The 535911-nt window shown below is 43.3% G+C and overlaps 10 protein-coding genes, 1 long non-coding RNA gene and 1 other non-coding gene across 74 annotated transcripts; 6 read left to right on the top strand and 6 right to left on the bottom strand.

The window, feature by feature from the left end:
* Nucleotides 1–1587: 1587 nt before the first annotated feature.
* CKAP5 (cytoskeleton associated protein 5) lies at nt 1588–48085 on the bottom strand. 4 transcript variants are annotated; one of them, XM_028726689.2, is made up of 44 exons: nt 47998–48085; nt 47237–47430; nt 46191–46397; nt 43639–43810; nt 42142–42274; nt 41622–41725; nt 40911–41024; nt 40436–40540; nt 39940–40029; nt 39690–39854; nt 38507–38635; nt 37629–37808; nt 36834–36947; nt 35503–35613; nt 33794–33886; nt 33399–33584; nt 32289–32383; nt 31108–31165; nt 30902–31027; nt 30578–30717; nt 30210–30384; nt 27931–28044; nt 26911–27039; nt 24746–24940; nt 24128–24260; nt 21209–21297; nt 19772–19840; nt 19293–19418; nt 18032–18181; nt 17444–17647; nt 16849–16984; nt 15549–15742; nt 14049–14221; nt 12319–12492; nt 11195–11315; nt 10269–10448; nt 9498–9685; nt 8727–8802; nt 7645–7833; nt 7418–7555; nt 6081–6164; nt 4674–4830; nt 3608–3762; nt 1588–2291 (listed from the first exon to the last, which is right to left on the bottom strand). In XM_028726689.2, the coding sequence occupies exons 1-44, from the start codon at nt 48052–48054 to the stop codon at nt 2043–2045; spliced, it is 6171 nt and encodes a 2056-aa protein (XP_028582522.2). In that variant the 5' UTR covers nt 48055–48085; the 3' UTR covers nt 1588–2042. The 4 variants fall into 4 exon arrangements, with proteins under 4 accessions (XP_028582522.2, XP_028582531.2, XP_028582540.2 ...); XM_028726698.2 differs by having other exon boundaries at nt 1588–2288; XM_028726707.2 differs by lacking the exon at nt 19772–19840.
* On the bottom strand, nt 11026–11135 carry LOC114585623 (small nucleolar RNA SNORD67). The gene has a single exon (XR_003703932.1). It is a non-coding gene; the product is annotated as a small nucleolar RNA SNORD67 (small nucleolar RNA).
* On the top strand, nt 47998–61540 carry LOC144327803 (uncharacterized). The gene is made up of 2 exons (XR_013392939.1): nt 47998–48089; nt 61483–61540. It is a non-coding gene; the product is annotated as an uncharacterized LOC144327803 (long non-coding RNA).
* Nucleotides 61541–73615: 12075 nt separating this feature from the next.
* On the bottom strand, nt 73616–174551 carry LRP4 (LDL receptor related protein 4). Of its 3 annotated transcripts, XM_077928585.1 has the most exons (39): nt 174173–174551; nt 127189–127344; nt 115902–116018; nt 115225–115338; nt 114054–114170; nt 109335–109463; nt 108908–109027; nt 108180–108305; nt 107519–107644; nt 106846–106980; nt 106368–106493; nt 104960–105190; nt 104389–104545; nt 103699–103916; nt 102802–102978; nt 101971–102096; nt 100341–100549; nt 99697–99778; nt 97523–97628; nt 96009–96210; nt 94739–94928; nt 92904–93035; nt 91663–91803; nt 91054–91140; nt 90643–90814; nt 90362–90524; nt 89281–89506; nt 88041–88344; nt 87680–87898; nt 86941–87075; nt 86656–86764; nt 86290–86434; nt 84253–84366; nt 83477–83600; nt 83000–83067; nt 81615–81699; nt 80753–80891; nt 79829–79895; nt 78115–78252 (listed from the first exon to the last, which is right to left on the bottom strand). In XM_077928585.1, exons 1-38 carry the CDS (start codon nt 174255–174257, stop codon nt 79851–79853), a joined length of 5457 nt encoding a protein of 1818 aa, XP_077784711.1. In that variant the 5' UTR covers nt 174258–174551; the 3' UTR covers nt 78115–78252; nt 79829–79850. The 3 variants fall into 3 exon arrangements, with proteins under 3 accessions (XP_077784699.1, XP_028582348.2, XP_077784711.1); XM_077928573.1 differs by lacking the exon at nt 79829–79895 and having other exon boundaries at nt 73616–78252; nt 174173–174550; XM_028726515.2 differs by lacking the exon at nt 79829–79895 and having other exon boundaries at nt 73616–78252; nt 101971–102093; nt 174173–174550.
* A 164-nt stretch (nt 174552–174715) lies between these two features.
* CSTPP1 (centriolar satellite-associated tubulin polyglutamylase complex regulator 1) lies at nt 174716–304434 on the top strand. 5 transcript variants are annotated; one of them, XM_028726633.2, is made up of 11 exons: nt 174716–174832; nt 180329–180471; nt 187321–187415; nt 213093–213195; nt 237704–237834; nt 286110–286194; nt 294262–294347; nt 297822–298017; nt 299098–299207; nt 302792–302855; nt 303487–304434. In XM_028726633.2, the coding sequence occupies exons 2-11, from the start codon at nt 180440–180442 to the stop codon at nt 303665–303667; spliced, it is 1083 nt and encodes a 360-aa protein (XP_028582466.2). In that variant the 5' UTR covers nt 174716–174832; nt 180329–180439; the 3' UTR covers nt 303668–304434. The 5 variants fall into 5 exon arrangements, with proteins under 5 accessions (XP_028582466.2, XP_077784783.1, XP_028582475.2 ...); XM_028726652.2 differs by lacking the exons at nt 174716–174832; nt 180329–180471; nt 187321–187415 and adding exons at nt 194880–194942; nt 209842–209888; XM_077928657.1 differs by lacking the exons at nt 174716–174832; nt 180329–180471; nt 187321–187415 and adding an exon at nt 194762–194861.
* Nucleotides 304435–304791: 357 nt separating this feature from the next.
* On the bottom strand, nt 304792–321521 carry ARFGAP2 (ARF GTPase activating protein 2). Of its 2 annotated transcripts, XM_028726539.2 has the most exons (17): nt 321365–321521; nt 320845–320963; nt 317393–317465; nt 316948–317079; nt 316776–316856; nt 315198–315300; nt 314291–314347; nt 312849–312893; nt 312083–312135; nt 310891–311027; nt 310465–310596; nt 309628–309756; nt 309412–309543; nt 308211–308337; nt 308019–308109; nt 307635–307753; nt 304792–306769 (listed from the first exon to the last, which is right to left on the bottom strand). In XM_028726539.2, exons 1-17 carry the CDS (start codon nt 321434–321436, stop codon nt 306749–306751), a joined length of 1623 nt encoding a protein of 540 aa, XP_028582372.1. In that variant the 5' UTR covers nt 321437–321521; the 3' UTR covers nt 304792–306748. The 2 variants fall into 2 exon arrangements, with proteins under 2 accessions (XP_028582372.1, XP_028582381.1); XM_028726548.2 differs by lacking the exon at nt 312849–312893.
* A 64-nt stretch (nt 321522–321585) lies between these two features.
* THAP9 (THAP domain containing 9) lies at nt 321586–340353 on the top strand. Of its 2 annotated transcripts, none has more exons than XM_077928594.1 (6): nt 321586–321718; nt 321944–322139; nt 332555–332674; nt 333553–333781; nt 334591–334744; nt 338029–340353. In XM_077928594.1, the coding sequence occupies exons 1-6, from the start codon at nt 321639–321641 to the stop codon at nt 339971–339973; spliced, it is 2724 nt and encodes a 907-aa protein (XP_077784720.1). In that variant the 5' UTR covers nt 321586–321638; the 3' UTR covers nt 339974–340353. The 2 variants fall into 2 exon arrangements, with proteins under 2 accessions (XP_077784720.1, XP_028582360.2); XM_028726527.2 differs by having other exon boundaries at nt 334588–334744.
* A 1112-nt stretch (nt 340354–341465) lies between these two features.
* Nucleotides 341466–370490, bottom strand: PACSIN3 (protein kinase C and casein kinase substrate in neurons 3). Of its 10 annotated transcripts, none has more exons than XM_077928614.1 (12): nt 370351–370490; nt 351145–351245; nt 350597–350753; nt 348655–348890; nt 348202–348357; nt 346726–346901; nt 346403–346523; nt 345850–345983; nt 345020–345085; nt 344387–344547; nt 342233–342298; nt 341466–341790 (listed from the first exon to the last, which is right to left on the bottom strand). In XM_077928614.1, exons 2-11 carry the CDS (start codon nt 351196–351198, stop codon nt 342267–342269), a joined length of 1293 nt encoding a protein of 430 aa, XP_077784740.1. In that variant the 5' UTR covers nt 351199–351245; nt 370351–370490; the 3' UTR covers nt 341466–341790; nt 342233–342266. The 10 variants fall into 10 exon arrangements, with proteins under 10 accessions (XP_077784740.1, XP_077784751.1, XP_028582403.1 ...); XM_077928625.1 differs by having other exon boundaries at nt 344460–344547; XM_028726570.2 differs by lacking the exon at nt 342233–342298.
* A 7985-nt stretch (nt 370491–378475) lies between these two features.
* On the top strand, nt 378476–399817 carry DDB2 (damage specific DNA binding protein 2). 3 transcript variants are annotated; one of them, XM_028726502.2, is made up of 11 exons: nt 378476–378732; nt 381148–381334; nt 384773–384903; nt 386188–386379; nt 387625–387770; nt 391588–391687; nt 392147–392324; nt 393829–393974; nt 394540–394704; nt 396267–396312; nt 398918–399817. In XM_028726502.2, exons 2-11 carry the CDS (start codon nt 381160–381162, stop codon nt 399172–399174), a joined length of 1536 nt encoding a protein of 511 aa, XP_028582335.2. In that variant the 5' UTR covers nt 378476–378732; nt 381148–381159; the 3' UTR covers nt 399175–399817. The 3 variants fall into 3 exon arrangements, with proteins under 3 accessions (XP_028582335.2, XP_028582303.2, XP_028582312.2); XM_028726470.2 differs by lacking the exon at nt 387625–387770 and adding an exon at nt 390011–390177 and having other exon boundaries at nt 378478–378732; XM_028726479.2 differs by lacking the exons at nt 378476–378732; nt 387625–387770 and adding exons at nt 378991–379041; nt 390011–390177.
* A 1416-nt stretch (nt 399818–401233) lies between these two features.
* On the bottom strand, nt 401234–414767 carry ACP2 (acid phosphatase 2, lysosomal). 2 transcript variants are annotated; one of them, XM_028726455.2, is made up of 11 exons: nt 414540–414767; nt 413850–413945; nt 413213–413299; nt 409699–409851; nt 409268–409366; nt 409088–409177; nt 406995–407127; nt 406808–406896; nt 406206–406312; nt 405472–405647; nt 401234–405375 (listed from the first exon to the last, which is right to left on the bottom strand). In XM_028726455.2, exons 1-11 carry the CDS (start codon nt 414750–414752, stop codon nt 405239–405241), a joined length of 1380 nt encoding a protein of 459 aa, XP_028582288.2. In that variant the 5' UTR covers nt 414753–414767; the 3' UTR covers nt 401234–405238. The 2 variants fall into 2 exon arrangements, with proteins under 2 accessions (XP_028582288.2, XP_077784689.1); XM_077928563.1 differs by lacking the exon at nt 413213–413299 and having other exon boundaries at nt 414540–414719.
* A 3700-nt stretch (nt 414768–418467) lies between these two features.
* Nucleotides 418468–452615, top strand: NR1H3 (nuclear receptor subfamily 1 group H member 3). 4 transcript variants are annotated; one of them, XM_077928510.1, is made up of 11 exons: nt 418470–418763; nt 436319–436425; nt 437578–437673; nt 440483–440711; nt 442416–442682; nt 443450–443658; nt 444519–444698; nt 445563–445662; nt 446478–446591; nt 448097–448191; nt 450010–452615. In XM_077928510.1, the coding sequence occupies exons 4-11, from the start codon at nt 440570–440572 to the stop codon at nt 450154–450156; spliced, it is 1254 nt and encodes a 417-aa protein (XP_077784636.1). In that variant the 5' UTR covers nt 418470–418763; nt 436319–436425; nt 437578–437673; nt 440483–440569; the 3' UTR covers nt 450157–452615. The 4 variants fall into 4 exon arrangements, with proteins under 4 accessions (XP_077784644.1, XP_077784636.1, XP_077784630.1 ...); XM_077928504.1 differs by lacking the exon at nt 436319–436425; XM_077928518.1 differs by lacking the exons at nt 436319–436425; nt 448097–448191 and having other exon boundaries at nt 418468–418763.
* Nucleotides 452616–452961: 346 nt separating this feature from the next.
* MADD (MAP kinase activating death domain) lies at nt 452962–535524 on the top strand. Of its 37 annotated transcripts, none has more exons than XM_077928272.1 (37): nt 452962–453124; nt 473731–473903; nt 475215–475829; nt 477332–477635; nt 477950–478081; nt 478979–479092; nt 479916–479996; nt 483005–483061; nt 484492–484670; nt 486180–486415; nt 487029–487185; nt 487816–487919; nt 489500–489693; nt 490892–491172; nt 491894–492033; nt 497526–497627; nt 499885–499944; nt 500388–500490; nt 501376–501562; nt 503173–503323; nt 505107–505313; nt 507412–507465; nt 512403–512494; nt 512828–512899; nt 513635–513793; nt 514276–514384; nt 515348–515410; nt 515827–515947; nt 516584–516689; nt 517088–517198; nt 518938–519045; nt 519134–519298; nt 520324–520396; nt 521772–521878; nt 525777–525846; nt 532056–532102; nt 534811–535524. In XM_077928272.1, exons 2-37 carry the CDS (start codon nt 473842–473844, stop codon nt 534916–534918), a joined length of 5031 nt encoding a protein of 1676 aa, XP_077784398.1. In that variant the 5' UTR covers nt 452962–453124; nt 473731–473841; the 3' UTR covers nt 534919–535524. The 37 variants fall into 37 exon arrangements, with proteins under 37 accessions (XP_077784398.1, XP_077784515.1, XP_077784389.1 ...); XM_077928263.1 differs by having other exon boundaries at nt 452964–453124; nt 512828–512911; XM_077928274.1 differs by lacking the exon at nt 499885–499944 and adding an exon at nt 498503–498541 and having other exon boundaries at nt 452964–453124; nt 512828–512911.
* Nucleotides 535525–535911: the final 387 nt, after the last annotated feature.

Below are 535911 nucleotides of genomic sequence, written 5' to 3'. Positions count from 1 at the left end.
TCCATTGGCTCTAGGTTAAGCTAAACGTGGCTTAAATAGGGCATTTCTGAAACCAGCACTGAAAGGGGAGAATGTATCAAAACTAAAGCCACACCTAGTGGTGGGGAGAGCATCTTTTTAGAGAAAACAAAGTTTGCCAGAGACTTCATTGCATTTTCAAATCTCACTAATGACACGCATACACACACCCTGCAAATTGTATTTCTAATGACCATTACCTCTCCGTTCCTTGCACTTACTATACCAGTGTGAGCTCCAACATAAGAGTAAGGAACAGGGCATCAGCTACAAGAGGAGGCGATCGCTAGATGTGCACAAGCAGCAACTCAGAGCCCCACAAACTGTATGCATTTTGCACCACTGCAAGGCACACCAAAGTGCTATAGAATGATGTGGCTGACAGGTGCTGATTCAATCTTTCATAGCCCTAGCTAAGGCAGCTGATTCAATATGAAGTGGCATCCACTGAAAAAAACTGCAAGTTAAAAATGGGACGTGTGCAGAGTCCTCCCAGAAGGCAAATAATGCACACTCTGGGATGCGCCCTCTTATGGGCATCGCTTCCAAATCAGCATACACATCATAATGTGTACACAATGACCAACAAAGTTTATAAAGACAACCAGTTTGATTTGATGCAACACTAAACTATGGTGAATAGTAAATGCTATTTAATCAACGTCTAACAAGCACGAAGAAATGCAAATGAAATTAAATCTCTGTCAGCCACAGGAAAGAGCTGGTATTTCTGGGAGCACGTTAAAGCCGGTGCAATGCCACTTATGTCAGAATATCCAAGGCAGGGGCAGAGGAGGGAAGATTAACCTAGAAATTACTCCAACAACTGTGTGCTATAGCAGTTCTGAGTCTCAGATTGTAAGAGGCACACAAATGCATAACCCATACATAAAAGCAGCAAGTCCTCCAGAACAATTCCCCACAACCACATCCACGTGACTGTCAACTGCCACAGTATAATTCACCTTCTGAGAACACATGTATTTTGGAAACAGTGTCCCCAAGACTATGTTCTCAACCACTAGCAGCAATCACTGATCATACATTTACTACAAAACTTTCAGGCTGACAGCAGAGCTAAAAATATATCTAAGAGCAAATTAGCACATTGAAATATTCTGGGCTCCAGCATGTATAGCAACTGACATATGAGGAAAGGCCAACATGTCTTTAGTGTAGGATACTGATCATCCACCATGTCAAAAAAACCAGTTCTCAGAATGGATGAAACTAAATCCTTAAAAGGAACCTGAGCATTCTAGCACTTGTAGGCTAACTAGATTAAAATACAGAGAAGGGCTTGGAAAGTGGTTTTTTAGGGGGTGAAATGTTCTGCCTCTGCCCCATGCTATTCTGGAAGCCATGGTAAGACTAACAGTGCTCTCAATAGAAATCAAAGATTTCTTCAACCTGAAGCATGCTTGCAATGTTAGTGTCTCAGCTTCTCCATGAAAGTAAATCTGCTGTGAAGGTTTAGACAGCAGCTCACAGACAACTAGAAATGCTGAGTCACTTGTAACTAAGAACATGGATGGACATTTCTCACCAACAGCCACTGCTGCTCCCAGAGAGAGTTAATGCAAACTTTATTTACAAAAAGACACTTAGTTAAGTCATGCCATGCGTCCGTACAGAAACTGTTCAAGGATTATATGGAGAAGAAGTTGTTAAAAATAAAAGGAAAACCACTGAAGAGCTTCTAAGAGCTAAGAGCTAAGAAAGAGAAGACAACTTTACAAATAAAGTTATGAGAAACTGGATTGAAGAGAATGGTTGTTTACAGCTCTGTACACTAAAACTAATACAGACAGTCTTCTACGGTCAATAAATGCTCACAGAGAAGCAAAGTATGTACAAAGACTTGTGCCACAATGACTTGGATCCTCCTCCAAGATCTGCTGTATTATACACATAAACCAGTTTGTATACAGAAGGCCTACATGAGGCCACTTAACTATGAAGACTTCTAGTTTAGTAAACTAAAGATGGACAGCTCTTCAACAGCCACGCTGTCTGATGCAATTTCACTTGCGGCTGCTTTTTATTCTCTCCAGTCTTTTTTTCAAGTCATCAATATTGGATGCTGCAGAGGAGGAAGTGGTGGTTCCAATGCCAGAAGAGTGGGTCTGATTGGAGTCCAGATCGATGTGCTGGTATTGTTCCCGTGACTCACGGAGCTGTGAAAGCTTACTGTGGAGCATATCTGTGGAGGATGCAACTGTAGGGACTGATGGCTTGGACAGCTGGGAGGTCAGGGGTGCTCTGTCTTCCTGCTGTGGACAGAAACAATGCTCAAAACACTTGTTCTAAAGCAAAAATTATCAATACCAGAGCATTTTCTGTTCTGCTTGCTATTTGGAAACCATTCAAAAAAAGGTGGTGTGCTGATCCTTTTACGGGTTTAGAATAATGAGTGGGTTCATACTCCCGTGCTTATAGTGCAATCCTGATTATGGGATTGCTAAAGTGAACGATTCAGCATCTTGGCTTGCTCCTCCACCAATTGCGTTTTCACCACATACAGCATCTGTCAGCTGGAAAGGAATTTGCTCAAGCGCGCTTGATGCATAATAAATTAACACATGGCATTTGTTTGAGTCCACATCAGACACAAAGCTGAAGCTTTGATGCTATTCCATTCTGAGAGGGAGCCAGTCTTTGTAGAAACAATCGTCTAACAATACCTTTGTGACTGAACCAAAAACATCTTAACAATTCAAAGACAGTGTGAGAAATCAGGTCACAACTTGTTAGCTTCCATTTCCCCCACTCTCATTAGAAAGTGCTCAACTGGAGCTTCTAGATGGTTCACACATCTAAGGAACCACTGAACACTGTTCCAAAGTTTATCTAGATGTGGTCCTGGGTCAGTTTCTCCAGTGATTTATCAGGCATTAATGTTCTAGCATCTCTGCCCCATATAAACAGTATGTTTCTTTACAATTTCATTAGTTGTCACAGCTCAATATGCACTGATTAATTCTGTAACCTTTACACATTATTATTATTTATTTTTTTGCAAATCAAATACTTTATTGCCACAAAACCATTCTTTCAAGTGCAGCCTATGCACAGGCTTGCCCATCTATGCTGATATGATAGTACGCCAAGCCTACACACACTCATAGAACAATAAGCAGTAGTGCAAAAGCCTGACGTTTAGAGCTTTGGAGGCAAAAATACATTAGACCTTCCCCTATCAGACAGTTCATGCACTACATACAAAGAAAAATGTGTATCATTGGTTGAGAGATCAATGAACTTCAGAATTGATCACCCAAGAGGCTCAATGGTTTCATGAAAAGCAAGATCAGCAAGCCCCTCCTATGCTACAGGGAAAACAGCAGCTCAAGTGATATCACTCGTGCTTTGTCTTTCCTCAGTTCTGTGCAGCGCCTGAAGTAGCTTCCTGTCCCAACTGGCTGCCCCAAGGAGTCTAGCGAAAGCAAGTAGTCTGCAAGCAAAGATGTGTCAAGCCTTCTGCCCCAAGAGCAAACATGCCATGAGAGAAAAGGATTCACCAAAGACTAGAGAAAGAGAGAGGATGCTGAAACACAGACACTGCCGCATACGTAAATCGAGAGAATACCTTTGCATTGTCAAGGCCACATCGTTGCCTGAGGATTTTTAGCCTTTCCAAGTAGACGGAAGGCCCCACCTCTTCCCCATTGGCATTTCCTATAGATGAAGGGACTGTATTGGTGGGAGTAGGGATACACGATACCTCCATCTGTGGAGAAACCCCTGGAATATGGAAAAAACAAAAACAAAAAACAAACACAAACACAAAAAATGAGTCCAAGCAGACACCAACTGAGGATTGTGATGCTTCTCAGGGTCCATGTGGTGTAGGAGCTGCTGCACTTTCTGTGCTCCGGGGATAACCTCAGAAGCCTTGGACCATGAGTCCACCGCATGGCTCCTACTCCTGCCAGAACTGCCTGTCCTGAAACGGGAGCAACACTGGCTATGGGAAAGAGCCAAGATGTGGGTTCTTCCTATGTAGCAGTCTGAGGTTTCTGATGATTTTTAAGAGGTGAAGGAAAATGAGCCAAGCAGCAGTGGCCCCCGTGTAGTTCAGATGCCAGGATGTGTCCTTATTGGTTCAGAGGTCTTTTAATATGCCTACTTCTGCAGTGGGAGTGACATTGTTGCTTCACAGCAGCTGTGACTTTGCAGACTACTTGCTTTTACTAATGTTTTCGTGGATAGGAAGGCTGAGAACAAGCCTTTACGTATGTTACAAAGCAATTAGGAAAGGCAATGCGCAAGTGACCCATGACTCGTGCTGCTGCTTTCCCCTCTTGCATTGTAACATGGGATGGTGGGACTTGCTGATCTGAAGCTTGTGGATCGGGAGATACAATTTTCTTTGCTTCTACGCAGCCCAGGAACCAGCTCTTAGGGGGGAAAGTTAAACGCAATTACCTCCTGAGGCCAACAGAAAAACGCTTGGTGAGAGACTATTGTGCAATTGCCCTATAATGTTTTAATTTCATGCCTATATTTCATACCACCAGTTACAAAAGAACAGGTGAACTATTTCTGAAGCCCCCTACAGTCAATTACTAACTTGGAGAAAGCCTGAGAGCTGCATTAGGATGGCAGCCATTGGCTCCCTCTAGTCCATGCTGTCACAGTGCTCTGGGAGTTACCTGTAGAAGGAATGCGCCCTTTGCCCTCCCTTTCCATTTCAATCAGTCGGAGACCTCGTTCCACATAGCTCTGGAAGAACTGTGAGGAGTTTTTTAGGAAGGGCTCAATGTCTGCATCAGAATACTTCTTTTTATATTCATAAAGCTCTGCCAGACCCTGCAGAAAGAAGAGCTTCGGTCATTCAAAAGTTACACGTTTACAAAATCATCACCAGCTTTAGGGTTAAAGGTGAGTGTGCTGCAAAACTGGTAAACACAACAGAGTTTGAAGGTGTCCACTACAAAAGGCCCAGGGCCAAACTGCTTTTAATTTGGCAGGATTTATTTGCTTTGGAGGGGCTTATATGCCAGCAAATTTTATCCATGTCTGTCAATGGTGTGTGTGTGTGTGTGTTACTTCCCAATAATTAACTGGGACGAGGAAATCTGAAATGGTTTTGGACTGACTTGGCACCTCAGATTGAGGCAGGTTGTTTTCCCAAGTGCCGTATCAGGGTCTGAACCTAAACCTGTGGTTGGTATACACGCCTAACATCTACCACCATCCAGAGCACTGTCAACAATACAGTGGTACCTCGGGTTACAAACGCTTCAGGTTACAGACTCTGCTAACCCGGAAGTAGTACCTCGGGTTAAGAACTTTACCTCAGGATGAGAACAGAAATCATGCGGCGGCAGCGGAAGGCCCCATTAGCTAAAGTGGTACCTCAGGTTAAGAACAGTTTCAGGTTAAGAATGGACCTCCAGAACGAACTACGTTTTTAATCAGAGATACCACTGTAATTAGAATTAGTCCACAGAATGACATTCACACAACACACATTTGCTTTTCAACAACAGAGCATTTTGACTCCTTTAACCCATCTAGATGAGGAAACAATCATATCTACCTTTCCCTTAGCCAGGTGAATCAGCCAGCATACATCACACTGGCATGCAAGGCACAATGTAACCCTGTGGCACTATGCATCATAGCACTTTCCAACAGCTGCCACCTTAGCACCCCTCTCATTAAAATGTCCCAATCTCTATGTATAGTAGCACTGGAGCGCTACAGAAAGTACTCTGGCCATGAGAGAATAGTGATTTAGATCATCCAGGTGATCAAAGTGCTTTTTAAAAAAATATCCCAATCTGGAAAGAATCCCACTCCAACAGGCAAAGGAGGACTGGTACTTACCGTGAAGATTACCTCCTGCTGGAATGCAGAGTGCATCTAGGATCCACTCTTCTTTGCTAATCAACCAATAGCTGGTTTTCATTAAGACTCATGAATCAAATTCAAGCCGATTCACTATATTCTTTATTTCATGATGGACAACACTCCCAAATGAGCCCTTTGGGAATTCATTATAAGTACCAATGTTCCTAATTTTTCACCTCCCACCATGGTAATAAAGCCCTCACCTCTTTAGTGTTTTCTTTAGACCCAATTTTCTTAAATATCTCTGCTAAAATATCATTCACTTTGGCCTTTGGTGTCTTTTCATCCTATAAAAAGAAATTGAGACATATTACCAAAATAGAGGGGTGACAGTTTAGACAGTTGAAGCATTTCTATAAATTTAATAAAGGGCAGATAAGTTGTCCTGATTGAACTAGTAGGTGTTGGTTGCTATTGCTATTAGAGTAAGAGTGGTCAGCTGCAGATTCCATATATTTTGCACAATTAGGAATCTCCAACACCAACAAGTAGTAAGTCTATGCAATGACATGGTGCTCAATAGCCAAGAACTGTACCAGGTCTTGCAGTATAAGTCAAGACCTGGTCAACCATGAATGCACTAGGTCAGTGTTTCCCAACCTTGGGCCTCCAGCTGTTTTTGGACTACAACTCCCATCATCCCTAGCTAGCAGGACCAGTGGTCAGGGATGATGGGAATTGTAGTTCAAAAACAGCTGGAGGCCCAAGGTTGGGAAACACTGCACTAGGTGACCTGGAAGCACAGGATTACTGGACTGGGAAAAACTTGCATCAACCACCATGCAATGATACAGGTTTATGGACAGTTGTAGGTTTGTGTGAGAATCCAACCCCAAGCAGGATTAAAGATGTACTGTGGCGAAGAAACAGATGTGCCCTCTTCCACCTCTTGGCTATCCTGCTCTGAAGATCTACAACCTATGATACATACATGCATACGGGGTGGTGAGAATCACTGTTTCCACATTCTGTTTCAGATGAACCTCTGGACAGAACATGGACATTTTTAACCTTGTGGTGGTGGTGAGGAGTCCTAGCATCCAGCTGTTCAGGGAACCAGCTGAGATAATAAGAGGCCAATGGGCATTAGCATTAGCACACACCAGTAAGAATAAGATGTTAACCTTGTAATTAAAGAGGCACAAGATGAAACAATGTTAAATTAAAAATGTACATTTTAACATTAGTACTTGCTAGCAGTTGTGCTGCACCAAGTTTGTATGGATTTGAATTTCAATGTTACTGTTCTAGAGGAGACAAAGTTTATGCCAAGAAGCAAGCCACTCCCTCTTCACACAGCTTTCTCTTCTGTTGGCTACACATGAAAGGGGAAGAGGAAGGCAAGACAGGCAGATCATGCTGCATTCTGCTTCCTTTAAAAGTGAACAGAGATACTTGAAGAGCTTAATCAGTCTTCTGAATGGTCCGAGGTAAAAGCACGACACAATTCAGAAAAGATTCCAGTTGTGTGCTCAGTAAACTAACGAGCTTCACACCTGGGTGTCATGTTTAACAATTTTTTAAAATACGGAATACGTACTGTGCGAGAAGCTCCCTTTTCTGTGCCTTTGTCAGACTTGCTTCCAGTTTGGTCCAAGGAGTGTTTCATCATTTTGCACAGGTGGGCCTCTAACTCCGACTCATTCTTGTTATCTATCATTGTTAGATGATCCAAAAGCTAGGAAGAAGTGGGATACCTTTTAATTAAGAAACCTTTTGTTATTCCAGAGATCATAAGCACCTTGGGGTGAAGCAGTTTGCTCTCACCTTGGGTCCCTTCAGCTTGCACAAGGTGTGAATCAAAGTCTTCAGCGTCCGTATTGGGAATTCACTCTTGCACTGCTTTAGTTTCTCTTTTGGAAAGACCTTCATAAAGATGTGGATGTCCAACATGATTCGGTCCAGATTGATAGTGTTGATAGTTTCAGGGAGAAGTCTTACCATTCTCCATAAACACTGTGGGGGAGGGGGGAAAGGTAGATGGTTTCTTTGATAAACATTAAGACAAAGCAAGTCCTCACAGTAATCTCAGAATGTCATCTCTGAACTTGGTTCTTTGAGTTTAAAATGATACAACGCATGGATTATTTCTTCACAATGGGCTTGTTCAGGTGCCTGCCCTTTAAACATAAGACATGCTCCAAGTCCTGTCTGCAATATCTTTGTAAATGTTACAACCTCCTACTCAGTCCCCAGCCTTCCCTGCATTGTGTGGGGAAGTTTGCAGGGGGCTTCTACTTGCATTTGCTTAAATAGGAGTAGACTCATCCTGCACTTGTGAGCGGAGGCCCCCTGCAAACTTCCCACACAATGCAGGGAAGGTTGGGGAATGGGGGGAGGGCATAATGGCCATGAAGATGTCCCCACTCATGCTTTTGAGCATTCACATGTCTAGGTAAATGCGGGAACCTGACATGTTGTGATGTCCGAGCCTGAGTTTGTTTTCTCCCAAACAAATCACAGGCATTAAGGAAAGAACAAGTACTCTTGTTTGGCTGGAGAGAGACAAGCCACAAGCCCAGAGGCCACAACAAGTCAGATTATGGCTTGTTCCCCAGAAGCATGGCAAGAGCAGAAGCTGTGCAGATAAGAAGCAGTAAGTTTTCAACAGCACAAACAAGCATGCTCTGCATTCACATCAAATTATAGTTTTAAACTGAGATTTAATGTGATTTGCAAATGAAGCAATATTAAGTTGTACATTCATGCTAGAGTCATTTCTAGTAAAGCCAATAACCACACTTTTTTTGTAGAAGGACCATGAATAGGTGTAATGAGAGAGTCTGCTAATACACAATCACTATGCAATAAGAAATTGAAATAAAAAACAGAACAAGAACAATACACACCTTCATTACTAGTTCTGAGAACTTGGGAGAGCTTGCTGTTGTTAATAGACAGTCCTGGAGAAGAACAAGCAGGGCACTAGGATGAAAAAAAAATGCAGCAGCATTAACTATACAAACTCCACAAGTGTCTCCAGAAATACATGGGACAACGCAAACTGATCGGCCAGTTCAGCTTCTTAACACAGTGCTATGCAAGTTCTTGAATAATATCAACATTTTCATTATTATTATCTTATAATTTAATGTAATTTTATTTTTATTTACATTTGCATGCTGTTCTAAAACTTCAAGCTTTCTGGGTGGCTTACAATAAATAGTTAAAAAAAACCTACTGAAATACAAAGTAAAACATAAAACCATGAAAGGGGGTGGGGAGAGAATCCAATATAAATACAACAAAACTTGCTGGAGCATCAAAATTAAAATAGATTTAAAGAGAGGTCCAGACTGCTCAAGTTATTCAAAATACTGATAAAGGGAATGAGATCATTCAGCATTTTTAGAGATAAGACTGGATCAGATCTCAGATTTGTACCCGTAGAGCACAGAGATCTGAACAAACCTCAAGGTTAAATGACTGGCCGGGTTTAGTGTAACTTGATCAGCAACTGCAGAAAGATCTGACAATGCAGTAATAAACTATAACAAGGAAGACCAATAATATCCCATCAAGCAGGTGTTCAAATTGTAGCACATGCTAAGTCTTGTGGTAAAAGGCTGCAGTGATGGGGGATTTGTTAAGATGTTTGCCCTTAGCAAAAATCTATTTACCTCAATATGTTTGTTTGATCAGATTTCTCCAGAACTTTTACCACCAAGAGGTTGACTGATTTGATAACCTGCTGGTCTTCCTCTAGATCGTCAACTCTCGAATCCAGCATTAAGGTAATGAGGCCATGCATCAAGTCCTTCAGCACTCCTGCAGAGGCCTCCCGGGCCAAGCTTTCAATCTGGAACAACTGCCAATGGAATTCAAGTGTTAGATACCAGGATATATTCAGGATAAAACACTACAGACTAGATTAGCACCCCAAAACTCCATTTCTTGCTGCTACCTAGAAGTTACAAGAGAAAAACCTACATTTTTACTGATTTGAGGGAAGTAAAAACCTATTTTCATACATCTCACTGAAGCTTTTTATTGCCAAGAATGATAAAAATACTGATAAAAGTTAGGGATTAGCACCAGCATAGGATTTGCTTTTAATCTGTATCCGTAAGAAACCATATATGCTTCAGAACTGCTCTTGTGTCTTTCCGGTTAAATCCAAAGAGGTCCCCAGCTCTATAATAGAATTTTTTTTAATGGCTGCAACTTTTCCTCCTTTTTCACAAAGCAGGATGAAACTTGCAGGTAAAGGAGTTCCTCCAGAGTGGATCAAGGCTGTAAACTACCTAGATACCAAAATAGTTTGCAGCACAGAAGTGTTACAGTACTTTAAGAGGCAATTGTATAGCACAACAAAATCTAAACTAAAGACCCTATTAATTGGTTCTACTGGCTGAAACTTCCTCCACATTTTCCCGGATCAAAAGCCTTACCGAAATCATGTTTCCAATGATGCAACTGTACAACTTGACTATCTCATCCTTGTCTAGTTTCTCATCAGCCATGTGCGTATTGTAAATGAGTCGCAGCTGCATGAAGGTAGCTATTAGAAACTGGTCAATGTGGCCTGACATAGCTTCTGCTTTGTCCTCTTGTCGCAAAACCTCATCAATCTGCAGACAAACCCAACAGTACAGCAAGTTTTTAATAATGGTATCATTTCCATGAATAGCATGAAAAATAAAGAGTCTTATGGCCCCTTAAAGGCTAATAATTTAGTATAACAAATATATAAACTGCCATAAAACTCTGGTTTTGCTGCAATAAACTAACATGACCATCACTCTAGAAATTATTCCATATAGTTTCCTGTCATCTACTATACCAACAGACATACTGTTTGCATCCTAAGAAAACCCACTTTTACAACCCAAGTAAGGCAGACCATAGTTTAATTACCTAAAGCTTAATTAAGAGCCTATCAATGATTCTATAACATTCTGGTGTTTCATTTTCATGCATGAAATCTGCTCTATCACTTGCAACACATAGCAAGGCAAGCAATGAGCCTGCCCAATCTTGCCTGTATCTCATCAACAGGCAACAAGGCCCCATCAAGCTTAAACCAGCCTATGTTATGGTAGTGAGATTTTTAGTACATGTGCTGCTGAAGCAAGCATCAGACATCCACCTGGGAGAGGGAAAAAGGACATTTTGCACTAACACCCTCTTTTCTTTCTCGTCGAGAACAGCGAGTCAGATGGCCCCTGTGCACTTGGCTTTGTCACCAGGGAGGTTCTGAGTGGCACTTGTGTCACCAACACTCAGCTCCACCAAATGTGCAACTCATCACTCTCGCATGTTACTTGCTGACCCTATCAGTGTTATGTAGCTGCCAACCAGAGGGGCCTTCACTCACCTGTGCTAGAGCTTGGATACTAGTATTGATATCACCACTGGCTACCTGGGAGATGACAAAGTTGATGGTGGAAGCTGTGTTACTGTGCATATCATCAAAGTGTGGAGAGACGGCACGGATCCTGAGTGGAGAAACAAGTGTTATAGCTTAAAGGGCAGTAGATTCAGTAAGTCACTTAGAACCCTGGGTTAAAAGATTAGAAGCAATTTGTCATCTCCAGGCAGTTCAGATTAAAAGCACCCAATTTTCTTTAAAGTGGAAGGAGCAAGTTGATTAAGGTCTGTAGTATTACACAAAAGCCACCTTAATGGGGGCAACCCTACCCCACTCAGTATGTTGTCCCCAGAGTTATGTTTGGATCTCTCTTATCAAGGGCTGTGTAGAGTGGGGGGTTAAGGAAAGGTGCCGGTACTCATATCTTGAGAAAGAAATGTTGTGGGTGCCAACAGAAAAAGGTTGCTGTAGGCAGCAAAAAGAGGGGTGTTGGTACTCTTTACCAGAGAGTATTGTCACATAACAACAATGGATGTGCATAACTGGCAAAGTAAACCATAAAACCTTTTATGCAGATAAAATGTTGATATATCTGACCCTTTCCATCATTATTCTGCTTTCAAGATCCAGGCTTTCAAAGCATTTGAACATTTTGGCAAAGGCTATGAACAGGAGATAGTACTGTCCACAATAAGCTTTAAGATTCCATACCCCAACCCAACCTCCAACCTTTGCCTTAGCCTGTAAGAAAGAAAAAATATGCCCTGTGACCTCAATGGGAACCATACCATTCTCAGGGTGCCCAGCGTAGCAACATGTAAATTCCATTGCTGCACAGCAATACCATGCTTAATGCACACCATTGTACATGTGGCTAATAAAAATATTTTGGGAAGGGAGATGATATTTGAAAGAATAAGCAGCTATATAAAGTGCAGTTTGAAAGCCTTCCTGGTTTGACACATAGTTTCCACATTTTAAAGCTTCTCCCTGAAGCTTCCTTTATATAAGGGAACTTGGCTTCATATAGGAGATTGATATACCTAAACCACACACACACACACACGCTCTTGCTCTCTCTCTCCCCGCCCCAAGGTGCCTCATTAGCAGCCCTTGATCTGCACACTCACTTGGGTTCAGGGATCAAAACTGGTTCAAATATATCATCCAGTTTGTGCTGCACAAGTGCTGGCATTTCACATCGCACTCTGCCATTATCATTTTCTATCTCATCTAGATCCAGTTGGAACTCCCGTGGAACTGCATGTGTCGTCTCCGAGTGGCCACTCATGTTACGGGCTTGGCTACAGAAACCAAGAAAAGCATTTTTTTTATTATCAGGGTTCCACAAAACTACCCATTATGTCACCCATGGTGACTACCCCTCCATCCCACACCCCCAGCGCACACAAACCTTTTCAAGTTCTCCATAAGCAGTATATAACTTGGAGAACAGTGCCTTTTCTCCCTTCCTGATAGGATTTTGCAAGAGGCACAGCCAAAACAATTACCCATCCTTTCCCCAAGTTTTTTGCGGTTCACAGAGGACTCTAGAGAGAAAATAGGTTTCTCTTTCTCTCTGGGCTTTTGCAGGATTTGGGGAAAAGTTCATAGTGATCACAAGTAAGGGTTGGCTATTAAGCCAAGCTAACATTTGTGGACCCGATTATTATGGCTGATGCAACAATCCATGCTGGCATCTATCACTAGTTCCTAATCTTCCATATCAACATAGATAAGGAAATCTATTCAGCCCCATCAGCAATTACCGTAGGTGCTGGGAATCCAGAACTTTTTGATAAGGTGCTGCTGGCTTCCCCTCAACACCTATAGGCCTTGCATCAGGGGCAGCAGCAAAGACATGCTCTACTGCACAATGCTAAACTGAATGTGACAGTAAAACAATCCTGGTAGGTTCATTATTCGGCTCTCTTCCCATATAAGGGAGAGACATTACAGTAAATGCTGCCCAGCAAGCACAAAATGCCCTAGAATGAATTTTGCACTCTCCAAATTCAACTCCCCATTATGCCTATTTTGCTAGAGCCTGCCTACACAAAAGGGCATTTTAGAATAGAAAAAAGCACATGGCATTAGGAGCAAGAAGTGCTCCATTTCCAGAAGTGGTTTTAAGCGTAGATTTACTTCTTAATTTCCTTATATGAGCTTCCCAAATAATAGCTGTTGCATTACATTTGATGCTGATCAGGCTCCAGGTATCTCAAATCTTCTACCAGTGACTCAAGACTGGAAGGGTTAAAGCAAACTGGTCTTACAATGTATCCCGCTGACAATAGTCAGATTCCTGAAAATTGCAAAGTTTAGCTCTTTTACAGCTGAGAGGTAAGCCACTATTATCAGTATTATTTTTTTAAAAAAAACATAGCCAAGAAACAGCAACCTGCCTGACACCACTCAATGATTTTCACAGCAAAGATGGAACTTAAAGCCAGGCTTCCCAAACAGCACACTTAATATGAATTGTTGCATTGAAATCAATGGGACTTATTCTCAAGTATGTTTAGGATTAGGGCATGGGAAAGGTAAGACAAAGCTATAAGAGCCCTGCTACCAAGGATTTAGTGGTCAGTACTTACATCCTATAAGTGCGATACATAATTCTGTCCATGGAGAAGCAGTGAAAAAAGGCACAATACCATTTAGAAAGCATTCAAGACACGACAAAACAAATGAAGTAAGGTTCAAACATTTTGATTTGCAGCATTTTTTTGCAGTTTGCGACACATGCAGACATAGATGATTAAAACAAAAGACAAAAACACAAGGCAACAGCAAGGTATGCTTTTTGCACAGACTGTGGAAATGTCAGGCAAACATTGCATTTCCCCACTTTACATACTTGAGTTTGGAAGACATGTCTTCAGCCGGTCCTTTCCTCAGCATGTTAGCATTGGCACTGGCACTCTGAGCCCTCTGTGGTTTCTCTTCCACCTGCTTTGCTGAAGTGGTATTTGGCCTCTTAGCAGACCGCTTTATTCGCTCCTCCAACATGCTCATGTCTTTCTCCGAAAGCTGTACAAGAGCAGCAACTTTTCAGTGCTATGACAGGTATGCTCCTTAGTTCAGACTCCAATGCCATTAAGAGTGTTTCAAAACCTTTGCTGTTCCTGTGTACTACTAGACTTACAATACAGCTAACCCCACCCCTTAGCCTAGTTCCTGTACTCAGCAATTATGCCTACTGCTGGACTGCCTGTTTAGTTATAAAGTGTACCAAAATTCCTTCAAGCATCAAGTAGGAACAGGCAGAATCTGGCATTTAATTAAATAAAATACCAACACAACACCACCCTCTACAGCACTGTGAAGGAAACATAGTCCAGTTTGGGAAACAGGCTAAAGGAATTTGGAGAAGCAGCAATTTTGGGGGAAAAATATGATTCCAATAATACTTGCTTAGTGAAGAATGATATAGTTTGAACCACTGAAAAAGCAACATCTATTTATGAAGAATTTGATGGAATTAGAGAAATCAGGTATTCATGAAGGAAGGAAAAGCCAAAGCTTCATTGCCTCCCATATAATCCTGATTAGGAATCAAAAGAGTGGTTATGGACTAAAATGAACCAAAGACTGAAGGCGGTCATTTCCCCGGGAACTTCCTCCTCTAGTTTCCTGTAGGCAAGTGCACCCCAGCCCCTCTATCAAATAGCACCTCAGAGGACAACCATGTGAAGCTACTTTTCAATAAGATCTGAGAGCAACTTTATCTTCTCCCATATGCACAACTATGTAATAAAACAAAGGGGCTATTGCTTCCCCAAATTCCTTGTCAATTTTGGAAACCAACCTATTCTCTTTGCGCTGCAGTTACCTATGGTGCATTCCAGGTGCTCCTATTACTCCCAGTGCACCTCTCAATGCAGACAAGAATCATGGAATATATTATGTGCTTCCGCTTTGTGTCTCAAGCTGTCTCACTGTATCAGTATGCCACGGCCAGTTTGTGAGATGAGGATGAGTGGCTTGTATGTGCCTTCTCCTCTGACTGATGCAATTACCTTCAGCTCCTCCCTGCTGTAATAGTCCTAAAGTATTTTGAATTACAAGGCTCAAAGCAAACAGAGAAGCCAAACTGCTTTTGTATGTTGCTGTTTATAAATACACATTCCTTACAAGGAAGACAGCACCTACTCCTGCTTCACAATTCATAACTGTTCTAGAGTTCAGAATTCATCATTTTTTTAAAAAAAAGTATATTTGTTCTTGACACTCAAACAGAGCTTTCAACATTAAACTGACCTGAGGAACTTGACTATCCATTCATGACATTACCTGAGTGACACACTACTAAACATTCAATATTTTAAATATTGCCTGTCCATTTCGGTTTACTCACATTTCCAATCTGCTTGAACACTTGGTCTCCATGAACATTGTACACTGTTACAATGGTGTTGAGTGCAGCATTTCTGACGGTGTTGTCCCTGTCACCAATATGAATGGCAATTTCCTTTAAGACTTTGCCTGGAGTTGGCTGGCACACATTCATGCCGTATGATTCAACAAGACATCCCAGCTCTTCCAAACATTCTACAGAGAAACCAAACAGAAATGGACATCTATGAAAACAAAAGGCTAAACCCATTTGGTTTACAAAATACTTGTTGATGCTTTTGTATATTCTAAATCTGAGTATGAATAAAAATAGGATCTTTTATAGTAATTTTATGAACCCCATGTGTTTGCAAGGGAAAGGTAGAGTAGTATCCAACTAAGTTACAAAATCAATTAAATTATTAGACCTATGTTAGTTAGCAAATGTACATTACTTTCAATTGCTCTGTGTATATGAAGAAAAATGGATGCAATCCTTTGTCTTCAAGAATGCTGAGTAACCCAGAATTAAGTATTTGCTAGTTCACATTCTTCATTCATTTGCCTATAAGTTTTCAAGAAAGCACTGCTTGAAAAACTTAATCCAAAACTCCAGCATAAAGCCTCTGAATTACAACTCATCAAGCACCTCAGTTTCCTTTGGCTGAATAGAAATAATGATTTTTGTAAAAATTGCATAATGGGTAAAAATTAGCTTACGAACTCCAGGATATCCTAGCATCAGGACACACCTTCCTGAAATCATGGAGAGCTGTTGCCAGTCAGTGTCGACCAGGGTAGCCAATGTGGTCCCTTTTAGATATTATTGGATTACAGTTCTCATCAGCTCCAGCCAACATTGGCAATGGTCAGGTATGATGGGAGCTTTAGTACAGCAACATCTGGAGGGCAATGCATTAGCCATCCCTCAAGGTAGACAATAATGAGTTATGTGGGCCAATGGCATAAGGCAGCTTCCTATGCTGAAATGGATTCAAGTCCACAAAATCTTATGACATTATTATTGTAGTATAAGGGACCACAAGGCTTTGTTTCTGTAAACTTAAACAGCGCATTTTAGTGACCAACAGCTTCTGCTAAAGCAGAGCTTTCCAAACTGTGTCACAACACATTGAGTGTCAGCTGCAGTGTGTAGGTGTGTTGCACGAATGATCCTCGCACTCCTCCCAGGGCTGGAAAGGGGTTAGTTTAACCTCTGGTTTGATAGTAAAAGTGAATTACTGTGTCATTAAATGATGAATGTCTAAAAAGTGTGTCACCAATATGAAAAGTTTGGAAACCTCTGTGCTAAAGCATCTCACCTGCCCGCTGTTTTGAGTTCTTTGATTTTGTTCCCTCCATGATAAAAGTGAACATCTTGCTGGCTGGGTAGACAAGGCACATCCTGTTTAGAATGGCACGCACATCTCTGCGGATAACATCTTTTGGTTCCCCAACCTGGAAGGTGAGGAGGAAATATTTGCAGATTTACAGAAGCTGGAAGAAGCCATTAGTATGCTTATTCTGGAGGGAGCTGGCTCCTAGTCCACCCCAGCCAAATCTTTCTCTCAAACATTGTGCCTTCCAGTGACTGGGAAAAAAGAATACTAGGAAGTATGAGGATAAGGGATAAATGATGGATATTGTATGATGTATATACGAGTTGTAAAAATCCATTAAAAAAAAGAACACCCTGGGTGTTTGAACCACTGGATACAGCAAGGAGGGAGAAAGATTCATATTCCCCCTGAGTGGGAAACGCCATGAAAGGCAGAACTGATGGAAATTGGAATACTCATTCCTATTGGCTAGAATGGTAACTGTTTTCCAGTTCTGGTTCTGCAAGCTCCAGAGAAAGGTGGGCTTAGTGTATTTTGTGAGTGACGTGACTCAAAAACTTTTGCCAGATTTGGATACCTTCAAAACAAGGTAGGGGATGAAGGAGGTGGCCTCATTTTCAGTTAGATGGTACTCTTCTTGGTTCAGCATGGCAAAAAGCAGCTTGAGGTACTCCAGGACCTTCATCAGGACACTTGTGTTGGTGTCAAAGAATCGCAGTGTGAGCCACTTCAGGATTAGATCCAGACAGCTGATCACTCCATCTCTTTCACTATCCAAGTGCTAGAAGAAAAAGCAAATTGTAGTGTCAAGTTTGGACAAATAGGCAGCACTTAAAATAAAATTAAAGAGTCATCTGACAAGCCAAACAATAACTCAGAAACTTTCCTGGTACCAGAAACTGAAAGATGGCTGGCCCGCACACGCATAATAGCTACTTGCGTCGGCTCCTATAATTAGCTTCACTGTATACACCTGTTGCACAAGGCCTAGATGAGAAAACTGGGAGGCTGATACTAATTGCCCTATTCTTACGAGACTATAATGTAGGGCTCTGCGTTGAACAGGGAGTTTCCAAAGCTTGCATGCTCTGGGAAACCTCCTTTATACTTTCACCACCAATGTACTATAATTCTTCATCTACAACCACAAATACAGTCCTCTCACCTCAACCATAACAGCAATAGCTTTGTTGTGGTGCTGAAAATCTGCATGGAACATCTCATCTTGCAACCACTTGGCAACACAGCTGGACATCTGAGTCTTCAGTTGCTCAATATATTCATCACGAGGAGTAGTAAAGTTCCATTTCAAAACCTGCGAGGGGGAAAAACAGTATCAGCACCCTGCTCAAGAGAAGGTGTGAATAGCGTTAACTTCAGTCCCTGAACCTAAAAAAATCACCTCAAGGTTAGGAAGGGGAGAGGGAGACTGCTTATTTTAAAGAAAATATACCTATAATGATTTATCTGGTTGGTAACACATCTGGTTTTAGATGGTTTAGGTAAAAAAATATGTAAATAGTACCTGTCTTCTAACTATATAGATATCAAAACAAATTCATGTTGGGAGATGGAAAATATTTTCCTTCACAAATGTATCTGTTGACTTAAATATGGATACAATAAATTTTGTTTCAATTCCTAGTACAGTATTATTTTACCCTCACAATAACCTTTGAAGTGGATTAGACTGAACCTACGCCAATTGCATTGACCTATTTCATACTTAATAACAGTGCTTTATTTGAAAAAAGGAGGTGCTGGTATGCACCCCCTCCCCCACCACTGCTTCCCGCCCCCAGAGGCATTTTGGCAAGACCCGCCAAAGTGGATCTTCCACAAAGTGGCGTGACTAGAGTGGCCATTTACTTGACATGCAGACCACTCTTGTGGTGCAGCTAGAGTGGCCCACGCAGCAAGAAAAGGAGGAAAAAGCAACGTTGGCCACTCTAGCCATAACACTTTGTGGTAGGGTAAAGCAGTCCTCTACCACAAAGTGCAGTAGTTACCGTCTAAAAAAACCCAAAACCTGCCTAACCAGCAACCATAGTTTAGTGCTATACAAACAAGCAGTAAGCATCAAGCTCATATGTTTCCTCTCTAGCACTTTTGTGTGGAAAACACAGCTGTGTTTTTTTAAATGAAAAAGCATTAACAGGTTACTCCTAAAATGAATAGCATTTAACTTACAGTAGTTAGGTATCTGCTACTGCTAACTTTAGGTATCTGCGTAAGGATGTTTGGTAAGGGTTATAAGAGTGCTTTTGCAGACAATAGTATTTGTATGTATAAATACTATTATCTCCAAAAGCACTCTTATAACCCTTGCCAAACATCCTTACGCAGATACCTAAAGACCGAGTAACAGGTTCTGTATCAAAGTTCCAGCATAGTCCTAGAGATCAGAGGTTGTTAATTTCTCTTACCTTTAATCCTTTTTCATCTTTCATCCTTTGCTCTTTCCCATTTGGTACTAAGATAAAAACTGGACCAGATCGGTCATCATCATCCTTCAAGTTGGATTTACTTGGTACTTTCTTCCCCTGTATACCCTAAAAAAAACCACAACACTGAATACACTCTTTCAAAATCACAATCTCCTAGGTTGCAATCCTACACAATTACCTGGGAGTAAGCTACATTGAACTCAATAGCACTTACTTCTGAGCAGGTAGTGTAGCACTGCACTCCAAGTATGTTTTACTCAGCAGAAGAAACGCTATCCCGCTAGCATGCAGGAGAAAGAGATTGCCCACTCATAAGTTGTGTTAAAATGTGTGCTGAAGCCTTCAGGTGTATATTTTAGTACTATGAAGAAAAAGCCCACCATAGTGCGCAGGTTTTTAGTGTAGCAAGATTTCCTTCCTGGTCAGTGCACTAGTCACAGGTGATACCCACTTATTACCTGTTTGGTAGGCTTGTTCTTTGTCAGATTGCTATTGCCTTTGGTGAGGCTTGTATTAGCATCAGAATGCTGAAATAAGTCATAAAATGCTCAGTGGTTAATAGCAGGCTCCAAATCATACCATTATATTTCTGCTGTATGCCACATCAACAATATTTTTAATCCCTCTGAGTGCTGCATAAGGTAAATATGGACCATTCTTTGTTATGTGCAAGCCTGCTGTACTTGCTAACAAACTCCAAATAGGAACTACAATGCATCTAAAGGTAAGACTGGGGAACAGTCAGCCCACAGACTCCTCTCCTCAGCTCCTCGTGGCAATTAGGTTTAGAAAAAAGGACCCATTTGGGACTTTTTAAAACCCTAACTGCCTAACAGGGAAGGGAGGATTAAACCTTCCCTGTGCACCACTATCCTTCTACCCACTTCCAAATTACCCTCCCTGTCATGGCAATTGTAAAAAGGTAAAGGTAAAGGTACCCCTGCCCGTACGGGCCAGTCTTGCCAGACTCTAGGGTTGTGCGCCCATCTCACTCTATAGGCCGGGGGCCAGCGCTGTCCGCAGACACTTCCGGGTCACATGGCCAGCATGACAAGCTGCATCTGGTGAGCCAGCGCAGCACACGGAAACGCCGTTTACCTTCCCGCTGGTAAGCAATCCCTATTTATCTACTTGCACCCGGGGGTGCTTTCGAACTGCTAGGTTGGCAGGCGCTGGGACCGAACAACGGGAGCGCACCCCGCCGCGGGGATTCGAACCGCCGACCTTTCGATCGGCAAGTCCTAGGTGCTGAGGCTTTAACCCACAGCGCCACCCACGTCCCTCATGGCAATTGTACTTGGAGATAAAAGTCCCATTCTCTCACTCATTGTTTATTCTCATTACTACAGGGTGGGGTGAGGAAGGGAAGCACTAGGCTTAGGGGGGAAAGGTTACTTGAGTGCTGCTGCAGGGTAGGAAGAGGAAGAGAGTGATGGTGGCAGCAGAGACAGAGCGAAAAAGTGCTCCACCATCAGCTCTGGCTCTGCCCACCAACTTGAGCTCCCATCACTCGCAATAAGCAGCTCCTAAAAGTAGTATGGACGTAAATGGACATACAAATCTGGCCTAACATGGAATCAGATGGGTCCCTTTCAGTCCAGTAATACCTATTATTCCTAGTAGTGGCTCTTCAAAAACTCTGGCTATCCCAGCTACCCAGTCCTCCCCCCCTCCTTTAAAACAAACCCCACCCTCAATATATTTTGAGATTTTGCTCCAGACAGAGAGCACATTATTACCACAAAACTGTTTATTTTATAGAACAGGATTGCTAAACTTCTTAATTATCAAATCTCCATATAGTTTACACTAAATGTAAAATATACACAAACACAATGAAACTTCCTAGACTTCAACCTTGTAGACCACTTCCATTGTGCTGAAGTAGAATTTACCTTGGATTTGGGGGCTGTTCCTCCTGCTTTGGCTTTTTTGGCATCAGCCTTGGACTCCATGGTGCTGGACGAATAATCTTCACCAGAACCTTCAGATCAACATAATTTTAACTACACAATAAGGCTGGAACCAGACCCAGCATGCAACAAGTTCCCCCCACATAAAGCAGATTTCAGCTTGCACCACGTCACATTGCAAACTACTTTTAAAAGCAACTTTCACAAATGCTTTGCAATGTTCTGTTTATGTCAGAATTTTTACATCACCTTTCTTAGACATATGGAAAATATGTCTCCTGTTCAAAGAATCCACACTTTTTAATCCACACAAGACATACTCATACCCTTGAGAAGTACCTTTTTGAATCCAGGCATTAATTTGGTTCTCATTAGGAAGGAAACCATCACTAAGACACAATATAAACTTATATTTGTCTGGTTGTTGCAGCAAATTGTACATCCAGAAGTATCTAAGATTGATTGAGTGCTTAGAGTTGCTCTACCCTTAATGTTCCTTATCTATACAAGGGGGGGTGGGAACCATTCCTTTAGTGTTGGCTTACTCAGCTAGTATTCCAAGATAGGCAAAGAAATTGTTCTTGTCAATTGACCACAACAGACCTCCTGCAAATTACACATATTCTGAGGGTAACATAGGACCAAGCCACTTGTAAGTCTCCCAGGTCTTTTGTTCCAATACTATGAGAAGAAACACGATAGGCAAAAAACTAAAGCCTTTTCTATTTTATAATGTGAAACCACTGTGGAAATAATTCAGATAGGTCTAAACTTACAAACAATATGCTTAAAATGACTGCTCCTTGCTCACACAGCACATCATGACCATGAGATTGTGATTACAGGCTTCTATGCCAGTGTTTCCCAACCGGTGTTCCGCGGCACACTAGTGTGCCGCGATACGTTGCCTGGTGTGCCGCGGGAAAAATTGGCGGGGGGGGGGGGGAATAAAGGGGAAAAAATTATTCCCCCACCGCCAGGCGTGGGGCTGGGGAAGCCCGAGCTTCCCCCTCCCCCAGAACGGGACCCAGAGCCATGCCGAAGCTGGGAGCTTGCGGGGCTGGGGGAGGAGGAAGCCCTCCGCCAGCTTCCAAACCATGTCGGGAGACAGCGGGATGGCGCGCTGCGCCTCTCCCGCTGTCCCCCGAGTTTGCAGGGCTGGCGATGGGGAGGAGCAGGCTTCTCCCCCCGCCAGCCTTCCAGCCAAGTCGGGGGGCAGCGGCAAGGGCGCGCTGCGCCTCTCCCGCTGTCCCCCGAGTTTGTGGGGCTGGCGACGGGGAGGAGCAGGCTTCTCCCCCCGCCAGCCTTCCAGCCAAGTCGGGGGGCAGCGGGAAGGGTGCGCTGGGTTTCTCCGCTGTCCCGGACGGCTTTCAAAAGCCTGCCTTCAAAAGCCGTCCGGGACAGCGGAGAAACGCTCTCCCGGGAAGGCAGGCAGGGGGGAGCAAAGACTTTCGCCCCCGCCCACCTTCAGAAGAGGTCCAGGACGGGGGGCGAAAATCTTTGTCCCCCCTGCCTGCCTTCCCAGGGGCTTTTTAAGTCCTCCGCTGTCCCGGGCGATTTTAAAATGCCGACCGCTAGCATTTTAAGATTGCCCCGGACAGCGGAGAAGTCCTCCGCTGTCCCGGGGTTTTTTAAAATGCTGGGGGTGGGAAGAAAAGCCCTTGCCCCCCCCCCCAGCCTTCAGAAGAGGTCGGGGGACAGACTGTCCCCGGACCTGGTCTGAAGGCGGTTTCCCTAGGAACGCATCAATTGATTTTCAATGCATTCCTATGGGAAACCGTGCATCGCAAGACGAAAAACTCGCAAGACGAAGAGACTTGCGGAACGAATTAATTTCGTCTTGCGAGGCACCACTGTATCCGGAGAGGCGGCCTTCAGGCGAGTTTTAATTTTAATTTTCCTTCTCCCACTTAATGCCCCACGCTCGCCCGAGCAGCTTGCAGTCCTCGGTAACCACGGCGACCCGAGGGAGGGGAGGGAACAGGGAAGTCGAGGGCGGCGGCAAGCCGCGATGACGTCAGTGTGAGAGCCCCGGCTAGTGGCGCGAGCTTCAGAATAAGTGGGATCCGCGTGCACGAGACCGAGATTGCGGGTAAGGAGCTCAGCCCTGGGCAGGAGGAAGCGGGGCCGCGCGTGCGGGCCACATCCCCACAGAGAGCGAGCCTCCCCTGGCCCACCACTCCGGGCAGGTCCACTCGCATGAGGGGGCGGCGATGGCGACGGCCGGCAGCTTGCCTGCAATGCCATCCCTCGAGCAGGCGAGGAGCCCGGAGGCTACCAGATGCGAGTCCTCTTTCCCACCCTGCTCGGGAGTCCAGAGCACTTGGTCGCATTCAGGATCTAGAGTGGGGAAGCGGGGCTTGTGTCTGGGCTGGACACATTGGGCTGCCTGTGCCGCTCGACCTGCGGGGAGAAATCAGGGTGGGAGTCACGACCGTGAGGCAGGGCTGCCAAGTGTGGCAGAAGAGGACATGGCCGTCGCACCTGTCCTTAGGTAGGAGCTTCTTCCGTGTCGACCTGCTGCCCTAAAGTCTTGGCTTTTTTCTTGGCTTTTTGGCGGTTGGCACAGAAGGAAGGCAAGGGGGAGGGGAAAAAATTGAAACTTACACTTTCGTGCGTCCCTCCCGGCGTGACGCTGCGCGCTGACGTCACGGGGCTGTAATGGTGGTGTGCCTCGAGATTTTTTTCATGAAACAAGTGTGCCTTTGCCCAAAAAAGGTTGGGAAACACTGTTCTATGCTATAGACCCAAGGAACTTCTGTAGGATCCTGTTTATAATCTCCTAGATTTTGCAGTGTCTATCTGTAGACACACCTGGCTTATAAATATAATAGAACCTCTATTCCTCTTAAAATACAGGTTTTCTCAATGTGGGATGTCAATGGAATGAAGAAAGATTACCTGATGCAACTTGAGATTTGGCTGCAGCAGCTCCTACTGCTCTGGAAGATGCCTTGGAAAGTGGAGCAGGTTTGGCAGGCATATTAGCTTTGGCTTTTTCAAGCATGGCCAGTACTTGGTCTTTGGAAGTTGGCTAGAAAGCAAAAGAAAGAATTTAAAAGGCACCTAATGGCACATGCCTCCTATTTTGCAAGTCACTACATACATGGAAAATAGTTTTTTCTTAACAGTCATCTGGGGGTCAACATAGTTGAAAGAAGACAGTGATCACATTCCCAGTACCAACGATATTGTGAATATACTTCATCCAATGTACAAAGTTGTTAATTTGCAGTTTTATAAGTTGCCTTATACAGAATCAGAAAATCTGTCCAGCTAGCTCAATATTGGTTATACTGACCCCAGGTTTTCAGAGAGAATTCTTTTCCAGCTCTACCTGGAGAAACCAGGGATTGATCTCAAGACTTTGGCATGTAAAACAAATGCTCTACTACTGAACTATATTTTCTCCATTGTTTAATTTCCCATAAAGCAAATGATGTTACACACAGAGAGACTTATGCAGATGTACACACACACACCCCATTTGTACTCAGCTATTTTGTTTGTTTGCTATACCTTAAGCTTGCCAGTGGCTTTGGCCATCTTCTCAAAGCCTAGATGCATCATAAAGAATGGCAGAGCATCTTGTGCCTTTTTACGGACATCTCCATTTCGATCTTCAAGGCAAGAGTATAGGTGAGGCACACATAAAACCAAGTCTGATGGAACAGAGCGGAGAGTAGGGAGCTTATCAGCCAGCCAACCTAAAAGCTGGGAGAAAAGAAAGATCCCTTAATTCTGCAGAAAGCAATACACCTTGGATAGACATAATACTTGGATAGACACCTTGGCTAGACATAAGTACACACATTTTCTGCCAATCCAATGTTTTCAGAAGGTTCCCAGAAATCTTATTCCATGTCCTACAGAACATTTCTCAAATGTAACAACCAAATGATGACACAGTTTATTTAGTTGTGGTCATAGGAATATCCTGCTCCCAGTTCAGAAGATATGAACATGCATGACTGAAACTGCAGTGAGGGGTAAAAGTAACTGCTAAAGGGGAGAGAAAGGTATTGCTGAGATATTCATACTATTACTGTGTGTTGTGATCTTGTCTCATGTAGTTGGTTTAGGGGAATAATCCACTCTTGCCTGGCTTACTCCTGCTCACTTGAGGGGAACAGACTTCCATTCAGAGCAAGGCCTCCACTTCTGCTCCCCCTCTCTCGAAATGAACTGCAGAGAGTTCAGGTGTGCGCAGGAAACACAATAGTTGTTGGTACAATTTTACAGTTTGTTCAAGAACAAAATAGTGAACCCTCAAACTGCTTCAGAAAATACCTATTTGATACTTGCCACTCTTGGGACACTAAAAGGAACTGGAGCATCCAAAAGTACAATACAAAGAAAGGTCTCATTTAACTACATTACATGTATACCGTATTTTTCGCTCTATAACACGCACCTGACCATAACACGCACATCGTTTTTAGAGGAGGAAAACAAGGGAAAAAACATTCTGAATGAAACAGTGGATGTATCATTTTTGTGCTTCATGCTGTGGCCACAGACATGTGATCTGATGGTGAATTTGGGGTGACCCAATGCAAAAATCCTGAGAATTCCTGTGGATCCATGCTTTGTAACCACGTTTTTGCACCATTGCAGCCCCAGGCAACAGTGGGTGCGTGATTTTTTGGGTGCAGGCTGTAGCCATGGACATGCTATGTGATCTGATGGTGAATTTGGGGTGACCCAATGCAAAGATCCTGAGAATCCCTGTGGATCCATGCTTTGTAACCACATTTTTGCACCATTGTAGCCCCAGGCAACAGTGGGTGCGTGCTTTTTTTGGTGCAGGCTGTAGCCATGGACATGCTATGTGATCTGATGGTGAATTTGGGGTGACCCAATGCGAAGATCCTGAGGATCCATGTGGATCCATGCTTTTTAACCACGTTTTGCACCATTGCAGCCCCAGGCAACAATGGGTGCGTGATTTGGGGGGGGGGGCAGGCTGTAGCCATGGACATGCTATGAGATCTGATGGTGAATTTGGGGTGACCCAATGCAAAGATCCTGAGGATCCATGTTGATCTATGCTTTGTAACCACATTTTAAGTGGGGAGCAAAGGAAAAACAAAGAAGGAACATGAGAGGGGTGTGCAGAGAAGCAGCTGGCTAAGAATGCAGGAGAGGGATTTAACGGGTGGGAGGAAAGAAAGGCAAAAGTTCCCCCCCAAGCCAGCCATCTATCTCTCTCTCTCTCTCTCCCTCCCCCCCTCTCTCTCCCTCCCCCCCTCTCTCTCCCTCTCCCCCAGCAGCACCGGAGCACAGAGAGGAATTAGAAAGAACGACACTCTGCTTGCCTGGAGGGGAGGGGCTTTCCCTGCTCTTTGTTCCGTTTCAGCAAACACAGCAACGAAACAGAGGAGGGTGGGCAGTAAGACCCTGAGGCAGAATGCAGGAAAGCAGCCACTTCCTCTTTTCAGGTTTCCCTTCTCCGTGACTCGCGATTAGATTTTTGCCTGATTTTTTGGCTCCAGGGACCACACATTCGCTCTATAACACGCACAGACATTTCCCCTTCCTTTTTAGGAGAAAAAATCTGTGTGTTATAGAGGGAAAAGTACGGTAATTTACCCACCTAATTTGACATAATATAAAGTAGCTTTTCTCAGTTTCTCTTGACAAAGGATAAATGCAAAGTTCATTTACATGGAACAATCTTTTACCTCTTGCCTTAGGAAAGGATTCTCCTTCTTTAGCTCTTCAGAAAGGTCCTCCCCTTCCAACCACTCTTTCATGCCTGTCTGCTCTATCCAGGCATTCACGGTTGTTAGAGAAGCTGCTCGGACATTACTCTGAATAAAAAAAACAAGATTTACACATGCTAAACTTCAGCAGCGGTAAGAAAATCAACAGAGCAAGGTTTGGGGGTCTTTTTGCAAATATTTTTCTCTCTCTCAATGTTTCCCATTAAAGGTACTTTTATTACAGTACACAGATTGCTTGAAAGACTGCAAGGGTCAGGGAACAATGGCTTCTCACGATACAGGCCCAAGTGGAAAGCCATTAAAAAATTCCATGACTTTTATAAGGAGTTCCTACCTGTCTAACACATTTGTGTATGATACTTACAAAGTAATTTTGGAGGGAGAAGGAAAGGAATTTAGTCTTCCTTGTACTCCCCACTCTTCCCTAACTGACCTCAAACCTTCTCACCCTGACTCAGCTTCCATGCACTAATCACTTGCTGAACGAGGAACCATGGTGCATGTCAAACGAGGATTAGTGCTAATGTGACCTTTCAAAACACTCAGTGTTTTGTGGACAGACAGCACCTGAACTCAGCAAAATATTCAACTTACACCTCTTTCTTGATGTGGAAATTACAGCACATACAAAAAAGTGTACATTTCCCACAACAGAGAAACAAAACGTTGAATCTTGAGTATACTAATGCTATCCAATATTAGAAGCGCTGCATGCCAGTGGTGGGTGTGTCCACCCTGCACTTTTTGTGCACAGCACTCTTTATACACAGCTAATAAGGCCACACTGCTTTCCCAGCTTCCCAACACCACACAACACTGGTGGTTACAGAGAGGAGGAGGAGGAGGACAGAAACTTTAATAAGGGACAGTGGTATATGTCAGTGTTAAATGAGGTCATATTCAAACAATAAACAAGGTGATTTTGGTCTCAAATAGCCTTCATTCCTACAGGCTGTACTGAGAAATATGTGAGTCTACCTTACTGTCTCCAAGAATTGTGACGATGGGAATGCCCAGGTTTTTCACATGCTGCTTGATATTTGGGCCCATAGCAGTAGCAAGTTGTTGAAGGATGGTCAGGGTTTGCTGCACCTGGAAACAGAAGAAACACATGAACTTTAACTCTGAAATTGTCTTAGTCTACCTGCTCTCGCCATTTTAATAATCCAGTGTGTCATATCTCTCTTTTTTAGAAGCTTGTGAAGCAGTATGTTCTAACTTGTAGGTATTAAAATGTTGCATTGTGGAGTGCTACTATTCACATTCCCAGTGACAACATTCAATCCCTTCTCTTGATTTTCTGCGATGAATCAGTATTCTTTGGATACTTTGGATGCTCCGTACTCATTCAGCTGATTTGGGGGTACCATCCCCTTTGTGATTCCCCCCCATGCAAACCCTGAGGTTCCAACATTTCCCTCTTGCATGCAGTTCTTTTTGCTATGTAAACACTTGCAGCCTAAACATCAGAAAAAGAGGAAACTGGAAATGTTGATGTATGTTTACTTCCCTGGGTGTTAATCCTATCAATTGTTCTTTCTCTCTCTCTCTGAGGGGGGGGGGGGGGCATTTTCCTGGGATTCTTAACTGAAGTGTTACTAGCAGAAGGGTGCTTAGATTACTCCAGGGCTTTATGTCATTCATGATTTGCCCCAGGCCATGGAGCTCTGATCACCAAGGTTTTTAGGTTTTAAAGAGAGGTAGGACCATATCTCTTGCTCTCTCTGTGAACTGTTTTCCTCCTTGGGTGACTACATAGGAGAAAGAAGGAATTGAGGAATCTAAAGCCATGTGGGTCTGCCACATCCTTGATTATTTGAAGTGAGGTGAATAAGGGACCTTTGGAACGTTCAGGTTTTAAGCCATTTGGCGATCCCATGGTAGTCAAATGACTGGATAGTACAGGTACCCTTACAATAAAAGCTAGCAGAGTTGTGAATCTATATAGAAATACAGTGGTACCTCGAGTTACAAACACCTCAGGATACAAACGTTTCAGGTTACAAACTCCACTAACCTGGAAGGAGTTACCTCAAGTTGAGAACTTTGCCCCAGGATGAGAACGGAAATCGTGTGCCGGCGGCGCAGTGGCAGCAAGAGGCCCCATTAGCAAAAGCCCGCCTCTAGTTAAGAACAGTTTCAGGTTAACGTATTAAGTTCATAACTAGAGGTACCACTGTAGGTTTTTTCTGATCAGTTGTGGGATACTGGTTCCAATCAAGCATTGCGGAATGGTTAGCATTCCCTCTATTTATTGCCTTAAAGCTCCCCTCCACACTCTGTGTGTGTGTGTGTGTGTGTGTGTGTGTGTGTGTTTTCACAACAGTAAAACACAGAGTTCAGGTACTTTCTCAGAAGTATTCTTTCTTAATTGCTGTTATAATCTCTCCAATTATAACAGGGAGCTATGCAATTCAGGGTCCTTAAAGACAGGTCACTTTAAAAACCAGCAATGATCATATCATAGGGTGGTGAGCGCATTCTGGCTTCCCCAAAGACTGATTTAAGTGTAAGGCCTATTCCAAGCAAGTACAAAACCAAGCAGTCTAGGCAGTTTCTTGCATATGGAACTTGGTTGCAAACAGATGCCCGTTTAGACAGACTTATTGTTGTTGTTGGTTTTGATAGATAAGAAGCAGAAAAAGTAACAAAATAATTAAATTACTGTCCACACACTGGAAAACAGCTGTGTATACATGGAAAACGGCATGTGCAACTGTAGGGAAAGCTACAAACACACATATTTTATGGGCATTTATAATCAAAGTAGTGTTGTAATTTAAATTTGCATTTGTTTCAATCACAGAACCATGATCATCTGTAGTAGACTTTCAGGACAAACAGAAGCACCATTAACAGGGAGTTATGAAATCTGCCCAGCTGTGCTTTGGAGCATGTGCAACAAAGGGATTAACAAAGCTCAATTGTACTAATGTTGTGCTTTCAGTAGTATAGTGCATTTCCTCTGCTTTGACAGCAACAGAGCAGGTTCTCTGAGGTGCACAGAGTATATTTATAGCTGTACCATTTCCACTGTTTGTGCCAAAAGAACATCCACATCAATAGACAAACTAGCAATTGTAGAACTCTAGAGCTCCTTACTCTAGGAAAGGGATTAAATTGCATTAAAATGTCATACTAGATAACACTGCCATTTCAATCCTCCATGAAAGATTTAAATGAAACTGGTATTCATAACTGAAAGATGACAGACTACAAGAAGTTTATTTTCAATTCTACAACTTAACATAACCTACCAGGATTTTATTGGAATCATTAAGACGACTCTTCAGGGCAGGTGCAAGTTCACCTATGTTTGGCTGTATGAATTTGGCTTCATTAATTATGCTCGCTACTTCATCCAGACCCTCCTTTCGGATTTTCCAGTTTTTATCACCGATCTTAGACACTAATTCAGGTGTGATCTTATCACTAAAAAGAAGAGGAAGAGTTAGCACCTCAGATTATAGTTTCTGTTAAACAAGATGAAATACACTATAAGTATCTGAACAGTGCATACAGAGAATACAAATTTACAACATAGCTTACAGATGAGTAACTATAAATTTGCATGTTGAAGTTGTAGCTATAAAAATTGCCCTCGGCATGCCGAAGCCATACAAACCTGATATCAGTTCTTGGCAAGAGATCCACAACATCATTTCCTGCATCCTCTTGTTCATCTCCTTCCTCCCCATCATCTCCACTGCCAGCCACGTGTCTGGTATTGCCTCGAGTTGGAGCAGGTGTTGTTTGTCCTTGCATCTGAAAATCAAAAGAGAATGCATATTTGGGGGGTGGGTGTCAGCAGTGGTTAGACAGTCACATCGTCTTGGTTCACATGCTTGCACAACACTATCTTAACTGAAAGTCACACAAGCTAAGGCTCCTAAATTGGTGCAATAAGCTGCTGAATACGAACATTTGCAGCACTTCGGAAGAAGCTTACTTTTTCAAACTCAGCATCTATTTGGGAAAGAAGAGCAGGTTTCTCATCCTCGAAGAACATCCGCAAAGGGGGCCCCACGTACAGATACATGACACCTAATAAGGTAATTGCAGATGTTCTCACCGCCTGTCAAAAAGGAAAAAGAAAGGCTCAATTTCAACCATTCAGACTGTATTTAGAACTTGTTTGAAGAGAAGTTTACTCACAGGATTTGTAGCGGCAAGAGCAGTCTTAACGTTGCTGATAAAAGCCTTTACATTCAATCTGGGGAGAGGGGGAGACACACAGATTAGCTGAAAGCAGCACAACAATGCATATAAAGTAGCAAGACACGGGACAGCTACTTGTTTGCTTTGGAACAATTTGTAAGAAGCATCTCTAGTTTTCTGTTCAGCTCTCATTTACACAATGTACTTTGTCTATTTTCACAATGGGATTTAAATTCAAATGGTACCTACAAGAAAATGTGTTTAATAATCCTGAGAACTGAACTAGTTCCATTTTCCTGAGGCAGGTGGTTTGAAGCTTCCTTGCTGAGAATTTGCACATTATACAGGAAATGTGGGACAGGGGAAATAGTGGGTAAACAGGCCCGATGTATTTAGTTTTTAGTGAAAGACTAGATGTCAGTCCAACTAAAGAATGGAAGGTAGGGCAAGGAAAAAAACCAACCTCTTTCCTGTTCCAATTTTCTTTCAGAGTTGGAACAACTACATTGCCTCACCTTACTGTCACTACTTGTCAAAGGTTAGATGTCAAGAATCAGAAAGAGAAAGTTATTGGCCATGTGTCTTTTCTGACCATCATTTGACTATTATCACTCATCTTAAATCTCTCTAGATAAGCCTGTAGTTAATTCTAGAGTAGTTTCTCTGACCCAGCTAAGTCTTTAACTGAATTACAGGAACCAACCAGAAATTCTTAGCTATAGAAACTTAATAAACCATGGGGTAATGATGGAGTCTTCAAACATTAAAGGGAATCCCACAGGTTCTCCTTAAGCCTGAATTTAAGAAAATTGTTATAAAATAATGATATTATACCAGATTAATGGTATATAACACCAACAAGAATATCCTAGTGACTGCTGGAAATGCCAGGAAAACAACAAAGAATTATCACATGGGGGATGCAAAGACACATTTCAGCCAGACAAATATACTCAAGTCTGGTGAAGGATGTGGTCTAGGGAGAGGGTGTGTGGCAGGAGGAGAGTCCAGAGGGCCAGATGGAGAAACTGGGAGGGCCATATTCAGCTCCCAGGCCTGAGGTTCTCCACCCATTTTAGGTGATGCCCAATGATACAATAACTGACTGTAGTGCTTGATCTATGAGTCAAATGGTTCCTCTATATTAAAGCTCTTTATTCTAGTATTTTGAAACTTACCCAGAAAACCCAAACTCTTTAATTGCATTTGAAAGCCAATTCAAGGTTTCCGACTGGTTCTTTGGATTCTTCTGAGAAAAGGCCATTGACATTACCTAGAATGAAAACATAAGACTTTTCCCATCTCCACAAATCAGGAACATGCAACCTTCTAAAATAGACATGATACCTATGGGTGCAGTGACACTTACAGAGATTGCAAATAGCACCCAAGAGGCACGCCACTCCCTTCTACTGGATTTTTTAAAGCCTTAAAAAGAAAATTAGCCAAATGACAAGACCTCTACTTCCTGCACCTGCCATTGCTCAGCTGTGCAGTGGGCTGGAAGAATCTGAAGCAGTGACCTTTTCCCAGAGCTTTATCCTCTGGTGATAACAAACCTCCGCACCACCCCACCTCCGCACCACCCTGTCCCTCCAACCTGGTGATCTGGCTTGTTGCTGCCCATGCTTTGCAAAAAGGCTTTTGGGGGGAGTCAGAGGAAGCAGCATGGGGCAGTTCCGTAACAAGATATCAGCTGCTGCACATGGCAAGCAGAAGCCTTTTGTTTTGTGTACAGGGAGTGTGGCGGTGGTGGATGAACAGAGCAATCTAGGTCTACCCATGAACCAGTCGTTTTGAGGCTAGCCATACTCCTGCAGCAACCATTTTGTAATGGCACCTTTGACAGTTTCACCTAAGCCGCCCATGAGACAGAAAAGGTTGGAAGGCAGTTTATGGCACATGCCACACAAACTTGTTGCAATTATCTTAAGAATATAGGAAGAGCCTGTTGGATCAGGCCAATGGCTCATCTAGGCCGGCATTCTTTTCCCACAGTGGCTGAACAGATGCCTGTGGGAAACCAGCAAGTGGGATTCTGAGCTCAAGAGGACTTTCCCCTCCTGTGGTATCAGCACTTGCTCCCAATAATTTAGTCTCAAAAGGAGGACAACGTAAAACTGAGGAGAAAAAAACATTGCATGAAGAGAGCTTTGATTAAATTACTGCTTTTGAAAATACAGCTAGAACTCATGCAGCCACAAGAGTATGGCAGTAAGACTAACTAAAATAAATGACCGATAAACATGTAAAAACTGGTTTCATACTATTGTTAGCCTTCCACATACCTGTTCAGCAGTCCAAGGCAACTGACATGCTTCCGCTATTGCTGTCAGTGCTTCTTTTGCATTGTTCCCACATTTCACATCACCAATCTTGTCCACAAGACCATCCAGCACAATTTGTGCAGATGTTTTGGAGAAGGTTCCCTTCTGAGCAATCAAAGCAACTATGTGAAGTTTTATCTGCATCACCTGCATAGGAAAAGTAAAGGATGTAGCTGTAAGTACCCAGGTCTGATTTGGTTGATTCAGCATACTATTCTGAAGAGAATAGTTCTCAACATTTTCCTAAACACCAATGTAATTTTGCTGGACTTCAGTTGCTATAAAAGATTACAGTAGTTAATGCTACAGCTTTTCCTAGCAGTAGCTCCATTAATAGCACAACAGTGTTGCTTTACCTGAAAGTTGGTCTCTTTCCATCCAGGTTTCTTGGCCAACATCCTTACCAGAGCCTGGCAAGGCATTTCAGTTCTATCCATCAGCTCAACAGCCTTAGAGAGTAGGAGAAGATGATAATTAAAATCTAGAAAATGTGAAACATTATACAATCCAGCACTCATTAGGGAACTCTTTTTCAAGTTATAGTCAGGTCTCCATTTAGCATCCACAGAATCTATTATCTTAACAAGAGATGTATCTATTATTCCCTTCATTTTAGGAAGGGGAGTTTTCAATTTTAAAAGTTTCACATGAAAATTATCAAAAGCAGCTTCTCTGTTTTGGAGATTTTGAATTCTAAGCCAGGATTTTAAATATCCTCCCCCATTCCCCTTGTTATCTTAAGGAAAGGGAAAGTCAAAATGACTTTGAAACACACATAATGTATATGCTGACTGAGATGAAGACTGTAACAAATCTTCACCATACAACCCCATCATTTTGGGTCCATCTTTGTAAAGCTAACAGTGTGGGCTGGTTTAAAGTTTTTATGAACAGGTGAGATGTGTGTTCCACAGCTATCAAGGGGAGAACATAGGATAGCAAGATACCAAGGCTGAGCAGGGGAGAGAGGAAGATAATTATTGTTGGGACTCCCATCATCCTTAGCCAATGTGACCAATCGGCAGGAATGATGGGACCAACATCATATGGGGATTCAAAACTGATTGCCCTAAATCCTTCATAAGTACTTGCTGGACTGCAGAAGCAAGGAATACTCAGCCTCAAGAGGAAATAACACACCAAAACAGAACAATAATGTAACTGTTTTTGAAATAACCTAAGCAAAGGTGTGGGGGAAGAAGCAATTCACAGCTCTCCATCAGCGAAGCTACAAGACTAGCTAATGAATTTGAAGAGGATGTTTGATAGAGGGGGAAATGCAATTTCCCAGAAATAGTGTTCTAGCTTCGAAAAAGATGTTTGCATGTCCCATCAGAACAAACTCTGCATTTAGTAAGAAAGGGATAGTCCAGAAGGTAATAATAATAATAATAATAATAATAATAATAATAATAATAATAATAATAATAATAAATCTTTATTGTCATTGCCCCCTCTCGGGGACAACAAAATTACTTGGCTGCTCCATCCACCCAGGTAGGGCACTCCACACAAAATCAAAACAACTATAAAAACACTAATTAAAACAATACAGTATAATACAGCAAGGAAGATTAGATGACTTTCAAAGTCCAGGCTTCCCATTCAGGGCCGAGATCGCTCTGGAGAAGAAGCTGTTCTTAAGACGGCTCGTTCTTGTCTTCATCGTCCTGTATCTCCGTCCCGACGGCAGGAGCTCGAAGAGACAGTGACCAGGATGCGATGGATCTTTTACTATGTCCAGTGCCTTCCTATGGCACCTTGTGGCATAAATCTGCTCTAAGGTGGAGAGTGGGCAGCCAACAATGCTCTCTGCTGCCTTAACAACTCTGCACAACCCCATCCTGTCCTGGGTAGTACAGCTTCCGTACCACACACATAAGCCATAAGTGAGCACGCTCTCAATGGCACAGTGATAGAAGGCAAGCAGCAGTTTCTGCGGAAGCATAGTATGATGCCCAAGGGTTTCTGTGGACTTCAAAAACTATGAACAGGTGGTGCTTACAGCTCAAGAGACCACTTCTCTGATTCAGGCTAACTTCCAAAACACCACACTCTTGATTACCTTTTGAAATTCTTCCATGCAAGCAAGCCTTTCTTTCCAGTTGCCACTGTCTAGCTGCTGTAGGCAAGCAGCTGGTAGGACAGCTGAAGCCTTCTCTTCACAAACCTCTATCTGCAAACAGAAAGAGAAAAGGAAAAAAATTCTTATTTTGGTAGCTTATTCTTGTGCTGCAGCATATTTTATATAGCCAAGGGACCTAAATTAAAAAGAAAACCATACCCATGAGAGCACTTGTACAAAATGGTGCAATAATTAACACTACACTGAACTGTACTTGTGGTGCACAAACTTTAGGTTTGTGCCTTGCAAGACTGCTATAAAACATCTGATGCTTTCCCTTTTATTTGGGCCCAGAATAGCCAAGCCATTTCACATCCATGGTAGGCAGATGCATAAACTACAAGACTGCTTTTAAAATGTCCTAAAACTGGTGTCCACACAAATGGCTAGAACATTTCAACTGATCCTGAATACTACTACTATGTAATTTAGCAAACAATTCCCATTCTGGCCTTCTCTAAGCCCTTTATGTTCTCTCCCCCTTTCCTCTTCAGCATGTTCATAAGCCCACTGATCTTTAGATGCAGAACAAAAGTAATATACCTGGCTTAAAAAAAAAAAAAGGCTGCCCTTGCTAATTTTGTGACTTACTCTAGGGAAATACCACTCTGTTTAGACCTAACAGTGACTCAAATAATGTGAACATTAAAGGTAAAGGTACCCCTGCCCATATGGGCCAGTCTTGACAGACTCTAGGGTTGTGCGCCCATCTCACTTAAGAGGCCGGGAGCCAGCGCTGTCCGCAGACACTTCCGGGTCACGTGGCCAGCGTGACAAGCTGCATCTGGCGAGCCAGCGCAGCGCACGGAAACGCCGTTTACCTTCCCGCTAGTAAGCGGTCCCTATTTATCTACTTGCACCCGAGGGTGCTTTCGAACTGCTAGGTTAGCAGGCGCTGGGACCGAGCAACAGGAGCGCACCCCACCGCGGGGATTCGAACCGCCGACCGTTTGATCAGCAAGCCCTAGGCACTGAGGCTTTTACCCACAGCGCCACCCGCGTCCCAATGTGAACATTATTTTGTACCAAATCAAACCTCTTTGTCTATCCAGCTCTGTGCTGTCTACACTGACTCACAACAGCTCTCCAAAAGCCTTTTCCCAGTCCTATCTGGGGAGATGCCATTAGGGACTGAACCCAGGACCTTCTGCATGCAAATCAGATGCTCTACTACTGAGCCTTGACCCTTCACAGGAAAAAAATAATGAACAGGTATTTTTTTAAAAAAACCAGCATTTTACACTGAATTTGAACACAGATGAAGCACCCACCGAGAGTTCTGGCTCAAATATCTCCTTTACTTCAGATCCTTTCTTGCCTTTTGTTCCAGTACTTCCTGCCCCACCAGCTGCAGCTTGTTTACCCTTCTTGGGTGGGCCACCAGACTACACAGGAAGAAAGCAGCAGGTAAAGTCAGTTAAAGTTCTGAATCAACTTAAGCAAAGCTTGGGTTGAAGCTTTAAAATGATGACCACGCCAGCTGTTGGGATTAGGGTAGGAAATTGAGTGAAAAGTAAAAAAAGAAAGGGATTCTCATTTTCCAGACTGCCTTTTCTCAAAAGACTACCATCTGTCTACATCACATTTCTGGTTTTCCCATATACTCAGCCATCGAAATGTGATGTTTTAGGCTGATGGCATATCAATACAACTAAGGTATGTGTGACAATAGGCACCAACTGGAATACTGTAATGAACTTTCCTTGGGACTGTATTCGAAGATGCATTTGGATACTTCATTTGGTGCAAAATTCAATAGCAATGGTTTCCCTTTTTTGTACCAAAACAAATAATTCTATTTTGATAGCAATTCAAAGTGTCAGTTATTACCCTTAAATACCCTAAATAGTTTACATCAATACTTATTAAAGGGCAGTCAGTCTATGTCCATATGATCCAATATCTGTTGTAGCTCCCAAGATAGAGCACTCCCTTCCCCTGGGAAAAACATCTGGCTCCCTATTTGTTCATTTGCCAATGCAGCTGGTGTACTTTCTCACTGTGAACATGGAATTAGTTCTTTATATAGGTCTACTCAATAATTAAACTGATTAAGTTTCCCTTACCTTAGCCGCAGGTGCCTTTTTCTGTGCACCAGATTTGGAATTATCTTTTGTATCTTTGTCCCCTGCAGCCCCTGAAAGAGCTGGAGTCTTCCCAGCAACAGGTTTGCTCTCTTTTCTATCGGTTCCTCCACTGGCTCTACTACCACCAGCCAGCTCCACTTTTTCAGCAGACTCTTTAATCTAGTGGACAGATCAGAAGACCAAAGGAGTTACAATAAATCTTCAGTATGTAACCATTAAAGCCTCCAAGACTCACTTATAATGCTTCTTATGAATGCTAACACATTTTGTTACTTTGAGGTGTTATCTGTATAACAACAACAACAACAACAACAACAATAATAATTTCTTATTTGAAACCCACCCATCTGACTGGTTTGCCCCAGCCACTCTTAAAGCAAATAGAGGAATCAAAGAAGCTTAGTGAAGTCTCAGAGGTAAGGAACTTTTTTATATGAAGGGCCACTTAGCAACAGGAAAACTCAACAGAATGGAAAAGAAAAGACTTTGCCTCCTTGAAAGCTTCCTTCAGGCAGAGGTGACAAATTCTGCACTGGGAACAAGATGTTCATGGACATGGAAGCACAGCTCCTTTAAGTCTAACCATCTTTTCCCCCTTCATTCCTAAAGAAGCTCCTTCTCCATCACTATGTACTGCTTGTCTCTTGCTGGGAAAGGCTCAGGACTGAAGGGGTGGAGGCCCCAGAGCATGACTTTGCCATGGGCCACATGAAAGTTGGTTACAAGCCGAAATGCAGCACCCGAACTGTGGAGGTTCCCCACCAGTGGCCTAAAGCCCATGTACAGGCCTTCCCCAATGCTGATGTCTTTAGAAACTGCCAAAGCCTGATGATTCAGTGTCAAACAGTGAGACTTACCCGGTCTAGTTTTAGTTTGTCCACATCTGTTAGGAAAGGATTCACTGCTTTCTCACCTGCCACCTTCAGGGCAGTACCCAGGGCTTCAAATGCAGCATCTCTAACTTCTGGAGCCGAATCATTAATGTGCTGTAGCAAAAACACAAGACCTGAAGAGTTTGCCAACTAGATTTCTCATTCACACTATTATTATTTATTACATTTCTTAATTTTTTTATTTTGCCCAAGGTAACCCAAAACAACTTACAAACAAAAAGGAGAAAAGGGGGGGGGGGGGCAATCCTACATTGATAGATAAAAAACCAAGGAGGGAAAGATACATTAAAAATCATACCCACTTCTAAAAGGCCACAGGTAGTTAAAGGTCAAAGGTCTGGTTATAGAGAAAAGTTCTGCCTGGCACCAGTCAAGCCTCCAGACCTCAAATTACAACTGCAGAGCCTGGGTTGGTTCATATGGCGAGAGGTGGTCCTTGGGGTCCTGAGCCCCATACAGCTTTATAGGCCAAGGGCAGCCCTTTGAATTAGGCCCAAAAACCAATTGATAGCAAGTGCAGTCAGGCCAGGATTGGTGTTATATGCTCAAGCTGTTTTGCTTTGGTGAGCACCCGGTTGCTAAATTCTGCACCAGTTGAAGCTTCTGAACTATCTTCAAAGGCAGCCCTACATATAACATATTGCAGTAATCTAACCAAAAAAAAATGGATGATGCTCCACCACTGATTATTATTATTAAGCATTGCAGCAAAAGGACAGAAATTATTAACTGCATTGATTCTTACAATTTGTCTTAAGCCCTGGATTTTTATTGTAAGCATGCACAATGTGTAAGCCCTTTTCATAGTAAACCAAGCACAAAAAAGCAATTGTCTTAAGGGCTACAAAGCTTATTTGGCTTATTTTGGCTTTCCTTCCTTTGGAGAGCTACTGCTCTCATACCGGTCTCATCTCTCCTCAGGGTCCCTTCCAACTCTACGAATCTATGATTCTATGATTTCCTTTCTTCTCCAGAGTTAAGACAAGCTGCCTGCTCTCCTACCTGGTTGAAATAAAATTCTTCTATGAAACAGTTCATGATTGTTGTGATTCCCAGCACAAGAATCACTACAGAAACACTCTCCAGTTCCACATACTACTTTCAGCCAAACAAAGACCTCTACAATGCTAAGAACTTCTTTTTTTACCTTGAGAAGCGCAGCACAGAAGGGTTTCAGCAGGCTCTTAGAAAGGACAGTAGAATTGCAGTGACGAAAGCTTCTTGCGATGAAGAGGGATGTCTGTTGCTTGATGGTTGGGTTTTTGTTATCCATCACAGCCAATATATCCTCACTTAGATTTTGTAACGTGGTCTAGAATGGTTGGTTAAAGGATATTAGTTCTGGCGAAACCATGGTCTGCTAAACTTGTTTAAAACACTACTAGCCATGCACTTACAGTCAGGAAGATTGCGTCAATGGCTTCTTGCAATGCTTGTACGACCTGAGGCTTTTTCTCCTTGAACTTCTCTAAGATAGTTGGGACAACCTATAAAAATTGTTACCAAGGTATTAAGAAGTTGAAATTAATGTTTGATTTCCCACTGTGCTCTAGGAGAGTGCACAATAAGGAAACTCCTGTTTGCCCCATACACAGAAAAACAAACACGCTGAACTTGTACTACTTCAAGGAACACTACGCGAGTAGCCTATTCAAGATAGCCCTTTAAAATAAGGTTAAAAATTAAGAAGTCCTCTTATTTTTCATTTAAAAAAGAGGGAAAGCGAGGTGGGGAAGCCTTCCTGTAGATGCTCTTTTTCATCTCACTTTGTTAGAAGTTTAACAGAAGAGTTTCATATTCAAGCAGCAGGAGCCAGTAACAGCCCAGTGCTAACCTCAGATATTCTATTCTACAGATAATAGTTGTATTCTGTGTAGTGACCTGCATACTTACATGACCCGCATACTGTCCAAATTTCTTCCTGAGACCAGTAGCCAGTCCAGCAAGGCATTTGGCAGCCAAAGCAACCAACATTACATTGGTATCCTTTCCAACAACCTGTGGGGGAAGAGGAACATTACAATCCAATAGTCTGAGATCTCAGATTATTTGGATGGGATGTCTAAACAAGCAGAAGCAGTATACCTCTGCAGACTCAGGAGAACCATACTAGACACTGTGTTTCCCCACCCAACCCCTTCTTATACCACCTATATCAATTGCACTCCCACATATTTGAATGTCAGCATTTCTATTCCCATTCCAGCAATTCAAACACTGTCACATGATCAAATCAATCCCATGAATGAACTTTATAATCACACTCTGTGTTAACCAATGAATTATCAAACCTCTTTTTAAATACAGTAATAATGATGCCACATATTTGGCTTGGAAAGGACTATTTGGGTATTAGAGAGGTCCTTGCCTTTTTAAGAGCTTTCACCAAGTCTGCATAGTCTCCAGCTTCAAGTTTGGGATTTTTAACTAGCACTTCCACTGCTTCCAAAGCTTCTTTTCTCTCCTGCCATTTTTTGGCTTCCTGCAATACAAAACATAAAATATATATATACCTTGGTCTTCAGAAATTGTTGCAAATCCTGTAAGATTAACCAGAACACTTGCAGACAGAGCCTTCTTCAGCCATTTGTTTATTACACTGACAGTATAGATTTTTCTATGTGTGTTGAGGGAAAACTTTTACCACCAGCAGACATAGACACAAATAGATGTGCACTGTTTCTGGAAAAACATGTAGCCTTATATATACATGATTTATGTCTATATATATGCATTATTGGACATGATGCGCTTTTGTGCTGAGGCAGCATCTCTGTGTACAGGAGAAGCACCTTCACACACTTGTAGAAACCCAAGATAAACTGAAGCACTTTTATTATTTTCATTCAATGACAGCTCAGGAGTTCCCATCAAATACTTTAATGTCCCTGAACATGAAGCCATTTTAATTAAGACTGCTGAAAAATGAAGCTGTTTTGTAGATACACAGAACATGACAGTTAATTGTGCAAGAAAATGGGGAAGATAGTTTAGTGTCTATGGTTCAGAAAAAAATTTCATTTGTGTATTTATTATTAAGGTTACAGAAGGAATAATGGTTAACTGAATCACCACTTACAATTTTGTCATAGAAATCTTTAGGAAGTTTGGAGAGAATTTCAACAGCTTCCAGAAGTTCATAGGCATCCACTTGTGGAACAGCCTCATCACCATCATCTCCACCTATTGAAAGAATTGTTAGTATATATAGCCAGACATTGTTATTATATATATTTTATCCTCAGCCTTCTTCTCTGACAAGACTCAATATAGCTTAAAGATGATTAAACATCAATAGAATTTTAAAAAAATGTTTAAAACATACGTTATAATATGTTCTAAATACGTTTAAAACATACAAATAATTTCAATAAAAGCAGCATGGCACTAGTCCATGATGGGCTAATTATGTCACCATTTTTTACTTTATTATATGGAAAATAATAAGCTGTGAAGCAGAGTATTAACTCTGCAATCAATGACTTTTCCTAGAGATTGATGTGCATCAACATTTTATGCCAGCTTATGTTTTTTGACCACCTTCATCTGATTCTTAGTCAACAAAGTTATCTACTGTGAAGTCCCAAGTCAACAGTTACCTCCATCTGCATCTCCACCAGCTGCCTGTTGCTGCTCAAACTTTGCTTTCATTTCTTGCTGGGAGCGAAGGAACCGTGACTGCTTGGGAGCTGATACCGGTAGTTTGACCCATTCTTCTTCCAGCTCTTTTAACTGCAAGAATCAAAACACAAAATGTCCTACTGATATGTGTGCATTCCCTTGTCACAAGTAAAACTGTTCCTTAACCTTGCCATAATCCCGAGCTACTGTAGGAAAGCTAGAGCAGAAGATCATTAACACCTCTTCATTACCTAGGTTCAATTTAACCGCTTTTTCACCAAATTAAATTCAGGGAAATTAATTAGTGTGCAGCGGACTCTTAAAACTCTGTCTTAAGGGGAGGGGATTCACAGCAGTATACTTTCACTTAAGACAAGAAAATGACATTCATTATTTGAGAGCTGACAAATTTTGGACCATGTCAAACACAATTCCCAACTCAAGTTATTACTTGCTAACTTGAACATATGAATTACTATCACATCAGTTATGCAACATTTTATCAAGTCTGGCAGCTAACAATGCAGGCATAAGCTAAAAGTGATAAATCTATTATACAATGCTGTAACTTCACTTGAATGTGTGAATTTATCTGCCAGTTTAAAAATAGATAAAAATGTTGAGACAGACTCTAAAAACATGAAGCAAAATATTACATCTGAGATTTCTCATGGAAAATATTAGTTAAACATCAGTTCAAGCTAGGGTATGGTGGGCATTTCTTATTATATAATAAATTTGTAAGCCTGTCATGCTGCAGTTTGTGTAGCTGCTTAAGGCCAATGTAACGACAGAGCAGCAAGCAGGCAAGTTTAAGCAAGAGCTGTTTAAAGAAGGGTGGGAGGAGTTTCAGAGAGTGGTTTGTTTAAAGTTGGGGCAAGCTGTGAGGTGAAGGGAGACGTGGGTGTCCTGTGTGGGGCTTGGCAAAGAGATGGACAAGATGTAAAGAGAAGAGGGGGTGGCCAAGTGTGGGGGTATGGGGTTGGCAGCCCCTAGTACAACAATATTTGCAGTTTTACTTTCCCTAAAACCGAGACCCTACTTCCAAGTATCTCCTTTGCTTACTGGATAACAGTGCTCTTATTTATAAATTGCTCCTCTACTTAAAGGGGGGAATGCCCAATGAAAACACAGATACACCACTGGGGTTCAAATATGCCTGCTCTCTTGCTTTTACTTAGCCACTTCATACTTAGAACATGATCTGGGAGATACTCTACCTTTTGAAGCTTAAAGCTAAAGAAAGGGACATGGTTACCTGGTCACATTAAGCCTCTATGTGAAGTAGCATCTTGTTTGGGAAGGCTCTGCATGAGTTCTGGGTAAACCCCAGCCCTCCCTCATGCTTAGGTTAAAGATTGATTCATTTCCTCCCTTTTGCTCAAGTCAAAAGATCTAACAAAAATATACCCTGATCTACTGGTGGGCGGCTTCTTACACTAAAAATGCTCGAAAACAGTACTTGCCAAGCTTACCTGAACAGAGTTTATATTCTGTAATGGAGGCCTGAGAGCATCCCTTATCCACCGATAGATCTCAACAGCGAGAAGTTTGGCTTCATCTCGAACAGCCTTCTCTCGAGACTCAAAGAGTTTTGGCAACACTTTGATTATTGGCTTCAGTGAGATTATTTTTGAACCAAATTCACTGAAATGCAAGACAAACAAACAAATAAATAATGCACATTGACTCGGTTATTCTTAGGTCCTGCTTGCACATCATGGTAAGCCACTGCCATGGTGTCCTGTGAATGAGCTGTGAACGTGGCTGAATCTCTTCATTGAGCCAGGAGCAACAATCCACAACCACTGGCTTAACGTAATGTGCGAAACAGCACTCATTGTTCCTTCCAAACAAACTGTGTTTGGTAAGCCAAGAACAAGTACTGGTTTGTTTGGAGAAAACTAACAATGAGGGCTGGTTTTCATGTTATACTTAGCCCAAGGTTCATGGTTTGCTGTTCCCAAATTTGACACAGGGAAGAGCAGAATAGGAGTGATTCAACAGCATACACTAGAATGCCACTTTTTAATGGTTCATGACTTACTGTGACATTAGAACACGGCTTATTTAAGTTATTATAATAGAAGAACTATGTATACTAGCTCTTTCATCTGGCAGATCTGTACTGGCAACAATTTCAATCACTGTTAATCTGAGATTACTCATACTAAACTGCCAATATGTAAAACCTTCTCTTAACATTTAATTTGAAAAGTGTGTGAGTCTTTGAATACGATGCACAACACAAGACTAGATGCACTTGCAAGAATTTCTCACACAAATTCAATCCTAACTGTATTTAAGATTGCAGCCTTAAATGCACATAGTTGCTTAAACTGGATTCCCTGCATTCCCCTCTTATGGAATTTCATGTTTGCCTACTTTTGCGTCATACAAACATGGGCAATGGGCTGAATCAATGTCATGTGAGTAAAGTTCTGCTCATGCAATGATTAATTTAGCAGCAGCTACAACACTCCTGCTTATAACTATCAAGTATATATACAATAATTTAGATACCTGGATTATAATCAACTGCTTATTAACAATCTCTGTATCTGAACATATGAATGGTGCAAGACTGAACAGTATTGAAGATGGAAATTAGTTTTTTCCATGGATTCCTTCACTAAAAACACTTTGAAAATGGAGTATTTGTGATTAGACTTGCAATTATTTAATAGACAAAACATAACCAAAGAAGTCAGAGAGGAATTAGAATAGTTATTTAGATGCATCCACAACATGATCAAGTGGGAGCTACCCATTTTTAAAGTCACAAACTACTTTTGAAACCACCATTAAAAAAAAAAGTGACCTGGCCTGCTATATAAGCTAGTATTAAAGTTCAAAGCCATTATGGGCATGTGACACTCTCATGGCTTCTTTGATCCTGGACAAATATTTTTGCTGTCTTTGGCAATTATTTTATTAATTTGAAAGCAGAAACTGTTGAACAACTATGCTACCAGCAGGAATGTTTTTAAGGAAACCATCTGTTAAATTAGATAAATTTCTCTCCCTGGCAGCGCAGTAAGCTACAACAGAGTTCATCAAGAGTCATACAATTCAGTGTATTGCTCTGTTCTAGTAGACTGTTATACAGTGGTGCCCCGCAAGACGAATGCCTCGCAAGACGGAAAACCCGCAAGACGAAAGGGTTTTCCGTTTGCGAGTTGCTTTGCAAGACGAATTTCCCTATGGGCTTGCTTCGCAAGAAGAAAGCCCATAGGGAAATCTCCGGGGACCTCTTTTAAATGCTGGCGGTGGGGAGCAAAGCCTTTCCCCCCCTCCGGCCTTCAGAAGAGGTCCAGGAAGGCCGGTGGGGGCTGAAAGGCTTTGCTCCCCACCGCCAGCATTTTAAAAGCAGTCCGGGATAGCAGGGAAGCGCTTCCCGCTATCCCGGACGGCTTTTGAAGGCAGGCGGGGGGGAGCAAAGACTTTCGCCCCCCCGCCGGCCTTCAGAAGAGGTCCAGGACCTCTTCTGAAGGCCGGCGGGGGGCAAAAGTCTTTGCTCCCCCCTGCCTGCCTTCCCGGGGGCTTTTAAATCGCCCCGGGACAGCGGAGAAGTCCTCCGCTGTCCCGGGGTTTTTTAAAATGCTGGCGGGCGGCAGCGGAGGGTTCGCTACCACCCGCCAGCATTTTAAGATCGCCCCGGACAGCGGAGAAGTCCTCCGCTGTCCCGGGGTTTTTTAAAATGCTGGGGGTGGGAAGAAAAGCCCTTGTCCCCCCCCCCAACCTTCAGAAGAGGTCGGGGGACAGACTGTCCCCAGACCTGGTCTGAAGGCGGTTTCCATAGGAATGCATTGATTGATTTTCAATGCATTCCTATGGGAAACCGTGCTTCGCAAGACGAAAAACTCGCAATAAGAAAAAACTTGCGGAACGAATTAATTTCGTCTTGCGAGGCACCACTGTAATTGCTTCTGTGCACTCTCAGATACCAATACCAAATTCTATTGATCACCACAAACACCCCTCTCCTCACATGGCTGGAATGACCAGCTTCTTCAGATTAACTTACCTTAGTGCTTTCCTCAGTGTTTCTATACATGCAACTATGATCTTGGGGTTCTTGTTGTCCAAGCCTTTCAGAAGCTCTTCTTGTACTATCTCCCCTTTCTCGATTTCAATAAACATAAGACATATGTCTGTGCCAAGCTCCTTGGCTCTAGCTTTAGGCTGATTAAACACTTTATTTACAACTCCAGACACCACTTCTCCTGTTGTTCTTTAAAAAAAGAAAAAGAAGGCAACACTTTTAGGTCACATAAACATTAACCATTCTGTTCCCTGGGGGAATTAAGTTTTGTTTGTTGTATGTACAGGAATGCACTCTACTCCAAACAAATCACAGCTCTAATCTCTATCCATGTTCTTCGGTCTAATGCTGGACTCTTACATATCTTGTTAAATGACCTAAGGCAGCCATTTAAACATTTATTCTGATCACAGACAATTTTCATGTGAAGTGTATCTGAAGTGTCCTTTAATGACTCATTCCAACCCTAAGCAACAGGCAAATAGATCACCCTGAAATATAAGGTTCCCTTGTCATTCAAGAGTACATGTCAAATGTTGGTTTACAGACATGTATATGCATCACTTAATTTTTCTCTGCTTGACCAGCAGCTCTAAGGCTCCCCATAAACCACTTGATGTAAGGCAGCAGCAATGTGATGCTCGCTTAAAAACTGCAACTGGATTTTGTACCCCTTTTAATTCCAAATCTTTGTCTACGATTGAAACTTTTTTTTCTGCTTTTCAAAGTTTACCGAAAAGTAACACTATTGTTAAAAGGTGTGTAAGATACAAATCTGAACACATGCATTTATTACAAAGGAATGAAATTTTGGGTCAATTATGAAAGAGCAACAAAATCTTACAATAGGGAGATTACAAGGAGAATAGGTAAAAAATGAGGTTTTCATAGGAGCATTTCTAGAGTCTCAAGAAAAGTCAGAGTCACTTAATTAATGCTTCCTCTGGTGAATTATTTGCAGCAAGGCAAGAGCTGATAGAGTTCCTTCCTAGAAAATGTGGAGTGAAGGCAAACACCAAGTAACTTACTTTCCTGCTACATGAGCATTTTCAACATAGGCAAGGGCTGCTTCCAATCCTTTCAGTTGAGCAACTGCATTAGAGTCGGTCACAAATTTCTTTACAAGTCCAAGATACTTGGACCATTCTGGGCTCTTCTCATCATCTATCTTCTCAAACAGCTTCAAGGCTTCTTCATAGCCATTTAACCTAGCCTTCCACAACTAGAATAGAAAGATATCAGGAAGATTTCTGCTTAACTTGAACAAGATGTTAACTCTCTAAAAGAATAGTTTTCTCCCTCCCCCCCTTTATTAGAACAATAAAAGCAGCAAGTGAGAACTAGCACCTAAATTTTTTCTATGGCTTCTCACATAACGGACATATTTACTACCAGCCATTTCCATTTTGCTCTGTTAAACATTTATCAGTGACCCCATAAGACAAAAACAAAGTAGCTATTTTTCTATAGCCTCTATAACTGATTTTAAGAGTATTCGTAAAACTGGTCTTCCGTTATGGCTGGAAGCAAAGTCACATGCAATGCAAGTCAGTGAGCAAACTGGTCTCATTTGAGAAGACATGCAGAAGAATATCAAACATTTCAAATAATTATACAAAAAGACCAAACAACTTCTAATAATAATAATAATTTATTTTTATACTCCACCCAAAAGATTAGCGTATACACAAGTCATTTTGAAGTTATCCATTAACAAGTTTGGCAGCTAACATACACACATACTCAATCTTGTCTTAACCTGTGTTACAGTTTAAGACAATCTTCTTACCTTGTGTTCACATTTCTGATCAATGGGTAATTTCATCCATTCACTATCATCCCCCATGGTGCTTTAGTTTCTTGTAAATCAGTAATTCCTAGGTAGGAGGGGGGAAAGTAAAATTAACAGTCACTGGTCATAGTTGCATTTGCAAAATACACACAAACCTCACTTTTTGCTGTCAATAAACGATCAATGCCACCATAAAAGGGCTATAGAAATTACAATGAAATGAGAAAATATATCATTAAGTAATTTGCTGTTCCTTTTTCGGCAGACACAAAAGCAACAGGAATCTTCCTTCAGAATTATATAGATGTAGCAATAATGTTCTGTAGTACGGAACATAGTTAATCGGACTCTCATTCAGTCCCCTTAAGTGCTTTTAATATATTCTGAAACACACCCAACTCTGTGAAATCATTCAAAGGCATATGGAAGTTTACATGGTATAGTAGTATTTTAACATAAATGCCTTTTTCAGAGCTGATACAGTGTCAACTTCATCAGGTCAATAATGTATTTCTAAATGCCAAATTCAACTAATGATGCACAATACAGAGCAAGTTATTAAGCCACTAAATTAACTGCACTTTTAATCCCGACAACCAGCATTTTCCAGACTGCAGAAGCACCTCTACCTTCCTACAGCCTGTTCTATTTCCTGTCTGCACCACTAAAGTCTTGTTATTCACTTGCTGATATGCAATCCCACAACCCTCTGTCACCTAATTCAACACAGCTGCACCAACATGCCCTCATCCCATATTAACCCTAGAGTCAAGTGATTATTGCTGCACCATAACCAAATGGGCTACTATCAACTGGTGGAAATTTATCACAACAGCTCCTGACAAGGGACAACAAGTCTGTGGTGCCCCAAAGAATATATTTAAAAAGCTTTTTTATGCAAGACTGTGGAAGAGAAACAGAATTTTAAGCAACTTTGAGTGATCTTACTGGTGTATTCCCCCCCCCCCATTCCTGTGTATAGAAAAAATACACAAGGAAATCCAAATTCAGCAACTACTTTCAAACCACATTGGAGCTGGAGGAGGCCCCAGGATGACTTCCAAAGACCATTCAGCAGTGGAAAAACCTCTCATCTTCCAAAGAGAACATGCTTAACCAAAACACCATACACCTATTACCAGTTTAATCTAACTTTTGTGGCCAGGTTGAAAGGAGAGGTTAAGCTGGTAAAATAAGTCAACTATTTACACAGAATTACTTCACTGAAGCCACAGTAGGTTGAGATTGCCTTACCTAATATTAATTATGGACAGGAAGCCGAGCACCACCCAATAATTTCAATACCTGTTCCAACACCTCCTACACATTCTGTATAACGTCTGAACTAATGTATAAAATATTAAATAATGCAGAAAACATTTCAAGGTTCTCCAGAATAGTTACAAAGAGGTCATTTTTATTCATGTAAAAGAAAGAGTTGGAATGTATTTGAAGGCTATCTGGTCCAACTAGTATAAATAAGATTTTCTTATATTAACAATAAGGTATAGACACACTGGTAAGATGACAAGTAAAGCCTAGAAGATTCAGGCATGCCGAAATCTACTCAAGGAGGCAAAAAGGTAATAGCATCACCAGCAAACTTGGGGAAACAGCATCTACTTTATTGATAGTATACTAAATTAAAAGAAAAAAATGTCAGCTTTGTATAATGTTACATTATTTTATTTTTTTATAGAATAGCCTTTGAGTTACCTCAAATGGGAACAAGTATCCATTTCCAACTATGAGGCAAATTCCCCAAAGCACTTCAGGATTGTGTATGTAGCTGTTTAAGAATCACAGGCATCCCAATTATTGGTTTTGCTACAGAAGTGTACTCCCACTGTCAGTTATTACAGAAGGGATTACAAGATAGTCATTGATATTCAGCACCTAATATATACAACCTTCACAGAATTCTTTTATTTTCCCTTATCACATTTTTACTCCTCGTCCTTCTCTTGGTATAATTTTCTTATAAAGCAAAATAAAAATTCAATAGTAGTATTTTATTGAAATGGTTAACAATAACATTAATACCAGTAGACCATAAGCACTGAAACTATAAGGCTCTTTGTGTCAGTTGTTAAATGTTAAAGAATGCAGGTGCAATTCTCTTTCCAAACAGTCAAAAATAAAGGACAAGCTTCAGGCTCCTAATTTAATAAGTTATGTAGGACAATCCCTCACACTGGCAACTAAAACTATGGCAGAAAATGCTTACCAGGTCCCTAAAAACTGTATAAAGAGCAAGTGCACTTATGAGATTTTAACAGTGAACCAGGCACTAAAATGCCATACAAAACAGGACAACGACTGTCAACGTTAACAATAATTTTAAAAGCATATAGCTTGTTTGCAATAAACTAGTCATTAATCCAAGTTTCCAAATGTGAGGTAGTTTCCTTACATGTCATGTAGAAAAGCTACTCGTCTCTTATACTTTACTATATTTAAATATAGTACTAAGATTTTAAGTGAAGCACTGCAGTACCTGCAAAAAATATGATTTTTTTAAAAAAAACAATATTTTGTGGTCCTTTGCTATTTCAACAATACAAACGATGCTTTTAAAGTAGTTTTCCCCCCACTACCAACTTGAGTATTTTCCTCGCCTGTTGGCCTTAGATGGAAGCAGTCAGCTCCCTTTATGAGAAGAAAGCTAATGTCAGTGTTCAAGTGCTCAAAAAGGATATGGTTGGTTAAACTGGGATGCCCTCTAGTGTTGTTCTGGTTTCCAATTCCTTTCTGGGCCACCTTGAACAGGTTTACCTGCTCTCACAACCACAGTCTTTCCCCTTGGAAAGACTCAAAATAGGTTAGGATGGTGCAAGACTCTTTTCCTTTGCACTCCCTGACCAAACTGCCTCTGGATGCTTTCCTGCATTTGCCATAGAAGCAGCTTATGTTGCAGCTGGGGTAGCGTCAAAACCATGCAGTCAGCTGTCCCACATCACTTCTGTCCTGGTAATGTTTATCTCAAGCTGGGAAGATCATGCTGCTGCATAAACAGGCAGCATTTGTTCAGCAGATCCCAGACATCAGTAGGGGCAAATCACAGTCGTGCACCCACCCACCCAACGATCAACATGGCATGAAGCAGGCATTTTATGAATCAGCTATTGCTACAACTCAATGAGCATACATGACATCTTAGAGCTTCATAAGCGCCCCTACCCCCGCTTAAAATAGACAATGGCTCTATTAAAATGTCATGCATTCAATCTTCAGTGGCTTGGAAGTAATGCCTTGTTAATAGTCATAGGCCCCTTGATTTTGAAAAAAGAAAACTGACGTGAGAGAGGGGAGCAAATGAACCCACAGCACATGAACGGAGATATGAACAGAGCCAGTGAGGAAGACAGAAGAAAAGGAGGGAGAACCAAAGGTAGCTCAGGATAGATGTGTTTAATTGCAGTACACACTGTGATTGCTACTTTTGAACTGATACTTGGATCACTGCCACTGTTGTCATTACTCCGTAAGTTACTATTGTTTTGCTGCAACCAAGGAAAAGCTTTGCTCAAGATCTCATTTAGAAGCAAAACCTCAGATTAATTTTTAATAAAACTTTCCTTTCCAATTCTATTTGCAAAACTTCACCTGTAGCTACCCAATGCTTAAAAGATGAAGCAACTGAAGATCAAATCTGTTCATTCAGCTTGCCCTTCTTTTTTTGCTTTTTATGGGGAACTCACATCTAATCTTATAATTATTCTATGACATTAGCTAGGCAGAGGAATTGTAATTTGTTCTGGACCACCTAGCAAGTATGGTGAGCCAAGAGTTTATTACCCAGTGCATTCTACTGTTTAACATTGTGATGGACCTCCACCATCACCCACAGCAAGACTTGGCACAAAGATTCATCTATCAAACAACAACACAACCAAGCCATCTCAAAATGTTACTTTTCACAGAAGCTGCTTTGAGGACACAAATGATAAAAGCTTTCTAATATCAGAATTGTACAGAATTGATTGTGTTTTAAATACACAATGTGACTTTGAAGTATCTAATTGCAATCCTACATACAGCTATTCCAGAGTACACCACACTGAAATCCGTAAGATTTATTTTAAAGAAAACATCTTCAGATTGAGCTAAAGATATCAGATTGAGCTAAATGATCCAGCACCTTTATGACTTCTCAATTTCAACAGGATTAACAGACATGCTTAACTTTTTCCTACTTTCAGACAATGGGGACTTAAAAGTGCTTAAATTTGACTGCATCATTTGAAATATTTTACAGTATAGCAGTTGCTGTTTCAAATATAAAACAACAACAATAATAATTTTTATTATTTATTATTTATAACCTGCCCATCTGGCTGGGTTTCCCCAGCTACTCTGGGCAGCTTCCAACAAAAGATTAAAATACAATTCATCAAATATTAAAAATTTCCCTAAACAGGGCTGCCTTCAGATGTCTTCTAAAAGAAAACAGCCAATCAAAAAAAACTGGGGAGAGAGAACAAATGAACTGAGCACTCCAACAAAGTAATCATGTTTTCAGAAGCCAGAAACACAGTGCTTGATTAGGGTTCCTCTCAGAATTTAATAAATGGTAGGATTTTGATGATTTGGGTGTGTGAAGAGAGAAATACAATCTGCAGATCAATTCCTGGACTAGCCTATGCTAAACAACCTGGCCAAGCTAGGGCCTTTAAGAAACAATAGAGAGTCTTTGAGGAACTGTCCTTTCCCCCCACCCCAGGTGAACAGGGGATTTGGAAGGTTGCCAGCAAAACAATGTTTGAGGTGACAGGAAAAGGGAGTCTGGTAGTAAGGGGTTCTGGGAAGGAGGATGAAGAAGGGTTGGGAGCCTTTTTTGGACAGGCTGCTTGAGAAAATTACTGGGAGAGATGCTGTGGGGTACAAGCCCCTCTTGAAATGACCATGCTGTAAGATCTGGACTCCCTCAATGCAGATTGAAGGTGTAAATGAATGAATAACCCATATTTCTTAAAGCTACAACAGTCTCTGCTGTGTCTCAATCCCCATGGGCTTTTGCCACCACCCAGCAGAGAGAGTGGGAGGCACCCAGCTTTGTAACAGTCTTAATAAAATTGAAGCATGGGGTAGTGAGACTTACTTCTGGATAAACATTATAGAATTCTGCTATAACTCTAGGAACTGCTTGTTGTCAAAGGTAAAGGTAAAGGGACCCCTGACCATTAGGTCCAGTCGTGGTCGACTCTGGGGTTGCGGCGCTCATCTCGCTTTATTGGCCAAGGGAGTCGGCGTACGCTTCCTGGTCATGTGGCCAGCATGACTAAGCCGCTTCTGGCGAACCAAAACAGCGCACGGAAACGCCGTTTACCTTCCCGCCAGAGCAGTATCTATTTATCTACTTGCACTTTGACGTGCTTTCGAACTGTTAGGTTGGCAAGAGCAGGGACCGAGCAACCGGAGCTCACCCCGTCGCGGGGATTCGAACCACCGACCTTCTGATCGGCAAGTCCTAGGCTCTGTGGTTTAACCCACAGCGCCACAAGCCTTTTAAAATATTGTTTAGTACCATTTTCAAAAACTTGTACTGTAATCCCCCAAAAATAATTCCTCAATTTTTGTACCAAATTGGGATACAATACATCCCTGGAAGTCTTTTTTATGAAGAGGAGCGCAAGAAAAGAACACTCCCACCACTTGCAGAAGCAAGGCAAGTTGTTTACACAACAAGAGAGCCAGCAGAGAATCCTTATGCTGAGACAGGACCACTTGCCTCTATTCACTGCCACTCTGCTTACTGAGTTTTTCCACAACTTATTTTAAATCACATTTCCTTCCAAATAAGAGTTGTTCTACCTGACTGCATCTGCATTCAGGAGCTGTTACATGGAAATATTCTAGGTAGGCTCTATGACGAAGTCCTGGAAACAGGGTGGGGAGCCCATGGTCCTTCAGATGGTGTTGAACAATGCCACCTATCATCCACAACCATTTATGGTACAATGCTAGTTGGGAGTCCCATTAGTTCCCCAACTCTGTTCTAGTGAAACCTAATATAGGTCCTCCACGAGTACCTCTTATTTTCTAAAATCTAATTAATGCTGTAGAGCCCTGCATCTTCCCCTAGTATTTACATGCATGTGTGAATGTCACTGACATGGAGGCAAGATAACACTTTTTTTATTCAAGAAATCATTTTTTTAATTAAAAAAATGCTCTGCAAAGCACCACAGATACAAAAAGCTTAAAATAAGTTTGCTTAGGCTGTGGCCTTCCAGATGTTGGATTCCAGTTGACCAGTCAGGGATGATTAACATATTTATACCCCACTTTTTAATATGTATCTCACAGCTGTTTACAAGAAAGAGCAAAACATACAACAGAATGAATTTAACGCTTAAGTTACAACATCAGAACGTAGAAAACATTAGAACAATTTCATAACACAAGGACTTCCTGAAAAACCTTTTAAACCAGGGATCTCAAACAGGGATAGTGCCTGCTTGATTTCTAGTGGGAGTTGTAGTCCAACATCTGGAGAGTCAAAAATTAAGCATCCTTGGTTTAAATTTCAAAGAATGAAAATTCCTACGAAGCATAAAAAGCAAGCACCCTGAAATAGGGCCAGCGTTGTTGTTGTGAACATTCAGAGTAGAACAGCATAACATAACACCTCCGTTCAAAATGCTCAAGCGCTCGATGTTGGGGATTCCTGACACAGGCCTTCTTCATTCAATACAATCTCGCGCCCATGCCACCCCACCTCACCACAGCGTCTTCCAAGCACATACAGGGGAATCTCAAAAGATGATCCGAATCCTTTACCTGTCAAGGATCCCCTTTCTGTCCCAGATCACATTGCCGGTCTAGACCTACAACGCACGTCCCCTTCCCCTGCGACAGGAATTGCCGAAGGCTCCCCAGACACCGTTTCCCGCTCTATGCCCAGCAGGGCCACATTTCCCCAGTTACTGCAGCTCGGAGCCAGTCGACATCTACAACCACCAGCACAACAAATCGGCCGCCGCCGCTCGCCAGCCGGACCGACCGACCGAGAGACGCTGCTCGGTACAACTTGGCCACCCAATGCAGCGGGGCAGCAGGCCGCTCCCCCGGCATTGTTTATGACAGTCGCCCGCCCCAGCTGGCCTTCACCCTGGGGATTTAGGCCTCGCCACCAGTGCCGCCGCCCTACCTTGCAGCGGGCGCCGGACAACGTCGCCTTCCCCCAGGCCGGACTAGGCCGGACTCTCGCTTGCCCAGCAACCGCGGCCCGGCTTAGCAGCAGGAGCGGGCGGAGAGCTGCATCTCCGACCGGCAGAGAAGGAGGCGCCTCCCCAAAGGGCGGGGCTCGTCGCAGCCGGCGACACCAACCTCCGCCTCCCGCCGCACCTGAGCGAAGGGCCTTCCCCGGGCCATGTGACAAACAAAGGCAGGGATCCCCGCCCTGGACAGACCATGCGTGCACTCCGCCCCTTCGCTCTCCCCCACCCCCGATCAGAGAGGCAGAGCGCTTCTACGGAGGCTTCCGCGCCGCGGAGGGTCCCCACCCTAAACCAGTTCGCAAGCCTTTTTGATTCCCTTTCTGTCGCAGACGGGTTCTCAAGCTGAAAAAGAGGCCTGGCCAGGAAGGCCAGTCGTCCACTTATGTTCAGACTAGCTAGCTTGACGGGTCGTGCTCCTGAAGAGGCTTCCGCGTATCTTAAGTCTTGCTGATCCCGCGGGGCTAGGAACCCGACGGTATGTACAGGGTTGTGTTTATGTGTGATCTCTGTACTAGGGACCGTAAATTGAACCTGTTAAAAATAGTGGTCCGAAACAGAATCCGCAAGCATACGTTTAATTGCGAAAAGAACTACTCTGCCTCCAACTGCTTTCGAATAAACATTTTTTGTAACATTGCGCTGGTAAGCCAAAATAAGTGGCCTTTGAAAAATGTCCAGAGACCCATCTCCCTAAGAAGAACCAACTACAACGTCTTGCCTTATAGAAGCTGTTCAAAGTGCAACAACTTTCCTCAAATTTACAATTCTGTTCAGGAGACACCTTTAACTGCTCAGCGTTCTGTATGCTACTCAATGCTTTGTTAGAATCACGTGTTTTATATAAGCATCAAAGCTTGGTTTTCCTGCCTTCTTACAATCACCTAACCTCAAAGGAACATAATGAAAGGTGCATACAAACACATCAGTATGCTGAAATGCTTTCCACCTACAATAGTAAAATGAAGCTCATAATCCTAATACCAGTCAAGGATAAATACTGCAACAACCACTTAATTTGCACGTGCCATTTCACAGCTTTAATAGACAGTACTACAGAAATCAGCAACTAGGTCATTGTCAGAGAAATTAGGTAAGCTCTACCCTTTATGGCTGCAAATGTCTGCAATACCCTACAGCAAGGGGAAAGCACCTCAAACAAGATTTTTTTTTTTTAAATACAAGTCGAGAAAAATAGGAACATGTTAATGTATCCAAACCTTAGCACGTTTCCATGCTTCTGAAATGCATTCAAGTTCTGTGTAACCATAATTCCCCTTTTAACAAGAACTTACCAGGTGGAAACAAAGTTAATAAACAAATCAATATCCACAAAGTTGAAGGAAACAGCATTTACCACAGCAAAAACAATCATTCATTCTGCTGGAATTCTCTATGTGACTGTCAAACCTGAGAGAACAGGGTTCAAATCTCCACTAAACCATGAAGCTCACTGGGCAACATTGGGCTTGTGTCATATACCTCACAGGGTTGTTGAGAAGATAAAAAGGGGGTGAATCATGCACACTGCCTTGAGTTTCTAAGTGGAAATGCTTGTAGTAAATAAATACATACATAAAGCTAGTAATAGGTTTTTTTGGGGGGAGTGTCTATTGGTGATTGTCATTAACACTGATAATCTTCGCTGCATTAAGCAGTTGGTTCCTTACCTCTCCAGCCCCAATCTGGCCACAGCGATCCACACAACAGTCACCTCCAGGCTTGACTACTGTAATTCGCTCTACGCGGGGCTGCCCTTGAAACTGTCCCACAAACTCCAGCGGGTGCAGAATGCTGCAGCGAGGCTCCTCATGGGGTCCCTGCCATGGGAGCATATTCACCCAGTGCTTTACCAGCTGCACTGGCTTCCGATGGAGTATAGGGTCAGGTTCAAGGTGCTGGGTTTGACCTTTAAAGCCCTTTGTGGCTTAGGGCCCTCGTATTTATGGGACCACCTCTCCTGGTATGCCCCGCAGAGGACCTTAAGGTCCATGAATAACCATTGTGTAGAGCAGTGTTTCCCAACCGGTGTTCCGCGGCACACTACTGTGCCGTCAGACATTGGCTGGTGTGCCGTGGGAGGGAGGCGGGCGAGTCGGGCGGTGAGAGGCGGCGGCGGCGAGGATCCGCGTCGAGCCGGGGGCGGCTCCGCGGTGGTGGTGCCGAGCGGCGGGGCAGCGCGTGCAAAAGGGAGGAGCGCGAGAGAGCGGAGGAGGAGGAGGCCGGAATGTCCGGGCAGCAGCAGCAACAACAGCAGCAGCAACTCCCGGCGACGGCTCCTCAAGCCCCGCCGCCGCCCCCTCCTCCGCCCGCTATCGCCGCCGCCACCACAACAGCCGCCGCCGCCTCAGTTGCCGCCGTCCCTCAGTCCCTCGCTCTGCTGCCTCCTCCCACCCCCAAAGCTTGGAGGTTCCCCGGCAAGGGGGAGGGAAAAAACTTTCACTTTCGTGCGTCCCTCCCGGCGTGACGCTGCGCGCTGACGTCACGGGGCGGGGCTTTAATGGTGGTGTGCCGTGAGATTTTTTTTCAGTAAACAGGTGTGCCGTTGCCCAAAAAAGTTTGGGAAACACTGGTGTAGAGGTCCCAGGCCCTAAGGAAGTCAGACTATCCTCCACCAGGGCCAGGGCCTTTTCAGTGATGGCTTCGACCTGGTGGAATGCTCTGTCCCATGACACTAGGGCCCTACAGGATTTAATCTCCTTCCGCCGGGCCTGTAAACAGAGCTATTCCACCTGGCCTTTAATTTGAACTCAGCCTGATCTTTTATTTCCCTTCTCTTCCCCCCTCCCCCCTTTTTATGAAGATTACCCTTTCTGGGACCCTACCGCTAATTCTCCCCTGGCCTCCTCGCTGGCCCAAGTACAGTAGTACCTCGGATTAAGAATTTAATTCGTTCCGGAGGTCCGTCCTTAACCTGAAACTGTTCTTAACCTGAGGTACCAATTTAGCTAATGGGGCCTCCCGCTGCGGAGTCTGTAACCTGAAGCATCTGTAACCCGAGGTACCACTGTAGGTCTAATTTAGCCATCTACCCCTGGTGACTATCTAATTCTTATTGGATGGATTTCCCTCAAATTGATTTTTGAACTTTGAATTTTATTGTTATTCATGTTTTTATACTGTATTTTATGCTGCTTTTATGTTGTATTACAATTAAGTGTTTTTAATTTGTTGCTAGTCACCCTGAGCCAGGGTTTCTGAACCGGGAAGAGCAAGGTATAAATAAAAACTTATTATTTATTATTATTATTAAATCATTACACTATGAGCAAGAAATTTCACATACACCAACACAATATTCTTAAACAGAAATAATTCCTTTGACATTTGTGTGTGGCACAATACAAAACAATAATGATTAAAATGATGAAGCCCAACCCTGCAAAACCATAAACAGAATAGAGCATGACGTAATTACAGTCTGCAGAATAATATTCCAGTACATATTCACATTTTTGCTTCATCCAGAAAAAAATGTTTTCACTGTATTTGCAACCAAATTCAGATGAAACATTTTCAAACAGTAATTGGTAACCTACTTGTAAGCACTAGAAGTATAACACAGTATCTGTATTCAGAGATTAAAAGGAAATGCCTCAGGTCTAGACCCACAAAGCTATTCAAGATTCTCTGTTCATTATCCTAAATGATGAAAGAGGTACCCACCAGTAGACTGCAGGAGACTTGAATAAATGTTATTACTAGACCATAAAGAAGCTGCTGTTAGAAACAATGGAGTCTCTAAGTGTGCAGTAGCAATAGTGGGTAAAAATGTCAAAGTAAGACATTTTGAAGTTGTAACATGTTCTAGAGATTGTTAAAAGAACAAGCATGTTCTGAAATAGAAGATCCATTATGTTCTATGGACTTTCCAAGTTCTGGAATAAAGTGCACTTAGCAACCATGATGAAAGCTACTTTCAGAACAGGGCAGGTGCCTAGGGAAAGGGTCAGTGCAGATATAACATTTTAATAGCTTATCCTCTTTATAAGTAGTTACCAATATTGCAGAGCCAAATTATCTCCAATATAAAGATGTCAGTATAAAATATGTAAGTGCACAGATGCCTAGGATTAATCCAATCCTCCTTGGGGCATAGATGCTGGCATTTAAACATACCTCTCCTTCTACAAAAGGAATATTGCCTTCCCTGGTCAAGAGAGAAGTCAAATGAAGATATACTGCATAAACAAGTAATACTTCCAGGTATCTTAAACTGAAGGACCTCAAGGTCTTAATTATGAAACTTTTTTTAGGGGAGGGGATCAGGGTCAGCTTTCCAGAGGCATCAGGAAGGGGGGTATTGGACTCATAGTACATGGATCTTTGGATATGATCCAGCAAGACTTTTTGAATGGGGTACCTCTTAGGTGTGTGATTATATGTAAGTATTATTGCCCACAATAAGCATTAATGTGCATCTCACTTTGTAGAAGGCACTAACAATGCCCATCAAACCACTCATACCTATAGGTATATAAACATTCTAAGCATAGAAACCCTAGCAAATGGCTAGGATGTAAGGCCCACTGGAGGAAAAATCCTTCACAGAATAGTTCCTAAGTGTCTCTACTACACTAGAACCAGCTCCAGGTTTGATAGGCCCATAAACTTGCTGTCTAGGGGACCCCTCACCATAAGGCTCACTGTCTTCTTCACCCTCTTGTGTTGGAGGGTAGGGAATGGAGGTTGTTCCTTGTTTGCCACTTCTATCACCAATAGCTCACCTGAACAAACTGACAGCAACAACATTCAACGACTGCCAAGAAAGGAAAGGCTGTTGGTACTGCGGACTGTCAATGCTGCTCATTAGTGCACCAGAGCAAGTGAACACCAATGGTTTCTGGGAACGGCAACTGCTGATGTGAGCTCCTCTGCCCACTTCTCCCTAAAAGCAGCTACTGACATCACTGGTTCACAGTGGTGACAGCTGCCCTAGCATTCATCACTGCTCCCTATGTCATGGGTGAGCAAAGAGCCATCAGGGGTTCCTCTACTCCTCTGGGAAGCCCCTACCCAGGGCTAGATTCTTCTGGCAACTGCCATGGCCTCAGGAGAGCCCACTACCAACCACAACCTGTCTGTAGAAGTATCCATCATAGTAGCATGATTGGGTCCTCCTGAAGGTATTAACGTTCTACTCCTCTTCCCCTCTAGATACATGTAACATTGTGAACACCAATGCTTGTTATAGCCTCTCTTCATCCCTCAGTGAAGCAGATAGGAACGTCTGGTGTCTGTTTGTCAACTCACACATGCAGCAAGCAAGCAGCACCAGTGGAAAGGGAGAGGACAGACAAGCAGGTCCTGTTTCTAGTCATGTGTCACTCACCCTATCGGGCAAGTGAGCTAGCAGCAATGGCAGCAGAGAGTGGTATGGTGTCTACAATTGCTCACTCAACTGCCTTCTCTCCTTCACTAGAAGAGCAGTAGTGGAGCATCTGCTTTGCCTGCAGAAAGTCCCAGGGGTTCACCTGCCTGAACCCCTATAAAGTTGCTCCCAGTCAGGGCAAACAAGATTAAGCTAGATGAACCAGTGACCTGACTCAATACAAGAGCCTTTTGTATATTCATAGTAGCGACTGGTACTACCTGCTTGCTCAAGTGGGCAACTGGAAGCAAGCAAAATTCTACCCCCTGCCCCGTGCCTAACCTTTGGGAGGGGAGATGCAAGTGAGTGAGTTTGCTTAGTGAAGCATGGGGCTTCCACCGGACAGCAAGTTGCTGAGCCCCCGCCCCCAACCTGCAGCCCTCAGCAGCGCATGCCCACACGCAGAAAGAGATGACTCGAGCGGGAAGCCCTGTTCCGCTGTGCGCCTCAGAGAGAGTACAGAGAAGCGCGGGCTCGTGTTACAGGCGATGCCGAGATCGGTGGAGGGCCTTCCGTAGCTGCTGCTATTATTACTTAATAAATTTGTATGCCGCCCTTCATCGGTAGATCTCGGCGAGGTTCACAACATAAAAAACACAGGATAAAAAAACACACACAAAATGCTTAACAAAAACCAAGAACAAACGCAAACCAATAACCCTCCTTCCCCTCAAGAGCAGCGGGGTGGGGGGGATGGAGCTGTGTTGTGAAGCCCATCCTGAGGAACAGCACCTAGAGGACCAGAATGGCAGTAAGGACGAGGCGGAGCCCGGCCGCCTCAGAGCAACGGCCTTTCTCGGAGCTCCGCGCCCCGGCCGTCCTCGCCCAAGCCCCGCTTTCCATGCCCCTGCTGAGGCCCCCCTCTCATGCAGGCGGCGGGTACTCACCTAGGCCGCGACCGGCCAGTCGGTAAGGCAAACCTCGGGCCGCTCCTCAAGTGGGTTTGAAATCACCGACGCAGGCCACACCTCCCAATATCCTCGTTCTCCATTGGCCGCCGCTATGCCCGCCCTTGCCCCCAATCTGACACTCCATTGGGCGGTTTGAATCCGGCCCTGCGCCTGAGTCCCTACCGGGGGGGGGGGGCTGCCTTCAGCTGCAACTCGCCTCGCGGGCGCTGCCCCTCGGCCGTTTGTTTCCCCAGCGACGCCGGCTCGGCTTGGAGCAGGTGCCGCCGCCGCCGCCAGCCGAGAGGGAGACGTCCAGAGCTTCGCGGAAGTTCTCGTGCTCAACCGCTTTCTGCTTGGAGAGTCCAGAGACGAAGTGGCGGAGGAGGAAGCCAAGGCGCTCTTCCGCTCTGTTTAGTTTCTAAAATGGGAGCTGGATAAAAGCCTCGCAGCTACCTTAGAATGTCCTTTTCATCGCTGCTAGGCTTTTCATAGCTGCGTGACAGGCAGATGTTCGTATGGTGCGTTTTCTGGCATGGAAATGGTGCAACAGAGAAAGCTCCCCGCCCCTCACTTACGGATTTACATACATAAGCTAAACAAGCTATAGCTTAGGGCCCCACTCTCTTGGGGACCCCAAAAAATGTAAAGGGGAAAAAACCTGGATGTACATTTCCAAAATATAAGATAAAAAACAAATAAAATAAAACCTACATACAGCAACAGTGTTTTGTGTTGTGTAGGCTCCTATGATGTAAGTAATGGGCCCCCAATCATTTTAAGTCAGAGCTTAATAATTATTTCACTATTAATATACTTAATTGTATTTCACTAATAATATACTTCTTAATTGTTCAACAGCTACTTTAATATTTTGTTACGTGCAAATAGCTTTAGATACCTATTGGGTCCATAAATTACCATATAGCATATATTCAACACAAAAAAAACAGCGGCAATTTATTGTTGACAAAGGACAGCTGGACATATAAAGGGCCCCATTACCTTCATTAGCTTAGGGCCTCATCAAACCTAAATCCAGCCCTGTGCGTGACAGGCAGATGTTCGGATGGTGTATTTTCTGGCATGGAGATGGTGCAATGGATAAAGCTCCCTGCCCCCTTGTGTTTCTGCCTGTTGTGCATTTGCTAAAAGGCACAGGGGTTTTGGGAGGAAGCTGGGTGGTGCTTGGTTGTTGTCTTAGTAATGAGGGCAAAGGCCTTCTTGATTATTATTTAAATAGTTAAAGCTTACTCTCACAACATTTCACAGATAAAAATAGGGGCACTTTGTGTGCCAAGCCCCAGATAGGAGAGGAGTCTGTCCGCGCAGAGGGCATAACCAAGTAGACTGGTAAGACAAGCATAATTCAGACCATAAACATTTCACCAGCAGAAGCTAATTCAATGCAACAAACAACCACTTTAAGAGACTAACAGGCACTATTGGAAGTTTGGACAGAAGAGGGTTAAAAGGAATTGGAGACTGCCTTAATAATCCTGGCACGGTTGCTAGTACCTTTCTTTGTCAATGTGCATCTGCATATTTGGATATAATCATAAATACTACAAAATGGTAATGAGTCTCCAGTAAAGTATTCTAAATGGAATTAAACTTGGGTAAGCACCAGACCTTTGGAAACTTCACTGCTCCGAGAACTACTACTACTGTACTGTTAAATCAATTGGAAATGGAAGATGCCATTCCACAACTAGAGAGTCAAATTAATCCCAGTTAACACAGAAAGTCAAAGAGAGGTTTAATACAGGATTCGGAAAATAATCACAACTTTTTACTATACCATGGAAACAAAATGAAAGTGTGTTAATATATAAGATCTGTCATGATTTGAAGACATCTTAAAGCAGGGCTGAAAAAAAGTATTTTGAAATTTTAAGCAGCAATGGAATTTATTTTTAGGGAACTCTCCCCACCGCCTGCTCTGAAAGCACAAAGCCATATTTATAATCTGCATTAATTATTGTGAAAACAAAATACACCTTGTTTATTGTATTTCCTCCAAAATTAATTTAAGTCATAAGATGTTTCCTCTTTTTCTGAACCGTTTAGACACAGTACTGAGATGTTGAGTGCATGACAAGTGTGTCAGCCTTGTTTGCAGGTTTACTCAGAAGTAGGTCCCACTGGGTTCAATGGAGTTTACTGCCAAGTCTGCATAGAACTACTGCTTTGGGTGCCCCCCCCCCCAATTTTAGTTCACAGCTTTCCCAAATCCCTACACTCAAAAGTTGGAGGCATCACTTACTAATCTCTCATTAGTTCAGTCACATGTGGCTCTGTTCAGCTGTCTTTCCTTCTCTGTTCAGTCCCCCTTCCCTTATTCCTTTATAGAACTGCTGTGTCATGCATGCATGAACACTCACATTCAAAATGCAACGTGTGCAGAGCAAGGGAATAAATGGAAAAAGCGGTGGGGTATGGGAGAGAAGTGAACCTGGTGGAATCTACACAAATATAAAAATCGTTTTGAAAATGTGTTTTTTTAATGCGTTTTTTAAAAATATATTGAATTTTCCATAAGGCTCACCATCGCCTTACAAGATATCACATTGTATATTGCACTGAAAACGTTTTATTTGCAGCTGTATAGCTGAGTCCTGGGGACAGGAGAGTTTACACCTCGCACTCCGCTGCTGCCCAGTTATGCGTAGGCAGAAAGGAAGCAGAAGGTATTGCTGTATCAATGCATAAACATAATTTTCGAGGCAATCACTCCCATTGGCGCTGCTTCTCTTTTGTTTACATCCATTATTTTAAAAATAAGACATGCCATCTTTATTAAGAGATCTTTTAATGGGAAATAAATTTTGGAAAAAGATATGTAAAGTAGATTCTGAGTATGTGCTTCAACAAGAACCTTCTACAGTAGCTCTATAAAAGAGAAATCAACCACATCATATTGTCGGACTCCCCACTCCCCCATTAGACTCAGCCAGCATGGCTAATGGCCAGTCAGGGATGTTGGGAGGTGTAATTCAACATCACCTGGATGGTCGAAGTGAGCAATTTCTGCTATAAAACACCGTGGAATACTCTTATTGCACCCGCTCAGTTCTCGCCACTTTTGCCCAGTCTTTCAAGAGCACTCCTTTCCGCCGCCTTCTGTCAGGCTAGCAGCTTTGAGTGACGGCGCAAGATGACCAATGGAAGCTTCGCAGATGACATTTTCCTAGATTCGAGCAGCCAATCAATAGACGAGCGGAGAAGTCCATTTTCTCCCTGCGTATTTTAAGCAGAGCAGCTGGATTGACGCCGCCTCTGCCGTCTCCGTCACAACAATGACGATCAGGACAGAATAATAAGATCAGGGCGGACAGGTTCTTTCGTCCTGACTCATGACGTTGTCAGGGGCCATGCTTTTCTTATTCTTGCTTCACCTTCCCTTCCTGAAGGGGTGGATACCAAAGACCTTTTTAAAAAGCCCACAACTGTAGGCAGCCACGTTGTTTCATTGGGGGAGATCCAAAAATAACAAGAGTAATAATGTATTAGGGCCAGTAAAAGAGCGCAGAGCAGTGAGCAAGCTTTCCAGTTGATGTAAACTTCAAGAGACTTTTATCTGATTGGATTAGGCAAATGAAGGGGCGAGGAGAGGACATGATGAAAAAGTCCGCCAAGTTAAAACAGACAAAGATTAAGTGTGAGGTATTGGTTGTGTTTAGAATAGATTTATGAAAGATTTAGAAAATTTATGGATTAGAATATTTGTGTGAGATTGTATGGGAAAAATACGGAATAACAGATACAATCTTGCTTAAAATGTATATAGGAAGTGCAGTGTAAGCGATGGAAGTCAATCAATGAAATTTTATTATTGAGATATTTGTAGAATAAATTTGGAAGAAATTCCAAATTTGGCTTCGCAAATGGTGCAAACAGGAACGGTTTGGATTCTTAGATCACGGAATGCAGTTTCTTGAAGATGGACTTCTGGCAAGCGATGGGCTGCACCTCACAACGGTTGGGAGGAATGTTTTTGCAAAAAATCTCAGAAACCTCATCAGGAGGGCTTTAAACTGACTAATGTGGGGGAGGGAGACAGTGCTCCTGAAGGTAGGAGTCTATCAATTGATGAAGATGATCATCCAAATGTCATAGACCGAATGGAGCAAAGAGCATGCAGACCTAGTGGTGGGAGGAGAAAATCCTTAAATAAGAGACACGGGGGAATGATTAATGGACTTCAATGTCTGTACACTAATGCGCAAAGCATGGGAAATAAACAAGATGAGCTTGAGCTCCTGGTACAGCAAACTAAATATGACATAATAGGAATCACTGAAACCTGGTGGGATAAATCCCACGATTGGAATGTAATAATGGAGGGATACAATCTATTTCAAAGAAACAGACCAGACAAGAAAGGAGGAGGAGTGGCGTTATATGTCAGGGATGTGTATACCTGTGAAGAGATCCAAGATTTAGAACCTCAAAGCCAAAGTGAGAGCATTTGGGTCAAAATTAAGGGAGAGAAGAATAACAGTGACCTCATTGTGGGAGTTTACTATAGATCCCCAAGCCAAACGGAGGACATAGATGATGCCTTCCTGGAACAGATGGCCAAGCATGCAAAAGGAAGGGAGATAGTAGTAATGGGGGACTTCAATTACCCGGATATTTGTTGGATGTCAAACTCAGCCAAGAGCATAAGGTCAAACAGATTCCTCACTGCCCTTGCAGACAACTTCATTGTCCAGAAAGTGGGAGAAGCAACAAGAGGAACAGCCATTTTAGATCTGGTCCTAACCAATGTTGATGACCTGGTTAGTGGGGTAGAAGTGGAAGGATCATTAGGCGCGAGTGATCATGCTCTTCTGAAGTTTACTATACAGCGGAAAGGAGCAGCCAAGCATACTAGGACTCAATTTCTCGACTTTAAGAAAGCCGACTTCATAAAGCTTAGGGAAGTGCTGGGTGAGATCCCATGGACAGTAATACTAAAAGGAAAGGGAGTTCAAGATGGCTGGGAGTTTGTTAAGAGGGAGATAGTAAAAGCACAACTTCAGGCAATACCAATGAGACGGAAACATGGAAGGTGCCTAAAGAAGCCAGGGTGGCTATCTAAAGAACTTTTAACTGAGTTAAGATTAAAAAAGGATGTGTACAAAAAATGGAAAAGGGGGGAAACCACCAAAGAGGAATTCAAACAAATAGCCAGCACGTGTAGACACAAAGTCAGAAAAGCTAAAGCACAAAATGAACTCAGGCTTGCTAGAGAGGTTAAAAGCAACAAAAAAGGCTTTTATGGGTATGTTCGTAGCAAAAGGAAGAACAAAGAAACCGTGGGGTCACTCAGAGGAGAAGATGGTGAAATGCAAACAGGGGATACAGAAAGGGCTGAACTCCTCAATGCCTTCTTTGCCTCAGTCTTCTCCGATAAAGAAAACAATGCCCGACCTGAAGAATTTGGAGCAAATGATTCAGCAGAGGAAACACAGCCCAGAATAACTAAGGAGATAGTACAAGAATACTTGGCTAGTCTAGATGTATTCAAGTCTCCAGGGCCAGATGAACTGCATCCAAGAGTATTAAAAGAACTGGCAGATGTGATTTCAGAACCACTGGCAGTCATCTTTGAGAATTCCTGGAGAACAGGCGAAGTCCCGGCAGACTGGAGGAGGGCAAATGTTGTCCCTATTTTCAAAAAGGGGAAAAGAGAGGACCCAAATAATTACCGCCCAGTCAGTCTGACATCAATACCAGGGAAGATTCTGGAGCAGATCATTAAGCAAACAGTCTGTGAGCACCTAGAAAGGAATGCTGTGATCACCAATAGTCAGCATGGATTTCTGAAAAATAAGTCATGTCAGACTAACCTGATCTCGTTTTTTGACAGAATTACAAGCCTGGTAGATGAAGGGAACGCAGTGGATGTAGTCTACCTTGATTTCAGCAAGGCATTTGACAAGGTGCCCCATGATATTCTTGTAAAGAAGCTGGTAAAATGCGGTCTTGACTATGCTACCACTCAGTGGATTTGTAACTGGCTGACTGACCGAACCCAAAGGGTGCTCATCAATGGTTCCTCTTCATCCTGGAGAAGAGTGACTAGTGGGGTGCCACAGGGTTCTGTCTTGGGCCCGGTCTTATTCAACATCTTTATCAACGACTTGGATGATGGACTCAAGGGCATCCTGATCAAATTTGCAGATGACACCAAACTGGGAGGGGTGGCTAACACCCCAGAGGACAGGATCACACTTCAAAACGACCTTGACAGATTAGAGAACTGGGCCAAAACAAACAAGATGAATTTTAACAGGGAGAAATGTAAAGTATTGCACTTGGGCAAAAAAAATGAGAGGCACAAATACAAGATGGGTGACACCTGGCTTGAGAGCAGTACATGTGAAAAGGATCTAGGAGTCTTGGTTGACCACAAACTTGACATGAGCCAACAGTGTGACGCGGCAGCTAAAAAAGCCAATGCAATTCTGGGCCTCATCAATAGGAGTATAGCATCTAGATCAAGGGAAGTAATAGTGCCACTGTATTCTGCTCTGGTCAGACCTCACCTGGAGTACTGTGTCCAGTTCTGGGCACCACAGTTCAAGAAGGACACTGACAAACTGGAACGTGTCCAGAGGAGGGCAACCAAAATGGTCAAAGGCCTGGAAATGATGCCTTATGAGGAACGGCTAAGGGAGCTGGGCATGTTTAGCCTGGAGAAGAGGAGGTTAAGGGGTGATATGATAGCCATGTTCAAATATATAAAAGGATGTCACATAGAGGAGGGAGAAAGGTTGTTTTCTGCTGCTCCAGAGAAGCGGACACGGAGCAATGGATCCAAACTACAAGAAAGAAGATTCCACCTAAACATTAGGAAGAACTTCCTGACAGTAAGAGCTGTTCGACAGTGGAATTTGCTGCCAAGGAGTGTGGTGGAGTCTCCTTCTTTGGAGGTCTTTAAGCAGAGGCTTGACAACCATATGTCAGGAGTGCTCTGATGGTGTTTCCTGCTTGGCAGGGGGTTGGACTCGATGGCCCTTGTGGTCTCTTCCAACTCTATGATTCTATGATTCTATGATTCTTCCAACTTTTCTTCTTTTTCTCCTAATTTTTTTCTTTTCTTCCTTTTTGTTCTTTTTTATATATGTGTGTTTATCAGAAATATATGTATGTATGTATTTGCAATATTTTGCTTATACTTTGTAATAATTAAGTTAAATAAAATAATATTTTAAAAACAGCATTAAAATGTTACATAGACTAAAACAGCAATCCTAGCTTGCTTAAACATAATAGCACTTGCTTCAGAGAATATGTGCATAGGATTGGGTTCTAATTAGGCTAGTTTTGCTTTGTGCAAAACCTTTCAGGTTGAAGTAAAGGCTACCGGTGCAGAGAATAGTAAGAACTAGCAGTTTTTCGGTTTGTATGTTTCACTCTCACTGTTGTCTTTGGTGCAACCTAGTCATTTTTGCACCAATGCAGCCTAACCTAAGGCGGCAGTCATATACACATTTACTTTTAAACGCTACATGACTTATCCTTTGCCCTACTCATGCATGCATAGTGGTGTGTGTATATACCCAGTGTTATCCGTTTCTCTCCTCTCCCCCATTTCTTTTTGCAGATTATCCAGCCTGCTGAAGGGTCTTGAGGATCTCAAAAGTTTGCACACTTCTTTTTGCCCTAATGAAGGTGTCGTTCTTTATGGTCTGATGAGTGTTGAAAAAAATTGAAAGCTTGCTAATTCCCACCACTTCCAAGCCAAAAGCTATTCTGAGGCCTCTGGAGTGGAGGCAACATGCCTCTTCCTCTCCTGTCTCCTGGCCTTTTTCAGGAGGGCCCAAGAAAAGCGGTGTCTTGCTTCCTTCTCCCACCCACTTGTGTGTTCCTGTTGCTTCTTTATATAATAAAGTGATAAAATGCTGAATTCCAGCGAGTGATTAATGATGGACACCATTCCCTTATATGAGAGAAAATAAAGGAGACATTGTGGGACAGAGATAAATAAAGGATGCCCTGTGTATCCCACTGTTGAAATGCAAGTTTTGTCTTCTTGAACTTTATCCCATAGAACTCAGTGGATGCCATTAAGTAGTAAGCCACCTCCTATCGGCATCCACCCACTCTGCTTTAACACATTTATCGTTGCCTCTTAATCTTAGGGGGAGGTCTTCACTAGGTTTCACTCTGCGTAGAAATTAATCAACATGACCAAGTTAGGTCCATTAAGAAAACTTAGCTGTTTTCTGAATCCCTAGGTAGTAATCAATTAAGTTGCCCATCATCAGCCTAGGGCAGGCAATTAAGATTAGCAACTCCGAAAACAGTTTCTAAAAAGGATATCCTCTATCCCATGAATGTTTACATTCAGATTTAATTGGGTGATACAAAAACTTTTTATATGACGAGTTGGCATTTTTACCGGAATCAGCTGTTGATTATGGCATGACTGGTGGGTTGAGGCACCTTGCTGGAAAGATTCCAGCCTATTTGTATTTATCGGTAAGTTAACAAGGAGTATGACTTCCAGAACAGAGAAGATTGATTGACAAGACAACACACACACTTCTGTCTATGAGCCTTCTAGCATTCAATTTCTTTTGGACTAATTTGAAGGAATCTAGGCTGTACTGAGTCTCCCTTAGCTTCTAGAAGGGTATTAGATAATTGTATGCAATGATACAAAGGTATTATATCCCTTTGTGGATCCTGCCTTGAATTTTTAATCCATAGCAGACTGGTATATACCAAAGTTAATGAAGCAATTCAGAGTGTGATACATCAGCAGTTCCCCAATGTATGTTGCGTAGATGTTACAATTGTGTCACATTAAGACTGCAGTCCTATACAGTTATTCTGTTGAAAACAATAGGACTTCTAAATTAACACGTACCTCATCAGGCAATCTTTACTCCTACTTCTGGCCTTGTAGTGAAATTGTATCAGGTAGTTACGGGTGCCTCACCTGTTTTAGTACTGAACATTTTTAAGTGTAAGGCAGTGCTGGTACAGATGTGAATTGTTGTGTTTCCAATTCTATAAAATGCTTTACAGACTCAACACCATTTGACTACATTAACTTTCAACTCCACCTTACAGTAAGGTGATATATGAAGATGAAAGAACAGTACCGTCTTCAAGATTCCTTGGTACCAATCTTCAAATCTGTTTACTCCAAGTAAAGTGGTTTGGCAATTGCCATTACTGTCTTGGTAGGTGGTAGGCACAGCCTTGTCAACTATGGCAGAATTTCTAAAGCTGGATGAATAGAGCTGCTTTTTCCAGCCAGGATGTGGATGATATAACAAGATACAAGAACAATGAGCCCTTTTAGACAAACTGGAGTGGACCGTTGCCAGTCCCACAGCTGAATCCTGCTGTTTGGAAAGAAGCATTCTGCTGTTTCCTCATTTCACATTCATGAACCAGCGATGTAAAAGGTTTACCATAAGTGAATCGCCAGTGTTCTTACATGGAATTATATGCTGATAGTTCCACTTTGTGTTTGGAGTAGCACATTCCCAGTGGTTAAGGAAAAGGGTGGAGAGATTTAATCAAGCTTCCTTTTTGAAATTAATGTATTTCCTAAACAAACATGGATTCTATCTGGTTTTTATAACAACTAAAACATATTGGTTTGTAATTAAATAGAATGTTTATATGACCTAGCAGCATAATTCAGAATCTTTGCTCATATAGTCCATATTCATGGACATGGAAGTAACCAAAGTTATTTCAATATGTATGTATAAGAAATATTCTTATCCACTCTACTAGGGAATGGGACCAACCAAGAAAGTATGAGGATATTTGCATTCTTTCCCTTTCTCTTCTAGGAGAAAAGAAGTTATTTCTAATATCTGTAACTCATTGGATAATGATATGCAGATCCCTAAGCAGCACGGGAATGGGACGCGGGTGGCGCTGTGGGTAAAAGCCTCAGCACCTAGGGCTTGCCAATCGAAAGGTCGGCGGTTCGAATCCCCGTGGCGGGGTGCGCTCCCGTTGCTCGGTCCCAGCGCCTGCCAACCTAGCAGTTCGAAAGCACCTCCGGGTGCAAGTAGATAAATAGGGACCGCTTACCAGCGGGAAGGTAAACGGCGTTTCCGTGTGCTGTGCTGGCTCGCCAGATGCAGCTTTGTCACGCTGGCCACGTGACCCGGAAGTGTCTCCGGACAGCGCTGGCTTCCGGCCTCTAGAGTGAGATGAACGCACAACCCTAGAGTCTGTCAAGACTGGCCCGTACGGGCAGGGGTACCTTTACCTTTACCTTTAAGCAGCACGGGAGAAGTCCACTGTTGTTTCTATTTTAATAGTCTTGCAAAGGGTAGAGAGTTGATATTTCAAGATTTATATGCAGGCTAAGAAGAGTAAACCAAATCTTTTTTCTCTCTTTTTTTAGTGATTATAACGTTTTAAGATGGCTGTATGTTATAGAGTAAATTAAGAATACTCAGGCATGAGAAATACATTCCTCTCATCTGATACCCAATAAGTAAACTTATTAACTACAATAATGAAAAGTCCAATAAAGTCCAATGATACTTTTTGCAGCTACACAAAAGCTTAAGTCTTGAGGTTCTTGTGTGTAGATGGAAATGCAGGCTAAATAATGTTAATAAAAATGTCTTCCACATCTGACCATAAGGCTATCAATGCAAAATGAGGACATTTTTATAAATGATACTGTGAATGATACTGCAGCTTGCCCTTTGTGAATACTGATCATATACTTCTTACAGGGCCAATGAAGGGATCTGCTGCATATAAACCATGCTTAGTTTTTTGTGTGCCAGTGTCTGTATGTGATGTGTCATGTTATATCATGTTTGCTATTTATCCCAAGGGTCTTACATGATGCATCACCATATTTTATGCTGCTTGGGGCACATATTTTTGCTATTTTTTAAATATATATGCTGCCATTATCTATGCTACCTTGCTGTGAGGAAATATATAGATCTAAGGATGAATGTAGGCTAGATGTCAAGTACTGGAAATATGATTTTTAGGCTGGCCTTCAGAAGATGAAACTGCTCCCATTTGAACACAAAGCCTCTTTGGTTGTCACTGCACAGAAGGTACACGGCTGATTTACTGATGTACTGAACTTTGGGGGAACATTATTTTACATCTACACTTGAGAAACTGGGTGCAAGGCAGGACAGAAAAGTCATGCCAAAGGCACCATTGCCAAGGTCAAAGCAGACCACCAGCAGATGGGGAAAAGCCATCAAGTTATGGATGCAGCTGCAGGTGTCATCAAATCCACAAAATTAGTCTGGGGCAGTTAGGTACTCGATGTTTAAAGTCTGAAGCTGTAAGTCATAGTTTTGTCCATTAATAGAATGGACCCCAAAATGGTCAAATAATTGCTTCTGGACTAAAAATGACTTCTCTACATCAATACCAGCTGTGGAGTGTGTAACTAGGAACAATTTTGGCCAGGTTAATAGAAATTAATTTTCTAACTAGCTACAGACTTTGGTTAGTAATTTTTTTAAAAATTAGATTAGTGTTTAGATTTGTTAAGGAAGCTAACAAGGTAATTAGTCATTATTCTGTAAGTTCTCATTTTATTTGTAAGAATCATTCCACGTTTTGAATTATTGTAATCTGCTCATCTAGAAATGTAGTAAAGCACTGTAAACTTTCAATTTGGTTTGATTTATGACTCATGATTCTGGGATCAATCAGTATATTGAGAAACAGGGACACACACTGAACTAAAAGAGAATCACAGAAATGTAAGGGACAAGAAGCAGAAGTGTGTACATTCTAAGCGATTCATTTGTAAACATTTAAATTGCCAGCATGAGAAATGCAAAAACCCTCTAAGCTTCATGGGGTCGTAATAGGCTCTATGAAATGCCAAGTTAATACCAGAGGGAAGCAAGCAGCAGCCCTACTAATTTGAGCTTCAGACATTTCTGGTGTTAGTCCTTGGCAGTGCCATAACCTGCCATATGTAATATTCGTAACAGTTAATTCCCATTCCCCTGCTTTCACCCAAATCCTAAACCAGTTGTTGCTTCAAAGGTGAGAGTGTGATGGGATCTGTTTGCTCTCGTCCCAACTCTGTCGCTTCTTCAAATGAGATGAGCCTTCATGTGGCCTGTTTGGGTAGCATTCGTGATTCACAACTCACAAGTCCAGCAGAGCGATTAAGAAAAGCTAAATTTATATTAAATTATCATCAAACCTAAAATACTGAGCATAGTAGTTAAATAACTTGGGGGGGAAAGGGGAAATCCAATCTCTCCAGTGAGTAACATTTAAAACCATTAAACAGAAAGGTAGGGAAATTGCTGCCAACAACTCAAGACAGACAGAGGCAGGATGTTCTTTTTACAAAGTTAATCAGTGCTCGCGAGATTGTCCCCACTTCTGGCTTTCCACATTCTGCAAAGTCCAAGTGCAATGAGACTTTGCTTCATCAACATTGGCAGTGAAGAGTCCCATATTACCAGCAGCATTGGCCAAAGGCTGCTTGCGCATCTCATCGCTGCTTACTTCACAAGTAGGAGTAAAGCTGTAGGTACCATTCTTCCAATCTTCTGCAGCCATTATGAGGGCTGCTAGGGGTCAGATGGGTCAAGGGAAGGGGTTTGAGAAAGGAGGTCATTATGTAGACTGGAATGTGCAATAAAAAGTTGCAGAAAGACAAGGGGAGACATTAGTGGCAGTGGCACTCTCTCTGTTGATTTACTGAACTTGTAAGAGGACAAGTATTTTTCAATTATTTCCCAGCCTCCATTTTTAATATTTTTTCTTCTAATTGCAACTGCCTATATTCAACACTTCACCCTGGCCTGGTGGCCCTCATCAGTGCCACGTGTCTGGTTTCATCTTTCCTAAACTCTTTTTTCAAATGCACATGACCTTAATTTTGTCCATGGTTTCAGCAGCAGGGCTACCCTACCCCCACAGATCCCTTCAGCCTGACGAAGCTTCATTGGAGCCAACCCAAATAAATATATTTAAATTAAAATCTAATATATTCCCCTGGAAGTAGGGGGAAAGCCTAATAACAACATTGCTCCAAGCCTCAGTTCTAACCAACTTTTCATAGGGATGCACTACAGCAAGGGATCCCAGAGTGATCTAGTCCAGCCTCCTACAAAAGGCACCAGGATACAACTAGCACAATGTGATCTCCAGTGCTGTCTTTTTCAAAAGGGCTATACTTGACTTTGCCCTTGTTCATATTACCATTTCATGGCCCATGAAACTGATATAATTGATGTAAATGAGAGATCTCCTCAAGCCAAAGTCCCTTGTCATGCTACTGCCCTTTCAAGAGATCACCAGTGGGCGAGGCAGGGTGCGCAACTGTTTGCCTTCCTGCAAGTGCTCTCCACATTGTCTTTTACAGGGTTTGTTTGTTTGTTTGTTTTGTCTCCCCTCACCAGACTCCCCCAAAATAAAGTGAGCCTAGTGTGGATGGCTCCTGTAGATGAGTGATTTTAATAACATAAATACAGCTAATTGGTTTAATTTGGACTTTAAGCTGCCGTTTTTACATTTTCGATCCTCAAGTTCTATCTTTTCGGATGGGTCAGAATCAGATGCCAATGGAAAATAATGGCTGAAGGAAGAGAATGCAGAGAAAATGGTAAAACACCATGGTGGGGGGTGGCAGTCACTTATGGATTTATGAATGCAGGCACAAGAGCTGGTGTGGTTCAATACATGGATCTCTATGGAAGTATGGGAGACTTAGGGTGGAATTCAACACTGCACAAATGGACTTCTGCTCGCATAACAGAACTTCACATTCTTCTCTAGTCTCCCACAGTCCCCACATCCCCCCAAACTCTGGAACAGATTTTGAGTAGATGCAAGGGCAAAGAGTGGAAAGTAAAGTCTTATTGCACAGAGAAAAGTCTTTTCTGCTGATGCAGAGACAGCAGTGAATGCAACTCTTAGTTCACATGGATAGCTAGGAGAGCAAAGCACAATAAATGACATGCAAATAAAGGAAGAGAGCGTAATAGCAGGTAAAACAGGAAAACAGTTCTGAGGTTGGACAGTCAGAATGAGAATGTCTTTGATGGAAGAATATAAACATGTCCTAGAAAGACTTGCTCACAGTACTGAAAGTTTTAAGCACAGGTTGATTTTGCTGTGTGATGCTGCAGAAGTAGAGCTTTATGCATGTTTCCTTGAAATACAAAACTCGGCTCCCAAAATAATTCCAATTTATACCTTCCTCAAGATGAGAAAGCAAGAGGTTTTCCCGGCTACAAGTTGGGAAAAGTTGGGGTTAATTGTCAGGAATGCTGGTCTTGCACCATCATTGGCTTGCACCGTTCCTGCTGCAACCCAAAATTCCACTGTTTTATTTTTACAATACTGAGTGTGTGCAAACATGCCCATATGTGTGGGCGAAGGCAACAGAGGATCATCAGCAAATGTAAAGAAACATGATGGAAATAGCAGAGGTGAGCAGGGATGGAGATGGTAGAGGGAACAGGCAGAAGCACGACATGTCTGCTGTGGACCATCTAGAAAGAAAAGGTGTCTGTGACAAAGATGCACTACTTATAACTGCTTCACACACTACGCAGCAACCAGCACAATTGCCACTGTACAAACGCATCACCCACCCTAGCTTTCTTGTGCATGGACTCCTTCAATGAATGCGATTAAAAATGCACAATTGTCATATTCATGTATCGGTTTTAGGTGTGCAATAAAATATTTAACTCAACAAGACACATAAGGGGGAGGGTTGCCTTGTTGATGGAAATATAGACCTGTTATAGAGGGAAAGCTGCAAGGGGGCAGGTTGCTAGAGTTGGATTGCTGGTTTTTTTAATGCTTGCGCCCTCCCTGCTTGGACTAGATGAGAGGAAGCAATCAGATCACGCAACTGTTTAGCCACAGGGAACCTGTGCTGCTCGTCAGAGTGTCACACTCACACAAGCAGAGTCTATACATCATGCGCTAATCACAAGAGAGGCACTTGCAGGAGCAAGGTGAGGGGATAGTGGTGCATATTCCCAGAGAATAAATAATGTGGTTATCAGCTCTGAATAGGACTTCCCTCAATGTAAGTGCTATCTTGCCAAATCATGTCTGGAGCTGGCGGAGGAAGTATTTGGTTGCACAAACCACCACCTGCAAAACATTTTGAAAAGACCGTTTCTTAGTCTTGGTTCTCCCTTCATAGAATGGAAATCTTAACCTAGTTGCATTGAGGAGGAAAGGCGCTTTACACAGTCAAACAGTTCTGGTGCCCTGCCTGACTCCCCGCCTGCCTGCCTTTGCCTAGCCACACACATTCATCATCTCTCAAATTGCACACACCCACTTTTTGACACCACACTACTCAACCCACACAGCAGATCCTAGAAGAAGGTGCGAGCAGACCCATCCGCTGGCAAGAAAAGGCTTAGAAAATGTCCCCTACTGGGTTTGTCCAGCAGCATGTTGGAGCTGGAACTTGCACCTGATGTTTCAGGTACACCCGCTGACCACTTATATTCCATTTCCAAAACAGACAAACAAATAAAACATATTGCCCACTTGTGTTCCACAGGCTAACGTTGTTTTCAGTAGCACACATTTCCACAGGATGGGCCTGTGACTTGACTAACTAAGGAAGGTTATGATAAAATACCATTGCACCCGGCGCTTTCCTCGGAAGTCAAAGCTAATGGGAAGTGCAATAAAAACAGCGAGTCGTCCCTCCAGGGAACAGATGTGTTAAGTTCAATCTGAAAAAACCAGAAGTATGTTTTAGGAAGGGAGTGGGCATTCTGCCACACCAAACTGTGGCAGGAGCAACCTCTGTTGCCAGCAACAGACTCAAATGCTTTACCCTCTGAACTCCTGACACCCTAGGTTGGATTTCGCAGGCGTTTCCCCACAGCTTAAAAATAATGGTCATGGAAATTTAGTGCCCCTTCCAGTGAAGTTACAACTGTCGTTTGCTCTCCCCACACAAGTATCTGCAAAAGTGACCCGCTGTTACATCACCTTTCTCACTTCAGGCACTTCTACCTGGCCCCAAACCCTTTCATTTAAGATAGAAAGAGCGCAGTGCAAAATCTAGTTAGTGCCAACAGACTCTGAAGAAAGGTAGTTGTATCAGGAGCAGGGAACTTCAGAAACACTCATCCCTCCCTGGTGGCCTTGGAGTCCATGGCTAGCTGGTGCACTAGACCGAATGAAAGCTGCATCGGACACAGCTGGGAAAACTGCTGCTGAATTCAACACCACAGCTTCTAGCAAAAGGGGACATATAAATAAACATCAATGAACAGTGAGCCAAGAGTCTCTAGGTTGTCTCCCACCTGCCACAAAGGCAGTTTAAGCTCAGGCTCCTCTCAGAAAGAAAGTCTCTGGGCTCTGTGTGACACAGAGGCAAGTCTCTTTTGAGTTCCTCCTGGAATTGCGGGCAAGATCCTATCTCATCAGTGCGAAAGGTGACAGAGGAGGGACAAGCGTCTCATTGTGTGCTTTAGACATCACTCTCTGTTGAGGGTTTGCGTTGGTGCTTCCAGCCTGTGTCTGGAAGGGAGCCGCGGCGCTCAGGGGTTGCTGCCGCGTTGATGCTGCTGCATTCTGACTGCTCCTCCTGCAGCAGCTGCTCAGTTTCGGTGTCATCCAGCGAGCCAGAGCTGGCTTGGATAGAGACCGTGTCAGTCTTCATGCAGACGTGGTCACGGAGGATACACCCCCGAGAGCTCCGTATCTGTTTCAGGTCGTCCCACTCTGATTCATCGCTGGACAAGAGGCATATCCCTTCCACAATCTTGATCTTTTCCTTGCTGTAACTGTGATCAGGGCCGGCCTGTGGATAGAGACAATAACATGAGACATGCGAGCTGAAAAGGAAAAAGTAGGTGCCAGAACACTGAAGTGCAGGAAACCCACAAGAGGCTGTTCCCTACTATGTGAACAAAGTCACATTGTACACTTGGGAGGGACTAAAGAGATGACCACTGCAACTTTCTGCTTGTTAGACCAAGCCCACACAGCCACGAAGCAGGAAGTGCTTACAGAGAAAATGACTCCAGGTGCTCCAACTAACCAGGTGTAACCACACACTATGGTAATATTGGGCACAGCAGGGGAGGGAAGGAAAGAAGGTCACTAGCCAGACTGAACAGAGGAAAGAAAAAACAGTTTCTGACCCCCCAAATATGGTGCTAAAGTAGATCTCAAAAGCTAGCAAAAACCACCCACTGCAGACAAAAAAGTTATTGACACCTATCTGCATACCATACAGGCATTTTCTTTCATTGTGGAGGTCCCCGACCTATCTTAAGAAAGGGAGCAAAAATCCCAGGGTCATGGGATGGGACACCAGAAAAGAGAGCTAGCTTTCACAGGTTTGCCAGACTCAAATGTCTGCGTGCATGAAATACTATCTAGATGCATCACGCGCTGCGTTTCCTAGCAGACCGGCTGTTACTGGCAATTCCATTACAAACTGCGCATCCCATCAACTCATGAAAAGATGTTACAGGCAGTGAAGAAATTGGGAGGACAAGTAATATCTCCCAAATCATGAGTAGTGAAAAGGAGCACTGGCGAAATCAAGCATTAAACTAGGAGACTTAAGATTCAGCTCCAGAATAGCCGCTGCAGATTAGATTATGAGAATGCAGGCACTGACTCTTAGAAGGATGTCTCCCACTACACCAGGGGTAGCCAACCATGGTGCTGACCATGCTGACTAGGGATGCTAGGAATCTGAGACCAACAGCATCTGGTGGGGTGCACTAGATGCTTCATAAGTCACCCTTCTGTATCCTGAGCTTTGTTCCAAAGTACAGGAAATGTACTGGAAACAGTTGAAAAATGTTGTCTATATTTGAGTGGGACACAGAAGCCAACCCTGGTTAATTCTACGCAAAATGTGTCTGATGGGTATAAACACTGAAGTTAAGAAGCGCTGCACAGATCAGTCCAACCAGTCATTATGTTAAAATAGCAAAGATTTAAAGAACACTCTCATAAAAACAGCAAGGTGCACACAGATTCGACATGGAGGAGAGGAAAATTAGAGGCAAGGAAACATGGAGGCAAGGAAAATTAGCAATAACTGCTTCACCAATTCCAGGAGGGGGAAAACCTCTTTACTGATCATACCCTGTACATGTATGATGGTGGGGTACAAATATTTTGTAAAGTTTTAAGCAGTTTCAAATTACTTAACCAAGGCAAAAACACTTTTCTTTCCCAGCACACAAACACACAAGTATTTCAGGGGTGCGTGTGCACACGCACGCACACTCACACACACAAAAAAGAGAGGGAGAGAAAGCCAGCCAAGAAGCAAGTAATATAAGACAGCATTAGGCCACTCATCAGCACTACAGGAAAAGGCAGGCAGAGGCTGCACAATTGCAGAGCTGTGATACCTGATATGAGGCTGTGGGCAGGTCAAAAGAGGAATGGTGAAAGGCTATCAGGGGGGTGAGAAAGATGCTGAGGAGGAAAGACAGAGAGACTAAGTGCTTTGAGACATCACAGCCCATCATGTGCCCTTCCAAATGCAACAATTTCCCATTAGTCTGCTCTCCCTCCCACTGGCGATCCATGCAGTGCACAGGCGCACCTGTCTAGCTGCATACAGCCATTCAGGACTACTGAACTACAGGGATCCCACCAGGCACTGGGGTGGGAACTGGGAGTGTGTCATCTTACATCAGCCTGAACCAGAGAAGGGGAAGAGAAGAGGTGCAGCAGCAGCAGCACCCCGAGCTCTGCTGAGAAGTCTGACTCTTCCCTCCATCAACTGTCACCTGCCATCAGGCTGCAGCAGAGGATGGAAGGGAAGGGATGCAGGGCCACTCCAACAGCTGGGAGGACAGCAACTTCTGGCACCTCCTCTCCATTAACTTTTCCACTCCCAATGGCCATTAACAGAAACTGTGACTAAGAATTTGTCTCACTTCCTCCTCTCTCCCAATCCATTTTTCCTTTGTGCCATATAAAGCCTGGAGGCAGGGACTGTCTTGTTGCAGTGATTTGCAAGCCACTCTGGACTCCCCCCCTTTTTTTTTTTTTGGCTGAATAGAGGAATTAAAACTCTGAATAAGTGAACTCTTCATTTCCTTTGGGCAACAGGTGTCCCAAGACAAAAGCATCAAATAAATAGTATTGCTGGTTAACTTATATGAGTCATGTCAGTGGCTTTCTAATAATGTGAGAGGTGAAGGACAGGGTTCTTTAGGGTAGCTAGGACTGATGAGAATAAGACAAATTAGTTAGGCTTATTGCAATTTGATGTTTAAAACCACAGTGGCTTGACACAGATGACTCATTCTAAAAGCATCTCTTACCTCCTTATAGCACAGCTGGTTATACATGGCTGGCTTGGGAACTGTTTCAATCTTTACCTCTTGGGTAGATGTCCGGTAAGAGGGGTTACTGTAGGTAAGGTTGCCCAGGCTAGGATCTGTGAACTTGGACTTCTTGTGCCTGCAGGAATACAACTGTCAACAAAGAGCCTCAACTGCTAAAGCCCTACTCTGCACTACTACTCTATCAGAAAAAGAACTATGGTCTTGTATTTTCTCCTTTCTCAAACCATAAGTAAGTCTTTTATATCAGATAGCAAACATCCCAGATAGCAAATCACACCTGCACTCATGGGAGGCAGCAAAAATTTATTTGCTTGTATGCCAGTGGGAAAATCAGGGGCAAATCCACTGATAAGCAAGAGAGATCACATTCATGCAAAATGTTCAGAGTTCAAAGAGTCAATATGTAAGAACCAAACCAAGGCATGTGCAAATTTCCACAGGATTCCTTTGAACAATTTCCCAGGAAGAAAAACTTTCTAAAATTGAATCGAGTATTTGCAAACTACTCTTCACTGCTCCCTGAAACCAATGCTGTCATTTTTTCAGAGGCAAACGGGAGAGGAGGAGGAGCTGCCCGCAACATTATGCAAGAACTGTTAAGTTAGGAGCATTAGCATCTCATCCTCCCTTGTTTATGGTTACAACTTTGCTTTTTATTCCAGTTACGTCTCCAGGAATGCCACCACCACACCTGTTGCAGTCCAACATGCCTATGTCCTCTGGCATTGGTTCCAATGAGGCATTTTTCACTACAGCAAGGAAGGCCTGGGCTTTGTCAGAAGTATTCCAACCAAAAGATGAATTCAGAAGCACAGAGGGATTAGCGAAAGGAAATTACCTGTATATAATCACAGCACCAATTAGCAGCAGAATGATCAATATACTGAGAAGGCCTCCGATTATGTAACTGACGTGCAGTCCTCCTGAAAGAGGGCAACAGGTTAGATCGAGGATGACATTCTGTGTTCCTGTGTGTAAATATGTGTGGATGTTGACAGTGCTGATGGGGCCCTAGTTTTTGTACAGAATTACAAGAAAGTCAGAAAAGGCAACAACAATATTGACAGCCTTTTAATTTTTATCGTGGCAATTCTTCCATTCCAAGAGTGTTTTCCTTTAGCCCATCTCTTTAACTCTTGATGCATGTGTTTGGTCAGCCAAAAGAACGAAATGATTTTGTACTAGTGTAAATGTTGTGTACACCTCTGAGTAACAAAACAAGCAACCTAAAATTCATTTGAGTTGCTTATACCGTATTTTTTGCCCTATAGGACGCACTTTTCCCCCTCCAAAAATGAAGGGGAAATGTGTGTGCGTCCTATGGGGCGAATGCAGGCTTTCGCTGAAGCCTGGAGAGCGAGAGGCGTCGGTGCGCACCGACCCCTCTCGCTCTCCAGGCTTTGGGCAGATATCCGCAAGCCTGGGGAGCCCGGCGGGAGTTCCCTCCGGGCTCCCCAGGCTTGCGGACAGCAGCCTGCAGCCCGAAACCCGGGGAGCGCAGCTGAGCACACCCCGGGCTTCGGGCAGCTCTCCGCAAGCCTTGGGAGCCCGGTGGGAGTTCCCTCCGGGCTCCCAAGGCTTGCGGATAGCAGCCTGTTCTGGGGGCTGGGGTCGGGGGAAGCTCGGGCTTCCCCCGCCCCAGCCCCGCGCCTGGGGGGGAAATAATTTTTTTTCTTTATCCCCCCCCCAAAAAACTAGGTGCGCCCTATGGGCTGGTGCGCCCTATAGGGTGAAAAATACGGTAATTCTGATCTGCTTTAGCTAAACCATCTACACCGATTCCCAATAACTCTTTTTCTTCTTTAATTTTAATTTCATTATGCTTCCCTAAAAACTGTTCCAAGGCCTTTTATCAGGAAGTAACTAATTAGCATTTTGGGGGGAGGGCTGATAAGCAAAGACCAAATTATACCATGCAGTATTTTGACTCGCAATAAAAGTGGTTTGATTCCCTCCCTCCCTCCCTCCTTTGTACACCAACATCTCCTTACTAGAAGTCAAAATTTGCTGAGTCGTTCCATCATTCCAGAAGGCTACAGTGGGTGTGTAGCTGGGCGAACACACGACTACTTTGCTATGAGCCAAAATAAACCTACATGCATTTAACCCACATTGAGGGCTTGGTAATGCTATCGTTTATCGGTCTTGTGCCTGGGCCTCCAACATGATACATAGAAAGATCTGGTGCAGCCCGGGGCAATGAAGGATAATGTAAAAACTCACCAGTGGTTGCCGGCACAGCTTCGCTTGCTCGGCTGCACAAGCCTTGGCCAACCTTTTTGTCTGAGCAGCTACACAGGGGGGAAAGGAAAGTAGTGAAAGGTCACAGAATTAAGAGTTGGAAGGGACCCCCAAGGGTCATCTAGTCCAAACCTCTGCAACGTAACTTCTGGCCAAGTAGAATGAACCCAACTGAGGCAGCTGGACATGAGGTTTGACAACAGAACAGCTTGGGGAAGGGTGGTCCAGATGCCCAATGTGTTTTTGAATCACATTTAATACGGCATGCAGGAGGGGGAAAGAATACAGTAGCTGAACAGTACAAATGAATGGAACAGCTCTGCCCCCCCTGGCAATATCACCATCCTATTAAGAAGTGCAAAAATTCCTGCATAGTCTCTTTCCTCCTTGCTGGGGCAGGAGAGTCAGTGAGGAACTCGGCACCACCTTTCGTCACAATCATCTTTTAAAGCCACTCACTTTGCTTCTGTCGTTTCCAAAGATATATGGGGTTTGGTTGTCGAAGAGCCAGATCTACCAGCGGGGGTCTGGCTCTTTTTGCTTGCACGAGTGGTCTCGGGAATCGAAGGCCCCATGCCAGGAACTACACAGAACGCAAAGAGAAAGGGAAACAGAAGCTTAGGAAGGGGAGATAATTAAGCCAAACGCAGCTTGCAGAAATGCAGAAACTGCAATCTGTTCCCCCAGACGCAGCAGCAGGCAGTTAAGGTTCTGTCTGTGGTTTTAACAGTGACCTGCTCCTAAGAAAACAAAAACTGCAGTGTAGCTACAGGTGGTTAACTGGGCTGCTACAGCCTGTATGGGAGCAGCAGAAAATATTGGCGTGCTCTTATTTTGCCAATCTCCAACCATCCCCGATGTTATATGCACATACATTTTTAAAGTTACTGCACACAAAGTGCCAATGAAATACAACGAACTGCTTTGAACCGTATTCTTCAGAGATCCATCCAGAATGCTAAAATATGCATCTGGGACATCTGGAAAACGGAAGGGAATTTCAAAGAGAAGTTTTCAAATTCATAAGGAGCCCAAGTCCAGAGGAGACAGGATAATGATTTCTTGCACTGATCTGAATGCTTTGACAAGACTGCATTCTGCCGCCTAGGCTGTTCTATTTTCTGAAGGTGGCTTATTTAGGTTTCACAGAAAAAACTCCACAGAAAAAGTCCTCATGAGGCAGGAGCAAAAACATCGCGATTCCTGTCTGAAGGTCTGCAGCTCAAGCAACTTACCATTTGAGCAAGGCCGTCCATCTGGTTCATCTGGGCAAGCACAAACAAAGTCAGAAGCTCTGGCAAAACAGAGGTGGGTGCAGCCTCCATTACTGACTCCACAAGCGTTGGTGCCTAAAAGATGCAAACAGTGTATTTGACATTACCACCAGAAGAACATCGTTTTCTGTCCTCAACTGTGGGGGCTTCGCATTCTTATCAGCAAGACACAGTGGCTGATGGTCGAGAATAATGGTTCTTACCAAAGCCTCTCATGCACAAGCTTATTTTATTTATTGAAAAGCCCTTCTAAACCACGTAATATTTAAAAACCTCTAAAAGATATACAAAAATAACATTAAAAAAAAAGAAAGAACAGGATCACAAAATTCCTGTTTGCTGGGTCACTGGCAAGTAATCGTGGGACTAGACAAATAGGGAGAATAAATGGGTATCCTCCTTGTCTTGATATCGCTCCTTAGTCAATACCTTCCCATTCTTCTTTTATATTACAAAATCCATTAAGTTTGTGCTTTCTCAAAGACAAGAAGGAATTAATCTGAAAGATGACTTGTAATATTTCTTAATAAATATAACCAAATTACTTGTCATCACCGACAGGCAGAGTGTTAAAGAGGTGTGTGTGTGTGTGTGTGTGTGTGTGTGTGTATCTATGAGCTCCCTACAGAAGCCAGGATGTCAGGTGTCAGGAGTAATGGACTCCGACCACCACTACATGGTTGCTTTCAGAGTCCAGCCATTTTCCTTACCCCCACAGGGTAAGGAAAGTTAGTATCAGACCTTCACTTATATGGGAATGAACAAAGGAATGTGTACGTATTACCACTGAGCAGGGGCTAACCTGCCCTACTGATCTAACTACCTGGACAGAAAAGCAGGCTGCTCCTTCTCAGCTGTGTCCTAGACTGCAGTGCATTTACTATATCCCCTAGAAGTGAATGGGAGCCATTGAGAACTAAACTAACCAGGCCCTACTGGGACTTTGGTTTCTTTTGGAACTGGCTTTTTAATATGTAGGTAATAGCAACGTTTTAAAGAATCTGATGCTTTGCCAGAGTGATTTCTAAGTTTCTGCCCCATGCCTATTTTAAATACCAATGGTCTTCATTCTACTAGATGTCTTAAAAGAACCTGACAGGTGTTCAGAGACATGATGGATGGCCTCAGCCCACAAGCAGCAAAGGAGGCACAGATTTCTGAGGTTGGAGTACAATATCCATCTAGCATGACGCAGGTTTTGCACACCAGTCTAAAAGGTAAAGGTAAAGGTACCCCTGCCCGTACGGGCCAGTCTTGACAGACTCTAGGGTTGTGCGCCCATCTCACTTAAGAGGCCAGGGGCCAGCGCTGTCCGGAGACACTTCCGGGTCACGTGGCCAGCGTGACATCGCTGCTCTGGCGAGCCAGAGCCGCACACGGAAACGCCGTTTACCTTCCCGCTAGTAAGCGGTCCCTATTTATCTACTTGCACCCGGAGGTGCTTTCGAACTGCTAGGTTGGCAGGCGCTGGGACCGAGCAACGGGAGCGCACCCCGCCGCGGGGATTCGAACCGCCGACCTTTCGATCGGCAAGCCCTAGGCGCTGAGGCTTCCATAGCGCCACCCGCGTCCCCGCATACCAGTCTATGTTTTATTTAAACAGTATGGGAGAGGGGTAGCTAATATCCCAGACTAAAATAAAAAATTATTTCCCCTTATTCCTGTTTTTATTATGACAAATCTTCACCCAACCTCTAAGTTTGAAGGGAAATTGCGTAACTCCACAACAGCAGTCCTAAGTCCGTGATGCCGTATTATCCATGTACCAGCCTTACTAGCCGGAGTTGTTATACTCTCACAACCACTTCTTCCCATGACACCCTAGAGTCATGAAGGCACATCTGAAGATGTGGTCAAGTGGGCGGCGGGGGGGGGGGGGACTGAACAAGTGATTCTCTGTGTTGCAATTTTTGCAGGAAACATTTAGAATATATTTTGGAAGATGCACCCTGTTGACTCTCATATATAAAGTGAGGAAACCCAGATTGTTGCATATACCTGTCTGCCTTTGAGGAGAAACTACAATGATGTCCATAAGTCCTTCAACATTGGCTAACACAGTCTCCTTATTCCGACCAGAATATTTGTCCACTCGCTGGATAGATTTAGTTTGCCAGTCCGTCCAATAGAGCCACCTGTCTTGCTGCTCAGAAATGAAGAGATAAAGGATTAGGAAGATACAAAAACCATGTAGAAAGGTAACAGAAGTTTATTCAACCAAAACCATTTCTCCAGTGTATGGCAGGAGGAAGAATGAGAACACCAACTTCTCCCAACACCCAGAAATTAAAAAAATATATACTATTTCTTTGGGAGCTCATCTATCTAGTGACATTGCAGAGTTCCCACCAAGGTCCTTTGTACCTGTGTCAAGGCAAAGGGATGTGATACTTGGCTGACCAGGACCTGACGTAGCTTCCCGTTGAGATCAGCACTCTCTATGCGGTCTAGATGAGCATCTACCCAATAAATCCTAGAAGAACAGAAAGTATGAGAAGTGAAACCAACCTCCACCATAACCTCCCATCCCAAAGAAAATGATTCCCCATCCTTCTTGCACTTCTTTACTGATGTGATGCAGAAGCTCCAGGCTGCCTTAAAAGCAGAGAAATGACTTTTGCACGTGGAAAGGGACTATGTTATACTGACCTCCTAGTATCATAATCCAAGGTCAACCCATTGGGCCAGCCCAAGTCAGTGTTGATCAATATCTTGCGCTCAGAACCATCCAAGTTTGCGCGCTCAATTTTAGCGACTTGTCCCCAATCTGTCCAGAAGAGGTATCTGAAAAAACCCAAACACAGGATGACACATACACACACACAAACACAAACAAACACACAGACCCACAAACCACAAGCTGCTTCTGCACCAAGTAGTTCTTTTTTGGAGATGTGTGGGATGCTCTTATGTACAAGCAATCATTTTCCCACAGAGATGAAGGGAGAAGCTGTTTCCTCTGAAACTTTTTGCCGCTATTATTTGAAATGTCTCTTCTTACTAGACTCCTCACTAGGGAGTAGATCTGCTGGTGGGGAGGGCTGGTGACTGCCTTTTGAAAAACATCTTCCTCCAGCCATCTGCAACTGTTCAACAAGACCAACAGATCATCTGGTTCTAAGAGTCAGATTGTAGTCCTAACTCTTCTTGGTCCAGCAACGCTCACCTCTAGCCAAGAACAGAACCACAGGCAGGAGGGGCTCCAACAATCTAATCTGCAACCACTTGATGAAGTGCTACAGCTGAACAGCTGGCTGGATAGTGTGTTTGCTCATAAAGATTTGCTGGTAAAGGAGCCTACTTGGTCAACAGACCAGATGCTCCTATAGGCCCAAGCACTACTCTCCTCCCTCCATCCCATTCTGCCTCTAGTTATCCCCCAACTTACCCCTTCCTGGGAAAGACAGCAATTGCTCGGGGTTCATCCAGATTGTTATTAATTAGTACTTTCCTGCAGCTGCCATCTAGTCTTGCAACTTCAATAGTGTTGCGGCCCGTGTCAGTCCAGTAGAGGTTTCTAGCCACCCAGTCCACAGCTAGACCATCCGTAGTCTTCAGTCCTTGACCAATAACTGTTTCCATATTGCTGCCATTAAGGTCTGCTCGCCTGGAAAACAGTAGATGCCAAAGAAAATAAGAATTTCTGCCTATTAAAATACCACATTGTAAGGCAACACAAAGACCAGCTAGCAAAAGGTCTCATGTAATTAATGAATTAATGCACCAAAAGGAAGCTAATGGGTTCCTACCTGATGACATCTAAGAAGACATCTGTGTAGTAAATTTTGCCATCTACACTGTCATAGTCCAGAGAGATAACATTGTTCAGCTCTGGGACAGGAACGTGAACGTCAGTGTGATCGCTAGTGTCCAGTGAGATGCGGCGGATAGAGCCTCGACTAGAGAAGAGCAGGTAGGTTTCAGGAGAAGGATCGCAGGTCCTCTCGTCACTCTTCAACTGGATACCAGTAGGGCAGGCACAGGAGAAGCCTTCAGGATTTGGCAGGCAGAGATGGGAGCACCCACCATTCCTCACTCCACACTTGTTAGCACCTATGGGAAAACAAAGGAAGTCTCTCAGACTGGACTTTCCTGTGGTCCATGTTAATTCAGTACTCTCCTACACAGTCCTTGTAAACAGGGGATTCTCAAGCAAAAATAGGCACAAACATTTGTAGGCCTTGACTAAGGCTACTACTACCCAGTGTACCTCAGGTATTTTTTAAAGGGTCGTAGAAAAAGTTAGAGGGACCACAGAAAGATGGAGCTTCAGAAAGCAAAGCCTGCCAGTGTTTCTGAAGAAAAAACACTTCCTGACTGCACCCCCAAAATGATCAACAAGATAGGTGACAAGAGGGTCTCGATTTTGCACTATCATTTGCCAGCACAATGGCACCAATAATGCTGTTTCAAACTGTGGGGAAACCCTAGCCCTACAGGGGAAATAGCAAGATGAACTCCTGGCAACTAAATAAACGTAGAGAACAGGCACTTGAGAAGATTCTAAGTGTGAGGATGACAAGACAGCTGATTCAAATAAAATGGAAGGCTTCAAAGTGCTTGAGTGGTTTGAATATAGATTGGTTTTTTAAAAAAAGTTTGAGTAGCTAGGATTAAGCAAGGCTTCCCAACTCAGTGCTCTCCAGAGGCTGCTGGACCTAAATTCCCATCAGCTCCAGCCAGCATGGTCAATGGTCAAGGCTGATGGGCACTGTAGTCCAACAACAACTGGCTCACATAGCCTGGCAAGGCTTGATTAGGGAACGGAGCAAGATCTGCAAAAAAGGCACAAAGGCCAAGTAAGAATTCTGACGTGAAAAAATCGCAAGTCTTTGAAGAAGAAATGCAAAGAATTAAAGCATTGCAGTGAACAGTATCTGGGAGTGGCTTGGAGGTGCAGAGGAGAAGTAAAGAACTCCCTTGATGCCAGCTTCTAAGAGGACTCTCCAAACAATGTTTCGCTTGATGGAAATCTTGGGGGAAACTTACCCAGAGGGTGCTTCCTGTCAACAGCCTGGATGTCCATTAAGCCAGGCAGGTTTGCCCTGACTAAGATGACATTAGCACCCGTGTTCTTGTCAGCCCTGTGGATGCTACGTGTTTGCCAATCTGTCCAGTAGATGTAGGAATCCAGCAGAGTGAGGCCGTAAGGGTGCTGTACTGGAGAAAGCAAGGTGCGGCGGTTTGCACCATTCAGGTCTGCAGCCTCAATGCGCTGAAGGACAGAGATGGAATGTTTATTCCCTTTTTGAGAGACAGAGAAAAATCCCCAGAAAGCTGAAAACAAAGGCCCCAGATAGCTATGATCCCAAGCTACCATATTAGAAAAATCTCACAAGCATACTTGGTTATCTCTTCACTAGACAACTGTAGCTGCAGTTCATCAAGTGACAACACGTAAGCAATACCTATCAAAACGCAGTGTTTGAGGTTAACGCCAAGCAACATGAAAGCCTTGCCTTTGGCAATTGAATCCTGATGGGGATTTCTGATATGGAAGTCACCAAGAGATGTTGCAATAACTGGCCTCATTTGCATGTTACAATAAAACACAGTTAAACTGCTCACAATGCTCAGAAGTCATTCTTTCGCTCCTGCTCCCGGCTGCACCAGGAGAAGCAAGCCACGAGTCTTGGTGTATTGTGCTGTCTGAACCCAGACTCAGGGTCTCCAAGCAAACCACAAGTGGTAGCCTAGCTTTATTCTTCACTTTGGGGCAAACAAGCCACGATCCTGGGATCAGATTGATACAAGCCAAGGGGTCATGGTTTGCTCCTGGCACAGCACAGGTAGGAGGACCAAGGAAGGACCAGAGCAGGGAATTTCTGAGCAGGATGCACTACAGCAAATGGCTTAGCAGCTCATTTGTGCTCCACCACAGCTGAATGACAGACATTTATTATGGCTTAATGCGCGTGCCACTGCTACCGCTGAGCGATGAACCTGCACTTATGAATTCCCTTACTCCACAAGGACTCTTTAATCCCTCTCATGCCATCCCTTCCTTCAGATATAAAGTTATGAACTCCACCCCAAGAAAACATTCTGCACGCCTTGTAGCAGTTCCAACCTCAGTATGTGCATCAGCCCAGAGCAGTTGTGATCCAGCTCGATCCACAGCCAGTCCATTCGGCCACCCCAGGTTGTTGTTGATAAGCACCGTGCGCCTGGAGCCGTCCATGCCAGCTTGTTCCAGCTTGGCGTTCTCTCCCCAGTCCGTCCAATACATAAAACTGAAGGAAGAGTAAAAGCTAGTAAGCAACCAACTGAGAAGCCAGCATGGGAATTATTTCCATGTCTCCCCATCCTCTGCCTTTCCCTTGACCAAGACGTACTACAGCCAGCACTCACCCCATCTCGTGATACAGGGCAATGGCTCTTGGGCTGTCCAGGTTTTCCCATACCAAAACTCTCCTCATTGACCCATCCAGGTTGCCCACTTCAATCCTTTTGGTCCCTGTGTCAGTCCAATACACTTTGCGACCGATAGCATCCACTGCTAGTCCATCTGTGGTTTGCAACCCTAGTAAAAAAGCAGTAGCAATGTCATTGTTTCTTGCTACTTACTAACCATCACGTTTAGGATCTTCCCTCCTTAAAAACATCCGCAAGATTCGCCAGGCATTTCTTAACAAGAATATTCCTAGGTACTCCATGAGTAAAGAACTGACTATGCTATTAAGACTGTGCTCACATCACTCGGCAAAATCCATCTCTGAAAGCAGCCTGGAGGAGTGGCTATTCCAGTAAAGCATCTATTACCTGTAGTAACAATATCTTCATACTGAGATCCATCTAAGGCAGCCCTGCTGATCTTCCTCAGGGTGCTGTCCGACCAATAGACCTTTCCTGTGGAAGAAATAGGAGAACATCAGCAACATCTACATAGAAAATCCTAAAAATAGGCATTAAGGAAGTAGCATTAGCAAATAAGGAAAGTAATGGGGAAAGCCATTTGGTGTGCTTTTGTTAAGCCCAGTTAAAAAACAACAACAGCAGTGCTACCTGTTACTGCAGGTATTTACTGATGGAACACACCACTCACAGGCATTATGCAATATATACTCTTAAAAAATGAACACATTGTGATATGCTCTTCAAAAGGGCAGAAGCTATAACTGTATTGGCATTACACGAAAAGTTATTTATTAGTATGTTTATTACCAAAAGCACAAGGGAATTTTTTTTAATATTTCGACTTCCTTCTCCTTCTCTCTCTCTCTTTTTACTAAAGGCCAATTCTCAGTCTACATCTTAACAATTCGTAGATCTGGGATAGAGAACCCAAGGCTTCCACATGTTGTTGGACTTTGAGTCCAACCAGCCCCCACTGGATCAGTGCTTAAAATGGTTAAATGACACATTTCAGACCTTCTTGAGGATCCACTCCAATGGCAATAGCGTTTTTCATGGTGACATTGACTGAGACAACTACGTCGGCAAAATACGGGATGTCAAGCGAAACCAGCCGAATATCCGACCTTCTAGCAAAGATCAGGAAGCTAGTCATGCCTGTGGAGTTGAAGACAAGAATATATTCCACATTTAACACTGTTCTACTCAGCAGTTTCAAATATGCCATCTCTGAGCTAACCAAGAGGCAACAAGGATATTTTCAAATATTGTTTTTGAATCTTATTTGTTTTTGGTGCTTTGAAAAAATTAAGTTTAGTAGTTTTATTGTATGCTTGTAAAATGTCTTGAGACTCATGTGAAAGGCAATTCAATTGCCATCACAATTGCCAAACATTAAAAAAACCCACTTCTGCTAAGGATGTCACTGGATGATCTGTTACAGACCACATATATGGTATGACAAAGAGGATACGGAATGAAAGAGTAGAAGCAAGAGTCACAGCTCTAGGGCTTTGAAATAAAGGTTGTGCATCTTCCATGCTTCTTGTGACACAAGCATAGAATTTGCTACTTTGAGCATACATTACTTCTCATCCTAAGAAAATATATGACTTCTGGTTTTCAGGGGATAGCATCTTATTTCCTTTTCTGGATCTCGAGCCATGTCTACCATTCCTTTGGTCTCTTTTGCCCTGTTGGCTATCTTAATAGCCAAATCTGCTTTGTTTCATTGCCTTCTAACATTCCGTACCTGTTTATCTACTTGCACTTTGACGTGTTTTCGAACTGCTAGGTTGTTAGGAGCTAGGTTGTTAGGTTGATTCGAACCGCCAACCTTCTGATCGGCAAGTCCTAGGTTCTGTGGTTTAACCCACAGCACCACCCACGTCCCTTTCTGATATTCTTTACTTTACCATAAATCCTAAATGTTCAGGCAGAATCATGCTAATTATGCCATATATTAAATGTGCGCAATATATTCTGATTGCAGAATCTGGGTTTCCCTGGGCCAAGATTTATTTGGTGGGTGTATTCATACCAAGAGCATTTTTTGTGTTTCCCAAGCCTATGTGGCACCCTCCAGACGTTGTTGGACTCCAACTCCTGCCAGCCCCAGCCAGCACAGCTACTGGTCAGGGATGATGGGGTGCAGAAACACTGGTTATCCCTGCTGTAGGGCTTTGTACCTAGAGACCTATCAAGAGAAGGCTCTGGGGATTAGAGACCCAGATGCTGCAGAATGTGAGGAGACCTACCTGGTAAGCAAGTCTTGCCATCTGGCTGTAGGTTGATACCGGTGGGACAAGTACAGCTGTGACCTTTAGGGAGAGGAGCCAGGAGGCAAAGGTGACTGCATCCACCATTATTAACTGTGCATGCTGTATGTACTGAAAAAAAGGAGAAGAAAACAATGCATCATGACAACGCCAGACAGAGAAGCCCAAAGCATTCTGGGAAATGATATATAGAGAGTTGAAAAAAATGTTTAAAATAACTTTTGTGGAAAAAACGGAAGCTTTTTTTAAAAAAGGAATTTTAGATGCGGAAATACCAAAGGAGCAGAAAAGACTATTCATGTACACGATGATGGCACCACTGATGCTTTTGGCCCAGAGATGGAAGGAAGACAAAGTCCCGACCAGAGAGGAATGGCTGATAAAGATGATGGATTATGCTGAAATGACCAGGATGATCAGAAATCAAGAAGATAGAAATTTTACTAAGGAAGGGGGGGGGGGATATAATTTATCTTGGAGAACACTGTAAGCAACTAAAAACTTTGGCCGGATTGTAACAATACTTGTAATGTGACAAGAACTATGGGAAAACAGGGTCTTTTTTTTATTTATTAAGAAAATGGAGAATCTTCTAAGATGCAGTTGGAAAAAGGAATGTTGATGGAACCCATGGAGGGGTGGAGGGAAGTCCAAGGATTCAGGGAATCCTTTATATGTATGATTATGATAGTAATATAATAATTTTATTATTTATACCACACCCATCTAAATAAAAATGTAAACTGTAAAAACCAATAAAAACATTGTAAAAGAAAGAAAGAAGAGAATCCCAATGCAGAATATGTCAGGAAGAGCCTCTTTCCACCTGCCTTGCCCCACCCTCCGGCCCTGGGAGTCCTCATAAGGGAGCTGTTACTGAAGGAAGAACTGTGAGGGGAGAGACTCCATCAGGCAAGGCCTCCTTCCACCTGCCTTGCTCTACCCTCTAGTCTCTGCCTCTCAATGTTTATTGTATTGTTTTATGTACAGTCATACCTTTGGTTGAAGTAGCTTTGGGATAAGTATTTTCGGGTTGTGCGCTGCAGCGACCTGGAAGTAATGGAGTGCATTACTTCCAGGTTTTGCCACTCGCGCATGCGCAGACAGTCAAAATGACGTCATGTGCATGCACAGAAGTGGCGAGTCGCGACCCACACAGACGCGGGTTGCATTCGCTTCTGGATCTGATCAGGGCTCCAGAATGGATCCCGTTTGCATCCAGAGGTACCACTGCACTGTAGCTTACCGTTGTTTTATTGATTATAGTTTAGATATTATTTATTATAACTGTTGAGTGGATTTCTGTTTAACTTTTATATTTTGATATTATTATTTTATACTATTCTAATGATTGTTGAAGGTTACTTTTTTTGATGTAGGTTGCCTATTTTAAAGTTATGTTTCATTATCACATTTCTGCATTACATTAGATTGTTACAAGATGTACATTTTTTGTTTTTCAGCTTGTAAACTGCCTTGAGTATTGTAAGATAGAAAGATGGTATACAAATAAAAAATGATGGTGACAACAGCAACAGCATGCTTCAAAATTCTACAAGCATGCATGGGAACGTAAACGGCACAGAGGAGCGCTTTCCATGAAAATAAGTCACAAAGGATTCATTCGCATGTACTTTTGAGTTAAATTTCTGTTGGGGTGCAGGGTGCTTAGAATCACAGAATTGTAGAGTTGGAAGGAACCCTGCAGATCGTCTATAGTCCAAACCCCTGCAATGCAGGAATAGGCAGTCATCCCGCAGAGGCTCTCTAGCTGTAGGGTCATGTACCTGAAGGCCTGTGCCCCTCCCATGTACCTGTAGGCCTGTGCCGATGGAAGACGTGGATGTCCATGAGGTTTTCCAGGTTGTCCTGCAGAGTTTCACGATTCTGCCCCGTCCTTTTGTCAGCACTCTGGATGCTCTTTGCCTGCCAGTCGGTCCAGTAGAGCCGAGCTCCATAAAGAGTAAGCCCAAAGGGGTGAGGCAGGTTGCTTCCAATCAGCACCTGTCAGTCCCCAAAACAAAGACCCGCAAGAAGTTTTAGTAACAACACACGGCCGGCATGGCAACAGGGACTCTTTGAGTCCAAAGAGCCACATATCCTTCTGGGCAACCTCCCAGGGGCCATGTGCAATTGGTTTTATTTGCCAGAGGCAAAAAGGGGCTATGCAACAAATTTTGCCTTTGTACAGTAGCCTGCGTTTTACCCTCTCTATCCTCCATCCAGGCATCATCAGAGTTGAAGGACACATTCCAGCCAGGTAAAAGCACGTGGGGTGTAAAATAGGACCAGGGAGGGTTATGGCATGAGAAGAGATCTGAGGACCAGGCAGAGAGACCTGGAGGGCGTATCTGGCCCCTGGGCCCCAGGTAGCACCAGCAATGCACCCATCTCTCTCCTTGTACTTTTTGCAGTATGCATTCTTCACTCAGGAGTAGATTGATTTGCAGGTTCAGACAGACATTAATTCAAAGCATTATTTTATTTTTTATTTTTGAGGTCAATAACAAGACGGTCCCTACCCTCGGGCTAATGATCTAAGCAGCCGAGACCTTTTGGAGACCAGAAGCAAGTTGCATTGGACCAAGTGGCAAACACACATCCCAGTACGTTTCTCAGCACAATTAAGTGTTGGTGCTGACCTTTAAAGCCCTAAACGGCCTCAGTCCTGTATACCTGAAGGAGCGTTTCCACCCCCATCGTCCAGCCCGGACACTAAGGTCCAGTGCCGAGGGCCTTCTGGTGGTTCCCTCGCTGCGAGAAGTGAGGTTACAGGGAACCAGGCAGAGGGCCTTCTCGGTAGTGGCACCTGTCCTGTGGAACGCCCTCCCAGCAGATATCAAGGCAATAAGCAACTATTTTATTTTTAAAAGACAACTGAAGGTGGCCCTGTTTAGGGAAGTTTTTAATGTTTGATGGGGTATTGTTTTTTATATTGGGTTGGAAGCCGCCCAGAGTGGCTGGGGAAACCCAGCCAGATGGGTGGAGAATAAATAAAAAATTATTAGTATTATTATTAATCCCCAAGCAATTCCTATTTACAACTCCTTTCCCAGAAGCCTTCGATTCACCTTGGTTTCTTACCTTCCTGTTGCTGCCATCCAGGCCAGCGTACTCAATTGTCTTCATGCCAGCATCTGCCCAATACAGACGATGAGATTCATAATCAATGGCTAGTCCATTGGGCCAGGTCAGGTTGGAAGAGATGATCACCAAGCGGTCAGAGGCGTCCATGCCCGCACGCTCAATCTTCGGGTTAGCCCCCCAGTCAGTCCAGTACATGAATCTGCACACACACACACACAAAACTGCATGTGACTTCTGTTCCTTTAGCGGCAGAATTATTTCCCCCTGCCAATGAATTCCACAAACGAACTGGCAAGTGCCTTCAACTTTCATAGTGACTACTCTCCTAAACCAGAATCTATACGCCCTACTCTAAGGCTCCATGCAAAGGAAGAGTAAAATAATAATAATAAAGGCTGCCAAGAGATCCCATTATCATGTGGGCCTTCTCTTTTCTTCAAAAATGAGGCAATAGAATTTCAGGACTTTCACTCCTAATCTATGGAAGAAGAAGAAGAAGAAGAAGAAGAAGAAGAAGAAGAAGAAGAAGAAGAAGAAGAAGAAGAAGAAGAAGAAGTTGAAGTTCAGAATTTCCATGTGCTGTCAAGACCATTCCATGATCACTTTCTCTTCAGTCTGTTCTTGCGGGCAAACCTAGGTTGCACTGCTTTCTCACAATGTCTCCTTCCAGGTAGTGACAGTAAGCGATATGAAATGGCCATAGCCAGAGACAGAGCTTCAGGAATATAGGAAGCTGCCTTGTGCAGAGTCAGGCTACTGGTCCACCTAGCCTCACTACTGTCTACACTGACAGACAAGTGGCTCTACAAGGTTTCAGGCAGGGGACTTTTCCGGCGCAAACTGGAGATGCCAGGGATTGTACTCGGGACCTTTGGAATGCAAGGCAGATGTTCTGCCAATGAGCTACAGCCCTTCCCAAACAGGGAAGGTCATAGAGTTGGGATCTAGTCTAACCTCTGCAATGCAGGAATCTTTTGCCCAACATGGGGCTCAACCCCACGACCCTGACATTAAGAGTACCATGGTCTACTGATGGAGCTATCAATGTTAAAAAGCTAGGAACGGGTTTTTTCTTTCTTTCTATGGGACCTTGATATGTCCTTATTTGCCACCAAAAAGAACATTTCAAACTCCAGGTCAGGTAAGGGCAGACCAGTTAAAGACCAATGTGGTTTATTTGGTTTATTTCTTTTACATTTTTACTGAAATTACACCTTGCCCTACAGGCAACTCTGATCAGGTGTGCTTTGGCCCCTTCTGTTCTTGGCTTGCACATGAGGAGTTAAGGATGTTGGACACGGAGGAGGAGCCTTGCATTAGGGTAGCTAGACTAGGGTGGTCTGATTGCTCCCAGCCCTACTGTTTTAGCAGAGCCATCCACACCAGCGTCCAGCCCCCCCCCCTTTCAGGAATTGCAACAGGGACCTCGCAGGGCAGTGGCATGAAAAATCTAAACACAATAGCGCAAAGGAGACCCTGCTATGCAGACTCCTGCGAAAGCAGCTTCTCACCCTCCAACAGGGTCCACCACGATATCCCTGGGTCTGTCTAGATTCTCCCAGATCAGTACAGTCCGCATAGTTCCATCTGTGTTAGACACCTCTATCCGGTCTGTTCCTGCATAGATTAGAGGAAGAGGATGGAAAGACCATAAGCCTCCAGAGTCATAGGGGAGACCATTAAAGAGAAACATCTAGACAAAAGTACAGTCTCCACTTCACTCCCACCACCCAAACGGAAATTATCAGCAAGCTAAATTGCTTAGCGAACCTGAGAAGTTTGCTTTAGAATCCCACTCCACATCTGTACAAACTCTCAGTCAACTAGGCTGCATTTTGAAGCCAGCTTACTTCGGAAGCAACTTCCACTAAAACCAGTGAAACAGAGGACCAGGTGCTATTAGCATAGCTAAATGTAAATCATGTCCTGGACTGTACCACTTCAGGTCGCAGGTGACGGGCTGCATGTTTTGAACACTACACCATGAAGAGGGAGGGGTGGAGACCTCTGTGCATAGAAAAATAGCATGTCAGGGACAAATGGAAGCTGGATCATCTCTGTACCTGAGCATACTTTATTTTCGACATGCAGAGAAAATAAATCATGCCTCCCCTATGGGGAAGCATCCAAACATGCAGCCCTCAAGCCACAGTCTGAAACGGCTTGAGGAAAAGCTTTAATTCTGTGGTTTATACAAACAAATCCATATAGGAATAAGGTGCACGGCAAGATGTTTGAAATGTCATGCAAGGACATTTGTGCGGCTATTGAGAGCGTCCTGTGGAAATTTCCTATTTCAGAACTTTACTTTCTTGGATTATTAAATGGGTGGCGGGACGCGGGTGGCGCTGTGGGTTAAACCTCAGCGTCTAGGACTTGCCGATTGCATGGTCGGCAGTTTGAATCCCTGCGGCGGGGTGCGCTCCCATTGCTCGGTCCCAGCGCCTGCCAACCTAGCAGTTTGAAAGCACCCCCGGGTGCAAGTAGATAAATAGGTAAAGGTAAAGGTACCCCTGCCCGTACGGGCCAGTCTTGACAGACTCTAGGGTTGTGCGCCCATCTCACTCTATAGGCCGGGGGCCAGCGCTGTCCGCAGACACTTCCGGGTCACGTGGCCAGCATGACATTGCTGCTCTGGCGAGCCAGAGCCGCACACGGAAACGCCGTTCACCTTCCCGCTAGTAAGCGGTCCCTATTTATCTACTTGCACCCGGAGGTGCTTTCGAACTGCTAGGTTGGCAGGCGCTGGGACCAAGCAACGGGAGCGCACCCCGCCGCGGGGATTCGAACCGCCGACCTTTCGATCGGCAAGCCCTAGGCGCTGAGGCTTTTACCCACAGCGCCACCCGCGTCCCTAAGTAGATAAATAGGGACCGCTTACTAGCAGGAAGGTAAACGGCGTTTCCGTGTGCAGCTCTGGCTCGCCAGAGCAGCTTCGTCACGCTGGCCACGTGACCCGGAAGTGTCTGCGGACAGCGCTGGCTCCCGGCCTATAGAGTGAGATGAGCGCACAACCCCAGAGTCTGTCAAGACTGGCCCGTATGGGCAGGGGTACCTTTACCTTTACCTTTACATACTCCCTGAATTTCTAGGAAAGCAGCAAAGCTGCATTTGGACACCATGGTTTAATTTTTAATGGGAAGAAAATGAGTCTCGCCTACCCCTGAGCTATCCCCCGCCTCCCAACATAGTCACAAGGCGTTTGGCCCATTTTTGATTAACGACAACTAGCTGTGCTGTTCAAACCTTACAAAACTGATGAACCTTGTTTCAAAACAGCCAACTTCAAACCACAGTTTATTAATCCAATTCATTTCAACAAACCATAGTTAAGATTAACCACAGTTTACAGTTCAGATGTGACACATTAAAGTAATAGAATTTGGGAGAGGAAGCTTTCATTATTATCCTCACAACCAAGCTGGAGGAGGAGACAGGAGCGGGAAGATACCAAATCCAGGGGGGCGGGAGACATGGATGATAAACCACAGATTTATTGTGATGTCTGAAAACAATCCATGTAGAATAGCACTGCATGTCCATAGAAGGATGTAATATGCCAACCAGTTTGTCTGTGGGGGAGGGGATATTGTTCATACTTCCGAATATGCATTATTTGGTATGGCCCAGTTAGGATTTAGGAGGCAATGCTCCAGAGACTAAGGTGGTTTTAGACAGTCAGTACCTGCATCTGTCCAGTACAACTTGTTGGTGACCCAGTCCACAGCCAGACCAGCAGGGCTTTCCAGGCTGCTATCTGCCACAACCTAGCAAGAAACAAAAGCAAGAAGGAATCTTAGGAGGAGAGAAGGGTACCCTTAACAAACTTGCTGCTGGATCCTGCTCAGCAGCAGAAACTTGTACTAACCACATTCAACTACGAATGGATGTTCACAGATAACTGAATATCAACGTCAAAGAGATGGATGCAGAACAAACTAAGACGTAGCATGCTATCATCTGGCTGCTTCGATGATAAATTGTGGACACATGCGAAAGTTGATTAGAGAATTGATGTGCGCTAGCGGGACTTAAAATTTAATTTGTCCCAGCTGTTTGAGAAAGGTACACTCTAATTATCTCCTGACAGTCTAGATCATATTCTAGCTATCTTCATTTCACTCATTTATTGGACGGCGCAGATGCCCTCATTTCAATGTTTGATTGCATTAGCTGCCCACAGGCACTTGCAAGGTGGCATGCGCATGCCGGTGTGCAGCCAAGCCAGCAATACAGAGAAGTCAATCAAACCGAAATATTCATCTTTGAAAAGGCTTAAATTTCCAAAACAATGCTGTGCGGTGCCTCACCACCCCAGAAGCACATTACCTCCTGTCCTGTTCCATCCCATTTTGCCCGACTAATGGAATCAGTGCCGACGTCCGTCCAGTAGACGTAATCATCCTTTGCATCCCAGTCCAGGGCCACTGCGTTGCGCACATCGGCCAAGGGGATGACGGCATCAGATAGGTCTTCTGTGTCGAAGCTGATACGACGGATGTCCATCCTTCGGGCAAAAAGCAGGAACTTGTCAAGACCTGATCAAAGGTCGAAAGGTCTTCTTTTAATTTCTCTAAGTTCAACAACATGGTAACAGACAACAGAAAATTATCTCGTTACGTCTTAAGCTCTGCTGCATCCACGCCCCTTTTGCATGGACTTCGATGACACGTGTATCCTATATAGTGGAGGACAGACAATGCGTAGCTAGCAAGTGGGTAGGATGCTGTACGCATCTGCCGTTGGCAGAGGATTCTTGGGACGGGGACAGAGGAGGATGTGCTGCTGGGAAAGCATCTCCCCAAGGGCATCAAGTCTGACACAAAATGAAAGCGGGCTGCCAGGCCTTCTAAAAGGAGGAGGAGAATCATCCTTTCACCAGTCTCCCATATAAATAAGAGATAAGGACGTGAGGGCCCTGCTGGATCAGCCCAGGGGTCCGTCAAGCCTAGTATCCTGTGTCTCACAGTGACCAAGTTGATGCTTCTAGAAAGCCCGGGAGCAGGGCAAGAAAGCAAATTTGCCTTAGTAACTGGCATTCAGAAGTCTACTGCTTCTGAATCAAGAGGGCCCATGTTAAGTGTCAGTGCTAGGAGCTGTTCATAAACATATGCCCCATAAATTATTTACTAATTTATTTACAAGATTTCCTCTCTGTCCTTTGCCTTAAGGTCCCAGGGCAGGCAACAACAGAATATACAATTATAAAACAGATCTGTTTAAAGTATAAAACAGGTGAATCCTTTCCACATGGAAACAGAACAGTATAAGTTCAGTATAAAATTTGTCTGAACCCTGTTTAAGAAACAACTATGCAAGTGGCATGTGATAGTATATTTCATAAGTGAATTGTGCATTGTGTCTTTTGTCTGTCTCGAATCATGATTGATTCCATTAGGTGACCCTGAAGTCTAGTATGACGTAAGAGAGAAAGCATTCCCTCTATCCACATTCTCCACACCACTTTACAAACTCATGTCGTGTTCCATCTCCATCTCTTTATTGTGATGTAACCCACTTTTCAATTTAACAAAAAAAATCACAAAGCTGTCTTTTATTGTCCTAAGTGAAAAACCTTCAAACATATTCATCTTTTCATATAGGGCTCAATTACACCAATCATTTTGCAAGTTCTCTCCTGCATCTTTTCCAGCTCTATAGTATTTTTTATAGATTCAACCAGAATCCAACACAACATTTAAAAGGCAGCTCTGCCATCAATGTACATAAGCACTTTACATACTACCCATTTTATTTACATAAACACTTTACAATACTGCCATTTTACCTTCAATCCTTTCCCTGATCGTCCATAGTATAGAACATGCCTTTTTCTGTTTGTTTTGCCTGCAACCCTCCTCCTCTCTCTTTTTCTTTCTCTCTCTCATTTTCACATGCATGTGTGTGCGTGTGCACAGACACCTATCAAGGTGTAAAAGCTCTTCTTTATCACACTTACTCTGAGCACAGGTGTGGCTGCTGGTCTTCCGAAAGCCTGTGGGGCAAGCACAGGTATACGACGTGTTGTTCGGCAGGCACAGGTGAGTGCAGCCCCCATTGTTGGCTCCGCAACGGTTTCTCCCTGCTCAAATAGCCAAAAACAACCACATATAAGGAAACTAGTAGAGAAAGCAAAGGCTTTAGTTGGTGTTTGGGAAAGATTCGGGGCTTCAAAAGGGCATGCTTTGGAAAAGCTGCTTTGGGTCTTCAAAGATAGCTCATGTGACCATGATCCCTGAAGTTGCTCTGCCCAAACATTCAGAATCAAGTGTCAAGGTCTGGACCTTTAAAGCCTACCCTTTTTTCTAGGTGAAAATAAGCTGGAAAATAAAAAGGGATGGTTTGAGAGGTCTGAAAGCACCCCACATTTATTTTGATAGGGGTTAATTTAATGAAACCTAACCCACTCAGAATTCTAACAGGACACATACTCTATAAATGCTTCTTAACGACAGGGGGTAGCTATTTTTTTCAAGCTCCATGTTTTAACCACGTCAGTGCAAATACAATGGGAGGAGTTCAACACACCACTAAAAAGACCATTCCGTCAACACAAGCGTTTCAGCTTGCCAGATGGAACAATCTCGCCTTGTCTCCCCGCCCCCAAACTCTGATCTAGGAGTTCCCCTGGACTCCCCCCCGGCAGAGAAAGAGCAAAAAAAAGCCCTGTTACACTAGGAGAAGACTTTGTCCTGGCATCTCCTAGCAGGACTGATTAGCTGAATCTGGCCCAAGAGAGTCTCCGGATAGCAGGCGCTAGTCACCATAGCCCTTTTCCTTCTGAAGTTACCTGCTGGTTGGCGCTGAGGATGCAATGTGTGGATGTCCATAGGGAAGTGGAGCTTGTTGCGGATGATCTCCTGGTTCTTGCCAGTAAACTTGTTGGCACTGTTTATGCTCTTGGTATGCCAATCTGTCCAGTACAGGCTGTCTTCAAACACCGTGATGGCAAACGGATGTGGAAGGCCTGCAGCAAGAGGGCAGTAAAGGCACCTGGATTATTCTAGCCTCCAGAGAAAACAAAGCCACTCTTTCCAATGAGTGCTTCTACCCCTAACTCAGAACTGTCTCCAATTAAAGGAGTAAGAATGGCCAAGTCACGAGCTGGGGAGACACAGATGAAGCCCACTCGAAGGAGAAACATGACTGCTGATTTAAGAAGATAAGTATAGCTTAGATCAGACCTGTGAACAAACTGCATACAGTGCATTCCTATTCTATGTGACTCAAGAGTTTAAACTTCACTTTGACTAGTGAAGGAGATGGGCAGCGGCCTCTCTCATTGCTAACTCTGACTCATACAATTAAATGTGCAAGACACAGGCAGGGTGTGCACTGTGTCTGTAGTTTCTTAGCACTGGAAGTCCAGTAGCCAACAGTCCCACTGTCCTTATTCATTATTTCATCAGAGCCACTTTTTGCCTGCTCTCCATTGAACTCAATCCCAGAGCAAGTCACAAGAAGAAATCCTAGTACAGTAATAAACTCAACAATAAAAACCACTGGAAAAACTCATCAAAATCCGTAACAGCAAATCAGAATCAGCAAGGGCAAGCTTCTACTCTATTTTGAAACAATTTATCCAAACACCAGACTGAAAAGGTATGACTTTAAAAGGCACCTAAAACCCATCAGGCTCGATGCCGCCAATCAAATTTGGTGAGGGAGGGGCATTCCATTATCTCACCTTGGCTAATAACAGCCTTCCTGTTCTGTCCATCCAAGTCAGCCCTCTCAATAACGTGATGCTTGGCATCCACCCAATACATTCGATGCCCTGCATAGTCAATAGTTAGCCCGTTTGGCCAGAAAAGATGAGTGTCAGCAATGATGCGTCGATTGGAGCCATCCATGCTGGAGTACTCGATGCGAGGAGTATTTCCCCAGTCTGTCCAGTAGATGGTGCTATTGGAGAAGAGAAAAGTTGTAACCGCTGGAAATATGGGATCTGCGTGGATTAGGTGAAAAGCAACCAGGCATCTCTATGGCAAAATGATTGGTACAATAGATTATGCATTCAGGTGTTCAGGAGCACTCATGAGGCCTAGGAGAATGGCAACAGCTTCACTGCTAGTACAATAGTTCTCATGAGCAGAACTCTATTCAATATGCTCCTGCTGCTGGAGCAAGGGAGAGAATTTATTTATTTTTGCAAATTTCATTTTCCCCTGCAGCCCTCCGAAAAGCCACGCTGGAGGGTTGGGTGCAGGTGTGAAAGGGAAATTAGCAAAAAAAGAAGAAGAACCACACACACCCCAGTTGGAACCTCCGGCTGGTTTTGTCTGCAGGTCAGCTTGGCCAGTTTCAGTTCAGTATGTTTGGACAAATAAATTAACATGGGAACCACCATCCTGAAAACCAACCCCTCCTCACTCACCCTTCCATGGGGTGAAGGGCAATTGCGCGAGGCTTCTCCAGGTTCTCCCAGAGAAGCACCTTCCGGTGGGTGCCGTCCAAGTTTGCCACTTCAATGCGAGATGTTCCAGAGTCTGTCCAGTAGAGCTTGTCGTGGATCCAGTCAATGGCCAATCCACCTGGGACACAAAACAGAAGGGAAGTCAAGGTGATTAGTGTATTCTGTGCAACAAAGAGAATCCCATGAAGCAACTACCATAATTTTTCCCCTCCTACTAAAGCAGTGTTTCCCAACCTTTGGTCTCCAGCTGTTTTTGGATTACAATTCCCATCATCCCTGACCACTGGTCTTGCTAGCTAGGGATGATGGGAATTGTAGTCCAAAAACAGATGGAGGCCAAAGGTTGGGAAACACTGTACTAAAGGAAAAGGGGAGCAGAGTCCTTCCTTCACCATGCCTTGCCAAATCAAAGCCGCGCTACACTAGCAAAACCACTAGTTTATCGACCTAGAGATTCATCATTCCCCGCTTCAATATATGGAGTCAATATATTTCTATTCCCCGTGACTCTGAAATTCTCAAAAACGCTCACCTGGGCTCTCCAGCCCTGTGGACACCACTTCCTCCACGTTGCTGCCATTGAGATTAGCCCTCATGATGCGGTCCAGTGTGACGTCAGACCAGAAGACTAGCTCCTTGCTATGGTGGAAATCAAGGGCGATAGCATTCTCCAGGTTGTTCAGCAGCAAGGTATACTCTGACCGGTGGGGTAAGACCTGCCGGATATCAATCCGATTGGCAAAAAGCAACACAGGCTCCGGCCCTGAAGGACATGGACAGACAAAGGGAGGGGGGCTGGTAAGACTGGAAGCCATCACTGTCATAAAGACAATGCAGGGAAATACACACAGAGAAATATATTAACAAGAACATCTGTACCAATATCAGGATGTTGCCTGACCACTGTAGTACATGTGTCAGTGGCCTCAAGACTGGACTGCTGCAATGCAATCTACGTGGGGCTGCCCTTGGGTCTGGTTCAGAAGCTCCAGCCGAATGTAGTGGCCAGACTGGCGATTGGGATCCCTGCCAACGCCATTGCTAAAACATCTGTGCTGGTTGCCCATCGAGGTCCTTGCATTAATTTTCGAAGCCCTGGAACAAGTTAGGTCCAGGGTACCTCAGGGATCTCTTGAACCCTTCTATCCCAGCTTGATCACTGAGAACGTGGGCAGGAGAGTCGGTGGTTGCTCCCCATGTTGGCGAGGCTTACTGGACAATAACAAGAAACGGAGCCTTTAGTGTCATTGGCCCAGCCCTCTGGAATGCTCTGCCGATACAGAATCAGCAGACGCCTTCCATTTCAACTCCTTCCTTATAAACTCAATCTGCAATGTGGGGAAGGGAATCTGTGAAAAAAATTTCCTATTGGGGTGGGGTTGCATATGGGCCACAGCACCCATGTCAACCCTCCCTTCCCGTAACTCCTCCGTTTTGCTCAAGTCACAATCTGCAGCCCTCGCTGATGGGACTGACACAGCTGCCATGTGGTTTCTCAGGAATCAGATGAATCAGCATATCTAAATCCTAGCAAAAAAGCCTCACATGAGCACTGCAAATCTCTTGGCTCAGCCACCTCAAAGCCTTTGACAAGCAAACATTCACTAAAAATCCAATCGTGCTCTTCATTCCAGGCTTCCCGACACCCACTCTGCTGCTTCTTACCCTGATGTGCAACTGCCTGCTAAAATGCTCAAAGCACAGCCACAGAGCTCCACCACTGCCACCAAACACACCCATTTTCTGTTTTCAACAGGAGCATGCAGGCAGGGGGGAGATAAAGAAAGAGCACGGGTCTTATTCTAATGGTGCAATCAGCAACTCAGGATTGAACTCCAAATAAAAGCTGAAGCTCCAAACTAAGCAGACAACATTGCATCAGGCACGGTTGTGTTTTTTAGGTAGTGACCGTCCAACCAGAGCGGAGAATCCCTTCTTACCCAGGGCTTTACAGCTGCGCTTGTCGGGGCGAAGTTCGTAGCCTTGCTCACACCAGCACTGGAAGCCGCCCTCGTTGTTGGTGCACCCCTGGCTGCAATAGCCTTCCTCTGCACACTCATTCACATCTGAAGCAGGGAAAAGGAAGAAAGTATTCAGGTGTGCAAAAGGGACTGGAAAGCTCTTCCTTATGCTCTGGATTCCACACTTGTTAATTTTCAGCTCACTACATGACAGAGGTCGCAAGAGGAGCGAAGAACTTAAGAGCCCAGACCAACAGGCCTTTCAGCTCAGTATACCCAGTGGGCAAACAGCACATGAGTCCCAGAGCAATTACGTCGTTGGCCCTACACTTGTTTAAACCCCAGTCCTGGCAACACTGGGGTAGAGGCCTGAGCAGGAATCTAAATTCCACATCCACTCATATTGTAGACATGCACGATTCTACCAACAGATGGCCCAAGGCATGAGGCTGCTGACCTTGACATGACCTCCCGTCCTCCAGGAGCCTGTAACCTGTGTGGCAGGTACACTGCACCGTCCCTCGAGTCATCTGGCACTTCTGGGCGCAGCCCCCATTGTTGAGGTTGCAGTTTTCTTCTCCAGTTCGAAGACCTGCAGAAGAAGCACATTAAGTTGAAAACTCACCAGGCAGCTGCTTATTTTTTCTAAAACGCTGCAGAAGCCCTACAAAGGCCAGGTTAACACATCACATTAAACCACAGCTTTTTTTAAAAAAAAACCTATGGCTTAATGTAAATCGTCAGTATATTGATGCATGCTGCTCGCATTTTACTTCTCCACTCCTGCTGGAAACAATCCACACTCTGGCGTGTTGTCTGAAGCCAGGGCTTATGGTTTGTTTCTCTCCAAACAAACCAGGAGTGGAAGCCAAGGTTTGCTCTTGGCTTACTGCTTATGGTCTGTTTACAGGAAACAAACCATGGGCACAGGTTCAGATTACACCAGAAGCCAGACCGTGACCTGTCTCAGGGCACTGCAACAGGAGCAGAGGAGGAACAAAGCACCTGTGCTTCCTGCAGTGCGTGGAAGCATGTTTCTTGTCCACACTAAACCACAGTTTATTTTAGGTATGGTCTAATGTGATGTGAAATGTCTGGGAAACTCCGGACGTACGGCAGCCCTGACTTACGGCAGTTTTGGTCAGGGCTCTCATCGCTGCCATCTCCACAGTCATTTACACCATTGCACAGCTTTCTTTGACCAATGCAGCGTCCATTTCTGCACAGAAATTGATCCGGGGCACACTGGGGACTTCCTAAAGGGGCAATAAGGAAAGTTAGAAGCAGTTAAGAGAAGGTAATCTAATTTTCATGTACAGTAAGGATACTAGTTTATCTCCATTTGCAGTCACATTCTAGAAGATTCCACAGCCTCAGTAAAATACAGGAAGCTGCCAAACACCAAGTCAGAACATTGACCTATTGTACCTAGCTCATTAGCCTCAACTTTCACTGTAACTTGAAGTAATACTATATACATTGGGTGGTATTCAATGCTAGTCCCACAAAGAGTAAATCCATTGAAGTTAATGGACATGACTAACTTAGATCCATTATTTTCAACGGGATTTCATTGTTAACTATGAAAACCCTTTAATAAAAACAAGTATTAAAATGAAGGATTGGGACATACTGGTTTGCTTCATCCAGTAGTTGGAACCAAATTCTGGAACTCCCTTCCCAATTCTGTAAATTATAATATTTAAGAGCTGATTCTAATACAGGAAGGCTGATTGGGGTGGGGGACACACAAAACTCTGCAACACAACGGTTTGCTTTCACAGTTTTCACCTGTATCCTCGCAGTTTTCTTCATCGCTGTAATCAGTGCAATCATCCTCCCCATCGCAGCGCCAAGACAGGCGGACACAGCGGCCGGATTTACAGCGGAACTGGTCAGCTGTGCACATAGACGTAGCTGAGGAAATAAAAATGAGAGAACTCAGTGAATTCCACCTGTTCTTCATCATCATGGTTTTTTTATATGTCACTTTACCCGAAAGTGCCTCACACCATCAGAAATGGTTTAGATAAAATTTCAGTAGAATCCACTAATTGGAAAGCATCCCTAACTTTAAATAAAGTCTCATTTTTATGTTATATACTGTGATCTTTTTATGTGAACGGCCTTTAGACCTCCGGGTATAGGGCGGAATAATAATAATAATAATAATAATAATAATAATAATAATAATAATAATACAAATATTGAATAAGGCAAATAAGCATGTATCAGAAAAGTTTACATAACACAGCAACGTTTAAATATTATCCACTAATTGCAAAACATCCCTAAATTTAAATAGCCATGCAAGCATTAATAGGCCAAACATATTAATGAATATATACTAAGATTAAACGAATTCCTAGCAACAGAAATACAAATATATAATCCAAACCACAAAGCCAGCGTGTCTTATCCAAAACTGAAAGTTGCCCCCTGCCTGATATCACCAGGGCCACACACACCCCCTTGCTGCCCCTACACTAAACCTCCTCTGCAAGCCCCAAGGCACTCACTGCAATTCTTCTCATCCGATTGATCGTCACAGTCAAAGTCACCGTCACATCTCCATCCAGCATTAATGCACAAACCATTGTTGCACATGAACTCGCCTGAGCGGCATGGCTGGTGAGAGGCTGCAAAGAGAAGACAGTGCATTACAATCTATTCTTCATCGTAAATATCAGGTACCTCCACTTCATGTTCCCTAGGACATTTCCTTTCCTGCCTTTCCATCCCAGTGTTAATTCTGGGGAAATCCCTTGTTGCAAACAGAATGCTGGAAGCAAATGTATTCTTGGATTTGTACTATTTCTTCGGAGCGTAGAAGCTATGGATTCTCGATGCAGCACAGTTTTGTCTTCTCAGAAATGAAATTGATTTAAAAAAAAAAAAATGCAAAGCAGCAACCCACCCAGCACACCATTGCCCCAGGTAACTTACAGCAGTCGGATTCATCAGACCAGTCCCCACAGTCATCGTCTCCATCACAGTGGTAGATGTCCAGGATACAGCGCCCATATGCACACTGGAACTCCTCCAGGCTACATGTTGTTGCTGGAATATCTGATGCTAAAAAAAAAGGATGAAGAATACTTATGTAAGGCTAGCCACCCCGGGCTTTTGGCACTGTAAGCAACAAGGTACACAGGAAAGCAGAAAATGGCCTTAAATCAAGTCACACCTTGGTCCATCTAGGCCAGAACTCCAGGATTTCATGCAGGAATCTTTCCCAGCACTACCTGAAGATGTCAGGAATTGAAACAGGGACCTTCTGTATGCAAAGCAGATGACCTAGCACTAAACTGTGGCCCTTCTCAAATACAGTGGTGCCCCGCAAGACAAATGCCTCACAAGACGAAAAACCCGCAAGACGATTTTCCCTATGGGCTTGCTTCGCAAGACGAAAACGTCTTGCGAGTCTTGCAATTTTTTTCGCTCCCCCCCCCTTTTTCTAAGCCGCTAAGCTGCTAATAGCCTTTTAGCCGCTAAGCCTTTAATAGCCGCTAAGCCGCTAATAGGGTTGCTTCGCAAGACAAAAAAAACGCTAGACGAAGAGACTCGCGGAACGGATTATTTTCGTCTTGCGAGGCAAGAAAGACAAAAGAGGAAGGCATCACGCATATACAAGCCTGCCACTACACTGAAAAGTGTCAAGAGTGTTACCTGCACTGCATCAAATCTTTATTTCTGGAAGAAATGTTCATTGCTTTGCAAGTGTCCACCAAGAATGAAACCTTTGCAGCACTTCCCTACTGTTATCCCAATACTACATATCAGAAAAATGGAAAACAGGGCATATTTCACATATCTGAAGAGGTCATGCCCAGCAGCGGAGATGTTGTAGCTTATCAGGTCCCACATAAGGGCATTTGCCTAATTTACCTAGGCCACCTTCCGCATGGTAACTGCCACTAGTGGCCCCACACATTAAAGCCAACATAGTGCATACAATGAGCATGCTGAAAATTTGGGTGTCGTGGAAGAGGCAGTCCCCTCCTGACATTCAGGTGCAGCAGGAATATCATGTCCCTGAAAAGTAGCCCTGTAGCTGTTGTTCAGTGGTGCCGTACCCTGATGAATGCTACCAAAAATAGATTTATTTGGGCAGGCAGACGCAGAAGTGTGTGTGTGACATCACACATATTAAGAACAGCAGATTTCAGCACATGGGCAAATCCATGTGGGAACCATAATGTGAACTGACTTATGGTGATCCGCAAGCATGCCAAGTGTTCATCAAGTGCTCAGAGCCTGCTGTTTTCTAAAGGCCCCTAAAAAGCAAGCTAACCTTTTGAGATAGCTCCAGGCCATCACAGAGCTATAATTTTCCCTGTCCCTGGAACCACACCCATATACACCTAAGAGCTGACTGTGCCAAGGTCTGATGTGAGCCAAGTTGCTAAGGCTGAAAAGCAGAGGGCACATTTGAGGGTTCAAATCTTGCTAACACTGCTGAGCAGAAGACATCCTGAGCGGTGCCAGGCTTTTGAAGAATTTGGCTTCTCTCAAAACGATGCCAGAACAAACATCTCTCTCTCTCTCCCCCTTTTTTTTTATTGTAAGAATTCTTCCCAAGAACTCTGACCCTGTGCAGCACCCAGCATAATCTATGACAAAGGTTTTACAATGAAGCCCTTCTCCACGGCAATTCTTTATGGCACAGAAAAGAGCCCTCCAAGGAGAATGAGGCAGGACAAGAACATTCTGTGTGTGCTGGGACAATGTGCCCAGGCACCGCTGTCAGGACTGTAAGATTCAAAGAGGGAAGAAACCAGAACCACGGAACACAAAAAGAAAAAGATACTCTGGGAGGAAGCCTGGGCAGAACAGCCACAGCAGGGGATGCACAAATGTTCACACACACACACACTCTCTCTCTCTCTCACACACACACACAACTAACAGCATTAGATTAGGTAAGGCAAATGAACGGCCACCAAGAGCCTAGCACACTGGAATCCAGACCAAGGGTGGTACATCTTCCGGTGATCCACAGAAGATCAGTAAATCTGACTCCTGACCAATTTACCAATAGCAGCGTGAGTGGGTAGGAAACTCATTCCTCTCTAAATTAGACTGCTGAAAGAATGAAACCCTGGTATGAATGAAAATCAAAGAGTAATTTTTTATTTTTGCATTTAACAATTCAACTTTGTTCTGGTACTACAAACAAATTCTGGGGTCACACACATGCTGCTTCCACAATTTGAAGTGCTTGCGTCCTCCCTCCCCACTAAGCCAATGTTTTGCACATGGCTCTGGTTGTAGGGAAAAGGGTAGAGCCTAAAAGCTCGATGCATGCTCATCACCTCTGGTCCAGACGATGCTTGGGGTCAACCGTTCTGGCCATGTATCTTTTTCCATTGCAAATACTAACCAAGAGGGATGGGGAACTTGGGGGCAGAGAAGCACAAATGATGTAGCAAGGCTACACCTTTCTAAAAGGAGGAAACACTACTCACCTTGGGTGTGTTTTTTTAAAAAGCTATTAAGGCAGATTTTTAAGAAGTACCCAGGCCTAAGAAGATACCTTTCCTAATCCCTCTTTTACCCTGCCGCTAAACATGGCAACGTTTGAGTTTCGTTCCTCTCCCATCCCTGAGGCATGGATGTTTATTAATAACCAGCGAGGGAAGGCCCAGCCAATGAACAGGAGAGAAAGAGAGAGGTTGGCTTTCTCTCTCAGAGCCTTTTTCCTGGCTCAGAAGTCTTTGCAGCTTTGGCTGCTGGCCAGCTCTTATTATCTGGGGAGATAAAAGACAACCCCACACAACACCGTTCCCCACCCTTGCCCTTCAGGAGCTGGCAGCCCCGGTCGTCTTCCCCACCCCCACCCCCAGACCTTTTGAAGTTTCCTCCTATCTAGAACAAATTCTGCAAAATGCCCTTGAGACAGAAGTGGAGGAGGAGGAAGAGAGAGAGAGAGAGAGAGTTCTGCCATTGCTACTGCTCAGACACAGAGGTAAGGGGGGAAACAGAAACCTGATAAAAAGCGCTAAATGACAGGCAACCCCACAATAGGCTACAGGCAGCTCCCCCAATACTCCCAGCAGCTAACTCCAAAAATCTTTTAACTCACTGGTGATAAAATTTAAGGACCAAGCAAAGGGAGACTATGGCAGGGATGATTCCATAGGCTGCAGCCAGGGGTAAAGTCCTGGGAAGGAATTCATCGAGAGTGCTTCCTCAGAATCTTTGGCACAAATTTAAGCCTATCCTCTTCCACCACCCGCCCACCCCAAAAAGTTGAGCCGCTTTCCCATGCTCACAAAAATCTTTGCTCAAGGTGTGGTTCAAAGCCCCAGTGCTCAGGAAACAGATAGGGGGAACAACCCTCAAGTTGCTAAGAGATACCAGAGATATACAAAATGAACAACATGGTGGCTTTTATGGGACCAAGAAAACAAATAGACTAACTTAAAAGAAAAAAAGCAGCACTACTTTCTTAAGTGGTAGCAAAAGGTTAGCCGAATTTTTCCTATCAACAGAGAAACAATAGCTCGTATCAAAAGATACAGGCTGCTCAGGGGGTTGCAGCCATCTTAGTCTCACAAATTTAGAAACACAGAGAACTTTTACACACACCTATCAGTAAGAGAATGTGGTTGGTAGCTTAGTTTGGCTGCAGATGTTGAAAATTTTGCAGAGTGGTTTATCCCCCCCCCCTGCTTCTACAGGGGCAGCAGGTCAGTGTTGGGAACTGGGAGCCCAGGTTTCAAATCCAGTGTCAGCCATGAAGTTCACTGAGTGACCCAGGGCCCGTCCCTGTCTCATAACCTAACCTACCTCGCAGGATTGTTATAGAATCATAGAGTTGGAATAGGCCACAAGGGCCATCGAGTCCAACCCCCTGCCAAGCAGGAAACACCATCAGAGCACTCCTGACATATGGTTGTCAAGCCTCTGCTTAAAGACCTCCAAAGAAGGAGACTCCAACTGTTGTGGGGATAAAATGGGGAGGGGGAGAACCACGTAAGCCAACTTGAGCTCCTTGGAAGAAATGTTATTAATGATAACCAACCTGCATAAAGGGGGGGGGGGTTAACATGCCCTTCCTTTGAAGAAAAGGGCAACTCTCCCCTTCACCTAAGTGTTTCCAGAGTAACACTCAAGGAAGAATGTGAATGGAAATGGTGACGTTGCAACTAAAAATCTTATTGCTTTCTCTTTGAGCAGCATATCCGACCCTTTAAAGTTCGTCCTTGCTCACAGGTATTTCTTGAATAATGAATATGGATTTTCAACTGCAATGTGACTTTTCACCATTTGCATTTATTACGAGTCTCTCTAAAAACATCAGTGTGGGAGAACGCGTTGCTCTTTTCAGACAGAAAGAGAAGAAAGGTGCTGCAGAAGGTTACAGCTGTTCTAGCTGCAGCCCATTATCATTTCAAAGCTTAAGAGATGCATGCTGTTATCAAAGGGAGGAGGGGTGACGTAATTTTAAGCAGAGCTTTGGGCTCAGGAGTATGAATTTGGCAAAATGCCTGCACAGATTTGCACTGCTAATCTATATGCTCTATTACACCACTGCAAGGCTTCGGAGTCACAATGGGTCCTTATTTCAAGAGAAAACTGATGTATGCCTAGCATTCATTACAAAAGATGTCATGTGACATCAGAGTGTAAAGTACGGTTTGGGGGAGAGAGAATACTTACGGCAGTTCTCTTCATCTGATCCATCCTTGCAGTCTGTATCCCCATCACAGAACCAGTGTTCAGCAATGCAGCTGCCATCGCTGCAGCGGAACTCCTTGTCCGAACACTTCCTCATATCTGCAAGGCAGGACAAGGAGTAGTTCAATGGAAAGGCCATTCCCCCATCCCATCCCACCCTCCTAGGAACCAGACTCTGATCAGGCAACCCACCTGTCAACATGAGAAGGTGCCCACCTCATCACCTGCTAGCCCACAAATGTGCTCACTGCTTATGTGCTCTTTCCTTTTTAATACAGTGGTACCTCGGGCTAAGAACTTAATTCGTTCTGGAGGCCCATTCTTAACCTGAGGTACCACTTTAGCTAATGGGGCCTCCTGCTGCCGCCGCCTGTTCTCATCCTGAAGCAAAGTTCTTAACCCGAGGTACTATTTCTGGGTTAGCGGAGTCTGTAACCTGAAGCATCTGTAACCCGAGGTACCACTGTACTAGGCAATGGGTTAATTTTTGAATGGATCTTCAGGAATTCTGAAGAAATACAAGAAGGTTCACACAAGGCTGGTGATAACACCACAATGGGGTTTTGTCTGGGAGAGGCCCAACCTTCCAGGAGCAGCCTCTAGCAACAAAGGAATGCAGCATAGTTCCCGTTGCTCAGCCCAGAATAATCAAATGTGTAATCTTAATTTCCTCTGAGGTAGCCAGTGTGGTGTAATGGTTGGAAGCGTTGGACTAGGAACTGGGAGACTAGGGTTCACCCTAAAGCTCACTGGGTGACCTTGGGGAGGCCACTGTCTCTCAGCCAGATGTACCACACGAGGTTGTGAGAATAAAATGGTGGGGGGGGGGAACCACGTATGCCACCTTGAGCTCCTTGGAGGCAAGGCGGGATTTGCAGGTTATATAAATATAACTTTAACATCATATCATATACAATAACGGTCTGGTTGGAGAGTAATTCCCAGCCTTCTTCCTCTGTGCAAATACTTTATGAGCATTTTTTGTTTCGATCTCACCCACTCACTTGGAAGCAGTGACCAACCAGCCCTATCTGCTACACCACAAACAGTCTTCCTGCAAAGGTTCCGAAATGCAGAAATCTTAGCCCACTGCCTTCAACAAAAGTCCACGCAAGCCCTTCTCTAGCAGTCTCTGTGGGATTTGGCTACTAACCACATTGTTCATCACTGTTGTCTCCGCAGTCATTGTCACCGTCACAGTGCCACAGGCTGCGTATGCAGTATCCGTTCTGGCATGAAAACTCATCCTCCTTGCACTCCCGTGGAGCTGTAAAGGACACAGGAAGCACAAACGGCGAGCAAAGTCAGAAACACACACAGGTTCGCTTAGCCGGGAAAGTGTTTGTGTGCTGCCCAGCATCCTTGAGAACTGTGTCCTCTTTCAATTTATGGGGCACTTCCTTATTACGGGAGCTGAGCATCAAGCAAACAGCAGCATGAGGACACCATCCCCAAGGGCTTGAGGCAGCGCATCCCACCTACCAGAGGAGGCCACTCAATGCCCAGCCTGGCTGGCTGGGACTGCAAACTACACCACACTAATTACAACTGCTGCTAATAACAACGGTGGTTTTCAGTGACCCGTCTTACTCCTGCAAAGAGCCAGCTATGCTTGAGATACGCCAGCTATGCTCTTTGTGCTCTCGGAAAACGATTCTGAACACGAGACCTGCAGAAGCAGATTGCCAGGTGGGGGTGGAGCCACGGCGCCAGCTTCCCAGGCAGGTGAGTCACGACTCTGGAGCCGCTATGCTAGCTTCCTACCAGGTAGGGTGGAACAGCAGTAGTGGCTCTGCACTGTTTCTGAGGACCAGTGATGAGTGAACTTACGGCAGTCTTGCTCATCAGAGTCATCTTCGCAGTCATTGTCTCCATCGCAGACCCATGAGCGACGGATGCACTTGCCGTTGTCGCAGTGAAAGTCCAAGGGGGAGCAAGTGGGCAGCACTAGAATGGAAGGAGGAGAAGAGAGGGAACTGATTAAGCGCACCCAAAAGGTTTCACCAACACATGGGTTTGGTTTTTTTGTTCTTTTGTGCAAAGAGAACTAGGAACAATAAAAGAGAAATTACACATGACCAACTTACTAAAACAAAGTTAGTAACAGTAATGAACCCAGGAGTATACTTCTGTCTGGGCAGGGCTCTCTTTATCCAAGCCTTTTTCCCCTTTTTCTTTCATTAATTTTTTTCTTTTCCAAAATAATAAAAACGGTTACAAGGAAAACTGGGTGTAAGTCTAGTTATGTAATACAATCTCCACCAAAAATAAAACATTACATTGATTATGTAATGTCATTTCAAGCATATTTTTAAGGCATTAGTGGTTAATATCGCTCTCCACAGACAAATTTGAGTAGTTGGTGGGAGAGAATTGTTATGTTCATCCCTTGCATATGAAAAGAAGGAAGACCAGGATTCTTTTTTTGGTCGATATTTTTTTTTTCATTTTTTATAATGTATATAAAACAGAGAGAACAGATATAAAACAGAGAGAACAGATATAACAACTGGTGAAAATGAAAAGATGAAAAACAAAACTATAAAACAGGCGTGTAGAACGAGTACAAGGTTTCAACAAGGGTATCTCTTTTTGTTGCACACCTTCTGCTGCCCTTCTTAGCCTGGTTAGTCGCTCTGAGATGGCCGCATCCCAAATGCTGCTGAACCATACCTCAGGGGTAGCTCAGCCTGAGATTTCCAAAAGCACACTATCACCAAAAGTGAAAGCTACATGACATAAAAGCAATGTAGAACAGGAATCGCTATGCCAAGAGCTGTAGCTTAGTTGGTAGAACATCTGCTTTGCATGCAGAATGTCCCACGATGGATCCCTGAGTAGCGCATCTCTGGGTGGGGCTGGGAAGAGGACCCAGCCTGAAATCCTGGAGAGCCACTGTCACTCAGTGTAGACAGGCTAATGGTCTGGGCTCAGTGTAAGGAAGCTTCCTACATTCCTGGCAAAAAGGGGAAACCTATTTCTCTCCCCTCCTCCTTTTAACTAAGCAAGAGAATGCGTGCGGATGCCAGACGACAAATGAGCCACAAGGGCACACTTGTTGCTCTATTAGTTGTTCATTTGGAGAGGCCCCAACTACATCCCAAGACGCGCGCAGTGAGAATGCGTCCACAATTCTCAGCGGTTATTCAGTACTGGCAGCCTCACATCCCCAAGCAAGCAAGAAGAATAATCCCTTAGAAAGGTGAAGCTGCCATCCGTAAAAGGCCGGAATTCAAAAGGACAGCATAAATCAATCACAGCCCTGCCTCCCCCCTCAGGGTTGAAAGAAACTCTCAGCCTTTGGGAGGGCTGCGCTTTCAAGGGCTGCCAACTATGACTGGAAGGGAGTAGCACCGGGACTTTGCTCCTGACAGGTGTGTTCTCCAAAGGAACAATGTTACTTCCAACTATTTTTTAAAAAAGAAAGGAAGAATGGAACAGAGCAAAGAGAAGATGGAGATTGTGAAGCCCTTTCATCCCTGCTTGGTCTGCTGATACTATCTCCCAGCTGTCATCACCTGGGCTTCTTCCCTTCCACCAACACAAGAGAATGGCAGGGGAATGAATGCAGCAGTAACACACACAAGGAACAGGAGGAAAGAGAAGTCCCCTTGCAGTCTAGGAACTGGATGGTCAGTGTTGCTTGCTTCAAGCTCCGCATCAACTGGAATTGCCTGCCACTGTCCAGTGCAAACAACAGTTAACCCACACAGTACAGATTATCCTTTTCCATTTCCCCATTTACCTGACTTTATCTAAGGCAACGGCTGCAAGTTTAACATGGAAAGCAAAGTCCATGTTCCCAGCCTTGTCAGCCTTGAAGACTCGTAGCTCAAATAAATGAAAGGAAGGAAAAACTGTTCCTAGCCAAGGGAGAAAGGGATGCAAAAGTTACCACAACATATAACCAGACTGTTATTGGAAGATGAACTTCAAAATTAGTCGCGTGCTCCTCCAATGGGTGGCTTTAAAAGTCCTCTTTTCTAAAATGCTCCAGGTGAATAGGTGGAATGGGATTATGTTGGCTGGCCCCAAACTCACCTCTGAGCTCTGGAACAGAAGCTGAAAATAAGGTTTTTACAAGCCAGAGCTACAAAAGAAGAAGGAGAAATGCACTGGTACATTCCCAATACTTCCTTACAAATTTGGCATCACGGCTTTGTCTGATGTCAAACAGCTCCATGTGGCAGGCCTTGTTTTCTCATAACCACCTCACAGGTCATATGGGGAGGTATGGTCGGTGTTATTAGTTTGTTTTTTAACATGATGGAACATTCAAACATGGGCCCCCCATTTGCATTCTGAATTGGTATAATTCCAGAAGGCCCATTTTATGTGCTTTCTAAATCCACAGACCAGTCCTTCCTCAACAGCAATTAGGTACCATTCAAATGACTGCTTTCATGGGTTGGACCAGCAAACTATGCTCATGACGAAACAATTGAATGCTTCACAGATCCAAACAGCAATGTTTCACATATCACACAACTCCTAGAACACAACTGCAAGGGCACACTTGGATTAAACCATCAAGCTTTGGTTTTTCCCCTTCAGATCTCTTAATGTGAGGTTGAGTACCCCCTTATTTTGCCTTGCATGAACAGCAGAAGAAATATTTGTTGTTTCATATATTTCAGGTTAAAACAAGAATGTAAACCTGCCAGTTGACAATCTGAGATCATGCACATTTAATTATTGGCTCAATTACAACACTCTGTAACCCCTTACTGGTTAAATGCAGTATGAAAAATAAAGTTTTGTGATTAGGGCACTTTCAAAACAATGTATAAGCCATACCAATTCTGCTCTTTCTATATCTAATGTAACTTAAGCTACTTTTCCATCCTAGCCAATGAAGAGTAAGGCATAATTAGAAAGCCTATTTATTCTGAACTATCTCTTCATTTCCTTAACTCCTGGAAATAAAAAAGTGGGGAGGTGTTTTAAGACCTAAAAAAGCCAGAGCACATTGATGTGATGGGAGAGGAGATAGCACTTTCTCTGCGCAGACCAAACTCTCCCAGGCCTCAGCTGTAGCACACACACACACAATCCCACCCCTCCCAACATATGCAGCCTTGAGTCCCAGCATGACTAATCACCAAAGGTCTGAGCAGTAGCCGCCTGGAAGGGAATTTGCATGCTGGCTCTCTGGGGGAGAATTCTTCTGGCTCCCACAGGGTTAGGCCATTAGCGCTGGTTCATAGCAGATACCATTATCCTATTGAACTGCTGCTACTCTCATGAGGCAACTGCTCAAAATGAAATTCCAAACCTACAGGGAGTAGTTCCTCCCAATGTAATGCCCTCCTTAAATATGAAAAATGAGCTTCAAGTTAGGGGGAGAGGGAAAGTGACACAGGGAAACGGTTACACACAAAGAGGGGCCCTTGTTCCCTCTTCAGCGTGTCTGCCAATCCAGCAAAGTCAGGCTGTGTGTTCATACTTGGCCATGGGTGGACCATCTTCAGACTTGCAAGATCTGTTTTGGATTTTTACTACAACTTCAAGCTCCACCAACCAGAGCCAGGTGCAAAATAATAGCTCAGGGTGGATGGACACACAGCTATAATTAAGGAATGGGGTGCTGGTGCGAGCACATCCTCAGTCCAGGAGTTTGTTTCCTATATCATAGAACATCAGATCCCAAGAAGAACGTAAGCTCCTAAGAAGAACATAAGCAAAGTGCTACGATATTAGAACTGCTGGATAAATTGCAGTAGATCAGGAAGAGTTTGACAACTAAATGCTTGACAATGGCAACAACAGAAGGCTTTTTCTTTCAAAGTAGACTGTTAGAGGAGGGATAGTACCTCTGGAGGGGGAAACGTCATGCTCCTTCTGGGGTCTACCTCTGGTCCTCACCCTGCACTCAGCTCTCACCTGTAACTCCCAGAAGCTGTCAGCATGTGACAGCAGCAACACGCCAGGAAACAATCCTGACTGGCCAGCTTAACCAGGTGAGGGTAGCTGATGGGTCTCAAACCCTTGGTGAGTTAAGGACTTCCCCTGTGTGTGAAGACAGGTTCTGGTGGATTGAGCAGCTGAGACTAATATAGGGTCCAATGGTCAAGAAGCCGGTTTCTGTAGAGTGAATGGAGGGACAAAAAGGGACCCATCTAGGGGAAGGAAAACTCGGATCCTAAACCTCTGCTGCCTTGTGTGGTATCTTCAGGAGAAGAAAAGGCTAAGGAGTAAATCCTACACAAATCCAGAGTGGAGCCTCCTTCTGGCAACTCCTGCAGCCAAGCTGGTGCCAAATGTATTCCTCTGATTTCCTTTAGACCGCCTCAGTGAGGTCAAGTGGGGGGGGGGGATCCACGTTGGGCAGCCCAGGACATCCAAATACATTGCCCATTTTCTACCTTGAAAATGCAAACCGCTCCAACTCCTATGTCAGCTTAGGTCTTCAGTGAAACAATTACTCCCAGTTTTGAAGTGGAAATCACATTCACCTTTCCTTAGCCCTTTAGAAACCTCCCCAGCAAGTCTGGGAAAGTGATGCAATGGGTATGAAACCAAAAGCCCTTCCTTCCTTCCTTCACTCCACCTATGTTAGGAGGTCCCGGAGTACACACAATTGGGGTGAAAAACCAAGGGAAGTGTCTGACTAAATAGTCATTATAAAATGATTGCATCCTTGCCAATAAAAATAAAAATAAACCAAACGCTAGAGTTCCATCCAGGAAACTGCAATTAACAGCGGTCAAAGGGTATCAGCAAAAGTCTAAAAAAAGGAGAATAGCTCTCTAATGGTTTGCATCAAGAGTCAGAAGCATGACAGAGGATGCGCTCATTGGAAAGAATCTGGCTCTCCAAAAACATGCGCATACCCTGGAGGCCAGAGTCGAGGCGGCCAACTTTGAGGAGCTGAAGGAGAAAGAGAGAAAATTACCTCCACTGTCAGAGTAAGTCTGTTTCTGAATACCAGTTGCTGGAAATCACAGGAGAGTAGAGCACTGTTGTACTCAGGTCCAGCTTATGGTCTTCCCACAGGGATCTGGTTGGCCACTGTGATGCGCAACTGGCATCATCCAGCTAGCCCTTCTTAACGGTATCTATAACATAAGCTGACCACTTTTTCCAAAAGTCCACATATACCTTATATTTTGCATACATGAAGTAGCACTGTATGTAAAAGAAGACTTAAGTTATGAGGCTTTTCATCTAGTCAATCCAAGATTCAGGAGCCAATGGCTTCCTTCCAACCACAAAACCTTGCTTTAGAAACTAATGAAAAAGCCAATATTGCTGCTTGGGATTAGCAGCCAATAAATAGATATCCTATATTCTTCATTATTTCCCATTTCATTCAACCATGCTGGAAATACCCACATACCAGCAAGGACCATCAACCAGCAAAATCCAAATAAAAAAGACCTTTCTCTTTTCCTCCTATCCCTCAGACAGCATTCACAAGAGCCTCTGTAAGGAACTCCTGTATTTCCAAGGTGTTTGATTTTCTAAAACCCTTCTAAAAGCACATAATTATGCTTGATAACTTCTCAAGTGCCAAATTGCCCATTTTCACAATGGGGAAAAACTGTACTTAACTAGCATTAGTTTCCAGCCTAAAAAGCAGGCGGTTTCAAAGGCAATCAGTAATCCCATTAGTGACTATAAGTTCCATGAAGGATTCCTACATGAGGATGGGTGAAAAAGCAGAAAAGCAGCAAAAGCCTCTCCTCTCAAAACACTTCATTATCAGGGCTGACCTTTAGGCTGGCACAACTAAACCCTTTTGAACATACTAAATTCAGCCTAAATCTTCTTCTCACTCCCAACCAAAAATCTTTTAGAGCAGCTTCATTTGAATTATATTTGCATCAAAGGGTTAATCTTTGCAGAGAGGTAAAAACATGTATACTATCATATATAGTGGATGGCATTCAACTCTTTTTTCCCTTCAGAGTAGACTCATTGAAACAAATGACCATGACTAACTTGGGTCCATTAATTTCAATAGGAATTCGAAGTAAAACTCAGCTGAATATCATTACCAAAAAAATTCCTTCCAGTAGCACCTTAAAGACCAACTAAGTTAGTTCAAGAACTAACTTAGTTGGTCTTTAAGGTGCTACTGGAAGGAATTTTTTTTGTTTTGACTATGGCAGACCAACACGGCTACCTATCTGTAACTGAATATCATTGTGTGGCATGTTTTATTTTGGTTCACCTACATGGATAATGGACACTGCTGTTGCATTGTGAACAACTTTAAGCATATTTATAATATGTTGTTGTTGTTAAGTATTAAAAACACAATAAACCCTGAGCTCACTGCTTTTGTGTTCCACTGCGGAAGAAAGGAATGATAGAAATGTAATAACTAAACAAAAATAATGCATGTGGTATCTCTCACCCACATAATTGTCTTTCATTTGTGACCCAACAACTGTAAGGCAACAGTTGACTCTGACTTGAGAATGGGATCAGCCAGGCTTCCAGAAGATGGCAAAAATCAGCTCTTTGTGCTTCTCCTCTACTTTGCTTTGGGTCAAGCACCCAAGCAACTGAGATGCCTGGTCTAAGCTGAATGCCCAGGTACTCATGAAGCGAAGGCAGCTCTGCGCTTTTGCCTAGCTCCGTGCTTGTCATGGAACGCTCTGCGCTCTATGCCAGGTCCGAGGAGGAGGACTCTGGGGAGGGCCTCAGCGGGAGTGGGGGGGATTATGGGGCACCCTCCCTAAGTGATCAGAGAGAGACAGACCAGGGGGCAAGTGGGAGCAACAGAGCTGATCAGGATGGAGGTGAACCCCTAGCACCTCTTTCCCCGTTGCCTGACAAGGAGGGAGGAGTAACGCTGGTTGCTCTGGCGATGCAGTGGGCGTCTGGCAGCACATGAGCATCAGCACAATGACACTGACAGTTGAGTGCAGGTGGGAAAGACTGACTCAGTCCTTTAGTGCCATGTCCCCGGCAGGTGGGTGGGCGAGCTGCGGATGAGGTACAAGGCACACCTGGTAATGGGAGGGATCCTTAAGGCATGAGGAGGCCGAGCATCCTTGTTGTTGACACAACTTCCCTGGGTGGATGTTTGGGAAAGGAGTTGCGTGAGGACCAAGAGTGATGGAAGGCAGTAGGGACCTGTTGGAAGAAGGTGAAGGAGCAATGTCTGGGGGAGAGCTGCGTTGGAGGGAAGAGCAGCAGACATCAAGAGGACGGAAAGAGAAGGGCTGCAAGCCACCAGGTCGGGCCAGGAGCTCTTGAACTCTGGATGGTGGACTACTATTTGAGGGACACGCTCCCTGAGCACACCCCAACCACACAGCACAACTGTGACACTGGAGACAAGCCAACTCCCCGAGATAGGAAGTGCTCTTTGAAAGCCACATACCCAAGGACTGACTCTGAAGCAATGATATCAGATAACAAGGAGAACAAGAAGAATACTTCAGAGGATGAAGTATGTCAGGGAAAGACACAAAATCAGAGCAGCCGATAACAAGAAAGACATGGGTGAGTGCATTCATAAGCTCATTCTGCAATTGACAAGCGACAAAAAGAAAAAAGAAAGAAAAGCAATGCTTTGATTGTCATATGCTGTTCATTGCTCACTTCAACATGATTCTGCACTTCACATACGCTGCTGCTAATTCCCACCCCCCTTGTTTTTAAGAAGGCTGTTGTTGTTGTTGTTTCTGTAAGGGCACATTCTAATTCATTGCTCTCTGCTGCCACACTTGATTTTAAAGACTCTTGCTGGCTCCCCCTCCTTGAAAATGATGATGGCACTCTGCAGCTCCAGAGAGACGAGGCAAGGGGCTCGTGCATTCATTTCTCTAAGTATGCAGCAATGGCACTTCTAATTTCACTTAGTTTTAAACTATGGAACTCAGTCCCATGGGAGGCGGTGGAGGCCACCAATTCTGATAGCTTTAGAACAGTATTAGACAAATTCATGGAAGAGAGAGCTATTGATGGCTATGCTCTGCCACCACACTTGGAGGCAGCAATGTTTTTGAATACCATTTGCTGGAAACCACAAGAGGTTTGCACTCAAATCCTGCTTGATGGTTTCTCAGAGGTATCTGGTTGGCCGCTGTGAGAACAGGATGCTGGACTAGATGGGCCCCTGGGCTCATCCACCAAGCTCATCTTATATTCTTAATAAAGCAGAAGTGCAAGCCACAGAAAATGTAAGCATCTCTACCTCCTTTTTCTCTATGGCTTTTTCAGCCACATAGGCACATTTCAACAGGTACAAAAGAGCAGAAACCAAAAATATTTTCCCCCACAAATTAAGGCTTGGTACCAACGTGCCTCCTCGTGTCTTCAGATAAGCCCATCCCAATTAAATATTTAGAGGGCAAATGGATTTCATTTTTATATTTTGGCCTAGGGAAAAGGAGTACATCAAAAAAGACCAATTCAGTTGGAGGAAAAGAAAGAAGACAACTAAGGAAATTAAACAGACACTGGTTTGGTAAAGATGAAAATCCTTCAAATGTAAAGTTTGCAGATGAAAAAGGAAGTGACACTGCTTATCGGCAAGACCATTTATATGAGAAACCAAGAACTGCAAAGGAGGTGCAAGGAGATTCAGAAAAATGCTTTGTATGTATTTTTTAAACCATCACCGTAGCCAAGTAACATGCAAGACTCATTTAAAAAAACCACAGCTGGGAGACTCTCACATCACAGTGTTTGAACAGACATACTAGACACACAGCATGCGACACGCTGGGCAGTTACCAAAGGTGAAAATTGAGTTGCACTACCAAATATACAGCAATAATTTAAGGTTTGCACCTGATGCAGAGCACCATGATGATCCCTTGCCGAAATGTGCACTTCCTCCTCAGGCTTCATAACTATATCTGTTCAATCAACTCTTCACACATTCCCTTTGCACATGAGCGCATTCAGTTATTTCAGAAACAATATAAAATTATTTGCAGCACAGCTTAAGACCACACCATTAGAGTAAAGTTTATTTAAAACCACGTTTAAAAAGACACTATGAAGACACCAGAGCCTCTTGGGGGAGGCCATTCCATGACCACATGATTCTTTATGCTCCTTTATGCTCCTCCTTGATCAGTCATGTCTTCTTCTGGGGAAGTTTGATGGCTCCTGTGGAATTCCTTAACAATAGAAGTTCAGCAAGAGCCATCCCTCCTCATTTCTAGAAGTCTTCTTAAAATTGTATTATTCAGACAGGTGTTTCAAAACAGATTCTTTGCCAACCAGTTCTTACCGTGTGCTTGATGATGTTTTCACTGAAATGCGTACTGCTGTTTTTGGTCTGTATAACCCCTTGCCATATTTTATATGAAAAGGCCGTTTATAACTATTTAAATAAATAAATACATCTTTCAGGTAACGTTGTCCCAAGGCGTTTAGAAATGTAAAGAAATCCAGCATTGAAAATGGGGTCCAGAAATGTATGTGTGCATGTACAATGACTGCACACATGTAGACAGAAAGACAGACAGATATATATACATAAATGTGTGTGCATGCACACATGTAAGTATGGATTTATTTTTTTTAAAGTAAAATGGCTAGATTCTACTTTTCAGGAATCGCTGCTCCTTATTTCATAATCTGAGGGCTGAGAATTATAAATCGGGGCTCTCTTTATTCAGATGAAGTGCATTTTTACTTTGAGATTTCATTACTATGTACTTCTGGATATTAAAAATACTAACAATTAGCATCCTTGTTTTGGCTCTGCAGTCATTGTGATGGCAGTTCTTATGCAAATAGGACAGTCTGTCTGCAGAAGTGCAAATCTTGGAATTGTGGATGCACTGTAATTATGATTCAAGTCTAGATCTCTCTGAGTGAGGTACTGTCCTTTTTCTGCATTGCTAAAACTCAACTTTCAAGTCAACTGATATATATGGAGAATCATTACTAGACATTTAAAATAGAAGAGTCGTTCGCTATTATGGATTTTGACAGGCATCTTTTGCAGTAGCTTGTCTCATTGTTCAACTCCTATTTCAGCAGGGACGCGGGTGGTGCTGTGGGTAAAAGCCTCAGCGCCTAGGGCTTGCCGATCGAAAGGTCAGCGGTTCGAATCCCCGCGGCGGGGTGCGCTCCCGTTGTTCGGTCCCAGCGCCTGCCAACCTAGCAGTTCGAAAGCACCCCCGGGTGCAAGTAGATAAATAGGGACCGCTTACTAGCGGGAAGGTAAACGGCGTTTCCGTGTGCGGCTCTGGCTCGCCAGATGCAGCTTTGTCACACTGGCCATGTGACCCGGAAGTGTCTCCGGACAGCGCTGGCCCCCGGCCTCTTGAGTGAGATGGGCGCAAAACCCTAGAGTCTGTCAAGACTGGCCCGTACGGGCAGGGGTACCTTTACCTTTTTAAAAAATAAAAAACAAAGGAAAAGATAGAGAGAGAAAAAAGAAAGAACTCCTATTTCAGCAAGGAGGCTTGCTCCTCAGTAGAAATGAGATTATTCTTTCTAGAGAGGAGTACGCATAGTTTTGCAAAACAAAAACAAAAAATGAGAAGCCTTTTCTGTATGTTTTTCATGGTTGTTGCACATTTCAATGTGGATGTTCTCAGTGCACATTTTCCCACATTCAAGGATAAGGTATGTTTTACCTGCTTCTTGTTTCAGACTTTTGGGGCTGAATCACTTGTAAGGGTGGTGAAATTGTTTTGCCTATTTATAAATCAGTTTTTATACCACTTTCCTTGTTTTGGGGAAATCCTGTGATTTTGTCTGTTGTTTCTAATGCTCTTGAGGACCTTCTCCTTTGTTTTAGGACCACAAGCAAAAACTGAAGGTTGGAGACACCCCCCACCCACACCGGCTGAAAACTCTGTTTTGTTTTCTTTTTGTTGACAGCATGGGCCACAAAAGCTAATTAAGCAAGCAGCTAGCTCTCCTCACAGCCACAACCTTCCAAGAACGCCAACAAAGGAAATGTCTGGAAAAGGGACATGTTGCAACACGTCCCAAGTTAGCAACATGCCACTGACTCTGCTGGACTGGAAGAAACTCTTAGGGCAGATACTTGTCGCAGGCCTTAGCCACGTACGTGGCAAAAGGCGACCTGTGACTTTTCACAGCACCCAGGCACACACCAATCTTCTTTCACCTCAGTCCTTCCCCTCTCCCTCCCTTCCTCCCTCTTAAGAATGGACTGTTCGCTTACTGCAGCCGTCTTCATCACTGTGGTCCCCGCAGTCATTGTCACCATCGCACTGCCACTGAGCAGGGATGCAAGTGCATTCGCCAAAAGCACTAACAGCACAGGTGAAGTGGTTTCGTCCACAAGCGCACTCTGCGCTGCTGCTGCTGCTGTCTGCACCTGCAGGGAGAAAATAATTGACACGCTTTAGAGGTAAGAAAAAGCAAGGGACACCTAACATCACGTTAATGTGCATGAATGCAGTGCAAAATGACACTGGGAATATTCCTATGAACCACACACACTCCCAGCATTCCACTGTGTGTTAAGATTCCCGAGATGCAACTGACTGGAAGCAACGACTGAAAAGCCATCATTCAGGGGGGAAATCTAAGGGTTGGTTCCACGGCCAAATATCTGGAGCAGCTTACAGCAATATCCTATTCTCTCCATCTCCCCATCACCACTACATATATGCATGGATCCCATATTTGGGCAATTCCCAGAGCGCTTGGCAGATATATGAGGACTTAAATAAAGTAGGGAAGCCTGCAGGTTTTTATAGGCTTTCTAACTGTTTACTCTCATCCCTTGATTCCAGAAAGGGGATAAGCAGAAGGATATTCCACAAAACCACAGTGCACACATGCCATCATTTCTGCTTCATAAAAAAAGGCAGCCGCTCCTCAGCCAGCATTGTCATGTGCTGATTTCCATTTTTTCCTTCACCTTCTCACAGCTGAAATGCTCACAGACTTATAGTGATATTATAATGATACTGTACCTGAAATAGGAGATATGTCCAAGGTACGTGGTCATATCAAGAATAGAAACAAGGAAGTAGCTACAAACGGACTGAGTGAAGTCAAACTCTTTGCAAGTAAGTTCTGCCTCTAAAAATAGGACACGTGTGATAGCTCACTCATGTGTTTCAGAAACCCAGGACAGGATCCATGCCTCTGATTACGACCCTCTCAGCGTCTCATATTCCATCCCTGGTCAACTAAGGAGATTCGGAAATGAGCAGGAAGTCAGGGCACCTGCCTATTAGGCAAGCAAAGCAGTGCTTAAGGGGATAAAATATACGCTTCTCGTAATCAAGTCAAAATGTTTCTGCTGCTGTTTGGGCTGATGCAGACTTTAAATCCGGTAACAGCTATGGTATCTCTTCTAAGTGCAAAGCATTTCTCCAGAATCTTTCATGTTGTCAGAGGGAAAAGCAATTTACCCAACGTTTGTCCAAAAATTGTATCACCTTTCTTAGAGACAAGGAAGAAGATATTTCACCCCTTACTCCGAAGAAGGGGGTCTGCTTCCCACAACCTTTCATTAATTCTCTACTGATGCTATCAATCAGCCATCATTACAGCAAGATAATATTGCTGGCTCTTCATTAACATGCCATTGCTCTACATTCTTTGGAGAACTGCTTCATTTAGGAAGCTTAACAATTGAGGAAGGCTGTACTTTTACACACATGCTAGTTAGCAGGACTTTGATCTGAAGGGATATTCTTTCCATAAATGAACTTCAGAAGCAAATGGCTACTATTCCTTCGCTTGTCACTTGAAGCAGTGATTTTTAACCTCAAGTAGCAGTTTCCCACTGAAGAAAAGTACAGTTAATCCAGTCTTAATAGAGGGATTTGCTGACCCATTGTTTTAACTGAGAACTTTTCTGTCAGAAACTGGGAAGGCCACACTGCACTCATATGTTCTGATGACAGAAGAAACATCACTCACTGATATAGTCCACAAAGATCTGTTAACACAGCATAAGAAGCAGAACTAATTTCAACCAGGGGTCCAACACCTGACCAGAATCCCACCTACTTAGAAGTATAGCTATGTAATGTGGTATTGTAGGTCACCAATTTTACAGGTATCAAGGTCCACTGGCTCAGTATCATGCTCCATGGGCACCTTTGAAAGATGGCACAGTCCAAGCTTAATTACAGTATCTCTGTCATAAGATATTCTTTGATTGGTTGGTTGCATTTCTATCCCACCTTTCCTCCAAGTTGCTCACGGTGGCAAACATGGCGCTCCATATTATCCACACAACAGCTCTGAGACAGGTCAGGCTGAGAGTTGATGACAGGCCCAAGTGAGCTTCATGGCTGAGTGGGGATTTAAACTCCTGGTCTGCCATTCACAGGACACCCAAGGAGATGTTGAGTTTAAAGTTTATGTGTGGTGTTGTTGTTAAACATAAATGTTTACTCCACCATTTCTGAAACATAAGGTAATAATGAAGGAAGATTTTAAGGCTAGTTTAGCTCCCCAGTCTGGAGCTGGAAGCATGCAAGCTTCCACCTCTCCTTGTACAATCAACACATTCATGCAATGCTATACGAATACACACTCGTGGAAATATTTTCCTGCTTGCACCAAGGACCAGCTATAGCAGGGGTCAGCAAGGTTTATCTTGCCTGGGCAGATTCACTCCAGCGGAGATCCCTCTGTAGGCCAGATCGTGCGCACACGTGAACGCGCCCGTCCGCGATTTCCGGCGTCTGTGCAGACACAATTTCCAGCGTCTGCATCTGTGCAGACGTGATTTTTGGCTTCTGCGGCGCCACAGAAGCGAGTCCCCGCTCCGTGCTGGTTTAGAGCAGCGCGTGGGGACTCGCCGGTTCGGGGGAGGCTCGTGGGCCGGTTAAACAAGCCCTGGGGGCCGTTTGTGGCCCATGGGCCTTAGGTTGCCTACCCCTGAGCTATAGCTATTCCCTCACCTTCACTAAACCTCATGGAGACACTGATGCAGAAACTTCTGACATTCAGAAGTTTCCCTTTTTATTCTTTAAAAGCTTAAGGGAACATGTCAAGCAAATTCAGCAGGTCTGATTTATACAGACAAGGAAAAGAAATTCAACAAGTCTATACAGGTCAGATAAGGTTTATGGCTTGGGTAAGCATAAATGGCAGCAATCACACATACTATAAAGATTAACAGGAACCCGAGGAAAGTACTTTTCCATGATAAAGGAATGGAGCACGGAAAGCAATAAATCTCAAGGGTAGGAAAACTGAAGAGTGACGGGAAGGAGAGAAAAAGAGTGCTTGTAAACATTTGCCTTGAAAGCCAATGACTGGAGGTAACTTTTCCAGTACCCACTGAAAGCTGCTGCCAATTCTAAGGAAGTCAGGGCTAGCCAATAAAAATGCAATTTATTCTGGTAAAGCAGCAATGGTCTGAAAGGCATATGCAAGCACACTATCATGTGGAAGTGAAAGAATCGGCTACTCTGAAAGAAGAATAACTCTGCCCCACCCTCACTTTAAAAAGACTAAGTGGCTGCACCTTTGATTAAAAAGCAAGACCGAGTTCCCATGTCTACCCTATGTTAATTACGTGTGACAATGGGTTGAGCAGCTTCCCTTCAAATACCTCATAAGTCACCACATCTTTAGAAATGAAAATGCTGCAATATCTCCAAGGGCTCAGAGCATATTGGGGAAAGCTTTGCAGGATGATAATTTATATCATGGCCCGCTATTCAGAAAAGTAATTATAATTGGCTCGGATATGAACACAAAAGTCAAAAGCTGGCTGAAGAACCATAAACAAAGGGTAATGAGAAACAGCAACATACCAAACTGCAGGAGGGATGGAGCTCTTAGAAACTACAGGGATCACTGTTAGATCCATTGTTTTAAAACATCTTCATTAGTGACCTGGAAAAGGGGAACTTCTCCACAGAGGTGCTTTCAGAAAACACCAAAACAGGAAAAGCAGCAAATGCCCATGAGAGCGCAAAATAAAAGCATCAGATAAGAGGCAGAAAATTCAGTGTCATATAATTCACATCCGGTAGGAAGCAATCTAACATAAATATCTGAAGAGAGAAAAATTGAAATACTAATGCTGCAATAGCAAGTTTTCTGATATGGCAGTATGTCATTGTTACAAGTAATGATTTTAAAATAAACAAATGCTGCAATCTTAGAGAGGTTGTTTCGGCCAGATCCTAACCTGTTTACTAAGTAAGTCACTATGAGTTCAATGGAGCTGACTCCCACATGAATGTGCCTAGGAGTGCATCATCATTTGGTCATTAATTCCAATGTAACGTCAGCAAGCATAGTTAAATTCAAGCCACATTAATTAACAAGAAAATCTAGGGGGGCGGAAATCTACATATATAGGAAATCTGATATACTAAACTAATATTTATCTAATAAATAAGCATTTACTCCAGACTATGCTGCTGACACCTGGAACTGACAAGGCCAGCAATTGAAATTCCAGTCTTCTCATCTGATCCTTCTCCATCATGTTGCAGAAACTGCTGTGATCTCCTCTGCCTTCCAGAAATCCTAGGGTGCTGTCACTTCCTACTCTCCAACACCCATGCAAGAATTACCTCTTTCTTTCTATATTTGCTGCTAAAACCCTAATTCATGTTCCAGTCACATCTTACGTAGGCTACTGCAACCTCCCTCCTTACCAGCCTTTGCTCTCATCATCTCTGCACTTTTCAGGCAAATCAGAATGCTGCTTAGGCTAAAGTTAACTCTTGCCCATTGCTGCAATCCCAACTTTGTCTGCACAGCTTCTGCACTGACTCCCTGACATTTTCTGCACCAACTTTTGTATGCATTACTACTGGCACAAAATGTTTAATACCTCTAATTAATCTAATAATCACGACATCGGGCATTATTGACCAATAATGCACTTACCAATGCCATTCATTCAGAGTTCAATCTAGAATCTGTAGTACAGTTGGCATTTTATAAGGATGTGCATGATTTGAAAGGAAAGCTTAAAAACATGGTTAATATACAATTCTTCTCTGTATCTCACGCCTGGAGAAAAACTTGGAAAGATGCATGTCAAATAGTAAAAGCTCCTCCTCTAAATGTATATTACATGCCAAGGCTTTCTAAAACACAGGTTTTGCATAAATCTGGATTTTTAAGATATGGAGGTAACTACAGAATGGCTCTAAAAAGTCCACCCAACTTGCTGGGAGAGAGAAATTTTCTCCCATTCTGGCAGCCCAGCACCCACCATTTTCAGGCAAATTTATGCAAATTATCTACAGCCATTAAGCTTCCAGTACATTGCAAATTGATGCTCAGTCTCTTCATTTTCTCAGTTCTTCTATTTTGATGGTGCTTGATCTCTCTCTGTTCCCTGCTCTGATATTTTGGTACTGACTTCCAAGGCACTGGCTACAGTCCAGTCTCTTAAGACAGATCTCATCACTACATATCTGTCCTAACTCACAGAGGTCAGATTCTTCTGGTTGCTTAATTTGTTGTAGATAGGATACAGAACTCCAGGCGGTGAGGACACTGAACTTCCTGTTTGCCAAATGCATTTCCTACCATTAGACATGTTTTAAATATTCATGTCAAATGCTATCACATTGCAAACTATCTCTTCAAGGAGAATAGGAAAAACACACTTAATCTTTAGGTGGTATTTCATATTCAAATTACAAACACTAGTCAGGAATGGTTTTCTAACACCCAACCCTCTCAGTAATGTGTTCCTCACTCCATGCATCTAAGGTTCGGAAACAACATGATCACCAACATGTTATGTAGCTTTGACATCAGGATGTTATCAGGTATATCACATAAAGAACTGCAAATCAAACTGGAAACCACTAATAAATTTTCTTCAGCATATTTCAGTCAAGTTGAGCTGTCTCACACCACTATGTCAGCTTCAAAATATGACAGAATAAGGGGAACATAATCAGCAAACACTGCATATCATCTATCATATCATGTAAATTATATGTAAATTGAAGTGCAAAGAAACACAGAATTATAGAGTTGGATGGGACCACAAGGGTCATCTAGTCCAACCCACTGTAATTCTGAAAACATGGGGCTCGAATCCGCAACCGTGAGGTCAAGATTATCGTGCTCTATTGTCTGAGCTATCCCAGGCCATGCAAGCTAAAAGGCAGGATGTTCTTCTGGCTATTATGTCATGATATGCATTAAAACCTTCGGAGCCAAACAAATCCCTTTGATGTTGAAGGCTTCAACAAATTTGTACACCTTCTTTAAGAAAATAAATTTTCTGTCCACACATCTAGGAAGCCATTTCTCTTATTATTCTTTTCCAGAAGTTTAGGAGTAAAAACATATTTTCTTTTGCTGAGGAACATTAATCATATTTTTTTCATAATACAAATGTTGTTTGAATTACCATTCCCATTACAATAATTAATAAAGCATTAGCACCATTATGAAAGGGAATACGTATTCTCCAGCCTATTAATCTTGTTTCAAGAGAACAGGATCATAACAGCCGGACCTGAAGAGGCCTATCAAGGTTGCCACACCAGGCACACTTGGCTGAGCGTAAGCCACACTGAACATGCCAGGACTCCCAAACAAATCTGCCTGGGATTGTGCTGTGATACTCCATTCCCTAACACTAAATTGCAGCTCACTCTAGACGAGGGGCAGGCAACCTAAGGTCCATGGTCCACAAGCGGATCACGGAGGTCATTTAACTGGCTGGCAAGCCGTCCCTGAACCGAGCTGCCCACTCAGTGAGTCCCCGCATGCTGTGCTAAACCGGCACAGCATGGCATGGGAACTCACTTCCGCAGTGTCGGAAATCGCATCTGCGCAGACGCTGGAAATCATGTCTGTGCAGACGCAGATGCCGGAAATTGCAACTGCGCGCGCTCGCACACAATCCGGCCCATGGAGGGATCTCCGCTGGAGTGAACCAGCCCAGGCAAGGGAAACCTTGCCGACCCCTGCTCTAGATCCTTCTGACACCCAAAGCCAAACTGAAGGATACAGTCCATGAACAACACCAGCAGCAAAGCTGACATGGGATCTTTTCAGATTCAGAGTCTGTAGTGTAAAGACTGGAATCAGAAGTGGAAAAATGATGCTACTGGCAAATTTTAATGAGGGGCAACATAATAATCTCATAATAAAAACAGGTCTAATTATTTGCATCAGAATCCAGGGCAAATAAAAAGCACTGAAAAGACATCAGAGTTGGTGCCCAGCAAACCTGCCTACGGAGAGTATTCCACAACCAGGGGGCAACAACAGAGAAGACCATTTCCTTGGCCACCCCCACCTTACTTCAAAAGTCAGGGGACTTGGAAGAGTGGCCTCGGAAGGTGGTCTTAGAATGAAGGTCCATGCAGGAGAAAAGAGTCTTTCAGGTAACTGGGACACAAGCCATTTAAGGGAAAGAAGCAAAGCTGTAGCCATGGAGTTTATATGGGGGTGGAATGTAAAGACAAGGAAAAGAGCAGAGGCAGTACAGTACTCCATTTAATCATTTAGGTAAAAAGGAAACCTGTCTTCTGTTCCAATGCACTGGCCAATAGGTATACATGCACTGCAAAGACTGATGAGTACCTGGGCATATTAGACTACCTGAAGTTTTATACCAACTTACTGTACAATGCCGTGTAACACGTTCCCCAACTGCCTGTGTGCTTTTGGCAACACGGCACAATATTTCTCGCTAGGGGCCTGGAGAAAACCCATTTTTGTGTTGCAGGGAAGTACCCATTTCACCAGCAGAGCTGCAATTGCCAGAGGATAAGAAAACAAGAGCTCAGGCTCAGTATGACATTTTTGAGGATTCTGAGGGCTGCAAGAGAACCCTATTCATTATTGTGGCATGACATAAGCAAAACTTGAGCCAGAACTTTTATACTAAAGGGTCAGCAAAGGGGTTATTTTGGAATAAGAATGTCAACACTTCAACGGTGGAGCATCTGTGCAGAGCGGCTACTCTGCTGCTACTCTCTATTCCACCAGAATCTGGGAAGGCAAGCCACAGTGCCCTAGCCTTGCAGGAGGAGTTCTCCAGTGAAGGAGAGGGCGGCCATTTGTGGCAAGAATTGAGACAGAACCTTCTACTCTGCAATCCCACAGGCAGAGGAACTTCAAAAGCTGAACCACAAGATAAATGCAGCTATCTTGGGGAAAAGAATTACTCTATAAAAGTTTTTTTAAACATATAACCAAACATCCACAGTACATATTAAGTTTCCCTTAGAGAACGAGCAAAATAGGGAGAATTATTAACTGCCCAGACTGAGCTGACTATGGCAGAATTAGGCCAGGCTCATCAAATAAGGGGCACCACACGACCACAATGTCATCACAGATCCCCCACTGCTAACCAGAAAACTGGAAGAAATTAAGACTTGAAAGTAAAAGGCATCCTGGCCTTTTTTTTTTTGTGGGACAGCAGAGGGAAACCACAATGATAAATACTTTTTATGGGTTCATATGGGGCTAGATGTTTCCAGCAGTGCTGCCAGAAAGAAAAGCAAGATGCACCGTGGTGGAAGTTACTGCACAGCTGCCATACAAGCAGAGAAGTTCAGGCCTGTTCAGCCCACCCACATCTCACCTGCTTTTCTACAGAGCTTGCAAATAGTCATGCTTCAGTTCTCACTGCCTCCTGGCTCCAGTCTCCCTTAGAAAAAGTCTTCCTCAGTACAGAGAACAAGCTTGCCCTGGCCCTCACCAAGATCCAGTCCTTGACTCTACGGATGGAGGAGAGGGTTGGGGGACCCCTGGCCAGTGGACCTAATTAGACCCGCCAGGCCTACCCATTTGGCCTGCTAAGGCCATTTTAGCCAAGCCACATCCACCAGTCCTAACATGATACAAGACATCATGTGTGGGGCAGGTAAACAAGTGGCTGGACCAAAGAGGTTTGCAGCCACCACTAGTCAAAACCTTTTCTCCCTCTCTCATAGCACTTGAGGAACTCCCATGAAGCTTAATGTTGGAAGATTCAGGACAGGCAAAAGGAAGTACTTCTTCACAAAGTGCATAGCTAGACTTTGCTCCCCTGAGAAGTAGTAATGGCCACCAACTTAAAAGAGCTTTAAAAGAGGATTAGACAAATATATAGAGGATAAAACTATCAATGGCTACCAGCCACAGTTATAGTTTTCTACCTCCAATGTTGGAGGCGGCATGCCTCTGAATGCCATTTGTTGAGAGTCACAAGTGGGGAGAGGCCTATTGTTCTTCAGTCTTGTTTGCAGGCTTCCCACAAACATCTGGTTGGCCCCTGTGACAACAGGATGCCTTTGGCCTGATTCAGCAGGGCTTTTCAGCTGATTGTCCGCTGGGAAGTTCTCTAATCCATTATGATCCTCACTTCAACATTAATTCAACTGCTGTATCATGGTTTCATCCCTGAGCTTGTGAGAGAATGGCTTCAGTTGTTATAGAAGACTCAGCATGAGAGAAAAGCTACAGAGCAAGGAGAAAAGAAACCACCTCAACATTTACAAACCTCAGTCAGGTACGACCAGGGTTTTATATCCTGCTTCAGAAGCACTGCAACACCAATTTCTGAGTGCTGCACATATAAGCCAAAGCCATTGTTATTCTTCACCTCTGAACTTCAAACTCATCTGATATGCTTGTGGACCCACCTGGACTGTGGGACAGGGCAGGAAACTGAAATGAGGCATTTCCAAGCTTAATTCAGATCATTTTTCTTCCTCTCCCCACCCTTCCCTATCTACTCTGCGACTAAACACATCATTAGGCAAACCCTAATGGAAACCAATTCAGTGTCACAGTTGTGTGTCAGGAGTTCCACACTTAACTCAGGAAATTAAAATAAAGCCTCCTGCTCCACTTCAGCAATCAAAGTATGGCCTGTCTTTCCTGTCTTGGCCTCTGACCTGAATGAAGTGCGATTGCATCCTGTGATACCGGAAAACAAAGGCCAGTTAGGCTCTAGAGATGTTGATGCAGGTCCCAATCTCTTGTAGTAGTGTTTAGATTACTGAAAGGCTTACATTAAAAAGGGAAGGCCAGCTCCACAGCAATTGTTGACACTGGAATTAGATTGTTCCTCCATGAAGAGGCTGCCCGTCTGACTGGAACAGTTCCAAAACTTAAATGCTACTGTTACTTAGAGTCCTGAATTAGTTTTGGATTTGGGGAGTTTGTGTTGATCCAGAGCCAAAGGAAACATGAAAACTGGAGGAAAATTTGTTAAATGTTGACAGAGCCACAGGAGGGGAACTTCAGCAAAGCTACCAAGAAACACCGGGAGATTTTATTTTTTTTAAAAAAAAAGACACACAAAACAAAACAAAACAGGGGAACTGAAGAAGAGGAAAGTTCCAGCCACATGATAGAAGGGTTAGTTCCTCCTGCAGACTTGGACATAACCAGTTATTTTTATTCAGTACCCATTACTGCACTTCCAGGAAAACAGTGAAGCAAGTGTGCTTCTAACCTCTCTAAGCGTAGTTCACAGTCCAGAATCTAGCATACCAGCTACTATTCTGCTGATGCAGCCACCACAGAATTTGCAAATCGGTGCAAAATTCACCCTTAAATAACAACAACCCACATTCACACACACAAACAATGTTTGTGTAATTCCACTAAATAAGCACAATTCATACAGGACACAGAATTCAGCTCTTCCTGACACCAACTTCGGGTCACCTTGGTGCAAAATCTTAAAAATGGTTTAAGCTGCCACATTTCTGGTATCTATGATTCTTGCACACCTGTTCTTTTGGTCCTGCTCAACAGCAGCTTCAGCAGGAAACAAATGACCAAAATGAAACATATGGTCTGACAGGAGGTCCTTATAGACAGTGATTTTTCTGTATTTCAGTGCTTCACAGTTTTAGTACTGATCTTATTGCAAGGTAATCTTGCAGTAGGCAAATTCGGAAACTAAGGCCAAAGTGGCAATCAGCTGATGGGCAAAATGAGTAAACTATCTGGTGTGTGTGTGTGAGAGAGAGAGAGAATATGAACAGGAGTAGAAGGAGCAATTACAGCACACACATACGAGGAAAAAGCTGGGTAGCAAGAATGTCAACTTTCCTCTTTCAACAAATAGTCCCTAAGTGAATATTTCTGTCCTCGTCCATATCTGAATTGCATCTGAAATTGTTTATTATATACACAATGGTTTCAACTGTTTTTATATATGTATTTGTTGCATGTTTTTGTTGTACTGTGAAAGCACTTCAAGATGGTGCATAGGATGAGATTCATGACAGAACAACATCTGACAGATTCTACTGAAGGTTTTTATAAAAAAATATATCTTATACAAACACAGCAGTGCTTTTGTTTGTGCATTTCAAATTTCATGCAATACTTAATATTTATATACCACTTTTCCTTAGAACACAAAGCACTTCATTGTAATCCTTTCTGGAAGCCAGCAGAACCAATATTAGCATCGTCATAGTAAAGACAAAGCTAGCAGACACTAAGAAATACCAGGTACTTCCAGCTCGAAATTCATGTTCTCAAATTTGCATGATAGGTGAGCTGAGCTCTACAGCATCAAATGGCTTTAATAATTAGGAGGGGCTATCAGTGGGCGATACCCTCCTGTTCCAAGTTTTACTCAAGGTGGAATGGCCTTCAGTTTCAGATAGATGCTATTTATTTCGGAGGCCACCCAGTTGGGAGTAATTGGCAACACTGCTGTTTCTATCTGAGACAGGCAATATAACCCACCTCAGAAGCTTGCATCTGCCCCCACAGTTCCCCATCCTCCCCAAATGTGTACTGGACACCGAACAAACCCGTTGAGAATGTTCCCAAAGGCCCACAAAGGACCTTTGTTTTCCTTCCAATTGTGTCCTGCTCTTTTCACCTCCCTACGGAAACATTTCCAAACCAGTGGGCACACACGTGTGGGGGGGGGTGTCCTTGCAGGGACGGAGGGAGTGTAGAATGACTGGATAACTTTCCTGAGAGTGTTTCTACAGTCCTATCTGTTAGCACACCCTCCCCGTCGCCCACATTCCTATTTGGAAAGCTGGACTATATGGAGTAGGGGAGAGGGAGAGAAAAGGGCAGAGGACCGCCTGCCCCTGCTTCTACTTTGCAGCACACTGCTCCCTTTCACGAGGCTCCAGTAGCTTGTGTGAAACGATCAGCTGCACTCCTCTGCAGCGCAAACTAACTAATGAACAACACGTTAAACAAGTGACAGAAGGAGCAGAGGGCATGGATCAGGCAGTCTCCAGACACAGCGGCAGTTCACTAACAAGCTGCTCAGACAGAGCACCAAGACAAATAAGACAAACAGGAAAGACATGGACAAGCAAGCTCCCCATCTTTATTCTAGCTGTCGGTCATTTTTCTTATTCGAGTGAGAGTAGAACAATGAGGATTTGTCAAGCGTGACCATATACGTTCCCAAGGGTCTAAAATGCCCAAAAGCAAAGGACACAAATGCTTTACTTGGGAAGTGAAATTTGACAATCCAGGCACTTCTCCAAAGTTGGCAACTAACTGTGCCAACCAGCCCTTCTGCCACCCCCTTCCCTTTTTAAATTTTCATTTGATAAAAGGAGGTTTCGTGCTATTCTATAGGGGAAGTCTAGACGTACAGCTATTCTCATCCAGTACCCCAAATGCTTTACTTGGGAAGGGAAATTTGACAATCCAAGCACTTCTCCAAAGTTGGCAACTAACTGTGCCAACCAGCCCCTTCTGCCCCCCCCCCCAATTTTCATTTGATAAAAGAAGGTTTGATGCTATTCTATAGGGGAAGTCTAGACGTACAACTATTCTCATCCAGTAGCCCATATACAACAAAATACAACAAAAACCCTCAGGTCATCTTTACAGCTTTGACTGCTCCCATCAAGGAAGCATTTGAGGCCCTAGCAGTGTTATTTTTCTAGAAATTAGGTGCCGGAACTCACCATGAACACCTCCATCATTCTCTTAGTAGAATGGTAATGGCATCCACCTGAGAGGTGCCAGAGCTGACTTCTGGTGAGTTCCGGCTGGAAAAAAAGTCCTGGGTCCTAGATATCTGTGCTGATTCCCAGTAACTTTTCCTTAGTTCCTCAGACCAAGTTTCATCAATGTTAGCAACCATTCTGCTCCTGGCCATTGAGATGCTTCTAGTCGCATTCACAAGCAGTGCGTGATGGTAGATCATCTTCTCCAGTGGTTTGTCCCCCAGGATCCGATATTCAGGTCTATACTGCTTGTATACCATTCATCTACTTATCCTCCATATTTTTACATGGATCTGCACAATGTGGGAACACAGTGAAGAAAATAGGCTTAGCTATAGGAATATGTCCCAATTCTATAGAACAGTCACCAAGGGAAATGATTTGACAGAAATTGCTGGCCTGCAAGTCGTTCCAGGGACTAGTCGTCTCAGTTTTTGTTTCTAGGTATTTGGCCACTGAGGTTTTCCCACAAATTATCCTAATAACAAATATATTTTTGCTCTTGAATAAAATCTGTCAACCTGCAAGGGGTTAAAGCCTGGTTGTCACGTACTAGTAGCCTGACAACTCTTGTGTCTGCAGTGGTCTACAATGGTCTCAGATTTTTCATATAATCAGGTTCCATTGCTGTTAATCAGTGCACTACTATTTAAGTATATAAAAAAAGCCAAACACAACATGAGCTAAATGGACAGAAATCTATTCAGCCCAACTCTATCTGGCCAGCCAAATCTCATGACCAGCTGGATTGCCCCTTCCCTTGCTTGCCCAGCAGGATGCCCAAAAATGGCGTGTGAACATTTCCCTCTGCCCTTGCTGCAGCATTAAAATGAACAATAGTCTCTGCCAGTGTCATTCATCTCCTCCTGTTGCCAGACTGTTTTGTTCTTTCCTGTCCCTTTTCACCTTACAGGGAGGGGCTTTTAGAAGCCCAACCGACTGGCAACAATACAAAAAGAAGAAGAAGAATCTTTCATATTTCCAGGGGGGTTATTATTATTATTTATCAGAAGGGAGGTTAAGGTTAAAAGACAAGAAGTGTTGTCATTCCCTTGCTCAGCAGATAGAAGGCAGAACCGCCACCCCCTCAAAGTTCTCAGGCCCCAGCTGACCCGTTCCATTCCAGAACTGGTTTCTCCGTTTGAAGGAGTGCAGAATTTGCTGGAGAGTGAGGGTCATAGGGGAACAAAACTCTTTTCTTCTTTAGGAAGTGGGGACTACATAATTGCTGAGAGGCAACTTCCTGGTGCAAATCAACATGGATCCCAGCTCATACTCGGTGCTGTTTTTGTGTGCAAGCATGTGGCCTTTTATCCTCTCCCTCGCATTCATTTCGGATCATTGAGAGGGAAGGAGGGCATAAGCACCAAGCCACCGGCAGTTCAACAGCACCCCGCCCTGACCAAGTGGCTCAAATGAAAAGACAGTTGCTACAACACAAAACTAAAACAGGGAAGAGAGAGAGAGAGCGAATCCAACAGGATCTGCAGAAGGAACACATTCAGTCGTGACCCTCTGCAGCCAGCCATTCGAGCAGGAGGAGCCTGTCCCGGTCATCAGTCATCAGCTGGTCCTCCAACCAAAAAGCGTGGCAATACAAAAAAAGAGAGGGTGAATGGGAAAGGAGGACTCATGATTTCCGCTTTCAGGGGCCTGCTTATATATTACAAGCGAATTTGTAGAACCAATCTGCCAGCCTCTCCCCAAGAACCCTCTGGTGCATTATGGGAGATCTAAAGCCGAGAAGTAATGAGAGAAGAGGTGCTTAACTACTTCCTTCCCTATTCTTTCATCAGGGTGGCCCCTCTCATATGTTGTCAATAAAGAATTGCATCAACAAAAAAAGAGGGCAAAAGGGTGACACTGATTTGCATGTACTTTGAATATGGAAATTTGTATGTATAGATGCATATTTCGAATTTAAATGGGGGAAGCACCTCTCAGCCTAGTGGGGAAGTCTGGGAGCAGGTGACCCAAGTGTTTGCTCAGTCTGCTGCCCAAGTGCTATCCAGGTGCCTGGGACTTCAAGGTCCCTGCTCGCCAGGGTGGATAAAAACCAATGATTTCTATTTTTTTAAAAAAATATTTAAATTGGATTTTTAAAGTAAAATGCTTTTGGAGGAAAAATCTTTGTAAATATAGTTTTCTATTTAAGTTACATTATAGTCCAAAGTCTATTCATCAGGAAATAAGGATTTATTTTAAGTTTTTCATGTGTGCTAAAACTCAGTCTAAGTTGTTGTTTTTTAATCGTTTAACCACATCAGTTAACAAACATGGATACATATGCTATAATGTTGTTGCTTTAGTTAAATTGTTTAAATTGTTATTAAGGAAATTATCATTTTTCTCCTTCCAATAAAGTACAGAAAAGTTGTCCAAATTTAAACAGTTAATTATGAAATTATTGTGAGGTTTAATAAGTTACCGTATTTTTCGCTCTATAACACGCATCAGACCATAACACGCACATAGTTTTTAGAGGAGGAAAACAAGAAAAAAAATATTCTAAATGAAACAGTGGATGTATGATTTTTGTGGTTCATGCTGTGGCCACAGACATGTGATCTGACAGTGAGTTTGGAGTAGCCCAATGCAAAAATCCTGAGGATCCATGTGGATCCATACTTTGTAACCACGTTTTTGCACCACTGCGACCCTAGGCAACAGTGGGTGCGTGATTTTTTTGGTGCAGGCTGTAGCCATGGACATGCTATGTTATCTGATGGTGAATTTGGGGTGACCCAGTGCAAAGATCCTGTGGATCCATGCTTATAAAAGTCCCTATTAAGGAAAAAACAGACAGGATATACGAAGTATGATTTCTTTTTTATTTACGGTATTTCTTTTTTGGCCACCTCTGTCACTGCAACCTTTGCTCTGTGCTTGCACACTTTTGGGCAATAGGGCATGTAACACACTTTTTTTCATCTGCCAAGATGTAGAAAATCAATTTTAATGTCCCTATATAAAATGCCCAGTGAAGCAGAAGGGTATTACATCAGCCACTGTATTAAGGCTAAACGTTTGAAGAACAGCTCTCTATGGGGGGGGGGGACTAAATTCCATTTTCAATCAATTGTTATTGTGGCAGCAATTATCAGTGAATAGCGCACAATGAGGAAATGAACTTTAAAAAATATATAAAAAAAACATTCTCACATTATACTTCTTCAAAGAAGAGTATTAGGCTTTTAATGAAGGGGAGAGGAGAGATGCTGTAATCCTCCTGGCTCAGGAGATTCTGATTTACCTGCCGCGTTAGAAAGTATAGATTAAGATATTTTATATACAGCATATAAATCCAGAGATTTCCATGTCTAACTCTGCAATCCAGCCTGCTGTTACTTACGAGCAGGGAAGCAGGGTTTCTCTTCCAAACAAGCATGCTGTCTCCCTCCAGCAGTACATTGCTTGGAGAAGCTGTAATTTGCAGGGGGCCTGGGGGCAGGGCTCTCTGCTTTTGGAAAAGAAATGAGAAACCTACCATTGTAAAGCAAAAGTCCCCCCCTCCACCCCACCCAAGCCAGCCCCCTCTCTCTCTCTCTCCCACTTGCGTGTTTTTCGGCTGCCTGCGAGTCCCTAGAGCACGGAGAGGAGGAGGTGGTGGGCTGGAGCCTGCACGGAGTGTGACTAGGAAAGAATTAGAAGGAAGGACTCGATCATTTCCTTAACCCTCTGCTTGCCAGGAGGGCAGGGGATTCCCTGCTCTTTGTTGAGTTTGAGCAAACGCAGCAACAGAAGCGGGTGGGCAGTAAGACCCTGAGGCAGAATGCAGGAAAGCAACAGCTTCCACCTTCCCTCTTCCCTCCGCCCGCCCGCCCGATCTTATTTTTGTCTGATTTTTGCCTATTTTGCCCCTTCGCTCCGGAGAGTCGGCTCCAGGGACCACACATTCGCTCAATAACACGCACAGACATTTCACCTTACTTTTTAGGAGAAAAAATCTGCGTGTTATAGAGCGAAATTTACGGTATCTGTCTATGTATTTCTAATAGTATAGCCAAATCAGTAATTTTTGGTATAACTGTAAAAACTACTCCAAAAATTTCTTATTCCAAAAACGAAACCTTCCTCTGGTTGTAAAGATTATACCAGCAAGAAAGAAGTCTTTCTGTAAATTTTTTTTATTTAAATCAAGTCTTACTGACTACTAGATTTGATTTAAATCAAATACACCCTGCTGCTCGCCCTTCTTAGGGTTTTTCAAATGAAAAAATCTCTAAGCCAGGCATCCCTTCAGACAGAAGACACCTTCAAACAGAGGATGGACACTGCTCAAACCTGCTTCATTCACTCAGAAGTGATTTTTCAAATAAAGTACCGGTAATGGGGCCATGACATGTGTTTGCATGCTGTTAGTACTTGCAGAGTTTTGGTTTCACTGCAGATCGGGGACAATAGATGGATGCTGCCCCCATGAATCAGATGAATTTCTGCAACATGCCCACAGAACATCTTAAGATTAAAATACTTTGATTTTAAAGAAAGGATTACTATCTCTGGCATGTTTCAAGTGCATGTAGATTTTAAACTAGGTAGCAGATGTAATAAAAACTGGTTGGGTGACAGCAAGAAAAGGGAGAGAATCAAAAAGAGAAAGTGGGAGGTACAAAATGTAATAGATCATTCTGAGGTTGAAGATGGGGTTCAGCAGTTCTATATATGCACCCAGATTTGCCGGACTGACATTTTCTCTCTCTGCCCTCTCAGACTTCACCCTAATCAACGCCTTAAAAAACACCCCACATGCCTAGAAATCCAAAACTCACAAGCTCATAACGTTAACAATAAATGATGCTACATCACTGAACAATATAGATATATTTGCTTTCAATCTAACGTTACAGAAAGATTAGAGATAAGGAGATGATACAATAATTGTGTGTACAGATTCTATTTTGCACAAAGGGAGTCCATGGAACATAGGAAATTCCAACTGCTCTGAAAGAAAAGTGTGTGGAGGGGGATCCTTTATTTGGCATTTGAAATTGAACAGCTGTCAACTTTTGGCAGCTTCACGTGTGACTTTTTTAAACATGTGAAATAAATATGGTAATTTATTTCATCCTCAGAGAGGCAGAGAACAATGAAAAAGTTGGATAAGAAAGGCAAGGCCCTACCTTGGCACCTGAATGCTGTAGACATGGAGAAGGTAGCAGCTGAACACAGGGAGGGAGAAGTCAAATTCTCCTTACCCTATACCCTGTCTATGATCAACCCTGCCCCAGGCGCCCAGAATCAATTTCATCCCAGGGCCAAGGTGTGAACTGAACCTTCAGCTATATTTTTAACCTGCTGTCTACTCAGCTTGGCTAGTCTCTTCAATTACATGCATGCTTTGACATCGGCCAGGTGCACAAGCCTAGGGGGCGGGGAGGGCAGAAGGCTACACATGGGAAGGTGTGGTGACAAGGCCTCTGGATGCTAGCAGCTTTTTGGGTACAAGCCACTTACGCACCTTTACCTTCAAATTGCATCATTAAAGAAAACACAAAGTTGTAGTAACAGTGTCAGGGAACTGCCATCGGCTCAGGGGCGAGAGGGGAAGAGGCGGATGGATTACAGAGAGCCCCCAAAGATCGTGGGAAGCAGCACTTCCTCAGCGGAGGAAGGAAGCCACGCCTCTAGTGGGGAGGAGATGCAGGGCTCGGAGGATGCAAGGCGGTGCCAGGACACCTTGCCTGAGCAAAGCGGGAAGGGGGAAGGAGGGAGGTCCCCCGTTACCCAAGCCTTCCTTGCGCAGTAGGCTTTCGCGCAGAGAGGGGAGGCGCAGACTGGGGGTCAAGAAACTACTCTGCTGGGGAAGATTTAAGGACCGCCCACTCTCAGATTCTGCCAGTGAATGAGCAAGACATGAAATAGAGGCGCTCTGCATTCTAAAGGTTTTTTTTAGCACCAATAAGAAAGCTTTAGAACAGACTAGTGAGGCATATTGCCTGATTGCTCTCGAGCAACCACCCGATACCTTTAACAAACAGGTAACAGAAAGATCAGCTACAGGCAACTTTTATAAACACAAAACCAGTGCTGACCCTGATGCATACAGACCATCCCATATTCTCAACCTACTGCTTTTGTACTATCAAGGGGAAATAAGTAGCAGAAAGACGAGCAAAAGCCTGCTGGCATGTTGAAGAAGAGCACCAAATATTAAAGAGGTGTTTTGACAACTTTTGAGAAGTCATAACAGAATCGTGCAGGCAAACTTCCATTAAGAAGTATCAGAGACTAGATGCCACAGCCAAGAATACCCTGCTCCTTGATCCCAGTTTTTCTGGGCACCTCTGGATAAGAACAATGTCTAATAGTGGGGAGCTGGGGCAAGGGCATGCGTTCAAGCCATGTCCCAACATCCTCACGTGCATCCGTCCCCATGTACCTTGGCCCAACCTTCCTATGTTGAGTGGGGTAGTTCCGCAGGTGCGTTCAGTCGTGGATTAACCCTCCATGTGACCAGAGACCCTGCTCTAGAACTGTTCGAGAACTGAACAGGCAAGGCTGATTCCGCATGGGGGTGTTGGGGCAGGTTCGCCTGCACACACCTGTTCCCACTTTTCAACATAACATGTTCAGGCAAATTCCTGAACACAACTAAGAAGACGAAGAACTCCTAAGCAGTTGTTAAGGCATGACTGAGAGCATATGGTAGAATACATTTATGCAGTTGATGTTTAAAGCCTGGGGCCAGGTTAACAGCAGCTCTTTGAACTGAGCCCAGAAATAACATGGTAATCACTTCAAGTCAGTTGAGGTGCAGCATTTTTGACCAGCTCTGGTTTCCAAACATTCTTCAAAGGTAGCACTGTGTACACTGCAGCAATCCAAAAGAGGTTTCCATGGCATGTATCACAGTGGCAGGGTCCTCATCACAAAGAGGATGAACAACCATTTCTGGATAATCTGGGCCACTCACTCAGCTCTGAATGGCTTCCCCTAGGAGCTTCATTTAGATGTCGAAAAGCACGGCGAACCAGGTGGGAGACTCCCAAGACTGTTCACAATCCCCCAGCGGTACCTTCAGCCACATTCCCATCAGGTTGTGCAAGTCAGTATTTACTTAGGTTACGTTGATGTTCTTAGTGACATTCTATGGATATTTCATTCATTTTATTCTCACATGTTGTACATCGCCTTGAAATATTTCTTACAGAAGTGAGGATCATAAATATGTAGACAGATAAATAAATGAATACAACTGTCAATGCCAAAAAATGCCATTGAAACAGACAGCTGGTTCAGGATACTATGGGTCAACAGTGTCAAAAGCTGCCATGAGGTCCAAGAGAATCACAGGATCCACCCCCTGGTAAAGGTCACTTAAATAAAGGTCCGAAAAATCAAGTTACTCAGGAAATTGTAGGTTATTAATTGTCCTGCTGCCATTCTGCAGCTACCAAATATTGCACATCAGGTAAATCTGCTGGTAACTATATGAATTATTCCAAAAATTATGAACTGTACACTTACGATGTCCCAAGTGAAATCAACGTAATTGTGTAGAGGAGAGGAAGCTCCTTTCACCTCACTATATTAATTGTCAGTTTCCTTTTCCATTGGTTCCTTAAATTAATCTCCCTCTGGGATTTAGTGGTGTAACAAGGCCAGTCAGGTAAACTCTTATCAATTAGTATTGCAGAAGTCTTTGCTTACAAACAACAGACAGGCACAGAATGAAGGAAAACAGTGCCTATAGAAAATCACACTATTTAAATACAACCGCCTGCTTTTCAAATTATCTCTTCTCATTTGAAGTGGCTCATAAAAGGGATATAGCTCTATGCCACCAATGTCATCCTAAGCATCAAAACTGCCAAAAGACTCATTATGTAGTGTTCAGTTGTTCTGAATTTTACAGCAAAGAATTCAACCCTTCAAGCTCTCCGTCAGACAGCTTTTCAAGCTGAAGATTTAAAGTGTTGTTTTAAACCTACAAAGCCTTACAAAACACCTTTCTCCATAGGAACCATGCTGGACTCTGAGGCAAGACCGGAGGGTGGTGGCAAGATAACGGGCCTTTTGAGTAGTGCCCCCCCCCCACCTTAAGGAACATTCAGGGAGTCTCACCTGGCAAACACTAACCATTTTTCTGGTGTCACACAAAGAGGTTTCTCTTCTCTCAGGCATTTGAATGTTAATTTTCTGCAGCAGTTGATGCCATTTTCTGGGTCATTTGTCTGGTGGTCAAGCCTCTGTTTGAAGAATGGGGGGATTTGTTTTAAATAGCTTAACCATGTTGGTGTTTTGTATTTGGGTTTGCTTTTTTTTTATGTACAGTGGGACCTCGCAAGACGAACGCCTCGCAAGACGGAAAACCCGCTAGACGAAAGGGTTTTCCGTCGCGGAGGCACTTCGCAAAACGAATTTCCCTATGGGCTTGCTTCGCAAGACGACAGCCCATAGGGAAATCTCCGGGACAGCGGGGAAGCGCAGCGCCTCTTCCCCACTGTCCTCGGACCTCCTCCCGCCGCCAGGCTTCGGAAGGCTGCTCCGAAGCCTGGCGGGGGGGCGGAGAGGTTTTTTAAAAACCCCGGGACAGCGGGGGACTTCTCCGCTGTCCGGGGCGATTTTAAAATGCTGCCGGGCGGCAGCGCTGACGCCCGGCAGCATTTAAAAAAACCCGGGACAGCGGGTTTAAAATCGCCCCGGGCGGCGCGTTTCTCCGCTGTCCCCGACGGCTTTTGAAGGCAGGCGGGGGGGAGCAAAGACTTTCGCCCCCCGCCCGCCTTCAGAAGAGGTCCAGGACGTCTTCTGAAGGCTGGCGGGGGGCAAAAGTCTTTGTCCCCCCTGCCTGCCTTCCCGGGGGCTTTTAAATCGCCCCGGGACAGCGGAGAACTCCTCCGCTGTCCCAGGGTTTTTTAAAATGCTGGGGGTGGGAAGAAAAGCCCTTCGTCCCCCCCCCCCCAGCCTTCAGAAGAGGTCGGGGGACAGACTGTCCCCGGACCTGGTCTGAAGTCGGTTTCCCTAGGAACGCATTAATTGATTTTCAATGCATTCCTATGGGAAACCGTGCTTCGCAAGACGAAAAACTCGCAAGAAGAAAAAACTTGCGGAACGAATTAATTTCGTCTTGCGGGGCACCACTGTACTGTATACTGGAAATTTTATCCCTGTAAGTAATTTGATAATTTCTGAATGGAAAGCGGCCAATAAAGTAAATAAATACTACAAATAAATAAATAATTTCCAAATGGCAGGCCTTCAGCGAACTTGTAAACAGGTTGGCAGGTTCCTAGATATGCATTTGGGTGGAAAATATGTCCCAAGGCTTTTTAAAGGAGAGACTGTTTCATCTGGTTTTACAGATGAGTGTGAACCTGGGAAAATTCATTTTACTAAATATTATATATATATAAATAGAACCTCTAATCTGTGGACTTAGCATGAGGGCAACATTTGTTTATCTAACAAACAGACAAAGGAAAGATATGGTACATATCATATTTTTTAAGCCAAAAGCCAAACAGAGACTCTAATGTTTTGTTTTGTTTATCTGGGAAACCAAGGTTCTAAGTGCAGTGCTATCATATTTGCTTATGAGGTTTCAGTCAAGTTACTCTCTCCCATTTAGCTTCCCAGATGTAAAAGGAAATGATAGCAGCAACTTCATTTTGTACTACTTTGTTATATGCATGTACCTCTCTCTGCACGCACATATGCAGGATTCCCACAGATTTTGTCACAGTTTACTAACAGCTTCAGGATCTTTTCTGCTAGGAGTAAGCCACTAGTCCTGCATGTGCCAGGTGCTTCACATCACACTCTCAGTGCTTCATCCACACTTTCCCACAATGGCAAACACACACTCTATTTTGGATTTTGCTGGATTATTTGCGAGGGACTGCTGGATGGATGATCCTACCTCACTAGATGACATTTTGTCCCTAGCAATTCTGCCCTACGCACATCAACAAAAGAAAAATCTTCCTGAACCCCATTACTCAGAGAGACAGATAATCTAAAAGCTAGTAAATTATATACACAATTTATGAGACAGAATATTTTACAGCTCTGTGTGAAGATTTAAAACTGCATCATTTATATATCTTTTTAAATGTTTTGCCAATTTTTAAAATGTTTTACCCATTCAAATCTATGTGACAAATCTATGCTGCAATTTAGTAGTGACTAAGTTCCTGTGGTGTCAAATAAGCTTCTCAAGGTCAGAGCCTATAATATGCACACCTAAGATGTCATATATACCCACACCTCTATGTTATTTTAAAGAACTTGTTTAGTGAGTAAGCTTTAGGTGAAGCAGTGGGCAAGGCATTTCATAAATATGTTTGCTCAGATATAAGTGGGTAACTTAGACAATTAGCTTAGGCTGCAATCCAAACCCTACCCCCCCCCCTGCATCTGACTGGGGTCAGCGTGGGTTGGAATGGGCAGAGTCTCTTGGGCCCCACACAACAGGGTGAGCTCCCGTTGCTCTGTCCCAGCGCCTGCCAACCTAGCAGTTCGAAAGCACACCAGTGCAAGTAGATAAATAGGTACCACTGTGGCGGGAAGGTAAACAGCATTTCCATGCGCTCTGGCACTCGCCACGGTCCTCCATGTGCCAGAAGCGGTTTAGTCATGCTGGCCACAGAACCTGAAAAGCTGTCTTTGGAAAAACGCCAGCTCCCTCGGCCTGAAAGCGGAGATGAACGCTAGACCTAACCGTCAGGGGTCCTTTAACTTTTACCTGTGCCTTTAAAGTTACTTTGAGGCACCTGCATATCCATAGCTAGTGCAAACATAAGCCACAATAGCTTATAGTAAATTTTCAAGTGCCACTTGGCTGTAGAAGCTAATTTAAATGCACCCTTAGAACTCAAACACTGGAACTCATTTGAGCCAAAGCCCTGAATCAAGACATATCAACACCGGCAGCCCTTATTCCTGGAATCTGTGGATTCGTATTAAAAAGAAGAGCTTCTCTACTTATGTGCCATGTTCATTTCCCTCTCCCTGGGTGAACCAAATCTGCACAGGCATCTCGCAGGGCTTCCACCTGGTCAGCTCTGTATTTCAAGCACTAATAAAAAATAAAGCAAGTCTTGTTGAAATTAAACCCTGCCAAAAACACAAATTAACAAAGCAAGAGATAGCCCCCGCCCTCAATGCATTTATCCCTTTCTACACGCACACGCACCTCCTCTTGTTACCACCACTCCCCCCCCCCTTAAAAAGAGCCATTAGGAGAAAGCTGTGGAAATATTTGCCCCAAACTGGAGATTGTTGCAGAGTCTCGCTGTATTGTAGATGGGAATACACACAGCAAACTTGCACTGTGAGGAGCCCTGCGGGAATCCAGCTGCTTCGGGGAGGCTTTGTGAGTCCAGCTCTGCATGCACTGGCCGGGCCATTGTGAAAAGGAAACAGAAAAACCATTACCAACCTAAACCCTCTCCCCCCACCCCCATTTCCATTCTCCCTCTTTAGCAATTCTTTCCTCCCTCCCTTCTCTCCCTCCCCCCCTCCTCAAGACAAATTGAGATGGGAGGGGAGGGCTGCTTTTAAAGGGAGTGAAAAGGTTTCCTCAGTTAGATTTAAGGCAACAAGTCAGAGCTGCAAGGAGCCTTTTATCCACCAGGGAAGCCTCCCACTGCTCCCAGGCTGGGCTGAGCTGGAATCCTGGGGTTCAGCTTTCTGAAGCCTGCCATTGATTTGTCACTGGTGATAAGTGAGGCCAGAACGGTTCCCACAATCCCCTGCAGAGGCGAAGATTCTCCCACAATGCCCAAGGGGAGAAACATTTTAAAGAGAGAGAGAGAGAGCAAAAGAAAGGAATACAGAATTTAGAGGTCAAAAAATCTGGGATGTTTCTTTTCTCCGACAACAAAATAAGTGACTATTCTGCAGCTCAGCCAGGGAGGAGACAATGCTTCAAAAGGACAGCACGGCAGCTAATGTGAATTCCTCCATGTCCCTCTTGGTAAGAAAGCAAGACATTGGGTTTCTTCAATATATTTGCGCCCAGTGGGCTTCTGTGTGCCAGCTCCATACAACAATATTCCTGTAGCAATTTGCAACTGTTCCTATGCCAATCTCCGAGTCTTTTAAATCTTCCTTACTTACACATGGGCACTCTTCACCCCCCAAGGAGATGTTGTCAGAGGACAGTTCTATTTGGGAGGCCCCTTTCTCACAAATTAAACAAAGGGGAGTTTTAAAAATGAAAGTCTGGAAGATTAATTAGAAGAGCAACAGAGAGCACGTGCAGAGAAAAAGCTGCGCTACCCAAGCCAAGGAAAGCAGAACCATAATAAAATGCCTACGGGCAGATACTGATGCAAAAGCAGAAAAGGCATTAAAAAAAAAAAAGTCGGATATAAGTACACATAAAGGCTATAAGGCCACATCGAAAGAATACCACCCTAGAATTCTGAATGACAGATTAACATCATTCCATAGAGGACAGGACTGGGGAAAATGGTAAAGGTAAAGGGACCCCTGACCGTTAAATCCAGTCGCGGAGACTCTGGGGTTGCGGCGCTCATCTCGCTTTACTGGCTGAGGGAGCCGCATAATCAGCCAAATTCTCAACCCTACCCTTCATCTTTGGGAAGCTCAGAAGGTCCCAGGTTCAATTCCTGGTGTTTCCAGACAGCGCTTGAGATCCTACTGCCAGTCAAAGTAGACAAAACTAAGCTAGACAGACCAATGGTTCAGGTTCAGTGGAAGGGAGCTTCCTATGTCCTTCTGCTTTTCAAACCATATGGCCGGCCCTAGAGGCAGAAATACAAGATTAGGTGTTTTGCTATATTTTATCAGCAACGGTATCCACAGCCATTGTGAAATCTGTTTCCCTCTGGTGCAGCCCTCCTTAGCTAGAAGTACATTGAGTGAGGCACTTGCTCCTTACTTGTGGTACACTGTGATTCATCTTTGAATTGACCATCTTGACTCATGTTAGGGATTTAAATTAATTGTATTTCAGTCACTTTCTAATCCATGATTCTGTGAAAAAACACAGAAAACTCTTTTTTTTTTTTTTACTGTACTTTCCAAATAGTCATGATAAGTCTGCTGCAACAAAAACTACTTAAGGGCAAATCTCTTTTAAGATAAAGTTTCCATGGGCAAGAGCCCATTTTGATACTTGCCTGAAGCTTTATCTTCCTCTGACATATACACCTAGACACATAGTACAGACTAGGAGGAGGGATGGCATTACAAAGTGAGACCAGAAGGCCTAGCAATGCAAGAGGGAGGTGTGTCATATTTGTGCACAGCACAAATGATTTAAAAGATCCCACCAGAGTGGGCGTGGATCCATTTGCAACTGGTATTCTATACAAATGTGAAGACTGCCACACTTGTTAGGCAAAGCTGAGTCTGTCTGGATTTGTTTGGGGATATAATAACTTCATGGCCTGTGAAGAACTGTGAGACTGGAGTGTCACAGAATTGTTGAGTTGGAAGGGACCCTGAGGGTCATCTAGTCCAACCCACTGCAATGCAGGAATCCTGCCCATAGTCATCCCTGTGTGGGCTCAAACCACCAGCCTTCTGGTTAACAGTAAGATGCAGTGACCCACTGCTATAAACTCAAGAGTTCATTGAGAGCCTGCAGTCCTGTGAGCATGGCTGCATAAGGAGCTACCTCTCAACTAGGCAAGTGGCTACTTACAAAACCCCATTCCATTTGTAGTATCTGCCTCCTTGTGCAAGATTGAACCAAGCAATTTCCCTCCAATCATGCTTCACCCAGAGAGCAACTTTTGTGTGTGTGTAAATTGAGCACGTATCAACATTAGTATTTAAAAGTTAGGCTTGCATTAAGCATTATATCAATACAGGCATTGTTTATGCTCTTGATCTGTTGTTAGCTGAACAGAATCATAGAATCACAGAAGCATGGAATTGTGGAGTTGGAAGGGACCGCAAGGGTTAGCTACTGCAATGCAGAAATCTTTGCTAAGGCATACATGATGGATGGCCAGCAAACCTCCAGCTTGGCATTCTAACAATAAAAGTTAATTGGGATATGAGCAACAAAGATAAATTAGCTTTCGTGGGACATATTTTCTGCGTGCACAAAATAATCCTGTGTCACGCAGACTAATGTCTCAGCACATACATTTTAGTTTAGAGATTAGTTAAGGTAAAGGTAAAGGTACCCCTGCCCGTACGGGCCAGTCTTGACAGACTCTAGGGTTGTGCGCCCATCTCACTCAAGAGGCCGGGGGCCAGCGCTATCCGGAGACACTTCCGGGTCACGTGGCCAGTGTGACATCGCTGCTCTGGCGAGCCAGAGCCGCACGCGGAAACACCGTTTACCTTCCCGCTAGTAAGCGGTCCCTATTTATCTACTTACACCAGGGGGTGCTTTCGAACTGCTAGGTTGGCAGGCGCTGGGACCGAACAACGGGAGCGCACCCCGCCACGGGGATTCGAACCGCCGACCTTTCGATCGGCAAGTCCTAGGCGCTGAGGCTTTTACCCACAGCACCACCCGTGTCCCTGAGAGATTAATTACCCAACTCCAAATGGGCAACAGCAAATGTAGTCCAGCTATGACAGCCTTCTTCAACACTGTTGCCATCCAGATGTTTTGAACTACAAACCCCTTGATGGACATTGTGGTTGAAATGATCTGACGTCACCAAATTGTGAAAGGCTGTGCTAAGAATAGGCAAAAGTGACAAAATCGCCTACTGGGTCATCAGAATATCTATAGCGTTCACAGCAAAGGGCCACACTCTCATAGGAAACAGAATTTTTAAAGTACAGGTGGCAGAGGAACTGTGCCCCTATCCAAGCTTTCAAACAGAGTGGTTTGTGCCTTGAATTATACAATGGGTGAAGCAAGTCACAGAGCACACTACAAAGCCATTCCTGAAGCATGCTGTAGATTTGTAAATCATTGTCGATTCTATAGTTTGGCTTGTAAAACAAATAAGAGCATTCCATTCAGCAACCAAACAAACAAACAAAAAACAGGAGGTAAAGAATGAAAAGCCAATGTCAGCCTCTCAGCCCATAGATGAGGAAAATGGAGAGGGCAGAAGAAACGTCTGAAGATCGGTAATTGAAAGAAGGTATTGGTAAATGAAGGAGGAAACCTATAGCCAACCACAATTCAATAGAGGGTGTATGTCAAAGGTATCTGGGCCTAAATTATATGCAGACAACAGCAGATTAAATTGTTTATCTAGGTGCCACTGCTGTTATGATTCATTTGACTGACTATTTTACTGTTTTAGTATCTGATATGTAGGTTGATTCAAGAGCCTGTTTATAGCTGAAGACATTTGTATGTGCATATGTATGTATACTGCATACATATAAAATATATACCGGTAATTCTAGTTGCTATTAGCAAAGCAGAAACCTGAAAATTGAAATATGCAAGTAAGGCTCTTGGGGGGGGGGGGGAGTAATGGTCTGGAGGTTAGCCTTTGCTAACCTGGTTCCCTCCAGAATTTTTGGACTGGGGTTGAGGGGAGTTGTCATCCAAAATAACTGGAGGGCACCAGGAGGGCAAATGCTGCTGCATCCCATATTTTTGTGCATTCCAAAATTAGCGAAGAAATCAATCAACCATTTACAATTATTATATAGCCACAGTAGCAGACCTATGTTGAAAAGGGCATGTCGGCAGAACTGGATTTTGCCATTATAATGAAAAATAGGGGGAAGAGGTTCTTCGACTTATAGTTAAAAACTGCTCAACTTGTTGCAAAGTATGTGCCTGAACCCAGTGACTGATATGAAACTTGACAATGCAGGAAGGATTGTCCAGGCTGAATTTGGGGTAGAGGGGAGAACACACGGTTTGAGAAAGTTAAATATTTGAAAAGACACTCTGGCACAAAGCAATTTGAAAAGCAGGCGAGTGGGGGGAATTATAAAATGTCCAGGCAGAGATTCTACAGGTGCAGCTTCACTAGACATTTGCTGCAGAGACACCCAAGACTTTCTGCCTGATGAAGCCATAAAACATTTTTGTGCTGTTTCCTCACCACAGCAGCACGTAGTGAATGTGCAGGCAGAAATTTCACAAGTTCCCCAAATACTTCCGCTCCCCCCATGCTCTTTATTGATTTTGTTTCTTAGGTATTACAATTATTCCATTCGTTATTCAAAATAAAATAAGATACAAAAAAGAAAGCACAATTCAACAAAAATGTCACTGATACATTAAATCACAGATAAATAACCTTCTACTTTTTAGGTGTGACTTCCATCCACCTCACTACAGGTCCTTTCCTCTTTTTTTAACTGCGTCCTTTTTCACCTTGTAATTCACCGGTATTGTATTATCTGTCTTGTTATATAATTTGTGAAAATTAATCAAAGCACATTAAGGATTTTACTTGGGAACAATGTTTTTATAAATATACTCTATAACACTCCCACTCTTTTTTAAACTTTTGATTTGTTTGGTTCCCCAAATACTTGCTACAAATGCATCGGGTGAACTAATCAAGAGGACTGATGTGGTGCTGCAGTTAGCGTTGGATTAAGACCAGGGACACTGAGGTTCAAGTTTCCACTCAGCCATTCAGTCTGAGCACACCTACTCAAGTGTTTAGACATGACCCTCGTGACGAGCATGCTCTAAATACCTTACATGATCAAGAAGTTTAAAAGATCTCTCTCTCAGGCAAAAGAGGGGTTTAAAAGGCCTCTATTTTTCAGAAAGTTATTGAACACCTGGGGTTGTCTTTTTTCCATTTGTACCAACACCTAAAGACATTTTGCAAATATCCTAGTACAACATACCATATCTATGTTTAAAAAGACGGCATAGGAGGAGGAGAAGCAATCAAAATACGGAAGGAGGGAAGCGGAAAACAAACAGAACTACTGATGTTTAGTTTTGAAGCCTTTTCTCTTTTTCACCCCCTCATCAACGCCAGGCAAGATGACAAGACTGGGATTAGTTTATTCATACAAAAAACAGGAAAAGAGAGGAGATTGTCCAGAAGAAAATATATTTAACCCAATCAGGAAATTCCAAGAGGAAGGCATGGGAGAAGAACGCAGGGCATCCCCTGGTTTTTGCCATGAAAAAAATGTTGAAATTCTGCTGAGGAAGCAAAGCTTAGCTTGCCAGCTCTCCTCTGCCCAGTTTTCTGTGTATCATTGTGGCCCAGGAGGCAGAAGCACTGATTTCTCACTCTTCTGGGTTCGCAGGATGGCACTATGTGGGCTGCATTCAGGATTCCATGTGTTTATGTGCAGGAAAGGCCTAAGGAACAGGGCCTGCGTGGTGTTTTAGTCCTTTCCAATTCTACTGTACTTTGTCTTGATTGTTAGGTGGGTTTCAACCAAGTTTCTATTCTACAGCAGACATTTCGCTTCCTTTACGCTTTTCTAACGAGGACCTTAAAACCGTGAGACTCAGTTCCCTTGTTTTTCCATCTATATCTTTTTGTTTTGCTTCTATGTTCACTTGGAGAGGTTCAATAAGGCATGTATGTGCCTGCCAGGATTCAGCCCTACCCAGATTTCAAACTTGAGGTCTCCTCAAGTGAAGAGCAAGAGGAGCAGGATCCCATCCCCAGCAGATCTCCATCCTGTCAATGATCCCGAGGAGCCATCAGACATGGACTAACCAGACCACCTACCTCACTTCCTGACTACCTCCAAGACTTCCCTTCATCTCCTCCTGGCCACAGAAGAAGAGGAGACTGGCAAGAACTTCAGCACTGCCCCTGAAGTGCCCAGGTAGCTGCATGTGAGGCTACTGGGATGGGGCGGAGGAACCACATTGAAAGACCTGAGTGGATCAGGATCTGAGAGCCAGGAAGGGGTGCAGCCTGCTTGACTGAGGTGCTTCGTTGCTAAACAAAGCAACTCTGATTTTCCTAACTTGGAGGAATGTGATTGTGCCTGTTTCCTAAATGTGGAGAATCACACGACAGATCTTGACGATATCTATAAAATGGTAACCACAAAACTTTAAAAGGGTCCGCCTCAAAATCTCTTATCAGCTGGCTCCATGAGAAGTCACAGTTCCTTTTGGAGTGTTTCCCTCCACACCGGAGACCTCCAGCACAGCCGGTATTGTTGGTTTTACGGAGTCTGTTCCCTGAGCAAATCACTGGGCGAGCACCCAATCAAAGCAGAGAAAGGGCACCAAGCACAAGAGCCCCAATAGCACGGCAAGGATAAGGGGGTGGGGAAAGTGTGCACAGCACCTTTTGTCTGCTAAGTAGCAAGTGCTTCTGAGTGCTCTTGTCCATTCAGGCAGGCAGCTCAAAGGGGTGTGGGAGTCAGCCAGTGCTCAATGAGGACCACTTCAAAATCTGAATAATCTCCCCAGTGACCCCCTCTAAACACTCCCCAGGAGTCCTAAACATTCAGTACTTGGCTTGGGATAAGCGGCCACATTCAGTGCGAGTTAGTCCGTCATTCTTCCCACTTGCCAAAGGCCATGTTTTCAACCGATTGGGGGGCTTGTTTACATGATCATTTATTGTGACTTAACAAACCCAACTGCTCTAACTCACTTTAATCTGTTTACACTATCAAATGGGTTTAAACCCAAGGCTGAACCAGAATGAAAATAAGGAAACTTGCTGCAGCTTCATCTCAAAAGAAGCGCCTATGCAATATACTAGCATGGCGATTTCCACAGGTGAGCAGGCAGGTGTAGGTGGGGTTCGTGTTTCACAGCAAGCAAACACAGTAGCATAGCAATGATCCAAGATAGTAAGCAAGGAATGTAGCTAACACCCCACGCAATACCAAGCATGTGTAAACAAGAACTTCGCGATAACCTCTATGAATCAATCTTGGAAACAACTAAAAGCATCCCTAAATCATAAAAGTACGCCCTTGGAAATTCAGGATCCAATACTGCATTTTGGCTGCCTGCAAATGCTTTGCAGCTCTAGCCAGAACATCAACCATTGAAGTTTGATTTGTGGTGTGAGGCCACCTATGGCACTTTCAAAAAGGGGGTTATTTACAATTAAAATGCCCTCTCAGCCCATTACAGAATAGGGCCTGCATATACAAGAGAAACAGGATAGCTCAGTTGGTAGAGCATGAGACTCTTCATCTCAGGGCCATGAGTCCAAGCCCCTTGTTGGGTGAAAGATTCCTGCATGGCAGGGGGTTAGACTCCATGATCCTCGTGGGCCCTTCCACCTCTACAATTCCATGAGATACAGGGCACATTAGAATCAATTAGTCATGTAGGGTTCTACATGACTCTGCATCTTATTTAAAGGGTCCTTTTAAATCGAAGAAGCCCCTGATGGATCAGGCCAATTGCCTATGTCATCGCACATCCTGTTTTCACAGTGGGCAACCATGGCCACCATGGGAAGGGAATAGCTAGACAGGATTTGTAAAACCCAGTAAGGGTAAAAAGGTCCTTGATCTATGCTCTGACCTCTTTGTGTCCACCACCCTGACTTCTACCTGGGTCAGGGATTCATAAAAATATGTATACTCTTTATACATTTTCTAATACACTTATCTGCAAAGTTTAGCTTTCATTTTTCTCCTTGTGGTTAATACAGACGGAATGGCTGAGAGATGTCTGCTATGTGCCAAAACAATGAAGACTGAAAGAGTGGTAGGCTCATGTGGATGCAGCCTCACAGCTGATTCAAACACAAAGCAGCGAATGCTGCATCATCTTCTACGCTAACCTTTCCCCGGATGCATGAGCTTTTGTTTTGCTTGCTTTTCTTTTGTTCAACTTTGTGTGGTTTGTTGACATGGCCTTTGCTAGCAATTAAGGGACAATTCAGTAATGGTAATACCTAATTATAAAATTAAATATCCCATCCTATCCAATTAGCTTGTGATAGCTCATAATCCAAAGCCACCCCCCAATGATAAAAAGAAAGCAACATTAAAACTAATAACCATGTCGTAAATTGTATAAACTATTTTACTTGTTTTTAATTGTATTATTAGATTGTTGCAATCCACTCTGAAACCTTATGGTGTGAAACATTATACATTAAAATAAAATTAGCCATACTCAAATCATACAACTGGCCAGTATAGCAACAATTTTTTATTATTATTTAAAACTATATATTCCTTGTTACAGCACCATACATTTTAAAATATTGTTAAATAGAATTAAACATTTTACTTACAGTGTTAACCATTTTTGTATTTAAAAACTGTTAAAATATTAATGATGAAATATGGTATTATGTGCAGATTGTGTATTCCACTAGAAAACAAAACACACAGAACTGGTGTAGTAAACACAACCTAATTCTGAACCAATGCTGGAGCAGTTACTCTCATATATTTATCTTTTAAAATTACCTTCCCTGTTCATTGTATTCTGCAGCCCTCTGTCATGTGCTCCCTGATCTCTCAGCTTCTTGAAAACCAGTCACCAAAACCATTGGCTGAGTTGTTGATATTTTAGCACCCTAACACAGGATGGTCTGACCTGTGTGGATATGGCTTATCTTACATATTCTATTATGTGGTTTGCTATTTTTAATACTTGCCTCTCCCCGTGAGCCAGTTTGTTCTCAGCTTTGTGGCTGGGAAAGTGGCAAATACAAAACCAAATCAAAATTCTGAATATGTTTCTATACTCTCCCCCCCCCCGCCCCCATTAAAACTCTGCCAGCATCTGTCCTCAATGCAAAGCATTAAAACCCTTTCCCTTCCACTTCCCCTCCGTTGATGCCTTGCACCCCTTCATCTAGCACTTCAATATGCAATCAGCAAAGCGCATCTCACACCTGCCACTCAGCCCTTACAGTTTCAATCTTCCTCTTCAAGCTCTAGCGCTTCTGTGCCTGAAGACAGACTGGCTCCTGCCAACACCTCTGCTCCTTCTTCTCTTTGTTGATGAGGCACCTCTATAATTGTCCCTCACTGCTAAGTTTGCATCTTCTTCCGCAGCACCTTCTGTCTCTGAACTTCCTTCCTTCTTATTCCTCTCAAATAAACACTTTGCTCTGACACTAATCCTTTCTTAAAGGCTATGGCTGAACATATATGAAAACAGATGGAAGAGAATACATAAATGCTCCCACATTGCCAGAATGTCAACTCTGCATCTCCCAGGAGTTGCCAACCATTTCTGGCCCATGCACATATTTGGATTTTCGAGTGAGTGCTATGGGCTCCCCTCCCCACCTCTGGCCCTTCCTCTCCCCTCGATCAGGTCTTCCCCACAAGACTGAAAGAGACAAAGTGTGTATACACACTTCACTTTTCTAAGGGATGTGGGTAAAAGTAAGATCCAGTCAAATTAACCTGGCCTTGGAAAAACACTCTTCCAACTTCGTCCTTTAGCTCATTGTCAATTTAAAGGGAGAAAAGGGTACATACCCTTGTCACCTCATGACCAAGGGGCAGTAAACGTGTGTGTGCTCAGAGGCTTTGCAGATGGCAGGGGAAGATTTCAGAGGCAACCCAGCACTCGTGGGTACCCCCTGACAATGCCTGCTGTACCCTATGTCAAGATGGATTTTTATCAACAGCACTGCTTTTAACTAGCATATTCGACTCTCAACTTATGTAGGGAGTACGTACTGGGATAGCGCGAAAAGCCGAAATCGTGTATAGTCTAAAGAAACTGTCCCTGCACCTCTAAACTCTCTCCCAAGGCCACACACACTCTCCAAAGGCTGCTGAACATGCTCCCTGAACATCCAAATGCTCTCCCAAGGTGAGTGCAATGGCAGGTGGGACTGCCAATGTCCCCCCATCCCCCCCCCAAGAAAAACTGTCCACTTTAATTTTTTTAGGTTCAAGCATGTGAAGTTAAATTCATTCAAGTTAAATTGTGTATAAATTGCAAATTGACTGTATCTCATTTTGCGCGTATGCCATATTAACCAAAATAAATATCTGCTGCACAATTTATCCAACCCAATGGGAACAAAGTTCCCATGACCTCAAGTGCACACCAAGCAGACCTCCTCAAACAACTCTTCCAAGACCGATTTAACTTTGAAGAGTTGAACTAGGAAAGAGGCAAAGACTTAAAAGAAACTGAATCATTTGGCAGACCAATAGCAAGAGTAGGTTTCCTGCCAAAGGCATTGCCCTTTCAAGTGGAGTGGGGAGAGCATAGGCATGAGAAGGAGAGTGGAAGATAGATGGGTCTTTCACTAATAAATGTTTCCTCTCTCTCTTTTTCCTCTCCAGCATATCCCTTGAAGAGGGAAACAGTGAGTAGAGGAAGGCAGTTTTTTGGTCTTTCCAGGAAAAGCAACCAGGAATAAACTCCTGGAGATAAATTATATGGCACCTTTGTACAATTGCCTCTTTGTCAAGAGTGGGGTCTTTTTTTTTCTTCTTCCTCCCAGCGCTTTTTGTGGCCAGCTTTGGTTCTGCTCTGTTCACACCACTCCCTCTGCACAGAGGTATAGGCAGAGAGGATTCAGGTCATTGCTCAGTGCAAGACAGAGTCAGACCATCTATGAGCCTGACCCGCATTCCCTCTTCCCCCAATTTCTCTTCCATCCAAGAACTGTCCCCAAGTGTGAAAAGGTCCCATTAAAACATTTTCCAGAAGCCTTTAGAGGGAATACATTATTTTGATGGATGCTCGGACTGAAGAGAAGAATTTCTAAGCACCAGAAAATAATGGAGCTTGTTCTAATGGCTTTAAGAGATGCCCAGAGGCACCAGGGAGGTTTGCTTCTCTGTAAATCAAAACCGCAGAAATCCAGAAAATGGAGTTAAACAATTGAACGCCAGGAAGCAGCGAAATTGGGCTCTATTTAACTGCTGCTCTTGGTTACAGCCAACTTCAGGCTATTTGGAAAAACAGCACACATGCCACATCACCAGCACAAATTTAACAGGGGAAAACAAAGAGACAACAGGGGTCATAAAGAGGAGTGGCAAGAAGGAAACCAGGGAAAGCTGGGTCACCACCCTCTACCAGAGAGCTAGCCTGATTATGACTGAACGCTAATGAGACATGCAATATTAAAACAATAACAATGATGCAACCGGGACAGAATAATCCGTAAACTGGGATGGACTGCCAGCCAGTTACAAAAAGAATACTAAAGTTCTTGCCTATCTTAGTAACAAGGAATAAATTGATGTGCTCGTGATTAGTAGATGTGTTTTGAAGACTACTTCTGTGCTGATCACTTTGGTTTGGTTTTTAAAAAGAACTCACTGTTTGCTATTCAATAAGCACTGGATTTCCCCAAAGTAAATCACAATAATGTATCATCCATCCAGCTTCCACAGGATCATTATTCTGATCAACAAACAGGGTGCACCTTGAGCACATTTAACCTACACTATTTCAACTATAAGTGGGCAAGGCGGGTGTGGTCTATGATCTCGTGAGAGTATCCCTACCAGTCCCACAGTCTGTGTGTCAAATGAGCCTGAGAAGCAAGGTCAACAGCTTAAAAGCTCTTGTCGTGGTAACCACGAGTGGACTCACCATGAAAATGGCTTTTAAAATCTTGCTGTTGCTTCCAGGGCATGGATGGATAGGGATGCTCTTTCTCTTCCCCTCACCAACTGCCTTCTAGAAGGCAGCCTAGCTTGGCTAGCCTCAGGGTGGTTCCAAGGGTAACACGATTTTGGCTATACACAATTGCCGCAAATACGTGTTACCTTTGAAACCAATCCCTTGCGTAAGATGTGGGCCAACTGTATAACCAATACCAGCGATGCTTATGTGAGATTTAGGAGCTTCATGGAGACGACGATGACACAACGGATGTCAGAAACCACTTGACTGGACTCTTTTGTCAGCAGATGTAACTAGGGAAGAAAAGCAAGTGATAAATTTCTCTATTAGCCACGGGTAATCTTATGTGAGGTAACAGTATGATGGAGTATTTTAAAACCTTTGTGTGTTTTGTAAGGAAGGGACATGAAGTGGCAGTGCAAACACATATTCAAGCTGGGCAGACATTTTAATCAATTGAATGAACTCATTTATGATCCAACCCTGGCTATAAAAGAAAGAGGATTTCATACATGCAACTTAAAGCATTTTTTGAGCCACCCTCATGCTTTCGATATACATATATGAAATACAAAAATGAAGTTCAACATGTACTATAAAAAGCTTTTTTATTGAAAGATTTTCATTTATAAAGGAATAATGCAAAAAAGAAAAATATAAAGAAAAAAGAAATGTGAAAAGAAATATCAATATATAACCCCCCCAAAAAAATTACACTGCCTTCTTTCTTTCAAAAAGCATGCATGTGCATCAGCCTTAATGCATATGGTATTATTTTAGAAAGTTGTTAAAGGATCTCTGAAATTGAAAAGGTTTCCCCCTGTATCAGGCTGGTTTCAATAGGAAAGAGGAAAAGTAAGGTGAAGAGGAGTTACACACCATCACCAACTGCATTGAGTTAGGATCACATCCAATTATAGGGTAACACAGGCAGGTTGAAAGAGAACCTTCTTCCACAATGACTGGAAAGTTTGTGGTGATATTTAAAGCAGTAAAACCGTAACTTATGCATGGGGACTGTGAGGAGGGAGGTCATTAAAGCATCTGAAAACAGATGTGTGATTTTAGCCTAGAAAGAAGTTGCATAATGCCAACCTTCCCACAAAACAGCAAAAGCCAACGTTGTTCATTACAATTCTAAAGTCACGAATATTGATGCAACTTACTTAGCAATGGGATAATGATAAAGCTTTCCACTGGAATACATTTGTTCCCACACTGGCAATTCTAGTCATCAAAAACACTTGCATGGATGAGGCTTCAATCCTATACCCGCTCACCTGGGACCAAACTTCGTTGGAACTCAGTGTGGCTTATTTCTGAGTATAGGATGGCACTGTAAATGAAGCTACTCAGTTTCGAACTACAGAATCTACTACACTCCATCAATTCACAGAGTTAACTATGTATAAGCCCTCTGATTTCAAGGCACTTAAACTATGCTGGATCATAGCTTTCACATGCCGTAGAACCGTTTTTAAAGAGTTATGTTGATGGAGGATAGGAGCAATCAGAAACACTTGATTTACAGCAACCTTAGGACCCCCATGTGGGACACAGGTGGCGCTGTGGGTTAAACCACTGTGCTGCTTGGGCTTGCCGATTGAAAGGTCGGTGGTTCGAATCCCCGTGATGGGGTGAGCTCCCGTTGTTCGGTCCCAGCTCCTGCCAACCTAGCAATTCGAAAGCATGCAGTGCAAGTAGATAAATAGGTACCGTTCCGGCGGGAAGGTAAACGGTGTTTCTGTGCACTGCTCTGGTTTCACCAGAAGCGGCTTAGTCATGCTGGCCACATGACCCGGAAAAACTGTCTGCGGAAACGGACAAACGCTGGCTCCCTTGGCCTGTAAAGCGAGATGAGTGCCGCAACCCCAGAGTCGTTTGCGACTGGACTTAATTGTTTAGGGGTCCCTTTACCTTTACCTAGGACCCCCATGTATGAAATAGATCATCCCACCACTCCAAAGGAAATGCTGGAAGAACAGCTAAGTATGGTGTCATCCACATTCAAGCAAGCAATCAAAAAGGGCCCTACTTTGTTCTTACCAACTCTATACAAAACAAACAAAACCAATAATTCCTGGGATTACAATCTAGCAATGGTAGTGGAAGGGAATACACTTTACTTTCGCTTTCTATATTAGCAAACTCTGTTCTTGTCGAGATGGAGAAGGATTAAACCAGGGGTTAGCAACCTTTTTCAGCTGCGGGCGGTCCACTGTCTCTTCGACCCTGTGGGGGGCCGGACTATATTGGGGGGGAATGAACAAATTCCTATGCCACACAAACAACCCAGAGATGCATTTTAAATAAAAGCACACATTCTACTCATGTGAAAACATGCTGATTCCCAGACCGTCCGCAGGCTGGATTTAGAAGGTGATTGGGCTGGATCCGGCCCCCAGGCCTTAGGTTGCCTACCCCTGGATTAAACTGATATCCCTAACACTCAGCACAAGGAACAAAATCCCATAGAAGACCAACGCCTAACAAAACAGCCATGTCAGTGAACCAAAGATACTGCAAACTCAATGGTAAAAGCCGAACCGTTAGACACATTAACTTCATGGACAACAGCTGCAATTAGTGTTCTTTGTCATGATTTGTGCGAAATGCAGACAGCCACTAAATGCAGTATGCCAATTAATGCAGTGTGAGCATGCTGAATGCCAAGAGAAGCCCAGCTCAAAGGCTCCTCCATCAGGTGAAGCCAGCAGCATACTTTTTAAAGGGCATGCACTTTCAAAAAGGAAATGGTTTATCATATTCCTGAAAAGATTTCCTTAAGTAATATTAAAGGAACAGCCACAGAAACAACAATAGAAAGGGGATTTAGCAAAGATCTTTGTTTATCTAATCTGTGTTTGGCAGGCACATTCATTAACAGGTTCATGGTTTCCTCCGTAAAATTAGACTGTATCCAGGATATTATTTATCTGGAGAGATAGTAGTAGCAAGGCAATCTGCATCTGTTCCAGCACTGTTGTTGTTGTTGTTTTATTGTTTTATATCCCGCCCATCTAGTTGGGTTTCCCCAGCCACTCTGGGCAGCTTACAACATAATACAAGAGAAGTGGCAAAATGAGGGCGGGAGTTCCTAACTGCAGCTACATCCCCAAGTCACATACAACTCAATAGTGGTGAAATTATCTACACCAATTGTATTTCACTCCTAAAAGAAACACCACTCTAGCATGAGCATGTGTAGATGTGCATTCAGCTTTTCACAAACTAGAAAAATAATAAATATTTAACAGAGTATACTTTTTTAACTGTTCGGAAATGTTTGGGCACAGGGTAATGGAATGTGTTACAGTGGAACCTCTGTTTTCGAGCGTCTCGGAAGCTGAACATTTCGGAACCCGAATGCCAAAAACCCGGGAGTGAATGCTTCTGTTTTTGAACATGCCTCGGAAGTCGAACGGCTTCCGCTGCGTGTTTTTCCATTTTCTCAATGGAAATTGCAGACAGCCACTTTGCACCTCGGTTGTCGGAAGTCGAATGTTCTTCCAGTACGGATTACGTTCGACAAGAGAGGTTCCACTGTACTTAAAAAATGGGCACCATATACTCAGCAGGCACTGTGGCAGTCTCAATAAAAGGTATGCAGAGATACAGCAACGGTGCTGGCCATCCTTCTATGAACTGCTTTTATTTTCCCAGTCCTTGTTTTCGCTTGAAGCACGACAAAATTTGCGCATGCAGGGGGGGGGGCGGTGGCGATGACACCAAAACATTGCAATGTAACCATTTCAATTATTTTGACAATCAAACAGTATGTAAATGTTATGAAATAAATAAATAAATGAAATCACAGCGGCAGTCAAAGAGTTAAATCTTCAAAACCATGACTTTTGCATGGTCAAGTTTTCCTGCTTGCATAAAAGGTTTGCACAGCAAGAAGAAAGAATAAGAGCTTTTTAAAAATTGCATGGAGACACAAACATGAGATCTCATGGAGGGATTTTTACAGAGCTTCATATTGTATCTGTCTTAAAGCACTTGTTCCACTGTATAATCTGCATTATTGTCTGTTATTTTACATAGGATATAGCGTGTGTGTGAGAAAGAGAAAGAGAAAGAGAGAGAGAGAGAGAAAATGCTGTAAGAGCACCATAATTAGTATGTTTCAGTCCCACATCAATTAAGGGAACCTTTTTTTCATACTTCAATGCCCATAAAGAGAAAACCAGTAAGGGCACTCTATGTATTCCATGGAAATAAGAAAAAAATATAGAGCAACACTACAATAGCTTTAAATGAGTAAAAACAAATTCTGATAACCTGAAACGTTTTATATAAACACATAGACACAATTAATCTTTCTGTATTTGGATTCCTTTCTCATGGTTGTCACCCCTTAAAAGGAATATAAGGAAAGCAAATTGTGAGAAACTCCTCAGAATTTATTTGATCTCCTACCAAGATTCAGCTGGTGGGGCTTTTCGGTAATCCAATCTCCCAAGCTTATTATAAGGCTGCCTTGCCATTAATACTATGTGTCTACACCCTTTTAATATATATCACACACACATGCAGTTTTTGTAAATGGTGGCCTGTTTCTTCCATGTTTTCCTCCCCCAATCCTTTTTATTTGCTACCTTGAATAGCATTTTTCCAAACAAACAAAACCTGTCAGTAAAGAAACAGTAACAATAATAATAATAAATATCCCAGACAATCTGCATTCTAACATAAGGAGAAGTGTAACTATTTACATTTCTGCCTCATTTTCACAGACAAAAACGGTGTTACTTGCCACCTCCTTTTGAGGATGAGGAGAAGCTATTAAGCGCATAACTGGAAAGATAGGTATTACTTTTATTGAGGAGTGTAACTTGTTTGAGACTGAAAATATTTGTAAGTATCTATTATTACCCTGCAGCAAACTAGCAAAACCTTTCATTTAAAAATGATGGGAATGTTACACCCACCATTTTTTTTTTACCCCACCTTTTGAGTCTACTACAAATCACATGCTTTGTCTGTGTAATAACCTTTAAAAACTTAAACTAGATGGTACAGGAATAATTTAATTTATCTGGATTAGGAAAACTGTCTTTAAAAAGGAGCTACAACTGTGAACTCAAACTGACCTAATAGTAGCCTTCCAGAGTCTACCAAGTGGTTTAAAGATTAGAAAAGTTTGCCTCTGTGAAGTACTCCATTATACAATACTCATAGAATCAGAAGGGACCCCTAGGGTCATCTAGTCCAACCCCCTGCATTGCAGGAATCAAAGCAAAGCATCCGTGACAGATGACCACTAGACTTCTGCTTAAAAACCTCCAAACTACATTCTTCAGTTCCAGGACAGAGATTATTTCCCATTACTTCAGTCCGTACCAGGTAAGGTGTAAATTCTAAGTACAATTCAAAGTACTCATCTCCAATCAGCCCAGGAGAAATTTGCTTGCCTATAATAGATTTCTTAAATAGAATAAGCAGGGGGGGGGGGGAATTCGGTGAGCAAAGAAAGTCAAATGGGAATCCAGAGGTCCAAAGAGCTAAGAGACCTTTCAGAGGAAAAAGTAGGAATCTAGGTGTCACTAGGCTCCTTGTTCTACATACTTTCTTGCTTAAAGGGGTAAATCAAAAGGGTTCAATCAACAGAACCCTTCAGTTAATTTGGTTTGCTGCATATATCATCATCATCATCATTTATTGTCAACCCTTTGCCAGCAGATCCCAGGGTGGGTTACAGCAATTTAAAATTCAATATTAAAAGTTTTTTTAAAAAAAGTATAGTCACAGGAATAGGATGGGTCCTATAAATAAGTACGGTATCTCAGGTATCAAAGGCAGGGGTAATTCATACCAGCCAGACATGTACACTGGTAAATTTATTATCTGGCATTCTGAACTTCAGGACCGACATAACAACTTTTATCTTATCAGCCTTCTTTTTATAGCTGCCATAGTACTTGCTGAAGCAAAGAGCTACCGTCAAATTAACCTGCGGGTCTCTTTCCTCTTCTATCATCTGCAATAGTCTCAGGAGAGCCCCCAAAGTTTGCAACCACTTTTTAGCACAGGTAGGCCCAAAACTGCTCCTATGGGTCACTAGGGAAAGGGTATGTATAGGCTGCTGAAAGTCCCAGATAGGAGCCGTTTAACAAATTTTAGGTAACAGGGCTTAGAAGAACATCCGCTGAAGACTTCAGAGAACTTTGCCAAAAGAGTCTCAGTCTCCATATATGGAAATGTTGTACCACTCACTCACACATATATAGCACTGTGTCCTCAATTTCCAGAAGGAATGCTCCTGGTTCAGGGTTCTAGTCAACTAGTCAGGCCCTCCCCCATTCATACACAGATCTTCTTTTCCAACTAACACACATCATTCTGTGGCTACACAGCATGTTCAGCCCTCATACAGCAGGTTTTTGTGGGGCTGGGTAAGTAGATGCCGCCTTAGGTTTGGGGTTTTTTTAAATGATTTTTTTGTACACCTGAAAACTTCAGTATTCCCTGTGGCACACCAATATCTTCCTTTTTGTTTCCAGCAGCCTTGTTTGGGTTGCAACCCTGTCAGCACTCACCACCCGAGTTAACTATTATGGGAGGTAATAATACTGTATATATTACAGACAAGTATATAGAGATTCAGACATTAGGAGCACCAGTTCCCAATATTCTTTCTCACTCTGGTGTGACCAAGAAACAGAAACCATGGTGAGAGTGCAGAGATGGAAGCAGGCAGGGTTCTCCATTGTTGAAATTGCATGGGGCAGGAAATAGATTTAGCACCCTTTCCAGAAGGTGTCTGTTTCTGAATGCACTTAACAGTCGTACCTTGGATCTCCAACGGCTTAGTTGCCAAATCTTTTGGCTCCCAAATGATTGAAAACAGGGAGTGAGTGTTTCGGTTTTCAAACGATTTTTGGAAGCCCAACGTACAGTGTAGATTCCGATTGGCTGCAGGAAGCTCCTGCAGCCAATTGGAAGCCGTGCTTTGGTTTTTGAATGGTTCCGGGAGTCAAACGGACTCCCGGAATGCATTCTGTTCGGCAACCAAGGTATGACTGTACTTTCTTCCACACAAATTAATGGCTGTCATGAATTCCTATGAGAAAAGGTAAAGGATGCACCTGGGCACAACAATGAACTGAAGTTAAGATGGGTCTTCCATGCCAGAACCTGGATGGACCTGGTCTTCACTGACCTTTCCACTCTGGAGTCCTTAAAACTCTCCTCCACAAACATCTCATCTATCATAATAATTGGGAGTTTGCTAGTACATTCATGATACTGAGTGACTGCATGTCACAGATAAAAGCTACCAGGACAGAGGATGAAACTTCCACAAGTGCTTAAGTTCAAGCATCTCTCTTAAAATTTGATTGGAGTGCCAACTCCCCTCTACTATTAACTATTAAATTAAGGTCAAGGGGCAGTCATTCAAAATTCTTGACAAAATGCAGCAATATGTGTGCTATACTCTGTTTGAATCATTGCTATACGGTGGTACCTCGGGTTAAGTACTTAATTCGTTCCGGAGGTCTGTTCTTAACCTGAAACTATTATTAAGCTGAAGCACCACTTTAGCTAATGGGGCCTCCTGCCGCAGAAGCACAATTTCTGTTCTCATCCTGAAGCAAAGTTCTTAACCCAAGGTACTATTTCTGGGTTAGCGGAGTCTGTAACCTGAAGCGTATGTAACCTGAAGCATATGTAACCCGAGGTACCACTGTATTTTAACTATAGGGCATGGTGTGGAAGTCATGAAGGCATGCAATATTAACAAACTTATTGATTACGAACAAACGGCACCACACAAAGGCCAACCAACAGGTCTCACACAGCCCCAGTAGCCTCACTTCTGAAGAACCTAAATCTTCCCATAGATACTGGCAGGGTGCAGGACACCACATAAAAGCTGTGAATAGGAATAGGGAGAGCAGATATCCTGTGTGCACACACTCAGATGCAGTACAAATAAAGGTGCAGCCTGACAGCAGGGTACAGTATCACAACATTAAACAGGAAAGAGTTTCTTATCTGAAATTATTTGCTTGTGCCCTTCGTCCTATTAACCTTTTAAGCATATGAAGTTGTCTTCACAATCACACTGGAGCTACTGTTCACAAAAACAAAGAGGCACCAGCTCTTGCAAGTATCCTAAATTTAAGCATAAATTATTTTTCCCAATTAATTTTTATTATTTTATTTCATCTAGCATACTTCAGCGCTGCAAGGAAGTAGGAACAAATGGGGATAAAACTAAAATCAGTGAGTAGAAAAACTGAAGTAGAATGCATATATGTGGAAGAAAATGTGTTAAACTGTTTATTCAAGCATAAACGCCAGCACTTTCCCCCAGAGGGACACTCAGGAGAATAATGCTGGAATGAAGCCTCAGTTATGGATGTTGCTATTCCTGAGTCAACCTGGCATAAAAGTGCCTTCTGCAGACATCAACACACTGCCACTTAACAAGCAAGCATGACAAATGACCTACACTTTACAGCAAACCATCCCCCCAACAGTCATTAACTGCCAGGACACATTAAATAGAAGCACCTGGGTAAGAGCCAAAATAAAATCCCACCCAGTCCTCTATCTAGGCAGTGGTCTAGCCTTTAAATTGTTCCTTTACGCTCTCACAGAACTTGCCAGAGAAATTTAAACTCCTCCGGTTAGCAATAAAAATAAATTAAGGTTCCGCCTGTTCTATCCGGCATTTTCAAACTATCGCTCCTGCCACTGCAAGGGGGGGGGGGTGTATGTGAGCGCAAGCAGCATTCTGATCAGAAAGGAACTGTTTAAGCTAAACACAACCTCATTGTGCCCCAAGGCCAATGCTTGTGAGAATGATGGGAGCCAATACTTCTAAGGCAGAGACTTCCTGCAACTCCCAATCAGCATCTGGAGAGACAGGTGGATGAAATTACACAGGCAGCAGCCAAAAGAGGAGGAAGATGCATTTATGCTTCCGACTTCCTGCTACAGAAAATGTCAACTTGTCCACAAACATCTGGAAAACTTTGCTCCCCCCCAAAAAAACAACAACTTCAACTTATTAATAAACAGCAGAGCATATCTCCCCCCCTCCCAGAACACAGTTACTATTACTCTGCCACTGTTTATTGAGCACCAATAATGTGCTCAGCACACATCTGTGAACCACTAACCACAACACATTTTCTACATCAGTTTCAAATACAGCACTGCAAAACACTTAAGATGCACAGTCTTCTTTCTAAGCAACAGGCAGGGAGAAAGCTGCTTTTTTCTTCTTCACATGCTTTCCTGCTCCCAACATAGCATTTATTATGGGTGCTCACTTTGAGCATTTATTACTACTACTACTACTACTACTACTACTACTACTACTACTACTACTACTACTATAAAAGCACTCCCAAGACCACAAAAAATCTGAGGTTAAGGAAAGTAAACTGAGCCTAAGATTCCACCCTAGCAGGTCTGTACCTTTAAGGGGCTTGTCTGGTAGGAAGAGCAGCTGCATTCCTGCTGAGGAAGGGCTGCTGTCCCAACACGCAAGAGAAGGCTAGAAATAACCTGCACACATACAACCTTCCAGCACTGAATTTAACAATGCCACAGTCTCTCACTCACCCGCAGCAGGGAAAGACAGAAAGAGGGAGGGAGGGAGGGAGGGAGGGAGGGAGGGAGGGAGAGAGAGAAGGGGGGGGTGAACAGAAAGGGATAAATTTAGTAGATCAACTTCAGAGGGGAGGAGGTGGGCGTATGTGCATCAAAAGCGGCGGCTGCCCTTTGGAGGAGTGGGGGGAGAGCAAGCATGTTTCAAGGCAAGAGTACATGAAGGAAGTGGAGATCCCTTTGCTGTGGCTTTGCAGGGATCCGGTTGGGTTGCAAGAAGAAACCTTTGAAGGGCTGGGACAGGAAAGCCGATCAGCGGCCCGAACAGATGCATGCTCTACACACAATATGAGCTGCGAAGGCTGAGGAGGACGGGAGAACGAGGCGTGCGTGTGACGGATGGGACAAAGACAATGCCAAGTAGGGAAGAAGAAAGCAGGTAGTTAGCACGGCGGGATGCCCCGCGCGCCGGCGCCAGAAACACTCGAGCACCTCTTGCAAATGAGCAAAGCCGCCGCCGCCGCCGCTCCACCCAGCTGCTCCTGCGCGTGGAGGGAGCGGGCTTAATTTGAGCCAGAGTTCAGCCAGGCTTTGCCCCAGAGCACCTCGGGCAGTGTGTGCCGGATTTGGCCGGGGTGTGTGTGTGTTGTCCAAATCATTACGCGAAGTGGTTGTAGCATGTGCAGAGTGCTCTTTCTACCCTTGCCCAATGAACACAGGCAACTCTCTCCGACACACCAACTCTCCGAAACTTGGATGCCATCACTTCTAGTTTTAGAAACAAAGGGGTGGGGGAAGGGAGGAGGAGAGGGAAGACTGCGAGGAGGTTTCTCTGGTCCACAGCCACGAGGGCAAGGACCCCGGGGAGCCAAGAAAAGGGGGGGGGGTTCCCTGCAACGCTAACCTAAGCGCGCTGGGTGCTATTTAAAAGTCCTGCTTTGTTCCGCGGGATTTGTTTGCAGGTACGTGCCCAGAGAGGGCTGCAGGTCTAGGAAAAGGGGAGCAGCTCTGTATAGGCAGAACACAGGCGCACCCGCAATGAGGGCCAGAAAAACGCCACTGGCCGAGACCGGGGATTCCTGGCGAGAGCTCAAGGCGGGGCTCGGTCCGAAACGTGAAGCGAGACGAGCGCGCCTGAGCATGGGCCGAGCGCCTGTCGGGAAGCCCGGAGCAACTTCGACCGCGGGACGCCGCACGGCAGAAAGGCAAAGGAGAGAAAGGAGCCTTTCCCCGACGCAAGTGCCCTGCGCTGCGGCCGCGTCTCGTTCACAGCGCACGGCGGCTGAGAGCAGCGCGGGAAACCGGGGGGGGGGGGGTGTCCCTTCGGAAGCGCTTACCTCGCACGTAGAAAAGGGCTCCCAGCAGCAGCAGCAACAGCGGCTGAGGAGGAGGAGGCGGGCGGACGCCCCCGAGCCGCCTCATGGTGGCGACCCCTGCCGCAGCTCCCGCAGCCCCTGCACGACGCAGCCTCTCCCCTGCTTGGCGAGCGGCGAGCAGAAAGTTGAGTTCTCCCGAGTCGTCTCGCTGCACGGCGCCCGCGGCTCTCTGTCCCTCCCTCTCCCTCTTTCTCTCTCTCTCTCCGCGGTGCCGGCCGGGCGACCTTCCTCCTCCTCAGAGCGGCCGCCACCACCAGGCGCCAGGACTGGCCGGGGTGGCTCGCGGTGAGTCTGGCTCTGGTTGGAGCGGCGGCGGCGGCGGCTGCTGCTTCACTCGACCCCGCGCCGACGTCTCTCTCCACCCCGCAGGAGCGCGACGGCGAGATTGGGGCTCCCTCCGGCTGCCTGCTCCGCCTGCCCGCCCCCGGCCCTGCCCTCGGAGGAGGAGTCCCGACGGGGCAACCTCCGCCTTCGCTTCTCGCCGACAGGAGCCGCGGCGGCGGCGGCGGCGGCTACACGGCCGGGCACGTTTCCCCAAGTTGCGAGAGGGAGAAGACGAAGGCAGCTTGACGTCGCTTTCCCGCCTCAGCAAGAGCCCACAGCTGCTGTGTACTGACTCAGGTAGTCTAACTCAGAGGACTCCCTACTACGCTAAGAGCCTTCAACCTTTTCCTACACGGGACCTACTTTTCTCCTAAATTAGTTTGGTCTTTTTGGAGAGGGACCTGGGACCCTCTGCATGCAAAGGAGGTGCTCTACCACCGGGTTAGAGCCCTTCAAATTATGGTTTATTTGTTGCATTTATATCCCAACTTTTCCCTCCAAAGAGCTCAAAGTGGTGTACATGGTTCTTTGCCTTCTCCTCAGTTCATCCTCACAACAACTCTGTGAGGTAGGTTTAGGCTGAGAGGCAATGACAGCCTCTCAGCCTAGCCTAGCCTAGCCTACCAATGGGATTACCCAATGGATGAGTGGGGATTTGAACCCTGATCTCCCGGATCTTAGTCCAGCACTCTAACCACAAAACTACACTGGCTCTCAAATCACCACCAGCACCAGGCCATCCCACACCTGCACCCCTTACAGGCTCAGAGCATTTTGAACACAAGTGGAAGTTTTCTCCCATAGTGTGCTCAGATTGGTGGCAAACCGCTGCCTCGCTCACACCATATAGGACAACTCCCCTCCCTTTGCTGATCAGCAGGTGCAAATGTACACATCATCCCTGTTCTCAGCTCAGATACGGCAGTTCCACTTCACTGTGTCCAGATGCATAACACTGGACTCATTTCAATTTGCAGGTATTGAAGATGCACACATACTCTTCCTGGTTGCTTTTGGTACTTCATCAAAATGGGAAAGTGGTATGCACTTTTAAAGCTAGTTCAATAAAACTTTAAATGATATAGTGAGTTGTATGCAATGGTGGCTTTACACTAGCAGAAAGCACTTTACTCGTGCAAGACAGGCTGTGGCAGACCTACATTTTTGGAGCCCTGAAGCTTGAACTGTTATGGGGGTCCCTTCACAACCAGCAATGAGGTAACGCCTGATATCTTCTGGGGTTGATCCATGACAGATCACCACACCTCTACAACATCTGCACTACCAACTCTCAAACTTCAGGATTGTTGAAATATAAACAACAACAAAATAATATGAGTTGTGCGACTCAGATTGGGTCTTCTACTAGATTCATTTTTTAAAAGCAGCCTGGGCTAAAGTCGCTTCTGGGGCCCTCTGGGATTAAAGACCCTGAAGCTTAAACTTCATTAGTTTCATAGCAGATCTGCCCCTGAAGGCAGGGTACCTGACTTTCACCAATACCTCTCTCACTCAATACTTGAAGTTGGAGGGGGGGCTGCGGAATAGTGTGGGATATAACACAAAGGGCTGCAGTGGATAAAAGGATTGGCAAAACATCTATGATGAAATCCCTCCCCACTAGTGCAAAGCCACCATTGCACAGAAATAATTTTTTAAGTGAACAACAACAAAAAGCTACAATAAAAACTAATAGAGACTAATAACCCCCTTCCAAAAAACGTATTGTTAAATTGACAACACTATCTCCCCATTCCGTCCCTTTGCTGCATGCAAGGATCTGTGTTTCCTCAAAATATTGTAAATTTTGTGACATTTTGGTTGGTCCTAATAAAAGTATTGCTTGACTGTGGGTTTTAGTCTTTCCTTTGATGTTATGGAACAACATGGCTGCTTTTGTTTTTTAAAATACTGTGCAAAGTACCATGAGACATTGAAGAAAGTAAGGGAAATACTGTAGTCCAGATCAAAAAAGAGGAATGTTCACAAGCTTTCCCATAACTCTTACAGACCACTAATCTATGGGAAGGAAACTTCTTAGCAAACCACTGGGCATTTCATGCCTCTCTTTAATGCTAGGTCAGTTATCCTAAAAATAATTCTAGCAAGGCCAGCCCTACCCTTAGGCAGAAAGAGATGGATGCCTTAGACAGCAGATGCTGGTAAATGGTGAGGGGTTGGTTGGAGAGAATAGTTCTGTGTGCCATGCAGCCTGCCCTCTTGCATCTTCCAGTTCCTTTAAATTCAGAGATCTGTTGTATTTAAAGTTTCATCAAGTGTGAGGTTCTGGTCTTAGCAAAAATCTGAAAATAAAAACTTACTTACTGAACCCACAACAGCTATTCTGTATAGAAATCAAGAATTTGTGTACATCTGGCGCCTCTGATGAAGTGAAACCACCAGAGATAACTTTGGAATGAAGGCAATTCTGCAATTGTAAATGTTGCCAGACAGCTGAGGTAGGCAACTGGAACTCTGATCTGTGATTGTCACATGAATTTTGGGTCTTAGGTCTTTGGCAGCCATTGGTTCCATACATTCTAATAGCAAGTTTGCCTATTTCATAACTATTACTTGAGGCATCCAAGAAAAAAGTTACTGAACACCCCTTTTAATGTGGAATTTGTTGAAATATATCAATATTTGTTGAAATATTTACAAAGTTATTGTAAGTTTTGTTTATGAGAATGTACTCAATAGCAGGATATTGCTTCATAAACTATACAAATTATTCTAAAAACGTAACAGCTCTATTTCTCCATACAATCTGTATACAGTATTGGACTTGATGGGGAAATACAAATTGAGCTTGAAATCAGGCAAGAAAGCAGCATTGTGAGTGAATTATTTGTCAGTTGTCTGCGTTGTATGCTGTACACACCCTGTGAGGAGCCAGGTACGCAGTCTGGGATGCTCCTGGATCCAGCTGTGTCACTCTGTGGCCAAGAATAGCTTTTGGTAGTATGACAGCTGTGACCATTCCTAAACAGGGATAACTTTAGGCATTGCTAACTTCATGCCTGGATTACTGCAATGCACTCATTGTGGAGCTTCCATTGTGGCTGGATTTAGTGCAGAATGCTGCTGCACAACTGCTGAAAGGAGCAAGATTCTATCAGCATGCTATATCTCTGCTCAAAGATCAGAGTGGTTGCCAGTTTGTTAACAGGCCAAGTTGTATACTATTGTATACTGATAGGACTTTACAACTTTGGGCTAATTTACTTGCAGGATCACACTGCTCCATCCATGTCTACTTTACTGCTTTGATCTGTGTACTTTTACAAGTACCCTATAATGTTCTTTCTATATTGGTGAGGAGTCAATCTTTTAGTGTAGCAAGCACATATTCTTTGAAACTCCCTACCAACACCTAGGTGAGATATTTTGTATATACGTAATATTCCTAAATATTTAAAGTGCTTAGCAGACTATTGGGGGGAAAACTGCTTCCAGACAGCAGGCTTAATCAGAGTCTCACAGACTGGAATTGCGATAGACAACTCTGAACCCTATTAAAAACCAGTTTGCCGCAACCAAAAGAGGTGAAGTTGCCATAATCCACAAGGAGTCTGTCTCTCACACACAAAGTTGCTTGATCAGATTGAAAACAACAAATAATCTTGTGACACCTTAAAAGAGTGACAGATTTATTGTGACCTAAGCTTTTGTGGAGAAGAGCTCACTCCATCAGTGTTATCTTCAGTTGGCAGATTTACTTAGTTGCAGGAGAGGGGGAGATAGTTGGTAAACAGTGGGTTCAAAAGGGCAGGAAATCTATGCAGCAATCTGCCTGTGAAATTTCTATGCAAATGCATACAAGATAAGGACAGAGTGGCTTATTCACAACACCAGCTTCTGTGCTAATGCTATCTCTCTAGTGATGCCATGCACACCTATTCTGGGAAAAGAAGACTGTGTACACATTACAATACCTTTTACTCCAGCTCCAGTGTGCTGCCAGTTCTGGTGTTTGAAGCTGAGTACACATGATATTAGCCAGAATCCATATGTACCCTGTAGTTTATTGAACAATACCCCGGTTACATGTGTTGCTCCTCAGACCATCTTCCATCTGATTTGAAAATGCAAGCCCCAGTTAAGCTGAGGTGTGTGCAGTTCAGGCCCCCATTATGCACAGATGACAGCTTGCTTCTGTAAGGAATTAGTTCTTCATTGTGTGGCTGAGGTTATTCAGTCATGTAACATCATTACTTGGACAGAACTGGTGTCCGGATTTGTTGCAGGGCCTAATCCAGGGGTCAGCAACCTTTTTCAGCTGTGGGCCGGTCCACCATCCCTCAGACCATGTGGGGGGCCGGACTATATTTTTTTGGGGGGGGAATGAACGAATTCCTATGCCCCACAAATAACCCAGAGATGCATTTTAAATAAAATGACACATTCTACTCATGTAAAAACACGCTGATTCCTGGACCATCCGCGGGCCGGATTGAGAAGTCGATTGGGCCGCATCCGGCCCCCGGGCCTTAGTTTGCCTACCCCTGGCCTAATCTCTAGGGTTAGGCCTCTTGTCTTAAGTAGCCTGTGGCTGTGGGCAAGAAATCAGTTTAGATTGCCTATAAGCAGGGACAAGCCAAGGCCTGCATGAGAGAAATATCATTATCCAGGTTGGGCTACTGATAATTGATAATATGCCAGAGCAGTTTTATCTGAGAGGTGACAAAAAATGTGTTCCATCAGTTCCAGTTCTGGACCTGTCCAGTCATAGGCAAAACCTTATTGATCTGTTTCCTCAGTTCATTTGGTGTATATTGTAGTTATACAATGCCCAAGGTTTTTCTTTCCTAGGGACTGGAACAAATGTGTTTATATACTCCTTGGCTATAGATGATGAATCATTTGGTTTGCTTTGAGAGGTAGCTCAAAGAAAAACAGGTAGACGTGTGCAGCAGTCTGGTGGTTTCCAATACAGTGGTTACTTTGGTTCTTGAACTTCATCCGTTCCAAAATGTTTGAAAACAAAGGCGTGGCTTCTGATTGGTGCAGGTGCCCCGGAAACAATAGCCAACAGTCACATCAGACATTTGGCTTCTGAAAAACGTTCGAAAACAGAAACACTTACTTCTGGGTTTTCAGCATTTGGGAACCAATGCGTATGAGTACCAAGACATTTGGGGATTAAGGTAGCACTGTATAAGATGGTGTTTGTATGACCATTGCATGGTTGCATTGTGGTGTCCAGCCAATCCTGATGAGCAAGTGACCTATCGCTTTGCCTCTGTAATGTCCAGAAGGTGATGGGCCAGCTGTGTGGAATGGCCCAGGCTCAGGCACTGGAGATTGATCCATTAGGGCAAATGGGGCACTGCTCCACCGATCTGACAGTGCCGTCTGCCAGGCTCCACTTGGCTGCCTCCTGGAAGTGTCATTGCTTGTCAGATTCCTCCTCCTTACTCTCAGTGTCAGTCTAGAAGAACTCAGCAGGGAGAAGGATGGGCAAAACACTGGAATGAGTTGTCTCTGTGTGTCATTGGCTATGACTCTTAACTACTTATGGCTTCTCTGCCTTCCACCCTGTTAGTTATGGTCAGATAGAAGTTGCTGAAATCCTGGTAGAATTTTTCACTTGTGTTCAGTGGATCATACTTGCAGGAAAGCGGTAACAGCCTGAAAGTTCAGCTACTATGAAGAAAGGTTGCAGCATTTGGGACTGTTTAGCTTAGATAAAAGATGAGTATGAGCTAACATGATAGACGTCTATAAAATTATGCACGGCATGAAGAAAATGAAGAGATAATAAAAGTTTTTCTCCCTCTCTCGTAACACTAGGACTTATGGATATCCCAAGAAGCTGAATGGTGGAAGATTCAGGGCAGATAAAGTACTTCTTTATTGCAGCACATAGTTAAACTATGGAACTCACTCCCACAGCAAGCAGTGATGGCTGCCAGCCTACAAGGCTCTAAAAGACGGTAAGACAACTTCATGGAGTATAGGCTTCAGAAGCAAAGCTTCTGAAAATCAGTTGCTGGAAACCACAGAAGAGGAGAGTGCTTTTGTTCTCGAACCCTGCTTATGTGTTTTTCACAGGCATCTGGTTGGCCAATGTGAGAACAGGATGCTGGACACGGTCAACCATGGGCCTGATCCAGCAGGCTCTTCTTATGTTCTTGTGTTTAATGTATTTCCACTACAGAAAGTGCTCAGTTATGCCTGGATATATGTGCTTAACAAAAGCACTTTCCTTTTTATGCCATAACTTGATTTTTCCTAAGGCCATTGATGAAGATGGTGTTAAAGGGCTTCTGAGCCTTTGTGTGTCATATTGATTGGCTCTTCCTTTATCTACATGCTTATTGAATAAAGGCCTAAGAGGTGTGTTTGACTCTCTCTCTCTCTCTCTCTCTCTCTCTCTCTCTCTCTCTCTCTCTTAAAATCTGTTGGCTCTAGCCTAACTCAATGTTTATCTATGATTTGAGCCAACTTGTCCTTTTAGCCGCTACTAAGGTTGCCTGGCACTGAAGGCAGTGACCTCAAGATCACCTGTGGATCTTTTTAAAATATTGGAATCCTTTATTTTCAGTCTAGAATGTAACAGATGGGAAAGTTTAGATAACAATATTTCACACACAGTGTTAAGCAACGGTTTATTTTAAGCCATGGAGTTAACCAGAAGTTAACCCACAAACAATCAAACAAACCACGGCAAGTACTGCAAATATCTTCTGCTAACATCTAGTTTGTAGAAATTCAATAGATTCATCACCCCCAGGAAGGTAGTTCAGGCATGGCCACCTTGGCCAGTTTAGGGATCTTGAGGTATTTCAGTGTCCTAATAAAGAGAAGCTCGGCACGAAAGTGTCCTATCCTAAGCTGCAAGTGGCTAGGTACTTACAATGGCCAGGTTCTTTATGTCCACCAGCCTTATATACTGTACTCCACCCAGTTCTGTTCTCCAGCCAGTATAGTGCATGTGTAATGAACACCACCCCACTTTCAAATAACATCTGTGTGGCTGGAGCTAGATGAATTGCATCTGGGTGGATTATTTGCCTAACAGGACGTTTGCATGTGGTTCTCTGGTGTAAGCACTGACCCAGGTCAGTGTGAGGGTTAACCAGACCATGTAATCAGGAACAGAAATCCAGACCACAAAAGGAAAATGATACAACCAAACTTCACAGTGCAATCACTACAAGTAGGTCTCAGTACGATTACTTTGCTCCCAAGGCTATCAACCGTAGCAACCTAGCCCACAACAGGGAATAGTTACTGAATGATGATGGCTCCTCTCTCCAAGCAGCCTAATGTGCAACTTCAGGACTGATGGCCAGTCCTTTGCTCCTCAGGTGGAAATAGGACCCTGATCTCCTGTGGTCAACCAACCAACAGAATGAATAAGACTGATTTTGGCAACTACCGTCCAAGAAATCTTGTCTGGAGCTGTGTTGGATGGCTCGTCCTTTCCTTCCTTTTTGTCTCTCTCCAATTTGTGCTCTCTTGTCTCTTTGCATCCATGTTCTTCTCCCTTTTAAACTGTATACTGTTCTATGGTTCAGTGCCATATTGGTACACAAGGTGTATGGCACTTACAAAGATGCCCTGTCTATACGAAAATTATAAGCTCCTCAAAACATGGAAGAAATCTCATTATGCTCGTTTGAATCATCAGTTTACTGGAACCTCAAGCTATTTCTAGACAGTGTTTCCCCTCTTCATTCTTATCTTCTCTTACATATATATACCGCACAGCCTCTTTTTTGTTTCCAGTTCTTCCTCCAATGTAGGCACAGCTACTGAATTTGTTGCTGTATGTTCAATGTAATTCTCACCCATCAGCATCTGGTATGCTCTGCACTTTGGGGCAAATAAGGAACAGGGCACTACTAGCCAGCATCATGCACCAGATGAACAAGGATGCTATTTTTTACTTATTTTTTTGCTTTTCCTGTTATTTCCAGACATACACATATTGTTGCACGCTGCCCCAATCTCCAAATCCACACAGAATTTATTTATTTCATAAACTTTATGTACTGCTTAATAGTCAAGAAAACTCAACAACCTCCAAGTGGTTTACAAAAGCTGAAACAAAATTTAAAATACACAACCGTACTTTAAAACATACGAAGTTAAAATACTAAAACAGATTAAAATTGCCGCAACTTTCTAAGCATCTGGTTAGGCTTGTCTAAGCAAGAATGTTTTTAGCAGGCTAAAAAAAAAAAAAAGAGTACAGTGGTTCTTTGGGTTAAGTTCTTAATTCGTTCCGGAGGTCCATTCTTAACCTGAAACTGTTCTTAACCTGAACCACCACTTTAGCTAATGGGGCCTCCTGCTGCCGCTGCGCCTCCGGAGCCCGATTTCTGTTCTTATCCTGAAGCAAAGTTCTTAACCTGAAGTACTATGTAACCTGAAGCGTATGTAACCTGAAGCATATGTAATCCGAGGTATCACTGTACAGTGAAGGCACCTGCTTGATCTCAATAGGCAGGGAGTTCCAAAGTGAAGGTGCTGGCACACCCAACAATCGAGTTCCTACAAATGTGGCACCTGCAGTAGTGCCAACTGAATTCTGCCAACCAAAGTAGTTGAGTGGGCACATGAGGGGTAAGGTAAACTCGTCCCAAGCAATCACTTTCCTCCTGCCAGACTTTCACTGGCTTCCCATCTCTTTACTGTATGCATCAGTCTTAGGGTTCCCCAGCCTTGGCATCACTTAGGAATTCATTTCCTACAAGTTGTGTGGAGTTTGCATTGGAATAATTGCTGGCATTCTGAATGCAGTTTGAGGTTTATAGTACAAAGATCCTGGTTACTTTTGAAAAGGAGGATGGTAAACAAAAATGAGGAGAAGCAAGGCTTTTTTAAAAAACACCCTGCACATTAAATTGTGCGGGGTTGAAACAGCATATTTAGGACAAGAATTTTTATACTCTAAACTTCTAGAGCTCTATGTGCATATCCGTTGCATTTTTAAATTTGTGGATTGTCTGATCTAAGCGAAGAGGTTGTGTCATTTTTGCTTTGTTCTATACAGAGCATATCAATGTGCTGGTAAATAATAAATATGGTCTCAAGTCACACCGTTTAGATTTGTATTTGATCTCTCTCACCAAAGTTGAGAACTCATTATTAATGAAAAAATATTTCACTGTCATTGACATTTTGTGGTGTTTGTGAGATTTTAAAGATTTGAATAGTTTGTTGGGCTTGGCTTTGTTTGGTCAGTTTTAAGGCATCCTATGTTTCCCGTATTTTATTTTTAATTTTTAAAGTATATATATTGTTATAGATACTGGGTGTCAGAGTTTGTGGGTACAAGTCATCCATAATTTTTAGATCTAGCAAGTTAGAATTAATCAAGGTTTGACTAAACATGGAAACCCCTGGATTTGGCTTATTGGCAGAGCTAGTTGAGTGTGGGCCATTGGAGGATCCGAGGTGGATGGTGGCCAGTCATTAACCCATCAAGGAAGCCATTAAGAGGGTGTAGCCCTATTTTATTGTAAATATCACAGAGAGAAAAAAAGAAAAACAGTGTCAGCTCATATTAATAACAAAGGTTATTCATAAATCCTAATTTCAACATATATATTAATATAAGCAGTCTCTATGTCCAAATAAATATCCAAACAAGACTGATGATTATAAGATACATGTTCAAATGTAGGAAGGGCAGTAAAGATTACAGATGGTAGTATTTATCCTTCCAACCGTGAAGTATAAGGGCTGATCTGCACTTTCGTTTGCCCTGTCACTCACGCCCTGCCCCGCCCCAGAAAACCCAAGGTTTAGTGCTAAATTGGAACAAATTGGGTTTTTCACAGATTGCTGTTTGTTCCAACTTAGTGGTGAAGAGAGGGTTTTCCAGGGGAAAGCAGTGGGGCTAAGACAAAATCACTCTGACCCATGCCTTGACCCAGGGCAAGTAGAAAACCACTTGAACCCATGCTTTCTAGACACAGGATGAAGAGCCCTCAGTCTCTTTGCAACTATAAGGACTCTCAGGTTCTATTTCCTAGATGTAGTTAAAACTATACATTACAAAGTTTAAATACAGAAATCATATAAAAACCAAAAGACTTTCCTTTATGTCTGGTGGTGTTGGGTGGAGGAATCCAGAAAGCCTCTCATTGCTTATCATCATATGGAGACCCATTTTTTAAAAGTCCTCAGGTTGGTTTAAATTTTATTTGTTTTCCTCTCCCGCGTAACTGATTCTCAGTCCTACCTTTTTGAATCATCTGCTTCACATCTTCTCTCCCCTAGCCGTGGTTAATGCTCTAAAACCTCCAGGCCTTTGCATTTTGTCCAGATAACACTATAACCTTGTTGAAGATGTCTGCAGCTGCAAATCAGCCTACAAGGGAAAGGGAAAACAAACACCTTTCTTTAACTACTCTCAATAATATATATGACATAAGAGATTAAAAAGGTAAAGGTACCCCTGCCCGTACGGGCCAGAGATTACTTACATTTTAAAAGGACAAAAACCATAGAATTGACATTTTTGTATTAGCCCAAGCGCTGCTGTCAAAGTGGTTTTTTGGAGCATATGAAACAGAGTTTTTGGAAGTTATTAGGTGTTTATAGAAAAGGAGGTCCTTCTCCCCCTTCCTTGGTACCCTTCCCATCTTGCCACATCTTTCTTTTACTGATCCTCTCTGATCTGTCATGTTTCCCATACCTTCTTTATCTCTCTTCAGTGTTTTTCTCTGAAGACACATCACAGACACACAGCACAATTTAGGACGTAATTAATTTTTTAAGACTCTGCGGGCTGCATATTGAAAACTTGCTTCTGTCTGAAAACTGTTCTTTTGGGAACCATGAGTACTGCCCAAGAGGATGGAGCACATTCTCCCCAGTTTCTTTTTCACATCGCACTCAGAAACATCCATATCCACACATCTGGGCAAGAGGAGAGAGAGAGATAGTGCTGAGTTACAGGGACTATTACTCCGCATACTGGAATGAGGGATGAGAAGTACAGGCTTTCCTCGGTTGCCCCCCCAGGATGAGCTAAGTCTTGGCTGTCAGTTACATTTCCTATGCCAGGATTTCCAAGCAATATTTATTTTGACCGGGCATTTTAAAACCCGCCCCCGCCCCCCTCTGGCATGAGACTAAGCTTGCCAGAAATGGCTGTTTTTCTTCTCCGCATCATTAGGGAGGCAGCGTTCCAGCAGTGAAGGGTCACTCACTTGGTACTTAAGTACTTTTAAAGATGTTTCCTTTTCCTTACTGAACAGATAATTTGAACAGAAACTGTCAAGAGACTTTCCTTCAGTTTCTTCCTCCCCAAATCCACTTCTCCCTTTGTCATAGCTTGAACTCATCATGGCCAAAAGATGACCTCCCCTGAGCTTAATGTGATCATCAGCCATGACAAGATGGCTCTGAGAATGCAGCCTTGTAAGAATTGCAGGGCTCAGGATATAGATTTCTTGTGTTCTGAATGCAGCCCAAAGATTTTGAGCTCTAGATGACAAAGAAAAACATTTTTGTTTGCTTTAAATATATTAGCTCCGGAGGGACTACAATAGATGAAGTGATTTGGTGAGATTGACAGAAATTTCTAAACTTTTTTTTTTTTTTTAAATTGAGACCTGTTTGCACTATAGAATTAGTTTGTGCTCAAGATTGGTATTTGCTTGGGGCTAACTGGTGCCCCCCTCAGTATATATGCCCAAACTTTCTTCAGCTTCCAAGCTTGAGTTTGAAAGGACTCTATCATGTGACAAAGTGCAGACCTAAGTCTTAGTTTACAGCAGTCCAGCTCTTCACAGTATTACAAACACTAAGGCTGTGTTCACACCCCTGTTTAGTGTGCACTCTTTTGGTTTCCTGTTTTTAAATCTGTGTTTGCTTGATGTTATCCAAAACACATATGTGTACTGTAAAATGCTGCTGTTTGGTGTGCTGTTTTCTCAAACCAGCTTCACACTTGGAACTCTTAAGCCATTTGTTTCTAGCCAAGGTGTGAACATCTTTGCATTGGGTAAAAACAAGTACTCTCACCAATGTTCCCTGGTGCGAACCCTTTGAAGCTGTGCTAAGGTGAACAGCTGAGGGGAAAGTGCAGGGAACAGTTTCACTGTGCTCTAAAGCAGTAATGTGAACACACCCTAGGTGTGAACCTTTTACTCCAAAATAGGTTGCACTGGATTTGTTTACCATGTGCCACAAAACACTAAGCCATGGATTGTTGTAAGCATGGCTTGCTCAGCAAACCACAAGTTATTTGACAGACAAACAAACAAGGAGTGGATTGTTTCTCCAAAACTTTCATTCTTTTCCAGCAGTTCTTGCATTGTTCTTCTGTATATTGATGAGGCTCTGAAGTGGCCACATAAACCATGGTTAAGCCAGACCAGCGGATATAATACCAAACCATAGTTAAAACAAACCATGGCTTCACATTGTGGTTTGCTATCAGAAAACAAACCATGATTTGTCTGCTGGACTGGCTTTAGATGATCAAACAAACTATAGTTAGGTTAAAACAAACAATGGATTATGTGTGAACCAGCAGGGCTATCTCACAGGTAAGTTTACAAAGGCTTGAACCATAGAATTACAAAAAAATCCTCATGTCTAATTCTCACTAAGGGTGAAAATGTCTTCCTTGAGAATATGTTCAGAAGCCTTCCTATTCCATTCTGAAGATGGAGATTCTCTAGTCTCCTTGAGAAGCTTGTTCTCTTGCTGAACTGCTCGTATAATTTGGAAGCTTTCCCTCAAGTTTAACCTACATTGGTCCTGTCAATTAAACCCACAGGTTTCTTTTGCAACTTAATTTTATTAATATTTTTCAGGTACAACAACATGAACAAAGATATAAAAGACAGCTTTCAGAAAATAACAAGGAATCAAGATAATCTGGGTGTTCAAGTCATCCTGACCTGTCTTAGTATGTATAAATAACTTTTTAAGATATCCCTTATAGACACCCTTTAAAATATTTAACAATGTTATGTTCACACCTTGATCTTATCTCTAGATTTGTTTGGTGAGGCATTTTTGTCTATCTTGATCTCTTTCCTGACCTAGCTTGAACCGAGATATTTGTGTTTATTTTGATTGGGCCAGAATACAGAGTGTGTACCTATCTCTAATCATCCATGGTGAGGCCAGATGTGTGTCCTTTCTAAATGGGCTGATTAATCCTGGGAGAAATGAAACAATTCCCTACTTTTTGCAAAAAAAAAAAATCCCCCTTGAAAAATCAAAGAGATTTATAGCTCAGATCCTGGTCTGTTACACACCATGTCTGGGACAAGTGAGGCCTCATAGGTGATCTGATTTTTTTATGTCTTAAAACAATTCATGTGATTTCTCCAGAGCAGCAGGATTACGTTTTCTTCACAACTAGCGTGGAACTAGCCCTGGTCCAGCATTCGTAACTTGATTATTGTTATGATTAAGTAGTAAGAAAATAGTGATCAATTATGATGGGGGGGGCAATGTTTGCATGGGAATCCATGGCAGGGGTGGGGCAGTTGTCCCACAGATTGAACAGCCACTGCCCAGACTGAGCCATTATGGTGCCTGCCTGCATTTTGCTACAACTGCATTGTGGGAGGAGGTGGAGGTCAAGAGAAATCCGCCCTGTCCCAATTGGCAAATGCGGATGGAGGTGCAGAGCAAGCAGCTTGTACTATTTTTCTAATTGCCTAGTCCAAGGATTTAGGGTTGTCATATTTCAAAAAGTAAAAACCAGGACATCCCAAAAGTTGTTGAGCTCAAAATTGTTGGGCTGGACATCTATTCCGCCTTTGAAATCCCAGTAATGTCCAGAAACATTTGGACGTATGGCAGTCCTAAAGGATTCCCAAAATGTGGCGTATGGACCACCAGTGGTCTATGAGCTTTGTGGTCTACAGCATGTCTGTAAATCTGTGTTTGAAGATGGGAGGTGAGACATCTGCCACATTAAATATTTATTCCTTCTTCTGTTTCTTCTGCTGTAGCTGATTGCTTTACAATCTAACTTTCATAGAATTCAAATAAATAAAAACACCATTAAAAATCTACATCCACCTTTATCTATGCATCACATCCCACTTGCTTGCTCCTGTCCTTGCAACAACAGCTTGTGGTTATATGTATTGACCAAGAGTCACTAAGGTTGCAGTGTGCGCTTCCTAGAATTTTCCTAGAGAACCGCAAAAGTTAAAAGTGGGTGTTGCAGGCCCAGTTTAGATCGCTGTGGTTAGCATGGGTACAGCAAACATGAGCTGGAAAGTATGCCAAGGCGCAATTGGCTTAAAAGGCCAGAACCGTAATTATGGCTCTCCTTCTAGAATACTGTATCACTTACACAGAGCATGACGGAGCAAGGTCAAAAGGATATAATGCACTTTGTTCCAGGATTTGTCACCCTAGGTGGCATCTGGGCATATTCACAGTACTCTTAGGTTGCTCCAAAGCAGGACCCTTTTAAGATGGAGGGGGAGAGCGGGGCAAGAGGCAAAAATGGGTGAAGCAAAGAATGCAAATTTTACCATTATGCAGTAGGACATAACAGAGCTTCCACTGTAACCTATAGCCCCATAACCGGTATTCTGTATCTCTCAAGTGTAGGGTTGCACCCTAAATTACCAATCCTATAAACAGAAACATGGGAATAAGCTGCATAGAACTCAGAGGGACTTACATTGTATAGGATTGTGCTGATGTGGGTGTCAAACCAGCATGCATTGAAGCTCACTGTATTTAAGATGATAAGGCAATATAAAATATGTGCAACAAGTGCTTCAAATCTTCAATGAGTGCTTCATATATGTAAGTCATAATTTCATACAGCCTTTAAGAGAAAGCCTTCTTTGTGAAATCAAATTTGTCTTAACTGCAAGTTTAGCAAGGTACTGTGCAGCTGAATTCTGGAGCACCAATGGAATGCTACTATTGTTATAGGATTGGAGTGAATAATGGTGGGTCCCTTCCTGGCCTGTGATTCTGAAACTGTGATTCGAATCTAGAAGAAGAAACCTGTTGAACAACTTGGACCAGTTCCTCGTCTTAGCCACTCAGCTAAGCGTCTGTCACCAGCATCTTAAAGAGTGAGCCCTGTTGCCATAGAGACAAATGGATGGAATTCCCACAGCACCATGCTGGATGCCATAGTATCCTAGGAATGGTAAGGATAGGCCAAGTGGGGCTGTGTGTTCCTGCATTTGGCTAGGCTGGAAGAGAGGCCTGACTCAGCTGTGCTGAACCCAAAGTTATGCCCTTGTGGGAAGCCCTATTAACCTAATGAGGAGACAAGATCTGTTGCCGTGTTAATGCTGTGAACCCTTCCATCCTATGCCTAGGTTGTATATGTGTGTGCATTAAGCCATATGTCATAATGGTACCACGGTCTCCATTATCAAGGGAACCAACTTCTACATATATGCAGGCATCCCTGAAGACACTCACCACTTGGAGTGTGTGCAAAACACTTCTAGTCTTCATAGTTTCAGAGAAGGATTTTGAAAATGTTGTTTTGGGTCATCTGAAAAGCATAGTCACATTTGGGGGGGGGGAGTATTCCTAAATCTTTATTACAATTTCTATGGCTATTTGTGGTGCTGAAAAATATTTGGCATTTGCTATAGTACAGACTTTGAAAACTGCTCCTTCCAGCACAGTTATGTAGCTACTATAGCAATAATTGCCAGAGACATAGGCAAATCAAATGTTTTAATCTGACTGAAGGTGGTGTGAGCCAGATGAAAATGTTCCAGTGACTGAGCCTTTTTGAAACAAGACGTTTCCCTTGGAATGGTTGCATGATGTTAATTCGTAGTTATTATTCTTTATGTGTCATTCACCCTACTGCTGTGGATAAGGAGCTGGTGTTTAAGGAACTTCAGTTAATGAGTAAAAAGAGTTTTCTACTTAGGTTTGGTTGTGCCAAAAAGCAAGGCACAAAACAGAAAAAGAAAAAGGAATGCATTCACGGGCCAAATATCCCATAGAGCTAAGATTGTGACTTAACAGAAGAAACAGTGCAAAAAAACCCACAACCCACAACAAGATGGAGATCAGGGTGTCTAAGCATATGTTCTTCTTGGTATGCAGTCTTTATTATGTCGTATTTGAGCAAATTCCAGACATATCCCTGCATTGCCACTCTGCACAGCCTTCTGCACGTGTGGCCATTAACCACCATTCTACTCAGTGAAGCACCCCCCTTGCTCTTTCAGTGAGACCTAAGGAATGCCATGGGAAATGCTCACATTACACTGGAGTTTTGTGCAGCAAATATATAAAGTGGAGACATCATCCAGGCTTATGCCTGCGTATGGGAACTGGAATCATGACAGGGTCATGGTTTCCATAAGCATGTACAGTGGTACCTTGGTTCTCGAACTTAATCCGTTCTCGGAGTCCATTCGACTCCCGAAACAGTTCAAAAACCAAGGTGCAGCTTCCAATTGCTTGCAGGAGCTTCCTGCACTCAAACGGAAGCCGCATCGGACGTTCAGCTTCCAAAAAATGTTCGCAAACTGGAACACACACTTCTGGGTTTGCGGTGTTCGGGAGCCAAAACGTACGAGTACCAAAGCGTTCAAGATCCAAGATACGACTGTAGAAAGGTCTTTAAAGATAAATGTATACAACACTTTTCCCCCCAAGGGGTGCTCAAGGGTACGCAGTACCAGCACCTCTTTTGTTGTTGTTAAAAAGTGTGGCGCTTACTGTAACAACTTCATGGTGAGTACTGGCACCTAATTTTCTAGAAAAAAAACACTGCATGTATATCTTTATTTATTAAATTTATATACTGCCCTTCATCCGAAGATCTCTGGGTGGTTCACAGTATAAAAATACAGGATAAAAGTGCAAATAAATAATTAGAACAGAACTAAACAAAACTAATCACCACTCACTCCCACAAACAGGTTTAAAAGGCTGTACAATATTCATCAGCCAAAGGCCTGGTTGAAGAGGAATATTTTTGCCTGTAGCCTAAAGGTATGTAATAAAGATGCTAGATGATCCCACATTTTCTGCAGGAAACAGTAGTGTAACCCTGGTGTTTCTCACCCGAAAGCCTAACAAAAAGTGTTGCCCATTCTTTTGGGTAAATATAGTTAGGAATTGCCTAGTATATGCTAAGTGTTTTACTGTCTTTGCCATCACATCAGTCCTGTGATTGATTTCCTATATACTAAGCATGAACTAATTATCCATTTGTCAATCAGCACAACTCTGATGTCATGTAATGTGAATTGGCTCTCAGATGCAAATCAGTGTCTTGATTTGGATTGATTTTTTTTTCTCAGTGTAAGAAATAGACTTACTGTAGGGTTACCAGACGTCCTTGTTTCCTGGGGGCAGCCCCCGGATTTACAAATTTGTCTCCGGACAAATTCCGTCCCCAGAATGTCCCCAGATTTGCAAACCTGTCCCTGGGAAATGTAGCAGTGGCAGTCTCAGCAGCCTGGTAGCGCAGTTGGCTCTGGCTGGCTTCAGGAGCTGCTTGTTGCCGTGGCGCCCGCCATTTTTCCTTGCAGGAAGTCCCCATATGATGTGTTGCGCACAAGACACATCATATGGGGACTTCCGGGAGGCAAACTGGCAGGCGCCACGGCAGCGAGCAGCAAGTGGCTCCTGAAGCCAGCCAGAGCCATCTGCGCTACCAGGCTGGCTCCGGACTGCTGACTGCCACTGCCACCACCACTGCTGAAGGGGAACCGGGGATGTCTGGTGGTACAGATCTCCTGCCCCCTGCCCCCTTTATATTGACTGATTGGGGAAGGCTTGGGAGTTGTGGGCGGGTGGTTGTTGCCCAGTTTTTTAAAAACTCTGCGCATTTATGTTTCACAGGGTGCGAAAGAAGGGCTTTGCACCTTTATACAATATACATGTGTGCTTGGTCCCAGGGTCTTTCGCCTCACCATCCCCACTACTGACTCCCTTTTGCTACTCAGCTTCAAAAAAAAAAAAAAAAAAGAGTCCCCAGATTCATTGTAAAAAATCTGGTAACCATACTGAAAACACACAATTATAATAAAACCCATTATGTACTTATCAGAGTTTAGCTTTTTAAACTCTCCTCACTTGCCGAAGAGCAGGTGATCTCTGTAGCGGATCTTGTAATAAGCAGCTTCAAGCTGGGGCAGGCCAATGGGCAAGTGACAAAGCAGAATAAAATGTGTGAAGGGCTCAAGACCCAACATCTTGTTTTTATTTGGTTCTCTTTTGAGTCATTAACAGTCAGGCGCCAGTAGTGCTCAAACTTATCATTATTACAACCACAAATGGGCTTTGTGTGTGAAAGGAAGATTTCATCCCTTTAGCTGGTCTTAAGAGAGAGTAAGCCCTCACAGAAACAACAAAACATATTTTGGGCAAAAAGATCTAGAGAAAAGAAGGACCACAGAAATACCCACAGAAATTCCAAATGTAGCTTTTAAACCTACATGCAAAACAGCATGTATAAGTGAGTGGTCCATATAATGACAGATGAAACAGCAATATATTGAAAAGAGCAAACTAATTAACTGTTACTAAGCCTAAGCACATGTAATGTTAACCATCACACAAAGCTTCCTTGTTTACTCCTGCCTCTGCTACCCCTCCCCTTCCTCTGTTGTTCCCGTCTCTAATTTTGGATTGCAAATTCCTTAGGACAGAGACACGAAAAGCACCATACTCACAGACAGAGCTAAAAAACAGCAACAATAAATAGTCTAGAACTGTGCTCTGCTGTTTTCAGTAGCAGAGCATGAAATCCACACCAGACTCTAACATCTTATCCTCTTTATTTGGTACTGGGAGCTGACCGTGCTGTGTGGAGTGACCGCCTTGGGTACTATTGTGTCATCTGTATGGGTAAAAGCCCTGCAGGTGTAGTTCTGCTGTTCATGTAGTTTTAGAGAATTGGGCTCTGAAGGTAAGGAATTTAAAGTACTTTGAATCTTAGAGAGAACTGTGGAAACTACTGTACTTAAATTACTGATCGAGAAGTATTGCATATGATGAAATAACTCCTCCAGGCACACATTTTTTAGCAAACCAAAACAGTTACCGGTATCTCTTTTCAATTTATTGTATCAGTTGTAGCTGTATAACAGAACCATTTATAGTATATTGTTTAAAGTACAGATCTGGGTGTCATTTTTTGGAAGAAATGTTTTGTTGTATTGAAACCAAGAGGTGTAGAATAGAGGTGCGGAAGGGTAGTCGATTGTTTCAAAGCAATGCTAAACTAGTACATCAATGCAAATACCAGGGGGCAAATATACACACAACAGCAGGCAGTAACCTGTGTTGGCATTTGATAACTGGTTGCTCCAAGAAGTAGACAAGGGTAAACATGTTAGTAATGTCTCAATTAGGAAAGAAAATAAAGGCTTGAATACTTTCTAATATTTGCTATAAGACGTTAGGGAGGGACCTAGCTCAGTAGTAGAACCTCTGCTTTGCATGTCACAGGTCGAAATCCTGAGCATCCCTAGATACAGCTGGAGATTATTGGGAGGGAGCATGTTTCTAGAACTAAAGTGAAACTGTGAAGCTCCCTTGTTATTTCTGCCATTGCATGCTACATGTTGTTTAAGTAATCTACTTAAACAACATGCACAGAGACTGGTCAGCAGGTAATGTATTTTTCCACCTGCCTTGCCCCCACCCTTCAACCTTCATAAGGGAGCTGTTTCCAGAGGAAGAACTGTGAGGGGAAAGAGACTGTGTCTGTCCTGAGGTGGTGGATGGTCTCACCTGTGCTGGCCCACCTCTAGCCTGAGGAACCTTCAGGGAGTTGCCATGGGCATCATGTGTATTTTAATGAGCTGAACAGAGTGGAAGAGTGTGAGTCATGGGGGTGTGGAGAGTGTGTATGAAATTCAGTGCTTGGTTTATTTTTCGGTTACTATTTTGTTAATGTCAAATAGAATTAATTTTCATAAATGCTGTATTGATTTGTTAATCATATAATATGAAGTGCTCCGATTGTGATGTTTGGCCTTTTTTTAGTTGTTGCTTTAAGTGGTTTATAGATTTTGATTGTTCCACTGTTCAATTAAATTTTTTTTAAAAAGGTTGACGTCTGCTGCCGTCATCTACATTTCAAAAGAAGGGGTCTGGTGAAGTATTATCTAAAGCAGGTAATTAACCCTGGATGCTTCTGCAGACACCTTTATTAATAGCAATCTCAAACAAACAAACAACCCCAACCCTCAAAGCCCACTTGACTGGGCACCTGGGTAAACTGTGGTGCGGGGGAGCGCGAAGAGGGGGGGTTTCCGGGCGCGGCCTCCCCGCTTCTGTTCCTCTTCCTCCAAGGGGGATCCTAGCTGCGAGGGAGCTTGTTTCTGGCCGGAGACAATTTTCCCGGCCGCAGCGTCTGGTGTCCTAGAGACCGGTGAGGGGAAAAAAGAAGGGAGGAGGTTTGACAGGATGCTGAACGCCGACCGCCTCTCCCCGTCGGGGCTCGAGTATCTGGGTGAGGCTCCGGCGGGCGCGGCACGCGGAGCAGGTGGCCTCCGCTGCGCCTTCCCTGCAGCAGCCGAGGGAGGAAGGGAGGGAGTGAGCGGCGCGGTCGAGGCAGGCGGCTTCCCTGCACCCCTCCCTTCTGGAGGCTCTTCGGATTTCTGCCCCCCCCCAATTTTTCTCCTAACTGGGGTGGGTGGGGCACTGGTCACCCCAAGACCCCCGGGCACAGGTTGGAAGGAAGACGGGGGTGAATGGGGGGCCCGCCCCCGCCGCCCGGCGCGTCTTGGGTGAGGCAGGCGATTTAAAGTCTCCCTAGCGTTTCCTCCTTTACCTGAGGTGGGAGTCGGATGGTTGCCAGCGGGGTTTCCAATCCTGCTTTCAGTGTTTTCCAACCTGCGTTCATTCATTCTTGAAAGCAAAAGCCGACGTAGCCAGCAACACAATGCTAGTCGTCTTCCATTTCAAACACCTGCAAAAATCCTTTAGGCTTGTAATGCAAATACAGAAGGTGATTTTCATCTCCTTCTCCAGCCAGTTAATATTACCGGTGAATGGGTTGGCTGGTGGAAGCGCTCTAGACACGTTTCAGTATAACATTGTTTAAAACGGGGGCGGGGGGGCTGGGATGACTGAAGGTTGTTCACAATGGGCCAGGAATGGCTCTCTATTAACCGTATTGGGGCATTTTTTTCCATCCCATACGAAAAGGGATGCCTTTGATCAGGGTGGAACGAAGCTAAACTAAGCAACCTCTTGCATCAAGTTAGGATTCTTTATACTAAAAAGCAAACAAACCCCAAGAAGTGTTCTAGCACTTTTGAGATTATATAACAACAGTATTTACGTAGCACTTTCTGGGTGTTCCAAAGTGTTTCGCAATGTTTCACATATGTCAGTAATCTTTGCAACAACTGTATTATTGTTAATATCATTTTCTGGATGGGCAGCCCATGGGCTGCTGAGAGATAGTGACTTGCCTAAGACTATCTAGTGAGTTTGTCGCTAAGGTAAGATTTGAACTTGCTGGTTTAAATTTGTGTAAATCTAAAGTAAGTCCTGTTGTGTTCTATGGGGTTTGCTCCCAGATAAGTGTGCCTTACAGCACAGTCCTATGCATTGCTATTTGGAAGTGAACCCCACTGGATTTAACAAGGTTTATTCCATATATATATATATATATATATATATATATATATCTATCTATCTTAAGATCACAGCCTTCTCCTCATCAGTCATTTGGCACACTTCTTCTGTCCTTGAAAGTGTGTGTGAAATGTGTAAAGCAATGGAAGATAAAGTATTTGCAGTACAAAATATGCCTATGGATAGCAGAGATGTTATACACATGTAATCCTGTAATCTAAACTAGTGTTCAAATAAATTTTGGGAAATTGTCTTCCATGCTGAATAGGCTCTGGGAATAGTTCATCTCTCATGACCTGGTGGCTACCAATGTCTGTCATGGTTGCTGTGTTTCTTTAGGAAACTGCATGTGTTGTGTGATATACTTTTAAATGAGTTGCAGAATGCAACTTGAGTGAGCTAGGTGTTAGCAGCTACTGGAAGCATCTCAGCAAACAAAAGTATGAGATTAATGGAAGTAAGGGAAGAAGAGGAGAAGTTTGGAAGGATTGATGTGGTCTACAGGCCTCCCACTGAGGGACTTAATTCTGCTGGAACATTGAGTTCAGATACTAAAAAAATCTGGATTTGCATAGTTCCTTCTTTGATTATACCCAATCCCAACAATTAAAACGACTATAGTATACTGCAAAGGGGAAAGTGTGAGGTGTGTCTCTTAAACATCTCTTTGATCACAATTGGCATGTAGCCACCTATTATTTATTTATTTATCTATATTCAAAGAACCCTTCCCACATTGGCTTCCCTGCCAAGGAACTCCTGCACATTGCAGAGGACTGAGCAGAATGATCAAAAAAGTATACTCCGCTCATGTATGGTTTTGGCCAGGTCTTTGCTGATCCTGCATGGAAATGAGAATGCTCTTAGGTTAGAACAAGCCCAATATTCCCCTGCAGGAGCAGATTGGCAGTAGTGTGCAAGCTGTCTTCTAGGTAAAATTGTTTGTCCTTGCTGAACTTTTCATTGAGGAACTCCCGATAAGCTCCTTATCAGGAGATAACCCCTTGGTTTTCCAGTAACAAAATTCAAAATCTACTCATTTAAGCAAATAAGTAACAGCCCCATAAGGAAAAGCCTTTCTTTGAAGGCACTGGATAAGCCAGTCTGTGGGAAAGCACCATCCAGCTCTGCTATCTTTTTTAACTTGTATAAAACTGGCTAATTTTATTAGTTGAATGCTCATTATCTTGCTCCATCCAGTGGGGTTGGTCATTGTTATGCCACATCTTATGTGTGGGAAAGAAAGGCTCAGATGTTTTGATTTGGCCAACCATAACTCTGTTGAGTGGACATGCAATTGAAGCCAGCTCCCTTACCCCCTAGTATTTCAGAGCAAATTTCTCAGCCATCATATGATGATTCTGTGTGTTCGATTTTTAAAAAGAATGTACCCCCCCTTTTTTATAACATGTATATACCACCCAATAAACAAAGCTTTTCTGAGCAGTTTACAAGTAAAAATTAAGACCAAAAGTATAAAACTATGACATAAAACACAAATGTAAAACTAAAAACAATAAGAGAATAAAACCAGAGTGAAAATAGTGTCAGAGGAAGGCTACAGTGCAAAAAAATCTAAGAAACAATAATAATTATTATTATAATAATTACTTTTATTAAGATTGAAAAGCTTTAGAAACTAAAAAGGTGCTAAAAGGACCACAACTTGGGCACCAGGCAAGCCTCTCCACCACTGAAAATACAGCTTCTCTAGTAGTCGCCCACATCAAGGGTGGGTGATAGGATGCAGCCTTATATTAGGTCAGAGCATTGGTCAATCTAGCTCAGTGTCAGCAAAACTATTAGCACTGGCTCTCCAGAGTTTCAGGCAGGGGACATTTCCAGCCCGACCTGGAGATGTTAGGGACTGAACACAAGACCTTTTGCAAGTAAGTGCATGTTCTACTACTGAGCTACTGGCCTTCCCCTCTTCATCTGGCCATGACGCCTGGGAAGATGATCTTAAAGGTAAAGGGACCCCTGACCATTAAGTCCAGTCGTGGCTGACTCTGGGGTTGCGGTGCTCATCTCGCTTTACTGGCCGACGGAGCCGGCGTACGGCTTCCAGGTCATGTGGCCAGCATGACTAAGCCGCTTCTGGCGAACCAGATCTTAGGGTCTTGTTATGTGGGAGGAGACATAATTTCATGTCATTATGTTGAAGTTCAGGCATCCCAGCCATACAAATCTTGGCCTTTTGTCCCCTAAACTTGAATATCTGCTTTTAGTTCTCAATTATACATTTAAATCTAGGTCATAATCTCCTAAATAATAATGGATGGATTTGATCTACTTACCTGTTTAGCCCATTCATCCCTTTTACTTGTGCTCCTACATTTAAATGCATACTTTTTTGGAAACTGTTTGAAAAATCTGTTGACTTTTACCTGCCTTAAATTTCTGTTCTGCATGGAATTTGGGAACTTCAGTTCTCTCAAAAGTAGGCCGCTGCTGTAGTAAAAAATAAGTTGGTTGTCCCGTCCCTGTGTTGTATAGATCATGCTCAGGTATGTTGTTTTTTAAAGAGTTACTTTATTTCAGGGGTGTGGGGGAGCGCCTATATGATTTTCTCAAAAGCTGTTGACTAAGGGTTTGTTTGATTAATATGTATCCAGTAAAAGTAAGCAATGTTTGGGAAAGTGCTTTTGAATCTCTTTCGGCATTGACCTGGGTTTGTTTAAAAAAAATTCTTTGGAGAGAATAGCAGCCTTTCTCCAGGTGCTTTATTGTGTTTCTCAAGGCCTTGTTAATAGAATTAACTGGCTGTGAGACTACAGGTAATTGTGATTGGAGAAACCAAATCATGTTAATCTCATTCAGAAGTCTGTTTGTTGCCCCAGGCTGTGTATCAGGTGTTCTTTGAAGAGACTCCAAGCTCAGCCTCCTCTCTCTTGGGATGGGTGAAGTGTCTTGTAAGTCGTCCCCCTCCCCACTACACACATGAGAAGGAACTAAGCAAGTTGGGTCCTTTTAAACCCCCATCCCAACCCTGTTGTAGTGAACACCCCCTGTGTCAGTTTGTGCTGCAATATTTTTCTGTTACACATTCTGTGACATATTTTCAGGGACTAGAGATCAAGGTTGTGCTTGGAGGTGCCTGGACTACGGAGGCACCTGGGTCTTGTCCATACCTCTGCATTAGAACCTCATTCATACCGAATAGTACAATAATAGAGTTGGACCTCCTGGGTCATCTAATCCAGGGGTCGGTAAGGCTTACTGGGCATGGGCCGGATCACTCCTGTGGAGATCCTCTGTGGGCTGGGCCAGCGCAGCGCGAAACCGGAAATCGCATCTGTGCATGTCCGCGAGGCTGAAAATCACTTCTGCACATGCCCAGCCGCTGAAAACCACACCTGCGCAGAAGCAATTTTTGGCATCTGGGCATACGCAGAAGCGATTTCTGGATACGCGGAAGAGAGTCCCTGCGCTGCGCTGGTTTAGTGCAGTGCGCGGGGACTCACTGAGTGGGCGGCTCGGTTCGGGGGCTGCCCATGGGCCAGTTAAGCGACCCTCATGGGCCGCTTCCAGCCGATGGGCCTTAGGTTGCCTGCCTCTGATCTAGTCCAACTCTCTGCAATGCAGGAATATGCACCCATACAGGGATCAGACATGTGACCTTGGCATTATCAGCATCATGCTGTAACTGACTGAGCTAACAGAACAAGGCTGTCCTGTGTTTGGATTTCAGTGTTCTCATTTATGCCATTCATGTTCAGTTGTTAAAGAGCAAGGGGCTTTTTAAAAACCTGACTGTTTCCTATTGGTAATGCAATTGCCCCCATCAACTGCATAGATGTTTGGGGAGTGGTGCAACCTGTCCTGAACCTTTCTTTCTTACCCTTGTATATGGAGACTGCCATCCTATTTAAAAACTTTGAATGCCCTGAACCTTTCTTCCTTACCCTTGTATATGGAGACTGCCATCCTATATGAAAGCATTGAATCCCTGCCCCCATGTAGTGAACAGAGCTGCCTTTATTCAAAGTATAATGGACCCAGAAAGTTGAGTCTGTTAAATATGGGGAAATAGTGGATACTAGTTCATTAGGGCAAATGGGAGACTGCTTCGCCATTCCCAGTCTAGCCTCAGTCAGCCGGCACCTGCCTGCATTCTTACTTGCGAGCAGTCTAACTTACAAGCAGCCTAGAGGTGGCACTGGCTGTCAGCTTGCTCCTCTGTAGTCTCAGTGTTGCTTTGTAGAACTCAACAGAGAGGTGGATGGGGACAATACTAGAGATATGAAGGGTGCAGGGGATTGGTAAAGCCATAAAAAAACGGGGGAGGGTAAACAGGCCTACCCCAATTTTCTGTTCATTTATTTTTTTAAAAAAAAGTCAGTCCGTCCGTCCCCCCCCCCCCCCGAAAAATTGATTAAAAAATGGATCTGTGCCTTCTCATCTCTAGACAAAACTAGAATTGGTAGGCTCCATTTGTCATTGGCTCTGGTTCCACCTACTGTTGGCCTCCCTTCCTTCAGCCTGGTTACTATTCTCAATGGGCCCAAGCCACCACTGAGGAAGATTTTCCATAGAGAAGCAGAAACAACTTGTGAGGAAGGACCTATAGGGGATACACTGACTGCAGAAAAGGAAAAATGAATGTAAACTTAAAACAGGATCATTTTGATATGAAAGCAGCAGTTAATGTGGAGTGACTAAAGATGGGGTTGAAGATGAGGATATTAACCCTTTTTGTTAGCTTAAGAGTACAGTATTTCAGCCACTTGTTAAAATTCAGGATGTCGCAGAGGAAGAAACATTAACGAAATTAATGCTAGGTATGATTGTTTATTTAAGGCTAATGTCCTGCCTTTCAAAATGCATTTCAATAATGGATTCATTAAGAAATGAAATCAATATTTGTAATCATGCAATATTTGAAAACACATATAGCAGCCAGATATCATAAGAAAATGGTATTAACTTAATATGTCAAGAGGACCACTAGAAAAGTGGTTGCTAAAAGCAAACAAAGCAGCAGCTGGAAAGGGAATAGCATTAAACAATACAAGCCAAGGGTACACAACTAAAAACCTGCTGTGGTCAATGTACTCTAAATATAGAACTTCAGTAATCCTTACAACCATTCTGTATGGTAGCAGCCCATCAGTATCTCCCCGTTGTAGATGTGGGGCTGAGGTGGAGCGGCTTGAATGTATGGCTGTTCCATGAGGAACTTTCCCAGTTCAAAGCTCTACCATATCTGAATGTGCTTCATAGCTTTGATTTCTTGGTTCTTTTGATGAAGTGCTGCCCTTTCAGTGAAGCTCTTTTCCAACTCCAGGTCTAATGGAGGGCTTACTCTTCTCAGAGCGATTTTGAAACTTTTAATTATTTTCTCTCTTGAGCTAAGTTCCTCTCTTTCCCCTCTCTACCAGAATCCCTTTCCCCTTCATCTTGTGCCAGCAGCGGACATGTGAGAACATGAGCCCCCTGCCAGGGAAGGTCTGTGTTTTGTAAAGCCTGGGACTGGTTGATGCCAGAGTTGTGGCGTCTCTTACGAAAGGGAAGCGCTGTGGGGTGCAGCTGTTCTGCCATTGCCAGTCAGAGAGCCCTTGACTCTCAGCACATGAAAACGAGCTCTTGGGGCACTGCAGATGCGTTTGATGCTTTCTTCTTTCTTCTAGCTAGCTGTTCCTTCTTTCATGTTTGCCTGCCTGCTCTCCTGCCTTCGTACATTTAACTATTTGGTTGGCAAGGAGTTTAGAAATAATAAGTACTTTAGTGAAAGAAACATAGTAATTAATATTGCATTCACAGTTAACGCTTAAAGATTCTGCATCGGCTCCAGACTAAGGCTGCAACTCTCTGCCCAAATACCTTGGGCTAATAGGTCTCATTAAAATCAGTGGGACTTACTTCTGAGTAAACATGTATAGGATGTTAGTGCTGTAGGTTAGCTACTCGTAGTTCCCATTGAAAGTAGCGGGACTGGAGTTCTCACATGGTTTTCAGTGGGTCCTAAATGCAACTAACTTAGTTTGGAGTCGTAAGAGAATAGGGGAAGGGGAAGGGGAAGAGCATCTGCTTTACATGCCAAAGGTCCCAGGTTCAATTCCCAGCATCTCTAGGTAGGGCTGGAAGAGACCCTGGAGTGCCATTTCTGTACCATTTTAGACAATACTGAGCTTGGTAGGCCAGTGCAGCTCCCTATGTTCCTGATATTTTAGACTGAAAAAATGTGGGGAGACCCTGGGATAATGATTTGAGTAGAAAAGGCATGTTAGCGCCTTGGTGCAGTGTACCAGTCCAAAATGGCATGCGCAGCGCAAAAAACAGGGCCACTTAAAAAAAAGGGGGGACATCCCTGGCTTGTATTGTCACAATGTGTCACAGCTGTCCTATACTGACTGGCAAGGTACACTTGAAGTCACTCATCCTCCCATCATAGAGGAGAGCAACATACCAGTATTTGATTCTGAGCACACACAAAGAAGGGTGTGTGATACCAGGCTGCATGGCTGCATGAGGATGGGCTATCTGTAAAAGGTTGTGCATTGGCATTGCTTTGCTAGCTAAACACAGAAGTGTTTGTTTTCAGTTGAGCTCAAGACTGAGAAATTCTTTTGTTCTTAATTTAGATTCCATTTGACCCATGTTGTCCTTAGTGGTAAAATACTGGCAGATTGTATAGCCTCACAACACATGTCCCAGATCAGCAGCATATACCCTGCGTTGTAACACTATCTGCTGAATGACGTGCCAGACCAGCACATTTGCCAAACAGTGTAGGAGCACCCCCCTGAGTTTCTGAAGAGCGATACTGAGGTTAACAAAGTGTCAGAGTCACAAAACTCTGTAAAACGGAGAGGATCGGTCCTGGCAGCATACAATAGTTGAGCCTTTGTTTGTCTTGGTTATTTGCCCGTCTTGTCCTGGATAATCTTTAGGGCTGTCTGGTATGAATCTAAGACATGATTGGAAAGAATCAGTTCAGTAGAATAGAATTTATAATTCTGCCTGTGTATCTGGTGTCTTAAGTGATGGTTATGAACAAAATGACCCTAGCAATTTTTAGTAGGAGATACTCAGAAATTCACTCTCCTGTGTTTTGGTATGACTTTGTGCTTTACGTGACAGAATGTTTGACTGGAGGAGGCAAAAATATCAAATTATTACCATTGAAACCCATAGGTCTGCTCTGGAGGCAGTGCTTTAGGAATTATGACATAAAGCCTCAAAATCAAAAGACACACACACACACACACACACCACCACCACCACCACCACCACCACCACCACTACAGACACAAACACACAACCACTTGTTGGGGGAAACCAGTTTCCCTAAAGGACATATTTCCAAGCAAACAGACTGAACTATAAAGTTTTATATTCTTTAAGAGCTGCATCCCAGGTGTGTATATCTTTTGCCTCGTGGGACTTCTAACCAAATTAATCCCTCCAATTCTGGGTTTAGCTTTCAAAACTTGTAACACTAGCCAAATCCCAGTGGCTGAAACAGGAAATGGTGTATCTGATAAACTTGCACTGTGTCAAATATTTTTAGTGCTCTAAAAATACATGTTTTAGGACATATTTACTCAGAAGTAAGTCACATTGCGGTCAGTGAGGCATATAACCAACAAAGGTTGGTCTTATTATGCAGCGCAGCTTGTTCCTGACTATCAGCACCTTCAACTTTGCCAGCATGGGATCAGCTGCCAAGGCAAAACTGCCCTCACGTGCATGTGTCTCTCACTCTCTTGGCTGACAGCTTGAATAGTTCAGTGGACTGTAGCTATTGTGGCAGGACATGTTTTTAGAGTGTCAGCTATAGTAGCCTGGCTACAGGCATTTGAAGATAAGGTCACAAACCTTGAAAAACGGCCCAATTTAAAGGAAGAAATCTGCACCGTGAAAATGAAAGCATTATAATAAATGTGTGCTTAGCAGCCTACTGACCAGAGGGTAATGTTCCACTAACCTCCAGACTCCCTGGGTTTAAAAAGCAGTTTTAAGATTTTGGCATAAAAACTGTGGAATATTAAATGGATAAGGTTGGGGTTTTTTTAAAAGTTGTATGCTCTGCTGCTGTTATGCAGGCTTAAGCAAAACAACTGGGTTACATGTGATTGTCACATAAATGCACAAAAATCAAGATTTTCATAGCTGAAAAAGTTTTTACAGCACAATTATTTATTTCATGTATAAATCATTTCATATGAAGCAATGCAAAGCAATTTAACAATAGAATAAAACTTATAAAACAATTGCATATATAGAAACAATTAAAAGCTTTTATATAAAAGCAGTCAAAACATCTATCTATGTAAAAAATTTCAAATCCAATACAGATATTGACAGATATATTAATAACAGTGTTTAACACCCTGTGTGTATACAGAGACACGTTTGGCGAGCATAGTTTGGTGCAGTTTGTGCCTGCATTTTTGTTTGTGTCTGTTACGCTTGCTCAAAAGACACACTGCAGAACAGTGGCTGTCAAAGTGTTACCTGATTGGCAATCAAAATATTAGTTTCATGGATCACTCTTGTCACCTTTAGGCACCAGGAAACGTGTATCAGGATGCTAGAGCCAAGTTATTCTTTTATTTGAAACAGCCAGCGAGTTTCTTCCTGAAAATATATGCTTAAGTGGGAAATGTATCTGGTACAGTTTTTATCCGCAACATAATTAATAAAATGTGCTTTGAAGATAATTACAGATGAAGTTCTAAATGTAGGACTTTTGCAGTAGCAGCTTTGAAAACACTGAAAAATGTTCTTATGGCTAGGCTTGAACAAAAACCACTACTGGAAACAGGATGATATATGTAGTAGTACTGTTTGCTATGTGATAGTTTTAATCCTTTTAGAACTTAATACGAGAGATTTGAATGGCCATCCCTTGTCCATTTCTGAGGCGGTTGTTCACCATCTCTGACTTCTCTTTTTAGTGTTCTCTTGACAGCTCTTAAACTGTAATCATTCACCCATATTCCTGGAAGTAAGTCCCATTAAATTAATGAGGCTTGCTTCTGAGTAGACACACGATTCCACTGTAAGTAAAGTTGCAGCAAGAGCGGCATGTGCTTAAGCTCCAGTAATAACTGCTTCATAATCCTCAGCACTTTCTCCTGTTTTCTTACTGAGCAGCATAACAGAAAGTGCTCAGACATACAATAGTGGAGCCCTAATGTCTGTGAGGGAGAGACAGGGGATATGGCAATATGTAATGGGCTTGCTGGCTTTATTTTTACCCCCTCCCTGCAGCATGTAAGTGTTTTGACCTCCCACTGGACTTGACAGCTTATTGAGTGGGTAGGTTTTTTCCCCTTAAGGAAAATGTCAGGAAAATTATGATTACAATTTTCAGTTCATAGTTTGGTCTTCTTGTTTTACATGTAAAGCTAGGGAGCACCCGTTACACGACAGTTGTTTCTTTGTAGTGTTTGCCCCTTTAGTATGCTCTACCACATTTGCAAGAGAAGTGAAAAATAATTTTTAAAGGCTTTTTTGTCTGTGTTCAAAGCAAGAGGAAGAACAAGGTAGTAGTAGGTCCTTTATGTGGAGAAGATTTAATGCTATTGGGTGACAAGAGAGAAGGCAGAACTACCTACTTGGCCTTTGTCTTCACCCAAAAGAAAAGCAGTGCCCAATCTGGTGATAACAGAATAAACAATGCAAGGAGCGGGCCACAGCCCAAGAATTGATCCCTCAGATTTGCACAGAACCTTCATTGACAACTCCCTTTGGCTTGCTGATCAGAAGGTTGGCAGTTCAAATCTGTGTAATGGGGTGAACTGTTGCTTTGCCCCAGCTTGTGCCAATCTAGCAGTTCGAAAGTGTACCAGTGTAAGTAGATAAATAGGTACCTCTGCAGCGGGAAGGTAAATGGCATTTCCGTGCACTCTGGCGCTCATCACGGTGTCCCGTGCTCCAGAAGTGGTTTAGTTATGCTGGCCACATGACACAGAAACGCTGTATGCAGACTAACACCAGCTCCCTCGGCCTGAAAGCAGAGATGAGCGCCACACCCCATAGTTGAATTTGACTGATGAGCGCTGTAACCCCAGAGTCGTTCGCAACTGGACTTAACTGTCAGGGGTCATAGAATCATAGAATCATAGAGTTGGAATAGACCACAAGGGCCATCGAGTCCAACCCTCTGCTAAGCAGGAAACACCATCAGAGCACTCCTGACATATGGTTGTCAAGCCTCTGCTTAAAGACCTCCAAAGAAGGAGACTCCACCACACTCCTTGGCAGCAAATTCCACTGTTGAACAGCTCTTACTGTCAGGAAGATCTTCCTAATGTTTAGGTGGAATCTTATTTCTTGTAGTTTGGATCCATTGCTCCGTGTCCGCTTCTCTGGAGCAGCAGAAAACAACCTTTCTCCCTCCTCTATATGACATCCTTTTATATATTTGAACATGGCTATCATATCACCCCTTAACCTCCTCTTCTCCAGGCTAAACATGCCCAGCTCCCGTAGCCGTTCCTCATAAGGCATCGTTTCCAGGCCTTTGACCATTTTGGTTGCCCTCCTCTGGACACGTTCCAGTTTGTCAGTGTCCTTCTTGAACTGTGGTGCCCAGAACTGGAGACAGTACTCCAGGTGAGGTCTGACCAGAGCAGAATACAGTGGCACTATTACTTCCCTTGATCTAGATGCTATACTCCTATTGATGCAGCCCAGAATTGCATTGGCTTTTTTAGCTGCCGCGTCACACTGTTGGCTCATGTCAAGTTTGTGGTCAACCAAGACTCCTAGATCCTTTTCACATGTACTGCTCTCAAGCCAGGTGTCCCCCATCTTGTATTTGTGGCTCTCATTTTTTTTGCCCAAGTGCAATACTTTACATTTCTCCCTGTTAAAGTTCATCTTGTTTGTTTTGGCCCAGTTCTCTAATCTGTCAAGGTCGTTTTGAAGTGTGATCCTGTCCTCTGGGGTGTTAGCCACCCCTCCCAGTTTGGTGTCATCTGCAAATTTGATCAGGATGCCCTTGAGTCCATCATCCAAGTCGTTGATAAAGATGTTGAATAAGACCGGGCCCAAGACAGAACCCTGTGGCACCCCACTAGTCACTCTTCTCCAGGATGAAGAGGAACCATTGATGAGCACCCTTTGGGTTCGGTCAGTCAGCCAGTTACAAATCCACTGAGTGGTAGCATAGTCAAGACCGCATTTTACCTTTTTAACCATCCAGGGGTCTTTTACCTTTACTTGCTCCCCTACTCTCCATTTTTCAGTTGCCTAAGGTAACCCAGTAGACCTTTCTCCTTCCACCTCATGCTGCTGCTTCTGCCTGAGGCAGAGAGTGGGGGAACCCCCAAATCAGGTACTTCTGAACATTAACAGAGTGCTCTTACCTGGAGAGAGGAAAGGCTTGAAAGGCACAAAAGAGAGATAGATATCTCCCTCCCCTCTCCCTTTGGACCTTGCCAAGCCTCCCTTCCCCTTACAGCTTCTCCTGTGAGGAAGGGGGAAACAGTAGCAGAAGTAGGCTCAAATTAGCCACAGAGGAATTCTCCAATGCATTCTCTGATGAAGGGAGGCCGACAGCCTACATAAGCCACAAAGGAAGAGTCACAACAGATCGGGTCAGCTGTTCAGCAACTATCCTGCTCACAGGAGAAGGCTGAAATGGCAGCCGCTGTGAGGTGAACAATAGCGGCAGTGGACCAGGACAGTTGCTGAGGAACTGCCCTCACCTGTCATGACCATTGCTCTGTGGCTTACCTAGGCCACGCTGCCCTCAGACACTGCTGTAAAGGCCCCACAGCTCTCTGAAGTCTATTGTCACACTGTAGTTCACAGTACCACCTGTGTGTGGCCAAGCAAAGTGTAGCATGATGACACTCTTGTGTTTGTATTATATGGCAAGATATTTTCTTTTGAGCCCTCAGGTTTAAACAAAACCAGAAAACTGCATAAGCAAATTTACAGCTGCCCAATTTGACCGTGTGCTTTTGCACAGCTGTTGGGTAGGGAATTTGTTTCATAACAAGGTGCACGCATAGCTATATGTGGGCATACCCTGTTGCTACTTAATTAGCATAATAGAATCAACAAATTGAAAAACAGGGGGAAATACCTGTTGGTATGAACAGGAAAGACCAAGGTTGTTCTTCATATACAAATTCAAATACATGCAGCTGTGGACTACTCTGGTCTAATTCAAATGGGGGAAAAGCATATTAACAGCTAAAAAATTCTAAAATGTGGACAAGCCCAGGGTAAGGCATCAGATGGCTGTATTAGATGTTAATCAGGTCACACTGGGACCTCTTGGGAAGCAAATATATACAATGGTCGTTTCTCTATCTCTGTAATTACAAAAAACAACCATTGCCATGGGTATTCCTGTTCACCATCTAGTCTGATGATGAATTCTGGAGACCTCAAAAACCTTTACACAATGTTGTGATATTTTCAATTTTCAGATAAAGGTGTTGCCCCAAGGCTGATGTTTTTATTGTGTGTTTTTTTCTCTCTTGGGGCAACACAGCTGCTTTTCTTTCTGCTTCAGCACTACTAGTACTGTACTGCATTTGCCATAATGCCAATCATTATTTGATGTGCCTCCATCTGCTTGGTTACTGATTTACCTCGGAGCAACAGAACCATTTGATTCCTTTGGATCCTGTGTATTAGAACTTGATTCTTATCAGCTTCCCATTGTCTGCCCACAGTGCGGTCAAATGATTTAACTTTCACAGGTGTGTGATAAAATGCTTGTTAGAACTCTGATCAGAACACAGATTAACTTTACTAATACTAAATTTATTTCCTTTTTAAGAGCGAGATTTGTGGTTTAATGAGGCAATGAAAATAAAATGTTACAAATAACCATGTCTCACTGATAAGACCTAAGTGGTGATTACGATAACTTTGTTGTCTGCTTCACCCACCAACCTTCCTGTTTTCTCTCACCTGACCTTTCTTGTATAGATATCTATGTTTGAATATGTAATCTGCATTGGTTGATTAACTGTTTTAACCTTGTACCATCTTACTTTAAATGGACCACTTATCTTTAATAACCCCATGAAAGGAACAAAAAAGTGGAGAAAGGGAAAGGGAAACTTCAAAAGAGGTGGATAGAAGAATTTCAGTGTTAATTAATTCTTCAAAGCCTTCTAAAAACAAGTGAATTTGTTATAACATTTAGCTAATAGATGTATTTGCTTGTGATGATCAGAAATTGCAGCTGGCTGGGAGATATCTTCTAACACGGAATGCTGTCATTATTACAGAATTATGAGACTGTGCTTTGTGATATATAAACTTGTAAATATGGATTGCGCAGTGTCATCTTGTAGATGCAGATTACAAGGTGCTCGTTCCACACTTTAAGTGTGCGTATGAACAGTTAACTTGTGTTCAGATCTCTGGGCTTGGCCACAGGACCAGACCAGATGGGAAGAGCATCTTCAAGACCAAAGTGTGGAGGGGGGGGGGGAGCCCTCCCTGTTGTAATTGGGCAAGAGGTTCTTAGGTGAGAGGTGAGGACTTTTTACTAGCATGCTGCATTTGGATTTAATGAGTGCCGTTGCTGGCTCAGACAATTTCTGGGAGGAGATCACTGAGCACAGCACTTGGGCACGCAGGGGAAAGGGAGGGAGGTGGAGGAGAAGAAAATAACCTGGTTGCTGTTAACTTAGGAGTGTGACTGAGTTGCACGACTCGTTCCTCCCTGAGGCATCACAGGTGCGTGGAGTTATTTTTCTTTAATCACTCACATAAATTAAAAAATTTATTCCTTTGCATTAAAATAATTAAATAAAGCTACGCCCTGTATCTTTTATTGCCAGATAATATCTTTGAACCTCTGGCTCACAGTCTTACCACCAGCTGCAAGGTATTTTCCAGGGTGTGCTTTACCCATTCTGCCATTGTACTAAATAATGTTCTAGACAGAAAAAGTCCCTGATAACAATCAGAACTCATCTGAAGTTTTAATCATAGTGCCCACTAGCAAATCGTCTTCTCTAGGCTTCTCCTTGGGTCCACCTGCCCTGCCTTCCCACCTGTCAGCTATGACAAGATGAAAGAGCTTTCCATTAGAAGTACCATGTGTGGGTGGAAGAGGTTAGTATGCACAACTACAGTGGCTTGCAGAACTGTGGGTCTTCTGAGTCAGACTGGATGTTGGGGAAGGTGAGAGAGATATTGGAGGGGGGATATAGTCCGTAGTAAGATGGAAAGGAACAAATGTATCACCAGCTATTCTTAACCGAGAAGTATGTTTCCTCGTGCTGTTTTCTTAGAGAATACTATTCTTTTTTAAAAAAAATCTGTTTTAAAAACAGTTGTAAGGGCTACAAAACATGGTTTTAGTCCTGTTAGGCACGTGTGGGTGGAGGTGATTCTTCAAGTAACCTGACCCCCAGGAGTAAGCATGGACCAATGGTACCAAATAATATGGGAAACAGCATTACAGTTATACCTCAAGTTGAATGTGCTTCGGGTTGAGCGCGTTCGAGTTGCGCTCCGTGGCAACCCAGAAGTAACGGAGCATGTTACTTCCGGGTTTTGCCGCTCGCGCACGCGCAGACACTCAAAACGATGTCACGTGCATGTGCAGAAGCGGCGAAACGCGGCACGCGCAGATGCGCAGATGTGCCGTTGCGTCTTGCGTTCCGTTTGGGATGCAAACAGGACTCCGGAACGGATCCCGTTCACATCCCGAGGTACCACTGTATTAGAAAAACTATCCAATAAACTGAAACTGACATAGGGATAAATGGAAGAAGACGCCTTCACCTGGTATGGCTCCCCTTTATCGCATACACAGCCCAACAAGACAATGACAAGAATCCACCAACAGCATACAAATCAATATGGCTAACCTGATTCAAAAACACCCACCCACCCCACTCACATATGAAAACAAAGTTCACCACAGCCAGTCACAAACAAACAAGCACACCCTAGGCCAACCCCAACCTCTCTCACCAGCAAAGAAACACAAGCGAATAGTAAAGAGAACCAGCACAAGCGACGCTGACACAAAACCCCACACATACATTAAGTAAAATAGAAACATCACCACCCAACTCCACCCCCACTCACCATGGCCCCCTCCACCTCTTTCCCCCTTTTCTTCCTAAGGTAACACTAATGTCTCAACAAATGAAACTGATCTGTAGAAAATGTAACTTGAAAAAAAGAGACATTACACGTACTTTTGTAAACCAAGAAATCTTTAATAAAAATATGATTTAAAAAGTAACCTGACCCCAAGCTGCACTTTGAATTGGACCTGAAAACAGACTAGAAGCCAGTGCAATTGACAAAGCCCTTGTGTAAAGTCAAGATAGATTTTTATTGTGAGTAGACACAAGCAAATTCACAAGCAAATTCACAAGCAAATCCCAAGTCAATGTAAAAGTGAGTTAAACATATCAGAAATGCAAGTTTCCAAAACTTAAATTTGTAAAGTTCCCCAAATAATTTTAGATGAAAAAAACCCTATTTGACTGTCAACACTGTACAGGGTGGAAAAAGTAGCTGGTAACTTTTTGTACTATTAGCATGTATTAAGCTATGCTGTCGGTAATAAACTTGTCTACATCAGCCAGCAATCATCTGATTTTGAAATTATCTGGATATGAGAATTATCTTCTTGTAACATCTGTCAGCCCACTGATTGCCAGGGTTGATTCAGCTGATAAGGTGCTCTAGGTGGATGTCCCTTTTATCCCTTAACCACTTTCTGAAGCTGCTCACTTGCAGGATAAGGACAACTACCCCAGATAAGATTCTAAATATGACCATACCGTCCAGTTTCAGCTGACAATCTTGTACTGGAACTGTTGAGCTATAGTTTAAGGATGGACCTGTGCGCATTAGGAACGGACCTTCTGATAACTTCAATTGGATTGCTTTGTCTGCATTCCTTATTAGTTGATTCTGGAACATTACTGTGTCTTTTGCATTTCTTTTTAATTAGAAGGATACATCAGTCCAGATTTATGCACTTCCTTTTCTAACTGGGCTTCTACTGAGAGGACTGTGTGCATGGCTGGACCAACTAAATTCCATTGTTCCAATAAGCGCTCTTGTGCTCTTTAGCAATCCACACACCACTAACTAGAATTGCTTGTAATGCATGATTATGGAGCCCAACAGGCATAACTGGCTGGATGTCGCAGAATGTGGCAGCTCTGTGTTTGAGGTACTTATTGCATGCAGCAGTTACATCAGCACAATGTTCGCTGGAAGTCGAATCTATTTATTCCACCATTTGAAATCTTCCACCATTGGAAAAACGCTTCCCCCTCTTTTTTTGTGTTAGCGTGCTCACCCTTTCCCTTGCTTGACCTTTTACAATTATTTTTATATACATTTATATTACACATTTTTTTATCACATAATTGAAGGTGGCATGCATATGGTTCTCAGGAGACCTCCCTCGCCTGTTGACCAGACCCAGACCAATTTAATCCCAGGAGAATAACTGTCTCACGTGCCTTCAGACTAGACCCTGGTCTCTATCTCTTGTGCTTCACAGTTTAAAGCAAGGTTATTCTTAGGTTGGAGGAATAACTCCACCCCTTTTCTTACATGGGGAGAGGAACATTACTGCAGATGTACTGCTAGAACAACACTGAAGCAGTTCAGGAAAAGCCTTCTGTTTGTTGTTGGCATCAAAGTGGCTGAAAGGGGCACATCCATGCCAATATCCTTCCACTTGTGTGGCCTTTTGTGAAAGCAGTAAAGTTGCTAAAGCATTTCACCAAGTTGTCCTTGTCCAAAAACTCTACAGCAAATGAATAGTGTCCTTTGTCAAGCTCTAACAACCCTTATACCAGCAGTCTTGAAAATGTACAGTTCTGCTTAGTGAGCCATTTGGACTCTAATGTGTCAACTTTTATAAATGCTACTTTGATGGGTACCCAACTGCCCCTGAGAAAACATCCCTTTGGGATCTCTTAGAAGGAGAAGTTTGCTGTGGGTTGTACTGTCCTGAAGACTTGTTTGCCAACCTCTATTTTAAGCCATAGGGTTATATCCAAGGCTAGTCATACGTTTCCGTTTCCTTATGTTCCCTCTTTTTTAGCTCAACAACACGTCCTCACATATATGGAAGATGCAGTGAGCCAGCTGTTGGAAAGCAGAGACGATATTAGTCAATATGGTATTGCCAGATTCTTCACTGAATAGTAAGTACATCACTACCTAGTACAGCAAACTTAGTCTGAAAGTGGACAGAGCAACAGGAAGGACAAAAACAGAATGGGACTGTGACAGCAAATACCATATTAGCCCATACATATAAGATGTCTGCACTTAAATGAACCACCAAGTCCAGCTCAACTCTATGCTTAGCCTTAGAAATATAACTTACTATATATACAACCAACTATTGCTCCCTTTGCTGTGACAACTGTCCAGTCCTATTGCAAGTTCACACCTGGTAGGTCCTGTGGGTTTCAAAGAAGCTGACTTTATTGTTGACAAAATTGAATTTGATCCAGTGAGGCTTATGTGTGTGAGGAAGTGTATAAATTGCATGCCAAATTTGACCCAAGTTGGTTTGTACTTAACTAGCAAAGCGTAGCTACAAACATGAGTCTGACCAAACTGCAGGAGGCAGTGGAAGACAGGTGTGCCTGGCGTGCTCTAGTCCATGGGGTCACAAAGAGTCGGACACAACTAAACGACTAAACAACAACAAGCAAAGCGTAGCATTGGAGTACACAAATGACACATGACATTTAGGCTGCATTCAATAGGATTTCCTTTTGAGTAGTTTACAGTAGACTACCAGTCTCTTAGTTCTGTTCTTTGCCTTTATTCAGGATTTAGTCTGATGTCTAATGGAGAGTAGGGACTGGACTGAAAATTCGGTTGAGTAATTAGAATGGAAAAAGGCCAGGCACTGAAAAGCTACAGAAGAGGCGTGCAGGAAACTATGCCAGTGTGAGTAAAGAGGCAGGAGGTTCAGGGCAGGAAATTTAGGAAGACTGGACAGCAGCGCAGATAAGTGTTTTGAGAGCTGGTTAACACACAGTGGTTTTTCTTACATGGGCTTATATGTTTGTATGAGGGTGTGGGGAAAATATGTGGCTCAAGTCTTTGTTTTGCTATGAATTACTGGAAAGCTGAACCACTTGTGATGGTTCTCTATCTATCGATATACCACATCCAAGCTCTTCGTTCATCCAAAGTCTTGGACACCTCAAAATGCTGCTACATTGTTTTATTTTCTGCAGCACGAAACTATGACAGGATTAGCTAGTCCTTTGAAGTTACCTGACTTTACCATTGTTGAAATAAAAATAAAAATTAAAAATTGTCCAGTAGCACCTTGTAGACCAACTAAGTTTGTTCTGGTATAAGCTTTTGTGTGCATGCACACTTCTTCTGGTGCATGCACACGAAAACTTACACCAGAACAAACTTAGTTGGTCTACAAGGAGCTACTGGACAATTATTTATTTATTTTATTTCGACTGCGTCAGACCAACACGGCTACCTACCTGAATCTTTTACCATTGTTGTGAACAAGTCTCCTGGCCTGGAGATTGATGGTTGTTTGTATAACAAGGTGGCTGATACAAACATGCCTATCACACCTATAGTTATGTTTATCTTTGTAATTAATTTTTGTTCCTGTAGGGATGGAGATTCTTGAACCCAAACTTAATTTATGGGCAACACGCACCAACAAATCTAAATGAAATTCTGCTCTCAAGGATGACTAGTGTGGATGGGATTTGGCATGTTTGATCCAGCCGCATGTTAAATTGTGCCTGACAACAAGGCTGTATTTGAAATAACTGAAATCAGTTACATAGTGCTGTAACAATAATAGCTTTACTATTCCTTACCTTTCATATGTCTTCATGCATTATTTTAATGTATAACAGGTTTGGACAAAAAAATCTTAAAGCATGGGTGGGGAACCTCTGGCCCTACAGATGTTGCTGGACTACATTCCCATCATCCTTGGCCATTGGCCATACTGGTTGGAGCTGATGGGAGCTGGAAGTCCAACAACATCTGTAAGGTCACAGGTTCCCCATCCTTGTCCTAAAGCAACAGGTTTTTAGGCAGGGAATTGCTGCTTCCCTTCTTACTCTTCTCGACAGCCCAAATAGTGGAGAAACTCTTATGTATAAAGTGCTCTTCTCACCAAGAGGCTCTTTCACAAGAAGGCTTGGTATTCTCCATAGTGCCTTGTTCCTCTGATTATCTCCACTGACGAGCACTTCTCTTATTTTCGAGAATCATCCCTTTATTTCATTCCCTCACTTTCAGATATAGCGGGGGGAGGGGGGTTGGTTTAAACAGATTCTTTTGTGGGCATTTTAGGCTGTGCTTTACCCCTGGTGCACACACATTCGGCCTTTATTCTCTTGTCAGAATATGAAGAAATGCAATTTTCATTTTAAAAGAGAGCAAGCAGACCGAATAAAGTAGAATTTGGATTTGGAGAGAGGAATAGGAATTTTCTCTTGCCTCTTTTAGCCCTTCGTTTAGATAAGACAGACAATGTGAAGGGCACCATGAATGCATTAAAGAATTTAGCGTCCTAAAAATGAGGCTGTGACTGCTCAAGCCTACAAGCTGGAATAATGGGGAGTTGCAGGAATGAAGTGTTTGTCTTTAGGTCAATAGGGATAAGGGAGGTCACAGCTTGTGAAGAAGAAAAAAACCCAGCCAAGTGGGGAAATGCCATGCTGTGTGTGGCACAGGTGGCTGTCTGTGTAGTGAACATTGTTGGGATTCTTAAAATTCCTCACTGCTTCCCAGCAGAATTCTTCTGTAAGCAAAGACATAAAGAAGAGAATCATCCAGCAACTTGTGTATGGAAGGTGCGAACGTATGCTCTGTACAGCTCCCTGATACTGTCCTCCGCTTTTAAAAAAAATCAGCATCTGATGGAAAAATGGATGGATAGGAAGAGGCACCTTAACGCTTCCCTCTCCGTTTGGTTTCTCAGCTAAAAACTTCCTTTTCTCAGTGACTATTTTACCCATAGCTGGAAAGGTTTGGGGAACCTTCAAGGTCCTTGTATGTTTTGCTAAATTGGTGGAGAAACAGACTGGAGAAGGTGGATTTTGAGCAGAAAAAGGGCTAAAGAAGACAGGCTTAATCAACCTCTTCCCATTTGCCCTTCTCCAGCTCCAACTTAAGAGTCTGCTTTGTGTTAAAAATGAAAAAAATAAGAAAGAAAGGGGGAAGTCAGTATTTATTTAATTTATCCATTGCTTCCTATCAGGACCTGAAAGCAAGTTGTAGCAGTAAAAATCATATACATGAAATAAATTCATGCAGTTCATGGAAATACATTTAAAATCAGTCATAACACTAAACGTATTCCTCCATGATTCATAACTAATGAACAAAAATATCATTTCCTCATGTAACACAAAGATAATCGCCAAAGATCCCAACTAAAATAACCACAAGAACCACAACAATATTAGCACTCAAAATGTGGTTTGAGCCTCTGTCAAAAGCATATTCCCTCACTGCTGGAATCAAGGAGGCCCTGTTTTGCTCTGCAGAGAGACGAGCTCATCTTGTGCAGGGTCCAGGCTGGATAGTAACAGAGCACAGACCTTTGATTCTGCTTTAGCAAGTCGGACTTAGACTGAGCCCTATATATGAGCAGCAGCTATATCCCAATTACAGAATCTACCTTCACTGAAAGGTGCCTTGTCTGTTAAAGGGGTCCAGCACCAGGGTGGAATCTGGGGATTCTGCACTGGAGTACTCTTGAATCAGAAGCTGCCAATTCGACATCCTCAGGTCACAGTGACACTAGCATCACAGGCTCGCCTTGTGTGTAATTCCCCTTTTAATTCAGAGTTGTTGACCTCATTCCCTGAAGATGGGGAATCTGACTCCAGGGTCATGACAGGCCGTTGAAGACCCAGATGAGATAATCATTTGAGCACCTCTTCAGTGCAAGCATTAGAATAAGCATAAATTGCATGGGAATGAAGGAAGCTGCCTTCCTAAGTTGCGCCATGAGTCCATTTAGCCCAGTTTTCGGAGGGGGACACCCCCTGTCCTACCTGGAGATGCTGGGGATTGAACAGACAACTTCCTATATGCTAAACACGTGCTCTATCGCATAGCTATTGCCACCGCCACCCCTGTCCATGAAATACATTGCATGTACCGTATTTTTCGCCCTATAGGGCGCACCGACCCATAGGGCACACCTAGTTTTGGAGGGGGAGGAAATAAAGGGGGGGGGGAATTATTTCCCCCCCAGCCCGAGCTTCCCCCGACCCCAGCCCCCAGAACAGGCTGCTATCCACAAGCCTTGGGAGCCAGCGGGAACTCCAGCCGGGCTCCCAAGGCTTGTGGACATCTGCCCGAAGCCCGGGATGCGCTGCGGAGTGCTCCCCGGGTTTCGGGCTGTAGGCTGCTGTCCGCAAGCCTTGGGAGCCCGGCGGGAACTCCCGCTGGGCTCCCAAGGCTTGCGGATACCTTCCTGAAGCCTGGAGAGTGAGAGGGGTCGGTGCGCACCAACCCCTCTCGCTCTCCAGGCTTCAGCGAAAGCCTGCATTCGCCCCATAGGACCCACACACATTTCCCCTTCATTTTTGGAGGAGAAAAAGTGTGTCCTATAGGGCGAAAAATACGGTACTTAAAATTTCAGAGTATGAAGACTGCAAAGTAATGATAAAAGGTTCCTTATTCTGCTTTTAAAAACATTTACAAATATTTATCGGCCGCGTTGTCCCACTCCCACCTCATCAAGCCTTTTACCTGACTCTCCAGTTCTTGATCTGATGAGCCTCTGCATCCTCTCTTGGCTGTGGTACTCTGGTGAAACAAACATGTGATTGTTTCTGTGAATGTAACATCGCCCTAGAATACGAGTAAATGATTGCCGGTGTGCTCAGATAGACCAAGACTTTCTGAAAGTGGGGTCGCATTTCTCTAACACTCCTAAAGGAAGGATATGAAATTCCAGAAGGGTTTTCTGCTCAAGCTGAATACTCCCTAGAGTCTCTGAAAAGCTTATGCAGGAGAGGAAGACATTTTCAGGTGCTGCTACTCTGTTTTTCTTTTTGACAGTTATAGCTAGACATATCGTTATCCCAAGGGGGGCAAGACCTGGAGTGGGAAGCAGCTGAGGCATAGCTTGAAAAATGTTTTTCCCCCTATCTCTAAGTTTTACTTTGTCAGTGGTTATCTTAAGCTCTGGGGGTTGGCAATGATTTCTTTGGCAGGCTGCTATAATCTTTCTAGGGTGAGAGGGTCAGAGCACATGGCAGACTCCTCGGTGTTCCATTTAAGGCACCAGGGTGCTCCTTTTAAACTGGGCAGTGGCCAAACTTGGCCCTCCAGCTGTTTTTGGACTACAACTCCCATCATCCCTAGCTAACAGGACCAGTGGTCAGGGATGACAGGAACTGTAGTCCCAAAACAGCTGGAGGGCCAAGTTTGGCCACCACTGAGTTAGACCCTAGTGTATTATTCTCTGTACCTTTGTGACAGTAGCCAGAAGAGGGAGGTCTCTGCTGCCATCATTGCAGGTGGTGAAAAAGTAGTATTGCAGCCACTAGCTCAGCAGCAGACAAAGGCACGCGGGACCAGCGATGTTTCACAGCAAACTCAGTAAAAATAGGCTGTCAGTTGTAAACACTATAAGGACCCAAATTGGGGTCTTACGGTTATTGCTGTAAGGCCCAAACTGAAATACTTTCTTTTGTGAGCCCAGTTTCTGCATCTTTTGAAGGAAAATAATTCCTTTTGTACGTTTGTATTCCTTGATTTTTCTAAGAAATGTAACATCCTTGGTGACAGCACAATGAAATACACTGCCTGTCCTGAGGCATCTACCTATTCAAAAGGAACACCAAGAGTTTTACACATGTTTGTCAGCTGAGAGATTTTTGTGTCAGCTGAGAGACGATTGTGGGATTTCTTAATTTCCTCTAGATTATTTTGTAGAAACACTGGTTGGGGTACAGGAACCGGGGGTCATTTTGGAGTAAAAATAATAATTGTAGTGACAGCAGAATCTTCCGGCCTTTGATTGAGCTACCAGACAGCAAGATGGGAGAAAAGCCCCAGGGCTTGAGAGTCTGTTTTTCGTCATCATCAAGCCTATTCAGCAGGATGTGGATGTTTTGGTTCAGGGTTTCAGGATATGGTGTGCTTCTTGAGTGTTTTCACCTTGATATTAGCATTCTGTAGTCCCAGGGCACGTTCCTTCCTTCCTTCCTTCCTTCCTTCCTTCCTTCCTTCCTTCCTTCCTTCCTTTTTTTCTTTTTTTCTTTCTTTTAGGATTTTATTCACTCCCCACCCTACTCTTCCCCAAGGCCTTAGCATTGCCCTGCTCCAGTGAAGAGATGACAATGTTATCTCAGCAATACTGGCTGGCTGCAGCAAGCTGTGTGGCATGTGTGAAACTTCTGCTGTCACCAACCTGGCTGTGAAGTGATCCTTTCGGCTCAAAGCTTCCACTGGGATTTTCTGTTGCTGATTCCTGGCAGGTCTTCTGTTTTAGCTAAGATACCCTGCTCCCATGAGCGCTGAAAAGGAAAAGCTAGCTCACAAAGGGCTTGGTATGTATATCCCAGTGTTATACAGAAAGAAAGACGTAATAATGGGACATACACCCAAGAAATTGTGCATAGGGTTGCAACTAAAGGTGGATCTTGCAGCAGATCATCCTGTTCACTCAAGAACAGGGGTCAGCAAACTTTTTCAGTAGCGGGCCAGTCCACTGTCCCTCAGACCTTGTGGGGGGCCGGACTATATTTTGAAAAATAATAATGAATGAATTCCTATGCCCCACAAATAACCCAGAGATGCATTTTAAATAAAAGCACATATTCTACTCATGTAAAGACACACTTGATTCCCAGACCGTCCACGGGCTGGATTTAGAAGGTGATTGGGCCGGATCCGGGCCCCAGGCCTTAGTTTGCTTATAAAATGTCCCCCTGCTGCTTCCCCATTTCCTTCCCTTGTGCTTTCCCATAGTTCACCAGTGTCATCATCAAGCAGGATGTGGAAGTTTTGGCTCAGAGTTTAGAGATATGGTGTGTTTCTTTAGTATCTTTCATCTTGAGTATATTTCACCAGGACACTATTCCATTGCTTGTGCTCACAAGAACCATATTCTTAGCTCTTCCTGTGTCTGCTACCAAATGCATGCACTGGAAGGAAGGAAGGAAGGAAGGAAGAACACTGTAGTAATAAACTCCCATTTCAGTATAATATGTATACTATGCACTAAAAGGTTGATTCTGCAATGTCCCATCAATTCCCTAATATTAGGGAACCCTCTCAGAACCCATCAGAATTTGACAAGTGCCTGACTGGCTTAGCAGGCAGCAGCCACTACCTGGATTTAGAGAAGCAAGAGCCAGTTGGACTCTGTAGGCTCCTGCCCAATCTGGTAACAGAAGTTTTCTGTTTATAGGTGAATCAGTTCTTGTGCTGTGTGCAACCTACACTCTGGCTCCAATCCTGGGACCTGGTTCAGATATATGGTTGAAGTCACCAGGGTTAAGGCAGCTGGCCACTGGATTGTGTGCAAGCTCATTCCTCCTTCCTCTCTTTCGCTTGCTCATGGGTTCAGAATAATGCATGGCAATTGCAAACCCTGATTTGCAAGGCCCTTCCTGGCATTTTGGGTTGCGAAATCACAGTAGATGAGAAGTGGAGTGAGGAGGCAGTTATGTATGACCAAGAAAGGAGAGAGAATTGTTGATCAAGCATTTGCCTGCCATCACTGCTACTGAGCCAATAGCAGCCAGATGGCATTACTACTTCAGCTACTCTTGCTGGTTCACAGCTGCCAAAGATCTATTGTAACATCATAAATCTGGATGCATAGAGCTTGTTAAAGACTCTAAGTGAATTGATGAAGTTATACTGGTTTTAGGTTTTTGCTTGGCAAAAATAAGATGGATGGGGCACGCAGTCAGAAGATGGTAACAGGTTGGCTCAAAGGCTGCCATATTTGCAGACTCTCAGCTAGCTGCATAGCTTTAGATTTACTTCTGGTAGATTTGTTCATTACTTTCAGAATAAAATTGTGAAGCATAGTATCTGAGTGGGTTTCTACATATGTGAGGTTTGCTGGAATAGTATCCACCGAGTCTTCATTTCTATTGGCTAGTTGTGCTTTCCTGTAATTGGTAGCCAGAGATGTGGAGTTGTAAGCATATTCTCTTCCTTCCACTAATTGGGCTTTCCTTTCTGCTGATAAAATGTAACGAGGATTTAATCTAAATGTAGGGAAAAGGCTGGCATGTTGACATCTTCTGACCAGCCTGCTCTTGGGAGCCACTTACTTGTGCTCAGTGAGCCAAAGCTGGTGTTCTGTGCCTTCAGAATAAACAGTAAAATGCATCAGGATGAATAGTTGCATATCTTCTACATGGTATGGTGGGGCTGTTCAGTTTCTGCTTGTCATCTGCCCTGCTCTGTATAGAGCAAGAAAGTGACATCTATTGGCACAACCCTTCCATTTTGCAAGGAATGGAACTGCTGTTTTTCTGGCTTGCATAATGTATGCCCTAAGGAAGAGTTCTGGGTAAGTAATTTGACAATAATCTCCTTCAGGTGTTCCTGTTGGGTGTTAGCATGCAAGGGGGACATAAGGGCAAGTGCACTAGCTTCAGTCCCCCAGCCACCATTCTTGTCATCCTCTGTAAGCTGAAAGGCGGATGTCTGAAGTGGGCAGCCTCCTATAATCTGACTTCTTGAGCTATGATATCTCAGCAGCGAGACACTATGGAAAATCATTTTTCTGAAATGCATGGAACGTTTACACGAGTACAAGAGTCGCCCCACTTCAGTTCATTCTCCAGCTCATGGAGGTGAGCAATGGTGGGGCAGAGTTAGCCCATTCATCCTCACAACCCCCATCTGCCGCCTTGCTTAACACCTAACAAGGATACCTGAAGATGGTGAATGAAATATAATAATAAAAATAATAATAATAATAATATTCAGATCACCACCCCTCTGTGAGGAATAACGTGAACCGTAGGAAGTCTGACATGAAGCTATTTTTATTCTCAGTTTTAGGATGCCTATTGCCTGATGTTATTGTTAACTACTTGGGTGTGGAAGTGTTGGTGAACTCTGTGGAGAGCTATATAAAATCACTGTTGAGTGAATAATGACTCTGGATATTTTAGCTTAATGAAGAGGACCGCAATATTTTAAACCAGTCTGATCAGTAGTGCTCAGATTCCAGCTTGAGTGGCTGCCTTGTAGAGGGAGTGCTTGGGATTTATTTCCCAACCTTCCTAGAATCCAGAGCTTGTTTACATTGGAATAAAGTCATTTGTCCTTGAAGACCTCTCTTCCCCCATCCAAAAATGCTGCTTAGATTCTGGAATAGGGGGTTTTTTTGGGGGGGGGAGGAGAATTTGACATTCCTTCTTGGAATGTGCAACTGAGTGACTCAGAGGTTTTAGCTGTGTTGATAGTGTGGATTTAATCCCATTGTTATTAAGTTTAGAGACCTGAGCATATTCCCTCAAAACAAGAAAAGCAACAACACTTATGTGAATATACACCAGCAAATCTGCAGCATCTCTAGAGTGCCTCTTGATATCCTCTCCCACAAAAGGCCTAAACATCGAACTGTGTAAAAATGTTATGTAGCTAAATTTGTCTGAAAATGAAGCAGGTGTCTCACTGGGATTTTACAGCATTCCTTAAAAATGTTTCTATCTAAATTCACAGATACTGAAAATCCCTAAAGAGGCAGAGACTTTTCACTTAAAGTGCTCTTAATGCTCCAGATGACCTAGACAGTGATATCTCTCTCTTTTTGCCTTTATTTTAAGAATAAAACAGCATTTATACAACATATTTAACAGTTCAAAGCATTTCACATCTAACATTTCAGTGAAGTTCAGTGCTTTCATAAGGTAGGCCAGTGTTATTCCCATTTTGCAGATGGGAACACTAAGGCTAAGAAAATAATAGTTTGCTTAAGGTCCCCTGCTGAGTTGGGGCCTAAGGTGGATTTGAACTGGGAACTTTCACACTTATACCACTATGGTATACTAGAATGGTAGAAGTGGGTTTAATATTATCTTATATTTGTCCAAGAGCCTTGCCAGCCTAGCATTCCTTAGGACTGACCCTCCCTCCTTCCCAAAGTATATCTCTTGAAACAAGTAAAGTGATTCAAAGCAAGAAAAGTAAACCAGCATATGTAGGTTAATCATGATGGTAAACCACAATCATAGCGGAAGCAAAATTCCATCAGTTTGGGGATTGTTATTTTTCTGAATGTTGCTTCTTTAATATGCAAGAGGCTTTTAAAGTCCTTATTTTGTTCATCCTTGCAACAGCCCTGTGAGAGAAGTCACTGTTCTCATTTTAGAGATGAAGGGCAAGACTGATTTCCATCTCAGCAGGAGCTCTTCGTCGAACTTCCCCAAAACATGATGTTTTATGCATAAATGTTTGCAATTCTTTTAATGGCATCTAGGATGTGTGAGCAGTTAAGAGTTTGAGCTGAAAGAAAAATATTATATTTGCAATGCAATGCAAGTGCATATATGTATTTAAATTTTGTATTATTCATACGTCGTTGCAGAGTTATGGCTGGGGATATTCAAAATGCAAGCAATAATATATTTTTGTGGGGGGGGGGGGTTGTGCACGTGGGACTCGGCTGTTCTTTGGTCCTAAGCACTGTTAGATTGTCTTGCTGCCATTAATTCTGTTCCACAGTTAGTAGACAATGGAGACTCGACACATGATGAATTAATTTGCCCTTTTTCTCAACACTGGTATTTAATTTTACTAGTAGCCAGCCAATAGCCATTCCTTTCCTTGCTATGTTGTAAGTTGGATGCAGATAATAAATGATTTCCCTCCCCCTGGGCTGGGCACTGTACCTCTGTTTTATTTATCAGATACAATCATTTTGTTACCAAATCCCCTTCTTCAGCTAGCTTGACAACTAGTTCAATATAATAATTAAAAGTAACACAAACATCATTTCCCCTTCCATATCCCCATCTCTCCCCAGAGGGAGAGTTGCAAGAAATTTAGTGTTTGTGTATGTCGATCAAAAGCATTTGACTGTGTCGACCACAGTAAACTGTGGCAAGTTCTTAAAGAAATGGGAGTGCCTGATCACCTCATCTGTCTCCTGAGAAATCTCTATGTAGGTCAAGAAGCTACAGTTAGAACTGGATATGGAACAATTGATTGGTTCAAAACTGAGAAAGGAGTACAACAGGGCGGTATATTGTCTCCCTGCTTATTTAACTTATATGCAGAATTCATCATGCAAAATACTGGACTGGATGAATCCCTAGCCGGAATTAAGATGGCCAGAAGAAATATCAACAACCTCAGATATGCAGATGACACAACCTTGATAGCAGAAAGTGACGAGGAATTAAAGAACTTTTTAATGAGGGTGAAAGAGGAGAGTGCAAAATATGGTCTGAAGCTCAACATAAAAAAACTAAGATCATGGCCACTGGTCCCATCATCTCCTAGCAAATAGAAGGGGAAGAAATGGAGGCAGTGAGAGATTTTACTTTCTTGGGTTCCATGATCACTGCAGATGGTGACAGCAGTCACGAAATTGAAAGACACCTGCTTCTTGGGAGAAAAGCAATGACAAACCTAGATAGCATCTTAAAAAGCAGAGACATCACCTTGCCGACAAAGGTCCGTATAGTTAAAGCTATGGTTTTCCCAGCAGTGATGTATGGAAGTGAGAGCTGGACCATAAAGAAGGCTGAGTTTGACCAAACTGTGGGAGGCAGTTAAAGACAGGAGTGCCTGGCGTGCTCTGGTCCATGGGGTCACGAAGAGTCGGACACGACTAAACAACATGTCAATCAGAATTGCATTGAATAGTGGGACTCTACTGCTGCTGTGCAAAACTGTAGGACAACTTTAAATGGAATGTTTTAAAGAAAACCCTTCAGCAGTAGCGACTGACCTTTTCTGTTGCATGAAAGATCGTACATAGAAGACCATGGCTTACTTAGTGGACAGTCAAATTTAATCTTTTGGAATTCAAAAGCCTTGAACAATTTGTTTGGAAGGTTAAGTCACTTAACCCCAAATTAAATAAAATGCCAAATAGCTGCTGGTAAAAAAGTTTGTTTGGAGAGAAGCAAACCACGAGGGTTGGTTTGGACGCAACACTAATCTAAGCCTCATTTGTTTCTCCCAGAAGGCAGCAGGGCGGAGTAGGTGTAATTAAGCAGTGGGCACCAGCATTCTACTCATTCACAGTAAGCCATAGTTTCTTTCTGACTATAGCTTCCTGTTTTGGGCAAACCAGGCTTTTATATACAGTGGTACCTCGCTCGGGTTACAGACGCTTCAGGATACAGACTCCGCTAACCCAGAAATGGTACCTTGGGTTAAGAACTTTGCCTCAGGATGAGAACAGAAATTGTGCAGCAGCGGCGCAGCAGCAGCAGCGGAAGGCCCCATTAGCTAAAGTGGTGCTTCAGGTTAAGAACAGTTTCAGGTTAAGAACGGACCTCCAGAACAAATTAAGTTCTTAACCTGAGGTACCACTGTAGTGCCTTTCAGATTGAAACACCCAAGGTAACTAATAGCAACAATGAAAAAACCAACAAGTTTAAAAAAAAACAGCCATTAACTGAATGAAGGACAGCCCATTCAAAACAATGTCAAGGTGTGTGAGAGAGTAGGCACAGTGATTTCAAATGTCTGACAGGCCAGTAGTCATGAAGTGGTATTGGAAACCCATCAAAGAGGGTCTGGTGGATCTCCCATGACAGAGAGTTTCACAGTTTAGGCCAGAGCTTTCCAAACTTTTCATGTTGGCGACACCCTTTTTAAAGGTAAAGGTAAAGGTACCCCTGCCCGTACGGGCCAGTCTTGCCAGACTCTAGGGTTGTGCGCTCATCTCACTCTATAGGCCAGGAGCCAGCGCTGTCCGCAGACACTTCCGGGTCACGTGGCCAGCGTGACATGCATTATTTCACAACACAGTACTTCAGTTTTACTAGCAAACTGGAAGTTAAACTAACCACTTTCCAGCCCTGGAAAGGAGCGTGGGGAGCGTTCGATAAACCTACACACTGCAGCCAACACACTAATGTAAGAAGGAAGGCCTCCTCACACATCAGGTCATGTGCATATTGGGAGGCGCAGTTTGTATAAAAAAGAAATAAATTGTAAAAGCGTTTGTATTGGTTCCAGAGTCTGCTCAGACGATGCCCTTGCATGGGGTGGGGGAGAAGCAGATTTTTCAGATGTATGCTTTTCAGAGAGCTGGGGTTGCCTGAAGAACCATGTTAAGGTATACATGATGGTACATGATGGGTTTATTGTTATTTAATGTGTGAATAGCTCCATGTGTTGTATGGTGACCTAGACACCATCTTTGGTGTTTTCCAAAGCTTCCTGGCCCCTCAATGTTTTTTGAATGAGGGGTTGTTTTTTGGAGGGGAGAAGCCTGCCTGATTATTTTTTTTGGTCTGAGTTTCATTTGTTTTGACTGTCTTTTTTGGTGGGTGGGAATTCTGAGCCTTATTGGGGTTTTCCCCTGTGAAATTGTTGTTTTTGGATGCCCATGGCATTTCCCTTGATTTCCTGGTCAAAAAAAGTTGGGGAGCCCTGGTCTATATAGACTCTCACTGTTTGCAGCCAAAGGAAATCTTTCCTCTTCTTAGTTATCTCTCCCTGTTCAGATTTCACATTCATTTGGGAGTTCTGCCCCAGAAACCAGAAGAATATTCAGAAAACATTAAGAGCTCAAATATGAAGTATTCAGTTCTATATATTTCTTTTCTTTGAGCTCTGATTATTCCTAAATGCCTTGCTTTACCTGCTTTCTAGCTAGTGTTTACCTTTTTTTTTTTTTAAGGGGCACATATAGAATAAAGGTCAGAATAGAACACCGATTCAGCTTGTTGTTTCTTGTTTTGTTTTTATTAAAGAAATTTCCTGGAATGTCTTCCGCTGAAGGTGGGAATTTCCATCAAATACTGGCTACCCTTCCATTGCAAAACATACCCTGTAGGAAACTGAAGGATGATTCCAACATCATTTTTTTCTTTGTGGAAAAATAAATGTGAAAACCGTCACATCGGAATGCAGAATCCACATGGGTTTTGCAGATAGAGTCCGTAAACATGAGAACTCTTGTTTGCTCTTGCTCGTAGATCTTTCTCCCATATGGATTTTGCATTTCAGCATAAACGTTTTTTAAATGTGTATTTGCCAGTGAAAGAAAAATGTTACAGCAAAATCTGCCCTTGGGGAGATCAGTCCAGCTGTGTTGCATTACAAAATGGCGGTGGTGGATCATAACTGATTGCAACCTATCATGTGGCTGGTTTTGCGCCTGTAGAACAGTATGGCTACTTTTTCTCTGGGTCACTTGCTTGAAAGAAACAAGAGATGTTTTACAACGTCCTTGTTAATCGTCTTTCCCCCCATGAAAGTTACTATCCTGGCCCTTGAGGGAACTTCAGGCAAGGAATATATTCTGCAAACAAGGAATATATTCCATCCAAGGCTACAAGGTAAGGTTTTGACTTCGTTTTATAAATGAGGGAAACAGAGGCATGAAGATGTGGATATTTCAACCTTCCTATGGAACATATAATAGGGTATTTTCACTCTGTCCTTTAGCCAGTGAAGCATAGAGGGGAGGGTTAAATGTCTCTGTGACTTGGGCTGTAGTGGCACTTAAAAAAAAACAAAAAAACAGAGGAAACTGATACTCTTGGGAATGTAATGTAATTTAATTTTAGCTCTGCTTTCCCAGAACTATCAATGATCATTAGATGATCAAGTAATCTTCCACTGTTCCTCACAGTAGGTTTTCGGCTCTGATAAGAATGTGGAAGGCTGGATGTCTCTGTCAGTTACACAGCATTGCGGTGATGTGGACTATATTGAGCAGCACATAGCACTTGAAAGCACTAATGCTTAACTGTTGATGTGTTGCTGTGAACTGTTTCCTTCTCCCCCGAGCTACCTCCAAGCATTTCTCCATGGCGACTTAGCCTTTTATAGGATAGGTCTATCTCTCAGCATACTGGATTTCCCAACTCATAACTCTAAAATGCTTTATTTCAGAGTAGAAAGGACGCGCTATATGTGGCCTATTATATCCATATCAGCTTGCTTATCCTTTTCAAACAGCCATTGTCTTTTAATAGGGCTCTGCCTGGCAGGGGGAGTCCTTAATTCCTGCTACATAAGAATGGCCAGCTTGAGTTACAGCAAGCTGTACTACGCTACTCTGATCAAAAGGCCTCTGTTGTTTTTAAAAGTCTTTCTTTCTTTCTTTCTTTCTTTCTTTCTTTCTTTCTTTCTTTCTTTCTCTTTCTTTCTTTCTTTCTTTCTTTCTTTCTTTCTTTCTTTCTTTCTTTCTTTCCTTCCCTCTTTTGTTTTTAAACATAGTGGCCCAATAATTCAACACAGCAAAATCGTGCAAGCTCTGATTTGAGAGATTAGGGTATTAAATAACTGACCTACTTCGCTGTTGTACCTCCTGACCTGAAATAGGGGCAGCAAGAAAAAAGGAACCAAGAGAGGATTGTAATGGGCAACACTGTTGTCTGTATCATTTAATTCTGAAAAAGGTCCTGTCCATCCAGAAGCCAAAACTTTGTGAAAGAATAGTATATCTCAAACTGGTGTGTGTTGGATGCCAGCATGAGTGCCTTTGCATGTTTTCTTGCCAATAGGCTTATAAACATACAAGGAGAAGAGTTTCAAATGTGTAGTGTGACTGTTATCACCAAAAGGGAAGAGCAAAGTCAAGTACTGTTGTTGCAGGAATCCATAAACATGACTGGCGTCCACCAGTGACAAGGATGTATTTTGCTAACTTAGCAAATGCATTTGTGGGGAGTGTAAAGTGAGAGATGGGCAGGGGGCTGTCTCTGATCCCATGCTGTGCTTCAGAGGTGCTCAGAATCAATGACTTTGGAGTGTCCCCAAAGCTCAGCATGACTGCAGGAGCAGCCCATTTCCCAGGCTTGGGGAACGGGTGGGAAGACTCCTCTCAGCAGTCATTCTGATTTTTGAGGACACTCCACAGCCACTCCTTCTGAGTACCTCCAAACAGGGGCAGCTCAAGGTGTTTCAGTACCTGAGGCCAAATGCCCCACTGCCACCTCCGCCATTGGGCGGGGGGCAAGCTCCATAAGGGCTTGGGCAGAGGCGGGCAGGAAGGATATCCTTTCCAGATGCCCCCTTCTTGCCTGGTGGCAGGGCTTTGCCACACCACATCACGCAGCGATGGGGGAGAGGTACCTCCTTACTGCCCGGCAGCTGGGTTTTGTACTGGCAGCAAAGCAGGGTGACAGAATGCCTCCCTTCTCAGCAACTCTGCAGGAGGGGAGGCGTTCTGCAGAGCTTTGCTTCTGGTCCCTCTCTGCTCCTACAAGGAGAGGCGAGTGGTGGCAAAGCTGGGGAATGGAATGGGGGTGCTGTTTTCCTTTGGGGGGTGCCGCTTGAGTTGGCCGCCGCACTCTGCCTCATGGGCGGGCCCTCCAAAGTCCAGTGCAATATTGGGAGAGTAGACCCCACTCCTTTCCTGAGATGTGGGAAAGGAGGGTTGGTGGCGACTACGTATTTTGATGGGTTACTAAGGCCACCCAAAAGTTATTGATCCTGTGAGCTGTTTCCTTGGGCTTGAGGCTGATCATTTAGAGGCTGAGTAGAGGATGAAGCAGCACCCTTGTTTTCCTCTTGATCCTTAACTGATGGTTGAAAAGTACAACCTGCTCCTAAGTCAATGGAAAACAGCATATGTAGAGAAGTAATTTATTTATTTTTACATTATCAATTCCTGTTGCTATGCGAAGCTTTGAGTAAGGCCCAGTGATATACATACGGTTAGGAGGTGACTGAGAGCACTGCATGACCGAAAACTTGTTAATGGACACCACAAGATACTCATTTCACAGGAAAAAATGGGTGATGCTCAGGAACCTCCCTTCAAACAACAAGTGAAAGCAGCGTGCGAACACCCCAGAAGAAATAAAATGCAAACAAACCGAGCAGACAGGAAACCCCTCAAACCAAAGCAAAAATAGCCATGAAACCCACCCACCCCCCAAAAAATGGAATTTAAAGAAGCTTTGGTGGACAGCCAGGGGAATGTCTGGGTTTGCTATGGTGTCTGTGGCTGCCGCGTTAGGGATGCTAGCTTTATTCCTATGGAGAGAAGTGTGTAAATTCTGGTTTGACTTTTGTGGAGCTAGTGAAGGCAAGGTCTCAAAGGACAGACATTTTTGCTGATGCCTGCAGTGCTGTTAAGGCCTTTTGCAATTTCTGAAGTTAGTCTCCTCTCCCCGTCTCCTCTTCTCACCTCAGTCCCCTGCTTCTGTGATGTGAAAGGCAACTGTTGCTATTGAAGAAATCCCTCCCCAAGCACACCCACCCGCTGAAGCACTCACTGTGTGTGATAGAATGTGGAGGCTATTTCTGTGCCAGCCAATAAGTAATATATGATTAAGTAACCTTCAGCGTAATGAAATGTCCTGCAAATCAGGGAGCCATTTGCCATTGTTGCTCCTTTGGTAAGGGGGAGGCATCCCATAATTAATTTGGTGCTTTTCTGTGGCAGCCAGAGGTGCCACCTGCTGGGGGAAGGCCTCTAGGGGTACATTCTGAATACCTGTCCTTTCCAGAAAAACCAGCTTCTTTCTGCCATGCATGTTTCTGCTCTGCTTAGATTTCCAGCTGACATGGGGCAAGTAGTGGTGTTGGTTGGCCTCTCTATTCGGATGTTTCCATAGCATCCCAGAACTTTTACAACCTATCAAAAAGTCCAAAGTCTGCACCCCGCCCCCCGTGCCTTGTTCAAATGAAAGTTTCAAAACCCTGGCAGGCTGCCTCAATGTAATTACCCAGAAGACAATGCTCTATTGAGCTCTCGCTCTGTGTTCCGAGAAGCAGCACCTGAGTACTAGCATTCCCAACACATCCTTCTCAGAGAGCTTTGGGGCTTTGCTACTTCCTTGTCCTCTGCTCTGTCTTATTCATGTGTACATACATGCCCATCCCGCAAGCATAGAGCAAGTATGCTGCAAGGCACGTCTTTCCCAGTCCTGGCATCCTAGGAAGATTCCTGTCTGGTTTGGCTTCGGTGGGGCATGTAAAGGCAAGGTCTCTAAGTACAGGCGTTTTTTGTTTCAAATGGACATTTCTGTGATGTGAAAGGCAACTATTGCTATTGAAGGGATTGCCCATCAACCCAGCAAAACCTCTGAGTGAAATGCATGTGCTTGAAGTCTATTAGAGTACTAATGAGGGCTTTAGTTTTAATTGCCGCTGCAAGTAGACAAGTCAGGAATTGTGTCCATGGTAACCTTCAGCTTAGTGTGCTAATTTTCCTGTCTCCCCTGAGTGATTTTGAGGAGGACCAAGCAGCATGGGGCAAGGAAGATCTGACAACTAAGCAGTGCCTGTCATTCTTTTTAAGGGTCACACCTGTAGGCACAATACCTATAGACTAAAGGAAGAAATTTGTTCTATTTAAAGGCAATTCTTCCTTAACCTTCCCCGCCCAATACTAACATTGAGTTTTGAACTGAAATACACAACCAGTTTTTAGGTTTTAGCACTGCTTCAAATGTAAAACAATTCTGATGGGGAATTTTTTTTTATTAAAAGTTTTCAACATAAAATATGATAAAAGCCAAGCTAATACAGTGGTGCCTCAGTTTAAGAACAGCCCTTTTTATGAACTATTTGGTTTACAAACTCCGCAAAACCAGAAGTAGTGTCCCGGTTTGCAAACTTTACCTTTGTCTACAAACGGAATCCAAAAGGTGGAAGGGCACCGGCGGCGGGAGGCCTCATTAGGGAAAGCGCACCTCGGTTTAAGAATGGTTTTGGTTTAAGAATGGAGTTCCGGAACGGATTAAGTTCGTAAACCAAGGTACCACTGTATAAAGAAAGAGGATCAAGAAAAACAAGAATAAGAAAAGAAAAAAATAGAGAAGTGAAGGGACAAGAAACGCAGAATAAATAAGCACAATTTTTCACTTTTCCACACACAGAAATTACTTCTCCCCTGTAATTCTCTTTCAGCCATGTTCCATCCATTTGGACTCCCGAGACATCCTAATACTGCACAGTAAACAACAACCAGTAATATAGGCAGTTGGGCTAGGAAAACAGTTTTACCCCGATCTATCCAGAACATGGTATTTAGCTGCTTGCCACAAAGGCAAGATGACCTCTAAACATTCTTTTTGGGGTTTTGGTGTCCAAAATAAAAATAAACTGAATGAGGAGTACCAGTCTTTGGCCTTTCACACCACACATTGGCTTGGCATGGCCACAATGCCAAACTATGCTTTATCATCATAAGCCAAAGATTTAGGCGCATGAATTCCTCCCTCCCTTCTCCTCCCTCCAATACAGCTGTCTGAAAATCGGAACACATTCACTTCCATTTTCAGTTAACCTCACTGAACTGTTACATCTGAATCTGAAACGGTGGATAATCTTAATTATGGTTTAGGTAAACAAGCAAACTTCATGAATTATTGTTTAATTTGCTCCAAAAACATATTTGAGATTAACCACAGTTTGTCTTGATTTGGGAATAACTGTATACAGCAGCAATGATGTAAGTCAAGGTTTGTTCTTTGCTTACTGACCATGCTTAGTTTTAGCAAAACAAAGTCTTTGTTTCAGATGTACTTCTAAGCCCTGGAATCATGTTTTGTGGCTCCTCCTTGTACTAGGGGAAGAGTGAATCTCTGCATTGTCTGTTAACCATTAACTATGGTCCACCATGATATGCAAACTGGGTCATTGTCTATGCACTACATGCACAAAGGCAGGGTGGTAGATGAACAGTCATTTTTATTTTATTTTAATAATATGCGTTATGACAGCTCCTTTAACAGATGCTTTGGAGCTCTGCAACACCTAGATTATAACACCTAGATTATAATAAATTAAAATAGTAATCTTGAGATCATCAGATGTCAAAGTAACATTATAGCTATATATTTTTAAATACAGAGCTATAGCACTCTGTGATTAAACAATTTTCATGCTTCTGGAACCTGATCCAAAGTTAGCAAAATAATTTTGAGCTTTTTGTTGACTTTACTGGGCTTTGAATCAGGCCTTTGGGGCATTGTAGTACGATTTTGGTTGTCTCTTTATCTTGTCATCTTCCACCATGTAACAACTCATGTCTTCCTCTGATTTGTGGAGCACCAACAGTACCTGATAATTATAAAAGAATTCATAATCGTCCAGCAGCAGTTGCCTAAAAATAACAAGTTGTTGAAAGGGTGGGGGAATCAAAATCTAGTTGTATCTTGAAGAAAACTTGGCTGTTGCTTTAGTGCATTTTTGGACCACTGGGCAACATTTTTAATGCATTAAAAATAGTGCTAACCAAGTGTCTGTGTGCATTGGTAGCTAAGTCTGTTCATTATATCCAAAGAAAAATGTTTAGCTTAGACTTTTTTTGTAAACTCTTTTTGGAAATTAAGTAACGTTTTAGAGAATGCTTGATAAGCTTATTGGAAGTTACCTGGCGAGAGCCAGGCTTGTAACTAAGCATAAATGTATTAGGCATTTTTAAATGGTTACTGTACTATGAAATGCTAAAGGACTAAAACAATATCCAGTTAGCCAATAGAGATTGGTTACTGTGAAGCAGCTACCTATGGAGACGATCTGCCCCCGCCAAGAATATGAATCTTTTCACTAATTCTCTCTCAGGAGAGTCACTAAGCTGCTGTCCTAGGGGGAATGCTTTCATGATCTCTCTGGAGGATTTGAAACATTTGCCAAGCTTAAAAGAAGAACAGGGACACGCACAGATGAATCCACTTTTAGTGAAGGGACCTTTTATTGTTCCTGTTTTTCATTTTATTTGTATCAATGTTTCTATTTAATTTGCACATTGAACTTTAATAGCATCTTAGAAGGGCACTTTCAGACATACATGAAACTTGATATTGCTGACTTCTAAGATCCTTCTGAAAAGAAACAAAGAAGATAGCAAAAAAGCTTATTAAATGACATTGCCCTGCAGTGTTCACAACTCCTATATATTGAAGTTTTGTAATAGAGCAAGAGACCTTGGAAGTAAAACTGTCAGGTTACCAGATGGCCCTTATTTCAAAGAGTTCTCCTAACTCACAAACATCACAGCTTTGCAGAACATAACAGATGTGCCTCATTTTGGACATTACAGTGCCATACACAGATAACCTTACTTCAAAGTATCCTTTATTTTGGAAATTTTGAGCTGACGTCTGTCACAAATTCAAGGACCCAAAGTCCTGCTCTCAGCCAGATCTACTTCAAGGGACACTTTTGTTTAGTTAATGCTTCTTACAAACCTATTCACAATCTTTCGCACACACTTAGTCTTTCACACTGACACCATGCTCAGGGCTGCTCACCACCACCTTAACCCAAGCTTCTGATAATATTTATTTTTTTATTTTTTAAATATTTTTATTGGTTTTAACATACGAATTATAAAATGTACCACACAGTTTTACACTTATACAAACTTATTGGACTTCCATCAGCACCTCTGATGATCCTCCGTCTTAATCACTTCTTATGCATTTCTTAACCTTATATTACCTTTACGTCTCTTAACATATCATCCCCCCTTCTCCATTTTTGCAATATTTCCAAATACTCCTCACAAAACTTCTTGCAAACCAACAAACGTTGTTTGATCGTCACAAATACTTTTCAGTAAATTTGCTCCAGTCTTCGGTAAACTTCTGGTCCCGCCAGTTTCGAATCCCTCCTGTTAGTTTATCTAGTTCTGCATAGTCCATTAACTTCATCCTCCATTCTTCAATCGTCGGTAATTCTTCTTGCTTCCATTTTTGGGCCATTAGTATTCTTGCTGCTGTTATTGCATATAAAAAGAGCTTACATTCCTTTCTATCACTCCCAACAATGCCCAGTAAAAATGCTTCTGGTTTCTTTGTAAATGTATATTTCAACATTTTTTTCATCTCATTATATATCATCTCCCAGAAGCATTTCACCTTTTTACATTCCCACCAAATGTGATAAAAAGTTTCCTCTTTTTCTTTACATTTCCAACATTTATTACTAGCTTTATACATTTTCGCTAACTTAACTGGTGTAATATACCATCTATACATCATTTTCATCACATTTTCTTTTAGGGCATTGCAAGCAGTAAATTTTAAACCTTCTTTCCATAATTTTACCCATTCACTCAGCTGTATATTATACCCAAAATCTTTGGCCCAATGAATCATAACCGACTAAAACAGATAATATTTTAAGGGAGGGAAGAATATTTATGAGAGGGAAAGAACAGAACATACCATCAGGCATATAAGAAAATGCAGTAATACTAAAAACCCTTGCTAACTTAGCTAAAACCTTGCTAGAGGTGTAGAATGTAATTCACAGCATGATAATTGACATGAGTTCCAAAGAAGCATATTTATTTGTTCTCATTTAGGCAGTCCTTTGTTCTCTGTCAGAGAGGAAGCAAGTTTTCCTGTTTCACAACAGTGCTGTACCGGAATTGATGCTAGGGGTAGCATCCACGTTACTATGCTCTCAAAGCAAACCCCACAGCCCTTTGTATAAATGAGCTTGTGATCTCACTAATCGCATGCTAATCAATCAATCAAAAGCATTTGGTTACATTTTAAACTAGAGAAGAGGGTTAAATTTAATATGTAGATTTTTCTCTCAGCTCGGAGTCAAAAGAAGAATAGGTGAAATACAGTGGTACCTCGGGTTACAAACACCTCGAGTTACAAACACTTTGGGTTACAGACTCTGCTAACCCGGAAGTAGTACCTCGGGTTAAGAACTTTACCTCAGGATGAGAACAGAAATCGCGAGGCAGCGGTGCGGCAGCAGTGGGAGGCCTCATTTGCTAAAGTGGTACCTCAGGTTAAGAACGGTTTCAAGTTAAGAACAGACCTCCGGAACGAATTAAATTCATAACCAGAGGTACCACTGTACTCAAGACTTCTGTAGTGGCCTGTCTGCCAAGAAGCACCACGCTGAATGTGTCAGCTAAGAAAGTATTTTTATATGCATTCCAAACCAATGGTTGCTTGACATTAAAACTTAACTTTTTCCTCTTGCAGGTCTGACATTATGAAAATGTCTTTGGTTACAGAGAATAGCGTCAATTTGGTCAAGAGGAATTCCAGAAACCCATCCATTTTCTCCCCACCCATCCATTGAAGTCTTACACAGAGCTGCTAATGAAAAGCATTAGCCCGCTCTTTTTAGTCTTGCTACAGTTATGCAGGGATTCCATGACAAAAGTTACAAAAAAAAATTATTATTTTTTAAGTGTATGTTACTTCTTGGAACATGATGCTGCAAGTACAGCTCAAAATGAATTAAACCAGTGATAGATAATTCTGCTGGTGCCACACTCATGTCTAGCAGGTTCAGGGCAGGCCATATATTTTATTAGGGGCTGATCTTTTGCTTATGTAGTGATATAATTCATTTCAGGAACATGGCTAAACAACCTGTGTGTTGTTTGTGGAAAAGCCAGTTATAATAATAATAATAATAATAAAAATTATTTATATCCCGCCCTCCCCAGCCGAAGCCGGGCTCAGGGCGGCTAACACTATCACCCTCCTTCAAACTATAAAATCTGAAACTGACATAAGTTGGGTTTGTTTGTTCCAGGGGTTTTGGGGGGGCAGGTGGGGGTACCTTCACTCTTAATGTAAATGCACTGCCTTAATTTTTGCCTTTAGGATACTGAATATAGCATTCATATTGTGTTTTTTTCAGTACTCAAAGCACTTCTCATTTATTATCTCATATAAACTTGACAAGGGATGATACCTAGCTAAGACATACCCAGAATAGACCCATGGATTTCAGTGGATCTTCTCTAACTAAGATTGGAAATGGTTTTTTCTGCAAATCTCAGATTTACAACTATAGAACCAAAAAGTGGAAGGGATCCCAAAAGAACATCTAGCCCAACCCTAGTCCTTATAGCAATAACGTGGGTTGGAAGTCACAATTTGTATTACACAGGAATGATCCAAAGGTATACTGATCTTGTCTAAAAAGAGGTAAACATGCTCTTGCAAGTCATTGGTATCAGTCAGGTTTCTGTTGGCAAAAGTAAATATTTATTGGATGCTTTTGTTCTTCCTGGACATACCTAGCAAATGAATCTTTAGGAAAAAATATCTGAGGTTGTTTTCAGATTACCTTCTTATTGAGCATTTTTCCTTACTACTATGCACCAGGTTAGATGAAATGGGCTGTTTTTTGAACATTCATTCTGGGTACACAATGTGGCATGGAGCAATTGTTATCCCACACTTTTCAGTGCTTTCCCCATCACTTTCCTTATTGCAAAGGGTCCAATTTTGAGGGGGAGAAGTTTGTTGTGAAAGGACACCAAATCAGCTTTGAATACAGAATTATAATTTGCCTGTATGTTGTTAGTTCACACCTGAAAATTGTGACAGCCTGGAAGTGCCCTGAGTTTAGGGCTCTCCAGCTTATTGGAGGTCTGAAATCTGCCACACTAATATAAGCCTCCTTCTAGTGAGTAGTTGGATGTCAGTTGTTTCACGACTTTTTTTTCTTTCGAAAACCTTTGGGTTTTGTATATGCTCTTTAAGTTGGGCCCCTGACTTTTTTTTGCTAGCGTTAGCTTCCTGTTGGTGTGACTGACAATCGTATTTTTTAATTTTCCCTCTGTAGCTTTAACAGCGTACGCCAAGGAACTCATATTTTGTTCCGAGAATTCAACTTTGTTCAAGCTACACCCCATAATAGAGCATCCTTTCTAAGAACCTTCTGGCGATGCTTCAGAACCGTGGGGAAAAATGGAGGTGAGTTTTCTTTTTCCTTTTTAATTAATTTTTATTAAATTTTTCAAAAAACTGAAATTAAACAAAGAAAAACAAATAACAATGCATAACACTGTAAACACACTTATATACATATTTTCCAAAATAAAAACTAATAAAAATAAAAATAAAGAAAATAAAAATAAAAAATATATAGAAAAAGACAAAAGAAAAGAAAAAATACTTTTCATAACCTGGAATATTACCAAATTCATGCTTCAAATACTGCAATATATAAATCTTAGCTTAAATATTATAAAAGACTTCCACCACATTCACCAAACATCTTAGTTGTCTTACTCGCATTGTTCAAGCTACACCCCATAATAGAGCATCCTTTCTGAGGACCTTCTGGCGATGCTTCAGAACTGTGGGGGAAAATGGAGGTGAGTTTTCACTTTCTATCTCTAACGCTCTATTAGTGCCTTGAGCAGAACTGCTGACTAGAAGTTTGTTGTCTAGACTTTTGTCTGAACTTCCCATTCGTCTGCACAATTGATGAATGTTCTCTTGCAGCTCTAGTGTTCTCTAAAAGTTTACATAAAAGAAGGGCAGCTTCTCCAAAGATAGAATTTTTAGGAGGTGGCACTAGCGTAATGGGGGAGTGCCGGGGGGGGGGCGTTGCCCTGGGCACACAATGGGGTGTGTGAACCAGGCACCCCCTGCAGAGATCCCCCTCACATGGCTGGGTGAGTGCGGAGGGTGAAGCGCACCCTCTGCGCCCCTCCCCTGCCTGGCATGCGAGCGCCTGTCCATCAGTGGCGAAGGCTGGCTAAGGCGCTTCACCCTCTGCTCGCCCAACCTTTGACCCCAATGAGCGGTCGGTCTGCGGCCAGCAGAGGAGAGTTGGCAGCAGCGTTGCCACCCCTCCCCTTGGCTGGTTGACACTGAGCAAGAATGCTTCCAAGGCAGCAATTTCATGCTTGGTCAGGCTGGGTGCAGTGGACTCCCTCTGGGCCCCACCCACCTCAGGAGAGCACCCGTCGTGGGTGGCGGGAGAATACGCTCTGCCACTGGGAGGTGGGCTTGCCGGTCAAAGGTGTCCTGTGCTAGAGAAAATGAGACTTGGGTCTATCAGTTTTATAACTTGCATCATTAGAAATAACTTGAGCACATATTTGTGTATTAAAGTGAAAAACCATATTTAGTAGAATTTTCCATTAAACGCATTACATCTAGGCAGTCAATATATTTTAGATTGTAACTGTCTGACCTCTCCAATTCCTTCAGAATTCTTGCAGAATTGTCATCAATGTTTGCTTCCATTGTGATTTTTTTTCTTACCAAGCTGTGTAAGTGGTGGCCAGCCATCATCTTGATAATTGCTGCACATGTTCAGCTGATTGTTGTACCCCTAGTGCACATTAGTGCCACCATACTGAATTATGCCATGCAGACCTTGAACATATTATGCCATGCCAGTAGACCTTAAGACTGCAGTGTTTATTTAGCACACCATGGCTTGGCCTGAGAGCCCTTATTGCTTAGATAAGGGACATAAAGATACATAAAGGTACTTAACCTCTGTATTTGGGAGATTGTTGGGGTGTTTACATAGAAAAGAAAAGAGACATGTTTGTGAAAAGGACTCAATACTATTGCATCCAGCACTGTGCAAAAGTATTTTTTGTCTTTTTTTAAAAAAAACCTAAATGGAAGAAATGCTCAAACTTACTTTTTCTGTGACTTTTTTTTTAAACTTGGTTTGACTTTTACAGGCATTTTGTCTTTGCTCAGGCAATTCAAAACACATAATCATTAGCAGCTTATGCTAATTACCACTTTATCCATCCATTGTATCTGTAGTAGACTGGGTTTTGTCTGTTGTTCCAACCAAGATGATTTAGTTTAGTCAGTGTATACTCCAGCTTTTAAAATCTAGTTCCAGTTAGGATGCTTTTAAAGCTTGGTTATTTGTTTATAATTTTTTAACAACCAAAATTTGGGGTTTGAAATTTTCTTACTGGGATACTGGTTTGGTTTTTCTGGGAGACAGGAATTGTTGTTTTGCCTTTCAATGCTGGAGTGATAATTCCAGATGTCCTGTGGTGCATCATAAAATATAGTCACAGGAAACATGAGCTTCAGTGATGTAATGCAAAGTACATATGAAATCCTCAAATTGCTCTGCTGGTTCACATCTCTTCATTTCAGTGAGGTGTAAGCTAGCTGAGAGGCACAGAATCAATACTAGAAGGGACTGGAAACTAACCACAGTTTACATATTGACCCAGCAGGTTTATCTACATTATCAGCCCCTTGTGAATTAGCACACATTCCGATACATTGGGGGATTCTGTTATGAATCTGCAAGAGGCAGACACTCTTGGAGCGGAGAAATTAAAGAACAAACAGTTGAAATATTTAAGTTATACTGGCTAGTAAAATTCACAATCTTCTGTTTCTAATTTGAACACTTCAGGAAGTGCAGTTTTACATCTTCCTTGCAAAATATGTAAGTGGGGAGACTGAGGAAGAAATATAGTTTTCTGTTCCGAGGAAATGGTTGGAATAGTGCTTATACATGCCAGTTTTTATTCCATTGCTATAGCATGTGCCTATGTAAAAGCCAGTTCCTGGTTACTGCTGCACTGTATAGTCACACCTGAGCATGCCCAAGAAACAACACGGATAGGTTTGTGTAGCTGCACCCTAGTGCTGATTCTAAGTGCACTCTTTTGTGTCTTCTATGTATGTAAATAGATGTCAGTCTGATGGAGAAAATCAGACTACTCTTTTGGGGACGTGTGTGTGTGTGTGTGTGTGTGTTTAGTGGCAAACCTGTTCCCTACCCCTGAATCTGATTAGTGTGACTTCCGTCACCAACTGGAGGCTGCAGTATGTCTCTGTGCAAAGGGCCCTTCCAAGTGATCCCTGCAATATACAGGCCTTCCGTTTATACACATGTATCTTGTACACCATAACCATAGACATTTTGCTCAAATGAAATAAAGCGCAAGCAGAAGGACTGCATAAATGGGGCAGGAGTACCTAGGAATAATAATTAATAATTTATTATTTGTACCCCGCCCATCTTCCCCAGCCACTCTGGGCGGCTTCCAACAAAGATTAAAAATACATTAAAATGTCACACATTAAAAACTCCCTGAACCGGGCTGCCTTCAGATGTCTTCTAAATAATAACCCGGAAGATGGTTCTGTTTTTAACAATCATGAATCATAATAAAAAGAAACAGCAGACAAATAAAAAAATGCACCAGTGTACAAAAAAATAAAGGCCCAAATCCCCAATTCAGCCCTGTGGATGCCAGAAAGAAAAGCATGGTGAAGCATATAAGACTCTGCAAAAAATTAAAACGAACCCCCCCCCCCCAATTAACAGCTAAAAGTCCAGGTAAATATGACAGGCATTGTCTGGCAGTCAACAGAAGTTGATGCAGGTGCCAATTGGATCTTTGTTGGTGGGGAATTCCACACCAAGGGCATAATGCGGGGGGGGGGGGGAATCTACTTGCCGGAAGCCAACCGCCAAATCTGGCAACCAGACATGCCTTTTGTTTGCCTCCTAAATGTTTTAGAAATGTGGCCTCCATAGTATGGACAATTCAAAACTGGATATGTTTAAATTATTTAATATATATTCAAATGACCTTGACTTTTCACCTCTAGGAGAGGTGACAATGATAAAAACAGCCAGGAGCACAGTTTCAGATCCCATCTAGAATTTTAATTGGGCAGTGGGTGTTTTTTTAAATGGCATTTTGTGCCACTACCAACTTTGTCCGGGAAATGGAGTTTCCACTCAAACCTTGGGAACGCAGGAAAGAACTGACTCACCAGTCTAACCAGCTTGCCAGATGCTTCTTCTTTTGTATATAGAAACCCCTGTTTGCTGTTTGTTGTTCGATCTTGGGATAAACATGTAGTGACTTGGAAAATGCGTGTTGTTTGCTCTGAACCTTCCTGGTTAAGCCCAGCAGACACACTTAGCCATGAATGTAGAAAGCTGCAGTTGGATGCATGGACAAAGGAATCTTTTTAACTGACGGAGAATACCTTAAAATATGACTTCAGTAAATATTTGTTAGCTTTGATAATTAAATAATAGATGAAAAGTAATTCCAAATAAATGAAGAATAATTGCTGCTTCCACTGCTCTTCTGTTTTAGTCCATCTCCTTTGCTGCCTTTTAAATCTTTATGCAGCTGTACATCTGGTCATCTTGGCTTCAGCAGCTGCTTTCATTTTGCATCTTGAAGATGCTACATTTTATGTTGGATCGGTGGCCCATCCCTCCTCTTGCATAATTGGACTGAATAGTACACCACAGTTCAGTGCATAGCATGGAACAAAATTATATAAGCTGCATATACACCATACATTTAAAGTGCATTCTCCACCACACCAGAATACTGGCAACTGTAGTTTACTACTCACAGTGCTACAGCTCCCAGTGCTGTTAACAAACTGTGGTTCCAATGATCCTCTTTTTTCGCAGAGTGCTTTAACTGTATGGTGTGTAATGGTTGGCATCCATCTGTCTTGAGAGACAATGGAAGAGAGTGTGCCTTCAGGAGTGAAGTCGGAGAGTTATAGCGACTGCTATGGCTATGTAGAACGATGCAGGAAAAACATGTTTTCTTGCAGCTGGGGCAGACGAAGGCATCTGGTTTCGCTGTCACAGATGCATCATGGCGTTTCTTCTCTCTGCAATCCTCCTAGCATTCATTCCTCCTGGTCTTTGCTGTGGAAACATGACCCGATTGTCTCCGGTTATTGCGGTCATCTGCAAGGGATTCCACATGGTGGAGTTGAAGTTGCCAGCGTTCATGTCACCTTTGCAGACACCGTTGTGATGCAGAGTTAGTCTGCTACGGGCCTGCTGCCTAAAGCCACCTCCCTGTAGAGCACGCCCTTGGGAATCCTGCCATCTTCCATTCTGTGGACGTGACCAACCCAGCATAGACATCGCTGAGGCAGAATTGCGAACATGCTGAGAATGTCTGCTTGGGACAGCACATCTTCATTTGAGTCTCTCCTGCCATGCAGTGCCCAAAATCTTCCTGACACAGCGCATGTGGAAGGCATTGAGGTGTCACTGCTGGTGGGTGTAAGTTGCCCATGACTCACTTCCCTTAAAGAGCATGCTCGACACGCAAGCCTGGTAGAGCTTCATCTTGGTGTCTTGTTTCTTTACACATATATGCAACTTGAGCCTTGAGGTGCACAGCATTCATACCCCAAGATGTTCTGCACCCACTCCATAAGTGCAGCATTGTGTTCAAACAGACCCCAGCCATGGCTCTTGGACTGTTTCTCCAGTCCACTACTTACTTCCCTGTTCCCCAACATTCCTTCATTCTAAAACAGATGGCTTCCCTTTATCTTTAGAGTGAAAGGGACCCCACCCCATTGTCACCTCCCAGAGTTTCCCTTTGATGCATTGCTGTGCTAACCACAGGCTAACACCTCCAAGGGTATTAGTTTGAGTTAATTAACTTTTTAACACAGGTTGATTTCCTCTTCTTTTGCCGTGTCTAATACACAATTTAGAAAGTTTGCCTAACGTAATTGCCTTTTCACACATGCTAATTGCAGGGGATAAAAATGCATCTAACACACATCTTAAGGCACATGGGTCTGACATCCCGTTTTAACACACAAGCTCTAATTAAATTCTAACATTTACTGAGCGCAGGCATTTAGCACAAGTACCATGCCATAGTGAAGCACTTTAGAAAGTGACTGATCTAGGGGTGCTGAGCAGGGAAATAGGCAGATCAATGCATTCTTCTTAATATCAGACACAAATCTGTAAAATAGAACCAGTGTCCTGCATTTATTAGGGAAGAGCAGCTGCAGAGGGTTTCAGGTTCCATCCTCAGCATCCCCAGGAAGGGTCTGAAACCCTGGAGACCTCCTGCTAGTCAGTGTAGACAATACTAGCTAGATGGACCAATTGCCTGACTCAGAATAAGGAGCATCCTGTGTTCCTAGGGTTGCTTGGAGAACACAGAATATAAAAAATGCTTTTTGGTGATAATGACACTTGCAGGCAATAAATATCTAACATTTGTACTGTATTTGTGATGACAAAATCTCATAATGTGAAGAGCAGATGCAGATTAATTCCATTTTACTCTGCATCGTGGGTATTTTTTAAATCTCCTGATAAAAGAGCTTGTGCTTGTGCATAGGAACTTTCTGAAATGAAGTGTCTCCTTTCTGCTTTGTCTTCAGTTGACCTTTGGAATCTGGGTGACCTGCTCTTTGGAGTTTGTTGTCTGATCCCCGGGACAGTTTAATTAAAATTGTATTTCCTAAGTATAAACTGTCCCTCCAGGATCTCCTGTGGAGTTTCATGAGGTCAGCACGTGCCTCTCCCCAACCCCTGTGGCTTGCAAGACTTGGTGACTCTCTGGTTTTAATTATTATATTTTTCTTTTAGTGCTCTTCAGCCAATTAAATACATTTTGCTTTGAGAAGCTCTTTTTTGGCTTGTCATGAGGAGAGGAGGCAGTCTCAATCAGGACAAAGAACATGCTGATTTTTTGGAATGATTAAGAAGCAAAAACATCTCCCAGGGGCACAATCTGTCCAGGGTTACTGTCTATTGTTCTGTTGATTTCAGCAGGGAAGAGTTAAACAACTCTGTGACTCTCACATTGAAGCCAATGGGGTCGAAAGTGTTTCGGCTGAATTGTGCACCCCCGCAGTCAAGCACACTTTTCTTCCCAGCTGCCACCGCTGAGGTGCAGCTAAGAAGGAAACAGCACCCTGTTCCCTTGAGGTACTTAATGGTGGTGCATGTGCTGCCCCATAGCATCTGTGCAGAGATTTATTTTGTTGATAACACCATCAGGTTGATAGCATCATCTGTTTGCATTGGCACAGATCCTCACAGGACGGTATAGAGCATGGGTAGGCAAACTAAGGCCTGGGGGCCAGATCCGGGCCCAATTGCCTTCTTAATCCGGCCTGCGGTCTGGGAATCAGTGTGTAGAATGTGTCCTTTTATTTAAAATGCATCTCTGGGTTATTTATGGGGCCTGCCTGGTGTTTTTACAGGAGTAGAATGTGTGCTTTTATTTAAAATGCATCTCTGGGTTATTTGTGGGGCATAGGAATTCGTTCACACACACCCCAAATATATCTGGCCCCCCACAAGGTCTGAGGGACAGTGGACCAGCCCCCTGCTGAAAAAGTTTGCTGACCGCTGGTGTAGAGGCTCAGCAGAAACATGTCTGTCAGCTGCTGTTTGGAGGCTGCAGCTAGTAAAATGTCCTTCACCATTGGCTGCTACTCATGGCTAGCTAATGGAAGCTCACACTGCCACTTGGGCCAGTATGGCTATTTGAATAGCTCTGGAATGAAACTCTGCTAAACAACTGCATCCCAAATTAAGCTATGTAACATATGGCCTACCCTGCCCAACAAAGGACAATGCAAAACTTGAAAGTCCAGAGTTACATCTGACTTGCTCGTTGCAAATCTAACAACCTCATAATCCACTTTTCATCAACACAACTCATGTGATCAATATTAAGCCTAGCTTAGCTTTCTAAAATTGGGCTTGCAAGGAAGACTAATTACAGTGGCACCTCGGGTTAAGCACTTAATTCGTTCTGGAGGTCTGTTCTTAACCTGAAACTGTTCTTAACCTGAAGCACCACGTTAGCTAATGGGGCCTCCTGCTGCTGCCGCGCCGCCAGAGCACGATTTCTGTTCTCATCCTGAAGCAAAGTTCTTAACCCGAGGTAATATTTCTGGGTTACCAGAGTCTGTAACCTGAAGCGTATGTAACCTGAAGCGTATGTAACCCGAGGTACCACTGTATATGAAGGTATATATTTGTCGTCTACTGCTCAAAACAAAAAAACCCGAACAAAGTAGCAATGACACAGAGGGCCGTGTGGAATGAAACAGTTCATTTAACAGATTCCGCTACAAGCAAACTTTCCACAGTTGCTTCTCTCAGGACAGGGGCTATTGCCATTCTTCTCTAGACATTGCACACTTTTCTGAAATAGGCCAGCTGGAGCATTTAAAGGAGAACCTAAGATATAGTGGACATAATTGGAGAGAACCAGTGGTACATAGGCATATCTGAATAGCTCCATAGGAAGGACAGGGAAGGGCATGGTGGAGGGGTGTTGCTCTGCACATCAAAGAACGACATAGAGTCCCAACAAGAAATCCCCAAAGGGGCAGACTCCTCCAGAGAGTCGCTGTGGGTGGCAAAACCAGGCCTCAGAGTAATTTAGGGCTGGAGACAGACTATCTCCGCCCTGAATAAAATGAGGCAGAGGATGAAATTGAGGAGTCATCCAGAGGACGAAGTGCTGCAGCAATGGGTGGCATCAATTAGCCTCAAATGGCCTGGGTAAAATGTGTGTTCCAGTCGCAACAAAGAGGTGAGTGGTAAAGGACAAATGTCTAGAGACTCCAAATGACTGTGCCCCATGGCGGCTGGTCATGGAACTGATCAGAGGAGAGGCAACTCTAGACTTGATCTTAGGTGGTGCCCAAGCACCTGTGTGAGTTTGTAAGAGTTTGTTGAATGGATTGTGAACAAGGACCACAGTGCTACCAAATTCCCAAGAAAGTTCCAGTCATATTTGACTTGAAGGAACCTAAAAAAAATGAGAGGGTTGGTAAAAAGGATGTTGAAAGGGAAATTAAAGAGGGGACTCAGCTAGACTGGTGAAGAAAAAGCGATTTATATGCGTTGTATATGTGATATAACATTGTGCCACCAAAGGGCGATGTGGAGCCCCGTTTTTCTCTTCCTGTTTTCCCTGTGTAAATTCACACCACTTTAAGCTGAAACACTTCTTTAATGTGTCTAGATCCCACCAGGGTCAAATCCTTCCAGAATGCTTGGAGGTTATTCACAATAATAAAAACTCATCTAGAGTGTCTACCACAGATCAGGAAAGCTGCTATGTAAGCGAAGAGGATGCCAGCATGATTAATAAGCAGAGTCAATGAAGCTGTTAGAGGCAAGAAGTCTTCCTTCAGAAAATGGAAGCTGTATTAAAATGAGGAGAACGAAAAAGAGCCCAAATTTTGAGGAAATAAATGCATGTGAAGAATAAGGAATGCTAAATAGATATCTATGAACACAATGCTAAAAATATTAAGACCACCACCAACAAATTATTTAAATACACGAGCAGCAGGAGACTATCAAGCAAAGTGGTTGGACTTTTGAACAATAAGAGAGTAAAAGGTGTGCTAAAGGAGGAGAAGGAGATTGCAGAGAAGCTGAATGAATTATCTATAGCAGAAGGTGTGGGGAAGATCCCTGTAGCTGGAGTTTTTCAAGAAGGAGGTCTGAAGAACTGAGGCGAATGCTAGTGACTAGAAAGAAAGCTCCAGATCTTGTTGATGAATTAGAAATGGATGAATCACTGGGTCCAGATGGTATTCACCTGAGAGTTGTTAAATAACTCAAATGTGAAGTTGCTGTTCTTCTAACAAAAATATGTAACCTGTCCCTAACATCAGCCTCTGAGGACTGGAAGTGGCCAACATAACACCTTTTTAAAAAAGCAGCAGCTGTGAAAAAGGCAAGTTCCACGCTAGGGATTATTAGAAAGGGAATTGAAAATAAAAGTGCCAATATCATAACACTGTTATACGAAGCTATGGTGTGACTGCACTTGGATTACTGTATACAGTTCTTGTTGCTTTACGTCGAAAAGCAAATTGTAGAACTGGACAAGGTTCAGGAAAAGGCAATCAAAACAATGAAGGTACTGAAGCAAATTTTCTATGAGGAAAGGTTACAACATATGAGTCTTTTTAGATTAGAGGAAATGTGACTAAGAGGACGCGGAGATGTAGAAGATTACACATGTTGTGGAGAAACTGTTTGGAGGAAGCTTTTATTGTAATACTAGAACCTGGAGGCACCCAATGAATGCTGAATGTTGGAAAATTCAAGACACAAAGGGAAGTACTTCTTCACAAAGCAAATTGTCACTGGGAGAGATGAGAAGATGAGGAAGATGTGGCCCAGTTCTCTTCTACTTGTTTGTACAAAAGTATGCAAGTCTCAGTAAAAGTATACTCACACTCTGACAAATAGAAAAGCTACCTACATGTAGAATTAGTCTCCTTAAACAATGTTGAAATAGTAGCCCAGTTCTTGCCCAGTTGGCGCTTCCTTGTTGAAAAAAGCATGCGTCTAAAATTGTACATGAGAAAACCCTCTATATCTATTGCTGTGTACACATATTGTTGCCAGGGATTGGCAGTGTGTGGCATAGGCAGGGCCCCCGGAGAGTGACACAGGAGAGGGGACCAGTGATTTATGGGGTTTGATACTGCCTGCAAGGCAGGAGCCAGGGGAAGAGGGGGAGTCAGGGCAGTCAGAGATGGAAGAAGGAGCACCAGATGTGGCAGAAGAAGAAGAGACTGTTCAGCTGACAGATGGTTCAGTAGACTCCCCACTTTCCTTTGCCCTGCTGCCTCTCCTAGAAACAGGAGGGGCTTGGGAAGAGCAACAGGTCTCAGGTTATAAGCACACAACCTGTCAGGAGAGGGTATATAAGCCAACAGTGGAGCAGGGGTTTCCCTGTTGCTGCAATTGCTCTGCAGGGTCTAGATCTATGGACAGCTGCCTAGAGGCTAGAAGTCTGTGTGTGTGTGTGTGTGTGTGTGTGTGTGTGTGTGTGTGTGTATGCAGAGCACTGTGGAAGCTGCTGTAAGTGCTTTTCTTGTCAATAAAGGGTTAACTATCAGAAGTGTGCCTTCCTTGGCTGGGGAGGGCCAGGACAATTTTGCACTCCTCCACAGTGTGTACCTGGATACAAAAAGGAAAGTGAGATGCAGCCCTAAGGCAACATCAAATGTGTATTTGTGTTGCTATGTTTTAATGAGATGCAGTTGCTATTGACTTTTTTTGGCAGTTCTTCCTGAAGAGCACTTGTCAATTTTAACTGAGAACAAAGGGACGGATAAGAAAGGTGTCAATCTTTGTCAAAGGTTTTACCCATTGCGGCTGTCACCACCTCATCTTACCCAGCCTACCACCTATTCATAATTGAGAATTACTGTGACATTATTATTGTCTTGAAAATAACCTGACGAAACCAGGTGAGCCATGGAGCTCAAATGGCACCACTGAATCTTGAGCAACACCTGGCTAATCCCTTTTACACGGTAGTTTCCTATCTTGATTATTTCTACCTTTTCCCCTATAATTATTATCCAGTTTGGTCATTGGATGCTTCTGCACACTAACTTTTGCTGTGGCAAAAGGGAAGCAAAAGTGTTTTGCTTTGTTATTAAATAATTTGTCCTTTCTAAATAAATTTGGTAGATCTCAGTACATCTGGGATACCTGCAGTTTTCCAGCAGTCACCTTACACCACAGATAGATAAGGGGCCTAACGTATGACTTCCTTAATCTTGTATTTTATTGAAAGCAATAAAAAGGTCTTAATATTAAAAGAGCTACTTAAAAATTACTGGACATTATGTTCACCAACTGATACTTCTCTGTACAAGTCTCGTAACATACAGTATTTTTTTTATGTAGCTTTCTTTTTAAACACCCCACGTCTTTCCCACCCTCTCAACTTGTGGCATGATTTTAATAAAAGCCTGAAATGTATTTGGTGGAGATTAACCAGGGATAACTTTGTATAAACACTGAAAACCATGTTTTATTAAGCTCAAACCTTGTTACCCAAGAAGTACATAGTGTATATTAGTGGCTTCAACTATCAAACCAAAAACAATGGATTCACTGCCTTCCATGCATACTACTCAGATTACACTTGAAATAACCTAGGAACAACATGTTTAAATTATTTGCCCAAGGCTGTGAAAGCCATAGGATTAGAATTTCGGCACTCCCAACTCCTACTCCTGTGCTCATTACCACACCTTGTCTCACCAACGCAGAGCCTAGGCAAGCACAGCTTTTGATAAGTGAAAACTCATGACATGTGTTCTGTGTAGCTCTACCTGAGCATTTTGTCTTACTTGCATGAATTGAATTATTTGTGGTAATCAGAAATAATAAATGAAGCATGCCTGAACTCGTTTGCTTTTAACATAAATACTCCTACGCCACTAGAGCAGCAGTAATAGAATGCATCAAGTTAGCATCTTATATAATATGCAAACTTTTCTCCAATATCAGAAGGCAATGGAAGAGAAGTAAGGGTGGTTTTTTCACCTTAATAACCATGGTTTGTCATTGCACGAGCAAATGTTTTGCTACGTTTATCAACTACCAACTGAAAAAGCTGGATCACATTGATTCATAACATTATTCATGCAGGCGTATTTTGAATCCTCGCAAATGAGAGGTGGGGAATCTCTCTTAAAAAGTGGTCTATTTAGGGAGGTATGTTGGGGATTTGGGATGGTTTTCTGTGGATTTCTGTACTGCATTCAGCCTATATCCTTAAATCCTGAAGAGTTTTGTATATCCTGTTCTAAATGAGAGCTGAACACATTCACAGATTTGTGTTGAAAGATTTATGCTTACCTAAAATCCTCCAGTAAGAAAACACAGAAAACAGAGGAGGGACCAAGATAGCGCTTTCCCCACCCATCCACACCAAGTCAAAAAATTATTGAATACAACCTACTGAAGACACCAGTTCAATGGGTAGGGCAGAACTTCCTTCTGTACAAAACTATGCTATACAATAAGCTAACTAAGAGAGGGACGCGGGTGGCACTGTGGGTAAAAGCCTCAGCGCCTAGGGCTTGCCAATCGAAAGGTCGGCGGTTCGAATCCCCGCGGCGGGGTGCGCTCCCGTTGTTCGGTCCCAGGGCCTGCCAACCTAGCAGTTCGAAAGCACCCCCGGGTGCAAGTAGATAAATAGGGACCGCTTACTAGCGGGAAGGTAAACGGCGTTTCCGTGTGCGGCTCTGGCTCGCCAGAGCAGCGATGTCACGCTGGCCATGTGACCCGGAAGTGTCTCCGGACAGCGCTGGCCCCCGGCCTCTTGAGTGAGATGGGCGCACAACCCTAGAGTCTGGCAAGACTGGCCTGTACAGGCAGGGGTACCTTTACCTTTAAGCTAACTAAGGGGTCATATTTGCATATCTTTTATCTTTTAATTTTTCTGCCCATGGCTGCTTCACTCTTGGGGATTATTTTTGTTGGAACTGTGGTACAGGGCAGATGGGTCAAACACCTCCCCTGCAGTGCTGATCTGAATTGCAGGGGCTAAGCCGAATTTAAGGGGGTGGGGGAATTAAAATATGTAAATGTAATCATGCATTTAATGTATTCTCCAGTTTGGCCCTTAGTGTGTCTCGCAAGAACAGCATCTGTGAGCTAAAATAAAATAAATCGCTTCTGCAAGAACTGTCAAGCACTTATGCTTGACAGTAAGCTAGTTAATGTAGTTGAAAGAGATCTCCATTCAGAACTAGTTAGTCCTGCATGAAAAAGATTCATGTAAACATGTACCTTGTCAGCAAGATTCCCTACCCAATGATTATTCATAAAGGCTAAAGGGTGGGAAAGAAACCCCAAGAAAATAAAGGCACAGACTCACCCTTCTTGGGATTCATGGCAATCCTATGAGCTTTGGGTGTGGAATACAATTTTCCCAAAGGCATTCTCCTGCTGTTTCCCAAGAAGTCAGTCATTCTTACAGAACTGCCCTTGAAAAGATGGGCAGAGACGAGAACAAGATGGAATGAGCACCCCTTTCACTGCTATAAGGCAAAGCAATTTCCATATTTGAAAGCTGCACACAAAGGCTGCATACAGCTGTATACCTGGCCTAGCAGGGAGAAAAAGGGCTTACCAAAACTCCTCAATAGAGTTTCTGGATGACATCCAAATATAGGAAAGCCTGTTAAGAGGTTTCAAGGGACTGAAAATGTAAAATTCCCTCCCTCACCCCTGCTCTGCTTTAATTTTACATAGTAAGTCAGTCATATCACATTTTCTAACAAACAAGCAAAAAGGTGTGAAGAAAATAAATCGTGCAGTCTTTTAGCATTTATCTCTTTTCAGAGAAGAAAGGAAAAGTTATACCCCACCCTCTTGGGAGACAAATTCCCTAATTAAAAGTTTCAGTCACTAAAGATATAAAAGCATTTTAGATGTTGTACCTAACAGGTGGTTTCTTGTTCAAATAGCCAAGATTTTACCTCATGATCTGTTAAAGCTGAGGACAGCTGAAGCAAATCTGTTTTCATCAAAGTATTTGCCAGAACAAAACCTACAACGGCCAAATTTATCATCTTGTTAGCTTGGGAATTCCCTACATTTGTGTCAGAATTAACGTTAATGTACTCCTTTCTGCTTATGGAGCCTACATATTAGTTGAGTGTACCGAACTAATTTCAACAGTCTTCAGGTTCAGCCATTGAATGCTTAATGGCATGTCACAATAACCTTTTAGGATTCTGTTTGACAGTTCCAGTGAAGGAAACACAGTCATTTACATTACAGACTTAGAATGTTGACATGGTAGAATGTAAAACATGCTAAACCCTCCCTTATTACATTTGCATCCAGCCCTTCCATATGCATAATAACTACTCTGAACATTAAGGTTGCCATTTTCACTGTGGCAGCTCGCTAATGCAACATACATACATTTATTTGTTAACTTTCTCTACTACCCTTCATCTGAGGATCACAGGGTGATTTACAATATAAAAACACAAAAATACATACATAGGAACAACCACAAAAAACCCACAATTTTGAAAAAGGCCATATATTGCTTAATTAAACAAAGGCTGGGGAGAAGAGGAATGTTTTGCCTGTTTTTTATTTTAAAGTCATAACATTGAAATACAAAACAGGCGCACAAACTGCTTAGAGGTTTTTTGTCCAAGTAAACAGTATATAATTTTTGTTAAATAATATGGTGGTGGAAGAAAATGGGTAGACATGATCTTGTTCCAAAATAATACAAATAAAGACCAAAATCTATTTGTCTCTCTTTCATGTACTAGGTTGATATTGTCAATATGCTAACTATGATGATGCCCAGATTTCTTTCTTGGGTTGCTACAGCCACTTCAGAACTCATCAGTCCATATGTGTCATTAGAATTGTTACCAGTGTGCGTTGCTTATTATCTATTAACTGTCTGCCGTTTTTTGCTATGCCTTTACTGAATTTGAATAGATTCTTTTGGAAACTCCTCACAGTTTTAGATAATAGTCTCCTGAATGTCATCTGAAAACAATTGGACAATTTACCCCGTGTCCAGACTATTTAAGTAATAGCTTAAAAGCACAAAAGCACAGAATTTGCTTTTTTTTTTAATCAATCCAAAAATGGAAAAACACACACATTTGGAAGAAGTACTTTTCAAGGTAATAAGTCAGCAAGCCTTGCAGTCAGACAATGCATAGATTTGAATCAATCAATCAATCAATCAATAAAAATAAAGAATAATTCACATAATTTATTATGTTAGAGTTTGTTTTACATTTAGCATTAATTTCAGCAAACATCCACTAAGAATCTTTTCACACTTAATATAAAAATGTATATTGCATACCATGATCTGACTGTTATTTGGACTGGCAACTACCCAAAAGGTAATAACAAGCAGGAATGCCTCAAACTAGCAAAAATGTACGGTACATTGCAGGATACCACAGGATGGAATTCACAGTCCATTTTAAAATAATTCAGTTTCCATTTAGGTTCAGAAATTGCACGAAAGCATAAAGCTTAAATAGTGCCAGAAAACTATAACAAGATTGATTTAAGCACACCCTAGTATAATTGAATATATTGCATTATGTAGGCTGAATTAACTTTGGAAGCAACAAGAGCTGCAGAATTCCGTCAGGATGGAGTGGGCAGAAAGGTTATGGTGCTATTTATACTAATTTGCCATGATTCACCAAATTCAAAGCCCCAATACATCTGAGCACCACATGTAGGGAAGAAACAACAGGGAATCACTTAGGGATGTGGTCCTCTAGATGTTTTTGGACTCAGAATCCCATCAGCCCCAGCCTGCATGGCCAGCAGTCAGGAATGATAGGAACTGTAGTCCAGCAACACATGGAAGGCCCATCCCTAGGGTTGCCATATTTGAAAAAGTGCAAATCCAGATACAAGAGTTGTTCAGCTATTTTAAATGAAATTCGCCAAAATCTACACTACCGACATCCAGATTTTTCCCATTTCAGCAATTTCCTCCCCAATGCTGTTTATATGGCTGAATACCAGCTATGTAAGGCAACCCTAACCCATCCCTGAGATTCCTTATTTCTAGGATGCCACTTTTTTATGCCCTGCTTGTCAGCTTCCCAGAGGTAGTAAACAGAAAGCTAATCTATTTGGACCTTTGGTGTCCACAAGCTTCGGTGGGGGGGGGGGGGGGCGTTCTCATAAGGCACAATGGAAGCTGAGTCTAGATAAACAAGAACAAGGAGCCATCTTGAACATTGTACTCCCTTCTCCTTCCTACATGACCAAGACTGTAGAGTTCAACAGAATTTGGTGGAGAATGCAGCCACAATGATCCACATGCTGCAACTACTCCAGTTTAGATTACTGTAAAGTTTAAACTGTGTTCTGAAGAGAGAATACTGCTAATCACACCAAAATGAATTTCCTGTCTGTTCATCAAGCACCAGTGTGCATGTTTCTATAATGGCACTTCTTGCAACATGACTCAACCTCCTTTGGTAAAGAAGTAGACTGTATAGTCAACATAATTTATTTCTATACATGTCTCTTGCCCCTCCTGCAACCTTTCCATAATATGTTATTTACATATATTGTTGCAATAAGAAAGTATATTATTACAACTCACGCAAACTGCAGTGGAGAGACAGTGTGGGGCAGGGGAAGTTTCCCAATGACTTCCAAACCAATATAGTTTTGTAATGCCCGCAGGTTATTATTACATATTCTGACTTTTGCCCCTTATTTTTAGACCTTAAGAAAAAGAGAAGTAAGTTGATTTCTCATAATTTAGCATTTTGCGAAACAAACTGATATAGTGTAGTTGCTGAATTCCCTGATAATTACAGCTTCTACACCAGTGTTTCCCAACTGGTGTTCCGCGGCACACTAGTGTGCCGCGGAACGTTGCCTTGTGTTCCGTGGGAGGGAGGCGGGCGAGTCGGGCGGCGAGAGGCGGGGCGGCGGCGGCGAGCACACACGGGGCGGCGAGCGAGCTCCCTCCCACATCCCATCGCCGCTCGCTTCGGCCGGCCTACTGGAGGAAGGCGCGAAAACCTCGCGCATGCGCAGGCCTTCCGCCTGCGACAGCCCAGTAGGCCGGCCGAAGCGAGCGGCGATGGGATGTGGGAGGGAGCTCGCTCGCCACCCCGCGTGTGCTCGCCGCCCGACTCGCCCGCCTCCCTCCCACGGCACACCAGCCTACCTCCGTGCTGGATGAACGGAACAAAAAAAAATGTTTTATTGTCAATTTGCGAGCTTGAGACGGTTGTGCAATTAAGTCTAATGTCATTCATTGCTTTCCCCATATTTTACAGTGCAGTAGTGATTTTTTATTTGCATTTATGGTGCTACAAACAAGTGTTTAACCCACTTGCAGGTCCTCTCTAGTACCCGTAGGATTTTCTTCTACATTTGCCATTTACGGGTGAGAATGCCTGTGGAATTTTAAGCAAGCGGCTTACATTCGGGTATTGCCTGCTGGGGGCCTGTACAGGACCTGCAAGTGGGTTAAACACTTGTCTGTAGCACCATAAATGCAAATAAAAAATCACTACTGCACTGTAAAATATGGGGAAAGCAATGAATGACATTAGACTTAATTGCACAACCGTCTCAAGCTCGCAAATTGACAATAAAACATTTTTTTTGTTCCGTTTTACCGTGTGTCTGTTTCAGCAGCGATATCGTAAAAGCCAATTTTTGTAAGGTCACGAATTTAGGCCGCACTTTAACTTCTCACGGTCAGAATTTTGGCAAGTGCCTTTACTTAGCAGAGTGCATTCCCCTTTACACAGGAGGGGAGGGAAAAAAATTGAAACTTACACTTTCGTGCGTCCCTCCCGGCGCGACGCTGCGCGCTGACGTCACGGGGCTGTAATGGTGGTGTGCCTCGAGATTTTTTTCATCAAACAAGTGTGCCTTTGCCCAAAAAAGGTTGGGAAACACTGTTCTACACAATAGAATTGTCCCATAACCTGTTTCTCTCGCATTCTAACAAAGAGAGTTGGTTAATCTTTGGCTCTGGTGTTTAGTTCAACATTCTTAAGAAAAGTCATGTGCCTTGTGGGAAATGATGTACGAAACAGTCAGCCACTCAAAATCATCACAGATTATACAGCAAATAGATCACGGTTTTAGATAAAGTGGTACCTTGGTTTAAGAACAGCCCTTTTTATGAATTATAGTGGTACCTCTGGCTACGTACTTAATTCGTTCTGGAGGTCCGTTCTTAACCTGAAACTGTTCTTAACCTGAAGCACTATTTCTGGGTTAGCGGAGTCTGTAACCTGAAGCGTATGTAACCTGAAGCATATGTAAATCAAGGTACCACTGTATTCAGTTTACAAACTCAGCAAAACCAGAAATAGTGTCCCGGTTTGCAAACTTTACCTTTGTCTACGAACGGAATCCAAAAGGTGGATGTCTTGGTTTAAGAATGGTTTTGGTTTAAGAATGGACTTCCGGAATGGATTAAGTTCGTAAACCGAGGTACCACTGTATTATTATTGCTTGATCTACTCTAACATTATTTATTATATTAAGACATGCTAGAATCTTATTACATGATTATTTTATAGAGAACTTTTAAGTCTGCCCAAAATAGTGTGCCAACTGTGCCACGTGAATGCCATGCTGCATGACAAGGTCCAGGAGAAAGATTTGACAAAGTGGTAGAAAAATAGGTAATCAGTATTTAAGAGTAAGAGAAAAAATAGTCTGCAGAGTCATTTCAAATGAATTATTATTATTATTATTATTATTATTATTATTATTATTACTATTATTGACACAGGGACACGGGTGGTGCTGTGGGTTAAAGCCTCAGCGCCTAAGACTTGCTGATCGCAAGGTCGGCGGTTCGAATCCCCGCGGCGGGGTGCGCTCCCGTCGTTCGGTCCCAGCGCCTGCCAACCTAGCAGTTCGAAAGCACCCCTGGGTGCAAGTAGATAAATATGGACCGCTTACCAGCGGGAAGGTAAACGGCGTTCCGTGTGCTGCGCTGGCTCGCCAGATGCAGCTTGTTACGCTGGCCACGTGACCCGGAAGTGTCTGCGGACAGCGCTGGCTCCCGGCTTATAGAGTGAGATGAGCGCACAACCCCAGAGTCTGGCAAGACTGGCCCGTACGGGCAGGGGTACCTTTACCTTTACTATTATTGACACACTTTTTGTTAACTAAGATCCTGACTCTAGAAAATCTTGAAGCCTAAGAGGAAGTGTTAAAAATAAACTAAGCTCAACTGCTAATTGCCAGAGAACCAGTGTGGCAAGTGTGTTGAACTTTGTCTCGAAAAGCCTGGGTTCAAATTCCTGCTCAGCAAGAAAGTTCACTGACTGTGGGCTGGGCAATCACAAGATTATTGTGGGGATAAAATGGGAGCCCCCATGTATGTAGCTTTGAGCTTCAGGGGAAGACAGGATGCAGACTCTTGCACAACCTAGCTGACGTAAGGAAGTATGTACAAAACCAAACCAAAGGTATTGCCATTCAACCATAAAGTTCAATTATTTTTGTCCTTTTCTTGCATTGATGGCCTGTTTCATGAGCCTTATTGTGTTTCTTAGTGGGATATGACCCTCTCTTACTTTGTGTTGTCACTTGCGATCCTGCAGTGTACTTTCTCTTTGTAAAAAAACAAACCTATTTACATATGTTTCTGATCCTTGCATTTTATTTGAAAGCCTTGCCCCTCATTCCATATCCAGCAAACGCATCACTAGATATCTTTATATTTTATGCAAAAGCAAGCAACGAAACATCTCCTCAACAGATAACTTGCTAAATACCAATCCAATTATTTGTACAGACAGTCCTGCCCTGCCCTTCTACTCTGTCTTGATAGTCATCAATTAAGGCAATTAATTCAGACTTGCAAAATTCCTCTCACCCACTTGCCTGAGGTAAATAATTTTTGATGGGTGCGTAAACTATAATTAGTATGTTCATTATCATCAAGGTTACAACAAAGAGTGGGCACATAAATCTGTTCATGGTGTAGTAAATTGTTAAAAGTAATTTTGCAATTCTAGGAAAAAATGGGCTCTACATGAACCTTTGCTTTCTTAAGTGCCCTGCAGTTCCTCAGACTCTTCTGTTAGATTGCTTTCCTTTGCTGTCACTGTGTGTATATGGAGAGGATCACATGATTTAACTAGAGTATTTTCTTGAAAATCCTGTTAGACTTCAATTGAGCTGGTGTATTGTGAACATTTCTATCTTGTGCCATGTGGCTGTTCTGCTACTCTGCTTAGCTACGTACTGGACATGCAGTCAGGTGTGTGGGGGTTTGTGGGAGAGACCGATCAAAACAACAGCAATATAGTCTTCCGGATGTCTCCTGTACTTGGACAGATGAACTCATGATTTTGAATCTCACTTCCCATAAGGTTGTTTCCAGATGTTCTTTTGACTGCTGGAACCACTAAGATGATCCGACTAGCCTGCAATTTATTTGTAACTCTGTAGTGATGACTACCTAGAGTCTGCAGTGCTGGAAGAACACTATTCGGCTGCCATTTTGTGTTGTCACATTGGCTCAAAAGGTTCAGTTTTGTGGGGAAAGAGGCTAGAGAGACCTAGGATGGATCTACACACAGGAAAAAAACTCCATAAATAAGTCAGAAATTATATTGTTATAACGAAATAAAAATAAAAACCCTATGGAAAAGCGGTAAAAATTTACTGCTCTCTGGCGCCATCTGGTGTTGCATGTTTATAGCGCATTCAAATCGTTGTTTCTTTACTAATGTAGCTGAGTCCCTAGGGAGATAGGACAAAATGACAAAAGTTCTCACCAAATCCCTTTATTGAAACAGACAAAGGAATTTCTCCTTCCAGTATACACTGATGCGGCAGCTCCTGAAATTGTTGATTCCCCAGCACAGTATTCACGGTGGATGCTAATGTGCAAATTGGTCACACATAAAAACAGGATCTGAATGATATAAAGTCCTTGGGCGGAATTCACTGTCATCCTATGGTGAACGTCCTGTCACTGCAAGCACTGCGGCTTGCCAGATAAAATGATCCCCCATCTCTGCCCCTTGCACTGGTCTGGCAAGTCTCCTGAGCACCGCACCCCCGAGCCAATTTTAGGGAGTGTCAGGGAAGGAGAGGCGAGGAAGCCCCATTGTACAAGCAGAACCCCTCGGTCAGGGCTTTCACTGGTGGGACTTGTAAGGTGAATCCTGCCCCTTGTCAGAAAGCACCCATTGTCAGTATTTAACTTAGAAAGGTTGCATCCCATTGTAAATCAGCTTCTTTGTGTGGTTACGCCAAACAAGAAGATTGCACCTCACTTTCTCTTACTGCTTACTAACATTCCTCTTATATTCCACGGCATCTGAAACTAGTGGTAATAGGCACCCAATTATTGTAATACTATCTCCCTTTGCAAAGATAACCACTGTCGAGTTGAAGAGGCCTCCTTCGCTTAGTTCTTGCAAAAACTAACATGCACTAGGGTTGTAGATATTGTTTAAATGGTTAGCTGGGTTGCTCCATGTAGTATGCCATAGTAATTGTGGCTTAGTCTACACAGATTGAGAGCTTATTCTAAACATTAACTTCTGTCTGTGCTGTCTGTATACGTAGCCAACCAAGCAAAAGAAAACTATCGCCTGTTTTTATTAAATAAAAATTATGATGCTTAGACCTTGTATTGTTTCATGACCTAATTAAAGACTGTGGCATGCATGCATGACACCAACACAATAGGGAACAAGATTGAGGCTGGAGGTGGGGCTGATTATTTCCTGATCCTTATTCTTCCTAAAAGTATGTGATACAATATATACCATAACATAATACTCTGTATATGTGCCTGGAGCAGCAGCTGGGCCCGTTACCCTATAAAATTGCAGAGATTCTTTTCACACCATTCTGCTCTCCCTTCAATTCCCACTCTTTGGCTCCAGTCCCTTGCTGAAAACTTCTGTTTCAGGGGCAGAAGACTGCCAAGACAGAGACTGGCAAGAGAAGCGAGGTTTCTCCCTTTTCTTTGAGGAGCCAATGTCCCTCATTAGCATTTGAGAAGAGTAGTTGTAAATAGACATGAAATGATGTTGAGTGCTGCATAGTTTTAATATTAATAGTCTCCTCCACGGGCTCTAACTGACTAAGTGCTATACAATTGTACTTGGCAGCTGTGTTACTGGACACCTTTCTGCTGGGTGGATTCCATTACTCCCAGGAGAATGTTTATAACTTTATCCCAATAGCTGTGTCGTAACTAAGCTATCTTGACACCAAACCATGATTTAGGGATCAGGGGCAGGCTGCTGGATTTTCTGCACCCATTCTCTCTCTCTCTTCTCTCTTGCCCTTGTCTTATCCCACGACTTGGTTCACGCATTACATAGTAGCCTCCCAACCCAGGTTGGGACACACACTTCTGAAGTGCCACAATTTTCTGTGCCTGTGGCCCTCCCTGTGCAACAAAGAAATCAAACTCACAACTCCATATCTGCCAAAGGCTGTAATGTATAGGTCAGAGTGGTACATAAGGCAAGTTCCAGGTTACAAGGGTGGAGAGGTACATGAGAGGCTAAATGCATGGCAAAGCTAAGATGTTGATCCAGCAAGCAGCATGCCCCCATGCCTTTCTTTTGAAGCCTGGGGCGAGCACAGCAGTTGGCATCAGTGGCGTAGCGTGGGGGGTGCAGGGGGGGTCGGCCGCACCGGGCACAACATCTGGGGTTAGGGCAAATCCATGGGTTAGGGGGCGCAAATCCACGGGTTAGGGGGCGCAAATTACTTGCCTTGCCCCGGGTGCTGACAACCCACGCTACGCCACTGGTTGGCATGACAACATGAAGAGAGGTAGGAGAGCACCGGGGAGGGCAAGGACACGTGGCCGAACCCAGGCCTGACCTGAGCCTGCTCCACAGCAGATAATGCTCGAAGAGATCAGGCTGGGGCCCAGAGGAAGGCCGCGTGACAGAGGAGACCTAGAAGAGATTACTTCATAATTTTTTAAAAAAATAAGATTTTTTTAAAAAACTTTTTTCTCTCTCTTTTCAAAATAAAAAAAGTATCCCCGGATTCTTTGAAAAAAACCTGGTAACCTTAGATCAGACACCACTTAAGGCTTGGAATTGATGACCTGCAGCCAGCACCAGGTCTTCCAGCTCCTCCTCTTGCCCCTCCAGATCTGACCACCTACTGCACAACACTCCCATGAGACTCATGACAGCCAGCAGTCACACATGGAAGACTGTCTGAGCAATTGTAGGGCTCTTCCAGGCAGCCTGTTTGTTGAACGTTCATCCTGAGTTGCTTGCATGGAGGCTGCATTACATCTGGGCATTATTGAGCATTTGTTCTGATTGGTTTGGTAGAGGTTATACAACAATAATCATTTGTCCTGCATTCATCCTGATTTGTTTGCAGGGTGTTTATGTCTTCCCGTTAATAATTCATTCTGCACACAATGCATTTCCCTGTCACTTTCCTAATAGCAAATGGTCAGTTTCTTCTTTGAAGTGGATTAGTTGTGCTAGGGCAACAGAGCACTTTAATCCACTTTAATTATACAAACCTACATTTCCCCGTATGTACTTGAATCCCTCCTACAAATTCCGGACAGCTTGGAGTTTCTCAAAAAATGTCATGCCCATTGGGAGCTGCTCCCGCTTCAGTCTTTAATATCGTGTTCTCTACCTTCTTACAGGATAGTAGTATTCTGAAATTTCACCTTCAAGGAACATAGCGAACTTCTCCTTTGGGATGATCAAGTAGCCTTTATTTTCTGTGCTGTAGGGGATGTTTAAGGAGTCTGGTAAATGGGGCAGGATACATATTCTCTCTATACCAGGAAACTCCCAAATCAATATATGACTTGCTTAAGAGCCCTACCTTACATTGGTGCTGCATCCTGATATGTGTCTCCATTACCAGCAGATAATCTGTCTCTTGCCTGTAATTATATTACCACTTAATACATTCTCTGATAATATTGTACTTGAGAAATATTGATGTAATCTAAGAGAAAAATAATATCAGTGTTGCCAGTGAAGTGCACAGTAAGATAATGGGGAAAGTGTAAATGTATTTAGATTATTAAGATTGCTGCGTAGTTAACAAAGAACAAAATAATTCTTAGACTCAAAGATTGTCTGGACCAGTTCCATTCACTCCCTAAAACTCTTTAAGAAATTAACCATTTTAATAGAAGAATGTGCCCTGTAATCAAAAGCAGTTATTATGCATTACTAGCAGATAGCAGAGGGATCAAGGTGTGCTCAGGGCAGAGGTGTATCTAGGCTATCTGCCATCTTTCCTAACATTTTGTGTTAATTATGGTTAGTAAAATGTATATACTACACAACTAAACACCATGAAAGCTTAGGCAACTAATCAAACTTTTTCAGTGCCATGATACAAATTACTTACTGACACAGAATATGGAGAAAACCTTAGATTTTAAACATGATTCTGAAAATTCATGGGGAAGATATATAAATATTTGGAAATTGATGGTTTTGTTAAAGATAATAATAATAATAATAATAATAATAATAATAATAATAATAATAATAATAATATAATATACCCCACCCACCTGGCTGGGATTGTATTCAGTGAAGGCATTGCTAAACTATTGTTTAAACCAAGCAGTCACTTAAATCTTGGTTTATTACATATAGAATAGCTAAGAGCACCAGCAAAAGCAGCCAAGCCTTGAAAGCAGTTTGAATGTTTTTGCCACTTCATTCATGGCTCTGTAGCTTTTGGGCAGTGACAGTTCCTTGACGGTACGAGGTCCTGGTTTGCACATAACCCTAATCCATGGTTAATGTTAACCACAGGTAATGTTAACCAACTGCAAACCTTTGTTAACGAGCAACCTTTAACCATAGTTGATAAATCATAGGTAAAGCTGGTGGGCTGCGTTCACACATAACTCTAAGGCGGGGTTTAATAAACAATAGTTTAATAAGTCATGGTTTAGAACTATATGTGAGCGTGGCCAATGTGTGAATGGTTTTAATGTATCTGTGTGGTTTGTTTTGGTTTTTTTAGTCTGTGTGTTTAGTTATAAGTTGCTTTGGGTTGCCCTGGGCAAGATAAAGTGACTAATAAATTCAATAAATAAATGAAATAAATGAAACAAAAAACTTCTGCTTACTCAGTGGAACTTCTCCACCCTCTCATTTCCCCCCACATGCCTCTGAAACTGCCCAAATCTGCTTGGGGGGGGGGTGTGCAAGGAGTGAAGAGAGAGGGGAAGTTCTCTTGTACAGGTAGGTTTTTTTTCTGTTGATGCAAGTGTGTGTGTGTGTGTGTATACTGCAACTTTTAATTGATTAATTGGTTAGATTAATTAAGACTGCAGTTTATGCACATTTACCTGGGAGTATGTCCAGTTGAACTCAGTGGGGCTTACTTCTCAGTAGACATGTTTAGCATACAAGTTGACCGTTTTCTGATCGACTGAAATGTTGCTCCTGATTACTTAGCCAATTGATTTTTAAAAAAACATGTTTTTCTCTCTATATAAATGCTTATAAAAACTTCAAGGGGCAAGCACCATTTTGAGAGGCGTTCCTTTTTACTTACTCACATAATGGGATTGCCTCTTTTAAGTAAATCCTTGCTGAATCACACTTGTGCATCTTTAAAAAAACAAAGGAAGTGCAATTTGGGTTGTTTGCTCAGTTGCAAATTTAATAGATTTTAAGCGACTAAAACTCATATGATTAATCCAGTTACAGAATGGCAGCCCTAGTATATACACAAGTGATTCAAGACTTATTACTGTTTTTTAAATTGATACAAAAAGTAAAGCCCATACCACATCCCATTTAAAATTCGGGTTCTGAACATTGATTCACTACTAAATTAATATTATAATTTTATTTTTTTTGCACAGTGGGTAATTGGGTACTGGAATTTATTCATAGACTGTTTATTTCAAACCCCATGGTGAGTAATTTTCTAGAAATGTGATTTAGAAACTTCAAAGAGATGGATGATACTCTTACAGGAGCAAATTTTTTTTTACACACTTAGGGAACCTTAAGGCAGACGTGGCACTTTTGTGGAGACACACCTCTTGTGCCCCAGAAACAAGTGGGTGGGACTGGCTGCAACATTTTATTTTGCCCAAGGCAAGGGATGTTCTGACCTATTTAATAAAAACATTAACATGAAGGATGCAGAAGACAACATTTTGATGAAAATTGCACCTGATGACTCATACTTAATGATTATAACTTTCCTTTTAATGAAGGAGTCTCTGGAAGCTGTCGATAGTTCTGGCTATCTTTACCATTTGCTTTAGATAGTCAAACTTCAACTCTAGTGTAGCAGGAACACATTATATAGCTTAACAATTGTTGATGGATGGGGCTTCCCTTAATTTCTGACAGCCCTTTTTATTTCATGTCCCTGCTTTCTATGCTGATGAAATTAAGCTTTAGAAATTATAATGGAATTGCAGTACCTGCAAATATGCCTTTTCAGATAGTGAGGCAATAGAAGACTATGCTATACTCCAGTGTTCTTGGACATGATAAATGCACACATGCAGGATTGCTGACTAATACATATTTTCTTTCTTTCTTTCTGGAGCACTGTACTCATGTGTAGTCCTTTTTTTAAAAAAACAACAACACTGAAATATTTGCACACAGATAATCCTAACCCTTTCCCAAGAAAAATGCAATTCTGTGACTTGTATAAAATTTGCAAACTGAGCCAGTTTACACATTTCTCCAATTCTGTAGAATTAATTCTGCACAGAAAGCTATGCAAGCTCAGAATACTGAAAACCTCAAGAACTGGAAATCTTACTCAACCAACCATCTGACTTCTGAGATTTCTGCAGCCATTGCCCACACTTTTTTCCAGCAGTTCTTTCCATAAAGACTAGGAACTTACTTTTATTTTAAAATAATAACTGTGTGCCCAGGGCCACAGTCTCTAATCGGTAAAAATTGTGCCATACACAAAATCCTTGGTATGTGTTGAGCTGAGGGGACATATTGCTGCTATGTCATGAAAGCAAATATTTATGTTCTGTTCTGTTTTCAAGAAGGTCTGAATAGCTTATATGAGGCTCTCTGGCATCTCTGCCTTATCCAGACTGATGCTTGGATATGGAGATAGCCAGGGAGTCCCATATAAACTTCCTGAAAGCTATGTTTGCTAAGAACCAAGCAGGTCAACTTGAATAAAAAAAAATGGGGGGGGGGGCCCTGCAGGTAAGCCTCACCCTACAATACAGTACTTACTCTTAAGTAAGTGTACATAGGATTGCTTACTCTTAAGTAAGTGTACATAGGATTGCAACCTTAGTCTCTGTCAGTTTTATTGTACCGTTGTGTTCTCTGTTCTACTTTGTGTTGATTGATTATTGAAGGTTCATACCCTACTGGTATTCAAATGCATAAAAAGCCGACACACTCATTCTCCAAATGGGTTGCAGCAAGATGGCTGTGTTCTTGTGCCTAGGGGCAAGAGACTTTGGCCGTTCAACAATTATAGGGGGCACATGTTTTCACCGCAAATGTATTTCAGGATAACTTAATTGTAACAGTCCCTCAGCTGGCTTCATTTGTAGTGGCACAGCAGAGAGCAAAATGCATAGTCTTCTATTGGTGGGATGCAAAACTATATAATTCATTTGCAGGCCATTGCAAAGCCATCCAAGACAAATAAATCCCTGAGAATGTGAAGCACACAAAATGATTGCTGCCTCCCTCCGTGGAGTGACGCTACACTGAGAACTGGCTAAGCTGATGATTCTCACTCGTTGGGTTGGATAGCATTGCACCTTTCATAATTGGCTTGAGTGTATCCGGTTATATCAAAGTGCTTTCATGTGAAAACACAAAAAAGCTCTGTTCAGACTACTTTACACCCTCTGTAACTGAGCAGCCATCATTAAAGCCATTTCTGTTTTATTTCCCTGTGAGTAATTCGGGGGGAGAAGCGACTTTGTATTTCAGTACATTTGGTTTAGCCAAGAGGTTTATTCACTGCTGCTTTGTACTTTAAGGCAAACTAGAAAACTCAGATTAATAGGTTGTTTATTCTTCACCATGTTCCTGGAATCAAAGGCACTGGGTTGCATTATTAAAGAAGTTGTGTGTGGCAGCCTGGAACTTCCTTTACTGAGCTCCACATGAAGAGAAAATATTGCTTTTTATCCTCTACTCATTACGCAGCCTGGAACAGGAGCACTTTTAGATGCAGTATCATGTAGCATTGCTTTAAAGTCTCCCCACCCCATACAGCTTTAGCAGATGCTAATTATGTATTCTGGTTTAGGAAAAGATATCTTTGGAAGGCTGTCTGTGTGACCAGCTTAAAGCCTGACACAGGAAGCGCTATCTCAGTCTGCTTCTGAACTCTCAGTGCTGAATTTGTGCACAAACTCTTCTTTTGGCAACAAGGAATGCATGTGTACCTGCACTGCCCATACAGTCTGTACACTGTCTCTTCAGCACACTATATTCATTCTGCATGTCTATTGTGTTATAGAAGATCCTCGAACATAGGATGACTGGAAGGGATTGATGGCAGTGGGAGTGTTCTCCAGTGATGCTGGGGTAACATCCCATTCTAGCCAGATGTGCATGCCCACTGTTTCCATTTTTTTAATTGGAAGTGGTCCATCCTCATTGCATAATATTAAGCTAGATAGACCATTGGCTTTCCATAGTAAGATGGCTCTTAAAGTGAAATATTCATTGCTAAATAATCAAAAAATATTCCTTCGGCATCTAATACTACAGAATGTAAGACATCTGCAAATATGTTGAAAGTCATACTGAATCACACCATTGCCTGCCAGATGTTGTTGGACCACAATTCCCATAATCCTTGCCCATTGGCCATGCTGGCTGGGGGCTTGTCAGAACTGGAGTCCCAACACCATCTGCTGGGCTACAGATGCCCCATCCCTGCTCTAGCCAATACCGTTTTGGAATTGCCCGTATAGTATTTTACAGTAAATATCTCCTTTCCCCTTTTGTTTGCTGAGGAACCTCTGTATTTCTGCCATAGATGTTTGTGTGTGTCAAAGGATTTTGCAGCATTCTCATTGGGTCCACATAGAGTAATATCCAGGCCTATTAATCTTGTTATTGACCAATGCAAACTTGAGAGAACACTCCAGAGCATACCTAATTCTCTCCCCCCCCCCCACGGCTATGGATTGTAGGGAAAGATTTGTAGTAGTGGGTGCGCCGTATTTCACAAATGGTTACCTGCTATTATTTATCTCTTAATTGAAGAACCACTTCCAAGGAAGCCTGGCATTTCCTGGCCCATAGTTAGAAAACCACTGTACCAAGCTATTGTTCTGGAGAATCAAACACATCAATAGAATATCACATTTCACTTCATACACTTCCCATCTTTGCCATAAAAGTTGTCAAAACATTGCTGCCCTTTCCCTTGAGGCTATGACATACTTCCCATGCCACAAAACCAAAGTCATGCATAAACAGCACAGTCACAGTCACAATCCACACAGCTTATGGCTAGTTCACAGAGCCATTTCTTAGTGGTGGAATGTGGGCCAAGTGGTTGTGGCTTGGTATTTCCCTACTCTGGGAGCAGGGTGGAGGGAGTGTACGATTTTTTCACCAGACACATGTATCCCTGTTGTTGCAGGAATCCCCCCAGATTTCTCCCTTAACACTGTTTACTGCCTCGCTGCAAAATTTTAGGAAGCATTTGAGCAGAGAAGCCTTAAAAACGCTGGTCACAAGATTTAAAGACATTTAATTGGCAGTGTATTCACAGGAACGGGGTGGGCTTGTACAAATGAGTGAGCAAACAAAATTCATTTTGGGATTCCCCCCCCCCCGCCCCCAGGGTGAGTGTTCTTTACTCTCACATTCATGCCTCAAACATTACATGCAGATGCCTCTGATCAAACAGAATCAGAGTTGAGCCTGAAATTCTGTTGAGTATGCCCAAGCCCTTACACATACTGATCATAGCTCTGTGAATCCCAACCAGTTTAAAAAGTGAGTACAGTGGTACCTCAGGTTAAGTACTTAATTCGTTCCGGAGGTTTGTCTTAACCTGAAACTGTTCTTAACCTGAAGCACCACTTTAGCTAATGGGGCCTCCTGCTGCTGCCGCGCTGCCAGAGCCCAATTTCTGTTCTTATCCTGAAGCAAAGTATTTAACCTGAAGCACTATTTCTGGATTAGCGGAGTGTGTAACCGGAAGCGTATGTAACCCGAGGTACCACTGTATCTCGTAGGGATGTTGCAAGAAATCAGGGAACAGGGTTGGAAATCAAGCAGAACAGGGGTGGGTAAGACAGCGTGGTCCATACTGACTCCCAAGGGCAAGAAAACTGATCTTGGAGGACAGCACAAGGGAGCAGGTGAGAGCATTAAATATAGGAGAGACCCAATACTGGTGTTTCCACTAGGGATGATGGAAGTTGAAGTTCAGGCTCCATGATTCTAAGTGGAAGAAGATACCAAAGTTGTTTTCAGTTTCCAAGGAAGTTCAAGGGAAGGAGGGAAGTCTCCCCAAAGGACCTGCTGCCTAATGCCCTGCCCGAACCTCCAAGGTAAGCTTTCTCCCTGTGGGGACCAGAGGAGGCTGGTGCAGAAGGAAACTGGGCTTCATTGAGTGTTACAGGAAATCCCTCCCAAGGAGCCTTGATGTCGAATTGGCAAAACTGGTTTTCAAAGATGAGCAGTTTTCAGTTCACCCTTCTCTAGTCTTGTGCTCCACAAAGATGAACATAAGATACTTACTGATTTCAGAATAGGTGCCTTGGTGTCTGTGAGGTGGGCCTTTTGAGAAACCAGCTATCTGAGCATTGTGTTTCTGCAGTACAAAGCATATACAAATAATATATGTTGTTAATAGTTCACATTTTATTGTGGGACACAAGACCTAATAATGTTTTAATAGGAGTGGTTACGCGTTTAAAACTTTTTGATCTTATTTAGAGTTCCATTTTCTGCCTGTATGTCATGATGTGAGATCTCCTCACTGAATTGTATTTAGTTCATAGTTTCTCACCTAGTCAGTCCGTAAAACATACCATTAGGATTTCAATAAACTACTAATAACAGTGAAGGCATTTTAAAACTCAATACTGTTCAATAGCAGAAATATATCCCCTAAACATGTGAACTGTAGTAGACTGTCGTTTTGACTATGTGATGTGTCGTTTAAAATGCAAGCACCTAGGGTGTTATTACAGTGATTAAATGCTTGAGTTATATTTAGTCCTAATCTCAGACAGGGTAACATGATATTAGCCTAGTAAAAATGTCTTTAATGCTTCTCTCATGTCTATGTAGTTCCCTTCTCCTTTTACATCTAGTTATTACTTAACTAGATTTTAGTGATTCATAGGCTAGTTCAGACTCTTCAGCTCTTTTTGTGAGGTGAAGGAAATCTGTTAATCAGGCCACTGCATATATTGGTTTCATGATATAGGAAAGCCTATATCATGTTGTAATAGAGATATGGTGCTAAATGTTTAGGTTTGGTAAATATTAGGATTTAATTAGAACTTGTATGTTGTAACTGGGATATGCTATAAGACAGTCTCAGTGTGTATCAGAAGTGGGTAATATAAAGGGTTTGAGGTGTTCAATAGGTGTTTGTCTGCCTCAGGAGATAATGGAGGAGTGCACCTTTGGGGATAAAGTCAAACAGCTGGAAGGTTGCAGCACTTGCTGTGGCTGTAGAGACCGATATTGGAGGGACATGTTGTGTTGCAGCCGGGGCAGATGAAGGTGTCTGGCTGTGGTGCTGCAGATGCACCATGGTGTTTCTTCTCTCTGCACACCTCCCCAGTGGTCATTCCTTCTCTGGTCACTGCTATGGATGCATGACCTGATTGTCTGTCTCCAGGTTCTGTGGATTTCCACATGGCAGGGCTGATGTTGCCAGCCTCTCCTTCCTTGGACGTTATTAAACAGAGGTTGGATGGCCATCTGTTATGGATGCTTGGCTGAGATTCCTGCATTGCAGGGGGTCTGACTAGATGACCCTTGAGTCACTTCCCTTGAGTTAGAAACTTCATGATTCTAACAGCAGTAAAGAATGTGTAGATCCATGTGTATTGAGGGGTGTGTGTGTGGACCTACTTCTGAGCATCAGCAATTAGCATGTGAAGAGTTAATTAACCTAGGTAAACACCTAAGGTGTACCAGCGTTAATCCTAGTCAATCAACAAGTGTTGATGAAGTCAGGCATACTCCTTTGTCAGGCGACAGCGACACCTGGCTGGTGGGATTAACCATTAGTACTTCAAAGCATCAAAAGAACTGACCATTAGAATGCAAATGAATAAAGGAAGTTTTTAGTTTTTAGGAACAGCAGAATTAGGAGAAGCTAGTACCAGAAAGCGGAGAAGGAACTATGCTTGTATGTGCTTCAGATACCAAGATAGGCTGCTGGTGATCCTGACTTGAGGATAAGCTGGCTGAAGGGAGGCTGGGACAGATGTCTTGGACTCTAGTGCTGCACTGCTGTGGGGAACAAGCCACTCTTGAGAGGACCATGCTGTAAGACCTGGACTTTCGGGGTGTCCTGGTTTTTACTTTTTGAAATATGGGGTCACGAAGAGTCGGACATGACTAAACGACTAAACAACAACAACAAACCTTTTGTAACAGTATATTAAAGGGGTGGCCAGCATGGGACTTAATGGATGCAGTGGTGCTCTTGAAGTCTTCCCCTGGCACTCAGGAAGTTTCTGAGCACCCCTCCCTCAAGGCCCTCTTTGCCATAGAGGTGGCTGCCTTTTCCTCCCCTGAAAGCACATAGAACCGAAGGAGGAAGTTGAAAAGGTGACACTTTTTTCAACTTCCTCTATCACCTCTATGTGCTTTTAAAGGCTCAGGTTAATTCTACTGCAGTATTATCCAGACAGAGAGCTGGGACCCATCAGTGGCCCTTGGGCCACTTTAAAGTGGGCCTCCATCTCATTACCTACCTGGTGCCCTCCTCACTTGCCTGCACTGCCTCTAGCCATACCATAATCTTTTGCTTTAACTAAAGGCAGCGCCCGCAACTCCTTGCATGTGGAGTAAATGTGAACAACTACGCATCCCCCACACCTAAACAACCTCCCACCCTTTACACCTAACCAGTGGCGTAGCGTGGGTTGTCAGCACCCGGGGCAAGGCAAGTAATTTGCGCCCCCTAACCCGTGGATTTGCCCTAACCCCAGATGTTGCGGCCGGTGCGGCCGGGCCCCCCTGCACCCCCCACGCTACGCCACTGCACCTAACACATTCCCTTGCCTATCCCCCTACAGCTCAACCCACCCCTCTCCCACAGATCACCAAGCTCCTCCCCTCACACCGCAAGCCCCACCCTCTTCTAAGGGAGTTTGCTAAATTACTGTATGAAGCACCTCACCCCCTGTCAGCGGCGTAGCGTGGGTTATCAGCACCCGGGGCAAGGCAAGTAATTTGCGCCCCCTAACCCGGGGCAAGGCAAGTAATTTGCGCCCCCTAACCCGGGGCAAGGCAAGTACAGTAATTTACTCTCCCAAGCAGCAGCAGTGAGGCTTCTCTTTCCCCCGCGCTCTCCTGGAGCTGCCTCTTTTCTTTCCTTTTTTCCCTTTCTCCAAGGCTTTTCGCTTTCTCTCCTAAGTTGATTCCTCCTCCACACCGCGGCGTTTCCTGGCTGCTCCCCCCCCCCTCTCTCCTCCTCGCTCTGCTTGCCTTTCCCTGCCCTGCCTGAGGGCGCCCTGAGGAGACTCCGCTCTCCTTTTTGACCAGGCGAGGTGGAAAAAAGGGGGGAAAGTCTCTTCCCGCCCCCTCGCCAGACTCCCTGCTCGGCTCGGCTCACTACCCAGGCGGCCAGTGGAGAGAGTCTTGAGCCGCTTAATTCCCAGCAAGGAATTAGCAGGCTCGCTCCACCTCCTCCTCCTCCCGACTTTGCTGCTGCTGCTGCTGCGCGGCTTTTTTCCTCTACCGACGGCACGCTGTGCCTTGGAGAGGTTCCCGCTTCCTCGAGGGGGGCCGACCAAACGCGCCTCCCAAAATGTTGCGCCCGGTGCGGCCGGCACCCCTGGCACCCCCCACGCTACGCCACTGCCCCCTGTTAAACCTCATTGCAGGTGCTTTTAAAGTAAGGGTGGAAGGTATTTCACAGTTCCCCCACCCCGCTCTGTTGAACAGCTCACCTGGCCCACCTTGCCTTTCCTCATTCATATACAGAGTATAGCAACACCTTGCATTTTTTGCATATAAAGAATAATAAATGGGGACGTGGGTGGCGCTGTGGGTAAAAGCCTCAGCGCCTAGGGCTTGCCGATCGAAAGGTCGGCGGTTCGAATCCCCGCGGCGGGGTGCGCTCCCGTTGTTCGGTCCCAGCGCCTGCCAACCTAGCAGTTCAAAAGCACCCTCGGGTGCAAGTAGATAAATAGGGACCGCTTACTAGCGGGAAGGTAAACGGCGTTTCCGTGTGCGGCTCTGGCTCGCCAGAGCAGCGATGTCACGCTGGCCACATGACCCGGAAGTGTCTCCGGACAGCACTGGCCCCTGGCCTCTTGAGTGAGATGGGCGCACAACCCTAGAGTCTGTCAAGACTGGCCCGTACGGGCAGGGGTACCTTTACCTTTACTTAAGAATAATAAATAGAAGGAAGGAAGTGAATGTTAAAGGACCAAGGAGGAAGGAAGGGGGGTTTTTTGGCGGGGGGGGGGAGCAAAAGCATAAAGTACAAGGTTAGTATGAAAGGTGAATGAGAGAATTTACAGGAGATGGGTAATGACTTACGCAAACAGGAAAGTATGTTTCGTCTTCCCCGCCTAGAGCCTCTAGATCAGCTAATTCTGCCTAAAATGGGGAGATTGTGTCACAATACATTCTGCATTACAGGGGGTTGGGCTAGATGACCCTTGGGATCCCTTCCAACCCTACCATTCTATGAATACTTCCAGAGGAAAATTGACTCCATACACCAGTTTGGAGTTTAGAGTTTCCACCATCTCCTTTGCACCAGAAAATGGAAATGAGAGGTAGAACTGCATGCTGATGATACTTCAGGCAAAACCTCCAGAAGACATCTCCCTGTGGTTTCATTTCGGTGTTAAAAAGTGTGGATCCTTGTTGCACCCTGTAGGCCAAAGGCCGCTGGGTAAAGCAGTAGTCTTCCAGCACCACCTTCTGGGTGGTGAATAACTGAAGAACGAATTAATTCTGAATTGCTGCTTTGTGAGGAGAACCACTGCACTTCATAGAAAATGAGTTGCTCTGATGATAGAGTAGGGAGATGTAAAGAGACCTCAAAATGTTGTTTCTCTGGCAATTGTAGCACTTTACAGAATAAATACTGTACCTGCTGTCCTAGGGGCTTGGAGCTGCCATCACTGGCTTTGATTGACAATTACTTGCATACTGCTAAAAATGCTGTACATCTGTGTATACTTCAGCACATAAGCTTCCTAGAGCAGCAACGGAATACAGTGGTGTGAGAGAGAAATGCCATTAGAATGCACGTTGAAAAAGGCTGTATTTAATTCCTCCAAATGCTCAGAAAAGGGCCCATTTCAGTCATTTTATGCAACAGTATATCACTCTTCCAGATAATTTCTACACATTGGTTAATAACCACCTGAACTAGACATCAGTTGAAGTTTAGGAAATGGCGCTTGCATCTTGAAGAAGTTATACTTGCTGTACCAGACGTATCACTTTCATTACCACAAACATTAACTGGGATGAAGGGATTGTACGAAAACTCTCAGAAGTCCAGGGGGAAGCTTACTCACTTTCTTGTCATATTAAAGCAGGGGTCAGCAACATTTTTCAGCCGTGGGCTGGTCCACCGTCCCTCAGACCATGTTGTGGGCCAGACTATATATATTTGTTTGGGGGGAGGGGATGAATGAATTCCTATGCCCCACAAATAACCCAGAGATGCATTTTAAATAAAAGCACACATTCTACTCATGTAAAAACACCAGGCAGGCCCCACAAATAACCCAGAGATGCATTTTAAATAAAAGGACAAATTCTACTCATGTAAAAACACGCTGATTCCTGGACCGTCCGCAGGCCGGATTGAGAAGGCGATTGGGCCGCATCCAGCCCACGGGCCTTAGGTTGCCTTCCCCTGTATTAAAGGAAGGGCTGTTCTTGTAGCGGTTTAAAAGGTGAGAATGATCCCAGGACTGAAGCCAAAACATTCCCTCATAGAGGAGAGTTTCCTTGGGTCCCCCCCGCCCCCCGTTCTCCAGGGCACACAGTGTATTCATGCTGCTATGCACTCCAGCTAATTTTGCAGTGTATCACCACTTATAATTGTTGCCCTTGTTCATTCATATTGTAATTGGCTTCAAGTGTTTTCTGTGGTGCTGCTTACATCTCCACTGATGGGTGAGAATAAGTCTCTTCGCTTGCCACTTTCCTCCTCTTAGGATCCAGTCCGGCCCTTTTGTTAATAGCATGGCGGTAGAGCAGACTGTACCCCAAAATCGTCTACATAATGGGATAGTTGAAAGATGGTGTCACATTAGCTCTGGTTTCTTTTAATTGCAGTTTTTGTTTATTTTCTTCTTTTTAGCGGATGCTGGCTGAAGATTAATCCTTGATGTTATGAAGGGATATCTGGGAGGTTTAATTTCCTTGTCTTTGCAGGATAATATTGTATTGCCGAGTCTCTACTTCTAAGACCTCATAATTACACGTTGGGCCAAAGGCACTGCTCCAGACTAGCGGGGTCAAGAAGCTTTATGACGCAGTTATAGTACATAATGATCCTTAAGCTCTTGCCCTAAGCAAGCATTATTATTATTGAGCAGAAACATTGTCCTTCTTGCCAAAACTTAGTAGTCAGATGTAATGTTTTTTCCCCATGGGAATTGCTGCTAGAACTCCCATGAAGGAAATATGTCCTATTGGAACTAGGCCAGACACACAGTATATCCTGTTTTTTAAATGAAACAACAACAACGAAATAACTCTATTAAATACTTGTTATTAAGTTTGCTTCTTTGGGAGAAAGGGTGGGATATAAATTTAATAAAGAAAATAAAATGAATAATGTTGCATTGACACAGGAGTCAGAAACTGGTAGCCAGTTCACCGAGGGGAGCTGTTTGGTCCCCCCATTTATCTGTCTTCTTCCTTATCCATTTCCAAGATTATTTAAGCTGTTTTACGGGATAAGAGGGAAATACAGGCATATGTCTTAGTATGTACAAAGAACGAAAAGAGAAAGGGGATACTCTGGGTTGTATCTAATGTTAGTCCTACTCTGAGTAAACCCATTGAAATGAATAGATGTAAATTAGTAATGTCCACTAATTTCAGTGGGTCTACATTGTGTAGGACTAAGAGTGGATGCAACCTTCAGATGCTAATTGAGTGCCTTGAATCTACCTCTTGTGTTTTGGCACCTCTAAACTAGGAGTAAAGCAAACATGTTGGACTTAAGGGTGCTGGCTATTATGGGATGTGCACAAATGGCATTTTATTACTGGTATAATGCTTCCACAGCACAAGCTATTTCTGCAATGGGGGTGCTGTTGTTGCTGTCATAGATTCTTTGTATGTTTCTTTTAGTCCTTATGATTTATGTGGAAATTGATTGGTTGTGTATTTTTTATGTTTATTTATTGTTTATGACTACTTTTGTTATGTTTGTAATTATGTAATTTTTTTAATGTTCTAAGCCACCTTGAGCATGGTTTTAAGTATGGAAAGGCAACATACAAATAAAATGATGTATACATGCATGCAAACCATGTCTTTGCTTGCTAGCAGCTCTTATCATCATACTTGGAAGGTAGCCAAAGTGGTCTTTAGCTCTTAAGTTGAAGTCTCTAGTCATTTAGATATCAACTGCAAAGTTGGCTAGTATGTGTATTTTCTGGAACATTGTCTGTATTATTTTTCTGAATGTTTGTCCTGGTTTAATCTTCAATCTCAGTAGTGGGAATAATTAAGGACTGCTGTTTCTGTTTCTGTGTGTTTGGAAAATGAGGAAATCGGTTCTTAAAAGCACCACAAATGTACTATCTGTCCCTGGTTCTTATTTATTTTAGAACTGGCCTTGACATTCAAAAAGCAAATTAGTCACAGGAATAGTCCATATATGTTATTCAGATCTTTCATTTAAACAAAACCCCATCCAGCAGAAAGAGATCTATCTGCCGATAGCTCATAAAATCACTCAACAACAAAGTATATAAACAATGAACTGTGGATCCACATCTAATCCCTAACACTTTGATTAAATTAAAATAATCTCCCCAAGCTAGTGTTTTCTGCTTTGTGCTATAGGCCCCTATTTCTTTCCCTAGATTTCCATGATCCAATTCCTTCCAGTGTTTTCTGTTTCAAGGTAACAATATTTTAAAGTGATATCCAGATTAAAGGTAAAGGTAAAGGGACCCCTGACCATTAGGTCCAGTCGTGACCGACTCTGGGGTTGCGGCGCTCATCTCACTTTATTGGCCAAGGGAGCCGGCGTACAGCTTCCGGGTCATGTGGCCAGCATGACTAAGCCGCTTCTGGCGAACCAGAGCAGCGCATGGAAACGCCGTTTACCTTCCCTGCTGGAGCAGTATCTATTTATCTACATGCACTTTGATGTGCTTTCAAACTGATAGGTTGGCAGGAGCAGGGACCAAGCAATGGGAGCTCACCCTGTCACGGGGATATGAACCGCCAACCTTCTGATTGGCAACTCCTAGGCACCACCCGTGTCCCGATATCCAGATTAGACAACTGTTAACTATAGTTTACCTCCAATCAGAATTGGGAACTAATCTCTCTGTGTCATAATACTGGAATCGGGGTTCATCCAATGAAGCTGAATGTTGGATTATTCAGGACAGGCAAAAGGAGGTACAGTGGTACCTCTGGTTAAGTACTTAATTCGTTCCAGAGGTCCGTTCTTAACCTGAAACTGTTCTTAACCTGAAGCACCACTTTAGCTAATGGGGCCTCCTGCTGCCACCGCGCCGCCGGAGCACAATTTTTGCTCTCACCCTGAAGCAAAGTTCTTAACCCGAGGTACTATTTGTGGGTTAGTGGAGTTTGTAACCTGAAGCGTCTGTAACCTGAAGTGTATGTAACCCGAGGTACCACTGTACTTCTTCACACAGTGCATGGCTAAAGTACGGCATTCGTTCCCACAGGATATAGGGAGGGCCACAAACTTGGATGGCACTGAAAGAGGATGAGACAAATTCATGGAGCCTAAGTTTAGCAAGAGTTACTAGCCAAGATGGCTATTGTCTCTTTCCATTGCCACAGGCAGCATGCCCCAGTTTACCAGTTGCTAGGAATCAGAAGTGGGGAGAGTGCTGTTACACTCAGGTTCTGCAGATAGGCCTTTGACCTGCTCCAGCGGGGCTCTTCTTTCGTTCTTACATACAGAGTGCATTTCTCACCCCACTTTGTCCATGGTATCTGAATGAGCTTTAAGGTCATGTACGTTAGCTGTACCCAGTTAGACTTCACTCTTTTGTCATGGAAGGCTAGTACCAGTTCTCAACAGGTGCTGCTTTTCTCTCTGAGCCAGACGTTTGCAGCGCTTACTGGGATTTGCAGTTTCCTTGAGTTTAAGAACATAAGAAGAGCTGTCCTGGTTCATCTAATCCAATATCCTGTTTCCAGCAGCAGCCAAGAAACCACAAAATGGTATCCAATAACAACAGTGAAAGAATACGAAAAATATGTGCATCATATCTCTTAAGCCAAAGGATGCTATTGACAATTAGATCCAAAAACTCTGCAAATATATATATATATATAAATGAGCTCTCTGAGTTTTGTGGAATGATAAGATACAAAGGTTTGCCATAATTCAAGAGCTGAGATCCCACTGGGGAGGTAAATCAGTCTTCTGTAGCAGATTAATCAGTTTCATTAGCCAACTGAGTATTTCAATGTTTTCATGTTATAGCAAATACTGGCTTTCTGGGTCAGGGTTCAAGTCCCCCTGGGGAAGCAACAACCATCTGGGGAGAAAGCTGACAGGACAAGGGTGGAATGAGGACAGACAATGAAGGAAGCCACAACTACATTCTCATGGGAGCAAACATCGCTAGTTTACTAATCAGAGCAAAAGTATGGAAAACAGGCAATGTGAATTCAAACCCGGCTAGGAAGAATGATAAAATTAAAGCCAAACTTACTTCTTGCATTTATGTAAGAAACTAAAGGTGTGCTTTGGTGGAGGGGGAAAAGTGGACAAAGCTAGAACTCACAGGTCTCACAGCAGCTCTCTAATCACTCAATCACAGCAGAAGATAGGAAGATGACACATTATGGGACATTTGTCATCTGCTAGCTACAGACCAACCAAATGTACCTTGAGGAAGTAAGTTGCATAAAAAGCGCTAGAGGAACAACACAAGTTCACCTGCAGGAGGTCTCAGGTTCAGGTGCTGGATGTGACCTCTCACTGGAGAAGGATAGAAAGAGTTCCCACTCATAAGCACACCAGAGTTTTTGCTTAGTCTTAATGCAGGTCTTAAATCTTCATAATAAATAACTGCAGTTCAGATGGTGATGTAAGTTATATTCTGTGTATGCCCTTGCAAACTCACTTCATTATTATACTTGTGTGTGCTTTTTGAAAAAATGTACATGCCACTCTAAAAAACAACAACCTACCCATAGCAGGTTGAAATACAATGAAGTAAAACTGTGTGAAAACCAGATAAAATCAGCATAAAACAGAACAGGTAAAATTGAAAGTTAAAAGGCCTAGGAACACAAAATGTTATTTGCTGGGCGCTGAAAAGACACCAGTGTAGGCATTAGTCAATCCTCCCAGGGGAGAGCAGTGCCCCACCACTGCGACAGTGTCACAACATGCCCTGTCACAACATGCCCCACTTCCGATAGTGGAGTTATCAGGAGGAGACCTCTGAAGGTTATCCCCATGTACAAGCAGGCTTATGTTGGAAAAGGCAGTCTTCTAGGTACCCAGGCCCCAAGCCATTTAGGACTTTAAAGGCAACCACCAGCACTTCCAATTGTTCCTGGAAATGGGCTTGGTACAAGTGCTGTTCTTTAAGCACTTGTGAAATTTGTTTCTTCCAAGGAATAAGTTTGTGTCTCACATACACTAAAGTTGTGGCAGATGTTCAGATTTTCACCAGCCAGTGTGAGAAATTAAGTGTAATTTATGGCACCCTGCACATGTCTGTAAATTAGGCATGCCAGGTTTCCAGTGGACTCTCGCAGTTCAAACAAAAGCTCTGCCCTTAGTTAGGATTATGTGTGCTTCATGACAGGAACATGAGATTTTTGCTTTAAAATAATCTCCATGCAGCAGAATGACTAAGAATCATGTTTTTCTAAAAAACAAGAATAACCTAGATAGCACTCAGACTTCAATATTTCAACTTGACTCCAAGCCTTTTGGAGTTCATGGGTGGCATCAGAGGCTTGGGGTACAGAGCAGATTGCTTTATGTTTTGACTTGCCTATTGTATGTATCACAAATGTGTGTTTTTGACTAAACATTTAAACTGGTAATTTGTGGCAGCCAATATCTTAATTCATCCAGCAACCTCTCTCCCTGTAGAACAACAGTGAGTCCTGTTGACTTGACTGCGGCCTGGATTGTAGCCTCGGTGCCCAAGAGACAGGAAGGAGAATTGTGGTCATGATGTACCCAAGCCACCTCTGTTTATTCACAGCAGCTGTTGGCAGCCTGGACAGGCCAATGGGCAAATGACATTTTCCCACATGGACCTCCGTGACTTCACCATAGTTAACTGGAAAGCAGTAATCACAGCAAATAGTAGACATCTCATAAGGTCACTGGTGATCCCTTCTTGTGTAATGAGCAATTAGCAGAGAAAATGATATGACTGAGTGGTAAGTCCTATCCCATGTTCTGAGTATGGCAGGGTCCTTACCAGGAGCCCTGCAGGGACAGTGGTGAGGACATGGGGACAAACAAGAACTCAGTGGCTTTGGGGCTGGAATCTGCAGCCACCAACAGACAGAGGAGATAGCACACCAGGAAATTCCATGGTACATCAACAAACTGTTGGGTGTGCAAATGAGTTGGTGCCAAGGAGGGAGGGAGAAGGGGGGGGAAACAAATGCTCAGCCAAGAACAATTCTTGATGACCTCCTTGGAGTGGGTTACCAACTTGCCTAGGCTATGGAGAAGAATGTGAGTAAATACAATCTTATGCTCTTGAAGCTAACACCAATGAGGCTGCAGCTCTCAGTCTGTGATATGGAATTTCCAGTGGGATAATGAGTAGGGATATCCAGTAGGAAGATTTTCTACTTATGATTATGTTGTTGTCATTATTATTATTAATTTATTCATTTAGTTCTTGCCTCATGCAAAATGTCTCCAAATGACTTACATGCAGAATTAAAAACATCCATCAAGACTGCCTATCAATATATAGGTTTCATAAATGTTGAAGCTTGTTGCAGCATATCAAGAAGATATATCAGTTCATCAGATATATCAGTGGTTGTTACTGCATCATTATCTCCAGTGGAACTCTCTTCTAATGTTCACAAAGTGACCAGAATACCAGAATTATTCAATGGGTCATTGTGAAATACTGGTCAGAAGAAATGTGGAATGGTGGCAACAAATGGTGCTTTCGGGCTAAGAGAAGGAAACAAAGCATAGCAATGCTCACAATTCAATGCAAGTGAATTTCTGCCTTAGTTTAGGTGCAATTTAGGCATGACAAAAATCTATCCACAGATGACACAGTGAAGAATCATGTTTACTTACCTTTGAACATAGTGAAGCTTTATTACTTACATCAGTAGAGATGCCTACATCCTTTCCATCTTCTTTTTAAATGATAGGCAGCAGGTTGAACATGACCTGAAGATATAAGGAAAACATCTGGCCATCTTTCTGTTTTGCAATAACAACTGGGACTTTATCATATATCTCTTAATAAAGATGCAGCTTACTGCGAAGGATGAAAATCCATGTGGAATTCACCTGCAGCTGTATAGCTAACTTTATTTGCAGTCATAAATTGTATCATGCTCTTAGCCTTGCAGAATAATTGAACAGTGAGTGATGACTTTATCCTAGATAATTTTCACAAGATTAAAAAAAAGTTTTACAAGTATTTTTAACTGCTGTAAAATATAATAGGGTAAACCTTGCCACGATTACTGTAGCATCTCCCAATGCAATATTATGTAGTGTGATACCTTAAATTTGTGTGTGCTTCATTCGTATCTGAATCATGACAGTAAAAACCTGACTATCTCCAGGGTGCATGTAATGAATCCCTGAAATGAGCTGAGCGACTAGGCCTGTTTAGATAGGATGATCAGATGCAAAGAGAGATCGTGTTCATGAACTTCCCAGGGTTAGCCTGATGTAAAAAAATCCCATTTTGCAGTGGAACTGGAATATATAGTGGTTTAGTTTCAGCTGCCTTAAAATCAAGGATGCTTGGCACAGGACTCAAGATGTTGTGTTCTGTGTTTCTGTGGATACTCCCAATGCAATTAACGTTCCATAAATAATTATGCAAGGACCACAGAAACGTGTATTGCTTTTAAAGGAATCTGGCCTGAGATTGTGAAAAAATAAGTTTCCTAGTCCTCCTCTCTGCAGATTAAAAGTGTGGAAATATGTAGGCAGTGACCCATTGTAGGCATGAAAAGGACTGGCAAGTGTTCATGTGGTGGGATGGAGCAGCTTCTGTCTTCTCATCTCCTGTGATGAAGTGAGGTACTTGCTTCCCTTCCACCATGTCACATTTCTCTCCCCCACCACCCCCACCCCAAAATTAAGCAAGATCACACATGATGTTATTTGTGTGGTGGAAGAAAAGAGGGATGTACCCATTTCCCCACCAAGCAAAGTCTCTCAGTGCAGAGTTTAGAATTTCTTACTGGTTACGTTGTTGTTGTTGTTGTTGTTGTTGTTGTTGTTGTTGTTGTTGTTGTTGTGTGTTTATTGAATTTATATACTGCCCTATACCCAGAGGTCTTGGCGGTTCACAAAACAACTTTACAAGGAAAGAGAGCAGGACTGCAGCTTGCAAGTGTTTTTGTGCATCTTTCCCCACATCCATAAAGAAAGGAGCATTTAGCATTTTGTTGTCTTGTGCTCCTCAGAAGAAGGTCCAGTGTGCATTTTTCTCGATAAGAAGTTTCTACACCTCTGAGAATTAAAACAAAACAAAAAACTCTCAAAACTGGGAACAGCAATGAAGCTAAAGGAAAGTTCTTTGATATCATTTTACTGAGAACCAGTCCCCAGGAATTAGCATTCAGCATAGGATAATACATAAACACACACAGCTGCTGCTTGGGGGGGGGGGAGATTCTGCCGCAGAACCACACCTGTTTCTATAAACTTTGTTAGGGCAGTAAAACTCCCCCCCCCCTCGCCTTCCTTGAGATGGTGTCAGATTTTCAGGCTCCTCAGTCATGGCCGCTTTGAGCAGTCACAGGAACCCAGGAAATGTCTGTTGATTAAAATTCAGCACTGAAAGTTTGGAGGGACAACTGGAGTACAAACAACACAATCCCCATGAGAGAGAACAGAGCTGGAGAAGGAAAAGCCCCATCTTCCAGGTCTGCAACAGAAGAGATCTCAGTCCCCTTCCATTTACTGCTATAAGCGAATACAGGTTGAATGGAAGGCAAGCAGAATACTGCTATGAGAAGGATCTTGTACTCTGGCTCTTGTGAACGAACTCAAAATTCCATCTATACAGTGGTACTTCGGGTTAAGAACTTAATTCGTTCTGGAGGTCTGTAACCTGAAGCGTATGTAACCTGAGGTACCACTGTATATGGCTGTGCTGTGAGTATGTCAAGTCTCAACAGCAATGGGGAAAATTGTGAGTACTATAATAGAGTACATTGTGAAACAGAAAAATCTCATGATTTGTGGAAATATAGGTGAAATATTGACTGGAAATATAGGTGAGGACCCCAATAGCATTGCGCCATCAGTTTTCCAGGACCTCCCAGCCTACTCCACTCCCATGGCCCCTCTGCTGAAAAGATGCTCTTACATGTCTAGAGTTCCTCTAGAGTAGGGTGGCCTCTCAGCAACATTTGAAGCAAGGTGGTGGCTTTGGGGAGGAGACTTGAGTGTTCAGACAGGGTGCTGGAGTCTTCCCACCTCCTTTGGGAAGGAGATGGGAGGGCTCTAGGACCCTCCCAGAGCCTCATGCCTTCTTCCCAGAGCCCAATGCCTTGCTTAGCTGTCTTTGGCAAGGCAGTGCAAGGACTGGCGAAGGGTGTGTGTGTGTGTGTGTGTGTGTGTGTGTGTGTGTGTGAAATTTTGGCCTGGCTCCCCCTATGTGACAAGGCAGTGTGCAAACCACAGATTCTGTGACAAAGGACTCTTGTGGCCCACTTAGTATGAAAATTTGGACCGCCATGTGCTAGAGCATTGTTGAATGAGGCACCATGTACTGCAGACAGAAGGGAAAGCTGGCTAGCTCCATGTGCACACACGTAAACATACTGTGCACATGACTGGACCTCTTTGGATCCCAATTGCATTAATGGAACACTGGAGTGAGAAAATGGACGAGCTATAGAGGGCTAACTGAGTGACCCAAGTTCCTTCCAGCCCTGTCCTCCCGCTGAGTTCACTTTGGATCCTGCCTGCCTGCTTCCAGCCTGGCCCTCGTTCTACTACTGGCTTTCCTTCCATACTTTGCATTCTTCTGCATATAGAAATACAGCAAAATTACTGTTGTTCAGCCAGTCCTCTCCTTAACTTCAGTCCACAGGCTTTTGGACAGGGAACATGCAATCATGAGCAGCTTTTTGACATCAGTATGTTTCCATTCTCCTTAGATCCCATAAACCTCCCTGAGCTTCACCTCTTTCGTCTCTCCCCCTGCCCCACTTCTGAGCCACAGAGGCCGTTCTCTGCCAGCCTCTCACAAAGCAGCTCCCTAAGAGATGAATCATTGGGTTGGCTGTCTTGTGTACTTTGGATCTGGTCTCTCTGCCTTCCTTTAATATAGTGACCAGATTCGCACACACAATTACAAAAGAGGCCATCCAGCTGCCTCGCTGGATGCCAAAGTAATAATGCCTGTGGGTTTGTGCTCCATACTTCTTCATACATGCCCCTAGATCTTGTTTGCCTTTCCTAATGCTGCCAGATGTTGCTTGGATGGGTTTCCTAGCATGTGGTAGCGAATGTTACCCTGCCAGTGATTTTTAACAAATTTAAGCAACTTTTAATTCACTGGGCTTTTGGCTCTTCGCTGGGCCAAAATAGACATTACACACAGATGCATGTCATGTTGCCATCACAGCCCTTTTTAAATAAGAAAAGATGTTTCAAGAGTGTGCAGTCAGGTCCGGAGAAGTTTGCAGCGTCTGTGTGTGCACCCCATCCATGACCACCATTTCCCAACCCCACATCATGGGCAGCTCCCCACCCTCACAGGGTTCAAAGAATTGTAGAGTTGGAAGGGACCACAAGGGTCATCTAGTCCAGCCCCCTGCAATGCAGGAATCTTTTGCCCAATGTGGGGCTCAAACCCGCAACCCTGAGATTAAGAGTCCCATGCTGTACCAGCTGAGCTAGTCTCACTGCCTAAAGGAGAGAAGCTACTTGGCAGATCTGAAGCAGGGAAATGGCTGGCCAGGCTTAGTCATCATCGTTTCTGGTCCAGATTGCCTCTCCAGAAATTACTTTTCCTGTTTAAGTTGGTCATTGGTTTAATTTTACATATATCTGTATGAAACATATAATTTGGCCCTCAGGACTTTATGTACATCATGCATGTAAAGCACATTTAAAGCATGACCCCCAAAGAATCCCAGAAACTCTCATTCAGGAAGGGTACTGGGAATTGTAGCTGTGTGAAGGGCGAACTGCACTTCCCTGGGTTCTTTGGGGGAAGTTTTGTGCATTAAGTGATACATGTTTTACTGAGTCGGACCATCTATCAATGTAGCTTTATATTGTTTTTATTGACTGGAAGCAGCTCTCTGGATTTTCAGATGGGTCTCTCTCTCCCAGCTGTATCTGGAGATGAATTCTGATAATCTGCCATTCAACTACAGCCCTTTCTGTTACAACTTTTCTATTGGAATGCCTACCTATACCACTGAAGATAAGTCCTATTGTCACTTTCCATGTTCATACTCTGTTGGCAAGAAAATCTGGCTCCCGTAATAAGAAAACTAACTTGTTTTTAAAATATACTAAGTCAAACAATGTGACATATGCTTACTGAACTCAGAAAACTGCATACATGCATATTTTTTTGCAGAATTTGGATTCTTCTTTTTGGCAGAAAGCAATGTGGTGGCAGGAGGAGAGGTGTTAGTAAATAAGGAACATTTGGAGCCTATGGATAAAGAAAGAAAGAGTCTAGACTGTTAAGGAAGCAGATGTTCCACTCCCCAAATGCTGGAATTCCCTACAAACTCTAAACGTGATCTAAGTCCTTTGTGCACTTTATGCCATCACTAGCCCCACTATTTTTTTTTGTTGGTAGTCGAGGATTTGGAAATTTAAATAAATAAATAAATAAATAAATAAATAAATGGTAAAAGAATATACTTCAGCTGTGTGGGCAAAGGGGTAAATTCATCTCACAAAAGATTCAGTGATTTGAAACTGTCATCTGCTTTGATTAGTTGGAATAATGTCATAAAGAAAAATGTAAAAATAAAGGAATGTTGGCATATTCCAGCAAAAATGGAAAAGAAAGCGGAAATTGCTGCAGTTGGTGTGTTTGTCTGTGGTCAGGAATGGAAATCAGCCAAGTGAATTAACACCATTGTTTTCCTTCACATCATCGTCACCCCCCTCCCATGCAAATGATACGTGATTGATGACTTATTAAAGATTGTTATGATATTTCCTTTACATTGAAACGAATGCAAGTTGTGCAAGTCACATAAATAGTCACATATGTTATGGTAAGTTATATAACTTAAGTTAATTAGCAGGCAGTGAGGTAAATAATGAAATATTTGTTGGAAACTGAACTGCAGCGAAACAGAAATGGTGCTGATTGTGACATGGTTGGCATGGAAATCGCTTCCTTCTGACTCCTTAGTGGTTGAGTCTCTATTATGCTTCTTGTCTGTATGACATTGCCTTTTAACACTTCATTCTGCATTGTTATTTTAATTTTTGCAAGTTGTTCTGTGATGGTTGTGGGAAATGACTCATAAACTGAATGGACACAAATAGCAATAATATCCTTCTCTTTCTGTTGCAGACCTCTTGACAGCCAAGGAGTACCACTGCCTCGTGCAGCTGCTTTGCCCTGACTTCCCCATGGAGCTTACACAGAAAGCAGCAAGGTGAGCCCTCCTTCAGCAATTAGATCTGTGGTTATTTCCTACAGCGAGAATCAGCTCCTGCTTTATACTTGGGTAGAAAAAGTGCCTGTACTGAAATAGTGTTGGCACTGCCAGTTGTGCATAGTGCATATGCAATTTGAATGATGCAGGTTGCCTATGATAAACACAGACGTGGGGACACAAGTCTTTCCTGATCACTGCTTTTGTGTTCAATACAGGGAAGCCTGTACATTTGACTGTACTGCTGTCGGTACCCATTTAAACTTGAATGCTTTTAGTACCCTGACTTAAAACAAAGAACGAATACTGAACTGTCTCTTAAAATTGCAGTATTTGCGATAAGCAATATGTTTACTTTGGGGGTTTGTACTGCATGTTTTGGTTTAATATAAAGGGATCTGTTTCAGAGCTGAACCTCATGTTCATATTCTGGGAGAAGGGGAATGGGTTTTATTCTTGATCCACTTTCAGTCTGAAATCTTCCAAGGAACAGCTCCTCTGGTCTCAGTTCCAAACCCTTATGGACTCCAGACTGATATGCGAGATTCCCCAGGCATCCTGTTGACATCCAATGATCGAGTAATCTAAGCAATTTTGGCAACGGGTAGCCTGACATATCTCTGGCTTAGATACCGCAGTTGGGGCAGAGTCTATGTTGAATTGGATATGGGCAGATTTATCTGTAAAGTCGCTTGAAAACAAGTCACAGTTGGTGTGCTGATAGATTCAAACCACTTGAGAGATACTCTGTCAAGCAAGCAGTATATTAATTTTGTTTAAATAAATAAAATAAACTTTTGAACATGAAAAGCATGCAAACTGAGTGTGGGAGGGTGTCATACCAGATCAGTGGTTTTCAACTGTTTTATCTTCAGGAATATGTTTCTGTGTTGCCTTGTCTCCTGAAGACTGTCAAGGTAGCATAGACTCTTAATCTCAGGTTCGTGGGTTCGAGCCCCATGTTAGGCAAAAGATTCCTGCATTGTAGGGGGTTGGAATAGATGACCCTTGGGTCCCTTCCAGCTTGGCAATTCTATGATTCTATGAGGAACTTCAGGGAGGCTTCTTGGTCATTACTAATCTTCTCATGAAGAACCCTCCAAGGAACCACCAGGGCTTTTCCAGAACCCAGTTGAAAGCCACTTTTTAAGAGTCTAATAGACATAAAGACAATGTCAATAGCAAGAGGATCTGCCTTTTGGTTCTCAGCAGAATTAGGTATGGTCTTAAGGGAATTGACAAAACAAAGTTTGCCTGCTGCATGAAAATGCTTCACCGTTGGTATCTAACACTTTCAAAACTGGCTAAAATACATAAAATCAGGTCAAGCATTTGTTGGAGAGGCAGAGGGCACGATGATCCACATTTGGTGGAACTGTAAAAAAATAAAATGATTCTGGGAAACAATATACAATGAGCTTTAAAAGATTTTTAAAATTTCCTTTGCAAAAACCCCCGAAGCCTCTCGGCTGGTTATTAATGATATTCTGAAAAATCTGAGGAGAATTTTCATGTATGCAGCAAGAATTTTAATAGCTAAAGGATGGAAAGGAGAATCTGTTCCCACTAAGTTGGATTGGCAGGCAAAAATGCTAGAATACGCAGAATTAGCAAAAACGACAGGAAGAATGAGAGATGATACAGAACAAAGGTTTATTAGAGAATGGGACATTTACAGAGTATACCTAAAAGAGCATTGTAAACATCTAAATTCTCTGGCAGGTTTTGATTGACCCCTGCATGACAGTAGGAAATTTTAGAAAACCAAGACAATTTGAGACAATTTATGAGAGACAATGGAAAGTGTGCAGTTGATAATGTAACCCAGGAAACACGATGGGGTGATTGGAAGTCATAATGGAATCTTTGATGTATGAATTTTCTTTTCTTTTCTTTTCTTTTTGTAATTTGTATTGATCTTGGCTTGTTTTCGTTGATTGTTTTTTTGCAAAATTAATAAAGCATTTAAAAAAAGAAAAGAAAAAAGAAACTAATAGCGGCCTACCTCAGAAGCTGATTGCAAGGATAAATGAGAATTTTTGCCAGGAATAACTTCATTGGTCCACAGTCTTCACAATGCAGGCTATAAGTCTGAATACATAAATCTGAGAGGAGGCACGGTGCTGAAGATTGTGTCAAGGAATTTAATCTGCAAAGCCATTGTAAACCTGAGGCCCCACTGAAGGGGGGCAGGCTTCGCACAACTCCTCTGTTGTGTGCTTGTGCCTTGGAGACAGACAAGCTGGGGGCTTTGGGACGGCAGGTGTGAGAGAAAAATGAGATCTGTGTCTGAGGCACCCCGGCTCAGGTGGGAATGATCTCACTGCCTTTGCTCTTCTGGGTTTGAGAGCTTCCTTGCGCTAACAATTTGCTCTCACCCACGCAGCTAATCAAGGGAAGTCACTTGATATACTGCCTTAAACCTGAAGCTGGTTTTGCCTCTCCTTCCTCTTCTATACCTTCTGATACTCTTGTCTGCATTTTTCTTGTAGTTTCCCCCTACTCGTACATCGGAAGCCCCTGGCTGACGATGGGCCATTAGTGTCACCAGCTGGACAGATCGTTTTTTCCCAGGCAGCTGGCTCTTTCGATTCAGTATCGGCAAGCAGGCTCATGCTTGTCACCTCCCCTGCCAACCAGGATTCTTGTTTCTGCTTTCAAGTAGGATATAACTTAAGGCTTACCATCAGTCCACTCAGTGACAGCACCTATCGATAAGCTTTGGGGGCTATGATTTCATAGCCAGGCATCGTTCATAATCCAACGGGCCTTTTGGAATCCTTGAAGCTGCATGGCTGAGATGATTTCACAGGGCAGCCAGCTCTTTGGAGGCCTGTTGCTATGTGCTGATAACAAACAGTATGAAAGAAAGAGGTCACATACGATGTTGGGGCAGAGAGGAGAGGCAGCCACAGTGCAGAAGAAAACGAGGTGTGATCCAGCATCTTTAAACACAGGTTGGCTCCATTCGTGGGCTGGCATCTAAAGGGGCAAATGGTAGGTGAGTGGTGGGCTGTGAGCTCCCTGCCCACTGCTCCCAGTCCCTCTCTCCAAAGACTATTCTTCTAGTCACCTTCTGATACAGGGAGTAAGCCTGGCTGCTAGAAAAACTTATGGGAGAGAGGCTGTGTGTGTATTTCTCCAGGAGGGGGTGATGGTGAGTGGGGGAGTTCCAAGAACCCTCACCCATGTTCCCCTTTGGCCTTATGAATCACACCCCACCCCACATGAAAGGGGCAGACACGGACCCATCTTTAAAGATGCAGATTGTCTGTTTCACGTGCAGTCTGGGCCTCCATCTATTGTGATGAAACCAGAGAGAACTGGGCTAGTTCCCACAAGCGCCGGTGAGTTCCCTGCAAGGCATCGGCCACAGGCAGTTTGGAGGCTTTCATCTTTGGCAGTGATATGTGACATAGACCTGCTTTGATTTGCGGGGTGGGAAAGAGGAGGGTTATCTGGCTAGAAGCAAACTATTAGGACTTGCAGCAGAATTGCAAGCACACCATATACTGTGCCTCTTTTTTTTAGCAATGATTTGTGCCTGCTAGTTAATATTAGGCTTTGCTCATATTAAGTGCTCTCTGCATGGGCTCCCAGTCCCATAACAGGGGTGATCAGGAAGAATCGGGAGCAGGGACACAGACATGAGCTGATCCAGCTTGGCTTGAAGAGCAGGGACCATTCTGTCTCCAGCACCATAGAAGGAGTGATGGGCTGTGTCCCACACATCAGCTGCTTGTAACCTTGAAACTACCTGAAGTCTGCCCTTCCCAAAGGCTGTGGTGGCAGAGGTGTGAGAGAAGTCTGCTTAGTGCCGGGCAGTTCCCTTAGTTCTGATGTCAGGGGCGGGTCAACAACAAAACACCCGGTGTCAGGTAAGTTAGCTCTTTATTCAAAGAAATCAAAACAACTCAGTCCTAGTGGTCACAGCGACCCTTCCCAGTAGGCCTTCTCCAGCAGCCTACGGCTCCTCCACCTGGTCTCTCTTTGCTCCGCCCTCTTCATTCCTCTTCTTGTTCTGGGAGACCAGGGGGAAGGGGAGCTGGTCACAGATGGAGGGAGAGCTTTGCTGGCTTCTTCAGCAGCCTGCCTCCACTTTGCTTCTTGACCTCCCCCCGCCCCTGATTCTGGATTCCTGTCTGTCACAGCTGCTTCCTGCTCACTAAACCCTGTTACCTCTTCAGCTTCCAACACCTCCTCCTCCCAGTCTGCCCCCTCTGCCCCCTCTGACCACTCATTGTCGTCCCACCACCGATCCCCTGGCTCTGAGCCTTCTTCTCCTGGAGGGGGTGCCTCCCACCACCCCTCTGCATCCAGCCAGTCTATAGCAGATGAGGAGCTTTATCAAGACCCCTCCCTGCATCTGTTCAAAGGAATGATCAGATTTCAGCTATTTCAACAAGGGCCTTGATGACATTGTGCTGATTAACAAACATTCCCCACCCCATAACATGCGCTTGACAGTTTCAACTTGTTGCTGCTGAAAAGTAGGCTTGCTGGAGTTTCATATCATGGCCAATTTCTGTCTGTGACACCCGCTGACTTAGGGCCAAGCTAGATGTTCATTTAATGGGTAGGATACAGCGATGGAGCTTATTTTCCCCTAATTAATTACAGGGGTGTGTGATTCTTACTAGGAAGCCAGAGCACGGGATGTGGAGGGAGGCTTATTTCTTCACTCCTTCTCCATGGTTGGAAGAGCGGTTCCTCCCACCCCTCAGCAGCGAGCAACCTTAGGAGGAAAATGTCCCCATTAGCGGACTCTACTTTCACAATATGCTGAAGGCAGGAATTGATAAAATGGATGGAGGAAGAGGGGACTTAACTTACAGAAAAGCAGAGTCAGACTACCACATCTGATCTACAACATGCCTTATTTTCAACTTGTGGTCCTTCTGTCACCTCTGTGTTTCCTTAGTTTTTGTCATGAACTAAAGGCATTAAATTGAGTGCTCCACAATATGCAAAGCATCACCCGGGCTCTGTAACCTTGTGCTTGGAGTGCAATATGAAAAATAGAAAGGGAAGGATGAGACGTTTCTCCTCCCCCTGTCCACAAACATCTGTTTTCTAGAGAGTTCGTGCCGGTCCATTTCCAGCTCCAGGATGTCGCCATAAATTAGGACCGTGTCCCTTTCTTGTGGCTCCTCCCCTTCCTCAGATTTTCCTCCCATTCAGCTCTTTAGGAGAAGCATAAACATGTCCCTGGCAGTGCTTTACAGTTGCTTCAGCTGTGCAGCCAGCAGTTCACTTGGGGAAATAACTCTGTTGCTCACCCTCCTCTTAAGCAACTGGGCCGGTTCTACCCACGACTGGTCTTCTCTGGAGAACAGACACTTGGGCCAACTGGAGCCGGTAACCCAACACCAAAGGACACCTGCTTCCAGCTAGGTGCTTCCTCAAGACACCTTCTGGCATAGCTTTATGGTCTTCCCTTAATTTAGCTTCCTCAAATACCTTTGCAGTGCTTCAGACAACTATCACAGCCTTCCAGCACTTCTAGAATTGGGGCGGGGTGGGGGGAGAGAAGGAGTGCCGATTCCATTAAGGGTCAGACCACTCAGCATGACTTCAGTGCCCCTGGCTTTTTCTTCACCCTCTTTCTTCCAGGAGCAGAGATTTCCTGGCAACTGCTTTCCGGCCTCTCCTCTGATGCAGGCTGCCTTCGCTGGGGCTACCTGAGGGGTGCGAAGCTTTGAGGCACCGATGCAGCCTGTAGCACTTCCAAGGGCTTGAAGAGTGCTTTTGGATGCCAGAGGCTGCGCTGCATTGCCTGGGAGATGGAAGATGCTCTGCCTTCCAGCTTCAAAGCCATCTCCTTGATGTGGCCACCGACAATCTCCATAACGTGCTTATTAGTGGGAATTAGGAACTGGAGCTGCTGCCGCTCTAGACAGCAGCAGGAGGAGGAGGAGGCGGTTTCTGGGACATAATAAATAAAACAGAAGCACTTCGACATCTTCAAAGGGTTTTGTTTTAAATAGTGGCTTTTCTCCTGGGGACCCTCTTAGCCGTAGCCTTTCTTCTTGGCAATAATTAATTCAAGCTGCTCTGTGTGCTTGAATTTGCCTCACTGAACTGAGCTGGTCCGAGTGGCGGAGAGGGAAGCCTTTCCCGCAGATGTGCCCAGCCGCTCTTCCGTCTCCTCCTCCTGCTCAGCTTCCGCAAGCCTCTTCCACCAGTTGGAGCAACCCAGGACGGATGACTTCTCTCTGGATTATAAGGGGGTCCTAGTCCCAAACCCTCCCCAGTAAAAGGCATTCCTGCTTTGAAGGATACAGTTCGCTCTGTGTTAGAACCATATGAACGGACAAATGCTGGAGGATGTTTGCCAAAGCCATGACAGAGCTTACTGTTTATGGAAGCAAAATGAGTTTTCACCCTATTTGACCCTGTGTGTTTTATGAAGAGCGAATTGTATATCTGTATGTAGGTGCATTCGTAGGCTATGATGTAGGCCCAGCTGCCCTAACAGGATCTCTCTAGGCTGGGATGGCTCATCTGGTACAGCATGAGATTCTTAATCTCAGAGTTGTGGGTTTGAGCCCCACATTGGGCAAAGGATTCCTGCATCGTAGGGGTTGGACTAGATAGCCCTAGTGGCCCCTTCCAACTCTACAGTTCTATGATTCTTGTCTATCCATTCTCAAGTTCACCTCTCATTCATGTATTTCGTGCATGGGGTCTTTATATGGACCAAAACTGGCAAACAGATGCAAACCAAGAGCCATGTCAGTGTTTGTCACCAAGTAGGAAGCATAAAACACAAATGATAGTTCCATGTGCCCTGCAGAACCCACTAAACAGATGTGGGGCCCCTTAATGCACTCCCCACAAAGTGCTCCCTTCTCCCTACTCATTGTAGTGAGCAGCCCAGACTTGAGAGATGAAGGAAACAAAAGGATTATTTCCTGAATCCTTCATAGGAGCATCCCAGGTTTCGCTTTCATCTTGTTCTGCTAGTTTCAGAAATATCAACGCTATTTGGAACTGGAGCATAAATCGGCACAGTAAAGCCCTTTTCTTTCCTGCTAGCATTAGCTGTGTTTGTCCAAGGTCAGAACAGGAGGAATTTGTTGCTGCAATCTTGTCTTCATTTTATCCTTTATGTGTAGAGTACTTGGCCATTATTGCTGAACCAAGATAGCAGAAGGCAATGCGTCCTTCATTCTTTTAGGATTCCAGAATGTGCTGTCAGAAAATGCTGATTCTGTATCTTACATGTATGACATTTTTATTTCGTACTGGCCAAGGCAGGACTGATACTTGTGGATTTCCAAAGTTTAGGTGTCAGGAAGGCCCTCCATCACCACCTTTTCGGAACAAGTGAAATAAGTTAAGAACATCCTTCCTTGAAAGCACCCACTCTCTTGGAGGCTTCTCGGCTCTCGATGTTTCATTTCCATTTCTACAGGGTTCTAATGTTGCATCCACACACCATGAAATCAGATAGACCCAATAGCCATGCTTGTCTTTTTTAGCAGAAGCAGGCTCAGGGCACCTTAAAGATTTAGCCAGTTTATAACAAAACAGCTGAAGCCAGAGGTGGTGAACCTGTAGCCTTCAAGCTAAATTTGTGTGGTTGGTGGGAGCGCAGAGAGCAGGAGGCGGGAATCTTGTGTGTGTGTGTGTGGCTGGGAAAGAGCCGAAAGAGATGGAGTGATGGAAGACAGGGAAGTCCTTGACATGTGATCAGTTTAGACCTCTGGCAGTTTAGACCTCTGTTCATTCATTCCCTCGCAGTCTGCTGGGTGAGCTGGAAGAGAGACAGAGAGAAGAGTGTGGCACACCGGGAGAGAGAGGAAAGGTGTGCCTTTGCCCCACTTTTGGCTCTGCCTCCCATCACCTGCTTTGGGAAATAGGCAGAGGTAATTCCTAGGATTCCAGTCCATGGAAGCTTGTGCATCTGTTCTAGTCTATAAAGGGCGGTGACCTTCTTTGTGAGTTCGTTTTGTGACTCTGAGAAGTCCTTGCTCACTTCCTGTGAACTTGGCCTCAGCTGTAAGTTACCTGGCCTAGCAACTGGCTGTTGCTGAGCTATCTGTCTCTCCTTCTCCATTCCAGGATTGTTCTCATGGATGATGCTGTGGACTGCTTGATGTCTTTTTCAGACTTCCTGTTTGCCCTCCAGATCCAGTTTTACTACTCAGGTGAGCCCATCTCACTAACCTTGTCTCTCTTACTACAGTGACCCATCTAGGATTGTAGACTCTGGACTTAGCAGCTTCACACCACTGTCCACCCCCCTTTTTTACATGGTAATATGTATTGCTTCACTTACTTCAAAACGTGATAAGCCAGCAGCCCTGCACTTCACTCTGCTGAGTGTGGCCCTGCCCTCATGGTGCCACTGTCCTCCTGCACAGCTACATTAGACAGGACAAATATGGCAGGAGTCTGGGCAACAGAGACCAGGAAGCCTTGTCCTGCGACGCAGATCCTCCTGATAGAGAACGACATGTGAAGGTCACTCATTCTACACACTCCTGAGCCAGAGAGGCACTTCGGACACAACTCATTTCCAGAAAACACTGACTTTAAAGCATGAAAAGTACATGTGGCTCCTCCTCATGTGTGAACTTTGCATCCATTTCACTGCATATTTATTATTATTGGTTTATATATATTTCTACCCACTCCTTTAAAGGCAAGCCCTCACAAGGTGGCTTTTGAAAAACAATGGACAAATAACAATACAGTGGTACCTCGGGTCACATACGCTTCAGGTTAAATACGCTTCAGGTTACAGACTCCGCTAACCCAGAAATAGTGCTTCAGGATGAGAACAGAAATTGTGCTCCGGTGGCACGGCGGCAGCAGGAGGCCCCATTAGCTATAGTGATGCTTCAGGTTAAGAACAGTTTCAGGTTAAGAACGGACCTCCGGAATGAATTAAGTACTTAACCCGAGGTATCACTGTAAAAACACATGAGATAAAAGCATATACAGGGGGTCCAGCTTGAGAAATAAGAAACTCAGTGAAATAAAGAAGTCTTTAGGGTCTGCTTAAGGACAAGAAAAGGGGAGAAGCAGTTCTTCTACAAGTGTGGAGCTGACACTGAAAAGGCCCTGTTTTTGGTATTTGCCAACCTTAGTAGGAGGTCCTTAGCCTGGGTAGGTTCATATGGGTGTAGGCAGCGCTTCAAATAATCTGGTCCTGAACTGTTCAGGGCTTTAAAGGTTACCACCATTTCTTCACACTGAGCCCAGAAACAAATGGGTGGCAAGAGCAACTGATGCAAAATCAGTGTGATGTGATCAAACTGTCTACTCCCACAAGCATTCTGGCAGCTGAAGTTTGTAGCAGCTGAAGTTTCTGGACTGTCTCCAAAGGCAGTCCTATATGCAGATCACTGTAGTCGTTTAGTCTGGATGTAACCAGTGCATGTGTAAGTGGGGCCAGCTCCACTTTCTCCAGACAAGGCTGCAATTGGTGAATGAACCCAAACTGATAGAAGTCACTCCCAGCCACTGAGGTCACGTCCATAAGGAGCACCCCCAAACCACACACCTGATTCTGTGTAACCCCATCAAAAACCTGTTGTGAACAAACCTCCACTGATATGTGCACCCACCATACCTGAATACTGGCCATGCTGCCTCAGATTGCATTGTAACCCAAAACACCTGGAGAAGAAAAATATCAATATACAACCAGCGCAACCGCAAATAGGCATCATGTACATGGTTTTCTCATGGGACGCGGGTGGCGCTGTGGGTAAAAGCCTCAGCGCCTAGGGCTTGCCGATCGAAAGGTCGGCGGTTCGAATCCCCGCGGCGGGGTGCGCTCCCGTCGTTCGGTCCCAGCGCCTGCCAACCTAGCAGCTCGAAAGCACCTTCGGGTGCAAGTAGATAAATAGGGACCGCTTACCAGCGGGAAGGTAAACGGCATTTCCGTGTGCTGCGCTGGCTCGCCAGATGCAGCTTTGTCACGCTGGCCACGTGACCCGGAAGTGTCTGCGGACAGCGCTGGCCCCCGGCCTGTTAAGTGAGATGGGCGCACAAACCCAGAGTCTGTCAAGACTGGCCCGTACGGGCAGGGGTACCTTTACCTTTACCTTTTACATGGTTTTCTCACATCTTCACAAAAACCCTTTACATGTAGCAAATTCAAAATGCTTGAAGCAGCCCCAAGTATTTTATTTCTGGAAAGCAGCTTCCTTTCTGATGGTAACCAGGGAGAGAATGGGTCTGAGTGAAGACTCTAGCACCTGTCAGGGGTAAAAACCCTGAAATTTGGGAACAGTGTATATTCATGGTAACCGTGTGGGAATGCCTGTTTACATTTTATTGCTTATGGGAGATGGAATCGTGTGCTAAATTCCTTGTCCTGCTTCGTCCTTACGACACGCCTCTCTGTTGTTTATCTCTGGGCAGGGATGGAAACCAAATGCACAGCAGATAATGAACCCCTCTCTCAGTCACTCTCTCCTGCATGAATGGGGTCCATTTCAAGAATGCAGCATATTCTGAAAGCTGCTCTAAACTCTGGACCTTCAGGATAACCTTAGAAAGCCACCCATCTTTGTGACGCACCATAGCCTTCCAGGCTCTTGTTGTGAGCGTAGAGGTCGGCAGACACAGACCACAGGTCACCACTTCCATGCTCATCTGCGCACGTCCGCTTTCCAGGCTACCCTACCAGCCCACATGCATGCAAACCACTCAGTGTGGAATCTACATCTGTAAATGGCTGACCAGGTCCATAAACAAACTTGTTTAAATTTAGATTCTGGGAGTAAACAGCGGGGAAGGTTTGGAGCCTGGGGGGAAATGCTTTCGGCCAGCTTCTCCCCCTAATCTTCCCTTTGGACCCTGTCTTGTGTTTACTTTGGATTTGTGCTGAAGTACACTGGGCTGCAGGCTGGAGACTGCTTGACCCAACTCCCTTGCCTCCTCCAACAATTCCAAACAGCTTCTTCCTAACTTGGGTGGTGTTTATCTCTGTGACTGTGGAAGTTTGCGTGTTTAAGAAGCTAGTCTGATTGGGTGGCCTTGACTTTCACTCTCCTTCATAGAATTAAAGTTGGAAGGAATTTTTCTTAAAAAGCACACTCAAAAGAGCAGGACCGGCAATTCATCCACAAGATTTTCAGAGGTGACCCTGTGAAATCCTCTTGTGGCTTTCTTGTCCCATCCTGAAAAGGCTAAGTGTTAGGCTGTGTCAGTAAGGCACAGAGGTTGCCAGTGTGATTTGCTCCCAGATGTTGTGGGCTATAGCACCCACCAGCCCCAGCCAGCATGGCCAATGGCCAGGGATGATGGGGCTGCTTGGTTTTTTTGTTTTTTGTATTTTTTTGTATTTTTTACAATTCTAGACCACCCTTCATCCGAGGATCACAAGGCAGTTTACAATATAAAAACACAAAAATACATACCATAGTATTAGTCCAAAACCATGTGAAGGGGACCATGTTGGCGTCCCCTGCACTAAGGCCTTTTGGGTCACCTCATCACATAGTAACATCACAGTATTGCATGCTCTAAGGCTTCTTTGCCAGTATCATGCGTAAGTAACTGCAGGAGGAAGAATGGGATCAATTTGCTACACATGTCCCCAAGCCTTGAGAATTCCCATGTGTGCCAATAACCATGATTTCTAAGTTGCCTTTCCGTTTTTACAGAGTTCATTGAAAGCGTGGCTGCCATCTATCAAGAGCTCTTGACGGGCAAGAACCCAAACACCGTCATTGTGCCTACATCATCCTCTGGGCAGCATCGTTCGCGCCAGACTCTAAGCGAGTGCAGCCAGCTCGATGGGGTGGAGGCATCTGCATTTTACCAGTGCCTTGAGTCTCTGTGTGACAGGTCCAAATACAGGTAAGGCTTGTGACCAGCTAACATGAATAAACCATGGTTCATCTTTGCCTACCTTGCAGGGAGGGGAGGGGCTCCCTGAAGTCTAGGCAAAGACACTCATCACATCTAGGAACTGAGATGTGGCAAGTTGCCCTGTATCCTTAGCCCAATGCTGCCTCTCTGCCCTCTGAAACTAGCACGGCTAAGTACCACTGATAGTTAGATGGGTGTCAGAAATTATGATACCAACTTCTCAAGGAGCTCACAACTGCAAAAAGGCAGTTTTCCCCGTAACAAGTAAGCACGTTTTGAACCCCCTCTTAACTCTTGAGTTCTGCCAGAGGGAAGTGGTCTTTTGACTTAAGAGTACCCCAGTATTCTCAGGCCCATCTAGGGCGTTTCAGGCTGAGCGTGAAATAGGGCCCATTTCTCAATAGAAACAGTGCTGACAGTGTCATTCCTTCAGTATGAGAGCTATGCCAGCGCTGACAGAAATGGATTGCAGTACCTGCTGGTCAAAGTTGTTGGGAAATGCCCTTCAGCAAAGCACTTTTCACCTCCTCACATTAAAAGGCAATCACGGTTGCCTGTGGAGATTGATTATTTATTCATACCCTGCTTTATAGCCCCAAGACACTCTCAAAGCAGCTCACAGAAGATTCTCAAAAATGAAAACCATATTCAAATCTAGTACAGAAGCAGGAATTGTACAGGGTCCACACAGAGCCAGGCTTGTCCAGGCATCATTTCCTGTCCTTGTCCTCCTTCTTTGATGCCATAACGGGCAGCAGTCCTTCCCTGAGGCAAGGGAATGGGACTAAGTGACTGGATCCTGTCAAGCCTATGGTGGAAGGAGTCTTCCCTTACTGGTAAAATGCCAGACGGCAGCTCCCACCAAAATCCCTTGAGGCAAGGGGGTGCAGCCCAATTCACACATGGCCAGAGTAGGAGGGAGTTATGGGGAGATTATTTCCTCCTGCGTACTTTTAAAAGACAGCTTCATGTTGCAAAGTGACACCTGATCCATCCCTCCATCCATAAGCTGAAATTGCTGAACCTGATGCAGCACAATTTCTTCCTGTCTTCCTCTTGTTTGCCTAGCTGTCCCCCATCTGCTATTGTGAAGGAAGTTCTGAGCAGTGTGCAGAGACTGACCTTCTATGGATTTCTGATGGCTCTTGCAAAGCATCATGGGATCAACAGAGCCCTCGGTAAAGAAAAGTCCCACCCTGTTTCTTCCCTCTCCCCCGCAATGATGTGGTCTAGGGAAGTTGACAGCAGGTTTTAAAGTGACCACTGAGAAAGATGCCTTTGCCATGACCAAATATGCCAGAAAAACAATGTAGGAGCATTTTAGAAAGGTCCCTTTGGAGTAAAGAAACTTGGAATGAATCAGTCAAGAAAGGCAAGCGGGACAGTACAAAAAAAGAAAGAAAAACCCTTCATTTAAACTGCTTTAATTCCTTCCAGTTGCCCAAAGACCACATCATGCACTATCTTTTAGTTGTAAAGTGTGACTGTGGCAGATGCGTGTTTGGAAAGATGGGTTTCATACCGGTCCCCTTGTCAGGCAGCTGTGACTGGCTGCAACCGTCTGCTGAGTGTACATTTGTTGATTTGTTTCTGCAAAATGAGGGAAGTGGTTCTTAAATTAATTGTTTAATTGTTGGCCCAATCATTTGTGGCCTGGACTGGATCAAATGAATTATGATTGGCTAAAGTGAGCCCATCAGATTTCACATTTAATCTCATGTATTCCTTTGTGCTAAATTTCCAGCTATTGTTGGGTTCTGTCCTATATTAGACTGAAACCTTGCAGCATGGTCCCATTTCTTTCCCTAGCTCAGTGATCTGAAAGCCTTTCTTTTATGAAATCTCTTTCCTGCTCTTACTCCCTGAAATCAAGAATAGGGAGGAGAGCTGTTCCTGCGACAAACCCGTAAGTCCCAGGCTGAGCAAAGAAGGGGGAAGAAAGATGTAACATGGGAACTATGGGAACCAGCTGGGATGAGTCTGGAACCTCCCTCCCTGTGTTCAGTCCAGCCACACCTCTTCCTCTCCAGGGATAAACTGGGGGCAGGGACCGGGATGGGGGGTGGCTGGCTGTCAGGTGTCAAGTTTGCAGCAGAAGCCTGACCCACGTTATGCTGATTGGTTGGTTCCCCATGATGCCATGAAGAAATGCTCCCGGCTCCAATTCTAGAGCAGCCTTGCACTTTAAAAACGTTTCCTTTGTTCTAACTGGTAAGCCCATGAGTGAGCATGAGTGCAGCAATCTTAAAAATGAAAAGAGAAGAGGAAGGCTGGGGAGCAGACAATACTGATGACGGAGTTGGCATTTGATTTGCTGCTGTGCACATTTGTGAATCTGGGCTTACCCCAGAGTTGAGAGAGATGTTGCCAATTTCTCCTCATTGCTATACCTCTCATCGCCCAAAATACTGGTGATTTTGTCTTCCTTTTCTCTTGCCTGTCATGGGCTGAGGTGTAATCAGGACTCTGTCTATTCTGTAAGTCTACATGCAGAATGCTAGGTAAGGCATGCTAAATTCAGCAACCTGGGAATTTAATCCCTCATTCCAATTCCTAGTTCCTGTTGCAAATATAGGCTTGAAAGTCTGTATATATATCCTCCTCCTCTCCCTCCCTCCCAATATATACATCCCTTGTCCTGCCTTTAATGAGAAGGATAAATTGTGCCCAGTAGGCAAATACGGGCACACTTCCTTTCTTAGCCTAACGTATATAGGTTACAGACCCCATATTTTCTTTTCTAAAAATGCTGATTTGTGTCTTTTTTTAAAAAAAAAGTGTAAAAGTGAAGATGGAACACACCTTTGTCTCAATAAGAAGCTCCACATTTCTCTATTATCAGAGAGAATTTGCTTTAGCTGGGCACTTACATACAGTTTCCAGAGTTGTGTTGTTCCTGAACTCTCATCATCATACCTGCAAAGGTGTATCTGTGCTTCCAGCTAGGTTTGGTAACACTAGGAAAGTGTCTGTGCCCCTCTGAGAATGTAAAGTCTTTCAGGTTAACCATTCAGATGTTACTGGAGCTTGTCGCCAGGCCTTGCAGAGGAGTACTAGTGACTTCTGAGTATCTTCAACCCATTGCAAGTCCCTGTACGAAGCTGCTTCTCAGTCCCTCTGCCCTCTCTTGTTTTCTGGCCCGTGTGAGCCGTCTGCCAAGGGTCTAAGTCACAGCACAGCCAGCGCTGCTCTCTCCCTCCCTGTGCCTCAGCCAGCCATCTGAGCTGCTAATGCTCTCCTGGTGCAGGGCTGTTTACCCAGCAGCAAGGAGATTATATATCAAAGGGGACAGAGCATACAAGCCTGCAATCCCCTCTGCAAACAGGCTTAGAGAGACATCCATTCACAGGAGGAAGAGGGTGCCGGGACTGTGCCCAGCCAGGTCTGCAAAAACCACTTTCCAGTAAAGGTGCAAAGCCAACATATGGGCTGAGCAAGCCCTGCCCACTGCCATCGCTGTGCCATGCACAAAGTGCCTGGGTTTTCCCTTCCATTAAGGAAGGCCTGGCCTCTGGCCTCTTGCCAGCTTCCTGCCGAGGCCTCTCACAGGGAGGGGCAGCAGCCGCAAGTCGAACAGGTGCTCTCGTCTTGGCAAGGGAAGCCGGATTCTTCTCCTGGTGCCTTTTCATCTTCCCTGCACGCAGGCTGATTTGAATAGGCTTTGGTCTGCAGGGGATCACAGGCTCCCCAGAGCCCTGCAGCGAGGGCAGTTCCAGGCGAGGGCTGGGAGGCGCTTTCAGGCAGGGGCCTTGGAGAGGCGGCAGCCCTGCCATGACGAGAGACGGGGATTAGAGCACAGCGGATGAGTTTCTCAGGCAGATGGCAACGCCCAGCCTCACGTCAATATTGATTCACCAGTCCTCTAAGTGCTGCCTACCGACTCTCCCAAGAGATTCAAGCGTCCCAGGAGACTTTCTTACACATGCAGGAAGATGACCAGCATTTGGCTGGGTTCAGCTAATTGAGGCTGTGGAAGGCGGGCGGCAGGCAGGAGCATTTTCTTGGCTGCTGCAGGCTTCTGTGACATGGAACCAGGGATGCTGATGTACCCCATTTCTTGAAGCGTCACTGTGGTCAGACCATTGGTCCATCTAGTTTAGTGGCTCTCCCAGCTTAGCTCCCACCCCAAGCCACTACATCTTTATTTACCCTCTTGCAAACATGCATCCAGTACATAGTGGGAAGCAGAAAGGCTTAAGGCATTTTTTCTCCACCCCAAGTTGTCTCCTATCAATACTGCTTTGCATCAAGGAAGCAGGCCATCAGGATTTCATTCTACACAATTGCACAATTTCCGTGAACACACAATGGAAAGACAGCAGCAAGGGTGCTTGCTTTCAGCTCCCCCCTCCAGACAGTGGGATTATGTGTTAGATTTTCTATGAGGCATCCCTCAGAAGACGACAGCTGCATAGGCACCCTTGTTACAAGTGGCCGAGATCATGTAGCTCCTTCTAAGCAAGAAAACAAGCAATAGGAGCATGTAAAAGGTAATCAGTTAACATAACTGAGTACCCGCAAATCCCCTTGTTTTGGGAAAGAGATTGACCAGCATCGCCTTGACTTAACTGCATGTTCTCAAAGGGATGTATCATCCACTCTGCAGAAGGCTCTATTTGCATTATGAACTTAAGTGTTCAGCTGAAAAGCACACACACACAATGGACATAGAAGTTGTCAAGTTCCTATGGCATATGGATGACAGCAGCTTTTGCTGAAGTATCAGGCTGATCTTCACCTTGTTGTTTTTTTCCTCCTCCAGGTGCTCTCCCAGATAAGGCAGACCTGCTGCTTGACCCACATATGGATCAGGAACTGGAGAAACTGTAAGTCCCTTTTCCAGTGGAGAAAGCAGAGTCCGGCAACATGTCCCTCTAGCTCAGTAGTCTACTCTGCAGTGCCTCTTTCTTCAAGGACATTTCCACCCCTGTCTGCAGGGACTGAACCCGACACCTTCCGTTTATAAAACATGCATTTTGCCCCTGAGCTACAGGCACAGGTTATGCAGCATGACTCCTCTTTGGATCCGTCTCAGCTCAGTGGTGCAGTTGATGAGACGGCAAATTGCCTTTTTAAGCAGTTACTGCTAATTGACATGGAAGACTGGAAGATTTTCCAGCCCAAGTCTAATCCCAACAAACAGGACCTGTGCAAGAGTGCAAAAGGTGTCTCACACAGCAGTTTGGCTAGCCACCTTAAAAGAGACCCAGAGGCTTCTAACTAAGGAGGCAGCCTTAGCTGTGCAAGTCAAGAGTCCTGTCACTTAAACAAGAGCAGTTTAGGAAGTGGAAGCTATATGCCAGCAGAGGAAGCTCTTGGCTTGTTGCAAACATAAAGTCTTCCATGCGGCAGAGGAGCCCTTTTGACGGCAACTTGTGAGCCACATCCCTTCCCCCATGTACTAGTGCACAAGGTTCTGCAATGACAAATCTCTCAGCCCCATTTTTCTTCTTGCAGGGTAGCTCAGGTTTCCGGACTCTCCCTTTCCAATTCCAACCCTGCCAGTGGGGATGCGACCAATGTGCCTTCCCGCCCCTCTCTCCGACTCAGCTCCCCTTGGAGGCCTCTCCTCCACCGCCGGAAAATGGATGCGGAAAGCGACGGCTCCACCGAAGAGACAGATTCCTCTGAGAACTGATGGGTAGATATGCATGGGAGTACAAGCTTATTTCCAGCCCTTGTAACTGAAGCCATGTAGGCGTTGATGAAACATAGCTGTTTAAGCACCTTCCTCCACAATCTCAACGTGTGACCTACTCCTTTTTACTCTTTATCAGTATTATAGCTCAGAGCTCCCTCTCAGCAAGGCACACCCCATTCTAACAAAAACTGTTGTTTTCTCCTCATACTGGCAGAGAAATTGGATGGATAGGCCATGAAAGCTGACATCAGCTGCAGGGTTCGACTGCCCTCTGGTGGCAAACAAGTCAAATTTGTAGAAACGTTCTAGCACTAGGGCAAGTAGTAGCTACCTTTGAAGAATCAATTCTAATCCCAAAACTATGCACTGTGAAACATTTTCATCCTCATCCAAGGATAGGAAATATACAAGATGAAGCCTGTAACTCAAAGCACTCTTCTTGTCCTCACGAAATTTATTTTACTTTCTCCTCCTGTATATGCCCTATCTGCTAGACAGTTAGCTATTCCAATACCTTCCAAGCTTTCACTTCAAAATTCAAACAAGTTAGTAAGACATGACCCCAGTTAAGTCACCAGATTTGAAATTTGGGGCTAAGCTTCCATACTTTGTGGGATGGCCATTGCCAATGAGCATTTTCAAATGCTTACTGGGCTCCATTGTAGGAGAAAGGAGTAGGGCATTATTTATTAATTTGCAAGGCTTTAAACTTTCCTGCAAACAAAGTATAATATATAGTAAATAAAGCATGTTGTAAAAGGCAAGTAATGTGTCTGAGATTCATTACAACCTTGAGGGAATGCGAAAGGTGACAATACCGCTCAAAACTCCACTGAATCATTGGTAAGTGTCTTCCTAGGGAAGGTACAGTTTTTTAAAAAACAGTGTATTAATCAGAAGGTGTTTCAAATCAGCTCATTTTTCATAAAGAAAAAATCAACACAAATTGGTAATCCTTTAAGGCTGCTTTCACACCCAGACTGTGTCCTCTTCACACCTCACCTGAAGTCTGCTAACTTCCCTTCCTAGCCCATGGCATAGAAAAGGGAGTAGCTCTGCCTGCTCCAGTGTCCCTGGGGTCCATCGGCTACATCTGAATTTAAAAAAGGGAGTCACAGAAATGGAACACACACGTATTTGATTTTATTCACTTGGGGTGGGAGGGAGAGAATCCATACCACTCCCCTTTGGACCCCCACACACAGCAGAGGCCCAGCCTTGGCCACAACAACGCTCATTAACACTACCGTTTTAACTCAAAGTACACAGACAGCCCAAGAAGAGAACCCTCTTCCAGTCGAGAGCACACCAGGCCAAACCAAAGCTCTGCAAACTCCTGGCCTTGGAAAGGAGCACTTTAAGACAAATTTGCAATAATCAAAGTTAAAACATCAGTGCATTTTCAGAACCCAGGGAGCAAAAAATGAGAAGTGGAGCAGACCCAAGGGGGCGGGGAAGAGATTTCCAGTAAGCCCATGCAGCCATTTACCTTCTTGGGGAAGTGTGCAAGGAGAAAGCAGGTCAATTGCACTGATGAATATGCAGATATGGAAATAGGCAAGATGTTGCTCCATCGTAAAGTGGGTCCTCAAGCTACCCTGATAAACCTCATCTCTCTCTCTAGCAAGAGCATCTTATTGAAACCAAAGTCATCATTCCAGTGTACTCTTAGTGGTTGATTTCCCAGTGAAGAGCGATTAGACAGACTTGCTACCTTAACAGAATGTACAATGGGCACGACGCAAGTCTTCAGATGAACCCACAGCTGCAACAGCAACTATCATGCAAGGTAAATGTAAAATGGTTACAACAGCAAGCACCGCTTCACGTGGATTGAGTTTCCCAGTGTGATGAGGAGATTCTTCTTCCAACAGAAGAACATAAACCAAGGCGGGGGGAAAGGCATGCAGATGCAAGAGGGGGCTTTGCGGCAGGATACCTTCTGTCCTGAACATCAAAGCAGCATTGTGGGATGGAAGAGAGCACTTTCATCTGCTCCTGTTCTTCACCTACACCAGCAGAACTGTAACTGGAGTCATTTAAGAAAGAAAGAAACCCAGAATGCTGGGCTAGAAGGAGCAAAGGGGCAGCAGTGAAGCTTCGACAAGGGGAAGCCGCTTTCCTTGAAACTACTTCCTTTCCCCACGTGCAGCACAGATGGGGCCCTGATATTCAGGTAGATCTCGCTGGGGAAGGGAGGCCAGCAACAGCAGTGGTTGCACAAACAGCACCAGAGCCAGTGGACTGAGCGGCCACTGCCCTGTTTTGTTAGCAGTTTCCATAAAGGTCTGAAAGGAAACCAAGAGGGCACCAAGGAGATGAGGCAACAGGTTATATGAAACAGCAGGCCCAATTAACCTCTTCATTCCTCAACTGAAGATGCTCTCTTCTCAACAGCATCAACCCACGGTTCAGGGTGTGTGTGTCAGGGTAAGAAATGTACGTTTCCCCAGCTGTCCAGCATATTTGCGTAATACTGCAAATATCTTGCACAAGCCCACCCAAGCATGCCTTGATCCTTCGCGGCTTGCTACAGATGGAGGCTTTTAAGTTGCTGCTCTCAAAAAGGGATCTAATTATATCACATTGGTTCAAGGCACGGCCAGTAAGAATGACCTTGTGCCAAAACCCCCCTGTTCTAGAAGACAGTCTAGGTCCTGGGGATTCCCCACCATGCCCCTGTTTACTGCCATTTCCCTTGGAAGAGTTTCAAACACAGCTTCCTTCTCCCCCCAAACATATTCTGCTTAATAACAGCCAGGGGCTGGGGGAAGTGGAAACAGCAGCAGCAGCACAGAGGTCAATTGGCAACCCTTGTGCAGTGCGCAGCAGCAGCAGCGGGGGATTCTCTGGAAGGGCCAATATTCCATTAGCTCAAGGTTGGGGTCATTTCAAATAGAAAATAATGTCCAGAGAGTTTTTGAGCAAGTGCCAGGCATGTCCATTTCTCCTTCTCTCCTCAAGAAGCCCCTAGCCATGCTCGGCTAAAAAGCAATCCTGTTCAATTCTTCCAGGTGGACTCAAGGTGCAATTGGTGTTTCGCTGATGGCCACAAGCTGCAAAGTCTCTCCTGAATCCTCAATATGAGCCATAGCGATCCTAAGAGGTGGGAGAGGGAGGACAGAAAGAGGCAACTTAGCACATTGCCCACAGATATGATGCCATATTTCTCAGCACCTGAATACAGCAACTAACCCCCCCCCCCAACAGTTAAAACTTCAGGCCAAATATCAGGACATAAAAGTGCTTGCTGGATCAGGTCCATGGCCCATCTAGTGCAGCATCTCCTGTTCTATAATATGGGGAAACCTGCAAGCGGATATGACAAAAGCAAGCCCATCCTACTAAGCTCTGAATAAGAGGCTTATGAACCATGTAAAAGGTTACTTTTGCTGGCAGAGAATTTCCATGCTGCCATCTCAGATCATGCAACATCTCCACTGTAAGCAAGGAGCTGCTCTCCCCAATAACATGAGAAAAGAACTGGCTGTAGCGCCTGTCATCCCATCATTTGACAAAAGCAGCTCCTTGCACAGGAGCATTAGGGGAACAGCCCAAGTGTGTAAGCAGGTGAGCTTGAGGTTTGAACACACAGCGTTAAGTGTGGATGAGGCCTGCATTAAGGTTTCCGTCTTAACTTCTGTTCCAGAACTACAAAGTATAAAAACACCAGTTACTTTGCATATCTTTGCATCATCAACCTGAGTCCAAGTAGCTTTGCAAAAGCTGGGAATTTAAATTTAGCATACATGGTAAGGGAATTTATTATCTTCTAGTGGACTGACCAGTTAGCTGCTTTAGAAGTGTTGTAAACTTTTTGACCCCTACATGAATGAGAATGAAGCAAAAGCCACAGACATCACACATGGCTTCCAGAATTGTAACCTTCACTATCGGAGTTTGAACCCTGCGTGAGGCATTTAGAGCCTCTTGCCATGACTACACAACAGGCGTGCTACCTCACCTGAAGGGAATTCATCACACCATTGGCTAGAACAGCCATCTTGCCAGCAACAGACTTCACTCCTTGCTTGAACTGGGCAATATCAGCAGCAGGCAGTACATTTCCAATTGAAACACTACCTAGAGACGGAAGGAAAACAACACCATCAGAGAGTTCTGCTGTATGAGGAAGATGCTCATCTCATGGAAGAGGCCTTGCTGGCTGAGATCCTAGGTTGGGAAATCCACTATGAGATCCTGTAACCCTGAGTCAGATATGTAATCTGCTCCGTGATTTGACACAAGTCAGCTGAGCCCATCCCTTTCTGAGTAATAGGTGTTAAGGGCCATACCAGCCCCTTGGTGACAGAAGAAAACCCGTCTCTCAAGTTGTTTGCTGACATACCCGAGTTCCCTGTCTCAGACTCTCCAAACAGATCAGCAGAGCTGATGGCATTGCTGCCAGAGAGTTGTTGGAGTCGGGATCTGGCCTCATACTGGAAAGAGAAAACAAAATAAGACGCAGGAAACAGAGGCTGGTGATTGCCAGGTGATGGGTGGGAACAGCTTGAAGACAGAGAAATCATCCAGCACTTGCCTCAGCATCAGCTTCCCGCCCAAAGAACATGTCGGACGAGATGGCTTTGGCCCCAGCAAACTTCTGTCGAGCTTCACTGGACTCTACTACTGAGATCTTGCTCTCTGTCTCTCTTCTGTTGGTGGGTCTGAATGGAGGAGAAAGGAAAGCACTGTAACAGCAATTCATAGAGTCACAACCCAGTGCACAGGTATTCGGCCATGGCGAGAAAGTGGAACCCCATCTGTTCAACTCCAAGTTAGTTGGATGTCATAAGCCCCTCAGCTAACAGCTATGCTATACACTGGTTTGATTCACACAGCACATTAAACCATAGCTGAAACCCAGCCAGTTTTAAATGAATAAGCAGTGTGTCATGTTGCAGGCTGTTCCAAAGTTTCCACAGCACTCTTCCCGTTCCTGATGTGCCACAGTCAACACCAGGCAGAATTGGGTATCTTTCCCCCGAAGAAACCACAAGTAGCTAGCCAAGAACAAACCCTTGTTACTGCTTGTGGTTTGGAGACAAATTTCAGGCCATGACCCAGAAGCTACAAGAAGCCAAACTCTGGCTTGTTTTGTCCACAGAACAGCAGAAGCAGGAGAAGGCAGGGAGTGCAGTGAGAACCTTTCAGCAGCACGCTTAAGGCACATTGCTTGTTCACATTAAGCCACAGGTTTAGTGAATCGTTTTTCTAAACTATGGTTTCTGCAGTGTGTAAACCTGGTCACTATTTTCCTCAGTTAAACAAAGACAAAAGCCCCCTACTCTCAGCAGCAGCAGCAGAGCGACCATCACTCAAGCAACCAGCATTTCTCAGTGGCTTAGTCAAAGCATTGCTCTGAGATTCATTCATATTGATTGCAAATGTTGTTGTTATTACATTTATGCCCCACCTTTCCTCCTGGGAGCTTCGGGTGTCACATTAGGTTTCTCTCCCTCCCTGTTTTATCCTAACAACCACCCTGTGGGACAGGTTAGGCTGAGAAACAAGGTCACCTAGGGAGCTTCATGGCTGAGTGGAAATTTGAACCCTCATCTCTGAAGTTTAGTCCATCAGACCACAATACGATGCCATTTTGAAAGTGCTTGAGGCAAAATGCCTTGGGAAAGCCTATGAGGCCTTTTTGTTAGGTGCCGGTTAAAGAGCAGTCATATATGTCCCTGAACAGTTCCTTCAAGAAACTCCTTTCCAGACGGGACTCCACTCATCACTTTTACCTTTCACCAATGGGCCGAATACTGGAGATAGTGATGTCTGTCTCTTCTTCCCCTTTGTCAATCCCCCAGGTGTTGTCTGTTTCCCACTGCGAGCCAAAAGCATCTCCTATTGAGAAAGGATTATCTTTGTACCTATGAAAAAAAATGAGAGGAGATTTATCCAGGCCAGATAAAGAAAAGCTGGGCAAGAGCGAATGGCACTGCAACCAGTCTTACTTGGGTGGTCCGGATGTGAAACTTCCAGTGTCTTCAAAGAGATCCAGCTGGGACCGAGAGGACTTTGCAGTCACTGGTGTTTCTTGCTCTATCATTTGCATCTCGGAAAGGACAGAGTGCGAGATGGAACTAGGAGGAAGGAGACCAAGATAAAACCCTACTGGCAGAGCCCAACACCTACTTCTCACCATTAGAACTACATTGGCTCAAAAATAAGGCCCAAGTCAATCTAGTCTGCCTCCCTTTAAAGGAGCTCAAGGTGTTACTCATCAAATTCTGCAGGCAGCCTCCCATCCTGTCACTAACCAGACCTTCTGGCTTTTCAGAAAGGTTGCTACATCACTTCATTCAGGCTGTGCCATGAGCTAGCCAGAATGTAGAGATCATGGCAAAAGCAGATGTGAGACTTATGACTGCAAGCAGGGGTTTCTCATTGCTAAAACGTATGCTATATACAGTCTGGGTGGGTAAGAAATAAACAATGAGGGAGCCAGGACAGTGTCTCATTTTCTAAAGATACAAATTTCATTATACCTCAGATCAGATTCTACAAGATGGAAAAGCAGAAGAGCCACCCAAGGCTGAAGATCTACAGGAAAGAAGTAATCTTTTGATTGGGGCAAATGTAGATTACACTCAAGGCTAATATTCAGGATTCACAAGCCACTCCAAATGGAGTAGACTGGAACTCAGCTCACCAATGATGTACTCTTGAACCACAATCTTCCTGTCTATTGAGACAGCAGCAACTAAACCCCCAAGCGATCTTGGGGCAGATGTTACACTAAAATCTACCCACTCGGCACATTCTCCTTGTTCTTCATGTATAGCAAATACCTCCTGGACACCAATCCCATGCCCAGTCTCTCAGCTTGTTCACGCTTTTTTCCTTCCAGGTTCTGGAGTTTCTTCTCCTCCTTCTTCCGATCAATCTGCAACTCCTGGTACGCCAGTCTCATTGAGGCGACTCTGAGGGAGACAACAGAATAAACTGGCAGGGGAGTCCAGAATACATATAAACTACCCACATATCTCATCATTCTGAAATAGGAAATGGGTAAGCAGGAAAGACTTTACGTCCTCAAAAAAGCTCAGGCCTGGGCAGGGCAACACTTATTTAGTCCTGACTTTGTTATGTGCCAATTGCTTCATCATTCCATGCCAAATGCAAGTTTTCCTATGAGAGGAAGCTTGTCCCAATAACTCTGCATGCAAACATATACAGATCCTAACTTGAGGATGCTGCAAGTGTGCCTCACTTACAGGGACTCCTCAGCTTGCTTCTTGCACTCTGCAGCCTGTTGTTCCCTCATCTTTTCAGCCACCTGGGCCTGTCGTTCAATTTCAGTGAAACTCTGGCTGCTCACTTTTTGAGCTCCAAGACCCTTTTTGGCCCCCAGCTGGAAGAAACAGAAGCAGAATAAAGGTTCCAAGAAAAGCCACAGTGCTCCTTTAAAATGGCAAAACCAAGGGATCAATTACTGCAAACGATGCAAGGGGCGCAGAGAGTGTCAATGAACAAATCTGGCCAGTTCAAGACAAATTTGATAGGCCCCTCCAAATGCTGAAAGGGAAGATTTAAAAGATGGGAATCCTTTTGCGTTCAGCAGGCCAGATCCTTATCTGTCCCCATCCCTGCAGACCAACTGTGACAGTTGCTTGGTGCAACCCGCCTGTTAAAAGTTGTTTACACAGGGCTTGGGAACTGCAGCACAAGGGGCTTCGCCATCCCTATGCTTAGTTACCAGTGCTGAGCACAAGGCTGGCCAAGCTGCTTTCTGCAGAGATCAAAGAACCATAGAGTTGTAGAGCTGGAAGGGATCACTTGCACTGCAAGAATCAAATTGGCTACATGATTGCAGATGTCCTGCATGATACAGGTCCGCCCCCCATAGGAAACTTGGGTTGTGCAGCCAAACTTGCCACATCTCTGACTGCCCCACAAATCTCATCATATGGTATGGGTCAGGCAGACACGGTTTGGGGAAAATAGCCTCACAGGCCAAATTTGGCCTACAGGCTGCAGGTTCCCCACCTGAGATAAACAGCTGCTCACTATTTTGCAAGCTTTGCTATATGCAATTCCACTATTTACTCGTCTGGTGTACTTCATATGATGTTTGAAATTTTATAAGTTTACCAATGATGCAATCTCTCCCTGCCTCCCCCACCCAGCTTTTTCAAGCTCATTCTGAATATTTCTCTATATGCACAGTATTTGGTTGTGTGTACAATCACTGAAATGAAATCCAGTCAAGAATCAGGCAGATCCCTGGCAGCATTGATACCCACAAATAGTATACAATACAAAACTGATTAGAGAAAATCCTTATTAGATACTCAAGGCAAATGGCAAGGCCATTTGCTGGGTTGATGTGGACTGGGGAACAAATCTTTATCAGAAAAAAGGAAATGTGTGTAGTTAGAGAGACAAAGTCCCTTTCAGCAGACATACCCCTTTCTTAGTAGCACCTGGCTTCTTCTTTCCAATGAGTGAAGGTTTTATTTCTGCAACAGGGAAAAATAATGAGCAGACATGAAAGACAGCAAGAAACCTGCTGTCAGTCCCAACACTAGTAGCAGTTATTTAAGGCTTTTGTGGCACAAGGAAAGCTATGCCAAGTGTGCCAGATGCATAGTTAATACACCCAACAGCTCTGGCAGCAGCATAGAGAAATCCAAAGGCAGTATGACAGACCACACCATGCAATTTCAGATTAGCCGCTTTGTGGTCCCCCTTCCTGAGTTGAAAAAGCAGCATAAAATCATGCCAAGAAGTGGTGCTTCAAAGAATCAGTTTGAAAAACTAGACTGACTTCCCAATATGTTACATATATTGCAACAAAAAATTGGTGCTTGAGAAGCCAAAGGGTGCCTGGTAGCTCATGAGCTCAGGTTGGCCTTGGAGAAGAGCTCTAGTGGCAACAAAGCACCGCTGTAGGACTGAAGCTGCATTTGCTAGGGAGGCTGCTCAGTATTCCTAAAGCAGTTAGCAACGCAAGTGCCTCCTTGAAACGAGCCACGTGTGTCCACTTGGCTGACTGCAACGATAGCAAAGAGCAGGATGGATCCTCCACTTCACTAGTGAGGAAGATCAACTTCCTTGAAATGACAATTTGGATGTACAAGACAGACAACCCCTGGCCTGAAGGCAGAACCACAGAAAGAGAAGGCAGAGGCAAGGCACCACAAGTAGCCAGTGCAGGCCCTTAGCCAGTTACCTCCGGCAGGAGCAGCCCCTTGCCGAGACAGACACATGGATGCGTCTGAGGAAGAAAAAGACATGTACATGTTGGAAACTAAAATGGTACGTTCTAGGTATAGTCTGGGCTCAGGAGAGACCGAAACATATCCTCCACAAGAAGGCCCAAGCAAAATTGCAGGCACAAGATAGTAGCATCTATAGGCCGGAATCGACATTGTGGTTTATCGGACCAGGCACAGATCCTGTGCATGCAAGCTCTCTCTGTCCTCCTCCACACACACGCTGCTTTGATGAAGGCAACCTAGTTCATAGTGACATCTGATCCAGAAACTGTGCTTTAAGGTCCTCCTCCAAACCAAATCCAATTCCAGTTTCATATTCTTGAGCCCGTAAAATACAGTTTCCCTGTTTTGACATCAAGGGAAACTGGTTAGAATGCAAGGTATCTTCGCCAAAGTTGAATGGATATGGGGAGGAGGAGCAAACATGCATGTAACTATTCCTGGTCCAATACACCACAGTTTAGCAGACTGGATTGTTAAAATCAGAATCAGATCATAGTCTTCAGTAATGGGTAGTTCCTCTTGACGAATAAGTCAATAATAGTTCTAATTTGCAATTATTCGCTCGATACTACCCCAGTCCCCCTGGTGAATTATTGCTTTTGACCTAAACAAACACTGGGATCTCAAGGTCAGAAGGAACAAGCCATCCAGAAATTCCAGAATATATGGTATGCTGATACCGTATATGGGAAGAGTCTCCAATATTGAATAAAATCTTTTTCTTAATTCTGTGCAAGGATGAATGGTCATCTTCATATTTGAAGGCCGTTATACTGATGGAGTGGCGTTTCCGTGTGCTGCGCTGGTGCCGGCTCACCAGAGCAGCTTCGTCACGCTGGCCACATGTCCCGGAAGTGTCTGCGGACAGCGCTGGCTCCCGGCCTCTTAAGTGAGATGAGCGCACAACCCTAGAGTCAGACACGACTGGCCCGTACGGGCAGGGGTACCTTTACCTTTTTATACTGATGGAGCAGATATGTTTTTTGATGCTCTGGAGGATAGGGTCCAAACCAACAAATTAAAATTACAAGAAAGGGAATTGTCACTAAAAATTATGAAGAGCTTCCGGATGGAACAAGCAGCTGACAGGTGAACTTACTTGTGTGGAAGTGAAAGACTCTCTTTTGTTAGAAATCTCTAAGCAGATGTTGGATCACCCATCTGGCATGGTTATAAATTGGATGAGGGACCACATATTATAGTTCTAATTTTCAAAAGCCAAACTTAGAAGTGACCCAATTCCTCCTCCAGAGTCAGAAGCACTGGCCTCCCTTACCTGATTCAGCATCTGAAATAAACTCTGTTGTTAATGCAGACCATCTACTCAAATTAAATGGTGAGCCACTGAGACATTATGTTTAACATAATAGGATACAAGGGAGCTTACACTTACCAAGAGATCCTTTCGGAGAAGTGCTCAGCAGGTCAATAGATGGACCCTGGTCAGGCTCTATGGGCAAGAGCACACACACTTATTTTTTAAAATGGAAACTAAGGTACAGCTAAGAAGATGCATGTCTTGTGTCCAGTATCTTGGACAATTAAAATGATTTTTTTCTCATCCCACAAAACATTTATGTTCCAGGACCACTGCTTACTATCCAGAAAACTCCCTGCAGGGAATTACTGGACAGCTAGTAGAAACCACCAGAGTCTCACTGACAGTCAAGAATACACATCCCCAAACTCGGCCCTCCAGATGTTTTGGGACTACAGCTCTCATCATCCCTAGCTAACAGGACCAGTGGTCAGGGATGATGGGAACTGTAGTCCCAAAACATCTGGAGGGTCGAGTTTGGGGATGCCTGGTCAAGAATATTCCAAGCAACAGAACTACATCCACATACCTGATACTTTTTAATCTATATAGAAGGGGTGGGGAACCCATGGCCTTCTATATATTGTTGAACTCCAGTTCCCATCAGCCCCAGGCAATGTGATCACTGATGTGGGTTGATGGAAACTGTAGTCCATCAACGTCTGAAAGACAGAGGTTCCCCACCCCTGCCCTATAGGAAATGCAGGACTCCTTAAGTCACGCAACATAAACACACTTTTCCAAGAGAAAAATAAAATGTTCGCTTCAAGAGAACATGGGTATGGCTGCCAAACGTTGTGGAGAGATGTCACAACATGCATGCAACAATGAAGCAATTCTTCAATCCTCTATATTGACTCATGTGTTACACTGCACAAATCCTCTGCTCATCATCCATCCTGAGAACAAGCAAGATCAAGTGTCTTTCCAGCCAGGCTAGGAAGATTCAAAAGGGGCAAAGGAGCTAAACAGCAATACTCACGTTGAACTTCATTATTCTCAGTAGACTTTGCTGTTCTCTCCAATTCTAGCGAAGGCTGCACTGTGCTCTGGCCTGTTTCAACCACATCCCAGGTATTACAATCCTTAAAAAAAATATGAACTGGCCCTCAGGAAGATGCAACAATTTGGATCGGACAGTACAAATAGATCAAACTCAGAAACCCTTGGTTAATAATAATAATATTTTTTTATTTATACCCCGCCCTCCCCAGCCAAGGCCGGGCTCAGAGCGGCTTACAAGCAATAATAAAAACAAGTTGAATGATTACAACTTAAAAACAAAATCAAAATACAACATTAAAATATTGAAACATTAAACATTAGCAGGATATGCATTTCAAACGCATAACACCCAGTAAGCATTAACCGTTTTCTCAAGTATTACAATGCATGCCCTCAAGGTGGCTTCTTGTGGGGAAATCTGGAGCCAAGCCGATTTAAGACTCAGGCCATGCTGTCCCATATCTTTAGACATAATCTCCTCGGTGGCAAGAAACAGTTTTGGAGAAGGAAACCCAATCCCTTGAGACCAGCTCTACAATCCTAAGCATGCTTAAGTAGATGGTACCCTGAAATCAACGGAACCGCCAGTTTAGAGTCAAAGTGGAAATCTGCCAGTCTTGCCCCTGTACTAGAGAGAATGTATTCTAGACGGGAAAGACATAAGCTATGAATCATCTTGTTGAACAAAACCAAGAGTTCATCTAGTTTAAAACTCCATTTCTAGGAAGCTCAGAAGCAGTGCAGAAACTAAAAGCAATCATCTCTTTGAACCCAGGATCCAGTATCTGGAAGTATACTGCCCCTAAGCAAGGTCAGGGTGGGGAGATCCTAAGGAAAGAGCCCTGCTTATCCTTTGTGAACAAGAAAAAAAGAAGAAGAAGGGAAGAAGGGAAGGGAAGAAGAAGAAGTAGAAGAACACAGGCTCTGCACGAACAGGAATCCCAGGGTCCATCTCCAGTTGGAGGGTTGTGGGTGGCGGGGCTAGGAAGACCACCTCTAACTGGAGAACAGCCAACACTCAAATCAAAGAAGACTGAGCCAAAAAGACCACTGATCTGACTTCGTGGCCATGTCACACCAAGTCAGTTCATGGCTTAGCCTGAACGCACTGGCTCCCAAAGAGGAGGTTGCAGCTACTTTGCTCCTCCTCAGGTTTTGTAGGTCAGCACAGCACCTCAGCTAGGGTTTGGCTCAGTTTGTCATTCGAACCTGGGACTATGGTTAAGGTCTCTCTTCTGTAACTACGATCTGTAGCCAAAATTTTTCCTAAGGTTACAGGTGGTGGCCAAGGAGGAAAGATCTTCACCACAATCCAAGCCAAACCTTGATTACTGTGACATGCAAACCAGGCCAGTTTGCATGTATGAATGTAAACAACCACCTCGAGGAGGCAAACCTAGTGAATATGGCAGGTCCAAACCACTGAGCAGCATGGCCCCTCCAACTTGATCTATGTAGGTCACAGAGTTTTGGATCAAATACATTCATGACCTGTAGTTCCCCCATCAATGAAGGTTTCTGATGGAAATGGGCAATCCAAGTTGGCTCAACACACCTGTGTATGTTCCAAGAAGAAATCGGCATCACTCTTTTCTGGGGAGTGGCCTGGAGTTCCACTCAGCCCATCAATCAGGAGCTGGAAAAGGAGAAAATAGTTTGTCGTATTCAGTAGCAAGCACCATGGTCCCTGATCCTTCCCAACAGCAAAGAGGCGCATCTGCACTTACATCATTCCCATACTTGGCCATCGCAGCAGCTGCCAGCTGCCGGATCTTCTCCCGGTACATCTGGGCTGCGCGGCTATTATACTTGGCACTGGCATCTGCGGTGGTGCAACCATACTGGCGGAAAAAGGCAGTCTGGCGGGGGTGGAGAGGAAATTTAGTTGAAGGCCAAGATTAGAAAAATGAAGAGCAAAAGAAACAAACAGGTGACTTCCTGCAACTAAAGGGCCCAATTCCAGACACAGACCTGCAAGAATTCAGCTTTCTCTTGGAAGCAGGAGTTTCAGGAACACAGGTCACCATGTTCTTTTATTTTATAAGCAAGTTTGATAAACATATATTTATTAAGAAAACACCAACCACCTGACTATGAAATCTACCAAAGAGGAGCATGGTAAAAAGGTCCAGGCATGCAACCAAAGATCATCAACTTCAAATGGCTCCTTACCGCATTGGCATTGCTACCCACTTGCATACACCTCAGCTGAAACCAGCTCCAGTTGAAATCAAGCTCTGTGGACCTGACAAGAGAACAAAACCTGGAGTCATTACCTCAGAAAAGTTCACCAGATCAGGCTCAGAAGGGTTTGAACAACATAATGCACAATGGAAGCAGATCTCTGGGAATATATGTGCTACTGTTAGTGCCCCTGAACCAATAAATATCTCCCATGTTAGTTTCCGGGTGAGGGCAGTGGCCAGAGGTGTACCTTGGTTTCCTTGTGCCCTTGGGCAAGGAGATGTTGTACCAGTGCCTCTATAGCCAGGAGAGAGCAAGGACCAGAAACTCAAAAAGTCTGCTTTGCATTGCCTTTTGGACTGCACCAGTGACTCCCTTTGTGGCCATCAGGGTCAGATCTGCTCTGCTCCACACCTCCTCCTCCTCCATTGGTCTATCTGTCTCCCTCCACTCCGTGCTTTCCCTTCTGCCTCCTTCCTTTTTCCTCCTCCTGCAACTCTTACCCACTCCCTGTCTTTCTTCCCTACGCCTTGCTAGGCACTCCACTCACACTTCTGACTGGGAAGGGGGCACCACAGGGTTGCTGAGATGTCCCATGCCAGTACTGGATTCCTCTGGTGAGGCACCCAGATTCCTAGCCACTCAAGCCAGATGGAGAGATGTGATTTTTGTGCCTTCCTGACCCTGCGTCCTTGGTGGGGGCCAACCTGGCCAACCTCTAGGTACACCCCTGGCAGAGGTTTGACCCAGTTGTATTTGGCTGTTTGAACTCTTTCAATCTGGCCTGTTAACCAGAATAATTTCAGACTGATACAAGGTAGTGGATACCCAATAATTCAGATGCAAAAGTGTTGGCAAGGAGAATGTTTTGAGCACACGAGCAAAAAGACTCTTCAGATGTATCCAGCTAGCATGCATTTATCTTTTTTCCAAGAAACACACAAAAATACCAAGTGGACAAATTTTTGGATTAGGGAAAAACAAGCACACACAAAGGAAGACAGCTTGCTTCTCTTAGGATCTTCTGTTGAGGCCCTGCTCTGACTTCTTTATCAGGAGTGCACCATGAAATAATAAAGGAGGGTTTTTTCAGTTGTGGTACCCTGGCCATGGAATACCATCTCCCAAGGAGGAATGCCTGGGGCCAACTTTACAAGGTTTTAGATGCCAGATTCAGACACTTTTATTCAACTAGGTATTTTTTAAAGTATATATGTCTCAGCATGTTTTGAGCTTTTATTTGTTCTTTTGTGTTTTGATTTTTTGAATTTGTATTATGAATTACATTAGAAGTGCCCAGAAATCTGATCCAATGAAAGGAGGGATGGTATAGAAAGCTTCTAAATAAATAAATGGCTAATTTCAGATACAAAACTCATCTCAGTATGTGCTGGTCAACAATACTTTGAAGAAGCCTTTGTACTCTCTGAAATAATGTTTCCTCCCCCCCAAAAAAAATATTGGGGGAGGGATGTCTGTTGTAGGACAGGATATGTTTACATGCTCTTTTTATTGAAAATCAATTTTAAAATATTTTTAAAAGCAGCAGCAGCAGCAGCAGCAGCGTTTGTACTGTTGAAATAGATGTGATGGCTTTAGTACTGCTGTCCAGCAGCTATGCAGAAACTTCTTTGACATGTTCTTCAAAGCCTTATCTAATTTGTGTACATACTTCTATAGGTTCATAAATACAGGAAGAAATGGCCATGAAAACCACCAGAGAGAATTATGCACTCCAGAGCTTGGGAAAGCTGTTGTACCCATACTTTGTACATTCATTTATTAAAATAGAAATACAGAAGTACAAATGATTCTAGCTGGAAGTCTTCTAACCACTGAAAGTTTCCTCTAGATGTATGAATTTCATTTCTCCTGGTATGGTACTGTCAGCCATGAGATACCCAGAAATCAATATGTATCAAATATCTCACATTTCTGTCACATGACACAGCAGCCAGAAGAAGCTATGTTCTTTTTGCTTTGCTATAATTGTATGGTTCTGCTCCAGCACAGAATTCTACTTTCCTTCTGTTCACCGAGGACAAAGAGAGAGCATTTCAGGTAAGGAACTATTATAAGAGCCAAAGAGCTTACACTGTAAGAACAAGAACTAGGGCTAGCTAGCCTGTGTGAGTAATCCGATACTCTCACAGAAGTAGGTCAGGTAAAGGGTAAGTGCAGGCTTTCAAGCTTCACAAATGTATTGAAATGAGACAAATACTTCAATGTATTAGAAGTCAGCCAGAAAAAAAGCATGTTAAAGGGTCGGTTCAAGCATGTTCACTGCTCAGTTTTTATATAACACACTTTACACGTGCAATAAAGTCAGAGATCAAGTGTTAGAGATGGACAGCTTTTATGATCATTGCACATCACCTCAAATGTAAAATCTTTCAACAGAAAGCAGCAGAGAAGTGTCAAGTGGTGGAAAATTCAAGTCTTGGTGCACTACAGTGAACAGTTGTTATTTTTATACTTTGCCAAAGAAGGAAGAAGATTTACAGAATTCTAACACGGCTCCCAACTCCAATGTTTTCTTCCATTGGTGTGGAAACAAGTTTTTAACCAAAGGAATGCCTGTAGCAACTCTCTTCCTTCCATAACTAATCACTAGGATTGTTGAATGGCAAACAGAAACATTTTCTGAAATGATGATTCCCCTCTTTTTGAATTTCCCTTCAAATGCTGTATAGGTACAAACAAGCATGCACTCACTACAACACAAAATATTAACTAATGCCACCTATAAAATGACGATAATACCAGAAAGAAACACACAAATCTATCACTCAATTTGCAGAAGTATATAAATAGATTAAAAAGTGCAAACTTGTATGCAGTCACACATCATGTGCAAAATAATTTTTAAAGATCACAGCAATCAGCAGTGCATTTTCTGAGTATCATAACTACATCTGTAGATGAACAGAACATTACAAAGAAGTTCATTCAATTCATTCAATACTTGTCTAACTACGAAAGTAGCCATCTCTAAGTCATCAAGAACAAACTTCACCACAAATATATTACAGTGCTTTTTTCTGGGGGGTACTCAAGGGTACCCAGTAATAGCAACTTTTCCTTCCAGATGTTAAAAGTGTGGCACTTATTGCAACAACTTCATGGTGAGTACCAATCTGTATAATGAACTATATAAATATCCTGCCTGTTTTCAAACAGCAATACAATGAACAAGTGAGAGAAAGGGGATTAGGCTATTCTTAGGATCCTCAAAGATTACCTAATCAAACACGTTTTACTGCACAAGAGCCATTTTAGGAGTAAGCGTAAGTACCACAATTACACAAGACACTGGAGTTGCACACTATGAGCCACGCTGATCGTTGGTCCCCGTACGACTAAAGCAGGAATCCTGTATCTCTCACGTTCCTCCTCTTACCTCCCACCCCTCAAAAAACAAACAAAACCCTAGTACTCACCGGATAAAGCTGAGATGCACACCCAGCGACCGGTGAACCCCAGAGCAGTCAATGCAGAGAAACACTCCATAGGTGATGCTGGCCCAGCTCGGGTTCTTCGCACCGCAGTCAAAGCAGGACTACAAGAAACAGAAGAGAAGCTAGGAGGAAGACCAACAGGGAGCCACCGGTAAAGGAAGGACAGCAGGCCAGCTTCCTTATAGGGAGCCATATGTCTGGTCTGGCGCTAGTGACTCTAACTATGACGAGTCTTTCCCCACCCTGTAGCTTGAAACGAGGGGACTGCGGGGATGAAACGGGCCGCTGTGCTATGAGGGGACGCAGGTGCCGTCCTCCTTCAAGGTCTCAAACCTCACGGCCCCAGCCCTGCCGCAGGTGGACAGGACTGCGGCGGTGGCAGAACCGAACCGGAAGGGGACGGTGGGAAGGGGAGACGCTGGGCCGGCGGGCGTCTGCCATCGGGAACGGCGGCCAAAGAGACACTCCAGTGCCTCCTGCCTCAGCTCCCCGCGCTCGGTACCTTGTTAGGCGGCGCAGACCGAAGCCGCTTGAAAAGGGTCTGAATCTCCGCCTTGCTGGGCCCGGCCGCCATGTTCTCTTTTTCCCAGCACCCACCGCGGCCGGCAACAGGTCGCCGCGGGGACCAATCCGCGCGCGGGGTGTTTCCCTCCGACGGGTCGCCTCCGGGGTCAGTTCAGAGTGCGCCGCGGACGCTGCCGCCATGACGCTCGAGGCAAAGTAACCGCGCTTGGCGGGAGCCGGGATTGGGGCTTTTCGCCGCGGAGTCGGAGACGATGCCTAAAGCCTGCTCGGCCGTTAACTGCCCCAACCGGGACACGCGGGAGAACCGGGCCAAGGGCCTCTCATTCCACAGGTCTGAATACCTTAATGGGGCCTCCTCATGGAGAGTGTGGCTGGTTCTAAGCCAATTAACGGTGGGGGCGGGGCTTTGGCTAACAGGGGGCGGGGCCTGGTCTGGGTGGGGCCCGGTGTGAGGTTGTGGGCGGGGCTTTGTGTCAGTCGGTGTCGTCACCTGCACCATCAGCCCATGTGGGGAAAGTCAGTGGGATTTATAGTTTCTCATCTCTTCTTCCTCCAGCTTCCCCAAAGCCCACGAACTGAGGAAGAAGTGGATGCTGGCTGTGAATCGCATCGAGCCCGGCTCCAGGAAGCTGTGGATCCCAGGCTCAGGCGCCTGCATCTGCTCAGATCATTTCTTCCAGGATGATTTCGAGGTGTATGGAGGACAGAAGAGGCTGAAGGCGGGCGTGATCCCCTCCGTGTTCTCCTTCAAGGTATCCCAGTGCCAGAAAAGGGAGGAGAGTCCTGCCAGGCAGGGCCACCAAGTAGCCAATGCTCTACCATGGTTTAAAGCAGAGTATTAGCCTCCATCTGTGACCGCTCCCCCAGTGGTGGCCACCAGCTTAGGTGCCTATAAAAGAGGATTCATGGGGCTGCACTGCTGTCAGAGGCAGTGATGCTTCTGAATGCCCAGCAGGGGTGCCAACTTGAATAAAATATTGTGGGGGCCCAGGTAAACCCCGCCCCACATAATCGATCACATGACACAGTGCACACACACCATTTGAATGGAAATTCCCATCAACTTTGTGGGGGTCTGGCCCCCTTAAATATTTTATTGTGGGGGTCAAAGCCCCCACAGCCCCTAGGAGTTGGCACCTGTGATGCTCAGTTGTATAGAAGCCACGTGCTCCACCAAATTCTTAAAGGCTACAAGTGAGGAATGAGTGTCCAAATTCCCTCCCACTGATATTTTTTTCTGCACAGACAAGTGTATATCTGAAATATCAGAAAGCATTTCTCCGTTTGATCACCCACCCACAGTCTGAAGAGGCACAGTCAGCTAACAGTCGAGTTTTAACACGAGGATTTAGATAATCTTATTTCCCACTTTGCTCTTAAAAGTATCAGTTGTAACTAATCATGATGGTCATAGGCCAGCTCCAACTGTCTCTGAATTGCCATTTACTGGGGGGGACGGGATGGTTTTTACCCTCATGTTGGGCTTCCCAGAGCATCTGGTTGGTAACTGGGAACCAAGATGTTGGTCTTAATCAGGGATGGAGAACCTCAGGCCTGGGGACCAAACACAGTCCTCCAGACCTCTCTCTCTGGCACTTGGAACTCTTCCCAGGTGATACCCTTCACACCCTGAATATTGTTGCCTAGTTGGAACTCTAATGATGTGTCTTGCTTGTCTGGATGGAAGATAAAGAGGGGTGTATGATGTGTAAGTGTGTGTAGAAAGGTAAAATTTGCATTCATTGCTCGGCCTACTTTTGCTACTGCCCCACCCACCACTGGCATGTGGCGCTCAGAAGGAAATAGGGAGCCTGGTCTGAAAAAAGGTGTGCCACCACTGGTCTAAACAGCCCTTTGATATGATCCAGTAGGGCTCTAAACTTTGACATGCTGGTCATGTGTTCTTGTCAGTAATTGCTACTCTTCTTTCCATGTGTCTTGATGTTCTTGCTCATGATCCAAGCCATGCTGCCTTATTTCATGGGGTAATAAGGGTTTCTTTTACCAAGGCAGACAAGACTGCAAGCAGTCATAATAAAAACAGTGCTGCTGACGCTATGTTGGTACACTTGAAGATTATCTCACACCAATTCATGTTGTTGCCCTTGCTCTGTTCCCAGCAACAAGTAGCCTCAAAGTTTGGAAAAGTGTTTGATTCCCTCTCCCAGTGCATCAACAGCATGATCCACTGGAGGGAGCCATAATATTATTATACAATATATGCTGTGTGGTGGAGGACATGTGAGGTGCTTGGTGTAAGAAGATACCAGAAACTTAAGGGCACAATCCTAAAGTGAAGATTATTATTATTATTTATTCAGTTTATATACCACCCTTTATCCAAAGATTCCAGGGAGGTGTACAACATCAAGAACATATTTCAAGGAGCATAATAATAATAAAAAAACATAATGCAGAGCATAATTATAGATGCATGCTAATAAAATATTCACAATAACAGTCCCTGCCACAAACACATTTAACAAGCCATAGATTATTTAATGGCTGAAGGCCTGGGTAAGGAGGAATGTTTTTGCTTGGCACCTAAAGACATGTAATGATGGTGGCAGGTGAGCCTCTCTGCGGAGAGCATTCCACAGATGAGGAGCCACCACAGAAAAGGCCCACTCTCTGCTGGTTGAGGGGCTGCAGGGTTTAGCAGAAGCCCTGCTGCACTTTTCTAACAACTTCTCCTGCAACCCTTGTGCTCCTAGCACCTATAATTGGATGTTGGGGCTAGGAGGGATGAGTGGGAGGCCAAATGCCCCATTGGTGGGCATCCTTCACTATTACATTTATATCCTGCCTTTCCTCCAGGAGTTCAAGGTGGTATACATGGTTGTCCCCATCTCCATTTCACTATTGCAACACACTTGTTAGGCTGAGAGAATGTGACTAGCGCAAAGTCACCCAGTGTACTTCATATCTGAGTGGGGATTTGAACTCCGTTCTTCCAGGTCCTAGTCCAATACTCTCCCTACTACGCTACACTGGCTCTCATTCCAGGCATGGTCCTTAACTGGTAGGCTTTAGGATGTTTCTAGGGGAAGTAAGTTTGTGTCTGTTGTGTTTATACTGCTTTTGGCATTTCTGTGCTGTGTGTTCCACATCACACTGTTTCAGGTTGAGCTTGCATTGGGTGTGGCAGCTATTCAGCCAACAAAGTGGTGACTTATCTACTGCCTCTTTGTCATAGCACGAGAATAGGATTGTTCTGTAAATACACTTCCCACACCCCTGCACATTATCTAGTTGCGCTGTTCATTTCTATGCTTCTGGAAGATTTGCTTGTACAGTGGTACCTCAGGTTAAGTACTTAATTTGTTCCGGAGGTCCGTTCTTAACCTGAAACTGTTCTTAACCTGAAGCACCACTTTAGCTAATGGGGCCTCCTGCTGCTGCTGCGCCGCCAGAGCCTGATTTCTGTTCTTACCCTGAAGCAAAGTTCTTAACCTGAAGCACTATTTCTGGGTTAGCGGAGTGTGTAACCTGAAGTGTATGTAACCTGAAGCGTATGTAACCCGAGGTACCACTGTAATAAAATGTCATCGTTCCCCCCCCCCCCCCATTTCCTCTTTATGTCACAGTGTCACTCCATATTTCATTGCTGTAGGGTAGGAAGGTTTTAACAGTAACATTATATTAGCACACAGGAAGAATGGAGGTTATATTTAGCTCTTATTTCCATTGTATTCAACTTTTCTATACCACCTTGAGCATTAATTCAAAACGTGTTGACTGACCAATTTATGTGTATTTCAGGGTATCTTTATGTTTCTATTTCTTTTTTAGAGTTCCTCTACTTGATCCAGATTTTAGTTTCCTCCAGGTTGCTTATTAGGTTTACATAACGGGGGGGACGGACATCTAGAAGGTTGGGGTTTTGTTTTTTTAACACTGGAGTGCTTTGTGGGGAACCCTGCAATATGCAAACCCACACATGATTGCTCGGCAGACAATGGCCACTTTGTGTAACGTTTCACTGAGTTTGGGCCACACCCTGGTTGCAGTGTTTCCATTTCTGCTTGCAAGTTCAGGCAGAATCTATTCAAGTTTAAGAAATTTCAGGTCTCACTGATTTCATGGCCTCGGCTCTGTATACCTAAAAGAGCAGTTTTGCCCCCATCATTCAGCTCTGAGGTCCAGCTCTGAGGGCCTTCTGGTGGTTCCCTCATTGTGAGAAGTGAAGTTACACAGAACCAGGCAGAGAGCCTTCTCAGTAGTGGCACTCGCCCTGTTGAATGCCCCCACATCAGATGTCAAAGAATGAACAATTACACAACTTTCCAAATACAGCCCTGTATTGGGAAGTTTTTAATGTTTGATGTCTCACTATGTTTTTATATTATGTTGAAAGATGCCCAGAGTGTCTGGGGCAAGCCAGTTGGATGTCTGCGGTTTAAGTAATAAATAATAATAATAATTAATAATAATAATTAATATTATTCAGTGGGAGAGAATTTCATTGTAATTTGATACTACAGTTACACTAGCTGAGTGGGCATGGGTTGCTTCTCAGCTCCATGCCCTATTCTGGAGTGGGGAATTGGCTGGTCAGAAGACTTGAGGGTCCTTATGTTCCCCACCACCCAGGGGCCAACTTTAATGAGTGGATGGGGTTGCCCACCTGTCAGTCAGCCAACATCACCATAATGCCAGGTGACCCATCTTCCTTTGACCTGCACAGCTTGAAATCAAACCAAGGGCACAGTACTTTGTAGGTGCCTGCAATCAGCTGCTTTGCAAGCAAGACCGTTTTTGGCCCAGCTTTGTCTTTGCTTGCCTGACACCTGATGACATATATGACGTCCGGTGTAGGACAGATGGGCTTGGATTGACCAAAACGCCTTCACAGGCCAAATGGGGCAGCCTGGTGGGCCTAAATAATCTTGCAGGCTGGAGAGCCCCCACTACTGCTGCTATGTCAGGGGTCAGCAAACTTTTTCAGCCGTGGGCCGGTCCACTGTCCCTCAGACAGGGGGCCGGACTATGTTTTTTTGGGGGGGAGGAATGAATGAATTCCTATGCCCCACAAATAACCCAGAGATGCATTTCAAATAAAAGGACACATTCTACTCATGTAAAAACACGCTGATTCCTGGACCGTCCGCGGGCCGGATTTAGAAGGCAATTGGGCTGCATCTTTATGTATTAGCTGGAGAATTCCTCATCGGAGGATGACCTGGAGCCCCCAGTACTTAGCAAAGCCCCAGACCTGACTAGATCTGGGGAGATGAGTAAGTTGGGACTCTTGGACAAGGCCGCTGTGGGGCTGTTGGCACAGTGGGAGAGTTTGGCCTCAGAAGCTAAGGCTGGATGGACCCTGAGCTTGTAGGAGCAACAATGTTTTAAACAGCTAATGGAAACCTGTCCATAAAGGGAAGTACCAGACTTGGGAGTCTTTCTTTGACAACAGCTCATGGAACTCAGCTGGACCCCTGGGTGTGGTTCCGGTAGCTCCAGCTCAAAGACCTCAGTACCAGGCTGGAACACTTCTTGCCTAGACCTTGAACTGCCCCTCAACTTGCCTCTTTCCGGCACCACTTGGGATCGGCTCTTTATGTGCTATGGGAACAACATGAGTGCTATGTTGGGTGGGATCTTCTTCCTTTCCCTTGCGTGTTTTGGCTACAAAATTGTGTTTGAGAGCAGCAAAAGGAGTCTTGAACCCCTGCTTATTGGGATGTTTTGGGGCTTCAAGCAGCAGAGTTACTGCTGGTTTCTCATGTTGTGATGGACATCTGCTCTTTGTGTGTGTGTGTTTGAGTCATTAAGAGTTCGCTGGCTCCCTCCATTTGTGGGCACCATCACCTAGAGTCCCTGATTGGTGGGCTTTGGCAGAGTTTCTTTGTACTGTAGTAGGAAGTGTGGGGGAGGGCGGTTGCTGTTTTTACACCATTTCAATGCTTTCTGAGTTGTGTGTTTTCCTCAGATATAATGGCTGGTCTCCTGGTACAGTAGCCAGATATCTCCCCTCTTCTTCCTACAGTATTTACAGTATAAGATTGCTACTTCGTTCAAGGGTAGCATTCAACTAAGTTTTACTCAGAGTAGACCCATTGAACTTAATGGCCCTAACTTAGTCATGTTTATTCATTTCAGTGGGTCTACTCTGAGTAAAGCTTAGTCAACTTAAATGTTTAGTTGTTAGCTGGGATGTGTCCATGTGACTGCATGTTGACACAAGTTAGCATCTAGACTCTCACCTTACAGATAAGTCTATTCTGGATGCACATCTTTGTAGGATCTGAGATTGGTATAGCCCAATGAATAAAGATGGATGATGGGTTGAACTGAGGTTTTGTTCCTGCCTCTCACTTATTTAGAGCAGAAAGGTCTCGATTTGTCTGTAGCTTGTAAGTCAGAGGTAGGGATGTTGTTAGATACAATTCCCATCATCTCTGTTGGATTCACAACAACATCGGAACATCATGTTTTCTGTCCTTGCTATGACGTTTAAAAAGGGGGGGGGGGAGACTGTGTGTCCCTCACTCTTTATATCCACTTCATAATTCTTTGTGTTTGCCTCATATCTAATCTTTTTTCCACGCTTCCATGGTGTAGGGAGGTGGTGGTTGTTTTCCTGGAAGTATTGCTGATCCAATCTAAAAGAATCTCTGCACAGAATAACATTTTGGTTTTGCCACAAGAGGGAACATCAGATTTGGCTGCAATGTGGGACCTTTCCCCCACTCTCCCCCTTTATATTGCTGGTTGTATTCATCAGTGCATAGGCTGCCCAAAACGTAGCTCCCTGGGGCTTTCTGTCCTGTGTTTCTTGTTGTTTTCTTTCAGAATGGGTGATCTGTATGCCTCTGAACATAGGCACACTGCTCTTAACTGCCAAGTGTTTGTTTCAGGAGAGTGCCCTGCCTCCTTGTCTTCAGTCCCTGAATAATGCAAGCACTGTCCATGCAAAGTTTCAGTATGTACAGCTGTTGTTAAATGTCATGCTACGGCAGGAACAAAATGTCCAAGAGGGCAGGGTATCCTGGGTTACATTAAGATTTGAAGCAAGTCCCTAGCAGCATGTGGCTTGTTACTCTTTGAAGCAAGATGCTGGGCTAGGTAGATCTCCTTTGTGGATTGAGGCAGAAGATCTTGCGCTACCTATGGCAATTGAAAGCTTTCATCTTGGGTCATAGAAGGTAGAAGGAAATGGCAAACACAGAAGATGGCCGGGGGTGGGGGTGGGAAGCATCCCAAAAGAAGTGATTTTATCCAGATGCAGCCTACCTGGCTGTACATGGCTTCAGGCTTCAGAGTGGCCTGTTTTGTAATCCTTCTCACAGAAGGAGAACTGAGTTTAGTTTGGGGCCTTTGTAGAACAATCACAGGCCTCTTAAAGAACTAGGCAGATGCAAAATGCTTTCTAAATGGCGTAGTCTGATTTGGTACTGTTTGGACTTTCTGAGGGGGTTTCTCTCAGCCTTGGTATCTTGCTCACATCTGGGAGAGGCCTGGGTTACTGCATGAAGAAAGCAATGGTCTCTGGGATCCTCAACATCTGGTTTGGATTAGTGAGGTAACCGCAACATCCTGTGAGAAGGCCCTGGTGTAATAACTGGATTTGCTACCTCAGTCCAAAAAACGAGCGCCTGGGGAGAGTGCACCCTCCTTGCCTCTTTCCAAAAGTTGAAATAAATTCATTTGAATGGAAAGTCATTTGAATTTTTTATAGCCAAAGGGGTGGGGAAATGACATTGCACAACTCACAGAAGCAAACTAACTTCCCAGGGATTTAACTCTTGTCCTCCTTGGTGTGAGTCATGCTGTCCTAGAGGGGAAAGAGTTGTGGTACAGGAACAAGAAGGCTGGTTCTCGTCCCTAAATCTTACCCAGGTCCCTCAAATGCCTCATAATTTCTGTCAGCATTCCTAGTCTCTGACATTACAGAGCTGCAGAGGTGGATGCTTCCGATCCCATCCCCTGGTTTTCTGTGAAGGCAGCAGAAATGTAAGAATTGCTGGCATTAGGGATGTTTGTCTTCCTTGTACAGGACAGGAAAGGCTTCCTGCTAGTGACTCTTCCCTGGTCAGGAAAGCTGTAGTGCAGCTCACCTTGGCAGCTTAGCTGGACTTTTTAATTGTCTGCCTTGCTCAGCAATTTGGGCCACACTGAGGGATTTCTGAGCTGCAGCTTGATTCTCATTTACTAACCTCAAGGGCCCTCCTCCTAGATCTCCTTTGTCCCTAAAATATGTGCTACCTCAGGTTCTGGTCCAGTCTAAAACCCGCAACCTCTAAGGGTTGACTCCAACTAAATTCTGCTTGGTGTAGGCCCATTAAAGAACCCAAGTTAGTCATGTCTGTTAGTTTCAGTGGGTCTTCTCTGCATATGAATAATATCTGATACAACCTCACTTTTCCATGGCACCTTTCCCTTCTCATTCAGCAGTGTTAGGAAACCTCAGGTTTGAGGGTGAATGTGGCTCTCTCGGCCTTTCTTTCAGGCCCTCATGACTCTCACTAGGCCACACCCTTCCTTGTCCCTGTTCTGTGCCCTCCTTGTGAACTGTTGCCTGGCTGGAAGATGTCTGTGATGATGCCTTTTGCTTGTGTGAATGGAAAGGTGTGTGTATGTGGGGGTCAGGGAGTACAGATTGTTATGACTTTTGCATGACTAGGATGTAGCCTATGGTACAAAGATAAGAGTCCCATCCGGTGTCCCGCCCAATTTTGCCTCTGGCCTCCTCCATGGCTTGCATGTGGACCTTGTAAGGTTCTCCATGGGGCAGTGCAGCTCTTGGGCCCAAACAGTTTCCTCACCCCTGCTGCTCAGGAAGCAATGGCTTCTAAGACCATCCGTTAAATGAAGAAAAATAAGCTGTAGGTGATTGTGTTTATTTTTGAGTAGATTAACACATTTCCTAGTATGTAATCCACTGAACACAGGTGCAAGAGAGTGAATTGAAAGTGGGAATATGCGAAGGAAAAAGACACATTGCCAAAAGCAGTGGGATTCAGAATAGGGAGAGGATTTACTTAAACTTGCAAACTTGGGTTGAAGGAAGGAAAATGCAGCAAGGGAGGACGAGAGTTTGGGAATTGGTAGCGGGCCTTGGGGGTGTATGTGTAAAGGGAATGGAAGAGAAGAACTGTGGTTCATCAGCTTTTTGCTCGGTAATAGCAGGAACTGGAAAGCTGAAGAAGTGCCAACACATTTTATGAGTCTCTGATTCAGCTGCTCGGACAAAGGGTCATATATTGAAGAAGGAGCCACAAAAGAACTTCTTTATCCAGATACCTGCTAGGACAGACCATTTGTTGGCAATAGAAGGGGTGTCCAGATGATAGCCTGACATGAAATACAGTACTATATGTAGAAATGGAAGACAGGAACAAGGAAGGGATTGCTGTACTGGGAGCAATATTCAGTGGGGAAATCTATTTATTAAAGTGCTTAAATGTACAGTAGTCAATATATTGGCACCCTGCCAAAATTAGCTCACACTTCAACAGAGGGACAAGACACAGAAGGATCAGGGAACAGCAGGAATAAGGTGGTCAGGCAAATGCACCAAATTCAGGGACACTTTAAGTAGCAGTATATCTATCTATCTATCTATCTATCTACCTATCGGATTTATCTTATTTTGAAAATTTGCATCCCACACTTCAGCTGATAACTCTCCCAGAGGAAGACACATTGCAGAGTTTCCCTTCTTTCTTATACACTTTGTTATCAAACATTTCCAACAGTCCTATCCATATTTAGTCAGAGGTTAAGTGCCATTGTATCCTATTGGTTGTACCCCTCTTTGTGTAAGTGCATTTAACATTGCAGCTTTTGATCAAGGTCAAGGTCTCCCAGCACTTTTCCTGTTCTGCCACCGGCTTGTGGGCTCAGCAGAGGATTTCCATAGTCCTAAAACAAAAAAAGGGACAGCTGCAGAGATGGATATGGTTCCCACTACGTCAAAGTGGGGGCGGGGGGAATATGTTTAGGTGTGCTGCAGTGGGGTGGGGGAATGTTCCAAGCAGTTTTTATTAAGAAGCATCCCCCCCCCCCTTTGGTTCTCAAAATGCCTTAGGAACCATATTCATCTGTGCAATTTTCTTCCTTTTCTTTTGTCTTTGGTGTATTTTCTGTAGTGGTCATTGGGCATAGATTTTTATAGTCGTTTTGGTGTGTACCTTGTAGCCCAACAGCATCGGAAATGTTTTAGGAAGTTTGATATAATAATCTGCACCTGAAGAGCTGGCATGCTTGAGATTAGGCCTCTGTCTGAAAAGGCTACAAAGCTTTACTTCCAAAGCCAGTTTTCCTTCCATATCCCACTGATAATAATGGGGAAGCAAGGTGATGCAGAGGCAGAATATTTGCATTGCATGTAGAAGGGCCCAGGTGCAATGTCTGGCATCTCGAGGTAGTGCTGGCTAAAGACTCCTGCCTAGAGCCATGGAGAGTTGCTGTCAAATCAGTGTAGGCATTGCGTGTCTCTGTTCCGAGAGTCCAGAATTCATTCCCTTCCCATGCCTGACAGCTGGTGTTGAGGAAAAGGGATGTGTCTTAACCTTCAGACTATACTATTTCAGAGCACAGGCGAGGAATTCTGTGTTTGAAGTCAGACACTGGAAAACCAGCACACCATGGAGGAGGCTAAGAGAACAACTGTCTCTGACAATGTTACCTTTATTGTGCAGTGAATTAGTTTTGTAGTGGATGGCTATTCCAATACATAAGCCCTCATCTGTATTCTGGTCTCAGAAATGCCTTTTTTCTTCATTTGAAATAAATCTGGGTTTGCCTGACAATGAGAAAATAACATAGAGAGTAGGTTGGATCAAACATAATGCCACAATCAACACATGTCTACACATAAGTAAATCCCACTGACTTCAGTGGGACTTTGAGATAAGTGTATCTAGGATTGCAGCCGAGCGGTTAACTTTTCACCCAGTTAAATGGATGAAATTTAAGATAGTCATGAGTAAGTTGCCTCATTAATTGTGTGGGACTAAGGCATAAGCTGGATCCAGCCTCTAAAGTTTGAAGTATGCTTAATTAGTTCCAGTAATACCATGGCAATGTTGTTGGGGATTATTTTTTGTTCACTTTTGCCTTCTACTACAGCATTAGCTTATCCAGTCTGTTTCAACTAGGCCTTTTTCTTTTTTTGGTCGAATTGCTATGTCTAATTCATTTGAACTCTTTCTCAATACAGGAACCAACAAAAGGGAAACATCCATCCAAGTCTGTCAAAACCATGGGCATCAGTTGGCCAGTGGCTAGTATCAGCGAAGCTACTCCAGCAGCTGACTCATCTCCTGCACAAGCCAAAGCAGTACGTATACCAGCAAGGGTAGCTGGTGCCTTCTCCAGTGCCAGCAATGCAGCTGTTGGGAAGGACTTTGGGGCAGAGGTCAAGGGCCCCACACAGAAGAATGAGCAGGAGAACGCTAAACACAGCAGAGCTGGCTCCAAATTCTGAAAAAAGTAGTGGACATTACCATATGAAGGGCCTCTCCTCCCCACCAGGAGACCGTTAAGTCCAGAATCTAAAATTACAAAACTGTGTGTCACTAAATGCTCTAGCATGTAGCTTATATTACCATTGGGACTTGGACAAAGCCTATAGCGGAGATGGGGAACCTCAGGCCCATGGGTGAAATGTGGCCCTCCAGGTCCCTCTCTGGCCCTCTGGACACTCCCCAGGCCACACCCACTCTTCCAAGGCCACATCCCTAATTGTTCTTAGATTGCATCCTCCTTGAGTGTTTGTGCCTGGCTGGAATGTATCCTTGACCTCAAATAATGCTTCTTGTGGGCCTGGATGGAGGTGGTGTGTAAGTGTGAGTAGAACCAGCCTACTGTACAAAGGTAGAACTTTACATTCTTTGCTCCTGGAGCAAACTGCAGAACCTGACTTCCATCACAGTATCCTAAGTTAGCTTTAAAGAGGGAGAGTGGCCACATCCACTAACTATTGTGAATCTGATGGGAGAAGGGAGTCTGGGAAGGGTTTACTCTGGCTGTGGTGAGAGGCTAAAAGGAAAATCAAGGCAAAGGAGAAAGGCGAAGTCAGTTTAGTTTTCAGGAATAAGCAATTCCAGCCCTTTGTGGAAAATCCGCATGGACAAACATTGGGTGCTGGGAGGACATGGAAGTTATGGTGAGAGAATTAAAGAGATGGAGCAACGGGTCTTCTTTGTCTTCCTGTAGGTGGAGCTCATCCAAGCGGAGCATCAGTATAGTCTGAGTGAAGCTATGGGCAGCAGAACCAAGTCTCTGATCCCCACTGGCCCAGTGCAGGGGACTGAACGGGAGCAGGACGCAGCCCAGCGCCGCCTCTCCTATTATCAGCAGGAGCTGTGGAGTGTGCTGGAGAGCCTGCGGGAGCAGCATCTCCTCCAGAAGGACATGGAACACACGCTGCGCTCCCAGTTCAGCGGTAAGCACCGTAAGCCTTGCCAAAGGGGCTCTTCTTCATGCCAGAGGCCTTTGCAATAAGACCAGTGCAGTTTCAGAATCATTCAAGGTTCCACGGAGGGAGCCATGATACAAACCAGCTTCAAGGCTTGGTTAAGATGCGTGGGGTAATTTTCACAGCCCTCTAGCGGCTCACGCACCAGAAGTAATGTATTTAGTGTTAACTCTTGAAGTGTATACTTGATTCTAACCAAACTATGCCTCCTTATGTATATTATGTATATTAAGCCTAAGGAGGCTTAGTTTGGTCAGAATCAAGTATACGCTCCCAGAGTTAACACTAAATACATTACTTCTGGTAAATGAACCACCGCAGCTGCTAGAAGGCCGTGAAAAAATTGTGTCCTGGGCTTTTTAGAGTCATCTACCCATGTACTTTCTGAAACCAAAGGAGCACATTGGTTGCCAGATGTGGAATATATTGGCATTGTTTCAGCCCCCCTACCTCACTTGATTACCTCCTCAGCATTTCCGACTGGCCAGTTGTGCTCAGTATGCAATTGCTACAAATCTCCCCCACTTCCCCAAACCCTTAATAACTTTGAGTACATCCTTCTCTGCTTTCTTGGTCACCCAATCCTCCTGGGTTTTGGACCCAGTTTCCTTCCCCATGAAAATAGAGGATGTTGAATCTTCTCCCAGCCTCCAGTCTGAATGCAGCAGAGTCACTGCTGAGGCCAATGTTAAAGACTCTTCCTCTGCAGCATCACCCCAAATTAGCTTCACCTCACTGTCCATCCCTTGTTTGAGGAACCCTCTTTACTTCAGCAGACCTGCAGCTCACTTTGCAGTGTGAGGGAGCCCTGTGCGAGAACTACCCAGCTGCCACCCGCAACTTTGCCGTCTCGCTGCATTTGTTCTCAGCCAAGGCCTATGAATTCGTGAAGAAGACATTCCAGCTCCCAGAGGCCACCACCCTTCGCACGTATGTCTTTCTTATTTGTATCTTGTTTGTGTTAACTAGGGGCAAACATTGCAAAGCAACAGTGCACAGACATATATGCATTCTAGCTTGCTGAAGAAACTACTTTTTCCAGTGTGACACTTTTAAGATGGGAGAAAAGAAAGAGGGGTGGGGAATGCCTGAAAACACACTACTTCATTATGTCGGGACACCTCACATACAGACCTAGAGGAACTCCTGAACTTTGTCTGCAAGCTTTCTTTGTAAGATTTGCCACTGACTGCTCAGACATGGATGACACCTCTTGGGCCGTCTTCTGAAGGACCACAATGGCAGAGGATCTGACTTGCAAGCAGAAGGTCCCTGGTTCAGTCCCTGAGCTGGGAAAAGGCTCCTGCCCCAAATCCTGAAGGGTTTCTGCCAGCCAGAGCAGACATTGTGGAGCTAGATGAAGCAGTGGTCTGACTTGGTATAAGGCAGCTTCCTCTGTTCTCATGCTACACAAGTAAATTCCACATCAAACAATCCACAAGGGCAAATATGAAGTTTGAGGTGCAGAGGAGACAGAGAAATTCAGCCAAATGTCCAGATGGAAAAAAAAGTTTTCACTAGCTGCAAAAACTCCTGAGAGCTGCCGTAGATGTTATCTGGAGGGGAAGGGAGTTCCACCCTCAGAGGCCCTGTATCAAGAATGCCTTCACTCAGGTTGCCGGAAACCAAATTCCAGGCAAATGTAACAATCCCTCAAGGAAAGTAGGGCAAATTCCTTTGTTCCAAAAAGAAGAGCCCAAATCTGAAAATCAGGTTCCTCAGAGGAGATATTTGCAGATCCCCTGGAAAAGCTTTCATTAAAAATGCAATATTGGGCAAAAGGAGGAAATTGTCAAACCATGAGGATATAACTGTTGGTAACCCAGGATTTAGGGCTGGATGACTGAGCTGGATGACAGATAAAAATGAGTTTGACATCCTGCAAGGGACAGATGGATGCCTGTGGCACCATGAAGACTATCGATGCATGGACTTTTGTAAACAATAGCTTAGGCTGCCGCCCAACACCATTTATTCTGAGTAAGCCCCATGAAATTCAATAGGACTTACTTCTGTAGACATGGCTAGGATTGCACTGCTACTTCACCAAATGCAGTTGGTCAAGAAACCTCTGACCTTGAAGGCATGCTGGGGCGAAATGGTTAATCTTTCAAGGTTACTGGAATTGAACCTTGAAAGATTTGAGAAATGTACTAGCCAACTAATTGATCACTTTACATGGGTTATTATGGGAGGAATTCAGTGTAGCCCTAAACAGATCACACTGTCAGCTCACGCTTGCTCTTCTGGGGGTTCTCCTGACTGCCTCAGAGCTGTTATCAGAGGTGCAGGGGGCATGCAGTGGGAGGATAGGGAGAAACCTTCATTGCACTAGCGGAAGTCCTTGCACAGGCTTCCACAAGTGAGACTGGTTAGTTGAATTGGGCCCTTTGTTTATATCCCAAATTCCTCCAGGGAACCTAAGGTAGCATACTTGATTCCATGTCCGACCCCCATTTTATCCTCACAACAACGCTGTGAAGCAAGTTAAGCTGAGAGATGGTGACTGACCCAAGGTCATCTAGGGAGCTTCAGGACTGAGTCAGAATTTAAACCTGGGCTGTCCCTTGTTTAGTACAGCATGATAGTACAACCTCTGCACTGGCTTGGCATCACATTGTTGTATGGAAGCAATTTGAGAGAGGTAAACTGATCAGGGGAAAGCCAAGGTGAACAAAAGACTTGAATGTAGTGTGTGGTGTGTGTGTGTGTGTGTGTGTGTGTGTGTGTGTGTGTAGAGAGAGAGAGAGAGAGAGGAGAGAGAGAAGTTAAGCTTTTCATCCATTGGAGGTTAAAGTAGGATCAGATTTATTAGCAAAAGGAAGCAGAGGAATGGACAATTCACAAGGAAAAGGAAACATCTGTGCTAGTTGATAAAACTAGACTTTGGAGGTATAAGCATCACTGCAAGCCTCTAAAGGTTTTCTCAGAAATATGTCTTGCTCTCTTAAAAAAATTATGATCTCTCTCTCTCTCTCTCTCTCTCTGTCCCACATACGTACATATAGGATTGCAAACTAAGAAAGATAGTCTGAATTGGTTGGTCTTCTCCCATCCATCCAAACACTCAGTGGCACCAAAGAAATAAGCTAAAAAATATCATAAGACACACGTGCCACTTAACTACAATAGTCTCTATGTGGTTTACAGTGGTACCTCGGGTTAAGAACATAATTCGTTCTGGAGGTCCGTTCTTAACCTGAAACGGTTCTTAACCTGAAGCACCACTTTAGCTAATGGGGCCTCCCGCTGCTGCCGCACGCTTTCTATTCTCATCCTGAAGCAAAGTTCTTAACCCGAGGTACTATTTCTGGGTTAGCGGGGTCTGTAACCTGAAGCGTCTGTAACCCAAGGTACCACTGTACAAGAGATACAATGCAAAATGGTAAAAATCGGTTAAAACACTAAAATCAGATGTGTCACTAGAAAACGTACTCTGCTATTCTGTGAGAGCCCAGATATGGGGAAAACAAATTTGGACTATGGAAACGTCAAGAAAAGCAGACATAGCAAAGGCACGTGTATCACAGAACCACACAACCGGCACTTGGCAAAATCAAAGTACCGTGCTATAATGATGTGCCTCTTTAATTTCAAGAGCCAGAAACATCTTTCAGTGATAATTAAAATATAGGTGTTAAAAATGGACTCATAAAGTAGTGGTGTAGAGAGTGGTGGACACAATGTGGTGGGGATGTGCACGTGGGAAAAGCACAAAGTGCCCTGCACTATGGAAAGTCAATTGTTACTCCGCTTGCAGTTCACAGAAAGGCAGCAATTAGATAGCACTATGAGCCCATTGGGAAGCAACCTAAGAGTGACCCACACAAACTGTGCCAAATGCACTGTTAGCCTAAAGGAAACCACATGGATGATTTGGTGTGTTGGGAAGAAAACAGGCTTTCAAGCTCACCTGATGGTTTATGGGAGATTTTTTCTTCTTCTGGATTTCAAATACTGCAAAGAGAACTAGAGTATATAAGCAGAACTGATGCAAGCTCTCCCTTCCCACGTGGAACTATTCTCAGGCCCTCTAGCACAAGCATGGCCTAAAATAGTTTATGAAAGTAACATCATGCTTTGATTTTTCTTAAGCACGAGGGCAAAGAAACATACTATCCTCAGGCTCTGAAGTTTGGCAGTAGAAGAAAGATTTTTGTTTGAACCAAACATGGAGCTGATTAGCTTTCTTTCCCATGCTTCTTCCCTCATAGGTGGCTCTCAAACCTGGATTACGAACCGGGATTCAGCCAACAAGCCTTTGATGCTCTGGCGGAGAGATCTCAAGCAGGGGAGAAAACCTTCAAGTTGTGCTCTCTCCTTATGGGCTCCATCCCTTTGGAAAGGAGAAGCCACTATGACCCTTCCACCGGGCGTTTGCACGGTTTGATGGACTTTGGTGCTGGTAAATATGATGCGGATGAGGTTTCGGCAGCCGGAGAAGCCCTCCTGTTTGTGGCTGTTGGATTCCAAGGCCGGTGGATAGTGCCTGTTGGCTACTTCCTCCTTGCCACCCTTAGAGGGGACATACAAGCCCAGCTCCTATGCCACTGTATCCTCAAACTGTACGACATTGGCGTGCAGGTGGTCTCTGTGACGTCTGATGCCACAGCTCCCAATATCGAGACAGCCAGGCGGCTGGGAGTGGTGGTGGACGGCCTCTTTGTCAAGTCCACATTTTTCCATCCAGCTACTCCTACGCTGGAAATAGCATACTACTTCGATCCCAGCCATTTGTTGACGCTGATCCACCGCTTGCTGCAAGCCGCCGGCAGCCTCCAGGTGAGCGGCAAGGCGGTCTGCTGGGATTACCTCCTGCATCTCGGGGCTCTGCGGGAAGAAGTGGTGCTCCGGGCGGCATGCCAGGCCGGAGCGATCAGCCCGCAGGAACAGCAGGTGTGGGGAAATGGGGCCACGCAGTTGTTCAGCGAGGGCACGGTTCAGGCCTTGCATTTTGCAGCGAGGCTCGGCCTGCCTCAATTTCAGGGTCATGAAGCCATCGCCCACTTTATCGGGCTGCTGAGTGCCATTTTTGACGCGTGCAGCAGCTGCAGCATCTATGGGAAAGGTTTCAAGGCTCCCCTCTCCTGCGCTAGTGCCAGCGCCCTCAACAACCTCTGCAACGAGTATGAGAACCTGCTTCGCAAACTCCGCACGGCCACCGGGGAGCTGGTAGGGCTGAGCAGGCATCGATGGGGCTTCATTGGCTTCCTGGTGAACCTGCGCAGCTTTCAGTGGCTGGCGCAGACCCATCTACAGGCAGAAGACGAGCCCACTACTTCTTTGATGTCCTGTTGGTGGAGCCTGGACCCTCTGGAGTGGTGCAGGGGAGCCATACAGCAAGCCCGTGGGCACAAAGGTGTTGGCCCCGCATGGACCTTCCAGCAGGCATACAGGCTTGTCTTGAACAGAGCTCTTTCTGGTCTGGGCCTCGACCCACCAAACCTGCTTGACATATCCTTACGCAGAAGAACTAACCTCCAGTTGCAGGCTTCCTGGCCTCCGGCTCGCGGGCAGATCTGGCACTGGCCTCGGGGCACTGGGCCTCCACGAGAGACACAGGGCATAGCCCCAGCCTTTCTGGCCGAGTTGGAGGAAGACGCCATTGCCTGCATTTCCTGGGGGGTTTTGGGGAAGCTGCTGCCCCTCCTCTCCTGCGCCGAATGCCGCGCTGCCCTCTTGTGCCCTTGTACGGGTGTTCCTGCGGGCAGTGCCCTGCTGTGCGTGGAGAGCAAGGGAAGAAAGTACCTCCCAGCAGAGTCCGTACAAAAGGTGATCCGCCGAGCAAAGCAGGTTGTTGGCCTGCCTTCCTTGTTCCTTGGAGACTCCAGCCACCACGGGTTCTTGGCGCGGCAGCTGGCCATCTTGGCAGATGTGAGTGAGGAGCCCAGTCTATTCTCATCCCTGGGCAACCACCTCTTTGAGAGCAACGCTGTGGTTTCCAACCATTACGTCACTCTGCTGCAGGAGCTTGTGCGAACCTTCTTGGAACTGTGGCTTGAGGCAGGGCAAGGGCAGTTGTCCATGCCACCCACTCATGAATGTAGCAGCTCTTTGAAAGTGGCTAATGGTAAGCACAAGACAGGGAATGCGAATGGCCCCAGCAGGGACTGGCCTCAGCAAACGCGTGGACTTATGGAGTGGTACATGCCTATTTGAAGGTGGTGGGAAGCTGAATGCTTATGTTTACATGGCCTTGTAAGAGAAGTGGTAGCTTATGATATGCTGCAAGCTGGTAGAAACTACGAGACTGCTTTGCACTTGGCTTTTTTATTGGAGCAGACACAGGCAGGGAGGTCCATGCGGAACTGACATGCAGGAAGGTCATTCTAACTTTTCACATGAAAGTGACGTGTGTGTGCCTTTGAGAAGCATTTTTGCAGGGCTTACAGCATGGGGATCACAGAATTGTAGAATTGGAAGAGACCCCAACGAACATCTATTCCAATCCCCCGCAGTGCAGGAATATTGGTATCCTATTTACATTGGCAAAGCTGGTCCATATAAAGTTGTTTCCCCGAGTGGATATTGGAACTTCGCTTACGGACTTATCATGGCTTCCTTTGTTGTGCAGTCCCAGCTCTGGAGTTTTAAGAACCATATGCCTTTTTTCCAACTAGTCCCCCCAATTGGGACTTCCCCCTCACCCATCGCTTTTGTTACCAACCCCTCTGGTCTGTAGAAGCAAAGCTGAGGCAGCAGCCCAGATTAGAACGTAACTCTTGACCTTTGGCTATCAAGAAGCAAAGTCCAGCACCAAGTGGCTGAAGCCTTGGGCCAGGTCAATAAACAGCACAGGAATGAGAGCGATTACTTGTTGCAACAGCTGCACTCCATATTTCAACAGACTTGCACCTGTTGCAAAACTTCAACCCCGAGGCAAAGCATGTTTGCTACATAAAAGACACCAACTACAGCAAGTGATCTTTGCAACTTCTTGCAAGATTGCTGAGGACCCGACCCAAAGTGGTCCACTGCCTAACAGTGGTGCTCTGTAAAAATAGCTCCATGGGGCATGTGAAGAAGTGAGGCGAAGGCAGTTCTTAGCAGTCAGTCTATTATAGGCTGAAATGCTATGCCGTTCATCCTGTGCAAACCTTCCTTGGGTGGTTCTGAACACCACTAGCACCTCCTCTCACAACTATCCTGATGTAGCACAGGAGCCCCACATGTATAGTTGATGTACATCTGTTACCACAAACATAATGCCTATTTGAGTGCTTTCCATCTAATCAATGTGACTATACTGAAGGATACTATGGTTTGTCCTGTAACAGTAATATCAGATCCTAGTTGCGCTTCTTAACAGCATAGTTTTCAATACTTTGCTTCCATATGAAGTCAGTACTGCAAACTATCAACAGATTCAGCAGTTGGGATAGGAGCTTATGTAATATAGTTGCTAGACAGGTAGTTGGGGTGCAATTGAGATGGCTAGTTTGACTCCTGCCTTGGAATAAGCTGTCGGAGAGTTGTCATTCCACAGTTGGCTTCTAACTATCCTTTAATGTTCGATTTTAGAGCAACTGCTACTTATTCAGCTGGCAGACAATAGGCTTGTTGGAATCGCTGCACAGAAGAGGAAAGGAGTTTGGGTGCTTTGCATTTTACGGGGCGTTTTCCACCTTCTATTCCATTATAACACACAGGATTCAGAAAATTTTATATACCTTTATTAGAAAAAAAATCATCACCATAATTCTAGATGTTTAAAAGGAAGCATTGGTTACAATAAGAGTGTCCTCAGAAAGTTCCAGATTGTTTTCATGGTTTTTGATGCAAGTTGGAGGCCACTGATTTGGTGACCTCTGGAGAAAATGCTTGCAGGGTGCACACCTTAAGGGGGAAGGGAGGAAGCAATCATGAAATGACTTTCTCAACATAATTAGCAGGATATAGTCCAACCTGACCGGTCTGAAGCCGGCCTTTGCACCAGCCCTGTTCGTCCTCTTCACTGATCTTCATGAGCTCTTCACCTAGAGGAAGAAAAATCTCAGAATGAATAACAAGGCAAGGTTTCATTGGTTTAGATATTCACTAAAATGATATGAGACTTGCTTTCTTTTCCCTTCTGGTTTCCAGAGATGCTGGCAATGCACACATATGGAAGTGAAGCTAAGGTTGAGATACCATGCACACTTATTTAATAACAATTCCACTGAAATCTGTGTGTCTCATTTCCAAACGAGTTTAGGGTCAGTGTTAGCCTTCATTCTCCATACAACTATATTATAGTGGCCTACTGGAACAAAGCCATTATTGTACAGAGAAGCACCTTAAAAGCTCTTGGGCATTAGCAGCCAGAAGATGCTTCCTAGACAGTGATACCCTCTCCAGCTGCCCATGTCATCTCAACTGACTCATGCTGAATGGTCAACTACCATGCAAAATTCACACATTAGTGAAGTTAAAGACCACCTGAAAGGGGTGTAACCATCCAGAGAATGCCTTTTTAAAAAACGCATCGGCACTTGCTCCAACTTTCTATTTAAGGAGAACAATTTAAAATATCATTTCCGGAAACAAAAGGAAAATAGTGCATCAGTTCAACCGACTCAGTGAAATAACAAATTGTCTGCATTAACTATACAATTGCATGTTATTGAAGTATTTAGATGGGGAAGATGCACCAATAGGTTTTAAAAAGAGGAGTGACCCAGTTCCCATAAGCCCTTGGGTATACACTACGACCCTGGCAAAGCAAAAAGAAAAACTGATGAATTGTTCTTTGACAGAGATCAATAAATTCAGCTCACATGCAGTAAGCTAGACCAGTGTTTCCCAACCTTGGGCCTCCAGCTGTTTTTGGACTACAACTCCCATCATCCCTAGCTAGCAAGACCAGTGGTCAGGGATGATGGGAATTGTAGTTCAAAAACAGCTGGAGGCCCAAGGTTGGGAAACACTGAGCTAGACAAACCACAGGAAACCAAGTATAGAAAGCTCAGCGTCCCTATCTTCATAGACATATTTTTTAAACTTTTTACGCTTTTACTGCTGTAAACTGCTTTGATATAGTGGTATACAACTATTTTATAAATAAATAAGACAACATGACAGGCAGAAGCAAACCAGGATGGTGCCTGGAAGGATTTTTCACAAATGATAAACCAAAAAGCAGTTTGGATCTACTTCTTGTACTTATTTCATGCTGCAGATATTCTTGTAGTACTCCTGTTTTAATTAGTTACTACAGGCAGATCAAGCAAAGTAAGTTGGTACTAGAATATTTAATAACGATAACTCAGCAATGCATGTTTCATGCAAACCCAAGTGCTGGGTTTTGAAAGATTTTAGTACCTGTAAAAAAGAAAAACAATCACATTTCTACAAATACATTTTTAAAGCATGAATGAAATCCCCAAGATCCAGATGGCCCCTATTCCTTTGTGCTTCCCAGTAGATCAGGCTGGTGGATATAAAAACTATTTTAGTGTGGAATCGGATGACCACTAACCATAAGGCATCTATTTAAGTTTATTGTGTTGTGGCTCTGGCCATGTGGCAAGCCACTAGCCCCCGAGCAAGGCTAGCATTACCATGCACACAACCATCCAGAGAAACAGGTGTGTGATAATGTTCATTTTACATCACTGGTGACAACAGATGACTGCCTCTCCATCTGGGCTGGCATATAGTGCTGAAAGTTTATGTTAAATCACTGCTCAGTTCCAGAATTTGCCAGCTTCTCGTGAAAGACTCCTGCTCCCAAGTTCCCCTTTATGTATTATTTCTCAATATGCAGCTCTGCTTTCACCGCCACTGAGCAAGGGAACACAGTCCTGGTATATTGAAGCATTTTTGGCCATTTGGCATGGAACACAAATGGCCAGGCCCAGCTACATACAGGAAGTCTCGGGAATAGCAGCATCTCTTATTGCCAAGCATTGGAGATCCCTGGATGCTAACTCAGCAGCGGAATATTCAAGCGTGGAACTTGGCGCTAATGGAAAAATTGACTCACGAGTTACATGCCAGAAGAAATGAACAACCAACCAACAAGTTTTATGATTATCTGGTCATGTTTTATTTCAGATATTGAGACAAAAGAACAAGATTTCTGCAAAGACTAGAACGCAAAGACTTCTATGGAAAGACAATTTGGGATGAGAATTGCTCACATCAGATTAGGGGAATCTAGGGAGGGTAGGACTCTTCCCTATCTTCTGCCACTATATTCCTGTATCTACAAAACTTAATAAAAGCATTTTTAAAGAAGGAATAGCAACATGAAGCAATTGCCATCTTCCTTCAGAGTCTCATACCACAGAGCCCACATTGGGAGCAAGTCCATGCCTTTTCCTGACCCTTTGGAAGAACTTTGAAGTAATTTATCTATCCTCCGTCTTTCCCAGTAGTTAAAAAGTGCCCCATTGGTTCTTTCTCTCTCTGCAATTTCTTAGCATGCTGCTGACCCCTTTCATAAATGGCTTGGTTTATTATAGGATTCTCTCAGAAAACTCAAGTGTTTGGCAAATGGCGTCCTGGGGCCATCCAGGTCCTACTGGAAAATTTCCATCCATACCCCAAAAGCACACTAGCAAGCAAGTTAGAAGATTAGTGCATTTGTACCTGCTTTAAAGCTCAGCTCATCAGCCTCTTGTCCTGCGTAATCATACAGTGCTCGCACCCGCACGCCTGGTACCTTTATGTCGTCCTCATGCCCATTGACTTCTGGGCGCTTCTTGGGAGTGTCCTCATCTGACCACTCTGAGATTTCTTCTTTCCCTCCACTGTGCAAGGGGATAGGGGAAGATGAAGAATGGGAAAGAAAGGTCATTTAAAACCCAAAGCTCCTTCTTTATTTAAAGCGTCCCATTTCCAAATCATGCATCTTTCTAGGAGAAGAACAAATAAGAGGAAGATGCAAAACATGGAAGGCAAAGAAGTCACCATTAGCCGGGGGGGGGGGGGAGTGGGGGGAGAGAAAGAACGAGAATGAGCAGAATAGGTGTTCAAAAACACAATCTTTCCAGTAACCTTGACCAGTTCTGGAAATAACTACATTAAAAGCCCTAGGTGACTACAATCAGGGTAGAGAGAAGGTGGTCTATTTGAAGAAAGCTAAAAAGGTGTCTATTTGGGAGAAATTGAAAAAGAGTGTGCTAACACTGCCCATCTCCTTAACTAGAAAGTATTAAGAAGCTACAGCAAAGGAGAAGCAAGGAAACAGGTACCCTAAGTAGTCTTAAGTTTCATACTAACTTCATACAGGCCGAGGCCTTCAGGGTATCATAGAAGTGACTGTTTTGCTCCTCCTGGTATGAATACCTGTGGATTGGCAAACAAGCCTTTTTAAATCGAGAAAAGGGCAAGGTTATGCTGCAGAATAGCTACTGCCGGTGATATTCGTGTTAACAAAAGCAGACTCTACATTGCAGTGAAGGTTAAGATAGGAATTCATTATTTCCTGTACTTCTCTTGTCTTTTCCTTCTTTGTAATCTTGTGCCAACAGCCACTGGACCAGCATGCTCAGTATGCCATCTGGTCGGGTTTTGAATGCAAAGCACCCAGCTACAAAAGCCAGAATGTTTGCTATCTACTAACTTCACTGTAGAACTAACATGAACTGTGTTTGAGTAAGAAGGGCCTGGCTAGCTGACATCTCTCTTCATAGTGAACAGATGCAAATCAAGAATCCAGAACTGCCTTTGTTGCAGCTGGAGGAATAGTCTTCTTTCCCTGAGATCAGCAACAGCTGGAGAGGAAAATCCTGCCAGCGTCCTCACTCTGAGACTAATGGGTGGAACAAGCAGAGGCAGAGCTACATCAGGGCGGGACAGAGGAGAGGCACAGTGCCAGTCATAGCTTCTGCCCTTCCAGCAGGCCTAACAGCAGCCCTGCATTCTATTAGACTATGACCTTTATCTCAAAATTTGCAAGGGCCTAGCCTCTGTATGCTCTTGTTAATGGGAATTCATATTCTCAAAGGGAAGCAGAAGGTATTGCTATACCCATTTTTGGTGAGTCAGCCATCCTGCAATAACATTGCCCTCTCTGCTTTCGAACCCAAGTGTTACAGGTTGCAACTTGCCTTTGCTTTGTCGGTGTAGGGGTCTGTTTCACACCATCACCTGCAGGCACAATGCTAGTCAAAGTCACATCTTCACTGCTTTTCCCACTTTTTTCCTTCTTACTGATTGGCCTCTGTGTCTCCAAAGACCATTCCTAGAGGGGAGAAAGTTATCAGTCCCTAGTTCCAAAAATATTTTAGAAGATTAATTGAATGCTTCCTCTCCCCCCCCCCCCCAATCCAACACAGACAATGGACATCCTTTATGTGGAGGGGGGCTTCTTGCTTATTTGCAGAACAAGGTCCCAGGTTTGATCCCAGACAACTCCACTAAAAATGAATCAGGTTACACCCTGTAGTGCAGTGTAGTCAATATTTGGTTAGATTGACAAATACTCTGGGCTGGTAGCTTTGCATGTTCCTATCATGCCAGGTATATTACGCATCTCATTTCTATTCCATAGAGAAATAGTGGCGAGTGCTAATTTCAGCAGGATGATACAAGACACGACTTACTTTACAACCTAAAGGGGGCAAGTTCCCTAGTATTTCCCACCAGAGAGAGATGGCTTACCTCAAACTGAGGCCAGTTCATAGCCATTCCTGGTCCATGGGTTTGACGCCACCACTTCAGGTCCTCTTGGTCATCTGCAGCCATTATTCCCTGATACAAATCCCGGTAAAGTGCATGGAAGCTGCAGGCACGAAGAAACACACAACAAGCATAAGGGACTCTGTTTGGAAAGCTACATAGGCATGTAAGGAAAGGACAAACAGAAATATGTTCCTATAGTACCAGGAGATGTAGCCTTTCAAGGGGGAAAAAACCTTAAATAGTTCTCATCCCATAGAATGCAATAAGGGCAGAGAAGCCCTCTTTTACACACACACACACACCTATCATTGGTAGACAGGTTCAGATGGTTGTGCAGATCCAGGAACATCTCTTTGAAGAAGCACAGCCGTTTGCATTCTGCTTCCTGACAGCCCTCAAAGACCTGTTCCATGTCCTCCATATACCGAGGGTTGTAGCGATTGAGCTCATCCAGCATCTTCTCATACTGATCCTTGCACTGCAGGGAACCAAAACAAAACATTTGTGAGCTGTCGACTGCCTATAATGCTCAGGAGTATTGGGACCAAGGTGGGACCCATGTTTCTTGCTGGTTACTCTCTTAGTTTCACCAGTTGAATGAGAGTATAGTAATTGACTTATACAGCTCTCTTCCATGGGCACCATTCAGTTTAGGGGCTCAACAGGGCCTTGATGCTTTCTGAGTTCTCTGTCTGGTTAGGGGGCAGCAAACATTGCATCCAAGGGCAATGGCCCATCTGCTTAAAGGACTATCCATTGAAGCACTGGGCTGCCTCTCCACCCACAGAATTTACCGTATTTTTCGTCCCATAGGACGCTCCGTCCCATAGGACGCACCTAGTTTTTTTGGGGGGAAATAAAGGGAATTTCCCCCCTTTATTTCCCCCCCAAAACCAGGTCGGGGAAACCGAACCAGGTCGAGGAACAGCGGGATGGCAGCGCTGCGCCTCCTTGCTGTCCCCCAAGCTTGTGGGGCTGGCTGATGTCTGTCTGGCGCGCAGGGCGCTCTGCTTCAGGACGCCCTGCGCGCCGGGCAGCAGGCTGCTATCCGCAGCGTAGGGACCTCCCGCAGGGCTGCCTAGGCTGCGGATGTGTTCCCGAAGCGGCGGGTGCTCTGCTTTCAGCGCGCCCGGCGCTCCGGGAAGCAGGCTGCTGTCCACAGCCTAGACAGCCCTGCGGGACCTCCCGCAGGGCTGCCTAGGCTGCGGATGTCTTCCTGAAGCCTGGAGAGCGAGAGGGGTCGGTGCGCACCGACCCCTCTCGCTCTCCAAGCTTCAGCGAAAGCCTGCATTCGCCCCATAGGACGCACCCAGATTTCCCCTTCATTTTTGAAGGGGAAAAAGTACGTCCTATGGGGCGAAAAATATGGTAGTCAGTGACAAAGATCCACAATCAAGCTTGTTTCTTTTATTTAATTTTTTAAACTGCCATGCCACTTTTCTGGTTGGTTACCTAACAAAGCAGTTTACAAACAGTAAAATGCTTTTCAAAACAAAACAATTATGCAACTATAAAATCATATTGTATTCAAATATGAAATAAGACAAAACCAGCAACTGCTGCCATCACCTTTCAATCTCTAAAGGTCATTCTAAAAAAGCTTTGAAAAGTCTTCTTAAGAGAGATCTGTGACTGAGTTTGCCTAACTACTCCCTGGCACTGTTCCACAGGCAGGTGGACCACCACAGAAAAGGCCCTGATTTTTGTTTCTGCTTTTAGGACTCTCCCTCATCTTAAGAGAGTCAATGGCCAAAGTACCACCTTCCAACATTACCTACCTTCTCTGCTTCTTGAGCACACTTCTCGACACGCTCCTGCAGTTTACGCATCTGCTCCTGTGATACAGAGGAATCGGCTTTGGCATGATTCTCGCGTGTCTGTGCCGTCTTTTCCTCCTTACGAGAACTATGGTAATTCTTTTTCGAAGTTTCCACCTAACAGAGATACCATATGGAATAATGTATCAGCAGTGTTATTTCCGATCACATACAGAGACAAGCAGCTGTATTCAAGAGGAAGTGGCAGGAAAACAGCAAAGTACAATTTACATCTCAACACTGCCTAACCTATGACCAGCAACATGAGGCTGGACAATAGGCTGACTGAGCTGTTTTGCCATCTGTTAAGTCCCAGACCATAAAGCTGATTAATCGAATAATTCCAAGGGTGCCTATTGAGATGTTTGATAGTCTGTTTATTACCCCATCTCCTGCTTGCAACTTCTTACTCACATCCTTCAATTTTTTCACCCAGGGCTTCTGGGCCTTGCGGAACCCATCCTCTGCTTCCTTTGTCTCCTTGAAGCCACCAATCATCTGTTTATGGTAGGCTTCCTTCTGCCAGGCCTTAATCTTGTCCGAGTCTTCAGCAGCCAGGCGGTTCCGTACTTCCAGATGGATCTCACTAAGTTTGTCTGCAGCTGTCAGGAATGCATGCCAGGCTTTTTCCAGTGTGCCATATTGAGGGCCTAAATGAACCAACAAAGATGACATGGCAACGTAATTATGCAAGTACAGAAGGAACCAGGTTTGGAAGCCAGGCTTTGTTTGTTACCAAAGTCATCTATCTCAAAAGTACATTTACTGCTCAAAAAGAAAGAGCTGCGTGGGAGGAACACATATTGATAGTAGTGTGAGACAGTGCATTTGCTGCCTACAGAAAGTTTGCTGAGCTCAACCCTAGGTAACTGCAACTAGAGTGTGTGCCAACAAACTTCTGCTCAGTCTCTGTTGCATAAAGACTTGATTGACTTCCCATCTTTATAATCCAAGAAATGATCATCCAGAGTTGTACTGGCAGTCCTCCAATCTGCACCCAAGTCTCTCATCGCCTACTTGTTACCATCACACATAGCCTTCCCAGTACACTGCGCCAGGTTACTTTTTGCTCCTCCTACAAGTCTTTCTGTTGACCAGATTCTGTGGGCTGATGAATTCTTCTGACCTGTGTTGCACTTAGCACTCAATTAATGGGACAGTAGCTGAAAGCCATGAAAGTGGAATTGTCTTCCCCTCAAAATTTATCCTATAGACGAGGGATGGGGAATCGTTTTGGCCCAGTAGGTTATCCATGCCCCCACTCTGCAAGCCAACTTTGACTGGTGGGTGGATCAACCCGTCTGTGACACAGCAGCCCCACTCACCTGTCAAAGTATCTTGTGAACCACAGCACAAGGGGTGTTGCCAACCCTATGCTTGGCAAAGTACCGAGTTTAAGGCTTGCAATGTTGCCTCCTTCAGGGATCAGCTACATGGGTCATGCAGACACTCAAGCAGGTTTGAACTCAAGTGTCCAACAGCTAAAGGGAAGTGACTTCAACCATGCTTTCTGCAGATATCACCTGCATGATTGAGTTCTCCACAGAGAACTTGGTCCCACAGCTGATCCAGTTGTGTCTCTATCTGCCCCACACCTGATGTCACATATGGGGGCAGGTGGGTGTGGTTTGGGGAACATGACCTCGAGGACCAAATCTGGCCAGTGGGCTGCAGAGACCTCACCCCTGCCATAGACTTTCTGAGGGCATTCCCACAAAACTAAAACCCTTCATCAGCTTTACTTGTTTTAACAAAGCCATTTCTTGTATAATTAATTTGAGCAGATTCCTCCATAACAACAGTAGTAGAAAATGGAACAAATAACACATTTATTTTCTTTTATTTAAAAAAATATTTTAACCACACAATAACCCAACAAATAAATAGTTAAATATTTGCTGGGTAGGTAAATAAAAAAGGGGGAAATATAGAGCATACCAGCCACATGTCAATTAGACTATGTTATGTCTTTAATCCTAGAAAAATGTTTATACAGACACTTAGAAGAACAAACATGAAAACCAAAAAGTTTTCCCCATAATACACTTCAAACTAAATCTAATCCTTTACTACATCCTAGCTACATCCGGAAAGGTTTCTGTCCTCTTTCTCCCCTTGTTATTTTTTAAAAAACAAAAAACATCCTTAAACATTCTTCATTCCTCTCCAAATTTATTAACTTTTTGTTTTCCTTGCCTAACCCCAAGATACGATGTTAGCTTGTTCATGGTTGCCAGGTCAGCACCTCTATTTCATTAACTCTTAGCTGAGGGGGCAAGCCAACTCGAAGTGTTAGGGTCTCCCTCCTCCTCCTCCCTAAAGAGACAGGAGCTCCATCTTGAGTGATGTGCTTTACCCTTCTCCACAGCAGTCCTCCATTTGCGGGACCAGTCTGTTAGCTGCTGTGCATAGCTCTTCTCAATTTTGGCTCTCTCCTGGAAGCAGGAGACAAGGTCGTTACACAGCCGGCTGCCATCATCCACCCGCTTCACTGTCCGCTTGTAGTTGCCAGGCTGAAATTAGATTAACACCATCAGTCATTCTTGCACACATCTCAGATATATCTTTAGGCAGAACAGGCAAGCCTTTTGAAGGCTTCTGAGCTCTAGGTTCACTCCCATCCCAGGACTCCACCCAAATTCTCAGCTGGAGCAAGGAAGGTGGGGCGGTAACTGGCTTGTCTGTTATGGACACATTCCAGGGACTATTATTATTATTATTCAGCACTAGGGATCGTGGAACCATTTAAAAAAGGGGCATCCAATGACAACTTGTCCTGGGCTTGCTGTCAGTACTTCTCTGCCAGGAGGTACTGAAACCAAGGTTGATTTAGTATTTCTTAGCACATCCTATGTGACTCTAGACAAAGGGGAACCCTTTTATTTTCATTTTGCCCTCTCTTACCTCCCAGAAACTGCCACTGGGTGCCTCCCCACCAGTATCATCTTCTGATGACATCACTCTGGTTTCCTTGCAGCAAAGAATTTTTGCAGATTTTGGAGCAGCTGGGAAGAAAAGCAAAATAACTGTATATGTAGCAGAACATGGCAATTCCAATGAGACACTGAAAAGGAGAGAGTCATCCAAACCCAAACAGGCTAGCCCCATTATATAGGAATGTTGGTCACCATCTACAGGGACAAGAATGAGGTAGGCCTTCTGGTTCCTTGTGGGGGAATCTTCACATACAAGTACCACTAGTAGCACAAAGTACTTACAGGACAAGGCTTTTCCGTAATGCTGGGAGGAGTTGGGTTAGGGCCAGACTGGGACATGCCCAAGTGTACAAAGGCACATTCACCCCAGCTGCCTACTTTTCCAATTCAGTTCACAGTCAGGAGTGTGGGAGGCATCTCTGGTAAGGGATCTCTCTCCCAGGGGAGAAATCTGGAAGCTGCTCCTGCAACAGCTGAATCCACTGAGGAAGACTGTATATAGATTTTTAAGGGACTAGATGTGTCATTTCAGTACATCCAAGCCCCTATGTAATATTCAGAATTACTACATTGCGGGTGGCGCTGTGGATAAAACCTCAGCGCCTAGGGCTTGCCGATCGCATGGTCGGCGGTTCGAATCCCCGCGGCGGGGTGAGCTCCCGTCGTTCGGTCCCAGCTCCTGCCCACCTAGCAGTTCGAAAGCACTCTTAAGTGCAAGTAGATAAATAGGGACCGCTTTCTAGCGGGAAGGTAAACGGCGTTTCCGTGTGCTGCCTGGTGCCGGCTCGCCAGAGCAGCTTTGTCACGCTGGCCACGTGACCCGGAAGTGTCTCCAGACAGCGCTGGCCCCCGGCCTCTTAAGTGAGATGGGCGCACAACCATAGAGTCGGACACGACTGGCCCGTACGGGCAGGGGTACCTTTACCTTTACATTGCCTACAAAAAGCTAATGTCATCAGTCAATCTCCAAGGTTCTGCAGCCTGCCTTGATTCTTATGGTATTATCAAAGGACTTTTGTTTGTTCCCTTTCTGGAAGGAAAAGAACTTACCAAGCTGTTTAACAGAACAAAATAATATTGTCAGCGCTTGAGCTCTTGGGTTTAAGCCAGGGGTCAGCAAACTTTTTCAGCAGAGGGCTGGTCCACTGTCCCTCAGATCTTGTGGGGGGCCGGACTGTATTTTTTTTTGGGGGGGGGAATGAACAAATTCCTATGCCCCACAAATAACCCAGAGATGCATTTTAAATAAAAGCACACCTTCTACTCATGTAAAAACACCAGGCAGGCCCCACAAATAACCCAGAGGTGCATTTTAAATAAAAGGCCACATTCTACTCATGTAAAAACACGCTGATTCCTGGACCGTCCGCGGGCCGGAGTTAGAAGGTGATTGGGCCGGCTCCGGCTCCTGGACCTTAGTTTGCCTACCCATGGTTTAAGCAGACCATAGTTATATCTTACCACCACAAGAGTGGCTACACTGTAGTGCATTTGCTCACTTTTCACCCTAGCAGCCTCCAGTGGCAGATTTTGGGCTCTCAAATTTTAGTGGTACCTGGAACCCCTACCTCTTGTGCTCTGTCCTATAGCATTGTTTTGGCGCCCCCTGCAATGAGGCAACCAGTGCGACCGCACTGGTCATGCTACCCTAAAACCACCTCCCCGGTCTCACTTTCTTATTCACTAGAGAATATACACATGCTTATCTAGTCACTACAATTCTAGTAAGACTGTGTCAGTGGTCTCAGCTGGCATGCATGTAATGTATACAGCAAAAATAGAGGTTCCCAGGCACCCTCTACAGCCTGTTTTGGTGACAGGAGGATTCCATTATCATAGCTCATTATAAAGGTTAGCTCATGGTTAATGACTGATGGACATATTTGACTGTTGCTCATTGCCTCTTGCACATTCCTTGCTATAAAAAGCTCCCCCACGCCCTAGAAAGGTATCCAACTTGCTCCCATGGCAAGGCAGAGCTCTCATGGCACAAAGGACTGGGTTTCATCCTCCCTTCAAACGCTTGTGGCAATAGTTTCCATGATACTGAATGCTCCGAGAGATCCTTAAGAGAAAAACTGGCACCCAAACAGAAGGAGATTAAGCCACTGCTATGTTGCCACATCGGCCCTCTCCTGTTACGTGGGAAAGCGTTTTCAAAATGCATGCTCCTGGTTTAGGTACTGAAAACTCTAACAGCCCTAGCTCACCCTAGCTCAGCTACCAAGCAAGCCCAAAGACTCTGTCCCAACTAACTAGGCTCACATTCCCTCACACACGTTTTAAGAGTCCCAGTTTCGTTACAGATTTACATACCCAAACACAAGGCTGCCAGATACCAAGGGATGGAAGGGACGTCTCTAGGTTCTTAAAGTGCTTGCTCAGTACACTGGAAAAAGTGGAGTCAACACAGCTTTGTAGCCAGTTCTCACTGGCCTGACTCAAATACAGCTACTGCATCTGACAACTAAGAAAACCCTCTCACCCAGAGTGTACTTCTCAGTTTCAGCAGAATCTAGGGAGGGGCACCCTCAAATATAGCAACAGGAGCAGCTACCCCCTGCAATCCAAGGTGTCAATCTCTAGCAAATATACTGGAAATATGCCAAGTCCTACTGTAAAAAGATATTACCCCAGAGTTTAGAAGTATCAGGGTGGTATGAAAAGGCCCGGTCAGGACAGCTGTACAAAGCAACAGCTCCTCACCAACCGGAAGGAGCCAACACAAACATGGATCCCCTGCCCAGGCAGCACTGGCCCACAGCCCAGCTCTCCCACCTGCCCCAATTAATCTGCCTGACTTCCTCCTCTGGGCATCCTACAGCCAAGATAAAAATGATGCTTATTTATGGTTTTCAAAGATGCAGCTCATTTTTAAATAGAAACAACACTCACTGAACAATAAATATCCTTTGGACAATCAAAATTCAGCTTCCACATAATTTGAGTCAACAAGTGATTTCTTCTATCTGAAAGGCTAGGGAATGAAGTTTACCCACCTGGATTTGCTCTGACTGGGCCCCAAGCAATGCTGGGAACTTCTGCAGGCAGAATATATATTGACTTATGCACAGCACCATGTGGGGATGCTCATACAGGGACCACTTAAGTTATTAAACACATCAACACAACTGCTGATTCCTTGCGAGCTAAACTAGGGAGAGCCCAGAGTGTAATAATTAAGAAGTCAAGTTACTGTAGGAGTGACCCATGGGGTAGTCCAGTCATTTTGTTTTTGCTTTAAGAACTTAAATATACTTGTTTGGAAAAGGTTAGCTCCTCTACAGTGGATTGAGTTTCTCTAACTATAGTAATTGTGCCCCTCCAACACCCTCCTCCCTCTCAAATTATAAGCACTTTCTCTCTGTCTGTGGGTTTCTTTTGTTTTTTGAACATACAAACTCTAGGTCCAAGACTACCATTCTGTAACACCAAAGTCACAAGAAACATAGTCCAGAATCTGCAGCTCAGGGGTTATTTAAATGACTTTAAGATACCAAATCAAACAAATTAAAGCATCTAGTTCTTTAGTTTCTAGAGTGGAAGCTGAGGATGTTTGTGTTGGGAGGCAAACACAGAACAAGCCAGAATTTAAAGGGGGGGGGGGAATTCCTCATTACTTGAATTATTTGACCTATAGCTTTGAAACATATGGACTGCTGTCATCACATGCCCACACATTCCAGGAAGCCTGGCTATAAATTATCCACCTGTATAGGTTTACTGAAAACAGAACCTCTCCCTGTGCACCACCCTTCACCCAGGTGGTGCCTGGGCACTTGAGTGGAAGTTTAAGAAAAGTGCAACCATCTGAAGCTTTTCCACCAACAGGACCACTCGGTACCTCTGTGGTTGGCAGCAGCACACACCAACAGACAAGCTGCCCACGGGGTATCCAACCTACTGTGACCAGATAAAAGCTAATGTATTTTATTACCCTATGTTGCATCCAAACACGCAGCACATCAGCAAGTAGAGGTAATCTTTACGGGACTTGGGGCACAAAGACCAATGAGGTTTGTCAACTGGGATAATCTCATGTTCCAGTGTTTCCAAACTGGAGTAAGGGATCCAGCCTGACATGGTTCTACTTGGGACCTGCAGGACCCTCTACCTACTCATTACTTACTTTCTCTTCATACTTCAGGAATATTTTCTCAATCACTCCATTGAAACCACATTACCCACAGTCATTATTATACTATTAATATGAATTATTCTGCAAATAAACAAGAATAAAGCCAGCTTTCAGTAGACCTCTGGGAAAGTGGATTCCAAGACAAGAAACCTTTCCAGGTCCCCGCTGGGTTCTCTATCTTCCCTGCCACCTTGTGTCACAAGAAGACCTGCTTACAATACTAGCCAGGATGTGAGCACAAGTGACTGAGCAACAGCCACCAAGAGCTAATGACAAACTTTGTGGTGAGGAGCAGAGGCTGTTCTGCATCAACTTCAATTATAAATAATCTTAGTTTAGATTTTACAACGTATTATTGAGACTTAATATAATATAATCAAACCAACAAAGGTACATTGCACGCAATACAAATCAGACACCAATAACAAAGAAAACAAAAAGCAAGAAACATGTCATCATTCAGTAAAGAAACAAGCAAAGCAACAGGAAATACCTGTACTGCTTAGATTAAATTTAAGATTTGCATTGCCGCCACCTGTAGTTAATCCATTGGGCCTTTAAGATGACACATAAAGAAACACTAGTACTCACATTTTTGGAGTGACCCCAAGTTCACTTTGTGGGCTGCAGCTATGGCACGGTAAAGCTTTTAAACACAGTATTCTTTTTGAAGAGGAGCTTGATAAGCTAGTATCCAACAAAGGAGCTGTTGCTCTTGTGCTGAACAGCAGCAAGTAAATCCTATGCATGCACACTTGTGCAATGGGTGTTTTTCCTTGTCCAGGGGGCACTCCCTAAGGAAGAGTCACCTGGTTGAGAAAGCAGCCAGGAACAAGCATTTCCCGGCCTCTCCCTTGGAATCTATGCCTATTTCAAATGCCTGATCCAGTTTCAGAGAAGATTTAGCCAAGTGTTCCAGTCCCACAAGTGACACATCTTCCAAGCAGATGACATTTCCACACCAGAAACCTTGGCAAAACAGCAAGCCAGAGAAGAGTCAACTTAAGGGATTTCAGGACACTCAGCTTCTTAAATCTCCCAGCAGTTAATAACTGCATATGGAACCATATTGGATGTCTCCAATGTAAACAGACCAGTTTGCCAGATCAAAAACTCAACACTCCTCTGTGCTCTTGGTAGTCGGTAATATGGGCCCAATATATTTCTGTACCTCAAAAATCTGTACTAGACTTTATATGCTTAGCCAGCCCGTCTCCAAAGCTATGACTTCGTAGATGTTTCTCTAACATTAAGCATATAATTTTCTTAGTTTCAGGATACTGTAATTCGTATTGCCAACAGACACCAATTTATTCAGAATGCAGTCCACAGCAGTTCTACAGACAACCATACGTTTTATTTTGCCTTCAATCCAAGGGGGGAACAAGATAGATGTTGCTCAATTGAGAAATTAGAGCTCTCCAGCTTCCACCTTTCTATCATTATCTCTGAAAGTGAACAAATGTGCCACATCTAACGGAAAAGACACCATTAATTCATTAATGCAGAAATAGGTGAGAGAATAAATCCTCAGCTTTCTCCAAGCACCTAAATAGTACCATTTTATAGCATATGTGCTCACAGCTAAATGTTTGCTTGTTACCACCCTCATCAGCTGAAGGTGGGGTATTTTTAACTTTAATATGTAATGGTATCACTTCTCCTGACTCATCTCCAGATGAATCAGCTGTATTACAGTACTGCAGTACTTTCAAAGGATTTTGCCATTTGTGTCATGTACATTTCTAACCTCATTGTCAACTTACTTATGAAAGCCAGATCAGTTCCAGCTCAATAAATTTAACCAATCTGCTCCCTCCCGTCTCTATGTTGTAGGAGGAGTGAGTTCATTCCCAAACTATCCCTTCAGAGGACAGGATCCATTCACTTCTAAGACAAGCCTCAAAGAGCTTGGCTGTCCTGCTTTCCTATTTGGCAGCTTACATCAGAGTCAGATAGTTTCCCCCATATTTAAACCTTTCTTGTTATAATGCAGCCTCCCCCAATCTGGTGCCTCCCAGATATTTTTGACTACAGGGCACTGGGTTGGGGAAAAGCTACTGTAGCACAACAAACACAAACACAGTGAGGCTTTTCTCTAATTGATAAATTGCAAATGATTCATACATTCTTCAACCTCTTCCTAAAACAACTAAACCAAAGACATAAAAGGATCAATAGCAAAAACTGCATGTATTCCTCATGTTTCCCTTAGAATTCCTGTTATTTGCCATGGCATTCTCATTGATTACAAGTGCTTTTATGAACAATGATGACACAATCTGTGTACTGTGCCCTAGCCAAGGAACAAGAGGAGCCAAGTAGAGCAGAAAAATTGTGCATTAACCAAAAAACAAAACACCAAACCATGGGGCAAAATCCCATTGCACATGGATATTTCATTTTTTAACATATTTACAGATTTAAAATAGTTTGTGGAACTGTATTTAATGTGTTTTATTTACATTAGGAATCACTGCAAAAAGAAGAAAATATTGGCCACCAAGTCCTATTTACAGTTTGGAGAGTTTGATGACTTGTTTCACTGTGAAGATTTGTGGTTCTTTTCAGTGCAGAGGATTATTATTTTTTTACCTATTTCTGTAATGTAGAAATTGCTCTAGGCTTAGCAGCACTCAATATTTGCTTCAGGCATGTACCCAAGCAAGTTTCCCAGTCAGACTACCAGACAACTCTGTTTATTATTATTAACATACAGAACATACATTTTTACCCTTTAGTTGTGCCCAATGTACTCAGGGAACAACTGAATGTGTTCCAGCACTTCAAAGCACCAGCCAGGTGAACACTGCCTGATATAATAATCCCTATACAGTGGTACTTTGGGTTAAGTACTTAATTTGTTCCGGAGGTCCGTTCTTAACCTGAAACTGTTCTTAACCTGAAGCACCACTTTAGCTAATGGGGCCTTCCACTGCCGCCGCGCCGCCAGAGCACAATTTCTGTTCTCATCCTGAAGCAAAGTTCTTAACCCGAGGTAATATTTCTGGGTTAGCGGAGTCTGTAACCTGAAGCGTTATGTAACCCAAGGTACCACTGTATTTTGGAGGGGGGACTTCTAAGCTATTATATTAGAACAAAACTCTTAAAAAAAACTTTGTGAAGACAAAGATACATTTATTGGGATTCATTAATATGAAGGGCTGTGTAGCTATTACAAAATGGAGCAAAAGGAAAGGAAGGGGGGGTATTTACTCTAACTCCATTTTTCTGGAACTGTAATCAGTTCCTCTGCTTTGTTGATTGAGAGATTCATTGTTCACACTTCTGCTGCTATTAACTAGTTTACTCAATTACTTCCTCCAAGAAGAAAATCCAAAACAACATGAAAGGCAAAGTTCAGAGCCATCCAGAGGTAGAACCCTAGACACCAACAGCTGTACACCAGCCTATTCTGCAGAATTTAGAGGCCTCTTTGGTTGGGATGGGGAAAAGGAGTGCCGGGAGAGACATGCCTGGGAAGAGCAGGTGGAAGAGTTGAGTCGGGAGGGCCCACCATCCATGAAAAACCTGAAATTGACAAGGGGACAAATAGAAGAAGATACTTTCATCCCGGTATGGCTCCCCTTTATCACATACACAGCCCAACAAGACAACGACAAGAATCCACCAATAGCATACAAATCAATGCGGCTAACCTGATTCAAAAAAACACCTACCCACCCCACTCACACATGAAAACAAAGTTCAACACAGCCAATCACAAACAAGGAACCACACCCTAGGCCAACCCCAACCTCTCTCACCAGCAAAGAAACAAAAGCGAATAGTAAAGAGAACCCGCACAAGCTATGCTGACACAAAACCCATCACACATACATTAAGTAAAATAGAAACATTGCCTCCCGACCCCCCCCCACTCGCCTTTCCCCCCTCCATCTCCCCCCCCTTTTCTTCCTAATGTAACCCTAATGTCTCAACAAATGAAACTGACCTATGGAAAATGTAACTTGAAAAAAAGAGACATTGCGCATACCTTTATAAACCAAGAAAACTTTAATCATTTTTTTTTAAATGATTAAAGATATTGATTCAAATTTGTTGAAAGTGAAAGTACAGAATGGAGTTTAAAACCTATGCATTTAGATGTGCTCAGACATGTTACTATGATGTTTTTATGAGCGTTGATTTACAAAAATTGGCATGATTCATAACAAATAGTTACAAATTTGCTGTGTTTTATTATTTTCCTTAATAAATGGTAAATTATGGAAAACAACAGCCTTGATGACGACATTTTCCTCAGCATGGAAAAGAGACCAGATTTAACTGATTTATCAGGTCTCTCAACATCAAACAAAATGTACCATTTAGTCCTCAAATAGAAACAACATTCGAAGGATGCTTAGTGCCAGTGGAATGGAAGTAACTACTCTGAAAATCCCAAGTACAGTACTTAGAGCTACATTCTAAAAAGTATAATTATGGCTCTCTTTCAAAGCGTAGCCTCTGTGAGCCTCTGGAGGTGCCCTTCCAACTCACTGTACTTTCCCCCAATTATGTCCTAAAGCTTTTAACTTTCCAGCTGTGCAACATGGACATCTTTAAAAGACATCTGATGGCAGCCCTATTTAGGGAAGTTTTTAATATTTAATGCTGTATTGTTTTTAACACTTGATTGGAAGCCGCCCAGAGTGGCTGGGGAAACTCAGCCAGATGGGCGGGGTATAAATAAATCATCATCATCATCATCATCATCATCTCTGTATGTTTTATATCTGGATCTTCCTACTGATTGATGAGAAGTTGCCAGTAACAGCTTTTCACTCCTCTGCAGTCTATGCCTCTAACCACGTATGATGCCGCTTTCTTCCTTATGATCTGTCCTGGGCTAGAGGAGATGCCACCAACCAGATCTGCTTAGCCCATGCTTCATATGGCAATTTTGCTTTAGAAAAGCCTTTGCTGACTTCCAAATGTTTCGTGCTCTCCAGCTCCCATCAACCACAGCTGCTTTAAAGGTTTGGCACATCATAAAACCAGAGTCTGATCTAAGAACGTTATCTATTTACCCTCTCATGCCGATCAGCAGAACCAAGGGGTTCTGAACCACTTCAAGCTGCAGTGGGATGTGCTTGCCTGACTCTTCCCCCATTTAAAACAAAAACAAAACCAACTTTAAAGTGATCATCTGAGAAAGTTAAGCTAGACAGTTTTTTCCAGAAATGCCAATTTATTTTTTTCACATAATATTGAAAAAAGACTGTTTGAAGCCATACAACAGCTCACAGAAACAAGATGACATTATAGCACAATTATGTTCCTCGCCACATTGCCAAAGCTTTAATGTTTAGGAATGCAGGATGCAACTGTGTTATTTCCCCCCAACAAGACACTGTTCCAACGTCCCTTTCAAAACAATGGGCATGAGGAGCTAACTGTGGTACATCCCTTTTGGAAAAAAGGAAGTTAGCTGGCAATTCTTAAAACTGGTCCACTGCTGGTTTCCACTTGGTTCCAGTAGTAATTGTGCCTGCGTAATGCACACAATACTGTGCAAAATAAAGCTTCCTCCTCATTACTTTGTTTTATTACAAATATTTACATTATTTTTTAACAGAAGATAGTGTTATACGAAAAATAGAATCTTGGCCAAGAAGGGAGTATACTTCCCACACCATGTAGCTTCTGTCACAATATTCTAGAACTGCAAAACAAAGTTTGCGCTATATGCATTAAATTGTCATCACTGTATTGAGACTTTCTGAAAAGCGCTGAGCTCGTGGGCTCAAGTGGAAGGATGTTGCTAGCATTAGCCGGGTTTACAACCCAAACCCTTTAGACTGATAGCTGGTTTCTGAGAATGTAATTACCACCCTATACGCACATTCCTCAGAATGTTTCTTCACCCAGTTAGTATTGCTGGCAAATTGTTTCTCTCCATACACCCTCGCACACCCTGCCCATTTCTACATGGAGAATCATGATCTCACTGCAGAAGAAGAGCCCTAGTCTGCATTCTGTAAAATTAGAGTCTTTTAATCCCAGGTTTTCTGTTTCAGATACTATCTCTGCAGCCCTCTGTCAGACATATTATAAGCACAGGCAAGACTTATCAAGATGCTTCCAGTTTGGGATCACCAAGTCTGTTCCCCACCACAACTACCTCCATTTAGATGTTGGCAAAAGCACAGAGCAAATATACAGAGAGCAATTTCTGTATAAAGTTATACATAGCAGGTGATGTGATTTAGTAGAACCACCCATAGCCTTCAGCAATTGCCTTATCCAGGTGTAGACATCTGCCAAGGGCTTTAGCCTAGAAAAACTAGTCATTTGAAGAAATCTTGAGCAGCAAAGAAGAGAACACACACTGATAAAGGGAAAAAAGGCTGGGGGCAAAAACAGAAACAACTTGAAAACATAGGTGTATGCTTTCCTTTAGACGTTTGCCACGCCACCTTGTACTGCAGATTATTTCCTACGCTTTATCAAGGTACATACAAAGAACTCCTCCTCTAAGCTCAACAATGCCAATGTTGGGTTGCCCTGTTGTTTCGCAGTCCCTACTCCCAAGCACAGGCAGTAACAAGACAAACTCACAAGAAGTGTGTACAACAAAATGGGCAGGAGCATCATAGAAGAAATTAGTTTAGACTTTGAGCAAAGTCCACTTGATAGTTAACCACTTTAAAAAAGTTGATCAGGATAAGAGGAGACTAGACCAACTGCATACTATGCATTCCTCTAGAGCTGGTAATTCAACTGTTAAGATTCACCAATAAAACTTTATTTTTTGTAGGATTCCAATTGTAGCCAAACAAGTACACTTAAACCTGAAGCAAAACCTGTTTAAACCAGGATCAATCAATGTTTAATTTTGAAATAAGTCATGGTGGCTACAATGCACATCAAAGCTGACGAAACCACTTTGAAACACCATGTTTATGTCCCTCGGTTTTCATTCAATCTTACTGGGGAGTGGAGAGAGGAAGGAGTGGGATACTTACACATTTGTAGCATTGGCAAAAGGCTGTTTGATGCAATGGTTAAAGAAAAAGCAGCTACCAACCCTCCATTAGGGCTATAAACACTTGTGATTAAGCGAAAAACATTTTCCACTATGGACTTCAGGTATACAATACTGGGGAACTGATATGTCAGGCTCTTCTGTTATAAACAGCTATATAAATGACTTGTTATGACAGTGGACCCTCTCAAAAATCTAACATTAGCCATATGATTGATTATTCAAGTCAAGCTTCGGGAAAGTCCAAACACATCAGGAACTACGGAAGAGATGCTCTGAAACCAGAGAACCAATGAGTGAGCAGACATGCCTTAGAACCAGTAACAGACATGCTGAGGCACACACTTTTACACTGTGTGAGGTTAAGAGAATATGCTTGATCCCTAGTCCAATGCTCAGCCCCACTATTTATTCACAACTTGGCCTTAGTAAGAGCTTCTCTCTCAGCTTCATCTTTCTCACCCGTTTTAAATACGGGAATAGAATAATACTGGCCTGCCAGGAGGTTTATTTTGAGGATCACCAAGATAAACTGCTGGATGGGACAAACACTAAGTGGCCTGGAAAGTAGCAGATCCCATCAATCTCTACAGCCCTAGGTGATACACAACAAATCAGTTAAGGAGTTTAACCCTAGGTCATGGGTAGGCAAACCGAGGCACAGGGGCCAGATCTGGCCCAATCGCCTTCTAAATCCGGCTCGCAGATGGTCCCGGAATCAGCGTGTTTTTATATGAGTAGACTGTGTGCTTTTATTTAAAATGCATCTCTGGGTTATTTGTGGGGCATAGGAATTCGTTCATTCCCCCCCCATAAAGTCCAGCCCCCCCACAAGGTCTGAGGGACAGTGGACTGGCCCCCTGCTGAAAAAGTTTGCTGACCCCTGTCCTAGGCTTATTATCTGCTAGAGAGCATCTGAAAACAGAAGATAGATATAGATAGATAGATGACAGACAACCTTTCTTACATTCTCATTTTTGTGTGACCTTAAGATATTTACCAAGCCTTTTCCCAGAATGGCTTTTTCAGACCTTGTAGAACACAGAACTTGTCTTAACCTGTGATAAAGTTAGTTATGTAAAAGGTTACCAACCGATCAGAGGAGTTCATTTGCATCATCAAGGCACGTTACAGAAGCAACAGTGAACACTACAACATTGTAAATAAAAAGAAAAACACTTTTTAAGTCAATCCCATATATTTTCTAGTATAGTTCTGGTGTCAGTGATTTAAACCTACCCTATGCTAGTCTATTGATATGACAGCTCAGTACTAGCAAGCGGAAACTGGCCCTGTAATTGACTAGAAACTACTGCGTAGGAGGCATTGTGTGGTCAATACTGTGCTCAGCTACCTCTGTTGAAGGCTGTGGATTAAGCGAGGCAAGTGCTGACACAGATGACTAGAGAGAGAGAGGTGTGGGCAGCTTGCCAGTATTCTGACCTCTCCCTTCTTTACACTAGATATAGCAATCCATACCCATGTAATGTCAGTGTAAAGGTTAGAGAAGAGAAGGCCAACTTCTATAGTCCTGAGTCACTATATTCTCCAGATGGTGGGCTGGGGCCCGAAATTTATTTGGCAGGTTAGTCTGAACATTTTATCAGTATTCAGGTTCTGCAACATCGTTGGCATCATCTAACAGTAAGGGCTCCAAAGTCATAGCGCACATGGCTGAGAACTGCATCTCTCTTTGGCTTTTGTATTTACAGCAGTATGACATCTTGCAACTTTTGAAAACTGTTTCCTTTTCAAAAGGAAAACTTTAGAAAATATGTTACTATTATCATGATTGAAATTTAATAGGGGCCTGAAAAAAGTTAATTTCAGGACTGGAGGTCATTCACAGGTTACCAGCTGGCCATCCTTGTTTTACAGCAGCGATGGGGAACCTGTGGCCCTCCAGATGTTGTTGAACACCAGCCAGCATGGCCCATGGTCAGGCATGTTGGGGGATGGAGTCCAATATCATCAGGAGGACCACAGAGTGCTCATCTCGGTTTTAAAGGAAGTACAGCCACTTCAGAAGCAAACTTCTCAACCGTATAAGCAACAAGCATATCTGTTCCAGTTCAGTCTAAATTTTAAATTCTTTATTTTCTGTCCCCCAAAAAGAAATTAAAAGTATTTCACAGAATATCCAGTCTCAAGATCTGGAATCCCACAATACAGCATCTCAATAATACCTTTCTTTGGAAAACAAAATAGGTTTTTTAATTGATAATCTACAAAGCTCAACCCATACAACGTATAACTGAGAAGCAGTTTAAGAATCAAACAGAAGAATGAAAATCCTGTATAGCTTCACTAGTCACCTCATTCAACTCAACATTTTGCTCTTGAATGAAGCAGCTACCATGTCTAGTTATTTATACCATTATAAATAGACCTACAGAAAGTTGTTACGGATTTTCAAGCATTAAAGGTTAGCAGCAGGCAATAAGAACATCAGTATGAGCAATTCAACTGAGTTCCATAGGACAGGACACTGTTTTTAGCTTTTCTATATAGTTATAGCAAGGCCTTCACCTTTAAGGTGGATTTTACTGAAGCCTCTATAAAGCTTTGTAAACAAAGTAGTAGCTGCTGCCCTAAGACATCTTTGCTGTTCTGTATGGTTCCCAATAGCTGACTTTGTACTTCAGCTTTTATCCAACTGATACATATCCATCTCAACAGAAGACATACACTAATACTGTACTATCATATTATGTTGCTAACATATTAATGCCAGATCCTGGTCAGAAAGAGCTTGAGTTTTCTTGCCTTCCAACATCCATCTCTGTCTAAATGCAGAAATGTTTTTGTTAAGCAGGAAGAATATGTCTCCAGGTGTTGTATGAACAAACCCAGCATGGAGAATACTAGGCAGGCTACCTCTAGAATTCATCAGGAAGTTGGAAGTAACGCAATTAGTGCCTTGGGCATGTTTAGTTCAAGTCTAGAAGAATGTTGTTTTAATGACAGGGAGCACCGATCAGTTCAGTTTTATTTAAAGCACCCAAAAGTTTTTTTTAATGGGAAAAAAACCACAGCAGATTTGCAGAATGAGGCTAGCGCCTTGGTTCATCTAACACTACATGTTTAGCCTGGAGCATCTGAGGTACAATTCACAAGCGAAGCAGCAGCCCACAAATGCACCATATTCCCCAGCTATCCTGTTAAAAAATAAAGCACTTGTTTAGTCAGAAACAGGTTTGCTCCCACATTTCAGTGTTCGCAAGCAATGAAGAAATAATAACAATGACTGATATTCAAAGAAGCAGAGCTACTCAGTTCAACAAAGAGAAGGAACTTCCTGATTCAATTTTAATTAGGCCCTTTTTCGGTCTTTCCTGGTGGAGAAGTGATTGCTGTCCCACAGTATTATCATTCAGGATTTTTGTGTGGCTGTGAACAGGCACTAATATGTCTACTAAAAACAAAAATGTAGCAATAAAGACAGAGTTCATGATCTTTCAACTCTTAACCTCATACCAAAGAAAAGTGATCCCACAAGTTTGCAATGTGTTGCTGGTATAGATAAAGAGTATCATTATTATACCTATATAATAATGTGGAAATATGGCTGAGAGAGCATGGGCTACGCTAGCTTGCCAAATGTGTCCCTGGAGAATAGTCCAGTGTCATCACCCTACCATGCTGAATGTGTGGGATTTTTTGTAGGCAGTAGTGGCCAGGATTTGATCGATTTCATTTATTATTTTTCTATGCCACATTTCATTCAAATGAATTGCAAAGGGGCTTACAAATGATAAATAACACTAACAAAATAAAACAATAGAGCATCACAAATACAGCGCAAATCATATAAAATAATTGGGTGGCAGTAAGGCAGAGAACCACCCTCCTGTCACTAGCATTCCAACAGCTTCCCTTGCCCATTTTCCCTCCTCACTCACTGAAGCCAAAAGCCACCATTCCAAATGGGCAATAGAGCATTCCATTCAGCAGGAATGGATAAGGTAAGCTTATCTTCTCCAGCAAGAAAAAGTCTTTTAGGAAAGGAGTTCAGTACAGAGAGGAGGAATGCCATAAGGATACATATTTACAATGCTAAAGCAGAACAGATTTACAATACTGTACTAAAACAGGATAGATTAGTCAGTTTCCTTCAAATATATTAATCAGTACAGGCCACACATACGTTTCTCACTATTGACACACAGATCAAGCAGTTGATTACTTTCGTACTTGGATACTCAGTGCACAAAGTATGTGCACAGCATAAGCTATGAAATGCACACAAATGCACAATATGGTAGCTTTGGTCTAGAAGATGTCCCGGTTGTGGGATGACAACCCCCCACAAGGGGCATATTGCAGCATCAGGAAGCTCCTTGTTGGGGGTCACCCCTCTTTACATAGGGTGTTTTTGGGGTAGGTGTTTTCCCTCCTCCTACATTACTATTCTGTGCTGTTGTTTTGTTCACTTTGTCATTGGCTAGTTTGTTGTTTTATATTCTGGTTTTAATATATATTTGTCCCTGTTTTAATGGTGTTATTTTTGTAACTCACCCTGGGACCATTCAGTGAAGAGCAGGGCACAAATAATAAACAAATACATGCATAGTAACTTGCAAAAGACAATGGCTCTTTATCTTAAACCTTGTGAACTCATCACTACACATATATGCTCCATTCCTAAATGCCACTATACATGTTATGACTTCTTTTAGAGCTTCTAGGGCTTCCATGGTTTCCCAGGTCAGGAACTGACCCATTTGCTATACAAGGCAGTGAAACGTGCCCTCCGCCAGGATGTTTTTCTTCAGCTAATCAAACTATGTTTCAAGCTGGCATATGAAGATAAAGGAATTCAACCCTTATTTCAATTAAACCTGGTAAATGGGCCTAAAATGTTAGGTCCCCTGACAGGAGGGTAAGAGGAAAGATCTGCTTTAGAATGGTGTATTCAGCCTACTTTAAAGATTTACAGATCTGCTGGGGTGATGCTAAGTGATAAAACCAGTGGTTGGCGTCTGTTTGAGCACGAGGCCCCAAACATGCACAGTTTTAAGATATCAGTTACTTGATTACATATGCTAACAGTGCAAAGAAGCATCAAAGACTGACCTAGAACTGAGTATCACAGTTTATCATGCCAATAGCTACCTTGTACCTCTGGAAATAGCCTAGTATATTTGTCTCATTTTCCCTTATTCCAGTTGTTTCCAGGGTGAGTTTATTACATCAATTTATATCGAACAAGTATTGCAGTTAAGGTGTAAGGAACACAGACAAACTACTAGTTAACTTTGCAGCGTCCTACAATCCACAAAGTTTGTGTGCCTATTCTAGTTTCCCCCATACACTGGGTTTAGGGCAAGCAGCAACATGGTTCTGCAGAGAGTAAAAGTCAGGCTGGTGGAAACAGAGGAGCAATCTTATACCTCACAGTACCTGGGGTCCTACACCTAGCAGACATCAAAGTGGTTTGAGAAGCAGCAAGGCTCACTTGTGTTTGGCATGCTGAAGGGATTATTTTGTATGAAGAAGACTATTTCAAAAAATACAATAGCCAAAACTGATGGCAGGCTGATGGCAGGACAGACAGTTATGGTGCATTTCACACATTTCTACTTCCTAACTGGTGACTATGTGTGTCAACTTAAGCAGCCCTTAAGTTTCTTCAACAGCCAGAACTGTCAGAAGACGCAGAGGCAAAACAAACCTCCCCTGAGCCACAATGCATCTAACTCTGTAATGCAGTAGCAGAAATTCCATTCTTGCTCCACCTAGCAATCGGCTCACACCTAGAAACAGTTCTATCCAGCATTTGTTTAACGCTCTGCTTCATAATTGCAAATCCTCTTAATGTTATTCAAGGTAAAGTTTAGTGGAATGAACATACAGTACGCTTTTTAAAGCAAGGTTTTAACTCTTTAATACTATGGGAGGCATTTGAGAGTTATATTATTAACCATCGGTAAAAAACCTCACACATTTCCATGCAAATAGGTTCATGGCTGACTTTACTGTCCCTGGTATTTGTGATTTTTGGAAGCCATCTGCTGTATGAGAAATCTAGAAGGGCAAATTTAAAGCTGCATGTGGCTTTCTCCCTCCTCCTTTTGACCAGCCCTTCAAATAAATAGATCGCGTTAAGTGCAACAAGTAGGGAAAATTTAGCTGGCACAGAAAGCTGTTATACTGGTTCACAGTTTGTACAGCTTGCAAAGCTCCTCTGACATTTCCTTTGAGGAGCTTCTGACCTCTTCCATGACCAAGAAAGGACAAACCACAGATGGTCTTTTCTCTCTTGCTACAACAGAAATCCAGTATTAAGTTCCCTGTACAAGAATATCAGCACAGCATATTAGCTTCTTTCCCTCATGGACAGAGTTACCCAAAATAAAAATAAAAATATCTGTGGAGCCAGGTAACAAGATCACATAGGTTCAGAGAGCAACCCCTGGTGTCTGCATGTCCATACCTCAGTCGTCAACAAAATGCCACTCAACCGTACAAATATAATATCCTCAGCATCTACAAGGGGACCTTCCCTTCCACTTTTTCCTCCCAGCACAAAACTGCAGTAATACTGCAGCTGTTTGCATCTCACCTTCTGCTGGCAAGGCTTGCTACTTCCATTTTAATTCTGTAGTGTACAAGCTATACAGCTTGAAACTGTCCCACCCCTTCTTTCCAGTCCGAATTCCCAAAACTTTAAATACTAAATTAGTTTAAAAATCCAATCTATATATTACAAACAACTAAATTTTAGACTACAGTATAAGCTAGTCAATAATATAATATAAATGGCTCTACTCAGAGTATGACTTAGTTTGATATCACCAATTGTGTGGTATACTCTTATTTGGCACCCCACTTTTTAAACAAATCAAATTCCGATCGGCCCAGTACTGTAATATTCAGTCATCTCCTGCAGGAGGAAATTTCATTTTGGTGGCTAAGCAGAAGCGTTTTTACCCAGCCCTTCAAACATCAAGTTGTAGATGGCGGAGGGGGGAATGATAAGTGTGGAGGGAAGGATCCGAGTGGTGTTTTACTCTCTTTGGCAGCCCCTCTTGCTAAACTCCCCTGCAAGGCCCGTGGCTTCCAGTTTCATTGTGGGAAGCAGCTCGCACCAGATCCTCCTTCACAAAGGAGCTCTGTCATCTTATCTCCCGCGCCCGAGCCCAGTTCCGCACCAATCAGACGAGGGTGCTCCCTAGCAGAGGGGTTCCCACCCGAAAGTTATCGGCCTTAGCGATGACAGGAAAGGGGGGGAGGAGGGAGAGGAGCACAAGTATGAAACAAACCTGTTCAGAACGCTGCCAAATCCTTAGTTCCTAAGGTTTAAAACTGAAGAAGTTGGCGAGCGCGTCTGTCCCTCCCACCCGTTATAAGAAACCCATGCCTCCCCGCCCCCCATTCCCACTCTCCTTCACCGGAGAGATCTTGGAAGTGGGTGCGGCGGCGAAAGTTTTGCCCCGGACAGAGGCTACGACCTACCTGCCCCCGCGCAATCCAGCGGAAAGAATGTCCGCAGAGAGCAACGTGGGAGACCCGGAGCGCGCTCGCGCCCCGCCGCCTCCGCACGCGCAGCAGCCCTGACTAGGGGAGAGGAGGAGGAGGAGGGGAGCGAGGACGACGACGGTGGAAAGAGGGCGAGAGCAGCCCCGGGCGCCCGCCAGCCATCCTGAGAGGAAAATAAAGACGACTCAGTTATCCTCCCCCCCCCCCTCCCTGGAGAGTCGCTGCTGCGTTACCTTCTCGAAGCTGCCGCAGCTGCTGCCTCGAGGAGGACAATCGCTCTCTGTCTGGCGAGGCGAAAGGGCTCGGAGCGCCTTTTCCACGACGCAGAGCAGGAGGTCGAGCGCAGCAAAAAAGGGAACAGGGATCCTGTGGCTCCTTGCTCGGGAACAGCTCCAAGAAAGGAACTTACCACCTCGGTCCCACCCTCCCAAAACGGGGGGACCGGGACCCAAAAAAGAATTTCCTTTTCTTTTCCCTGCTAGAAGAAGAATGGGCTCTTGTTGGAGACGCTGCGAGTAGTCCAGAGCCCGCAGGGAGAGGAAGGAGGTTACTAGGAGACTCACCTCTCCAAGTTGCTACTCCGGAGACTCCCGCTCGGAGAGGAGTCCTGGGGCTCGCCGGGATCAACCAGCGAAGCGTCCGAGGGGGGAAAGGCTGGGCACGTTCCTCGCCAAGCCCACCCTGCCCGGATCAATCCGCCTCTCGCTCCTCTCCTGCGGCGCAAACTCTCGCTCTCGTTCGCTCCGTCGCCCCTCCCCCTATTTCAAGCGGCCGGACGGACAGCGAAGCGTTTGGGGAGGGGGGAGGCCGGCCCGCCTCCCGGGCGGTAGGCGGACCCACGCAGCCCCCCGGAGACCTCCGAAGGGGAGCGCGGCGCGACTCCCGCGCAAAGAGGCCTGGGCTGCGGGCGGGCGAGCGAGGAGCGCGAGCTCGCTGGGCAAGAAAAAGAAGGCTCCCTCCACCCTCCTGCCTCGGGCCGAGAGGGAGGGAGCTTCTGATCCAATTATCCCGCTGTCGTCGTGGGGATGAAGGGAGGCCCTGCCCAGCAGCAACAGGAGAGGCTGAGCTGGCCGCATTTAAAGCGGCGGGGTGGGGGAATGGGGTGGTGATATTCGCAAAACCGCAGCCGGGGCTCAGCTTCCGAAGGAGCCGGGTTTCAGTCGGGACAGGCGAGGGAAAGTGGGAGCGCCTCTGCACATGTGGAGAGTGCGTGACTCTGGCGCAGCCCTCACGCGAGCAGGGATTCCAACCGGTGCGGTTTGCAGGCCCTGTCGCTCCTCTTTCCTTTTAAGCCGCTGAGCACAACTCAGGCTGAAGCAACAAGCAGGCACCGAGGAGGCTCCGGGGATATCGAGGCGGAGGGTTTTCTGCCTTGGGGCCAAAAGGGAACAGACAGTCGCCCTCGCAAAGCCTGTCGAAGGGCTGTGGGGCTCTTTCCCTGCCAAAAGAGGAGAAAGCAGTGATTCACCCGGGCGTCCTCCTTCGCAGATTGCTTTTTAGTGGTTTGCTGGGCTCGGCACTGCCGCGAGGAAACTCCTTGACAAGGCTGCTGGCGCTGCGCTCTTGGAACAGCCAACTCACCTTTTCTGCTGCCCCACTTCTCCCTTGGGCACAAGCAGCCAGTTTGTTGGCTTCCAGGAACAGAGCACTGAGATGTTTGTCTGAAGAGAAACCAGAAGTCTTAAATAGGAAGCTGCCATTAGCCTTTCTACCCCAGTGCTGTTTACACAGACTGCCAGCAGCTCTCGGGTTTCCAGCTGGGATCTTCCCTCGCCTTCATCTTTTGCATGTGCTCTATCACTGGGCTACAGCCCTTCCCCACTCACCCTTTCTGAAGGCCATGGTGTCTTACTATGCTTAAAAAGATGCCTTATTGACAGTGCTTTTTTCTTTAAAAAATGTTTAGGGGTGCTCTCATTTTCCTACTCATATTGAAATACTGCCCCTCAATGAGGCCAAACCTAGATTCACAAAATGTTTAGGGGTATGTGTACCCCTGCGGCGCCCCAGAAAAAAACCACTGCTTATTGATGCAGTAAAAGACATGTTCTTATTGCCAAGTTTCTCCTTTCCCTCATCCCCTAATTTGGTTCAGGGTTTTTTGTTTTGTTTTTAACAACCCATTTTCTCTTCCCCTTCTCTCTTTTTAACACCACCTCCAGTTTTCAGTTCCTACCTTTTACAGCCTTTGGGATCTTTGAAAAGTGGAGCTGCATTCTCCACCTCCCTTAAACCAGTTTAGCTATGACTCAACATTTGAGACAAGGTTTTGCATTCCATGCATGGGAACATTTTCCTTTTCCAGTCTACTTTCTGTTTATGCTAGCCTTAACAATCTAGAACTTCTGTTATTGCAAAGGGGTATAGGTTTGGATTTATTACTATTGTTTTGTTAGGTGGAAGAAGGCTACTGCCCACATAGAGTCTCAGTTTCTAAAATAAAACTTGCCAGAACTACTTTCTATCTGGAGCTTACACCCTGGACATTTTTTTCCTAATCACATATGGGCGAGAACCATTGGTTGGTTACATGGTGATAAGTGAAAAGACTGCACACACATTGCATCAGGAAAACAAGTTGCTGAACATCGATGGCAACTGGAACTTCCTTGCAGTATGTTATAGGGATTACACATTTTGGAACATAGATGCTAAGTTTTCAGAATGGAAAAAATACAACTTCAGTCATGTATCCCAGTCCTAAAAATGATTACTCTGAAACATGTTCTATTGAACTCAGTAGGATGTAATCCTAAATGCATATCACTGTCACCTAAAATGTAACTTGTGCAGCAGCCTTTAAAGTCACCACACTTAGTTTATGTTGCTCCATCTGTTCAAGAAAAACAACAGATAATAACTCAAACTCCAGATAACTCACTCAGACAAAGGCTAGTGGCCCCCATTAAGGTATCTCTCTGTTTAGATCTCATTAAAATACCTCATTATAGTCGTACCTCAGCTCCCGAACGCCTTGGGAGTCGAACGTTTCGGCTCCCGAACAATCGAAAACCGGAAGTGAGTGTTCTGGTTTTCTAATGTTTTTTCAGAAGCTGAACATCCAACAGGGCTTCTGCAGTTTCCGATTGGCTTCAGGGGCTTCCTGCAGCCAATCGGAAGCCACGCTTTGGAAGTCGAATGTTTCAGTAGTTGAACGGACTTTGGGAACAGATTCTGTTTGACTTCCGAGGTACGGCTGGAACCTGATCCAGATTAGGTCTCAGACTTGTAGTCCATACTCTTGAGTAAACCACATATTTAAAAACATTAATTTCAGCCTTGCTCTGGAGCAGGAGGGGTAACATTTGACCCTCCAGCTGTTGCCGAACTAGAACTCTCATTGGCCCTAGAAAGCATAGCCAGGGATGATGGAAATTGATAAAAATCCTTTGTCTTTTAAACCCCCTAAAACTACCGGTAAATTCTGTTGATCTCTCACAATAGTCCGTGCAGTATGCTGACAGTAGTGGATTTTTCTCCCTCATTTCCTTGGAAAGAGATTCTGCTGTGACAGACTTATATGCAAACTTTGTCTTATAATTACTTTGACAACACTATTACAGGACCTAATAATGCCACCCACAACATGCAGGGTTCATTCACATGCTCATCTTCCAATGTGATTTACTGCATCACCAGCCAGTGATGCCCTTGGGCATTCAACATAGGACAAACAGGCCAGTCTCTATGTAGCCATGGAACAAATGAAGTTCAAAGGGAGACTTGCTGAATTACAATAGATCAAGAATTTCAATGCTATCACTTGTGGATTGAACCAAGCCAAAGGATTTTTAGCACATTATATGTATTAATTGGCTTACCAATGCTAGGATGTCTGTGCCATCAAGAATTGTTTTGTGAATTATTACTGTTAAGTATATAATTGTCTGTACTTTTCTGCATTTCATTTCCCTCTGACCTCACTTTTTACAATACCCTTCCCCCCCAAAAAAGTGTATATATACTTACAACTCAGAATAAAACTTCATGCATATGATGAACGCTCTGTCACAAGAGACTAGGGCCCTGCGGGACCTGACATCTTTCCGCAGGGCCTGCAAGACAGAGCTGTTCCACCAGGCCTTTGGTCAGGGTTGACTCCCTCCTCTGGCAATCTGCACAGAATTTTGCTTAACGGTTGCCATCAATTTGATTTTAATTAATTTTTAAAATGGAATGTTTTTAGAATGTTGGATTATTTGATTATTTGATTGTTGTTAGCCGCCCTGAGCCCGGCTTCGGCTGGGGAGGGCGGGATATAAATAAAAGTTATTATTATTATTATATTATGAAAATGGACTGTAGTGCCCAAAGGCTTACGTCATAAGAAATGTGTTTGTCTTTAAGGTGCCAGAAGACATTTCACTGGTTTTTCCACAAAAGACAGGTAACATGGCCAGGTATATGGGTGTTGTTGATGTTGTTCTTCTTTTCTAAACACATAACTCTCTTAATATTTAATGAGTCAGTTCAATTTTTCATCTTTCATAAATATTTACACTGAATCCTAAAGTTGAAATAAGGACACTTGAAATGGAACATACAGGGCGAGTCTTTTAAAAGAGGCCCCATGGAACATGTGTGCTCTGTATCCACGGGGCGTCTTTTAAAGAACTCACCCTGTACAACAAAATGTTGCCTTGTATCTGCAGACTGACAGGAATGCTTCCGTCCTTCCAGCCACTGCTGGAAGAGAAGACGTGTAATGCTGTTCAGAGTTTGCAGGAAGGGACAGAGAAAAAAGAGAAAAGTCTTTAGACGCTATTCCTCCCCCCCACCTACCTGCCTGAAACTTTTTCCCATACTATTTATAATGCTCAAGGTCTGAGGTTCAGCACTGACATCCAGCTCAACCTAAACACGTTATTGATACATAAAGGTAAAGCTTCCGAAGAGTGTGAAAAGAAAATATTTATTCCTTCCTGAAACTTCCCATACAAAGTGTGGGTTGGCAGCTTTGAACTCCATGGAACACAGCCTCAGCTTCCTAATTCCTATCTCCAGGATACTGTGCATCAGGACCAGGGAACATGCAGCTCTACAGATGCTGGACTCCAACTTAATAATAATCCCTAACAATTGGTCATGCTAGCTGGGACTGATAGGAGTTCCAACAACGTATGGAAGGTCACAGGTTCTCTGTCCCTGCTTTAAGATCTCAGGCCAAATAAGTCTTCTTGCTCAATTTCCCTTCTCCCCCGTACCAAACTGACACCAACAGTTGTCCTCAGTATTTTGTAAGGCCTAGGAACAGATTAGCACAGGTCCTTATCAGCCTGCTTTGGTTATTTATTTATTTACACACTGTTATACTTCCGCATAGCTGGGGGAGTTTGCTTTGGATGTAGCATCCACTATCTTCTCTGTGGGTGGCATCCATTTGCTTCAAAACCAATAAAAACAGGGCCACCCAGGTTCAGCGCACCAGGTCTTTCATTATATGTTTGCACTTTATTATACTCCGCTTTTCCTCCAAGAATCTCAGAGTGGCTTACACATGATTCCCAGGTGGTTTCCCATCAAAGTACTGCTCAGGGCAAGATCCTTCCCCCTTCAGTACAGCGGCTCAACTGTAATATTCTGTCTACAAACAATTGTCTGGATTAAAATCCATCTTAAAAAACAAACAAACCCACAATCACCTTGGGAGTTAGCAGAGATGTGCCAAGTGTGCTTGCTCAGAAAGGTTAGTTCCTGGTCTTCTGGTATGCAAAACTGAGGCAATGGTTGTGTTGAATTACAAGGAAGGGTGGCAGCCGTTGGGATTCATGGAACAAGGGAGGCAGTGGCCCTGATCCAACTAAAGTGTGTTGCAGACACCGATGATCAGCTCATTGTTGGCACAGGGGAAATCCCTTCCTAGCACAGCACTGAATATCACAGTGAATATCCCTGCTGAACCTCTGGTGCCTACTCAAGCCTTTTTTTTTTATCCCAGCATGCATTTTAAATTTATTATAGTTTCAAATTATTTGTATTGCTTCTCTTGTATTTCTGTAAACTGCTTAGAAGCTATTGCAGTTAAGTGGTATGTCAATTATTAAAATAAATAAATAGATGGATAAATGAAATAGAATGAATGAAATAGACCTGTGCACAGGGCTTCCCCACTCTCACCCACCAGCTGATTGTTGGCAGCAGACAAGTGTTGTGCACACTTCATTGGCAAAGTGACATCTAGTGATTATTAGGTGGGTAGATCCACTTGTCAAACTTGGCCTGGGGGTGGGCGGGGGTGGGCAAGGGGAGATGGCCTGTTGGCCAGATCCAGACCCCTATTCTAATGCTACATCCACTTGTGACATTTATTTTTAACATAATTATAAGGCTGCAGTTCTGTGCGCATTTACTTGGAAGTAAATCTCATACAGTATGTTTTATGCTTTCAAATGTGAAGCAAAGGCAAATTAGTATGACAAAAATCCCAATTAGTCCATGGCAAAGCATTCCCTTTAGCTGTTGATTTATATATCCTTCTCAAGCTGGTGAAGTAACTGATGTCTCAGGGTTTATGAATAGGATGTAAAAGGAAACATCTATATATATTTTTTGACAATTTGCTGTTACTGAATAACCATTGACAATGGATGGGAATCCATAGGTCTCTGAAAAGAAGACAATGAGAGCAATGAATAATCCGGAACAGCAGCATAGACTATTCCAGAAAAAGTAGCTTGTAAAATGCATCCAATGTGTGCCTTTTAATTTACTCAAATGAGGTTTGACTGTGGATACAATTAGAGCTGAAATAATGAATTGATTAATTTGGCTTTTTAATCAATTTCAGCATCAATAATAGATTAAAATATGCCTGATGCAATTTGCATTTGATTGTTCTTTCCCTCTCTCATTTGGCAGCTCTTGATTGCTCTTTCCTTCCTGGCAGAGTATTGCCATTTGTCCATCATTTTGCTTTCCTAATAATGAATCTGTGCTGGAAGTCCTTTTCCTTTTGACATTGACAGAGTGCATGAAAGATTGCTGCTAATTAAAAATTATTATACATGTAAAAAAATAATCCTAGGTGACTTCTGCATGTTTTAAGGTACAGAATGAAATGAAACTTAATTTTAATGAGCTACCTAACTATGTGTGCCTAGGATCCCTGGCCACACATAAAAAATTTGCATACATATGCAGGGAGTGTACAGATGGTTTGGTGAATGTATACAAGCCAGAAAGAGGGTTTCAGGCTGATATCCCTGCCTAATGGGCACATGATTTAGTTAGTGGTCAATAACCTGAAGTATAGGAAGGGGCTGCCAGCAACACAATCTCACAGTAGAACAGCCACCTAAGAGAAGCATAGAAAAGCTTCCATCTTCATGAGAACCAGAGTACTGAGCTACATAATCAGAAACATTTGATGCAATTCTTAACTTGACCATATAGCTTCAGACTGTAGGATAAGGAATCACATTCAAGTGGTTCCTGCCTAAAATCTGTAATGTTATTTATTTAATAAAGAAAATTATACCTCGATTGTAAGAAAATACACCTTCAAAATTGTTTATAAAAAGAATAAAACAATGGAATTACCAGTGAAAAAGTTAAAAATAGCTATTTAAAACATTGCAAAAACAATAAGTAGCAAATGTTGTATTTGAGATACCATTCTTGTCACACCTTCCTAACATGCCCCCCCCCCCATGCATGGGGTTTCTTAAATGGGGAAACATTCATATATGAATCCATGCTAGCTTGGAACTTTCCATGGTTCCCAGCTTTTTATGCGCTACTGCACCATGTCCACGAGTGTCGTCCAGTAGGAGCTGGAATAAACAATGTCACAAATGTAGCACACTACATTCATGGATTTCTTTCCCTTTTGGGGATTTATCTCCCAACCTCTACTTTCCCATTAGCTGTTTCCAAGTGCCAGGGGTGCCAACTTGAATAAAATATTGGGGGGGGGGGTCCCCTAGGTAAGCCCCACCTGCATAACCAATCACATGACACAGTGCACTCACACCATTTGAATGGCAATGCCCATCATTTTTTTTTGGGGGGGGGAGAGGGCGAAGACCCCCTCGGCCCCTAGGAGTTGGCTCCTATGCTAACTGCTGCCGGGGCTCGAATATAGTTTAGGCCAAACTTGTTTGTGCACTTGAGCTGCCAGTGGTTATGGCCGTGGCACTCTGCACACGCTCAGATAAACTATTTTCTTTCCCCCCTGAGGATGCTTCCCGGCGGCACTTAAAGAAGCAATCACCCTCCTATACTGCATCTCTCTTCCTACGATTTAAAGAACAAATAAATCGGGCGCCAGGACCAAATTCTGGTGCAATCAGGGCCAGATTAAGGTTTAATTAGGCCCAAAGCTACTGAAGGTAATGGGCCCCTGCTGTCCTTTGTCAACAACAAATTGTCGCTGTTTTTTGTGTTGAATATATACTATATGGTAATTTATGGACCTAATAGGTATCTAAAGCCATTTGCACATAACCAATAGGAGCCTATACAACACAAAACCCTGTTGCTCTATATAGGTTTTATTTGTTTTCTATCTTATATTTCGGAAATGTACATCGTTTTTTCCCCTTTAATTTTTTTGGGGGGGCTCTAAGAGAGTGCGGCCCTAAGCTATAGCTTGTTTAGGTTATACGTAAACATAAGGCCGCGGGGAGAGCTCTTTCTCGGTGCAGCTGCAGACCATTTCGTAGCGCCTCCTTCCGGCGAGAGGAAAGAGAAAGCGCCCAGCCGAGGGAGGCTGCGTGCCAGCCACACGGTTCCCAATCCGAAGCCACGCCGGAACCCGACTAATTTCCCGCGTAAAGCTCTTCTCGGCTCCCTCCCTCCCTCCTTCCTTCCTCTACATCCCCCCCCACCCCGCTCAGGTTATGAAACCGGCGAGGAGGCGGCTCCTTCTTCCCGCGCCTTTTGTCCATCCACTCCTCAGCCGGGGCGGCCTCGTTAGCAAGGAGCGTGCGGTCAAGGGAGTTCAGGTGAGGGGGCGCCCTTGGCTACCGCTTCCCCTTTGCACCCCTTGCAACTTGTGGCGGAGGCACCCGCGCTCGGGAGGCGCTTTCGCCCCTCGGAAGGATACACAGCCCTCCCCTTCGCTTGCATTCCCTGCTTCTCGCTATCTGACGCCAAGGACCTCCTTCTTTGCTTCAGGCTCCGCCTTGCTGCCCCCAGCCTTATTTCAAAGTCCCCTCACGCCTGAAAGGCGGTGGGCTTTTTTCGTTTTGGTCCAGGGCGGGGAGGGCGGGCGGTTCTATTTAGGCAGCCTTGTACTATTTGGCCCGCCTCTGGTATGCTAATAATATTCAACTTACATAAAACTGAAAGTTGTTTCACGTGCTGTATTTGAGGGAGAGAGAGGAGGAGTAGCCCCCCTGCAGTATTTCCTTCTACGGTGGTTTCTTGAATTTTTTCCTTTCTTTTCTGATCATTGCACTTGGCTATTGCTCCAGACTGGTGAAAATATTTTATGTGTTAAGATGAGTGGTGTAGTATTTCAGGGTTGCAGGGGTCGAAGACCCGTTATTTTTTTTTCATGCAGGAAGGTCCCTGCCCTGTCTCCAGCGTCCTAGAGCTGCCCAGTCAGCATGAAAGGGGAGCTTTTTAGCCACTGAATAATGCCCCAAAGTATCATCATTGTTATTATTATTAAGGACACTGACAACACAAGGTGTTAAACAGGGATTTTGTTCTGAGGGTCTCATTCAAATGCACACTGCCACACACTAGCTATGCCACAACTCCTTCTACTTATCTATCTTGATAATAAACATGTGGTAACATAAGTTGCTTTGTCATTAAATATCATATGGCCATTAGGAAACTATTATAAATGTATTTGGAAAGAGCAGGAAGTGGCATAATTTGTCTAGAAACCATTGGCTACATTTCCTTCCAGTGCCTTTTGAATACAGGTTGACCCAGGACCACTAACAGATGGGTAAAAGGAGTAGGATTTGGGGGACCCAAGACCAGCAGAAAACCCCCTCCCAATTTTTCACTTTCATTTTTTATAAAAAAGTAAATCACTTGGCCATTTCTGAAGAAAGGGCACAAAACATGGAGGTAGCTTCAATGCTTTGGCACTCGGCAGGCAGCACCATTGTTAAGGACTGTCCCTAAGCAATCAGACGAATGAATGTTGACCTCCTGCTCCCCACTTGGGACTTGGGAGAAGCCCCTCAGAGCAGCAGGGGGGAAAACAGGAGAAGCTGGATTGAGGATACTGGAGTATGTTTGTCAAAGTGCTTTCACTATTTCACATTATTTTACCCCCCAGGCATGTTGCCTTTACAGAATAAAATATAATCAGTTCGTTTTGGTATGTTTTATTCAGAATTAAATGAGGTTTTATTCCTGCTGAGAATAATTGATATGAACGCAGTCCCACCCCACTCTGATTTTTCATCTCCCCCTGCTTACAACCACTACCGGTCTGCTTCTCATTACTGGGCTGTTGTTTATTTACCCTAGCATTTGGCATCTGAGATGTGTGTGTGTTTCAAGTTACCAACCTTTTCCTGTGACTATTTGTTTGACCTGTTTTTAACACTGAATTTTAAATTGTTGTAACCCACCCTGGGAGCTGTTGATGAAGGGCAGGTAATAAATTTAATAATAATTCAAAAATAATAATTATGAAATGCAACTGTAGAATAATTAAACACCTTATGACTGCTTCAAGTTAAAATATCTATAGACTGTACACAAGAATATTATTTTATTGAGGTCGATTGCATAGTTTAACTCTGCGCTGCATAATGAAGTACTTTATCTGTTCCGAATCTGTCTTGTCTGGATTAAGCTTCAGTCTGTTTTGCCCTCATCCAGTCAGTTACTAACGTCTGATGCTTCAGAGATTGAACAACTTCAATTATGGCAATTTCATGGCAATTCTTTGTTTTCTGATATTCCTTGCTCTTATCCTCTTAAGATCAAGGGAAGGGAGAAGAATACCTATACAGTACTAAGCAAGCAATCCTTAGTTTCTGGGAAGAAATGAAATTGACTGAGGGGGTTGTTGGATCTAGCAGAAAGGAAAGTCAGTGTGGTGTAGTGGTTAAGAACGGTGGACTCATAATCTGGTGAACCGGGTTCTCTTCCCTGCTCCTCCACATACAGCTGCCGGGTGACCTTGGACTTCCTCAGAACCTCCTCAGAACTTTTGCATGCTATCTGGAGTTCCATGATGGAAGAAAACTGGGATATAAATGTAAAAAGAGAATGCATAATAAGAAAGTATTGGTGAGGATTTATGAAATGGTGGGGCTTGAAATCTCATGTTACATTTGCTGTTTACTTCCATTTTAAGCTACTTTAAAAATGTATGCTACTTTTCTTAAGAATCTAAAGAGTTCTTCTATGACTATATCCCCCACTCTGTTGGTCTTTCTCAGTGATTTACTAGAATGGCACCTGGGAAGCAGTCAAGGGACAAGAAACTACAAAAGTCTCCTGAGTGTCCATCAGAAAAAGAGGCAAAAACAACTGGGAAAAGGAAGCGAGACACCAGAGAGCTGGAAAATGTGCCATATGCAAATAAATTACTTGTGAAAAAAGCCCCCAAGATTCTGGAGAAAATGGGTAAGGCCTTCAAACATACATTTCTCATATGTGTCAATGTAATGCTAATGCAATTTGATTCTGTTGGTATTGTTTGTTCTGATAGTTGCTATTGCTAACAGACCATGGGTACATGTAATTTGATCTCTTCATATTTAATCTTTTCCCCTGTCATTTTTTCCTGCAAGCCTTTTGCTTCTCTCTAGGCCAAAATAGTAATAATGAAATCAGCTCTAAATGCAGCTTGTTTTGGTGGTTTGCCACTTAACTAACAAAGGTAATTTAATCCCCACATAGTAAAATTGGGAGAGTTTTAAAAGTTTGCTTTGCACAGCAATGTGAAGCAGAAATCAAATTCTTTGTCGCTTCATGTGGGGCTGCTCAGTTGTAACACTTTTTGAGTTCTGGTAATTATTTAATTTGGTCCTGCAAACTTCATTATATTTCAGATATATGCATGTTTTACAATTGCATTCTTGCTATTTACCACTGGGCCCTGAGTCATGTGTGCTCCAGGGTCAGAGAAATGAATGGTGCTTCAATGCTGGAAGGAGAAGCTGTTCCTTTCCATACAACAGTGAATGAATGGTTTACACTCCCTTTCCTTATTTGAACTAGTAATGCATTGATGTGAACACAAAGACAAGTACAGGAACATTTGGTCAACTTTCCTTGAGACTTATTTATCCCATTCAGCAGTCCAGTATATTTTGCCTTTCCAATTTATCTGGTAAAAGCACTTTATCTTTTCCATATCTCCCTTTATGGACCTATTTTAACCCTTCACTTAGTTTTTGTTTGAATGTTATTTTACGAGTGTTGTTCAAAAAACTGCACTGGCTTTAAAAAGAAGATGAAGCTTGGTACAACCCGAAAAACGTTAGAAAATAAAGCCTCTTAAAGAAATAATCTTCATGATATAAGCAGGTCCAAATATAACTCTCTGTGTTAAAAGTCTTTTGACATTAGAAGTCTCTCAATAGTGCAGATAAGGCTAGAAGTGTAAAAGCATTGGACACATGCATGTTCAAAATTGGGCTGTACTGCTCTCACTAGATTCTTTAGGAAACAGGATTAGGGTTCAGGCAATACTGACAGGAGCACAAGCAGAAGTGGTATCCAAGGTTATGGTCCAAGTAATCAGGGCCTAAAACAAGAAGCCTAGCGAGAGGCAAGCTCGGGATAGTCTGAGGTCATCTTCAAGTTTAATCCATGGGCAAACAAAGGCATGGCAGGTGACAGGTCTGAGGTCAGGCTTAGGCTAGTCAGTCAGCCAAATCTGTCACAGTTCTGGTACAAAAGCATTGTTCCAGCAGTTCTTCCAGCCAAGTATGGGGGTTTTTTTTGAGTTGGAAGTGCTGGACTCACACCCTAAATCCAGATGACTCCTATCAGCTGCCTTCATCCAGAAGTATCATTGGCCCCTATGGAGTGCTTGTCTGCAGACAGGCCCTTCTATTGAAGTGGATCTTGTCTAGCATTTGAGGTGCCATCTCTCCTCCAGACTCAGGACTTGTGCACACGCAACCCCAGAAGCTGAACTCACTTGTGGTGTGGATGGCCTCCCCTCAGCCTGAGTCTGATCCCAGGCTTGTGGTAGTGCTGGGGACTACAGGTTGTCCTCTGATGAGGAGTCTCCCAGCTGAGGAATGACAGAGAACCAATATTGTATGTGGCAATAATGAGACTGCATCTTTTGAAATCTGAGTCTGCCCCATTCATGCGGTGGAAAGGGCCAGTAGAGTGTGGAATGTTTAAACCCTTTTCAGGCACTCTCATGCTCCACTGTTTAAAGCAGAGCTTTCCACTTTCCATGTTGGTGACACACTTTTTAGGCATGCATCAACTTGCAACACAGTAATTCAGTTTTACTAGGAAACCAGAGGTTAAACTACCCCCTTTCCAGCCCCGGGAAGAGTGCAGGAAGTGTTCACGCGACACACCTACAAAGTGCACACTACGGTGTCACAGCACACAGTTTGGAAATCTCGGGTTTAAAGTAAGACTGACTATAAGAAAAGTACTTGCCAGGGATGGGGGAGCACTCAACACCTCTGTTTGTGCCCCCTTTTATGTATGCTGCTATGACAGAGAGATTTACCAGGCCAGTTAAAATCCGTGGGGAGTTTTGCTGTTATTTGAATGGGGGTTGCATCCTTAATATTCTCACCTTTTGGTTGACTAAGGAAACACTTTTGTTTTATTATGGACCCTTCCTTGCAAAAATACATGTCTCAAGAGTTTCATTTAATCTGCTTCTACCTCGTGTTGAGGACTGTTGTCGTCTGACTCCTAAGAAATTGCAATATGCCGTATTCCTTTGCTTTGGGGGTGATTAGATATGTTGCAGTCAGATTCTGTGTTGCTGTAGATGCCTCTGGTAATTAAACACAAAACACAGAACCAATGTTCGAAAACAAATCCCAAGCTGAGTTGCTCAGCAAAATTCTCCCTGGACAACAGTGTTTTTAGACTTTTCCATGAAGAGTCAGCAGGTTTGTTTGTTGAGAACAGCCTGCCAATAGCTCTGCACATTTTCTGTAGGCTACAGAACAAACCTGGAATATTCTGTTTCTGCAGGAAATCCGGGGGGCTTGGATGGGGTTTATGTACTCATTCTTTTGGAAGTACCTGGAATATTGTGCTTTTATCCTAAACTGGGCCAATATTTATTTTCTTCCACTGTGCTTTAAGAATGATGTCTCCAGCTACCTTAGTTTTTAGCTCATTTTTAACCTGGTAGAGCTATACTGACTGCTAACCTATTTCAGTTCAGAAAGGGGGCAAAATACAGCCTCTGTTTTTTTCAGGCCTGTTGCAGCCATTGTTATTTCCTTGCATAGTCTTCTCATTGCCCTCTGCTATTTTGTTTTTTGTGGGTTTTTTTTGCTTAACACCCAGCCAACTGAAGAGTTTGAGTAGCTCAGAAACTTAAACCGCTCAATATTATACGCCCACCTAACCAGTGGTTGCCAAAGTTTGCTGCTCCTAGTCTAGTGTAGTGAGAGTTAACCTGCAATGTTATTCATACTTAACCAGAGAGTAAGCCTCATTGAGCTCAGTGGAGTACTTTGCATGTAGTAGTTTAGCATTAAATGTGTAAGAAGCTGGAATCAGTCCAACCCAAACTTGGGCTTGTATACGCCCTACCTCCTTCAACATGTCCAGCAAGAGACTTCAGCAGTGTTTTATTTTGCTTTCACAGAATCCTGGCTTGTTATTACAATTAAACCAGAGACTGCAGTTTAAAATAGGTTCTGGTTAATTTAACAAGCCAGCCTATATTATAACTCATGATTTGAAGTGGCTTGTTTTGAAAACTGTCTAGAATTTGTTTCATTGCACCTGGCTCCAGTTTGGGGTATGTGTCCATTTTTATTTTATTTTTTAAAAACCTGAAATCTGTCCTAAGTGAGCATGTAAGTAGGTAGTAATATAACTTTTGCTTTTGTCTGGCAGGAGAAGCTTTCCATGGATCCATGGTCAGAAAAACAGGAGTGTTCTTCCATCAGCGAGAGACACAGAAGAACATTGTCCATTATCTACATCAGAATATGCTGGGTGGTGCTATTGGGACACAGCTCAGAAAGGTAGGTGTTTTTCCTTACAAACTGGCCGAACACCTGAGGTTCCTGCAGTTTCTATTTCTATCTAAATGCATACTCTGCATAGTAGTGTGGAGGAGAAAAGAGTTACAGTTCTTTTATTATTGACTGTTTGACCCATGTTTATGTTCCCTCCTCCATAATATGCATAATACAGCCATGTGTAGATTTTTCCTTTTTTAAAATCCACCTGCCTGCATGACACTCTGGTTGCATTTGCACATAATGCTAAATGATGGTTTAGCTAGAATGAGCTTGAGAAAGACTGACTCTCCTCCCTCCTCCTCCTCCTGTGCAATTGGGAGAGGGATACTGGCAGAGTATAGTTCCACTTTTAAAGTATATTGGCTTAGCATTATTTTTGAACCAGGAATCCTGGTTTAAAACAAAACTCTAGTAAGTTTCATAGCAAGTCAACTCGAAACCATGGATTATGAAGCTGGCCTGTTTTGATAGGCTAACTGAAGTTTCTATAAAAACAACATCCTTGGTCCAATTGTAACTAAGCTGGGATTCTTTAAAAGCTAAAGTAAATTCTGCTGATTTAGCCATGCAGGAGGAGGCAAGGAGAAGGGGGGAGTGTGTGACAGTAGTGCTTTGTTCAGGCTCATAGCATTAAGGTTATGATGAGAGGCAACGCTAAACCATGGATATCTACAAACTTTTCCTTTCCTCCACCACATCAAATGTAAAACTTTAATTCTGGAAATACATAGTACCATTTCTTTTCACTCTTGCCCCTGTATGGACAGGATAATAATTTCTCATTGTCGTGTTGCTCATCTTCTCACCATATTCCTTTTCCCCTTATCATTTCTGGAGAAAACCAGCTGGGGAGGGGAACAATTTAAAGTAGAAAAACGAGCAGGTAAAGAGTTCCACAGCTCCTCTTGTTGTACCTCTGGTGAAGCTTGCATCATCTAGATGCAGAAATGCATGTTGACAACATTATGACATCAGCTGATTGACAGCTCACTGACTCACCTATCAAAGTTAGCCTGCAGGGTGTGGGGAGATGAAGATCTTGCTAAAAAGCTTCCTGATCCACACCTGATCTAGAGGTTGTTTTCTGTTAAAAAAGAAAATTAGAGGGAAGATACATATGGATGCATGTAGTGTAGTATGGTCCACAGTTGAACCTGTTAGCAGTATACAGTAGTTGGAAGAGTAGCACAGACTTGAGTATATGGGAATTGCAGGGCTTATCTCTCTCTCTCTCTCTCTCTCTCTCTCTCTCTCTCTCTCTCTCTCTCATTGTCTTTGTAACAGTGTCTTCAGGTGCCCTTTGTACGTTCCCTCTATTCGTACCGCCTGTTCCGCACAGCAAGTCCCTTTGACAGGAGGGTTACATGCTTGGAATGGCACCCAACGCACCCCAGCACAGTTGCTGTGGGCTCCAAAGGTGGAGACATCATCCTTTGGGACTATGAAATGCTTAATAAAAGCTGCTTCATAAAAGGGGTAAGTCATTGTGAAGATCGAATGCAGTGTCTATGCAAGCTCTGTGTTAGAGCGGTATGTAGATTAATGATGAAGGCTTCTAGTTAGAACTCCATTGCACTGGATAAATCTGTGTTGTAATTTCCCAGCTTTCTATGCAAGGGAATGATCTGGCTACATATTTGAATTAGATAATTTTTACTCTAAAATAGAAAATACATACGTATTTGGAGAGGTTTTTTATTTGTTTTAACTCTTTACTTCAGCTTCATGCTTTGTTAGACGTGAAAGTGCTTCATTGAGTTGAAGGAATGAGGTCTCCGCAAATGAAATAATATTTTTCATCGGCCTTGCTTTGAATTGTTAATAATGCCTTGGCAAAATACACTTGTGTTTATCTGTGGAGTGAACTTCATCTTTTTCTAAAGGTTGAGCAAACCCAGAGGAAGAGAATAGCTTCCTTGAGAATTCCAAGTCTTCTCCAAGGATACTGAGCTGCTATGATTTGTATATCTGTCTGTATTCAAGCAAAGATTTTTAAAATAATATCGTCTTAGACATTCCAAAGAAAAGCTCACAAAAGCATAAGACTAATACTCTGGGCAGAAACATGACATTGGGCTTTCATTTGCACCTTTATCAAACAAAAATAAGGGCGAGTATTATGGCAACAATGAATATGGAAGTTTCAGAGTTCCCAAGAAGTTGTTTATCATCCAGAACAGCTTTCCAGGCATCACCTCCATGTTGCATTTTATCCTCCCAAATCTTCACAAGAAGGTAATAATTCAGCCCCCAAATTGAGCTCCTGAAACTCTTCATATATAGTACCCCCTCCCTCCATTGGGACATTACTTGTCTGCAGTCTTATCCTTTATCCCTTTCCCTGCTCCCACAGCTAGTACCCTTAGGTTCAGTCCTTTAGCAACTGTTCACAGAACAACCCATACTTGTAAAGAGGTTGAGTAGGTGACTTCAACAGTTTAGTTCATGGTGGCAACCTTGAGAAGAAGCTGAGCCAAGCCACTCAAGATGTAGACGGTGCCAGGAGTTCTGCAGGCTTGCTCTTCAACATGGCAGTTATTTAACAGAAATGGTATTGGCCAGAGGAAACTTCTCCTCTATGAGGATATTTGTTCAGCTTGGCTAATGCCACATAAAGATGAATGCTGCCTTGTACTGGTGTTAGATGAGATAACAAGAGGGACTTTCCTTCTTCCTCATCTCTGAGTGGCTTTCTGTTTTTATTCATCCCATTCATTATAGATGAGAACTGGAGGGGCCATCACAGGAATGAAGTTTAACCCTTTTAACCCTAGTGAGCTGTACACTTCATCAGTTGCTGGAACTACTGCCCTGCAGGATTTTAACGGAAATACAATTCGAGTCTTCACCAGTACCGACAACTGGGAGTAAGATGTGATAAAAGTTTTTCCCACCTCTCACTGCTTCTAGTATTAGAAGGCAACAAAACAGAGGAAGTGGTGTAATTTTGGCATGGGTCGGCCCTCACCCTGGTCTTACCAGAGTTATCCACTCAGAATGTGAATGATTTGCTCTTCTTGAATCGCTACTATTTGCTTTAATCATGTACTTTATCTTTTAGCTCCCTGAAACTGGGCCTTAAGGCAGGTTACATAAGTAAAAAAACAATGTGGAGGAAAACAGTGTACAATTTGATATCGCTATGGAAAACATAGTGAATCATTTTGCAGAAGCCTATCTCTTTGCCTAAAGGGTTCTTTCTCATTTGGCAGAGATATATTTCCCAAATATGCATCAGATTGAATTTATTGCCTTAATTGTGCATGATCTGTCTGTAAATATGACATTTACCTGAGCAATAACAAACATACTGTAATGAATAGATAGATAAAGAGCCATAACAGAACAAATTAGTGTTGGAAATGTGGTAGGAGATTGGTAGTTTGGGAACTCCCCTGTGCAGGTGACAAAGGAGTGGAAATTATTTTATTGTGTTCCTAAGCTTGTTTTGAATTATATTTACAAATGAAACACACACATTCAGTATTATAACTTACATTTATTCTGGGCACCAGTGTTTCGGATTATGAGCAAACACAAAAAAGAGCCTTGTAGCACCTTTAAGTTATTAAGAAGTGCATCTGATGAAGAGGGCTCTTCAGAAACGTTCTTGCCACAATAAGTCTGTTGAATCTTGTGGCATCCACCTGTGTTGCCAGCTGCGAATAAGTGATGCTGTTAACAGAGATCTCTGTAGGCTGCTTTTCATTTTGACACTTGAGAAAAGCCTTCAGTGACAATAGACTGAGATACATTAGGATTTCTTTTCTTCTTCTTTTTTCATCCTTATTTTGTCAGCATCTTGTGATACCATATCCCTTATTTTTGGGTTCATTTGAATGCTTACCAGTTTCACATTTTTTGTTCTTAAGCTATCTTAGGATCTCTTGAAACTTCATTGAGCACTTTATTTGATGTTACTTTGTCCTGATACTGATATTAACACCAGCTTTGGGAAGAATGTGTGAATAAACTTTTATCTGTGTCGACCTGAATGTAGGTTTGGTTGCATGAGTTTTTTATTTTCCTTCCAATTCAGGCATCAGGAACCTGATTCTCACAGTAGTTATCTGAAGCATATATCAGAAGCAAAACAGACACATGCTTGGATATCCTCATGTAATATTTTTATACCTCCACAGATGGAGGTCCTTGTGTAAAGGAATAAATATGACATAAGTTCTTGTGTGAAGTCTTCACATTTTGATGCAGCAAAGCGAAGATTGATGGAATTAGATTAGTTTTCCTCTACACTATGGAATCTCCAGAAGCTCCAATGGGTGTTGAGAAGTAAAATAAACAATGCACTGGATGCAGCTGCAGAGAAGTTGTGAACGAATACCTTCCTAGAAATATATAATGGACAATTTCAGTGCTGAGGTTCAATAGGATGGAATAGTGTTCCAATTTATTCTTGGTTTTTCAATTGTGTGGAGGGACATCAAGTTGCAGTTGCCACATTCACATCCTTTAGTTGGAACAAGAGGAACCTTAATGTAGCTGAAGGGAACTTTTTAATATGTGGGAAGTCGCCTGGCTTTATCATAAAGGTGCAGAACTTATTTGCGTTTTCTATACACAGTTGGGAATATTTAGTACTATACTTGTTTAAAGACGGAGGGTGTGTGTCGTGACTTGAGACATAATGTTATATGTTGTCCTCAGAATTATCCTAGGTCTGCAAAGTTCTTTGTTTGCTCTATGTTTAAATAGGTACTGGAAGTGTTAAAGAATGTAAGAGTAGAAAGTCAATACTAATAGTTCTGCAAGAAGGAGGTTGATAAACCAGTCTACCAGCACACAGATGGCTTAATGTTTCTCTCTTAGTTTTTTTTTTAATTGCTTGGTGCTTTTGAAGAGGATATTGTATAGCTTCTCAACATTTTTGAAGTGGAACTTCTGAAAGAAATTTGCATGCAACATCTGAGAAGTTAACTAGTTCAGAGCTAGTACTGTACAAGGTGCAATGTTCAGCATTAAGTAGGTAGGTGTGAATTCACCTAGAGCCTGAACTCAGTGCATCTCTGCCAGGTTGTGCTGACTGCCTATTCCCATCCTTCCTCAGTAACTTAGGCATATTCCTCTCCTCTTCCCATCTGTGTTCCAGAAAGGCCCAGGAGACTCTCTTGGAGGCATGAAATTCAGCCCATTTGAGTCGGCAAATCTTTATGTGGCTTCAGGGGATGGCACCCTTAGTCTACAGCACCTTGAGGGCCGACCAGCGCAAGTGATCTCCCGCACCCCAGTCTGTGACCATGAATTCCATGATGTTTGGTGAGGAGTGAGAAGGGCAGTGTCGTTGTTCAGCTCATAAATTTCCTGTACCCTTCCTTTGAATGTGCCAGGATAGATTATTAGCATTTGCTTGGGCTGTTTCCCTGGGCCTATTGGAGGCAATATGTTTCTGATCGTGTGGATTGGAATATGATTACTGTTGTGCATAATAGCAAATGGAAGTAGTTTGGCTTTTTCGTGGGCATGAGCACTTGAGTAGTGTTTTGCTTGATGGAGTGTTGAGTAGGATCCTGGAAATCCCTCTTTCCTTGGGTGCATAGCATACCCTGTATAGCATACCTGACACGTAGAGAAGGCAAACAACTTTTTCAGTAGGAATTCTACAAACTGCAGCACTCTAACCATGTCACGTATGCTCAAAGAAGAGTGAATAAGACAGGTTCTGGGGTTTTATCTTTACACTGCTTATTGTCCCGAACTGAGTGAGTGTGACTGTGCATCAGAGCCAATAAGGTCTGCTTTTATATAGCAGGCACATTTATCAGCTGCATGTCTCCCATTAAAACAAAGTAATACAGGAAGGGAAACTTTATGAAGATATAAACTCATGCTTTGGAGTTAGTATTGGGAGGTAGCGTGTGATATCCTCAAAGAAAGAGGAATGTATAGAATTCTAATGCTTGTTTAGATCTGGGTTTCTTTTTCAAGCATTTTGGAGGTTCACTGGAAGACATGTGAAAGATAAGGAGCAATCTCACCTGCCACAGAAAGTGTGACTTGGCTCTCACACTTGCAGGACGAACCCTACCATTGGGCAGATTATGTTAGCAGATGTTTTAGGGCAGTAGTAGAAGACCATTGCTCTACTTTCTGAGCCCCTCAACTATTTCCCTATAAGAGCAGTGTGTGCCACAAGGTCTGCCTTCTGCCCCTATTTCCTGCCCCCTAAGCTAGCCTGTTGCTCTGAAGTGTGGTGGATGCTGTCTCACCCCCAGTGCTGAAATAAGAGTCATCTGCCAGTCTGCTCAGCTTCTATATCCATGGAATGGGTGTGTGTGTGTGATGGTGGTGAGCCATCTTGACCTGTACTTCAGGCAGTGAAGTGTCTTGGGCTAGCTTTGGGTTCCTGTGTTTCACGACATCCAAACTTATCTACCCCTTTTCCAACATTTAAAATTATCGTTCATTTCAAATACTCTGAACTGATGTGATACACATTGTGAATGTGTGCTTGGTCTTTCCAAGTGATGCCTGTTGGGTTTGTTACACTACTTGATAAATAATCCAACACTGATCCCACATCAGAATGCCACTAGGGTTCAGTTCAGCGCAGCTGTGATTCCATTATTTATATAAATACTGTTTTTGCATTCTGCTAAGAACAGAGAACCACCTTAGCTATACATGTAGGGGGTGAACATTCTGAATTTGCACTTCTTTCTTTTTTAGTTTCTGGTACTGCAGTGTTGATGTATCTGCAACTTGCCGGACGGTGGCGACAGGTGATAATGTGGGCAACGTAGTTCTGCTCAGTACTGAGGGCGAAAAGGTTAGTGTGCCCCTCCTCTTTGCCTTACAGCCTGCTTTGATCAGACATACATAGGTTTTGGGTATTTTTAACATCTGCCTAATGTTGCCCTGACTTAGAATATATATCATGGATGATTTGGGGCTCCTATCAGCCCCAACCAGCAAGGCCACTGATCAAGGATTATGGGAGTTGTAGTATTACAACATCTGGAGAACCATAGGTTCCCTTTACTACAGAGATCATATTCCCCAGGAGGAGAACCTGGAAGTTCCTTATTTAGATTAATCTTTGATCTCCGGTAGAGTTTTGGAATTGTCTTTATTAGGCTGATTTAGAATACAAGCATATATTCTCCTGTCTTTCATATCATTTTTTTTAAAAAAGAGATTTTACCATCTCCTAGAAAAGTATGTTTGATGTCTAAATCTCTTGCTGTGTAGTTGTCATGCATTTCGGCTTTTGTTTTATCCACTGCAGGTATGGAACCTGAAACTGCACAAAAAGAAAGTGACTCACGTGGAATTCAATTCTCACTGTGATTGGCTCTTAGCTACAGCCTCTGTGGATCAGACAGTAAAGATCTGGGATCTGAGAAACATTAAGGACAAGTCAAGTTCTCTTCATGTACTTCCACATGATAAACCTGTTAATGCAGGTAAGAAAGCAAAGTGGCTCATGGCTTATACTCTGCCACCTAACCATTCTTGGCTTGTGCGTGCTTCAGGTCAGTGCCACATGCCTTTGTCTTTCTTTCAACCTTGCATTCACTGTACCAGCTGTTGGCCTTGTAAAGGTCAATGCCAGTCCTGCTACCTCACAAGATTGTTTGGATAAAATGAGATACAGTGGTACCTCAGGTTAAGAACTTAATTCGTTCCGGAGGTCCGTTCTTAACTTGAAACTGTTCTTAACCTGAGGTACCACTTTAGCTAATGGGGCCTCCTGCTGCTGCCACACGATTTCTGTTCTCATCCTGAAGCAAAGTTCTTAACCCGAGGTAGTATTTCTGGGTTAGCGGAGTCTGTAACCTGAAGCGTCTGTAACCCGAGGTACCACTGTACAAGCACATTATAAGGTGCCTTCAAACCTTGGCCTAAGTTGTGAAGGAAATTGGAAGATATGTGGAAAAAAACAAACACTAGTCCTATTCCTGTCATAGTTTCACATGTCTTGTCAAAAAGATGAAGTGTGTCTATACTGAGTGTGTCTATAGACTTGCTAAAATTTAAATCAAAGTTTTAATAGTAATGTTAGCCCTACAGGATAAAAACAACAGAGAAGAATAGAGGTGGTGGCTTAGTTATTATTTTCCATGTTAAAAAATATATTATGCAACACTTAATCTTATTCTTATTCTTAATCTTATTATTAATGTCTGAATTGTGTTCATAAATAAAGTGTAACAAGAATTGTTTACCATCTCTTTAATGCACATCTTTCAGCCAAATTCCAAATCATAGTAATAATTTCCCTATCCTTCAACATAGGAGGTCTTTGATTAGGCCATTTACTTGCAATCAGTATTTGGGCATCTGAAAAAGATTCCAAATAAAACTTGAGATGTTTAGGCCACACTATGTATTTCAAATATCCAAGTGCAATATTCAAGATTTATATTAAATGTTACTTTAAAATCACTGAATTCTAAACCAGTCCCTGCCTCCCCAAATTCTGCAATTGTCATTTCACATTTTCAGTCTTGTTTAAAAAGTGTGTGGTAAAGCTAAAAGTGAAGTCAGTGTGAATTTATTTAATTAAGTCCAAGGAAACTGAATTTAGAGACCTGTAACCTACTGAAATCAGTGGTACTTAAGGATTTATGCAGATAGTTTGGTTGATTTTGGTGGAAATTCAGCATTTTGTTCTCTGATAAGATTGCGTGTTACATTCTAGTTATGTCTATAACTGGTGCTGTTTAGGACATATTCAAATGTTGCTCTTATTTGTTTTAGAAGAGACCATCACTCAACAATTACACATTTATTATAATTCTTCTACAGGACTAATAATAATAATAATAATAAGCATAGTGAGATAGTAACCATAGCTGCAAATATAATATATAAATATAATATTTCATTGATAATTTATTTTGTTATTGGCCACAATACATTTACATACATTTATACATATTCCTGTTTTCTCCCCCTCCTCCCCAGCATATTTCAGCCCAACGGATGGGGCTAAGCTACTGAGTACTGACCAGTACAATGAAATCCGGGTCTATTCCTCTTCTGATTGGTCCAAACCCCAGCATCTGATTTCACATCCCCATCGGCAGTTCCAGCACCTTACACCTATCAAGGTGAAGAAATAGGAGTGTTGACTTGGAAGCGTGGCCCATTTGATGCAGAGAGCAGAGAGTTAAGAAGAAAAGCATCCTACAACTCCTGTATGGAAAATTGCTGGGAGCCTTATGGACAGGCTCTTTCTATATGTATAGATTCAAGTATAGGATATTGAGGAGAGTGGTTCATTCTGCTTCTGATTATGAATCTATATAAATAAGCATTCCAGTATACAACCTTAGACTGGAATCTACAGTGACAGCAACCATTATTGGTGGCAGGGTTGGGCAGAAGGAATCCTAGGGCAGTGGCACCTAGTTGTAATCAGAACGTCTCCCTAGATTTGTACACAAGTTCCAAGTGGTAGGGTTAGTAAGAACCTATGGAAATTATGTTGCTACATTATGATACCTTGAAAGGTCTGCAGTTTGTTTACTCCCATGTGAGGGGTACGAGCTGAATCTGGATGACCCACAGAACGCCAGCACTTGATAAGACTGTTGTTGTCATCGTCATCCTAGTCCCCTGTAACACGTATCAGTTTAGCACTGACCTTGCTTAACCATCTCTTCTTTATTTTAGGCAACATGGCATCCTCGCTATGACCTCATTGTGGTGGGTCGTTACCCAGACCCTAGGTTCCCAAGCTACACAGTGGGCGAGTTGAGAACCATTGACATATTTGATGGAAACAGTGGGGAGATGGTGTGCCAGCTGCACGATCCAAATGCATCTGGAATTATCTCGGTAAGTGTAGATAGCATGTCCAAAGAGCTACTGTGCCCCAGCCCCCAAAAAGTGAGAGGGTTAGGGAAATAATAATTTCTTTTCTTATATGGTGCAACTAATTGATGGGTTTGCTTGTGACAAATGTTTGCCTCCAATACAGCACTTCTCCTTAAGAATAGCTCACACAGCTCTTTTTTAAGGACAGACATATTCACAGCAGGAGTTCACTTGGGTGGGGAGGCCCTGTGTTACCACTTTTTGGTAGGACCACTAGTGCCTAATGGAGAGATAACCTCTGAAACCTGGACTGCTCTATTGTACTGGATGTGGCCAGGGCTTTAGCTTGTCTTGGTAGCCAGCACCTGTGGTTTCCATTACTCTGACCTTCCTCTGTGTCTCACTTCTGACCCCATGTAGCACCTGTGAGATCTTTGGCAGCAACAAGACTTCTTGCTGCTGCTACTGAATCATCCAAAGCATGGTGTAAGGTCAGAGATGAGACCCCTTCCCCACCCCGGAGTTTTCTGTACATGTGGGATGACTTAGGTATGGTCAATCGGTGGAGAATCTTAATCTCAGGGTGGTGGGTTCAAGCCCTACGTTGGGCAAAAGATTCCTGCATTGCAGGGGCTTGGAACAGATGACCCTGGTGGTCCCTTCCAACTCTACAGTTCTATGATTGTGTGTCTATGCATTTGATGTGTATCTCTTGACCAGCAAGAAGTGTGAGAGCTGTCAGAGTTTCTACATTGTGTGGAGACCTCAGGGAGGAAGAGGCACCTTCCACTTTCTGCAGGGTCAAGATCATCAGAATCAGTTTTTTGTCGTTGCCACTGATGAATGTGTTTGTGAACTGTAGCAGAGACATTTGTATTTTTTTAGGTTTTCTTAGCTGTTCTTTTTTTAAAGAGCTGCTGAACTAGCCATTTGCAATGTTGCAAATTCCAGCCTGGACAGACTACTGTAATAGCCCCACCCTTTCCTCCAGAGGCATGCCTTTCGTTTCCTAAACTCCAGAAATGAGGAGATGCTCAGCTGTCTCCAAACTTCAATAAACAAAGTTCATGTCAATTCATTTGGTGTGTGGGCTGTGGGAAAGAATACCTGAGTTGTTTATTTCCACACCAGATGTTCAGAATTGAAATCAGAGCCCTGATTTTTTTAAAAAAAATCTATCTTAATTGTGCGCCCATGCAGTTTCTGAGGCAGAGGTTCATTTCCATTCTTGTGGTGGAAGAAACGTTTTATCTCCTGTTGCCAGAGCTGCCTCTTCCTAAGCCAGATTTCACGAGAGTCGCTTACTGAGGCTCCTGGTTAGATCTGTCAGTTAATTTTCTGCAGGAGGCTTTTAAAAATCTTTTAAATCCTTTGCTTCTTGTCACCATACGCATCTCGTGATCGACTGATAGGTGGGAGATGGAGAGACCTTCTATTCAAAACTCTGCTGATTTGTGCAAAACTCTTTCCACATCCAGTGCTGGGCATTTCTCTGTCCAGAATGTTCTGGTTTTTTATTTGATTGATGATGTTAAGTGAACAACCGACATGGTTACAATGCATTATTGTGTTTACATTTGCAGCTCAATAAGTTTAACCCTATGGGAGACACCCTGGCTTCTGGAATGGGTGAGTGGTTGGTTTAATCTTACACATTTGATAATGGACCACTGTTCTCACCAGATAAAAACAACCAGGCACTCTCCAGATAAAGGCATGCTGACAATGGGGTGGGATTTTGTGGCTATACCTATAACACTTTCTAGATGTTCATTTGGGACATTTTTATCCTACCTTTCCTCAACAAATACAAAAGTTGTATTTTAAGACTGTTTACATACACAGAAGAAGGGGTGGTGCTTTAACAATAAAAGCACAAGAGAGAGTGGTGCAGAACCCTTCCCATGCCTTACCTTCCAGCCACCTTCTTGGCTTTGTTACCACAAGCAAGCCAGAAACAGAGAAAATATGAGGTTGAGGAGAGTTCATCACCCCATTCCTGTGGGATCCTTTCGCTGCTAAAGATACCAGTCCCTGCTTAGCATGTGAACGGGCCAGTTTTGTGTCTTTCCACATGCAATCTCTTGCTGTCACCGTCACCCCTACCATATTTTTCCATGTATAAGATGCCCCCCCATGTATAAGACGACCCCTATTTTTTTTTAACCCAAAATTAAGAAATTAAGTTGTTTAGCTTTTTGGGGGGGTGGGGGAGGTCACTCCTGCCAATCGTTCGCCCGCCTGCCCGCCACTGCCGATCGCTTGTCACAGTCACTGCCGATCACACACCTCACTGCAGCCGCCAATTGTCTGCCTGCTCTCAGCCGCCAACAGCCCACCCGCCCACTTGTTGTAGCCGCCAATTGCCTACCTGCCTCGCCACAGCCCCCGATTGCCTGCCCAATTGCTGCAGCTAATCGCCAGCAGGCCTTGCCACAACCACCAATCACCGCTGCCAATCTCCTGCTTGCTGCTGCCATTAATCACATGTCCCCCCTCTGCATTCATTATCCATGTATAAGCTGACACCCAATTTTTGCCTTTTAAAAAAAAAACAAAAAGCATCGTCTTATACATGGAAAAATACGGTACTTTGACCCTTGACTACTTTGTTCTTTAGCTTAGAAATGATAGGGTGGAACAGCCTATTGAAAGGAGAGTACTGCTGCCATCTATTGGCCTTTTAGGCAGTAATGCAAATGACAGAAGGCCCAGAATAAATTAACCTTGGCAGTTATATGGATTCTTTAAGTAAATTTACCTAGCACCTGGGACAAATAAACCTTTTAGCAGTACCAGTATACCAGTGCCTTTGTCTGTACCAAGGATTGTGGACTGAACCTGTACACTTTTGCTAGTTTCCAGCAGTCTGCTTCGTATCTTAAGCGGACCCTTCCTTGCTTGGAGGTAATTTGGCAACATAATAAAGGCATGCAAGAGAGCAAGGGACGGGAGAAACACCAGGTGATAAGTAAATGGTGTATCAGGATTCCTTGGTGAGAAGAAAGGAGGCGGGGGTGGGAGTCTTGGGTGGGAGACAGCAACCTGAGTGACAGGCAGATTGCTGTTAGGAGCAGTAAATCTGTGTGATTAATGGGTTGCAGTTAGTTTTGTTATTCTCTACGATTCAGTCAGGCTATAGCTTCATTGTCTTCTGGTGTTTTTGCAGTGCGTTTTTAGCTGAGTGCACAGTGTGATTGGTGATGATGACTAGTGACTGAGTGGGAGATATTGTGGGAGTTAGTGTGTGGATTGTGTGTGTGAGCGGTGGATGTGTGAGAATAGAATGGAATGAGTGATACTGAATGAGCAGCAGATGTATGATTTGAGTAGATGTAAGACAGAATTTGGATGTGATGTGTGTCAGTGAGATAAATGCTGTATATTGTGAGTCATGGAAGGGGGAAGGGATCATTGACTCTTAAGATGCTTTTATAATTTGCCACTTTGTGTTTGTTTGGGGGGATTTTATTGTATTGTATTTTAATGTTGTTTCTCAGTTTCCTTGTCTGCTCTCTCTTGCTCTCCATATATATATACTACACATAATTGCAGGGGCGCATACACACACACAATTTTATAAACCACTAAGAAACTGTCTTAAGTGTTAAAGAGGTTTATAAAGTGTTAAGAGGTGTTTGAAAGTATGAAATAAAAGAAATACTCAGGCATAGCTGTCTAACTTAAAGGTACTGTTAAGTGTTGGGAAAGATGAATTACTGATATACCTGATTATTAGCTACTACTTTGGATTCTGTTCCTGTAATGAGACTTTGTAGATCTAACATCAAAAGCCAATCACTCCATTAAACCTTAGTAGCTGGGAAGTAAGCAGGTCTGGCAGACAATGTCTGAGCTCTTGGATGTATTATTATTATTATTATTATTATTATCATCATCATTTAAAATATGTACTTGGGTAACAATAGTACATACAGAGTCTCTGTTTTCAAGTCAGATATTTCTTCATACAGGTCAGTCACATTCAGAGTGAGACATTACTGTTACAGGCAATATGGGTTTGGCAGGAAAGAGAAATTGGGAAGAGAGATGGGGGTAAGAGGAGAGATAGTAAAGTTTCATTATTTTGCATAGTATATGAGCAAAGCATTTGTGTCAGCATCATGTGAACGATTCCTTTATTTTCGCTGGTGATGGTCAGAGCTCTTAGAATATACTTTTTATTTTGCTTTCCAAAGCAGAATTCCTAAAGTTGTCACTTTTTTTCTGGCAGGTTTTAATATTCTGGTCTGGAGTCGGGAGGAAATGGTAACCCAGAATCAGGAGTGTCTCATGCAGTCCATGACAGAGCAGGGAATGAGATGCAGACGCTTATCTCGACTGGGGACACAGAACCAAAGACAATCAACCACAGGAGCAAGCAAACTTAAAACTAAACTATTTAGTCTTGAATTAGAGAGCACCAAAACAAAGGGCAAAGAGCATAAATTACAAGAGAAGAAGAAGAGAGGAAAATATTCAGAGGACTGATCAGGCAAGCATATGCGGTGTTCATTTAGAGCAAAGCCTGTGCTGGCATGGTAGGCAATGGTGGCTTCAGAGAGAAGCAAGCCCTTACCCTAACCCAGCTTCTCTGGATCATGGATGTTATGTTCCTGGATCACGGATGGTATGTTTCAAAATCCTTTATTAAGAGCAAAGAATGGGTCCACGCTCAATACTCACATGCATTTGGCCCAATTAAAGGAGCACCATATTTGTGCACACTTGCAGATTTTTAACTGTGTGGGACATGGCACAGCGCAGTGAACTGGGCTATGCTGACAGTTCAGTTTGCATTTTCAGAACACCCTATTTCCCCTTCCAGTGTATTGAGCAACCTGGGTTTGTCTTCCCATGCCAGTTCAAAATGTGAGAATTTCCCTTCTCAAGGGTTCTTTCCCAGCACTGCTTCCTCAAAACAGATATGTTGTGAGGCAACTGTTTAGCTAGAAGCATTTACTTGATTGATAAACTGCTTGTGGCCTAGGTATAGAAGTACAGACTTTGTGAAGAGGCTGTTTGAGACTAAGGCAGGTGGCTTGGGTTTTATATTGCTGCAGTTGCTTTGGGGGTTTGTTTTGTTCACCTCATTTACAAAATTCAGATACATTCAATAAAGTTTTGTATGGAACTTTTTTTTTGGTAATGCCTGAGAAGCTGAACTGCTCCCTAAGAAGAAAAAGAACTAGGAAGTAGGCATATCCAAAGACCAGATACGAGGAGCTTTACAAACTTTATCCCAAATCAACTGAAGTTCTGTGAACAGAATGAATGATGGAAGTTTCAGTAACTTGCGTAATTTTGCTTTCAAGAACCAGGCTTTTTAGATCTTGACTCCTGCCTCCCCCACCCTCTGCTAAGAGCTATGGAACAAAAGAAGGGGAAATATTGAATCATAGAATCATAGAGTTGGAATAGACCACAAGGGCCATCGAGTCCAACCCCCTGCCAAGCAGGAAACACAATCAGAGCACTCCTGACATATGGTTGTCAAGCCTCTGCTTAAAGACCTCCAAAGACGGAGACTCCACCACACTCCTTGGCAGCAAATTCCACTGTCGAACAGCTCTTACTGTCAGGAAGTTCTTCCTAATGTTTAGGTGGAATCTTCTTTCTTGTAGTTTGGATCCATTGCTCCGTGTCCGCTTCTCTGGAGCAGCAGAAAACAACCTTTCTCCCTCCTCTATATGACATCCTTTTATATATTTGAACATGGCTATCATATCACCCCTTAACCTCCTCTTCTCCAGGCTAAACATGCCCAGCTCCCTTAGCCATTCCTCATAAGGCATCGTTTCCAGGCCTTTGACCATTTTGCTTGCCCTCCTCTGGACACGTTCCAGTTTGTCAGTGTCCTTCTTGAACTGTGGTGCCCAGAACTGGACACAGTACTCCAGGTGAGGTCTGACCAGAGCAGAATACAGTGGCACTATTACTTCCCTTGATCTAGATGCTATACTCCTATTGATGCAGCCCAGAATTGCATTGGCTTTTTTAGCTGCCGCGTCACACTGTTGGCTCATGTCAAGTTTGTGGTCAACCAAGACTCCTAGATCCTTTTCACATGTACTGCTCTCAAGCCAGGTTTCATTGTGGACAATTTAAAGTGTTATTGGTCAGGAATCAAAGAATAATAACCATAGTAGGAAGAAAAAGGTTCAGGAGCCCCATCTTTGCAAACTTGGTTGAAAATCTGCTCAACTCACCTCGTAATCTCCTCCCCTGCTTCTACTTCCATATGTTCAAGTTTGATTCCTTAAAAAGAAGCAGTTTCAAGATGTTCCAACTGCACACCAGATATAAATGTACAGAGTAGGTGGAACCCTATAAACTCACTCCTATAAATATTTCAATTTACATACAGAAACAGTAAAATAAAGTGTAATACCTACAGACAACTTTCATAAAGGCAGGTTTTCCCGTGGGGGGGGGGGGGAGTTTTCTCACTAGGATCCATGATGCAAAAAGATGTATTTTGCAATTGCACCCCCCCCTTTTGGTCCAGCTCTAAAACCTGCTCAGAGGAAGAAAGAACAAGAGTCCAGTCTTGATTTTCTCCACTTGGTTTTTAATTGGGGGGGGAGGGGGAGGCTAAGAAAATTATCCAAGTGAATTACAAAGACAACAATCAGAGACTCAAACAATAAATCACAGAAACTTTTTATGCCCTCAGTTTGTACCAAAGCAGACAACTTTAAATTTTGCCCCTCTTAATTTTTTACCTGGCTTGCAGGAAATACATGTAATAGTAATCAACCAATTGTGCTGGACTTCATTTGGCTCTGTGTTTGCATCCTGCCCTGCAGGAGCCATGCCATGCAGTTGGGTGATCAGCAACTGGAAAAATTAATATATGCAGGTTCATAGAATCATAAAATTGTAGAGTTGGAAGGGACTCTGAGGGTCATCTTATCCAACCCCCTGTAATGCAGGAATCTCAACCAAAGCATCCATAATAGATGACCATTCAACATCTGCTTAACAACCTCCAAGGAAGGGGTGCGAACCACCTTCTGAGCAAGTTGGTTCCACTGCTGAACAGCTCTTGCTGTCAGAAAGTTCTGGTTGTTTAGCTGGAATCTTCTTTCTTGTAACTTGAATCCATTGGTTCTGGTCCTACACTCTGGAGCAGGAGAGAACAAGACTTCCATATTCCATGTGACAGCCCTTTAGATATTTGAAGATGGCTATCCTATCTCCTCTCATCCCTTGGTCATCTTGGTCACCTTTCTCTGCATATGTTGCTGCTTGTCAATATCCTTCTTAAATTGTAGTGCCCAGAACTGGACACAGCACTCCAGGTGTGGTACGACTAAGGCAGAATATTATTTCCCTTGATCTGGGCAATATACTTCTGTTGATGCAGCGTAGAATAGCATTAGCTTTTCTTACTGCTGCATCACACTGTTGACTCACCTTAATCTTGTGGTCCACTAAGACCCTGAGTTCACTTTCTACTGGCAAGCCAGTTGGTTATTCCTGCCTAAGTGCAGAACCTTACCTTGGTCCCTATTGAAATTAATTTTCTTAGCTTTGACTCAGTTCTCCAATTTGTTAAGGTCATATTGAATTCTGATTCTGTCTTCTGTGGTCATCTGCAAATTTGACGAGCATATGCTCAATACCTTTATATAGTGCTATTTTTCTGGAAAAAGGTGCCAGAACTCACCATGAATGCCTCCCTTCTTTTCTTATAATGGCAATGGCACCCACCTGAGAGGTACTGGAATTGAATTCTGGCGAGTTCCAGTTGAAAAACAGCCCTGCCTTTATCCAAGTTTATAAAGACATTGAATAACAACGGGCTCAGGACAGAACCTTGCAGCACCCCACTCGTCACTTTTATCCAGGATGACGAGGAACCATTAGTGAGCACTTTTTGGGTTTGGTTAGTCAATCAGAGGCGGAGCTAGTTGCTCCAGCACCTGGAGCGGCACACATGCTGTGCACTCGTGGGGTGGGGCAAGCATCCCAGGGGGGCGCTGCCCACGGTGAGCATCCCAGGGGGGTGGGGCGGTGATGTCACCCGCCCCCAGGGATGACACCCAGGCACCCCCCTTCCTCTGCCAGTGCTACAAATCCCCCTAACCAATTAACTCATCCAGCTCACACTTTACCAGCTTCTCTGCAATAATACAATGGACTTTGTCAACCCAGAATTCTTCAGGTCTCTTATCAACAAGGAGAAGCTGCAGTGCAGAAAGTGGCTTTGGATGACTTTGAAAGACGAATTCATGGGGACTATGTTCCACCTCCGTTGTTGGAGGCAGTATGTCTCTGAAAGTAGTTGTTGGGAATCACAAGTGTGGAGAGTGCTGTTGCACTCAGGTCCTGCTTGTAGGCTTCCCATAGGCACCTGGCTGGCCACTGTCATGAAACTTTGGCCTTACCTAGGAGGGTGGTTCTTACATAGCGCTAGTTGCAATGGGAGCATCAATAAATATGATTACTAGGAAGATGGGTAATGTAGTGAGGAACAGGAATACTCTGTGTTTATTTTAATGCATGTGCTGAAGCCACAGAATGAGCAGCACATCTTTCTGGGGGAAAGATTAGGACTGCCAGCTCCCCACAATCCCATGCTTAGATATGTCTGTTATTTCCAGTGGTTTTTTCCAGGGGTACTCAAGGATATGCAGTGCCGGCACCTCCCCCCTCCTCCAAATGTTAAAAGTGTGGCACTTACTGTAAGAACTTCATGGTGAGTACTGGCACTTTTTTTCATTAAAAAAAGAAGCAGCACTGGCCATTTTAAATACTGATTGCTGTTCTCCCAGTAACTAACTCTTCCCACTTAGCAGAGCTGTTTTCTTATCCAGCTCCCATATTTAAAAATCCTGGCTTCCTCTCTGCATCCAAGGGAAAAGACCAAACAAGTGAAGTTCTTATTAGGCACCTCTTGTTCTTTTCAAGCCTCTGATTCTTTTCTGAAGAATTCAGTTGCTGTCCTTGGGAAAGGTGGGGAGAAAAACCAGCATGGGCTACTTTTAAGGAGGGAAATGAAAGACAGTTTTCTGGATTTGGCCTCAGATTTCCTGGACTGAGCCCTGGGTGAAGACGAAGGAATGAGGCTTTCTTGCCTATGGGAGCAGGACAGAGAAATGTGCAGAGAGAACACTTGTTTCTTGTTTTGAGCAGCTATGTCTGAAAGGGGATGGGAAGCAGCGGGGAGGAGAGAAAAGCAAAGTGTGTGTTCAGTTTTTTGGAGAGGAGGACTATGTTATTTGATTGCAAAGTATGCTGGGGAACTCATGCCTGTGTTTGCAATCATGCCTGGACACTTATTCCTTAGTGTATGTAGAGAGCAGGTAAGCTGTAGTTTTTCAAGCATGAAGGAAACACATTCTGTATATGTTCAGAAGCACTTCTGTTCAAGACTGGGTCTGGGCTTGCTTTTTGTCTTCTTGTTTGTACCCAAGACATTTGTGTGCAGCTGTGAGTGTTCCTAATTTCTTTGTGTTTTTAGAACAGCAGAGATGCTTATTTTTGTGTTCTTTGCATGTCAGATATAACATGCATGATGAGAAAGTGTTTGAAGATGTATTAGAAAGAATATGTATGCTGTCATATATAAAGTGTGGCATGATAGGAGGAATTTCCACAAAAGCTGCAGATCCTTACTGTGAAATTCTCATGCTACACTTGATACACAAAGATTCTTTCTATAGGGCAACGTACTTAGCTACTTTTTCTGCCTCAGAGACTTACCTTTGTTTTTAAAACAGCAGATTTTCTTTGAATCTCTGCTGGTCCAGAGTATTGTGCATGATACAGGGCATTTAAAGAATGATTCTAGCCAGGCCTTTGCTAATAAGCACTTCTAAATTCCACTAGTTCACTTCCCATTAAACACAGGACTGCACTGCTTTGTAAGAATACGTTGAGGCTGAAAATAGCGGGGAGACAGAGGAAGTGTACTGCGTTCCACTTACTGAATTTCTGTAGTCAGTGACAAATGGGAAGAAGGCTGCTTTTGAGAAAGTCATTTTTTCCTCTGTTATATAAGATTGGGTCCAGCTCCAACCTTATCCTTCTGTATGGACCCAGTGGCTAAGAGCCAAGTACGTAAGACAGAGAGGCAGTGGTTTGATTCCCAGTTAATAACTCAGCTGGAGAAGGCAGTTATAGCACCAGGCCCCTTTCCCACAGTTCAGGGAGGTTCAAGTAACAACTGCCAGGTGGAAGGAAGGCTTTCTGAGGAGCAGCAGGTTTCAGTTGGGAAGGCTGCCCATTCTGCACCAGTAGCAGAGACTTCAGCATATTGGGTTCAAGAGAAGCAAGACTGGGTCCTTAATAGAACCAGTCACGTTCTGGCAAATAGCACCCCCAAATCATGCTTGCATTTCACTCCTAGTTCATGACTGTATTATTTGCTTGGCAGGTCGACTGCATCCGATAGTCACAACAGCTCCACCGCAGAGTCTGGGCCTTTTGGCTTAGAAGCAGCAATCAGGACAAATGAAGAAGACCCTTAGTCACTGAAAGAAGCCCCTCTTGTCTCTAGAGTCAGCACCGTTCTCTCCTGCTGCCTCAGGAGGGGCTGGAGCAAATGTCAAGGCTGTTCCTCTCCTTCATTGGAAACGTGCCGGTAGCCGGGAGGCTTGGACTTGGAACGGAAGAGTACTGTCAGGAGCAGGATAATAAGCAGGAAGAGGATGGATCCACAGACAGCCAAAACCACAATAAGTTCTGCAGAGGGTGAAATGGGGGAAAAAAAATTGCTTATGGCACTTGAAATCACTTCAGTCCTCCTTTGGCTTATCTACTGGAACAGCCTCCACTCACCTGTGTCTTTTATGGTGCTTGCTATCTGACATTCTTGTTTCCAGTCCTGTGGAATAACAGGCTCGGTGAGTTGCAGGAAATTCAGCAGGGGACAACGTTGTGCGCAGCCAGGCAGCTGCACTGGGTAAGGCTCCTTCCCACTCTCATTCCGAAAGAACATCTCCACTGAAAAGTTACTAGGAGCAAAACAGAGAAGAGAGAAACTGAGATTCTGATGATTTGCCCTCGTCTTCATATCATGTTTTCTACTGGAATCAAGCCCTGAATCATCGTACAACCCCCTTCCACCCTAAGATGCATGAGGAATGCTAGAAATTAACAAATGCTGGGTTGTCCCTCCTTGTTTTTGAGCAAGGGGCAAAAACTAAAAATTAGACTGGATGTTACTTGCAAATAACTCATAAAAGTACAGTGGTACCTTGGGTTACCAACAGGACTGTTAACAGGAATATACTATATGTGCTTTGTCGGGTGTTCTTAAATTCAAAGATGCATAAAAGTACTGTTGATATTCCTGCTTGTAATTCTATCACAGTCATATCAGACGTAAGGCTTTACTAATACACTGGTAACTCCATCAGCACAGGGGATCTTCATCTTAAGACTGCAAGTCTTACTTTTACCTCATTTCATCTCCTGTGAACATGTGGACAAAAGTTAAGGTACAGCAGGCTGGTAGATTATTGCCTCTGAATACCATTTCCTTTGATTGATATGCTTCATGAAGCCCTCACCCATCATCCTCCTGATACAGCTCAAATATATGACACGAGGCATATGGTGGTTGCCTCCCGCTGTAAACATCCAGAGCCATCTGCAGTGCCACAAGGGTGGTGTCATGCTGAGAAAGAGGAAGAAAAATGTGAACATCTCCTTTGTGCATATGGAAAGGGACTTAAAACCACATTTCAGAAGAAGGCAGATTGGCAGAGATTCCCAAGGTGCTGGCAGGAAGAATAAGAAAGGGCCTCCAGGACCATGGAAAAAAGGCTGGCACCTATTTCAATACCCTGTTTGGTTGTAAGTTGCTTTGGGTTGCCCTGGACAACATAAAGTGACTAACACATTTAGTAAGTAAATAAATAAACTAAGCGGAACGTTGGGAACTGCGCTACAAGGAGAGGCTAAGTGACAAAGTTCTCTGTTGCTTGTGAGAGCATCTGGGGTTTTTTTGTAGCATCCGTAGTTGCTGCAAAGAGACAGAAGTGCTAATTTGCTTATTCCTTTCACAGAGCAGGAGAAACACTGCTGGAAGCTACAGCTGTTTTTTTTTTTTTTTTTGTTCACAAGATGGTAATAAGGAGAAAGCAAGCACAGCTCCCAGAAACAAACTTACTGCTGAGTACATTAGCATTTTGAAGTGGCGAGGTGTGGAGGCATTTGCAGCAAGAGTAAGGTTTTTCCTTATTTGAGACAGAAGGACCCCTGCAGAAACAGAACAAACTATCAGAACCTAGTTCTTGACCAGTGAATGAATGCTCCTCCACTCCTTCCCAACCTGCCTTCCATGTTCTTTCACTTACCACCCTGCAAACGAGCTTTTTCCACCCGTTTGTGGATCCCAAAGAGGAATTCGAAGCTGAAATCTTTCAGCTGCTTCAGCTGAGTCATCACATTGAGAGTTACCCAATCGGGAAGATGTTTTTTGTGTGTTTTCTGGAAAGATGTTGCAAGAGAGAGAGAGGCCACTCAGAGATACAAACTAGGCAAACAAGAATGAAAGCCCCCCCCCCCCCCGAGTTATGGCAGCTGGTCTGGAATGAGCTTGCCCTATGGTCTAAGGCAAATTTTTGCCCTCTGAACTTAAATGCCTCAACCCAGGACCACAGATGCATTTGTAAAGCAATGCTGTTTGGATCAAAACTCAACAGTCATTATGATCAGAATTCATGAAGACAAAATACTTTGCTTTCAAATCTTTGGTGTGCATAAGGGTTGGGATGCAGAGGAAGGAACTGTGCTTTCCTAACAGCCTCCGGTAGCCTTCATTTTGTAAACTCCCAAGCTTTCCTTCACAATAAGCAGATTCATCTACTTATCCAAGTGACACAATATTCATTATTGCATGGAGTTTCAGGTCTAACGTGTCTGACTGTGATGCTCGCACTTTTAAGTAAAAACTGATTATGCAAATTTTAACGTTGCACTAACACCTGTTTCTCAACTTGACAAGGGAATGTTCTTCGCACAACTGTGGCTGACTCTAAAGTAGACAGGATAAGCCTCTCCCACAGAAAAGAATTTCTGTGAACAGAAATTGTGTCGGAAGGAAGTTTCAAATCTGCTCTGTTCTCTTGCGATCATCTCACTTCTCAATGCAGTTTTCCTATTAGAGGACAATTAAGTAAAGGTAAAGTACTCCTGGACGGTTAAGTCCAGTCAAAGGTGACTATGGGATGTGGCGCTCATCTCGCTTTCAGGCTGAGGGAGCCAGCGTTTGTCCACAGACAGTTTTCCAGGTCATGTGGCCAGCATGACTAAACCACTTCTGGCGCGACGGGACACCGTGACAGAAGTCAGAGCACACGGAAATGCCATTTAGCTTCCCACCACAGAGGTACCTATTTATCTACTTGCACTGGTATGCTTTTGAACTGCTGGGTTGGCAGGAGCTGGGACAGAGCAACACAAGCTCACCCCGTTGTGCAGATTCCAACCGCCAACCTTCTGATCGGCAAGCCCAAGAGGCTCAGTGGTTTAGACCACAGTGCCACCTGCATCCCTAGACCATAATTAGGGCCATGTGGAAGGGCCTGCCAGAAATGGAGCCCCTAGTGTAGTGGGCACCTCCCTTGGTGCCCACTAAGGCCTTTTGCCCCCTCCCAGTTTTTAAAAACATGGGGGTGGGGTGGGGGAGATGCTGTTTGTTAATTTGTTTGGGTGGTCACATGTCAGTGGTGGGTGAGGACAAAGGCAAGAAGTGGGTGGAACAACAGATGCGACTCTTTCTTTTGTGCAGCTGGCTATGTTACAGCCACACAGAGACCATACACACACACACACACACACACACACACACACACACAGAGCTTGCTCTGCATCCTCCAAGCAAGCAAAAACACTCAAGGAAGGTGCAGAGCTAGGGGTAGCAAGAGGTGTAGCTGAGGAGAGAGAATGTGGCCTAGAGTAGGGCGGTCCAACTTTTCATACCAAGTGGGTCACAAGAGTAGTTTAGCATGGAACCTGTGGGCCACACACGACTTTGTTGCACCCGTTGGTGGGGGGGAGAAGCGAGGCCAGATTTGACACACACCCACACCCACACCCAGTCCTCATACTGCCGGCTAACCAAGGCACCAGACTTTGGGAAGGAGGCACAAGGCTCTGGCAAGGTCCCAGAGCCCTCCCAACTCGTCCCGAAAGCTAGGAAAGTACTAACTAGGCTTTGGGAAGAAGACAGGAAGACTCCAGGACCCTGTCAGAGCCCTCACACCTCCTCATCCGGCAGTGCAAGGGCTGCTGGGTGGGGTGTCTCATGTTGCCAAGGGCTGCCGAAAAGGCCTTGAGGGCCACATTTGGCCCCTGAGCCTGGGTTCTAGAGCCAAGAGCACAGACAGCTTCTGATACTAAATGGGTTGTAGGGCAAATGACTAATGACTACAGATGGACAGCTCACCTCACAGAAGAGTGTGTCATATACACTCCAGACCGACTCGAGGGAGACATCCTGAATTCCCGTCTTGTTTGCCACCATCTCCAGAAATCCCTGCAAGAGCAAAGGACAGTCAGCTCTTCCATCTCTCCATGCCACCACCATTGTATAAAGAGATAGAGAAGTACATCAAACTTGACATACCATGTACTGGATGGTCTTATTCACATACTCTGCTGTCTGCCGGGTCTCATTTTGCAGCTGTTCGTAACGGGGACAGGGAGATAATGGAAACTTCAGGAGCTGGACAGAGGCAAAACAGAGATGTTCACTAAGAGGATCATTTGACCGTGAATCCATCTTTACAAGCAATGCTAACTGTTAACTTGTTAATTGGCTAATTGCTGAAAGCAAAGTGATACTTCTAAGAGAGGCTGCCTGCCTGCCTCCAGACAGGTGAAACGGGGCCTGAGAAATGCAACTTGCTCCAAAAGAGGGGAATCACCAAGGAGTCAGGATGAAGAAGTGGAATGGTAGCATTCAGGGTAAATGAAAACAATTGAAGAGAGAGAGAGAGAAGTTTTTTTATGCAAGAAGGTCCAGTCTACTGGTACTTAGGTCTGAAAGTGACTTACATGCTCTGCTGAATCAGGTACTGTGTGGACAGGAATCGGCTGCCAAGAAATATTGGGGTTGAACACTTGCCACCCTTCGGGAGGGTACAGTCCTGCCAGATTGGCCTCGGCACTCATCAGGGTCCGATCAAAATCTGTGCTGCGTATGTAGATCTGCCAGAGTATAGAATCAAATACAGAAGGTCATTTATGTTCATGGTTCTGCTGCAGTGCTGATCTGATTTAGACATGCTCTTAACAAGAGACATAGTGAGGAAGCCGGCCATAAACAGGTCCCAACAGAGTCTGATCAAAGAACAATTTGATACGCGTTGCTATTCTGAATATCTGAGCTGCTATAGAAAGCAAGGAAATAGAATGGGAGCTTGGGAGGGAAAGTAAAGTAGAAGCAGCAGATGAACTAGAAAATCAAGCATAGCTGTGGTTAGGGAAGCTACAGAAATGGCAATGGAGCTTCACAAATCCAAAACACAGATGTTCTAGCCTTGAGTTATGTGTGTGTCACTTTCCAAGGCTACAGGCCACCCACGATGAATGCTGAGTTGAGTGCTGTTGTATCGTGCCTTGAAAATGCAAAGTGTTGTTCTAGGCTAACTACAAGGACAGATCATATAGTGGTCCCCTAATTATCTAAAGGACATATGGAATGGAGGGGAACTGGCACAGACTGAAGAAGCCTGCATATGTTGTCTGTGGAAATCAGATATGTTGTCTGTAACCCCTATCTTAGAGCCCTACAGATGTACCTCTATGTATCATTCTCCACAAGGAATTTAATGCTTCAATGTCCCTGGTGGGCAAGTCACTAACAGGAGTGTGTCTATAACAGCACAAAACCTGCAGGGCAAAATAAATCGGCTCCCTCCAAACAGGATATTCCACTTGAATCTTCACTTATGCAAATAAACAAATTGAGTTCTAAGAAGGGAGTGTATGTCATAGCCTAGGACTTAAGAACACATAATGTAATCAAACAGTGTGGAAATAAGCACCCTTTGAGATAATTCCCAATCCCTTAATTTATCCCTGTTTCTTTAACTAGTCTTTCTTTTCAACAGGCACCTGATGTTGTTATTCCCTGAAGCATTTCAGAATGCGAACCTTTACTTCACATATTTTGGTCTGCTCTCAAATGAGTTCAGTGGGCTTGGTGCAGACTTTTAAAAAGACAACTGTCAGCACACAGTATATTAGGCTTCTTTCATTAGTCTTCCAAAAAGATAGCAAGCTGAGCTACCTGCGGATAAGCAACAGATAGTGGAAGCTGAGAGGTGTCTGGGTTAGATTTAGTCTCCAGCTCTGAGAGGAATGGGCTGAATCAGACCGGGTGCGACACAGGCTTTCCCAGGAAGTTCAGAAGCAACTAGAAAAGTGCTGCTTGTTCATATATCCACTCTACTAGGCATATGAAATGGGGTGCAGGTTCATTCATTCATTCATTTACATTTGTTGGTTGCTTTATCTTGCCCAAGGCAACCCAAAGCAACTTACAGTCAAATTTAAAACAATGTACAATTTTCAGGCCTCAACAGGTGTTCAATCCTACTCCCATGTACAAGAGCCAGGACTCTTGCCTTCAAGCCCCATAGAAGTCACTTGACCATGCTGTTTCACCAAGAAACAATAGATGTCTGGAGAGCAAATTGCTCCAGAGCAAGCCCAAGCTACATGTCACAAGAGAAAACCCTCTGCAACTTTCCCTCTGACACCTTCTTCAGTTGCCGCTACTGCTGTATTTCCAGGTGCAGCCACTAAGTCAGCAATGACTCTAATTCAGGCAAGAGGACAAAGATGTGGGGCTTGAAAACATCCTCTCTGCAATATGTGCAAGTTACATGCAGCATACCCAGATTGGCAGGGCATCACCTTAGAAGGCATGAGCAGCGAAGGCAACAGAAGCAGGGCTCCTGCTCTGAATTCATCCTGGGCTGGGCCAGCAGGCGGATAATATGGGGGATGATCTGTGGCCAGGCTGAGTTGAGATGGCTTTCAGTTCTCTGTCTCGTTGCCACTTCACACATTGCAGCCAAAGAGCAATTACCCCACTTGCAACAAGAATTGATTGCGTTTTGGACACACCTAAAGAGCATTAGTGGAGCTCTTTAGGTGTGCTAAGCAGACTTCTGGAAGCCTCAGCCAATCACAGTTTCTAGAACTGTGTTTCAAGGCATGCAAATCTCCTGGAGGTGTTACACAAAAGAGAGCCCACAGTTGACCATGGTGGAACTGCAGGGCCCATCTCATGAAGCAGCACTTAGCTTGAAAACTGACACAGGAAGAAATCCCCAAAGCAGCAGTGCTGTTACCTTCCTAGGTTGAGCTCTAACAGAATGGGCACAGAGGCTAATAAAAATGTTCCTGAAGAGCTTTCATCATCATTTAAATTGTAGCTTTCACTGGAAAATTTGAGGGCCTACAAGAAGCTGTTGCATAGGAAGAACACTTTTGTCTAATGTATGCTGCTGCTGTAGAAGAGTCATGCTATGCTATAACACCACACCAGCGGTGCCACAGTTAGGACTGCCAGACTAGGACCTGAGAGACCAGGATTCAAATCCCCACTCGGCCAGACAGCTCCCTGGGTGATCTGGGGCGAGTTGCTGTCCCTAAGCCTAGCCTACCTCACAGGGCTGTTGTGAAGATAAAACGGGGAAGGAGAACTGTGTATGCCACCTGGAGCTCCTTGGAGGAAAAGGTGGGATATAAATGTAGAAATAAATAAATAAAAACAATGTTCCTAACAGGAATAAAATAGGCCTATTGCTTCATTTCACATTGTCCTTTATGCACATTTAAAACTGTTTACTGAGTGGCACTGAGACAAAGTTAAATGAAAACACCCAGAAGGTGGTTGACAATCCAGTTGGGCAGGTTTTTGTGCATGTGGCAAGGCAAGCCAGACGTCATAAATTCCTGCTTGACAGCTGAAGTGCATCACAGGGTTTGGGAGATGTTCTTACTGTTGTATTTAACTGAATTTGGTTCATGGGCCATGCCTTCCATTATCTGCTTTCATCGCTGAGAAAAAGGCAGTGGAAAACTACAGGCCAACTCACCAGAGAATTCCTGACAGTTCTCAAGAGATTTTTCAACAAACACACTCAAACAGGTCCATCCACTGGCATGAGAACAGGAGAAAATCATCTGATCTATACTCTTATCAAGTACCCCAGTCTCTTATTGTGTCCTGTGTGATTCCCTTTGTCTTGAGTGGCCTGTTTGACCAAACAAAGTTCAGTCCATCTCAGATGCCATCTTATTCCTTTGACTTTCCTTTACATCACTGCCCTGGTCAGCAATTGTTTATTGTTCCTTTACTATTTTAAGCCAAGCAGGGATTTGACAAACTGTTTACACGGAAGATGCCATTTGAAAGAACAGGCTTTCATGTTGTTCCATTATTTTCCTCAGCCGCTTATTTAGAAAGAGAGAGGAAAGAGATTTTAATACAGGGAGGGCAAAGAGGACACTGCATGGTCATGATACCTCTAGCAATTTGCGACAATGCACTAACCTCTTGTCTATTGTATGAGGAATTGAGGAATCCATCATAACGCCCTCGAAGCGCTCGACCAAGGTCCCACTGCTGCTGCATTCCTTCCTACGCGTATCAACAGCAACAAATTAACAGCAAAGCAGGTTTTTGTGCTTGCTTGCACAACCACACACCAACGAAAATGAGAACAAATAGAGTTACAGCTTGACCACTGCTGACACAGGAAATGTTAACCAAAATCTGTTCTGAAATGAATGACACAGCCCCCCGCTCCCCCCGCAACATGTTTTGCAGGTTGTTAAGCTATACATAATTTGCTTTTATAAAAACAACAGGGGAAACTGTTGTCTTTTACATAAAGTTATTGCTTCATCTGATTTTAAAAGGGACTGTCATTTCCCTGGGGTAGGAAAGAGAAAAGGAAAGCGGAACTAAAAATAGCTCCCAAGAGGAAAAGCAGCAGCAGCAGTGGCAAAAGAGGAAACCTCAGACTGGAGCTGCATGGAGAATTACCCCACCACCACCACAAATAACAACATGCCATGTTTTGACACAATTTCATCTTCAAAGAAAATAGTTCTGCATTCTCCTCTTGGGAAATGTGTTTCCTTGGGGTTCAAAGTTTCCCACAGGTCGCTTTTTCTGAGATACCCACCTGAGAAAGTTGCCCAAATCCCTGAGGCCAGGCGCTTTCCTGATAGGGATCTCTGGGGTATGCCTTCACAGGAGAGCGGTCTCCATGGCGGTATAACTGAAAACCAAAATAGTTCACCGTTAGCCAGCAGGTGCTGGCGTCCTCTACCTCTCCTGTTTGCCCAATTCCCATGCATTGTGCCTGGGGCCAGAGATAACTAGGACTCTTGCTCCACCCCAACCCTGAAGCGAGGCGAGGTTGCTGTCAAGCCCTGCTGCCGGCTCTCAAGATAGCCGAAGGGGCTGGGAGATACGCAGCAAGGAAACAACGTGGCGCGCGGGGGGGGGGACCAAGCACCCTGATCTTCTTGGGTCCTCCCTGGCTCCTGCTATACCAACACTTAGGGCGAGGATGATGATGATTATTAAACCCAAACCCTTGCAATTTTCGATTATTTTCTTAACGGAGAAATCGCGATCTCTGCTTCGATTGCAAAGCGCAACCTGCAGCGAAGAAAAGCCACTTGTTTTCAACACGAATTTCATGGGTGTGGTGTTGTTTTAAAAAGGGCCGATCGAGATTTTCCTCCCTTTCCTTGCTGGCCATTTGGGGCTTGGGAAGCCTTGTGTCACGTGGCACCCCCCCCAAAAAAAAGATCGCCCCCCCTTAATCCCTTTCTTTCTTTTCTTGCCTCCCTTTCCTGCTGCTCACCAAGGTAACAAAGCGGAGGCTCCGAGCCTGGGCGACCGGCAGGACGAGCTCAAGGGCGAGACTCAGCAGCAGCAGCGGGAAAGAGGCGCTTCGCCAGCTCCGCCGCTTCCTTCCACCCTCCATGGCTTTGCTCCCTATCCGCGCCGAGGCTCCCTCGCTCGGCATCCGTACCTTGGAAAGAGGGAGTGAGCATGCTCCACCTCCCCCGAGCATGCTCAGTATCAGCTACCGAAGCTGCCGGTGCCCATCTCGCCTATTGGCTCTTGAGAAATTCCCTTGAACTTTGTGACCTCTTGACTAAGCGGGGGGGGGGTTCCCTCCCCGAGGGAGATTTTGCTTAGAAATGGGACAATCGCGAAATGGCTGGGTGTTTTACTGTTATTTTTGAAGAGCCACTAGAGGGAGTGGAAGTCCCTGGAGAGGTCGCGGAAACTGTTTTCCTGCAACGATCACAAAGGGTATGCAAAATAACAGCAACAATAATAACAATAAAGTACTGTACAGTATACAGCAGATCGGGAAAGGTGCCACCGAGTGCACGAAGATGCCGGCGTGGTAAACAGCAGAGGCAAGGAAGTTGTTAAAAGCAAGACAATGAAAGTCTTGCCCAAACGGGAACAGATGTTGACACAAACCCATGCACACGCCCACGCGAAACGAGGCAATGGGGGGGGGGTGTTTAAAAACAGAATTCGAGGAACATGTTGCTTATAACAGTGAGATCAATTAATTAAAAAAAACACACACATTTAATACACCAGAAGCAGAAGCCAGCTAGGGAGGCAGTGGGACAATACGAGAAGGGAAATTTAAAGGTGTGCTTAAAAAGGTTAAGGAGATTGCAGAAAAGCTGGATGGATTATTTGTGATCGTCTGCACTCCAGAAGGTGTAGGGCAGCGAGTATTCATAATTGATGCAACAGTGGTGACGTGAGCCGTTGAAGGCTTTAGCAACAAATGAAAAATTAACAAATCACGAGATCTAGATGGAATCCAGCCAGCAGTCATGGGGGTAGCAAAAGGGGGTGGGGGGACAGCTGCCCCCCCAGATCAAGGAAAACCATAGAAATACTTAATAACTGACCAATCGTGTCACTTCTACCCCCCAAAAAAGTCCTTACCCCTCTAACAAAAATCCTGGCAACACCCATGCCAGGAGTTCCTAAAACACTCAAGTGTGAAATTGCTTATTTATATGTATGTTTGTGTCTGTGTATTTATATACCATCTTGCAAGGCAGTGTACAACAATATACACTAATACAATAAAATATAAAATACTATTAAAACAAGATAATCCTTGAAAAATTGACTGCCTCCCATCAGCTCCAGTCAACACAGCCATACTGAGTGATGAGAGTTGTCATCCAAAACATTATTATTGGTAGTATTAGTATTATTAGTAGTAGTATTCCGCCCTTTATCCACAGATCCCAGAAAATATGGAGGGCACCAGGTTGACAAAGGCTGCTGCATACTATTGCTCCTGCTTCGCTGGAGCTCCTGTTGCCACCACTGAAAGGTGGGAATCGAGCTGTCTTTCCCAGCCCCTGCTGGTGGAAAATGAGAGTGCAACTTCAATTCATTTCCCAGAGCCCTAAGCACCCCAAGTGATGTGAAGGAAGAGCCCCTTCATTTATAGGTAATTTTTGTAAAACTAATGACTTCACTGTGACAAGCAATGTGCAAACGGTACATAGATATAGATATTCTGGTACAGTATTTATAAACCATTTGATATGAATAATTTCTAAGTGGTGTACATCAAATGTTTAAAAAGAGCTGTACACAGAATACAGACAAGTAAAATCCATCCTACAGACAGAAAGCTACCTTAAAATGCCTGATGAAACATGAAAGTCCTTGTTAAGCACCTGAAGTCTAGCAAGAAGGGGGCCTGTCTAATGTCACTCAGGAAGAAGTTCCACAGGATAGGTCCCACCATACCGAATGCATGGCTTCTGGTAGTTACAAGCCATGCATCTGAACCCTGCAAGGACCACCATTAGAGAGACTCCTCCAGAGATGTCAATGATAGATATGACAGTGATAACAGGGATCAGGCAGCCCTTCAGATATCCTGGACCCAAGTTATTATGGGCTTTGTACATTAACATGAGAACCTTGACCTTGAGTGTTTACAATCCCCCCTCCCCAACTCAGGATAATGCTTCAAGTATCTAAAGTATCTGATGAAATGGACTGTAGTCCATGAAATCTAAAGCCATATTGCCACAATGCACTTCTTAAGGTGCCACAAGGCTGTTGTTTTTGCTGTGAGATGCTAACACGGCTACTACGCCTCTGGGAATTGCCCCATGACAAAATCTTTCCCCAGAGAGAACATCCAATGAAGATTGAAGCAGCATGTTGTGAGAGGAGGACCACACAGCAGTGTTGTTGTTAATAATAGTGCAATCTGAGGCAGGCCTACTCAGAAGTGAGCCCAGTTGAGTTCAGTAGGACATACGTCCAGGTATACAGGGATGGAATTCCAGCCTGAAGCAATGTTGGTTCTCCTCACCTAATATGTCAACAGTAATGTTTCAAAATAGTTTTAATTTTGCAGCCACACTCATGTTGCCTTTTCCTCATTTATCCTTGGTATGAGTGAAGCAGAAGGGGAAGGCAACAATTCTGAAAAGTCTAATTGTATTATTCAGCATAGCCATGCTCTGATGAGGGCTGTCTGGATCATCATGTAGCCAGAGCAAAGACCAACAGGTCCAAGAGCTGAATGTCTCTTTTCAAAAGTCTGCAGATCTCTTGAGAGGTGGAAGGTGACATTTAGAGAATCCTGCTTTGGGGCAAATGGATGGTCAGAAGCATCTTTGGACATCTTTCTGCCTGCGTTCCTATACTTCTCCAGGGGGTTGCCATTTAGGGAGAGCGTGGGGGAATTCCTTCACACTCACACTTACACACACCCTTTGGTGTTTTAGATAAAGTGATTTAAAATAAGTGACAGTGTGGTTTAATGCAGGGATAGGGAATCTGAGGCCCTCCATGTGTTGCTAGACTACAGCTCCCATCATCCTGACAATTGGACATGCTGGCTGGGGCTGATGGGAGTTGGAGGACAACAGTATCTGAAGGGCCACATGAATTCCTAGGAGGCAGGATCTGCCACCCCTGTAGACCTGAGGCGGTTGCCTTACCTTGCCTCATGGGTGGGCTGGCCCTGGCTAAGGGCTCCCAATGTTCCGACTCAGAATAAGGCAGCTCTCTATGTTCCTATGCTTGCCTTGCGTGCGCTGCTATTTGCAACCTGCTATACATTGCCAGTCGAGGAAGAGCACCGAGCAGCAAACCTGCAGCCTTCCAGAGGTTGTTGGACTGCATCTCCCACCAGCTCCAGCCGGCATGGTCAATGGTGGAGGAGCTGCAGGCAACAGCATCTGGAGAGCAGCCATATCCCTATTCCTTTAAGTACAGGGTGGCATTTCGTCCGCTGGGCCCTCCAGCCACTGACAGCAAAGGCTGCCAGCTGCCTTTATCCGTAAACACGCCGGCTTAGCTGGCTGGTGGATTGGTGTGGAATAGTCCGCTGACCTCCCAGCGAAGCTTGGGACAAGGGGTGCTATGTCGATCCCAAACAGGCTCCAAACGATTTCAGACTGTGATACTACTTTTTTTAAGAGGCAGACCCTGTGGGGAATGTAGCAAGGCTTTGGGTTGCGCAGGATCCCTTAAAAAAAAAGTCCATAAATAATCATGCCTATGTTACAACTTCTGTACACCGCCCCGGTATGTTTCTGACGAAGGGCGGTATAAAAAGGTGGAACGAACAAATGATCCTCGCAAGCAAAGCATTCGGCGTGCAGAAGGAGGGGCTTCTTCCCTTGTGTTTTGGGTTCTCATGCACACCACGCCGCCAGGATGTAGAAATCGGAGGGGGCGAAAGGAACACCAGGGGGTGGAGTTGGGGAAAGTTCAGGCATGTGACTCGGAGGCTGCTGCTGCTGCTCTTGCTGACATTACATCACTGCAACTCGCGCGGAGCGGCTCTCGCCAGCCCGAAGTCAACAGCGCGCCGTTGAGCTTCGCGCGCTCGGCGCTGTCTGATCGCTCCCTCGCCCGGTTGCCGTGGGCCTTCCCGGGGGGCCGGAGCTCGCTGCCTGCTCCCGACCTGCCCCTCTTTCTCCCGAGAGGGGGGCTTCTGGTTGCCCTGTCGCCTCCGCTTCCGGGGCTGCCGGCGCGCCTGGAGCTGCTGTTGCTGACGCGGGTAACTTCTTTCTTTACGCGATCGCCCTGGGCAACCGGGGAGTTTGGTGGCGCCCGCTGGAGAGAGCGCATTTTCACCCACCGAGGGGCTTCGGCCGCCGCGTCCCGCCGCTGCTCTGCGCTCCCCTTCGTGGCGGCGCCAAACTCGAGCTACCGGCGTCAAACCACCTGTTGGCGCTCGGGCAGCGTACACACATGCGTCTAGATGCGTGGCGATAAAGAGGGCGCTTGGTGCTTTTCTTCCCCCGGATTGCTGTTTGATTGCAGTGTTACGGAAGCACAAGTAAAGAACTGCTTTACTTGTCCGATTTGCGGAAAGAAACATTTTCAAAAATGGCTTAAAAGAGATAAATGAATGCGCACATTCGGATCCCCCATTTTTGGATGTATATTTAAAAAAAGGGAGGGAGATTGGCTAAAAGGAGTGTAATTTCTCCGCTTTCCAAGACATTTAGGGATGGAACGCTAGCACTAGTGATTGTACAAAACACATGCCTTTGAGTTGCTATACGATTTACACTGCAGTTGGAAAGACATTCACTTACTTGGGAGTAAACCTTTTTTTAACACAGTGGGGCTTCTGAGTAAATTTTCACTCATTCAGGCCCAGGTGGGAGAGAAAGAAGGGTGAACATTGGGTGTTGGAGAGAAAACACTTCTTCAGCAACATCTTATCACATGACATGTGCAGGAAGATGTCTGTTCCCTTGTGGCTTTCGGTCAATGAAAGGGGCATGGCATACAGTGTGCAGGTGCATTTGTCTTCTTGTAGAAGGGCCATAGTGCACAGGTAGAACAGCTGCTTTGCATCCAGAAGGTCCTGGCATAGGGCTGGGAGAGACTCGCTTTCTGAAACCCTGGAGAGTTGCTGCTAGTCAGCATATTGACAGTACTGAGCTAGATGGATCAGTAGTTCAGTCTCAGCATCAGGCAGATTTCTATTTTCCTATACAGTATATAGTAGTCATCACTATTTGCAGTTTAAAAACTTTGACACTCCTTTCACTAGGGAGCTCACAAGACTTGGAGAGATATGCCTTTGTGCGGTCAGCTTCTTGTCTATATGAGCTTTTAGGAGGTTGGTGTGAAAAGCCCCATCAGGAAAAGAGGACACAAATGATTGATGATGGTGTTTTGCCCAGGACCCACCAAAACATGCACCACCATTTGCAAGGCTGGAAATAGAACCACACGGCTTCTGCTTCAGCCTAGGAAACCAGCCGTGAACTCTTTGCTCAGTCGTGATCTCAGTAGGTGGCCTTATCTGTCTATCTCCCTGGAGTTGGAATTGTGTTGCACTTTACTCACCAAGAAATGTCAGAGAAGAAATTAATATTTAAGCGGAGAGGCAAGGTTAAATATGGAAGATTGTAAGATGCAGATATTAACCAGCTATCAATGTGTGGATGCTAGCTGGAGGCCTGGTCTTTGTATTTGAGAGGCTTAAATAGGGGACAATGGCTAGTAGCCATAATGGCTAAAAGGAACTTTCATCTTCAGAGGCAGTATTTCTTAGAATATCAGTGGGGGGCAACAGTAGGGGAAGGCTACTGGACAGGCATAGCCCTAACGTTTGTTGTCTGTGCCCTGGTAACCTCTGGGTTAGATTACTGCAATGAGTTATATGTGGGGCTGCCTTTGAAGACAGTTCAGAAATGGCAGCTGGTGCAGAATTCAGTGGTCAAGTTGCTCACCAGGGGAAGACAATCTGAGCAAAATCTTGTCAAAACTGTATTGGCTACCAATCAGTTTCTGTGATCAAGTGAAAGTGGTGGTTTTGACCTATATAGCCTCAGGACCCCAATACCTCAAGGACTGCCTCTCCCCACATGAAGCGATTTGGATCCTGCATGCTCTTTTCTGTGGGAGGTAAAAAGGGTGACAACATGAGGATGGGACTTTTCAGTGGTGGCTCCTCATTTATGGAATGCTTTCCTCAGGGAGGTATGCCTAGCCCCATCACTATCTGTTTTTACGGGCCTGGTAAAAACATTGTTATTCACCTGGATCACACACACACACACACACACACACACACACACACCACTCTAGGTTATTTTCAATCCATGTTTTATAACTCACTTTTGTAAGTCATTTTGAGTTTCACTTTTCTGGAAAAAAGCAAATAACAGTAACTTGTTTCAGGGTTTCCCAGAGACATTTTGTAGACCACTGTGGGATGCAGGGTATTCTGGACCTTTGGTCTGATCCAGCAGGGTTCTCTTCTTACATTAAGTGGTGACCAACCTTTGTTTGGCATATGTTGTGTACCAAAATCAATTCCATGTACATTATGGTAGCTGACTCTAGTTGACCAAGCTGTGGAACAAGCAGCAGTGCTCTGAATGAACCCAGACACTTGGAGCTCCATAAAACCACCTGTTTATTCAGCACCCAGAGTAACATAGAATTGTAGAGTTGGAAGGGATCCGAAGGGTAATCTAGTCCAACCCCCTACAATGCAGGAATCTCAACTAGATCATACATGACAGATGGCCATCCAACCTCTGCTTTAAATCCTCCATTGAAGGAGAGTCCACCACCTCCTTCCTTGTAACTTGAAGCCACTGGTTTGGGTCCTAGCATCTGGAGCAGGAGAAAGCAAGCTTGCTCCATCCTCCATGTGACTGCACTTTAGATATTTGTAGATGGCTCTTATATCTCCTCTCAGGCCAAAAATACGCAGCTCCCTCAACCGTTCTTCATAAGGCTAGATTTCCAGACATCTGATCATCTTGGTCACCCTCTGCACACGTTTCAGCTTGTTAATAGCCTTCTTAAATTGTGGTGCCCACAATCCATCCTGATATTCTTGCACCAGACAAACTGATGTTAGACGATGTCTGGTCTTCATTGAGCATTCATTCTGATTTGTTTGTGAGAAGATTTTATGACAATGAATATTCATCCTGCATTCATTTTGAGTTGCTTGCAGAGTGATTAAATGTCTTCCCATTAATCCTACACTTTTTTAGTGCATTTCCCCATCTTTGCATTTCCCACTCATTTTACTGACTGCAAAAGTCTGTTGTTGTTCTTAAAGTAGATTTGTTGCACCAGAGCACTTTAAATCAACTTTAGTTGCGCAAACCTAATTTTCCAGTATGCAATTAGTTTCCTCCCATAAACTAGGTTATCTGACGTGCATTTGATGGGAATTTGAGAAAAGCCTCCTCAGGGGCTGTAGCCAGACTTTGGAACTCCTTACCAAGGAAGTGTCACTTATCTATTTATCTTGTTAGTGGCCTTCCACCAGCAGGCAACCCCCTTTTCATTTAAACAGACATTTTGTTTTATCTCCAGCTCTTTGTTTAACCTGTATTTTGATTGTGTTTCAGCTGGCTATTTTTTTTTTTAATACCCTCATTTGGTGACAAACAGTGGGAAAGGGATTTTGCTTTCATACCACACTTGTCTGCTTCTCAGCATCAGGCTGACCACTGCTAGAACCCTGGACCTGATGGACCTTTGGTCTGATCCAGCCCTTCCTAAGTTAGTTCTCCCTTCCATTTAGTAGATCCGTGTGTTGGGCAAATCTGTACTTTATGCAACAGGGGTAAGAGCTGCTGGCCTGCAAGCCAGATATGGCCTACGGGAGCTTCCCTATCTGACCTGTGCAGTAATTAGACTTTAAAAAGGGTTTCCATTAGTGCCAATGGAAGCTATTTTTAAGCCCAATTGCTGCTCAGTGGGAAATTTTTGGTTTGTGAGGGTTGCAGCTGGAGGCAGGAGAGTTAACCCTTCCCCTGTGTACTTCCCCTATGCCCTCATTGAAAATTGTTGTCCTATCCCACAGCAGTTATACTTGAAAACCTGCTTCTAGGTTTTCCTAACCCTGTGGCTGACTTTGTATCAGAGATACTGTAGATGTCTTTAGGAGATGGCCTGAGGGTGCTGAACCTGGGTGTTTTGTACTGGGCCCCAGATCTCCTGCCCCTCTTCTCAAACTGTTTTAATACCTTTGCTTACAAAGCACAGTGCCATTCCAGCCTCCACCATCTTAACTTGCATCTGTACATACAATTCAACATACAGTATATAAATATGTGTTGGGGCCTGTGAATCTTTTTATTACCTAGCAAAGTATGTTGCTATACAGCAGGGATGGGGGACCTATGGTCCTGCAATTACTGCTGAACTTCAACTCCCGTCAGCCCCAGCCAGCATTCCCTGGGATGGTAGGAATTGTAGTTCAACAACGTCTGGAGGTCACAGGTTCCCATCCCTACTGCACAGAGGCAGCCACAGGGTTAGGAATGCCTGGAAACAGGACAACTCTGTTTTTGTCTTTGGGTCCTCCTGTGATTTTGAGCTGTCTTCCTTCCTCTCCACCAACTTTCCTGTAGCTCCTGGGTGTTATTACTACTCCTTTCCAGCTGGAAATGGGCAGATGTGTCTTGTAATTCTTAAACAACAGCAGGATGCCATTTCAATCCACTCTTCTTTCTATCTTAAGGTTCATTCAGGTATTTTCTTTTCTGATTGCCTAGCAGTTCTGTGACACTCATCCTCCACACGTACAGCCCCCAGTTTGTTCACATCCTTCTCCCTCACCTCCACTTTTCTTGGGTCCCTTTTTGCTACCTCCAGGCTCTCATGGAGGTAGAAGGCCCTCCAGGGCCTTCTGGGTAGTGGGGCCCTCCCTGTGGAACAGGGGTATAAATAATAAAATGATGATGATGATGTTTAATCCTGTCTTTAGACTGGTGTGACTATTGCAGCCATTCTAATTAGGCAGACCAGTAATTTTGTGTGTGTGTGTGTGTGTGTGTGTGTGTGTGTGTGTTTGTTTCTATTCCTTGGTCCAGACGGCATGGAGCAGTCAGCTGAGGACCCCAGTGTCCATCCTCCATAGGAAAAGCTGCTAGTTGTAGCAAGATAACTAATATGGAAGACCCATTCCCAAATTTAAAGTAATGTCTTGTGGAAGAGAGGAGATACTCTTGCTAGGCCTTGAAACCTCCCCTGCTGGATCCTTCCAGCACTGGATCTCTCTTTTATGTTTGAATGAGCGGCCAACTCAAGTGTGCTGTTCCTCGCATGGTAGACGCTTCTGATCACTTCAGAATGAAGAATACTTCTCCCCACACATGCAGGCTTTCATATCCCTGGATACTGTCAAATTAGCAGGTTCCCCATTTGTACATCCTGTCTATATATTATTAAAGTATGTAGAACACCGTGAGCTTTGTTTCTGCAATTTTAAAAACGTAGTATTTAAAAATAAATCATATGACTCAGGGCTTTGTCCAGAGGCAAGGGCTTAAGCCTACCTCCAAAGTGTGTGTGTGTGTGTGTAGGGGGGACAACATTTGAGGGGAGGGGAGGGTAACAGCGGGGGGGGGGGATATATTCTGCTAGAGCCCACATAGCAGACAGATCACACAAACAGGTCTAGATTTCAAAGGGGAGTCCCATCTTAGTAAGATGCACTTGACACTTCTTAAGTCTTAATTATCCAGTTTAAGTGGAAGGGGATGATATATCCTTCCATTGTTTATTATTCTCATGTTTCCTTCATCCACATGCGGCTTTCAGTGTTATGAGGCGTGCAGGACATAAAGGAAAAACTTAGCACATGATATTTCTATCTTTTGTGAAAGCAACACAATAATGTGGTTATTTTAGTTTCCATTTTATTATACTAGAGATGAGCAACCTGTGGCTTTCCAGATGTTTTGAGGCAACAGCTCCCATTATACCTGACCATTGGGCCTGCTGGTTGGACTGATGAGAGTCCAACAACATATGGAGGGCTACTTGTCCCCCATCTCTATGGCTGCTGCAATGCAACAGACAGTGTTTTACACCAGCAAGGGCTGGTGATCACCTACGGAAGCTTTGAAAAGAAGTTGTTTTAAGCTGCCTTGGCAAGTTGCTGGATGAAGTAGGTAAAGCCTTATCAGACACGAGACATCAGGAAGGGCAGGGCATTGGGAGAAGCAGAGCCAGCGCTCCAAGTAATTGAAGCCATCCTGGAGAATTTCAAGGCTCTTGTTTCTCATCTGGTGGGTGTGCCTTGAGTGCAGCCCTGTCACTGGCTGGCTTGGAGCCAAGGACACTTCAGCTTGACTTGCGGGACTGTTTTCTAGCCGGCAGTTTGTTGTGATGTCAGATGTTGTGAGAAGGGAACGCAACTTGGCCGGGCAAAGTCTGCAGAAAGTTCGTCTTCACATTTGGCCTTGTGCCACTGGCAATTAGGACTATGCACATTCCCTGGCTCACAGATGGGCTTCTCCCACTTTCTAGCCATCATTCTCCTTATACCTAATATGGAACTTTTAAAGTTCTCATATTTTTGTTCCTTCGCCCCCGCCTCCTCCACTAACTTCTCTTATGGAATTCAGCAGCCGGGCTAGTTTTCTTCCCATGTCCCTCTCTTCAGTGTTCAGTCAGTAGACCAAATGGGCAGCCCCATGTAGAGTGCATTGTAGTAATCTCCCTGGAAGCATCTAGGGCAAGGCTGGTTTGCGTGGTGCTTCCCAAACACCCAACAATCAGCTGGGTGGGACATGGTGTGCAATGTGCTTTGTAAGCTCTATGCTTGGCACTTCCCAAGTGCCAAGCTTAGGGCTTGCAAAGTCCTTTGCACAGTTCTTTCCAAGTGCCCGACAACCACCTGATTGGAGACACTCATAATTGGCAATGCCTGCAAAGCCCCTTTGGGCCAGACCCCACTGCTTCCTGCCCCACACCTGTTGTCACATATGACTGGCTCAGAGCCACGGCTTGCCCGGAATGGCCTCACAGGCCAAAAAGGGAATGCTGGCAGTCCAAATCTGTGAGCTGGAGGTCCCCCACACCTGCACAACATCATTAATCATCCACTCTACTCAATTCATTGCAGGTGGGCCCTGATCCAATAAATACAAGCAGAACCATACTGTAGCAAACACCCGGTCTCCCACACACCAGTCCTATATAGATGCATATTGTGGGCAGCAGCCCTATACCCACCCAGGCTGCCCTCCACCCTGTTTAAGCTCTTGCATGTCCCCATGTATACAGAACATAAGCTCACCACACAGGAAGAACTCACTCACTCACTCACTCACATGTAGTCTTTCTCTCACACACAGATACACTCACCCCACACTCATCCCTATTACTGTGCTGGGCTTGAGGGAGGAGTTTAAGCCTCTCTTGCCATCCCAGGGTTGCGGTGGGTGAATTCTCCATCGCAGCACTTGCTGGATTTCCCCTGTGCTGGGCTTGTTGGAGAGATTTAAACTGGCTCCAGGACCAGATTGAATATATACCTCTCGGGATCAGAGCTTTTGCACCCGCTTGTGGGCTTTCCCCCAACATCTGGTTAGCCATTGCAAGAACAGAATGCAGGACTTTTGAGGCCTTTGCTCTGATCCAGAAGGTTTTTAACAGTTACAGGTTGTCCCAGGGCAAATGGTACAAGAGTGCACTGATGGCAGAACAGCTGAGTTCACATGGATCAGCGTTGAGGCTTGCTTCTAGCTTTTTCCACAGCCCGGCGTTTTCTCTGACTTATTATTTCCCCGACTATTGGCTGTCCTTGTCAACGTGCCTCAAGCTGCTTTGTGGAGGATGGGAGGAGGTAGGGACCATTCTTGGGTGTCCCACCCCACACCCCTGCTTTTCTCTCAAGGGAAGAGCACTAATGTGATTTTTCCTGTTTGAATCCCTTGACAAAGTTGTCAAAGTCATGATTGCATTTCCTGCTGTCCGTCCAAAGGTCAGCGCTGATAGTGGAGTCAGACCTGGCTCTGAGCTGAGCCAAGAACCTAAGGTTACTACAGTTCACTTTCAAAAGTGCAGACCCTCCTCTTCTCTCTCTGGGCCCCCTTAGCTACCTAAGCAGCGAATGAGCTTTGTCAACCAGATGAAGGGAAACATCCATCTGTGTGAGCTTTTGTGACTTTGTCTTTCATGGTTTTGGAGTGGGAGAGGCGTCTTGTATCCTAATTGTGGGAGTAAAGGGTGGAGCAGAGAAAGGGAAATGGAAACAGTCTGCAGAAGACACTTAAGTTACACAACTAATTTGACAATAAGATATTCTTAAATTTCCAGAGTTGTAGTTGTGGTTATGTTTCATAAGGCTCTTAATTTTAAGATATTTTTGAAACTGAAACAAATACTGAACTGGTGAGCTTTTATAAAAATAGCAACATCCTCATTTGTTAATTTATTGAAGTACTTTTTCTGAAGCAGCTGATTTCCCCTGATTTAAGCTTATACTTCCCTGCTTTTAAACGGTGTCTTTATGGCAAGCCTTTTCTCCTTCTCCCTTTTGGTAGCTGTTAAAAGAGTCTTGCTGGGTTAAACCAGAGACCCATATGGTCCAGCATTTTCTTTCTGACAGAGACCAGTTAACTGCCTCTGGAAAGCTCACAAGCAAGACATTAAGACAGCATTCCTATTTTGATCTTTTATCCCCATGTCTAATATTCAGAGGTATGCTGTCCTTGAATATGGAAGCTGGAGTTAGCTATGATTAATAGCTGCTCACAGGTATATCTTCTATAAACAGAGAGCCGTACATTGTACTACTTTCCTGCCCTGTGCTTCAAGCTCTTAAAGTCCTTGTGCTTTGTATTATAGTTGATTGAAGTGGCTGGGCTACAACGCCTTCTCCTGCCAGTAGCCCCTGCCAGACTGTGCCAGGAGACGCAGGAAGAGGCCTCCAAGCCTGTGACTGGGGCTGATCCATGCTCCACTGTGCCACAACCCTTTTCTGCAAGTTGTCGCTGGAGCTGTGACATGCATGCATGCAGAAATGTTATTATTGTTGTTATAATTTATTATACCCATTGGTCACTTTATAAAAGCAAAGGTCTCAAAAATGATTTAACAAGATAAAATGTGTAGAAATGAAAACAAACACCGGGGGGGAAAATGTAAGATACAAAATGTCCATCCTAAAATTCATTCTTCTGTCATGGGTGCATCCAGGTCTTGGAGACCAGCCAGCCAGAAGCAATCTGCCCAGGCTATGGCAGTTTTCTAGAGGGCATTCCCTTAAACCCAGCAAGAAAATAACATAAAAGGGCCCAAGAGTTGGGTGGAAGTGGTATTTAGCAAGGGTGGGGAACCTCAAACCCAGAGGCCACATGTGACCCTCCAAGTCTCCCTGTCTGGTCCTTGCTCTCCTGCAACTCTCCTCTCCTAGAACATGCCGGTTACTGGCCCTGCTTTTAGCTCTCCTTAAATGTTTTTGCCTGGTGGGAATGTGTCCTTGAAGCCTGATAATATCACTTCCTTGCCTGGATGGAGGATAGAGAGGCGTGCGTCTTAGTGTTCGCAGAAACTAGCTTTCTGTACAGAGGTAAGATTTACCCCAGTTGCTCCACCCTCTTTTGCCTGTGGCCCCACCCACTACTGCCATGTGGCCCCAGGAAGGTTTCCCACAAGGGAGTGTGGTTCTGGGGCTGAAGAAGGTTCCCAGCCCCTGGTGTATGGGGTTTTGCAGTATTAAGGGCAGTGGAAGCAGAAGGCTTGGAGGACACATAGAGATGGAGGGAAAGCAATGTGGAGAGGGGACATAGGGGTCCTGCAGTGTCAGGAAGAAGGTCTAAAGGGTCTAGCCAGCTAAATATTGTGGATGTCTGGCCTCCCAGGGATCTCTGGTAGTTGTGGAGCAGGAAGAGTTTTGGTGACAGGTGCAGCTGTTCCTGACCCTTGTGACACCTCAGGAAGACACTTCTGCTGCTGCATGTGACCCTGTCTTACAAACATTAAAAGCACTTAGAACCCCCTTTAGGTCAGGAATAACAATGTTGACTGAAGTTGGGTGATGAAGCCAGTATCTTGCCCTCAGACGAGCTTACAGTTGGAGCCTGTGCAACAAAATAAGAGGCAGTCAAGCTCACGTGCCGGCAGTTGTGGTTGTGCCACATTTTGGCTCCTGAGGTGGATCACAAAATAGCTCCCACCTCCCAGCCAAGGAAGAAGCAGTGAATGAAGATCTATATCAGGAACAAGCAGCGAAGAAATATCTGCATCGGGATCTGTCGCTCCCATGGATCCTGCCGCCTGAGGCAGTTGCCTCACCTTGCCTCTGCAGGCAAGTAAGCCATCCACCACCAGCACTGGCTGTGATTCAGGGAACTCCTGTCTGAGAAACAGCCAGAAAGATTACGTAAGAACAATCCCTTCTTTTCCCTCTCTTTCTGTCCATTGGAGGACTAAGTAAATCCTGCAGGCAGAGAGGGGAGGAAATACTGTCTGTTCTAGGATCTGTTTGTGACTGTGTACACATAATACCGTTAAAGCACCTGTGAAACACATTTCCCTCCTCAGAAAATTCTGGGTACTGTAGTTTGTTAAGGGTTGCTGGGACATGGAGCTCTGTGAGAGGTAAACTCCAGTTCCCAGAATTCTTTGAGGGTGGAAATGTGATATGAATGTGCTTTGAAGGTGTAGTAGTATATATGCAGCATCTATCTACTATAAAATTACCAATTTTCACCTCTCTTTTAGCTCCTTTGAGTTTCTGCCCAGGACACCTATGCAGTGAGGGGCAGAAGAGGAGGTGACCCATTGATTCAAAGAGTCACAAGCACCAGGTTTTTGTTTAAGGCTGAGGTGAAAAGAACAAAATGATGGTTCTGGATTATTGCTGTAAAATGGGCTTATCTCCTTTTACTGGAAGGTGTGGGATGAGGATTGCTGTTACTGGCGGGGGGGGGGGGAGTGTTTTCAGACAAAAGGTGTCTTTCAGCTCCTGTGAATCTCCTGTCATGTTCAGCCAGGGGAAAGTTGACTTTTGTGTTCTGTGAAACAACTGAAAGAATGGCACTGACATTTGCTTCAGTCTTTTTTTCCTGATGAAAATTAGCTAGCAACTTGGCTGCTGCTGTTATTTTTATAGGCCTCAGATCTGCATAGCTGTTTGCAAAGTACAAGCTGAAAGATCCTTGCCCCACAGAACTTAAAATCTAAAATTCAACATGGGAAACAACATAGGAAGGGGAAGCAGGAGTAAATGGAGAACTTCCTTCCTTCCTTCCTTCCTTCCTTCCTTCCTTCCTTCCTTCCTTCCTTCCCTCCTTCCCTTCAAGAATAAAAATCGCCCCAAGGCTGTTTGCATAAAATATAATAAAACTCAATGGGAAACATTTAAAAACATCTCAATTAAACAATCCCATTTTATTAAAACTAGCAATTTTTTAAAAAATACATGCAAATATTTCAGTTGCATGTGCAATGTGTAAGTGAAAAATTAGCTGTGCAATAAGCCACAAATGGAACCTTCTGCAGCAGGATATACCGTATTTTTCGCTCTATAACACGCAGATTTTTTCTCCTAAAAAGGAAGGGGAAATGTCTGTGCGTGTTATGCAGCGAATGTGTGGTCCCTGGAGCCGAAAAATGAGGCAAAAATCAAACCGCGCTTCAGGGAGAAGGGAGCTCCGTGAGAGAGGAAGTGGTGGCTTTCCTGCATTCTGCCTCAGGGTCTTACTGCCCACCCTGCTCTGTTTCGTTACTGTGTTTGCTCAAACGGAACAAAGAGCAGGGAAAGCCCCTCCCCTCCAGGCAAGTAGAGGGGAGAGCAGAGCGTCCCTCGTTCTATCCTCTCCCTGCTCCGGAGGGAACAATGTTTGTGAAGGGAAGAGAGATTACAGGTTCGGCTTAAAATTCTGATTTGACTTCCTGCTTTTTGTTTTTGGAGACACACAGCATTCAAATATGCTTTCTTCCATTTAAAAGGATGAAATCCTTAAACAGTGTTTTGCCTGTAAATTCATGCGATCTGGAAGATTACAGTGTCTGTACCTCTTAAGGGATGGCAAAGCTTAGGTTTCGCTGCTAAATAGTTCTTAATGCAGTTAAAATGCTTTCTTCTGTCATGCTGGTGGGAGGGAGAGGGAGAGAGAGAGAGCGCAGGCTGGCTGGCTTGTGTGGGTGGGTGGGGGGAAACTTTTGCCTTCCTTTCCTCACGTTATAGCCCTCTCCTGCATTCTTAGCCTTCTGTGTTTTTCCTTCCCTCCCCACTTAAAATGTGGTTACAAAGCATGGATCCACATGGATCCTCAGGATCTTTGCATTGGGTCACCCCAAATTCACCATCAGAGCACACAGCATGTCCATGGCTACAGCCTGCCCCCCCAAAATCACACACCCATTGTTGCCTGGGGCTGCAATGGTGCAAAAACGTGGTTACAAAGCATGGATCCACATGGATCCTCAGAATCTTTGCATTGGGTCAGCCAAAATTCACCATCAGAGCACATAGCATGTCCATGGCTACAGCCTGTCCCCCCCCCCCCCAAAAAAAATCATGCACCCACTGTTGCCTGGGGCTGCAATGGTGCAAAAACGTGGTTACAAAGCATGGATCCACATGGATCCTCAGGATCTTTGCATTGGGTCAGCCAAAATTCACCATCAGAGCACATAGCATGTCCATGGCTACAGCCTGCCCCCCCAAAAAAATCACGCACCCACTGTTGCCTGGGGCTGCAATGGTGCAAAAACGTGGTTACAAAGCATGGATCCACAGGGATTCTCAGGATTTTTGCATTGGGTCACCCCAAATTCACCATCAGATCACATGTCTGTGGCCACAGCATGAAGCACAAAAATGATACGTCCACTGTTTCATTCAGAATATTTTTTCCCTTGTTTTCCTCCTCTAAAAACGATGTGCGTGTTATGGTCAGGTGCGTGTTATAGAGCGAAAAATACGGTAATGAATAGAGTTTGGTAGTTATCTGGCCGTTAGTTCTCATCTTTGTGTTAGGAAGTATGTTTTTCATTTATTCCTAGAGAAGACTTCCTAGCTTTTTAAAGAAATATTACTGTTAAGGCTGCAACCCTGTGCACTCTCAATTGTGGGTAAGCACAACTGAATTAAGTGGAATTTTCTTCTGAGTAAATATGCATAGTGTTTGACTGTGTATCTGTTAGGAAATGAACAAAAATGTTGTTAATCATGTACAGTTCTTCCTAACTTTGCTCCCACTTCCCCCTTGAAATTATCTGTAACCTTGAAGCTTCTTTTCTTTAAATAGGATTCCTAATGTTTATCCAGTGACAGCTCTGCAGCACATTATTTGGTTTCTATTAAAACCTTGGTGTGTTTCAAGTAGAAACCCTTTTATCAAGGGGTTAGCTACTAAAATGTTTCCATTTTGCTTTGCATCTCTTAGTCTAGGTCAGGGGTCAGCAACCTTTTTCGGCCGTGGGCTGGTCCACCGTCCCTCAGACCATGTGGTGGGCCAGACTATATTTTGAAAAAAATAATAATGAATTCCTATGCCCCACAAATAACCCAGAGATGCATTTTAAATAAAAGCACACATTCTACTCATGTAAAAACACGCTGATTCCCGGATCGTCCGTGGGCTGGATTGAGAAGGCGATTGGGCCGCATCTGGCCCCCGGGCCTTTGGTTGTCTACCCCTGGTCTAGGTGTAGGGAACCAGAGGCCCTCTAAATGTTGCTGAACTACAGTTCCCATCATCCTTGGAGGTGACACCCAGCAACATCTCGAGAGACAGAGGTCACATTTTCAAGGAATACCGTAAGAAGTAGCTGCCTTGTGGGATCAATGTTAAATGTCTCCTACGGGTGGCGGCAGCTTCCAAGTGGCAGGTATTTGCAGTGGCGAGGAGAAAATGGTTCCTTCCATGCAGTGAGCTGCTGAACACGCATTCCTTGCTGCAAAGAGCGAGCAGCCGTGAAGAGCAGTAGAGCAGCATAGGTGCAGTGTCTGCTCCATGTGCATAGGACATCACCCCTAACGGTAATGTTTTATTAAAAATGTGAATAAGGCTAATGTGTGGCGTGGGAGCAGCCTTTAAAAAAGTGTAATAATACTTTTAAAAGTACTTTCCCAAAAAACCCAGAATCGTTTCTGTTGGGGATAATTCAGACTGAAATTCCCAGGTGTAAAAAAAAAAAAAAAGGTTCTTTATGTATGCCACTACTGCGGCCCGTATTTTGTAGGCCCCAAAATGGAAAAAGAGTGAGGTCTCAACTAAAGAAGAATGGCAACTTAAGCTGACAGAATATGCGCAGCTTCCAGATCTAACATACAGAATAAGAGAACAAGCAGAACATATGTTTAGAGAAGATTGAAAAATATTTATTGAATATATGGGGGGGGGGAATTGTGTACCCTTGGAAACGTTGGTAGCATTTAGCAATAAGGTAAACTCAACAGTGTAAATACCGTATTTTTCGCTCTATAACACGCACCAGACCATAACACGCACATAGTTTTTAGAGGAGGAAAACAAGAAAAAAATATTCTAAACAAAACAGTGGATGTATGATTTTTGTGGTTCATGCTGTGGCCACAGACATGTGATCTGACGGTGAGTTTGGGGTAGCCCAATGCAAAAATCCTGAGGATCCATGTGGATCCATGCTAAAGTCGCCCTAAAGTCGCAGGGGCGCTGGGGGAGTGAAGGGGAAGCAAGAGGAGAACGATGCCACACACACACACACACACACACACACACACACACACAGTATCAACCCTAAAGTCGCAGGAGAGGCAGGGGCGCTGGGAGTGGGAAGCAAGAGAAGGAGAACGATGCCTCACACACAGAGAGACACACAGAGTATCACTCCTAAAGTCGCAGGAGAGCGCTGGGGCGCTGTGAGAGTGAACAGGAAGGAGGAGGAGGAGAACGATAGCTCAAGCACACACACACACACACAGAGCCCCTACAGTGGCTGATCCAAAATCGGACAGCAAAAAACTGCAGGCAGGGACATAGAGCACGGGGCTGTTTTAAAGCAACCAGCCCCGATCTGCTTCTCTCCCTCCTCCCGGCTAGGCTGGCTGAAAAGCTTTGCTGCTACTTAGCAGCTCAGTGGAGAAGAGAGAGGGACATAGAGCACGGGGTTGTTTTAAAGCAACCAACCCCGCTCTGCTTCTCTCCCTCCTGCCCGGCTCGGCTCGCTGACAGGAGCCGCTTACACCCGCTTTGCAGTTTCAAAGAGAGCCACGGACTGCTCACAACTGCAGCGGATTCCCCTGCCATCTGTAGGCATTCGCTCCATAACACGCACAGACATTTCCCCTTACTTTCCAGGAGGAAAAAACTGCGTGTTATAGAGCGAAAAATACGTAAGTTTTGATGGATGTAATGGAATACTGAATGGTTTGATTTATGTAAAATATGCAGGGATTTAAGATATGCAAAATGAACCACGGAAAGAGAAGAAGGGAAGTCATTGATATTTTAAGGATGTTTAAATGAGTATTTTAAATTGTAAAACAATTTGTGTGTGTGATAATAATAATATGTTGCTGAATTTTGATTTAGAAATGAACTAAAGCTGTAAGTTTTGAGAGATGAAGAATTGAAGCGATTAATAGTGCAACAAGTGAAAAAGAGTTCCTGCATGGAATGCACTATGATTTTAATGGGGCCAGAATCTTTTTCTACATAATACTTGTTAAAGACTTTTTATAATTTGTCCAGAGTCTGTTGGGATGGGGAACTCTTTCAAGCTAGGGATTCAGAGACAGCCTCCGTTCCAGCTTTGCATGCTATATATAGGATGTTTGGGAGATTCATAGAATCATAGTGTCTCCAGAGTTAACTTCTCTCCCCAGTATTCTACCACCCCAAGTTTGGGTCACAAATATTTAAAAGTAGTACATTGCTACTTCTGAATAGTTCGAGGGTGGTGGATTAGAACAGTTCCAAAAAAGGCTTTGAGAAAAAAAGGGTACTGGGGGAAGAGATCAAGAGGAACAAATTGAGAGAGAGCCCCGTGAGAACATTTAGCTTCCCTATGGTAGATCCTCAAAAGGAAGTGAGGAAGTCTTTTAGGAAGCTTGTGAAAAATTTTGCTGGGTGGCATAAAAATAAGAGAAATTGTTCAGAGCAAAATGTCATGGTGGCACCAGCCTGTTACGTACCAGAAAATGTTTGTGACTATGTCTTCTGTTATGCATCCTTAACCTCATATTTCCCTCCATTAGCATTCACCTCTGCTAGTAGCACTTCAGTAATTACTGTGGCTGGCCAATATATCAATACAGTGGTACCTTGGGTTACATACGCTTCAGGTTACATACTCTTGAGGTTACAGACTCCGCTAACCCAGAAATATTACCTCAGGTTAAGAACTTTGCTTCAGGATGAGAACAGAAATCATGCTCCGGCAGCGCGGCAGCAGTAGGAGGCCCCATTAGCTAAAGTGGTGCTTCAGGTTAAGAACAGTTTCAGGATAAGAACGGACCTCCGGAATGAATAAAGTACTTAACCCAAGGTACCACTGTATATCATCCAAAACCGGTTTGAAGGCCATATCATGCCCTCAGTTGAAGTGGAGGACCATTGTCTCATTGGCAGTGTTGAAATAAGCAGTAAATTCAGTTGGCTTCGGTACACAGAGAGGAGGGGGAAGCCATCTTGTTCTTTGCATTAGGCCTCAAAATGCCTTTGGCCAGGCCTGTCTTACAGTCCTGTTAGGATTGCTTCCATCAGTGCAAGAGATTCTTAGACCAGCGGGAGCAGAGGAATGAAGTGCAGGCAAAGGAATGCTGGCTGAGACAAGACTAGCCTGTGAGGAGCTTTTCTATGGGGAAAGGCAAAATCCAGGGCCAAATTGCACAAACTCCATTGCATTTTACTTTTCTCCCTGACAGTTTTATCTAAAGTTGAAAAGCAGCTTTTAAAAACGAAGGACGGGTGGGAGACTGTCCTGCACAGCAAAAAGAGACATGGGAGCTATTAACTTTTCTCCTTTGTGCTATTTTTTCCAGTTGGTATATAAGCTGATTTTCTCCTTATGGGGGTGGGGAACAAATGGGGGCCTGTTCTTTTCCACCTGTGTGATGAAAAGCAGCTGGGAGGCAAATTTATGGCATGGGGAACAGCCCAAAGGGAATGAACAGCTTATCAACCAATCATCAATCATTTTATTTGTATGCCACCTTTCCAAAGTTAAAACCATGCTCAAGGCGGCTTAACAACATATAAAAAATTACATAACTGCAAACAGTAGTCATAAACAATAAACACAACAAACAAAGCTGATGCTCTGCTCAAGACTGTAGTCTCCTATAGATCTCTTTCAGTTAACACAAAACATCAGAGGGGAGATTATATACAGCTGCTTGTTAACTTGTCATTTGGCCTTTGAGAGAATTGGCTATGAGAACAAATCCCAAGCCCGTACTGAAATGGAATAATGAAGGAATAGAGCCAACTCTGTTCAACCCCAGCTAGCAGGGACCGTGGTCAAGCATGATGGGATCTGTAGTCCAGCAACATTTGAGGAGCCACAGGTTAGCTACTCGCGAACATAACCTTTACTCTGAAGGGAAGGGGAGTCATTTTGTGGCTGGGGTGTGGATGGTGGCCACAGGATGAAACATCTTGGGTTGGTTGGTAGCACCATGTTCCTGAAGCGACAAAATTTGCTGTACTTAGGACTTTTGCTCTCTGAGTTGTTCCGCTGTTTCTAGGCGGGGTTGGGGCTGGTGCCAACATAACTTGGAAGTACTTGGCGCCTGATCTGAGACACAAATGTGACCACAGACTAAGGGATATATGCTTCCCTCAGCCTTTCACCTACATTTACTTCCCCATGGGGCTTTGCTGTTCATTCTAGTTGCACTTTGGAGAGGAAGGCTTCATAACATTCTGTACATTTTGCCTCTGGGGCTGGCACTGTCAACAACTTGGCAAGGCAGTGGTCACCAACTTTCCAGTTTACAGGTACTCTTAATGCAACATTACTGAACTGCAGTAAATGTAATTAAATTAAATCTGATTGCTGCAAATGTACATTGAGCTTTATATCTTTTAACTGGATCCCAATAATATTTTTTAGCAAAAAGCTGGTGGAATTCTCAACAGCAGGGTGGGGAGCATTAGTGTTCTTATTCTATTGTTCTCAGTGTGACAGGTTGCCTCTCTTGGTAGGACCTGGCAATTCTCCTGTAGGATGAGCCAACTCTGCTGCCATCTGAGATCTGCGCCCAAGTGAGAGACTTGAGAGATCCTGATTTGTCCTTGTTAGGCATATAGATATTGATGAGATGAAAATGGTTTGAATCTTCTGCAAGCTTTTTGACCCCTACAATAGGGTGTATGCTGTTGTTGTTGACAAAGTTATTGATAATTTAGAATAAAAGAATCATACTTAAGGGCTGTTCTATATCCAGATGTGCTGATTTTAAACCCATTAGTGGCCAGCCTAAAAAAGCAAAACAAATCCTTACTGTTCATTTGATTTGACTCTGAGAATTGCAGATTTCAGGCAAAGTAAACAGTAAAACATTGGATGCTTTAAATTTTAAAATTAATTGTATATTTTCATTTTCAGTGTATGTTAGACTAGTCTAACACTGGTCATTGTTTTACAGATAAAAATATGAAAAGGGTCTGTAATATGGATCCTATAACTCAAGAACAACCTTACACAAGCTGGTACCCTCCAGGCATTTTGGACTACAATTCCCATCAGCCCCAACCTCCATGACTGTGCTGACTAGGACTGATGGGAGTTATAGTCCAAAACATCTGAAGGCCTCCAGGCTAAGCAAAGCTGCTCCAGCAATATAGCAATTTATTATTATTTTTGCATTGCCTTCCTCATCTCTGTGAGCTGGATTTTCTGTGTACTCTGTTTCTGAACCAGCAAGAACATTGTGCAGGTTTTGCATTTGTCTATTGCCCATCACGGCCTCACTCTCAGGCTGCACATTAGATCTGCCAGCACCATGCCACACATCTCTGCGCTGAAGAAGTGTCATGCTACAAGTGCATGGAACACAGGGGAAGTGGGGTGCTAAATAAAACTTGATTTTTTTTTCTTATTTTACAACAGTGCCTTCCAATTGAAATAACAAATACCTCTTGTTTCAGATACGACAGCTGCAGAGCACTCCAAATTTTGGAAATTTGGGGCTGGCAACCCTAGATACGCACGAACAAACTGCAACTGCTTGTGGATCCACAAAGGTAAAATGAGAGTGCAGCATTTTGCAAAATATTTCAGTGCTGTACCCAGTGCTTTTTTTCTAGGTGCCAGTACTCACCATGAAGTTGTTACAGTAAGTGTCATACTCTTTAACAACGAAAAAAAGAGGTGCCGGTACTGCATACATTTGAGTACCTCCTTTAAAAAAGCACTGTTCCTTGGAATTGTACACAGTTTTCTCTGCAACAGCAAAAAGGCATTCTAGGTTAGTCCAATCGCAGACCCAGTGTATCCTTTAAGAAGGCTCCAGCTGCTTCTTAGTCACCTCTTCAGACATAAAGAATTGTGCAGATCCTCTCAGGTGTTTAGATCAGCAAAAGGGACCCCAAAGGGAAGAATTTTAATTTACATCTCACAGAGGAAGTCATTTGGCCATTGCCCTCCAAAGTACAGTATTGACAGGCATTTGAGGTTGATTGAGCAGCTATCAACTAGGCAGGAAAGTGAATCGGACTGGACTGGCTTAAAGTAAAGGTACCCCTGCCCGTACGGGCCAGTCGTGTCCGACTCTAGGGTTGTGCGCCCATCTCACTTAAGAGGCCGGGGGCCAGCGCTGTCCGCAGACACTTCCAGGTCACGTGGCCAGCGTGACGAAGCTGCTCTGGCGAGCCAGCGCAGCACACGGAACGCCGTTTACCTTCCCGCTGGTAAGCGGTCCCTGTTTATCTACTTGCACCCGAGGGTGCTTTCGAACTGCTAGGTGGGCAGGAGCTGGGACCGAAAGACGGGAGCTCACCCCGCTGTGGGGATTCGAACCGCCGACCATGCGATCGGCAAGCCCTAGGCGCTGAGGTTTTACCCACAGCGCCGCCCGTGTCCCCTGGACTGGCTTACAGACAGGGAAATGAACCAAATGAGGTTTATTAGCACTCAAAATGGAATTTGGACACTTTTAAATTGGAGGTCAGAAATGTCAGGTCTGCTGCCATAAGCCAGGCTAACCACATCATTTGGGCAAGAATCCCTCTTTCAACCTGTGTTCGGGGCTGTGAAAATGCAGTGGACTATCTACAGCCTCAAAGACTTTTTACATCTTTCCCAAGTCAGTCAAGGACTTGAAGCCCTCATGGTGCCAAAAACTGCCCTTGTGGGTTAAAATGACAATTTAGCAGTGAATTTCTCTTTGACTGTTTGACTTGGCCTTCTTGGTTGATTGATGACATGTCAGTTTTGAAATCTCCCTAGGCAAGCGTCTTTGCCCTTCTCTTTGGCTCCAGTTGTCTGGCCCTCCTCCGTGTTTACTGGAACATATTAGTTTGCCCCAAAGTTGCTTAATTTCTGTGCTGATGCCAGCAGAAGACCAAATTATGTGGTTCAGGTTTTTAGGTGCAGAAATTAAAATCTTTCCTCATTTTAATATATCTAGTATCTATATTTTATTCCAACAGGACTTTGGGAACTGACTGTTTTAAAAGGGAAGGGCTTTAATAGTGCCATCCTGGTTTTATTATCTGTATTTTAATAGATTTGTTTTATTAACATTGTTTTAATTCTATTAGAGTTTAATGACTGTTAAACCATTATCTTTTATATGTTTTTAGCTTTTTGGATTTCCCCCCTGTGTTTTAATTTGTGTAGGAATACAAATAAATATAATGAGGGCTTTTTTTCAGCTGGAATTCTAAGAGAACGAGGGGGAAATTCATGGTGGGTCCCGGCATCTCTTTTTCTAGAAAAATAGCACTGAATATAATACAGTCAAACCTCGGAACTTGAAAGTAATCCGTTCCGGAAGACCATTCCAGTTCCAAAATATTTGAGTTCCGAGGCATGGCTTCCAATTGGTTGCAAGAGCTTTCACTCAAGTGGAAGCCGTGTCGGACGTTCGAGTTCCGAGGAACGTTCGAAAACTGGAACACCCACTTCCAGGTTTTCGGAGTTCGGGAACTGAAACATTCGGCAACGGAGCCGCTTGAGTTTCAAGGTTTGACTGTAATAATAATAATAATAATAATATTTTTTTTACAATCTGGGAGGCTTTTCTTTAAAATAGGGACATTTTGGTTAAATGATCCACAAAAAACTTTTCACATTGGAGCTCTGCAGCAAGCACACAGGGGTCAGTGCCTCTTGAGACTCAGTTAATGACCAGAAGGCCAGTTTGCTTCACTGGACAGAACCGGACTCGAAACAATGATTTTATTTAACATTCTGTGCCCATCAAGGCTTATTTTAATTACTTTTCAGGGAGATAAGGTATCTTGCAATCTTTGTCTAACAAACTCTGTTCTTCAGTTATTCACCTTACTTGCTGTTTCAGAAGCCTCCATGAAAATGAAACTGTCATACACTGGAAGCTTGCCTGACCCCTTTGCTTTTTCACTTTATACCATCTGGTTAAATTTGCCCTCCTTGGGTGGTCTTTTTGTTAGCAGCATTGATTTACACTGTTTTAATCACCTGTTTTAGTGTCTTTTTTCATTCTGACCAGTTTATTATCGTTCTAGTATTGTTGTTTTTTTTAAAAAGAGAATTTATTGTTAGCTGCCTTGAGCGCCATATTTCTAAGGGAAAGTGGAATATAAATTATGCCACTCAATAATATGTAAAATAATCAAACTGAACAGAACAAAAAAGTAGTTTGAGAAATCAGATGTCAAAGGAGGCAAATCACCTTTTAAATCAGATGCCTCCTATTTGAAAGCGGGGAGATGGCAATTGTTAAGGAACAGCTATTAGAATGGGTGGCAGTCTTGGCTGGTACTATTGCACAGGAACAGTGTAAAAATGTCTGGCTGGTATCTCTTAGTAATTGTGTTTTTCTTTTCTTCTGTTTCCACTTTCCTCCAGGGCCTTCTCCATTTTGTGAGGATATTGTAACACTGGATTCAAATGTCTTAAGCTTCGCCTTAATCATGCTTTAGAGACAAGAAGGACATGAGGAGCCCCACAAGAGCAACCATCATGGGTCCTACACAGCTCATGGCACAGAATCATGGGAAGAAGGCATGTGCTTTTGGCATGGAGGAGAAAGGGTTTGCACTTTTCCATGGCTCAGAGATCCCACCTGAGCACATAGGTGAGACCCAGACCCTTGTTTCAGCCACTCAGTGCAAATGCTTTGAGCAGAGTTTAGGCTTTGAAATTTATATATTACACCAAACAGGGTGACAGACAGAGGTAGTGGAATTAATCCTCACTGTACCGCCTCAGATTGAAAGTGTGTGTGTGTCATTTCTTTAAATGCTTCCTCGCAATTTTTGTTTTAAGTGCACAACTCACTGCAGGAAGTAAATGATGGATAATAATAATAAAAAAAAGATGGAGAAAAAAGTTTAGCCGTGAATAGGGCCTACACTTGAGTAAATACACTCTTTGCGTCTAGGTTTGAGAAAGTGATGGGGGAACTGTGGGAGGCAGAAAGAGAGAGAAGCTGGAGATATGCTCGTTCCCCATTTACTTCTTTTTTGTTGTTTCAAAAGCCTGCATTAACTGTTTGCCCAGAGGAACAACAACAACAAAATGTGTGCAGCATAGGAAGCAATGGGTAGAATTCAATGCTACTCTATTACGAGCGTTTCTTCTGCACAAACATTTCAGCTTCCTAGATGGAACAAGCCCTTTTCTCCTGTCTGGAGCCAGTGTGCTGTAGTGGTTAAGAGCGGTGGACTTGTAATCTGGTGAACCAGGTTTGCGTCTCCGCTCCTCCACCTGCATTGCACCTTGGGCTAGTCACACTTCTCTGAAGTCTCTCAGCCTTACGCACCTCACAGAGTGTTTGTTGTGGGGGAGGAAGGGAAAGGAGAATGTTAGCCACTTTGAGACTCCTTAGGGTAGTGATAAAGCGGGATATCAAATCCAAACTCCTCTTCTTCCTTCCCTCACACACTCTTCTGGGGGTTCTCCCTACCCCATTCCCAGCCAATTTCGGGGCAGACAGGGCAGGAAGGGGGGGGGGATATTTTGTGCAAGCGGAAGTCCTTGCTCAAGGCTTCTGCTGACAGGATTCCTTAGGTGAATCCCACCCAATGTATTTCTCAGCCATTCATAAAAGCTATAGCTGACTTCAGCTAAGGAGGAAGGAACAATGCTGCCCTCTGGTGACTGGCTCACAGAAAAAAACCATGTTAGGAGAGCAATCCTTTTAGTGTAAAGTGTAGTTAGTGTAAAATTCCTACCTATTTTGCCCTTCCTCACACTCCATACTTAGCTCAGGGACCTCAGAACCTTAAGACCGTATGGCATTAGCTGTCAGGTTCTGGCAAGTCCTTATTCCTGAAAGAGGAAGTTCAGGACACTTGTCACAGGGTTTGTTTGCATGCTTATACAGTCGTACCTTGTTTTGCGAATGGGATCTGTGCATGCGTGAGCGGCAAACCCGGAAGTAACCCGTCCTGGTACTTCCGGGTTTGCCACAGACGTTCACCGGAATGGACGCTAGACGAGGCGGACGTTTGTGGAGGTATTACACATATTTTTTAATTGTTATGTTTTATTGTTTGAATTGACTCTGAGAAATATTAGTGTAACCCCATGGCTCTAGAACTGTGTGAGAAAGACTTTGCTAAACTAGAGGAGGAAGAATTCTGCACCCGCTTTCGGCCTAGGCCCTTATGTGCTTTTATTGGACTGAGATGTGGAGTTTGAGATTTCTCTGTGCTCAGCCTTATGCGAGGAAGGACTGCTATAATTTGCCTTGCGAGGCATGGTCTTCCTTTGTTTTCTGGATGAAATCTTACAGCCTCTCTTTCCCCACCCCTTTCATCCTTATCTGTGCTTACAGAAACACCCCCTCTGAAACGGAAGAAGGGGCCAGCCCCCAAGATGCTTGGCAACGAGGTGTGCAGAGTGTGTGGTGACAAGGCCTCAGGCTTCCACTACAATGTCCTCAGCTGCGAGGGCTGCAAGGGCTTTTTCCGACGCAGCGTCATCAAGGGTGCCCAGTATGTTTGCAAGAATGGCGGCAGGTGTGAGATGGACATGTACATGCGGCGAAAGTGTCAGGAGTGCCGGTTGCGCAAATGCCACGAGGCAGGCATGCGAGAGCAATGTAGGTGACAAGAGCAGGGATGTGAGGCCAGAGAATGTGTAGGAGCAATAAGGTGCTCCTTATTGCAATAGTCCATCTTACGCATAAAAAAAAAAAATCAGTGACTATATGTTAATAGAATCTGGTGTATGCTCAGAAAAAGTGTGAAATTGTATAATAATATTTGCTTAAGTTGAAAATGTAATATTCCAATTTTCACTGAGTTCAGAGGGTGGTATTCAACCAAGTTTTATTCAGAGACCAATTAAAACAAACGGGACTAAGTTAGGTCCATTGGGCAACTTAAAAGATGGGCAATCTCAAGCAGGGTGAGGGGATGAGCAGGTAATTGCAAGGAAATATGAAGAGGGATAGATATATGAAGGGCACATTAAGTGTAGCCTTTAAATGCCTTTAGGCAGCTGTATATACACAATGGGTGGGAATCTTTCACAACCATGAGATCTAGAAAGTTGTATTTAAAGGGGGGGAGGAGAGAGCAGAAAGTCTCAGGAGACCTGATTTTGCCCTGCGTAATCTTTTGTTGGTGCATGAAATGTGAATAGGCTGCTTGTATAGGAGCCATATAAATAAAAGGTGAGTTTGTCAGTATAGGGCAAGCTGATGAGGTGGGTGCCAACCCCAAATGTGGAGTTGCCACCTAGGAAATAATAAATGTTGAGACACTTTGCTTCCATCCTGTAGCAAAGCTTTCACTAATTTAGTGATTGTGCACTTCGTGTAACCAGCTGTCCCCTCACTTCTCCCTTTCTGTGCTACACTTTTAGGTGTTCTCTCTGAAGAACAAATCCAGCTGAAGAAGTTGAAGAAGCAGGAGGACGATCAGTCTCGGATGGTAGTTGTGCGCCAGAGCTCATTATCCCCCCCAAATACCCCTCCTAAAATGACACCGGAGCAGCTTGACATGATAGAAAAGCTTGTGGCAGCTCAACAGCAGTGTAATCGGCGCTCCTTCACAGACAGGCTCAAAGTGACGGTAAAAGCACAGTTTAGGTGGGGCTCTGAACTGGAGGGAGAAAACAGACCTCGCCTACCTTCAGTAAAGCTCCCCTTTGAATAACTTAAGTTGGCACGTTCATCACATTTTATGTAGCGGTGGGGTGGGGTGGGATATCCCATACTCAACAGGGATGGTATCATTTTCTGATACAGTCGTACCTTGGCTCCCAAACTGCTTGGGAGTCGAATGTTCTGGCTCCCGAATGATCGAAAACCAGAAGTGAGTATTCCTGTTTTCAAATGTTCTTTTGGAAGCCGAATGTCTGATGGGGCTTCCATAGCTTCCAATTGGCTGCAGGAGCTTCCTGCAGCCAATCAGAAGCTGCGCTTTGGAAGTCGATCGTTTCAGAAGTCAAACAGACTTCCAGAACGGATTCTGTTCAACTTCCGAGGTATGACTGTACTTCTCATTGATTCCTGAATTGCAGAGGGTTGAACTAGATGACCCTTGGATCCTTTCCAACTCTGTGATTCTAGTGGATCCCAAAGGGTCCTGCATATCCCAGGCATTAAGGCCCAAGCTTGTAGACCCTGGGAGGAGCTTGTTTTCACCTTAGAGCCGATGGGGTCAGAATGCTGATGCCCAATGGAATTGTAGACTTAAGGTGCTGACCATGGATCATGTGGCTTTTGGGGTTCTGGAATAACTAGCCATAGACTGCTGAACAGGAAAGAATAGTGGGGCTGTTTGGATTGGGTCTATATAAGAGATACAAGGTGATGTAGAAGAAGTGGGATATTTCTCATTCATTTCAGGAGACTTTTTGCTTTTCCCTTCCAACCTTTATCAGTCTCTTTCTTCCTTTTCTCCCCATGGCTTTCCCACGAAAACTTCAGCCGTGGCCTCAGATTTCAGATCCTCTTCACCGCGAAGCACGACAGCAGCGTTTTGCTCATTTTACGGAACTGGCAATCATTTCTGTACAGGAGATTGTGGACTTTGCAAAGCAGTTGCCGGGTTTCCTGGAGCTCACCAGGGAAGATCAGATTGCTCTTCTGAAGACGTCTACAATAGAGGTAAGACCTACACCCTGCCGCTCTCATCAGAAGGAATGGCAGCTGTCACTGCAGTCATAAACAACGGTGACACCTGGCTGGTGAAAGCTTGTCAGGACAGGGCAGAATGTGCCCAGCCAACGTGCTGCCCTACAGACTCCCGCACTGCCCAACAAACATCGTTGTGCCCTACGGCCCCCACCCTACCCATGCCTAGCTACGCTACTGGCATCTGCCCCCAATTGAATGGCAGGCACCTCGATTGCCACTGCAAGAAGAGGCAGCTACACCGGACCACTTTAGCAGGTGTTCCTATTGAGGTGGATGGGTTTGGTGTCATACCCATTTCCTGTAACAATGGCATTAAACAGTGAGTAAATTTGATTAATCAAATGTAGGAATTGCTCACCAAATTGTAATTTAGATAATAAAGATATTTAAAATGCTCAGAAGCATTTTAAAGTCTTCATGTGACACCTGGTTCTTTGCTGAGACAATACTCTTCTACATCAGCTCATTTGGAGCTGTCCATGGTCCTGGTTGCTGTTTACTGGAACCTACCATGACCAAATTAGTAGTAAATTGATTTGTCTTGAGCTGGCTGACTTTTACCTGACCTACTTAACCGGACCCAATTTACTGTAACCTGACCTGCCTTGTTGTAATTTGACCTACTTAACTGGACCTGACTTTTGCCTGCCTTTTCCCTTGCAGGCCACAAATCTTGACATAGTAAGAAAAGGAGCAGGTCTGAAAGTTCCCTTCTGTGAGCACTTAATAAGATTCATGCCACTGTGTACTATCTTACTGAGGGCTATTGCTGCAGGGATGTGTCCTGCTAGTTTATTGCCAGACGTTTAATGACTTCTGTTTTCTACATTTAAGGTGATGCTGTTGGAGACATCTCGGCGCTACAATCCAGAAACAGAATGCATCACTTTTTTGAAGGACTTGAGTTATAATCGGGATGACTTTGCCAAAGCTGGTGAGCTAAACACAGTTTAGAGTATCAAGGAGATCTTTTTTCTTCTTCACTGTGGGCAGCTTTTTTTTAATGCTGAAAAAAACAAAGTCCAGACTCTGCTCCAAAAGAAGTTTGGCTCTAAGTGATTGAACTTGGCATTTTTACTCTCGGCTGCACCTTTTAATATGGAAATTTCCACTATGGTTCATTCTGTCCTGCTTTTGGAATTCCCAAGTGATTCCAGTGGGGTTTGATTTCTCTTGTACTTGAAAATATGTATTTTTTTAGGTTTAAAGGGCTCCGTTTCGCTATTTTAATTAATTAATTAATGAATAACATTTACGTACCACTTGATTGTTAAAAACCTCAAAACAATTTACAAGAAGATAAAACAAGAAAATCAACAAAAATTTACAACTGTATTTTAAAACATACAAACATTAAAATACAAAAGTTAGGACTCCTAGTGGTACAGCAATAAAACCGTTAGCACATTTGCAAAGCGAAGCAGGGTCTGGTATGGTTTCAAAAGGGATGGAGAACCACTTGGGGGTTAGACTACATGACTCTTGGGTCCCTTCCAACCCTACGATTCTATGACTCTACTAAAACTCATTAAGATTAAGCAGGACTGGCTAGCTTTTACAGTTATTCTAATTGGAACTAGTGTCACAGTGCCATGAATATAAGGTAGCAACTACTGAACAAAAACATGGGAAAGAATAGAGCACCATTAAGATTCAAATGCCTTCAATTTTTTAAAAAAATATTTTGCATTACATTAAAGCAATGTCGACTTTTAACTTCCTACTTGCTGTCTCCCCCCCCCCCCCCAGGCCTTCAGTTTGAGTTCATCAACCCCATCTTTGGATTTTCAAAGGGAATGAATGAACTGCAACTCAATGATGCTGAATATGCACTTTTAATTGCTATCAGCATTTTTTCTGCAGGTAAAAACCCTGGGAGCTCATGTTGCTGAATCAAAAAAAATAAGAGTTTGTATGTGGGAGCTTAATACCATTTTCTTACAAAGAAACACACATAGATATAGCATAGAGTAAGATTCTAATGATGATGCTGAAGGATAATTTGTGCTGTGAATTAATGTTCTGGATCATCGGTCTTTGAAACATACCGAGAATCAGATGGAAGTCTTGATATATATAACTTGTCAACCTCCTGAGTCTCCGAGAGCAGAAGTAACTCACGAAAGAGTCCACTGTGACAATATGATAGAAAAACAACCCACTTAATAGAATTGTTCTCATGGGGACTATAAATCTGTTCCTAAAAGAGGGTTGAGAAGTAAAAGATGCTCATAAAGCCTCCGATGAAAAATAGGGAACGTGGAAGACATAGTAATCACTTTATGGCTTGGGAGTATTCCTATTTCTTCAGTATCCAGTGCAGTAGCCTCCAGATGTTGTTGAATTAGAACTCCCATAGCTGCTGATCACTGGCTGGGGCTGATGGGAGTTGTAGTCCAACAGCATTTGGAGGGAACTGTTCTGGTGACTCTTGTCCTATATCGTGGTGGGGGCAGGGAAGTAAGTCGTCTTGACATGGATATATGAAGTGGCTTAGCTTTGGTTCACTTTTTGGAGTTACAGAATTTGGCCCATTGATTCTGTGCCCCCCCCACCCCGAAGACATAAACACCTAAGCCCCAGTTGTGTGAAAGTGTATGGAAATATATGAGTTGGGTGAGGATGTCACAGTGAAAATATTTCTCCTGTTTTGTTTTCTGGATGCTTTTTTTAAAAAAAAATTATTATTATTAATGTTGTTTTCTGGATGCTTTGATACAGAGAAAAGTATTGCTGAAAGTAATAATAATAATTTAAAAAAATCTAGCCAAAGCTCAGCAGTTCTCCTCATTGATAAATATAATTTAAAGCAGGGTTAGGCAACCTTTGGCCCTGCAGATGGTGCCAAACTACATTTCCCTTCAACCCCATAGCCCCATGGCCAATAGTCAAAACCGATGAGAGTTATGATCCAAAAACATCTGGAGGGTCAGAGCCGCCCTCTCCATGTTTCACTGAACTTCAGAATGTTCAAAGTCCTTCATATATATTATCTCAATCTTTTCAGCTCTTGGGTTTTATTTTCTATTGATATTTTAGTTTTGTTACGATGAAATAAAACTAGCCGCTACAACAACAATAACCATATAAGGTAGAGGCAGCCTAGCTCACAACGTTTGCTTCTTCCATTGACACTGGTGGGAGTTAAACACTTGTTCTTAATGAACATGAATAAAACCCATCAGGTGTGAGAGAATGGTTGGTTCACGTGACAGGAATCTGTTCATGTCTAAGCTGTAGGGCGCATGGACAGTTGTGGAGCCAGACTTTGGGAAGGGGCTTGGTGGATTTGAGTATTTGGATTTTAGCCTCAGTCTGACTAGTCTGCATTCAGCTGCCTATGAAACTTTTGTCTTGCTTATTGGCAGACCGGCCAAATGTTCAAGACCAGACCCTGGTGGAAAGGTTGCAGCATACCTATGTAGAAGCCCTTCATTCTTACATTTGCATCCACAGACCAAACGTAAGTGTCTGGCTGAGCTCTGAATCATTTTGTATTGCCAAAAATATGTGTGCAGAATACTACTGAGATTAAAGTTATCAGGGTTTTTTAAGTTGTATTGATTGGTCTTTTGGACTGCATGTCCAAATGATTCTGTTTGCATAGGAATCTATCTTATCCTGAATCAGGCCATTGGCTTGTCTAATTCAATAATAGTAATAATAATAATAATAATAATAATAATAATAATAATTAATAATAATACTGCCTACTCAGACTGGCAGCTGCTCTGCAAGCTCACAGGCAAACATCTTTCCCAGCCCTTTTAGCTGAAATCCTTTTATCTGGAGATGCCAAGTGTTGCACCTGTGACTTTCTGTATGTAGTGCTGCTATTGAACTTTGGTTCCTTTCCTGCTATCTAATATTTATTTTTTAAAAAAACAGAGTAGGGGCAAACAGTACAGATCTAATAGGGGCTTACTCAAAGAGTGCTCCTTTCTTTAAGAGCCTGAGGAGAGAAAGCAAATATTTAGTGAAGATGCTTTCAGCTCCATTTTCACAGTAATCATCATCATCAATAATATTTATATCCCGCCCATCTGGTTGGGTTTCCCCAGCCACTCTGGGCGACTCTCAACAGAACACTAAAAACACAATAAAACATCAAACATTGAAAACTTCCCTAAACAGGGCTGCCTTCAGATGTCTTCTAAAAGTCAGATAGTTATTTATTTCCTTGAAATCTGATGGGAGGGCGCTCCACAGGGCAGGCTCCACTGCCGAGAAGGCCCTCTGCCTTTTCAGCCACCATATGCTTCTGTTTTCTATAACAAGTTAATCCTTACATGTGCAGAAAATGAAGGTGGCCTAAAGGAACTGTAGATTAGGAGATGCAGCTACCGCACATTCTGTGACAGCTTAGACTCCCTTAGAAATCCTATATACATTATGCAGCCTTGTACAACCTCTATCTGCCTCCTGTTTATATGGAACTACCTATAGTCAGTTATGTTTGCTAGCACTTTCAACAGCTCCTCAAGATCTTGGGGAACCTTCCCTATTTGGAGCTGTCCAGCTGTCTTTTAGGCCAGGGGTGGAGTGGCCTTCCAGATGTTGCTGGACTACAATTCCCATCATTCCTGGCTATTGGCCATGCTGACATGGGCTCATGGGCATCCAACAACATCTGGAAGGCTCACAAGTTAGACATTCTTGTTTTGGGAGAGAATACAGTTCTGATTCTGAACTGTAGTTGCTGGGGGATGGGGAGAGAGAATTGATTGAAATGTGCTGCTTGAAGGTCTGGAAGCTAACACAAGTCTTGAACAGGATTTTTAGCGCACAGAACATAATACTGTTTCTTGTCCAAGCCTCCTAGTACACAATATAATTGCTCCTAGTTCTATATTCTCAGCTTTCTGCCCTGCAGTCCTTTGATTTTTGCTTTGTCATTTAACTCCCCAGTTCTTGATGGTATCATTCCCCCCCCCAAAAAAAACCCCAAACCCAAATACTAAGATTTAAATTCATTATGCAAAGAGTGCAAAGCAGTTCATGCAAATGTCCATGATTTGCATAATTTGTTCTGAGCAAGGAGCTTGGGGTTCTTTGGCACAGTGCATTGCAATCTATGAGGTTGCCGAGTCATTTTACAATTGAACTGATGGGCATAGGCTTAGATTTAACATTATTAATTACGCTGATATCTAAAATGCCTTGAAATATTATTACCATGGGAGCAAGTCATTAGTAGTCCTGCTTTGCTGATGAGAAGCTGAGACTGAAGCAGATTTTGGCTCTGACTGATACCATTGTCCTTTTGCATATGACCTTGCAGGATCATCTAATGTTCCCACGGATGTTAATGAAACTGGTCAGTCTTCGGACTCTAAGTAGCGTCCATTCTGAACAGGTGTTTGCTCTTCGGCTGCAGGACAAGAAGCTGCCACCCCTTCTTTCAGAGATTTGGGATGTCAATGAATGACCGCACTGTCCCCGTGCACCAGCTAGCTGAAGCAACCCCATCCTTGACTGTTGCTAACCAGAAGCTGTCCTCCCCTCTCCAAAACACTGGAGCTCAGTGCAGAGGGCTATGGTCTTGTGGTTTCTTTGTTCTGAAACAATGCAGAAGGCAATTGAGATGGACCAGTTAATGCTTGAGTCTTTGATTTTAATGCCTTCCAGAAATGGAACAACTGAAACACCTCAATGTAGTAGAGATGACGAACCCACCCTAATAATTTCTCCAGTGGCTCTCCTCCTTCAGGCACTTATCCTGTGTTTAATTTCAAGGACCTGTCATACACCCCCCACCCCCCCTCAGGGTTTCAGAGGCACGTCCCCATTATGTATCCAGTTTGTTTAGTTTACTGAGAGTTGTCTGGACTGAATATTCTAAATACATTTTCTCATTCATAGATGTTTCTGGCAATCTCGAGTAGTTTTTGGTTCTTGACAGATTCCCCCCCCCCTCAGAAACTTCTAACCATAATGCAATTTTGTTGACTTTTTCAAAGGGGCTCTGAAGGTTGGAAGGGTAGCTGTATCATAAGAAAACTCAGTGATATTTCTTTTCCCAACTCCTATCCCCACCCCTCAAATACCACCACTGGTATTTTAGGGCCATTCATGTGTATATCAAAAACGCACAGGGAGCCATGCCCAGTAACCAATCCCTGCTATGCAGCTGCTTCTAATGTGAAGGTGTACATCACATGTACACACAACATGCATTTGTGCAGCCCCACCCTGTATACGGATACTAAAAAGTAAGTCCTGCTGAGTTCAGCGTGGCTTGCATTCAGTTGATTACACATAGGACTGCAGTCTCAATGAGCAATCTGTGAAGTGGCCCTTATAAAGTTTGTGAACTTGCAGATTAGCATAGCTTCAACATGGGACACATCTTACCTGTAGAATCTGCACTGAGCAGCATGCTTGCTTTATAACTATCAACCCTCTTGCCCACAGTCAGACATGGTCTTGGCATAGTGGAGATCAATGCTGTTCCTTGCCATACAGTTTCTGTGTAGATACCATTTGTTGCACCTGTATTCCTTTTGGGTTTCATAAACATGAAAACATGACAAATGATTTCGTAGAAGGTTGTGTCTATATGAACATGTCTAGTTCATTATTTTTTGGCTTGTGGGGAATGCATATTGTGCCAGGTGGATAAGAGGAACATTCCAAGGACAGAAATCCAAGAGATTTGTGTGGTTAGCTTAGGATGCCAGCTGTATGTTCTGTCATGTATTGTACTACTCCTTCAGTCATGTGGACAGGAAAGATCTGCGTGGGAAGGTGTCTCTATGCCTGGACTCCAGGGATCAAGAATGTTCCCTTTCCTTGTATTTTGAGCTATCTGTATGAGCTTACAGTGGGTGTGTATGTATGTTGTAATAGTATCAAACATTACTTGGGTATCTGTGTCATGTGGGTACTGATGTCTATTTTAGTAAGAGAAGAGACACTTTGAAACAGGCAATTTGGAACAGAATTGGTGATGCTTAACCCTTATCCTTCCCACTGATTTTCAGCTGCAACTCCCCTCCCTACCAGCCATTTCCTCTATAGAGTTCCAGACATAATGTTTATAAGGGTAAAATATGTCTCTGGACCCCATGTGGAAAGAAAAGCAACTGGAGAACTGTTGCAGCAAAAAATGGCAGGTATGCAAAGAGTTAAGAACTTTCTCCCCTCCAACCTGGTTCTTCACTCCAAATTTGTCTTACAAAACAATCTTTTCCTCTGCTGCCCTATCTTCAGAAAGAAAAATATCAGTTTGCATGTGTGATCCAAGTTTACGCTGAGAAAAGCAAGGGGCCTAAATCTATTTTGAGGTGTATGTTTATAATCCTTCCTTCTCGTCTTTGAACATGTCAAGCTTTTATCTAAGGACTTTCCTTTAAGGTTGATACCCATTATAAATATGGTAGTTGAATGTTTTCAGCCTGGTCCTATGCAGAGTTAGGCACACCCAATCAATGTGCTTAAGCATACCTAAGTTTGCATAGAGGATTAACTTACTTGAAGAAAAACACCCATCCTTCTGTTTGCTAGAAGAAACAAATTGATACCGGTAATTAAATCTGCGATTCCCTGGCACTGCAGTAGTATGTGCTTCCTTTGTTGGGATTTAAATTGCTTGCCCTGCAACCATCCTAAGAGCCTGGGCCCATGAACCAATGTGATTGTTGACTGTAGCAAGTGCCATGCCTACGGTGTCGGCCTTGTGTCTGTTTTGCACTTGAGGTTGGTCTCTTTCCACTGGCCTTCACTCACTCTATAAAGCACTTGTAACAATTTGTAAAATCTGTTTTTTATATATATAACTTTGCTGTTGCAATATCCTTTACGTTTAATTCTGTATTTTTGACTGTTTGCAAAATGCTAGTTTATGCAAAAAATTAAAACTAATACATAATGTTCACTGTTAGTAAACGACCGTTGTTAAATGTGCGCATCTTTGGGTAGCGGGTTTTTGCTTTTTGTGGGGAGGAGAACATGTGGCATCTCCTTTGGATTGAAATGGTTCTTTGGTTGCCCTGCTCGTGCTCATTATAACGCCTCTTTCAACAGCCCTTGTCCCACACAGTGGCGGCGGGGGAGTTTGTTGCTTAACGCGGCTCCGGCCCGCTTTTCGACCCCCTCCTGCAGGGCCCGGCCGGGGGCCACGGCGCTCTCAAGGCCCTCAGCAGCGAGCGACTCCGCAGCGCCTCTTCCCGCCGCTTTCGGTTCTCGCGCCCCTTTCCCTGGTTGCGTTCCGCCCCGCCCTCCCCCTGCGAGCGGCTGAATGGTTTGGCTCTCCCACCTCCCGCTCCCCGCCCTCCTCCGGCTTGTTGGTTCGCTCCTCCCCGGGCTGTTGATGCGGAACTGGAGCCAGGCGGCTTTAAGGCTGGGGCTGAGCTGAGCTGCGCGGTGCGCGAAGAGGAGGCGGCCTCGTCTGACAGGTAAAGGCGAGCAGGCCTCGCGCTAACGGCTGGGAAGCGGATAATGGGGCGCCGCCCGGCCTCCTGTCTGTGACATATGCGGGGCTGAGAGGCGGCGAGGGTTTGTGGGGAAGGCAGAGGAGGCGCGCTCGCTTGCGTCGGGGTGGCGGCGAAGAGAGAACCGGACCTGCCGGCTGAGGCGGCGGCGGCGGCGGGATACGCAGCCAGTGGCGCCTGGGCTGAGGGGCTGCTCGGTGGAGAGCAGGTGGGCGCGCGGAGCTCGCGTGGGCCGGGAGGGGAGGACGGAGGAGTGCGCGGGTGTTGGAGGGCAGCAGGCACGACTGGGGGGCTCGGAACTGAAAGGCGTTCGGGCGGGGGGTGCCGACGGCTGACGCAGAGAAGCTGGTGTGTGTGTGTGGGGGGGGGGGGAGAGAAGTATTGGCAGGCGCTGGGTGAGGCGCAGCCGCATGGGGAGGGGGGAGGGGAGCTGCCGGGGGGGCAGGGAGGGATAAAGGGATAAAGCTTAGGGCATTAGCGGGATGCAGCAGGTACTGTGCGTGTGTGTGTGTTTATGTGTGTATAAATGGGTTTAGGAGGGCAGGTACTGGAGCAGTGTATGTGTGTGTACCTCGGGTTACATACGCTTCAGGTTACAGACGCTTCTGGTTACAGACTCCGCTAACCCAGAAATATTACCTCGGGTTAAGAACTTTGCTTCAGGATGAGAACAGAAATCGTGCTCCAGCGGCGCAGCAGTAGCAGGAGGCCCCATTAGCTAAAGTGGTGCTTCAGGCTAAGAACAGTTTCAGGTTAAGAACGGACCTCCAAAACGAATTAAGTACTTAACCCGAGGTACCACTGTATGTGTGTACAGTGTGTGTGTGTGTGTGTGTGTGTATACACATACACACAAAAACCCACCACACACGAAAACACAGTATGTGTGTGTTATGTGCGTATAGATGGGTTTAGGAGGGCGAGTGCCTGATGTTGGTGTGATTTGTGTGGCTTACGCCCCCCTCTCATCCCTCCTCTGGGCTGAGCTTGCAACGCAAAGATGCCCTGTCCTTGCTCTGTGGATCCATCTCTCCTGTCCTTCGGGGATGCGATACCGTTGCAGCTGCTCTCTGGGACTCGCTCCGGGTGGATGCTTGTCCAAGGTCACGAGAGAGAGAGAGAGAGAGGGAAGAGATAGAATGCAGTTTGCGGCTCTCGTTGCTGTGACCAACTATTCTTCGGCCCAACAACACCCGCGGAGGGGTCGTATGTCGTCCCCAAGGCCCCGGGGTCGGCTTACATTCCACACAGAAATGAAGAGTCTGTCTTTGCTGTCTGTGCCTTGCAAAATAAGGTGTTAGGAGATCGATCTTACTTGCTTCTGACTTGCATTTTTGGGGGTCGAGTTTGGCCAGCTGGAAAATTACAGCATCTATTAAGGGACTGTGGTTTTTGAAGCAGCTGGCCTCCCAGTGTTGAAACAATCTGAAAGAGGAGAATGTGTGCTTTAAAGAATGAAGGGTTGTGTGGTGACACATTGTAAGTTCAACTAATACAGTAGCATCTATTCTGTACACATGAGCTCCTCAGATAGATTTCATTTTCCTGGTGATCATTTCTGCAATGCTTTTGGGCCCAAAGCACCCCAAAGTGGTGAACAACATTAACACATATTACAAAAGAAATACACAATAAAAGTAACATACTGTAGATCAATCAAAATAATATAAAATAGGATCAAAATTAATTTAAGAATACCATTTATCTGTTAGGATCTGATCATCACTAGGTGATGCCTTGGAGGTGGCAGAAACTGTCCATTCTTCATGGTTTCTTTGCAGAAGCAAGGAACTCATCAGAACCATCTAGTTGGCATTTCCCCCCTTACACAGCATGTTATTTATGTGTTTCTGATGTACAGTGAATAGTTATCCATATCTGATGGAGCCTCTCAATAATTCTGACCAGAATAATGCACCCCCATCAAGTGTCTCCTTTTGTATGAAAAAATGTTTGTGTGCTCTTGAAAACAAATACTTTTAGGCTGTATATTAAACATGATGGGAATGTTGATAGGAAATTCTGCCAAGAATTTGCTTGCTAATGTTGCTGAGATCTTTAAAGCATACTTATTTAGATTTCTGTCCCATCTGTCTACTTGACATAAAGTGAATGACAGCATTTGTGAAAGACAGGCCAGAGCAGACAAAACTCTACCCCCTACTGGCTTAAGGACATTTTCACATGTGAGCCTTGGTAGTTTTTGTAATTGTAACACAAATGCAAAATACAACACTGGTTAAAATGTTCAATTTTTAAAATTTGTCATTAAGTGTTTATTGTGTATGTAAAATAGTTCACCAAGAGGCCTTGTAGTATGTAAAAATATTCTGAGACTTTGGTCATGTGTCAAAAACATTCTAACAGCACAATCCTCAACATGTCTACTGGGAAGCAAGCTTTATTGAATTCAGTGGAGCTTACTGCTTTGCTTTGCTGCATGTTTTGTCATTTTCAATATCTGCTGGAGCTCTTTCACCAAGAGAGTATTTACCCCAATCTTGCATCAAGGCATCTGGGGAATTCTCATTTTATCCTTTTAAACCAATTACAAACAAACATTAAAAACCAACATGGATTACTGCCTAAAGTGATTTGTATTTGACTTTCATACAAGAAGCTTAAATGGTTGTTCTTTGTCTCCTGTGGAAGAAATAATACTTGAAAACCTCAAGTACACCTTTTAGTGTGCTATGTGAAAATAATCTAGGATCCTTAGGCTTTTGTGAGTCTCGAAGAGAAGTTCTATGGCTGTAGGACAGTTGCTGAGAAAGTTCCTATAGATGCCCTTGCTAGAGCACTGGACTGAGAGTAATTTAAGGTATAGAAGGACAAAATAAAAACCTGAATTCTGCCTGCAAGAATTAATGGCTAGCACTGGAGCCCAGCACTAACACCATTCTTATTAGTTCAGGTTGTATGCCAGTTTCCCACATTAATGCATCCCAAAAATGTGGCTTGCAATGCAACCATAAAACTACCTATCAATACCTCATTACAATAAGCAGTGTAATACATATTATGATAATTCAAAATGAATAATTTATTTTGATAGAGCCAACGTTACGCCACTTAAAATTCATTATAAAATAATACCAATCATTGAAAAACATCAAGTGATATTTATTTATGATAAAATATATAAACCAGAGTCAGATATGATGATTTTCCAGCGTAGTCAGGTGTTAATACTTATGTTCTTAATACTTTGTAGAGTGGTTGACATATTCTAAATCACCTTTGTTACCTTTGTTAGTAGAGAAGTTGTACCAATGCTTCCGTTACTACCTGGAACTAGTAACAGGCATTTAATGTATAATTAATAATTTGTTAATGGTGTGTGCATGTGACTTCATTCTAATAAATGAATTCATTGGTGGAATTTATTAAGATAAGGTAATAAGTAGCTTAGGAGTGGCATTTCATGGATTGTCTATACTATTGTACAAATATGCACTGTGTTGTTGGATCAGAGCACTTGGCCCACTTTAGTTATCTGGCCATCCACACGTTAGTTTCTCTGCAGCCTAATAATAACAGATCTGCATTTATACAGCAACTACCATTTTGTATCGGGAAACCTATCTCCCCACCCACTCCAGCTGAAAAAGTTTTGTTGGCATTAATTTATTTCCCTAGTCCAGCTGGCAGTTGTTTTCATCATATGTATGTTTTATAGGTTATATTCTATGTAAAGGTAAAGGGACCCCTGACCATTAGGTCCATTCGTGGCCGACTCTGGGGTTGCAGCGCTCATCTCGCGCTTTATTGGCTGAGGGAGCTGGCGTACAGCTTCCGGGTCATGTGGCCAGCATGACTAAGCCGCTTCTGGCGAACCAGAGCAGCGCACAGAAACGCCGTTTACCGTATTTTTCGCACTATAGGACGCACTTTTCCCCCTCCAAAAATGAAGGGGAAATGTGTGTGTGTCCTATGGTGCGAATGCAGGCTTTCGCTGAAGCCTGGAGAGCGAGAGGGGTCGGTGCGCACCGACGCCTCTCGCTCTCCAGGCTTCAGGAGAGCCCCACCGCCAGCCCCACAAGCTCGGGGGACAGCGGGGAGGCGGAACGCCGCCATCCCGCTGTCTCCCGCCTTGGTTAGAAGGCTGGCGGGGGGAGAAGCCTGCTCCTCCCCGTCGCCAGCCCCGAAAACTCGGGGGACAGCGGGAGAGGCGCAGCGCGCCCTTCCCGCTGTCCCCCGACTTGGCTAGAAGGCTGGCGGGGGGGGGGGGGGAGAAGCCTGCTCCTCCCCATCGCCAGCCCCGCAAACTCGGGAGACAGCGGGAGAGGCGCAGCGCACCATCCCGCTGTCCCCCGACTTGGCTAGAAGGCTGGCGGGGGGGGGAAGAAGCCTGCTCCCCCCCGTCGCCAGCCCCGCAAACTCGGGAGACAGCGGGAGAGGCGCAGCGCGCCCTTCCCGCTGTCCCCCGACTTGGCTAGAAGGCTGGCGGGGGGGGGGGATAAGCCTGCTCCTCCCCGTCGCCAGCCCCGCAAACTCGGGGGACAGCAGGAGAGGCGCAGCGCGCCATCCCGCTGTCTCCCGACATGGTTTGGAGGCTGGCGGAGGGCTTCCTCCTCCCCCAGCCCCACAAGCTCCCAGAGCGATGCCAAAGCTGCGCGCAGCTTCGGCATGGCTCTGGGTCCCGTTCTGGGGGAGGGGGAAGCTCGGGCTTCCCCCGCCCCAGCCCCGCGCCTGGCGGGGGAAGAAAATAAATTTCCCCCCCTTTATCCCCCCCCCAAATCTAGGTGCGTCCTATGGACCGGTGTGTCCTATAGTGCGAAAAATACGGTACCTTCCCGCTGGAGCAGTTCCTATTTATCTACTTGCACTTTGATGTGCTTTCGAACTGCTAGGTTGGCAGGAGCAGGGACCGAACAACGGGAGCTCACCCCATTGAAGGGATTCGAACCACCGACCTTCTGATCGGCAAGTCCTAGGCTCTGTGGTTTAACCCACAGCGCCACCCGCATCCCACAGGTGACATATTCTATCTACATATGTTATATTAATGTCACGAGGAATTGCACAAAGCTTAGATAAATCACATAGAGAAATGCACAAACCTACCTTGCAAATCAGGTAGAAAATGTCTGTCACAGTATCTAAAATGTGATTTCTGTAGAGCCATGGGGTAGAGAAACAGGCAAGCATAAATAGTACAAGGATAAACAAGCTTAGCGTACACATGGCTGCCATGAATCCCAAGTATGGGGTATGCTTGGGCATTTCCAAACTGTTTTGTACTTTACTAATATCTATTTGGAACATTTGCATATATTCAAAATGGTATGGTTTTGACTCATGTAAACAGTTCCTGGTTGTGTCTTTGCGGGTTTCTAATTAAATAAACTTTCTCACATATGTTAAGTTCCTACTATAGGCATTTTTCTTCTTCAGTGGGTAAATGTCAGAATAGCAAGGCAAAACTGAGAAAATAACTCTAATGTATTATGATTGATTCATCTTCTCAGAGATGTAATTAAAAAGTGATGTTTTATCTGTTTTACATAGTATTTTCCCTTTTCCCTTTGGTTACAAGTTTGAATAGACTTATCTCTTGATTCCAAGTACTTTGAAGAAAAATGCTATGTATATTTGTACATAAAACAGTTCCCCCCTCCCCCATCATACTTTTATTAAATATTTTTGGTATTCAGCTGCTTTTATAAAATTTCTTCTTCTTTGCTGAGTTTTTATTAAAATTTGGGCGGGGTATAAATAATATATTATTATTATAACAACTTATGACAAAAATTACTTTAAAATAAGGAAAATAATGAAAAAAGCAAAACACTAAATCATATGTAACATCAGACCCAGCAGGAGAAGGCAAAAAACAATTACAGTGGTACCTCCGTTTATGAACTTAATTCATTCCGGAGGTCCGTTCTTAACCTGCAGTCGTTCTTAACCTGAGGTGCGCTTTTGCTAATGGGGCCTCCTGCTACTGCCGTGTGACTTCCGTTCGCATCCCGGGGCAAAGTTTGCTACATCTACTTCCGGGTATCTACTTCCGGGTTAGCGGAGCTCGTTACCTGAAGCTTTCGTAAGGAGGATGGTACGTAACCTGAGATTCCACTGTACAGTATTTTCTGTGCAAGTAGGCATTTGCTTAAACTAAAGAATTCACATACATACTTGCCAAATGAAAAAAATGAAGATTGCTTCTTGGCCTTTTGGCTAAGATCAGATGTAGTTTATAAATTATTTCTATGCAACTTCAGTGCTTACATAAATGCAGGCCAACAAATTGGCAGATAACTACAAAGTCTGCATTACAAAATCTGTACTGGTGAAGCCAATTTGGCACTCTTACAGGGGCATCTGCATAGCCCTGAACTCACTGCTGCCCAGCCCCTTCCAGGTAAAGTACAGTGATTCTGGAGTCAGGGCAGATCCACAGTGCCATCTCACAACACTGGCTGCTGTGTTTCAAACACAGATGATATCTCTACACCCAGTTTTTGTTGTTTTGCCTTAAGCTGCATTCATACTTCTGGGATACAAATTACATAGCCAAGTGATCAGTTCCTTTGTCTCTAGTTCCAAATGTGTGTGTGGGGGGGATAATTTTCAGTGATGTGATAGTATCTGTGGGAAAGGGTTAAATACTCCTTCCCTGCTCTCCAGATCAATTCTACCCACCTCACTGCAATACAGTCGTACCTTGGTTTTCGAACAGCTTAGTTCACAAACAACTTGGAACTCGAAAGCTGCAAACCCAGAAGTAGGTGTTCCGGTTTGCGAACTTCGCCTTGGTAGCCGAACGTCCGGCATGGCTTCCACGCCTTGGTTTCCGAACGTTCCAAAAGTCGAATGGGCTTCTGGAACACATTCTGTTCGAAAACCAAGGTACTGTACAACTGTAAAGGTAATGCTATTTGGAAGAGAAGGGTTGACGAGATAGTGAGAATTCCTACAGAGGAGACACAGACTATAAAGAAGAAAACGGCTAGAACACATTATATGCAGGCCATTATCAGCCAATGATGCTGGAATTGCTGTGCCATGGGTCAGCTACACCTCAGAAAATTGTGCAACTTTTAAAACATAATACATTTCTGAGGGGTGGGTAGCAAAAGCTGAACAGGGAAAGCATGGGAGGAGGATATTTTGTTTACTGTGTAATGTAGGTGTCGTACATAAAGTGAGTGAACAAAGTATAGCTGTTTCATGGTAGCTGCTCAACATGGAAGCAGCCTAGGGCTCATGTGATTAATGCATTTGTAATTTATTTTTGCAGTGAATTGTGTATAAAGCTGTTGTTGAAAAGTCTTCAGAGCTTCAGCTTGTGTAGAATGCAGCAGCTTAGTTCCTTTCAAGGATAAGGGAAACAGTAGAGAGCATATAGTACCAGTATTAAACTAATTGTGCTGGTTACTGTTATTCTAATGGGCCATGTTGAAGACACTAGTCTTTTTTATTCTGCCATCTATGGACAGGCCACATCCTACTTTAGTTTTCACCGAATCATTGGATGGAATCTGTAAGGGAATAGAGCTAGTCCTTTTCAGTCATGGTGTCTTATTTTTGAACTCTCCTTTCAGCTTAACATTTAGGGGGAAATATTAAGACCTTTCTATTTTTTCAGGGTTTTATGAAATAGCTTACATCCTCATTACAAATGAGATTTTGAAACAATTTATAGTGTGGTTTTTCTTTTGGATGGGCCTTCTCGGTGGCTGCTTCCAGACTTTGAAACTCCCTTCCTAGAGAAATTAGACTGGTTCCTCTTTGTTGGCCTTTTTCTGGCAGGTGAATAATTTCTTGTTCCAACAGGCTTTTGCGAACTGATTGTTTTTAAGGAAAGGTCTGGTACTGTAATACTTTTGTAATGATCTATATGTTTTAATATATATATCTCACTCGCTCACTCACTCACTCACTCTCACTCTCACACACATACACTCTAAATGTTTTTGTTTTTATTTTTAGTGATTGCTATTTATTCTATTTTAGCTGTAAGTTACCTTAAGTCCTTGTTGGGGGAAAAGGTAGGATATAAAGAGATATAATAATAATAATAATAATTTTATGAGTGTGCTTATATATTTTATGCAATATGCTTTGGATATTTAGAAAGACATGAAAAAGCAGGGTAAAAGTTTATGCATAAACAATTCCTTTCTTTCCTTGTTATACCTGTATTAGACATATAACTATATAGGCCTTAGCTCAGTTGGTTAGAGTGTGGTGCTGATAATACCAGGGTTGCAGGTTTGTTTCCTGCCTGGGACAGCGGCATATTCCTGCATTGCAGGGGGTGGATGGACCAGATGTTCCTCAGGGGGTGGACCAGATGTTCCTCAGGGTCCCTTCCAACTCTACAATTCTATGATTATTTGGTTCTACCAATCTCATCATTTAAATAGAAATTTCCTCTTTTGAAGTCAAATGTGACTGCTGAACTTTCTTGGCAGATGTTTACTTTCACATATGTTGAATTTGATAGGTGTATGGAAACTGTTCCAAATTGATTTAACTTAACATCTAACATCAGATTCTGGGCACCACTTAAGTTTATGTCAAGATTCACCTCCTTTCTGATTGGGTCCATGACCAAATTTTTTAGACACAGTCATTTTAAGGTATCTAGAGCTGTTACCTCTTCATTACAGTGGTACCTCAGGTTAAGTACTTAATTCGTTCCGGAGGTCCGTTCTTAACCTGAAACTGTTCTTAACCTGAAGCACCACTTTAGCTAATGGGGCCTCCCGCTGCCGCCGCGCCGCTGGAGCACGATTTCTGTTCTCATCCTGAAGCAAAGTTCTTAACCTGAAGCACTATTTTTGGGTTAGTGGAGTCTGTAACCTGAAGCGTATGTAACCCGAGGTACCACTGTATTAGATACAAGATAAACGCATAATAAAATATCAGACTATATATTATGTGAACATGCTGCATGCAGTTATATAACTAACAATTTCTATAGCACCCAGTAGATGAATCATTTTAGTTCTCTTACATAAAATTCTGTGCAGACATATCCACTCTGTGAGAAGAAATACTGGCAATGTGTTATGACAACTTAACCTTGAACATGTTCCTAAAGAATCTTAATTGCATATTTTTCAACATTTATGGAAACAAAGTAATAGATAGCAAGGAAATTAGAGGAAAATATGTTGCCTTCATACTCCTTAACATCTTTCATAATTCTTTAATGTTGGCAGCAAATCGCATGCTAATGAAATATTCAGATGGTTTTGAATAGAAATGTAACAAATGGAGAGAACCTGAATGTACTTGAAATGCAGGAACTTTAATCTTGACAATGACACTAATACATTAGATGTACTGTATGAGTTTATGAGGACAATCTAAAATGTTCAGTAGAATAAGGAAAAGTAAAAATTCAGGGAGTGGACAAGTGAGCAAAAATAGGTAACAAATTTGATATGATTTCAAACAATTTTTCCATTGTCATATTGCATAGAAATTTGGAGCCTATATACACTTATATTTTTTTTAAGTGTGCATACTAGTGCATCATCCTGTTATCATGGGGTCATACAGGTACCTATGGGAAGCCCTCAAGGAAGACTTAAATTACAACAATACTCTTCCCACTTAAAAAACAAAACCTTCCCATTTGTGATTCCCAGCAGTTGGTACTCAGAGCCTTTGATAGTGAAGGTTGAACATAGCCATGAAATTAGCCATGTGTATTTAGTAGGATGACTCAGTGAAATGTGCAATATTAGTATTCTGTCTGTGATAATGGCCAGTGTTTCACTTAAGATTCCTGCGGCAAAGCCCAAACAAATTATTGCAGTTCACTGCATGGAGCAATAATAGAATCATAGCATGTGTGATTGACATGGAACAATCATAGAATCATAGAACTGTAGATTTGGAAAGGACCCACAAGGGTAATCTAGCCCAGAGATTCCTGCAATTCAGGAATCGCAGCTAAAGAATCCTTGACAGATGACCATCCAAACTCTCTGTTTAAAAACCTCCGATGAAGTAGAGTCCATCACCATTACAATGATGACTCCTGTACTTTTATGGAAGTCTTGGTGTCTTGTTTTATTCTGCTATGGTCTGTGGACCAATGCAATAAATATTATTTATTTGACCTTGCTGTGACTGGGGGGTGGGGAGCTTGAACAACAACCCCACTCCCAAACTGTGTTGTTTTCCCCTGCCCTTCTACTATTTTCTGTGCTTAACCAGATAGCCAGAATCATAGAACTGTAGACTTAGAAGAGCCCAAGGGCTCATCGAGTCCAACCCCCGCGCAATGCAGGAATCACAGCTAATAAGTTGGCCTGTCTAGATGAACCCTGCCTGCATATGTTGGGGGTCTACACCTCCCTTTAGGAATCATAGAATCATAGAATCATAGAGTTGGAAGAGACCACAAGGGCCATCGAGTCCAACCCCCTGCCAAGCAGGAAACACCATCAGAGCACTCCTGACATATGGTTGTCAAGCCTCTGCTTAAAGACCTCCAAAGAAGGAGACTCCACCACACTCCTTGGCAGCAAATTCCACTGTCAAACAGCTCTTACTGTCAGGAAGTTCTTCCTAATGTTTAGGTGGAATCTTCTTTCTTGTAGTTTGGATCCATTGCTCCGTGTCCGCTTCTCTGGAGCAGCAGAAAACAACCTTTCTCCCTCCTCTATGTGGCATCCTTTTATATATTTGAACATGGCTATCATATCACCCCTTAACCTCCTCTTCTCCAGGCTAAACATGCCTAGCTCCCTTAGCCGTTCCTCATAAGGCATCGTTTCCAGGCCTTTGACCATTTTGGTTGCCCTCCTCTGGACATGTTCCAGTTTGTCAGTGTCCTTTTTGAACTGTGGTGCCCAGAACTGGACACAGTACTCCAGGTGAGGTCTGACCAGAGCAGAATACAGTGGCACTATTACTTCCCTTGATCTAGATGCTATACTCCTATTGATGCAGCCCAGAATTGCATTGGCTTTTTTAGCTGCCGCGTCACACTGTTGGCTCATGTCAAGTTTGTGGTCAACCAAGACTCCTAGATCCTTTTCACATGTACTGCTCTCAAGCCAGGTGTCACCCATCTTGTATTTGTGCCTCTCATTTTTTTTGCCCAAGTGCAATACTTTACATTTCTCCCTGTTAAAATTCATCTTGTTTGTTTTGGCCCAGTTCTCTAATCTGTCAAGGTCGTTTTGAAGTGTGATCCTGTCCTCTGGGGTGTTAGCCACCCCTCCCAGTTTGGTGTCATCTGTAAATTTGATCAGGATGCCCTTGAGTCCATCATCCAAGTCGTTGATAAAGATATTGAATAAGACCGGGCCCAAGACAGAACCCTGTGGCACCCCACTAGTCACTCTTCTCCAGGATGAAGAGGAACCATTGATGAGCACCCTTTGGGTTCGGTGAGGCTGGAGCACCATGCAGCTTCTCAGGGTTCCATAACCATTATATTAAAAAAACCTCTTGCTGAGCCACAATTCCATCATTCATCTTCTGTCTAATTGTGATTGTGAATTAATGCAATGATGCTATGAGCATCATGTTAAATTAATTGAGGGTAGCTAATCTGGTTTATGTGGTGCTGTATATGCATCCTAACATTCTTTTTGCTTATTTATCATTAGAGCTTTAACTGTTGGAGAACAAGTATTTGTGGAGTATTCTTTACTCTTAGATAATATTTAAAGGAAATACTACTGGAGAAAATGAGGCAAAAGTGGGTAAAAGAAGCAAATGAATATTTTATATAATCCTGCCCAGTTGAGTAATTTTATATAGTTTGACATTTGTTGGAGATCCTGTTAATTCTATTTCTTACAAGGTTATTTTATTAAGTGTGGAATTAATTTAGGAAAACTTACTAGCTTCCCATACAGCATAAATGATTCTTGCAGCTTTATCCACGAGGATTTCCATCCTGGAAGAAAGAATAAACAAGAGTCAAACAGCCACTAAATTGGCATTCTACTATGCTGTTGACTGCTTTTTATTTATTGGTTGTGTGGCAAAATTTGTAATGCTTTAACAGGGAATAATTCTGTTGGCAAGTGCTTAAGCTGTCAATTCTGGATCAGTTCTAATCTTCCTGCACTGTTATCAGATAAAATTTAGATCTTGGCTGAATCTTGGCATGCACATGAAAGCTTATACCCAGAACAAACTTAATTGGTCTCTAAGGTGCTACTGGACAATTTTTTTTATTTATTTCGACTGCGTCAGACCAACAAGGCTACCTACCTGAATTTAGATCTCGGCTAACAGCCACGCTGCCTGCTGTTTACACACAAAGTTTATGTGGCTGCACAGGAGGCAGAATGACTTTTTAATCTGGTCATTCATAGCTGTGAGAAACCAGAAAAGTTGATACCTTTATTGTAACTATCAGAGCACATTGGGGGAAGGAAATTTAAATATACTTTATGCTCCTACAGTCAATCCTAGAGAATAATATTGGCTTGTGAGTTTTATCTTGTATTTCAGGTAACATAAAATGGTGAAAAAGAGCATTTCTTGGATGCTTAAATATCAGCTAGTTTTAACACTAGCTAGTTGCAACACTAACTAAGGTAAAGGCACCCCTGCCCGTACGGGCCAGTCTTGACAGACTCTAGGGTTGTGCGCCCATCTCACTCAAGAGGCCGGGGGCCAGCGCTGTCCGAAGACACTTCCGGGTCATGTGGCCAGCGTGACAAAGCTGCATCTGGCGAGCCAGCGCAGCACACAGAAACGCCATTTACCTTCCCGCTGGTATGCGGCCCCTATTTATCTACTTGCACCTGGGGGTGCTTTCGAACTGCTAGGTTGGCAGGAGCAGGGACCGAGCAACGGGAGCGCACCCCGCTGCAGGGATTCGAACCGCCGACCTTTCGATCGGCAAGCCCTAGGCGCTGAGGCTTTTACCCACAGTGCCACCCGCGTCCCCACCCGCAACACTAACTAGTTACAACCAAATGAAGCAATACTCGAGTCTGTCTTGAATGTCAACCACATAATGAGATTCAATGGACCTTTTTGACAATACATATGGCCATCATGAGTAGCAGTATTACTAAGTCTTTATGTACTACCTGCCTCCTTTGTTTCAGAGGGATCAATAAAAGGTCCAGAGTGGAGTCCAAAGTGACTAGTTGTGATGTGATGTCTGATATGGTCCCAAAGACCATCTTCCAAAACAGTGCATTTCTTAAGAACAGTGCATTTCTTAAGAGTTAAGAACTGGATCATAAATTTTGGAGAAGTGTGAAATCCGAAGGATAATTGTGTTCTGGTCTGTGTATGTCCAGGAGGTGGGAATTGAGTCAGTTCACTTTAAAATGAGGAATGAATAAAATTCTCATCCAAGCAGTAGGTGTCAAGTTAACATAATATTTGAACATGAGATTACCCCATGATTGAATTTTGGATTATATAGCTGTTCGTTTAAGAAGATGTGAACTGTGCTTCTTGGCACTGATGCATAAAGAAAAGCCATTTTTGATTACGGAAAATTTCAGTTGTTCTCCTTTGGCTGCATGCTTGTTGTTTTTGGTGCAGTCAGCTCAAAGAATTTGAAGGTCAGATTCTTTACTGACTGTCTTTCAGTATTTGGCAAGATTGTTTTGCTCTATGTATTCTATATTAGAAGCCTGCGGCCAAGGAAGTAGCTGGCTCGTTCAGTCAGCATCCATCCTCCTCTGCTTCTTAGCCCTTGTTGGTCTTTTAAGGCTTCTCAGGTCACAATGCTGCAGTGACAGTAGAAGCCAAAATTGACACAGCTTCATCTTTATGCAATTGTTAAAAGAATAGCCACTCTGCTAGGACTCTAGAACAAGGATAACCCAATGTGGTGTCTTCCAGATGTTGATTTAAAACTTCCATCATCCCTGACCATTGGCCATGCTGACTGGGTTAATGAGAATTGTAGCCCAATGACTTGGGCTAAAGGAGCCAAGGGCATTACTGTATCTTGGCTACCTTTGTTCTGGACTATAGATGTGGCAATTGTCTGACCCCTTTGCTCACTGGCCTACAGTCTCCAGACCTCCAATCTTCCCCTGCCTCTCACATTCTTCCTCCTGCTTCTAGGTTTTTTGAGGAAAAATATGTATTTACTCAGGACAGGCATTCAGGCTTACTTCATTCATGAGCCAGATTTTCTTGACGAATTTTTTCTCTTCATTCTATTCTACTAGTTCTGTGATGCATAGAGACACCCCCCCCCCCAGTTGAGCTCAGTAAAAGTAGCCTAGTTCAGTGTTTCCCAACCTTTTTTGGGCAAAGGCACACTTGTTTCATGAAAAAAATCTCGAGGCACACCACCATGCCAGATGGGGAAAGGTCACTTTTTACTTATGTTAAAAAAAAAAAAATAGTAACAGCATAGAAGGTAATGGTTAGGCTAGCATCCCTCTTCCAAATATGCTAGGTTTTTATTTGCAGGGACTGTTCTACATGGGAAAGCATTCAGCACTGTCATTCTCCCATCTGCCATCTGAATTGGTACTATTCTGGGTCAACTTACTCTGCTGCATGTGTAGATGAAAATGGCACCAAGTGTGGGGGAGGGGGCAGAACAGTTTTCAGATACAGGATATTAAGCATACACGTACTTCAGATTGAACTGGTTGCTTGCTTTGCAAGTTTTCATTTCCCAAATGACTGCCTTGGCAAGCGCAATACCTACCAGGCTCAACGCCGGTCTCGCGCTGCCGCTTCCCGCGCTCTCAAGGACCCGGGAGGAGGAAGGCGTGAAGGGAATCCCGAAGGCGCGAAAACCTCGCGCATGCGCAGGCCTTCCGCCTGCGACAGCCCAGTAGGCCGACCGAAGCGAGCGGCGATGGGATGTGGGAGCTCGCTCGCTCGCCGCCCCGCGTGTGCCTATGTGGGGCACGTTACAGCCCCGTGACGTCAGCGCCACGCAGGCAGCCAGGCAGGCAGACGGCGAGAGCCCCGCGCTGGGCGGCCTCTCCTCGCCGTCGCCGCCCCGCCTCTCGCCGCCCGCCTCGCCCACCTCCCTCCAGGCAACATCTCGCGGCACACCAGGCAACGTCTCGCGGCACACTAGTGTGCCGCGGAACACCGGTTGGGAAACACTGGCCTAGTTCACAATAAGAGATAATTAATCTGATTTCTATCCTCCACGGGGAGAGGGGGGAAGCTCTTGTGAGTTGCAGGTTGAAGTGCATGGTGAAAATGTCACACTGTCATATGCACCTCCTGATACTGTGAACGTGATGTTTAATTGCTAGCTGAAGGCAGCTATTGTGCCCAAGTGAATCTTGTTTGTAATGTGGGTGGTGCTGAGAGATTTGTGTGTGCATGGTGTGGGGGGAGGGCGGGGAGATTGCAATTGCTCTATAAATAGTTCCAATGGGCTGTGATCTAGGGACAAGAGACTGAGTTGCTATGGAGACTGATCTGAATCAGATTACCTGAGGCTCCTGTTATCCAGTCTCTATATGCATGGAATTGAAGGTTGTATGGCCAGGGCACTTGCGGAGTCATCGTACTCTGCTCTGAAAGGCAAAAAAACTTTATAAAAAAGCTGAAACCTTGTACTATGTGTGGTAATATTAGACCAAACAATTACTACATCAATTATAACCATACTATGTACAGCAGTGAAGCAAGAATGCTAGCTTTCCTCAGTGTGTAACACTTATAATTGATTTAGGTATTTGCTTCCCAGCTGAATGGGACACTGCTGTGGGCATCTTGAGGAAGTACCATCCACCTTGGGCCTGCCCATAAAAAGTGAGACACAAGGGTGATACCTACTGTTTCCAGGAACTCTCTTCATTGTGAGACTTTTGTGTATGAGGTGGGAGTTTGTTTGGACACTGCGTCCAAACAGAGGCTGAGAGGGAGGTTGTGTCAGAAGGAAAATGAATTGATATGATTTGTATATATTAATAACTGTATTAATGTAACATTTTATATGTAACTTCCTGTTTTTGTAATTTTTAAACAAGTTTTCTGTTGTTGCTTCAGTTTTTTTGTACACTTTAGAGATATTTTTAATATATTAAGCAGTATAGAAAATGAATTATCACTCAATTATTACTTATTGACTCTGTCTACGTGAGAGTGTTGTTGAGGAACACAACTGCCTATTTTGCCCTGCACACTACTGAGCAGTGATTCCTCCCCCCCCTATAAAAATAGGTGCCAGTAGTCACCTTAAAGTTGTTACAGTGTCACACTTTTTAACAACAACAAAAAGAGGTGCCTGTACTGCGTACCCTTGAGTACCCCCTTGGGCGGGAAAGCACTGCTGCTGAGCATCTCTTGTGGAAAAGGCAATGATATGGATTATAGAACTGAATAGAACATGCTGGAGGGAGAGTGTTTCTGTCATCATGTCACTGCTTTTGCAAAGGCAATATATTTTTAACATCACTAGAAATGAAGTTATAGCATCTGTGCCCTTTCATATCTGGCCTTCTTAACTGTCTTGCACTCTCATGAAATTTCCGAAGGCTTTATTTATTTTTGATGAGCCCTGTTCCCCTTTCCCATTCTGAGTGGGAAGAGAACTAGTTATCATTTACATAACTAGAATAAAACTTTCCCCCTTATTTCAAAAAGAATCCAGCACTTAAAATGCAGATCTTAAAGCTTGGTGTTTTTAACCATTTGCAGTTTTAAGGCTTTTGCCAGACACTTGGGTGGCTTAAAAGATGCTCAGGTTTCTTGTTAGATATTGTGCCTATAGATTATATTCTAGCCAACCTATTGTGATACGTATTAAAATGCTTAAATGTTGATACCAGTACTCTTGTCCTTAAAGACTAATATGCAGCATATTTCAACAAGCTGAATTTGTGGCTTAACTCAAATAAAAAACTTGCTAAGTGAATAAAAGCATTTTTACTGCCAGCAATAGCCCTTCTTGGACAGGGATAATTTGGCCATAGTAGTATGTGCTCTGGTAACCTCTCTGTTAGATTACTGGAAAATGATGTATGTGGGGCTGCCCCTGAAGATGACGTAGAAGTTGCAACTGGTACAAAATATGATAGATAATTGTCAGGAGCACCATACAGGAGCCATATGAAACAGCATCCTTTTTGCTTTTATGTCTTTTGAGCAGAGCCAAGTATATTCTTTTTTGCTTGTCTAAGAAAAAATGCTTTCTCTTCAACCCTCACTTACCTGCATATCAGGAAAGTTTTGGAATGTGCAAGTTGAAGCCATTGTATAGTAAGTACAGCTAGATCCATTGTGAAATTAAATGTTCCATTAAACATTTTTGCTTGGTTTTTTGCAAGGAAAAACTAATATTCCTGCTTCAGAAGGCAGTGATATTCAAGAAAAACTAGACATTAGATTAATTGCATGATTTCAATAAACATATGTAGTTTTAAATAGGAACTGCAAGGGGGAGTACTGTTGGAATTGTGACTACGGTGCATGGGGAAAGATTAGTCTCCTCCCATGAACTAGGGTTGTGAACCTGATTGGTGTCCCCTAGTGTCTATTTAAATTTAAATGGCTAGATATGTTAACTGCAATGACATCGTTAATTTCACATCTAGTTTGTCCATCAGATCATGTTCTTTACTGTAGAAAAGTTGTTACAAAGCATGCAAGAGTATTCCTAATTTATTTGTCTGAAATTATGGAGGCTATGGAATTATGACATGTGACATATGAATGAATATATTGTTTTCTGTTGTTTATGAAAGTAACTGAATGCACATAATATAAAATCAGAAGAGTAAGCAGTTGCTTTTTTATGTATCAGTGGAAGCTACTGAAATGAGAATGTAGTGAGATGAAAGTGAAAAGATAAATATTCTCCCTGAGTGAAGTAACACTCTCCAGAAATAAATGTAGAATGCCAAATGCTGTTCTGGGTAATGACTTGTACTTTTCTCTGTTCTGTGTTTTTTAATGGTCACTTTTATGTGTTTGTTACTTAATAATAAAAATGATTTTTTTCCTTCTAAAAAATGTGTTTCTGACATCTGCAGTGCTCAGTGCTGCAGTATACAGTGGTACCTCGGGCTAAGAACTTAATTCATTCTGGAGGTCTGTTCTTAACCTGAAACTGTTCTTAACCTGAGGTACCACTTTAGCTAATGGGGCCTCCCGCTGCCGCTGCGCTGCCGGAGCACAATTTCTGTTCTCATCCTGAAGCAAAGTTCTTAACCCTAGGTACTATTTCTGGGTTAGCAGAGTCTGTAACCTGAAGCGTCTGTAACCTGAGGTACCACTGTATCTGTGGATAGAACTGGGGCGCAGGAACTTGCTGCAGTGGACTGGCAGTAAATGAGAGCCTTCTTGAGCCGAAAAGGATTTGCTTATATAAATGGATAATCAGATTAATCAGCCCATATTTGTGTACTACTATATGTGTTATCTAGGCTTTATAGGGTAAGTGGTTTTAGCTAAGTTTTATGAAAATAGAATTTAACCATGTTTCATCTCGTTTGGGCTTGGAAAGAGTATATAAAGTACCTAGCTTATCCAAGGTTCTTCTGATTCCATTTGGTCTTGAGACGCAGACAATCTTCCCTCCTTCCAACTAATAAAGTGCAGTATGATTATGCACTAATAAGCTATGATTATGATTGCTGTGTGGACTGTGATTATTTGAAAATCACACACATTCTGTCCCCAAGACTTGCTAAAGTGTTGCTTTGTAGATGGTATCACAATAGAGATTTACTTTTCTATTTTTGTAGAAAAGTTATAATATTTCAGGTGCCCAAGATAAGATTGCTTCCACATCTCAGCCTGTTTTGTTTTTCAGCTGAGGGATTTCTTTTTCACTACTGTATTAGCAAGAAGTGGAATTAAAATGGAGGCTCCACAAGCACTTATAACATACAATAGCAACAAAAAGATGTCAAATTTTGTCAAAATATATCCTATTACACTTATAAAAAACATTTTTTTCCTCCAGTTGCTGAATAGAGATAGTCTGGCCATGGTTACTCATACATTGGTAACCTCTAAGCTTGACTATTATAATATGCCCGTGAAGGTGGCCTGAAAATCGCAGGTAGCGCAAAATGCTATAGCAAGAATGCTGGAAGGAGCAAGCATATTCTTCATTTCTTGAAATAGCTGCAGCAGTTGCAAATTGTTTCAGGGCCAAATTCAAGGTGCTCACTTTGATATTAAAAGCTCTAAACTTCCTGGCACCCAAATATCTGCAAGAACACCTTCTTCCATATCAGTCTGTCCATGCTTTGAGATCAGCATATGATGCCCTGTTGAATGCGGTGTTGGAGCCCAAAGATCAATCTTTTCATTGGTAGCTCTTTGCATGTCGAACTCCCTCTGTACTGAGGTGCATCTGGCTTCATCTCTTTATAGCTTTAGGCGACTGGTTAAGATACACTGTTTTTTGGCAGCCTTTAGGAAAGGAGAGACCCGATCAGATAAAAGGATTATTGCTGCTACTGCTATTAGTAAACGGCTTTGTGAATTGTTATGAATTGTGTATTTTAAGAATTGTGTTTTATATGTTTTTTTATCTTATTCAACAATAATTTTACAATCCTTGTCTTGGTTGATTATGGTTAATACAGTTTAAAAAATTGTCATCAAGGTTGTTATCCTAGCAATGTAGGCAGATAGCTGGGATAGCCCACACTTGAAATTTGCATCGCAAAAAATGGTCTCATGGGGCCTAATATGGACCAGGATAATAGCAGGAGGCAAAGTCTTAAAGCACTCACCCCCTACTAAATCCCAACCGAGGTTAAGTCCCCTCACAGTGGCAATTTGAGGGAAACCCTGTACTCAAGGGCAGAAGTATAGTTAAAGTCACATGTAATTTGTGCTTTAGAAGAAGAAGAAGAGTTTGGATTTGATATCCCGCCTTTCACTCCCTTTAAGGAGTCTCAAAGCGGCTAACATTCTCCTTTCCCTTCCTCCCCCACAACAAACACTCTGTGAGGTGAGTGGGGCTGAGAGACTTCAAAGAAGTGTGACTGGCCCAAGGTCACCCAGCAGCTGCATGTGGAGGAGTGGAGACGCGAACCCGGTTCCCCAGATTACGTGTCTATTGCTCTTAACCACTACACCACACTGGCTCTTTAGACCAATTCCTGTTTTTAAGGTCCTAATTTGAACATAGTGAATAATTGGATCTAATTTGTGTAAGAGAAAAGCAGAGTTTCAGATATAACCATCCTCATTGATTGATGATAAACTCTCCCCCCAACCCCAGATCCATTTAAACTACCAACCAGAGTCCCATCCAGAGATAGTGGACTCTGCAAGTTAATTCTAAGTTGTGTGAAGGCAACTCCTATTATGTTAGCAGCACACGGTGCCAGTCACAATGCAATGGACATTGGGACAGCTGTATCTACATCATTCATGTATTGGTGTCAGTTCACAAAACCCCGTTTCCTGTGCAAGCCTTGTCCGGCTGTGGTTCTAGCAAGTGACCCCAAATCTTTTGAAGTGATTTCATGGAGGCTGTCTTATGTGAACAAGACTTCCCTGTTGTTTACCCTTCACAAGTATATTTCATACTAAGACATGGAAGTGTGGATATTTTGCTTGAACAGCCTGTCCTGTGACAAATATGCTGCTTATACTGAAAGTGCTGATCAGAGCATTGTTATTGATGAATGTGAGTCTGACCTTGAATTGAATATCTTTTGTTGTAGGTTGATGTCGCAATTTCCATGCGCATTCTGTTTTCTGAGGCAGCTATCAGAAACCAGCTGGTCCAATGAGGGAAGAATTTACTGAGATGACATAGTGAAGGAGGAAAGACAATGGTGCAGAAGAAGAGGAGCTGTCCTCGCTTACTTGATTACCTTGTGATTATTGGGGCCAGGTACAGTAGCAACCTAGATGGAGTTTACACAGTTATGACCCTTGTCACATATATATTCATAAACTTCTTCAGGCCCATTGTCAACCCTCTGGGTGCAAAAGTGGGTGTGAGCAGAAAGCAAAAGTGGGCATGGCCTTTTTATTTTAAGTAATGAATTTTAGCTGGCTTGGGTAGCACAAAAGCCCTTTGGCATCACAGGGAGGTACTTAAGGGAGCAACGAGCAAAAAATTAAAATAATTTTAAAATTAGAAGAGGAAGAGTTTGGATTTGATATCCCGCCTTTCACTCCCTTTAAGGAGTCTCAAAGCGGCTAACATTCTCCTTTCCCTTCCTCCCCCACAATAAACACTCTGTGAGGTGAGTGGGGCTGAGAGACTTCAAAGAAGTGTAACTAGCCCAAGGTCACCCAGCAGCTGCATGTGGAGGAGTGGAGACGCGAACCTGGTTCCCCAGGTTACGAGACTACCACTCTTAACCACTACACCACACTGGCTCTCAATTACTTTTTTAATAACAGATTGTAGGGGGGGGGGGTGTTAGGGAACTACAAAAAAAACTTAGGTGGCCAAATGCAGCCCACAGGTTAGCCACCTCATACATGGAGTTGTGTTTTGGCCAGTGATGCCTAGTGAGGTGGAGTAGCTATGGGAGAGGGCATCCTACAGCTTTACCAGTGAACATCCATTGGAGGCACCTGAGGCAGTGGTGCATTCATGCAGCACTTGGTAGTGGATGGGCACAAGTGCCGGGTGTATGTTCGTGGTTGTGTTTGTGGAGAGAGAGAGAGAGAGAGAGAGAGAGAGAGAGAGAGAGAGATAGAAATGCTAATTGAGGAGAGGGAAACAGAACACTGTTGTGCTCTTGTTTGAAAACATGTCCACCTGTGTGTACAGACCACACAGATAATACCTGCCACTTTATAAGATGTTATCAAGCTCCTCTGACAATTGCTACTTCTCTCTTTGTGAAGGCAGGGGCCTCCTTTTGTCACTAGTCTCAACGCCCTTCTTGGTGTCAGCTTTCCCATCCAGCAAGCTGTGCAAGCAGCTACTGCCCTACCTTCACACATTGCTTTTTGATTGAGTTGAGTACCTTGGCCACCCTGTCAGAGCCTCGCCAAGCACAAATTTGCTTTCATTTGTTCTTGATGCAGATCTTACTATTCATTGCCCTAATTACATTGCAACCCAGAGTCATGGTGCTTGCAGCTCCCACTTACAGAAATAGGCCCTCTCGTATTTCCACTGTTCAAATGTGTAACCAGTATGGCATTTCAGTATCAAGTAAGTTTGCATTTGCTTTGCTTGTAGGCAACCAAGCAGTGATAGTGTGGCACAGACACCTGAACTACTGCGCTGCTACCCATTAGAAGATCACACTGATTTTCCACTTCCTCCTGATGTAGTGTTCTTCTGCCAGCCAGAGGGATGTTTAAGTGTGCGACAGAAACGGATGAGCCTGCGAGATGATACTTCTTTTGTCTTTACACTCACTGATAAAGATTCTGGTATCACTCGCTATGGGATATGCGTCAACTTCTACCGTTCTTTCCAAAAGCGTGTGCCCAAGGAGAAGGGAGAAGGCGGTGGCAGACATCGTTCCCAAGATGGGCAGAAAGCACCCAAGTCTGGGGATACATCCACTACCCAAGAAGAGAGGGGTAATGAGAGTTCAGAGAGCGGTGGTTCCCTGCAACCACCAAGCACAGAGTCTGCGCCAGATGTTACTCGATCACCTCGTAGTAAACGTTCTGCAAAAGGCACCCACCGTTCTCGTAACAGCACCCTGACCTCACTTTGCATCATTAGTCACTATCCCTTTTTCTCTACTTTTCGTGAATGTCTGTATACCCTGAAGAAATTGGTGGACTGCTGCAGTGAGAGACTCTTGAGCAAGAAGCTTGGGATCCCTCGAGGCGTTCAGAGGTACATGAAGGGATGCAAACGTCCCTTTTAATACCATATCTAGATGATGCAGTTCATTTTCTGCTGGGGTTTGATGAAGTGTGCTTATTTTCCAAGAAAAAGGGAGTAGACACAGAATTACTGTTTTTTCATAAGGCACATGGGAGGACTTGCAGGCTGTACACAGGCCACAGAGTTAGTGCAAAGGAATAGTCACTGCAGGCATGAATGTATCATACCATGCTGTCCTTTTCCACACACACCCTACATAGTGGTACTGCTTTCCGTAATTCTGATAGTGTGCCAAAACTTGACACCCATTGCAGAAGATATGTACTATGTGCTTACATATTTTAGCCAGCCTAAGATGTCATATACCTCTTAGTGGACCAGGTTCCCATTTTGCATTTGTGCCTTGAGTTGAACCAATAATGTCTGTATTCAGCTCAGTTTTGTAGTTGTTCCCGATGTTCTAGTTACTTTGTGGTTTTGAAAGTGACTACTTCCCCTGCTCTTATATCTGCTTGGTTGGATCAGCTTCAGTTGGTTTGGTAGGCTCTGCAGGGAGCATTGTTGCTTTGTCTCATGTTCTGTGCACAAATACATCATGAAAAGAGAACTAGGTGCATGTAGTTGTAGCATTCTAATACAAAACTACATAGGAAAGCAAATTTGTGATTCTTTTTTTAAAAAAAAAATTCTGTTCTTGGTAACTCTACACCCCTCATTTTACGCTGTTAAAACTGCTAGAGTCTTCTAAAAATATACATTATATAATAGCTTGACCATATGTGTGATACAGTGGAGGAATTATGTGCTATATAAAACCCTTTAAATATCTTTGGGGACTATCAACCTGACTCTTCTGTCTTGCACAACAGTATAACAATTCCTGGGGTACTTGTTTGGAGTCAAAGAAGCATCTGATTTATTTGGAGTTTGATTGCTTTCTTATCTTACAATATAATATAATATAATATAATAATATAATATAATATAATATAAATGTAAGAATGTCCTCATTCTGCAGTTTACTTGGTGGGCAACAGGTGATTTTATAGTGTGACAAGAAGCAGTGGGTTGGCAGTTCAGGAAAGCTGTGGGGAGACATCCACTGAAGGGTGTGGCAGCCCAAAGCTCTGTAAGGGGGAGAGTGGGCGGCTTTGGCAAGCATGGGTAGATGGGATTGTCGAGCAAACTGAGCAGGGCTATAGCCTCTAGTAGTGACATAAGTGAAAAGATAGATCCATACATTGCAAGGAATTTTATGCTTCCAACAAGATGCAATTAAGGCTATGGCATACTTCTTTTCACCTAGGTCTGCGTCGTACAATGGCTTAAAGGTTTTACTACAGTCAAATGGTATATGCATTTTGTTAACAAAATAAAATAATAGGACATGCGTATACCCCCCTAGTCTGACTACTTATGGAAGAATTCACACAGCCTAGGTATTTTGGCAGGTTTCTCAGTAGAACTACCAAGTATATGTGTTTGGGGTTAATCTTGTTGCTTTTACACAGGGACACAATATGGCGGATTTTCACAGGTTCGCTTCTAGTGGAGGAGAAATCCAGTGCATTGCTACATGATTTGCGTGAAATTGAGGCGTGGATTTACCGGCTGCTTCGCTCACCTGTGCCTGTCGCTGGCCAGAAGCGTGTGGATGTGGAAGTCTTACCCCATGAACTGCAGCCAGCCTTGACGTTTGCCCTTCCTGACCCATCCCGCTTCTCTCTGGTGGATTTCCCCCTGCATCTGCCCTTGGAGCTCTTAGGTGTGGATGCATGTTTGCAGGTGCTATCCTGCATTCTTCTGGAACATAAGGTGAGAGGGACGTGTGTCAATATGCTTGTAGACATTTCAGACGGAGAGGCTGCATTGTCTATTCCTCAACATTTCAACAGAAACTTAACAAAGACCATGTGAAAGGACGGATGTATGTTTTTATCACAATGTCCAATTTCCTATTAACAGCAATAAAGCTTCTGCTTCTGCATGAAATAGTATTTGAATAGGGAAAACTTTTTCCAGTATTAGAATACATATCATATGCAGGCCCTTGGGAAGAAGCCTAAGAGTGTATTATCATGAGAAAATAATTGTGTTGGATGTATTGACAAGAGTTTCCTTGGTTGCAGGTGGTGTTGCAGTCCCGGGACTATAATGCACTCTCTATGTCTGTCATGGCATTTGTGGCTATGATCTACCCACTGGAGTACATGTTCCCAGTGATTCCACTCCTTCCTACCTGTATGGCTTCTGCAGAGCAGGTATGCCATCGGATGTACTGCTGTGACACTGCTGAAACCTTTTATCAGGAGAACAGTCGAATTCTTGCTGGGTTTTGTCCTGTCTAAATTAAAATGCATATTTTTCAATGTGCCTGGCAACTACTGAGATGCTCCTACAAATCACAGTGAAGCTTAATGATAGGAATAGAAATGGTAGACAGTGTAGTAAAGAGCAAACTTTACTTTGAGATGTTCCACATTATATCTGTGGTTATATGGTATATTTTTCCCCCAAAGCTGTTGATGCCATATAGGGAATTTGGTCCACAGTTACTTTAGAAGATTGAAGAGTCATACTACTCCTGCAGGAAACCTGTGATTCTAGAAGTGTAGTGCCTGTAAGAGCCAATAATTGTAAAACAGGGAAAACAATTTCCAGCAACATTACTTGCTGCTGTTAAAGCTCTAGGCTTATTCTTTTACCACCTTTTACAAGAATGTAGAATGTTTGCAAAGGACATATTTCTTAGCAAGGCCTATTTTGTCAAATATTTTCTTTTGCTGCTCTCCACAAAACTTCTTATTTCCCCTGCAGTTTTTTTGTGCTGTTCCAAACACAGTATCACTTTGATTGCCACTTTTACCACAGGCTGTCTTTTCAAGCACCAGTTTTCTTCCATTTATAATCTGGTCCTTTGATGAAAAGCTCATTTTCTACCTGTTCAAGGAGGCCTTCCCAAATTTAGATGTTTTCTCAGCTTCTGATGTCCTCAGTGTTTGATAAATTCTTTTAAAAAATACTTATTTGAATTCTAGTAGCAACATTTGCTTATGCTTTTAAGTGTCGTCATCTCTCCAGTAGTTTGTTTTTAGTGATTGTGAGTAGATTGTAAGGATTCAGATTTTTTCCTTATTAATATTTTCTGCCTGCTACAGCTGCTTCTGGCCCCAACACCCTATATCATTGGAGTCCCAGCCAGCTTCTTTCTTTACAAACTAGACTTTAAAATGCCAGATGATGTATGGCTAGTTGACCTGGATACTAATAAGGTAGGTAACACCTATCCATAAAACAGTATTTATATATAATTCCTCTTGATGGGGACTGTGTGGGTGTTATGATTTTATTTCCTAATCCCACCTCCTTCTCTTAATTAACACAAAATAGATGTTGCCTTGTTTGTTTATGTGTTAAAGGGTATTAACAGCTGTTCGTTATTTAAATTGCAGATTTGCTTGAAGTTGTTTTGTAATAACCTACTGAAATGGTTCTGGTTAGGCTTTTAAGTCACTGTAACTGTTTGATTACTGATTTTTAATATATTTTATATTGTGCTATGTAGGCCACATTGGAAATGCAAGACCCTAAAAGACAGCTTAAAAACACATTTATAATTTAGCAAATACACATTTTGGATAGCCACACCCATACAACCTTTGTTAAATGTTTCTTGATGTGCAAAACAAATCAAAATATGTTTATTGGTTTAATATATTTATAGGCCTTTTATGTTAAAACAATATTTAAAAGAACAATTTAAAATTATAATTAAATGGTGATTGTTTCTGACACTTAAAAAAATTATTCCATTGAAAGGGCAAGGAAATGTTTTCTAAAACAACTGTTACCAAGGAGCAAAGTGACATAATTAGGTCACATTTTAATTTGTTGACAGATTAGAAAACCAAATCATCTGCTTGACAGTTCTGAATTCATCTTAGAGCACAGCCAATAATGCATAAGCAATAGGAGAAAATAGATCCACTTCAAGGTTCCTGCCCCTATTTCTGTCTTGTTTCCAAGAAGTCATAAAAGATTGTCTACTCCAAGAGTTTTTGTAAACGCAATTTTCTCTATAAATTTTTATTCCAGGTGATTGTTCCTACAAATGCTGAGTCAGTACCTGTTTTGCCGGAACCAGAATCTTTAGAATTGAAAAAGCACTTAAAGCAGGTATGTAAGGATTCTAGTGAATGTTGCTGTGAGCATTTCCACTACTAGTATATTAGATAACTAAGGATGCTGTGACAGTTTGCAGCATCATAATGGGACAACTTATTGCTAAAGTTCAGACTCAAAGTGGACTCTCTAATGTAAATATGACTATTTCAACTTCTATGAAGAAACATTTCTAAATTATGAGAAATGTGGTTAAAGAGAGTTATTTCAGGTAGCTGATAGTGGGTACATTAGTGATACTTCATTCAATGCAGGAAATTCTGCTGTCCAATGGGGCTTCTGTAGCTCTGTGCTATGAATAAAAAAATATCTTTGCAATGGCTCCTTTGGAACACAGTCAGTCATGGTTAGAGGATGCCTAGGGAAAGCTGGTGTGTGTTTAGATGCAGATTCTGTCCAATTATACTATTGAACAAAGGTCCAATAAGTATCCTTTCCCTTGAGGAGGCACTTTGATTCCCCCCTCCCCAGTTCTTTCTCTTTTAAGTGGCAAAAAGTAGAGGTTGTAGTCTTGTTTTCAAAGCACATTGTAAATTTCCCCTAATAACAAAAAAAAATGCCTTTCTATATTCTTTTAGGTTCTCTTATTTTTTCATTTGACTTGACTTGTGAAACTGCAGGACCTGCCATTTACATTTTTCAGCTGTTTTTCTTGAACAATAATCTTCTCGTGGCATGCTATTTACAATTTGATCCAAAGCCTTTCTTACTTTTCTTTCCTCTGTTTCTGTTTCTACTTTAGAGAAGCTCACGTAAAAATGCCTAGGAGCCTCTAGAGATAAAAACAGTAAGAAAGGCTTTGGATCAGATTTGTAAATAGCTAATAGCCTTAACCCGTGCTTTTTTTCTAAAAAATGTTTAGGGGTGCTCTCATTTTCCTACCTATATTGAAAATCTGCCCCTCAATGAGGCCAAACTTTGATTCACAAAATGTTTAGGGGTATGCGTACCCCTGTGTACCCACTGAAAAAAGCACTGGCCTTAACACTTGGCACAAGGAACAACTGTAAATTAAGCTGAAATAGTGTTGAGTCCCATCTTTCAGGATGCCAGTGTGCCAGGTAGTGAACAGTCAAGCTTGTTTTTTTTAAAAAAATAGTTCTGATCTAGTAACGTTTTTGAATTTGTTCCAAAGTTCTCTTAGATTTGCCTTTCTACCTGTTCAGATTCTTTACAATCCTATGCTACACATGTTTATGCAGAAATAAGTATTTAATAATGGGATTTACTCCTAGGCAAGTATGTAGTTTAGAATTATGAAAGCAAGCCTCAGGCTTGTGGCCTCTCCTCTGGTGTGACTTTCAGGCAGAAAACTGAAAGTTCTGCTTCGGTTGTAGATCCACCAGAGTTTAGTGGGTTGTCCAATCCCTAAACTATGGTTCATTGTAACTACAATTAATTGAAACAAGCCAGCTTCCTAAACCGTTATGAATTTGGCTTGTTTTAGCTGATCATAGTTAAAATGAGCCACACGTTCTCCAGGTTTGAATGGCACAGTAAGCCGCAGTTAATCTAACATGGAAGTGAAAGCTTCTGAACTCCTTGAAGCCCTGGCAGAAGGAAAAGGGGGAACACGTGAGTCTAACACCGAACTATGATTTAGTGTTACATCCAAACCAGGTCACTTTTGTTATGTTTTGGGATCCTGGGTGAGATTCAACTAATTGGTTCTGTCAGCAGAAGCCCTGTGCAAGGACCTCTGCTTGCACAACAGGGCTTCCCCCAGTTGGCTCTGAGGGGTTGGGAGACACCCCCCCCCCGGACAAAAAACCACCAGTGTGTTTTCATATGAGCATTTTGGTGTGGTCATGAAACATTGAAATCAGCAGGTGTTATTACTGTGTATTGTTAACTCATTTTTGTGTATTTGAAGCTGTGGTAGGCTGTGGTTTATCTCATCCTTAGTCAACCCCCATTTAAAACCTGCGGTATTGTAAGATAATCATACATATCAGAGCTTCATGGCATATTGTGCACTACATAAAACGCTTCATCATTACATTTAAAACCATCTAAACCAGTACTTAATATCTACAAACAAATCTGCTTCCCGCATGATACACCCTTTAGAATCTCTGGGCTTTCAGTTGTCTTGCCTTCCCCTTTCTTAATCATCATTTGCTCCATTTTCATATTGCTGCCTATGAGGCCCATATTTGTTCTCTTTCTCTAATCCTGTGAAGCTATTTATTGGTTTTAGTCAGATTGAATTGAGTCTGTCAAAATAGGTTTTATGATTTTATTTCTGTTCTTCCCCCCACACCTCCTTGCATGCTGCATGCAGTATTTAAAGGTAAAGTGTTAAGACTAGCAGTACAAAAGCTGCTGTTTCTGGCTCCCATAGAAAAGCAGAACTACACATTTAACCGTTTGTGATTTCCTGTGTAACCTGTTGCAGTGAACAGCCATTGACCCTTACAGTAGAATCCCCAGCCGCTCTTTCAGAATCTGTTTGCTTTTCTCTCTCCACAGTTTAGGGGCTATTCAGCAAAACTCCCACACATTTCAGCAGTGTGAAGTGAATTAACAAAAGAATAATAACCATTCCTTTCATTCTATGATGCAAGACACAAAACCTTACTATCCACAGGGTAAAGCAAAGGAAATGTGGGTGACATCGTGAAGGTGACTGCCTTGTGACAAAACATAGTTATGGGAGTGGGAAATATTGGCGCAACAGTATTATGCATGCATAAATACTTATCAAAAATATATACGGGCTTATTATTGCCCTTTCAGATCAGTGTCATTATAAATATTTATATTGAAAACAGCTGGCTAGTAGTCCATTTTAAAAAAGTGTATGCAAGCAGATGTGTGGGGTGAAAGCGGTCTGGCCTTGCTCAGGAACTGTGACTGTTTATGATCCCTTTTTATTTCCTTTCTCATCTGTGGTATTAGTAGTAATAGTTTTTTCTCCATCTGTCTCTCTGTGATCATGTGTTCGTCTTGCCTCTGATTGTCCGCTGGTGTTGTCATGTGATCTTCCATCTTGCCTCCAGTGTCTGGTTAGCATGACTGCAATCACTCAGAAACAGCTGCTCACGCCTGACAAAAAGGTGTCTTTATTTTACTCTTTTCTGCCTCAAGTTTCCATTGGATTATTTTTTAACCTGTTTTGATTTATTTGCTTTGGGGGGTGGGGAAATGAACTTTACAGAAGGACAAGGAGGTTGAGAGAGAGAGGCAGACATTGAGAAAAACGGGGAGGATTAGGTAAAAAAAAAAAAAGGTAAGGTAAAGGACCCCTGGATAGTTAAGTCCAGTCAAAGGCAACTATGGGATGTGGCACTCATCTCACTTTTTCAGGCCGAGGGGAAAGGCACAAGGTTTGTAGATGGCCACAACTGTTAAGAAGTGGAGGACGAGGCAAAATTAGATTGATGAGATTGTGTACTACATGCAGAAGTGAAAACTTTAACTCTTATATGCTTCATGTTCTGGGTGATGTTGTCAGACCATGAGATGTTAGTTCTGTGAAAATACTAGCTTTGCCATGTGAGCTGCAGAAGACTGTAGAGTTTAAAACAGTGCACTGGCCTAGAAATCTGAGCTTCCCTGACTAGCAGTTATGAGAAAGGGCACAGTGAACCTGCACCTTTATTTGGATTGAAAAGATAGTTTTTAAATTGATGGAGTTGGGACCTCAGTGCGGAGAATAATACTGAGTGGATTGTTATGAAGGGTGGCATACAAATATCTTAAATAAATAAATAAAATTATCACAGGGTGGTTTACAATGCAATTAAAAATAAAAAAAAGTAATAAAATATGCACGAAGGCATTAATCATTAAAAAACAGCAGTGGAAATTTGTAAAACAACCAGTACTTAACAAATGTGAAATTACTTAAATACCTTGGGGCATAACCCTGTGCCTACAGGATAACAAAAGTGAACTCCAGGTGCCTTCTTTCAGGAAAGGTGTTTTACAGCTGGAATACTACAGGCGGAAAAAGGTCCTTTCTTGTGCCACCATCTGCCTTATCTCTGGTGTTTGGGGTACTCTGTGGAGTGCCTCAGTTTATTAATTTTTAACACACCCATCCTCTGGTTTTATACAGTTGAGCTACTGAAAGGGTGGATTTCACCTTCCTCATGTTAGTTTCCAGTATATTTAGGGGGGGAAATATATTTATAAATCCTGTTTTACTCACCTGCCCTCCTCCCAATACTAGTTAGCCTGGGGGATTTTAAGTTGCTATGGGCAAGATAAAGTGACTAAATCAGTCAACCAATAAGTCATTAGATTTACCATTCAGCATTCTAAATTTGTTATGTAAAATGGTTGTGAGGTCCTCTCTTTTTCTCTGCTTGGAGCAGTCAAAGGTTAGTCAAAGAGTGCTTAAAAGTTTACTGATCTGCTGAAAGAGGTGTATTTTGATTCTGGGGAACTAGAACATTGCACTTGGGTTGTGTTTGTCCATGAGTTTAAGCAGTTTTGACAATGCCATTCTTATTTATTACCCTTGTGACCTACTGCCCTTCAGGCTTTGGCTAGCATGAGCTTGAATACCCAGCCTATTCTTAACCTAGAGAAGTTTCATGAAAGCCAGGAGATCCCACTGCTTACGGGGAAACATCAGAATGACATGCAGTCCACACCTTCTACAGAGTTCAACCCCCTGATCTATGGCAATGATGTAGACTCTGTGGATGTGGCCACTCGGTGAGTCTGAGCAATGTATTTTTGTTAAATTTCCAAATACACTGGAAGGTCTGCTGCTCTGTCCTGCAGAAAATGTTAGCTGAAATGCTGTGGCCTTCCAGTAAAAAAGCAAATGCTTTTTCATTGTCTTTTTCATGAACATTTATTGTTATAAACTAGAACACACTCTATGTGAGCTACAATATTTTCTACTGCTTAGGTTGCATAAGACTAGAGGATGAGATTCTCTTGTGTATATACAGATTCCACACAGTCCATTACAGGGGTCAGCCAGTGTGATGCCCTCCAGATATATTTTGGACAACAACTAACATTGGCCCAAGCCCAGCACGATTAGTGGGTCATGGATTATGAAAGTTGTGGTTTACGCCATATGGAGAGCATCCTGTTGGCTATTCCTAGTCTTTTGTTTTGAGATATATATTCTGTTAAATCTGACTATATTTTCTAATTGAAATTTTAAAATAGAAAAAAAATGTAGAGGTAACCATTCTGTATGAACCATGTAGGTTCATACAGAGTTCTATAGCTCATTGTCCTCTTTATGCTGATGACAAGCAGCTCCATTTCTCATTTTCATCTTCTGCAGGCGAGACTGTGAATGTACTGAGTCACTGTTAGGTTGTAGTACTGTATGATTGAATCTTCTGTGGGGGTTACGTTCCAGAAATGACATGTACATGGAAAAATGCATATACACTTGGAACCACACCTGTGTGGTTGTCTTTCTTTTCAAGGAAGGCAGAGAGCTTTTAAGCTCTCAGACTTGCTTACTGGGCTCTGGGATGCTCCCGTGACATCTTATGGGACCATCCGAGTTTCCACGAGATCTCTCAAGAGTGTTCCAGAGCACAGTTAGCAGGTCTGAGAGCTTAAAAGTTATTTCCATGTTGGGAAAACCCAAAGCAAAAGGAGCTTCTAAGCTCTGTGCCTTGTGAGCAATCAATTTGTGGGATTTCAACTGTGTGAAGTTGAAACATAATTCAACAAGACTGAGATACAGTTAGTGAATGGTTCCTCAATCCAGCTTCAATGTCCAGCCTGCTCTAGAAGGGGTCACACTACCTCTGAAAGAGTGCGGTCATAGTTTGGGACTTCTCCTGGTTCCATTGCTGCTGCCACTTGAGACTTCGGTGGCGTGGAGTGCCTTCCATTGGCTTAGGCTGTTTGGCCCAACTACTGTAAAAGAGATTATTTGCCATCAGAGTTGATAATTGAACTCAATATCATCTTTGTACCCTAGGCTTGCTGCAAAGAAAGTGAGAATAGAAGCCAAATATATTTTTCCTTGGTCCCAGCACAATAGGGACACTGGTGTTTCTTTTATTTCCATAGGGCATATTTTGTCTTGAGGCCACAGTTGATAATAGCTATGAATGGGCGAACTTATTCCGCTGTCCTTCCCTTACTAGAGGCAAATGTAGAATTTGCTTTTCATGATATGTGAATGTACTGTGTCCTTCAGACTTGTCATGTTGAATATATTATCAACCTTTTGGATTTTTTTAGGGTTGCCATGGTGAGATTCTTCAATTCACCAAATGTTTTACAAGGATTCCAGATGCATACTCGCACACTTCGCCTCTTCCCCCGGCCAGTGGTTGCATTTCAGGCCAATTCGTTCTTAGCCTCAAGACCAAAACAGACACCTTTTGCAGATAAATTGTCGAAGACACAGGCAGTGGAATACTTTGGGGAATGGTCACTCAACCCAACTAATTATGCTTTCCAAAGAATCCACAACAGTAAGTCTTGGCCTTGTGTTTACTGCTACCTCTTGATTAATGCTGAATCTTCTAATACAAAAGTAGTGTCAGGAAATAGTGTCTCCTGCATCCTATCTGACCATCTTGGCTGTGAGACCTGGAAGACTTACCCATTGCCTTGCAGGCCTTTTTTCACCTGACTCCAGCTACAAAAAGCTGAGGCTGCTGAACTGATTCTTGGCCTGGTGTGTTTGGGTTGGGGACTGTTGCTGTTTTTTGTATCTTAATTCAGATGTGTAGAATTGTTGTAGTTTATGTTTGGTTGTGTATTTTTTATTGTTTTATTTATTGCCCATGACTACTTTTGTTGTGTTGTAGTTATGTATTTTTTCATGCTGTAAGCCACCTTGAGCATGGTTTGAACTGTGGAAAGTTGGCATACAAATAAAATTATGCATGTATCTGTTCTATGGAGGGACAGCTCTACATTCAGTTTAATTTCAAACCCCATTAAGCAAATATCTTTCTATGGACTGATGTTTTGCCTACCATTTACAATATAATTTCTGTAGGGCAGCTGCAGCCCCACTTGATTGAGACTTTGGGGGATGACATCATGGAAATAACTTCATTTTTCTTACTATTTCTACAGACATGTTTGACCCTGCTCTGATTGGTGATAAGCCAAAGTGGTATGCTCATCAGTTGCAGCCAATTCATTACCGTGTCTATGACAGCAATTCTCAACTAGCTGAAGCACTGAGTGTCCCAATAGAGAGAGAAACAGATTCTGAACCGACTGATGATAGGTTAGTGGGTAGAGCAACTTTATGTAGCTGGTTCTAAGTGGCCTTTGTCTTTCTGGTTTTTTCCCATTTTCCCCTGAAAAATTTCAATACTGCTTCCAGCACTCGTTTCCAAAGCAGTTTAACAGATAATCTGACAAAACATTAACAATGCAAGATAAAAAAAATACAGTCAAATCAGAAGTTCAGGGTATCATATAATCCAAATCTAAAGGTTCTGAAAAGCATTTTTAAAAGACTGGCAGAAGAAAAAGGGTTTTGGCTAGTGTTGAAAATATAACATGTAGGCGCCAGTCTCTGTTGCTGCAGTATGCTACTCGTAACACCTCCTTGTTAACCTTCCATCTTCTGCACCCTTTAAAAATGCTTCTGTAGAGTAAAAATCAGTTGTCCCCTTTCTTTTTAAAAATTATATTTCCAAACACAGAGTTATACAGTATATGTGATGACCTACTACTTAAGAGAAACTGTTCATTTAACAAAACCTATGCCACCATAGCCTTGCAGTATAAAATATTCCATTTAGTTGCTTCTCTTTCTATTGCTGGTCTGTTCTCATTCTCTATTGCTTTATATTTTTCTTTCCTTTTTTGCCACTTCTAATTCTTTCTCACCCTTTCCCCCTTAAAATAGTGGCAGTGACAGTGTGGATTTTGATGACTCCAGCTCTTCATATTCATCCCTTGGTGATTTTGTTAGTGAAATGATGAAGTGTGACATCAACGGTGACACTCCAAGTGAGTAACTTTGAGTTAATAATTTAATTAGCTCCACGTGCATGCTTTGGTCTGATTTAATTGCTTTGAGAGAGAAAGAACCTAAGATAATTGTGAATGACTTGGGAAGATACGTTGTGTTTAGGTAAACAGGTATATTTACTTTTCACATCTTGTGCCACCCAGCCAAAAGTTTTACTGTTTACTATAATCATATCACTCTTGAAGACTGTAGAAGAGAGTATTCAGGACAGTATAGGTAAAAGCTGATTGGCTGCTTTTTTTGGTTAAATATACATATTTTTGCCTGGTCAGGGATCTTCAGTTGTGACTAGAATTTCAATCAGTTTATTACAGTCATAGACCAGCAGCGTTGTGACTAGAATGTCATTTGCAGCTAGAATGGGCTTTTTCAGTGGTGGCTCTCTGCTTTTGGTATGATCTCTTCAAGTAGGCTCGTCTGGCATCTTCATTGCATATCTTTAGGCACCAGGCAAAAACATTCCTCTTCTCCCAGGCTTTTGGCTAATTGTACAACCTTTGGCCTTTTAAACAGTGGGGTGCTGGTGGTATTGTTTTTTACTATGTTATGCATTTTTGTATTTTTATATTGTAAACAGCTTTGTGACAGGCAGTGTGAAGGGCAGTATAGAAATATTTTTTAAAAGCCATACTGGAGAAAATCTGGCTTTTGTTTTATTGAGGTTTCTGGTCAGTACTTACATTGTAAATTTCATATTTTCTCATCAAGTAAATGGACGTGGACGCTACTTCCCTTTATTTTTTACATTTTAAAGCTGGAGTGGTTGACTCATGACCCAGGCACATGATGATGTGGTCCCCGAGCATTTTTTCCTGTCCCCCAACCTGTCCCCAAACCCACTAGTTTTTTGCAAGGGTGGCAAAAAAAGTAGAACATAGTGCTGGGATGCCCTGTGGCCACTGCCCTAATGTGGATGCAAATAGCTCCCTTCGCACTCATCAGATCAATCATATGATAAGCAAGGAGGGCCTGTGTATGAGAGTGTAGGTGGCCACATCCACATCTGGCCGCTTTCACCATTGGCATATGGCCCCTAGAGAGCTGGACAAGGGTGAATGCTGCCTACAGGCAAAAAAATTTGTTAGCTATCCCTATAGTAAAGAATTATAAAGCTACATTTTGAATAGCTTGCATAGTTTGCTGTTTAGAGTTAGATTTTGATCCAGTTTTCAAATGGCAAATTCGCAAATATGAAAGTTCCCAGCTGCTCCCCACCACTGGTTCCTACTGCCACCTTGCTTTGTAGGCTAAGTCATGGTTTGGCGTGGAGTTATGCCTTATCTGGGACCATGGCTTTTCTTGCTCCAGACAAACCACAACCTGTAACTAAAGTTTGGTATTGGTCTACTGCTCATGGTTTGTCTGAAGGAGATGAACCATGAGCCTAGATTCAGACGTAATGTTAAGCTGTACCATCACTTAGCCTAGGCAGCATGGCAGCAGCAGGATCAGGGAGGAGCACATGCTAAGCCATGGTTTGCCTTAGTGTTACATGCAGACTGGGCCTTTGTGATTTTTGTTGACCCTATGAACTTATGTGTATAATATCTATTTACAGATGTGGATCCTCTAACCCATGCAGCTCTGGGTGATGCAAGTGAAGTGGAATTTGATGACTTCCAGGAGTACTCGGGTGATATGGATGAACAAGCCCCTGATAGTGAAAACTCCCAAGACAACAATCAGCCTCGGTCAAGTTCAAGCACTACAGCCAGCAGCAGCCCCAGCACTGTCATCCATGGAGTGAATCATGTGTGTAATGGGGCTTATTGTATAAGTAAGGGAGGCAAGAGAGACAGGAATGATAGGAAGGACCCTGAGGATGATTGGAGTTTTACTACTTTGGTCTTCATCAAAGGCTGGGTTTGTTTGGGGCATTTGTTCCCTCATGAACCACTTCTTATCAGCCTGAGGCAAAGACTGAGGCATAAAGCTCCTTGAAGCTTTGAGATGGAAAGGATTTCTTAGCTGCTTTGGACTTCTTTTTGGAAGATACATGGAGAATGAATAATTAAAAAAACTCTTGTCATTTTGTGTTCTTAATATTTATTGGTCTGATATGCACATCACAGTAAACCATGGTTATTAGTTTACAATGAATGGACCTCTCTGGGCTCTTTTGTTCTCCCTGGTAGTACATGGAGGAAACAAACTATGATCCATAACACTAAGCCAAGGATTGTGCTTTTTCCCCTTCTTAGCTCTTGTGGGGAGAAGCAAACTGGGCATGATTGGCTCATGTATGGGAAGCCATGGTTTATGACTTACCGTGATGTGAAAACATGGCCAATGTGACTAGAGAAAAGTAGATGACAGTGAATTTATGTCACTATTATGTATTTGAGATATGTCACAATTACGTATTTGATATAAAACTATGGTGAACTGCAGTCATATGGTTCATTCCTCACTAATAAAAGGCAGGTGCTCACATATTCATATTCTCCAAGCCAATAGGAATGCTTAAAACAATTAAAATCTGAGAGTGGGGAAGTAGACTGGTTATGATATATAATTATTGGATTTTTTGTGAAATAAGTATTATACATAGATCTGTATGGAAGCCCTGCGAACAACACTGTACCTTGGATGGAATTTTTCAAGTGAGCAGCCATGTTTCTTTAGAGGTAGTGATGAGCTTAGTACAGTGATGAAATCATGAGACAATATTTGAGACAATTTAAGAAGTGTTAGAAAATGGATGAACATTTAATATTAATACAGTTTATTATATAGAAAACAGTTGGTCTAACGCGGCAAATAAATTGTGAAATGTTAGACGTGGGAGACAAAATTGCAGGGAGATGATGTAAGCTCATTTAGTATAGGCAATGTTAGAAATAAAGATAACAATTGGCCTTCAGAATCTTAGGGCCCTCTTGGGCCTGACACCAGGTGTTAGGTGGATATGTATTTGTAGACAAATTGGATTTTTGTTTGTTTTACAAAGGAGTCTGCTGATTCAGCAGAGATGGAGGAGAAGATGGTAGCTGGATTTTCAAATCACCTCCCGAGTTTGCCTTTACAACCAAGTTTTCCCAAAATGAGTGTTGAACGTCGTGATAGTGAGAATCCAGCAAACAGTTTGAGTTCCGTGGATGGAATGGTGAAGAAAAGAGAGTATGATAACCCATACTTTGAACCACAGTATGGGTTCCCAGCAGAGGAAGAAGAGGATGAACAGGAAGAAAGCTATACACCGAAGTTCAATCAGAACCTCAATGGCAATCGGTGAGATATCACTAAATTCAGGACTCCATGAAGGCCACACTGGAATTTTACTAATCTTGTTACTTTGTGCTTAGTACCATGCATTATCCTCAGAAAATCCCCCTGCAGTTCAGATATCTTCTAATGATTTTCTTAGGTCTTTATCGTATTCCCTCAGACCTAGAGGGATATATATTAAACACATCAGCATTTCAGGACCCACAGTATCAAGGAAGCATCTTTTCTCTGGTGCAGTCCTGCACCACTTGGGGGAACACATGAAGGAAGGATCTATGTGGGTTTTCCCCATGTGACAGCCAGCTGGTATGGACAATGACAACTTGGAGGGAAAAGTCTCATGATTTGGCCACATAGTTACAGTATTCACAACCACATATGTAGCAGCTTGGGACCACAGCACTTTGATGAGTCCCTGTATTGAGTGGGACATATAATTACTTGGGGAAGAGGCCTGTAATTATTCTCCTGGAAGTATTCCAATATGTTTACTGTTTTGGTAGATGGCTGGTACTTGGAATCTGCAGAAGATTACTTCTCTGTTGCCTTTGTTTTCATACTTGCTCTATTCTAAAATAGGCATCAGTTGACATGGCAACTGCCAAACCGACACCACAGCTAAATCAGCTGTTTGTGTTACTGATATGAGATGGGTCCCAACAAACTTTGAGTTGCAGGATACATAACGATGCCAACAATGTAACCGTTGTCTTTTCTTTTATAGGCCTCTGCAGCCTCTGCGCCCCAACAGCTTAAAGCTAGGCAACGAGTCTGATGCGGAATCGGATTCCCATGCCAGTTCCCCAAATTCTACAATATCCAACAACAGCAGTGAAGGTTTTGGGGGCATTATGTCCTTTGCCAGTATGTATAATTGTTTCTTATTTGCAAATTTGAACAGCAGGTGGGAAGAAAGTGGGGAAGAGACCCACAGAAAGAAGAATACTTAATGGAAATAAAGTATTTGACCCAAAGGCACCAACCCTGTGAAAGTCATTGGCTATTGCTTAATACATGACATTCATCTACTGCTTGCATCTTTTGCAAAAGCAGAAGGAAAGGGAAGCAACAGGAGTCTTGGCTTAGTAGAGAAGAATAGGAACTGGGTTTGGTTAAATTTTAGCACTAGGGAGCAGACCTTGGAATTGGGAGCTGGAAATTAGTCTGGGTAGCTCAGAGAGCAACGTTGGTGTGCTTGGTGCCAAATTGAATGAAGGAAGTGTACTAATCAGTACTAATAGTCACTTACTCAGTACTAATAGTATGCTATGTCCTCTGTGACCCTTAATATTTACATTTTGCTTCCTCTTTCACAATTGCTGAGGTTTGCAGGTATAATAAACCATATGCAAAGGCCATAGCAGGAACTGGTGTGAAGATGATGATGATGATTTTCATTTACATATTGCCCTTCCTTCTAAAGGAGCTCAGGGTGGTGCACAACATAAAAAATACAGTGGATAATTAAAAATAGTATAACAAAGCAGCGTGATAACATTGTACTGTTCAATCTCAGGACCAATTTATGGCCAAAATGACAAAGTGGCAAAATATGTTTTATTATTGTCTAAATAGTAACTATGTGGGGAACAACACAAATTCCATGGGGAGGGAGTTTGTCAGTTGTGGATCTGCCACCGAGATGGCTCTATGAGGGAGGTGCTTTTCAATTTGCTTTGGCCTCAAGCTATTTGGGCCGTAATTACATCAGTACAAACACCTGGAATTTGCCCTAGTAGCTCACAGGCAGTCAGTGCAGAGCTCTGATGATTGCTGTAAAATGATCCCATCTACTTCCCCTATTTAACAGCCTTGCTGTCACATTCTTCAGTTGCTGCTGCTTCTGGGCTGTCTTCAAGGGTAACCCCAGGTTAGGTATGGAAGAATCTATCAGTTTTGGTTTCTCTCAGTTGTTCATTTTACCAATCTTCTCTTCACTTCCCCACATTTCTGAAGCAATTTGCAAGAAATTAAGAAAAAAGCCTTGTGAAAATGCTTCACGATTTTAGCCTGAATTTTTCCTCATAAACACATATTTGTATATACTTTTGATTGATGCCCACATTTCTGCAAGCAAATTCTCCTAATATGATGCATTTTGTATGTTATTTTCACCAATATAGTCATTTCTATGCAATTTCATATACCGTATTTTTTGCACCATAACACTCACTTTTTTCCTCGTAGAAAGTAAGTGGAAATGTCTGTGCGTGTTATGGAGCGAATGCCTATGGGTGGCGGGGAGGATCTGCTGCAGTTGTGAGCAGAGGATCCATGGTTCCCCTTCTTTCCCTCCTCCGTGGCTTGCTTTGAAACAGCAAAGCGGGAGAAGAGCTGCTGAGTGGGGAGGAGAGAGGGACAGAGAGCCTGCTTCTTTAAAGGAGCAAAGCGGGAGAGGAGAGGAGCTGTTTACACGAGTGTAAGCAGCTCCTGTCCGATTGGCTCCTTTAAAGCAAGCAGGCTCTCTGTCCCTCTCTCCTCCCCACTCAGCTCGCTAAATAGCATTATTAGCAGCATCCTTCTCCACACACCCCATGCGTGCTCCTTGTCCCTTGAGTGCTTTTCCTTCCCTCCCCACTTAAAACGTGGTTACAAAGCACGGATCCACATGGATCCTCAGGATTTTTGCACTGGGTCACCCCAAATTCACCATCAGATTGCATAACATGTCCATGGCTACATCTTGCACCAAAAAAATCACGCACCCACTGTTGCCTGGGGTCGCAGTGGTGCAAAAACGTGGTTACAAAGCATGGATCCACATGGATCCTCAGGATTTTTGCATTGGGCTACTCCAAACTCACTGTCAGATCACATGTCTATGGCCACAGCATGAACCACAAAAATCATACATCCACTGTTTCTTTTAGATTTTTTCCCTTGTTTTCCTCCTCTAAAAACTACGTGTGTGTTATGGTCTGGTGCGTGTTATAGAGCGAAAAATACGGGTATGCATTTTTGTAAATGTTGGTTGGAGAACTGCATCACAAAATTCAGATAAGCGCAAATTTTGAGGGAAGACCGTTTCCCATATTGTTTTGAAAAGTGCAAATTTGATATTTTCAGCTTTAAATGTGAATTGAATCAAATTGCTCCCTTATCCCTCCCCTACAGTTGTGAGGTTATTTGTACATGAATTATTGATTTCAGGCTATCGTGGTCAAACAGCGTCTTTAGATGGTTAACCAGTCATAGTTGATCACTGAGGCCACCTGTGTCTCCAATGGCAGGTTTGAATCAAGAACACCCATGCTATGTGCCTGTTCCTTCATAGGGAGTCTCCCTAATTCCTGGACTTGGACCACCCACCTATAGCACTTCCATCGTACATCTTACATCAATCACTTTCAGATTAATGGCTCTCACTGAGTCCGTCACTGCCCCTAGGCACCAGTCCTGCACAGGCTCTCCTGATTCAGATGGAATAGAGATTGAGTGAGCTGAGTGTCTTAAGCACATAGATAGCATTGAGCCCTAAATTCCAGGACGAGTTGTTCCAGTGGTTTCATATAGACATGAAACAGCAAGGGGGTGGGTGGAGATGGAACTTTTCTGGATTCCACAGGACATAGTGCCATGGAATTGAGCAGAAGCCCCACACTCATTTCATGACATCCTGAAAAGTTAAGCCCTTCATAGCTTTGGAATCAGCTTTGGGCATTGAGATCTTCTGGTGGGACCTGTTCCATGAGCTTTCTCCAACTGGGGTGAGTGAGGTTGAGAGAAACTAGCAACTAGACATGTTTGGTGATGGGCCCTAGTTATGTAGTGCTCTTTTCTACAAGGTTTGTGTTGCTAGCTCCTTTTTGAAATTAGTTCAGATAGGGCACAAACCCTATTCAGGTGGTGTCCTCATGCAATAGAGGAATCACTGTAGCTGGGATGTGCTAGTTAACTTTACACAGCCCCACTGTTTTCCTTGTATGGCAAACAACTGCAGTGTGCAGCCTACTGTATTTGTCCTAGATCTCCATGCACTTAAAGTTCCCTGCTTGTAGATATTTGCCCTCCAAAACACCAACAATGGAGGGGCAGGAGATGAGAATGCAGTGGAAGGGAGAGAGCTAGCTCAGGTCTTCCCTCATTTGTTTCCAATCATGTCAGGTGAGCAACATTGTCATAGGGCTACTAATTCTCCTGTTCAATAGTACTGCTGTCTCAAAAATAGTGGTTCACCTGTGTTTTGTGTGGGGTCCCGCTCCCTTTGAACAATCAGGTAGTGCACCAATTGTACCTGTTCCTGGAGAAGGCAGATAATAGCCGAAGTTGTGTATACACTGGTTACATCAAGTTTGAACTATTATAATGTGCCTTAAGTGGATTGCCTGGGGAAAATGTACAGAAGCTACAACTAGTGCAAAAACCATCAAACAAAATTTAGGCATGACTGAGATTTTGGGGGAGAGTGAGAGCTCATCCACACTTGCCTTTGGCCCCACACTTTCTAATCACAGGTGTGTGCTTTAAAGCTCCATGTCTGAACACTTTTTTTCCTCCAGAGCTTTCCCCAGGAAAACCCACTCTTTAATACTGAATTTGAACAAACGGCAATTCCGATTTGCCGTTTGCTCCAATTCAACGATAAAGAGTGGGAAAAGGCTGGGATAAAAAAAAGAGAGAGTGCTTGGACACAGTGCCTTGAAGTGCAAAGCTCTGCCTAGAAATATGGCACAAAGGAAGTCTGGATGAGCTCTGACTCTATCAATTTAACTGGCTTCTGGTCTGTTTCAGAGCCCAGTTTAAAGAGCTGGTTACCTAAAGCCTTGGGCCAATAAACTTCAATGAGCTACTCTGGTTACCAGTTGTCATTTTTTCCACAATAGCACCCAGGCTGGGGTGATCTGGGTGGCTGCCTCTCTAGTGACATTTAGACATCAGCTAAAATAATTTTTGTTCCAGCAGGTCTGTGGTCTCACATGCTCTTGATCCTACCTAACCATTGTGTTAGTTCCCAGTCTTTTTTAAAGCTGAATTTTATCTGCTGTGTCGATTTGATGTTTTAAATGATTGGAATGTTAACTGCCTTGCACATTTTAAGAATGAGATAGTGGAATGTAAATGGTGGAATGTCAAGATTTTGAATTAAATACATTCATTTCATTGAATAAATTAAATGGAGAAGTAGAGGAACAGGATAAACAAGTAAAGTGTTTATTCTGCCTCCTCCTCCCCTTGTCTCATTTCAAAAATATCTTCATGAGTTGTAGCAGAAGTAAGGAACTATTCCATTTCTCATAGAGAGAGAGAGCCTGCTGTTGAGGGCAAAACTACACATGATGCTAAATGTGGTAACATGCAGATTTTTGAAATTGAAATGGTATCAGTTGAGGGGGGGCTGCTAATTTTGGGGATCAAACCTCCTTCCTCCTCCTCAGACCTGTCATTTGCTGGGACCCACATGCCCCAGCAAAGCTCACTGGGACTCATGCCCTGGTTCCACCCCTGTACCTGCCATCCTTTGCCTACCTGGTAGTGGTGCTTCTATGGCCACAGCCTTCACCTGGAGCTCTTGCAAAGTGGTGGCGCCTGCCCTGAGGAATGCCCTTCCATCAGATGTCAAGGAAATAAACAACTATCTGACTTTTAGAAGACATCTAAAGGCATCCCTGTTTAGGGATGTTTTTAATGTTTGATGTTTTATCGTGTTTTTAATATTCTGTTGGGAGCCGCCCAGAGTGGCTGGGGAAGCCCAGCTAGATGGGTGGGGTATAAATGATGATGATGATGATGATGATGTTGTTGTTGTTGTTGTTGTTGTTATTTTCACAAGGGAAGGGGAGGCTGGCAGGCTGTTCCATCCCTTCCCTTTGGGTGTTTGTGGTGCCATACATAAGAGGAAGGAGGAGGCTACTAGCAACTTCCCCTGCCCTTCACTTGAAAGCTTACTTTATAGCCAAAAGTACATAGTGACCTGGAAGCCAAGTAGCTGCCCAACTTGTGGCCTGTTACAGGGCTGCTTCCACTATGAATATGCCCATGGAAAAGCGCAAGGAGGATGACAATGCTGTCTTCTGCAGTAGCAATGCCATTGGAAGACCCAAGTGATGACAGACACTGGGAAGGGCCCAGTAAGTGCTGAAGGGGCCATGAAGGGCAGCCCGTCAGGCCTATCTTTTCTGCTGTGGTCCTGATGAAATCCCACTTCTGAAACTGGAAGTTCTTGGGGTGGGGGAATTTCCCATTAGTGCCCACCAGCTGATGCTACCTTCATGTTTAAAAACCTTTATGTTGCATTTAAGGTCATGTCTAGTTTATCCCAGAGTGCAGAAAGCTGTTCAGATGTAAACTGCACAGTAAATTTCTGAATGAGATAAGGGGATGATTAGATCACTTGATTTATTTTATTTTTGTTATAGGTAGCCTATACAAGAACCACAGCACAAGCTTTAGTCTGTCCAATTTAGCCCTTCCAACCAAAGCTGGGAGAGACAAAAACACTCCATTTCCTAGCCTGAAAGGTAATCACTTTTCCTTGCCTTTTACTGCTCTCAGAATCCCTTTGATTGCCAAGCAGTCACAGAATTACACCCAACCCTTAAAAAAATCATTTTGGGAAACCAGGCATTCTAGAATTAGGAATTCATTTTGGGTGGTGCTTCAGATTTCTTAAGCAGAATTCTTTAAGTGACCATTAATTACACTTTTTTGTATGGAAGGGAGTATTATTTTTGGTCTGTCTTTATTTTAATGCACCGGCTGTATGAGATGCAATTTGGTGGAAAGAGATTTTGCATAAAGTGAATGCAAAGTCTTAATCCTCTGGACTGATTTAATTTCACAGACCCCACATGGAGGCTGCTGAAAAGCCCTTTCCCTGGCAACAGTCTATGTGGCAAGCATATCCTTAGTGTGTGTGTGTTGCCTCAGATGTATACAGCTGCATATCACCGCTGTTGGCTCTCCTGGCACATGGACACTGTCAGCCCAGATAGAGGGAGACCAACCTTTTCAACTTTTCACCAGTTACGTGAAACACTTTCATGGGAAAGGCTATCACATTTTAATTGTCCCTTATCTAAAGGGTTAAAACTTACCTTAAGAGGAAAATTATTGAAAGCCATTCATTTGGAGCAATAGGACTTAGCCTAAGGTAGACTTCTTAAATCTTGAAAAATATGGAGTAGAATCTGTAGAAATTACTCCATGTTATCTGTACTACAGTTGGTTTTTGTCATTGCTGTTGTTAAAGGAAAGATAATCTAATTTACCATTGTTTGATTTTGCATTGAATTTTTTTGGTTGCTCAGCTGGAAGAATGCTTTATTTTTAATAAGTTGTTTTTAATAAGTTGATTTTATTTATTTCTTCCCCCTCTCCATTTTCATCGGTAAAGATTACTTTAATCTGGAAGTGGGAAGGGATGTGGATGAAGGTTGGTATGATGTTTGCTGACCTTTGACCTTTTAGTAATAAAGGCCAAAAGTTAGTTTTGTGTTGCTGCATTGGACTTTGCTTTGGATAAGAGTTAACATTTTCTTAGGGGTGTGTGTGTGTGTGTGTGTGTGTGTGTGTAGAAAAACCAGAAACCAACGCAGAAGGACTGTGAGTAGTTTGGTGAAGACTCTGCATGGTCTCTGGGGATATTTCCATTTGGTCATATTCCTATATTTGTTTGTGCAGAGATCTTCTGTTAGCTAAACCTATTATTGATAACACACATTGGAAGAAAACAGTGATGGGTTTTTCCGTGTCTTTCCATGCTTTGTGTCTCATCTTCTGCAGTTTATTGCCATTTCTTGATGACTCTTGTTCCATGTGGCATCTCCAATTTTCTATAGGATAAAATTGTCAGTAATTTAGTCAGTTTCATATATAAAGAAAAAATTATAACCTGACTGACCTGACAGGTATCATACTAGTTGGGTGGTGGGGATGGCATGATAGTAGATATTTAGGCGAGATGACCCTTGGGGGACCATCCCAACTCTACAATTTAATGATTTGTGTATGCCAGGTAAATATCAATTTTCTTAATGTTTGAATTCTTTGAGATACAAGATGGCTAGATATTTTTTCATTTCATTCATTGCCATTGTTTCATTACCCTTTTCAACTATTCATTAATGTTTAGTTTTATTTACCATCATGTTCTGAAGGGAGATAAGCTTTATTTTTTGCAGTTCCTGTGAAATAAAAGATGACAATAATTTCTAAAATAGAAGCATTATTCCTGAATTGAATGGGGTTCAGAGTAACTTTTGAGCCTTCAAGTGACCTTAAATCAGGTTAGGATACATCTACACTAGAAATGAGCGCTTGTGATTTTGTGTTTCGAAGCCATTAGGTTGGGAAATTTGTTTCAAAATGTGCTTCTACAGAGATGATTGTTTTGAGTCTCTCTACCATACTGAATGAGCACAGCTAATGCTCACAAGGCATACAAGGGCAGTGCTAATCCCAGTGCTATTATTACAGATCCAAGGACCAAATCAAGAACAAGCACCATTACAGGTGGGCCGATAGAACAGGGAATGTAGGAAACCTCCCCTGCTACACTGGCTAGTTAATACCTCTTCCTTAAGTTTTCCTTCCATGTTTAGTTTATTCCTATTTAGCCATGGGGGAAGCTGTTATCTGGACCACCCCAATGTAGATGTTCCCCAACATTAATCTAGGGCTGTTTTTGAAAGAGAGGGGATTAATCAATTAACTAATCAAATATAAAAATGGTGGTGATTTTGCAGTGCACTACTAATTGTTTATTTTGTGTCCCAGTATTTGGGCTAAATACTATAATGGAGATTATTACTGAAGCTGGGCCAGTAAGCAATGAAGGTGGGTTCCTTGCATTATGAACTGTGCATGACATACCAACTTCCAGCAAGCATTCTTGTGCCTGTCTTTTGGGCAATTTTTCCACTGGAAGCCAGTATCATGTGATTTCTACTAGTCACACTCCCGTAACACATTGCTTTTCCATATGTTGCCTAATCAGAAGATGGTTCTTGTGGCAGAAATGCATGCAGAGCAGCCAAACTCCTGCCTTTCACCTTCTGCTCTTGTTACCATCTTCTCTTTTGTCTCTGTCTCATTCCCATTACTGTTTTCTGCCGATGTATGATGCAATAATACAAAATATGCTGCTGCTTTTCCAAGTTTCTTTGTATGTCCATTTAATTAAGTGTTAGCTGACTTTTGTGTGTCTCATTGGTACTGTTCTTGGACTTGGGCATCCTTTTCAGTAACCGTTTTCTTGTTCTGCTTCCTCTCTTATTCAGGAAATAGACGAGCACTTGTGGATCAGAAGTCTTCTGTTATAAAGCACAGCCCGACAGTGAAAAGGGAGTCTCCTTCACCACAGGGACGAAGCAGTAATTCCAGGTAAAAGCATTTGCTTAGAGTTGCTGTACAATGCAAAATGAGCTTTATGTGGCATGCCCTGGGCACGTCTGCTCTGAGTATAAGAAGATCTGGTGATACTTCTAAAAGTAAAAATTAAAGAAGGTGACCTACACTTTATCTTTGAATCACTGTAATGGATTACACAATTGATCAGCTCATGCAAGTTGTATCCACTTAGTTTTGGCTGTTTCTGTCCCAGTAGATCTTGCACCACATCCAACCCTATTCCAGTATATCTTGTGACTCTTGAAAGCTGCTTTTTAGGGAGGGTTGGAGGGACAATATGGTGAGGAGAGACTAGGAAACCCACTTTCACAAAACGTCTTCTGTTTGCACAAATAAGAAACAGCCAAATGCAGAAATAAAAGGAGGTATTAATGGTTAGACATATTACTGAGAAAAGTATAGAGATTGTAATTCATAACAAATGGAACACATCAACAGTGTGATGCTAGGTTACAAGAGTCTAGTTTAGATGGGCAGCAGGAAACTTTGACACAAAATGATAGTTACAGGCTGTTTCTGCTTTGCTGAGCCACAGATCTAGGCACAGCCCCATCTCTTCCTTTCTGCAGTGGCGCTCCACATGGCAGAAAGGGCTGGGGAAGTGTGATAGCCACAATTCTTACCCCAGCCTAGTTATTCCACCTGCTCCACTTGAGTCAGTGATAGAGATATATAGCAAGATCCGATGCAGGTTGCATGAAGGATACCTAGCATATTACGGTTAGAGTTGGAGTCAGCATGGCTAAATACAGGTAGATTTATGTTGTGTCAGTATCCTCCTATTGTAAAGTCTAATATACCTATGGAAGTGTCCTGGAGGGTTATGCCCCCTATCGCTTGTGTATCCATATAATATAGTGAGAACCAGCAGTTCTTGAAAGAGGTGGTGCACAATGTCCTAGATGGACAAGGAGTTGGTTGGTTTCACATGAAGAGAGTCCGCCGTCTCCTGGAGAGTGAGCAGCTCCGTGTCTTTGTATTAAGCAAGCTTAATCGCACCATCCAATCGGAGGAAGATGCACGGCAGGATGTTGTCCAGGATGTGGTCAGTTCTCTGTTCCTCTTTTCTTTTAAATGGTTTTATTTCGTCTTTCTGCTGCAGTGCTCACAGTAAAACCATAACTAATAAATCATAGATTACAAAACAACAGTAAGTTAAAAACCCAGTACTTAGAGTATCAGAGGCCCAGTTAAGACGAATGGTGTCTAGAATAAACATACCTTCATCACCTCCCAAAAGGCAAGCATGCTACAATGGGAAAGGTGCATCCCCCTAGGCAAGCTAGGTGTCACAATAGAGAAACCTATTTCTCTCATGCCCATACAAAGGATGGGAAGGGAACGTGGAGAGGGCCTTTGAAGTGCAGCAGAGTTCCTGGGTAAAATGGGAAGAAGTAATTCTGAAACAGTCTTGTTACCTTGCCATATAGGGCTTTAGATCAAGGCAGAAAATTGAGCCAGGAAACCAATTGATAATCAGGGCAGTTGATGAAAGACCAGGGTGATATCATTCTCGTCTACCTTAATGGGAGTGTGTATACTTCCTCATTGGGATCAGGAAATGCAGACAAGAGGTAGAGCTTAGTGTCATCTGGATACTGATGATACCCAAGCCAAAAGCTCAGAGTGACTTCAACCAGACATGTTAAGCAGCATGGAGGACAAGATGGGCCATTGAAGCACTCCATAAGCCAGAGGTCATGGGGCTGAGTAGTAGACCTTCTGAGACCCTTGAGAGGTGGGGTGCTGGTGCTGGTGAGGGAGACCAGAACCACTACAGAGCTGTGCCTCCCAACTCCATCCTTTCTCAGTGGCCCAGATGGGTGCCATGGCTGACAATACTAAAAGCTGCTGAGATATCTAGGAGAATCAACTGGGTCAGATGCCTCATGCCCATCTTTTGGTACAGATCATCTACCAAAGTGACCAAGGCCATTTTTGTTCCAAATACCAGGTCAGAAACCAGATTAGAAAGGATCCTAACAATCAGAAGGGTATCCAACCAAACAGTTCTAGTAGCACAAGCACTTTTGGCTGTGTAATGGAACTTCCTTTTCTCTCTTCTCCCCATGCGCCTGTGTGACCCCTAGATCTGCTGTGGAGGGTTGAGGGAAACCAAGAAGACCTAGAACTGATTACACTGAAGTAACTTACTGAAAAAAGCCAAATTAAAAACTGATGAAAGCTACTGAGATCAGTGGGATTGAGTGAGATTGAGTAATGGTTTTTCTAGGGAGGCTTCACAACAGTTTGCTTAAGTGCTGTCAGACCCTCCACCTACTAGAAAGAGCATTTGCACAGAGTTAGTTAACAGAGGTAATTCTATAAAGATAAATTCTCTTTTAGGTACAGAAATAGATCTGTAGTAGAGCACATGTTTGTATGCAAAAGGTCCCAGGTTCAGTCTCTGGTATCTTGAGGTGTGGTGTCTGAAACATTGGTGAGTTGCATAGAGAATACTAAGCTAGAGGAACTATTGGCCTGACTTGCTACGAAGCAGCTTCCTATGGTCCTAAGCTGAAGGAGGCATAGTTAAGCTACAGAAAATTAATTAGAATGCAAGGGAATTATGGCTTACTTTAGTGGAAGTTAATGAGCTGAACCAGGTTCCTAATAAATGATGCATCCTTACCCTTATGAATGTTTCCATTGTAGGAGATCAGTCGCAAGGTTTATAAAGGGATGTTGGATTTGCTGAAATGTACTGTGTCAAGCCTTGAGCAGTCATATGCAAATGCTGGACTTGGGGGAATGGCAAGTGTCTTTGGTCTGCTGGAAATAGCTCATACTCACTACTATAACAAAGGTAAGAGAATAAGATAAACTAATGAAATATATAAAATAAATGAATGTAAATCTGTGAAATGCCCTACTTGTTGTAGAGCTGAGCTAGTCTGACTTTCTGGCATAACCAATAATCACATTTATTTTATTACAGCTTTAGATTTTGAGTAATTACTGAACCATGTAAAAGAAATTTATTGGAATAAGTATTTTGAATTGCATCTATAATTCTATAAGTACAAATAGTTTCATGGAGAAAATGATTAATGTATTTTCAGTCAACTCCGGTACAGGATGCCGTTACTTTGTTTTCATTGGCACACCCAAATGTTTGTCTGAATTAATTTCATTTCAGCAGTTCAGCCATGAGAAAAAGTGCAAATATTTAGCTGCTTAAGGAAAAGGCACATGCCCCAATAGCACTTATTTATTAAGCACAGTGGGGATGATACAGTTATATATAAGGGCCATGGTGTGTATATAAAAAGCAGGTGTGGGGAACCATTGGCCCTCCAGATATTGCTGAACTACACCTCCCTTCAGTACATTACAGTTGAACTCTTGAACTCAGAGACATTGAATAGTAATTTGTAAGACTGCATATATATCTCCAAGATTGATTCGAGACTGTACATATATTCTTTGAGTCTGCATTATTTTGTGTTATATTATGCTTTGCATTGAGATATCTAGTGTATAATATACTTTCATTTTGCATACAGAGCTTGTGCTTGATGAGAACTACAGCTCCCATCATCACTGACCAGGCTTGCTGGGAGTCGTAATTCAGCAACATATGGAGGACCAGCCATTCCCCGCTCCTGTTACCCAGCATCTTGCCTTACCAAGCTTATGATGGGGGGGGGGGGGAGAGGAAACATTATATACAGGGAGCTTCTGGCACCCATTCAAATTTTACTGGAGGCTGAGAAATTTAAAAGAGTACATCCTGTTGGTGGAGTGTGGGAGGTGAGAGGGTTGCAAAGAGCAGTATGCAGTATTATCTAAATCTAGTATCCATGTTGTACCCCAGCACAATTGGTTTTTCTTTACATTTTGAAACTTGCCATGAGAACTAGAAAGATGGGGAGCTGGAATTATTAATAATTATTAGTAAGCTAAAGATAAAGGGCCCCTGGACAGTTAAGTCCAGTCAAATGCAACTATGGGGTGTGGTCTCATTGCGCTTCAGGCCGTGGGAGTTGGTATTTGTCCACAGACAGCTTTCTGGGCCATGTGGCCAGCATGACTAAACCGCTTCTGGCACAACAGAACACCTTGATGGAAACCAGAGCGCATGGAAACGCCATTTACCTTCCCACAGCAGCAGTACCTATTTATCTACTTGCACTGGTATGCTTTCAAACTGCTAGGTTGGCAGAAGCTGGGACAGAGCAAAGGGATTCCCTTATGAGATGTAGTTTGATATTACCCAGTATTAAATTTGTTTAAATCCATAACATAGTACTACTTACTGGATCTTAGACTTTCCTGCAGAAAGTCTTCTGAAGCAAATTTTAGCCAGTCAATCTCATGTGAGAAATGTACTTTGAGGTACTGGGTACGAAGACTTTAGACTCTGTGTTTTGAGCACTGCTTTTGAATATTGATTTTGAGATCTAAATGTGAGAGCTGTTTTTTCATTATCTGTAAACAAATGATTAACGCCATCTGAACAATCTTTTTCTTCTGTACTCTTCTCCCATTTTTTTCTTAATCCTTCCATTTTTACCATTGCTGGTATGTGTTTTCCTTTTTTCTTTCTTTTTTGGCTGCTGATTTCTCTCTCCTCCTTTCTTTTAAAGAGCCAGAAAAAAGAAAACGAAGCCCAACAGAAGGAGCAATCACTCCAGTTGGCAAGGACCCTATGTTAGCCACGAGGGTTGAACCGAAACCCAAGGTGCAGCTGCCAGTACCCCAGCTCATGCCAAGGGCCCCAAGCCCTGCAGGGAAAGGGCCGAGGGAGTTTGACACAAGGAGTCTAAAGGAGGAAAATTTTGTAGCTTCTATTGGTGTGTATTTATGTGTATATGGAATGCAGGAAAGTGTGCACTGCATTAGAATCTGATTGCATCTTTCCCATTGAAACATTTGCCTTATCATTGCTGCAGTAATGTGCTTCACTCTCACTCGGACTGCAAAGACTATTCATATATGCTCTTCTCACAGCTTGGAGAAATATTGGCTAAGCATTTCTGGTGTTTCTATGCTTTTTGGAATTTTATGGCCAGGCTAGTGGAGATAGCCGTATGATGCTGGCATAGGGAACTTTAATCATTGTTCACATAAGTCTTCCAGGCAGAATAGTCTGGTCTGTAATGGAAACAGTTTCTTGGGAGTGTGTGCACCAGGGACTAGTTGCCACAAAAACAAATTACTATCGAGAGGAAAGTGGCCCAGTACTATGCCATTGATTTCTGGGGATCTACTCCCAAGTACAAGTGTGCAGGATTGCAGCTTTGGACTTCATATTCATTCAATTCTAACCCTCACCCTTGTGCTGTGGGTGTTTCTGTATAATGTATAATCTTATATTTTCCACCAAAGCAAAACCTACAAGAACAAATATAATACTTTTTGCTACATCGCTCACCATCCAAAGGACAGAAGGAAATAAAGTTTTGAGGGTTTCTAGCACACAATGCCGTGCAAATGTAGAAAAAAAGAGCCTACCCAGTCTCAAGAGATTGTGCAAAGGCAACTATGTAATTGCAAACATATTTGTCAGATGGGTTTCTGAAGCATGACTCCCCTCCCATAGTTTGAGATGAATTCCCTTTAATGGATACAGTAACCTTCTGTACCAATGTGCATAGGGAGCAAGCAGAATTGTGATGGATGGGGAAAGAAGGGCAGCCATGGTGTGTATACCTTTAATAAATAATAGCACCAGGGAATCGAGGGAGCCTCCAGAAATCTCATTTTCAGTTTGAATGTGCTTATCGCTGTTTGTTTATTTGGTGTTGTTCCATCAAATAAAGCATGGGGAAATTGATTAGGTTTTCTGGATAAATTATAATAAGCTGTCTTTCTCCTACTGCAGACAAATCCTGAATTGCTCTGAAGTGTTCTGAGCCTGTTTCCTCTCCCATTTCTATCTGTGCTTTCCCATGCCCTGTTTCTCTGCTCTTGTAAGAGCTGAGTTTGCTTCTTACTTTGTAGCATTCCCAGCTTCATCCTTCCTATTTGGGGAGGGGAAATGAAGTGCACTACTAGTACTTGATGATAATAATAATAATAATAATAATAATAATAATAATAATAATAATAATAAATTATTTATACCCCGCCCATCCGGCTGGGCTTCCCCAGCCACTCTGGGTGGCTTCCAACAAAATATTAAAATACAGTAATGCATTTCCAACTTGAATTTCCATTAAGCCTATTATGATTCTGCCCATTGGGCCAGCATCTGGAATTATCTGAAGTTTTCTGCCACAGGGATGAAAATTTAGGGTATCATTTGAACAGAATGGTGTGTATTTCTTTTTTAGATCCCCTCCCCATTTTTTGCTATTCTTTTTGCCCTGATGAAAATGATTTGGAGTCTGATATAGTTAACATACGTAAAGCTAGGAGAAGCCTAGTGGTTATTACAGGCATATTCAGACCCAAATTAATTGTTTTTTTACATAGTTTTTTTTTTTAGTGTTTCTAGAAATAGTTTTTCTTATCGCTTATTACACTTTGAATTGAAATATATTTGGTGGTTTGGGGCGCATTGATACATAAAATACATACTGTATTCTTTGTGTAACCCACTGATAAGAAACTTTAAATGTTGGACATAAAGAACCTGACACTGTCTCTTTTTAATCTGTCATTTCTGTGAAGGCAAATGAGATCAGGTAGGTGAGTCTCACTTAGCTGTTCTACTCAGCCAGTTAATTATATGTAGGTATTATTTTTGAAATCTTGTGAATGAAAGCGATGGAAGTCTCTACCCTGAAGATGTGATTAATTTATTCACATGCCAGTTATCATTAATTTCTGCTTTGGTAGTGCAGGATTGGGTGGCTTATTTTTTTTTTTTATTTTCCATTTCCGCCTCTGATCAGCATCTGACATTTTTTCTGTCTTTCTCTCCTGCTTACATTGCATCTTGAGTAGAATTGTGGAACAAGCACAACGAAGTGTCAAAGCAAAAAGCTTTGGAAAAACTGAGTAAGAATATGATAAAAGGACAGAAACTTGACACTCCTCCAAGCCTCCCCATAACTGCCAACTCTCTAAGCCTTTGATTGAACACCCATGCCACATGAGCCATAGGGCAGACAAAGGAGGTCACTATTTCTTAAAGAAATCTAGTGTTGGGGTTCACTGAATAGCCCTTTTTGTATCAGGAGAGGAGAGGGGGAAAATACAGTCTCTTCCAGCCAAGTTTCAAATCCTTCCTTACCACTGAATTATAAATTAAATTTTGGACAGTCTTTCCCCCATGAAATTGTAATCCCTCTTTGGTGGTAAACCAACGTTTTCTGCAATATATGCATCATGGAGTGTTCTGTGTAAAGAAATGTTCGTCCTGAATTCTTTTGTTTGATTATTAATTATTTTGTATGAGGTTGGGAGTAACCTTGGGGAATAATATGAAGAATGGTGGTTGACTGGAAATGGAATGTGAAGTTCTCCATCCACAGAGATGATGTGTTGTTTTCTAGGTTGTTGTTCTTTGATTCCCACCCTTGGGATGAAAGAGTGGAATGTCCAGCTAACCCCCACTTCAACATTCTGCTTTTGTTGTTGTTGTCAAATGCGTAAAACTGATAGTGCTTAATAATGCACATAGTTAGAATAACAGAGTCATAGAATTGTAGACTTGGAAGTGACCCCAAGGATCATCTGTTCCCAACCCTGCAGTGAAGGAATCTCAGCTAAAGCATGCATGAGAGATGGCCATCCAGCCACTGGTTAAAAACCTCCAACAAGAGAGACCGTTCCATTGTTGAACATCTCTTACTGCTGGAAAGTTCTTCCTGATGTTTAGTTGGGATCTTCTTTCTTCTAACTTGAACCCATTGGTTCAGGTTCTACTCCCCAGAGCAGGCATAAACAAGCTTGCTCCAGCTTCTGTGTGACAGTCCTTTAAATATTTGAAGATGGCTATTGTATCCTCTCAGTCTTCTCTTTTCAAGGCTAAACATACCCAACTCCCTCAACAGTTCCTCATAAGCTTTGATTTCCAGACCCTTGATCATCTTGGACCCTCTCCTCTGCACACATTTCAGCTTGTCAATATCCTTCTCAAATTTTCTTACATTCTTAAATTGCAACTTCTTAAATTTACAGACTGTATCTTCAATATACGATGTGTCATTTAAAAAAATATATTGATATATATATCTGATTCCTTTTCAGTAGCACCTGAATAAAGTAGAAAGTGATAGTAGATTGCTCCCTGCAGTTTTGGGTGAAAATAGGCTGTTGGGGAAGGGTTGAAACTCTCCCACCAGCCTTCCCATGTTCCTTCTCCTCCACTTGAAAGTGCCTACAGGCTCTTTGTAAAGAAGGAGAGGCAGTTGAATTTCTGCAGTGTAACATATAGTTTATCCTATAGTATGCTGCTTATTGACTATTTGAAAAAAATATTGCTGACTTAACTACAGAAGCAACATTGTATAGTATTTCTATCTGTTTCTACTATACAGTGGTACCTCGGGTTAAGAACTTATGTACACAGTCATACCTTGGGTTACAGACGCTTCAGGTTGCTCGTTTTCAGGTTGCGCACCGCACCGAACCTGGAAGTACCAGAACGGGTTACTTCTGGATTTCGGCGCATGCGCAGACGCGCCAAATCACGTTCCGCGCGTGCGCAGACGCGGCGTTGCGGGTTGCGAACGTGCCTCCCACACGGATCATGTTCGCAACCCCAATGTCCACTATAGTAGCTTATTTTATAGCATCTATAGAAATCTTATTCTATAATGCTTTAGAGAACACACTGAGAATACGCAAAAAAGAGTATCACTACTTAAATACTGTGAATATAAAGTTCGTTGGATTGTATAGAGAAGATATTAATTCACATTATAGAAGTATGTAACCAAGACGCCTGTTTGCTTCATAAAGTAAGCTGGCCAGATTTAGTCATTGCTGGTCCTAGGTTCTTTTAAAGAATATTCCTTTTAAAAGACAGGCTAGTAGGGAAACTTTCAAGGATGCTTTTATTATGCCGTATCCCATCTTATAAGTAATAGACAATTATTCTAATAGACTGGGGATCTCTGAAGTCTGTGCCCATGTTTTTCGAGAACTTCTGTATTTAGGTGGAAAAGTGACTTCCATACTTAACTGAAGAAACAAAAAAAATTCCTTCCAGTAGCACCTTAAAGACCAACTAAGTTAGTTCTTGGTATGAGCTTTCGTGTGCATGCACACTTCTTCAGATACACACTGAAGAAGTAGAAGAGACTTGGAGAAGCCTTTGCCTCATTCTGACAGCAGAATGTTTTAAAACTAGACTCTGTAAAAGTGACCCTTGCTCAGCAAAAATAACATATTAATTGGGCCAGTGATTACTGAGAAGTCAAATAATTTAATCTTGTTATTTGAATGCTGTGCAGTGTAATCCAGTGCATATCAACTCAGGCATTAGTCTCACAGGAGTTACTTCCAGACAAATGTGTATAGAATTGAACTTTAACTCCCCTTGATTTCTGTGAAATTTAAGTGTTCCCTGTTCTCTGGAATATGGTCCTTATGCCCTTTTAGTCACTTAATCTTTGAAATGTAGTCATTCAAGTCAAATATAACTTTGCGTAGGGTTTTTTATTTAAAGAAATAGCTATTTTCCATCTTTATGGACTTTTGACTTAGACTGACCAAGTATTAAAGGTTTGTTTCCCCCCCTCCTCACTTAACTAACTCTCTCTGTTGTGTGATCAATTAACTGAAATACAAAGGAACTTCTGAGTATGATTGACAAAGGTATATTTTTGGCTAATCCCTACAGATAAGTCATCTTGAAGGAATTGCCTTCTCTGTATGTATAACTTTGTTTCCAGCAGTGCCCTGAACCGTGAATATTCATTCACAGTCCTTAACTGTGAATAACAGTCAGTCATAATCTTTAGTATGATTAAAAATCCACAGTTAAATTCTGTGCTTATTAAATTGATTGGAATAATACGTAAATTAACCAGTTAGTGTTTTCATAAAGGTAAAGGTACCCCTGCCCGTACGGGCCAGTCGTGTCCGACTCTAGGGTTGTGCGCCCATCTCACTTAAGAGGCCGGGGGCCAGCACTGTCCGGAGACACTTCCGGGTCACGTGGCCAGCGTGACGAAGCTGCTCTGGCGAGCCGGCACCAGCGCAGCACACGGAAACGCTGTTTACCTTCCCGCTATAAAGCGGTACCTATTTATCTACTTGCACTTAGGGGTGCTTTCAAACTGCTAGGTGGGCAGGAGCTGGGACCGAAAGACGGGAGCTCACCCCGCCGCGGGGATTCGAACCGCTGACCATGCGATCGGCAAGCTCTAGGCACTGAGGTTTTACCCACAGCGCCGCCCGCGTCCCAGTGTTTTAATAACACCTTTTTAAATCATGCTTTTGACTGATTAAAGGTATTTATTAAAAAAAGAATCTGTTGCTAATGTACCTAAGTTGTGAACAGAATCTGAAAACAAGTCCAATGAATTTCATGATTCCACTTTCTATTTACTTCTAGCATCATAGTTAGAGGCATCTAAGTACTAACATAGTCTAGAAATGTATGTTAAAGTCAGGTTTATAAACCAATGCCAGTTCATTTTTTTGAATGTTCTATATATGATACTCTCTCTTTAAATATACTCCATGGCTAGTACATACAACCTTTGGGATAAGCTGCCCATCTTTTTGACAATTCTACCTTCATGAATAATATGGTCATCTCAAAAATGCACAACAATAGTCTTTTTTTCACGCACACCATATATATAATTTTTCTTTCTTTCTTGCACATTGTTTCACTTTTTCTGATGTTGGCAGTATCTAGTGATAGACATCATACATCCCACTTGCACTCCTAACTCTTAGTTCATCATATTTAGTGGTATGTAAGGTATTGCTGTATTGTGTACATAGAGTTGCCACACACCATTATTTGTACACATCCTAGATCTGCAATAAAATAAAATCCTCCAGCTGCTGGTCATGTGTCCCTGTTAAGGAACGGTTGGCAGATATGGCTATGGCAGAAGGGTTGTATTCAGTCTCTTCTCCCTTCGAGCTCTTAATGGTGACCTGTGTAGTCTGCAGTGTATTCTTCTCCTGCCTCCTTACTTCCATTGCACACAGCTTCCAAACCCTTCTCAATTCTGTCTCTCCTCTCATCCATTTTCTTTCTGTCTTTCATCTCATCACGGGAGGGTAAAAAAACATTAAGCTGCATGATCATGGCATAAATCCCTTCACCATTTGTTTTCTAGATGGATAGGGTGGGATGATGAATGCATGTCTTCGTAGCAGCTGAAACTCACTGCTTCACCTTTGTTGTTACAAACTCTGGAGAGCCATGTAATACATCCCTACGGTGACTGTATAATATTGCTATTTTGCCCCAAAATGTCCCATTTGAAGCTCTCATTTCTGGTATGCAGATTATTATTGCTGACTGTTTGGATGGTCACACCATGAGTCACTTGGTGAACATGAGAAAAATAATAACTTCGGCTGTAGATGGTAGCATATTAGATTAAGTACCAAGTGTCCAACAATAAGATCTGCCCCTCTCCAAAAAGCAAACAGCAACAAAAGCAATCTTGTATCTGTGACATAAGGAAGTGGCTTTCCAGAGTCATGTGTCGACCATTTGGCATGCCTTGTATTAACTGGAATCTGTCTGGTGCCTGCTTTGTCTCTTTTCCCCTTTTCCTTTCTCCAATGGGTGACTGTTTAAGGCAGTTGGTCTGCTTCTCAGGTGCATTTGTGTATTGGACAGAATGGTGGCTGCAACCAGCCAGGCTATATTTCTGGTTGATGCTATTTCAAGAGTACAGGAGAAGATCCTCTGGTTCCCCCTCTTGGTACTTCTCATGCACCAAAGCGATCATTTGCCTTCTGGTTCTTTCATTTTCTTGTTCACAGTAATGAAATATCACTTTCCCTCTCTTTAGGGTCAGAAGGTAAAAAAAATATCGGGGAGACAGATGAGAAGAAATCCCAGATCAGTGCAGATAGTGGGTTGAGCTTAACTTCCAGCTCTCATGTGAGTGTCTTGAACATTTTATTTATTATTTGAGAAATGCCTCAAGGAGATTGACATGGGGGTAGAAGGTAGTGAGAATTCCTTGTGTCTTTGTCCATAGATTCTGGTTTTCATGGGGGGGGGGCATGTACTCACTTTGGGGAAGCATTGATAATTATGTGAAAGCAACACACGTTCCAGTGTTGTTGATTCTGGGAAGCTAGAAACATGAAGCATGAGATATGCAGTTCCTTAGTAGTCTGGGCCCAAATAAAATGTGTGGTCCAAGTCTCCAAGCAGAAGTAGTAATGACTAATGTGCATTATTTTTCTTCTTCTTTGTTCATGATTTCAGAAGAGTGATTTGGATTCTGTGGCAAGTGTGGGACCTGCTGTTATGATCCGAAGCACCAGCCAAGACTCTGAAGTTAGCACAGTGGTAGGGCATGGCTGAAGTGGAATGTTGGTGCTTTGTTTTAGTGGTGTTTTTCAGGCTTGATCATTTGCATGCATTTTCTTACTCAGCACCTGTGTAAATTGCAAGCGCCGAGTGCATCTCTAGGGCATACACTCTCCATCCTTCTCCAGTTTTACATTTAATCATGTCCCCCAATTGTACATAAAATGCTCTGGTAGGTATGGGGATCCTATCCACTGCTACTGTTTTGTAATCTTACATATTTTATTTGTGTTTATATTGTTAAATTGTGACATTTGTTTTCGGGAAATAGTTGTTGTAAATTAATGATTGTGGCAATGTCTACAGTTATCTTAAATTGGCCTGTTGGGCCAAAGAATAGACATTTATTAGTGTTCTTTTTCTTTAAAAAAATTGAATCTGACTTCCTCCTAATGTTAATTTAAAAGTTGAGGCCCAGCCTTTTATTTTTAATGACTGAAGCTCTAAAAAAGAAAAAAAAAGCAATAAAACATTAAACACAGTGCCCTGCAAATAGTCACTTTGCATTCTAAAGTATACTGTGCTGGGTCCCAATGTAACGTGAGTTAGCAGAAACCTGCCCCTTTACGTTTGGTTGGGATGCAGGAATTATTGAGATTTAGCTTTCTCTGGAGTGGCACTCTGAATAAATCTTTGTCTCCACATTAACTACTCATATTGAATAAAGGACTGACCATTTAAACAGTTTGTTTTCCTCTTCAGGTGAGCAACAGCTCTGGGGAGACATTAGGAGCAGATAGTGATTTGAGCAGCAATGCTGGTGATGGCCTTGGTGGAGAAAGCGGTGGAAATCTGACAGGATCACGAGGCACCGTGTCAGACAGTGAGATTGAGACAAATTCAGCAACTAGCACTATCTTTGTAAGAACATGCTTTGGTTTTGCTTAGGAATTATTGTAGTGATGGTGGGTAGTGTAAAGGACCTATTACTTTATGGAAAGCGATCACATTAGAAACGGTCCATCCTTAGTGGAAAAGGTACCAGCAATTCTGAGCCAGCATATATATTCCAGGGTGTGCATGCACTGCAAACTCAATTATATATGTGGCAAGCAAACTGACCTTGTAAGTGTAAATTGGCTTAGAGTGATAGACCTCTTAAAGGCCTTTGGAAATCTTAAAGGCCTCAAATGTCATATCATGACAATGAAGTATCTTTGAACTGAGTTGAATTTGAGAGGAGGCTTAAGCTTTTTCTGCTGTCCACTTTTTACCTTCTGAATTATCTTTCTGTTTACAAGGAATATATATTGCTTGCAGAATAATCTTGGTAGTCGAATACATAATACAGAGCAATAGAGCATGCCTGATTAAACTGGCATTTAATTTTTTTTTTTTTAAAGGGTAAATCTCATAGCTTGAAGCAGACCATGAAAGACAATAAATGCAGCAGTCCTGGGAGAGCACCAGAAGATGCAAGCCTACGAGTTTATCTCTATGAGGGTCTTCTGGGTATGTGTTGACATTTATTTTGTTTGAAGTAAATTTGTTCAAAGCATAGGCATTTTAGTGAAATAGCATTTAACATGCTAATCTTCTTCGTAGTATTTTCTAAACAAAAAGAAATTAAAGAACAACAATCTGATCTACTAAAGTGAAACCTCCATAGATGAGTTTTGAATTCTCTAACATACCATAGACAAATCATCAGATAAAAACTCATGGTTTTCTTCAAAACATTTCATAAGAAGTGCTTGTCATTAGTATACCATATTTTTCTGTGTATAAGACGCCCCCATGTATAAGACGACCCCTATTTTTTTGAACCCCAAATTAAGAAAACAAAACTCTAAAATAGAAATGAAAATCCAGACATTCGGTGGTGGCGGTGGAAAGTTGTTGATTTGTGGGGGGTGCGATCACCCTCAAAGTTTCCAGCATGAGGTACATGTAGTCTATGGTGGTTCTGTCCCGACCCCTCGTTGCCCAGTTGATAAAAGGTTACAGCCCGGGAGCAGGGAAGAAGGAGCTCACTATGCTTCTATGCTGTGTGGCAGGAATTTCTCCCTCCTGCCACCTGCTTAGCTGTTAAGAGATTATAGCTCGGCAGCAAAGAAAATGTGGTCAAGGATGGGGGTGGGGTTCAGGCCAGAAGCCTGCATAGGAAGGCTGTGTGGGCCACATTCCATCAGTGGGGTACAGATTTATCATATTAGGTACATGCTGTCAAATCAAGTATATATTTAAAATGGTATCCTGAGCAGGGATGTTGTTTCATAACACAGTATGCTAAAGATCAGACTATATTGATGTATTAGAAGAGGCATGGCCTTCGACCACAATTGCAATATGTAGCATATTTTTCACTGCACTTTTTCTCCTGAGTCTCATTATTCCAGAAAGGTTGCTCAGTCTTGTTATATGTCTCATTTCTCCTCTTTGCTGCCATGTTGCTGCTTGCTTGGAACTATAAAGGGAGGGATAAAGGATCTGTCTGGGACCAATTAGAGGATGCTGCCATGGAAACCTTCTCTATGAGTAATAATTCTTCTTTTTGCTTTTCTGTGTGTATTAAAAAGATTTCTCACATGTATTCCTATACACTCCACTGTTCTTTTCTTGTTCCTGCATTCTTCATTTGGTGAATACTGATAGAGGAAAACAATAACACAGAACGCAATAAAGTTGGTGCACTGCTTTAGGCAGGGTAGCAAGATGGGACCATAAATGTTTGCAATATATACAGTGAGTTAGGACAGGGAACCTTGCATCTCCTGGCTTGTTGTGATCTCAGTTGTGTTTTTAACAGAACTGATTTTGCTGTGGCGGTACTATGATGATGATGATGATGATGATGATGATGGTGTTGATTACTCGGCACATCTTGTGGTGAAAAAGGTTTTTTCCTTGCAAAATTATTGGTCTTCTGGATTAATTTATTCTCTGCTATCTAGGCAAAGAGCGATCAACCCTGTGGGACCATATGCAGTTCTGGGAAGATGCTTACCTAGATGCTGTGATGTTGGAAAGAGAAGGAATGGGGATGGATCAGGGGCCTCAAGAGATGATTGACAGGTAAATTACAAATTCTCTGCAATTTTTCTCTCCCTCTGCATTATTTAGTTTAGCAACTTTCTGGGAATTCAGGATGTGATTTTATTCTGAGTAAATTTGTTGAAATAAATAATTACTTTATATTAATTAATTTATGTACTGTATGCTGCTTAGAGTTTTTTTATTAAGCAGATTACAATTTTTTTCTAACTTTTTTTAAAAAAATAAAACATTTAAGACTTTGTTCCAAATTTAATTTTCTTTATACACAAAGTCTGTCTTTTGAAATATTTAGTTAGTTAGTTAAATTTGTATGCCACCCTTCATCTGTACATCTCTGGATGGATATCAACATAAAATGCAATATAAAAATGCAAAATACATGATAAAAGCAAGAACAAAAACCAATAAAAAACCCTCCCACCACCTTGGACCTCCCTGAACCTTTGCTTGTCTTTTAATGTTGGGCCTATAAAAGGAAATGTAACTTAAGGCTAAGTTTAATTTCTGGTCATCTGGTACTGGGTCTGTGGAGAGATTTAATTCCATTAAGAAAGATAAAAGAAGGAAGAGGATGCAGAACATTTTGCATCTTTCTTTGCAGTTAGTGGCTAAAAGTCCATCGAAGACTCAAGTACATGTGTGTTCCTTTTGTAGGTATTTGTCTCTAGGAGAACATGACCGGAAGCGTTTAGAAGATGATGAAGACCGCTTATTGGCTACGCTTCTTCACAATATGATAGCCTACATGCTTATGTTGAAGGTGCCATTTTTTCATATTTTAATTTAATTTTTGCACATTTTTTGTGAGATTTGTGGTAGGGTATGGGAGAAATATGGGTGTCCTGTGGCCACAAATTTTTAAACCCCCCCATGCAAGAGCAAACCCATATTAATTGCAGAAATAATGCCATGTCATACTTTGTTTTTGCTTTGTTTTTAGGTCAATGGGATGTATTTGATCACTTCTTTCTTCCCAGTTACTTGATTTCTGCAGTTACTTGTTATTACACAGTGTCTTCTCTTGGTTGACCTGTTTCTATGGTAGTTTAAACTCTTTGGAACACAGCAAATGAGTTCTTGTCTATGTACTGAAATATAAATATATATGCAAGTGCCTAGGGAGATGTCAGTAACCAAATGCTGTATTTTGCTGTGTAGGTGTCCAAGAATGATATTAGGAAGAAAGTACGCCGTTTGATGGGGAAATCTCACATTGGCCTAGTGCATAGTCAAGAAATAAATGAAATACTCGACAAACTTGCCAATATAGTAAGTCTTTGACCACCTCTGTATCTATATCTCTGTTCCTTCGATAGGAGAGGAGGATTATCTTTCACTGCAGTTCAGATGGCAGTGTTGATTGCTACAAATCTGAAAAGAGTTATGTTCCTCTTTTATAATGTATTTCACAAATTGTGTACACGATTAAAATACTGCAGATAGAAACATTCTGATATCTTGCCTTCTTCATGTACTTTTTAATGGCAAGGGCTAGTGGGACCCAGATCTTTGGATGGTATAGATTTACAGTGGTACCCCGCAAGACGAACGCCTCGGAAGACGAAAAACTCGCTAGACGAAGGAGTTTTTCATTTTCTTAGCCGCTTCGCAAGACGCATTTCCCTATGGGCTTGCTTCGCAAAACAAAGCTTGCCCTGCAAGCTCCGGGGATAGCGGGGAAGCGCAGCGCGTCTTCCCTGCTGTCCCTGGACCTCTTTTGAAGCAAGGGGCAGCAACGGGGAGATTGCGGGGCAGGCAACGGGGAGAAGCAATCTTCTCCCCCGCTGCCCCTTGCTTTAAAACAGGTCCGGGGACAGAGGGGAAGGCGCGCGGCGCTTCCTTTCTTTCCCCGGACGGTCTCCATAGGAACGCATTGATTGATTTTCAATGCATTCCTATGGGAAACCGTGCTTCGCAAGACGAAAAACTCGCAAGAAGAAAAAACTTGCGGAACGAATTAATTTCGTCTTGCGAGGCACCACTGTACTCAGCAATACCTTGCTTGACAGAGAATCAGACTCCTCACCTGTTTTATTCAAGACAGTAGACACAGAGGTCAGATCTTTCTGAACTTTTTATAGTGTTGCTCTCAAGAGCTGTAGAATGAAATTCTTGCTACAAGCTGCCTTCTCACTCTGTTGCCCGGGCTGGGGTCTGCCAGTTTCCTGCTGGACTAGAGGCACTAACTGCTGCTTCCTAAACTCCTCCTTAGTAGCTGAATGGGTAAGCAGCTTCTCTAGGCTTAATCTCTTGTCGTTTTGTTACAAGCCTGGGTAAGGAACTGAACCAGCTGCTTCTGGGGGAAACCAGCTCTTTTTATTGCTGTAGTTGCTGGCAGCTTCTCCAGGGTGGGTGTCTTTGGGGCTTTTTGAAGATGCTATATCCTGAGATTCAGTGAGAACCCTCAGAACAGCTGTGGGGGAGAGGGCGGAATCATTCCACTTGGTAAGCTTCAATGCTTGTGCAGACAGAACAATTGGAAGAGCGCAGCACTGAATTCCATCTTTACTTCTCTGATAGTGCTACTAAAAGAGAAATTAGTTGGTGTGTTTCCCCTGTTCTTTTTGCTTGCTGTGCCTCCCCCACCACACACATGTTTTTAGAAAGCATAGTTGCTGCATGTGCATGCTACATTTTTTTTTTATCGGTATGTAGATACATTGTGTTAAGTGTATGCTATAAAAACAGAATTGGGTGCAAGCTAGCCAGATTCTCCTCTGACTCTGAAAACTTTGGGTGCCGAGTTATAGACAACTCCCCATTTGCACAGGGGTCTTGTTTTGGGTCATTGTGCACATCGGTGGAGCATGTACAAACTCATAAACCTGCCCCATTCCTCCCCCTTACGGGGCTGAAAACTGCTCCCTAGTACTGAAAAAATACTTGGTGCTTTTCAGTGTTTTAATCCAATTTTACTTTTGTACAGGAGATGGGTGAGATCTGACTTGCTGAAGCTGAAGTAAAGATTAAAGTGGAAGGTTTTTAATAGGATTTTTCCTTCTATTTAGAATGGCAGGGAGCTCCAAATCCGACCCAGTGGCAGCAGGCATATCAAGAAGCAAACATTTGTTGTACATGCTGGCACAGACACAACAGGGGATATCTTCTTCATGGAGGTAGAGACCAGGTTAAAAGTTAACAAAAAATGATTGCTGTTAATTGGATTGTATGGCGATTCCTCTCTAATAATATATACGTCTCCAGGTATGCGATGATTGCATTGTGCTGAGGAGTAACATTGGCACGGTGTATGAACGCTGGTGGTATGAGAAACTCATCAACATGACATACTGTCCCAAAACAAAAGTGCTTTGTCTCTGGAGGAGGAATGGCCAGGAGACACAATTGAATAAGTTCTACACCAAAAAGGTACATTTTCTACAATGTTCTGTTTACAATGACTTAGTATTTTACTGGACCATTTATATTTTATCTGTCTTTGAATCTGCTGCAGAGTTTTGATGCTGAGATGATCAGCAGCTGACATACAATGCGAGAAGCTTTTCTTAAGTGGTGTCACCAGATATTGTTTCCATGGTTTGAGTTGCATCACTCTCCACCCATAACAGCAATTTTAAGCATAGTTTCCAATGGAGAGATGTGGGTAGAACATTGCTATTGAAATGCTCACATCCTAATCTTGGGTTTATGATGGGATAGATGCATCTTGGATCTGGAGACCTATGTAACATTTTTGCTTGTAACATGACGAAGTTATAGTGCATTGTTTTAATAAAATAACACATTTGGATAGCATTCATTTACACACATATAGAGAATTTCAGACTCAGCTGATGCAAATTGGTGGTAAGGGAAACAGTTATGACATGAGATTCTATGACTAAAGAAAGATCGGATATAAATTTAATAAAATAAAGAAAAAATAGAGCTATATATGTGGACCAAACACCACTGTTTGTTTGTTTAAAAAAATACATATAGTTTGCCCCTCATATAAGATATCAGTTCAAGAAAATTTACAAATGCAAAAAGCATAAAATGCCATTAAAACAGAATAATCATAAAAATGTCTTGCCTTTAAAGTTCCCCATCCTTTCATCCCAAACGTATTTCAAAATAATACCGTATTTTGAAATAACCGTATTTTATTATTTTTAGCAAATATTTTAAAAAGTATGGTCTGAAATACTACTATTATTTCCTGTGCATTGTATCCCAACTTTCCTTCAAGAAGTTGAGCTACTTGGAGGAAATGTGGCAGATAATTAATAAGATTAATTAATAAGTACTCAGAAATGTTTGTTTGTATGCTTTATTATTCTTTGCGCTATTAAGTTCTCGCCACTGTATTAGCTCTGTGTTTTATGAATCTCCACTATGTATCTGCAGAAAACCTATTTGATTGTTTGTTTGTTTGTTTTAATCCCTTGTAGTGCCGGGAATTATATTATTGTGTAAAAGACAGTATGGAGCGAGCAGCGGCAAGACAACAAAGCACAAAACCTGGTAAGAGCCTTAACGGGCATAGATGAACTTTGGCAAGTGCCACAACTTTCTTAAAGAGTTTTTGGGAGTGTGTTGTCCTTTATATTAAAGGGTCTGAAAATACTGCCCCTCCTTTTCACTCTGGAAATGCTGATGCCAGAAAGGAATTTGACTTTCCTCCAAGGAATTTCCGGGGGAGAAATAAACATTATTTATTTCCCCTGATACTGCAGTAATAATGGGATACTGAGCTTAGCAGCCAGATGACTAGGACATGGTTCCTCTTAAATCTTCTCTTCCACCAAGCCCCACAAATGTCCTAAAGACCCAAAATCTCCCGGCACCTCCAAGATACACACCTGATCCTTTGCAGAAGTCTTAAGCGCCACTAGCAAAATTGTACACAGCTACACATGTAGACATTTGCAGAATTTTTTTAAAAAATCCATATATGTTCAACAACTTGTAGGTGTGCAGATAGCCTATAAGGAAATGGAGGAAATGTCACTTATTTCCTGCTCACAGAGCCTTTCTCCTGCTCAGAAAGATTGCCAAAATGATTCTGCAGACTAAAACCACTCCCAGTTTAAAGTGTGACATTAGCACATCATTTGTCCACGCTGAAAATAACAGTTCAAGAGACAGCAAGATTGTCGCCCATCAGGCCAGAACAAAACAGTACAAAGTTGCAGGAACACCAACAGATTGGCCCTTGTGTTGTGAGGCTTGTGAGTCAGTGAGGCATTATAGCAGGGGTCAGCAAACTTTTTCAGCAGGGGGCTGGTCCACTGTCCCTCAGACCTTTTGGGGGGGCCAGACTATATTTTGAAAAAAAATATGAACGAATTCCTATGCCCCACGAATAACCAGAGATGCATTTTATATAAAAGCACACATTCTACTCATGTAAAAACTCCAGGCAGGCCCCGCAAATAACCCAAAGATGTATTTTAAATAAAGGGGCACATTCTACTAATGTAACAACACACTGATTCCCGCCCGTCCGTGGGCCAGATTTAGAAGGCGATTGGGCCGGATACGGCCCCCGGGCCTTGGTTTGCCTACCCATGCATTATAGTAACATAATGAAATGCTAGGCTACTGCTTAGGGCTAGAGCTCTTTGGTTATCCTTCATAAGAATTTAACAGGCATAAATGACAAAACATACCATGATCTCTAAAGTCCCAGCCTTTGCAGACATCTAGTTAGCATCTCTATATTGCTTATTGTTATCCATCCTATAGAAATAAGATGTGCTATGGCACCATTTTGAGGAAAGGGTTTGCTTCTGGGATCCTCCTTTAAATGCAGTGTCCTATGTTTTTCTGTGTATGTAAATCACTTTGTATTGGGAAGCATTTTCCTCCTTTTTTCTGTTTTCCTTTTACATTGCAGGCCCTGAACTGGGTGGGGAATTCCCAGTGCAGGATATGAAAACTGGTGAAGGGGGGCTTCTCCAAGTCACACTGGAAGGGATTAACCTGAAATTCATGCACAGTCAGGTAGGAAAGAACCCTTGAACAAGAGTATTTGAGCATGGAGCTTCTTAAAGTGCACCAATAAACGTGTTTCCTCTTCCCTTGGGGAGGTGAAGGAGAAAGACAATTATTTTCCTCCACAGTTAAGAGAATCTCAGTGTTAGTATTTAAATTATGTAGTATCTGTCTTAGAATGAAATATTAGCTCTATATACTAGTACGCAGAATTCACAAACTACCAACAAAAATAATGGCCCTAATCCAAATAATTCTTTAAATGAGCTTTAGTTTTTCTGCAACCAGCATATGGGGTTGTTCATTCAATCTTCTTAATGATGCTATAGATGTATTTTGTTCTTTCAAGCTGAAGAAAAAAATGCAATTCAGGTGATGGTGAGGTTTGCTTACATTGGATTTCCAAAACAATTTCCAACAACATTTAGTCTTGGAACACTTAGGTATATTGTATGGACGTAGCAAAAAACACTGGTTTTTTTTTTTTTAAAAATAACTTTCCAGCCTTATGGAACAATTTGCTCACCATTTAACTTTGGTGAATTCATGACAACTATTGTTGTATGGAAAAATAAACTAAAATAACTAAAATTGGCATTAGCAAACCTTTTTTAAAAAGATAGGTAGCCGCTCCTGCATCATATGTAATTCATCTGCAGGGGCGCCAGGTATATGGGGTGCAAGGGGTTCCTGCCCCCTAATATTCAGGAGAAAGGTGCTGTGCCCCCCCCCAATATTGAGGGGGCTGCCACTGGCCAGCCTTTGCCCAGGAGCCGAGTGGGGGCTGCGACGAGCAAGCACGAAGATTGCCACCCTCCATGAGTCCTGCCCCTGGTGTCACAAAACACGTCACATGGCTGCGCCCCCTAAATGGGTGGGGCAGGGCAGGGCAGTGCCCTTGTTCATCTGTGGTTGAAAGCGGAGGCTGTTCAATAAATCGGACAGAAACGATTTTTCTCATAAAGATACAGACGTAATTATTTATTCCCTTTTGAATCTGTCATTATCTCTAGGTATAGAGGAAACACAAATGGATTTGTGTGCCACTCTGTTCTTTTCTCTGGATGTGTTTTCTTTTTTGCTTCTCTTGATCATTGTTTTTCTTTTGCTTGGTGTTCATGTTTGTTTTGCATATGCTGTGGAATCAATTTTAGGGTTGGGTTTGTGTGTGTGTGTGTGTGTGTGAGAGAGAGAGAGAGAGAGAGAGAGAGAGAGAGAGAGAGAGAGAGAGATGGGGAGAGAGTTAAATTTGTCAGTCAGTCTTTTGTGCAGTGTTCTGTTGTTGTTTTTCTAAGTTTTTTTCCTAAGTTCTACTGGTGTCCCTAGGAGCCCTAGGCTGAGATTCAGCGAAGCTGTTCACATATGCTGGGGAGAAATATACATACAGGTGGAGGTTTTTTGTTTTCGTTTTAACTTTCCAGTATAGCCACTTGCACTGCTCAAGAAGCAAGATGCTTTTCAGCAGAAATGGCTCTGTGGGATTACATACTCACTTTTCAACAGTGATTGAGCATTTGCTTCTTTGAATACATGGGCGGGGGGAGTGTAGCTAATGAAGCACAGAAAGCGGTGATCAGAAGTCATTGTGTATAAACCTGATTTCCTTGAATTTCTAACCATTTGGGCTATCTCATCAAATGTGTCTACCCAAACCTGTGTTTGCCAGGGTGACATGACTGCATGAATGGGGACTTTTCTTGAGGAGAATCAGTGGGCAGAAGTGGCGTGTGTGAACCTTCTGGCACCTATTGATTCCCCCTGTAAATGCCTCCCTCCACTAGCTGTTCCCCCCAGTTGGTCTGGCTTCTGGTCTTGGAATCAATATGGGGAAAATTGGTTAACAACAGTAAGGCAGGAATTTTCAGGAGATAATACAGGGGCAGTGGAAGGATTTAACATCTCAATCTTACATGTTGGTTCTCCCTTGCAAATCTCCCTAGCACCCTGTTCAAGCACAATAATGCAAGAGCGTAGCCAGGGTTTTTGTTAGGAGGGGCAGGCTTTTGTTATGGGGCAGAACCTCAAATTTGTATTGGTTGGTATTGATTTAGGTGGGCAGCTGCCCCCCTGCCCTCCCCTTGGCTACACCCATGTTATAACAACAGAGTTTGGAATCCTATAGTTGCCTCATAACTTGCCATTTGAACCTTGGAATAAAGCAAGTCAATTCTTTATAAATTTTCAAGTGTATTCTAATTCACCATTTATTCTAATTCACACTTCTCTGTGTATTTAAGCTGTTTGGGGGATTGTGTCAACTGAATTGTACATACCTTTCATGCCTTTATTCCATCATGGAAACAAGATAACTTACACAGGGTTCCCAATGGTTTGCCAACGAAGTAGCAGAATCATGTACAGTATCCTTAAACCATGCTCTGGGGCTATAATTTTGTCCACTGTTGCAATCTGTAGTCCCAGATGCAGCAGTAGATTCCCAAAGCACCCCGAAACTGTAAACCCAAATAGACTCTAGCATGATAGGTATTGCTGTATTTTGCCCAAATAACAAGCCCTTTGTTGTGGCATTGTCCGGATTTGGAAACTTATTGCCCGAAGACTGACAACCTATTTTTTGCAGCCATGCACTGGGTAAACACTGAGATTGTAGATTCTGGTAAAACAGAAAAGGATAGAGATAGATGTAATCATCCCTTGTAAGCTTTTTATTTATTTTTATAAATGATTGATTCTAAGGACTTTGTCAGTTACGCAATATGCAACATAATAAACATGTTGTTATTCAGTTAGTTGGGGAACATCTTTCCCTCCAGAAGCATTTCTGTTTCAGGGATGTTGCATCTTTTCCTATGACTTAGTACTATACTTTTTTAAATGAGAAATTGCTAGATTTTTAAGTGCATTTTTAAAGAAACAAAGCAGGCTATCTTCCTTTAATAAAGCAGTCTCCTACTTATCTCTCCCATCATATCCCTGTAAACAGACTATCCTCCCATTCTTTGGGGATGGCATATCATAATATTGACATTTTATGTATGCTAGTGTAAGTATATTGCTAATAGAAAAACACCTGGGATTTTGCCATTGTTTGGAGAGATCTTAGTATAGAGATATTCTGATTTCCCTCCTGTACTTTCCCAGATAGGCCATATATTACCCCTCGTCCTGAATGAAACAGTGTGATTGCACTTTCCAAGATGCGCATGGATGTTTGAGAAGCTACTTTGGGTGTTGAATGGACTACTACAATAAGATAGCTTATTTATTTTCACACACTTTCTGTTTCTGAGTCAGAGAAGTGAAAACCTGCTGCTTCATTTTTTCCTCAACCTCCCTTTGTTTTAGCACTTAGTGTAATCTGCAGTCTGTAAATCTTGAGCATCATCACGTGTGGAAACATAGAAGAAAAACCCTTGGTTTGGGTGGGAAGCATGGCACCTCTTGCCTGCCCTCTGTGCCGGAGGAGGATGCATGGAGAGGCAGACATTTAATGGGATGGGGCAAGACCACAAATGACAGACCAAATCTGGAAGCCGTCTGTGTCCCTCCTTTTGTTTCATTTCAAAGTGTGTTGGTTTTTATTTTTGCTGTAACCCAGTTGAGTGCCTGAAGGGGGTAGCATTGTTGGATATGTCAAGAGTTACTAACTCTTTTGTTTCTCTTCCATGCTTTCTCCTCCTGCAAGGAGCGGAAGGTACTCCATCTTCTGCTGTCTTAGCTTCTTAGCCTTTTCAGTTGTTTCTTGATTTCTAGCACTGTGGCAATTTTTTGATTTTGATTTTCCAATTTCTCTTTCTTTTGATTTAAGTAGTCAACTATAGTTGAACTGGTAGTATATGCTACAACATTCCAAGTTATAACTGCTGTGGTGTGCTTTTGGTTCTTGTTTTATTTTGACATTGCATTCTTTATTCTGATCATGTGTCTTCCTCCTCTTTTCTTTCAGGTTTTCATAGAGCTGAATCACATTAAAAAGTGCAATACAGTGCGAGGAGTCTTTGTCCTGGAAGAATTTGGTAATTACATTATTTTGATATTAGGTTTGTACTCACATGGCAGTAACTCAAATTTCTGATCCTCTCCATGAGGCAGAACTGTATCGTTTTGATAGATTTTTCTTTTTGGGGGGGTGGCAGGGAAAGGTCAAAGGAAGCAGCATAAATTGTGTCTAAACAGGTTATTAGAACTGGAGAAGACATGAGTGAACTTGAGGCATTGTTAAGCTTAGATAACAAGATTTTAGAGCTGGAGTCACCAACCTTTTGGGTCTGTGGGCATATTTAGGAATTTGAGCAACTCTTATGGGCACCACCACAAAGCAGCTACTATGGGGATCTGCCTGGTCAAAAAGAACAAGTTACTTGCCCAAGAGTCTGAGTATAATACATCACCATGGCATATGCGAAAGCCTTTTTAGTGTCCCCAGGATGAACTATAACCCCCAGATTCCCAGATTCCTTTCTTTTTTAAAGTACATTTCTAACAATTTTAGAACCTGAGATATAAGGCAAAACTTATAGGCACTATTCTTCCCATTTTGGGGGAGACATTGGCTGCTTCATCCTTTCAGTGCTTTATTTTGCCTCCCCCAATGGAAAAAATCCTGTGGACACCCATGTCTGTGACAGATGCACTTGGACAGAGAGACAGGGAGAAATGCAGGTATGAAGTGTGTTATGTATGAGTGAGTGAGTGAGCGAGAGAGAGAGAGAGAGAGAGAGAGAGAGAGAGAGAGAGAGTTGCATGTGCACCTGCGGTTTGTATGTGTGTGGTGAGTGTATGTGGAATGAGTGAGGTGTGACTGCCTTGTATATTTTTCCTGTTACTGAGGAATGCTCCCTGTTGCTATCAGGAAGAAATGTGTGGGTGTGGGTGGGTGTCAGAGAGAGAGAGAGAGAGAGAGAGAGAGAGAGAGAGACACCAGCAGGACATAGCTGACTTTTCTGAGGTTGTCCAGTGCAGATGGGGATGGCGACCAGCAATTAGTGTACTTTTTTTTGTTTTTTGTTTAACTAGGCTGTCTTTCTATAGTAGTTAGGCTGTTACTAGATGTAGTATTGATGCATTGCATTGGTTTCGATGAAATGGGCTCTGGATCATGAATTTTAGGCCACAATAATTTGCTACTTCAATGTGTTAGAGGATTCTTGTTGTATGTTCTGCAACAGACTACAATGTCTACACTTCTTTTATTTGCATTTGATCTGAGGTGAAATGAGGCTAACAACTTTACTTCTTTTTTGCTGCTTAAGAAAACTTCATTGAATGGAGTAAATTCAGCATAGTGATTTGTTTTGTTTTGACAAGGAACTTATTCTGATGGGAAAAGAAGCGCTGGGAAAGGGATAGCTAGGTAAAGAACTCCTGCTACATGAAGTGAGTGTAGAATTTAACTCAGGGCAATTTAAACTTCCATATTTATGGATGTTCCAAATTTATTCCAATTTATGAAGGTCCATATATCAATAATCATTTTTCTTTTCAAATTCATTGAAATGTGGGGGCATGTAATGTAAAAGCGAATTCCATCTTCTGTAGATGGTTCTCCAAGACATCTTTTGAGAGTATGTACACTGGTACAAATCAGCAGGTCAGTTACGCCAAAGCTCTATAGCAGTTTGTAAGCGGTCCATGCCATCTGCACTGCACCATAGGTCATTGCATGGGATTCACATAAATGCTCAACTGATACTCAGACTGACTGATCAGAGCAATTGCTGGTCAATATTCCAGTTCACTTCGCTTTGGGAGACCCTTTCTGCTGTGAAAGTACTGTTTGGGTGCTTCCATAGAGTGGCCTTATACCACAGAATAGGTCCTTCAGATCTGATTTGGTTGGTTGTCCATTTGACACATTAGCCACACATTTCCATTTGCAGTCATCAATGTTCATTCTATTCTGCCACTTGCCATCCACCATGGGCAGGGCTTGACAGAATGTATCTGAGCTGAGTTTTGTGCCACTCCTCCCACCCTCCCCAATCTCCTTTTTCTAGTCTGAATATACATGTATACAGGTATTTCTGAACCGATGTGTGTATCTTTAAAAAAATAAATAAATCCCAGGAGAACACATTACCAGTCTTATCCAGCCATTTATCTGGTTTCACAATGAGTAAAATGGAGGAGTGTGCTTTTTTGCTGTAGTGAGGGCCATATTCATTTTCATTTGTTCACTTGATTTTTAATTTTTAGCACTGAGGTCTTGTGCAAGAGTGAGATTTACCATAAGACTTGGGCAAGAATGATAAAGAGGTCTTCTGCAAGACCTCCATATTAAACATTTTTTAAAACCCTGGTGTATGTACTCCAATTAGTCTCAAAGGCAATCTCCCTACATGGTGTGAAGGTACTGAGAGACTAGATTCTCCAAAACAGGCAAGCCTTCAGCATGAATTGATCAATATTCCAGTGGTACCGGGGACCACTGCTAGTGAAATGACTAGAGATGTGACAGAGACTATCTACTAAAATGCCATCACATAATAAACCACCCACCAAAAGCTAATGAGCTTTCAGACCAGAAGTTACTGAAGATGTATTTGGAGGTTAATTTTATGTATATTTTCTAGGTTAAGGGGAAATCTGTATTAAATATTAAAAAATGGGCTGACGGTTTGATGACAATGCCATGAGGACACTCTAAAAAACTTGTGTTAGTGATCAGCACCAGTTCCACAATAAACTTCCCATCTAGAAACTCCCCTGGAAAGAAATAAGTTGTTGCAGTCTTGGCCTGTCCAAAGAAAGGTTCATCCCTTCTTCCTTTTGATATGGCCCTGATCTGGATCAGGCACCCCTGTGCTTACCAAGTTAGAACAGGGTGGGAAGCCTCTGGTCCATGCAAACTGCTTTGTGCACACTATGTCCACCTGCAAACTGCTTTGTGCACACTATGTCCACCCGGCCTACACCTGATGTCAATTGCAGGGCAGGTAGGGGTGGGACTTGGCTGATTTCAAAGCACCCAATCGCCTGATATCATTTGTGACATCAGGTGATCGGCAGATGGGCAGCTTTGCCCACCTGTCAAATTTGGCCTGCGAGGAAGAACCTGATAAGTGCGGCCAAGGGTGAGAGACTATTAAGTGTGAAACAAATATATTATGTTTATTTTAAAGGTACTAAAACTGGGTTATAACATTCTGAATTTGGAAACATAATAATTGAAAGTTACAGTAAGTCGCGAAATAAGGTAACAAATTGCTGACACTGTTATCGCATAGAACGCAAGGCCTGGAAGATGTGAGGAGGTCCAACTGACAGTGATAAATTATGGAAAGATGATTTGACACATATCTATCCTTTTTTATTTTCTTATATCTTTATAATTTGTTTCTTGTTTTTTACTCTTGTATTTTTGAACTTGTGAACCTATGGAAAGAAACGCAATAAAAAATATTTATAAAAAAAAAAAAGAGACTATTAAGAGTTATGGTCCAGCAAAGAGCCACTTTGTCTCCATCTTTGTTTCAGTCAGTTTGTGTCTGACAGACCTTGAAACCGAAATGTCAATGACTATAGACAATAGGCCCAAGCCTTGTATATAATAGATAATTATCTCATGTTTTGATAATTTCAAAAGAAGACATTATCAGCTGCATATTAAAGTGGTAGTGCATGGAATCCACAATTGCTAAAGCAGATTTTCCTGCTTTTTCCTAATAGGAAGAATTGTAGTTTTTAATCGCCATCCAAAATAACTAGCTAACCAATGAGTAATAAGGTTGTTCTGTAGGTCTTACTGATTATACTTCACATTGCTTGATCTTCATTTTGTCAGCTTGGTTGTTTTTATGTTTCTCATGTTATCCAAGACCACTTTACAAAGGACAATGTGGAAGTTGGAGATGAGATCTTAGGGCGTATAGCTGGAAGGAAGTGTTCCTGGAAAGAATTGCTTAGAGAAAGTGGGAAGCACCAGGCCTTGGCTCTGAGATTTGAGTTACTGCTATGTATTTGTGCTTAACTTTTTGGTGACCCCTTCACTGTTGCTGCTATGAAAACCTTCATTCTCCAGCAGGTAAAGTGTTGCCCCTCGTCCCAATCCTTTGTTAGTACTTTGTACCTGTATTCTTATTCACAGGGCAAGAGGAAGCAGGATGGCACTTGTGTACTTACTTCTTTCATCCTTCTAACTATAAAAGCTTCAGAAATCAGATGCCCCCTTTTTAGCTTGTTTTTGGTTTGTTTGTTTGTTAATACTATGCAGTAGTAATGTTTTATCCCCCTTCCCCCACCAAACTTTTTTTGGTCTTTGGTTCTCTTCCAGTTTCCTTTCTAAAAACCTATTTTCATTTTTGGAGTTGGGGAACAGGGGGATTTAGTGAGCATGATGGTCCCCTTCCTAAAACCAGTTCTCAAGGGTCAGGAACTTTGCAACTCCTCTTCTGTTTGGTCCAGACTTCTTGACTTCAGTTTCTTCTGTCCAATATACTTGCCTTTCAAATGATCATACTAACTCCAAGCTCAGAAATGTGTTAATCGTTTTTTATTCCTTTTGTGATGATATAGCAGGTTTTAGTTGTTTAAATCATTTTTATGGGGATACAGAGTTGGTACCAGAATTATTTGATACTAAAGTAGGTTAGAGTGAGACCTTGCTCTTCATCTAGTTCCTGGTGGCATGGAATAGTGTCTTTTGGGCATGTACATATGTTAAATATGTGGGATTTTCCTAAGAACTTTCCAGAAATGTTGATGCCGCAGTGCCCTGTGTTCTAGCTGCTGGCACATAGTTTTGTATTAGAGTTATGACTCATTGTAATATTGGTTAGTTTTTTATCGTTTTGTATTGACCTTCTCCTGGATAGCATTTGCTCTCGTGTATGAAAGGCTTTGTTTGAGTTATATTGTTTCACCACATAAGCATTTATACTGAATTCATTTGTTCATAGATTGACTATTCATTTATTCTGTCTTAGTAGGTGATATCAGGGTGTATATGATAAGATACTTACTCTATCTTTCCCTATGATAAATGGATGGATTCCTTTTGGGGGGTGGGGAGAGTGGTTCTTTTCTTCAGTTGTTTTATGTTAACCTAGAAAATCTGAGATGTTTTGCAAAGAAAAGATTCAAAATCATTCCATAATCATTTGACTTTAGAATATACAGGCGTCCTCCCCCCCCCCCACTTATGTTTGGGTTACATTTTGGGGGGCCCGTTCGCAGAAGCAAAAATCACATAAATGGGGAATACTCTCTAAAAAGCCTCTGAATGCCCATTTTTACATGCTTTCCAGCTCTCTCTGCATATAACTCTCTCTGAAACTAGAGTTGAAGCTCTGGGGCCACTTGGAGGCTAGAGGATGCACAGAAAATCGGTGGTGACTTGCTCCCATGTATGTCAGTTGCTAGGCGGGGAGGCTGAGCAGCCAAAGCAAAGCCCTGCTGTGCCTCTGGTCTCTTTGGGGCTTCCTCTGCCCTCACTGAAATCCTCTTCAGACTCTGGGAAGTGTCTCCTCATGAGTTACGAGGACTTTCTAGTGCAATCCTGCCATTTCCTAGTTTGAGTCTATTTATTTCCCAGTGCTGCTCGCATATGTGGTCAATCACGCGTAAGTTGGAGGGACGCCTGTAGTTGTTTGATTACGTTATTCAGATCAGAAATTGTACTAATGCACAAGCTTTTGATGTGGTCAATTTGAATGCGATAAAAGAAGAGCAGTATTTCCTTCGTTGTTACTTCTGCTTCCTTATTGCAGAGGGAATAGAAGTTGGACTTCCTGGCATTTAATTTTTAATATCCATAAGTAAATTTCTGCTAGTTTATATAAGAGTGGAATATGTATCTGCTGTTGCTGATGTACAGGTGAAATCTGAAACTAAGCCTGTCACATTGACAAATGATTGAACAGAAGTATTTAGGCTCTTAAGATGGTGCCTGCCAAATCTTCCTTTGGAACGTTATCTAAAGCAAGAACTAATGGCACCAGCACAGGTATAGGTCAGTGTTTAACGGTAGAAAGAAAAAAGAATGAGTAAAGTTTAGCATTAGTAAAAAACGATTGTTTAGTTGAGATTCCTACATTGCAGGGGGTTGGACTAGATGACCCTTGGGTCCCTTCCAGCTCTACAATTCTGTGATTCTGAGTGCTTTTTTCCCCTGCAGCTCATTGCACATTTCCTTTCCTCTTGCCTTTGGGAACATTGTACTATACCCCTCAATTTTTCTTGTCGTTTTTTGAACTCTTTGTTTTGTCTCTTGCCCGTCCGGTTTTAGTTCCTGAAACTAAAGAAGTGGTGAGCCACAAGTACAAGACGCCAATGGTGAGTCATCTGCTATGTCTTCTGGTTATTTCTCAAAGGTTTTCTTATCATGTCCACCTTGTGGCATTTCAGCATTCAGACTGCTCTCCATCTTGCTAATTTCCCCAGACAACTTCACTTCAATGGAAGCTTCTGGGGAAGTATGGTTATGATCAGTTTCAAAATGAAGAGAATAAAAATAAGGACTGAAGGAATGTATAAGCCTACAGGTTTTTGTGTGTATTCTGATGATGGGTTTGAGCTTATTTTTGTGTTGAACTTCAGAAAGCAAACTAGGGCTTCAGAAAGCAAACTAGACTAGCAAAATTTGATGGTTTGCATTTTATCTGATTACTTCAACTATAAAGTATAAAATAATTGATTTTTTAAAGACCTCAGTCAGCCTCTAGAAAATGGGACAACTACTAATTAATGTTTACTTTTCCATCCCATTTTCCAGAAACTAGGAGGACTTGTGGTTTGAGCTAATAAAACATGGGAATCTTTAATTCTATAATTAACTTAAAAGTCTTGTATTTAAGATGCTACACGTTCTGGCTTACGATCACTGAGAACATAACTATATTAATGATTACCACTTGAGATCTTTTGAATTAATCTGAAAACAATTTTTTAATAATTGTCAGGTGTATATTGAAGCAGATATATTAAGAGTTTTAAAACTGTTTGATCTGACCCTCCAACAACAACAAAAAATTATTATATCCAAATGAGGTCAACTTTCCCCCGAGAAAACTAAAACAAAAAGCTGTGAGATTGTATTAAGCATGAGAGCAAGTGCATATCTACAAAATTACACCTTCATTGAAAACTTCACCTTTTTTTTAGTAAAACAATATAGTTGCAAATAAATCATTGGGATCAATAACATCATACATTGTATAGAATATAAACCCACAAGAATGGTGTGTGGGATCTAATAGACAGTTACAGAAGACTGGCAGAAAAGTCCCCCTCCCCTTTTGGGGTACATTTGATGCTACCAGTTAACAGAGGATTAAAAAAATATTTAGACACTGTATAAGTATGTTTGTGTAGATGACAAAGTCTAGTGGTTAACAATATGTTTGGGCTATGACCTAGAATAAGAAATAGACCTTCCACATACCATTTTCACTCTGTGTATAATATTGAACCTGTAGGTGGAATTTTGGTATCATTTCCTTTAAACATTACCTCAAAAGATCTCCTGATGCTTTGCTGCAAACTCAAACGAGTTTTTTTTTATTATTGCATAAAAGTCTTTTGCAGCCAGCCAGAGTCTGGATGGCACATAAAATGGTTGCACACTTGTGTAACTTCTACTTTCACTTTGTGAAGTCCTCTACTCAGGATGAAGACAGATTTAATATTGAAACATGATGTTTGTCAGGCACCTCAATTGCAGTGCAAACCCAGCTTCCTCCTAGTTTTGCAGTGCCCCTTACAATATTTTTACTGAGTTTACAGTTAATAGGTATTTATGATACAAGTGACCACAAAAGGCATGAGAAATTCAGGAGCGCATCATACCTACTCAACTGTGATCTTACAGATGTGTACATGAAAGATGGAAAAACAAAAGCAATTTTTACCACAAACAAACAAACAAACAAACAAACAAACAAACAAACAACAATAATAATAATTACGCACTAGTTTTGCAGCTGAAATGATATATGTGCATATCAGTGAATGGAATGCCAACCTTGCCCCTCCATAATGCTTCAAGCAAGCTGCTCCCTCCCTGCTTTTATCTTTTGTAAAGCACTGCATGGTTGTTCATTTAAGCACTGATTCATCTCTTGATTTTGCTTTGCCTCCATAGTAACAGTAGGGCAGTCTGACTTCTGAGAATGCACCTCCTTTTGGCAGCAGACAAGGTCTGACATCCAATTCTGTCAACTAGGAGGTGGAGCTTCTGTTATTTCCAGACCAACCTTATCTCAGTGGCATAAGGCAGGATCCCTCAGGAACGCTCGTAAAGGGCTTCCAAATTAGACGTCCTTCCTATCATAGAATTTAATAAGCTCCATGCATAAACCGTTTACGCAGAGCCAGTCTTTATAGATTTCAACCTTGAAGAGCAAAGGTATGTTTTAAATCAGGGCAGTCCAACTTTTCATATCAACTGGGCCACAAGAATACTTTGACACAGAACTCTCAGGCTGCACACTTCCTTATTGGATGGGGCGAGGGGAGCAAGGCTATAATATCATGCCCTCCCCCCCCCCCCCCCCGGCACAGCCCTCACACTGCCTCCCCAAAACTGGGAAAGCACAAACTAGGATTTGGGAATGAGGAAGGAGGACTCTAGGACTCTATCAGAGCCCTCACGCCTCCTTCCCAAAGCCCAGCCTCACCCGGCTCTGGGAACACAGCACCAGGGCTGGGTGGGGGTGCTAAAAGATGCATTGAGGGCCACATATGGCCCTTGGGCCACTCACTTGAGTGCTCCATTTTAAATGCAAGTAAGGGCACTGCAGATAGGTTCCACAGGTGGAAAAAATTACACCTGTTATTGCCTTAATTTATTTGAGGCTGAAACAGTGGGCATTCTTTAGCCTTATATGTGTGGATGAGATAGATGAATCACCAATTTCAAGGCATCTATTGGAGCTTTCTATAATTGTTCTCGAAGTAAAGGAACTCTAAGGTATACAATAAATACAGTCCGGAGACCTTTAATTACTCAAACCTTCACTGTTGTCTTTCCTAATGTCTTCTAGGCTCATGAGATCTGCTACTCGGTATTGTGTCTCTTCTCTTATGTGGCTGCAGTTCGTGGGAAAGAAGCAGAAAGCAAAAGCAAGCCACCTCGCCCAGTCTCCAGCTGATCAACACCACCACTGGAAATTCATTGGCCTGTAATACTCCCTTTTCTATGGCTGTTATTGGAGCTCACATAACCATCTCTTATGAAAACTTGTTTGTTTATCTATGGCCCTGCAAGTCCCCTTTACAAAAGTCAGACTTAACTATTCATTTGTGTGCTGAAGCTGTTCTTCTCCAGCACTTCTTGGCATCCTTTCTAGAACTGAGTGTGGTCTGCTCTGGCCATGCTCTTGGAATTAGCTGTCCCAGACGATTTGCTCACATGAGGTTCGGCTCTCTTTATTTTACAGTGATACCATTGTTTGACTTTTTATTTATTTATAGAATCAAGCCTCTGTTTTCATAATTTCTGTTATGTATGCGATGAAAGCAACTCAGTGTTGCCTGGCTCACTCGTTGCTGCTGCTGCTGCTGCTAATGTGCTTTACTGTACATTATTTTGTTCCTTGCTCTCCAGACTTAACTTTGTCAGCATGGAATTCCTTTCACGCGGCCCTTTTTTGTCTGCAAGCTGCTCCAACCCATTCCACAGAAAGGCATGGTTGTTAGAGAGTGGAAGCAAAACTACACACATGTCTGGTCATTGTGTCTTCAGAGGAATCAGGCACAGGAAGTGTGCATGTACTGTACATATTCTTTTAAACAGGAGACTAACATTTTGCTGACATTCCAGTTCAGTTCCGTAGTACATGCTTATAGTGATAGACTTCTTCATGGTAAACGTCTAGAATTAAGTGAAGAAAGGCAAATCTCCACCACCACCACCAAAATCAACACAGTGCTATTGGTTAAATCATTACATACTCACATAAAGCTTCAGTATTTAGAGCACCCTATAATTCCGTTGTATATTGTTGGAAACACATCAAATCATAAAATGGTTGTGAGGATGCAAATGTTTGTCCATAGCACTGTATATCCTCATTCCAGGTCTCCTTTTAGCCATTGCTTCTGTCAAATTGTACATGTATATTAAAGAATTTTGCAAACACCGT

Source organism: Podarcis muralis, chromosome 1, assembly GCF_964188315.1.
Source record: "Podarcis muralis chromosome 1, rPodMur119.hap1.1, whole genome shotgun sequence".
In the NCBI taxonomy this organism is placed as follows: domain Eukaryota; kingdom Metazoa; phylum Chordata; class Lepidosauria; order Squamata; family Lacertidae; genus Podarcis; species Podarcis muralis.
The sequence above is the reverse complement of the archived record's forward strand: the minus strand, read 5'-3'. Positions and strand labels throughout refer to the sequence as shown.

Coding starts and splice junctions, on each gene's coding strand:
- CKAP5 (XM_028726689.2), bottom strand. CDS start 48,054: ATGGGGGATGATAGTGAATGGATGAAATTACCCATTGATCAGAAATGT. Junction 24,261..24,745: donor AAGCCACTGGCAAGCTTAAG/GTATAGCAAACA, acceptor TTTGCTTTCTAG/CCAACTTCCAAAGACCAAGT. Junction 10,449..11,194: donor GTATCCAAGCTCTAGCACAG/GTGAGTGAAGGC, acceptor GTTTGTCTGCAG/ATTGATGAGGTTTTGCGACA.
- LRP4 (XM_077928573.1), bottom strand. CDS start 174,257: ATGAGGCGGCTCGGGGGCGTCCGCCCGCCTCCTCCTCCTCAGCCGCTG. Junction 114,171..115,224: donor CAACAGTGATGAACAATGTG/GTTAGTAGCCAA, acceptor CCTGCCTTGCAG/ATATGAGGAAGTGTTCGGAC. Junction 83,068..83,476: donor TTGGAAACGACAGAAGCAAA/GTGAGTGGCTTT, acceptor CCCCCTGTGTAG/CTGCTCAGACAAAAAGGTTG.
- CSTPP1 (XM_028726633.2), top strand. CDS start 180,440: ATGGCTGCCAGCCTACAAGGCTCTAAAAGACG. Junction 187,416..213,092: donor AGTCATCCTGACCTGTCTTA/GTATGTATAAAT, acceptor CCTCTTTTTTAG/CTCAACAACACGTCCTCACA. Junction 213,196..237,703: donor GCCAGATTCTTCACTGAATA/GTAAGTACATCA, acceptor TTCCCTCTGTAG/CTTTAACAGCGTACGCCAAG.
- ARFGAP2 (XM_028726539.2), bottom strand. CDS start 321,436: ATGGCGGCCGGGCCCAGCAAGGCGGAGATTCAGACCCTTTTCAAGCGG. Junction 309,757..310,464: donor ATGGGATTGGTGTCCAGGAG/GTATTTGCTATA, acceptor CCTTCCTCCTAG/TTCCATCTCGCACTCTGTCC. Junction 309,544..309,627: donor TTCACATCCGGACCACCCAA/GTAAGACTGGTT, acceptor TTTTTTTCATAG/GTACAAAGATAATCCTTTCT.
- THAP9 (XM_028726527.2), top strand. CDS start 321,639: ATGCCTAAAGCCTGCTCGGCCGTTAACTGCCCCAACCGGGACACGCGG. Junction 321,719..321,943: donor AAGGGCCTCTCATTCCACAG/GTCTGAATACCT, acceptor TTCTTCCTCCAG/CTTCCCCAAAGCCCACGAAC. Junction 332,675..333,552: donor CTCCTGCACAAGCCAAAGCA/GTACGTATACCA, acceptor GTCTTCCTGTAG/GTGGAGCTCATCCAAGCGGA.
- PACSIN3 (XM_028726570.2), bottom strand. CDS start 351,198: ATGTCATCAGAAGATGATACTGGTGGGGAGGCACCCAGTGGCAGTTTC. Junction 348,358..348,654: donor GGGTGAAAAAATTGAAGGAT/GTGAGTAAGAAG, acceptor TATCTCTGTTAG/GTGGAAACTTCGAAAAAGAA. Junction 344,548..345,019: donor AAGGCCTCGGCCTGTATGAA/GTTAGTATGAAA, acceptor CCCCTTGCACAG/TGGAGGGAAAGAAGAAATCT.
- DDB2 (XM_028726470.2), top strand. CDS start 381,160: ATGGCACCTGGGAAGCAGTCAAGGGACAAGAAACTACAAAAGTCTCCT. Junction 390,178..391,587: donor CATGAATTCCATGATGTTTG/GTGAGGAGTGAG, acceptor TTTCTTTTTTAG/TTTCTGGTACTGCAGTGTTG. Junction 396,313..398,917: donor CACCCTGGCTTCTGGAATGG/GTGAGTGGTTGG, acceptor TTTTTCTGGCAG/GTTTTAATATTCTGGTCTGG.
- ACP2 (XM_028726455.2), bottom strand. CDS start 414,752: ATGCTCGGGGGAGGTGGAGCATGCTCACTCCCTCTTTCCAAGGTACGG. Junction 409,852..413,212: donor CCTCATACAATAGACAAGAG/GTTAGTGCATTG, acceptor ATACTCTGGCAG/ATCTACATACGCAGCACAGA. Junction 407,128..409,087: donor ATGACACACTCTTCTGTGAG/GTGAGCTGTCCA, acceptor ACATCTTTCCAG/AAAACACACAAAAAACATCT.
- NR1H3 (XM_077928504.1), top strand. CDS start 440,570: ATGAGGAGCCCCACAAGAGCAACCATCATGGGTCCTACACAGCTCATG. Junction 440,712..442,415: donor GATCCCACCTGAGCACATAG/GTGAGACCCAGA, acceptor CTGTGCTTACAG/AAACACCCCCTCTGAAACGG. Junction 444,699..445,562: donor TGAAGACGTCTACAATAGAG/GTAAGACCTACA, acceptor TCTACATTTAAG/GTGATGCTGTTGGAGACATC.
- MADD (XM_077928263.1), top strand. CDS start 473,842: ATGGTGCAGAAGAAGAGGAGCTGTCCTCGCTTACTTGATTACCTTGTG. Junction 500,491..501,375: donor GGACGAAGCAGTAATTCCAG/GTAAAAGCATTT, acceptor CATATAATATAG/TGAGAACCAGCAGTTCTTGA. Junction 515,948..516,583: donor CCTCAAGAGATGATTGACAG/GTAAATTACAAA, acceptor TTCCTTTTGTAG/GTATTTGTCTCTAGGAGAAC.